This window comes from Sylvia atricapilla, chromosome 16 (assembly GCF_009819655.1).
Source record: "Sylvia atricapilla isolate bSylAtr1 chromosome 16, bSylAtr1.pri, whole genome shotgun sequence".
Taxonomy (NCBI): domain Eukaryota; kingdom Metazoa; phylum Chordata; class Aves; order Passeriformes; family Sylviidae; genus Sylvia; species Sylvia atricapilla.
This window is the reverse complement of record NC_089155.1, coordinates 10,280,860-10,857,575: the sequence shown is the minus strand read 5'-3', so window position 1 is coordinate 10,857,575 and position 576,716 is coordinate 10,280,860. Positions and strand designations below refer to the sequence as shown.

The window sequence follows — 576,716 nt, the reverse complement described above, 5'->3', positions numbered from 1 at the left end:
GGTGAGCACAGTCTAAGCTGTGTTCCAAAAGGTTGTTAACAGAGGATCCTCCTTTGTCCTTCAAGGAATGCTCCAGCCACACTGCTTAGCTCAGCAGTCTGAAGTTCATGCAGATAAGGAGACCTCTTCTTGTGCAAAGTAATGTCTTTTAAAGTAAAACAATAATTAAAATCCGCATTTCCTACAGCAGCAGTGCTAGGAAGCATTACCATTTGTAATTCCAATTCACTGTGGGCCACATTTATCTGCCTTATGCCTATTTTACATTCATCAACATGACAATTAGGGGTTTTAAGCAGCTCAAAACATTCCAGACAACTAAATATTATTTCTTGTGCAGAACACATTAGCCTTAAAAAGATTAGTACAGTCTAAGCTGCAAATTACACCATTTCTTTTAAAATCTGCTCCAGTCACAGTTGTGATGCTTTTAGGGGAATGATGGGCATCAAACAGAGCAGTGCAGAGGAGTTAAACTGCTGAAGTCAAGATAAACTCAAACAAAACTCCTGAGGGTTTGTCCAGACAACAGGCAGAGAACTGGTTTAGTGTGAAACCATCCAAATATTCCACTGTCAGACAGACTGGCCAGATTGTGATTCAGCATATTCATACATTTAGACATCTGGCACTTTAATATGATAGAGAAGAGTTGAAATATGTAGCATCTTTACCCTGACATGTCTTTTTTCATATGCACAGATATAAATATATTTATATTTTACAAGTGATTTCACAAAGAATACCTATGATAGGACTTTAATGATCCATAAGTGTGCAGATAAAGGATCATTTTGTGTCCTAATTAGCAGTGCAAATCCTCTCCTGTGATGCTGACCAACAATGTCACCCACCCATTTCCATTCAGATTATTGCTGCTGAGACATTACCTTAGATTCTGTAATTTATCTCCCCCACTGGACCTATTTTTAACCATTTTCCCTTTATAAAGCCTTGTCCCACTTTTTCTATGATGAAGAAGATGTAGATTGACTTCCCCCCCAGCCTGACAACTGCCCCATAGCTGGAGAATTTTGGTGCCTTTTCCATTTTGCCCTTGAGACTCTCCCTAACCCTGAGTGGAACAAAACCATTTCCTCTTTAAAGCTCCAGTGAGGGAGCCAGGCTGCCAATGTGCTGAGATCAGTGCCTGAAGTGCTGACCAAGGCTGTGTCATGGTTTCCTTGACCTGTCCCTGCTTTTGTCTGTCTGTTGTTTGACACGTTCAGTTATAAACCTTGTCGGTCAAGGACTTTGATTTATTCCCTTTGCACACTGTGTTAAGGCCACACACTGCGAGACAATTGTTTTTTTACAGTAGTGCCAAACCGTAATGTCTGAGGAAGGACTAAGCCAGGCAGGTCAATACCCTTGAAATCCTTGTTCCCCAGGATCTTGGGTGGAACTCCACAAATAAACAAGTTTTAACTTAAGAAATGCATTCTCAGATGTACAAGAACTCATCCCCTTGCACCCTGTGCAGTTTCTGTGGCCTCAAATCTGTTGGGTTTAATGGAAGTTTTTCCAGTATCCCTGGTGAGTTTTGGACCAGGTCCTCAGCAGAGGAACTGTGCTGCTTTTGCCTGGTTTTGGCAATTAAGAGGTGATCTGAATTAATTTCCATCATCAGGAGGCAAGGGTTTGCAAGTGCTCCTCCCCAGTCTGCTTTCACACTTCTTCCTGAACTTTGAACAAGCGTTATTGAAAATGTGAGTCATGATAGCACATTAAATATTAAAACCAGTTTAAGATTTAATCCCAATTTATAGTGCAGCTTTGTCTAATTTACTGCATATTACACAATTTCCTTTACAGATAACTTTTAGTGTGTTATATAAATAATAAATCAGCCTCTTGTGATTCTCAATTGTTCTAATATGGTTTTATATTAAACTTACATTTGCCATCATTTAAATGTTGCTAGACCAATTTATTTTATTTTTCTCTCCTTTACCTATTCAGATTGCACATTAGTTCTTTTATAATATTATAGGCTCTATGTAGAAAATTACAGCCATTCAAGCATTTGAAGCTCTTTGTTATCTTTTCTTTTAAAGCAGGACGGAGACAACCTTGGCAAGTATAAATGATGAAGCAAAAGCACAGGTTCAGTGGGTCACAGCAGCTCATCCCTAATCAGTGACAGTAATTCTGGTGTCAGTGTGTTCTCTGTTCTGCTCACACAATCCACTGAGGGATCCTCATCTTGCTCCTGCTTATTCTCTCTTTGTGTTGGGGGTTGAGAATTTGCAGCTAGGGAGGAAACTTTGCCATGGAATCAAAAATTTGGGGTTTTATGACTGCTCAGATGGAAGTTTAACATTTTTGCCTAATTTCATCAGTCATTTAAAGATTGGCTGTGGTACCTATGACCTTTATCAGCAATGACCTGAAACTTTATCAGCAATGTCTCTTTTTCTCTGGTGGATATTACCAAATGTTTCTTTCAAAGACATGAAGGAATCTGTTTCTACAGGTATTTCATAAAGAGTGAAAAAAATATCTTTTAATGAATAAAAAATTTGAAATTATTTAACCAACATTAATTTCTACATAATACAAACAAGAAAGTAAATATAAAGAAAATGGGCATGTTAAAGACAGAGTTTGGGTGTTGAAAGTCATTATTGAATATAAAAAAAATACATTGCCTTTGAGGGAAAAGAAACAAATCATTAAAACTCTCTTTTCCCCCAAATCAGTTGAAAAACTCTGAAAGCAGAAGAAAGAAAGAAGACATTACACAAAGGGGTTACAACCTATGGCTGTCCTGAGTACAAAATTTGGGACATAAAGGTCCCCAACAAGAAATAATGATGTGTTTAAGGCTTAACATCTCGACAGTTTTTATTTTCTATTCCCTACCTCTGATGGCATGTACATTAATGTTTTATTTAAAACATCCCTTCAACCTAAGTGTAAATTTGGTAGGGGGAAGACGTTAAATATTGAACACCAACTATTCTGATCAGCTCCTGCTGAAGAAAACGAGGGCCTATAAACTTTTACCCTGTTCAGACATTCACAGGAATGTGACCTGCTCGGAGCATCAAGGCCTCCTGCCTGGCTCCTGCAGTATTTTTGCCTGACATCCAAATGGAATTGGGATTCAAGGCCATGAAGTTGCTCAACCTCCACTGAACAAAGTCTGTATAGTCAGAGCAGAGATGTTTCTCACCTTAAGAAAAGACAGTATTTAATTCATAGAGGGATCTGTGATGAGATCTGATGCAGAGGGCTAAATGGATTTTAAAACTTGCGGAATAAATTACTCCAGGAGGTTTATTGAAGGAAGCACTGAGTAGTTTTGGTTGTTATGACAGGATCTGATACATGAAGTTTGGTGTTGCAATGTTTAGAACAACGGATGCTGTACAAAGTCAGTTTTAGGCAGAACAAATGAAATATATCTCATCTTTCTGTGTAACTGCAGCATTGGATTATGAACTCTGTAATTGACCCATAACTTCTGGTTATCATGAATAAAACAGCAAGGCCAAACTGACTTTGGGGGAGGATTTAGTGTTGCTTCCACTTATGGTCAAGATTTTAGGTTTGACATTCTAAGTTTATGAGTATTCTTCATAGTGTAGATATAAAGGGGACTGGTTTTGTTTCAGCTGTTATTCTTAAAGGTGAAAAGCTTTTTGTAACTGAATTAATAGTAATTTTGAGGACAGGTCTCTTCCAGGGGTAAACTTTCCCCTTTATGAAGAAGTTCCTCTGTACCTTTAGAGTTCTATCCTTGTATTATTTAAATCTAAATATTATTTCAATCATTGGTTAATATTACACAAAATTTCTTTCTTTGTTCTTTTAAAACATCTATGGAATCATCATGTTTTCCATGGGTATCTCATGCTCAGCTCCTCAGGCTGCTTCCCCAAGTGGTCTGCAAATTGATCAATAATTTTTTATGCACTAGAGTAGGAGCCAACTGCAGCAACATCACAGAGCCGAATTCTGCTTTTATATCAGCACAAAGTGAGTGAGTGCTGATCATGCTTGTTTGAAGTCAACTTACTTTGGCAAATCTTAGAAGGCTGCAGGATGAGTGGCCAGATTTTTTAATAAATGCAGGCTTAGACCATGCATCCTTCAGAACACAGCACTGTTGGTCTCTAAAGTGCTGTTTTGTCACTGTCTTGAGCCACAAGACACTTTAGGGTTAGATTTAAGCGTGGCTGTAGCAGTGCTGTGTTGGTATTTGTGTTTATAACCCCCTATGCAGCGTAAAAAGCACCGTCAGGTTCAGAGTGTGCGTGTCGAAAGAAATGAAATCCATTTGTCAGCAGTCCCTGCTCCTCCTGCCCGGGGCTCAGGGAGTGTCTCTGGAATTGTTTGTGCTTCCCGGGAGTGCTGCAGGCCAACCCCTTGGCTCTGTGTCTCTGCAATGTGGAAATCTCCAGATTCAGATTGCTTTCAGTAGATGTCCTTTTGTAATTGCTGATCCTAGTGCTCCCGTTTAACTCCCAAATTTGTCTTGCTAGGAGGCATTCCAGCATCAGCCCATGGAGCTGAGCTGTTCTCTGTAGACACCCAACTCCAGGGTTGCCAAAACCTGTGTGGGACACATCCAGCAGCATCCCTACCCCTCCTGAGTAACCACAGCAGCTATTCGAGCCACGTGAAATCTGCTGTGAACATCCTTGTAAAAGGTTTTAAGCAGCAACCCACGGTGTGATTGCCTCTGATCATTCTGAGGGAAACTTTGTTCAAGATTTTTCAAAGGCTGAGCATTGATCGGGCGCGTTATTTGTGATGCAGAACAAGTGTGTTTACATCTCGGTGCCCAGAGGAGACTGAACTACACTTGGATCCTCTTTAATCTATCTGCTATATTATTTTCAGGTTTGAAAATACATATGCCATAGATCCTTTTATTTGGACAAACCATGGTCTTATTTAAAATCTGTTGATTCACACTGGGTTGGTTTGTGCTCCTTCCTAAGTAGATCAACTATTAAAAATTGGGTTTAACCAGGATATGGTATTCCAGGACAATCCCAGTCATGTAGAAAATCAGGGGTCACAAATATCATATTATAGCATTTTATGGGTTTTTTTCCTTCATCTAAACTGTTGTTTCTTATGTATTGTGGTGGTTGTACTAATCATTCCCCCTCATTCAGTTTCTTATTTTATTTCTCTCTCCCCAGTGTCTCTTGCTCCATGGCTCTGTTCAAGGCGTCCTGTCTGAAAGACAGCCCACAGAGCGTTTATAATGCATCCCCAAAATTTTAATTTCTCAGGTAAACAGAAGTTATTTAATCATCATTTTGGCACACACTTGCTGAGAGACCTTCAGCAAAATAATTCCAAACATTAAAATCACTGTCCAAAAAGATGCATCTGAGTTGTTCAGCAGGTCCTCGAGCTATGGAGTCAGCCCTCACCTCCAGTGGAGGCAGAATAAAAATGTGTTTAAAAACTCAAGGATTGCCTTGCCTTTGTGAGTCCCAAGCCTTGGAACAGCTCGAGTCCTGTTTATCCCAGGGTGGAATTTAATGCAGCCTTAAGCCTGTTCTCAGCTGTCCCTTTGTTTAGAGAGTTTCAGGTAGGGATGAGGTGTGGATGTCTCATTTCCACACGGGCTCAATTCCCTGCTCCTGGAGGCAGGAACGATGCCCATGCAGGGCAGGAAAGCAGATCTGTTGTTTGTTTGGGGTTTTATTCCTATTCTGTCTTCAAGACTTCTCTAGAGATTTCTGTTGAAACTTTTCTTGTTTTATAGTGAACTGGTAATGTGTAGAGAGCACTGCTCACTGTGAGCAAGATGACAAAAAGCAAAGCAAAATTGTTTTACATTAATCTTATTTTTCAACTTTATACGTTTTTCTTATCAAGTATTCACACTTTGCTTCAAGTGAAGAACAGTATGATAAATTCATTTTTGTTTTGTTTCCCTTATAGCAGAGCACTTGCCCTGCAGGGAGAATCAGCATTTCTGGATGGCTTGATAGCAGCAAGTGCATTCATTTGAATTTTACCATCGATCTGTTCTACCCTATGACTCACTTTTGTGGTGCTTAATTTCTAACACACTGCTTATATACTCCAAAGAATGCTGTTGGGTTTTTTTTTTCGCTTGCCCACCTTAATCCTTCTCTAATGAATAAGTTCAGAGCCAGGCACTGCCTGTATGGATCAATATTCCAAGGAGTAATTTTGCAAGCAGACAAAATGGAACGTTTCTGAAGGGTAAACTGGCGAAATGGTGACTAGCAGAGATAGAATAGAATCTCTTTTACTGGGAGTTGTTTCCTCCTCAGCTTGGGACACAGGATATGACCAGTTTATGGTGTTGGTGCACAAGGGATGGTGGTTTTGCCTGGAGTTTCTCCAGCCTTGTTGCTGTGAGGGTAAAAACCATCAGTGAAAACTCCACAGCCAGGCACAGGAAGGAGCCTGTAGTGTTTCAGACACGGAATATTCAGCCAGTGCTCTGCCCAGGACCTGCTGCCCCCAGGCTGTGCCCATCTCTCCTTGCTGGACCAGGACTGAGGAGATGGGGAGCTCACCTCCACCTCCACACTGCCAGCCAGCTCTGGGACACCAAACCCCTGAGCCTGGTGGGGAGCAGACAGTTCCCTCCTTCCTGAGCAAAAATCCCCCGAGAAATCCCTCCAGGCACAGGAACGCCACGTGCTGAGGAGGTTTGGCAGCAGTTCTGTCAGCAGGGTGGTGCCAGGGCTCTGCTGTGGAGAATTCCCCCATGGCCCAGCTGCAGGGATTGCAGAAACAACCACGAGCCTGGGGAGAGCCTCCCGTGGCTGTCTGGGGGGTTTTGGGATGGTGGGTCCTTGGGAAGGTGGATGTTTTGGATAACAGGTGTTTGGGAAGGTGGGTGTTTTGTATGATGGGTGTTTGGGATGGTGGGTGTTTGGGATGGGTCATTGTTTTGGAGGATGTATGTTTGGGATGGTGGGTGTTTGGGATGGGTCATTGTTTTGGAGGATGGATGTTTGGGATGGTGGGTGTTTGGAATGGGTCAGTGTTTTGGAGGATGGATGTTTGGGATGGTGTCTGTCCTGGGATGTTGTCAGGGCTGTTTGTAGGTTTTTGAGAGGCACACAACACCTTTAGCAGGGCACCTTTGCTGTCCCAGCTGAGCTAGGAGGGCAGAAGCTCTTCTGAGGTTTTCTCACTGTGACGACTCGACTTTCCCTCACTTCACTCACCTCTGACACGCAGAGGAGTTTGAGCAGGAACACTGGTTTTGAGGGAGCTCCTGGGGTGAGTTGCTAGCCCTAAAATCAAACCAGTTATCAACCTGGATGGGACAAACAGGGTTCATGTTTGATCTAACTACATTTCAGAGAACATGTTAATTTTCCTCTCTGCCTTGCAGCCACATGTGCCTGTGTGCTGGCTTTTAATGGAGTTGTGGCCTCTGAGCTGTGAGAGATCCTTAACTTACCTCACCTCAGGGTTTAGAGGATTCTCTTGGGCAATCAGATACAGTCACAGGGTAGAACATTTGCTATTTCACTTACCCAAAGGAGCTTGCAGAAAATTTTAGCTTTCCCTTTGTTATAGAAGTAAAATTAGGAAATATGTTTGTACTCAGACCATTCCTTAAAGAAAAAGGAAAAAAAAAAACCAAACCCGTGGCCTGACTTCTCATTAGTTTATGTTCTGCACGGATGCTGTTCTTTTGCAGGACACAGGTGTTGTTTTTCTTCTCCTATCACACTTAGAGGCAGAATTGAGATGTGGAGGGGATCTGAGAGCTGTTTTGAGTCATAAATGCAAATGAATAAAAAGAACACGGTTAATCTTCCTGAGAAACAAATATAAATATTGTACAAAGAGAGATCTGTGGCATTGGAGTGCATACATCAGGCTATCAAGGCATCATGTAGTTGTTTCATTTATTCCAACTTCTTTTCATCCTGTGAACAGCTGTCCCTTTATTTCTAAAAGCTATTTTAATGTGGCAAGGGTGTTTTTTGTTTAATCTGCTACAATACTCCTTTTGTCTCCTTGTCATACTTCCAGCTTTAAAATATTAATCCAAGCTAACAAAGAGAATTTTTGATGCATTCTAAAATCCTGGATGCAATGTATAATTTAAAAATGAAAACATTTTATTAGGTTATGTTCATATTTAGATTCAGATATGTTTGGCTTGAGTTAGGCTCCTACTTGGAGATGGTTTTGGAGAAATAAATATTTATTGGGCATTAGCAGCCTCCCTAAACACAGCTACATGCTAGAGTGTGTAAAGTGCCCTTTCTGGGCCAGTCTAATGCTGAGGCTTTGCATCCTCATGCTCAGAGTTTAAACTTCTTGCCCAGCCAGTAGAAGTTTGTGTTCTAAGTTGAAGATTTCACATTCAGTTCCAGTCATGAAGAAAATCCATATACCCTGGGGTTATGTACATCTCCTCTCCTGGGATTCACATGCCTGAAACTTTCCTCAGACCCAAATTCAGAAACTTTAGGATTAATGATAAATAAAGATACCAAATAGAAAAAGAAAACACTCATCAATAAATGTTTTTTTACTTCTAATGTTAATGAATATTTTATTTCACTAACTGAGAGTCACTAAGTCTATTCATAATTCTGGATAATTGCTGAATAAATGGTTTCTGAGTCCCAAAATTTCAAATACTTCAGGATATCCCAGTTCTGGCACACGAGTTTTATGTACCTATGTGGTTTCGTGGCAAACACTATATATAAAAAGCAACATATAAAAGCCATATGGCTTATTAAAAGCACTTGGAAATTTATAATTCAGAACAACTGATATACTACATTGCAACAATTGTGTCTAGCTGGAAAGTGATTTACCAGCTCCCCAAAAATGGTGTGGGTTACCTTTAAACTTTGAAGTAATACATTCCCTTTCAGATACATGAGCAACTTTATTATTATTTGTAAACTCATCTTTTGGCATTTATAAAATGGCATTTCCCAGTGAAAGGATTTCAGAAACAATTTGTACTGCCACTTTCATATTTTCGTATTTCCAACACGATGGCAGCTAAAAACCACAAGGAAAGAAGCAGTTTGGAGTTCTGTTGTCTTGCTACGAGTCTTGACTTCCCAGGTCTGATATTTCAGGAGGAAGAGAAACAAGGGGGAGCCGTGCTGGGATGAGCTATTTGTAGCATTTACCCGTGTAATTGTTCTGCAAATGGCTCATGTAGGGTAGGGCACCCGAGACTTGTTAGGGAAGGGTTTCCAGTGGTGGAGCTGCCTTCTGTGATCAGCTCTTCTCTTGCAGGGTGACCCAAATCTTGCCACGGGAAGAAAGCAGCCAGTGGGATTTTGGTGCTGGCACCACTGGGAATGGAGTCACTGAGGTGACAGCTGGGGTGGGAACAAGCCTTTGGGTAAGATGTACCTGCCAAAAATCTCCTTTTCCCTCAGCTTTCTGAGGTTTGCATCCTGCCTTACATGGGGGCTGTTCAACCTCTGGCTCCTGGGCTAATACTGGACCAAATATGCAGCCTAAAAGGCTGGACTGGAAAGCCAAGGAACGAAATATGACAAATTAAGGCTCCGTGAAGGAGATCTGATTTCTTACCTGAGATAATATTAGACTCAGTAGCTGATAACATTTCAAGATCAGCACTTGGCTGAAGTGTATTCAGTCTGGAAGTCAGGAACCATAGCACATTCCGAGATATATTTAGGGTAGAAATGGTTTTCTGCTGAAGTGCAAACACACACTTGAAAGAGTTTTAATTCTGCTGCAGCCAAAGCAGTTCCAGGGAATATCAGCCCAGTTTCAGTGTTTATAGCAGAGCATGTGCCAGACTGTCTCTGCCTCAAATCTCCCTCTGGCTCATTTGGCCTTGAAGCCAGGAGAGTTTTTCCAGGCAAAGTTTTGACCTCTCTTGCTGTAATATTCCTCAGGAAAGGCGTCTCCATTGAAGCTGTGTATACCCTTTATTTCAGAATGCAATCTAGAGCTGCAGGAACTGAGCAGTTCATCCCAAGCTGAGTAAGAACCAACTGAACCGAAGTGTTGGTTTGCAAAGGCTCTGACTCCTGTGTGGGGTTTGGATTCTCTCTCATAAGACACCTTTGAATGCAAATGCTTCAAACAGGCACTTGTATTTAAGCCCCTTCCCCCACCAAAAGCTACAGTGCAACTCTAGTGGAGAGAAATACAGAGCAGTGTGGGAGGAGAGGGGGGAGAACTCAGCAAAGCATCATCTAAAGAGGACTTTCCAGCTCATTGGAGCTCTATTTGCTGCATGCTCAAGAGACCACTGGAACAACAGAAAGCTCTGCTTGAGTGTGTAGGAAAGGAAAAGACAGCTGTTGTGCTGTCCTCAGCTAAATGAAACCTGATTGCTGGGTTGGTTGCCCTTCTCCAGTTATTAGAATGACCATCTGGGAAGTCAGTAACAATTAGTCATTGTTTGGCCAGATAGTGCCAGGAATCAGCTGCCTGCATGGACTTGCAAACAAGCTGGGCTTGGCATAAAATAAACAGGGAATTTATTTCCATGATAGAACATGATAGGACATTTATTTCTGTCTCTGAACACGAGGGAATGATTTTATACTCTGAGGTAAGAATCCATGAAGAACTGTAGCTTTTAACTATGAGCCTTGACCCTCCTCCTGTGATTTCCTTTCCCCCTTTCTTGCCAAAATAACCATTCTCGTCCCACACCTTCTTGCAATGGCCAAAGGCTCCCACTTTTCCTTGGCCCAGGTATGCTGTAGGAGACAGGGAGCAGAGCAGGGTCCTTGTCCTGCACAAGGACCAAGGTGCAGGGTCCTTGTCCTGTGCAGCTCCTGCTCCTCTCTTCCACACTTGCACCCCTCAGAGCTGGGCAGCAGGAGCCACAGCAGGTGGAAATCAACAAAAAGGAAGAATTGTCACATCTGTGGCTACCTGGATCTATTGCTTTTAGCCATTCTCTGCCTGGCAAAGAAAGCCAATTGCATTTTCTGGAGAACTCATTAGTGGATGTGAGGAGTGTGTTGGGATGGGATTCCCAAAGCCTCTTTCAAACAGACCTGCCTATTTCAGCTTCCTGCAGGGAGGGATGCTGGCCCTTTCCCCTCCTGCAGGTAACAGAACGCTCACCCCAAACAAACCTTGACCCTGCAGAACTGCAGATCTCTGCTCTGCCCACCCAGCTCCAGCCCACCCCACACAGGTACAGAATGTCAAAGGATTTTGTGCTCGTCTCGAATAAAACTGATTGTTTTGCTAATGAGATAAATTAACAGATTTGAAAGCCTTCCTTACAGGAACAAATTGCTGTGCAGCCATCTGCAGCACTGTGGCCTGTGCTGTTTGTTCTAGATGTTAAAGTCAATTAAAAACCAAAAGGGAAATGTGCTTTATGGACGGGCTATTGTTTTTAATCCTTTTAAATACTATTGATTTCTATTTTATTCCTTTCATTTCTTTTTGGACTTGAAGTGGCTTTCCATCGATTTTGCTTGTTATCTTGTTTCAAGTACAGTTTTATGTTGTTATTTCCTGCGATTTTTGTTGCTTACCTTTCAGTTGTACGTGTACCCAAACCACAAAGGTGCAAGTTTGTTTTCAGTTCTGTCAAACTTTTTCCCCCATTTCTTTTCTTCTACCAATGTGTTATAATTTTTCTGTCCTATCCTATCCATTCTATCTTCATTTTAATCTCTCTCTCCTGTGCCCTGTAACTTACAAGCTTTTGGTAATATCTTGGGAATTGTTTCTTAACAACTTTTTGGGGAGGAATCTCTTTTTTTCCCCTAAAATACAAACCCATTTTTTGTTAGAATAGAAGTTTTTCATTTCAGACTTTTGTCACAATTCATCTTGTGCTGTTGTTGACAAACACAACATTCTATACCCGTGATACCTAAATTTAAATACTCTAAATAATTCAGTTTTAAACTTAGAGGTCAGCATTCAAATTGGGGTTGAGTGATAAAATGTACCTCCTGCATAAATGCCCTGATTGATCCATTTGATCAATCAAATGGATCAATCTCTACACGAGCATAGGTCTTTTTGTGTTCACTGGTGAAGCTTTGAGATCCTTGATGTGAGTACAAGCCCATTGTAGATGACCTAAAAGTAGGAAAACTCGGTGATCAGGTGCACATTCAGGGCTTTCAGAATGACTTGCCTTGTTTGAATAGAATCAAGTGTATGAAGGGAAAGAATGAAATACATTTCAGATATGAAAAATATAAAGAAAGTGAAGCAACCCAAGTGTTCATGGCAAAAAAGCACTTTTAATCTATAAAGCAGGTTTCAAGGTTAGTCAAGTGTGCCAGTTCATTTATTCTAAAGCTCCTATTGCTTAGATTTTAATAATCATTCTGCACTATGATACTTTATTGTTAATATGAAACATATTGGAGAAAATGAATAGCTAATGGTATCACTTTTTAAGTGCTGTTGAATGCATTCTTCAAAATGGAATTCAACAGCCTGAACCTTATATAACTTTTTTTTTTTAATAGGCTGAGTGGTAGCAAGGAAAAGAGGAGTAGAGATTGAAATGTTTGTTGCCTTTCCCTAAAAATCAAGTGTGTTTTAACCTTATTAATTAGAACCAGCAATGCAAGGCTGAGCCTTGTGTCTATACAAACTTGGTTCCTGCTTCCTCAGAATTTCTGAGGCCTTTAAAGTACAGACACAGCAAACAAGTTGAAGATAGGAGGGGAAAAGTGCTGGAAAAGAGCTAGAGAGGGAAGGACTCTCCCAGAGCAGCCACTCAAGGGATTCCCATCCCAAATCCCCTTCTCTGAGTGTGCTGGGACAGGCAGTGCTGGGATGGCCACTCTTCATTCCTTGCAACCTAGAAATGAATGAAAAATCTGAAATCTCTGTGTGTCCTCTTGATCAGGGCCAGACCCAGCAGGCGAGGCAGTGTCACTTTGTGAGTGCAGCATCCCTGGGGAGACCAGGAAGGGGAATTGCAATGAGGAGAATTTCTGTGCCTGTGCTCTCTAATGAACCCAACCTGCTGCAGTGCCTGGTGGCTGTGGGTGGGTGTCCCTGCTCCTCACCTCCTGCCTCCCTGATGGGGGAGGAAGAGGTGAGCAGAAGGTGGCTCTGTGGGATCTGGCTGGATGGAAAAGAGGGAAATGTGTGAGGAGGGGAGACTGTGGCCCTTCAAGTTTGGTGTCAGGACATTGGGATATTGCCTCAGCAGTTTACAGCTCGCTGCAGCACGTTGTGCTGCTATCTGAACACAATACCCCTTTTATTCCTGGCAAAAATTAAATTATTCACTGAGGGAGTGGGAATTCTGTATCAATTTCCCCCCCTTTTCTGTTAAAATGCAATTTTTAAAGAGAGTTATACCTACCTAAAAGCCTTCCTGAAACCACCGGCAATCCTCTGTGCTACAAAGTGAGATAATTCCTTCAAAACCAACCCCCAGCAGCAAAGGATAAAGCAGTGAAAGGTGGTACATGATGTGCATACACGTGTGCTGTGTCATTGCAAGTGCCTACAAAGGGCTCCTTTATCTTTTCTCTTGCTCAGCAATCCCGTTGGGCTGCAGAATAACAGCAATCAAGGCACTTGTCCGGGGCAGATTCCCTGTTTGTTGGCTTGCTTTCCTCTCAAACTCTTTTAGTGCACAAAGCCCTCTGTGGTACTTGAGGTGATCAGAAGTTGCTCTCAGGACTGTGTCTCCCAGAGTAAATAATTTCACTAAAGCACTGAGGGAAGCAGGTGCCAATTTCCCTTTTTTTTCCCTTTGTCTAGCTGCCTGTTGGCCACATCTGCTCCTCCTGGATGAGCCCAGAAAGGAGGGAATGAAGTGCAGTGGGAGGCAGAGCTCTGCCTCTTGGTGGCCCAACAAAACAGGAGGAAACTTTTCATCTTCAGATTTAGCCCTCGCTATTAACGAGCTCACAGGCCCAGGTGTATAAATTACACAGAACAAACTGCTGGGAACAGATTTTTTGTTAAAAAAAAAAAAACCTTTCTAATGTTTAGTCATGCTGAAATGACTAAGTTTTAAAAAGCATTGAACTTACTGGTCTTTTGACCAGGTCAAAAAAAAAAAAAAAATTCTGGAAGAATGACCAGCTTGCTCTCCTGACCATTAATTTGCTGCCAGAACAGAAACTAGGAGGTGTGAAACAATTTAAAAGGCCAACCCAGACTCCTGATGAGTAATTTAATAATCTGTCGAGGTGGCTCTAGGTTGTCAAAGAAGTAGATTTTTTCTTGGGCAACTTAGATGTCTCTGTGAATCAAATTTCAGTGATGTTAGGAGAAGGAGCTCTCTAGTGCAATGTTCCTGTAAGAACAGTACAAAAAGGTGATTTTTTTTTTTTTTAAAGTCTTTTGCATAGAAAACGAGGCATTTTTTAATCTCTATTTTTTCTGGCTTTTATGTGCCAGAGTATTCTTGATGTTTCTTTCTTTGTTCTTCTCTCTCCTTAATGGTGCCCCTGGACAAAGAAAAGAATATATACAGCACCTGCAATCATACAGTGAAATAGAAATTATTCCCATTTATCTGTGGACCATTTCGCCTTAAATTTGATTCAGGGGATCCAAAGCAGAGCTTTTGTAAAAATGGGCTGCAGGAACATTTCCTGTGAGCGAGGGAGCAGGGCCATAGTGTGGGTTAGCCTGACCTTGTTGGCTCGAGGCTCCTGTTCTCCCTAAATGCTTCTTTTTGTCTTTCTTCTTCAAAGAGCCAAGGGGAAACCTTCTCTTCTTTGAAGTCGGTGGTAAAACCCCCATTGACTCGAGGAACATCCAGTTTTCACCCCTGGAACATTTCAGCCCTTGGAGAGGGTTTGAAGCAGTTGCAAACACAAACATGCAGCTTTCCTGAAATGCAGAACAAGAAGCCATCCAGCCACCTGGAAATATCCTCACAGCTCCTTCTTAAGTTTATCTAAAAATGATACCATGGCTGCTGTAAGGTTCAATTCTTCTGCATCTGTTAAATTGCTTTGCATGAAACTGTAGCTCTCAGGTACCATGGCAACCATGTTTTTCTAATCTGATTTTAAATTTTTACGGTGCAATGCATAAAATATTGGTACCTTTTCTAGTTTTTGATTTATAAGTGGGAGTAAAGATAGGGACAGCATTTGAAAAGGCATACGAGTCTGTACAGCTAAATGCTTTCTCTTTTTCAGATGATATGTAGGAAATGGTTTCTTATTTTATTAGGAAAAGTAAATATTGATTGGCTGATTACAGATGTCTAGATTATAGCTGGCATTTGAGGTCTTAATAGCAAGTAGTATTTCTAGGCACTATGTGGGACATTTTCCACTGAGTTCATGTAGATTGTAGAAAATTCAATTGTTTCCTGTACTTCCCATATAGAGTGGGTATCTAAATATCTGTCAAATTCTGCCACTTACTGAATATATTTAGCATGGAGATAACTTTACTGCTTAAGAATGATTTTGAAAGACCTGCTAAAAGAGCATAAAAATTGCTCTTTTCCCAAGAAAGCTAAAGATAACACTTAGATTTTAGCCTTCTATTGTATTATGCTCTTAATATAATATCTAAGTCATTATGTTTCCAGAAACGCTCTGAGAAGAAAATCCCATTGTGCTTAAATGATTGTACATGTGAAATGTGTCGTGGTCAGTGTGAAGCCTCTGTTATCAATTGAATTAAGCTGGCACAGAGCACATTTCTGCAATTCAGATGTGCAAGAATGTCCCTGAAAGATGTCAGCCTCAATTCATCTCAACATTTGACCCGCTGCCCACTGCACCTCCCTGCCAGGGAATCGCAGCCTGGGCTAACACACAAACTTTGAATTGGGCTTCAGTTGAGTTTTATAATTGGAGGAATTGTGGGTTTAGGTGGAGGGAGGACACAAAGGAGCTTTTTGCATGAAGAGAAGAAGAAGAAGAAAAGGACAGAAATATTTGGGAAGTGTTATAATACATCAATTAACTTTTTAACTAGGTAGCACGACTTGCTGTTTTGACCAATAGCCTTCCTGTGAACCCTGCTCCAGTCCCTGCACCACACCTGATACCTTGATAAAAGCACAGGCAGCATCCCAAAGAGATAAGAGGGAGGTGAGCTTCCTGTCCCAAAGATCAGTGGGGAAGAAGCCCTGGACCAGCCAGAGAAAGCAGAGCAAACTCCATTGTGGATATTCCAAATAACCTTTGTGTGTGCAGCAGCCTCATTAACAGGGGAATGACGGGAGGAGATCCAGCCTGTTCTGGAGGAGCAGCTTCTGATCACCTCAGGAAAGAGGAGAGCACACGTGTGTTGGCAGTGATCACTTTTGTTTCTGCTGAATTAGATTTTCATTGGCTTCGTGTGCACAAAGGCAGACGACAGGAATGTGTGAGGTTTGCCCTAGAATGTGTGGATGACACAGAAAATAAATAAAATCTCTGGAGTCTCCAGTCTACATATTGTTCTTGTATGGTTTATAAACATTTTAGCCATATCTTTGTATCTCTCTCCTTATTTTTAAAACTTCCATGTGAAAGCAGTAAATTGTCATTCTTAAAAGTGAACTTTTCTAAGGTACAGTGTTGATAAAAGTAATTTGGTTCGGGTTTTTTAGTTGACATGTTGTCTTGTGCAAAGTCACTTTGGGTTGTGTCACTCCTGGTGAGTTGTATCACAGAATAAAGCAAGACTGATGCAGCCTGACATCACATGCCACAATGTGATTTTTCAGCTATAATTCTGAGCTCATTTGTTTTTCTCAAAGCTGTAAATTCCTAAAACTCGAGCTTTCTGGGAAGATGGAAGCAGCTTGAATCAATTTCAGTTGTTAAAAAGTCAGTTTAATAAAGAAGGAAATAAAGCTGTTTTCCCACTAGTTTTCTTAGTTTAATATTCCTTTTTCCATCTTAGCTACACATCTGCAAAGCAAGAGTAAATATACTGCAGCTAATGGCTTACAACTGTTAAAGTGAGCAACTGATGCTAAGTGCAAGTCCTCAGAAGGAAGCAGTGAAATCCACATTTTGCTACAAAGAATTCCAGCTTTGCAGACATCTCAAAGTATTTGCATAAAGAAAATGGAGGCCTAAATTGTTCACGGAATACTGAGAAAGGAGGTGTAAAATGTCTTTACATGAATGTCAGAAAAAGTGGATGGCTAAATTAATATTTATTAATAAATTTCATATCATTCATATTATGTTTTTTGATTATGGTGTATTCTGTATCTTTGGTTAGTGTTTGAAAAGGATACGTGGCCTTGACTTTCTATTTCCATTTTTTCACACTTATGTAACTGGGAAAACCTGCCTCTGAAATCATCGCACATCAGATGATTGAGTAAATAAATTCTAGAAAATATTTATCAACAACTTTTTTGGTGTTGCTTATATAAATATCTGCATTTCCTCTTAGTCATGCTCCAGAGCTCAGTGCATTAATTGATGTGATTTGCACTGCTTAGTTTTGAAACTTCCATAACACTTCAAGACTTGAAAAAAAAATCCAAATATTGCCAAGTAGTAGGTGACAAGGAAATTTTATCCCAGCCAAAAGTAAGCACTGTGATTATTTTGAGTGTTGGCATAAGTAAACAGCAACAAAAACCTTCCCTATCCTCCCTCCTGCTCAGGAAGGATTAAACTCCATAGTAGGATGTGCTTTAAAAGCTACTTTCATGCCTTTTAATCAAACCAAATAGGTTATCACATCAGAAATGGGCTGACAGAGGCTTACAAGGACAAATGTATTGTGTCTCCTACATCTTCTCTTGGCAGCCACTGCTGGAGCTGCAGGGAGAAAATGGATTGAGAGGGGTGAGGAAAAGGAAAAGTGTGCAAAGATGACTCATTTATCGCTTTACACAGCTGTTCTAGGCTGCTCTGTCTGATTTCAGGTGATTTCAAAACACGTCAGATGTGTATGGTTTGATGATTAGAAAACACGGAATAATCACCATCTGAAATTCCCATGGTGGAAAGAGGCTAGAGGCTCCTAGAGTAAAAATCATCTTAAAAAAGGCAACTGAACCCCTCCATCTTTGTCTGTATATAACCTCATCTCTCTAAAATCATCACATTTCATAGTGCTACACATTTACTTCAAGCTTAATGACCAAAAATGTTGATGCTGCTCTACAAAATATAGTGAGATGTATAAGCAATGTAATAACAAAGAGTAAGCTGTGGTGTGAGAATCTGTGTGTAGGCCTTTCTTAGGGAAAACCTGGATTTCACAGGATTTTATATTTTATAGAGGTCTCTCTACTTACGGGTCATTATATAGATAAAGCATTTTCCATCAAGATAAAAATACAGTTTGTTTGCATCCACAATGAATATTATAGATGTATATATATATATATATATATGTAAGACTTGAAAATGCAGACCTTTCTTTTGGCATGGTAAGGGATCCTTTTCCTCATCTCTCTTTTGTCTCTCACCCAGTGGCAGTTTCAGTTGAGCTTTTTTTACACGTCACCATGTGAAATGTTGGTGACTCCACACTTGATGCTCTTCTGGAGTCAGGTGAAAAGGCTGTTCAATCCTGAGCCACAGTTTGTGCAGCATCCACCCCTGTCAGTAACACCTGGGGATGAGTGTGAGCACATTGAAATCCTCCCTTCAGGTCGGATGTTCACAGTTTCCCCTGCCCTGGAGATGTCACAGTGCCAGGTCTGGTGTGAGCAGCTGAGCACACACTTTGCTTTTTGGTTTTCCTGGAAAGAACCTGCTTGCAGCTCAGTCTGGGGATTATTAGCTCAGCCTATACCAGCTTCTTTTTTTTTTTTTTTGCTTAAACAGCTCCACAGTTCAACCTCTGGTATGTCAGCAAATATCTGACAGCTGTCACAAATATGCCAGGTTTAAGATAAGATACCTATTTTCAGATCTGCTAACAGTCAGGTGCTGGAATTTGAAGTAGTTCAGATTTCTAGTAAAGCAGGTAAAGTGTCTGAAATTATTTGCATTTTCCCCCAAAACTGCAGATTTTCTGTTGGAAAAATCCCCTGAATTCAGTTTATTGGATTGTGACCACTTGAGTCTGTCTTTCTGAGCAAGGCCTTCTCTTTGCCCTGCATTTCCACTCCAGAGATCACTAAAATTGCTGCTTCAAATACATCCTCTAGGAAATCAATAACAAATCAAGTTAGACTTAGAGATTTGTTGATATAACTCAGTGAGGCTGCCAAAAACCTCCAAGAAAAAGTTGTTGACATCAGGATGGGAGCGGGTCTGTCCTGGGGGTGTCCAGGCTGCTTTGATCCCTTCTCCTACACCTTTAGGTCTGGTGAGAGGTGCCTCAGCTCTTGGTTCCCTGCTCCTGATTAATGAGATTCAGGCCAAGCTCGTGAGTTACCACATAAGAATATTTTCATCTTCTGCTCTATAGAGTCCTAACTAGATCTGGAGAATTATTTCCTGCTTGGGCTGCTTGTTTTGGATCAGATTACAAAATATTTACTTTTTTGCTGGATGGTCTTCACGAGTTTCCGTGGTCTGCAGGTTGTCAGAAGTTGGAGAGGTAATAGGTGCACCCACCAGAAAATCACAGAATATTTTCCCCCTGATTTGATATCCTTAGCAGGTAGCAATGGATATTTTCTTCCTTAGCAAGAACCAAATTGACAGGAAAAAAATTATATATTTTCCAGAGTCAATTGAGAGCAATGAAATAATCTGCCAGTCTATGGCAGAGTTTTCCAGGGTCAGCAGAGAACTGCATCAGCAGTTTGGGGGAGGAAAGCTCACCTTGGCCTGTCAGAGCTGTGCAGTTCTGTGTGACTGAGGAGTTTTGGAGGTTGTGTTGTTTTCATTAGTGCTGTAGTTCATTTGACAGAGGTCACTATTTTTTTTAAATTTATAGCTGTCAGTTGTCAGGGTAAATCTGCATTTTTTCTTATTCATGTGAGGAAATACATGAATTTACCTTATTAAGATTTCAGTCTACTGTATCTTAATGTACTTGTCCAGAGAAAAGATTCAGGCAAGAATGAACACATTCCTCTAACGAGTCCATCTCTACGTTAAGTACTGAAAGCAATCTGAAATACAATTAATCCATATTTCCCAAAATTTGTCCAGTTCAGAACTTTGAAATAATATCAGCTCTGATAAGTGGCACTGGCTAAAACATCTTTGCCTTCCGCTGATAACGTCTCTGATCTTTGGTTGGGAGAAGAGCCAATCCTCATGGAGGGACACAAGCTTTGAGCTGCAATATCTGCTGAGATCTCCTCATGCACAGCACAGCTCACCTCACCAGTTCAGCACCCCTGAGACCAGAACACTTTTCACTGGGGCACAGTCCCAGAGCATGACTGGTGTCTCTATGGGTGAAGTCTGTCTGACAGCATCACCTGATCCAGCCTAATCAAGTGTCAGATCTCCTCAGGCATGAAAAGAGATGCATTTAGAATCTCGTGAAATTAAATAATATCCTCTTTTTTTTTTTTTTTTTTCTTTTTTTTCTTTTTTTTTTCCCTACAGTGTTCACTCACACTAAAGATCTTATGAGACCTTTTGTACTTTAAATTGTTTGACATCGCAGACAGAAAATAGGAAGCTTGTGGGTGAACTACCTGCACACAGCAATCCAGGTTCATTTCTTGCAATTGTGCTTCTTTGCTGCCTCCAGCAAATCCCTTGGTCTTTCTGCATTTCTGTATTTTCAATACACTTAATCTTTATTTTAAAGAAGTAATCTTTCCAATATCCTTGAGTTTCATGTGTCTCCATGAATTTCTGGTTTAATATGAAATACTCTGAGAAATTTACAGAGCAAAGCTTTAATGTGCAGTTACCTAAATGCATGATCCAGTTGCATTTCCCAGCACATGGTCCATGACAACATTCAGTTTGTTACTGACAACTGACAGACATTCCTTCTTTTCCTGATCTCTGTGGGGCCAGGACCTGAACAAAGAGATCACTCTTTTACCCTGTGGGATGTCAAAACCTCTCTTTACAGGTTCTGCCTCACCCAGTTCCTGGTGTGTTCTGGGTTAGATCCCATAATTTCCCAGCAGAGCTCCTCTCTGGCTCTGTTTGGAGCACTTCAGGGGCCCCTCAGACTCCAGGAGCTCAGGAGAGCCTGCCACTGCCCTTCATCACAGAAAGATTCTCCCATTTATTTGGGGGACACCCGAATCCATCAGATCAAAGCATCACCTGTACATTTGGCTCGTTAAACAGTGGCCTCCTGCTCCAACAGGAGAGATATTTCCCCTCTGCTTCCCTGGGGAGTTCAGTGAGCATGGTGCAGCATAAGGTGTCTCCATCCACAGGGTTTTACATTCCAGAGCTGTCTGTGTGTGAGCAGGTGATTGTTCATTTTAGGGTTACCCTGGGCTGGGGTGAACAAATTTCTCCTAAAGACTATTAATAACATGTATCAGATGGCTCCCAAAAGCCCTGAAATTATGAAAACTGGCAATAATCACCATTCCTTCCTAAATTTATGTGCAGTAAAATAAAGCCCTGTCTCCGTCTTTGTGCTCTTGGCGTGTTCTGCCAAGGTTAAATAGTTTAGCAAAAAGGAAAAGAAACCCCAAAACACACTGGGGATATCAAACCAGTAGAAAAGAGATGTTCATCCCTTTTTTTCTTGCTCTGAGTCAGTGTAGATTGGCTGTTCAATAATAGCCTTTATTCTCTTCTAAAAGGTGCTCAGGAGCTATGGAAACGATTTCTCATAATCTTGTCTTTTGTTTCCCTTTGCTTGTTTATATTGGCAGGCTTTAATTTATTAATTGGAAAACTGTCAACATTTGTTAATGTAATATGTGAAACAAACATATAAATAATCTTAATAAGTTCAGATAAATGGGCTTAGTAATTTTTTTTCTTTGAAAGTTTAATTAGAAAGGGATTTATAAAAGAGTTTACACTATCTGCCTGTAAATAGTAAAACTTTGAATCCAGGTTGCATTCTCTCCTTGGTAATTTTGAATATTTGTGACAACTCTCTTGTATCCTGATAGAGCTTTTCTAGCACAATTTAAATCATCACAGGTCTGTCTCGTGTACAGGCCTGAGACACTTCTTGATCTGCTGCTATGGAAATGCCAAAATATTGCTTTAATCTACAAGTGCACCAAACCTCTGTTATTTCTACTCCAGAATAAGCCATCTCCAGCCTTTTGGAATTGCACCTCACCATCAGTGGTCAGAGATATTTAAGGACCACTTTTCTCTCCTGGCTGAGATACAGCTTCAGCAAATTTGCCTGCCCTTGGAAAAGAGGATGTGGATTTAGCACTTGCAGAGCTGGCAACCTGGCACGTGCTCATAAATCAGGTCATTTCCCATTCAAATGTTAATATTTGCACCAGCAATTCATGTGCAGATGGAGGTATAACATGTACCCCCAAAATAAAGCCCAGAATTTGAAATTGTGCACTTTATATGCAAGCAATTATTCTTTATCATATCCTGTCTATCCCTGGTGATGTGCTGGGGAAAGGAGCAAAAAGGCACTGCAAATTTTTTAGATCACTTCTGAATAATGCAGCAAACAGGTTTGGGTGAACAAGGTAAAAAAACCCCTGTCATTCTGCAGAGTGGTTAGATGCTGTTCATTCTTAAATTCAAGAGGAAAGAGTATTTTCTTACAAAATTATCTTTTTCTGGCTTTTAGAATGTGTATTCTCTGCCATACAATTGGTCCTTTTTCTTGGCTTCTTTGTTCAGGCTTTGGGAACACGTCCAGCTCAGATTTAGACATCTGTGTGATTTTATACAGGGAATATTTCCCTTGAAGCCAAAGGCAAATACCATCATTTCATAAAATAAGGCATATCCATAACCCTTTGCAAATTTGTGGCCTTGATGCCTGAGACCACTTCCAGCTTCAGCTGGGTCATGGAGGTTTATGATGACTGCAGTTAATGTTTGCTTTTCTCAGAAAAGGATTTTTCCATGATTTTCCCATATTTTAAAGAGAGGAAAAAAGATTTACCTCTCTTTAAAACATGGAAACCCAAAGACACCAGGAGTACCCTCAAATGAAGGTGTCCTCATCATGCTGTGAGAGAGCAGTAGGGTCATACTTACAGCTCACAACTGCATAAAGGCTGTTTGAATTCTCTGGGACCATCACAATCCCAGGAATAACAGCTGAAGTCTGTGTTTCTCAAACATTTAAAGTCAGAGGACTGGCTAAACTTTCCTAAGAGTATTGCAAAAAAAAGTCCAACTAGCTGCAGATGATGTTGGCTTGTTGGCACTTTTTGTTCATAAGCTAAACTTGTTGGCTTGTTGATTTCTGTTCACAAGCTAAAATGCAAACACCAATTTATTGCTTGAATATTGTCCCATCCTTTTCCCTTGCTTGCCTGTGGGAGCTCTAAAGAGACAAGCAGAAAAGAAGAGGGTTTTGTGGCTCAATTCTGATTTCCCACAGGACTTTTTACACTGGGGCCAGACAAGGAACACTGTCTTGCCTTGCTTTTATTTTTTTTCCTATTTTTTTTTTCCTGTGATTTTATAGTTCTGAGGAAAATCATTAGTTGCTGAGTTTTGCCTAAAATACAGGCTGAAGCCATACAAGCCAGGCAAGGGGTTTGTTTTCACTTGTTCCAGGATGAAGAACCTTGTGTCACCAGTCTGACCAGCCTTAGGAACCAAGTACCAAGTGTCCCCAAATTCTGATGACACCAAAGAGGGTTTAGATCTCCCTGCACCTTCCCATACTCACCCCTGGGGTTTTTAAGTATTTTTACAAACCCCAGTATCTCCCTCTGTTTGATGACTGCTCCTAAGAGCTCCCAGCATCTGCTGCAAGTCTTTAGCAAGGGAGTGAAAGCACTGGAGACAGAAAAAGGAGGCTTTAAATCCACCTGTCTTACAGGAAGAGGAACCTTTCAGGTGTGAGATAAATGGCAGCTGCAGCAAAACCTCCACAAAAGCTGCAGCTTAATGAGAATCCATCAGGCAGAGCTGCTTACTAACACCCAGCTCCAGCCTTTCAGGGAGAAAGGTGGGAACAGACTCAGGGACAATCGTGGTATCAGTCCGTGCCTGGTAGGAGATAAAAAAGAAAGCTTGAGCACAAGCTCTCTTAAACTCCTCGAGTATGGAGGCCAACATGCTGGCAGGAAAATTCAACTTGTTCTACTGGTTTTGTTCACAAGACACAATCAGTTATTTTAACACTGCAAAGAACCTGGAGTGGCACAGAAAACAACCACAGAACTCTGAGTGTTTTCTGAGGCAAAACTATAGAGGTTCATATTGCTTGGGAAAAAAACAGGTCGATTTGGCATAATCTGCTTGATATTATCCCTGTACTTCAAAAGAATTAAATATGCTTTTCTTGACAGCAAAAAACACAGCAGTAAAACAAGGCATTGTTATCTGATAGGGAAAAACCAAGGGCACTGACAAATCTGTGCTTTGCATCAATTTTGGTGAAAATGTGTTCAACATTCGTATGAGAAAACTTCCTCAAAGTGAAGGCTTTTATTGCACAGTTCTTCCATCTGCTAAGTGGTAATCATGATATGCCCAGCACTGAAAGGTTATAATTGAAAATGTCTTTGGATCATCACTGGTGGCAAAATTTGTTGGAGAGTTATGGGGTTAATCTAATGATGCCTATAAGGAAAGCATGAAACCACATTAGAGACAAAGCTGTGATTACCTCCCTTCCCCACAAATAAAAGAGATGAGTATAAACATTTTCTGAGTTTCTTTCATGGTAAATTAGGAAATGAACCATCATGCATGCTGAATATTTAAGAATGGGACTAAAATTAAATTTCTGAAACAGAGGAGGCAAATACTGTATGGCCAAAAGCAGATATTTTAGAAATCTAATTTCTTGAAGCGAGATAAATGCATAAACAAGTGTTCTGCTTAAGCTTATTAAGCATCTCACTACATTTCCCTTCTGGTGTTTTTTGGCTATGATTTTTAACAATCAGTAGTTATTCGGGCTGTACCCACTGTTTGTGTTTTCAAGCTGAGACGTCTCAAGAAAATATCTTCTTTAAAAAGAAATTACATCATGTGTCGTGAATTTGTCCTCAACTACTTATTATTACTTTATCTTACATCAAAGTGTTTAATGCTTCTGTGATGTCTCATGGGCAGTCACCTGCATCTTACAGAGATATCAGCCACTTGGAGCTCTCCTTTTAAATTTCTCCTGGCTGCTATTCTGTGGGTGAAAATTAATGCAGCACAAAAGGCAACTGTAGATATTGTTCAGTGAGTATCAACAACATCCCCTTGCTAATCCTTCTCCTGAGCTGAGCCACCAAAACTCAATCTCCCCTTTAACCTTCTCCTTTGCAAGAATACAATAGCCTAAATTGTATTATTCTGTCCCTGTGCAGTGTAGTGCTGGTACCTCTTGTCAAAGGGCACCCACAAAATCGTTCCTGTTCAGTTTGTAATAAATCTTTTGTCCTCAGGATGCGTGTACTTGCAGACAAGGCAGAAGAGGAAGGGCTTTGGAGCATCTCTCCTGTCCTTTAAACTGAAATTTTCCCTGATATTAGGATGCAGTTCCTGGAGACAAAATCTCTTTAGTGTGTTTGGGGGAAGTACCTGTACACGTGTTTGAAAATTATGCAGAAAGAAACGGAATGGTGTTGACCTCATAGACTGGGGGGTTATTGTTGAATTCAGTGGGTATTGAGTTAAAACAAAATAGTCTTTTGAAAATCTGGTACAGAATTTCATTTCGTGATGGGCATTTAGCTGGACAATTCTGAGAGCTGTGTTGTCAGAGCCCTGGTGTGGGTGCTTCACTCTCCAGAGCACATTCTCCAAGTGACTTCTGTTCCAAAGGCAAGCAAAGAACATTTGTTAAAAGCCCTGTTGTATTATCTGTACAAATGAGCGTTTTCCTCTTGTGCAGCTGCCATTCCCACCAAACAGATCAGGCAGAAAAAGCTGCCAGAGCCCCTGGACTCTTTGGGGTCCAGCAGAGCTTGTCCCACACACCCCTCATGGGGACAGGGGTCCAGACAAGGGATGGTGCAGTGTGACCTCATTGTCTGGAGGCTTCTCAGAGCCCATTTCACTCTGCAGTGCAGATGCTCCAGGAGAATGTGCCTCCTGGAGTCTCCTGCAGCTCCCACTCGTGGCAGGAAGATTCTGGGACTGTTTCTTGGTCTCGTCTTTCAGGAGTTCACACAGAGATTTGACGCCTTCTTTAAATGCCTCTATTTTGGAAAATCATGGCCCCTCAGTGTTTCGGCGGGTTTTTTTTTGTTTGGGGTTTTTTTCTAGAATCACAGAACTGAGCATACAACTAATGTGTGTTGAACCATGGAATAAAATTTATATCCATTTGAAGAGCTAATATAACAAGGTCATGAGAGTCCCCAGAGAAATTTGGAGTGTATCCTCCAATCACTGTGAAATTAAGACAGGACAGTTGAGCAGCTTGGACAAAGTGCCTGGGCTTGCTGGAGCCATGGATGTGCCTTGAACGATGGGGAAATTCACAGCTGCTAACAACAGGTTTTTCTAACCAAGGAGAAAAGATGACAGCTGCAAGATTTGTCTCTCAAGCATGACATAGCTTTTCAATAAAAATATTGGTGTCTCAGTTGGGTGAGGTGAAAGGGTTGGGATAATTTCACTGGCACCCTTTTGCCTCCTGTTACCACCGTGCTATTGACCGTGTGAGCTTAAAGGTTTTAATGTTATTTATTGGTGAGTCATCACATGTGTCCCTGACGCTTTAAAATAAAATCAAGACAAGTATTCCTGTCCACTAGAACTTATAAGGCAAATTGATGACATTTTTTCAGTACCAGATGAAGGGAATCACAGTGGAAAGGTTATCACAATCTGGAGAAATGGTCATTTTGCACACAGGCAGATGTGCTAGACGGCACAGAGTGCTCTAAAGTTATAGATGAGTGTAGAATAAAGCCCAGTTTGGGGTTGTTATCAGCCTGGAATCAATCAGGTAGAATTTCCTATGCAACATCTGTGTATTTCTGTGACTTCCTTCTTACACATGACATTTTCTAAAGAGCACCAGACTTCAATTTCAGCAGATTATAAAGGAATGTTTTGGGGACTCGTCACTTTATTTGGAATCACATGCACTAGAAATACTAAAATATTGAAGAAATATGGATTCTTGAACTAATTTGGGAACCATTTAGCTGTGGGTCTCTGTCCTGGTGTATTCCTGGGTGAGGTGCAACCACTCTGCTCCCCCAGTATGTCTCGTAATTCCCACCTGCTTCTCTGTAGATATTTTTATTTAGGGGGAAACAATGCTCTAAGGAAAAAACCTTAATGGAGCTACTCTTGCTTTTCTCCTGAACTCAAATCATGAAGACAATTTTTCATAAGTTAAATAATCTCCAGCAACTGTGACACGCGAATTACATGATTTTTGTAATGGCTGCGCTAATATTTTTTATTTTTTTATGTGGAAGACATTTGTTTTAGCCTTAATCTATATTTTTTTCATGGACTCTGCCCTTTTTAATATTTAAACCTCTGAAAAAGAAATAGACTTTTAAAGCTAATTGATAATCTAAGTAGTTTGGTTGTAAAAAATAAACTGAAGCTAGCGGGCAGTTTTCAGCCTGTTCATACCCTCTATTTCATCTCCAATCTCTTAATTACAGGACCTCATCATAAAACATCCCTAACGGAGTAAGCCAATTAGTTTTATACAGCAGCATTAAAAACTACACAACATGATGAATGAGGGTGTTTGCCCTGCTGCAAACCTGCACATGAACCTGGCACCTTGGTGCTGATCAACCTGAGGTTCCCAATATATCCACGGGGGTTGGAGTTATTTCTTGTGTCTTACAGTGCTGTGGGTAAATGACTTGGTGCTCAACAAAGTAGCAATATTACAAAAGAAAAAAAAAAAACACCATTAAAATGTTGTTTTCTCAAAGATCTGTGCTTTACTAGCACAATAAATTCACCAGTAGAATGGGGATTTGTCACTGAAAGAGCAAGAGGAATAGAGTGTACACCTGAAATTTTAAGGGAAATGCCTTGGAGTTGGGTGAATATTGATGGCAATAATAATAGATAAATATTTCCAATATGAAAATGAGAGACAAGACAGGAAAAACAGCACAAAATTCAACTTTTTTTACTACTATAGTAATCTGGTAAGATTCAGATCTGGGGCTTGACACAAATTTCTCAGCTTTGACCCCTTGTAATTAAAATGTCATCTCAGGTAAGGGAGGCTGACAGTGGAATGTGCCTGGGCTGGACTCTCTGAGCTCTGCTGCTTCCTCACACTGAATGCTCTGAGTGGATTCCACCTGACTGCTCAGGGAATATCTGTCACCCAGAGCCTGTGTGACCCCTGGGCGGCTCCTTTGTAGGAGGGGACAGGGGACATCACCAAGAAAAGCTCCAAATGTCACAGAGCTGCTGCTCCCTAAGCACCTGGGAGGAGGTGGGCGGACAAAGGGTGGCTCAGGATGAGCCATCACCTGCAGAATGAGCCCTAGAAATCTGCCCAGCATCACTGCCCGACTCAGCCACAGAGCAAAGCTACAGCCCCCAAAGTTAAACCCAATTGCCCCCAGAAATTTTGGGTAGTCACCAATTTTGTGTTCTCTTTCTGTGGTAAACACAATGACAAATCCTGAGGGGAGGAAGAGGCTCATTTCACACATATCTGGGCTGGAGGGGATTTTGGCTGTTTCTATAATAAACACAAATACATATCTGTGCACTCTCAGACATGTATATTTTAATTAATCCCTGCTCCCTAGTTTAATTACAAGCTATTCCATCTCCAGAGTGTGGCCTACAGCACAGAGATAAATTGATACTTTGTCAGGGTACCCAAACATCTTCAGGAAATTTTAAATCAAGTGGCACACAGTGTGAGGTTTTATGACTCAGCCATTCCTACCAAATTACAAAGGGAACAATATATATACCTCTCTCTAAGCTTGAGTATGGTAATGATTAACTGAGAATATTTTCTGAGTGATTTGTTACATTAAAAGCACTAAAATTACTTATGCCAATAAGTATGTTATAGTTAAACTCTATGTATTATTTAAACAGTTTGGTTACTGCTAGCATGATTTATAAATTCAATATAAAAATGCTCAGATTTTTCACTGGTTATATTATTAGTCTCTTGATAAAAATTCCTTGCTTTTCTTCCATCTCAAGGGAACTTAATTTAAATATGAATAATGGAAAGAAGCCCACTTCCAGAAATTTAAACTAATCGTGCCTTTTAAGGCAGAAAAACCTTGGATTGAATTTTGGAGTTAGCAGAAAAGAATGAAATGGTAACAAATTGTCTTCTAACTTGATGTGTGATAAAATGGTGCACGGGTTTGATGCAGCATTTGTATTTAAAATTCAGATGTGTATCTCAGTAAACAGTTATGAACATGCTAATAGTTGATAATTAGTGAAAAAAAGGTATAAATTGACAAATCTCAGAGGGGGGAAACATCTATAAGTTGTTTGCAATATTTTTCAGTCACATATTCCAGTAATACTGAATCAAAAGGAGTGCAAACACATGGTGGTGAGAAAGGAGACTTATTTTTGACTAGCTGAAGCTTTGGGGACATTTTACTGTGTGGAAACCGTTGGAGCCTGTCCTTGCCAAGGAGAGGAGGCATTGTGGTACTTGAAACACAGCGCCTCGAATTTAGGGCAGTTTGTCACCAGAATCAGCTGCTGAGGCTTTGCTTAACAAAGTCTCTTTGTCTTCAGAAGTTCTGCATGGAAAGGTTTCAGGATCTTAAGGAAAACAGCCTTGGGTGAAAACAGTCAGCTGTAGCTCACTGATGGGTTGCATTGCTCTGGACACAGAGAAATGATCTGGCCTTCTGAAGAAATTGGATTATTGAGGGTCCTGGTTAGGCTCAGGGGTGCTGTTGCAGAATGATCTGTCACTGCTGGTTTGAAGGAAGGTCCTGGTGTTGGTGGGCAGTCAGCAGCAGCTGACCCTTGGCTTCTGAGTTCCCTCACCCTGAGCCTTATTTCCCCTCCAGCACCTCCCAAAGCTGTCAAGGCAACCAAAAATCTGCTAAACACAAGGAAGGAGGAACATAAGTACAGAAAATTTCCCCTGCTGGGTTTGATACCAGACTCTTTCAGAAGCAGCCCTATTGAGGACATCCTAGAGCTGCCCTTGCTTTTCACGTTCAATGTACAGATCTTTGTACCCCAAACTATTTAACTCTGGTCACAGCATCTTTACTTTTGCATGTCCTGATTTCTTTTGATTTTTAATGCCCACTTTTCTATTGCTTTGACATAATACATTGAATTGTTGGGATTTTGACGTAATACATTGAATTGTTGGGATTTTCAGTGGTCAGCTTGAGGTGCATCTTTTCCAAGAATTAAAAATGTTTTGCTGAAATGAGAATTACTTGAGGGTGGTTTTTTTTTGGTTTTTTTTTTTTCCACTAGAGCTTAAATCTGGCATGTTCTACAAATGAAGGGTCTGATTGGTAGTCCCATGTGTGGATGCACTAAAACAAACGTCAATAGTGGTTTAAAGAGAGTGCAGGAAAATACCCAATGGGTTAATTAGGCAAGTTCCACAGCAAGATTCAAATTAGGCTCAATGGGTCATGGAAAAATCGTTTTTGTTTATCCAAAACCAGAAGGGGGATTCAAATCTTGATTGTGAGTTTCAAGTAAGTGTTCAGGCTGGAAACAAATGACACATTATGAATAATTTAGGAAGAAGGTCACTGACTATTTTGGCTGTGCCCTGAATTCTCTCTGCAGTCCTGCTGTCTGCTACCCTGGCTTTAGTTTACAAACATTATTGGCACTTTGGCATCCCAAGTTTCTCCTGTTTTTCTTTTTTTTTTTTTCCTTCTTCTCCCTCTCCAGGATGTCTCACGCTTTTGTGAAGGTTTGGCATGTGTCCACTGTCCAATCCTCACAGATGTTGCCCATTTATTTCCACAGCTGGGTAATAACATCCCCCAGTGTGGGAGCCTGAAGATTTATCTTCTGCTGCCAAAGTTGTCTTGTTCCTTGCTCAGGGCTGGAAATGTGACATCCTGTGTCTCCCTTCTTTTGCCTTTGTTTCCTCATTTCCAAAAGATATGGCACTTGTTAAGAGAACGCTGGTAAAGAAAGTTAAAAATCACTATTAATGAGCCTTCTGTATATGCAAATTCTGAAATGACAGCTTATTCTCTGGTATAATTAACAGTATTATTTCTGCTGCCATGGATAAGGTTTTGTCAGTTCTCTCTTCCAGTAAAATTTCTAGTGGAGCTTAAACCCCAGGAAATAGATCCATTTATGAGGAAGCTCTGTTTCTCTACATTCAGTCAAGAACAGGATTCTTCATAAAATTCTATTTAAATGACACTCAGTTATTTTCCTTTAGAAGAAGGTAAAATAATACTTTGTTTACCAATTTACCATGGAGTTTTTTTAGTTTTTTAACAGAAGAATCTCTGTTTCAATTAGAAAGTGTTTGGCCATTATTTTTTAGCAGCTATTAGTATATTTTAAGAGACTGAAGAAGTTAATGGCTGTGATATTGTAGGTCATATAGTTTATTCTAGATACAGAGAGAATATCCTGTATCCTATTCTGTGTTTATCCTTAAACATTTCTCCTCCCTGAGTGCCAAACACCAACATTAGTCTCTGGCTGGTGCATCCTTCCAGCAGCCTCAGACTCTGAACCCTCTGGCTGCGTTTTCTGATTGTAAATCCTGTCACTTAATCTTGCCTAACTGAGCAGAGAAGTCAGAGTTCTCCATTAGCATACAGCAGATCCTGGGAGGAGGATGATTTGTGCAGCAGCGCTCTCAGATGAGCTATTGATGATCCCCAGTGAGATCCCAGCAGAGGGAATCACTCTGATTTAAGACCATAAGGCAACAACTGCTCCTCTCAGCTAAGATTTGTATGTTTAAAAAAAAATGACAGCTTGCTCTGGTGGTCTAGAAGCTTCCCAGCAGAGGGGTGGACTCCTTCCCTCCCATCTTTCATTGCTGTCTTAGGAAAACTGAGCCATAAATTGTGTTGAATCTCTTGGGTTTTGCCTTCCAAATTTTTGGGCTAGGAGGCAAAAGGCACCTGTTGTGTTTGCCCCCAGCAGGTGTGTCACCCTCCTTTGGGAAAGCTGGGCCTGGAGCAAGTGGGGAGTTTTGGAAGCAGCAAATCATCTGGGAGCTGGAGATGATGGATGACTCCAAATGATGGAGGGAAAGGAAGGGAAGGGAAGGGAAGGGAAGGGAAGGGAAGGGAAGGGAAGGGAAGGGAAGGGAAGGGAAGGGAAGGGAAGGGAAGGGAAGGGAAGGGAAGGGAAGGGAAGGAAGGGAAGGGAAGGGAAGGGAAGGGAAGGGAAGGGAAGGGAAGGGAAGGGAAGGGAAGGGAAGGGAAGGGAAGGGAAGGGAAGGGAAGGGAAGGGAAGGGAAGGAAGGGAAGGGAAGGGAAGGGAAGGGAAGGGAAGGGAAGTTACAGCCTCAGTGTTCATGGGGATGGAAGGAGAAGTGTGTCTCAGTATCAGACACACAAAGGATGAGGCAGGCAGCAGAAGGTCAGGCAGGAAAGCTCTGTTTTAATATTTCTGACTCCATCTATCACTTTTACAGAAGGCAAAAGATTGGTTACGCAGGTTGCCACCTCTTCGACCTCGTAGGTGAATATCACCATCAACCATATTTCTCCTCCCAGAGGAGAAATATGTAGACAAAGTAGATAATTCTAAATATATACATAGTTTAAATGAAGCTGTGTGGGGATCATCACTACAAAATTGAAAACACTCACAAGGCAAGAAAACTTAAAGCAACAGAAGTGGCCTATGGAGATGTGACCAAGCATCAGGTCTTGAGAGAAATTCACCATGAAAACATGGCTGAGAGGGAGATTGCTCTTTGTGACCTTCTTTATATCCCTTCTGGTTTTCTTTCTAGTTTTCTGTTACAGAAGTGTAATGAGCCCAGTTTGCATCCTGAAAACAAAAAGCTTTGGCTTGTTAATGACAAGGAAAAGGTCTCCATGGATCCACCTCAAAGCCCTGGCTGACTGTGGGAAGCAGCAGTTGCTGGATTGTTTTGGGAGCTGTAAACAGAGGCTGTGTGATCTGGATAATGAGGAAGACCCACACACAGATTTCTGTTTAATATTCTCTGCTGGTCTAATTTTCATTCAAAATTGAATATTTTGTTTGGCTTCAAACATTCCATGGGCAACTAAGGATTTGGTTTGTGGCACTTGGCAAGGAGCAAAGAATCTAAATCCATGGGAAGAGTTGAAATTATGAAATACATTTTAAAGTGAATTTCCTTCTCATCAAGTGATGACCCTGTTGTTGTCATCACTTACATGGAATTCACTCCCTCACCTTTTCTTCACACTGACAGGCACCTCTCACAGCCTTGGAAGCAGAACATGGATCAATGCTGTTTTCAGAACAACAGTTAAACTCCCTCAGCTGATGTGTCACTCCAGAAGGTGCCATTTCAGATGTGATTAAACAAAGGAGTCAAACATGCTACAGTACATTAAGTTTGAGCCAGTCTTTGGGGACCTGATGAGTGACAGTGGAAAAGAGTTTAGCAAATCACACTGGGATTCACGATGCTGGTGGTTCTACACGATGTTTTGGGCTGTTTTCATTAATTGCTTTGTGCATTTCTGGTCCTTTTTGGTTTTGAAGCTTGTTATATTTATCAAGTAATGTAGCAAACAGGCTGTATTAGTGGCTGTTTAGTGGAAATAAATAACCATATGTTTGTGAGCAGTCCTTTGGCTACTTGCCATGTCCAAATTATTGTGAACAACCAATGCTTTGTAAGCTGCCACATGGTCTCTGCTCTAAATGCCTCAGATTAATTTGATCACTTAGTGTGTGGCTTTTGATAAAGTAGAGTAATATGGAAATTACAAAAAATAGCAATGGTAGATTTTTCTTGATTTAATTATTGATTTCAGGTCCATAAGTATTCATATGATTCAGGAAAATTCCTGGTTTTACTTTTAAGACATGTTTTCCTTTCTTTCCAAACAGTATAAATATTGACTACAATGTCAGTGGGTGAAGTTAAATGTTAGTGGGAAGGCCAGCAGGAGAGAGAGGGATGGAGGTGGGCAGAAATCAAGAATAATTTAGGCACAGGTCTTGTTTTAAAGATTTATGAAATCCACAAGCCCATACAGGTGACTCCACGTACTCCACCACAGGATTTTATGGTGATGGTATCTGAATTGTTGAGTGTTTACTTTTCTTCTGAATTAAGAGAGGCTACTCTTCATATTGTATTTAATAAGTCCTTATAGCTGGCATAAATCTCCATCTGCAATGAACTTGAAATACAGGAAATGTAGGAAAACATCATCTGCATTTGCAATATTTACTTATATGTGCAATGTTTCACCCTCTCTTCTCCCATCACTGATATATATAAAGCTTAGAAGAGGCAGTGACAGCAGCAGGTTGTGCTGTACTCACCTTGAACTTCCATCCCTGTTTCACACAAGCAATGTTTTTAAGGATGTCAAGATCCTTCAAAGTACACATGCCTGCAGACCCTCAACTTAGGGACACCTGTGAACCTTGCTCAGGCATTTCCATATTTCTCCAGACTCTAGAGAGGAAGGAGAGTTTCTCTTCTACAGATGGACAAAAAAAAAAAAAAAAAAAAAAAAAAAAAAAAAACTGTAAAGTATTTAGCTGCTGAGGCCCCAAAGGGAGAGATTTAGTAACTGGATCCAGCTCTCCTGAGCTGTTCCTTCACCAGGTGGCCAAACTTTTATCCAAAAACGTGCAAATGTGACTGCTTTGAGGGTGTAGATCAGGCAGCACTTTACAACCCCTGCTTTTCACTGCCATTATGCTTTAAAAATATTCTGTTGCATATCCTTTATGGGTGTGTTTCTGCCCCTGAACTGCTGTGTCTGGGACATTGGTGAAATTAGACCTCCAGTAACTGCAGCTTTCAGAGCGGCTGTAACTATTTACTGAGCATGGAAAATGATACAAAAACGAGACCTCTAGAATGATGCCAGGCTTCATTCCACTATTATTAAATCAAGGTTCATTTTTATAGAGCAGTTTGCTCAATTTTACTCCATATTAGAGGAGATCAATGAAATAATATGATATTTGACTAGAAGTGACACCCGGAGTTGTACAGTAATGTTTGCTTTTCTTAACAAACTGACTTCTCCAAAAAGACTTTGATCCTGTTCTTGTATCCACAGACTTTGAGGAGTCGGTGCCTCTCAGGTACTTCAAAGTCTAACCTGGTGACATTATGGTTTAATAAATATATAGCTTTCCACTTTCACTTGCACTGACAGAATACTCTTTTCACATTTCCTTTGCCTAACTTTCAGTATGCCTTTCAGCACTGAGCTGGCCTGTAGCTGCTCCCATAACAAGAAAATTTGTTCTCCTAATTCCAGCCACACTGTCTCTCAGGCATCAATTCATCACTTAAATTTGTCATAAGTGCGTTAAATAGAACACTGAAATTGTTCTTGTCAAATAATCTCCAAGAAGTATAGAGTATGACTCTGCTACATCCTTGGATTCTGCTCTGACATTTTACACTGTCAAAATAAAGCAGACGTTCCCCTCCTCCCCAGTAAAAGTTCTTTAAGCCATTAAATTACATTATCATTCATACATATTTTTATCTGCTGTATTTGCATGGCTATAGTTATGGATCTGTCAGTATTTTCACTATAAACCCCTATTTCCAGGGATTTAGGCAGTAATTCTGCCTTAATAATTTGCTCCAGGCTAAAGCTTAAAATGCAAAGTCTCAGGCTGAGAATAGTATTTTTATTTTTTTTTTTTTTCACCATTTTGAAAAGCAAATCATTTTGCCTGGTCTTAAGCACGGGGAAGTGCAGTTGTGCCTTCAGGGAAGAGCTCCCTGGAGGGGGCTGGGGGTGTCCTCCCAGGCAGGGGATGAGGATGCTCAGCTCTACCCTCAACTTCAGGGCATTAAATGCTTCCTGCAAGAGAAATCTTCCCTGCCTCTCCTGAAAAACAAAAAACCCCGGGGTGTCTGAGCAACAGCCCAAAGATTGACTGCAGCTCACCAAGGTTTGTGCCAAACAGATTTAAAGTGGGGAGCAGGATGGTAATAGCAATAGCTCTGGCAATGTAGAACTCAGCACAGGTTTTTGGGTGGTTTTCTAGGTTTTTTTTTTCTTTCTTTCTTTTTTTTTTCAACGCTGTTCCCAGATAGCTTTTTTCTGCAACTGCTGAAAACTTGGCTGTGCTTTGGTGTTCAAGTGGAAGCAATCCCCATTTCTTGCCAGCTGCCATGGTAACAGCCTTGCCCTACTATTAAAAAATGAATGTTATCACCCCCAAAATCATGAGTGCCTTTCAAATTATGAGATTTGAAGTCTCCCTTTTAAAATATTTTTTGGGGGGGATGACTTTATTTGGTGCTTTTAAGCATTTTATTAATTTCAGACTTATACTGAGAACACGCTTTCAGTCTTTCCGCTATGTGAGAAGCTGGTTTTATTTATTGTTATCATTAATAAATGAAGTCTGGATTAATCAGATGATTCTAAGACCTAGGATTTTAACAAAAATGCTTAAAAAATTGCAGGGTTTGAAGTAAAATTCTGAGTTGGCACAGATAACTTATATACTTTCTGACACTTTGCACATAATTGGTGTTTAATTTCTCTCTCTCTCTCCCTCCCCCTCCCCATTTTCTCCCTCTTACAAAGTGCCACAGATACAAGAGGCTACATTTGAGTTCATTGCCAGAGAAATCAGATGGAGGGTGAACAAATTGATCATAAGGAGAGAAAGCAGCCATTATTTGCCTGATAATTTTTGGTAATCAGCAATAATGAGAACAGAAATAGAAAAAGTTCTTGCTAATTGCATCATTTTTTTGTGTGTGTGCGCAAAATGTTAATGTTTTCAAGAGAGGCAGCAATCATTCAGAAGAAGAAAAAGGGTGCATTTTCTTATAATATTTGTTGCAGGTGGCTATTGTTTAACGGCGTTTCTTTGTACATCTCATGTTTTGTTAATTATTTAAAATGAACTGCAATGATATCTAACTGATCCTGGATGGAAATTTCTGGAAAAAAATTTTTTCCCTGTGACGTTTAAAAAATGAAGAGAATGAAGGGAATGAAATAACTGTGAGGAATAACGAAATAAGATTAGAATTGACCTTGCTGCTATGAAGACTCCCCTCAGCTCTTGGGGATGGGGAGGAGAAAAATCAAAGATGTTAACCTTATTCTCTTTTTTCCCTTGCCTGCAGAAGGCCTCTTGGCACATACATCACATTTAATCTTATTTCTCCTCCTTGTGTATATTGCATTAACCTCCGTTTGCATTTGGCTTGTTTTCTGCCTTTAAAAAATGATGTGTGGGGAGCTGTACCTTCCACTTGGCAGTCTCCAGCCATTTGGATCTTGATTTTCACCAGAAGAATGATTTGGTTGGAGGGCAGGTCTAGTGGCCTCTGGGCTAACTGGCAATTTGGAGAATCCCCCACATGCAGCAGTGGGCAAAGGGCTGGGGCTCCCTGGCTGCTCCAGGCACAGATTTCTCCAGGGGCTGGGATCATCCCTGAGGAGCCTGGAACAAATCAGCTTCCAGTCAGCTCCAGCTGTACCCCGTGTTTTAGGCCATGTTTTATGCTCTGTGCAGGATGAGAATGTTGGTTTAGCGAGATGCTGCTTTAGGAGATGCTGATTTAGGACTGGCAGAGGTGCTGCAGTGCTTTGGGGAGCAGCTCGTTGGGCAGTCAGAGACATCCCTGTGCCTTACTCTTCTCTTCGGAGGCACTGCTGATGGTGAATAATTTTCTGCTTCTCCAGGATTTTGTTAATTCTATCCAAAGGCAGAGTCCTGCAGGAAAAGTTCCATGAGCTGGTGAGTACTGCTCCTGCCCCTGAGTCCTGTTCAGTGCCTGACCCTGGGGATCAGCAGGAAGCAAAGCAGGCTCTGAATCCTTCTTCCTGTGCAGAATCTTGGAGAAGCCCCAAAACCCAGACCAAAGCCAAGCTGTGATGCCATTTAATGAGAACCCAGGGCTGTACAAGGGCAGGAGGGTTGCTTGCCCAATAACCTGCAAATGCACCACTGGGACAGCAGAGCTCAGTCCTCCGAAAGAAAGGGATCCTCTGAATTTTATTTGATATCCCATGACAGTTGGATGTGGCTTTTCCTTAGATTTTCAGTGCTCCAGTGCATTCATCTGTCTGATAACTGAGAAGATGTAAATGATCTCAGCCTTCTCTGCACCTCCCTTATGTACTTTGTGTGTCCTGAAGCTGAGAATTTTGGCAGCAGGCAAAGATTTTGTCTTACTCTTTACTTGATTGCTGCTTCTTGGCAAGAGCTCATTTACTGAGCAAAAGATCCTTAATATAGAAAGTGTGTGTGTACACACACACACACACACACACATATATATATATATATATTTTCAAAATAAAAACATTCTAAAAGCAAAAATGAGCAGAAGATTCAGCTAAGTACCTGTCATGGATATACTTGAGGTTTGGTCTAAGAAATGGGAATATACTGCATTTATGGTGGAGAAACTGGTGAAAACATGTATGTGTTATTCTGTGTATTTAAAGCCCATGAAAACTTCCCTTTGGATTGTTTAAGTAACATAAAATGCAAATATCAAGCTAGAAAAGTAACACAAGCAAATTACTTTTTTCCTCAGTATTTGTAGTATATTTACAATTTTTCTAAACATTCCTAAACCACAGAATTTTTTTTCCTATACAGAGATACACAGAGGTTTTCTCTTTAAGCTAGGAAAGGGAGGACTTTCTGAGACATATTTTAGATACTTAAATATGTATTCTTCATGATTTTAACTGTTAGGCACATAAGAGCTTCTGCTGAGGCTGGTTGTTATTGTGACAGTCCTTTTCATGAAAAGAAAAATTAAACCTGCCTCATTTTTCCCCCTGAAAAACCCGTAAGGCTGAACTCTTGCTTTTCATACCTGCTGAGGTAATGGTATTTTAGAGTGCTTCAGCTTTCTTTAGTGCTGCATATTGATTAAGTTACTCAATATTTGACGACACATTTGAAGCTCCTTTTCCCAAGGCATTTGTTGGAGAAAATCCATGTTTTCCCATTTCTGAGGAAAGGCATCAAACACACTCCTCAGTATTTGTTGTGCTCCTGATGACAAGGAGTGCAGCCAGCCCTGGGGGATGAGCAGGGTGGGGTCTGTTGGTTCCTCACACTCAACTCAAAATTTTCCGCAGAATTTTTCTTTAAAAATCAGATCAACTCAGACAAAAGGATGATTTGATACATTTGTGTTGGATTTGTGTATAGAAAGATATTTGGGGTTGTGTCTTGCTTTGTAATTTCTCGCTTTTTCAATCTGAGCAGGTTCTTTGCTTTCCCCCCACCCACCACGTACAACTTTCCAAGAATTCCGTGGTCTCCAAGTCATTCTGCCAGTCAGCCCTGCTCACAGAAATCTGGAGGGTTGCATATTTCTCTATCTTCATATTTCCTTTAAGACTTTTCAGAAAAGTAGCTAATGACCATCATCACTTTGTGAAGGACAGAAACCCTTCTGTCAGCGTTACTCTGGCTGCTGGGCTGAAATCTATGAGCAGCAGCTGTATATGAACTGTTGCAGCAACTCGTAAATTATAGATGAGTGCTGTGATTCCACATTCTGTAGCAGTCAGGTACTGCATATGATCCTTTCTTCCATCCTTGCCTATTCCCTGACTAAATAAAAGATGGGCTTTCTGTATAACCCCTCTCTTTTAGCTTGATTTTATAGATATGTCCAGTGGATATTAACTGATTTTGACTCCTTTATCATCCATATGATCAGCACCTAAAGGAAGAGCAGATTTCTCTTTCTGTTTCTTTAAATAAATCTCTTGAATATTCTTCTGGGAGCCATCAAACCTGTCTCCAGTTCAAGGTGACAGTGTGTGTACCTGCTGCACATTTTTGGGGATTTAGCCAGTCCTTTTCTTCCAAGGCTGAGAAGCCACACCACCTTCTCCTGAAAGAGAGAGACAGAGACAGAGCCCTTGTTTGGTATTAGAGACACAGGGATGTCTGCAGACACCCTGAAGGGCAGCATGGGAAGGTTATTTGTGATTTTTTTTAAGGATGTTAAAACTCCACTAAGAATTAATTTCAGTAGATGTAAACTTTTGCATGCCTGTGTGTGCAGGCTGACATAGTGGTGACTTCATTAGCCAGTCATCAGAGAGCTGTGACTCATGCTCTGGTGGCACTCAGCTGCATTGCAGATCTATGTATTAAGTAAGACTTAATTAATATTTAATTGGCAATTAGGAAGGAAAGTTTTGAAGAAGTTGATTTCCACTTTTTTTCGCCTTCTGGGCAATACTAGACTCTTAACCTCTGGTGATGGTTATTGTTAAGCAGGTTGAAGGAACTGAACAAGAAATACATAGAGAATTGAACTTTCAATTATTTGAAACGACCCATTTCTCCTACCTCCTTCACCACATGTGCACAAATTCCTCCTTAAAAAAAAAATAGCAAAAAATGCTCTGTATATTGTTTACTATCATAAAAGTAAAGGCTGAAGTTTGATCATAAAATATATTTCTGCATCAAGAAATCTGGCAGAAGAAATCAATAAAAAAGAATTGCTTGTCTTGTTGTTTTTTTCCAAAATAAGACTCAGAGAAAAATATGATAACACATCTTGAAGGCAGGTCAGGAAGGGCAAGTTTAACTGAGCAGAGGCATGGCATGAACAAAGCGTGTGACTAATCCATGGATCCCTTTATTGTCTGGGCACCCTCTTCCCGTCTCTGTTGGACCAAATTAAAGAAAAAACACCTTTTAACGTTTTGTTTACCCAGGTTTTTTTCCACTGGCAGCGTTCCCCACTGAAATGGCAGGATGTCAGTGATTTGCACAAGTTTAGGGGTGTTTATTTCCAACTGCTTGTGAGCTCTCATGGAACGGGTGGCTTTGACTGCTCTGGTGGAAACAACAGCAAGTGACAAAACCCCCAAGGGCAGATTTGTATTAAATTTTGTACATTGCTTGATTTGGGGTTCGCTAAGACCTACTGTATGTGTGAGAATCAAGGGGGTTTTTTTGTTTGGTTTTATTTTTCTTTTGTTGTATATTTTTTTGGCAGCTTCTGTATGTAGATTATCAACATTTTATTTGACACAAGAATGCAAAGCAGGATACATCATGCAAAAAAGGGCTGAGTTCCACTTTGGGCAACTTTACCAAATTCATGCCCACTGTCTTTCTGTTGGCTTCATAATCTTTTCTTGAGAAACAATTGCTTCTTCACGTGGAAACAGGTATATTAGTGGCAGCTCCAGGCTCTATGCAGCATATGATGCTGGAAGTTTAATTTAGACTTGGAGAAATGAAAAACCGTGGAAGAAAATTTGTGGGGGTTTTCATATATTGCAACACACTAAACTATATTAACTTTATCCAATGACCTTTGTTCAGCCTATAGTTTCATTTTGTGGAATTGCTGACACCAAAGCTAGAGAAATCTACGGGAAGATATAAAAGATGCTTCATAATAAATGCAGTCACCTCACCACATTGAGTTTCCCAGGATAATGATTAACTCTTTGTACTCTTCAGAATTTCTTTATTTCAGATTAGAACTCAGGTCCTTGACATGTAGGTCCTCGACTCCTTTCAGTAAATATTCAGCTAGTTTTAGATGTACTATAAATACATTAAAGCCGTGATGGTTGTTTTATTTTCTTTTCAAGTGCTGCAGACATTTTGGCATTGTGTGATTCCACGACCTAGGTATTACCATCTTTATTTTGACAACCAGAAGTTAAGATAGAGAGGCAAATTTAAATTCAATGCTTGTGGTCAGCTCTTGAATATGTGGCCACGCTCTGACCACAAAACCTTCTTCCCCCATTGATATGGAGGTTCTTAATGACTTCTTGGCAATAGAGTCAAGAATACGAAGCTAATGAAGACTTTCTGTAATGGTAGTGAACAGATTTTTCCCCCATTACTTTTAAATTTTAGTGAGGATTAAGCTCTGTACAGAGCCATGGAAGCCTCCTGAGCTTTAATTACTCAGCACTGGAAAAGCTTTGTTTTGCTGAATAGTTTTTCTTGGCTTGGTATGTTTCTGATATGCCCCTGAAACGTCACTCACAGGAAAAAAAAAAGTAGACATAAATAAAATTGCAAAATTTTAATACACCTGCAGTGAGTTTTAATGAAATTCAATCAGAGTACAGTGAACATTTCTTAAATTAGATAAAATATTCTGTATGCGATCCTGATGTTTTAATTAAAATATCACTGGAAGGATTCAGTTAGTATGGGATTCAGTGGAAGTATTGAAAATTAACCGTGGACACAAATTCTTAGAGGAATGACAAAAACGTTGAGAGAGTTGCTTGTCATTGTTTTAGCAACAATCTGCGATTGTAACACATTCCTGTACTCTACATCAGCTATTTTGAAAGTGGCAGGTTCAGCTCTGCACTGTGTTTTTCTCTTCTTCCACTCTTATTGAGCCTCTTGTGTCACATCCTAGAACAGCCCATGGGTTGGTCATTTCCTCCTTTCAGATTAATCTCCTGCCTTTTGGCAAAGAGAACAGAAATACAGACATATAAAAGCACAACACTCTGCTTCCTTTGGAGCTTAAAATAAGTTTAAGATTTATTTGGTTCGATTATAAGTTTCATATTTTTTAGAGGTTGTTTTCATTTGTTCCTTGGATCTAAGTTTCATCATGTATCATTGCATGATCAGTTGATGAAATGATTGAGAGGGAAAAAAAAGTAATGAACCAGCCTTTCAAATCTGTGTCTGAAAATCTTTAAAGAAGCCAAACAAAAGCTAAACTGAAGGGGAGGACCTTCTTGAAAGAAAATTAAATGGCTTTATAGATACTATTATTTCTAAGAAACTATTTTTTTTATGCTGAAAAGAAACTCTTTTCAGCGGTATAGTACAGACAACTTCTGACAAAGGACTGGAAAGCAATTTAAAATTTCCCAAAAAGACATATGACAATATATTCCAGACCTCTGAAAACTGGGGTGATGCTGTGGGGCGCTTAATTATAGACCAAAGTTTTATCAAACTAAGAGGAATAGAAAGTACTAGACTAAGTATAAAGCTGCAAAGACTGCTCAGTGGTTTAATTCTCAGAGTGAAGTAAATTTTTTTATTCTTTTTTTTTTTTTTCCCTCAAGACCAGCTGCAGGACCGCTGATAAGAAGTGCAGGGGAATAACAGCCCTTGGGCTCCTTGTTCCATTATCTTGGGATGAAGATGCTCTCGATTGTGGATGGATGCTACATCCACCTCCATGAAAACACAGGGAAAACACTTCTCAGAATTATTTTAGACAGAATAATGAATGAACATTTATTTTCAAAAGACTTTTACATAAAGAAGTCATGTTTTTGAAGGGGATTTGATGCTTACCCCTAAAACAAAATGTGGTAACATCCATCTCAAAAATCTCTCCTATGATTTCCCAACCATAAAAACTCATCTACAGAGAATGAAATTGCTGCAATTCATTCCCCACAGGCTGGGAGGGGATATTACCTGGCCTCTGTTATGCTGTGCTATCAGGGACTGCTCCAGGCCTCCTGGCTTCTCTTTCTGTCACTAACTGTAGAAACATCCCAAAACCAGATTTTTCATCAACTTGGAGTGAACCTGAATCTAAAATTCCTGTGAGTGTTATTCTGTATGTTAATGAACCCAGAACACCTATGTGTTGAATTTTAAGGTTTTGTTCACCTTGAGGTGTGGGTGCTCTAAGGATGTCTCACATTCGAGAGGCAAATGTCTCTTGCTGTTCTCTCTGAACTGCCTTCCACAAATTTTAGCTTTGCACTTCCTGAGGGCCACATGGCTGGAAGCCCCAGACGATGACATCAGGTGGAGTCCATCATGCGTGTCCTGATGTCATTGCTCTGGGGCAGGAATCATTCCAGTGACATGGCAGCCATCCAGCTTCACCTTAAAGACACCTGTACACCGAGAACTTCCCAAAATAAATGTGCATCAACCTCCTCTGCTTGCCAAAAAGCAAATATCCCTAAGGGACATCCAGTGGCTTTTCTCTTTATCATCCCATTCTCTTTCCACTCCCTGTCCAGGCTTTTATTTTCTGCCCATCCTACCCTCTCTTAACGCTTTTCTCACTTCTAATGTGCTTGTGTCCCTTTGTGCCCACCCTCCCCCCTGCTCAGTGGCTCCTGTCCCTGGGGTCCTGCTGCTGATGTGCTCACACGCCCCTCCATCCCCTGCTGCAGACTCGAAGCTGAAGGAGGTGACAGGCGGAGTGGACAGCTGGAGTTTTTCTGACATGACAGCTTTCCCCTGTGCCAGAGATTAGTATTGCTGCTCTGGTGGTGCAGCCAGATATAAAATACAGCCCCAGTCTTTCCCTGAAATATGCCCTATATAAATTCCAAGCCTTGGGTGAGAGAAAAGTTGACTATATTTGATGCCATCTTTTTTTTCATGAACATACACCATCTATATATAATTTTTATAGCCAAGCTTTCTTCCAGCCTTCCCAGTCGAAGCAGCAGCTCCCAGACTCAAAGTGAAGAGCACATATGTAACTTCTAAGGCCTGGTTCATATTCTGTGTGAATTGGCAAATAATGACAGAAATTCCTGAATCATGATTTACCACAATCAGTGGTAATGAGGAAAATGAGTTCATTTATAGAGTTGTGGAGTCATAGAACTTTTTAGGTTGGAAAAGACATTGAAGAACCTAAAGTCCAACAGCTGAATGTAACTTTAACAGAAAAATGTTTAATTTATCACTCTACAAAAACACTGAGGGGGCTACAATGTTAAAAGCCAAGATGACCTGGATTTTACTTGTCACTAACTACAGATAGCTACAGATGACATCATCATCATCGTCATTATCATCATCATCATCTAAAACAATTATAGCATCTAGTCCTACTAGATTAAAAAAGATCTAGTGTGGAAATGTGGAAAAAAACACACTAAATTCAACAGTTTTTTGTTGTAACACCTGCTATTGCTTATGACTTGCAGCAGCAATAATCTACCCTGTATTTGGCAGTATTGTATTGTTTGGTACGACAATTGTCATGTTCCAGTTCCAAAAAGCAGGATTTGACTATTCTCTGATTGACAGTAATATAAAACAGCACATTAGTTTTATTTTATTTATTTTACAGAATTCCACTGCAAGATAAAACCCAAATCTGTCCCATTAAATAGGCATCGAAAATCTGGGCAAAAATCTCAGACCCATGAAGCCTATGAAGGTGAAAGTTTTAACTTAAGATCACATGGTTTTCACTATTATTTTGGACTAATTTTAGAATTTTTTTCCTGGGCCAGTCTGAAATTTCGTGGGTCCATCATGACTGATCTAAATTAATAACTAAAATACTGAAGATTTATTGCCATAAAGAGATTTCTGTTTTCCAAGTGATAAGAATATTATGACATGTATTGATCTACTGAGGTGGTAGCAGTCACTGAAAGATGGATCTTCCCATTTATTTTTTGTCCCTTTTGCTATTATTATATTTATTGAGAACATGTCAAAACAATTGGCACAAAACCTTGAGATGCTGATAAACTGATAAGATGAGCATATATGTGAAGCAGTAGTTGATCAATGTATATTAACTAAGGTTATTTGGACAAGGAAATGTAATACTTTCCACATCTCCTCTTGGAAATAAATTTAATAGTCTCTCTCACCTCCCACGTGTTTCCCAGTAATCACCTTCGGCTATTTTTTTTCCCAATTAATTACAGCCTTTTAGATGATGAACAGAGTCCCTCTCATGGGGACACAAAGTCAGAGGATTGCTTGGGAAAATTCTCCTTTGAACAATGCAACCTTACATACGGATTATTTCCAAGCAGATTTTTTCCCTATGCCAGGCTCATTTCAATGCACATTTGGAGACTCCAGAATTTATTCCAAGTTAGTTTACAACTAAATTAAAGGAAGGGAAGGAAACACCAGAAGGAAGATTTCATGCAGTTTGTCAGTTTAAGCTCCAAGCTATTGAGGATTATTCCCTTGTTTTCGTGGGGGTTTCATGATCTTTATTGTGATTTAAGGAGGAAAGTGCACGGGATCTTTTTCCTGTATTCTTTTCTGTTTATGTGTGCTCCCTTCCTCACTGTTCACTTCCAATGCTCATTTGGAGAACACACAACAATGGAAACATTTCGGAGCAGGGAAAGGTTTTAATTGTAGCTTTCCAAGGTGGCAACAACAAACATAAACGATTTTACATGAACCATGTTACAGCAGAGAATCTCTCTGAGGAACAACGAGGAAACAAGCAGAAAATATTTGCTAGAAGGCAAAATTTGAGACAGGTCAGATCACAGATTTCGATAGGATTTCTTTTCCTAAAGCCATATACCAGCCATGCTACAAATACATCCTATTTGGAATATACAAATTATATTTGCAGGAATTAACTGTTTAAGGAGGTCATGCTAATGGGGATGATTTTAAAGCATGGGAAGCTTTGCCGTTTGTGTTTCAACACCAGTAAAAGAGGTATCATTTGGAGTCCACTAAAGTAAATCTTCATGCAGACATCTCCTGACAGGCATGAATATGTGGTGTGCATAAATGAATGCATAAAGTGCAACAGAATTGTTATGGAAAGTGCCACATTGCTGAGAATATATTTTAAAAATGCTCAAGGTAGCAAAAGTGCGTCACGTCCTTTGCTGTTAAGGTGCTCCTGGGATACTGGGGTAACACTTGACATTTCAGTGTTTCTACTTCTGTCAGTGGGCCCCACTCCTGGTGTCACTGAGTCCAACTTTTTGACCATTACAGATAATTTCTGCCTTTTGTATGGAGTTAAAAGGCTGAATTTAATTTAGACTGCTCGTGTGATCAAGTACATTCAGTGTGGGCTTCACTTAACAGATGGGCCAGGGTTACCACATTGATTTGCATAGAAATTTGAATTGACCAAAACTAAATTATTGATTATTTCAAGTTGAAAAACACTCTCTTCAACCTTGCATTCTCAACGAGCACCTCCTAACTGATGAGCTTTTATCATTACAGAACTGGTAAATAAATCATAAACTGGTAACATAATAAAAACATAATAAATGGGGTGGGATTTTCTGGTTATTTTGAACATTGTAGAATGAATAATAAGTTTGAATCATAAGAACTCCCCTTTAAATACTCTGAAGACCTGATGATACATTCTGATATCATTTTCATTATTTCACTCATTCAATTATTTCATTATTTCATTCATTATCAATATCATTATTTGGGAATGAAAAAGGCATGATTTTCTGCTTTACATTAAAAACGGGGTTTTTAATTTAGAAAATAATTAGAAATAGTCCTCCCTCTTAGGTTTTGGTTGTTGGTTTGGTTTTAGTGGTCAGATTAATTTATTTATTAGAAGTCCCTTATAGCACTTTCCCACATTAAACTGCATGGAGTTTTCTTCCTCCTAACACTTCCAGTTCTCCATCTCTAGTGATACAAATTCCTCTTCCCTTGCCTCCTCTTTTTTCCTCTTAAATTCTTTTTATTTAAAGAGCTCACGAACAATGGCATTTATTGGAGAGCTCTGAGAACAAAGTTTAATTCTCAGCTCTGCTGTGTGATCTCTTTATGACACTGAACAAGTTAGTCAGGCTCTCTCTGTGCTGTTCCCTATCTATAAAAGACAGATAATAGCACTTTCTTAACTGGAAATCTTAACAATGTAGCTATTAAAGGTTATGTGTACTTGTGCTGAGGCATAGCCAGAACTTTAAAATACATACAGTTTTTGAGGTAGACTGAGAGCCATTTCCTTCCTTTTATTTTATTGCTAACCCCTGCAAGGTTTTTCTTCTTGTTCCCCAAGAAATGTGTGTGTTTTCAGAATCTGCTGCAAGTGCCATATCTGATCACAGGTATCAGAGATCCAATTATGAAATGGTCTGATTTAGAAACTGCAGAGAAACAGAATTCCAGAGTCACTTTTCCGCTACTTAGTTTCCATCTGAGGGAAGTCTGTACAGATGGGTATCTCGTTGGAATTCAATATCCTGAATATTACTTTGATTTTCTTTGGGTAGAGAGGAAGAAGATAAGTTCATTAGTATCTACTTTCCTCCAAACCTCTCCTGCAATGACTTTGCTTTGGTTATTCAGGTAGGCGATTTCGTTTTTTGCCTTTTGAGCCACATTCAGGTCATCCAGCTCCCTAGTAATTTGAATACCAACAAACTGGGTCTTTCTGACAGCCTGAGCTTGACAGGCTGCTCGAAGTCCCTCCACTGAATTGTTGGTCTGTCATGTTATTTCCCCTAGAAATGGTATAAGAGCTGATAGCAACCTGAACGCCTAAAAATAGATGGGCAGAATAGGCCTTGGAATATGTAGCTGGTATTTTATCATCTTGGCTCCCTCTGCCATTGCATGGTGCAATGTGATAGCTTAAAATAACTAAGTACCATTCTTGTGCCAAAAATATAAAGTGTCATTCAGTATTACAGTACCCATTTCAGCTGTGGACACCCTCCTCACACTCCCTTCAGCAGTTTTCCCAGCGCAGCTAATTCCAACGACTGTCAGAGTCAAAACTCTTGCACGTAACCAAATTTATCCAATCCAGAGAGACAAATTTATTAAATGAGGCCAAGACATTGTTCTCCTTCTGCACCCCTGGGTTTGATTCTTCTAAGCTCTCCATGTGGCCTAAGATCCTGCATGGTCCCTACAACAGCTGCTTTGTCTTTCCACCACAAGTCAGGGACAGAGTAAAAGGATAAAATCTGCCTTGCCAACTTGTACTTTCTTATAGCCACAGGCTAATTTTTTGTTGTTCTGAGGAGTAGTGATGCATATAATGCGTGTACAGTAGATTTGATGAGCTGGAGGCTTCTGCTTCAGATGGTGTTTCTGGAGTTGTTTTGCTGCTTTAATTTAAGTAAAAGGTTTCTCCTTTTTGGCAGAATTGTTGTCTCTCCCACAGATTTTAGATGCCTCTCCTGAAAACACACTGTGTGCTGGAATTTCTCTATAGAACACCAATTTTTAATCTAAAAGATATAGAATTTTATCAGCATTTGCCAATTTGCCGGAGCTGAAATGTGCAAAACCCAGCTGAGTTCTCATCAGCTTCAGTGCTCTGGTTAGAACCAGAGAGGGGAATGGGAAGAGTAAACACAAAGAGCTGTAATACAGGTTAAATCTGATAGAGGGATTGCTTTAGCTTTTCAAAATCATACTCACATCCTGGTTCCTCCTCACTCTTCCTTGTAGCTGCCACAGGAGCCTTTCCAGCTGCTGGACACCTCAGGGACACCTCAGGTGTGTCTCTGCAGTGCAGGGGCACAGGGAAAGGAGGAGATCAGTTTTAGCTGCTGTTGCGGGACGGGCGTTTTGAACACTTTTATTCAGTTCTCTAGTGCTTGAGAGGCTCGACTGAGCTCTTTCCCATTCCGTATTCTGACCCAAATCCAGTCTGGGTTTTCCCCCATTCCATATTCCAATGCTGATACAGACCGCGTTTTGCCACCATTCCATATTCCAGCAGGAATCCAGTCTGGGTTTTTCTCCCATTCCATATTCCAGCAGGAATCCAGTCTGGGTTTTTCTCCCATTCCATATTCCAGCAGGAATCCAGTCTGGATTTTTCTCCCATTCCATATTCCAGCAGAAATCCAGTCTGGGTTTTTCCTCCCCATTCCATATTCCAGCCGGAATCCAGTGTGTTTTTATCCAATTCCATATTCCAGTACAAATCCAGTCTGAGTTTTTCTCCCAGTCCGTATTCCAGCAGGAATCCAGTCCGGGTTATCTGCCATTCCTCATTCCAGGTGTGATCCCATCCGTGTTTTTCCCCATTCCACATTCCAGCTCTGATCCAGCCTGAGTTTTTCTCCATTCCCAATTTCGAGCCCTGTCAAAGTTTTTTTGGGTTTTTTTTTTTTTTTTTTTTTTTTTTTTTTTTTTTTTTTTTTTTTTTTTTTTTTTATTTGTTTAAACTTTTCTTTTTCTTCTTGGAAAAGCACAGATGTCTCTTGCAACTGTCAGATGTTTTTTCTGTAGCAAGGAATAAGCTAAGAACTGGGCAATGTTTATTTTATCATGAGAAATAATTAGTGTGCAAGAGAGTTGGGCTGTCATCAATTTTTATGCCCATGGTGAAGCAATATGAATTGCTAGAAAATGTGCAAAAATACCATTTAGAGGGTCTTGTGCCTTGTGTATTTTTGATACCTTTGCCCTCGGACAGTTCCGCTCAGATCCTCACTTCATCCTTTTGCCTTTCATTTCAATTGTTTTGAAAGTGCCAAAAGCATCTTGTTTGATTTAATAAATGTTTTGTCAGTCACAGGCAGATTGTTTGCAGAGCTGCAGTTCTCTTAGGTGTGTGTTTATGAAGTACACAAGCCTGTTAGTGATGGCTTTTTCTTTATATTCCCTTGTGTTTTGCATTTCTGTAGAGCTGAACAGAAACATTGCACCATGATAAAGCTGGGCTGGTGGCTGACTCACCTCTCTTCTCATCCTCCTGAGCTACAATTTTCTGTGTTTGCCTTTTTTTGCTCAAGTTTGGCAAAGGCAGTGTGATTATGCACTTCACACTTTGTGCTCCCAAGGTAACGTTACGGATCTTCATCCAGCCAGGAATGGGGATTCAGCGCTGCCCTGGGCTGCATATTTGGGTTGTCAGAAGTGTTGGAAGGGTGGCAGGATGGTCGTTTCATCTCATAAAAATGCGTGTAAAAACCAGTGAAATAAAACACAGGACAGAGGCAAGAAGTGATTCATTAAGGGTGGACAAATTGGCTTTCAAAAGACAAAGTAACTGCTCTCCAGAGGGATAATACAGCAAGTTGCTGAGCAGTCTGGGTTGAATCCAGAAAAGGATTTAACTGTGTGCTTAATTTTAAATATTCAACTAGTCCTTTAGCTTTACAGGGAAAATCCATGTGTGTAAAGTAAAACAGAATAGAGTCTTCACACAATTAAACTCTTTATCTTGATCCAGTTTCCTGAATTTTGCTCCAAGGCTTCCAAGCCACGATTCCACCTTGGAGTGATCTTGTGATTTCACAGCACACAAATGTTCTCAGCTGTGTGCAGCCTCTGGTTTCAGACCTCAGCTCCTGTCTAGGGTGTTTTGGGATATTCATAGACAGCATCCCCAGAATGAAGCATACACACACTGAAATAGCAACAGAATATTGCTGGTTTTGATAAAAAAATCCATTCTCTGTCCTTCTCAGGGCAGAACTTTTCAACTTTTCATTGGAGAAAAAGAGGGCTGTAGGAAAGGACTCCTCACTAAGGACAAAGGTTCTGCTGTAAGTGAATATATACATTAGCAATTAGCTGCTATATGATGGCTAGGAAAACTCAGAGAAAAGTTTTGGATAATAAGATGAGTTCAGGGAAATGTTTCTGAAAGACCTTAAGGCCAGATTCTAATTAGCAAATGACAAAATAGTTCAGAAAATAAGACTAGTACTGTAAGGATCTTGCCATAGTCAAAGCCCACCATCAGCAAAGATGCTTAATTATCCTGCATATGATAATTCCCTTGTGGAGTTATATGATAAGTATAAAGGGCATTGAAGTCAGAATACCCTGAAAGTCTTTGGCCTGAAAAGCAGGAGCTGTGAAAGAAAATATAACAACAAAAACAGTTCGAAACAATTTCTTTTCAGTAACTCTTTTTTAACCACTCTGCAAACAGCAGGGCAGGAAAAGAAGGAAAAAAAGTCTCCTCTCTTTTAAATGAGTCTCCTCTCATTTAAAAGAGAGGGCTGGAGTCTCCTCTCTTTTAAATGAGCTTAATTGTGTTTCATTAGTCCCAATTTTAATTATTGCAAGCAAAAATGAAGCCAAGGCTTGCTGCCCCTTAAGCTGCTCAGCTCAGATCCATGCAATTCTTTGGAAGGAACAGGATCGAAGCAATCTTTGGGTTACATAACACAACCCCTGAACTTTGACCTCAATCAAGGTATTCTGAAAAGAAACAATAATGTCATAACTCCTTGAAAGCTTGCAACACCAGAAAATAAAACCTGTATCAGAAACCTGCCCACGAACATTGAGACATAATTCTCCTGACCCCACAGCACTGCTCCATATGTTGTATATACTAAAGAGAAGAAATGGGTTTTATTTGTACCTACACTCTCACCAATTATAGCTGAAGCTGTTGGCTCCCTGCGTGTTGTCATTGACACAGATGGATAAAAACAGATACAGCATGTAAGGGGATATTATAACTCAGAGCTCTCGTGCTGCACCACAGGCAGGATTTAACTTCCTCTACACCTCTTAGCTTGAAAAGTTCTCTGAGAAATAACCTCACTGATTAGGGTCTGTGTAAAGCAGTATTTCAAGCCTGTGTGTTGGTGTTCAGGCTGGAAGGCAGAGCAGGAGGAGACAAGAGACCCCTTGGGGCTCAGGAATGTTTGGTACTGGTTATGAGCTGCACATGGGGACAGGACCCTGCTCCTTGTAGGAAATTAATGGAGAGGGTTTTGTCTCGTGGAACTGACCAGTGAGTGACAGTGTGACCAGGACCCTCCAGCCAGGGGCCTGTTTGTGCTGGATCTCCAATGGTTTAAGTGGCAAAACTATTTCTTTTACCCCTACTCATCCTCAAGGCACAGAGAACAACATCTCAGCTGCAGTGCTTCCAGCTCTGAGATGTTCTGAGCCCAGATAACACTCAACTCCTCCTGCCACGTTGGAATGATAATGTGAGTGCTATTTTAATATTAACCATACAAATGTATAGCTAAGATCTCTCAAGTGATTGGCTCATAAACAAATCAGAAATTGCACGCCAGCATTTTGATTTAAAAAATGTATTTTTGGGAAGTCAGAACCGGTTCTTAATGATTTAACAAACGGGAGTGAAGCAACCCAAAAGCAACCCAATGCATGCAATTTGCCAGGCACAGTTTGACAGGCTCCCAGTAACTGCTACATGTTCTCTGCACAATAAATTCCATCTTGGAGTCCCACTGCTGCTCTGGAATGGCCCTTCCAGGTGTCATCCCAAAACTGCCACTCAGCCACTGGGAGCTGCCTCAGGTGACCCTGCCTGGTTCTCTCTGCTGCCCTTGGCTTCAGCTGGAGCACAGGGGACCCAGACTGTGCCAGATCAGGATTTTTTTGTAGGCTGCTTCTCACAGAGCATCCAATTGTATTTCTCCAGGCAGATCTTCTCTCTCATAAACTTGCTGATGTTTCTCTGAAATCCCAAATGCAAAGTAAACTCTGTGATAGGACACAGCTCCTCGATTGATTTATTTACCTTCACCACATTAGGCAAAACAGAAATGTGAGTTCTTCTCAGAAGATCTTTTTAGCCTCATTGAGGACAAAGGCATCTTTATGGAATTAACTCAGGTATTCTGCAGATTCCTCTGCCCTCCCTGTAGTTCTGTGGGGTTAGAACACATCCATGCCACTGGCAGCTGTTTTATTATCTTCAGATGGCAGCCCCTGGATTTATTACCAAAACAGGTTAAAAATGAGGTATAACTATGACTTGGTTGCCATTCATGTTTGTCAGTGCTCTTTGCATTTCAAACAGCAGAGGGGAGGTTGCAGGAGGCAATAACTGTGCTGATCCTGCTCAATGCAATGTAATTGCAGGGTCACCCTTCACGTGTTCTCTGTCAGTTTGTTCATGAGGCTGGAAATGCTTTCAGGAGTCCTGGCAGTGCTGCAGGGAGGCAGCTGACCTGCCAGCCACTGGAGATGGAAAGGCCATCCCAGCCCATGCACTTGGAGAGCACTTAACCTAAAATCCCTGTTTTGTGTGGGGATATTTTTGTGCACTGAAAAAAAAAAAAAAATCAGTTTCCATGAAGAGTTCCCAGAAAATGCCTTATATAATAAGGTTTTAAGCATTAAAATTTATGTATTGACACCAGTCCCCCAATGATCTGACTTCTCTGATGTTCTCTCCTCGATTCTGTCAACAGATAATGCCACACTGTTATTAGAAAAACAAAGAGGAGGGGGAAAGGGAAAAAATACCCAAGGCCATTTAATGATGAATTCTAAAATCAATTTCTTCCCTGTCCTGTCCTCCCCCTTCAGACACTGAATTATTTAATGAAAAGATCTGAGGCACATGAAACACATTACAAAGGAAGATGTCAGCCAGGGTCTCCATTACCACAATCTCCTTGTATGTTCTTTCTTTCACAGACACACTGGAAACCAAACTGGCCATATTATTTCATGGAGTTTAAAGAGGCAGAAGTTTTCAGGGGCAGGTAAAAAAATGTTTGCAGTGAAAGATAAGCGACCTTCCTGTGGAGTGTTTAATTGCAACACACAGGGAAAGTGGGAATACAATGTGAGCAAGGGGTCCATAGAGTGTATTTGTGATGGGGGAACCTGTGATGCCAAACTGGTGACAGCAATAGTGGACCAGAGGAAGAAGGAGGAGTTACTGGGTCAGAAACTCATTTAAACAGTGCATTTGTGGGTAGAACCTGTGGACTGGTAGATTTCTCCAGTGAGTGTGAACAGGGAATGTCCAGTGTGCTGAGCCAGGCATCGTGTGCCACATTTCTGTGCTGGTGCCTGTTAGTGCAAGAGAGCTGCTAATTAGGGCACTTGGGCCTCTCTGAATTGTTTCCACTAGAAAAATCAATTATTATTGATTACCAGTGACAGCTCATATTGATTATCTGATTTTAATACATTCAGTATTGCTTTGGCACGTGGTTATTTTCCTTTCTGAGGAATATGCCAAGCCCTTTTCCACAGTGAGCTGTGAATTTTGGATAGTCTCTCTTTGCTTTGCACAATGCAATAATTTGTGTTTTCCTGTGGCTACACAATCCTCTGGCTTTGCATTTTTGCGTGTAGTATCACTTCCTCTGTTTCAGAGAAACAATTATTTGAGATTTGCAGAAATATCCACAAACCAAGCAGCATTTACCCCTTCTATTAGATGGAAAGTGGTTGCAGTCACCTTCTGCTGAATTATTGAGCTAAGAGGTCACAAGCAGCAAATGAAATAAAAACCCATTTGCTTTAGGACATTTTGGAGATAATTACATTATTTTTCAAATATTCCTGGGTATTTATTTTAGTTGTACAATCATGCATTTGAACTTCAGCAGCGGAAAGTACAGGAAATTTCTATTTGTTTCGGTCGTTTCTATAGAAATCAGGGGAATTATTAATAAACAGAACACTTGTTCTGATAAGTCAAGTTAGGAGAGCCTCTGAAATACAAAGCAGTGCTAAAAGAGTTGCACTCTATGTTCTCCATGTGAATTTCTAAGTGGTAACACATCCTCTCATCTGTGATGCTGGAACAGCTTCCACTGCCATCAGCAGACACACACTGGTTTATCTCACTTAAATATACCACTGGTGTGTTTTAAATACATTGAAAAAAAGATTTGACTTAGATATTTCCTCTACTTTTATTGTGTATGGATATTAGGGGTCTGTTATTAGAAATTTAGAGATATTAGAGCTCTAGGTAGGTCCCATTTAATGGAAATGAGGAAGATATAAAAATGGATTTGATTTTTTTTGAGTTTGCTTTATTTAATATGAATTGTTCTCTGTATTTCTGTTGCTGGGAAGATAGAAACTTGCTAGTGAGCTGTCTTTAAAAATCAGAAACATTTATTAAAAGCAGGCAATGTTCTGTGTAAATTATTGGAAAAGCTGGAACTAGGGATGCACTAGATTTACTTAGAGGTGGGACAAAGCCACAACCACTTGTCCTGCAGTTCTAAAAAAGAATTAATTTATGTTTTAGGCTCTATAATTTATGGTTCAGGCTCTATCCCCCAGTGTAGCCTCTGTACTGGTGTCTGTGCTGTCATGGCCATGCACAGGAAGGGCTCTGCTTTTCCTGCCATCCTCCCTGGAGGAGAACCATAAATCTTGTGGGGCATCTGCATAAATAAATATTTTTTTTAAGCCCACAGAAATTAAAAATAAAAATTCATGAAGTACAGGTATGGTCCAGAGTCAAGCCTGTTAGTTTAGTGATAAATTTGGGGGTTTACCAGGGTAAATTGTTGTCTGAATTCAGGGCTGCATTTGCAGCACAAACCAAGGTCCCAAACATGAGAGGCTGATTTAGCTTAAATCTGGCTCATATATCAAGAACAGAGTTGTTAATTGACTACAGAATCATTTATAGCCACTTACACAACATCAAGGACTCTGATACTAAATTTACAAGTTTGTTTACCAGGCTGGTGAAAAGGAAAACTCTTTACTTGGAACCTCTTGCAGTTTTAAGTGAATTCATTGATATAAAGCTGCTATGTCAAATTCTCGGCTGTAGACTCCAGTTCTGCCTAAGAGAATGAATCTGTGCCAGTTGAAAGTGTCTGAGACTTTGGTCCCATGGGTCCATTTTTAGATTCACGTTTTGACTATAATTGTATTTTAAAGTGTAAGACAGAATATTATGTGGCATTTTCTTCTACTCTGTTAAAATGATCCCAGTATAATGGAAACAGGGAAAAAAAAATCACTTACTTAGGCAGTTTCCAAAACTGCAGTTCTGCAGAAAGGAGGGAAGTGAGCAGTTATATTTAAAAACGTTGGTAGATTGTCAGGCAACGGAGCAGGGGGATGGCAGGAGAAATGGAAGCAGGAATGCCTGCACAGCTTTAATGAATCTGGATTTGTGGGCACTGTGCACATGTGCAGAGCCTCCTGTTTGCAGAGGCAGCTCTGTGCTCTGGCAGAAATGGTGGGTTTGGGAAAGTTTTGCTTTGCACTGCACTCACTTGTCTGGACTTAACTGTGCTCACATCGAAACTCTGACTCCTCTATGTAACAGGAAAATGACTTTGAAATATACACAGTCATCCTTCTTGGGTATATAAATGAAGATAATGTCAAGCATTTTGGTATATTCATTTATGAATAATTCATCCAGCTGCACACACTTATTTATTATTTTTATTATTATTGTTATTAATTATGTGTGTATGGCTGGAAAAGACAGGGAGGCTGTAGCCACTGCCTCACGAGAGGTGCTTAATCTTAAGAATTTGGTTAGACCAAGATGTGTGGTATGAGAAAAAGAAGACAGACAGTGATAAATAGATCTGATGACACAAAGGCTTTAATAATGTTGATGGGGAGAAATATCATTAGTTTGAGATGATTGCCTTGGGAGCACAGGCTCCAGCGAGTTCCCTCGGCAGGAGCTGAGCTCTGCTGCTCTCAGTGAGCTGTGGCTACTCAGAGCAGCAGCTTCCATTAGAGCACATCTGGATGTGCAGAGTCTCTGTTAGAGCACATCTGGCTCTGCAGTCTCCATGTGCCCGTGGCAGCTGCCTTGGGCCAGTCAGGAAAAGGGCAAGGAGGGCTGTCCAGGCTAGAGCAGACATCCAGAGGAGTGTGCATCGGCCCAGGGGCAGCCCTGTTTGGAAACAGCCTGCAGGATTCTTGATCTCACACTATTTAGCTCTCTGAGAGGGGAAAAAAAGGTGTGAAAGCAGAAAACAAAGATGCAAAGAGGAGCTTCACAGCAATAAACCTCTCTCAGACAACATTTCACTTTTATATTCCCCCTGCAATTCAGAGATGTCACAAACACCTCATTGAAATGACATCAAATGTAATGCTGTGATTTACTTCTGCCTTAACGCAAGGAAAATATTTATATTTCATGACAGAACTGAGTAAAGTCTTAATAGCAATTAATCTCTGTAGAGATAATTATAATACCTACTTGCTGTGTTTAGACTTCTAGGAAAGCATGTAAGGAAATAAACTGAACTTAATGCTCGTGCAAAGTTATTAATCTCGAATTCTGCATTGTGCAGTAAAAAAGCAATCCTAAAGGACTAATGTACTATAGGGGATACATTCCCTTTGGGAATTTTTTCTGGTCCTGTGCAAGAATCATTGAAAACTTTTCCAAATGGAACTGAAAGCAACAAAATATGTCAATATGGTTTTGTCACGTTTTATCAACCCTTAATGCTGTCCTGGGCATTAGAATTCCCTGTGTCCAAGCCCTGCCAGTGCTCTTCCCTCTGCAAGAACAGCCACAAGTGTGCTCTGCACACTCTCCTTGTACCTGTGGATGGGGCAAATAGTGTCCCTGGGTTAAATGAATTTCTAGATAAGTGAATTTGAGTTCTAATCAATTAGACTCTATATTAGAGTTTCCAGGATTTTGGACAAAATATTATTTAATGCTATTATAATGTTGTTATGTAGTTATAATAAAGATGGTTTTGTATTTTAAATTAATGGTGTGTTCCAAATTCAGTAATTCAGTGCTTTGGACAGGTTATGGCTTTTTTCACACCACTCCCACCACCCACCTCCCCTTCTTTTCAGTTACCCATATTTGAGAAGTCAAATCATCACAATGTCTTTAATTTTCCCTTTTTATAAGGGAAGTGTAGCTGTGTGTCTGAAAATGTTGCAGCTGATAAATGGCTGAAAGCTTGCCTCAGTCTATCAACAGGAAAATAATAGTTTTCCTTCTCAACAGCCTAGGTGTTGAAACCATCTCCAGCTTCATTAAAGCATACCATGGAAATAATTTTCTAGTGGGAGATATAATGAATGTGTGAGGCATTTTTACGACATGCGGGAGGCTATAAATTTTTAGAGAGCTTTTATTATTATTTCTATGCTGTAAGTCACATTTTGCTGTATGTCATAAAGGTTTGAAAACCGAGAATGCTTTGTAATTACTCAGAAAAAAAAAATTGACTCATTACATCTTAGATAACAAAAGAAATGTGATGTTTGAGCAGGATGTTTACCAGTTCTACTTATTCCAGTGGGCCTGGGCCAAGGGCAAACAGTTCTAAAGCTGTAGCTGTGTAAAGCATCCTTTGCTGTTGGAGTGCACACAAACAATAGCAGAATTCATCTGAAAGTGAGGGCTGATGGGACTCAAGGTGAAAATGTCCTTTGTAAGGATGTGTTTTACATAGCAAGACATCCATCTTTTATTTTGTTCTAAAAGCTCTGCACAAATCTCTGCTTTGGCAACACAGTCACCACCTTTTCCTGCAGAAATGCACGCACATACGTCCAGTAGAACAGTGAACAAAAGGGGTGTCCTCCTTAATAAGCCTTAATTTCAGGATTATAACATTCTTCCAAAATCAATTTTCTAACAGATAAAACCGCAGTAGAATAACTCCTGTGTCAAATATACAAGATAAGGGTGTGAGGACAGCCATGAGGAGCTGCAGACACTGAGTGCCCCAGGTGTCTGAGGTTGGAAAATGAAGTTTCCAGCTCTGAGGCTGGAGAATGAGCCTCTGCCAGGCTCCTGGTGCAGGGAAGGATCAGGTTCCTGCCTCTGCCTGGCTCCCTTTGGAGTGTCACGTGGAAGCTGGAGAAGGTTCAGTGCCCTTCCCTTCTCCAAGAGCTGCTCAGGGAGCTGAATTGAAGAGCACATCACTGCCAAGTGGGTTTGCAGCTGTGGTGTGGGTGAGGAGGAGCCATCACCACCCAGGGACAACAGGCAGAAGTGTGACACTTGTGAGAATGTCCTGGAGACTGAAAGGCACTTCTGTGTAATGCCATTCTCCTTGGAACAACACACTTGTGTGGATTGCACATGCTGGTTTTGTTCTGTCTCTGAGGCATTTATTTTTATCTTTGCACGGATGCCTGAATATGCTGGCTTTTGTTTTCAAGGTGCTGTTATCATTTTTTGAAGCTGAGAAGTAGTACTTTAAAAACAAAGTGAAATATAAGAGCCAGATTGAAGCCTTCCTTATAAACCTGTTTGGAAAATAGGAGGCAAACTACTTGTTTGTTAAAAGCAGTTTGTTATATCATGTGTGTGACCCCTTATAATCCACCATCTGCAGTAAACATCCTTTCCAAGCTTCTCATTCCTTTAAAAGAGACCTAAAATAAGAGTAGCAATATTTTTGAACAAGTTACTGCCTGTCACAGAAGTTCCAGGTCCAGCTGAAGAGGAGGATACGATGCTGCCAGGCCTTATATGTCAGAATAAGCTGTAGTAAATACACCACGAGCTGCTCTGTTCCTTGGTTTAGGGCTTGGGAACAGCAAGAATCTCCTTCTCTTCCAAAAATTTCAGCACTGAGCCTTGGAGTGGAGAAAAGTGAAGATGACCCCAGCCTTGTACACTCTTAATGTGTGTTGGTACAGCTAAGCTGCAGAGAACCTTATTTCACCTTCACATCTGAGACTTTAAAACTGATTTTTTTTCCTACTTTACTACCAAAAAGAAAGTTTTTTGTGTTTCAACATGTAAATTCCTGCCAGCCAAGGATGAAACAGTCTGATCAGTCAAGGGTATTTGTCCAAATGTGAGTGGATTTTGCTTTATCTGCTGATGAAAAAATGCAGTGGTTGCATAGGAGAGAGTAGTAATAGTGATTAAAAAAAACCCCTAAAGAATATTGTAGTGAATAATCCTTATCCAAAATTAGACTTAATCTCTTTATTTAATTAAAAAATTAAGCAAATAATTTTAGGCCAGTGAAGTGCAGATTTTCCAGGGAAGGAAAGAGAACTCCAGGGTCAACAAGTTTGCATGATGAGTCCTCAAGTGTGCAAGGATGTCACTCAACAGTTCCATGCTGCAAATAAACTCTTTTCATCAGGTTAATGATTTTTATCTTTTTTTTGTGGTTGATGTGTTTGTTTGTTTCCATTGCAGCATATGGAAAACCATTGCATTCTCAGAAGTGCAGGTATTTTTGCTGTTGAGTGTAGGTTGGGAATATTTCAACTATAAATCAAAGAAAGCAAGGCTGCAATGATGGGTTTTTCTAATGGCCCTGCTGAGGAGTTTTTTGGCAATAACAATGTATCTGCACACATCTGTATTGCTGTCTACTTAGGGCACAAAAAGCTATCATTACATGTGATGGAACATCAAACCACTATTTCATTAATGGTCCTATTATGAGGAAGCACAGTGACATTAGAATACCAGCATCTTGTTACTATAGATACCTGATTTCTCTGTAACACTGGTGTTTTCATAAACTCACATATATCTGTGGTTTATACATAAATGTATTTGTAGATACATTTCCCTCTCATTCAGGGAGGGAAATCTTCGCTTTTCAAGTATTTAGCATACTTTAGTTCATCATTATCCAAAGGACACTACACAAGCTGTATGTGAATGGCTTCAATTAGATGAAAGTGTTGTAAATTTAAATGCTCGAGAGAATAACTTTGTAATTCATCTTATCTAACAGGCAGCATATTTACTGAAGACTCTCAGATTTCTCTGGTCTGTTTTACAGATTTGCACCAGAATGTTGAAAGCAAGGGTTTGACGGAGACCAGGTTTGGGTGGGATCACTTCAGCTGAGGCACAAAAAATTGTTTTAGATATGCTGGAAAATGAAAACTACGAGTAATTACCGTTCTTTCCCTTGGTTGTGCTCAGACAATATGTATTCAAAGCCTTTCACAAATAGTAATTTGCTCTCACCATTTGTGTGGGTTAGAGAAACATGGGAATAGTATTTTCCTGGCCATGTGGTAAAAAACAGTGACAGGGACTGCATAATTTGCTTGAAAGGAGGTGGGGAGGGTCAGGCAGTAAATCAGTGTGAGATGAGATGTTCAGCCCTATCTGTGTGCTTTAATCACTGGATCTGCTGCCTCTGGGAAGGGATGATCACCACTGGGATCAGCCATGCATTACTCCTGTGCTGGTCTGGATTTTCCACAGGGATTGGTTTGTTTGTTGCTTTATGAGTGTTTTCAAGACTCGGTTGCATTTAGAGATAAAAGCACATCCCTCAGTACCAACATGGAACATATTGATATAAAAAAACGCTGGCTTCAGTCAGGCAGTTGGATCTGACCTTACTCATTAACTCTGCAACAGGAAAAGAGAGGAGAATTTGTCCTCCAGCTAATGAGAAAGCCGTGGAGTCCAAATTGTCTCTGATTCAGTACATACATTTTCTGAAACCTTGACTTTCTTGTCTTTGAAGCTTATTTGCTTTGTATTTCTGCTGAAGTCTTTCCCCCCTCCTCTCTCTCCCAAAAATTGTTACAGAAATGATGTGGCAATTCCTAATGTGAGACATAGGCAGCGTGCGGGACCGACGTCTGGAGCGCGCGGAGATTTACGTCCTCTGCCTCTCTCTGACCTTGGAGTCGTTTTGTTCTCGTGCTGTCACTTGGAGTCTGCCCTGTGAGATGCTGAGCATCCCTGGCAAGCTCTCTCCACTCGAGCAGAGGCAGTGCTTTGCGGGATTCTCCCCGTCACTGAATCCTTCTCCTGAAAAATTCCATCAGTAGCTCCATCATGCGTGCGCGAGGGTAGGAGCTCGGCCAGGAAACTTTCTCTGCCTCTCCACCCAAGCCATGGAAAGGAGCAGCTCTGTCACCATTTCAAAGCAGTTCGTTTTCTTTTGAACACAGCTTGATTGGGATGAGTTGTGTGGTAGTTTTGTGAGGCAAAGAAAAACCTTTTAGAGGTACAATTGTTACCAAGCTCCCTGGGGAGATGAGCGGGGATGAGTGTTCCTGTGTGCCAGTGCAGGACACAGTTGCAAGTTTGTTTTTCATTAAGCGTGTACCTAGCAGAACAGAGAGAAATATGCTATTTAACTCAAACCTTTATTCTTGCTAGTTGAAAGTTGTGACATTAAAGCAACCATGTCACCTTACTCTCTGATTACTCTGCTTTAAAACCATTTCTTTTCAGAAGAAATGCAAGGCTTCAGAAACTGCATGTAACAGCTGCTCTTCATAGCCTAGACTTTACCCAAAGTCAGGCAAGAAAGGGAAGATCAAACCCCATCTTACTCACATGTAAAAAATCTAAATATTTTGTTTACAATTAATCACACCTTTGTGTTCTGTATCACTGCTGAAACTTGGGGACCTGAAAAATGAGAAAGGCAATATTAATTTGGATGATAGCAAAGATTAAGCCCAAGGGGATTCCTAACTGAGATCTACTTATACTCCTCTCTAAATGCTGCCATTTCACACAAAATTGGGTTCTCTTTGGATTAATATACTTGAAAATTAAGTTGATTTATAACCAATTTTCTCCTCATTTAAACAGCGACCTGCAAGTGTTTCTCCAGGGATCAGCCAGGATCAGAGAAATTATGTGTTGTTTGAGTTGTTCACTGGAGCAGAATCCCTCACAAACATGTGCATATGGTGCTGGGTGCTTTAGGGATCACACTAATATATTTACCTTGCTGTACGTTTTTCTTCTCATCTTGAACTTGTGTGTTCTCCTTGAAAGGCATTAAAAAAATTAAGCAAACAAACCAAAGAAGATATTGCTAATTTGATGGCTGCAGAAATAATGTTTTCCTTCTGATTCAAGTCCCAGCATAGAGAGTGCAAAATGTGCTAATATTGAGTGCATCTGTCAGGTGCCCTGGTCAGCTGCTTAAGGAGAGTTTGCAATTCCACACCTCAAAATCAGAAAATGGACATCTAAATTTTCCTCCCTAAAGCTTTGAAATAATGAGAGTGTTTTCTTTTTATCCAGTCAGTGTTTAAATGCTGGCTGTATTCAGAAACCACAGCCATATGTCATCTGAGAGTGAGACAGAAAAGAAGTGAATTGTTCTCTAAATTGTTCTCTGAGCACCAGAATTAATGGGTTGTGATTTCCTAAAGTTCAGTCTCCTTAAGACATTTTGATCCCTCTGGTGTTTTTATCTGTTGATTACCATGAACCTCCTGTGGAAATGCAAGGCCTGTCTCTGCCCTGCAGAGCCTTCCTGTACAGGACCATCTTCCTCCACATGGAGCTGGGGGTCGGCCTTTCTCCCAGGAAAAGAGGGCATGGTGTGAAGCTGCACCAGGAGATGTTTAGGTTGGACATCAGGATGAGTTTCCCCACTGAAACGGTGATTAGACATTGGAATGGGCTGCCCAGGGACACAGTGGAGTCACCGTCCATGGAGGTGCTTAAAGAAGAGCTGAATGAGGCACTGAGTGCCTCCTTGACAAGGTGGTGTTGGGTCACAGGTTGGAGCCAAAGATCCCAGAGGTGTTTTCCAACCTAATTGACTCTGATCTTGTGACCTTTCCCTGTTTGTCTGTCCATCACCCACAGCCCAAACACCCTGGAGGTGTTTAAGGAGGAACTGGATGTGGCTCTGAGTGCCATGGGCTGGTTGACAAGGGACTGTTGGGTCACAGGTTGGACTCAAAGATCCCAGAGGTGTTTTCCAAACTAATCGACTCTGACCCTGTGACCTTACCCTGTTTGTGTGTCCATCACCCACAACCCAAACCTCAGCGCTGTCGGGAAACGCCGGCCGCGAAATCTCGTTTAAAAACGCGTCAGTGTAATTCCTCAGACCATCTAATCAGCTCGAGTGCTACTGCTGCTTCTGCTGCAAGGTAAACTCCCCAGCCATAACTCATCCAATCTGTTCCTGCCCTGCACCTTTCCCAGGGCTCTGCAGGATAATTGCTGCCGTATCCCGGGCGCTTGCTGCGCGCAATCACAGCGGGGCCCGAGCTCGCCGCTCGGCTGCCTGAGGTGATAATGCATGCCCCGAAAAATGAGCTTAATGAAAATGTTTAGGATATCAAATTCAGCATCAGGGATGCTTACAGAAGCACTTACCCGTGGAGTGAGGGCAGCGTAATGCGCTAAGCTGTTGTAGGAAAGGTCAAGGGTTAGAATTCCTCCCCTAAGTTTCATTAGAAGAGCAAATTAAAAATAACCATTAAGAAAAAACTCGTGAGGAAACAACTCCATTTTTTTTCTTGCTTGTTCCATAGCTGTAAGAAGCTTGTTTTCATTATTGAATATGTTGTCTAATTAATATAATGAAATGGTATCAAACATTGCAAAATGAGTCCACTGATATGATAGTTATGAATTATCTAAACCTTCTGCAAAATATTTATTTACCCTCCATGTTAAATATTTCCACTGTAATCACAGGAAAGGTTATTCATGTCTCAAAACTCCCTGAAGGCACAGGGTGAGATTTCCCAGGCAATTCCCTAGGCTTATTTCCCTATTGGAAAACTAAAACAGGTAGTCAGGCTTCCAGACATCAGATCTGAGACCACAAGGAATCATTTCATTGTAAGGTGTAATGATTACATTTAATGTCAATAATCCTATACAAAATCTCTCTCTGGAGCAAAAGGGGTTTTATTATCCCACTGTTGATGGGGAATGATCATATGGATCTGTTGATGAGACAAGTTAAGGTCTGCAAGTTTCAAACTGTTAGATAAAGCAAGAGTGATGTCCAACACCTTTGTGTTTGTTATGGTGCCCATAAGGACCTGGTGCTGCTGACACTTCTGGATCAAACTGTGCTCTGGGAAGCCTCCTTGGGGTGAAATGAAGGGATTTATAATCTCAACCAAAAAAGCAATTACTGACAGCTTTGCCATGGATTGCAGGTCAAGTGATTCACCAGTGCCTTCTGCTGGGTTTTATATCCATCTCTAATTATTTCAAGACATAAGAAGAGGAAATAGGGAATGACACTTTTTATTTGTAGGAGGATTGAATTTATGAGCAAAGTTAGGAAAGGATATGAGGTTCAGAGTTATTATTTGAAGAGAAAAGTTAGAAAATAACAAAGAATCAAAACTGGCTGGGTAGGGTTAAAGTTAGTCTCAAAGTTAAATATCTAAACCTGAATGAGGTCAGGCTCATTAGGCTTTGAACAGGTCATCTCCTGCTTTCTGTGAGGAGAGCAGTGCTGTTCCCTGTTGCTCCAGTGAAAGAATGCAGGCAGAAAGAAATGCAGAGACAATGAAATAACAGGGAGAAAGCAGGCCTTGCTGCAGAATAATATTTCCAGTTTTCAGAAGCTGCTGATACTCAGGTCAAGAGCCAGGGAAGAAGAAAAAAGAACTCAAAAGCCAAGAAAAGTGAAGGCTTTACTTCAGGCCTCAACGTTTGATTTCACTATTTCTGATATTTTAAAAAACCTTTTTTTGGGTTTGCTTTTTTTTTTTTTTTTTTTTTTTTTTTTCCCAGTGTGCAGAATTTCAAATGGCTGCTTTTGAAGGTCTGGTGCCTCTCATTCAATTGAAATTGCAGAGTCAGGCAAAATGTGCACACACCAAAAGAGGCATTTAGTGAGGAGGGAGAAAGGGAAGGGACTCCTGAAGGAAGTGGCAAGAGACAGAGCCCCTGGTGAGGATGAGCCCATTCTCCAGCTCCCAGTGCATCCCAGAGACCCAGCTAAAGCTCTGCTCAGGACAGACCCTTCATATTTAGGTTCTCTGAGCACATCAAACCCTGTTTGCCATAAAATATGAACAATTTCCCAGAGATTTCCAGGAGGAGGCAGAGCTCTTGGCTCCACATCCCTGCTGGATGCAGGCAAGGAATTGCAAAGCAAATGGTTGCATATGCTCTTTATATTTTCCTTAAGAAAAAAAAAGTTATGTTAAAAAAGAGACTCTTAAAGGGAGATACCATCAATGCTTTTTTTGACAACACTGTGGCCTGCAATGCATTCTTGAGGAGGCAGGGAGAGGTAAAGCCAATAAAAAAGTGAGCTGGTTTATACGAGATAGAATTCGGCCCTAAGAAATGAGGTTTAAAAAGCTATTACTTTTCCAAGTTTCAGTGGAGCTTGGAGTACATTCATTTTAATTCCTTATCTCAAACACCACAAAAAGAGGAGAATTAAGGGGAACCCTCCTAACCTGCAGTACTTCCATTTCCATTCACTCTCAAGGCCTGTAGTTTCCTGACGACAGATGTTGGTTTCACCACAGTTCAGTCTTTTATTTTTTTTTTTACCCTTTACAGATGTGATTTACTAGATCATAAATCAGTCACTACTTTTGGAATTTCAACTAACAGATGTCCCCTTTAAAGATTTTAATAAAAACGCTGTTAACCCACAGATTCTTTTTGAGGAAATGCCAGTTGCGTATAAGAATGCCAATTGGCAGGAATGTAAGTCGAAATGTGACATATTAATAGATTTTTTTTTCTGAGTGAAATCAATTTATTTTTTATAGAGAAGGCATGGCTGTTTTAGTTCTCCATTAGAGCCCCAGCTTGCTGTATCTGTTTGCTTGCAATGATGTCATTAACTAGAAAACAGATGCACTCATGAGCATCAGAAATCAATCATAGCTGTTGGCACTTTAATAAACAGCTGCCTTCTTAAATGGTTTGGAATAAACACTGATCATCACCAGCTCTTTTTGAAGGAAGAGCAGTAGGTTATAAAACTGCTGATTAGAGGAGGGGAAAACCTTGAAATTATAAACTTTAGTGGTTGAAAACCCCTGATTGAGTTATTTTAGACTGTCAAAAGATTTACAGAAGAAAATAATTGCAAGATAATGTCTGCTCTGTGCAATATCAGTCATATGACCGTAGGAATGGTGCCGGATATATTTTCATAAACTTTCTTCTTCTTCAGAAATAGATTTTACGCATTAATAAGTCATTTATCAAACTTGAGCAAAGCAGAATCTTATTGCTTCCTTGTGCAGTTCAGAAGGAATTTGTTTAAAGATACCAAATTCCTTCCCTTGCTCTCAGATGCAAACTAAGAGAAAATGTCTTACCCTCCTTCTGTTCAGGAGATGCTGCTGCTTTCAGGGTCTTTTTACTGCCTGTGCATGGGCCCAAGGATTTACCTTTGAGATAGCAGCTGCAATTCACAAAAGGTACCTGGGAAGAGGCGACCAAATATCAAACAGCAGCACAGTGCAATGGCACATCACATTTTTCATACAGCACTCAGATTAGCTTCAACTCCACCTTGCTAAGTAGCTTATCAACAGAAGAGATGTAAGCATAATTCTACAGCAACTGCTTCATATGGCTTAGTGAGAGAAAAAGCAGAGATATGTTACAGTATACGCTGCTGCTGCTGGTAATCTGCTTGTTCTGCTGGGTGTAACCTGCCCCTCTGTAGCTCCTGTGATTTTGGTGTTCACTGTATTGTGCAATCAGGGCACCATCTGCACCTTTTCCAGTGGCTCTGGGCTCTGCTAGTTCCAGTTCTGGCACTGTGGCACAAAGCTCCTTGTAGTTCTTTGTCACAGCACTGTACAAGTGTCTGCACAAGAGAACAGAGCTGAGGAAAAGTGTTTATCTGCAGCTGAGGTTGTAGCTGTGTGAGGCAAGGGCCCTTCATGCAAGGCTTTGCACTTTGGGATTGTCACCTGTGGCCGTGGCTTTGAGGAACTTTCCCTGGTGATGGTGGAGATAAAATGGCATTCAGGAAAATCATCCTGGATCCTCTGGAGATTTCACCCACTGAGAAAGGATCCGTGCTGCACTCTGCTATGAAAAATACCTGCTCCAGTGTGCTCACAAAGGCTATTTGAAACCATATCCTTCCCTACCAGACTGTGTATTATTTCACATTTAGGTCCTGTTTCCAGATGGTTCACAGAGGTCTACTGAATGATTATTCAGTGGAATCAACATCAGAATCCATCCTTTTCCCCCAGGGTCCTCATCTCTCTCAGCTCCCTGTCCCTGAGAATTCCACTGCATCTCTTCCCTTGTTCTCTCTGTGCCACTTGGACTCTGCCAGAGGGACTTGTTCTCTCAGATCTTGTGTTCTCTACTGCTGCACTCCCTGGCAGCCAGGATGAGGGAAGAGTGAAGTCCTTTGCTTCTTGTTGCATTAAGCAAAGCCAGCACAGGTTGAATTATCAGAGATTTTTAAGTGCCAAATTATCTAGTTTTTATTGGTTATATATAAAGTGAGATTTTAGGGGATGGCACTTGACAGAATAGCAGAAGATCTGGAAAAATGTTGCAGGGAGTGTTAATGCCATGTATTAGTTCAACCAGTGTTCAGAAAAAAGGAACCAAACAAAACAAAACAAAAAAACAACCAGATATTAAGGCTCATGAATCTAACCTGAAAAAGGAAAACTCCAGAAATATCTTCCCTCTCACTCCCTCTTGCTGACATTTCCTCTAATATAGGAGCATTACTTGTGGCAATAAGACTTGTCTGGCCACAGTATAGCTGTGATGTTCTTCTGGGAAGTTATTCACACTTCCAGTGCTGCATGGGAAGCACCCTGGGACCTGGAACTGCTTGATTTACTGTGCAAACCTCATCCTTACATGTGCACACGCTGTGAATCTTTTTTTGATTTTTTTTTTTTTTTTTCCTGGAGTTAACTTTGTGGACAACATCAGGCCAACATTAACAAACCAAGAAAAAACTTTCCCCCTGCAGGAGTAGAGCCTTGCTGTGGGAATTCCTGGCACAGCTCACTAGTGCCCATGACAGCAGCTGTCATGCAGAGGATGACAAGCAAATGCTTTCCTTCATTACTGAATATTTAACATTTGGAATCCCACTCCACCTTCCTTACAAACTGTCATGTGAATGCTTCGTCTTTCTACTTTTATCTGTGTAATTGCTCAATGGCTGGCTGTGCTGTCTGTTCTGGTGGCCACTGTCCCCACTGCTGACTGCTGTATGCCTCATTTCCTCTCCAAGAACTTTTCAATATGCCTTAGAAATCCACTTAAGATCACGGGGCATCGTTTCTAGGTTTCATTAGCTTCAATACAGGAGCAGTTTATGCTCCTCCTTTGTTGCAGCTTGGACCTTGATTCCCACTAAAAGCGGCCCTCCAGGGAATGAGGGAGAACTCACTCTGAGTCCTGGCTGTGTGGTGGCACAGGAGAGGTCATTTAGTTCTGCCCCAGGTGAAAAATCATATCAAAGGGCAGTTCCTTTTGCTGGCTTCCTCAGGACTGCTTGTGAAAACCAGGGCTCTGAATTTCAGCTGGCTCAGAAAAGCACAAAACGAATGAACTGTTTTTTTCCCTTTGCCTTATGCCCATGTTACCAGAAACCTTTCTCCAGAATGGAATTTTTTCATTGTTAAGATGAGTGACACAGTCTAAAAAATTTCTGTGGCATATTTTTAAGATAACTCTAGATTTAGGTCTGCTTTTGTGGTCTGGTTGTCAAAACTCAAAGGCGGTCACAAAGGAAGTTCTGAAATTCAGCCAAGTGTTACCCATGTGTTGAAGCATCCATGGGAGGCAGAAGGCATTTTATCTTTTTTGTTGCTTTTGTTTTACAAACCTGCATTTAAACCTGACTCCTAGGGAAAAAAAAAAAAAAAAAAAAAAAAAAAGGCATGTTTCCTGTCTCTAGTCCTAAAATAATTTTATGTTGGAATCAGTATGAATATCCCAATAATAAAATAAGCACAATTTGCTGTCATTTTGACCTGAATAGGGCAGTGAGCTTCCCTGGATCTCACGGACAATGGAGACAAGATGTGGAGGACTGAGGAACAAACCTCCTTTTATGTAGTGGAGTTCAGAGCAGAGCTGGGTTTCACAGACTCCTGTGCACGAGGAGTGCAGTGCACTCTGAAGAGAGCAGTGACATTCTGGAGGCTCGGTGGCACTCACAGCTCCAGCTGCCACTGTGCCCTTTGCCACTGTCCCCACACAGCCCTGGGCATGGAGCTGCTTCCAGAGGAGAGGAGGAGTGAGATGGAGAGGGACTGGCTACAGAGCAGTGCATAATACAATGGCTTTCCTTCACCCACTGCCCTTCTTCCATAACCTCCCTCAATGCCTTTGAAAACTTTTTACTGAAGATCAGCCCCAAACTTCACATCTTTTAACCTCGGAAAGCCCATTCAAATTTTATGACTTTTACCCTGAATAATAAGCCAGGCTGAATCCTTCTGCCAGAGGAAGCTTTGGAGCTGAACTCTCACCTTGCAGCTCAGATATCTTCCCCTCTGTTTTTTTATTTCGTCAGTCAGCAGGGAAGGAATGGAGTCTAAAAATCTGTAGAAGACAATCACCCCACGTTTATCTGTGGTACAGGGAGCTGTTTGTCAAGTTTTCATTGGCATGACCAAAACAGGGAAGTTTCTGTCCTAATCTGAGCCAGAAAGAAGCATTCCCTTTTATTGTCTCCCATCTAATACTGAACCAGCAATTCATTCATGGTGGGGGCATGGCATGATCCTGGGATGTGCAAAACATTTTGTTAACCAATTCCAGCCTGAAGTTGTTCCTCTCATTTTCCAACATATGTAATTAATTACTTGTGTCACTCCTGGGTTTTAAGCCATCTACCTGAGACAGAGAACTGGTTAAAGGATGTACAAGGTTAGAGATCAGCTCTGTTGTCACACAGTGCACCCCTTTAATAGGAGATAATTCATAGCAGGGTGTTAAATAGCCACAGGCACCTGTTCCATTGGGTCACCAGCTGGGCAGGAGATTTTAGCTCTGTTTAGTTTATCTCACCTGCATCACCACGTTACAATACACACACCAGCAGATAAATGTCAGGCTTGGCTAATTCATGTCTCTGAGGGGTTTCTGTTGCCCAGGGTGTAAATGACAGGGAGACCACACTGCATTTTGCACAAAGTTTACTTCAGATGAAACAGCTTGAAGTTTTTTTCATGTCAGATTTGCTTCACTTTCAGATATGCCCAATAAATGTATTTCTTTATTAGCCTCATTAGTATTTAATTCCAGCCTTTTCTTTGCCACATAGGAGCCACACATCAGTGGGTGGATGTGCTGAGGAAAAGGTGAATATCCTGTTGTGTTCCTGAGCACAACATCATCGAGAAACGTGGCCAGAAACTCAGAGCTCTGTGTGCAAACTGAGTGTCACTGGGACCCAGATTAATAAGGAAGCATATTGCATGTGACTGGAAAAGAGAGAGAATCTCAGAAATCAGGCCAAGGCTTCCACATTATGAATATTGCAATTTCACTAGTCAAATTCAGGTCAAAAGTGGTCAATACAAACATAAATCTATGCACCTGTCCACAGCATTCTGCTTCTATTCTAGCAGCAAGCAAAGCATTTTAGATGGAGCAATAAGAATTCCAGTCTAGGTATTTTCTTCTGGGCTATGCTGCCCTGGATCAAAGCAGCCCAACTCCCAAATTCCTGGTCATGGCTGAGAACAGTTTGGATTTGCTGTAATTTATGAACAAACCCAAAACTCAGCATAATTAAGCTGCAAACCCCACCCCTGTAAATCAGTAAGAAATCATCAGAGATGTGTCTTTTTTTTATTCTTCCCACAGGAGAAAGTGGCACACTTGATATCAAAAGAGCACTTTAAACTTAGCAGGGTGGCTTTATTCACTCATTGTTCTTTTCCACAAGCCTGTCCCTCTGAAGTAAGCAATATTGAGGTTTAAATCCATTTATTTTCCTTTTTTCCTGTCCTTCTCTCCAACTTTCTGGCTTTTCAGCTTGTCCCCACACTCTCCAATGCACAAACTGTGGACAGAAAGGCACCTGCTATCAAAGCAAACAGGTTCCCTCACTTTCCCAGTGTGATATTAGTTTTTTCTGGCTCCAAAGTTCCCAGTGGTTTTGGAGATGGGAACACACATCCTGCACTCCATGACTCATCTTCAAAGTCATGTCTGTTGTTCCAAAAGCCTTTTAAGATGCTTCCTCAAAATAAATTTTTATAAAAAAGGAAATTCATATCTAATGATCAGGAAGTGATTGAACACAGCAAATGTGTGTAAGTCCCCTGCTTTATAGAAGTACAGTCTGAAGAAGGCAAGAAGGCTGCTTTGTGCTCTTTGTACTTACAGCCAAATTCTGGGCCAGGAGAGGGATTTTGGTGGGAAAATGGATTATCTCCCAGCTCCTCAGATCATCTGAAGCAGCTATTCACCTTTCAAACATGAGCTTCTGGACTTAATTATACCTTATTTCAGCTTCCCCCTCACCTTTTGGCACTGATGTAAAGCAGGAGGCAGAATTTACTGCTGCTGTAGCTTATTAACATGACTGCTATTGCTCACAAAGGACAACAATGCAAATTATGAGCTGGGACTCCCCTGGGGTGTAAACCAGCAGCAGTTTAGTGAAGGTGGGGCAGTTTTGCATCTGCACAAGGGTTCTCCATCAGGCCATGTCACAATGAGCCATGTCACATGTCATAATGAGCTTCAGAATCCTAAACATAACTGCATCAACAGCACTGTGATCACCAGGGACAGCCATCCCCACCTGAGAGAGGCACAGCTCAGTGTGAGAGGAGAAAAGACACAGCCTGGATTTAGGGTAGGTGTAACCAAAACTTTCACTGCTGGCCCTAAAATTTGGCAAATGGGTCTCAAGATTTGCGTTTTTCCCCCCATAAGTGGAATATTTAAGCTGATATTGGAAGTAGGAGAAGCAGAGTCTTGGCTGGTAGCTAATCAAACTGAACACTGCTGCAGCATTACTGATTTGATTTTCATGAATGACTGAAATTTTTTGTTTGCAAACAGTAGCTTGAAATATATTTTGACTGGGGAAACATCGCTCAACCTCAGTCACTGTGAGTCTGTCTGTGTCAGGCTTTCACACATCCCAGGCTCACTGTCACAAACCCTGGACTGTGCTTATAGCTCCCTGTGATTTTACAGTTCTCAATAGAGTAACTCGAGGTGATTTATTTTTCCTCCTCTCTCCCCCAGGTTATACCATTTCCACAGAGCCCCCAGGGACTTAAACACCCCAAAACCCCAAGAACTCCTTCAGGCTGAAAATACCAACCTAAATGCCAGGTCTTTCCCAGGTGGAATTCTCCAGACAAGTGAAGCCAGAGTAAGCACTTCTTACTCTTACACACCTGCAGCTCATTTTCTCACAGGAACTGTTCACCACAAATAGCACAGAGAATGTAATTACATGTAACTTTTTCTATTATTTTTCTATTAAGGGATTTCTTAGTGCAAAAAAAAAAAAAAATCCCACTTTCTTAATAACGAATGAACAGAGAGATGTCTGAGCATTGAGAGGGTTTTAATTAGAAATGCTACCTGTAAGTACATCTAAACAGTTGGTAGCAGCCATGGAACACTTCTAATTATAATCATCATTTTGTTTTTCTCCCAGGTAGCTTAGCTCATTAATTACTTTTTAAAAATCAAGTCTAGCATTCAATTCTACTGTGCAATATAAAATTCAAATTAGACTGATATCACTACCAAAATATTATAGCTGATTTATATTAATGGTATTCTGTACACATAAATATCAGTAAGTTATTGTCTATAAATAAATTGGATGTAGTAGTCCAAACCTTTGGATTCCCATAGTTCACCTGTGTATAGGAAGGAAGTCATTGTCTTAAAGAAGTATTTGTATTAAGTATGTGTATTTTGGGGGTTTGACCTGTTTTATGACTTATTCCTGTTCCAGATGCAGTGTGGGGCAGGATAAATTTCATCAGCGCAGTGATCTTAGGCTCACTGTGACAAGCAGTCCAGGACTCTTTTCATTCCTTGTAATAACAACCTCCATGGACAGGCTCTGTGGTGATGAACTTGATTTCCAAAATTGTGATGACTAAAGGAGGTCCAAACTCAGACTGCTTGAAATACAGCTCCTACATTTCTGGTTTGCTTTGTTCCTTTATGTCCAGTTGACTTAAATGAGGCCACAACAGAAAACTACTTTGAAGAAGACCCCCACAAAACCTCTGTTTTTAGAAAGACCCAAGGTGCTCACAAAGATGTGCTGAAAAATGGGAGTGTTTAAATCTTCCCACCACTCTGCTCACTTTTAGCTCTCCCTCAGCCAGCACACATGCTGGAGCTTTTGCCTTGGGTTGCTTTTGGCGGATTTTGATACCTCTGGGGATGTGAGGTGAGGCTTTCCTTCCTTGGAGGCACCACGAGAAGGAGTGAAGAGATGTGAAGGAGCCAAACCTTCCTTCTAAGGGCGATGTGCTGTCTCTTCTTTTTTTCTGTTCTACATCCAGCCCAGTCCTCATGTAAATGTGTTATTGGGATGTCTCTTCCATGAGCCCATTATCTTTACACAAAGCATCTTTGCTTTCAAGTTCAATATTTTCAGAGAGCCGCGCTCCTTCTGGCGCTTTGCTCAAGTTCACTCAGTCCCATGAAGAAAACTAACCATGAAAAGTCACTCTACTTCCAGTGACTGCACTGGAATAATTTTGTGCCTTGAATTTTTCTTAAAGGAGAAAGGAATGCAGCACCCTCAGCCCAGCATCAGCTGTGCAGTCTTTTCTCCAGCTTGGTAAATGTTTACCCTCTCGTTTGTTCAACAACCGCTTATTTTCGCACTGTAAACAAAGGCCTTGTGTTTAACAGTGTTAATTTGACAGTGTACAGTGCTGGCAACATCCCACTAATATGTGCTGGTGCTTGTTAAGAGGTGTGTTGAGCAGAAAAGCTGGATTAAACTGGAAAAGAAGGATGCAGCAGGAACAACATCCTTTGACTCTCTGGGTGGCTGCAGGTCAGAACTGCCTGGCTCAGAGTCCTCTGGCTGTTTGCAAACCTCAGTTCATCACAAACTGGCATGAGCTGAGCAGATCTGAGCACTGGAGTGTCTCGAAGGAGCACATGGCTCTTTGGGATTTCTGACTTATAAGTAATGAGACAACTGGAAAAATTTGGTTTTTTAAGCACAAAACTCAAAGCAGCAATTTGGTTGAGTTTACCTGAACAAACCCTTAAATAGAATGCTTCAGAAATGCCTGCATTTTGTGAGTTTACCACATTGCTCCTCAATTTCAGTCTTAAACTAAGCCACTGTGGTATCAGAAGCCTCTCACTGAACCCACGGTTTACTTATTTCAGTCACATTCAGCTGGCATCAATATTCTTGGAAATCCAGAAGAATTTATGTGGGAGATGGAGTGCTAGCTCTTGAATAAACCAGGATAAGAATTACGGCTAAAGCTGGAATGTAAAGAGAAATGAGGTCTCGAGCTTAGAGCGAGAATGTTCTGAGCTATTTTCTGTTTTCAGGTTCTTGAAATAAGTATCATATTAGAGAGGGGAAGTTATTATTGTAAACTTCTTCCAATTCAGTGTATATAATAGAGATGTCATGGAGGAGATAAACTGTATTTAATTTTATGTTTGAGTTCTGGCTGTTTGTTGCTATCTCAGGGGGAGGGAGCACCAGATTGTTTCTCAAGTCCTTCAGTCGTTAAAAACGTCAGAATTTGATGCAGGGCTGTATAGTATGTACAAGTTTTTTTTCTCTCTGTGATCCAGAAATGATTGTGTTGTGAAATGCTGAAAGCTTAGGAGCTTCAGAATACCTGCAGGTAGTTTAAGCATGAAGCACTGGAGTATGTTGTGTCTTAGAGGATTTTACACTGGATTTTATTTGCAACAACGGCGTGGAGAAATTCACTCGCAAACCGCGCACGGAGCTGAGGGGCTGGACTGCACCCAAAGTGAAACGTTGCTCGCCTTCTCCTCCTCTCCTCAGGCCCGTGCTTCTCATCTTGGTGGCTGCAAAAGCAGCTGCTGAAGGCAGTGTCTGATGCCAGGCAGAAGCAGCTCCTGTGCTCGGCAGCGGCTGCTGTGTTTGCACCTCTCCGCCTTCTGCTGGGAGGCACCGGCACACCACAGCTGTCCCCAAATCCCCAGACAGCAGCCGGGAGCTGAGGGGCCTTTTCCAAGTGTCTGCAGGTCTGGGGTTCACTAATTAGACAAACTCTGTCTGGTTCTCCTGCAGCACAAGGCTCAACAGTTCAAAGAGCATCAACAGCTGAATCGTTGGATCAACGTCAACACCTTTTGCTGTCGATGAGAGTTTTGTGATAGACATTAGTGCTCTGAGGTTTTTTTTGGGGTTTATTGACAGCTCATTCCAGAAGTCTGAAAGACTGTAGGGTTTTACAATAAATATTAATTTGATGAGGTGCCAGTGGGGCTTAGCACAACCCCAGCATATGTCATTCTTCCTGGGGTTTACATTGTGCAGGGATGTCAGAAGACATTTATGCAGCACGTGCCTGTTAATGGCCAATTGACTTGAACTGGGGCTGTGTGTGAGTTGTGCCTGAGAAAATCTGAAGGACTGAATTGACTTTGAGTTGTCATTTCTCCTGAATTGCTCAAACCCTCCCACCCCACTCCCGAAATATAGTTAAATGATTAAAATGACTGCCTAGACACAGCTGTTAATAAAATGTTAATGAAATCAGATTAAGTCAGACCCATTATAGTTTAAACATTAATATTCCCCTATTGAAACTCTGGTACAAAGCTGAGGATTCCAGATGTCCTCCAGGGAGGGGCTGTGGTAAAGCTGAAACCTACACACTGTGGAAATCAACCTACAAAAGGATGTGCAAGATGTGCTATCTGTAGTTTGCTCTGCACTGATACCTTTGTGCTTGAAACAGTTTCTAGAAGGTAAAAACTGCACACACCATGGCATATCCTGGAACAGAGCTCTGAATCATTGCATGAAGGCATTGATTTATTGTGTACATTCAACACAAGCTTCTCTAGAAGGACATTCTTGGAGATATTTGGGACTTTAGCCATGAGGGAGGAAAGGCACCCAAACATTTTGCACTGCACCTCTCAGTGCTGCTGCTCTGTCCTTTCTGCCCCTTGCTCTCTGCTGGTGCTGGACCCATCACAGGAAAAGTTGTTTTCCTGTTGACATTTTCCTTTTTCTGGCTTAGAACTGAGCCCAAGCTGTGGCCAGAATCTCTGGCCTGGAGGGAACTCTGCTGCTGCATTCACCTGGGACAGCTCGTGGTGGTGGGGCCAGGGCTGGGGACGTGCCCCCTCCTGCAGGTGTGACTGTGTGATGGGGCTGGGAGAGGACAGAATCAGCCAGGGATTCCTCCTCTCCTTTCTCTCCAGAGGGCAGCACACATGGCAAGCACTGCCGCTGGTATATTCATGGATTATTTTACTTTGGGAGTTTTTCTGGAATGGTCTTGGCACCCTTAGGACTGAATCCCAGCCTTCTGGAATTTGTGTTTAACTCCTGGAAATGCACTAATCTCTGGCTGGAGCATCAGGCAGTAACCTTGAGTCATTCATACACCTGTAACCTGTCTGTCCCCTGTTTGTCACTGCTCCTCCACAGACCACAGATCCATTTCACCCAGACTGACTACCTAGGACAAGCACTGTGTCCCCTCCATCATTTTTATTGCTCTCTTCAGTAGTTTATCAATGTACCTTCTATAGAGGAGAACCCTAAAATATATATATGCACTACATCAACCTTGAGCTGAGTTTGTGTCACTGGGAATGAATCACCCCCCGGCCTCATCCCCTCCCCTCAGGTGCTGGATAACTTCTGCTGGGTGCTAAATGCTCCCAATTGCCTCCCAGTTCCTGTGAGGAAAAAGTTCTCAACACACAACATATATTTTCCTGTGCCTAGGGTTTAAATGCCATGTACTTCATACGTGGAAGGCTTGTGTTGCTGACTCATTTTCAGTATTTCCAATACTTTCCTCCATTCCAATTCCCTCTGATTTTTTTCCCTCTGATTGATATCCTTCATTTTTACCTTTGTTGTATAATTTTGTTCCTGGAAAAAAAGCTGCCTAAAATAGAATTTTCCCTTGATTTCTGCACATAATTTATTTCCCGTGGCCTTATCATCTGTTCTCTTTTGTAAGTGTGGCAATTTCCAGAGCATACCCAGTTATTGTGTGTTGATAAACCCCAGTCTGACTGGGACAATAGTGACAAAGGTACTGCCCCATGAATGTGATTATTGTTTCCATTAGCTGTGTTTTCAACCACAGCAAACAGAAACGTCAGAGTTGTAGCTACTGAGGCCTCAGAAAGGGAAGCAGAGTGTGATTCACCACGACCACATGACAAAGGTTAGCTGAGCAAAAAGCAGAAAGCCTCAACCTCTTTCTGCCAGAGAAGAGCAAAAAAAAAATACTCCTTTGCTGTGTGGGACCAGGAGTTTTTGTCACTTGCCTGCATCATGGGTATTTATTGCTGTAGCTCTTTTAAGGGTGTTTTGCTTTTTCTTGTTCCAAACTTATAGCAGCAATTCAATATGTATCTAGTTTCTTTAAAGAAAGGAGAGACCTTAAAGAGAGAATTTCTATCCCACAAATCCAGACCCAGAACCTCCTGCCTGTGAATATGCATGGTACAAACCTCTCCTTCACATCTGTGAGATGAGCACACACCTGCACAGTGAGGCTGATGACAGGAGCTCCAGCTCTCATGATCAGAGAACACACATCTGGAAACCAAAATTCTGCACTTAACATTTCCACAACCCCAAAAATCAGTTGTAGTAACCCAGAAACCAAAGGAGGAGGAGGACAGCAGCCACAGCATCAGGTAAACCAAGAAACTATCAATAAAAGCATAGAGCTGTAGTACTCTGCTTTCAGTACTGCATCAATAAATTATTTCACCTAAGGTACCACAATGATATATAGAATATCACAATAACAACAGGCAGCCCTGGGTTTGGCAATCTCTGGAACTGACTTTGATCACTGCTGCCTGGCAGAGCTGGGGCTCACTGGATTGATTAATTCACTTCTAGGATGGTTATGGCTTCACTTCCTTAATCCTTTCTAACTTCTGATTTGTAGAGAAAATAACACTTTAAGTTTTAATCCAGTCATGAGGATACTTCTTTTAGGTTGGGCCTTTATCAGGCTATTCCACTTCATGTCACTAAATAAGATGATTGGGAAACAAAACAACAAGGCATAAATTTTCCCTGCTTCTTTGACAACTCATGCTGCATTCATCTGTGCTTAAACACAGTTCTGAACCATAACTTTGACTGGGAGACATGAGAATATTATCAGGGAATGATTCATAGCATTAGATCTCCCCCTCCTCTTGCAAAGCATCTTCTCTGTTACACTGTTTAGTTTGGGTTTTTTCATTTGTCGCATTAATGTGAGTTGTGAGCAGAGCTCCAGAGGCAATGCATTGCATACAGGAGTTGTTATAGAACATTAAGTCCATCTCATAATTAAATGCTCTATCTATTTTCTTGTAAACAATAAGACCATAAAAGAGGTAATAGAAAAAAATGATGTCCCGAGTGTAATGGCTTATACAAAATATGGCCAGAAGAGCTCAGCATTAGAGGCTGCTGGAAGTGCCAAGTCCTCTGGCTTTGTCCTTAACCCAGTGCAGAAAAGTTGCTCTCATCCATGGGCTTTTGAGCACAACAGATCGTCTCTTCATGGGCTTTGAGCATTGCATGGCAAGGATTCCCCAGCTAATGAAAGAAAGAATACATTTTTCTGGGTACAAAAGTACTTTAAAAAGAGAGTTTTGTAATCAATTTAAAAGCTAGACCTGAATTAGTATTAGATTTTCCTTATGTTTAATTAAGTCTAATTAAACAATGCAGACATCTTCCTGTCACCTGTGGTGTGATTATGTTAAATATTTAATGCCTGTGAAGGATTAGGCTGCACATCTAATCTATATCTAGCAATCTGTTCTCTCTCTGGAGTATTTTTTATTTAGTTCTGCTTTTGTATAATGAGTTGCCTTTCAAAGGAAACTGTTAAACGCTTTGGTGGGAAGGGGATGTGTCATGCTGCACTGTGAGCAGGAGAATATTGCTAAGCAGGCACGGAGTGTGGGGGCTGCAGTGCCCTGCCAGGGGGTGAGGCAGGGACAGCCCACTCTGCCTTTCTGGAGGAGAAGCATCAAAACCAAACCTTCCTCTTTGTTCAGAAGCTTCAGTGTCTCCCTCTTCCCCAGCAGAGCCGAAAGATTAAAGACTTTGAGAACCCCAACACAGGGTTCACACTGAAGATATCCCTTGCAGCGTGCACACATTTCAAGGCTGCACATTTCTTAGGCTTGTTTTCCCAAGGGGCTGTCAGCTGTGTAATAGAAAAATGCATTTGTACATCTCTTCCCTCCTGAGCACCTCCCCATCCCTTCCCAATCTTTGCACTGCCTCTGAAACACAGGAATGCATCTTGGGGTGGACCCTTTTAAAGGAGAGGCCAAGGATGTGTTTCTGGGAGCAAGTGCTTTAAGAAATGAGTGTTTGTATCTGGTCATAATAATTGTCTTCTCTAACAAAACCAGTGGAAAAAAAAAATCATCGGCTATTCATCAAAAATAGGTTAAATGTATTCTTATTCATGCTATAAAAGGCACATAAAATACTTCTCTGGCAGTTTATTTGCATTAGCCATTACTTGCATCTGAGGACAAAAGACAAATTCACATAATTATTTTTCAATTGGTTGGGTCTGTGTCTGTGTAATCACTTTTTCACAGTGTATGAAGCCCTTTTTCAATAGACCATAACAGTAATAGCTATTTCTTATTTACAACTGGAGGAGAAGATCCAGCTACCAGATTTTTATTATGCAGAGTGAACTTTTCAAAATTAAATTAGCAGAGCTAACGTGGTGGCCCACAGTAAACTAATTAGTTGTTAGACTGTTGGCAGAGATAGTATCAACTCTTTCAGACTTCCTAACAAACGTCCTCAAAAATTACAAGCGAAGGGTTTCTATTGCAGTTTGGTTAAGCATGAAAATATTCATTCTCTTTAGTCAGAGCGAGAAGGTGATGGCAGGAGAAGCAGCTCAGGGGCAGAGCCAGGCAGCAAAGGGCCCCCAAACCTCCCTGATCAAAAGCAAAGCCCAGTCAGATGCATGAGAGGTTTTCATTGCCACAGTTTAAGTGGCTTGAACATTGGTATCTTTATGATCTCTGGATAAACCCACAGGCTTTGATCTACAAAAGCAGTACAAGGTCCAGGGGGGGTGTTTGTGGAGCAGAGCTCGATGGGGTAACCTGGGCCAGCCAGGAGTGCTCAAAGAGATGATGAGCACACCCACCCATCTGCTGTGGGGCTGGGGCTCCAGCAGCTCCTTCCTGGCACCTGTTGGGAGCCTTGATCCCCTCTGTGCCCCAGCCTGCTCAGGAGGAACCCTGCACTCATGGGAAATTAATAGGGGGCTCGTTATGAAATCCACGCCACGTCTTATTAAAAGTGCTCAGTCATTGAAAGTGGAAGGTGGAGGCTCCTTAAACTGGGGTTTTGTTGCCCTCTAGTGAATGAGGTCAGCATTATGCATGGGAAATTATTTTGATCGCTGCATAATTAATGCGTTCTGAATTGGTACAAAAGTGCAGCCAAATTGCATCCTGTTCCCACTTGAATTACTTAACCTACAGATACTGTTTCCTACAATGTGTTGCTTCCTTGCCTTTTTTTTTTTTTTTTCTCTTTTTTTATTCTTGGGACGAGAATGCACGACTGTGTGGGTATCATGATAAGGCAAGGAAGCCAGAGACAAGGAATAAATCAACTAAATGGATCTGCAGCACAGTAGCTTTAATACATTGGTATATACTTAATATGTCTCCTGAAAAGAATGTCTAATTATACTGTCATGGCAAAAAATGCATTTTCAATAGTGATAAATTATGCCATCATTTACTTTCTCAGAACATGCTGAGATTTATGAAAGATTACTGCAAAATTATCGTGCCAGGATAAAAAAGGAAAAGCCAAACTCAGTTATCATTGTCATCAGGAAAGAAAGAATGGGGAGAAAACCCCTTCCAATAGTGAAATAGAGAGTAGAATTGATAAAATGTTATGCAGTATGAAAATATTCTGCTATGAAATGAAATTCAGCCTTACATTGCGCCTTTTTTTTGACTTTATTACCTGCTGGAGGATATTTTGGGGCTTAGATGAAGAGGTTATCCCAATCCTCTGTATGGTTTGAAGCCACAGGGCCTAATTCTTCAATGACTACAACTTGACAGTTTTGCTTATCTTGTATAAAACCAGGGGGAAGTGAAGGAGTATCAGGCCTCAGAACAGGACATTATAAAATATGAACTTATTTCATGTGGGTTTTGCTCAAACAGCCCCCAACTCAGCTGACCTGGAGTGCACAGGTAGAGGTAGTTGTTATGGACCTGCTTTTCTTACATGTGGCTTGAAATCTCTTTTGCAGGGGATTTGTCCTTATTCCTCATTTATTTTCCAAAGAAACCTCCAGAACTGATGCCATTTTGGGGCAGCCTGTTTGGGGTTTGTTACGAGCTGCATTGTCCCATCAGGAATCTCCCCTGCTCCATCAGGTCCTCCACTTGCAGGAAGAGGAGTAACCCTTCCAAGCAGTGTTGGAGTCCCTGGTGCTTTTGTTCTGTATCACACACAAGCCAAAAACAAGCAAATCCTTTTCCTCTCTCCTCACATCCTCCTACCAAGTCCTTTCTGAGCTGATGCTTCCCTCGTTCAAAGGTGTCTGTTACGGACCTGGTTTTTGGGTGGCACTTTTTTTCTCTTTACTCCAGAGGGACTGGGAAGAAGATTAATGTTTTCTGGTAAAGGCAGTCCTGTATATGATTGGAGAATACAGTGTTTCAACAATGGCTATCAAAGATGAAGGGAGCTCTGGTGTGGGACTCACAAACCCAGTGAGGTCAATTAGGGGCTTGGGTAAGGCTCAGAGAATGACAAGCAAGTCTTTTATTGATGCCTCTGGGAGGAAAGAACAACTTAAAATCAAGGAGATAAATAAAATGCTGTGGTGCTTGCTGCACTCCATGAAAAACATCTGTAAAAACATCCAGTCTGATTTTTTGAAAGTGCATGAAGAGCTCCGTGTTTTAATTCAGGATGGTTTTTTATAATTACTGAGTGTTTAGACTGTTCCTGACAGATTGGCTGGCGTAGCTGGGAGAAATGGGGCATTTGAAGAAAATTCTTATTTGGAGTAAGAAAAATACGCTCAGTGCAACACAGCACAGCCCAGTCTGTCTCACTGAATTAAAAAGGCTTTCCAGTAAAACCAGATAACAATGAGTACAATGATCATAGCTGGCATAAGTAACCCATCTACCAATAAAAAAAAGTCTCAGTTTAAACAAATAAAATACAAACACAACTCTTAAGTGCATGAGATGCTGTCAAAGATCCCAAACAGCAATGCAACCTGTTTTAAGTAACAGTTGCCTTCATTGCCTGCTGCTGGGAAATTTCCAGCAAATCCCCTGTGGTCCCATTGTCATTTTGCTTTTTTATTTTATTTTCTCAGCTCTGCCCTGTACCAGCCCCTCCAGTCCTGCCACAGGAAACCAGCAGTGCCTGTAATGGATGGGCAGAAATGCCACTGCAGCAGCCGGGATCTCAAAACAGGAATGGGAAATAAAACCAGATGTGCTCTTGACTGAGGTGTTTGGGGCACTGATGCCTTGATGGGCTTACCTGAGAACAGAGGGCAGATAAAATTAAGAAAATTAAAAGCTGTTATTTTATTGAGTGGGTTTCAGGTACACTTCAGGCAGATGAAGCCTCTCAGAGGCTACACCCAAAATGCACCACAGGTCACAGGTGTTTTACACTTCCATCAGTTTGGTCCATTTGCATATTGGGGGTTATTTTTCCAATTACAGCTTCAGGTAATGAAGTTTGCTGCCCCAAACTCACTTTAGTTTATGTTCCTCAGGACCTGAGGCAGTGAGGTGTCCTTGATTCCCAAGCCTGGAGAGGAATTGTTGTGTCTGCAATATTCCATACCTACAACACCCAGCATTGAATTACCTTTTAACTTTTTAGCTCTATTTTAGCTGCTGCAAGACATTCTCTTCCTAACAAGCATGATTGGCACTTGCTTTCATTAGTCCAAGGTAGCAAACACAAATCAATCTCTTGTTCCCAGCAAACTCTTAATTTTTTTAAAAGTTCTTCCTTCTAGTCATCAGCAAGTACTTTTGGCCATAAGAAAATTAACAGCTTTGGTTTATTTTATAAAGACATTTACATGCATCTTCTTCATGTTTTACACTTGTTCCTTAACATTTTTTCTCACATGGTGAAATTTTTGTAAATATTGCTGCCTTCCTCTCTGAGTCTGCACACTCTCTGAAAAACTCTATAAATAGTGAGGGTTCAATTGGAAAGTACTATTTGCTTCTTCTAAAATTCAACATTATGCTTATGCTTGAATTCAAAAATACTATGGCATGTTTCCTACAGTGAGGGTTGAAAGTGTTTCCTGAATACCTGGTAGCTACTTCAGGAGGTTGTTGTTGTTGTTGATATGACAGGAAGAACAAATCCACAGTTATTGTTTTGCTTTTCTTTCTCTCTTTATTAAATACAGAGGTGATAATTGCTTGGTTTTGTTCGCAGTTGGCACTGGATGATAAGTTTTCTTCTCATTAGACATGTAAACCACAGACAGACTTGCTCAGCTTCTCCATTTTCATCAGATAAAACCTCAGTTGCTTTTAGTCTCTTTAAAATGAAGGCCACATTTGGTCCCAATAAGCATACTACATTTCTTGTTTTTCTTTTCTTTTTTTATTTGAATCCTATTAATAAAATTTTCTTTGGATGAAAAAAAAGCAATTTTAAAGGAGGGGAGAAATGATGTGACCTGCCAGTCACTGAAGTTCTGCACTGCAGGAACTGTGTGCTGTGAGGTGAGAGCACATCTCTGACTGCAAAATTACATGAGATCCTTACACTTCTAATTTAAAAATTTCTGGACAATTCTAGCTTTAAAACATAAAACAATCCTGCATGCTTCCACACTCATTAATCTCCACTTTCGGTTTATTTAAAGATGAATCTTCATTTTCTTCATATTTATTGAATTGAGTTTATTAAATTGAGTACAATTTATGCAGAACAAATATTAGCTGTAGCACAAAATGACCTACTGAGCTCAAAGTCTGCAAGAAGAAAAGGAAAAACTGTTGTGCCAAATAAGATCTGGCTTCACTTACAACACTCCTGCAACATGAATCACTAGAAAAAAAACTTGTTTCCCTGACTGAGTGGACTGAAAACAGGGCATTACTAACCAAAGAGAGAAAATTTTTGCAAGTGTGATTGCTCACAAATGACTCTGATACTATGAGTAATTAAGGGAGTTGTGTTATTCCCAACACTCACCTAATCCTTCTTTTCAAAAAAGCTCAAAAACATCACCTCACCCTCGGTGAGCTCCTGAGCCCTGAGCGCTGCAGAGCTCTGTGGAGTTTGAGTGTCCTAAAAATCATTCTCCATCTTTGGCTGGTGGGAATGACATGGCAAAGACCTGGGATTTTTAATCCCTTCAGACATCACGTTGACTCACGTTGTGTATTTCCATCAGCTCCCTGCAGCCTGCTGGGGTTTTGTCTCTGTGAGCCCAGGGGAGCAGATCTGATCTGAGCGCTCAGAGTTTTCTGCTGGATTCTCTCTTAGGAAGTCACACACTGACATTGAAGAAGTTGGTGCAAAATAGTTTGAAGTTCATGGAGATTCAAGATTAACTCAAAGAGTCAAAAAGTCAAGCGCAGCATTTGACTTCAACAATAGCTGTAGATTTGAGAGGGAGAAGAGCTTTGGAGCTTTCCTGGGTTAGTGGCACTGCTCTGAGCTCAGCCAGGGCAATTTGGAGGCAAAGTTTTGCCCAAGAATTAATTACTTTAACTAAAAACAATTTTGGATTTTCACACACAACCCCCTCTTTGAGGATGCTTTCTCTGGGAGGTTATGAGAAAGATGGTCCGTGACCAAAAAAAATAATAACATTTGAGGATTTGGGGTTTTTTAAGAATATCTGCAAATTTGAAGGGCAGAAATAATTACCTCTCCTGCTGTAATAGTCACAGATTTCCTCAGTCAAGAGAAAATCTCCAGTTAGATTCTTTAGAAACTGTATTTGTACAAATACAGGAAATGGATGTTTGCTGTCATCTCTTCAAACCTCCAATGTTTGCTTCATTAAACTCCATGCAAAATGTTGGTTCATGAGTGGGTCCTTTCCTTTCTGCAATATTTTTCAGCCCTCTTTTCTGTTTGTTCTTCCTTCTTATTAGTGATTCTAAGGATATTTTGTACCTTATGCACATTTTTTCTTATTAAAAATGTAGAAGTAAATATTGCTCTTAGGGGTTTTGGAGTAAATCCAGAATTAACTTAATGCTGTCATGGAGCTTCCTTCATTTTTGTAGTGCTATATATCAGTGCTCTGAGCCAGAGTCTCTGCATAACATAAAATTTAAATTCTGCCCAACAAAAATATTTCAGTGAAATGTTTTTCCATTTTTTCTCATTAATCAAAATAACATGTTTCACAGAAAAACAAGCCCTGATCGCTCTCTTTGTGAAAAACTGAAAGTGGATTATCTTGTTAGAAAATGTAAATCTCTGGAACCTGAATGACACATTTCAACTACCCACAAATCAGATTTTCATTCCCAATAAACTTCTTTTCTGGTTTTGTTTTGTTTAATTATAAAAACCTAAAGCCTGTCAAAATCTCAGAATGACACATACAACAGAAAATCAGATTGCTGCCCACCTCTATTAGTTTCCATAATAGTCTTCAACTACAAGGAGGAAAAATGAAGCATTAGGAACAAAACTGTTTCGATGACAAGATGCATCTGAACTTCTTATTTTCTGACAAATAAGAAGAATATCTTTACATTTCTCTTTGCTGCTTTCCAGCTTTCTGACAGTTATTTCTCTGCCTTCTTCAGTGCCAACAGAAATGAAAATATAAACCTCGATTTCCAGGCTGCAAATCCTGGCTGTGGGACTGTGCACACACACGCTGGGTACATTTTTTAGTCTGCTGCCAATTAAAACACACATACACCAAGGCTTGTGTTTTCATCTGACCGTGCCTTGATGTTTATTTATAATAAGGTGTGCATTTCTGGGAGCTCTTTTTTCTCCCTCAGAGGAGCAGGAGATTGGTGTGTGTCTCACTTGACAGATAAGGGTGGCATTGACTCAAGTAGGATCATCAAAACCAACACACTTCGACGGAACGGGCTTCATAAATAATGTGCATCAGTTTTTTACTCTGTCAGTGTAAATGCATCTCTTCCACTACTGGTTTCCACTTGTTTTATCCAGAATGCCTGAGAATAATGAATAAATCATAGTCCTGTATACATGTATGGATGCATATGTATGTGTATATATTTATACATAATTCATGCCATAAATATCTATTTTGGTCTGGCAGGGAGGTCACATGTAAGAGTGGAGGTGTGATAAGACACTCTACCTAAAAGAATTAATCTAGTTTCAGATGCTGCAGATTATTTCCTTTAGCAAGAGAAACAGATGAATGCAGATCATCTTGATGCAGTCTTTCTTACTTTTTTTTTTTTTTTTTTTTTTTTTTTCCCCTACACAAAGAACATGCAGCTCTTGTGATCCCCACTGGAAAGTTCTTTTGCTCATCACTCCTGGCTGTTTTCAACTGGCCCCAAATTGCTCATTAAGTTTTTCTGAGCCTGCCAGTTCTCCTAAGCTGTATGTGGTGCTTCCTTCTGCCTCCTCTCTTTGGTTTTCTTGTCATATAAATCTTCATAAGCAAGAGTCATTGCCTTTCCTTCCTTGTGTCGTTTAAAGGAGAGGCACAAGTCAGTGTCTTGGGTTTGTTTTGAGTTTTTGGCTCCACACAGGAACATAAATTGTTGACATAGTGGGGGTTTTTTAATAAAATGTATCTGAAGAACATAAACAAAAGAAGAGGTATGCTTTGCTTCAAACTCGTTTATTGGGCAGGTTTTACACCACCTTGCTTCAGTGATATTTAACCTGTTTGTGACTTAGAACACAAAATTGCTAACTTCAGCATGCAATTTAGCCTCTCCAGTTACCACATGGCCTTCAGCCTGTTCCATCTTTATTTTCTCCACAGGATAAAAGACACTCTTTGTTTTCTAAATCACTGTGCAAGTCCCCATTGCTCATTTGCAAACTGTAATTTACACAGCGTTGCAACACTTCAGTATTGAAGCACCTGGAAAACAAAAGAGCTGCATAGAAAATGTGCAACAATATCTGGGACCCAGCCCCCAGGATCGTGGGGTACAGAGCCTGTTTTTCTCCATCATTTGCAGAAAAAAAAGAAGGTAATTTAGACCTCACTGATATATAATTAGTACCCAAGGAGTAATATCTTTATTGGACAAGAAGGAAGGAATGGAGAAGGGTCCTCAGGAGGAAGGTCTGTGACTCGAGCTGTTGGCATCAGCCCTGGATGCGATTGGATTTTATAGATAGGATACATTAATAGAGGCACTCATCCCCCAGAACAGGCAATGCCTCTCAGCTGGGGCTCCCAATGCACTAATTACTCTGTTTAACACAAAGACAGTGGTGAAATGGTATTCTGATAGAAAAGCCATGTTATCTCTATGCCCTGGGAGTCCTGTGCCCTTCACCTGAGAATAAATGACAAATTACTTTTCTGCTTTGTTCTTTCTTCATTACACCTGAAATGCAGGATGGGGTCCATGGTTAATTTTCACATCACCTTGTTCCCCCCCCAAAATATCCCAAACCTAGCTTAGTTCATGGCACTCAGAAAGTGCCCAGTCTAAGGTGATTTTAGTGTATTCTAGGACATTTCTGCCTTTCAAATAATCCCTGATTCTTCCCTGGGATTGTACACTGCTGATGAGTAAGAGTATAGGAGATGCTCTGTTTAAATTGCTTAAAGACACGGTAAGGGGAGAATATGAGAGGGAGGGATCAGTGCCTATGGAAGACTCAATCCTCTCTCTGCTTTCTTTTCTTCGAATGAACTGTGCTGCTGCAGGGTGGGAGCAACCAGCCCAAGTCCAAGGATGTCCAAAGGGAGAGCTGCCAGGGAGTGCAGAGAGGGAAGTCAGCTCACCCCAGGCTGCCCAGAACCCACTGGCTACATTTTGGACATGGGTTAGACCTTGGGCTTGTTGGTTTTTGGTGGTTTTTTTTCCTGTTTCCTTGGGTTTTGATATTGAGGGAGGAAAAAGAGGTGTAAGTTATGGTCAGAAACTTGACAGGTTTAGAATTGTCTGACAAATCCAATATATTGCTGGCCAAGTTTGTGAAACATCAAAGTGCAAGAGGTTGGAACACCTACAGTAACAAGTAAGAAGCAAATCATGACAGAGTGAGTGACTAGGGTGTCAAATAAAGTCACAACAAAACCTGTCACAGGTTTTCTGACAAGCTTTGGAAGAGCACCTGACAAGGTGTTCTCACTTTAACAGCAGCAGTTATTGTTTGATTACATTAGTACTTCGAATGCAACAGGGCTGTTATTTTGTCTTTCTGTCCTCATAAGAACCAGGATTTTGCTCACCATATCCCACTTTGCCAAAGTTGCCGAACAATTTTGTTTTCATATTAATTTATGATGCTCTTTTCCTATGGGGAGATGATTTTATTTTGACAAAGAGCAGTAACACTCAAGAACTCCTGATACTTAATGTATAGAGAAGGTCATGAATTTATGTCTGTGCTGGGGCAAATATTACAGTCCCTGTGCCAGAGATGGATGGCACTTGTGCTATGCCTCACTGCTAAGGGAGACAGTAAATCATAAGATGTTACTTCTCACCTTGCTGAAGTTGTAAAGTGAATATTTCATTTCTTTCTATTGAATCATCCAGTTAGGGACAGGGAAGGTCAAGTCACACAGAGCTGGGCTCCCCAAATGTAGAGTCACCTCCCCAGAGTAAGTGAGATGCCTTTTGAGACACAGAATTCAACATTTTGGGAGCAAAACCTAATAAATACCTGGCTGTCCATCACTGTCTCTTTGCATTGTCATGATGAAGCTTCTTCTTGACATCTGATTTAAAAAGAGATTGAATTGTCACTTCTGTTAATGCAAGGTTTATGCTGCTCTCACCACAGATCAGCCCAGAGTGCAGAGCTGGTTAGGCAGTCCCTGGGAAATCCCATCAAATTATGTTTGGGGAACACATCAGGGTTTGCAGGATGATTTTTTTTTTCCTTTCCTGTGCTCCACTCCATTACCTCATGTGGCTGTGAGATGTGACAGGCAAAGCTGAGGCAGCAGCTCCTCGCAGGGAGCTCCTCAGCACATTTCAGTGGGAGTGAAGGGGAGCTTGGGGCAGCTGTGTCTTGGCCTCTTCCCCTCCCAGGCACAGACAGAGCAGCCTGAGACAGCAGGGGCTTCTACCTGGGGCTGCTTTGCTCCCTGGCAGCTCAGCAAGGGACCTGCCTTTGGGACAGCAGACGTTTAATGTTAGATTAAGGTGGGTTTGTGGCTTTGCTAAGAGTATTTTAGATTAGTCAAATCAACTGATACACATATAAACTTTCATTAATTTGGGAAAAGCTTGTTCTAAAGCTAAGATTTCACATTAACTTCTGAATTATTTCATAAACTTGGAATTTTTTTTCTTTCATTTTTGCTTTACTTTTCTGGGTATTCGCTTTGTGGTTAAAATCTGTGGATTGCTCAACCATCTCACACCTTTTGCAAGGATCCAACTTTGACAATATTCAAAATACTGCAGTCACACAAACAAAAACTGGCTTACAAAGTCCAGAGATTACACATTCAAGCCCTGATTTTATATTACCATATTTATTTGCTGAAATAAGTGGGTGGTAAAGGAAGCCAGTGCCACAGGCAATCTGTGTCACCAGCTGCAATGTGCATCTTCTCAGTAGTTTATAAGCAAATTCTTTAAAATTTTTTATAAATAGTTTGAAGGTTTTTATTCTGCATTTGGATCTGTGCTCGATAATACAAGAAAAGAAACCAAACAAACAAAAAAAATTAAACAAAACAAGCTCTCTGATAATATAATATGAAATTATTTAAATTTCATTAGCTGTGGGAATAGATTAAGAAAAAAATGTAAAGAATCCTGACCTGTGGGAAGATGATTGGTCTCTGGAAAGAGAGTGAGGGTTTGCCTTTTACGTTTGGTGCAAATACAGATCATTCAGCAGTGAAATGTGCAGTAGTTACAACATTAGCTGATTGGAGAGTTAATAACTTTGACGCAGAGGAATTAACAAAAGGAAATAGATGGCATTTTTAATAGCAGTTAAGAGGAATAATTGTTCTATCTAACAACTGACTGAATAATATGTCAGGCAATATCTGCATCAAAAGGAAGGTAAATGCCAAACAAGTAAATGAAACAATGATAGCTTTAAAGCTGGAACATCTGATTGGGAAGCAAACGAGCCAGGCATTATGTAAGGACTTGTCTACACAGGGAAATCCATCAGTGTAACTTTATGGGGATAATTGTCCCTTTCAAAGCCACAGGAGCCTCACAAAGCAAAGGCACTTGGAGTGCAGAATGGGATTCTCCACGTGAGAGTTGTAGAGCTCTAATTCCAGCTACACTGGGGTGGTTCCAGGGGTGTCTTGGGTTGCAATGTAAGATGTAACCAAAGGTGTGGATTCTATTACCATCTATTAAGGCCTGGCAGGGCCTTTGTCTCTTGTTCTTTATCTCTTCCAGGACCCATCCTCCCTCCAGGGCTATCTGCTGTTCATGGGCCATCCAGGCTCACTGCAGGGCTCAGACAGTCACATCATCCCATTGGGAGAGGCTCCACCCAGGGGGAGGAGCCCAGCATTCCCACCTGGATCACACCTGGGATTCAGAACCCAAGCACCGCCTGTCTGCACTGGATTCCCAGAGGGAGACCAGACCCATCTCACCCCCACTAGACCTTCAGAGGAAAACTCCACCCTTCTACAGGATCATTGCTCCAACAGAGCCACATCTGTCACTGCAGGAGGACTGGACTGGACTGACACCAACAGCCTGACCAACAGGGGTCAGGTTGTGTTCTGATTCTGTCAGTGGTTTTTTTTGTCTGTTTGCTACTACTGTGTACTACTACATACTAAAAATGCACTACTACATTTGCATTTTTAATATTCCTAGTAAGGAACTGCTATTCCTATTCCCATATCTTTGCCTGAGAGCACCTTAATTTCAAAATTATTATAGTACAGAGGGAGGGGTTTTACAGTCTCCATTCCAAGGGAGGCTCCTGCCTTCCTTAGCAGACACCTGTCTTTCCAAACCAGGACAAGTGGTCAGTTTTTCCATGGGGACAAATCCTAAAGCATTGGATGGGCAGTTCCCAGTGCCTGCCCCATTCCCCCTGTCCCAGCCTGTGGCTTTTTCCCTTGCCCAGCAGAACAAGGGCTGCAGTGGTGTTAATGCCCTGACAAAACAGGAAGCCAGGTGAAGAAACTTGGTGTTATTCAGGCTGTGACACATCGAGGAGCAAAGTGACAGCCCCACGTGGGAAACATCTTTTAAATACACTCAGGTTCCTCACACACGAAACAACCCCACCACTGCCATATTCTACCGTGGCATATTTTCCAATTGTGTTAATATAATTTTTAACATTCTTTAACCTGCTTGCTAAGAAGAAAAATGAGAGCCTGATGTTCTCTACACCTTAATTAAGTTGATAAATAGTATCTTCGTGACATGTGAATAAAAAAAAGTTAACTCAAAGCTTTGTGTTTGCAAAGAGTCAGTAATTTTCATGACTCAAGTTTTAATAAGCTGGGTTTGAAACTCAGTTGACTGGGAGGCAATGAGGTAAAAAGGAAAGATCTAGCACTTCTTTTTCAGCATCTCACACACTTGGCTCTGAATCTCTGAAACCTCACTCTGGTGAACACAGAGTAACTTTTTAAATGGGTTAATTCAGATCTAACAGGTAAAAACGTCTAAATTAACAGATCTGAAAACCACTGCTCTCTGAGAAAGGAAAAATTCATCTCCCATCTGAGGGTCTGAGCTGATTCCATGTGCAGCAGTGTCTGCCCTGTCCTCTGCTTTTGAGAAAAGCCACAACAGGGACTACAGCAACCACAGATGGGAACAGTGACACCCCACAGGGGCACATCCTGTGCTTCCATGAGGTCTGGGCCTCCTGGAGCAGCTGTGCCACAGCTGGCAGACAGTGGCCAAGAGCACAAATGGGGGGTTTGCAGCCCTCCCAGCCCTGTCAGAAATTCAAGCAAAGCGGCACCCACCCCAGTGTGTGAGCCTGCATTTGGCTTCTGCCTCTGCAGACATTGCAGCTTGAAGGAACCCAGAGACAGCACTGCCTGGAGAACATTTGATGATTTTAACACGCTTATGTACTATTTGGGTCTTTTTAAAATCACTGTAAATGCATAAAGATTATAGGTGCTCATGTAGGCTATACTTTAGAAGAAGAAAAATCAATTTTTCATTCGTCAGCAGCAGCTTGCAATACAACTGGAATATTACCTGAACCAAGTAAACAGAATTATCCTCTAACCTGAATAAGAAAAATGTAGCAGAAAGTCTTTATCTCTCTATTTTCAACTTATATTATCTAAGTTTGACTGTGATTTAAAAGAAAGAAGGGAGGGGAAGATGAGCCAAATGCAGAATTGTTATGAAAGAAGCCAAACCAAGCCCTCTGAAAGGCCTGTAAAAGGTTCACAATGGAAATGATTTTCAGTTTAAATTACTTTTGCAGGACTGTAATGTGGCAGTCAGGAAGCTTCTGTGAAAAGTCCATTCTGTTTCCTTCTATTTTTTTTTTCTTTTGTTGGTTTGTGTTTGTATGAACTGCCTATGGCCCTGAAAAATACCTGTTTTAAATGTTCATCCCTGTGTTCCTGGAATATCTGAGCACTTCACACACATTAGAGGTTTTTCTTTTATAAATCCTCTTTAAGCATTCTATTGTTGGTATTATTATCCTCTAACAGTTATAAATTCCTTGAGGTCACATTAAAAGGAATGGGAACTGCATTTTTGTCATAGAACTTGCTTTTTCTTGTATCCTTAGGCTCAAGATCCATTTGTAGAAATCTACCCACAAAACTGCAAAAAATGGTACCCAGGTTGAGGAGCATCCCCTGGAGAGGAAAAACATCCAGCAGGGCATTGTGTTCCCCATGTCCCAGCCCTGAATGCTTTCCAAAGGTGTTACATCCCATTTTCCTACCTGGAACATTGTTTTCAGAAGTTGGATGAATCTCAGTGACAGATACAAAGAGCAGGACAGCCCCACTTCTGACCCATCAGAACATTTTGGTGTTTAGAGGTAAAGTTTTGGATGCTTTTTAAATTAAATATTATAATTAATTAATGAATTAATGGAACTGCACCACTCTGTGTGAGTGGAATGTTTTGCTCAGGGGATTTTCTGTGTTGTGTCCATATCTCACTTTTTTCAGGAATGCACATGGGAACAACAAATAAAAATCCACTCCAGTTGGGGTCAGATGACTTTCACACTCATGGTTTCTCTCCTTCTGAATGTATAAAGACAAATGTAGAAATTTCTTAAAATTTACATTATATAATCTCTCATAATTTAATCTCCCTTTTAACATGTAATTATAGAATTTGATTTTGTGAGTTTTTACCTGCTTTGGTGAAATCCACACAGATTGATATATTCCTTAAAAAAACCCAAAGTGTGGTATAATTTTTCAGTATATGTTGAGGAGGGAAAGGGATGTAATCTTAAATCTATTAATGGAATGGAATGGAATGGAATGGAATGGAATGGAATGGAATGGAATGGAATGGAATAGAATAGAATAGAATAGAATAGAATAGAATAGAATAGAATAGAATAGAATAGAATAGAATAGAATAGAATAGAATAGCAGTTCTGTTCTTTCCATGTGGAGTCATACATTTTGCATACAGGTAAATGTTTCTTAATCAGGAGTGATTGCCACCCACAAATGGGGCAGGAGCTTTCCTGGAAACTTCCCTGTGCTCCTAAACTTATGGACTTAAAAGTCACTAAACTCTATTTATATATCCAAATTTACATCTCTTAATGCATTAGAATTTTTCATCTTCTATATTTCCAGATTCGTCTCTAATGTAAGGATTTTAGGATTGTATTTTTTTCTTCTCCTAAATTTCTAGGTGATGTTTTCACTTCCCTGTGCTTTTATAGTTTCATCTTTCATCTTGGAAATAGGTCTGGATTGATGTGGTGATGATAATTGCTGTGGGAAAAAAATAATTTTATTGAGCCTCAGGTTATTTCTCCCTTGAAATGTTCTAGATAATTTCCTTTATTCTAAACTCTTTAATATGTTTCTTGACTCAGCAGAAGTTTATTGTGTGAACTTATTAGTTGTCAGTGATTTTCCCTAGAAAATGGATAGCATCTGGTTTTTTGTAAGACCAACCTTGTCATGTTTTTTAAAGACACCATCTGCTTTCCAGTGCTCCAAAGGGGACTGAGGTGTCCAGTGGGATTTTTTATCATATGTTTGCCTCCTTTTCTGAACATCTGAGTATTTCAGAGAGCAGCTAAAGGCGTAATTCTTCCTCTTAAAGAATATAATTCTTTTTATATTAAAATCATGTGAATGTATTTTCAGCAAATTGAGGTTGAAGTCGTAAAATGCTTTTCAGAAATGTTGTACTTAATGACATATTTCCGTATTTAATCATAGATATTTAGTGTGTACTCATCAGAAGCAATTTTTGATTCAGAGTCATTGCAAATATATTAAATTAGACACAACAGACCCATTTTCTGCAATAGGAGCTTTGGATTTGGTCCCCTACAAACTGCTCACCGAAACGCTCTCAGAAATGCCTTTTAGTATCACCAATCACATCTACATTTTGAAAAGAACAAACAAAATCTAGCTTTATTCAACTGTGAATTCTATTGACCTGATTGAGCAACTTCTGTTCCTGTGAAAATCTGTTCCTTGCATGCTAATTACAGCAGAACCCTTTCGTCAGGAGCACGGCGGGTGTGGGTGAGGATTCCACTGACATTTTTATTTCCTTTAAGCCTAACTCACATCCCAGGCCCTTTCAGCCACCAGCAGCAAAGCACATGCTCAGTTTTAAGCAGGATCTTTAGTGTTTTGTTGAATTAGAGATTTGGCAACGGGTGGGAATATTAATGGGAGTGAAGTCATATAGGTGCTTAGAGCTAGAAAGATCTGAACCACAGAAATAAGAGAAAAAATAAAATATAACTCTTTGCATCATCTGAGATGCCATTCTGTGTTTCAGGATTGAAACAAGAGGATTGTTTTGCTTGCCACTGTTGAAAAAAATTTTTATAACCACCTTGTGCCAAGTCCTTTATCCTGATCCTGTTTTAATGTCTGACTGTGGAGGACCTGAGCCAGTGGCTGAAGTAGCTGAGTGTGCTGTTAGCAGGGCAATTTCCTTAACAAGGCTCTAGATTTTACTAGGCTGTTCCCATGCAATTTTTCTCTGTTTCCCTCTATGTTCAACATGTGCCAGATGTCACTCCCAGACTGGTTTTTGTGTGAGAGTGAGAGATGATCAGCATGAGGGACAGCCCAGCAAATGCAGCAGTGGATCTTTATTGATGAGCAGCAGCTCCTGGTGCTCTACAGCATCAGGCTGCATTCCCCAAGGATAATCACAGGAAATGCCAGCCCAGCCCCATCTGCTCCTGTCAAAGAGGTTTTACAAAAATAGGGAGGGCACATCCCTGCCTGGATTTATTACATTGACCAATGCCCCACCACAGTCTCTTTTTATACAGAATATTCCACGTTTGACCTTCTTCATCCACACTCATCCCACATGTCCTTGTAGATTTCTACATTTTACATGTGCAGATGCATACCTTAAATAATGTGTAAAAAATATTTATGCCTTCATACCACGTTAAAAAAAGACAATATTTTGCTGCATACCTTAAAATTACATTGCCCCTAACTAAAAACTCTTCCAGAGAAACAAGATACTGTATAATACTGAATTCTTTCTTGTTGCCTAGAATCGAATTATATCAGAACCCTTGACTCAAATACCACTGCAATACAATGGATATTAAGCTCTATTTCAGCCACTAAGAATAAATGAGATTATGTCTATTGAGGTGGGACTTTATCACATAATGTCCATAGATGTTTGTTGGTCTTTTTTGTTACAGGTGTTAAGCAGGTGATTAAGAAGTTAAGCAGGATAGATCCCTGTTCAGTGACATTCTGTCAACAAGTGCTCCAGCCTGCAGAGATCCTGGCTGGATGTTGCTCCTTTTCACTTTCCAGGTCGTGCCACTCCTGCTGTCAGACAAATACAATAGGAATTACTCAATTTAACACCATTTCAGTTCTAATTGAATTCCATTTGCTAAATCCTGAATAAATACATTACAACTGCTGCTTCGGTCAAACAGAGAGAAATAGCCATCTCATAATGACTCCCCTGTGGATTTAATGCCTATTCTATCTGTTAGAATAATGATTCCTACATCACTGGAATATATTTAAAGGATAATAGTTATTTAAACATGCCAAGTCTTCATGCAGCAGATAAGTATTTTTAATTTGCATTTATGGAATGAAAAGGACATCTAGAATAACTGGTTACCAATTTGTCTGTTTTCTAAAGTATCTTGGTATCAGAGCAAAGAGAGAGGATTATGAAAGGGCTTTGTGCTTGCTTCCAATAGCAATCTTAGGTGGGGAAAAAGGACTGCATCAAGGATGTCATTCACATCATCAAATACAAAAAAATTACGTGGAAATGCACCCCCTGGTCATCACCTCTCATGGTCTGCTGGGGAGATTAAACCTCCTACATGGGACCCATCCTTTTGGACAGCAGATATACAGAAAAGCTTAGATGAACAAATGATCTTGGGAGCCTTAAATTCAAAGATATTCTGGCTGTTATTAGTTAGGTGAGATGAATCCCCCTAAGACCACAAGGAGAAGTCTATTTTTTGGAATTAAGAGACTCACCCTGGAAAGGAAGGTAAATTGAGAGAAGGGAGTAAATTTGTTCCACTTGAAAAGAAAAAACAATCAAACAAACCAATTTGGAACCTGTCCTTTGTTTCAGACCAGCCAGTTAAATATTTCAAAATATCACCTGCTTATTTTCCTTTCTTTTCACAAGAGATATGACTCTTGGTTGCTGATGATGTCAGCATCCACCTGGAAATGGGAGGCTGCCTTCCCCAAATCCTGCTCTGAAGCAAGCAGAAGGAACACCTGAAGCCACACGTCCCTGTGTGAGATGAATGCCATGGTCCTGAGACAATGGACTCAGAGATCTCTGACTTGCAAGTTTTGTGAATGGTCACTTATGTCCCACTTTTTATTTTTTTTAATCAGCCCAAGTTGTTTGCCAAGCTTGACTCAAAAATGGTGAATAATTTCAGTTCTAATTAACTATTTTTTTTGAATAAACTATTCACAGCCTCCCACTCACTCTGCCTCCAAAATTCCATCTTTAGCACAGATCTTGTGAAACAATGTAGATCATGAGAAGGGAGAATCTAATAGCAATCACGCACTTTCCAGAGTTTCTTTTAAAATATAATGTATCAAGCACAAGGGTCTTAAAAATATATGGCTGTAAAAACATATCAGTGCCAGGTGATGGTTTAGGGCTGTGTTCCAATTAAATCCATTGAAGCTTGAGGTGGGGGTTACAGGTTGAAAATTCCCTGAGGCTGTGAATGACTCTGGCTACAGAGGTGGATTCCATCCTCTGAACGGCCCTGGTTTAATCCAGTTGCAAGATTTCTGGTCCTTTCACCCCTCCCACCCAATTAGCCAGCTGATGACATTTGTGTCTTGGTAGCAACATTTTTAGAAGGAAGCTCTTTGCCCTTTCTGGTGAGTCAGAGACTGACTCCCAACAATGAAGAGTTCAAAGACTCATGTAATGTTTTGTCTCTGAAAGTTGCCTCGAATGTTAAATGAGGAGAATGAGCACTGAGAGGGAGAGTTCCCTTATCAACAGAACAGAGAGAAGGAGAGTTCCCTCCCCTGCTACCTCCAGGCAAGATGCTCTTTCTTCTGTACCCCTTCCCCTTTATCTGCACTGTTTTCCAAACATCCAAAAACACCTTCGATTTTTATTTTACCCCGAAGGATGTTCAATGTTTCATTAATATTCCAAATGCAGATCACCAAGCTAAGGTAATTCATCCAGAAATTAGCTAAAATGTAGCCATGGCAAAAGCACCATGTACCAGGAAATAGATTTTACGCGTTGAAAAATGTTTGATCTGGGGTGTGTGGTTTTTTTGTTGCTGTTGTGGAGTTCCTGCCCAGACCTTGCGAGGTGAAAGTTTAAAGTTGTGCAGGTGGCAGAGGGGCTCCTGCTTTCTCTACCTGTGGTGGCTCCCTCACAGCTTTTTCTCCACTAGCAGAGGAGAGTTGTTTTAAAATAAATTCACGAGAGTGCTGCAGGAAGTTATGTTTTTCTATCACAGCTCCTGGTAAACATGCACCCTGCAGTGAGTTGTCACCTGGTGGTATCACCATGGGTGGTGAAAATTTCTCAAGTTCAGTATTTTTAACAAGTAAAGAACACAGCAAGAAAGTTTTATTTTTGAGTAGAATGAATGGGTGAGATATGGAGCTGCTGAACACGCCAGACTGCTTATTTTCTGTTGATTTTACCATCTTTGGGGACTGAATTACTGACAGAATAAGTGAATTTCCACCCCCTCTTTAGTTATTTTGGTATCCTCGTGTACTACCTTACTAAATCAGAAACTGTCTGTTTCTGTGACTCTGTGTTGTTTTCACACATGATGATATTTCCACAATGGTCAAGAAAGGGAAGAAAGAAAATAACCTGCCATGATTTTGCTTCTTCAGGAACGAAACTGTGAGCCAGGTATTAAATGAAATACTTATTTCATTAATTTAACCAGATATTTAGGATCAGCTGAGTGTACTACCTGATCTCTTCATTATTATGGTCAAATGGTGACGTGTCTTTGGAGCACTGTCAAGAGACTGAGGATGGGCAGATGTTCACAGGATCCCCTTTAAGGTTGTCTGGTCTTGTTTCTTGTATTCCTGGACCTAAAAAATCAGCAAGAATGATCTGAAGAGATGGCTATATTGGATATAGGATGATTTACATTACAATATATGGGTTCCATTTTCTAACAGCTTGCATTACCCTTGTTATTTCTCCCTTGTTTTATAATTTATCTCTCTTCTCTTCTCTTCTCTTCTCTTCTCTTCTCTTCTCTTCTCTTCTCTTCTCTTCTCTTCTCTTCTCTTCTCTTCTCTTCTCTTCTCTTCTCTTCTCTTCTCTTCTCTTCTCTTCTCTTCTCTTCTCTTCTCTTCCCTCTTTTCTCAGGGTGACCTTGAACTAATCTAATCTATGTAGATAAAAAACCCCCATCTTCTACCTAATGAAAAGATAAGATAAACCCACAGAGATCTGAGGTGTATGATACACTGTTATGTGCTTACAAACCAAAATGTATTGGCAGCACTCCCAAAGTGTCCTGGAAGATACACAGAAATAAGATAGACAGGTAGAAACAATTATTGATCAAGACCTTTTGTACCAGGAGCTAAAGTTAATAACATTTTATATCAAAATCAAGTGTGGATCCTGAGGGTGAGAGATGTATTCTGAAAATATTTGGTTGTACTTTGCTATGCACAGGCTTGTAGGGAAGCAATTCAAACTCAGTAGCACGGGGGCAGGGAAATGGAAGATCACAAAAACTTTGGAAACGTAAGTGCTAATCAATCATTATTTGGTCTTTTTTCATCTAATGGGGCTACATGTGGCCACACACAACTAGAATGGATTTTTTTTTTTTAATTTAAAATCCCTTGGTACATAGAACAACCATTTCAGGAAAGAACAGGCAGATTATTATATTTGCAATACACATTTTAGTCATGCTGTTTAATTAGCGAGAACAAACGTGGTCACAGTGTAAAATGAAGAACCTCAGTTAGGAATGGGCTGAGAAAACAACCTAAAGCTGTAGGTTTTGCAGAAAAGGGCTGTGTTTCTGCTTAAACACAGTTATTGCAGCCACAGAGTTGCAGGCACAAGTCTGCTTGGACACTTGGTGCATCCCGTTATTTATTTTGTGTGTGCAGTCGGAACAAATAAATGTGGAATTCAGCAGGAAGATCAGGTCAGGGTGGGAAAGATGGCAGAGGTGATGCCACAATTGCTGTCCCAGAACACAGGATCAGTTTGTGGCGAGGCAGGGATGGGGATTGGACAGAGTCCAGAGCATCCCTCGTGTTGCTGAGTGCAGCACATCCTGCATCAGGAGCCAGACCCTGCAGTGAAGGTGCTGTGCTGTCACACTGGGCTGAAGGAAGGTTTTACCACCAGCACTTCGGGTGTAGTCTGTGCCAAATAAAATCACCACCACGGACTGAGACAACTGTGAGCAGGGCAACAAACCTGAGTGTCCTGGCTGCCTTTACCCACTGGCCCTGTAAAACAACAACTCCTGTTTCAGGTGTTAGGAATTGTCCGTGACCCTGAACTTGCATGTTCACAACAGGTTGGGAAAAAATTTTACCTGCTCCTTTGTAAGCATTCTCACTCTCATCTCAAATTAATGAACTCAGGGTTTTTTTCCTTGGGTCTTGCTTTTGTAGGGGCAGGTATACCCCAATGTTTCTTTTTTGTACAATTATGACTGGGCTGGGGTTTCTTGCAACCAGAATTCTTTTATCCTTTCCATTTCCTACCCTATTTTACCCTTGTAAAATATTTTATTCCATTTCTTCTTCCAAGATTTGCTAATGATGTTACAAGTAGGAACCTTACCTTTACTTTCTGTTACATTTGAAAAAAGACACTTAAAGACAGCATTACCTGTAGGAAAGATTTCTGGCAGAAGGAATTTCTATTCTCACAACAACACTCAAGGCTAAGTTTGTTTTGGTTGAACACTCCTCAAATGTTTTGTTGTTTTGTTTTCTTTTTTTCCCTTTATACAAAAGAATAGCTTTTCTTTAAAGGAGAAATTATAATCTAAAGTCTCTCTCATACTTTGGAGGTTCCCTCAGATGCTATAAAGAATATTTCTTGTTTCAGAACAAAAAGAGAAATGAAGATGTTCTCCGTTTCCCCAGTGTCTGATCTGCATAACTGAAAACTCCGAGACAAATGGCCACTGGGAAAAAATCCCAAAGTATTTAAGTAAAACAGGATTTCATTTCTTGTGGAAAATTCAGAGAAAGTGGATTAATAAGTCATATACACTTGAAAAATATGCTTTTCACTTTTTTTCTTCTGTAATCCCCCACACAACTGGTGATTCCACTGCTCTTTGTTTCCTTCAAGGCATTTTAAAAATAGACCAGATCCCCTGGAGCTTCAAAAATCCCTCAAAATGCCATGAATTCCACAAGCAGGGCAGTATCCAGCCTTTCAAAAGGGTCCAAACACTTCGGTGAGCCCCAGTTAAAACTCATCATCACTTCATTCTCCATCACCCACGTGGTTCACATTTTGGAATTGGGAAAGCATCTTGTTGCCATTCCATCTCTCCCCCATCATTCCCAAACCTGGATTCTCCCTCACCTCATCAGACACTGGAAATTTAAACACATCTCCTTTTTACCCCCTGAGCTGCTCCCACAGGACACAGCCCAGAGCACCCAACCTTTGGAAGTTCAGCTGTGCACTGAAGTATTTGGCAGCCCGATTCCAGATGATGATGACAATGATGATGATGATGATGATGATGATGATTGCAATAACATCTCCTCCCTCCTGTCCAGGTGGGAATGCTGCATCTCCTCTCCTGGTGTCCTGTGCTGAACAGGGTCCCCTGGGCTGAGCAGGGCAGAGGAGTGAGGGAGCAGCAGCAGACCCTGAGGGGAGCTGGGTTTTGCTCAGCAGTTTTCAGAGCAGGGTTTACAGCTGCCCAAGGCACTGCACGCTGTGACAGGGAGCCTTCTTTCCTCACAGAAACAGAGACAATAAGATCCATGTGGAAGGTGGTCTTGTGCCTTAGGAGAACTGCCCTCTGATGTGGTTTTACCAGCTTAGTTGGCTTTGCTACTTTTATACAGGTAAGTAAAGTGAAATTCTCACTCTAGTTAAGCTTCATTTTCCACTACAAGGTTTTTTACACAACATGAGACAATCTGACTCATGACCTTGGATATTAAAATTAAATAGCCCACATGCCTGCATAATTTGCTTGTGTCTCTGAACATCTGAGCTCACCTGCATTAAAGACACACCTCAGTAACCCTGGATGCCAAGATCACCCAGCCAGGAGTTTCTAGGAAGTATTTGTCATGAAGCTGTGGCAATTACTGAAATGACTGTGCATTTCTTCTATTGATTGTTGGCCTACCAAAATAAAATTACATTTGGCTCCAGATAATTTATTTTCTCCACTTGAGTATTGGTTAGCTTTGTGCTGAGACCTATCAACAAAAAAAATGTACAGTTAGTGGGCTGGATGTTAACATTTCTCTTATTCTGAAAAACATCTCATTATAGACTTAAAAAAGACGGTAACCACAGTGAGATAGAGATATGTAAATGTCATTTCACATTTGTATCTTGTGAGTCTTACATCTAGGAGTTAAGCTACTCACAGGCACCACCTAAATTCTGAGAGGTGTGCTTAGAAATGTCCTCATGCAGACACAGAAAGGCACAGATGGTAACAGGACCACCAGTGGCAGTAATTGGGTTGAAAGGAGGTGTGGAAATTCGGATGAGGTAATCTCCTGCCTGTTGAGTCACTGACTGTCTGATTTGTGTCACTGCTGCCTGGTAATGTGGCACTAACAGTTTAGAAGGCTAAGAAACATGAGAGAGGCATAATTTAGGCCAAGATGCTTATCTTTGGTGCCTGGATTTTTTTCCACATGTTATCCATGTTTAATCCTGCAGGCACCTGTTTCTTGAAAGCAGATACAAGTCTCCAGCATCAATAATTGTACACAGGTGGCAAGGCGGGAAATGTGGTTCTGTGTTCATAGGGTGTGGCATGATGGAGGCACCATTCAACCTCAGTTGTGATTTGTGCCGGGAACTTTGAGGATTCCTCACGCAGAGAAGATGCCTTGGGTTGGTAAATGCAGATGGAATTGTACCAGTCATTATAAAAGAAAATTATAAATACAGTAAGCATTTACCAGCAAATGTGGTGGTATCTATAGAGCTTGTAATGAGGAGGAATTTTTAAGTTGTCACATCTTTGAATCCAGTACTGTAATCCAGTGGTGAGTTAACAAACCCCCACAGTCACTGCCTCCTGCACACACCCAGTGATCACACAATGCCATAGATGAACATATCAAACACACTCCAGAGGATTTGGAACAGAGGCTTTGATTCTTCTTCATCTTGAGGCCATTTAGTACCAGTCTAAACCCCTCCAAATCAGCTCAAATTTCTCTGTGCAGATCCTCCTTGGCATGGTGCTGGATGCTTCCCTGATTATTTACAGTGGCTTGTGGCACAAGCATTTCATTACACTGAGAGATGCACAGAGCCCCTCAGATACAACTGTGCACATTTAACAGGTTCAGATCATTTTCCCTTGAGGTTAACATAATGATTCCTGCTGATTTCAATGAGCACTGGGCAGGGCCCTGAGTGCAGCTTTCACCCCATATGTTTTGAAATGAACATTTCTTGCCACTATTTTCAGGTTTATTGTAGCTTCCTTCTGCCTCAGGCAAGGAAAAACAACAGGACACAATGACAGCACATTATATTGGAAGTAGCATGATAAATTCTAAATAGATATAATTAGCATGTGACCCCAAAGAGACCTTCCTATAATTAATATTGAAATATGGTGCATGCATTATATAGGAAAACATATTGTGTATTCAGAGGGGAGCCTTTGGAGAATGGAGGTCTGCCTGTAATGGCTTGTCATTTTTTCATTTTAATCAGAATTGAAATTTCTGCACTTGAAGAAATAGAGAACGATCATTAAAAAACACTTGGACTTTAGAAAGACACCACCTGCTTCGTTTTCCTCTTTTTTTTTATTGTGACAGCGGTGAAAAAAAAAAACCCTTAAATCTTCAGCTGGGGAAATGTGCACTAATGGGGAGACAGACCTCTGAGGAGCGAGCAGACTGACAAGCTGTTCAGGAGCAGGAGGCTTTTCAGCAAATAAAATTCACTCCTCTAGTAGTTTTTGGTAGATTATGTCATATCTACAAGTCCATACTTATTCCAATCCAGCAAAGTGAATGAGGAACAGATACATAATGAGCAGCCATGGAAAAGGGAAAGAACATCTCCGATACAAGGTGAAGATTAAGAGGGGCAAAGCCACCAGTGAGCTGGGGATGTGTTGCCTTCTGAGTGACATTCAGTTCCTATCACACAGCAGCTCATTACACAGTCTGTTTATACCAGAAGGAAACAAATATAAAAGTTAGTCCTTTAAATTTCACATTAAATGCAGGGAGTTCAAGGGAACTGAAAGACTTCATTATGGCATCTGATACCACACTTTGTATTTTGCTGGGTCCTATTTTTAATAAACTGAGTAATTTTTGTGGGTTTTTAAAAGGCTTCATATCAAATATTTAATTAACATTCATTCTGCAACTTTGGAAGCTGAAGCTTTGGATGCAGGATATAATTTTTTATCAGAACGAACCAATATAAAACAGATGTTAAGCAGAAGCAACAAATTTCATCTTAATTGTAACTCTAGAGATGACTTTCATCACCAAAACACTTTTTTTCCTCCTCTATAGCTTTAATTCTCAGCTCTGTAATTGCCAGTGCACTGTCCAGTTGTATTTTCCCTCCCATTAGTTCTTCCAGTTACATTTTTGCCCTAAGATAAATGTGAGTGCACAGTCACACTGTCGAGTAGTGGACTTTACAAACAGACTTTACAAACAGAGGCTGCAAATCCAACATTTTGGGGTTTGTGGCAGCTCTGTCTGATGAGGTTGTTGCCACAGAAGGTATGCGGCATTTCTGCTCCGTAAATCTCCCCCGTGTGATCATACAACAGACTAAAGGATGGCTGGTGTCTGCAGGCTGCCAGTGACCTCGCTAGAATTCCTCAGTCAGATGAAGTTTGATTTGAGGCAGAGCTGAGTGGAAGCTCTCAGAGACAGCCCCAGATTGCAGTGGGAAGCGCTGTCAGTCAGTTACAGTCTGGCACTTCTCTCGGAGCTGCTGCCTGGGACTGATGTGTCTCTGGGTTTTGAACCATTGCCCAGTGTAAAACTGAGCTTTCAAACGGGAGTTCATTGCAGGCAGCGTAAAACATTCGCAGAACTGCCACAATTGGGCCTAATTATTTGTTTTACCATGTGTTCTGAGTATTTTCTTCAGTTAATAATTATTCCCCGTTATTCTCGCCCTTTGCTAAGTAGTTGTTTAATATTGTGGCTGAAAACAATGGAATTCTTTTCTTACTGTGCTTTCCAACCAATTAGTTCTGGGCAATGGGGCTGCCCATGAAAACTCTTGACGTTGTCTCATGGCCAGAAGAAACTTAAAAAAAAATAACTAAAGCAAACCGAGGTTATTGTAGAGGAAATTATAGATTTCTGCACAATATTGCTCAGTATTTCTGCCTCTTGGCAAGTAAAGCCTTGGATGAGCATCATAGGAAAAAAGCTGAACTGTCTTGTGTGTGTTTTATTTACATTAAATGCTTTTAGAATGAATCTGGTACAGATTTAAAAGAATGTAGAAGAGGTTACAGAGATTTATTTAGGTGGGGGGAAAGGGATGGTGGGAAGGTTCACAGTGCTGGTCATAAAGATAATTGAACTTGAATTAATTGAGCATTCAAGCTGCTTGAAACTCCACATTTCCATGCTGTTCATTATATGAAAATCATACGACCAAATGCGATTTTATTTTTTAATTGCTGCAGAATGTTTGATTAGCTTTGTTTCCAGGCCTGTGCTGTTGTTTTTCAGTGCTGACAGCAAACAGTTCATCTTTGGAATACCCTGCACCATGGGGACCCTCAGAGCCCAGCAAACACAGACATGAAGTTGAAGGTTTCCTGGGCCAGTGTCTGACACACAATCACAATTTTTTATGATGCTTTGATAAGCAATTAAATAAAGAACATTATATTTCAATCCAGTCCTATTGAAATCTACAGAATCATCCAGCTGGGGGACTGAACTGGACTGCTCCTGAAGACCACCAAGATCTATCATTCCCTTCTTAATTCCAAAAGTCATTGCAGGTTATTTACAAAAGGCATTTTTGAGCTAAAAGTGCACTGGACTCTCTGTTTCCCTGATTTTTCAAGCTCTTTAAATTGTCCACTCACTTTCCTTGTTCTGTTGTTAAATAATAAGCACCAAATAAGAATCTCTGTCAGTCAATATTGCAACTGGTTTTATTTTGCCCTTTTCAAAGAGTGAGTATCATTTTTAAGTTGTTACAAGGTACTAGTTGTATACCAAATCATGTTCCTGATGGTGAAATTGCCAGTTACACGTTGTAATTCCATCATTGACTGTCAGACCTGTCATGTTGCAGAAAGGTAGGTCAGCTGAATTGATTATTAATAGATGTATTCAAAAATAAGCATTTAGGGTTTCCCTCCCCTCCAAAAAAAAAGGACTGGCTACATCATTTATCTATGGAAATGAATAATATCTTTATCTTTTTTGGCAATTAATAAACTGTGATTTCTGGAACAGTAATTTCAGGATCATGCCATTATTTGCTAATTCCTCATTTCTTCATTTCTTAAGAAAATATTAAAATTGCAGTTGGCCACAGCAGGACAGGCCCATGCATCACTGAAGAAACCAGTAATTTATGATGCTTTTGGAACTCCATATTAACATTCCAGGCTATAATGAAGTTTCATACTGAACAAGGTCAGGCCTGATTGTATGATTAAATAATTTGAAAATGTTATTAAAAGTCTGCATTTCTCTTCAGCTTTTCAGAATGAGTGTTTTACTTTGGGGCACTCCATCAATCAAACCCACAGAGGCTCTGTTGGGTCGTTTTCATTCCATCACCTATTTAGACATGCAGTGATCAGGTTAAACAAGAAGCAGAGGGGTTCTAAAGTTTTCACAAGTGGTTGTTTTTCTTCACAGAATCACAGAATTACAGAATGTTTGGGTTGGAAGAGACCTTCAAGATCATCGAGCCCAACCCAGCCCTAACACCTCAACGAAACCATGGCACTGAGTGCCACATCCAGACTTTTTCTAAACACGTCCAGGGATGGTGACTCCACCTCCTCCCTGGGCAGGCCATTCCGGTACTTTATCACCCTTTCTGTGAAAAACTTTTTCCTAATATCCTAATAATATTTCCTAATTTCCTAATATCTAACCTGTATTTCCCTTCCCTCCTTTTCCTTCTAAGCTGGAATGAGATCTGTGTCAGTTGTTGTGGCCAGGTCTTTGCCATGCCTGGGCCATCACTCTGGGAAAGCTCCTGGCTCACACCTCAACCAGGTGTGTGCAACTTTTGGGCAGTTACTCTTCTGTTCTGCTTCCAATTCATCTCCCATTTTTCCCAAGCCCTCAGGGGACAGGGCTGTGGAGCTGGAGCACATCAGGAGCAGTATCCAGTCCTTGGGAATCTGCTGCAGCCCTCACACCCTGCAGCCCCTGTTTGCACAGAAGGAAGGAGACACTGGGCTAAGAGGACAGAGCTGAGATGTTTCTGAGCTTCTGAGAGACAGGGGCTGGGTAAACTCGGCTCTCCTAAATCCCTGAGCCTAATCAATGTTTTGGGAAACGTGTAGAAACCTTTAGCATATTAATGATGTTTGGTAATGGATGACAGCTCCAAGTGTGGGGTTTGAGCACAGGATGGGGCTTTTTCTCCTGGGATTTAAACATTAATCTCCACAACCCCTTAAACACAAACCAGGGGACAACACATTAATACTTTATGTACTTTTAATTGACTAGGACTGTTATTGAGTTTGCTCTTTGCAAACCCCCATTAATATCCGCGTTTCTTGTTTGGAAAAATCTGTAAAACTGAATCCTTCTGCAAAATTACCCTAAGCCATCTTTCATCCTGCTACTTAGCAAGGACCTTTGGTCCTTGTTTCTCGCCTCTTTTCCGCAGCTCCAGCACTTGTCAGTTTGCATTATGCACGCCTGTAAACAGCAGAAAATTAAAAAAAGATATTATCCAGGTAGAAGGTCGTGGAAGTTTGAAAATGCAGGCTTTGGATAATCCCAAATTATAATTGGGGATGTTAAATTGAGTGTATGTACGTGTATATATATGTATAGCTGTATAATGCATATACACATTATATGTTTATTTATAGGAATATATACATTTATACCAACCTTGCAAACATTTCCTCCCATTGCTGGAGCAAGGCAGGAGATTTACCACTGCTATCAGCAGTGTTGGATGACAGCAAGAAGAAAAACACTAAAATGATTGTCATGTATGTTTTGCTCTCTGAATTTCCTTTTTTTTTGCTTTGGTGGTGGAGCTGACCATCCTCCTGGAGACCTCAAAGCACCTAATGAGGAAAGAGATCCTGAAGTGAATGCTATTGTTTGAGTCAGCCCTGCAGACGAGAAGAAGGATGGGGAGGCTGCATGCAAAAAATAGAGCAGCTCTGGATTTTCCCAGAAAACTTGTCAAGAAAAAAATAACAAATCTTCACTGCTGGTATTTTTGCACTACATATTCAGCATTCACAACAATCTCCTAATGCCAAGGAATGGGGAGTGCTCTCTGGATGAAATGAGAAGTGGAGTGTGACTGGCTGGATCCAGTTTGTTCCCCTCTCTTTGGGAAGGCAGGGAAGGTTCAAAGGAGCACTGAGACAGGAATTCCTCGGGAATCATTGAATTCCCCATGTCTGCAATCCACCTCCCCATACACAGGGAGCAGAATTCAGCAATACAGAACCAGGATGGTTCCAGCTGCTGCCTTCCAGCTGCTCTGCCTCTCAGCACACCCCAAAATCTGTCCCCAAATCCCAAGGGAAACACCTGTGGAGTGACACACTGGGCACGGCCAAGATGGACTTGCTGCACTTTTGGATCTCCAAGTTTTGTTCTCCTTTTAACAGCTTGAACTGTAAAATAATAAATGTGCATTTGCAGAGTGTTATCTGCAGGCCTTGCCAGAGATATGTCATCTGATTATGCATGTAGGTAGCATTTAACATAATCTGCCCTGACACATTCATAAGATAAGACAAAAATAGTGTTTTATCACCGTGCAGGAGCAGCCTCTTATCAAACTCCAAAGTCTTAATTAGGGATTTCTCTCCAGGTCCCCACTTGCCTGATGACCATATAAATGTCTCAATTAGATAATTAATACAGGCCATAATGCATGATAGTATACAGCAATTTAAAGCCCTAGGCAAGGAGTTCAACACAAATATTTCCCTTTTCTATTGCTGGAATTCAGCTGGATATGTACACATAGAAGTTCCCCTTACAATATTGATCCTACTCTTTAAATTCTTTATAGTTTCTATGAGGAAATGCCATTGTCTCCATTCTTCAAAAACTCTGAGAGATGAGAGGATATTAGGTTGTTTATGATACTTGGCATAAATGACATTTTGTATTTTATTTCCAATTGTAATCAACATTTGGTTTGTAGTTTGCAGAATAATGTGCAAGATGTACACATTCTATGGGGGGAAAACCTACCCAGTGCTTCATTTATATTCCAAATCTATGAGCCCTATTTTTTCCTTAACAGAAAGCTTCTTGCAGATTTAAACTGGGGTTTTGAAGTTCCTTATCCACTTCTACCACTGTAGGAATTATATCTAATATTTAAACAAGTTTTTAGTGAATCTGACTAACACTGAGAAATCTGTCTCTAAGCAATATGAAGCCACATTTTCATTTTTTCCCCATTTCTTTTTTCTTTAAATATAGTTGTATTTATTTTTTCCAGATAATTTCTGGGGATAAAACAATCCATGACAGGGTTCACAGTATATGTGACTTTTGTCTCCAAAATGAAGATATTCAAACTTGAACCTCTTTCCTGATCCAGCCAGGAACAAGTGCGGGAAAAAAATTAGATTAATTTCCCAGTAAGAGGCAGCTGGATAAGTGGGATCCTCATTTTGGGAGACCTCCATGTTTGCTCCTGGAATTGTGGAGCAGTTCCTGACCCAGGCTGTGCATAAACAGGACAAAAGGAGCTGAAAAATTGAACGTTTTCTCTCTTTGAATCTTACATGGTCAGAAAGGTGATGTCAGAAACCAGAGTTAATAGTACACAGCAAGATCTGAGGCCAAATTTATAGGCAACAGAAATATAAAGATAAAAGGTATCAGAAAGTCAGCTGACAATTTGAAATTCAGGTGAAGAACTGAGGTCACTGCTACTGAATTTGTGGTATTTTCTTGGAGATAAACAGTAAAATATCAGCAGCTCAGAAAGTTTGCTTACAGTTGGATTTATTCAGAGGAAAAAGTCTGTTAAAGTAAAAGAAGGAAGTGCAGGGGAAAGGCAGAGAGACAAGCCAGCCAGACTGATGCCACCACACAGAGCTGACCTTGGCAAGGTGGATTTCAACACTTGGAAAATATTATAACTAATTGTAAAGTTCCTGCATCACAAAAAAGATATTAAGGTTGGCATACACTGATTAAATCTTGGAAAACCTGAGGGTGATTGCACAGAGGCCAGGATTTCTGGTGGTGAAGCTACAGCAAAAAAAACCCCTTCCAAACTCAAACTTCCCAGAGAAATCTAGACCACTATAAATTTATTTCTAAATATGTAAATGCATGCCTGCAAAATGGAAATGTCAGAAGAACCACACTGTTTCTGGACTTGCACCTGACCCTGTTCATGGCATTTGAATTTTGCATTTTTGCTGCTCTCTCTAGAGGGCATTTTGGAGAGCTACTGTTCCTTGCCATTGTTTGGAGCTCAGGAATTATTCAATAATATAAATAACTCAAACGAAGTACTTTGAGTACTTTGGCCACTTCCCCTAAAATTGAAAACGTTTCCTCCTTCTGTTCAGAGTTTACTTATTTTACAGCTGTTATACTCATTTCTATCAGATTTTCTGGTATAAAGCTGATTTACCTGTGATATTTCTTTCTCTCCTGAGGAATTCACATTTGTCTCTAACATCTGTCTCAGCTCCATTCAAAAAGGGAGGGGAAGGGGTCACACTACATCAATTTCATGGATATACAAGTATTATTGCATTTCTATCAATAAATCATTTGGGGTTTTTTTTCAGGAAGAACCTCCAACCTCCACCTCAATATTTTTCTGAAGCAGGGCTAATGCACAGGAGCTAAAAATAATCTCATGGAACAAAAATGAAAAAAAACACAGAGAAGTCAATGCTGTGAGTTAACACTGACATATTTTTACCAGAAAAAGACCAAAGAATCAGCAAAGCATCAGCTTGTTTCAGCAAAATTTATAGTAGTAATCAGTTCCTGTACAGCTTTGATACCCTTTCAGCTTTTGATTCTTGATTTAAAGCACTTCTCAGGGAATGTTGTGAATAAACCAGCACCCTGCACACAAATACAGTTCACAAAAGGCACTAATCCTCTCCCCAGAAGTTCCACCTCCTTTTTTAAAGGACTCTGCTCAGCAGAGCAGCTCACATGGGCAGACATTCATCGGGTTGCAGTGCGAGGCAATGTTTTAGGGTGCTCAGATCTGCTGAAAAGTGCTGACTCCCAGGCTGAGCTGGGCTTGGCTGCAGACACACCACCCCAGCTGATGGGTGTGTGAATATCCCATCTCCTGAACCTCCCATCACTGCACCTCCTCCCCCAGGAGATGGGAGATCCATCAGCAGAGCGTGTGGGGTCCAAGGATCTGAACATTCACTGACCCACCCTTCCTCTCCATCCTTCGTTTTGTAGAGATGGCAGAGAAAAGGAGTAAACTCCTCCCTGGGCTGTGCCTAACCAAATCCCTCCTCCTCCTATAAACCAGGACAAAAGCTTCCTGACTCCTGAACTCTGCTTTGCCCACTGGTCCTTCCCCAGGACCCTCTGTGCAGGGCCCCTGACAGGCACCACGGCTGCAGAATTGCTCAGAGCAAGGGCTCACAGCACTGCAAAATGTGGAATTTTTCGGGATTATCGAGTCAGGATGTTCCTTGATGTCAGATCTTTGTGCACTTCCAGTCATCAAGAAAAGAAACCTCGAAGTGGAAGCAGAGCAGCTGCATCCCTTAGTCAGGACATCCAGGAATTAACAAGCCTTCGGGATGCATTAGCAGCAAGATATTGATGTATGTCTCTGTACACGTTGCTAATTTAGCAACACACTCAAGGTCCATGGAGCCTAGACTTGAATATGTTCATTCTAACACTGAAAACCACACCCAGAGACCCTGCCCAGGTGCAGACCCTTCCCCTGAGTGTGCAGAGGTCTCACCTGGGGTTGTGTAATCTGTACAGAAAATACCAACCAGCCATCACAGAGGGGAGTCACTAAATCTGAATTTCTGTGTGTAAATATTGGCACAGAAAGCCCAGTGGTGGTTTGTGGGATACACGGAGCATCCAGGCCTGCACCACTCCCAGATAAATAACCAATGTCTCCCCCACCAGTGTGTAATTGTTGGCTTGTTGCACACCAGGTAATGAATCCAATTTTGTGGGTAAAACCTGGGTGTCAAAATGCCCAAACAGCTCCTCTGCCTGCTGCATTTCCACTTCTCCTGGGACTGAGGAGAGCAGAAATTGCAAGTTTGCATTCTCCTTCTAAATTTCCACTCTATTTTTCAATTGCACTGTTTTTGGAGGGTGGGAAGGATTAGATCAACATGTAGGTACCTACCCCAGAAAAACTATTTTCTACCTTTTTTTTCCACAACTGATTTAAAAAAACGGAGCATCTGTTTAAAAAATAAGTTCTGGAATAATTGCAAGTATTAATGAAGTGTATTTCTCAAGTTTTATTTGATAAGTACTTCAAGTTCTAACAACCATAAACTTGGAGAAAACAATACTAACAATTAAAAAGGAACAGAAAGAAGGCAGACAAAGCTTTTTTATAAAAAAAATAAAAATTAGAATTGTTTTCTGTAATCCTCCACTTCAGATACTGCATAGCAGGGCTCAATCTTGGGATTTCTTTAATCTTTGGGATTGGCCTGTTCTTCCTCCTGATTTATCCGGCGGCACAGAGGGATTAAATCAGTGTAATGGACTTTTGTGAAGTGTCTGCATCAGCCCGAGCAGCTCCTGCCTGCGAGCTGCGGCACCACGACGAGGATGCTGCGCTGTTTCGAGCACCACTTAGCGGCAGAAGCCGACTTCAAATCCTCCCCTTCTCAAACCCAAGCTGAGGAAAGTTCGTTTTGAGTAAAGCCAGCCGGGAACAGCGCATCCTGCTCCCGTCCTGGCCGAGCTGGCAGCCCGGCTGGGATACATCCCTGCCCAGCCTCTCCTCTCCCCCTGCCTGTTCCTCACATCTCACCGTGCCCACAAAGGTGGTTTTGCCTGTGCTTGGAGCTGATTGAAGCATTTGACCTCGAGTTGTGGGTCAATAAACAGCTGCTCCTCTCTCTCTGTTACCTGCTCAATATCAACACGATGACCAGAAAAGAGGAAAACATCACAAGGCGGGGAGAGGATGTTCTCTGCTCTCAGCAGCCAGAGCATGTCCAAACAATTTGGGCAGGTATTTTTCTCGGCAGGACATTGAAGTCAGGGATGTTTATCACATCATATCGAAAGAACTTGTTCTCTGTGTTGAATTTTAACGATGTTAGCATGAACCTTCTAACTTTAGGGATATAAAGAGAATTAATCAGTGTTTAGAGATAGCAGGACTTATAATAACATCAATGCCTGGGAAATTAAAACAGACAGACACCCCTTTTCTCACCAAAACTCCCTGAACCTTCCTGCTGTGCTGTCATATCCCAAAACCTGCTTGGGTGAGACAAAAGGGAGCTTGATCAAGACACATAAAGTAAAATGTGCTATTTGTTTTCAAAACTGGACAGGCAACAGCAGACTTTGGGTTTCATTTTAATGTCACCACCTCTTGTGCCATCACCCTGGTTTTATTTTCCTGATTGTTGTTTTACAGATATGACTCTCTTCAAGCCACAGATCAGCACAGGACGATTGTAAGTGAATACTGACGCAGTAATTGTAGAGATGGCAAATTCAGTTCTTACTGTAAAGGTCCTCACAAGCTTTTGCAGTTTCTTCCCAAAGCCCCCTCAGCTGTCCTGCTTCTGGCCACGTGCTCCACATCAGTTATTCCAACACAGTGCTGGGAAACAATTTTTTCAATCAGTTACGTGTCCAAATTGCAAAGGCAATGGCTCACAGAGTTGTGTGTACAATTACTGAGATTCCATGCGTGCATTGGGTAATTTCTCACATAAATGCACTTAATTAGTCATCTGTGCATGAGTTTTCCTATTTGCATACATACTTAGGGCAATTTTGCATGCAAATTAAGCACTTTATATATATATATGTAAAAGTTCGACTCTCATCATGTTTACTAAACAGAAGCTTATGTTAGATCTGGAAGAAAATAATTGAGTTGTCTGACAGCACACAATACAATGTGGTAGCTTGCATATGGATTATTACAGTGTCTGCATCCTGCTGAGGTTTTCCCAGAAAGGTTATTAGATTTATCTCTGATAAAGTACTTAAGGATCAGCTTGCAAATAACAGTTCTGGTGAAATATCTGCATAGGTGAAGTCCAGGTTACCACAGCTTGCACCAGACATAATTTGTATCTGTTGTTAAAATCTTTAAAATGTCCCATCTAAATCCTGTGCTGCTCCTGGGCTACAATCAAATCTGATTCTGCCATTTCCTACTGATGGATTAGCACAATCAGAATCACTTAAAATGAGCATTATTAAAACACAAGCCTGCCAGCAGCTCACACCAAAAAATGGTGCAGGAATATCTCCCACAGATTTCTCTCTCAAAGAGATAAAAAAAACCACTTTTCAGCTGGGGTTTTTTACTCAGTTTTGGATGTAACAATATTTTTAGCACCTGTTTGTGTGTCCTGGACACGGTTCCAGGCTGACTTGAAAGCCTGTGTGCAGCTGGGAATGGATTAGGGGATGTGAGACCACAGGATCTGCTGGGCAGAGTTAACAGGATAAATGCAGATAATCTCGTTAGATGAACGCATGAACTTGAAAATTAATCTTTGGAGTTCAGGCATTTCTAGACACCGGCAAAAGCAGCAGTTACTTCATGTACAGAACTCCACCAACATCAAAACCAGCCTTTATCAGCTGAGCAGAAGTCAGGTGGTGACTACCAATGGTAGTTAATAAAACTTTAACCCCTGTGACTGTAGACTTTCTTTTCCTTTCTGTTTATGCATGTGTGGAACACTTTGGTTTTTATTATTCTTGGCCTGAAGTCAGTCCATATTATTCATACATATGGTGTTCCTAAATGGTTCCCTTTCTTTTATTTCTAGGCTTTATTTCAGTGAGGCATGTAATATTGGTATTAGTACGTAATATTACCATATTATTATCCTCATTTGTAGCTACATCACTGCTCCAGATAGTTAAATAAATTCTGTGTACATCTTTAACTTGACAGGAATTGCAAGGAGGCAAACATTCTAAATTTCTCACTACTTTTCCAGTTGTAAATATGCTGCTTTATTTTGAATATGGGATATTGTCACAAAGTAATCCCTTACAAGAGCACACCTCTCCCTGTCTCCCCCGCTCTCTCCAAGTTTTCTTATCCTTTCAGTTCCACTAGTAAAATCCATAGGTTGTCAAAGCAGCCTCCTGCAAAATGCTTTGTCTTCCAGGTGGTTTTTGACCAAAAATGCTGACAGCTCCAGAAAATTACTTCATATTAAACAAGTAACTAGGGCTTTCTCTGAGGAGTTCTGCCTCAGCATTTACCAGGCACACACACAATTCAGAGTATCTGCTGCAGTGCAAAAAACTGGATATATTTGTGAGGAAAAACATTTGTGAGGAATACCAACAATCTGGGTGCAACAAAAGGCTCAGAGAGCTCAGAACATCACTTCCATTTGTGTTTTACCAATCTGTGCAGAGGAAAACATTTCATTTTATTTTTTTTTTCTGATAAAGAAGAAAAGCATGTACTGTAATGTTAGAAAGGCTGATCTGGACCTCATGTTTTAGCTAGGTAAAAGAACGATCATTTGTTAACATTGCTGCTTGTAGCAGGGTAATTTGAGATTTGGACTGGAATAAGTTACATTACTGGGAACATTTCAGTGTATATGGGGCCATATTGATATTGAATGCAATGGTGATGAGCTTTGCAAACAATAACAGCAGCACAGGCTGCAGGTCTGAAAATTCTCATTTTCTTTCACCCATCCCTTATATTAAAAAGTAATTCTGTTGATATTAATTTGAGGTTTTCTGGTGCATGAATGAGTAAAAATTAAAGAGCCAAAAGGTTTGACAGGGCAGAATCCTGCCCCCTTCCCCTGGTACCTCACTGAATGTGAGAGTGAGTATTCCAGTGGCACAGCAAATCACAGGCACAGGACTTTTTAGAAAAGGCATTTCCTCCTGAGCTGCTGAGGGTGCCTGGAGAGGGTGGGGAGGAAATCCCTGGGTTTATGTTTGATAATGTTCCCCCATTGCAGTTCCAGGTAAATGACCCTTCAGGTAACTCTCTTTTCCTGAGGTGATGGCACAATCCTGCTGAAGCAGGCGCTCATCTGAGGAGAGTCATAAAATCAGTAAGTTTGTGAAGGCTTTGGGGAAACTGGGAATCTGTGGCCTTCCTCCTGCTTGTAAAACCACAGACTGGCTATTCATCTCTTTTTCTGTACTAAATCTGGTGAGATTTCATTGTTTCCATGAATATCAAGTGTTGCCTCAGAGAGCAGCCTGGGAGCTGCCTGCCTGCTGTGTCAGGGAGCTCGTGCAGTTTATTCTCCTCAGTGACTCCGAGAACAAACCTAATTCTGCTTTTCTGCTTTCTTTTATTTTATTTTTTTAATACCCCTTCATTAAACAGTCCACTGCAAAGATAGAGATCTATTAAGCCTCTTGGTCTGCTTTTTTCCTTTGTCTTTTTGCAAGGATACAAAAAAATGACCAGGAAAAAAAAAAAAAAAAAAAAAAAAAAAAAAAAAAAAAAAAAAAAAAAAAAGATAGTAGGACTGTTAATTGTTTTGCACGGGTCAGTTTTGTTTTACAATATTTTACAAAGAGTTGCATTAGTATAAGGTGTGTTACCTCACCTAAGGTGAAAGAGACATAGAATTGGGAGTTTCAAATTGATTTTAATATAGCCATTGCTGGCATGCTGCCACTAATGCCTGCACAGCTCAGTGAGGAGACCACAGTGTGCCTCATAATTGCAGGTCAGACTGCACCAAAGCTGGCCTCCCTTGGTCAGTGCAATTAAGTGAGCAGGAAGGGTTTGCACAGGGTCTTGTTTTCCTCAGTGCCATCCACATGACCAGCTGGGAAGAAGAATCCCTTGGATCCACAGCGTGCGGATGAGTAGGTAGCGTAAAAAGAGAGAAGGTTCAAATCCCTTGGCATTGCAGACTGTCTGGCAGGACTGAAAATGTGATTTCAAAGGAGCTGTTGGACCAGGGAGGTGGCTGTGTCAGCCCCACCATTCCAGCACTCTGGGAGTAGGGATGGAATCAGCTTGGACTGAAGCACAGCCTGTTCGGTCTTTTCTCGTGGATTCTTTCTTCGAGTCACCTTCTCCTCTGTGATTCATCATTTTGTCTTTAGATTTTGTACTGCAGCCAGATCATAGGCAATCCAGAATGTTGAGCTCTGCCCAACTATTCATGTAGTTCCAGTTGCTGCTCCTTAAAAAAATTACACAAATGTACAAACTCTGGCTTTTAGCATTGGTTATTTTCCTTTTGTGGTTGTGGCCTTCCTACTTAGGAGCATCCTTTGTTTCTTCTGTTGGTTTCCATCAAGATGTGGTAGACGTCTTTCTTTTACTGATCTTTAATTTCTCCAGAGCTCTGATTTACATTTCTCTTCACTGTTCAGTTTCATCTCGTCCCCTCTTCCCTACATATCCTTAAAAATCCGAATGCATATTAAATCTGAAGGCATTTCTCGTTCACCTCATTTTTGAACTGCTGTCACAAACACATAATTTGCCATTGTCTGTCAGACTAGAATCATCATTATTTCCTGTTGTGTCCTTTGTTACTACTTGCGACACAAACTCAAATTAGTAATAATGGCTCTAAACCAATGGTCACCCAGCTGTCTCCTACTTGAAAGTCAAGAATCACCAGAACATGCAGAAGAAACCCACAGCAAGGTCTGCCCTTTGTATTAATTTAATTTCTTCTTGTTTATCACACCTTTTTATAAAACTACTTTTTATGCTTGGCATCTGGGCCACAACTATTTACCCGAGTTCAGTGAAATATTTGCTTGTCAGAGAATTAAACGGGTTAAGCCAGCGGGAATATTTCCCAGATAAGGAATTCAGATATCAGCCCTAAGCTAGGAAGGCAAAAGCCTCTTGAGACTCTGTTTTCTCACCTCCTGTCCATTTAATTTGTTATTCCCATGCTTTCACGTACTTGATGGCTGCTTGACAATTTTATTGTGTGTTGTAGAGTCCCCCAGTGATCACACCTCCCTCTCCCCAGCTCCCTCTCCGTGGTCACACAGCTCACATCCCATACTCATCTCCACCACTAAGGGTTCCATTGTCTCCTTGGTGTGGATGTGCAACTCCCACTGCTGTCAGTAGGAATTGCACGTGTGCATCAAGGAGGGGAAAATCCCTGGTGTGCCCTGAGCTTCTCGTTATCCTGGCACAGTCAGCTCTGTGGATGTCTCATCTGCGAGCCTTTTATTCTCTCGAGTGCTGTACACTACAGCAAGTTGCCTCCCAGGATCAGCAGTTTTGCTCTTGAGGTGTTTAGCAAGTTGATTTACTGTGCATGTGTACACTCTGAAATGTCTTCATCCCGCCAACCCCACATCTTGTGGAATTCCTGTGTTAGATGGTGGAGCTTCCTATTTCCTTTTTGTGCCAGAACACCAATGTCTAACCAGTCTCCCAGCAGACTCCAAGGGAAGTAAACCCTCCCAAATAACATATGTTCAGGCCCTGCTCAGGCCTGCACTCTGAAAGTTTGGGAAAAAAAATCCAGTAGGTACAAAAATGTAAATGGCATATTTTTAATTTTCCTTAAAGATCTGAAGGAAGACATTTTATAAGGACTTCATGTGAAGTGCTGCTAAACAAGGAGGTAGTTAAAATAGTAGCTAATCAGTTAGAAAACCTGTAATTCCTTCCAAAATTCATTGGAGTGTCAAGAGTTGAAGGAAAGTGGTAGAGCGAAAGCATCCACACACATGAACCAGAGATTTCCACTGTCTGAACATGGATCTGGATTCTCCTCTGCTCCTTCTGGAAACACCTCGGTTTGGGAGGCACCTGCTGTTTCACAGCGGCCTCTGTCACTGAAAACACAACTGAGAATTCAACTCCATTTGCTGCCTCATCTCTTGAGCACAGAGTTTGTTACCACAGCTTAGAAAAGCAGGATGGCAAACTAGTTTGGGAAAAAAATCAATTTGACATCAGATTAGAAATCAACTGTAAACATGTTGAAGAATTCTATTTTTTTTTTTTTCACTAGTGCTCTGCCTTTTCTTCGCAATCTGTTGTGGTGTCAGACTTATTTTTGATAATACTTGTAGAACTTGTCATATTAACAAAGTTATCAAGCAGAGCGAGCACTTGCACAGCAACAGCTGTAGTCCAGCAAGAGTCAAAATAACTGGCCACAGGTATTCAAAAAAGAACATCCACAGTGTAAGTTGCCCAAATCCAAAATATCCTCAGTAGTCTCCAGAGTACTTGTAGTTTTATTTAAATAGCAAGTGCCCTTTAACCTGGAACAATCTGCTTCAAACTTTGAAACTGAGGAAAAACATAAAAGGAAAAAATTAAGGGTTTTGATATATATACATACATATATAAGGATTTATCTTTGCTGTGATGGTGTCACTCAATTATTTCTGCCTCTGTGGAAGTGCTTAATAAAAAAGAATCTACGTTAAATTCAATACAATGATGGCATTTATTTCATGTTATATAACAAACTCAGAAATACTTGTTTAAAAACAAAATAAACCCCATAATCCACTAAGACTGTAAATTGGTGGGGTTGGAACAATCTTTTCATTATTCTTGTCCACAGAGCTCAATACAATGAGCCCTCAGTTCTTCACTAACGTCTCTAGGTGTTAACACAATGCTATTAAATCTACTCAATAGCCAAAGATGCAGCCAGTGGATTTATGTGTCTCATTCCTTGGGAAACGTGCAAATCCAACAGAATAGTTTAATGGCCGGATTTTTTTCAGCTGCAATGTCTGATTTTGCACGTACATCAGATAATATGCATCTATTTATGCAAATTGCTGCCGGATTTATAAGCACAAAACACTCATGCCTGGGGAATTCCTATTTGTGGCATTGAGCTGGAGAAGAAAAGGATGGGATTTGGGTGCCAGGGTCCTGCTGTAGGAAAAGGGCAGGAGCCACACTCTGCTTGAAACCACTGCTTTCAGTTTTCTGTGAGACTGACTGAAGTTTCACTCTCTGGCCCTGTGTTGATCTGCCTTTATTTTTACACCAGAAATTTGCTAGTTTAGTGGAGTTAGCTTCTTCTGCTGCTGATGTGGATGTGGATTAGGCCTGACAAGCCTATTTTCCTCTAAAAAAAGCAGGGCCAGGCTCAGGCTGGTTCAGAGATACAGCTGAGGAGGCAATCCTGGCACTGCTCATTTCTCTACTCTGTCCTGAGTTTTTCACCTCTGGATCTATCAGTTTTTTCCTTCCCAGTATGTAATTCCTTGTAGATTTGGTTCTACTCCCTGATGCCACCTTTCCCTCACAGCCTGGGCTCTGCTCTCCTCACAGGATACACTCATGAAGCCCTGGACATAGATCTTTCCTGTGAACACACTCATTTTTCCTCATGGGATACACTTGGTTTTCACCTGGGCGTGTCAGTTTTTTTGCCCACTGAGCACATCTTTCCAGGGCTGTGTTAATTTTCCCCTGGATAAGCTGCTTGTTCCCTTGTGTCCCCACGTAAAGAGGCTAGAGGAAATGACCTCAAATTGACACAGGGGAGGTTGAGATTATATGTTAGAAAAGGTTTTCACTGTTACAGTGGTCAGGCATTGGAACAGCTGCCCAGGGAGGTGGCGGAATCACAATCTCTGGCGGTGTTTCAGAGATGTCTGATCTGGTGCTGGGTGATGGTTTGGGGGTTGATGGTTGGACTTGATGCCCAGGGAATCACTGAATCTAATCTGGAAGAGGCACTGAAGATCTTCAAATCCAACTCTTAAGGGACCTCTGGGGATCAACCCACAACCTTGGCATCATCAGCCCCGTGCCCTGACCAGCCCTAAAGATGTGAGCCCTGATGGCTCCATGATCTCCCTCCATTATCTCTGCATGTGCTGGTTGGTTGTTTTGGGGTTCTTTCCCACAAGCACAGCAGCTTTTTGAGACAATTTGGACATGTAAGTTTCTTCTTTGGACAGACGAGGCTCCTGTGGGTCATGGGCCATGGCAGGGAGCTGAGAGAGGAAGGAGAAGCATAACCAAAACCATCTCACCCTCCATCACCACCGTCACCATCATCACCATCTTCATTACCATTGATGCCTTGGGGAGGCTGACCTGAAACAGAGACTGGACAGGGCTAGAGAATAAAGTAGGTATTTATTGAAAGGCCACTAGGATATGCCTTGAGCAGGACAGGGCCTGACCAGGGCTACACCCAAGGTGGACCCAAAATGGTCACAAAATGGATGACTAGTCACGAGGTCTTATATTTTTATAAGTTTTGGACCATTTGCATATTGCTCCAATTGCAGCTTCAAGTTGTGAGGTCCCATCCTTGTTATCCACCATTGTTTGTGCTTTTGGGCCTGAAAGTTGTCCTTGGTCTTCAGCAGGAAAAGGATTTGTTTTGTCTCCCTGCTCTGTGAGGAGAGCTGACTGACACTGAATGGGAGCTCTGAACTGCACCCCTGGGCAGCACAGAATCTGAAAAACATGAAAGCTAAAACTTAAGGCATCATGCCCATCACCACCACTACAACCACCACCATCACCATCACCACCACTATCACCACCACTATCACTATCACCACGACCACCACCACCACCACCACCACCACCATCATCACCACCACCATCACCACCACCACCATCACCACCACCACCACCACTATCACCACCACTATCACTATCACCACGACCACCACCACCACCACCACCATCATCACCACCACCATCACCACCATCATCACCACCACCATAATCCACCACCACCACTATCATCACCACCATCATCCACCACCACCACCATCACCACCATCACCATCACCATCATCATCATCACCACCACCACCACCACCACCACCACCACCACCACCACCATCACCACCATCACCACCATCACCACCATCACCACCACCACCATCACCACCACCACCACCACCACCACCATCACCATCACCACCACAGTCACCACCACCACCGTCACCACCACCATCATCACCATCGCCACCATCACCATCATCATCATCACCATCACCATCATCATCATCACCACCACCACCACCACCACCACCATCACCATCACCATCACCACCACCACCACCACCACCACCACCACCACCATCACCATCACCATCACCATCACCATCACCATCACCATCACCATCACCACCACCACCCCCGCCGCGCTCCCGCTCCCCCCGCGGCGGGGCGGCGCCTGTCGCTTTAAGCGGCGCGTGCCCGCGCGCACGGGGCGGGGCGCGGCGGCGGCGCGCGGCGGGCGCTTCACCTGCAGCCCGGAGCGGCTGCGGGACCCGGCCGGCTGCGCTGCGCTCCGCACCGCTCCGCCCGCCGCCGACATGAGGGCCGGCCCGAGGCGGCGGCTGCTGCTGCTGCTCCTCCTGCCCGTCTGGGGCTCGGCGGCGGTAAGTGGGGCGCCCCGGGGAAGCGGGGCGAGGAGCCATCCCCGCCGCGGCTCCTCCGCGCCCGCCGCGGCAACTTCGGGCTCGGGCTTGTGATGATGGTGATGACGGTGGTGGTGGGTGCACGGAGCTTCTGCCGCTCCGCCGGTTCGTTCTCCCCTCTTTTTTTAAAATATCGAATCGTCGCTGTGCAGTTTTTAATTGTTTTATTTTTATTTTTTTTTCCGAGCCGCCGCTCAGGTGCCGCCGCGGTACCGGCACAAGTTGCCCTCGGAGCTGCGGCTCGCCGGAGAAAGTTCGGGGGCAGCGGCGCGTCCCGGCGCGGAGCCGCTCCGAGCCCCGCGGAGCCCCGCGGCCGCTCCGCGCCGAGCCCGCGCCGCGCTGCAGCCTCGAACTTTTGTTTTTTACCAGCCCGCAAACCCACCGAGCGGGCTCGGATCGTCATGGGAGGGTGATGCTCTGAAAAGTTTGGGCGTTTTTAGGGTTTAATTCCCACGCCGCCTGAAATTGAACGGTTTCTGTAGAACATCAACAAGCGCCTGAACGCGTGGCTGCAGTGTTACCGAGCGAGCCGGGCGGCTGCTGCCTTTCGGGCTGCGCTGGCTGCGGGAACAAGAGCCGCTTATTTTTCTGCCTCGATCGCCCGGTGCCAAGTTGAATCCGTGAGGATGTCCCGAGCCTTGTGGAGGTTGCTGAGTGCTCAGGAATAGCCCCGATGCGCTCTGATCTAGCGAGCACCGCTCTGATAATGGGGCGATTTCAGACCCAAAGCCCCGCTGTCCTCGGTGAGACCCTTTGAAACGTTTCCTAATGGCAACATCTTGCCAGCCGCGGTCAGAGTCCAACAGAGCCGCCGCTTCCTTGCGCTTCCCATGCAGTCGCTGGCATCCGTCTCCCGAGCGTGATTTTAAGCCGAGTGCATTGGCTTGTGTTCTGCTTACTAAGCGCATCCGAAAGGACCCTTCTCTCCTCTTCCCTTCTGCCTCTCTAATGCATCGCTGTCTGCGTGCCGGAGTGTTTGGGGGGCCCGGGGGGCTGCGATGCTCCCCGGGGGAGGCAGGTGCACGCCCGGAGTTGCACTTTGCCGGGGAAGCGCCGCTCCGGTCCCCCGGCTTCAGCCGGCGCTGCCGGGTCTGGAGGCGGCGGAGGTGCCGCCAGCATCGCTAAGCGATGCTCTGGCTGGCTCTGCCGACAGCCCGGGCGCGTTAGAAATCCCCTGCCACCAGCACTTGTTAGTGCGTAAATCACCTGGCACTCGCTCCGCATAAATCACGGGCTTGTGTGCTGTCAGCGAGTTCCTTTGGAGCTGGGGTCTGGGACCTTCCCTGCCGGGGAATCCTGAGGAGCCTGGGCTGCTGTGGCTGGACTGTCCTGTCCGTGTGGCGGGGGCTGGATCCTCTGCTCAGTCCGAACTTGCAGCTGAGTGTTTCGTTGGCTGTTTCCCTCCGGGTGCTGGCACGCTGTTGCACGGTTCTGTGCATAGTTCCATTTTTAATTGGGATCCCCTCCATCCCCTCCCACTGCTGGGGCAAGAACAGAGCCTGGGGAGTTCTAGAAGCAGCAGCGGGCAGAGCCTGGGATGCTGCTGCAAGGGTGAAGGGGAAGGAAGGGTGTCCTCACCTGGTGGCAGGCTCCTGTGTTTCTCCCCTGCCACGCTGGGGTCTGCCCGGTTTCTCAGTAGCAAACCTCGGTGGTTTGGATGTTGCAACATCAGGCCTTTGCGTGTCCCCAGTGCGAGCACAGCGCCTTGATGAATTGCTGCTCTTTGTTTCCTCCCCTCTTCTGACAGTGCCCAGTATTCCAGTCTTCCCACAAACAATGCTCTCTTGTAGTCAGGCAACTATTGCTGGCCCATTTTATTTTTTGCAGCTACAGTATGGATCCACTCCAACAGATAGGCACTCTAACACAAGCAACTTCTACTTGCACACTACTTCACTGTTCAGGTTTGCTCATGCCTAAACATGTCTTCACTGGGTGCAACACGTTTTCCCAAATGACAGAAGTCATGGTGTGCATTTTCCTTGTTTTGCTTTTGCAGGCACACAATGGGGATCTTACAGTTAGACCCACATGCAAGCCTGGCTTTTCAGAGCAAGACTACACAGCATTCATCTCCCAGAACATCATGGAAGGGCAGAAGTTACTCAAAGGTAAGTGGAATAAAAATCTTAATAGCTTCTGCAATAACTGTGTTTTCAGGAGGTGAAAGGAGGCTTAAAGATGCTGGTTTTGATGGTGAAATTGTCTGCAGAATTATGTTTGTAGGAGGATGAAGCACTAAGTGGTTTACCTGAGCACAGTTTTGAATACAGATGAATCATCCCAGGTCCACACACTCGCTGCTTCAGGTGGATTGTTTGTTACGCTGTGCGAGGTCATCCCTTCACTCTTGAGTCTCCCACTCCCACCCTGTCTGAAGGAACTCTGCATCTGATATTTTAGAGAGTATTTTTATGTATGAAATTCAAAGATCCCTAAATTATCTCTGCTTTGAAATGGATGATAAAGCAGACGTTGTTGTTGGAAATGTGGTAAACAAGCCTACAGACATTCTGTTCACAAATGTGGCATTCATTTTCATTACTGCCCCACTGACAACATGAAAACACAGGCAAAAAGAAACTACCAATTAGCTTTATAGTAATTGCAGGATTATAACCACTTTTGTGATTGTAAACTCTAAGATGTCTTCGTAATCCAAATAACAGTAGACTATCCTGTGTATTGATCTACCTCCTTTTCAAGTTAAAAAATAATTAAACTTTATATTTGCATGACATAGGAAAATACTTTATTCCAAAAGAATTTCTGAAGGTAAGAATCCCACCCCCTCAGCACCCCAGGAAGTTGGGGAGCACATCAGGACTTGGTGCTCTACAAACCCTTTGCAGTGGTTTCTTGGGTACATTTTGCTCACATGCATGTCTGTCTGCCAGGAAACTGGGATTTCTGTCTTCCTCCAGAAAAAACACCTGCTCCTTTACTTTGATTTTTCTCAGAAGAAAGGGAGAGTTGTCAGTGTTCTCTCTGGCTTCAGCAGAGTCCAGGACTGGACATTTCTGCTCTGCATGAGCTGGCAATCACTTTTGTTTCGGTGCCCAGTTGTCTTAGTGTTGCTGTTCAGGAATTCTCTTGACTGGCCTGGCATTAATTAGTAGACCTTGGGGAGTTTATTTTTAGTTTGAAGGGTAACCAAAGAGGGAATTGAAATGGACAAGCTCAAGATAATGCAACCCTAAAGAGACCAAATACAATAGTTTACACACTCTGTAGCAATTTTTCCCAAATGTAAAGGCAGCTTTACAGGTCAGTCTGGAAACTGAGTAGATTTCATGCTCTTTTAGCTTTGCAAATTATTTGATAAAAAATGTTCTCTGAGTACTGTAGAAAGCCATATCGTAAATATATTTCCTCAGAAGAGTGGTTTTTTGCAGTTTAGTACTTGATAAATTGTGCTGTGTTTATGGAGCTGGACAACAGGGATGGAGCAGAAGGGTCTGTTCAGAGGCATTAGATGGCTGTGACTTTCAAAACAGCACACTGGCTGTCATTTCATTTCTGGCTTAACTGATAATTTTTGAATATGAAATTATATTTACACACCCTGTCAAGTTGATTTGAATGAAAATATATTTCGATTTGATTTTATCCTTTAGGGACCAGTTGTAGTTTTACATTAGTCATGGCAAACCTGCCTCTGATTTAGGGCTGAGCTCACCCTTGGGGACATTATGTATCCATGCCCCACTTGTAAGATTCATGTCCTGATAACATTGTCATGGGTTCCATGATTTAAAAGCAATTTCTTAACAAAAGGAGGAAGGAAAAAAAAAAGTGCAAGTGGTGTGTTTGCTAATAAGTAAACTATCATCTTTGCACCTTTTAATCTACAGTCAAATACATGCTGTTGTTTATCATAGGAAGCAAATATATCTAATTAATTTATACAATAATGGGCGAGAAAATTCTTCTTCATGCTTGTGTTGTTCTTTATATATACTCTAGCATGTAAAATTGGTAGTTTTCCAGTTTAGGTTTAATTTTACTTCCTAGCACTTGATGTGTCTGAAGCATAAAATGTTTATCTCTTTTCTTCCATCTGGGTGAAGTATTGTACAATAGTTCAGACCAAAAATGGGTTCAGATTGCTTACATTATCATGTTTGATAGATTGACATATGTACTATTTCACACCATCTTACCACGCAAAGCTCTGCTGCCAGCTACCACCATCTTATTCATCAGCATTCAGTAATTCATCTGCAGGCCAAATGGGACTGTTTGCCTGAATTTAAAAAAAAAAAAAAAAAAAAAAGGGAAAGTAAAGTAGGCAGAAATTCACCTGTCAGTGCTTTCATGGAATCTTGGGGGTGGAAAAAAGCGTGTCTGTAGCTTGGATGGCTCTCGGGGGATTTCACGGAGCAAACATGAGGTTTTTATGGATAATTCTCATCTTGTTCTTAGGAAGGCAAGGTGTGCAGCCCTGGGATTTTATCCCTAAAGGTTTATCCATGAGAGATCAGGGAGCATGCAGACCTCTCAGCGTGGTGGTGAAATTCCTCCACACCATGGGGAAGTTTGGATGTTCCATGGTTTGGGCTGAGCTCCGTGGCAATGAATAAACCCAACATTTCCCTTTCAAGCTTTGCAATATCCAGCTCTCAAATGTATGCACTGTTATGAATGCATCAAAATGAAAGTGTTTATAGTATTCTAGGTTTGAATCAAGTTAAATAGAAAATGACTGCTTATAATTGGTTTATTCCAATGGAAATAGCTTAGCACTAATTTGACAACAAGAGCTTTTACAGAGTCATTGTTTTATTATAAGTATGCCGTAAGCTATTAGCTACTACTTTGTGGTTCATCTTATTTGCCTGAGTCAGCTCTCTAACATGCTCAAAACATACAGATTCTAGCAGGAGCTATTTGTTACACAGTAATTAACTTGTTTATGATAAATGGATGGGAGAAATGTCACGGCATTTTGTTTTATGTATAAATGAAAAGCATCTGCATTCTAAAAATTTCATGTTAATTAGACTTAAAATAGTTTTCCCCAGTAGTGCCACAAATACCACACGCTGCACATCACTGCCAGCACTGTGGCCTGGTGATGGGCTGGTAGCTGAGGTGATTTGTGGAGCCAGTGCCTTCCTCAGAAATGCCACCACTGCATCTCTTAATGAAAGCCACTGGGGTGTAATCTGTTCTACGTTCTTGTCTTTGTTTTTGTTTGCAGGATAATAAACTTAGTCTTGATCACTGATGCATGATAACGTTTAAGATAGCTTCCTTAAGTATTTTCTCCTTTAGCCTAAGGGAAAGAGCTCCGTGTGTGCAGCATGGCGGAGGACAATTGCGGCGCGGGGATCTTTTCCTCTTTGTTAATTATTCATGTTAACTTAACATGGTGAGAACATTGGTGCTGAGGGGTGGGGAGCAGAGCCATGTGGGGCTGCGCTGGAGCACTTCAGCAGTGTCCCAGGGGATCTGGTTCCTGATGGGAGCTCAGTGTTCGGGAGTGATGAAGACCAGCAGCCTCTTGGGGAAGGAGGGGAAGAAGGAGTAGATGCTGAAAATGGTGTGCAGTATGATACTCCTGCTATTGGCTTTATCCCTTTTAAATTTTTTTGTCGTGTTTTTTTTTACGATTATAATTAATATTAAAAAAGACTTTTTTTCAGAATGAGAAGTTCATGTTGAGCTGGCACGCTGTGAGGCTGTGGGAACTGGGAGGAATGACCATCAGGGTGTTGAACGCATGATTGCTCTGGTGTGGCTCCAGCACCTCTCAAACACACATAAACAACACAACTCACGGCAGGCAACACGGGTGGATGAGAGGCACAGCCACTTGTTTGTGTTTTCTGTGCATCCCTTCGTCTGCAGGGACTGGTGTTTGCCCACCCCAGACAGTGCCTGTGCTGATGGAGCAGGGGAACTTCTGTGTGGCAGCCACGTCTGGGGACACGCGCGTGGCAGCACAGTTTATTTTCACATGGGGAGATGAATAAACTCTGCCAGCATGTTCTGCTCTAAGCAAGCGTGTGAAACCAAAGGTAGCCAAGCTCATGCAAATGCATAGAAGTGTAATTGCTTCCATTCTAGAATTTTTTACTAGCATGATTTTTGGTTAAAAACAGAATACATAAAAGCTTTGTTGGAATACCATTTTTTTTTTCCCCCAATAGGAATTCACTGTGGAGATCATCTCTTGTGAGTTTTTTAGAGGTGGGATGTTCTTCATGGTCAAAAGCTTTTTGTTCTCTCTGCTGAGATTTCAAAATCTCCATCCTTATTCGCCCTCGCCATATCCAATACTAAAACTGGCTGTGAATGCTCTTTAGAAAATACTGACTGCGGAGACCACAGAACCCCAGCATCCACAATCTCCCTGGGATGGTGGAGAATACTGTAGATGGTGTAGGCTTCCCACTTTTCCTGGGTTTAGAGTCCAGAAAATCCCCACCTGCTGTCAGTTTTGGCAGGAGCCTGGTTCCCGCAGGCAGGTCAAGGTGTGTCTCTGAAGAGAGTGTGTGGCTGTCTGAGGCTTCCCTGCCCTGTGTGTTCCAGATGCCCTCTGGTGTGCCCTACCTGTGCTTTTGGGAAGGGAGGAGCCTGAGGAATGTTGAGATTTGTTCTGGTGTTTGGTGAGGTTGTCGAGCCCCTTTTAGACTTGCTTGCTGCAGCCTCCTGGAATAGCCAGTGCCTTCTCCAAGCTGCTCAGAGTTGAAAAAAACAGCAGAGAGGCTTTTCTATTCGTGTTTTCATTATTTTCTGCTCTGTGATTCTGCATGAAAAGCAGTCACTGAAGTTACTGTACACGTAATTAGCTTCACAGTTCCCTAATAAAATCTGAAAGTAGTAGAGCATCCACCGGGAACCCGGAGCTCTTACCCTCACCTTTCTTCATTCCTTCCTTGGAGGAAAGAGGCAGACAGGCATCAGCTCTCTGTGTTCAGCTTGTACAAGCTCCAGTGAAGCTGCCTCTCACAAAACACTTCTCACATCCTGCAGGACAGCTCCTTTTAAAAGCAGTTTCTGGTGATGGGCATGCTGCAAATCAAAACCTTAATTTCCATCACGAGTTCCAGGGGAGACCCCAGAAAGAGCTGCTGCAGATGGGGGAGCTGCTGATGCCCATGTATTTTTAATGTTGTTCTTCAGATCTAACTTCTGACACAAAAATGATGTTTAAGATGACATTTTTATCTAAATAAAGTTGCAGTTAATGAGACTGGAGTAGTCAATAACACTCTGTAGAGTTAATCCCCTTACACTGTTTAATAACTGTATATATTGCTTTCTAGTTCAGAGCTTTGAACCAAATTCCTCAAACCCAAGCAAAATTACATTTTTCTGCATTCTGGGGAGTTAACTGATTTATATCTGAATAAATCTGCTTCTCCAACAACAGACTTGAAGCTTCTCTCTTTTTTCAGGGATTTGTCTGTTAGAGAATTGTGCTGTTTCAAATTAGGCATTCTAAATAGGTATTAAGGAAGAAGATGAAATAACAATTTCTGTTGAATAATTTATTCATTTCTTTATTTATGCTTAGGCTTTTAGGAAATAAGCTGTGTCTGGAACAGTATCAATTAGTTATTTATTGTGAAATACCTGTTGTTTTGAACGCTAAGCTGATCATTTTAGGTCTTTTAAGGTTGGGAAATGTTAATTTTAAAGTCAGCTCTTTGTAGAGGAATTGACTATCACTGTCAGAGCTCGTGAGCTCTGATCTCACAGAGCAGATGCTGAAAGCATTCTGGAAATTACGGTTTTTGCATGTGGCAATTGAAACTTATTTATTCTAGCAGTGAAATATTTTCTTGCCTAATTTTCATTGACCTAATGCCAGTTCTCATTGCCTAATTTCATTGATATTTATGTGCAGGCCTCCTTCTGCCTTAATTTCTACCCTGGAAATGAGTCTCATGTTTTTTTAGAGGGAGCTTATTTCATTGCAGACTCAGGCTGAGGAAGTGCTTGGTTCCACAGCAGCACGGGCCATGTGCACAGCTCATAGAATATTTTAGCAATATAGATAATACTTAAAAAGTCTTATTTGAAGGGCAAGAAGAGATTAAAACTACAGAGGACAGGATTTCATTGGAAATCTGCTGCTTAATGTTTCTCATAGAATGAATTTGAGTAACGCAGGGAAAGAAGGGAGTTTCTGTTCCATTTGAGGTTAGTGGTATATTCAGAATTAGGGCCAGAGCTGTATCAAGGGGAATTTTTTCATTTTCAGACAAATGGAAATAGTAAGAACTGAGGCCAGAAAGTGATGTCTGAAAAGCAAAGACCAGTCCTTGCCACTGGGAACTCCTGCTTTGAATGGTTTCACAGGGAGGTTGGGATGAACCTGTGGCTGATTCCTGACAGATTTCCCCAGGATCCTGATGTGGAGCACTGCAAGAGGAATCTCTGCAGGCTCAATGGAATCGATCTGTATCCCTTTCTGTGTGTGTAAACCTTTTGTGCCCTAGCCAAAGGTTCTGAAGAGGATTTGGCTTTGCATTCTGTTTTCCTTTTGGTGCCTTTATGACCCCCAGGGTTGCTTTTCCAGGTAGAACCCAGAAGTGTCCTTGGCCAGCCCTGCCATGGCAGGGTTTTTTACTGCTCAGGACGATATATTTTTTTTTAGATATTTTGTTCTCATATTTATTTTAGTATTTCTGAAAGGAGAGGAATTGCTGGGATTGTTTAGCCTGGAGAAGACTTTGTAATTGTGTATAAATTCCTTGTGAGAGTGTGTTGACATGAGGTACACAACGGAAGGGCAGAAGAAAATGGGCACTAACACTGAAATGCAGGACATTGCAGTTAAATGTGGGAAGAAACTTTCAGCATGAGGGTTGTCAGACGCTGGAGGAGGTTCCTCAGAGATGCCATGAAGTCTTTGTTCTTGGAGAGATATTTGGAACCCACCTGCTTTAGCTGTGCTGAGCAGGGCTTGGACAAGCAGCCTGTACTGGGCTCTGACCCTGGAAACACTTTACAGGTGAACAGTTGAAAAGACACAGGGATGAACTGAGCTTTTCTTCAAATACAAATCCCACAGCTTTAAATAAAAACATTGCAACAGCCTGCAAAACATGATCTGTGCTGGGAAATTGTGTTTCTTTAATTTCTTGGAAGCACAACCTCTGAAGAGGGAATAATTGAAACACCAGGGACCAGCATTCAGCTGTTTGCTTCCATTAATGTCCAGACTTAACCTGGGCATAGTTTGTCTCCTGGCATAAGGAAATGCTACACTTGCATTGAAAAAACACTCGGTTTCCTCTTTATTTTTGGTAGAATGGAAGAGAACATGCCGCAAACATCACTGTCTAACCCAGAATATTTGTCTTATAACCAGCTACTTCGCTTCTTTCAGGGAGGATGTTTGTTTCCTAAACAAGTTTTCTGCCACATGAAAAACACTTGGGCTGAGCGAGATCTCTCTGTGCCACAGGCCTGCGATTTTTCTTGTTTATATTCATTACCCCTAATTTATTTGTTAATTTTGGATTGCAGTCGCACAGAGGGAGCGGGAAGTGGCAAATGCTCTGGCATATGGGCTGCACTGTCACTGGGAACACTCAGCTGTGCTCACTGCCCCGTCACCCCGGGCTGCAGCATCCACATTCCCCTCCCCTGCTCCCTTCCAATGAAAAATTCTAATTATTTTCTTAGTTTTTTTGGGTTTTTTTTTTTTTTCCTCTCTGCTGTCCCTGTTGCTCCCCACTTGCCAGGGTTGTGTCACAGGGAGGCAGTGGCAGAGCTCAGTGCTGTGCTGCTCACATCAGCTGCAGCCACTCTGTGCAACACACAAACCTCCTCCAAGGACCCCGAAGATATGTATGGGCCACCCATGAAGGAGGGGAAAAAAAAAAAAAAAAGTAAAATAGATGCTTTTTGTGCTTTGAAATGAGCCAGTCTGTTTTCATGGATACCCAGAAGCGCTGCAGTCATTAGAGGCTATTACTGTGCCTATTATAAATCACAATTTCCTAGCAGGTCAGAGGTTAGTCACAAAAATTACTTCTAGTCGGAAATTTTGTTACAATGGGTTTGTCTCGTAGTAATTCCGATCCGTATTAAATGAAATTGTCTTTAAAATAATTATGAATATAGCAATTATGCAAAGATAAATAGTCAAGATTACAAGAGTTGTTCTGTACGGAGCTATGTATCAACTTTCTCTGTCAGTTCATGTCTGGAGAATCGTGAAAGGCAGGTCAGTGAAACAAATGTCTGTTACTTCACCATGTAGCAAGAAAAGTATTTTGGAATTATTGATACATGGGAAAATAACATGCAAGCTTGGGAAGATGGTGGAAAAAAAAGAAATTGCTACAGGTGATAAAGGCAAGTCAGGACTTGTTTTAAGTATGGTTTTTAATAACCTGTTTGTTCCTAATGCAGTCAGTGGGGGTGAACAGATAACTCTGTACAAATGCCACAGTTCTGTCAGTCTCACTGGTGTCACCAGGAGCTGTTTGTGGTGTCACCTGGACCTGTGTGTTGGTGTTTCTCTTGCTCAGAGCCCAGGCTGGAGCAGCTCAGGAGGATTTGTAGTTCCCATTCCTTCCCCAGGGCAGGAGCAGCTCCTTTGTAACAGGTTTGTCCCTAATGGGGGCTTGAAGATCCATTGGTGGGGACCAGAACCAGTCTATGACATTGCTTCCCTTTCGTTTCTCTGAGTTAGAGTGGTGCTCTCTTGATACAATTTAAACCTCTTTGTATTTGTCATGGACACAGAACAGTTGGGTTTTTTTACTCCCCCCTGACACAATTGAAAATACTTTTTTTTCAGCTTTTCTAAGCTGAACCTCTCATTTGTTGCTTTTTGTGTGTCGTGCTTGGCTCCCTCCTCTGAGCCCTTATCTTTTTTACTAACATGATGCTCCAGGTTGAAGTGAGGCTGCCAGCCAAGTCTCACAGTGCTGAACAGACAGGGAATATTACTCTGCCTGTTTTGCAGGCACTACTCCACTTGATTTATCTAATGTGATGATTGCTTTTTTTTCTTAGCAGTGTGATACTGTTGACTCATGTTCAGCTTGTGATCCAGTATAACCTCCCACATCGTTTTTTGATGAACTGCTACCTACCCAGTCATTTTCTATATGTGTAGTTGATTAATCCCGCTGAATCGTGTTACCTTGCTCCTCTTCTGTTGAATTACATCTTATTTTTGTTTTATCACCAGCCTTATCTAACTGGTTTGGATTGTTTTGAATTCTGAGCTCGACATCCAACAGCGTTGCAGTTGCATCCTGCTTGTGTATGGTTTGCAGATGTAACAAGCATATGCTGCATTCCTTTATCTGTTCTCTTAATAAAGGATTGAACAATCCCAGTTCAAAACAGGCTGTGGCAGGGCCCATGTGATGGAGCCTTCTGCTCTGACCATGCACCACTAAAACATGCTCTGGGTAAAGTCATTCCAGTAACTAAAATTGGAATGGTGGCCTGGCAAACAGAGCCTTTGATGTCTTGGTGTTGTCTGTTGGGATTTGTAGAAACACAATTCCAAATGTCTTCAGTTGTCAGTACTTTTCTTGACTTTTATGAGAGTTGCAAACAGTGGGACCTTTGAATTTTCACCCTCTAGAGACTTTCCAGGTTAAAATCCTAGGCTAGGTTGATGGCATTTCAATAAAATGCTGTTTCTGTTGGAGGGGAGGGACTGCTGGAATCCTCTGACCACTGGGTTGTTTAAATGCCCCAACTCAAGGTCTGGAGCAGAGGTGTGAGGAGCTACAGGACAGAATGCTCAGCTTGGCTTTCCTCAGGATGCTGGAGGTCTGCCCCTTACAATACATTTTTATTGACAGAGCTGTTACTAATCCCAGTGTGAGCTGAAAGAACAGGATTAAATTAAAGCTAAAGCAGTGTTGTACCTGGATGTGGAGTATGGACCCTGGTATAATCTGTTTCCTCTGCTGCCTGGGGATTTCCACCTTTGCTGTGTTCCCATTTCCCAGCTCCTGTTGGAAGGGGAGGAAAGCAAGGTGCTCACCCAACACAAACCAGCTGGGTGTTGCACTGCCTGTTTTCATAGACCTTATTATTCACAGAGCTTTATAGGAGTCCTAGCCCACACTTCAGTATTTTACTGTCTCTCTCTAATTTTGCCCATCACGCCTGTGTGTTTTGGTAACTGAGGAGCCTGTTGCTCCCTGTGCTTTAGGAAGAGACTCTTTCTGCTGAAACCTTCTGGAGCATCTCAATTTAGAGGGGGAAAAAGAGCTGGACTAGAGAATTTTCAGTATTTTGCTCCCAGTGCAAATCCTTCCCTGGGGAGGCAGAAAAAGTCATTGTTTCAGACCCTGTGGCTCTGCTGCTTGTCTTTTAGGAGGCTGATGTTGCTGGCTGGTTGCTTTGCTCCCTTCAAAGCAGGTTTACACAATTACACATGAGAGGCAACTGTTTTGCACATCTCCATAAACCTTAAATATTTTTATTTTGTGCCTGAATTATTTTGGAAATTAAACTTCCACTTCTTTGCCTTTTTATGGGCTTCTGGACATTTTTCGATTGATTCAGTGCTTCCTTTTGGTCCTCTGTAGAGGCTAAAGCAATGTAAGTAAATGGCATTTAAAAAAAAGGATTTTTTATATTATTCATACTGTTTGGATATTTCCTTCGCCTGTGGACAGAAGGGACAGGTTGAGGATGAAGAAAAATATGTGTATGGTTGATGAGATGAAGGAAAAAACTATAGGTCAAGGCAGAATTTGGAGAGATGAAATATTCAAGCATTGCTGCTATAAAAAGTGTTTGGATTGCACCCAAAGATTTCCCCATCCTCTTTTCAAGCTGCAAGAAGAGACCCTCGTCAGGAGAAGTTCAGTGATCTCAGGAACGCTAAACTCTAGATGCCTGTTCAAATAACTGAATAGGAGATTGATTATCTCTGTGCAAAGTTTACTGAAAGATTTTTTCTTCTTTTTTTTTCTTTTTTTTTTTTTTTTGTTTGCCTGGAGTCTCAGATACAAGAGAAATTCAAAGTTAAAAAGGCTGGTTGCTATATCTGCTAGCAAGCAAACTACTCCAGTTGTACCAGGTGGTTTTGAGACCTCCTGGCAAGGAGAAAGTGAGGAGATTCAGGTTGGGCAGTACAAAAATCTCTTCACCAAAGAAGTTCTAAACACTGGCCCAGCTGCCCAGGGCAGTGGTGGAGTCACCATCCCTGGGGGGATTTAAAAGCCATGAGGATGTGGCACTTGGGGACATGGGCCAGTGACATGGGTGATGATCTTAGAGGGCGTTTCCAGGGTCAGCAATTCTCTGACACCCTCAGAGAAGGGCTGTGAGGGCAGTGGGCAATGCCTGGGTTGGTGTTAGCAGAGGTTTAATCCCACCCTGTGTCGCAATAAGACACGAAACAAAGATGCTTGACTCCAGTCAGAAGGCAGCAGAAATCAGAAGGCTTTATTTGCAATTTTTTCAGCTCTTTTATAACGTGCTGCACCAAGAAAACACTTTATTGGTCCATAGGACTGACACCTCCCCATTGGCTCAGTGACAGAAAAACAGCAAACAGCACCTGTTGTTATGGGAAAGGAACACGGTTTACACAAGGTTGTTTTGGGAAAAAGAAAACTGCTGAAAAGTTTCCCTTGGGAAGAGCTCAGGCTCAGAAAATACCGGGTCCATGTCCCTGCTCACTGAATTAGCAGAGGTGTAATCCCACCCTGGGACTCCTGTGAGTGCTGAATAAACTGGGCTCTTTTGGCAGAGCCCAGTGCAGATGAGGCCTTTCACCGGAGTGAATTTTCCTGTGCTGTCAATAAAACAAAGTTTTATTTTCCCTTTCTGCTGAGAATTGGGACATAACATTGGCTGCCTCCTGTTAAGGAGCAGCAGAACCGAGCAAGGGTGGCCCAGCCAATTTTACCTGTGCAATAATGGAGCAGGTTTCATTGCCTGGAAGACGTGATGATGAAGCAAAGTTCTGTTTAATGCAGCAGTTGTGTCCTTTGGCAATGCACCTGTAAGAGGGAGAGCTTGACATCTGTGGAGTGGGGCTCTTCTGGGAAAGAAAACCCCAGAAAATTAAAATAAGAGTGGGTGGGAAGAAGAGTTGTGGGTGCCTGGAGCCTTGGGAACCCCACAGAAGTGCTGGGCCAGGGTTCATGTTGGGTCTAGGCAATGCCAGAAGTGGTGAAAATTACAGAGGCTTAGAGCAAAGACAATATTTCTGCAACAGTTTATTACAGTCTAAGTGGTTTTTTGACCTTTCATCTGCATCGGGGTCCCTTGTGAGCAGTCCTTTATTGCAGTGTATCTGTCTGCACTTCCAGGAGAAATTTGTAGGCAATCCACACACCAAGAAACCTGTTTTTAGGAGAGCTGTCCTGGAAAAGGAAAAACAAAGAAACCAACCAAACCAACAAATCCAACAAGAAAAAAGTAAAGAAAAAACCCTCAGTGTTATATATCAAAATCTGTAACACGTGCTCAAAAAAAAGTTAATATCTGGTGAATGTCTATTAAGTACTTCTGCAGCTAATAAATAGCTTAGGAGGTGTAAAATTTAATGCTCCTAAAATTGCAGAAGCCTTTGAAGAACACATTTAAATTGGACTCGTTGGAAGAAGGAGATTTAAAACTGACCTGCTCAGAGGTGAGTAGGGGAAAAGATGTGATGGAATGAGGCTGCATTCCTTCAATGGAGAGGCATTTGGCCTTAAGTTTTTCTTTCCTGAGGTTTTTGGAACAGTTTATTTTTAAGTTCTCATGTAACACATCAGCTGAACTGCACTGGTAACAGTGGCCTGTTTATTTATAAGGCTATTTTTGAGTGTTTCTGAAGGCTCAGCTGGGCTGGGAGTGGGTCACTGTGCCACAGAAAGAACTTGAAGAGCAGCTGTGGCCGTACCTACGGGTCCTGCTCACTTTTGGTCTTTAAACATCAATCTGTTCCCTATTTCAGGATCTCAGGCACCAGATTCCCACTTTCCTTCTGTTCTCTCTCCCCATCATGGTCATCTACAGGTGACAAGTGAGATGTGTTGCACGTTTCTGAGGCTGGTTTTAGGCAGATTTTTTAAAGTTTATGATGGATCTGTCTTTCAGGGGTGAGCAGATGAGCAACAGAAACTGCTCTGGGGTCATGTTGTGCTTGTTTTGAGGTTTTTTTTGCAATCAGAGCAAACCAAACTTTGCCTCGTTGGCTTGCTTCCTCAGGAGCAGTACTCCCTGGTTTTTTTCCGTTTGTGTATTTTTTTCCTAATCCCAGTGGCAGTCATTTTTTTGGCACTTGCAGCTAGGAGAAAAAAATTAAGTAATACATGGCATTTGTTTTGGCACTGGTTGTGACTCATAAATAGGGATAACATCTGTGCTGATAGTTTTTCGTGATATATAACCAGATTGAATGAACAAAGTTTTCATTTATTGCTGTTCTTTTGCCATTGTTATATTTAGGGAGCGCCAGTTTAAGGAGTGAAAATATATGCTTATGTATATTGCTCATGTATGGATCAGAATTTATATACATCCTGTGAATTTCGATTTGGCCACTGTATCTTTTTAAACTAAAAATGGCTTATTGCCATTCCCTGAGCCTAAAACTTTTTCAGGATCCTTCCCAAATCTTAGTCTCTTGAAGGCTTGTACTGCTGCCAAGTCGACACCATTCTTTTAATTAAAAGATGCACAAAAAAAAAAAAAAAAAAAAAAAAAAAAAAAAAAAAAAAAAAGAGAGAGAGAGAGAAGTGAAACTCCCAGTGGATGTAAATCCTGATAATCCTGAAATGATGTAAATCGGTGTGGCTCCTTAAGTCATTGGAAGTATCCTGACTTACATCTACTGAAAATCTGGCACAGAATACTCCTGCTGGTCCTTTCTTCTGCCCAATAGCTGCTCTACACAGAGTTGGCACCGTGGACAAAGCACTCTCTTACGAGCTGATAGAGGGTGGCACGGCTTCCAGCACTGCTGATTCAGCACAGCAGAGGCCATTTTCCTGATTTCTTTGTGAGTTAGATTAAATTACTCTGCAGGCTGGACTGGAGCCACAGGCCATAGTTTTACAGCCTTATAACATGGTATCCTAGCCCATGGCATCTGAGAGGTCTGGCTGTGTGTAAAGCTCTTCTGCTTTGCTGCAGAGGATTTTTGGATTTGGCGCTCGGCCCCTTTGTGGGGCTCACGGCAGCAGGGCTGGAAATGTTTTGATTGTCTTCTTGAGACACACTAAAGTGGGGCTCTGTTTAATGGAAGGAAAGGGACATCCTGGGGATCAGGTTGGTATGAAAACTCCGCTGTGTGTGTTTGTCATGGCAACGTTTCTTTAGGTTTGCCTTACAGAAATGCAGAATAATAAATTACAAATGCGGGATTTAATGAGTATAACGCTGCAGGAGCACCAGTGAGGCGGGGGGCTTGTGCCATCAGAGCTGTGCCAGCTTACCCAGATTTGGGGAAATCCATTTCCCTTCGTGTCTCAGTACATTTCTCATCTGACCTGAGCAGGTTTGGAGCTGAACCCAGGGGGAGCAGTGGGGAGATGCCCTTGGTGGTGAGCTGTGCCCTGTTCACATCCTGCAGGGCTGGGATGCCTGTGGCTGCTGTAAGAGGCACATGGGCAGAGGCAGAAGCCTGTTTTCTGTTCCCTGGCACCTACTGGCTTTGTGTATTTCCAGAGCAGAGCCAGATCTGCAGTTGGGCTCCACGACTGCAGCTCGCAGTGAAATTGCTCCGGCTGTCTTTGGCCAAATCGTGCTCTTGCTCTGATTTACCCTTTCCCCTCCAAGCCTCAGGATTGCAAAAGGGACTCTGGCAAAGGGAGAAAACAATTATTAATGAGGAGAGAAAAGGTCAGACAGATCCAGTGAAAGCCATCCTGCTTCCAGCAGAGAGAACAATCTGAGATGATCCTGTCTAAGCCAGGTGTTGGACTGAAGTTGAGACCAGGCTTAAAGAATTTTCACTGTAAATTTAGAAGCTTCAGTCTGTCTCTTCTCCCTCACCTGACTTCCAGTCACTTCCAGTCACAATGTTTTATAGCTTTAAGGGGCTTGCATTATATCAGGATGGGCACCCCACATGTGGTTATCTTGGAGTTGCGTTATTGCCTTTCAGCTTTATCTCTGTAGTTTAGAAATAAAAAGAAAAGCACCACCATGCAAAGCCCTCTGGTTTTAATACAAAGATGAATATATTTCTGCAAGTAAAAAAGTATTCTTGATTCAGGACATCAGGCAACAATTCTCCTGGTGTGATACAGAGGTGAAGTTCACTTTGCTGGTTTCAGTGCAAAAACAAAAGTGGGCAGATTAGGAAATTTGTTTCTGAGTGGTTTGTTCTATTTTCTGAGCCCTAGTTCAGTCTCATGGACTCTGGTAGAGCTGCTGCACAGAGGGTTTATCTATTGATTTCTGAATGTATTGTGCTGTTAATCTAAAACCTCTTTCCCCAGTGGAATTTCTATTCAGAAGGCTCCAGCCAAGCTCAAGAAAGTTATTTGATTTGGGAAGTTTGAAAGAATAATAAAAGAAGGATTGATGCAGTTGGATTTTCATGAGCTCAGTCTTCTAGTAAAATAGACAGGCTTCTTCCTCCTCTGTGTGTCTGTGGTGGTTGGCTCATTATTTAGGAGGAAGGCAGAGTGTGGAGATCACTTAAGTTTTACTGCCTGAGAATTTTGCAATTATGAAACTTGTTCAGAAGAAAGTAATGAGAACAGTTTTGGTGATATAACAAAATATAAAAATTAATGGGTTAGTGCAGCTTTGTCTTTCCATAAATTTGTGTGCTTTATTTCTTAGCAATTGGGCCTTTTATGCTAATTTTTAAACTAGTAAAAAATTTAGTGCCAGTATTTGAGAAATCCATGTAATTTCCCAATAAGACATATGTGGCAAGGGAATTGCACCATATAAACCAGGGAACTTTGTTCCTCAGATATTCCTACTATCCCTTAAGTGTTGAAGATTAACTAAGCCTTTTAAAAGAGCTGTGACAGGACAGAAGATGGTGCTTTATGGATCTTCTTGTTATTAAAATGTTCATTACTTTTGCTGAGAACTGAATATGGGAATAAACACTCTTGGATTACAATTTAAAAAAAACAAACCAAAAAGTACTTTTTTGCCTTTGAGTTCACTGATGTTGTTTATAGTGCAGGAGTTAATGAAGCAGACAAATGAGATAAAATTGGTAGTGAAGTGAAATGAGATAAAATTGAGGGTTTTTTTGGCTTTTTGGGGTTAAGGTCCTGTCCAGCTGAAATCAGTTGCCCTTGACTTCACAGTGCCCATGGCTGGTCCAATAACAAGTTTGTTCTGTTTCATTAGGATGTTGTCAAGTTAAGCCAAGGAAAGTGGACTTGTATCTAAAAAGAGATTCCTTGTGAGAATTCCCTGTCTCTAGAGCACTGTAGTTTATTAGACATGATTATTTCTGCCTTGGGTTTAGAAGCACACTTGTTGCTCTTATTTATGCAAAAAATGCAGCTCTCTGGAGGTATGTGATTAACCTGAGGCATTATTTTATTGCAGACCCAGGTGGGAAGCTGGAAGTTCAGAGTATGCATGAAGAATTATCTGGGTATGAGGCAAAATGTTGTATTAACTGTGCAGTTAGTCTTTGTCAGCAGCATTTGGAGTTTCTTCAGCCCTTGTGACTAAATCCAGCAGAATTTATTGGTGAATAGTTCAATTTGCTTAAATGGGCTGATTTTCTTGAGTAGGCAGAAATTACATCTTATTTCATGTCTCAGATTTAGTTCAACTGAAAGGCCAAATCCAGATTTGACATGTTTTTCCTTCCCAAATGCCTGTTTAGGCACTGGGTGAATAGGACACCCAGGATTTGGCTGAGGGACCTGTTTAGAGAGACTTAATTTGCAGGAACTGGGGTAAAGAGTTGCATTTAAGGCTGGTCAAAAAACTCAACCTTAAACCAGATAGGAAACAAAAGATTCTTTCTTATTTTCCTTTTTTTTTTCTTCTTTTTTTTTTTTCTTTCCCCCCCATGTAGAAATAAATGCTTTAGAATATCCGAAACATCTACCAGTATCATTTCACTGCTGAGAATTGGGTAACTGTGTAAAATGATATTGACCTGGGGGGATTGAAATATAGAAGTGGCCGTGCGCTTAACTGTGCAGGAATCAAACTGTTTTACTGATAACATTTTATTGATTCATCTTCTCCCGGTGTTACAAGTAGCCTGAAGCCTGGCAAAATGAGCTGGCAATGTTTCTGTGTTGTGGACGTTGCAGTACTGCAGCTCTTCATAGGTATTGAAATTTTATATATGGGCTGAGAGCTCACGTAATTATTGTGATTTGTAATGACTGAGCCTGCAGATGGGGCTTCCCAGAGGCTTCATTTCAAGCTAGATAACTGGTAATTTCTCTTTTCTGTTTAAGAATCTGTTGTCCCTCCTTTTCTCTGCAGCTGCTGAGGTTTTTCTCTGTGAAAAGCTGAACCCTATCTCTGACTTAATGAAGATGGGTAAAATGATTGAAATTGCCTTAACAAGGCAGTGCTCTATACAGAGCAGCAATGAAAATGTGTCGTGCTGTTTGCAAGGGATACTTTGTCCTTTTCATAAATGAACTGTGCTTTCCCACCATATTATAAAAATAATAACAATTAAAAAAAATCCTTCTTCTGACAAAGCTTTAAGGAAATGAACGGCTTAAAGGGACCACAATGGCAGATTGTGAGTTCAACCTGCATGTGTTGACTAATTAAATTCTTTTGAAAGAGCTAATTTCATGTATTTTATTTAATGAAAGCTTATTTAAGATTTTAATGATGTGGGTCTTTTCTCTTCAGCAGAATGCCATATTGACTCGTGACATATTTTTACACAGGCTTCATTCTGCCGTGAACAACAGTGGTTGGAAATGTGAGCCCTTGATAAAGTGTCATTAAATTAGCTTATTGTAGTTGCAGATTTTTATTACGCCACTTCACGGGGATATGAATTGATCGCGTTGTACTCGCTGGCTTTAAAGGTGCAGCACTGTTATTGATTGTGCTACTTTATCTCAGGTGTTTCATCAGCCTGCTGGCAGCCTGGCTCCCTCTACAATTTCAGAAAGTACTGGCTTTGTGCATTATTTTTATTCTGTGCCTTTTCGTCTGTGTGCACACCTCTTTTATTGTAAATACCCTAAAAGAGATCTCGTTTTGGGGCTGTACCCTTGTGCCCAGCAGCTCTGCTCTGTCCTGGGGCTTTGGGAGCTGCTGTAGGGAGGTGAAGCACTGGGTGTCCCGTGTGGAAGCATTGCTGGATGGGCTGTTGTCCTCAGCTGATTTCTAGGGAATTAATGAGATTTACCAATGCAGAGGGAAAAATCAGTTCTGCTCAAACGTTACGGCGTGTGCATTTGGAGCAGGGGTTTCATCTGATGGTGTAATTGTTGGTAATGTGATGTGTGTCACGAATAAAGTCAGAAAAACAAGAGCCTACGTCTTGGTTAGTCAAAACTTTCAGATATTTTTCCACCTTAACTTGAGTAGTGGATTTCTTCTGCAAACCTTGGAACTCCCAGACCTATTCCAATACTAAGTGTATTGGAAACGGATTGCTGTCAAGGCTTGTCCAGCTAATTAAATTCCCTTATTAGCACCAGAGCTGCAGTCTTCCAGGGAAGACATTAGTGGAATAATCTTTCTAGCTTATCTAGGTTCAAACTGTATGGCCTTTTGTAAAATGCTGAGCTGAAAGTTCGGCAACAAAATACCTGTTCTAGTCCCCCTTTTTGTGTGATCGGTGGTAATTCAATATATTCTTTAAATGTAAATTGGTATTTCAGCTGCTCTCTGAAATATTTTCAGACTTCAATTATCACAAGCTCTCGATGCCACTTGGACTCTGTCACCTCATACTTCAGGGTGAGGGCAGTCCAGCAGTGATGGCTTTCATGCATTAATAAAGTTTGTCGTGATTAATTTTGGCATATTCTTAGCCAAATATAGGAATCTTCTTGTCATAAAGTCCTGCTGATCCACAGAGGTTGTTTGTGCTCTACACTGGTGATTGTTGTATCTTTACAGGAGAAGGGAATATCAGGATTTTGACAGAGAACAAAACATGTGAGGTTTAGTAAGAGCCCTGATGGATTTTCCAACAGCTGGGGGGACTTGCCCGTGGAGGGAGCCACCAAGTGAAATGAAATATGCTTTGACCCTTGAGCTCTGCAAATGGGGAGTGAGTGACTCCCAGCAGATGTGCCTTAGCCCAGGAGAATCCACTGACCCTCTGGAATGTGGGAGCATCCAGGGGTCCCACTGCCCCTCCAGTCCCACGTGGGAGGGCAGGGATGGTGCAGGAGGAAATGCCTTGCTTCCTTCCAGAAATGGGAGGGAAAAGTGTCTTTGTGCCAGACAAAAGACCCACACTAGTTCAGGGTTGGGAATGGAAAGCTTCCTAATAACACTGAGCAGGAGATGTTTAAAAATTGCCCGAAGTTTCAGGAAACAGGATATTTGTGCTAATTAGGCTATTTGCCTGTCATCTTTATTCACTATTTGAATAACAAAAAGCCCTCAAGTGAAATCAAAGCGTGGTAGAACATATTTCTTGAGTCTCCTTGATCAAAGCTTATAGAAGGAGGGGAATACTGCTCGTAACTATTGCCTCAAATTCAGATGTGAGATATATTCTCTATTGTAGTCCTCTCTGTTGAGGACTTGTGTATAACCTGTGGCAAAGTGATGGATGTCTGTCAGGTATCAGACATCCTGCTCCTTTCCAGGTGTACATGGGATGAATTACTATTAGTTCTGTCAGGATGTGACAGAAATAAATGTCTTCAAATAAAAACAACCTGAAACTAAATGTGTGTTGTTTAGTTCTTACTTATTGACTGCCACCGGTTCAATTGTGCACTTGCCTTCCTCTCTGTCTACCTCTTGATCTTTCCTTAGATTGCAAATATTCTCTGAGATGGAGATCACCATTGTCCTGACCTGAGTTTATAAAGCAAATGGCACAGTGAGATCCTGGCCATGTGTGGGGTCTCCCAGCTTTTATCGTGAAGTCAATAATTAATAAAACAAACAGGAGATGCCTTTGGGTAGCTGTTCAGTCTCCTGCTCAGATGATGTTTTCGAGCAGGGTGATACAGGAATCTGTTTAGGAATTTTTGGTGGGTTATCTTTTGGTTTTGGTTTGAGGTTTCTGTGTTGCTGTTTTCTTTAAGGACGTGGGTTTTTTCAGAAAGGGAAGAAGGCATCCTCTAGACCTGAATAATTGAAACAAGAAGTTTCTTCAAGCATGATCATCTATGAATGGGAGAAAGTAATAAAAGACAGGTAGAAGCTTCCACTTCTCTGGAGGCAGGTGGGAGGCAGTGATCACACAGGTGGCCTTTAGAGCAGGACAGACAACCCGAGCTGGCTGGGACCTTGCCCAGGTCACAGCTGCTCCTGTAGCACTGGAAGTTTTCCATGTCTGGGCTGTGCAGTCCTGAAGGAGGACTAGAAAACACCGAGGAAAATGGAAGGAATCGTGCCTGTATCATGACAGGAGATAAGGGGCAATAATACCTGCAGTGGTAGAGCTCATGTGCTGTCACTGATGTACATCTTACTCCGTCCTCGGCTTGGTAATCAGAACACTTCAGCAGAAACCAGCTGATCCTTTTGTTTCTTTTCATTCTCTGTCTTCTCGATAAGGGAATGAAAGGATTCCTCCCTGGGTGTGTTGTTACTGGGACGTGGATGTTGAGGCTCATTGCAGAACCCAGCACAGCTTACTGAAGAGAGCAAAGCATCAGCGTGCTGCCCCATCTCATCACCCACCCAGACACGCTTCTGTCGAGCCTGAGGGATTTCCTGCTGTGGGAATTCCTCACCTGTGCTTGTGTAGCTGACTCCTTCTGAATTTTGCAAGCCACAAATTGTGTGTCATTTCTGCACAGGTGACTTCAAAGGATATTTTAAAATTTGCGTCCTTTGGTCCGCTACTCCTACATCACGTTTTAAAGAAATAGTTCCAGTCAGTTGGAAGAAGAGTCTTCAGAATGTATTCATTATTTATTTATTTATTTATAGTGAATGTATTTAATAATCTGTAAAGAATAAAGATGAAGGTTCAAATTTGGGCGCTCCAAGTGGTTTTGGATTGGCCACCACTTGATTTTTAAATCTGTCTTTTGAAATTTGTCACCGTTAAAAACTTACGGCTAATTGTCCTTCAAATGGATGGATTTTTCTCTTCTTTCCCTTCTTTGCCCAGCCAGATGAACACTTCGAGAAGGGTTTGCACTTCTCCTCAGAGGCACACCCCAAACTGGAGATGGAAAGGAGCAGGAGGAACTAGGAGAGTTCAGTTAAGTGCCTGCTGGGTTTCAGCAATAGTTTAATTTATGGTGATAACTTCTCTTCAGCAGTTGACTTGCTGTGACCTTAAAGAAAGCTCTTGCAGACGGAGCTTTCACTATTTCTGGGAGAAGTTATGTACTTTGTGCATGTGTGGTTTACTGCCACAGATGGGTCCCCCTGAATTTGGAGGCCAAAGGCAGTAGCAGAAGGTTACGAGGTGGCACTGCTGCATAGTAAAGTTTCTAAAAACAAACACATCAGTTTTTACCAGCACCCTGTAAGGTCTGGTTCAAAAGATATTTAAAAACTGTAAAAAATACCCCTAAAAATAAACCACAAACACACAAGAAAAGGAAAAAGAAAAAAATAAATAATAAAAAAAAAAGGATGTATTTTCCTGCTTGCATGCAAGTATCCCTGAAAAGTTGATGAGTTCATTTTTACTTATTTATGGGCAAATTACAGAGGTGCATCTGTTCCTTCTCTGTATACAGCCAGGCATCTCAAGTTTCTAAGATACTTTCTGACATTCTTTGAAGATTTAGTGCCAGGTGGAAGATCAGTTAGAATTACAGATATCTTGAACTTTGAAAATAATGCTTCTGCTGAAAACTTTTTTTTACTTTTGCTCCCAACTTTAATGAGGTGCAGTCTAAACATCATAGTAACTGAAGCAGCAGAAAGGAGAGAAAAAAGCCAACCCGACAATTCACAAGAAAATGTTTTCACATGTTTACAGTAGAGCCAAAATATTTGTGCTGTATTTATTTAATTCAAATGCTTAGAACTGTGTCATGTTATAAAAATAGTATTACTGGAATAAAACAGTAGCCTGCAAGTCAGATACCTGAGCAGGGAACACTCAGCTGGAATCCAGTTTTTACAATTTTTACAGGTTGCTTACACTGCTGTCACTAAAGAGGGCAAATAATTTTAGATAAAGCTCTCTTTGCCTTCCATTAATTGTGAGAGTTAAGGAATGTGCCTTTAGATAGCAAACAACCTGATTTGCATGTACAATCAGGTATCCTGTAGCCCTTCTACATCTTAATTGTGTCTGCCAAGGGGGAGTTTTGGTTTAGAGATCACACCTCTAAAAGTGGAGAACACCAGGCTGTGCCTCACTGGGATTCTGCTTTGCCTTTTTCCCTTAAATTCAGTCACTCATTCAAGTAAATATATATATATATATACACACACACCCCCTTTGAAAGCATGGCCTGAGGAATCTGACACTGGCCATCAGTTACTGGATTTTGCTTAGTAATTGCTTCATCTATTCGATACTATTGAAAATACCCTTGAGCAGAACATTGCTGCAGGGGAACAACACTCTAAAGCAGCAGCCTAATTAATGAATCTTATTGCCACTTAGACGAGCATTATACAGCTGGCCTTGGCTGTCAGGATGGATCTGTTCCTGTGACATTATGTGTTTGTCCAGGAAGCTGGTGCAATTATTAGAGAAATGGAGTGGGATTGGTGTGTTTGGGTCTGTGGGGGCAGCAGGTTCCCTTTCAGTGTGCAGTTGCACTCCTGATGGTGCAGGTGTCACCAGCATCTCGTGTCTGCCTGGAGCAACAGATGAATTCTCCTGGCTTTTATCTGTTGCATTCAGGTGAAGTCAAAACAAAGTAGTCACAGCCAGAGTCTGGAAGCAGGCAAATTGTTTGCATGCAGTAGAAGGGTGAGCAAAAGTGGAGTAGGAAAGGATTTTCTTTTTAATGTAATATTTTAAAAAACACAAACTGTTGTGTGTGTCCAGAGGGCACCTGGGTTTTTGTGGGTGTTGGTGTGAAATGTTTCTCACCAGCAGAATAATTAAAGCAATAATACCTGCTGGTGATCCATGTTTTCTGAAGATGTTCTGAAGGAAGTTATTTTCGTAACTAATTGTTCATTCCTTCCTTTAAAAATCTTGAATGCTATGTTTGGGATCTGTATTGCTAAAATCATTCTACCAACAAAAACTGTAGCTCTGGGTGCAAGTCAGAGCTTGTGTTTCTAATTGAAGACATAGACAATTTACAGATAAAAATTCTGAGGTTGCCCCAGCCCATTTTTTGATGTCCTGCCAACCTTAGTTACTCTGTGGTGCTGTGAAAAAGGCAAAAACACTTCTAAGAACTTCCCATTCCATCAAGGACTACAATAACCTGTTCTTCATTCAGATCTTTTCTGAATGGTGCCAAACCTATAGCAAAACCCAGTTCTGCAAGCCCCCACTATCACATGGGGATATGAGACCCCACGTTAAGGGCCCCCACATTGCTGGTAAATCCTTTAACTTTCTGTGGTGTTTTAAAATCTAATTTCCTGCTTCTCAGTGGAGACTCGCTGAAACCTCTCATTTCTGCTTGGCCTTAGGAGAGTCCTTCAGATAAAATAATTTTCATTAGAAAATTCCTCTGATGGGCTTATGAACTTTTAATGTGAGATCATCACTGAACCTTTTTTTGTGTTCTCTGAGGTGACCTTGGCACGTGGCGAGTTTTGATCCTGGAGCATCTTTCCTGGTTTGCATGTTGGTGATTCCTGTGGCAGCTCCTCTGCCTCAGCCTGTTCCTGCTGCCCCAGCTCCTGCCTACACTGCTTGGCCTGGCACAGGTCTGCCCCACTTCTGCCTTCCCATTATAGCTGCTTCAGGCATTCCCTGTCTGCATTGTGCTGTCAGCTCCTTACTCCCTTTTTTTTTTTTTTCCCATGTAGGGCAACACATGAACACACCTCAATGTGAAATTTTCTGAAGAATTTTTAATGGCTGCAAGTGGCACTTGAGTGGCTAATTCCAATAACTCCGGCAGTCAGTTGATGAAGCATTCTTTGCCTTATGATTTGAGTAATAGAAGTAGTTGCATCTGTGGTTATATATCAGGAAAAATAGCTTATCCAGCTCTTTTCAGTCCCTTTGATTCATTGGACATGGCCACAACACTGTGTAGTGCTGGTCAGTCGTTTTCAAGTCAGTGAGCATCTGGGTTGGTCATTAGCCAGCAGAGAAATCAATTCGGGCTGCTGGGGGTGTGTTTGGAGGGGAGGATTGAAATACATGAATTCTATTGATCCATTTGTCCTGGATAATCAACAGCCCCACAAGCAAATCTCAGAGCTGGGTGAGGACTCCATGGAAGCTCCTTTCTGCTCAACCAGGAGTGAATCCTCCAGTCAACTCTCCGACGTTCCAAATTCCTAACTTTGATAAAGCAACGAGCTAATTAATTAATAAAGCACAAATTGTTAGCATTTTTCTGTGGAGCACTGCCGAGGATCCATTATTTTATTTAGTGTATTTGTCTTAAAAGTGATTATGCTACTAATTATAAGGCTCACTAGTCTGTTTAACTGGAGTCCAAATAATTATAATTTGTTTGCATTCCCACCCTGTGTATTTTCATGCAGTAAGGAAAACATTTTGTTGAATGATTAATCTTGCTCATGCCTCTCTGTATGTTTAGGAAAATTAAATGTCTCATTTTTGTTCTAAATGAGAGATTTCTGGTTTTGCTACTCTTGTTCTCAGGGTGCATTGGTCAATTCTGAAGAAACTTGAGGATAAAGCCACAGGGGGGATGATGGGCTCTTAAGGATGGAACTCAGTATGTCCCCAGTAACGTCCATAACAAATTCCTTTCGATGTCAGATTCTTTTGCATGATTTTCATTTAAAAAATAAAAATGGATTGAAGCTCTTATTTACAGGCTATCTGAAAATTCTGCAGCCTTGGAAGAAATTAGGCAGCCGAGTTCTGTTGCTCTTACTAGAGTAACTTGGAGGACAAAATTCATAACAGGCTTTTCAATAAATGCTTAATTTAGGGCACCTTGGAATCAGCAGCAGCATTACAAAACCCCATGTGAACTTGGAACATCCGAAGAATGTGTTATTTAATGTTAGGAAAAAAATTGTCAAGATTTTATAAAAAGCTCAGCAAATTGAGGCAGAAGTACTGAAGTCACTTTCAGAGATGTACTTCAGAAAATGGCTCAAATGAGAAGTCAGCAGTGTGAAGTTAACTCCTTGTTTTATGGCAAAAAAAAAAAAAAAATTAAAAAATAGAGTTGTGTCTAGGAATCTACTTGGAAGTTTGCTGAAGTTTAGGCAGCGAAATGCTTGCTTGGAAAAAAGACCCAGCAGAAAAATCACAATTTCAAACTCAGATAATAGTTTCTGAAAATAGCTGGGCTGCCAGAATGTCAGAGTCAGGAATGAGAAGATTGCTGAGGGGAAATGGCAGAGCAACAAGGGGCCTGAGGAGACGTGAGGAGCTCACGGCTTCATCTTGGTTTGAGGGAGAGAAAATTGCTTAGTGCTACTTAGAGCATCTCTCATTCAAAGATCTCAAAGCTTGCTGAACCAAACATAATCCTTTGAAGGCAGGTACAGACTGATGATCACTGGGCTTGTCCTCGTGGTGCTGCTGTCCCTGCCCTGGAGCATCCTGATCTCTGGGCACGGTGGCACCACTGGGCTCAGCACGGGAGGGAAGAGGGAAATGCAGGAGGGAAGGGGGAAAATGCACTTGGGAAGGGAGAAAATGCAGGAGAAAAGAGGAAAATGCAGGAGGGAAGAGGGAAAGTGCAAGGGGGAAAAGGAAAAATGTACTTGGGAAGAGGGAAAATGCAGGAGGAAAGAGGAAAATGCAGGAGGAAAGAGGAAAATGCAGGAAGGAAGAGGGAAAAGGCACTTGGGAAGAGGGAAATGCAGTTGGGCAGAGGGAAAATGAAGAAGAGATGAGCAAGATGCAGGAGGGAAGAGGGAAAACGGAAGGGAAGAGGAAAAAATACAGGAGTGACGAGGGAAAGGGCAAGGGGGAAGAGGGAAATGAAAGAGGGAAGAGGGAAATGCAGGAGGGAGGAGGGAAAATGCACTTGGGAAGAGTCAGGGTGACGGAACACACTGAAATGCCATCACTAAAGTCTGGACACCACCATGCTTCTAATGAATAAATAAAAAAGTCATCAAGTGCAGGTGAAGATATTTCCTTTCTTCTGACATTCATGTTTGTTATTCTGCCAAATTTTTCCTTTACTTGGGAGAAAACTGGAGCAGCCAAGATTCTTAATATTAAAATACCTCAGCGGAACTGTTAAAATTCCATTCCGTTCAAAATTTTAATGCCAGTTGGCTGTATTATCTCTTTATAATTTTCTTCCTCTGCATACGTAACTGCATTAGTTGGTCATTTACCAACAGACTTGAAAGACCAATACCATCAGCTGGGAAAATAGCTAGAATTTTTTTTTATGTAGGAGAAAAATGGAAGTGTTACTTACTTTCTGATGATGGTAGTAGTGGTAGTATTTATCTTTTTTCTTTTATTTTTCGCCACACTTCCCCCATAAAGCACGAACTCCCAATTTTATCTGCATCAGTGTGAATAAAAACAGTGCATCCTCAAGCAAGATGCATAAATACAACCCCTCTTTTACTATGCAAGCAATAACTGCACTCTAAACTCTCGTTAGAGCTGTTACAATGCACCAACAGGTCCTGAGAGCACATTTGTCATGGTAATTCCAAATACAGACCTTCCCTGCAGAGTTTGCAGAAAGTCCTGGTGTGTGCAGATCACACTTGTGGTGGAGGGCTGGGACACGAGGAGGGGGAACACCTGATGGACTCTGGTGTTAATCTGAATCCTTTCCAGCAAAATGTTGTTTGATCAGTGCTGATAATACATTGTCAGGCTTTTAGGCAGCACCAAACTGTTTGTGCTGAGCTGCCTGAACCAGAGGGAGAAGGAAAGTTCCTAATGAAGCTCCTGGAGAGCCCAGCCCCAAGCGTTGGGTCTAGCACTGCTTTTTCATCTGATGCCAGACGGCTCTAAATAGGTCTTAAAGCAGCTCCAACAGTTTATGCTGTTTAATAAATCCAATCTGTGAAACGGGTCACGTAAAAAAAAACCTAAAAACTTTTCTTCTAATTACAGTAAGATTGTATTGAATGCACATTATACATATAGATCATAATACTTATTAAAAAAAGACTATTAAGATTTTACAGTTCAAGATTTTACAGGCAATGGGAACAGTGGAAGCCTAATGCTTTCTGAGAATCATATCTGCATTAGCAAGATAAAGGACAATTTAGGAAGATTACAAAAGCAATGATTTAGAGTACAACATAAAAATCTGCTGAGAACTAATTCGCAATGCCAGCTGCTGCTAAGCTTCTTAATCTTTATCTAGTTCAATTAAAATCTGAATGTTTGGGATTTCATTAACAACTGGGGACTTGAAAATTACATGCACTTTTACACTGTATTCAACTGCTTATGCACGTTACTGGAAGTTGCCCGAAATGTCTTCAGGTAGACTTGAGATATAATTAAAACTTAAGTACTTAAAGGATAATGCAGAGGTAAAAGAGGATTATTTTAAATTTTCGCTCAGATCCAATTGACAAAAAAAGAATCTCGCACGAGTTGAAACGAGTTGCAAACCAGTCAGAATTTTAATGCAGGGGATATTTATGGACGATTGTGCAATCAGATGTGCAGATCAAACAGCCTCATTGGAGGGCGGAGCGAATCGGATATTGTAATTGTGCCCTGTGCTGCTTGTGGGGTTTTTTTTGTGGAAAAACCACTTCACATCTATCGTTCACTTCTGTACTGATGTAACCACGCTGCTATCAATTAATTATGCATTTCAAAGAATCTGCAAGTAGGCCTTTCTAAAATTAAACTAAGCAAAGTGATGAACAAGCTTTTAATCACTTAATACTGTCTATAAAAAATAGTTTCTTTCCACTAATTCCTCAAGAATAATTCTTCTAAAAGTTTTTCAGAAGTAGAAAAAAGCTTTTTTTTTTTTTTCCTCTCATTTTCCCTTCTTCATTGCTTGTCTCCTATTTTCCATGAAAAATGTTCCCATCATTGCCATACCTGCTGATTTAAAGGAGGGAAGTGCAAGAGCATTGAGGAGCTCTGGATTTTGAAGCAGTTTGTGGAAAAGGCTGAAGATTTGATGGTGTACAAGACCACTGACTTTTTCTTGCCTGCGTGATGGAGTAGATGTCATGCTGCCTGTGGATGTCATGCTGTATTTCCGAGGAGAGCTGGGTGCTGATGGAAGTGCCATGGGCATTTATTTATCTGTTTATTCATTAGAAACGTGGTGGTGTCCAGACCTCAGGGTTTTGCAGGGTCGGGGGCAGCACTGGGGATCTGCTAGTTAAGCTCTGGGTCAAATCCTGAGCTGGTTTAATTTTTCAAACTGGAATGGATTTCTTTCTTTGGAATTATTCAGTTCTAATGATCTTAGTTGCCAGGATAGGATGTGGAGGTAAGAATATTTCCAGAATGAATGAGGGTGTTAATGGTGGTGAAGTTCCTCTTGGAAATGTTGAAGAGGTGTAGTGCTGCAGGATAATTGGTGCCTGGACATGTTTAAGTGGTGTGTTTTGATTAAGTTAACCTTTAAATGATGTAATGATAAGAAGAAATCCTTCAGTAGCAGAAGTCCTTAAACATTTGGGGAGTTGGTGTTAACTTTTTTCATGGTGCTGTTCTTAGCAAACAAAGAGGGTGAGATTTTGCCTGCCTGGCTACTTAGTGGATTTTTTCTTTTCCCTTTAAAAAATAAAAAATCATGCTTGAAAAGCAAAACCAGTGTGTAGGCTTACTGCTATATATACAACTTGAAATAAAAAAACAAACGTTTTTCCCACCTCCCTGCTTCCATCACACTTTTAAGTGGAAGTGTGTGACCAGGTAACCCGAGGCGAGTGTAGAACACAGGAAAAGAAAGTGAATTTTGAGTTGGGCATAATCTGGCCACAAGGGTAGCTAATGTGTTCTGTCCTGTGTCCTACTTGTGCCTAGAAACTTCTTCATATGCCAGAAAAGGGGGTGTAGATATCCACTGAAAGCCATGATTTTCAGCAGCTTAGTATTATGAAATGATGTATTTGGCAGGAAGGGAAACTTACTTGCTGAAATTTGTATATGGTGGTTTTCCTGCCCTCAATGTTTGGATTTTATGTTTTAAATAGTGATGCTTTCTATATTATTTAAGAAGGTAAGTTGTGGTTTCAGAACTAAAAGTAGGCTTTTTGCACTCGCATTTAAGGACTGAAGTAAAGATGTGTAAATTGCAGGAGTTAAGTAGTGCTGAAGCATCACTTAAGTCTGTCTAGGGCTGTGTGCTTGTACTGCAGGGGGGATCTCAGCTGGTTTCCAGTCAGGACTGGACATTTAGGCTGGACACTAGGAAATATTCTTCACAAAAAAGGTGATTTGGCACTGGAATGGGCTGCCCAGGGAGGTGGGTGAGTCGCCATCCCTGGAGGTGTTTAAGGACAGACTGGATGTGGCACTGAGTGCCATGGTCTGGTGACAAGGTGCTCTTGGGTCACAGGCTGGACTTGATGCTCCCAGAGGTCTCTTCCAGCCTGGTTGATTCTGTGAGATGGTGACACTGCAGGGGATGCAGGATGCAGGCAGTGGTGTCTGAGGTGGGTGTGTGGCAGGGTTTGGCCACGCAGAGGGGACTCTCATGGCTGGGGTGGCATTGCAGCTCCTGTCACACAGCTCTGGCTGTGACACCACTGCAAGCCCAGGCTCAGCACTGCCAGCCTCACTGGGAGCAGGGCTGAGAGGTTTGGGGCTCTGAGGCTGATCCTGTGGCTTGGAGGAATTGTGATCTACCTGGAACCTTCCACACCTGACTGCTGCACCCGGTGAGACACACAGGATTTCCTCTGCTGAGATCCTGATTCATCTGCTGGGATGGGTGAACTCAAAAGAGCAGAACATCTGCCCTTTCCTCCTGCCTGTAGAGCACAGTGAGTGTTTAGAGGCACTTCTTGAACTCTGGAATTCATTATGTGCCCTTAGAATGGATCAGCCATTGTTTAGGTGGTGTGATGATCTGGGCTTGAGCTTTTACTCCTTTGATTTGGGTCCTGTCAGAGATGGAGGCGTTGTTAATGAAGATTAAAATCAGCTTCCTTCTTTTTTTTTCTTTTTTTTTTTTTCTCCTCCTTGTAAAGAGAAAACTGAAATAAATAAAATGAAGAGTATTGATATATCACAAATGGAAACAGTAAATGTGTCACTGGGGAGATGAGTGGGAGTTGAGAGCAAAGATAACTACAGACATGAGAAGTATCTGTACATTTGGCTTCAGATATTGAAATCTGTGCCACGGATTGATCCTGCAGGAATAATAAATACACATTATCTGTAATTATTCTCGAACTTCATAAACCTTACTTTAATAACATTCTTTGCATCATTTTTTTTTCTGAGGTCTTTTGTTTTTATGACACTGTCAGGCTTTCAAATTTTAACTCCAAGAAAATTGCTCCAACTGTTGGGGATTTTGTCCCACTTCTGTTCTCTGGAGGCTGGGGGTTCCCTTTGGAGAGTTCAGGTAGCAGGACGGAAGGTTTCTATGTCTGAGATTATTTTTTTTTAAAAGAAGATTTCAGGCTCTGAATTTGCAACTTTTATTACAAATGCAAAAGTTTTTGGTGTAAAAAAAATATTTTTAACTTACATACTACCTTTTTTTTTTTTAATTTAAAAATATGATGTCAGATAGTAAGAATGTTCTTGTTGCTTGTGTTGTAATGTGTTCTTTTATCAGTGGACACAATCGAGGGGTGTTTCTAACCAGCCCTCCCATGGTTACACACTGAGCTGGGATCAGCATGGATATTGAAACTGTTTATTGGGTTTCCTCTGCTGTTATAAGTGTGATCACATTCCATGATGTCCTGAGGTCTTAAAATATCGAGAAACAACAGTAAGCAGAATTTCAAGTTCAGCTTTTCTGAAGAGCAGAAATTAAATAAAGGCCAGTGCATTCTTGTGCATTGCTGGTGGTGGGCTGATATTGTGAGCTGGGGATGCAGTTGAGTTTTAAACCAAAATTTGAGTGCACACTTTTATTTCCTAATAGCAAAAAAACTCAAACTTTCATTTCCATCACTAAGGTTTCCCCACTTCCCTAATAAGTTGGGTACGCAGCTGTGGGCTCCAGGCCACACCTGCCCAAGTAAAACTGGCTGGGATGTGAGGGATTCCCAAGGGAAGCAAAAACATGGGTTTTAGTGAAAACCTCAAATATTTCCCTTGTCCAGAATAAGATTCAGTTTTTACACTCATGTGCATCTCCATACTGTTCTTCCTTCAACTTGTTAAAAAAAAAAAAAAAGGTAAATTTTTAGTGTGAAAAATAAAACCAAACCAATAAAAAATTCTTTGTCCTCTTTTTCTCTTTCATAAAATGAAACTAGAGTGATTCTTAATAAATTCTGAGGAATTGCAGCCCTTGAGTTGATCTTTCTTTTCTCTCATACAGTTTTAATTTGAAATTTTGCATTTGCTAATGACACATTTTTACTCTATCTGAAGATTGCCATCTACTGGCATATAAGAGCTTTTGGGGTCTGGTATTGTTCATAAATTTGAAAATCCAATAAAGTTTGTTATTTTCTCAGTTGATTTTGTTGATTGCATTATGCTTTGCAGGGTAGGGGCAATAGTAGAGGAAACATTAGCAGCATTTACTTGATCTTACCAAGTGCTGTGCAATGTCTGCTTAATTAAAAGCACATTATAACAACATATTGATGCTTCCCACATGAATGAGCTCCCTCTTAATTCCTCCAAATTAAGCCATATTTCATATTTCTGTCCTATAAGAACAGAGGAGCACATTAATAAAAGGTTAAAAATACGCTTTTTTTCTAAGCATTTGAAGTGATTCTGACCTTCTGGCGTGGTAACAGTTAGGTAGCTCAATAAACCACAGGGGGTAGAATTTAATAGTGGAATTCCAAAATTGTGGAAGACACCTCTCCTTCCTCCAGTTAATTTGTACTTAATCCAGAAAGTCTTTTAACTCCTAGCCCCTGATGCTCCCAGCATCCTCCCTACTCAGCAGAGCCCCAGGATCTCCAGAAGAACTTTATTTTCTCCCCCAGTGAGGGGGCTGATGCCACATCCCCCGGGCTCTGAGCAGTGATCCTCTGCTCCAAGGCTGAGCGCTGGCACACACTGGATCCAGCATCAGCCCCAAACTGGGGGAGCTGGGGCACTGCTGGGGGATGGATGGCACGTGTGTGACCTGGCTGGGGCTCAGTGCTTGCTGTGGGCACCTGAGGACTCAGTCTGCACATCTGGCACGGGCTGTGACTCTGGAGCAGGTGAGAATACCCTCAGGATATTCAGAATTCTCTTTGTCCAGCTCTTTGATTCACCTCGATGGTGAGGTTCTCAGTGGGCTTGTACTGCACATTTACCTGTTATTGTACATTTAGAGGTGCATTGTCTGCAAGGGAGGACATGGGTGCCTTGCATGTCCTTCCCAAGGATGGGGCACCAAAAACTCAGCTTCCACTGAGCTGCCCCGTGTCCTGTGTGGAATTACAGCTCTGTGAACAAAGGTTTTGCTGGTTTGTGATGAAGGTGGTGTGGAATGTTTTGGCCTGCTGAAAACTGAGCAGGTGGGATGGGAAGTGTGGATGTGCTGCTGCTTTTTCAGCTGCTCTGAAGAGCAGAAGGACCTGCCTTGCTCTGGGAAGGTGCTCAGTGTCCTGGGGGTGATGAGGGAGCTGCTGCTGAGCTCTAACTGCCTGAGCTTTATGGAGCTGGCAAGGAAACAGTTGTGTAAACCCTGTGTAACTTGCATAGAAATATCTCTAATATTAACTAAATATTAACTAAAGCTGTCCTGGGCTGCCTTTACATCCATGCACTGTGGCTGTTGATTTCCTGTCTGCTGTTCTGATTTTACTGGGGAGTTTGTTGCTTTTCTGTGTTAGGCATCTCAATGATGTTCACCCCTCTTAGGATTTGTTGTTTCTTTCTTTTGTTAGAGGGCTGATCTGCAGAGAGGGATGAAAATAATGGTAAAACAACATGTACATTTACATAAAAAACATGTCTTGAGGTTCTTCTGTGTTAACTTCATGAAGGGTTTTTATTTATTTTGGATGTTGCTGGCACCACACTTTGATTTCTGCTGGATAGAGAGCTGTCAGTTCCACGCTGTAGATACATTTGCTGCTAATTATAAACAGCCTTCTTGGCTCCTAAAGGCAAGCAGCCTTTCCACCATTTGCTCACATAAGCCTGTTTTACAGTTCTTTGGTGTATAAGTATTTGGAGTGTAGAGGAGTGGGGAGATTTATGGAGAGGCCATAAGGCACGAGCCTCCAACCTGCAGCTGAGCTGACTGAGGAGAGCTGGGTGCAAAGAGGGAGAACAGAAATCTGCCTTATCTGGGGTAGATTGAGGGGCTTTCTGGTGTGCACCACATCCGTGTTAAGGTACTCCTGGACTGAAGTCCTTCATCCCAGTGTGAGCCCAGCCATCAAACCAGCTGCCCCCTGTTCCATCTCCCTCCTAAAGGGAAAATTTACCTCAGGGTTTTGGGGTTTTTTTTACCTCTCATCAGATAAATATTGACTTTCTCAGTTCTTCAAGCAGCACCCTCTGAGAGGCAAGTGCTGATTTCTCCTCTTCTGTAAGAATCTCTACGAAGTAAATACGTGTTTACAGTGGAAAATGGAGCAGCACATTAACATGGTGATTGATTGACATGAAAATGCACTTCTGTGATTGATGAGACAAATGTGTGTTGCTCACAAATGCTCTGAGGGGATGTGGTCTATACCATACTCATTATTACAGATTTTTTAGTGTAGGGTGTTTAAATTTTTTTATTATTATTATAAGCAGTAAATTTACTTCCAATTATAGTATGAGCTGCAGTAGATCTTGCTGTGGTAGTGGTGGTTAATCACAGATCAGCAGGTATAAATCATATCAGACAAATCCTGGCTCTTAAGAGCTGGACCATTCATTAACAGAAGCACCTGCATTGTTCTGGTCTCCTCCACAGCACACACAAGTCTCATTTCCCTTAAGATCCTCACAGTGCTGGCATTGGCCTGTAATACAGCTCAGTATCATTAGATGCACTGTGGACTGAAAATTCCCTTGCCTGTGGGAATTAGAGGAGTAGTTTGAAGTTTCTCTGCTGCTGACTTGCCCTAAAATTCCTGTCAAAATGCAGATCTGGAATTATTCAGGCATACACCTCTTCTGTGGATAAGTATATTAAAAGGTGGTGGGATGAGAATGTTAAATATGGGGAGAGACTCTTTAACTTATTTTAGTAGTGATAGAATCTTACCCTTGATGTGTCCTGAGCTGAATCTTAGCAAAAACTTCACACAGATGATTTCAAACTGATGAATTACTGTTGCTCTTGTGGTTTGTTGTGGGTTTTTTTATTTTTTTTTTCAAAATAGTTGGGATGGTTTTGGATGAGATAAATCCAGTTGTGCTAATGTCTGCTGGGTAGTTAGTTCTCCTAAGCAGTCAATGCACAAGCACAGGGGTTTTTTAAAGTGAAACAGAATAAATCTTTGGCTGGTGTGTAGTAGGGGGAAGGGTAGAAAGAGGAAAGAAATTCACCTCCTTTTCAGCTGCTGGATTTTTTTTTAACTCTTTTTTTTTCTTTTTTTTCTTTTTTTTTTAAAGAGGTCCTGTTTTCATTGAGAAATGCTCCATCTTCTTTTTTTTTAACTTTTTTTTTTTAAAAGGTCCTCTTTTCACTGAAAAATGCTCCATCTTCATCTTCTGAGAAATCAAATCCCTGTGCTTTCCAAAGGGAAAAAAGCCTTTTGGTGGTGATGATTTAGCAGGGTAGTCATGTCGTTGATGGATTCTAATATTTGATAGTAAATAAACTTGTTAACAAATGAAATTAAACATGAAGCGGAATAACCGATGCATTTCCCTGATTTATTAAAGGCTGTGAAAAGGGATTGATCAAATACCTGTTGCAATCTATGGGAGCCTGTGAGTCGGAGGGATTTTGGAACGGGATTAAAGCTGTTTACAGCTTTTGGCTGGGTTTATTTACAGGAGGGTGTGTTCACTGTGTGTTTCTCAGGCCCCTCAGATGTTTGACTGGTGGCTGTGCCCATAAATGTGACCTTTAGTAACAAACACAAGGTTGGAGAAGGGGACCTGCTTGGTCTCCATCCCAGCCTCTCTCACCAATACTTGCAGCAGCACTTCTCTCAGAAGTACAAGTTTTCTTGCTGTGTTTTCTTTGCCTCAATAAATCCTTAGCTCTTGAGCCCACAAAAATGAGTCTGTCATGGATCATTTACCATTTGTGTTTGGATTTGCATTCTGGCATGTGGCTCAGGTCTGATAATGGGTTCCTCCTCTGCCATGGCATCTCTCCCTGGCCACACACCATCAGCTCCTTGCTGGGTGGGGGTCTCAGGGTGGCCCTGAACACTCTCTTTTTGTGGGTCTAGAAATCATATGTATGGCCTTGGGAGGTTTTTGTGCAGTTCTTCCATAAGTGGCAGAGCTGATAAAGCTTCCTGACCTCATTGAGGCATTTCATGGATAAATTCATACATGGAATAACCTCCTTGCTGGTGCTGCTGTGTTAACCAAAACTGGGAATGTCCATCTGTGTGTTTAACTCTGTTCTGTGTTTCCTTGGGGGGGAAGTTTGCTCAATGAAAGCATTTTGTACATCTTCTGCAGAACAGACATCTCGTTCTGTACAGACCTGAACAGCTCTGGTTTAAAAAAAAAGAATAAAAGATTTGCATGACTCATTTTAAAATGAGGAACTATGTTGTATCTTTGTTGCAGGTTCCTTTTACTGGTTGAAAAAAATGATTTGCTACAGTATTTATTTTACCAGTTGATGAACTTCCCATCCCTAAAACTGCAAAATAGAACTTGTGCTGTAGCATGTACCCACAGAAGGGCATCCCAGGTCATGACTTGATCAATCTATATCTATGCAATATATTGTTTATTGTATGAAAATTTGACCTCGTTAGCTGTAGTCCCTTTCCATCTCAGTCGTTATCTGAAGTGTATAATAATGAGGAGAACATCATCTCAATCTCTCGGTGCAATCAGACAAAGAGATTCTGTTGCAAACTCGGGGAAGATTGTGTCCCAGATGGGAACAGCAAATTTAATTACTGACAATGGGATGAGTATGAAATGTTTCTGCACGCACAGTTCTGGACAATGCTCTGCTTCAAACCCAGGTGACTTGAGTTCTGCAACATTAGGCTGGGAAGAGTCAGAGGACGGTAATCCCCTAAACTGAGGCTGAGTGAGAGTGTGTGTGACTGCAAGGCTGGGGAAATGCTAATGAATTCATTGAGCCAAGTTGGTGAAATAGCTAAACATCTAAAGAGCAAATATCAAGCACTGATATTTATGTAGAGATAGCGCAGAAAAACTGTTCGCCTCGGAGAGGCCCTGTAAAGAGGATTTTTTTTTTCAACACAGAGGTTTGTTTTGGATGTCTGCCTTACCCTGAGAGCTCACCTTGGTGGCGTGGTTTTTGCTTTGTAGGAAACAAGTGTGGGTGTGTAAGGCAGGAGTCACTGAACAAATACTGCAGATATAAACTTAAAAAAAAATCTCGACTATGCTGCTACTTAAAAGCTGTAGTTGGAGGCCATGTATCCAGGCTGCAGCTGCAAAAAAAAAAAAAAAGCCTGACCAGAAGTTGATTACAGGCTCTAATTCTTCCAGGAGTTGCCGAACAGCTGCCCGTTGGCATCTCTCTTGCAATCCACGAGATGAATCCCTCTGTGTGCTGGAGGTAACGACCTTCTGGATGCTTTCTAATAAAACAATGAAGAGCTGACTTTATCATCCTTAAAGCAAATTACTTCTGCAAAATGCTTTACAAATACCAAGGGTGCTCTTTAGATAGGGATGTCTTCTATTAAAAAGTCTTGAATATTTTTCTGCCTTTAAGTGGAGAAGCTTTCTCAGGCCAATGAGGTGTGCAGGAATAGCTCACAGAGAGAAGGCAGGGGTGTTTTGTGTCTGGATCTGTCTACAGGAGCTGTGCCATCAGATTGGTTTGGTTTAAGCTGCCTTGAAGAAGGTGCAGTAAATGAAGATGCATATTTTAACTTTGTCCTCTTCAGCTTAATTACATCACTTTCATTTCCATATATAAATGATCTTGGGTAAAGATGCTGTGGTGAGTCCATCAGTGCCTCAGATGTGTGTGTCTCTCTGTGATGGGAAGATGACAGTGATGACACTGCAGGACTGGGGTTTGGTGGGATGGAAAAGGAAAATTCCTCATCAGCTGCAATGCCAGAGCTCCTGTCTCGGGCTGGATTCTGGTTCTGCTGGTGCTGCAGGCTCCGTTCCCAAGCACTGCACTTATCTGTTTATGTTAATATTGGATAACAAGGAAAACACGAGGCCTGGCCCCAGTGTACTACCGTGGGCTTCCTGCTGGCTTGTTTACGCCTTCTCATCCCACAGGTTTGTCTGTTGTCATAGTTTCCATTTTCTTTTCGTTCTCAAAAGCAGGACAGGAGGTCTCTATGGAGACAGGCATCAGTTCCACTCCGTGCACTAAACTGTAGGGGTTGCTGTAAGAGCAGAGCTGTGAACACGCTCCATCCCCTGTGGAAGCCATGAACATTGCCATGCTGACATCTCCAATCCCTGCAGTCACCAGGAATTAACATTTCAAGGTCGTAGCAGCCTCGCTGTTACAACACTGTCTGCCCTTACCTTCATTGGAGCAGCAACATGGTCACAGAAACACCATCTCTGCACAGCACAACTCCAACTCCCAAGGCTTTTTCATCAGCTGCAGGAAAGGCACCACCCCGACGAGCTCTTAGAATCAGGATGTGTGAATTTCATCTGAAATTAGAAAGTTAAATGGGATCCCAGTGACTGGGTCATGAGGGGGGGTAGAAACTTTTCAGAGATGGCTTTGCTGCAGAGAAGGATGTCCGTGAGATCTCTTGGCTGCTGTGTGAGTGTAGTCACTCTAGCTCCTACCCAGGGGAGCTGGGTTGCTGAGCACTCTTGTATAAAAGATGTGACTTATGTCTCCTAACCTCTGTGAGCAACAAATCATCAGAGACAGGGAGGTATCTGTCTCCCCTGCTGTCCTTGTTTGGGGCTGAATGTTGTTGTTGTTGTCAGCCCTGTGATGGATATAATGGGAAATGGTGTCAGGGCTTGCTCCAACAACTTTCATTCCTGTAATGATGGGGTAGGTGTTGCAGGTGTAATTTTCAGAAGTACCCAAGCAACTCAGGAGCCAAAATCTGTCACTGGTGTAATCACTGAAGTTGAGGTCCTCCATCACTCACTGCTGCAGGTGTTACTTTGTCACAGGTTTGGTTTGTGTCTGTCCTCATATGAAGTAGAACTGAGGACCTAGAGAAGTGTGTGTACATAAATATATATATATATATATATATACACGTATTCCTCCCAGACTGCCTTTCATGTGTGCTTATCTGTAATCACAAATAGCTGTGCAGGAGAAGCCTTTGCTCCCAAGGCAGATAAAAAGGGGAAATCATAACTGTAGGTGCTGTGAGAACAGAAGGATTGAATCGAGGAGGATGGGTAGAATCTGAAAACTCCACCAGACAAGGAATAAGAGATACCTTTTGTTACAGGTTTTATTCTTTTCTCCCACTGCGAATGGTTCTGATCTTCTGGAAGGATTACTTTAGGGTCCTGAATGAACTGTTAGCCCTGATGCTGACTGAAATATGATTTCTTGTTAGTTTACAGCACAGAAATGCAGTTGAATTTCAAAACCAGTTTCTTGGATAGCATTCAGCTGACTTCCTAGGTGTAGTTTAAATAGTACCAAGTGGAACTCTAAGGAATGTTTTAAGAAAAACCTCAACAAATCAGTGATTGAAAAGTGGCACTATTTTGATAAGTCTTATGACCCAAATTTAAAAAAAATAAAAGTCTAGGCTCTAGTGTCACATAAAGCATCCCAAACTTACAGAAGCAGATCAGCAGTTCCCTGAGAAGGCACCTGAAGCTGTCCTCAGCCTGTCACTGCCACCACAAAGCTTTGTAGCACAGTGCCACTTTCAGAGGCAGAACAGAGAGACTGACTGTACAGGATTGGTTGTGAAGTGCAGGTCAGGTTCTGCTGTCTGATAAATCTGCTTTCTGTTAACCTCCTTGTGGGCTATGAAATGCAGGTTAATTCAGATGAAGTCGTCAAGGAACATTGCAGTGGGCAGAGGGTTGGCACGGTGGCTCCTGTGCACAGGTGACGAGAGGGAGCAGTCCCCGTGGGCTGCTGGCAGGAGATGAAATCCTCCTTTCACTCCTGCGCTGTCAGCTTGGTGCCTGTGCTCCTTGCCTCCCACCAGGGACAGGTTGTTGGGGCTGTCTTTGCGTGGATCAGGTTAATTCCAGGTCCCTTGGAGTTTAGCTTCTTGGCTGGCATTTTCAGGAGCGTTGGCAATTAGGGGGATTAAAACCCTCTTTGTGTTGTAATCCAAGTGGTCCACGCTCCTGTTGTAGTACAGGGAGGGGAAAGTCTCCAGGGAGATTGGTTTTGTGTCCAGTGTGGGTCACCTTCTGGGAATATCTGGGAAGGGCCCACTGAGAATGGTTTTTATTGTATTTCTTTAGACTTTTAGGACATCACTGTTCCTCTGCTGTTGATGAATTATTTAGAGTGTAATGGTTGCTCTAGGCAGTGACTTTGGCCTGTGTATGGTATTGAAGGAGTGGCATAAGGTTGGGTGGAAAAAATGAGCAGAAAACTCTTCTGACTTACTGACATGCTTCCACTCATTTTTATAGATACGATCAAATATAAGAGCTGTAGGTAGGAGCAAATAAAAATCGGCACCAAATCAAATAACAAAATTTTGAAAAGGTCAAATTAATATATTTTTACAGCTATCTCTCCTGGAATGAAGGAGGCATTAAAATTCTGATTATAAGTTCTCGTGAGAATGGATTGTAATGAGAACAGGAACCAGCACATTATAAATCCACTCTCCTGGTAATAATTTAACTAGAACAGTAACTGGTACAAATGTAATTCATTAATTCATTTTTATCACAATTTAAAGACTGAACTCTGGTTGTTATTGTGTGGCCTTCTCATTCCATACCTGGGGTGGGTTTTTTGTAGCTGGAGTTGAAGTACTGAGATAAATCATAAACCAGATGGATGCAAACCTCCTTGGAGTTTACCTTGCCACAATTGCTGCCTTCTACGAGGTTCTTATTTCACTTAAGATGGGGTTGAAAGAATATTAAAAAGTAGTTCTGATTCGTGTTTATTTAGGACAGATGGTTAATTTAACTAGGCTGATCTCAGCTTTTTTATTGGACTTCATCCAGCGGTCCTTGATAGTCTCATATCTGAATTCAACATTTCCCAGAGTCATCAGATGCAAATAACAAAAGTAATTAAAAGACTGCCTCGAAGTGTAAATATCCATTTAAAAAGTGTGAAATTTTTGCTAATAACATTTGTGGAGCTTTCGATATTTTGAAGAGTTTTAGTTGCACTGACAGTAAAGACTGACACCAAATATGGTGAGTGGTTTTATTTGTTTATTTGATATTTTTTTTTCCCCCTGCTGCTTCCAAAGTATGTTGAAAAAGACTCTCTAATGTGCCTGCTGGTTGTAAAACTTCTTGCCCTTGTTTTAGCAGGGCGGTGAAGGGAGGGATGATGGGATTTCTGGAATCAGGGTTGTTTCAGGATTTAGGACTGACGCTCTTAGCATTGGCTTTTATCCTCCGCAGCTCCTGCTTGTGATCCTTTGGCAGGTCCTTAGGGCTCCCTGTGCTCCCTCCCAGGAGCTGCTGATGGATGTGGCCTGTGTGACTGTCACAGCAGACATTTCTATGGCAAAATTATTGTAATCTGTCAATTCAGGACAACTAGTTTTGCTTCATGGATTTTCAGGTTACTTTAGGATGTGTGCTGCTTTCGCCGCGACCAAGGAGTGTGGCTTTTTATCTGTAAATACTTGTGGTTGGGGAAAGCCCTAGAACAATTAAAACCTGTTTTTTAATCTGCAGTGCTTGGACATCAGGAGCAAAACCATGGCTGTGCTGCAGCAGCAACAGAACTCCTCACTGACTGCAGCTGGGTTGATGTTTTTGCTACAGTAGATGGATGGAAGAGACAAAATTATAAAATCCCTGTTACTTCATTCTTTTTGTTGTTCAGAACACAGAGCACATTTCCTCAGCCAGGGCTGGGGCTCTCCACACCCAGCCTGGGTCAGGCTCTCTGCCCTGGGAATATTAGCTGCTGGTTTGCTGTAACTGGATTTTCAGGCACCTTCACCATGGGATGTGGAGCTTAATCTTAATAAAGATGTCCCCAGGAGCTGCTGCCTGAGGAAGTGCCCCTGAAGAGCTCTCCTCTAACACATCTCTCACTTGTACCAAATGAGCAGGTCTTCCAGAATCTTCATTAATATTATCAATGTTTGGAGACATTAATGATGATTCTTGTCCTAGGCAGAGGCTTAATAGAAGATTGTGGAGATAGTGGGAGAGACCTGGGTACATGGGGTGGTTTTACAAGGACTGCTTTAAAAATTGATTGGAGAGTAGTAGATATAGTTTTAATTATTAACTGTAGATATTGATAGATCTTCCTTGCATATAAAAAGGTGTTTTCATGAGGTGGCTCTTTGCTATGCTCTCTGGTAGCTCAGGTTATTCATTGTTTGCCATGTATGCAGTGCTAATTTCATCAGAGAAAGTCTGTTCAGAGCACAGAATTCCCTAGGTTTTATATCCAGACTCTTTTTGTCCTTCCCACTCCTGCAGAGACAGTCTTTCTTATTACATTGCAGGTTTTCTATTTCAAAGATCTTTTTAAAATATGATAATGCTGAGTTCCTAAAAAGAAAGAAACAATTAAAGGAGGAAACATTGCAGTAAACAAAGCTGCAATCTGAACATGTGCTGAGGGCTGCTGAAGTGCTGAGTAGAAGCAGTAAATATTTCTCATAAGCCACAGACTAATGGAGCAGGGGCTGGAAACTCCTTGTGGCTGCAGGAAACAGCAGTGGCACTTGAGTCAGGAATTGTATGTGAGGATTTCCAGCAGCAGGGAGGGTTGGTTTGATGGGGATTTTGTTTTTTGCACAGCAAGAACTTGTTCTGCTTGTCAACAGAACAGTGGTGGGTTTAATTTAGGGTTTTGCAGCCTCAGAACCATTTTCATTGCCCAGGTATGACCCAAAGGGTGACTCTTTGAGGTCCCTTCCAACACAAACTATTCCATGCTGGGGCTTCCTCATGGCTCAATTTCCTTTCTCCTGTAAGTCAACACAACTTCATTGAAATTCAGGTTTCCAGATGGAGAGAGTGGGAAGTGGCTTAGAATGGTTGATTTTGGCTTCTGGACACTCTGAGAGTCCCAAGTTCCAAATTCTGTGAAGGTCACTCAGTTGCTGGGAGCTGGCTCTGGCTCAGAAGCTGCAGCCAGAGAAGCTGCAGAGCAGAGGAGAGAACCCTCCTGTAAAACCTCTTGTTTTCAGCTATTTTCATGATTATAGGAACTTAGCTGTGGACTATTTCTGTGCCTCAACAACAATGCAAGGTTTGTTTCTGTCAGATGCAAAAAAAAGACTATATTAAACAAAAAGAAATACTTGAGCTTCCACTCCAACCTCAAAAGATCTTACAAAGCATTTTTGCCATGGCAGTATTCTGCCACATCAAATCTCCCACAGTTTTCAACAGGGTACAAGAGCAGTTTGTATTTTAATAAACATGATGACTGAGATTTGTTGCTGAGTGAAACTAATGAGATGAAGGATGTTGACAAGTCATGGATTTGTATTGTTCAGCCTGAGCATAACTTGAAAGCTCAGCAGTACTGGACAGGCACAACTACTGAAAATGTGAATATATTTACATGATTTGATATGAAATGTTGAAGGCAATTTGTTAATGGGCGACTTCAACGCTTGTTTTTATATATTGAATAAAAACCAGTAGGTCAACTGTAATGTAAAAATGCACGTTTTATTTTGGCTCTCTGTTTTGAGCACTAAGCCACATATTCAGTATAACAAGAAGAGAGCAATAACCTTTTGATTTGATGATATACAGCACCTTTTATGTAAACCCATGAAAAGTGATTACTGGTATCATGAGGAAACAGCACCTTAGGGAGATTACCAGGCAAGGCAAACAGCTGGAACCCATAATCTCCTGAAAGTCTGATTGTCTGTGGATCTCCATGTCTACCCCAGGGGGCTATAAGTAATACTTTTTTTAATTAGGCAAAACAATAAATTCTTTAAAATTTTTGAGTTTAAAATTTTTGGTAACCATGAAATTTAACTGTTTATTAAGGCAGATGTTTGACAGAAGCTCTAAGTTTAGGACTCTGCAAAAGTTGTTTCTGTATATAAATGACACATTTCCTATTGTTTTCTTGACATTTAAGATTAACTGTTCCAGCAGTTTACCTGAAGTTTAATTTAACTGGAGGAAAAAATATTTCTAATCCATTGGACGGGGTTTTTTTTCAAGTTTAGTTAAAAGAAATATAATTGCATTTTAACTGAAATAGGCCTAGCTTTGTAGGTATTTATATTGATTTAATTAGACGAGCTTTAAAAAAAGGAGATGGCTTGAGTGCAGATAGAAAAACTGTATTTTTTTTTCTAGGGTGTAAATCTCTTGAGCAGTGTTCCTGCCTGTCTGTTGACCTGGTGGTTGTGCCCTGTTGTGTGTCAGTGATGGAGAGGCTGCAGCCTGACTTCCCTATGGACTTCAGCCCATGCAAATTCCCTGAAATTAAGAAGGGTGATCTGTGCTCTGAAAGAGATTCTTAAAATCCTTCCCCCAGTTGTGTTTCAGTGTGTCAGTGGGAAGGTGACACACCCAGCTCACTCCTGGCACAGGCAGGGATCTGAGTGAGGATGTTGTAACCAGGGCTGGGCAGTGCCCTGAGCTCTGCCTGCCCTGGGGATGTGGATGCTGCTGCTTCCCAGGAGGGAGAATTTCCCTCCGTGCTAATCACAGAATATCCAGCTCCTGGGGCAGTGACACAGTGCACTGAAACAAAAATTATTGTTTTCAGCCAGGCATCATGCTCCCTGTTGGCTTGAAAGCCCTGATGTCAGGCTGCATGCTGCTGACTCCAGAAGTGCTTTGGAGAGGGATTATCATAAATTGAGATACCTACTAGAGATACCTGCACAGAACCTTTGTGTCTGTCAGCTCCTTCAGGATGCTAATTTTCCTGGCAGTTTGTATCACTTTTTTGGATCTCTGAGGGAACTGTCCAAGAGGCACCTGGAAGAAAAAAAAAAAAAAAAAAAAAGGTGTTGGAGCTTCTATTGTTAAAACTTTCTTCTGAATTTTCCAGGAGGGTGTTCCATTATCTCTGCAGCTAGAGGTGCTACTGAAATCTTCAAAGCCAGCTGTTGGACTTAACAATATAATTTTCACCTGAAACTTTTTGTTCTAGCAGGTGATAATGATTAGGAGTTGGATATTAAAATTTTTGCCTTTTTTTTAATCCAGGCTGAGGTTTTAGCCAGACATCAGCACAGACAGAATGACTGTGTATCTGAGTGCTGCCTTCTCTCATCTCAAATGCTCTGTTGCAAATGGCTGCATCATTCTTAAAATGTCATCATAAGGCTTGTCAGATAATTTCCATTCCTCAAAGGCAAATTCGAGGTGATGTAAGTGTGTAATTTGCATGGTAAATTTGTGAATTGGTGTGGGGTCAAACCCACAGGTTCGACGGGAGGTTATCAGACACTTCAGATGAGTGAGGAACAGGCATTGTCTAAGGTAAAGATCCACAACTTCTTCTCACTTGTGGGAGTTTGTTCAGAAGCCAAAATTCCAGGAATTTATGTTATCTGACTACAACTGGCATTTCCTTAAACAGAAGTAAATGTCTAAGCATGTTCTTCAGGAATAGCTGTGGTGGAGGAGAGGGCATTTCAAAGTAGCCATCTCAGTTTGTGATCAATAAGTTTGACAGTTCACGTGTAAATTTAATGTCAAATGCAGTTTTGCTGTGTGTAATTCCACCTTTTTCTCACTGGTGGAATTATCAGTTACTTAAAATGTTGAGGTTCTTAGTATTTGAAATTCCTCTGATTATGTAGCCCTGAATAGAGAGAACAGTTGAAGTTCTTCATCTGCAGGTAAATTATAATACTGAGAAGTTAAATTTTCGCTAAACTGTGCTCAGAGGTCAGGGTAAGAGGTATTGCTATTGCATGTTGGGATTTTTTTTTTAAACAGTTGAAATCCATCCTGTATTGGTGTGGAAAAGGTTCATTTGGCCTAATTATTCTTGCCTGCCTCTAATTTCTCTAGTTTTATTACAGCTAGGACAGTAAAAATCATTATGGGCAGAAACTTCACATGCCAGCTGCTGGACTACTCATAAATTCTGCTGTGGGACCAATACTTCACTCATCTTAGTGCTAGTCTGTAATTTTTGTTAATTCTTTGTTATTCTTGCTTTTGAATGTTTCTCCCTTGATTTCCAAATTAACATGCTGTGTGATGTCCCAGCCTGAATCTTTATGGGATGTCAGAGGGATCCTGAGGTAGAGCAGGACAGACGCTTAACCTCAGTGGGAGGGATGGGTGGTAATGATGCTTTAATGGCAGTAACACACGTGGAATTTTAATCAGTTTGCCCCAGATCCAGTATGCTGATATTAAGTAAAAATAATTCACACAGTGTTATGTTGAAATAGCACTGCAGAGTGTCATTGCTGAGCACAGAGCAAACCCCCAGGAAGATGTGTTGTCTCTGGACTAAAGGAACTCTAATCCAGCTGTGAGATCTCATGGATACCAGCAGAGGGAAGGCATAAGAAAAGGAGGCAAAGCTGGAATGTGTGCATTTCTTTGTTAGGTTTCAGTTTTGAGTATTGATAGCTAATTGATACAATCACTTTACAGTAAGATTCAGTCTTTTCTGGTGTTACTCAATGAGCTACAGAAACACACAGCAAGGTTTCTTTGAGGGTTTGATGCCTGGAGTTGAGAGAACACTTACAAGAGTGGCATTGTCATGAGTTACAGCTTTTTTTGGTACCCCAGGTTTTTACATGCTGTGTCTTGGCTCTGGAAAATGTGGAAAAATAAAGCACAGGTAGGGAAATAACTGTCCCATAGGATCCCTGAGCAGCTGTACCCCCTTTACAGGGATCTGCAGTTCTGCTGAGGTCTGGAATCATGGAATGACTGAAGTTGTGTGGCACCTTGTGGTCATCTCCTGGCTCTGCTGCTCAGTGCTGCAGGTGGTGGCCAAACTGAAGCTTTCCCACAGGTTTGGGGTGGTTGTTTCCTGGCTGGAAACCAAGAGGGCTCAGCTCTCCACCAGTCTGTGCACAGCCTCCCTGTGGGGCTTTGGGGCCCTCTGCAAGGCTGATAGCCGTGGTTAATGCAGACAGTGAGGATGGGGATTGCAGACATGGATTATCTGCATCTTCTGCGTGAACAGCGTCACGACAGACACGACCGGGATTATGATGATGAACATCTGTGCTGTTGTGAAAAGCTCCTGCAGCTTTGTGTGTGACTGCAAACTGGACATTTTCACTCTCATCTGGGAGAGCAAGGCCTGGCTGGGAGAAGGAGGGTCAGGTGGGGCTGGTATTTCTGGGTCTCAGAGATTTTAGCCTGCTGGCAGCTGCAAACTTTTTCCCAAGTTAAAAATTCTCGAAAAAGCTTCTTCTCAAAGAAGAAGCTTCTCAAAACAATCTTGGCAAACAACTCTCCTTTCTCAAAACAGTCTTTCTCCAGATGGTGTTTTGCTGTTTCTCCAGTTTAACCAACAGGATTAGAGAGGTGGTGTTCCTGTTCACCAACCATGTGAGGTCTGTATGGGAACACCTTATAAAAGGTAGTAAGAGTTAGACAATAAAGCCTTTTTTCTATGCTCTTTGCCTTCTGAAATATTTGGAGTCTCTCATCTTTCTTTCATGTCCTACAGTGACAGGTGATGCCGTGAGCTCAGTGGTGCAGAGCTGTCCCCAGTGTGTCCCACTGACCTTGGGCTGTGTTTGCAGAGATGTCCTCCTGGCTTTGCAGCGGCCAGGGCACCAGTGTCCCTGTCTGTGAGCTCATCCAAACTCCTCCTCATCTCCTGGATCCTCTCAGTGTGCTGAGGTGCCCAGGGGCTTTAGGAGCACTCACTGCTGTACACTACAACGACACAGATTCCAACTTTAGAAGGCTGAAAATGACTCTTTTATTTTTGTGATGTGTCTCCCTTATATACTGTTTTACACAGACCAGTTTGATTTGTGATAAGACAAACTTCTTCAATTATATTGGTTAGAGTAGAGGGACACCAAGAAGAAGTCCCTCCTAGGGAAAAGAATGAAAACATGGTACACTTTACAAAAGCACTTCTCTTGTTTACAGAAAATTCCCTGGGAAGAGAATTTCAGAGAACCAAAACACCTCAGGCACGAAACCAGGGCTACACACTGCTGGGGGTGTTCCTGGTGCTGGGTGGGTTTTGGGGTGTCTGCCCCTGGTGCAGGCACAGCAGGGCTGGTCCGAGCTGTGACATTGCTGTTCTTTTAGGAGAGACACTTCAGGGGCTGTTGGGAGAAGTATTGATCTGCTTCAGTCTCACTCCCTTGCTTAGCTCCTGTGATGAGATTTTAATCTCCTTTAAAGAAATACTAAGGTTACAAAGCTTGAAAAAAGATGCATAAGGTGTCTGTGAACTGCTCTGGAAATTTTCCATCTGGGAGACTACGTGATATGGTGCTGCTATTTATTTTTTCCTATTTTTGTATCTATAACCTTATTAAAAAAATCAGCTACATATTTTACCTGGAGAAATTGTTCCAGAGCACAGTTCTTGTGAAATGTTAATGAAATACTGACTGTGACCAGCTCAGTATTTCTCCATTCAGGATCACAGGAGAAAGTCTCTTTAAAAACTAATGTTTTATTTTTATGACAGTATTTGGAGAAGAAGAATCAAGGCTGCTCCAGCCTTGCCCTTTTTGCTTTACTCTTTGCTTTACTGACTGAAGGCCAATGACAAGGATAGCTGTGTGTAAGGGGCTCCATGCCTCCATATTCTTTGGAAATAAACAAAAAAATCATGTCCTTATGCTAAATGGAGCTGCATCAGCTTATTTAAATAACCAACAGGCTGTTTAATGTTTTTATTTGGAGCAGGGAATTAAGTAATTCTGGAGTCAGGTTGGTAAACACTGTGGTCTGGCAATTAGGAAATTGATTGGGGCCCTAATTCACTATAAAACAGTCCATCTTTTGCTGGGCCTGTAAATACCTCCTTATTGCTTAATTCTCCAGTCTCCTTAATGGGGAACCTGCTCATTTGTGAGGAATCAGCTGCACACTGGTAAGCTCATCTGTTTGTCCTACTCTTTTTTTCAGTGTTGGTTTGCAACAAAAGCAATTTGGTGCAGATAAAAAAGAGCAAATGGTAATGGGCTTGAAGCTGAAAGCTCTTAGCTTTTAACACTCAAGCACTCAAAGTGGAGGATTTGGGGATAAAGAGACTTTACTTATGGGTTAGAGATCCTTTGTTCTGTGCTTGACTGGTTGTTTTTCTTTGGCTTGGTTTTGCTATAGTATTAGTAAATGGCGGGCTGCTTGTGAAGTGAAGATACTTAATTCTGGGGTCTTGAGCTCATAAAACATTTTTAAAAATGCAAAGGCAGCACTCACTGGAGGCCCTTTGGCACCCATGACACTGTGTCAGGATTATGGATTACTGCCAGTCATGCATTTCAATATGAAAAATTGCAGTTTGGCTTTCTGAAAACATGCTGATTTTAAGAGGTCTCTGTGGTGCTCAAACTGCTTGTACCAGGAGCCTGGCCCTTCTGCATTCATGGGAGCTGTACCCATTTTGAATTTCGTAGTATAACTTCCAAATGATTTCATGAGAAAAGGAATAAAATTAAAATGTAATCCTTGAAAAATATATATACCAAAAAAATCATGTGTTGCTCATATATAATGCTTTTTCATCAGACTTGAAAGTGGGCAATTTCAAGGTTAAGCAAAGCTTATTATTGGATCCAAACAGCATCTCAGTCAGTTGTAAAATGAACTTTTAAACCCTTGGCTTTTGAAAACTATATTAAGCAACAGGGAAGAAGTATTAATTGTTATGAAAATGCAAGCATGGGCCTCACTGTTCAGGGGCAGGACTGACATTTGCAGCATCTTTTTAGACCTGCAGGAGAATGAGCTGTGTGAGCTGCACGCTCCTGATGGAGTCAGCTCTGCCTGAGCTGAGGGAAGGGTCCCTCCTGGCCCAGCAGCAGTGAAAGGAGTGGTGGCTTTGTGTCCCCTCCTTGTCCCTGCACTGCTCCTGATGGCCCCATGGGCAGCAATAAAAACCTGATATAATCTGAGAGGTTGGCACTCGTGGTGCTTCACACACCAAGTGTGAGGAAGAGATTCCTTACTATGAGTGCTCCATGGGGTGATGACCCAGAGGTGGTGGCTCCACATCCCTGGAAGTGTCCAAGGCCAGGCTGGACAGGGCTGGGAGCAGCCTGGGATAGGGGAAGGTGTCCCATGGCAGGGGCTGGGACGAGGTGACCTTTAGAAGTCAACTCAAACCACTGAAGAAGGTCCCTGTGACTCTGTGGAAACAGAGAGAAGTGGTGTTTGGGAGGAGTTAAGTGTATAAGGTGTTTTTATAACATTTGACACTTAACTCTACTCACACTTAACAGAGGAAGAACAATCCAGGATGTGGACTCCCACGATCCATCTCAGCGCTGCCTGAATATAAATATCTGTGACAGGCTGCACAAGGATGCTTTAATGGCAGTTGTCAGAGACATTTAAAATGGATTAGGCCTTCTCAATTCTTTTCCTCTAATAATGAATATTTAGTGAGACTTTTAAAGCTGTTAGCTATTAATTATAGAACCTAAAAATATGATTGTGTTCAGTCAAGTAGGAATCAGCACATGACTGTATGCAGAAGTATGTTCTCTGTCTAGCTTTTGTGACATGGCTTACTACTTTACATTTGCTTTATAAATACAAGAAATGATTTTTTAATGATGACAGCTGGTGATGAAGCAGACTTGCCCTTGAAAGTTGTAAGCAGGCTGGGAATATTAACGCTAAGGAGGTAAAAGGAGAGATTAATAGATAAATGTCCTGATACTTAAATAATGTATGGTAAAATTAGATTACCATAAATTTAGTTCCGTTGTAGATAATGATATTGTTCTGAGGCTAGAAATCCAAGTGTGGCAATAGAAGGTTAATGTTTGCATTAATAAAAATGCAGACCATTGTCCTTTGCTGGTGTTTGCTTTCTGCAGATAAGAAATCGCCTTTCTCTTTAAATTAGTTTATACTACCAAGGGTTACTTTTGCATACTGCAAATAAATAGGGTTATATTTCTACAGCTAAAATGAATGTTTCTACTGTTGAAATAAATGTCTTACTCCAACAGCAGAAAGCTGATTATACCATTGATAAAGAGGCCGTCAGTCAAATAACTCTCATTTATGTATTCGAAAATCTTAACTAATAGTGCAATGAAAAAAGCTCCAGTAGCTTTATTAAATTCTCGCTTTTCAGGGTGATTTTTTTTTTCTTTGTAGCTGGAAATCATCTTCTATTTGCAGCCTGCTGTCATTTCCCTGAGTAAAGTGTTAGAACAGAGTGAGGAGGCTTCAAGTCTTTGGTTTGGTTTGGGTTCTCTGTTTTGTTGATGTTTTGGTGTTTTTTTCCTTTTCACCCAGGTTATTCAAGCACTGGGAATCCAGCTTGTGGGATTTTAGCCTTTGCTGATCTATTTCTTTGGAATCAATCTCTTTTTTAGGAGGGGGCTTGGCAGTGCCTCTGTGCCCCGGGAGGAGCTGGCCCACTGCTGTAGTGATCCATCCCAGGCCCTGCAGCCCATCCATCCTGCATTTCTTGGCCTCCCAGCTCCACGGGGAGCAGGAGCTGCTCTTGTCCCATTTTTCAGGCTGAGGGATTGATTTCCTTTGGCACTGCCATGAGAAGTTAGGCACAGAGCCAGCGTTAGTTTGGTGAGCTCTTGGTCAGCAGGGATGGGGAGAAATGCCCTGAGTGCTGTTTCTTGTCCTCAAGCTTGGGTCGAGGTCAGTCTTCATTGAGACCTGAACAAAATCACATCAGAAATGTGTGGTAGGCCAGTGTCCTACACTTGGCTTTTTGGTTTTGGTTTGGTGGGGTTTTTTCATCTCATGGCTTGATGTCCTGGCCATGGATCTTCACTTTGCTCTTGCCCGAGCTGGGGCTGGGACTGGAGCAGTCTGGTTTTTGTGTCTTCCCCGAGGGTCAATGTCCAAAGAGTTCAAATTCTCCCTTCCAGGCTTTTTTGTCCAGCAGTCTTGAAAGTGCTGTTCAGTGTAGTTACACCCTGGGAGTGGGGTGATGAACCACACTGAGTTCCTTCCCAGATATGAAGCCAAGGTTCTTGGCTGTTGGTGGGAATGGGGCTGGAGCCTTGCCTGACATTCCAGCCGAGCATCCTTTCAACTTCACGAGAAATATCACAGCTCCAGGGAGCGTGGGGAGGTGAAATTTTAAACTTGCCTTACATGGATTGCTTTTCTCAAGTAGCATTTACTGTAAGAAGTGTGAGAAAATGAGAGCAGAGACCCTAGAGGAGGAATCTGATGGGCAGAGAAGGGGAAGAGAGACCAGGAGTTTATTCCAAGTCCACCTGTGTGCATGTGCATGCATTTATTAATGCTTAGGCATTGACATTCCTCAAAGTACTCTCAGTTGATAGCTCTGAGTGGCCTAATGATAATTGCATTTACACTAAATGTGGAGGAGCATCAACACTGATATACAAATAATTTAAAGCTGCCAGCCAGCCATCCTAACTTATCAGATGGAGATTGCCCCCATCTCAGTCAGGAAAGACAGGGAGGAATTCATCCTTGAGCAAGAGCTTAAAGAATGGTGGATGTGGTGGCCCTCCTGTTAAATAAAAGGAAAATAAATAGGAAAAAGGATATGAAGAGGAATAAAAGCTGTCTTGGGGTCTGGAGCATAAATTATAGCACAAATACTTAGTTTTTTGAAAATGTAAGCAGCGACTGCATTTTTTCAGCTCTCAAACAGAAGCATCTCAGATTCTATCCCTTGATGCAGTTATGCTAAAAAAGAAATATTTAATTGCTATTATATTTGGAAGGAAAATAGGCTTTAACCTTGAGGTGCTGAAACAGCAAATAAGATACTGTGTTCAGGTAAGGGTCTGTGACCTGTAACAGGTGTGAGGGGCTGCAGAAGTGACCTGCTTTTACTTCACAGCATAGACTAGAGGGAACCTTGCTGAGTGCTAATTAATTGTTGCTTTCATGCAAAATAATTTTTACCTTCAAATAGCCTTGAAAAGAGTTCTCCCAGTTTTCTCATCTAGGAAAAGTTGATACTCAAAAGCTTCATAAAATAGGATCTAACCCCAAGAACTGAGCTCTTTAACATTATGGATTTGAATGGAAACAAGTTTGCTACTATTTAAGCAATCCATACACAATTTAAAAGCAATCCTGTCTCTTTCAGGGCATTATTGTGAAGGACTTTTTGGATTTTTTATTTTTAGGGGCTTTGTTTTAACTATGGCACTAAGTATTTGAGGTGATTTGGTATTTTCTGCATGCAATATTTCTGCTGAGACAAGAACATCCCCTGACTCTTTTGCTGAGTTGCACAGACTTTCGTGCTGGGATGGGAGCAGCGTTCCAGGGGGAAGCTCCTCTGTGCTGGGAAGGTGCACAAACACCTGTAGCACAGGTAACAGGTTCCTGTGGCACCTGGAGGATCTCAGCCTCCCTCCAGGGGTGTGCTGTGAGCAGCTGTGTGGGAGGGAGAGCCCACGTTTGCGTTTGTTCGTCCCTCTGCACTCCTCACTTCATCCTGGGAAATGGAAACTGTTTTGTACAAAAGCAACCGCCCACTCAAAATACATCAATAAGACTTTTGGATATGTAATTCTTTAAAATACAGCACGGGGGAGATTTCCAGGGAGGGTTTTTTATGGTGACAGGTAGAACCGAGTGAGTAAAAGCCTCTGTTGGCTCTCAGTTCTGGAATGTCCTCGTTTGTGATTATAGTCATGATGATAAAGCAATTAAATGCCAGTGACCATATATTTTCCATGGCTGTGAGGCTTCTGGCATAATTATATAATAAAAAAATGCCATTAAAGAGCAATAATGTTATTAGTGCATCACTTGGAAGAAGTGCACAGCTTGGATGCTGAAAGCACAGAACAACCAAAGCCCCAAACAAACCCTGATGTTCCCAGGTGTGGAACTCAGAACAGAACATTGCTCTGTGCCTGTTGTTGTATGCACAGGACACTGATCCACCACAGAATATTTGCACCTCCAACTGGCCAAATCCTTTTTGCTGTGAACCTTTTTAGCTTAGAAAATCTAAACTTCACGTTGGGCATGGTCAATTAAAAGCTACAAGACGTGTCAAGTGATGACTCCTGGGTCCTGACTCACCTTGCTTCCTTCAGTAAAACTTGTGAGATTAAACCTTGCAAAAATGTGAAAATATATTCCCAAAGTGTGAAGCCTGTTTTATTACTAATTCTGTGAGGATGTGTGTTTCTGTTTTTAGGCTTTATACACCTAGTCACTGGCACAGTCATGTGTGCATCCACCGAGGTGTGATGTGTTGTTAATGAACAACCTAAAGGCTGCTTTGGCCCAGTTTTCCATGGCCTGGCTCATCCTTTTCCTGTGCCCCAGGAGTTAGACTAAGGCAGCAGACCAAGGATTCCTAATTCCATTTAATCATACAGATCGAAGAGTTCTTTTTTCATAACTTGCATTGTATTTCCTATTTTTAACATTAGGGTAATTAATCTGCCCTGAACTATATTGATGAAAATCTTCCAGAGGTGGAAGCGTTTCAATGGCAGCTGAAACTGGTCATGGAATAGATCTACAAAATATAAAATGTGTATCAAGCTCTGTCTGAAGGAAAAACGTTCCAAAATTCATCTTTTCTGGTTTGATACTTGAGAGCATGGGTTGATCCGTGGCCTGGGTCACTGCTTGCTCAGTATCACAGTGCTTTTGTACAGGAGAAGGGCACCCAGGGATGTCACAGCTGGTGAGTGACTCTGAACAGATGCCCAGAAGGTCAGCCTGTGACTCCTGGCCATAAACTCCCAATCACCTCTGGAAACTTAATAGCACCCTGTGTACAAGGGGCAGAACCTTTATAAAAGAGGTCAGGCGTGCCCTTAAACACAAACATAATAGTTTTGCCTGTAGTCTTTTTGAAGTTAGCATTTAAAAATCTATTGTTTTAAAACAAGGGAAGAAACAAATTACAGCTGTAATTTTCTTTCTTCCCTTTTTTTTTTTTTTTTTTAATAATAGACTTTTAAATTGTTTTGTTCTCATGGCTGGCAAAGTGCCTGTTTAGAAACATTTATTTTAGGAAGAAATCCACTGACATCCAAATGAGTGCATGTGTTTATTTCTTTTGTCTGAAATGCTTTTGACTGTTTGAGAATATCACAAAACTACACCATAAAAAGCCTGCAGAGATTTAGAACTATCTGCCGCTGATCTGTCTCAAAAACCCAGTTAATTTTTTTGTGGGAAAGGTGATTTTGCTGAATTCCTCACTGTACCCCCATCCCTTCCACTGCATGTGGAGACTTGTATTTACTTCACCACTGACTGGAGAATGTGCTGCTCCTAATCTAGTGGGCTGAACAAACTCCTTGTGAAGGAAAACCATTCCAGACTCATCAGGGACTCTCCAGCCCAGCCTTTAGAGAGGCTAGTGAGCCCTGTGTGGGTTTGGGAATGGGGATGGATGCTCTAGCTTTATAACAGGCCCAGGGCAAGCACCAGCTTTATTTAGACAGCGCTCACTCACACATGTAATGAGCCCTTTAATTAGGTTTTCACGATGTGACAAAAAAAATGTCTCATCCAAATATTTATAGTTGGGTTTTGATTTAAGTCTTCATTGCATGTATAAAACAAAACTTGTCATCTGAGGTAAAGCATCTGGCAAGTTGGTAAGTGTTAGCTCATGAATCGAGCGTGACTATTCTGGGACTGGGGAATTACTCAGATGTAGTGGGGATGCATCCAAGGAGGGATGTGGATAAAAAGAGGATGTCAGGCTTAGGGTGTGATTTTTTTTTTTTATTATTTTTTTTCACCCTAATGTTTTATTCATGCCAACAGGTTTGTGCACAGCTCATCCTACTGATTTTCCAGAGTTTGTTTAGAGTTGATGGATGTCCGTGGGAGCATCCTGGTCGTTCATAGATGGCATTTGTGGAAATTAGACTCGTAAGGTGGGCTCAGGTGTTAGGGCAGTGGAGATCAGAGCTGTACAAATTAATAATTTGGTTCCTTTCAAATTAGTGGTCCTGCAATGATGGGGGAAGTGTAGAACACTTAATTATTTAGGATTTGAAGTCTTGCTTGTTTTAACCTGGTGGCAAAAGTCAGCAGAGGGAGAGGGCAAAGCAAAGTGCTGTGAAGTCAGAGCTGAGGAGCAGCACGTGGGGACCATCTCTGGGCCATCTGAGTCCCCTTCTCCAGCTGCCTGGATCCAGCTTGGACATGCAGGTCCCCAGTAAGGGCTGGAATCTGGCATGGCAGAGCCCACCTTGGGCTTGCTGTTTGGGGAGGGAGGGGAGGGGCTTGTTCTGCTCTGGAGTTTCCCCAGACCCACGTTGCATTTTGAAGTGAAGCAGACACAACTGCATGGCTAGCTTTAATTTTGGCGGAAAAGTTTGCCAGTGTTTCTGCTTTTTGATATTTTTTTTAGCATTATTTGTAAACGCTTGCCAAAAGCCTCTCTCTCTTTCCCACAGCAACTCTTTTAAGAGGACTTGTTTGATCTGTTGTCTTATCTAAGATTATGGCTAATTACTCAATAAAGAACTTTTCTTCCAAGGTCTTCTTTTCCCCCCCCTTTTAAATATCATCTCATGGGGTGAAGCTTCTTCCTCTTTTGATTTTGCTCCATCACAGCTGAGCTTTCATCAAGACATGTCTCAGAATCTGAAGGGAGCAGTTAGTGCGAAACGAAGCCTTTAGATTTTCCCTTTCCTTTTCATGCTAAAGCCGAAAGATGAAGCGTATGGAAAGGAAAACAGCATTAAATCTCCCACTCCAAAAGGAAAAGCACTGAGGATCTGGCCGCTGCAGGAGAGGTTTGAGCTGCATGCTTCATTTACTACTTTGTGCAGACATAACAAAGAATTTACTTTAGTCCCCGTGGAACTCCCACAGCCTATTGCGTGGTAGGCAGAGGGAAAGCAATGAGCCTTGTGTTACAGCACAGCAGCAAACTGGGGATTCAGGTGCTTTAAAGACAAATGTTTCCTTAATAATCTCATTGTACAGACCTAGTTCCTTCTCGGTTTGTGTTTCCCGTTTCTGAAAAAGGAGCTTTCGAGCATTGTGCAAATAGTTCTGTTTGAATGAAGCATGCAGTGGGGCCCATAGCAGAGATTTTACTTAATAATTCAGAAAAAAAAGGAAAGCAAAACCAAAGAAGCGCTGTCAGAAGAGATCTGTCTTCTAACAAACACGAGGCAGAGGGGGAAATGTCAGAGACCTCAAGTCAGATCTCACTGGGTGTTTGTGAACTAGTTCTGGTAAGGAAGGAAAAAATGCCGGCATGCCACGGTCTAAAATGAATTTTGCATTTGAGATTTTGTAATTTTGATGTTAGGAGCATCTTGGAAAAATCCCAGAGATGAAAAGTCCCCAGAGGGATCTTTCCCTGTTCAGGATGGGGGGGGACCTGTAAGATTCCAACCTAAACCCAACCTTAAAACCTGAGAACATGGAGATGCAGAATGTGGCTCATCAATTGCCATTTATTGTAGCATTGTGCTGTTAGGTCACAAAACACAGCACTGCCACTGAAGTAATGGGAGTAGATAAAAAGGCTGCTTAAAAGGCAGAGGTTTTTGTGTGCACACATCTTCTTATATTGACAAGTGGGAAAATATTGAAAAGCACTGGAGCATTTAATTGAGTTTGTGCAAAATGTCCAGGTATGTAAAGCTGGGCTGTGGGGGCAATTTAAGTGTTTGTGCCTGCAAATGGAGTGGGCACAGCTCTGTTTCAGGTGGTTTTTGTGTTGTGATTTTGGCATTAGAAAAACCAGGTAAAGAACTCGCTGCCGTCTCACCCCTGCCCCAAGAATGACACACAATTTGTATGATTTTTTTTTTTTAATGGAGCATCTATTCAGACTTAGCAACAAGCAGAGAAAAATAGATTTGTCTATATCCCACTGAGAAGAAATAATGATGGAAATAGGGGAAGTTTAATTAAAAATAAAAGCCAAATGGATTCAGCTCTCCTGCCCAGGCTACCAGCATATCAAGGTCAAGGCGGGGCTTGGGAAGGGAACTTGAGTTAATTCACACACAGATGGGGTCAGTAAATACAGAAGAGGAAAGGAAATTATTTTGAAGCTCATGTTCATTGTCTAATCTAGACATACTCTGTAAAATAAATACTTAAAGTTTTATTTTGTTTGTATTCTGGCAGTTCTGAGTAAGCAGTGTTGCATCAGGAGCTTTTCAGCCTGTTCTAGGGAGACAAAGCTTGAATCTCCTTCTCTCTCCCTGACTGACTTCACGGCAACTTTTCAACCAGCTGGGCAGCTTCACTACCCTGGTGCAGATTTTGCTGGCAATAAGTAGAAGTATCAAAAATAACAAAATACCCACAAAGGTTATAGGTGGGCATGAGAGGAAAATTTTTTTACCAAAGGGAAAAACCTTGTTTGACCCTGGAGCATTGAGGCAACAGGCAAAAAAAAGAACCCAAAAAAACTCCTTCCCTGACCAGAGGAAATGTTGTTTTAACTCATGTTAAAATAATATTTCAGCATTTCATGTGTTGCATTGCAAAATATGAAAATGATTGAGTTCGGGGTATTGTCTTGTCACAGCAATGCTGTGATTTCACCAGCAGCTAAATCTGCTCCCAGCGCTGCTCTCTGATCTGTAATGGCAACATACTTCTTAATTTAAATGAAGTTCTCTTTTAAATTTTCACACAATTTGATCACCTGAAGAGGTCTTTTTCTCTGAGGGAATATTGAGATAGACTTTTGGTCTTGCCCAGTCCTTCATTGTGATATTAGCACTTAATTAGTTGTCTCTCTGTTTCAGTTAAAAAAAAAAAAAAAAAAAAAAAAAAAAAGCTGATGAATTAAATGAATAGAAAAAGCAGGTGTGGAATGTCCTTTGTGGGCAGAGAGGTATTCATGGTATTTAAACTGTAAAGGAATTTTTCTGGACTAGAATAATGATTGCTATCAAATGACATCACTTCATTATTCAGAGGACTGTTATTCCTATCAGGCCTGTTTCTTAAAATCTCACTGTTTTCTTGCATATTATCAGAAGCAATTCCTGTTTACTGAAGTCTTCAGTACTGCCTGAGATCCTGGAGGTGTTGCCTCACTGAGACTGAAAATAGCCACAAGTCTAAGCACAAGGACTTACAAACCTAATTATTATTAAGTGTGTGTTTGCAGAGTGGGACCTGGTGAACAAAAGCTCCTGCCTCTTGGGGAGTGACCCTGTGACAGGAATGGGAGCAGGAACCTGGGGCTGGGTGGCCACCAAGCCTGAGCCAGGTGGGGTGACAGGAGAGCTTCTGTCCCTGATGCAGAACTTCTGCTTGAACATCTTGAGGGGATGTTGGTGGAAAAATCTGCTTCAGTTTTGAACTTAACCAGATTAAAGACAGTGTAAACTCACAGTTGGCCTCGGGGACAACATTGCCTCTTTAGTTGTACCCATTTTTAGCAGGTGAAATCTGTGTTTGCCTGTTTAGCCCAGTTTCAGACAGACCCTTTCACTTTCATATGTGAAAATGAACTTGCATCCCAAACAGTTCTGTGGACCGTTGTGTTGTGTTTTCTAGATTAGACACTGAAATTGATTTGGTTTTTTGTTCTGTTTTGTATTGGGTAACCGATGTTTTTTCCAGCCTAGACTGAAGTTAAAGTCTTTATTTTTCTAAGGACCCTTTGCAACAAGGTGAAATGTCAGGGGCCTGATTTCTTACATAATTTTAGGAACTGCTGGCAAAAAAAAAAAAGTATGAATTTTAAGTCTCCTGTTTCCTGAAGCTTCCCAGAGTGATCCTAGGGATCTTTGGGAGAATTTCTCACTTGTCACCACAGGATTATCTTCCTCTGCTGTAACACCGTTATCAACTTGCGGTTTCACTCCACTGAAAAATAAAGAATTGGGCTGTGGTAGCATCAAGACTGTGGGTCAAATGTGTGCCAGGAAACTGCTTGAGCTCAGCTAAACCACTTTACTTTGCTTATTCCATTCTCCAAGAAAAAGGCCAAACATTATTTCCTTCCCAAATCATCGCTTGCATCTTACACCTGGTTTCTTCCGAATTAAAGCTTGAACGTGTGGCCAGAGACAACCCAGACCTGTGGGCTGCCTGAGGAGCAGCTTGGCTATCCTGAGAAGCGCTGAATAAAGCGGTGATGGGAGGGAGACATGGACTCCCCCTGAATTGTGATGACGCCCCGCGGGTTCTGTTGTGGCGGTGGCGCTGGCAGCCGGCGCAGACGCTCCTCTGCCTGATTGTGAGCTGCAGGGAGCTGCTGTTCTCATTTATCCCCGTGCCACCGAACGCTCCACACCTGCACGAGCTTGTTCAGGAGCTGGAAATTAGTTAAAGCCAGCTGCCGGGGTAAGGAAAGGCACTTTGTCATCCTGCCTTCGTTTTTGTCATCTTACGGCGGGAGCTCTCTTCAGGCAGGTGCTGAAGAGATGTGTCAAGACCAAAAAGCTGTTCAGCATGAGCACTCAGGATTTTGGGGAGGTTTTTCAAGGAAGGGAAAACACACCTCCTTTGTGGAGATGGCTGTGTGCTCTGTATTTAAATACAGGCAGCTGTATTTATTACACCTGCCAGAGGAGTCATGGTGGCCAGGCACTGCTGATTTGGAGTAGGAATTTTACTTACACATGTGGTTAGGGCACAGTGAATTTGTCACTTTTCAAAAAGATGCTCATTCTGATGGTCATCCAGGAGCTGTGTCCCAGCCCACTTCTAACAACACTTCTTTCTGTTGCTCTCTAATTTTGGCTGCTGGGGTCTAAAAGGGTAACTGTTTAATTTGAATTAAAGTTAGCTAAAGGGTAGGCTTCTCGTGCCGTTTCTGTTGAGGCATCATCATGGCATTCCTGAATTTCCTGAAGTATTTCAGACAACCCCTGTTTAGTTCACATTGGTCTCAGAAAATTCCTGCTTCACAGACAGTGCAGTTGGACCTGTGAGTCACCAGAAAATCTTTTTGATTACTGTTATTTTTTTGCTCATATTTCGGGCATGGCTGGAGGTTGAAGCAACTCATATTGAGTGGTGAAAGCAAGGCCTCCAATAAGCTCCAGAACTGCTGATTGCATTGATTGTTTGGGACCTTTTAACAATGATGTTTTACCACAAATATAATGAAGGCTTTCTTTTTTTTTACTTTACATTAAGTCCTTTAATTAGAGGATAAAATTTCGTTGCTACGTGTAACTTACTGTACCACAAGCTGTGCTGGAGTTAATACTGTATTAAACCAGTAACTGTTTCATTAACTGTATTAACAGACCCATAATCAGAGCACGGAAGTTTGATGTCTTCCTTTTAAAATCCCTGCATTCCAGCTTTGTTTACAGCTTTATTGGCATAGCTGGTGTGTCAGCAGGTATTCTTACTTTATAGTATGCGGACCTTTTAATTGCCCTCATTGTTGAGAAATTAATTTCTATTGAATTTTGAGAAGTGATAGCTGCTGAAGCGTGTAATCAAGTTGGGATGTATTTTGCAAACACGAGCCCACGGCCCCTGTGGTGACAGCTGCTGTGCCACCTTTGTGTCTTGCCGTGTGCTGCAGAGATATGGACACACTGAGCAGCAAGAAAAAAGAAAGATGTTGGCTGGGTCAGCAAGCTTTGCTCCTGCATTTGATGAGTAATTAGGTGATGTTAATGCTGTTGTGGCGTAGTTGAGATTACTCTTCCACTGAATGAAAGTAAACACCTATTCATCCTGCAGCAGGGTGGGACTCTGTGGGTTTATCTCCCCCAAAATTACCTTTCTGGAATGAAATTTCCAGTGCTGAGTCATATTTATTGAGGTTTTTTTTTTCCCTTCTCTTCATATGAATTTGTGCATTAAATAGTATTTGGTTTCTTGGAGCATGCAATGTTGCATTGCAGTGTGTGCCTCAAAAGTGAATCCCCCACATGCTGTTGGGCAGGAGCACTTCTCCACTTGAGTCAGGCAGTCAAAGCTGTTGTATTTTACTTTTGAGTACAAACTCCTCGAATTTGGATGATTGCTGGTACCAATATAGCACTATGACTGGTGAAAGTGATGGCATTTCATAAAACTGAAAGTCCCTGGAAGATATCCAGAGATTAAGATGTTTGTGTGAATCTTTTCTAGGAAATCACTTAAGAAGGGATGTAAATAATTGGCTGTAAATACCTTAAGAATCCAAGAGGCTTGGGAGAGTAATCATGGGTGACTGGAAAGGCACACTAAGTTTTTCCATGCCACTTTGTAGCTGATAAATGAGTGTCCTGTGATAAAACTTGCTGGATTTTGAACTTGGTAAAAGCCCAAGTTCTCTGGGACACCACAGGGAATACACACTCAGTTAATCTTTATTCCTTCTCTTTTGCATTGAATATGTAGGAGTTCTGGGAGCCAGTGTTCACAGTAATCCATCAGCTTTTCCGTTTGATTTCATGCAGCCTGGCTGTGTGACTGTCAGCACATCCCCTGCCGCCCTCTCCCGTGGGGTGACCTGGCAGAGGAGTGCTCTGCTCTGGGTCACTTCCCTCTGCTTCTGGAGCTTGTGGGGACTCAGCAGAGGGGATCAGTGACTCTCAGGCACCCCTGAGAAGGGTTTTTTTATCTCAACCCACAAATTTTCTCAGCGTTACTCCTTGGGTTCTCTCCCCCATCCCACCAGGGGAGTCTGAGCTGTGGCTGGGGTTGAGCCACGCCGTGCTGGGAAGATTGTTAATCTCCTTCACCCATTGCTGCTATTCTGCCTTCTGTCATTGATAAACCCTCTCTTTAATACTAGAGACAGGAAAATAACCCCCCAAAATGCTTTACTATCTCTGGAGGAAACAGGGGTTTTATTTTCTATATAAACATTGAAGAAATGTGCACGCTGCCACTGTGAGCACCACCTGTAGTTAAATGGCTGTTGTTTCTGCAGAGAACCAGGAAAGCTCTATTTTTCCAATTACAAATGGGAAAATCCACAGGGTGATATTGGATTAATTGACAGACAGCCATGCATGAGTAATCCTGCACTTCCAAATGTAAATAACAAGTGCTTTGGAACAGTTAGAATAAAGATTTTCTATTTATTGAAATTAATCCAAAACTCCGAGCTGTGTCTGTACAGAGTAAAGAAATAAGTGATCATTAAACAAAACCCACAGCCTTGTCTGTGCTGCACACAACCTGTGTACCAGCCTTTTAAAAAATCATTGTTGGAGTAATTGCTTTTCTTTCTGCTTTAGCACAGAACAGCTCCAACATCACAGTTTAAAATGGGAAGAAAAATGTGTTTTAAGTAATTTTACTTAACTAATTACGTGGTTAGGCGTGTAATTTAAATAAAATGGCTTGATTTGTTAATAAGTTGTTTAAATTAATAGGGGGGGAAAAAGTACTCCAGCAGTTTATCTTTTACTCCTGCAGTTTAACATGGAATACCATGTTTAATGTGGCAACTGACTTTGAGGGAGTAATACACCACCAGCAACAAAAAACCAACAAAACAAAGAGATGTTCTAAGCCCTGGTAAGATGAATTCTCTTCCTTACAAAAATAAACCAAGGGAAGGAAATCACACTGCATGTGCACATTTTTATTTTGTTTACTTTTATGCAAATCAGGCTGTTGCAGGGGAATTTGTTGTAAACTCCAGGACAGACTAATTTGATACTGTCCCAGAAGGATGTACATTGGAATATTTAACAAAAGCAACAATGCCAGTGAACAGATGACATTAAAAGTATTACTTTTGCATAATTTATGTTCAGTGGTGCCGATATCAGGCTTCACTTCATCACCTGCTTACACAGAGAGTGCTGGATGTTTCAAATCTCATTAAGCTATTTATTCATTGTAATGAATGATTTTAATGTACTGTATTAGGGTTATGCCACACTGCACTGTTCAAAAATCCATCTTACTGTACGTATTTTAATGTTTGCAGTCAAATTAATACCTTTATTACTGCCTCAATGGTTGAGTGGACACTGTTCATGCATTAATCATTGTTGTCTCTGCTTCATCCCACGCCTTTGCTGAAGTTTTTAATGCCACATTCCTTGATAGAGATGTAATAATCTGCCCATCTGTGTGCAAAGCCCAGTGCCAGAGCCTGGCCGTCATGTTTCTCAGGTGTTCTTAGATCCGCAAAATGGAGGGGATCTCCATGCACCTTGTCAGAAATGCATTAAATTTTAAGGTAATGAAGTGCACATCCAGCAGCGTCTGCTAACTTCCCTTCTGAAATCCTTCATATTTGTTGTCTGTGCACAGCAAAGAGCAGCAATAATACTTCATTGCACCAACAGCAGGCAGATTAAATTGAAGTTCTTCTACTCCTGCAATAAATGTGATCAGATTTTAGGTTTAGGTGCATTTTAAAAACACGCTAATTGCCAAGTGCCAATATTAGGGTGGCTGATAGGGATTCTGTACTTTACCGTAAACACAGCAAAAAGCTGGTGTCAGCTGTTACAACTGAACTTGCAAATTATATATCTTCACTTGATCTGCTTTAATAAACAATGTATTTTGATTTGATTGTCAGTCTCTTCCCTGGAGTTTGGTTCTTTTTTTTTACTTCTGGTTCTTCATGACTCACTCAGTGCTTGAAATTCCAGCCATGTAAAAGGTGATTGAAAATTGCTCATCTGAGAAGGGGGAAAAAAAGAGTTAAAACCTGTATTTTACTGGAAAATGTTAGTGGGAAATTGGGTTAAATGGGCTTTAGATAGCTAAATACTGATTCTGGTGCTAAGACTGTGAATGATTTTGATGGCAAAGACTTTAAGAAGGCCAGAAATGTCATGAAAAGCAAAGCCTGAGCTTGGATTGTAGCTAAATTGACTGCCCAAATGTTAATTAACCAAAATCAGTTTCTCACACGGTAGTTACAATTAGTAGTAGCAGCAGCTTTTAGCCTAAATGAATTAATTAATAACTTCATATAGTGCTTATATATTGCAAAAATATGAGAATAATGAAGGCTTTTCCTCAGAAGACTTTCCCATCCTGGTACAGCAGAACAGTGCTGGAATGTGTGCACTGCCTGTGACACAGGATTTTCCATCCCTATGGAAGAAGTGAATGCTGCTTCTATCTCTGTTCTTTCAAAGGCAGATTTTTAGCACCTAGTTTTGAGATCATGATCTGACACACAAATACACTTCTATAATTTAACAGAAAATACTCCTGAAGAGCAGGAGGAAACCTTGGAGGTTGACAGGTTCCTTAGCTTCCATCTCACTTCCCAGCCTGGCTGAGTGTTGGTGATGCTCAGCCCTGGCAGCTTGAGATTGGATCCCTATCTGAGGTGCAGTTGTCCATTTTGGTCCAGGGGAGCTGCAAACCTCTCCAGTTGGGAAAGAACAATAAAATTCCTGGTTTTGTGGGTATGCCAGTCAAGTTTGGAGGCAGAGAGGTGCAGCTGGGCTGGCACTGCTGTGTTCTAGTGTGGCGTTATTTACGTGTTTAAAAGACCAAAGACAATTAAACCTTCTCCGCCCTGAAATTTCTGCTAATTTCTAAGCAGTGTGCTGCTAAGAGGCATTAGGGAAGTTCTTGGACTCCTGACAGTTTTCAGGATCAGGCTCTCTTGGAGAGTTTACCCTGGGCAGATGCACACAGCATTGGCATGCTGCTCAGTAAGCTGAAAGAAATCCCAGCGATCCTAAATTTGGTCCAGGTTTTCTCCTAGTTGACAGAATGTCAGTGAGCCAGGGAAGAAATTTAAGGGGGTTATCTTCTCAAGATATTAAGCTCTTCCAAGCTGACAGCTTTGTTGCAGAGGTCAGCTAGGAGGAACAAGAAAGAGGCCCTGTGATGCAAAGATGGACTGACAGATATGATTTCTTTTCCCTTTATTGAATTATAATGTCAGTGGTTGTGTCCCGTTACTCCTATGAGGCTGGAAACCTCCATCTGAAATTGGAAAAAATAGATTTTAGTTGGTAAAGGCAGATTTACTTTTCTTTTTTTGTTCCCAACCACTCTTCAAGGTGTAGCTCAGGTGTGAGGCAGTGTGTGGGCTGGTGCAGGCTGATGAAATCCAAATTAACTCAGCATATGGGACAGAAACAGAGTGAATGCAAACCCGGAGGATGGGGGGGTTTTCCCAGTGATAAATCTGCAGAGTCATCATCCTTGCAGCCCCCAGACGAAGGTGTTTGTGTAGCTCAGTGCAGGAAATGCAAAATGCTGAAGATTTGATCTGTTTGGCTGGGCCTGTGTTTGAAGGCAAATAATCAGGTACAGTTTTCTTATGTAAAGTTTCTCCACGGTTGCAGTAATGACAGGATCCTGTCCTGCTCTGATTTTCTATCTCATTTCTTTCACTTTAGTTGCTGCAAGTACAGCAGAAAGGTCATCTTGTCTTTTGTGCTCTCCTTTTTGGTGGTGTTGGCTCCATTTTGACAAAGCTGCAGCATCAGCAATGAGCAGCAGCCTTCTAATGTAATAAAGAGAAGAAAATCCTTCGGAAAACTGCACTGAACGTACACAATTATTTCGGGTGACATGTTCATCAAAGATAATTGGCAGGTTTGAAAGTGCATCTTTTGAGCTCTATATGAAATGTCTAATGGCTAATGCAATAAATATATTTCGTGTTTAAGCTTTCCTAGCAGCAGCTCTGCCCGGTGAGTAATGGGATCAGAGAAGAGGGAACAGAACCACCCAATTTCTCATTTCCAGTCCTAAAATCTCCTCATAAAATAAGGAAGGCAATTTCAGCTATCAGAACATAATGTGTGAATTAACTAGTTATATGTCAGAACCTTTTTTTATGATCTCGTTTGTTCATATTACCTTGTGCTTGGAGTGGCAAAGGTGTCAGAACCTTGGAAGATGAGACTGATCTGGTCGAGTGTGGTGGTAATAATGTGTATAGTGGCTGCAGCAGCTGAGCTGAAGGCAAGTTCATTCTATAGGGTTGCTTCTAAGAAGAAAAAAATCACTAAAAAGAACACTATTAAATGCACAGCATGTTGTTGTTCTTGAAAGAAGCTATGTAAATATTGGAAATATCAGAGGAGAGAGAAGTTCATTAGAAAAGTCATGTGATTTAATTCTGAGACCCAGGATTTGTGGATAGGTGAAAAAGTCCTGACTTCTTGTAATTTTTCTTTCCTCAAGAACTTTTTGACTGTTTCCAACTAATAGGGATGCTTTACTAAGGCACACCTCTGGGAATTGAAAGAAATGTGGCATAAAAGAGGTTAAATCAATACCCAGATTTTCAGAAATGTATTTCAAAAGGAATTGTAGCAGTTGATTTTCTCCATTTTTCAGGGAGGTAATGAAAAATAAATGGGAAAGACTACTTAGTACTTCATGTCTGATAACTCAGAGAGCATATATACAAAGCTGTAGTCAATTGAAAGCATTTGAGGAGGGATATATTTATGGGTGAAGGCAGCAGGGATGGTGTCCTTGGCTGTTCTGTCTGGGACAGGGTGTGTGGGTGTGGCAGTGTGATGACCTGGGTATGTAGAATTCTAGATTTTTAATACTTTTGTGCTACTGACCAAACCCTCTTTATGCTTTTGTTTTATTTTCTCTGATATTACTCTTGATACAGGAAGGTGTAGACAGAGAGCTGGGGGCTTTGCTTGAACACCTGCAGGCAGACATTGTTTACAGAGCTAAATAAAAATGAAATTAAGAGATAACTGACAACCTACACAAAACCTTGGTTTTAGTGCTTCCTACCTTTTCAGTACTTAACATTGCAATTTTTATATTCTTTTATATATTTTTTTCCTGGATGTAGACAGCAATAACAGACCTCACAGGTTTTATTTGGGAGTGATGTTACTCTGAGGGTGACTCTGTTTTATTTTAGTGTTCTTCTATTTTAGTTTAGATGTAGTGTCTTTTTGTTTACTCTAGTGTGGATATTAATTGCATGCTAATGTATTATATGCACAATAAAATACAGTACTCTTACGTGTCTAATGTTATATTATGCATGTAATACATTAATATGGAATAATTAGCTAGGTCTTCACTTTGAAGTTCATCAGAAATTCTTTAGCTACATGAATTCAATTCATCAAGTAATTTCATGAAATCTTAACCTCTGTAGTGACTAAAGGAAGCCTTGCTGAGAGCTGGAACATTTTATAGATAGGACTATTTATCCAAAGTTCTATTATTAGCCTAGAAAGAAGGGCTCACCATGTATTTTTATTAAAAATGACAACGTACTTAACATCTTTAATGAAAACTAACCATTGTGATATGAATTTAGAAACCCTGACACCTTCTTTTATAGAAATGAAGTCCCCTAGTATATTAAAATTAACATTTTTTAATAACAAAAAGTGATATAGTCCACTGGAGTAGGACTAAATTTATCTTATGATTGTACTTGTCATGGCTTTGAGTATTTATTGAGTAGTTTTAAAAGTTCATTAAACTCAAGAGATTAAATATTGCCCTGAGCAGTGCTCCATAAAAGAAAAAATATAGTGCTATTACTTGGTAAAATGTTGTGCTACGTTGTTAATTTAACTCCCCTGAGTTCTCATCTTCTGACTCAAAAGACATTTCTTCTTGCTGCTGGATGAGACATTTGCCATGGGTCTGGGCTGTCCTGGGGTATTGGTCTCTGTTGGGCTGCAGGTCCTGCAGCCTTGGAGCTCCCAGTGGGATCCTGTCCTCGGGCTGGTTGGGTGCTGAGCCTGCCACACTCCCAGAGGAGGGCTGGGAATTCCTCTGGGGAATGCCAGCTCTGCTGCGTGGCTGTGGCAGCTCTGGCTGAGCTGCAGCTCTGCTGGGACAGCCCTGGGTGAGCTCGGGGTGCTCCTGGCTGCTGGAGTCCAGGACATCCCCTTGGATGAGCTGGGACCCGAGGAAGGGAATTGGAGCCCTGGACAGGGGGGTGTGGAGCTTGTCCAGGGGGCTCAGAGACCTTGGCACAGAGCCCAGGAAAACACCAGGTTTGATTTTAGTCCATGGGAGAGGTTTCTGACACAGAGAGAGAAATTGCAAACCACCGGGATGTGAAAACAGTAGTTTAGTACAGTAAAAGATACAAAATTCTGTAGTTTTAGGGTTTATAGAATAGAGGCAAATGGGGACAAGATGGTGGAATTTGGGTGGTACCTCATGTATCTCTCCTTCTTCCTTGTCCTCCATCTTTTGGGGTGGTGATGGCACAGAGTAGTTAGAGTGGATTGGATCAAAGTAGAAATGACACTTTTAGTGTGGGCACTGGGCATTGGCACAAAATAGTAAATAACCAGCAGGTAGTTATCTGTATAAATGTTAGGGAACACCCCATCAGTGGGCTGTCACCTCGTGTCCCAGCTGCTGTCCAGACCTCGGCTGGGAGCAGAGAAAATTCTGAGATATTGAATAATAAACAACACGAGAAACCTGAAAACAAAACTTGAGGACTCTGCTTTTTTATACCAACGCAACTTGGGGCTTTTAGAGGGACAAGGACTTTAAACCACCTAAATCTCGGGTGAGGAAACCCTCCTCAAGACCTGCCAAGGACTCTCTGCTCCTGCCTTGATGCTTCTCTCCAAGGATGCACCTTCAAAGCCTTCCACTGGCATCGTGTTGGAGATTGTCAAGGTGGAAGTGTGTGTGTGGGGTGCTGTGTGAAAAGGCTTTAAGTGATGCAGCTGGTGCTGCTGGGAGCGCTGACACGTCCCGAGCAGTCGAGTGGGAGCATCCTGTGACACAACTGATGTGCTCTTCTTTGGTTTCAGAGCAGTCATAAACTCATCTGTCTCTAAACAATTTAGCAGCAATTGCAAGAGATTGTTCTGAGCAGAAATCTTGTTATACTTTCTGTAACTTAAGTAAAAGAACTCTAATTTCTAGGACATACCCATTTTAAGAGTTATTCTAGAAACCGAGGGTAAGATCTCCCTATTTACTGATGTGCTTTGTGTTCTCTGCTCCCTTGAGTTTCTCCTCCCCTTCTCCTTATGCAGATGGTTGAGGGATTTCTTCAATCATTACTTTTAATCCCTAGCTCCATGTGTGCAGACATATGAGGTAGGTGGATATTTTTCCAGTTCTGTGTGTTTGTGCAGAACTTCCTGCCTGGGGATGTGCACATTACATATGCACGCCAGGCAGGATGTGTAAATCAAGGATTGATTCAAAAATTAAACTTGCTGGCCCTCCAGCAACATCTAAGTTTACAGTGACAAAACAATAACAGGGAATTAGAGAGAACCTCTCCTAAAATCAAATCAGGCTCTTGTTTTGCAGGAAGTAATTAGATTGCAGTTTGTTTCATTGCAAAACTCACCATGGCCAGTAAATTAAACTATCACTTGTCTTGCAAAAATAGTTGCCTTTGGACTATTTGACTGTGGCCTTACTTTGCCCATATTTTCCGGTTTCGTTACCAAATGAAATTAAGTTTTACATTAGGATTGGAAGCAGCTGCTGCTCTTAAATTTGTAGTCTCGGATCTGTTACACAATTTACTTTGGGCTTTATTATGAAATTTAACCTATTACTGATCTGTCTAATAATGTTACGTGTCTTGGGACAACCTGAATGCACCAGAATGAGCCCTGAATGAATTGCCTTATACACAAGGTAACAGGCTAATGGAGTTGCAGGACAGAAAAAAAAAATGTACAGTTCATCTTCTGCCATTGTATCCCTTCAACCTCCTCTGAGCAAAATGTATTCATCAATTAGAGGAGTTACATAGAATATTCTATTCATCAACTAATTGCCCTTTTCTTGTTTTTAATGCGTTTGTTTGAGCCTCAAACATGTTTTTCAGTTGTGAGATGTATCTTCTCTCTGTACAAATAAACATGAGCTTTAGCCTTTAGCGAGATACTTGAAAAGGAGATAAATACATGTTTAACTCACTAAGTTATGCAGAAAAATGGCAAAACAAAATTGGATGATGTTGTATTGCCTTTATATATGCAGGGGGCATGGGAAATGCAGCTCTCAAATGTGCAGCTGATAAAAGCTGATGTTTGGCCATTTGATTTTTCAACTCCTGTGCACCTCGCAGGCTTTAAATGGCTCATGGAGAGTTTGGGAGATGCGCAAGTAGACGATAATTTTTTTGAAAATGAAGTCTTTCACAGCTGCTCGTTGCTGTGGTGAACCTTTGACCTCAGCACAGGGATATTTACAGGCTGATCTGGCTTCTTCTCATCCTCTCTTGTTGTCCTCCCTTTCTGTCCCATCTGCAGAACCGTGGGGCTGTTGGTGCTGGCAGAATCCTCAGCAGCAGCACCATCTGACCAGGACTGAGCATTTGCAGCCCATGAGTGTGCTCCCAGTAATGAGCACTGTGTTCTGTAAACCCTGGATAATTAATTAATTTGTGCCTTTTTTTTTTTTTTTTTTAACTTTGTATGGACTCAAGTGTTGGTCAGCCTTTGAGCTGTGCCAGAATCGAGGCCAGTCCTATTTGATGATCACTCCTGGTGTGCAGTTTTACACTGTAGCAGTGTTTTTTTTAAACTTGGGAAAGGCTGGGAGAGAATTTATGCTGTGAAGTGGTGGGGGGGAACTTAGGCTTTTATCAAGGTAGGAGAGTTGTTTGGTTTCACTGCTGGCTTTTTTTTTTATTTTGGGTTTATATTAAAACCAGATAGCTTTGTAGAAATGGTCAAAGGATCAGTGAAATTGGATAGTAAATTTTGCCCTGGTAAAATCAGTGTGGAACAGTAGTTATGATTTGATGGCATGCTCATCGCAAAATACAGGGGTGTTTGTTTCAGCCTGATCAAAATACAAGATTGGAACCCTGTTGGAACAAACTGCAGGTTTATGCTTGTTATTTTATGATTTATAATATAAAATGAAAACTCTACTGCATAGCTTTTCGGGTGAGAATTCATTTTCACAAATAACTCCTCACAATATAGAGTGAGTTCTGAAATGCCAGTGCGCTCGTAACTTAAATATTCAACTTCTCAATTGGCTTTGATGCGTTAAGTAAGCAAATTATTTCTGCTTGCTTTTTTAATTAATCTAGCTCATGCCTACCCTAGCACTGAGAGCTGTGGTTCCACCCCTGGCAGTGTTAGGTTCAGACACACAGGAGCCCCTAGTATTTGAAGTGGAAGGACTGGTTTAAAACGGGATGCCAGACTGCAGGTCCAAACTTCTACCAGTTGGTTTTCTCACTTAAGTAGTGCTTACATGGTCTCAGCTATTGGTTTTGCTCCTTAAAGTAAAATATAAATGTTACAGTTGGCAACCATGGAAGATGAAAATGTTAGGGATAAATACTGTTTTCACTTTCTGTTGACCATAAAGCTTATGGAGTGGTAGCAAATACTAAGCTGGTTTAAATTGGCAGCCTGACAACGAGAAGATATTTGCTGGTTTATTCTTTTACCTAATTCCATTCATTTGTCTCAATCTTCTGTGTAACAGTAAGAACAAGAGAATTCCATTTTATTTTCCAAAGTGAGCTTTCCCCTTTTTTCCCCCCATGGAAGCAGTAATATTGCAGTGGCTGAGTATCCTTGACAATATAATATTTGGAAGATTGAGCTAATTTATTTAATTTTCACAGTCAGCACACTCTGTCATAATGGTGGGTTGCTGTCACATACAACATCAGAAAAATTTTACGCTTTTCAGCGTTTCAGAAATGACCAGTGACATTAAAACTGTAGATAGCACCTGGCTTAGAGGGAATTCTTTGAAACCTAATTGTAATTATGATGGTTGCAAAGAAGCTGCATGATGATTCCTGATGAGGACTGCACAGGGAGATGGTAAAGCTGTCAGGTGTGGGATGGCTTGATGCAGAATTTTCTCCTTTATGGTTTCCCTCCAGTTTTGTGGTTTTACTGTTGCTTTATCGTCTCTAGTGCCTTATGTGTATACAGCACACTTGAGAGAGAAAACTGCAGATGTAGTCAGAGATTAGGATGTTTCAAAAACTCCATTGTGTGCAATATATCGTGGGTGCATGAGGTTTTTTTGAGTGGGGACCTTTTGTAGTTGGTTTATCCTGAGTTGAATTTAAAAGATCCATTGCCGCTCAAGTGAGTGCACTGAGAGAGACAGAGATTATATATTTATATATGCCTGTGTATATATATATATATATATGTGGTACTAAAGAAATGGTTTATCTTAGGGAAGCACAGGATTCATGACATCTTGGCTTTTATCATCAAATTCTCTTATTGGGGAGAAACCTTGGGAGCCCAAAGGCACTGCCTGGGCAGTGTGGTTGGTGGAGCAACCCTGGCATAGACTGCATGGAAATTTGGAAATGGATTGCATAGGATTTAGGGGTCAGAACGGAGCATCCAGAAGCAAGGATGGTTTTCCCAAAGAACTGTGGCTGCCCAGCAGGAGAAGAGGATGAGCAGGGCCAAGGGTCCCTCTGCAGCACCAAAGAGCCCAAACTCTGCTGGGATTGAGGCTCACACATAGCCAGAGAGCCCAAACTCTGCTGGGATTGAGGCTCACACATAGCCAGAGAGCCCAAATTTGGCTGGGATTGAGGCTCACACGTAGCCAGAGAGGTGGGAAGAGCAGCACAGGGATGGATGCACAAGAGATCAGAGGTGTGAGAGGGCTGCCAAAGGCAGGAAGGAAAATGTGCCTGAGGAATTGCTCCTTGTGGGCAAGATTGAGCACCCCTGTAAACACTTCACACCATCAGGGCCCAAGTTTCATTTATTATTTTCTTAAAGGATGGGTTCTTAGCAACTTTATGTGGGAAGAGGCAGCATGAGCTGGCAGCCCCATTTTCGCTGCAAAACTGTTAAACAAATAAGTGTTACAGAAGTAAACCTGCGAGAAATGAAACATCTTTGTACTTTACTGAGCCAATTAAAAAAAAAAATCAGGGAACCCTTCCTACATGTATTAGAAATCTGTTTTAAAATCTGTTAGGTGGATATTTTCAGTTGAGGGAAGTTATGTTGCTGTAATGTTTTCTCATTCGTTTCATCTCAAATATGTGAAACCTGCTGTTTCCTAAATAAGTAAAAGCAGATGGAGCAGCCTCGGTGATAGGTTTTGCTGAACACTTCAGCTCTCTTAGCTCAATTCTCACTTATTTAATGCCTTTACATTAGAGATCTACTTGAAGTTTGCAGAGGGGAATGTCTCACCAATACAATGTTGACTGGAAAAGTTAGTGAAATATGTTAAAATAATTATCTTTAAATCCATTTTATTTTCCTTAGTATCTTTAAATCCAAAGGATTAATTTCGCCAAATCATAAAATCAGAGTTGTGCCAATCTTGAAATAAAAAAAAAACAGCTAAACCAACAACCCAAAACTTGTGAGTCAGTCTCCAGATGTTTGTGAGATTGGTGAAGGGAGATGTGTTTTCAAGTTCTTTATTTGTTCCTTGGTTCCAGGGACTTCAGATATACAGTAATTTCCAGTCTTCCAATGCTTCTATTGTCTTTTTTGTATGCTATACATTCAAGAGGAGGCTTTTTTAGTAACCTAATTTCCAGGATTTAGAAGAAAAAATAAATGTTGGAAGGTTTTTGATGCCAGTGGTGACAGTGACTCTCAAAACCTCAAAGCAAGTTTTCCTTGATTTTGTTTATTTGTTTTTACTGCTTTCCAAGTGAGGTTGGGTCATTAATTATTGGAGTGTCAAGGTTAGCAGTATGTTTTTAGTCATGCACACTATGATTTATACAAATTAAGGCTTTGACCTTTTGATTTTTTTGCCTTCAGAAGGGGATTGCCAGCAAAGGTGTTGGAAAGTATCATAGAGGAAATGCCAAAGGTAAGGAGGGAAGGTTTCCAACTAGAAATCAGTCTGGAATCATGTTCATCAGTCTTCATAAACACAGCAAATCCAAATGTTGTAATCCTGCCCAGACCAAAGTTATCACATTCCCATTGTTTTCAGTAGGTGAGGATTTCATCCCAGAGTGCTTCTGGAGTATTTTGAGCTTTGATGAAAATAGCTGCCACTGTCTGACATTGATGATAAGGTGAATAAAATTAATGTTGTGCAGGATAATGAATTTTTCCCAGTTACATCTCCTCTTTCTTCAGGTACAGCAATTAAATTCATGCCTGAATTTTTGTGTGCTGAGAAAATCTCCTCCGAGTTACATAAATTTCCTCACATTCTTTATTTACTTTATTGAACATGTGTAGTAAAAATATCAACCCTAAAATTCATCTTCCTCTTGGAATTTGTTTTGCCATCTGGTAGTCTTGAACGAGAGAGGAACTTTTCATCCCTGCTGGGAGAGCTGCGAAGGCCTCCCTCATCTTTTCTTCTGTTTTGGTGAAATAGAAAACTTTCCATGCAAAACAAAATTTAATTTTTCAAATGGCCACGATGGGACTGGGCTTCCATCAGCAGGACCTTGGCTTCATGTCTGGCCTCAGAGCAGGCGTGGGGAGCCTGATGGTGCTCTTGGTTGTGTTTGTTGTAGGAGCTCAGCCTCGTTCCTGTGCACGATGCCCATGGAACTCATATATTTAAGGAGAGTGGAGCAACCTGCATTTTCTTAACGAGGCTCATGATAGTCAGAGTTGTGGGGCCTTTGGAAATGTTAGTGCAGGAGCCGCTTTCTGGGATGGGTACTGCATCTTCCTGTCTGCCTTAGAGGCTCTCTGGCAGATGGACTACAAGGAAAATAGTTTAAACGGGGACACGGGTTCGGAATAACTCGCCGTTTAATTGCTCTCTTTCAAACTCATTGTGTATCCTGAAGGTTTTACCGCCAGTTAATGTTGCATTTACAGTTCTTAAGATGTTCATTATAGAAGCAGAGTCAAGAGCCTTTTCTGAAGGGAGCTGGCATGAACATTCCCAAGATATTGTAGGCTGCGAGGCACAACTTTTTGTTTGGTTTGAAGCAAGGTACCGGCGCTTTGCGATGAATTTTAATTGATTCCAGTTGTAGTTTTTCAGCTTGTCGTCATAAGGGAGAGACTCGTTTGGTGTGGGGCAAAACATCTCTGCATTTTTCATTGTGACGTGCAGGACTTTATCCTCTTTTGGTGTAAATGAGCCTAAAGCCACTGATGTAACGAAACTCTGCTGATTTCTGCCACTTGAACTCCTCTTTTTGCTGCCTGACATGCAAAACACAAAGGGATTACTCAGTGTGGAATGCCTGCAGAATCAGGCCCTTCAAAATAAATTAGTCACATCTCTGTCCAAGCAGATTGCAATAAAACAAGAAATATGAGTACTGCTCTTAGAATAATTTTGAACGTAAAATTTTTTTACTGTGTTTCTTCTCAAAGGAGCTAAAATGTGGTCTCTTACAGATAAATATAAATGAGCAGACCAGTGAATTTGGATGAAATCATACCTTTTTAAAGATGCAAATTGAAAATTAAGCCTCAAAACAATAGAATCCTCCTGGGCCTTTCAGGAAGGATTGTATATTGCTCGTCAGACACTGCTGCCAGGTTGCAAATTTTATTTCACAGTGAATTCCATGGGAGAGCTGCTGGAGCTCGCTTTTATGATGAAAAGAGAAGGATCTATTGAAAAGATGTATAGCTCTTTCCACAATCTGGATCATCTCTTTTAGGAAAGAGATTCTTTTATAGGGAGGGCTGTAATGGTGAGTGTTTTGCTTACCAAGTTTTGCCTGGGCCTTTGCATTAAAGCCAGGAGTGTTATGTGGATATTCCTCCTAAAAAGGGAGAACTTCTCTTGGCCCCAGTTTGGACCCACAGATATAGCAGATTTTAATTTTTTCCCCCTTGAATAATTTTGGGGCTATCTCCTTTCCATCTCTTGCTTCCCTCTATTTTGTGGTTTTTTCATTCCAGTTTTTTTCTTGGGAAGATTTTTTCAGGCTTTGTGATGTCTTTTGACCACCATCATTTAACTTGAAAGTCCCCAGACTGAGAAGATAGAAGGGGAAGAATCTGTTCAGGAACTGTTCTAATAAAAATATAATAAAGTCATGATAAAGGAGGTTAAAACTAAGCAGGTTACTAATTGGTTAAAAGAGATGTCTCTTTACAAAATCATAGGATTCTAAGGCAAATTTTGCAATTTGATTTACTCTGGTAGGGACAGAGCAGAACTTTCAGGAGACATTTTGCACTGATGTCATCCTGTTTCTGCCTTTGACTGTTGCTTTTTATGGGATATAAATACTGGCCAAATGTAGGGAAGATGCCAGAAATGGATTTACAGGCATAAATCCTGAGGGTAACCTGGAAGTGTCTCACAAACCTCCAGCTTTTGGCCATTGGTTCTGTTTGAAATGAATCTCAGACATGGACTTAAATGTTTGCACTGATGGATCTTTGTAACCGAGTTCCATTAAAATAAGATATATAGAAGAAGAATGCTTTGGGTTTGTATGGAAAAAAAAAACCAAATATGGTTGGTACTATGAAGTTGCTGATCACAGAAATCAGCTGAACTTCAAGAGAAATGTTTTAATTTTGATTATGAAGGAAATATTTCTGCCATTTCCAGTACTGCAGTCAAAAAATTCTTCTGCCTCTGGCTAGCTCCTGTTGATGCAGATCAGGTTTAAAAATGCAGTTTTACTGGACAACTCTGGAACAAAGTCAATAGTTTATAAGGCAGAGGCTTGATTCCAGAGGAGAGTGTTCAGCTCGAATTCAGCTGTTAAAGATGTTGTTCATGGGGAGTTTGACAAACTGAGCCCTGTACATGGAGCCTCAGTTTGGGCCTGGTTATAGTAATTCTGGTTGTGCAGCTGCAATATTAATAAGCCCATGAAATAGTAGAAATGCAGCAGTGAGCTGGCACAGAGAGGAAATTGGGGAGGAAATGGCTTAAAAATGTGGCTTTGCATATGTTTTCAGTGTATTTTAACTTGCAGATTTCCTACTGTGGTGGTGTTACGAGCTGAGAGGGGGACTGGACCCTGCGTTACAAGCCAGCTTTTTTTCAATAAATGGAGGCTTCAGACCAGCTTTAAAACATGTATGTGGGTTGGTTTGGGTTTTTTCCCTTTTCCCTTGTAAATCAGTTTGTATTTAACTGCCCAATCTGTCTCTGCACCCATGCTGTACATGGGCAGAAAAAAGCACATTTTTGTGAAGCTGTGATGTTTGCCATGGCTGTGAGAGTGGGATCAGGAGGTCTGTCATCTCCTGGCTCCATCCAGTCAGTCACAGGAAATTCCCTTGGCACAGCCAGAATGGGATGGACAGAAGCAGGGACCAGCCATTCTTTGGGTGGATTCATCTCAGCAAAACTGTTTAGCTTTTTTTTAGTATTACAGTTTAAAAGGCTCGGTTTGATGCAGATAACACTCTGCAATTAGAATTTAATTTCAGAGAAGTACTAGAGAGCATACCCTGACATGCCTCCCCCATAGAAAGTTTATTTCAAATTGTTGGGAAGATAGAGCATTAAGTAAATGAAATGTGAGTAATACCTTGCAGATTGCCAGAGAAGTGTATGCCTAGGCATTTTAAAAGTAAGGGTAATATTTCACCAGCTCCTGAGAAATATATCAAAGATGCATAGATTTTGAGGCCAAGAGGCACTGTTAGATCATCTCTTCTGACAACCTGCATAACAAGCTGAAAAGTTTTCCAGTAATTGCATCAAACATACACAAAAAATATAAAAGAAAACAGTTCTGATTAAGCAGCAAGAAGTGTGCAGGTTGGAGATGTCGCCGTTTCTCTGGGCTTCAGTTTGCAGAAGTTTTGTTTGCTTGCGTGATGCAAATTGGATCCACTGCCTGACTCATCCAGCAGCACCTGAATTTTGATTCCTTGTATTATCATTTATAACCTTTAGGTGGATTAGATGTTCTTAGAGATAAGGAAGGTGTTTCACAGGGGTGGTTGAGTCCTGAAGGGGAGAACCATGAACTGAGCAGCTGCAGGTGTCCAGTAGCGCCAGGTCTGGAGCTACCACACTTTGCCCATTTCATTGGCATGATTTCAACAGCAAAAACTACCTAAAGGGTCTTTTGGTTTTTTTTAGAAACAAGCAAGTAATGATAATTTCTTAAAAATACCCACAAATAAAAAAGCCTGTCTCCTTTTTGACTGTCAGTGGTCTGTCTGATTTTGGAGCCAATTCTATTATTTCCTGCAGTTGAGGTTCAATTTGAGCTCTTTGTCTGAATTACACCGTGTTCCAGCCTTCCTTTTTTTTTGCCCTTCACTGCACCCGCAGTGATTTTATTTTGTTTGCTGTTGAAGTATGGCTTTACACAAACTCTGGGAATGGTATGCATATGGATCACTTACAAATAAATCTGTGTACAGAAAACATAGATTGCCAAGTAGGCAAAACATAAAGATGTCTGTGCACTCATAATTTCCTAGCATTACTGTGTACTGCACTTAGCAGCATTAAGAGCTGTGTATCTTCTCTGCAGAACATATGTTCAGGCAGGAAAACCACCTGCATTAATTTTTGTTTTCAGGTGTCACTACACGTGAATCTTCACTGCCTGTCAGGATTCATATAAATGGCTGATGCAGCATGTGAAGATAACTCGTTGTACTTGGAGGAAATACTCTCTGTGAACTTAGATGCTCTTAATATTGATGTTATTTAGCTTCTCTGGACTCCATCTGCTCAGCTATTCTCAGCACAGGTCTCCAAGGCTGCTTGGGTACTCACTTGGCTTTAACTGTAGTTAAGAGGTGAGTTTAATACAGGATAGCTGTCAGGTAGGAGCCGTATCGAATTTTAGATTTCACACAGGGCACTTCATGAAGTGCTTTTCGTTACCAGTAGTGGTGTGCTGATGGTTATGATGAGTTTGTACCGTGATAAAATCGTTCAGTGGCGCATTTGTCAACAGTGTCAAGGTAGTAGAAATGACTTGAACATCATCTCTTTCAATTTATGCTCTGAAGGAGCTTGAACTATTCTGTAAGCATACTTGAATTTCGAATAATTATAATATATCTGAGAATAATCATTATATTTTGCAGAAGGTATCTGCAGCTTCATATAGGTGCCATCTCATGCCTCTACATCCCTTTCAGCTGGTGTGGTGCTGCCTCTTCCTCCCCTTCTCCTGCCAGCTTTGTTTCCATATGCTTGACATAATTGTTCAGGCAGATACTCTGTATAGATGGATCATTAGGATAACTTGAACAAAGCTACTCCCTGAAATCACTTACTGATGTGAATGTGGTGAGTGTTTTGCTTGAAAACGCCTCGGTTTTAAGTGAGTGATCATGGATAAGTTTTCCTCTGTATTTAATAGTCCATTAAAGACTCCTTAAAATACAGCTTTTCTGAGAAGCTGGAGGTGGAAGGATGCTCTTGTGCTTTATGCTGATTGATACCAACTCAACCAGCATCCACAACTAAATGGAACTTAGAGCAGCAACCACACTATTAGCTGTGGTGGGGCATGATTATTCACAGATGATATAATCTGCATTTAGTTGAAGCCACCTAAATTCTGACCATGGCTTGTTTGGGCTCCTGTTCATGGGGAGACTTCCAGGACTTCATTTTTCTCCTTAATCACAGAAGCTTCCCTATGAGAGGATGTGTTGAAAACAGCACTGAGGGCTCCTTCACAAGGTTGGACTCACTTCACATTCAGCACATTCAGGGAGTCCTGATTTGTTTATTTGCAAATGGATTTTATACATAAACAGCTGTGACAGCAGAGGAAATTTGTTGGACTTAGTCCTTTTATTGATAGCAGCATGGTCTCTATTTCACATTGGTGTCTTCCACCTGCACCCTGTCACAGAATTTTGCCTGTTTTTCTCTTGTTTGTATTCTCTTCTCTGAATGGAAGAACCAGCAAACATCTTCAGACTTCAAAAACGAGAACAACCAAACAAAATTACCAAAAGAACCTGCCCAGCCACACTTTAGTAGTTGCTTATATTTGGAATTTTGAAGAGGCTTTTCCTATCCTGGATGAGGTTCCAATCTGGAGCAGCTCTTGAGAATTGCAGCAAGTGTTGTAGCAATGCCACCTAAGAGAGGATGCCAAGAAATAAGGAAATGGACATTTTATTACAAACAGCAGGTGGTTAAGTTAGTGTGGCAAGCAGTGCCAGACCTGTCTGAATTTGCAGTGAGCACAAGGCAGTGTCTTGTCACGGGATGGCAAAGGTGGAGTCAAAGATGCAGGTAGCAATGATGATAAATGTTCAGGGCAGATGCTGCTCTTGCCAAGGCGTAGATCACCATCAAATAGAGAAATAAATCTTCCCTGTGTTGACTTGAATTTCCTGCTCTGCCAGCAGTTCTGCTCCCATTTAGGCCCATTCCTGGCTTGGTTGTGTTTTTCTTACCAACACATGAATAGTTAAAGCTTCATTAAGTTTTACTAAGGAATTGAACACCCTCTTCTGCCCTCCTTGCTGTTTTCTGTCTGTGTCCTGGTGGTGGAATTGGTTTGGTTGGTGCTGCTGGTGCTTCTGGAGTCTTGTGTGTGTTCTCTGTGCATAAATCTGGACAGTTTGGAGTCACAAGTTGGATCATCTGAGTAAAGATTTTGCTGCTTTGGATGTGCTGCCTGGAGCTGTTGACTCCCTCCTGAAAGGTCTTTGCTGTTCAGGGAGCTGGAGCCTGTTTTACAGTGGATACACTGCAGTCCTGCTTGGGAGAGCTGACATACCTGCATATGCTTTGATAATTGATTTAATAACAAAATCAGGTGTATGTTAAACATAATCAGCTGTGAATATTTTGTTCTTTTGTTATTTTTTTTTTTTAAGAACCTAAAGCCCATTTTAGGCAGCAGTGACAGCTAAGCTTTTCAAAGGTTGGGAATGAATGATAACACACCCTGAAGCATATTATCAGAGGCCCATGTTCTTCATGGATGGGGTCATTGGAGAGGCACAGGAACAAGCTGTCAGTTGTGGTGTGCAAGGAGCTGTTTGTTCCAATTCATTTTCAGTGGCTAAAGCTGCTGCTCCACGTTTTCTCTGACAGTCCTTTTGTCGTGCAGTCTTGCAGAGGTGGAGGGCACACAAACCACCCATTATTTCAGGCCAGTCCCAGGACTAGTCTTGTTGCTGCTGTCATTGGGCAGAGGGTGTAATTGGGGTGGCTCAGGTCCCTGCTCTGTGACTCTCTGGGGGGACAGGAAGGGAATGAGAGCTGTGTTCTGTGGTGGTTTCTTCCCTCTGTCCCAGTATTACATTGATGGTATATCAGGGATGGGCTGTGGGGGAAGCCCCCAGTGTGTCCTGCAGCTGGCAACATCTGGAGGAGTTTTTTTGTGTTTTTCCTCTCTGTTGAGAACCTGTGTAGGTGTGACCCACATGTGTGGCAGGAGATGCAGATGTTGTAGCAGCTCCTCCTGGGGTGTATGGAGGTCGTGGCCAGTCAGGAGTTGCTGGGGATTTTGAATTCTGCAATATCCCATTTCCCGTGGCTGACAGGAGGAGTGTGAGCCAGGTGAGAGCTGTGGTTTCTGGGTGGGATTTGTCCTCTGCCTGAGTCCACAGATGCCACCAGAGTTGTTTGGCTCATTCTGGGATTCCCTGCTTTTATGTGGTCAAATACCTGATTTTGAGCAGATCACAGTGGCTGAGAGCAGTAACTTTAACATTGCCTTGTTTCCTTCTTCCATCAGTGTGAGATATCTATACCAGAATGTATGACTTGCTTTAAATGGAGCAACAGGAGAAAGGATACAGTTTTGGCAGCATTGCTGTAACACGAGACAAAGTTCTGAGTGTTTGAAAACCAGATTCTTCTGCTTTTGTCAGCCTGGAATTCCAGGTAGCCTTGTAGGAAAAAGGAGAAGGTGGAGCTAAAGCAAAATCCCATTATGTAGAGAGGTGATGCTGTGAACAGGGTTCTTGTGCAGATGGTGGCTTGCTCTTGTGTATGCATGGCTTTCACCTCCTCTTAGAGGCAGCTCCAGTTAATGCAGATATAAAACTGCCTGTTAATTGGAGTACATGGAGATAATGGTAGGTATAATCTCTAAGTAAACTCTAAAAAGCTCCGGAAAAAGGGTATTTAAAAAAAAAAAAAAACCTCATCGCTCCCCAAAACCTGGGTTTGCACTCAGCTTTGAAGATAGACTCATCAGTGTGCGGAGCAGACTTCTGCCTCGAGGCCATTTATAGTGCCGAAGCTTGTGAAGCTAAAACAGTTTGATGTGTAATTGCAGGAGGAAATGGAAAACCTGCTGAGCATGGCAGGATATAGTGCCTTATCACCCTTTATGTGCATCCAGTGCTTGCTGAAATTGCCAGCGGATCCGCAACATCGACAGAACGGTGACATTTTTCATGGGCCGCCGTGTTCTGAATCAACACTGCAACAGCGCGATTAGAGCAGGTAAAGTAGGGGGAACAATCAAAGAGTTGCATGTGACAGATCAGGTTTTAGTCATCCCCTGCTCCTTATTGCCTGCTGTCGTGTGTGATATGCAAAACAGCTCCTCCAGACGCATTACACCTTCACATTACCTGAAAATTGAATTTTATTTGGTGGCCTGCATATAATTTATAGCGTTCTTCCAATGCACTTCAGTTCTCATTTAGCTAAAAGTGTGTTCTTTATTTCCTACTGGCAGGGAAACAGAAATAAAACTGAATATTCAGTACCACTTACAGTACATAAGAAACCAGGCTATTGAAGTTTTAAGCTGCTTGCATGTGTTATTGACAAGAACTGTCTATTCTGGAGTTAAGAACACGATGTATTTGATTCCCAGAGGTATCATCTCTCTATAGTAATTAATCAGGGAAAAGGCACTGACTCTGAATAGCAGCACTTGAAGTTATGGGCCACTATCAGCACTTGAAAACTGATAATTGAACATACCATATGGAAGAGAAATGGGGGTCCAGGCTAAGGACTCGGGATCCAGCCTTGCTGGGCAGAGAGGAAAAAGGGATTTTTAATTATTCAAACAGAAGTACTACTTCTGCTAAGCACCTCACTACATGGCAAAGTACCCTGTGAATAATTCACTGCTTGTATTGTTGTGTGCGTGGGGCTGTTGGGATCAACTCCTGCACCAGCACGTTGTCCACCCATACACACTAAAGCAGATAATGCTGCCAGTGCAGTATCTCTGTATCAACAAGTTACTTGAAGCAGAGAAACTGGCAGTGAAAATTCATTCGGGTTTTAAAACAATGACTTGCAACTAGCATTTAAGGTCTGTGTTTATTTCTCTTCCACCTAAAAGCACAATGCAATGGGCTGGGAAGTTTACTCAGCAAGCAGAATGTTAACTGAATATCAGGATCTGTGGAAAAGCCCAGCCAAAAGGCAAAAGGAGCCAATAGAAGCAAGAGGTAGACAGCAAACTGTGCTAGAGAAGTTACAAAACTGGTGACTGGCACCATCATGGATGAAAACTAAAATAATCCTGAATCCCAAAGCACCAACACTGCCATGGCTTTTGGAGGGAAGGTCCAGATTTCCAGCTCGTGCTGGGGAGTGATGCAGTTTATGCTGATTTACAGTCCTTGGAAAACCTTTAAATGTCTACCCCTTCTCTTGGCATCTCTTCAGGTGAGATTTAAACTGCTGCAGGATAAATACAGCAATAATGGGGCTGTGGTGTTAAACACCTGCAGTTGGCACTGGGGATATCCCTCACTTGTTCTGTCATCCTCTGTCATATGAATTTTGGCTACAGGAACTTAGGCTTTACCTGATGCTTTCCCAGCTCTTTTGCAGCCACTTTGCTCTTCATCATACAGGTTCCTTCCTATGGTTTTCATTCTCTTAGATCAAATCTGAGGAATTGGTATCTGCTCTTATTTTTTTTTTTCCTATGTCCTTTGTTTATATCCTCTCTGAACTTGATTTATAGAGCAGGTCATTTGTTGCAAGCAAACATTTATTTCAATATTTCAGTCTTGTCTTTACAGTTTGATCTTTCAAATAAACTCAATTTATTTTTATTCTTCAAGAAAAATTCATCTCGTCTAAAGGGTTTCAAATTTGATAGTCTGAAAAAAAAATGAAAACAGCTTAAATGGTGTTCTCAGGCAAAACTTGTGCCATGTAGGACAGCTAACAGCAGTGTGAATTTCAAAGTCTAATTACAGATGTTACCAACTATGAAATTTATGCTGTTTGTGGGGAATTTAACTGTGCAAATGTATGTTTGAAATGAAAAAACAAACATCCAAACCAACCACCTCTGAAAGCACTGAGTGGAATTCATTTGGTAGAGGAATCCTACTTGCAGTGGGGCATTCCATTAATTTCTCTCTGCTGTTAGAGGATGCAGATGAACCAGAACCAGCTTTCCCTGTACCCTGCAGACTCAAAGGCTTCCAATTTTGGCAGTGTTTTGTGATTATGTTTATTTAGCAAAGCTGTTGCTCCCACAAGTGCAAGTATTGCTGTTCCTTGTGTTCCTGATCTGACCTGCCTGGCAGGGCTGCTGCATTGATGCTCCCTTGGTTTGCAGTTGTTGAAACTAAAGAATTCCTGCAGCAGTGTGGATTGCCATGGACAGCAGAGGCTGTGCAGGGTGGCAGGAGTGACTGGAATTACTGGAACGTTTCCAGAGTTCTCATGCATCTTCTGGGATCTGTATCATAAATCGGGAGTAATTAAAAGCACTCTCAGTCAGGGCTGTGTATACCAGGATCTCTGAGAATTCAGGATCTCTGCTTTTCTCACCTTGGAATACACAAAAAAATCCTACAAAAAGTCATCAGGGTGAGATTTACACCTTCTATTTAAGAAGGCAAGACTTCATGGGTGATGTTTCCTGTCTTTGAGCTGTTAAAGCACGACTGTCTCTCTCTTGTAATTATTTTGTGAGTCCTTTACACCACAGCTGTAAACTTAAATAAACTTTCCTTAGGAGATGAGGAGCAGAACTATTTTATCTGCAGACTCTCTTTGGCATTGCTCTGGGTTGTTTTACAATAAAAGCCCTTTCTGCTGTACTGATGTGCTAAACTCAGTAACAGATTTATTTTGTGTTATCATGAGAACAAATGCAGCTACAGTGTAGGCTTGAATAACATCAACACATATCTCTTCCCAAGGTGGAGATGAATTTTGTTCCTTTGCACAAACATAAACATGGCTTTGATGGAATAACAAGAATCAAAAACATTTTCCCCACATCCATCTGTGAGCAGCTCCTTGCACTTTAGCTCGATAAAACACTTTGTAAACAAAAATTTAGTGAAATAGAAGTTGATGCTAAGATAAGAAAAACAACAGCAATGCTGTTCTGGAGATGCTCAAGTCTTGATTACAGTCCTGTGAAAACATGGTAAATTATTAAAAAATTTCAGTTTCCAGAAGAGCAAACAACTTGGTTTCTTCAAATGCAAATTTAAGGCTCACATCCTATTCTGTAACAATAAATGCACTTCAGCAGCTTTCAGTTTTTTAAATAGCAAGCTTTGTTTAAACTCTGGGTTACAGCAGAAGTACTGATTATCTTTTATGTCTATAGTTGCATTTTTTTGTCCTTTATTTCCTATTTATGTGAGGTAAAAAACTGTAGAACACAGTGTGTCCATCAGAAATTATGAGAATATGTATCCCTGTCACTAATGGTATGGAGTTTCCTTTACAACACTTGGGCTTTCTCCTAAATTTGAGTTTTATAGACTAGGTTTTGTTCTCCTTGAAAGTACATTATAAATCAATAAGATGCATTTTACAGCAAAAGGAAGACATTACGTGTGTGGAGCACTCTTTGGGAGAGCTTTATATTTTATTGAACCCTTGAAAAGTTGCAGAGTGGCACGCTTGGAGTAAGAGAAACTTGGCTTTCCATTGATGCTGGCTTGTGATTATGGTTTATCACCTTCAGGGCAAATTTATTGCAGATCTGGGTATGTGTGCTTCACTGACGTGTGGGGAATGTTTATTGGACCAGCTCTCCTCTGCAGCACCCACAGCAAACACTGGCCTGGGAAATGATGTGTGGAAAATACATGAAAATAAGAGAAACTGGCTTCTGCAAAACTCTTGAGGGTGAAATCTTGACTTGGTGAAGGAGAGTTTTGGGTTGGGCTCAAAGGAGCCAAAAGGGTTTTTTTGTTCAGTGTGCTCACACCATGGCAGTGCCTGAGGCCCCTTCCAAAATCCTGCAGGACAGCCCAGATCTTTAGAAAGAAACTTTGAGGATGCAGATAAAACCCCCCCAAAACTAAAAAGAGCTCAGGGAGTGTGCTCCTGGTTTTGGATGCATCTCGTCTCGCAGCTCTGCTGCTTTAGTCCTGTCCCCCAGGCTATCCAAGGTCTGACTCTGGTTCTCCTTCAGTTGAGTAGGAAACAAAAAAAAGATATTACTCTTCTCACTGTTTTTGAAACACGACGTGCATGCCCTGAAGGAGAGAAGAAATAAATAATTCAGGCACTAGAAAAATTAAAACATCGAAATGAAGCCAAAATCCCAAATCACAGCAAAATACTTTGATTGGTTATTTCCTCTTCTTACTTTCCTGTGATGATTTTTTTTTCCAGCCACCAGTAAGTCTGTCAAATCACAGTGCTTATTTAAAGGAAATATTTACAGCAGTGTTTTCTTTTAGGAGTCACATATTCTAAAATTAGAAAAGAATCCCTTTTATCTGTGTGGCTAAAGACAGTTCAGCAGTGGTAGGACGTTTTGTTTTGTTTCAGCCAGGTGACACATTGCCTCGCTGGCTGACAAGGTTCAATCTTTGTTTGAATTGTTGACCTTTCCCCAAGAAACATCTGCTGTATTAAAAAACCTGTGTTGTTCTGTTTCCTTTTGCTGTCTCATAAAAGGATATAAGTGGAAGAGCAGGAGAAGCAGGATCCAAAACCATTTGAAATTGCAGCTCTTGCTGGGATATTAATGTCACTGAAATGTAATCAATTTGTGTGTCTTCCATTTGTTATTTGTTCAGTGTGGCTCACGGGGCAGTGGGCACTGATCCTGTGCTGCTGATGTCTGTCTGCATTGCAGCTGGTAGAAAACATTTTGGACATGCACACATTTGGTTTTTTGATGGGGACTTGGAGTTTCTCCTTTCAGGTGAATAATTGTGAGTTTTACTTCTGTTTCATTCTGTGTCTCGAAAAAGAGGGAAAATGCGGGATCCCTTAATCTGAAGCATATCCCTCTGGAGCCACCAACATCAGAGGGAGGGTGATCCCCTTCAGAGGGAGAAGAGTTGATAGGAGAGGAATTCTGCAACGTGTGGGGAACAGGAGCAGAGCAGTTCATTTACACCTTGTCCTGAGGAAAAGCAAGTTCTTTTCTTGAAAACATTTGGGAACCTAGATAAATCAGATTGTTTTCAAGCAGAGCCTTCCATAGGAAGAAGAAGTCAGCTTTTTATTGAAAAATCAAACTTTTAGGACCTTTGGATGCTGCTTGAGTGAAGCATTGTGTTTCAATGCCAAACACTTGTTGGGCAGCAGTTGCAAATCTTTTGCCACTAATGTCACCTGACTCAGAGGTGAATACAGGTTATTATAATTATAATAACTATTCCCTGTGCCATCCCCTTTGCCTTGGAGTCCTTGTGAGTTCTGGGATGGTTGTTTGATGGAAAATGGGACAGTCTGTGTTAGCCCTTAGCACAGTGTGCTCTGGGCTCTGCTGTGCAGTACCACAAAGTAACTAACTGCATGTGAAACAAAATCCAGGCTCAGCCTGTTTTCCTCTCATTAGCTTCATTTCCAAGGATGCTTTGTCGATGGTATAAATGCTTCAAAAGGTTGCAAAGCTGGGTTCATCTCCAGTGCTCTCCTGGAAGCAGTGGTGCTGTTTGAAGGATCATCAGGCATAATCTGCTGTTTGGTGCTCAGACTTGCACAACTGTTACTTAGGGCTGGTTAAGGGATGACAGGCTGTCAGGGCTGGTTGGAAGGAGCTTCAAGGAGCCATTGTTCTTTCAAATTAAAACATTTAAACGTTTAAATCCAAAGCCAGGACTGCAGGCTCGTTTTAATTATTCCTTTTGTCTTGTGGAAATGCTTTCCTGCTGATGATCACACAGCTGTCACATATACATTACCTTTAGTCAGGATACATGACAGTGCTTTCCTATTAGCTGTCATTGTTTTACAAGGAAAACTAGAAACCACTAAGGCAGATGTATTAATTTCAAAAGAAGACACTGCTGGTGAAGTTATTAAAATAAAAATATCAGAAGAACTCGAACTCATCTGATTTATAGCGAGGATCTGCAGTGTTGCCTCATGGCAGCTGAGGTGACAGGATTTTTTTTTTTGACTGTGTTATGGAGATGTCATTGCTGTCTGATCCCACTCCCATCAGGATGAGGAGCACTGCTCTGAGTAGCTGGTCATGTGTAAGTCATTCCTCCTTTGTGAATCACTTCTGTCACTGATAAGTTTATTACTTCCCTGCTACTTTCCTCTATTACTATGATTAATGGATTCTTCAGAAACAAAAACCACAGGTAGTGTTGTTTTGGCTTAACATTTGTTTAATTCTGGCTTCTGAGCTGCACAGTTTACTTCTAAGACTTAAAAACCTACCTGTTGATACAGTTAGCAGTGATTCAAAATATTTTGCCTTTTTCTGGGTAGATTAAATAGATGCTTTTTTAATTGTTTCCCTAGGAGATATTTCAGTAGGGGTCTGGTGCAGCAGGAATGTTGATTTTCATGATTTTTTTTATTTCTTATGAGACATTACACAAAACAGAAAATCAGGAGTTCTATATGCAAAGGCAGGCTGGGTTATTTGCCATTTACTGTCCAGCCAGGTACAGTTAATTACATATGCTTTTTTTCATGTCTAATCTCCCAAAATGTATAATGTCATTTTATTTTCATTTGTATTTGCTCTGTTGGTTTAGAAAGAAATGAATGCAGTATGTTTTCTGAGAGTTCCGGGGTATTTCAAAAAGGGCAAACCAAACTGATTTAATCACAGATATTGTTAAAAACTCCATTTTAATGGAATGTGCTGTGATTGCTGCTGTGAACAGCAGACTTTCATTTTTGAAGCTGTTATTCAAAGAGAATATGCATGTCCTGAGAATGAGCTACAAAATGAAAATGAAAATAATAAGCCCGACAACAAACAAGTCATAGGAGGAAAATATTGTTGTTTGGGAATAGTTTTATATGAGAACATTGGAGCGTCTGGAACAGCTTTCCTGCCCCCATAATTCATATGATAAAATCACAAGGAAACACAAACTTTCAGACTCCTTTCAGTTTACTTGGTGTTAAGTGCAGGGGAGAGGAGATGATGACTTTTCCTGGGAATCACCGAGTTCAGATAGAAACCCTCTGATCCCTGGTAATTTGCTTTTCACTGAGGATGTCCCACGTGGGGTGGTTGTCACCAACAGCTTATTCAGAGGCCTGGCAGAGCTGTGCTGGGGGCTGTGTGCTGATGGATGGCTTTATTGCAGTGCAGTGTTGGTTCTCCCATCCTGCAGGAGGAATGTGCCCAGCCCTGGAGCTCCTGGGGAAGCTCCAGCACGGGGCAGGTGTGTGCTGACAGGAGGGGAGCGCGGGTTTAACAAAGGTGCTGCTTTGATGCCATCAGACTGGAGGAAAAGGAAATAATTAAAGCTTTTTATATCCTATATTACAAGTTTCCATTTGAGCCTCATTATCCAGGATTATGACAGGGACCATTTTCTGCTTCCTTCCTTTTCCCCCATTACTTTAACAGAGTTGGAGAACATGAGCAGCTCTTGATGTAAACAACTGCTGTGTCCCAGTGTTTTCTTTCAATTGCTTGGCCTAGGCTTTGCTTTCCCAGACCAGTCAGTGTGAATTATATTTGTTAAACATCAATTCCAGACCTCTTTTTTGTTTATTTTTATGCACAGCATTCCTCCTTGCTCCTCTGTAGGTGAGATTTTTAAGGAATTCTGCTTTGAGCATGAGAGGCAGCCAGGAAGGACTCTTCCAGGGCTGTGTGCAAGAAGAGTCATGCTTTTAATCCTAAAAATAACCCCAGTTCTTCATCCAGATGGAGCACCCAACCTTGTAACGCCTACGAGGCAGCTCATGTGGTCAAGCTGGAGCCTGTGTTGACAGGGAAGGATTTGGGGCTTGGGAAGTTCCCAATCCAGACTGACTTTGTTGTCCACAGCAGGGCCCATTGGGGTCTCCAAGCAGCAGCACAAGTGAGACCATCATCATCTTTTGAGCTTATGCAAACAAATGAACAGACAGCTCCATGTGGACTGAGGTGGTTTTCCTGGGATGACACAGAGAGCAAAGTATAAACACGTGTCAGGATTCTTTTTCTTGAACGTGAACATTGGGTGGTTTGTGGGTGTAAAGTCAAAAGTGAGCCAGGAAAAAAAAAACAAAAAAACAAACAACAAAAAACCAACACATTTGGAGTATGGCCAGTGCTAAAACATTTTTAGCTAAATGTCTGCAGTGAGGGTGCAGCACAGGTGCCTGACAGGGACCATGAGCAAATCCCTGCTGGGAACTCCAGCCCTTACTCAGCATGGACAACAAGGGGGTGGCTTAATTTGTGTGGGTATTGGTGCTTATCATCACCGTGACTTCAAGTAGATCCTGATTTCTTTTCATATCTTTTCATAAAAATACAAAAGATTCAAAGAATAGTGCTCTTAGAGGGATAATGTGTGCATCTTCTGCCAACAGGAATGTGAGGTGCTTAATGAACTGCAGAAGTCAGATATTACAAGGGCTCTTCATTGATAGGGTCATTATTCTTTTTTGTGTTGTTCAAGCAAAAAAAAATTGAAGAAACTACAATATAATGGTAAAGAAGCCCTATTTTCTATTCAAGTGAAGGTTTGGAAATCATTGGTTATTTCTCTGAGTTTGATTTTCATAACTGCTGAGATGAGAGCATTAACAGGTGTTGCAGGGCAGAGCAAGCAGAGTGCATTTCCATTTTATGCTCTTACAAAGCATGTGTATCAGAATTGACATCCACTTCTTGCATACAGATGCATTCTTTTTTCTGGTAGAAACACTTGCATAAAAAGGGAAGACTTCTGTCATAATGCATGTTCTGAATTGTCTAATGCCAATAAACCTGCAAGTGCTGAATCTTCTCTGGGCAGTGCTGGTACGAATTTTAATATGATTTTTCTTCTGACACGTGTTTTGGTTTTGTTCTGCTGCTGGAATGCTACTTCTTAAGTTGGTACACTGATATCTGCATGGGATGTTAAGGTTCTGTCTTCTGTGTGTGGAAATGTCCATATATCTGCAAATGTTCATCAAATTCTGAGTCTGTATTGAACAAGGAATTGAAGATAGGCAAATGAAACTTTGAGAAATAACCATGTCAATTTATAATAAATGGCTAAATACCACAAAGAAATCAAGAAATACAGTCAACTTAGCTAAAACCCAAGCTGAGTATATTAAAATATGCAATGCAATTAAAATGTCACTGTAACATGAGAGAATATTAGTGATTTATATCTTACCCATAGGGCAAGATTCTGACTTGGGAGGTAATCCAAGAAGCTCACTTAGAGACCTGACCCTTCACTGAAATACATCTCGTGTTCTGCTCTGATAAAGGACCCTTTGACATAAAAGAGGATGGAATGATAAATTCATGTTTTGCTATTTTTCTTGTTACATCTTGGTGCAGTTCCTGGCTGCCCTGTCGTGCTTCAGGTTCACACAGGCAGATGTGAATCAGGAAGGAGCTTCCCTAATCTAACTGAGCTAAAACATCCCACTTCCACGTTGAAATCCCTCTGGAATTCCAGCATTGATGTCTCCTCTGGCTGCCAGATTTGCTGAGCTGTGCAAAGGCTTTGTACACAAATGGTCCCTGGGGGCTACAGAAGATCTTTTGACCTAAGGCAAATAGAGTTTAATCTCTGGCCCTTGGAGATTTCTTTTTTAGGTAGAGTGGCCCCTATGTTCCATCATTTCCTGATCTTGGGGAGATGGGCTGGGTGTGCCAGGGGACTTGGATGGAGCACACCTGGAAATACCCAGGGATGGTTTTTTTTTTTTTTTTAATGCTGTTTTACAGCCTGAAGGAGGAAGTGCTTAACCGTGCAGAATCCTGCCCTTTCAATATTTCTTGACATTAACTGTGGCAGCTATTTTTGCAACTGTTGACCAAGTCCTGACCGAGTCACGATTTACACACATCAGCTTTGTGCACTGAGTGCTCCCATTAACCCACGCAGGTAAATTAACAGGATAACAAGAAGTGCTGGTGCCGTTCTGAAGTCATTTGATGCCTGCATTTGTACATCCCTACTTGTCCCCAAGTAGTACAAGGCTGTAAATCCAACTGCTTTTGGTGCTCATTTTAGTGACAGGGTTCGCAGGAGAGAGATAATGCACTTGAAAATAGGTTCCTTTTTAACTGGGATGTAAGAATAGGAACTTTTCCTTAATGTGCATCTATAATTTTATAGAAGCTCCAAGCTTAGAGTAGTTAAGCTTGTAATACGCAGGGAGAATTGTTTATATGCACATATACTGAGCTAGAATCTGAGTACCAAAAATACAAAACAAATTGCTTCAATTGCCAGTAAAATGACTGGGTGGATATTGTATGACAAATCCTTTTGTCGTCATGCAGGATGCCCTCCTTCAGATTGTGCACAGGGTCACTTCCCATCTTGGTTATCCCACTTGAGTCTCTGAAGGGGGAAAAAACCCCTAAATGAATTTCCCAAAGGCAGAGTTTTATGCTGGTAGTGACTCCGGATCCTGCACTAAACAATTAGTCATCGCCACTGTTCACTTCTCTGTCCTCAGCTGAGCCTCTCTCACATCTTTCCAGAGGTTAACAGCATCTCCACATCGTTCCTTTTGTCCCCAACAAGGTGTAAGCCACGGGGAGCTGTCTCCATGGGAAACATTTTTATTCAAATAATCACGCAGCATCGCGCTCCATGAAAGCCGGGGCTGATGCAGGGCTGGGATGTCTCTGGTAATGACTGCTACATAATGGGGCCACCTGGTGATTTGTGTGCTGCATTGCTCGGTAGGAACTGGAGTTTCGGGAGCTACTTTGGGCTCTGGCTGACAGGGAACACGCTGGGCAGGTGTGTTCAGCTCGTTCGCCTCGTCTCTGAGTGAGGTCATGCTGACCAAGCGGCGCTTTGAATTTTCCTTTACCTGCTGGCAGATGTGGCAGCTGTGAGCAGGAGGGAAGAGTCGTTCCACGGGAAAAACTGTGCAGGGTGGATGGATGCTGGTAGATTTGTGGAAAGGAAGAGCCAGCACAATAGCTGGGTGTGTTTTTCCCATGTAGCACTTAACAGGAATGTTATTACACCTAATCCTGTTTCGAATTTTTGTAGGTTGTGCCTTGTGTTCCTACACACAGGGAGAGGTACGGGAATGAACACTGCTGCCTGTGAATAAATGCATTCAAATGGTGTCATCTTTTTGGGTTTTTATTTAGTTATTAGAGGCTGTATTTTGATAACTGTTGATCTGCATGCATTTCTTTCCAGAGTTCATAGCTGTGAACATGAGTTTTAATTACTCTGCTTATCTCCCATCATCAGCTGGGTGCCTGCTGTTGGTGCAGCAAACCCCAGCATCGCCTCGTGCTGGGAACGCTGCAGAGAGCAGAGCAGACATGAAAAGAGCCACATCAGAGCAACATTATCAATTTATACCAGCTGAGAATCAGGCTCAGAAAGCAAACTCAGAAACTCAGTGGCTTTTTAGTATTGGAAACATGCTCCAAACTTACTGTTACACCCAAACTAACTTTGCTTTGTTTGAATTCCCCACCTTTCTGCCATTGCATATAGTCAAATTATGCCAAATAGGTGAAGTGTCTCAAAAAAATAATATTTTTGCAATCTTTCTGAAAAATGAATATTTTTTCTGCCTCTCTGCTGCTTGGTCCCTTGAAGATCTGCTGATCAACAGGGAAAAGTATCTTTAAACTATTTAAACTCTTCAGGAGTTTGGGAGCAGGGTACCAAACTATTTGCCTCCTAGTAGGAATGGTCTTGGTTTAGGTCCTGTTCTCATACAGTTCACGTCAGCCTGGACACATTCCCTGGGCTCATGAGCATGCTGTAAGTGGAAGATCACTTTTCTTTCTATAGGAATATGTGTAGGAAAAAAACACAAAATATTTGTGAGCATTCAGCAAGTACAGTTGTGGGATCTGTGGATTGTCTTAAAATACACGTCTGTGGCAGCTCCCAAAGTTGTGCTTTTTGATCTCTGTGGCAATAATCCCTAAAGGAGTGATGCCTTCAGGATTTGCCCAACTTGTAGGAACTTTTTGGTTTTCTTAAAGAAGGAAAAAAAAAAAAAAAAAAAGAAAAGGAAAAGAAAAGAAAAGGAGTATTTTTCAGCATTCCCTTATGTCATAACCAGAGGATAAAATAGAGCATGCAAAATTCACCACAGCTGAATTAACAGGAGAGGAGGTTGTTATATTTAAGCCATGCATTTTTCTGTAATTAAGTGAGTTTCATAGAACATTCCTTCTCGAGGAGAAATTCTCTTAATTGGTGGTTATGTGGGGTTAATGAACTAGTTAAGAGTACCGAGGGGGGAAAAAAGTGGGGAAGGAGGGGGGGAAACAACCCCAAGTGTCAGAATGCTGAGTGTCAGAACTCAGCAAATCCCTTCTCAGGGCTTTATCAGAGCTCTGATGAGATGAGAGTGGCCCTGGGAAGGCCCTTCCTGACAGGAATGCTGCTGGAGCAGGGATGCTGCAGATAAGAGCATTGCCTATGAAATGAAGGCTCCAGGCACAGCCAGTCGTATTAAGGAGGCCATAAGAACAAAAATCTTAAATAAATAAAAGGCGTGGGGTGAATATCTGGAAGGAGATGGTAGATCTGATTCTTTTCTTTTTTTTTTTTTTTTCCCCTCCCCTCTCCAAGTGGTACTGTGGGGAAATTGGAACAATCTCAGTTTGTGTTATTTCTGCATTTGTGAGGTTGTTCACTTAACCTGTGCAGTGACCTGGAATACTCAATGCCACTGAGACAGAAAGAGTAACTGAGAGACTTGTGATTTCAAGGAGGAATTTTATTGAACAGCAGCAGATTTACTTTACACTTCAGTAGTAAGTGATAAGAGAGGAATTATTCAACATGCTTTCTTATTTCAGCCCTGGGAGGTGGTGTAAATTTTGAGGGCACAGAACATAGTGCCTCATATCATGAAAGTGAAAACTGTTTTAAAATTAAGATGAGAAGTGCCATGTTTCATAGATGTTGCTTAAGTTCCTCTAGCATTCCTCTGAACTTAAAGTTTTTAAGTCATGGTAATGCCTTTTGACAAGACATTTCGACAAGAGCAGAATGCTGAACTGATTAAGAGACTAAAACTGAAATTTACTTAGAAATTTCAGAGGGCAATGGTTTTGGCAATATACATAAACACTAGTTATGATGTGTCATTCTGTATTAGACCCTTCTTTTCCTATCCTTCCATAGGCAGATGTTGCTTTTTTTTCACTTTATAGGTTTGTTAAGGATTTTGGTCTGCTTGTTTTTTTGCACCCTCAGGCTTCCCATCAACCCAACCACAAAATGCATGTCACATAGGATTCACCTTTTCCTGTTACATTAGATGCTCCTGAATGTATCTAAAAAGCTGGAAGCTTTTTGGGTTTTTCTCATCCCCCCCCCCCCCCCAGTTTGTTTGTTTTTCGAGTTTGTGTTTTGAAGAGGGGCTGCTGGGAAGCTAAACAGACTTGATCGTTGGAATTTGACTTCACAACTGATAATCATGAAGAAAACAAATGGAACAGACTGTTACAGCAAGATAATCCCTCTGACAATTAAAACGAGGCTGATTTGGGAAAGCATACACACCCCAAAAGTGCCATTTATGCGCTGGGTACTTCTCCACGTGATGTTCTGTGCCCGTGGAATTGATGATAGTGCTCAGTTTAGCTCTGTGCATGCAGGAGATAATTTATATTGAATCTTGAAATTCAAAGCAGCTTCCTACAATTCAACATGGAGTTCATACACAGGGTGCTTTTGGTTTTTCACTCGGAGATGAGGCAGGATGAAAACCTTTCTTTGTTAAGGAACGGTGACATCCCAAATAGACCTTCAGTAAGACACAGAAACATCGCTGTGATTTAACCAATTTACTTGTTAAAGGGGGGAAATTGGGTAATCTCCTTCTGGCAAATCTGCCCGAGGTTGTGTGCTGACACTGCTTTGAGAGCGTACACGCTTCAGGTTGTTCAAGTGAACTTTTGGCTCAAATACTCACTGGGTTCATCAGGCTCCAGTCTGCCTTTGCAGGCACTGTAACTTCTGTGGGAGGTGTGCCATCAGTCCTACCAAATGTTGCCTCCTGGTCCTGGGGAGCTGGGAGCCTCCTGTTTGAACAGCCTGGAAATATTTCAGTGTATTCTGAAGATATGTTTACAGAAAGAGAGCTTTAATGGTGGATAGTTTTCATCTTTTGGCTGTTAAGTATGCTGCATATTTTTTCGTCAACACAATGTTCTCATACCAATAAGGTGTTTTATCTGGCATTGCCAGGTGTCTCTTTTCTTTCAGAGAGAATCCCATGAATGTCTTGCCTGCACATCTTTGTGTACAAACTCAGAAGCTGAGAATGGCATTTGTTGAACACACATCTTTTCTACCTACTGTTCTTTCCAGTTTCTAAAAGAGTAAAGATACACATTCTTTGTTAGCCCAAAAATAAATGAGGTTTTGAATATGTGTAAATATATACATGTGCTCAGGGTAGAAGTGAACAATTCTGTAAGATGTAGATTAATTTTTTTTAAATTCTACCTACCTTCTGTGCTTATTTGTTGGCTTTATCTGCAGAAGAATTAGCTAACCTGGATGAAAAAGCTGCCAGGGTTTGGGTATGATTTTTTTGGAGCTGAAGGAGTCTAATTTGAACCTTACAGAGCAACACTGAACAACGCAGTAACATGCTGTGATTCAGTGCATATCAGTTCATAACTACCTCTGAGAAACTGCTCAGAGTATGAATTAAACAATACTCTTAAAATGTTTTATTATATTTAGTTCTCTACAGTGCATACTGCTGGCAAAGGTTAATTGGTTTGTGTAATGCTAGAAATTATAGTCCTTGATACATCTGCTAGTCTGAGTTAGCACAAGAGCTGCAAGATCTTTGCTAAGGATCTAATAGCTAATTTGAATGCCTCAACCCTCAAAAGAAGTGCAGAATAACTCTGAGTTTAATCAGGGTTCTCTCTAGAGCAGAACTGGACAGTGGATCCAAATTAGGTCGGTTGTTCCATGACACAGATTTTCATCCAGTGGAGACAGAGTTGCTACCAAAGTAGTTTTACTAAGAACAAAGTCCCCAACTTCAAAAACTTGGGAACACAGCAGAAAAGAATGGTACTTTCATCCAGGTCATGCATTTTTACTTTTTTCCCTATTCAATAAGCTAAAGCCTGGAGATGTAAAATTTGGTGCATGTATTAGGCAAGTCTTTGGAGTTACTGTAGGTCTTCAAAACACGAGGGGTTTGGGTTCAGTGGTTTTAATTTTTTCATTTTAACACTCCTTTACATCTAAAGGTTGTGCTTCCAAATCCCCACTGAAAACCGAGAGAAACTTTGATCATAGACCTGGAACACTGGTAGGATGTTTGCTGAGGGAACAGAGTGGGCGTTCTCTTGTGGGACAAGGAAATGAATGCCCAAGAAAAACATTCAGGGGACAGGCTTTTTTCTGTCCTGCTTAAGTGGGGAAACTCAGCCTGCTGGCCTCTAAATTTTAATGCCTTTAGATAAAAGTTAATAATGTACGTGTATGGAATACACTGGGGTGCTCTCCTGTCTGCCTGTCTGATAGAGCTGAGATCTGAGTGCTGGCAGGTACCTCTGCTGGTCTGAGGACTCTTCTGAATTAGGGCAATAATTCTGCTTTTTTCTTCAAGAAGAGTTATCAACTGCTCATTGGGAGCTGCACTGCTCTAGGCTGAGGCCACTGTTGTCGCCTGGTTATTTCACCATCGTGCTTTAACCTGACACTTTTAGCACAGCTTTAATCTGCTGCAGTAGCTGGTCGACTTCTCTCAGTTTAAGACCTGATTCTCCCAATGGCTCCTGTGGCCAGTTTCCAGTGGGATTTCTGAGCTGGGGTAGCACTGGGAATAGGCCTGTGGGCAGTTCATTGAGAATGCTCCATTTTTATAGAAGTCTTTTAAGTATTGTCCACATTTGCATTTTCTCTTCCCGAACTTAAAGGGCACCAAGCTTGGGCTTGCCACCGACTGTAAGATGTTCTCCTCTGAGATTCTTGTGCTTCTCTAGCCAGCAGAAGGATTCTTTCAGAGCTGAATGAAGGTGCAGAGCAGCACAATGTGCAGGGCTCATTCAAGTGCTGAGATAGCATCAGAACACAGCTAAAGACTCCCAGCGCTGCCCAGGCATGAATGAAGCTATTAAAGGAAAAGTGTCCAAGTGTGACTGCCTTTGATCCAAGGTTGGTGAGATCTGGTGGAACTGACAGCTGTTTAATAGGAAGCAATCATGTTTGATTCTACCTGGCTCTTTCTCGGCTTCTTTTATCTTAAGTAATTTAGAGAAGAATTATATGAGTAACAAGTATGCACTTAGCAGTGGTTAACATAACCTCAAAGGCATGGGTCACTGCTTGTATCTACAAGCTCAAAAAGAAATCTGAACTGTCACTGTGCATTTTAGTACCATATAAAATTCCCTAATAGAAGCCAGGAATTAGGACTTTAATTTAGGCTTTGGTCCACTATTGGAGCTCTGGTCTCGAGAGCCACATCTCAATCAAGAAGTGCCATGAGCATTGAATTGATCTTCTGCTCTGGAAGGGGTATTTATTCCTAATAACTTTTAGTCACAGAGTCACCTGCTGCAGTTGATGTGATACACACACCTAGTTCTGACTGTCTGCAAATCTATACTTAAAGGCACCTCTAGGCAGTCCTTTCATAGTGAAAAGGACTTAACTGGGCAAAATGTGCTAATCTTTCCTGAACCAGGGAAATGACTTTATTATTCTCCCCATCCTCATGCTATCATTATGATCTAGTGTTTTCCCTTCATAAATGAGAACAGTAGCCTTGCCTCTGACCTCCATTAATGTATATCATAAAAGCTGCCTTTATAATATGCTCCTCTGGAAGACCTCATTCCCTTGCAACCTGTTCCTTGGTGACAGTTCAGGGGAATGTTATGGATTCCCATGGAACTTATCAAATGGATGTGATAACCCCGTTGTCAGAGGCTGCCCAAGCCATTATTAAGCACATATTGGATAGTCCATTTGTTCTTATATAAACCCTTTAAAATAACACTAGTAGGAAAATGGTTGGGTGAAGTCAAATGTTGCTGGGTGCTGTTGTAATAGGTGAAACGTAACTCTCAGAGCTGGGATTTGGAGAAAAGGAAGCTTTGATCATAAGAAGAACAGGATGAAAATGTGCAGCTCTTGTGGTGTGTTGGAGTAGGTACTGGTCCATCCCTGAGTATCTAAAAAGGAGAAAAATCCAAGCAGAAATGCTGCTTGTATGGAGTAACATCTCCTCATGACTGCACACCTTTGAAGTGATGGACACAGCTTGTTTCTACTTCCAGCTGCATAATTCTGTAGCTATTTCCATATCATTTGGTGTTGCAGAATTTCATGGAGCAGTGAAACAAGAAGCAAACAGGTACAGAACAGCACCTGACATAAAATACAGACAAAAGGTCTGGACTGTAAATGCATTCAGAATAAGAATCTGAATTTTCCCTTCAGCTGTAAGTTGTTGAAAGAGTTGCCAGAGCTACTAAAGTACTTCATGGGTGTGTGCTGTGTGGAGGATTTCCTATGATTGCCATTTTAGTTTTTCCCTTAATATTGTGTCAGTTATTACCTAACTATATATAACCTTGGGAAAATCACATTATAAGCTGTCCTCAGGTTTCCCTGATTTTTCTAATATGGGAAATATATTTTTTCTTTCACAGAAACATTGTGAAATAACTTTATATACACACACACACACACACACACGGAGAGAACAGTTAAAATGGTATAAAACACATGTTCTCTTGGCACAATTTATTTTGTGAGAACAGAAGGAAGCAGTGTGAGTAATGAAATAGGGATTGTATTGACCTGACTGTCACTGTGATGACCTATTAAAATCTAGGATGTTTTATCATTCTCTGAAATTGGATTAAAAATCTATATGCAGCTAAGGATACAGTTATTAAATATTGTGCTGGTAATGCTCATATATGTGAACAACAAATGTGCTGGAGATCACAGAACCATGAAGTTGTTGAGGCTGGAAGTCACCTGTGGTTTCTTTAAATGTTTAAATGGAGTTTCCTGTGTTTCAGCTTGTGCCTGTTGTGGTTTAACCACATCCCCTGCAGTGGGATGGGGGAGAGAATGGGAAAGAAAACTTGTGGGTAAAGACAGTTTATAGGGAAAGTAATGAATTAATGAAGCACTTCCCAAGGCAGGTGCTCAGGCATCCTTAGGAAAGCAGGCTCCATCCCGTGTGATGCTGACTGGGGAAGGCAGATGCCCTAATTCTGACCCTCCTTCCCCCAGCTCTGTGTGCTGAGCATGAGGGGTGTGAGATGCCCCATGGGCTCAGCTGTCCAAACTCTTTATGCACCCCCAGCCTCCTTGTTGGGGTGAGGAGCAGAGAGGGGCTCAGTGGTGTGAGCCCTGACTGAAACATCCCTGTGTGATCAGCTCCTCTCTCAGCACAGCTCCATCCACAGCCCACAGCTTAGCTGGGAGAAAATCAGCTCTCCCAGCCTGAACCAGCACCGTGGCCATCCCCTCCTGCCCTGGCACTGGGCAGGGAGCAGCCTTGGCCCATGGGATGCAGCCTGGGATGCTGAGAGTCCTCAGGTGCACTGAGAAGAGCAGTCACCTCTTTCCAGCTGTGTTTTGCTGTTTCCACTCTCCTAATCCATCCCTCCTCCAGACAGTTCAAGTCACAGACCAGCTCTGTTGGCTGGCCTGGGCTGTCAGTATTAAGCATCAAGACCCTGGTAATAGTAACTTTTTTACTAAGCTCTGCATTTCTTTGGAGGAGATTTTCTATTGTGGCAGAAGTGCCAGGCATGGCAAATCCTGCTTGGGTAAGGCAGAATGAAGTTACTGTGGAGTAAATCTCATTTAATGCTTTGAAACGTAGGAGCACATTCCTATTTTGATACATATGGACAATAAATCAGGTCTCCTGAAGCTGTTATCTGTCTAAGAATAGCTAAGTATAAAGAGAAACAAAATGAATTCATATTGCATATAGATTTAAGTGTTAGTCCTTTCTGATATCCAGGGTCTTTTTTTCTTCTACAGTGAAATGACTTCTCACAATTGCACAATAATCAGTTATTATTCTGGAAGGTCAGTGATACTGCTTATAGCTCACAAAGTACTGACTTGATATATTCACTTCTATTCCATAGAAGCTTTCACTCAGAAAATTTGGGGAGGAAGAACCACTGTCTCCTTGGATATCTGGAGTACACTGGGCATGTTTTTTCAATTTTTATTGAAATACAGACAACACTTTTTGCTTACCTGTGTCCATATATCTGTTGCTCATCTAAATAGGAAATTTCTCCTTCATTAAAGCACTTGAAAGAACTCTTCTTGGTTGAGTCCAAGCCTAGTAGCAGCTGTGGTGGACTCTGTGGCATATGCTGCCCCAGGATGGTGTCATGCCCATGTGCTGAGCTTGACTTTAGCACCGTCTGGAATGTGGATTGTGCCTGTGACAGCCTTCAGCTGAGGGGCTGTTTTCATCCTTGGAAACAGGAATCGAGTTAGATGGCGATTTTTCAATAGGAGCAAGCTAAATCTAAGTTTATCTGTACTTAAATTCCCGTTATTTGAATTGGTTGGCTGCTTCCCTAAGTATTTAAAAGCCCCACTACCAGAGGATGTTCAGGAGTTTGCAGCTACAAGCACTTGGATGCCAATGCCATGGCAACCAGGCCCATTTGGGTACCTTCCTTGGCAAGATCTTTGTAGGTCTTTTCTCTTGGGCTCTGCCTTATACAGTTAACGTAGAAAGCAGAACACAAAAGAAAAGATTTCACAGAATTAACATCTCCTGTTAACAGTAGGGTAGGGATGCGTTGTCCTCCATGGCATCATCTGCTGCTGACATTCCAGCAGTTCTAATTACTTTAATGACTCCCACTGGTCCCCTCTGTAACTGCTGGATGATGCCTGAGGACACTCCTCAGAGGTGGGAGAATAAAGCCAGGGAGCATCCAGAGATGAAGCTGCTCTTCTTGCTGGCAAAAAATTGTTCCTTTGAAGGTCTGTGGAGTTAACAGGCCAGGCACTTCCCTCTTTGCCAATCTCTTTTCTCATCCTCCTGCTTTTAGAGAATGCTCGTACCTCAGAATTACTTTAGATTCTAGAATCAATGCAAACTCTTTGCTGTCTTTGTTTTTTTTACACACACACACATTTACATATATATTTAATTTTTTAAGCAACTCGAATTTGCTGAAGATAATTTTTTGTGGAGTTCAGCTGTGAAGTTTTCCTGTCAAACTCTGTAAGATGTCTTGATAGTTACCAGTTTTCGTTTTTCATCCCATTTTTATACAGTGAGACACAAACACCCAAGATTATTTGATTGCTGCATCTGGTGGGAGCAGATTGACATGTTTTCTTGGGATCACAGGCTTAGTTTTGATTTCCTCCCCTTTTGTAGTCTTAGTGCTCACTTTCTTGATATGCACTTCCATAATGGACTTGTACATTATTATTGGTGTTCTTTGATACAAAAGAAATTCAATACCTCTGGGGCTATAAATATCATTGATTCACTCCAAATAGAGAAAGATACTGTAATATTTTTTAGATTATTAAGACTTTTCCATTTTCTCTCTGATGGGGAAGAGTTATGAATTTGGTAATCATTATGCCCTAGGTAACTGAAGTTACGCAATCAAACCCTCTCTTTAAAGCATAATTATGATTGTTTCCAACATTTAATTCTTTTTCTCTTCCAAAATATTATTTTTAACGCCTTGAGTGATATTTTTTTGTTTACTGTTTCAAAGAATAGCTCCTTTGGCTTGTGTTACAACAGAGGAGCCTTAGTGGCAGAATAGCAGATTACTTTTCTCACCTACAAAGCTTTAATGGAATTATTGAGCATTTCAAGATGTTGCAGTAGGAATCCAAGCTTGAAATAAATGTATGGATTTCTTTTTCCCCAATGAATGACTAGGACGAAAAATCTCAGTCTTTTCTGTTTGGAATTCAGTTCTTGGCCAGCTTGTTAAAAAAAAAAAAAAAAAAAAAAAAAAAAAAAAAAAAAAAAAAAAAAAAAAGAGAGAGAGAGAGAGAAATTTAGAGAAAAGAAGGGAGGAGAAAAAAGTTTTGTGAAGATGCCAGCTTGAATCTTATTAAAATAGCTGTCGCTTGTGTAAGTGATGTAAAACTGTATGAAATCTTATAATTCTTCCTGGTGTTTTTTCATCAGTCATTAATATATACAGAGATACAATCAAGGGAGAAGTCCTCTATATGCATGCACATAAATTCTGTGTAAATTTGAGTGCTGAATGTCAAGACTCCCTGGTTTTAAAATTCACTCAGATGCTTTTAGGAATTGTGATTGAGAGGGATGACCTGTGGTGCACCTGCCTTGGTCTGTGCTGCTTGGGGAGGATGTTCAGGGTCAGGGGCTGCACAGGGGATGTGCTGCTGCCTTTGCAGGCAGGGGTGAAGTTCCTTTGGAATTTTATGTGGACCAAGGTGCAGATATTAAAAAAAAAGCCCAGGCAGGGTTCATATCTTCAGCTCAACTGCTGGTCACCAGTCCTGCATCCAAGGTAAACCACAAAAATTCTGCTGTGTTTTATCTCAACCAGTGTTTGTGAAGCCTGGGCTGCAGAGAGCTCTCAGGACAGAAGTGGTGGGGCTGAAGTGCTTCCCATCACATCTGCTGTGTGCCCAGCAATGCCTCCAGAACCAAATAATCCCCTGTCAGGGCAAACTTGGCCGTGGAGAAAACAAAAACAGCCCTTGTGAGATGTGTGCTGTAAAACCACCAGCCTTGCTTGCTTTGTCAAACTTCCAGGAAGTTTTCCTGTGGTGGGCGTGCAGCACAAGTTAAAGCACATTAAATGGTGTGTGGATGTTGAGGCTCAGGAGAGAAACAGCTCCAAAGCTAAATCCCAGGGGGGTGTCTGTGCTCTCCCATGGGAGCATTCCCACTGGGATTCAGTGTGCTGCAACTCCTGCATGGTGACTGCACACCATCAGTGGCTTTGCCTCAACTTCCCTGAGTGTCCTCAGATTGCTGATGTGACTTTTGGTGCTGCTCCTGCTGCTGCCTGCAGAGTGAGAGCCACGGATTTCCATGGGCAGACCTTAGTCTGCAGATCTGCACCGCGCCGCCCTTACGTGTCACTCATTTAATTAACCTTTCAAATTGTCTCTCCAGTCCCAGTTAGAAAGGGCAAAGTCCCATGGCCTGTTTTAATATTTAAAATGAGAAACCGATGTTCATCACTGACGCTTCATTTCCTGTAGAATGATGTGCCTCAGAGCCCTTTTATCTGCTGGACCTGATGTGCATGATGATGCCTCTGCTACATTAACACACACTTTTCAGCAGGACTGTTCCTAGTTTAGGCTGATTAGGTTAAAAGAAGATCATCCAGAATACGGTGATGATTCAACATTTATGGATTTTAGCCACTGCAGGTTAAATACATTCTCAGCAGGGTGTTGGAGGGTAGGGAGGGACAGCAAAAATGCTCTGCTCTGTTGTATTTCTAATGGGTTTAGTAATGCTCAGTAGAAATGGTATCTTCAGTTTTCTTGCTGCAGATGTTCGTAACAGAGTACCCTGTGCTATAAAGGCAATTAATTGTCTGTCTGATGTGCCTACTGTACATCAAAATCAGTTTTTTAATTATGAGTAGTACGAAGCTGGCTGCACAAAGGATCAATTTTTGATTTCCTTAGATACTTAATGTGTTATGAACAGGAAAAGAAGCCGCAGTCAAATTGAGCATTTTATTCCTGTTTTAAAGTAATTGTCAAAGTTATGAAAATATTTATGTAGAAACTAGTGTTTTAGTTGTCTGATTACATAAAAAATTGTAGACCTGTAGAAATTAATGGTAGAGATGAAGTTTTGCCCCCCCCCCCCCTCCCCAGGAGATGTAGCTGCTGTAGACATTTTTTCCAATTAATCCAACTGAAAACATGAGACACTGACATGTCTCAAAACAGGCATCTAATTTAGGAGTCTGTTGGGGACTGAAGTTCTTTAGATAGTCCAGAAAGTTTTCTGAGGACTCTGACTCATCGCTCAGAGTCTGCAGGAGTGAAGTGGAAACTTGGGTTCCTGTCTGTGCCTCTCAACTTCACACCCCACAGAAAGGTGTGAGCTCTCTCCCATGTGCCTGAGGCCACCTCTCCCAGCTCTGTGTCCATATGGGAATATAAATGATTAATAATGGTGTTTGGCTGATGCTTGGAGAGAAATATTGTTCTACAGCATGGAAGCAAAATCTGAAAAAAAAAAAAAAAAAACCCAAACCTGGCATATGACAGTTTTTTATCAAACTGAAGGCTACATTGTAGTGGGATTTGCGTGAAATTTGCAAGTGACACATTGAGAATTAATTTGCTCTTAGGTTTGGGGATAGAGCAGCTTCAAAATAATTAATAAATATTGAGGGGGGAAATGTGATTTTAAAGTGCTTTATGAACTAATTTTGAAGAAGGATGAAATACTGTGTTCTTTTTGGTTTTACTGTTTCTGTTGATATAAATCCATGGACAATTTGCCAGCATAAAATTAGAAGCTGATTGAGTTGGTTTAACCTGGAACAATGTGAGCCAACTGTGGAATAAACTCTAAAAGTACTGAAAAGTGCTCAGCAACATTCAGGGCTACCCAGAAAAGAAAATGTATGTGTTTATCCAATTAAAACTCCAGGAATAAATAAGCACTTTAGACACAATCTAATTATCCAGCTGGAATTTGGCCAGGATTTTAGGAGTTGACAGCCCTTGAGTTAGAGGTGTCAACAGGGAATTGATAGTGAGGGTGAGAAGTTGAGTTCTGCATCCCTCCTGTGAGTACTGGGCAGTTCTGACACTGCCCACCACAATCCTTTATCCCTGCCCTTCATTAGTGTGCCCTGAAAAAGCGTGAAACGTAATTAAAATAATCCTGAATTATCATTATTTTAAGTGCCGCTAATGGCGCTATTGGAGACAATGAGATGAAATAGGATCTAATTTTTCTCGTTAATATTGTCCTTTTAATTCCTCTTACATCAAAGGCTTTTTCTGCATAAAATTGCTCTCGAGGAGGATGGGGCTGCATTAAGAGGTATCACAGAGTTTTGGGTTCTTCATCTTCAGGTCTTTAAGGAGGAGAGATTTATTTTGTTTTTGAGCTTCTCTGTGGAGCAATCTTTGCAATAGGAAGCCCTGTTTTTAAGAACTAATAGCAGATATCTATGCTAATAGTACCATGTTTGTGAGTGTTTTTTCTCAGGCTGGTTTTTTCAGTTAGAGCTGTCTCCCAAAGAGCAGCTGAGTTACAAAGAGGAAACTGGCAAGATTAATTTTTAATGTGATAACTTTGGCTAGAGTTTTATTCCTCAGCCGTGAATACCTATGAACTTAGGGGATATGTGTCTCAGCAACTATCCTTTTCCCCCTCCCCTCAAAATAGGGGCAACAATATAATTCAAAGGATTTTTATTTTTGTATTTTTCTTTTTCCCCCTCCTGCTGTTTAGTGTGGCCAGTATGCAAAAATGTGTGGTTTTGGGTCCACTTTGGAATTGCAGCATCAGTAGCTGCAGGTGGATGTGTGTGCTGTGGTTTCCAAGTGAACTGGCACATCCTCCACAAGCATTTTTATTTGTCAGCTGGTGATGGCTCAAAGTTTGAGGTACAAAACCTAACCTGCATTTTGTTGGCTCCCAAAGTGGATTCCTGCTTGCTCCAGCCCTTTGGATCCCTGTGGCTTGGTCATCAATCCAAGCATTTGATGGCTTGCCTTGCTTTTGCTGTGGGACACTGGTGGGGCTGGAAGAGCCCTGAGCACATTCCTGTGTCTCCAGAGCCCTGGATTTAAGGGCTGTCTGCTCCAGGATCTGAGGTGCCAGTGAGGCACTGGTGAAATGAGCTGAAGTTGTGCTCACAGTCACTGCTTCAAACACAGAACTGCTCCCGAGGCTCACCTGGAATTCACTCCCAGAGATGTGAACCAAGTACTGGAGTATTTATCTGATCCTCTGAGACCCAGGCTGCTGTGCATCTCTGTGTAATGAACTGCAGTGGTGGTACTGCAGGGGCTTTGTAATGATTGTCTAGACAGGATGATGCTTATCCATAGAGATAAGTTCCTTTTTACCAATTAGGGAAAAAAAAAAGGGGGGGGATTTATTTTGCTAAAGCAGTACCTAAGAGTAATAAGAATAATGCCATTTTCTCGGTTGGTTGCTCAAGTGTTAAGGTGATGTTGGGGATATTATTGAATGAGATCAAAGTAAGTACCAAGGGAGAATTAGCTAATTCAGCTTAATAACTAAGCATTTCCTATTTGGGTGGGAGCAGGATTCCACATCTCTTCCAGGAGAAACAACTAAATTAGATTTTTATTAAGAGATTAGTTCATGTCGCTACTTACATCCTGCAAAATTTTCTGTCACAGCAGAGACTGGTTCTCAGCAGAGCCACTTCTGGAGGCTCTGCCTGGTCTTTCCAGTCTCCTTGTGGTTCCCTTAGTGCTGGGAAATGGGCTGTGGAGTCTCCAATAGTTGCCATAAATACCTGGATGCCAAATCCATTTTGTCCTGCCTCAGGCACAGACGTTTTGGGATGTGCTGCAAATCATGGCTGTGGCTGAGGGGCAGACACCACGGGGATGGTGTCAGGGATAATTCAAGGTCCTGACAACAGTCTGTAGGGAACCAGTTTCTGCAGACCCTGATGGTTTCTCCAAATAGGAGCATGGTCATTTCTGGGCTACAGGAGTGGCTGCTTGCTCTCCACTCATTATCTCATTTATTAACGAGCGGATGCAATTCTGCACTGTCCTTCCTATCCACAGGAGAGGGAAACCACTGTGTTCAATGTCAAACATCTGCCCAGCAAACCTGTCCTTCACGAAGGGGATCCTCCTTCAGCTTCCCTCGGTGTGATTAATCCATCCCAGTGCTGCCTGCTTTGGAAAGAGCAAGAAAATGAGCCTTTTCTTTTCCTTCTCTTAAGAAAAACTGTTAAATACTTAAATGCAGGCTATTTTTTTTAATCTTCCTGTGAAATGCCTCAGGGCAAGGTTACAGTAATTGTGTGTTATGCTGCCCTGCTATACAGAGTCCCATTGTAATTTGGCTCGTTTTTGTAGCATCTCTCTCTGGAGGAATGAGCTGGAGCAGCTCTTGCAGAGTGTCAGTGTGGTTACAGAGGGCTCTGTTCTGTGTGCATGTTCCCTGGAAGGATGTCTGCCAAGGTGTGCTGGTGAAAACTGCTGTGGGGTTTGTGACTGACAGGGTTTTTTTCCTCCTTTTTAGGTCTTTTTTTTAATGGGACATTGAAAAATTAATAGATCTTTAAGCAAAAAGGGAATTTTTTTGTAGGTTAGGTAGAACATTGTGGTCTCATAACAGTGGAGTAGTTTATTTTTCTCTGGAGGAGTACACTGTGCATGGCACTGATTCCCTGTGATGCTGCAGTTTTTCACTCAGCCCTCCTATCCACATTTCTCTTCCTAACAGCTAATTCTGGTCAACCTGACCCATTTCTGACCAGAATTCTTTATCTGATTCAGGGACAAATTAATCAGGCATTACATATAAAATGTCAGTTCCTAACACAGTAGTGAAATTCCCCTGAGCTCATTTTTTATCTCACACAGAAGACAGAAGTGCATTGCTGCTGGAATGGGGCCCCTTTTTTGACTTTCCCATGTTTTGGTACAGGTTGTCCTCTGGGGACTAAAGATCTTTCAGGACAGACAAAAATCCCAAGTGGTTTTTTGGTAACGATTGCTGAGCCTTTACCGTTACCAAAGAGGAATTTAAGGAGTTAGAACAAGATTGGTTTAAAATCTATTTGTTTTCCCTCAAGTCACTGCAGGTTCAGGGAATGGGTTGTTTTGTGCTTTGTTTCCTGGCAGGAACACGTTTTCAATATAATCCAGCCCTCTCTGTGTCTTCATTGTTTGGATTGTGCTCCACAATGTTTCAGACACGAGAGCAGTTAATATGGATTGTTCCTCTTGACCCTGACCACATTTATCCCCAACAATTCATTTCATTCCAGCAGATGATCCCCTTTTGGCTGAGAACGAGGTGCCTGGAAGCTTTGCTTTCCCCCAGTGCTTTTATGACCTATTTCAGATGCCAGAACACCTTTATAGCCAAGTCACACTGTTCTGTCCTTCCTGCGTGTGCTGGGTGCTTTAATGAAAGGACAGCTTGAAAAACGTGGGGTACAACCCAAAATTTTAGTTTTTTCTCCAGTCAGTAGGGGTTAGTCTCCAAGTATTCAGCTCTCCTGACCTGTTTTACCCCAGCAGCCAGAAGCAGCCTAACATTCTTGACGTGCATCACCCAATTCCTTGCAGTTGTTACAACACAGAGGTGGTACGTTTCAAGATGCACCAGCAGCAACGTTGCCTAGGAGCTCCCTCTTAGCAAAAATAAAAAAAAATTCTGTGAACATTGGGGGGCATTAAAAATTTAACATGCAACTAGTGTTTTCCATATTGCAGGCACATAAAGGTGTAATAGGAGCTTTTGCTTGGGGATTGTGTCTTTGATACATGTGTGTGTGTCTTGACTCGGAAAGCTTTCCTGTCTGCGCCTGTTAAACTTGGCCGAGCTGCTGTAGAAATCCACCCCACACTGTGATAGCTCCAGCATCTCCAGGGTAATCTGGGATGCTGCATACAAATCCTTGTGCGAGTTTTCAGTCTTGACAGGCTCGAGCCAGACCAGGCATATCTGGTGAGAGGTGTTCAGCACCATTTGTACCGCCACTGGACTGGAAACTCAGCTCAGATGTTTATCGCCGGCGTCTCCAGCCCGAGCCCGCTGTGTTCCACACAGCTTCTCCTCCTGATGGGGTTTTTCTCAATAAAACTTCACGCCCAGCAGCTTCCCTGCTGTCTGAGGATGTGTTTGTTTCTTTGCCTCTGAGCCCGTGGTCAAGCTCTGTTGAAGAAGAAAAAGTTGGACTGTGGGCTTGAGTCCTTTTTCATAAAACTGTAAAAGCGCAGAAAAATGTTTGTCGAGAACTCTTCTACAAAACGCAACAGCTTTTGGCACTTGCTTTTGGCTCTGCTGCACTTTTGCTGTTACTTTGGTATCTTGTCTCACTTCTGACAGCCTGGGTTACCTCAGCAGGGAGCTGAGTCTGTGCTGGCCAGGCTGGCCATCCTTCAGGGGGTGTTTAATTTATAGGATCTCAGAATCCTGGGATGGTTTTGTTTGGAAGGGACCTTAAAAAACATTTCGTTCCAACCCACCTCCTGCCATTCAGAGTGACCAAGTCCACTCTGCCTTTTTTGTTGTTGTGCTGCAGAGTGATTTGTTTTGGCTCTCCGTGGTAGGGGGGCACAGATTTTGGAGCTGATGCCCTGCAGAAGTGCCAGGAGGGAGAAATGGAGTCCATGAAAACTGGACCTGGCTGCTCCAAGCCCCTGGATCCAGCCTGGATGGCTGGGGCTTGCCCTGCAGGGCAGGGTGCTGAGGAGGTGGACAGGGCTGGAGAAGCTGGACAAGATCAAATGAGGCTCCACAATGAGAAGGGACTTGCTCTGGTGAGGAGCCAGGAGCAGGACAAACTTCTGGGTGCAGACACAGGAGGAGAGAACAGCCAAAGCCAACCAAAGTGTTAAAATGAATTAAACAGAGAACCATTCTCTGGGTTTGCAGGTTTGCAGCTCATTCTGGTCTCAAAGTACACGTTTCCCAGCTCTGCAGAGTGTGTGAGGCTGTTCCCGAGGGACCCCAGGGCTGCTCCTAATGAATTACAGGCCTGCCAGGCCTCTGAATTTGTTTAATTTGTTTTTCTTTTATAAAGTGAATTTCCTTTGGTTTGGTACAGTGGGTGGAATCAATTTTTTTTTTCCAGTGCGCAGAGCATTGTTTTATAAATTCTCTAAGAGGATTGGAGTATCAAAGCTCTGGATAAGTCTTGCATTTGAATTTTTGTGACTTCTTTGCAAACGGATCATTATTCATTTTCACCTTTACGGGTGCTGCTTTCTGTATGAAATGCAGAATAACCAGCTGCTAAGTGAGTTTTAAATGGAGCTTTTCATTTTCTTCTGAGGAAATAACACGAGCTGTGGTGGTAATAGATCATCTGTATAGGAGGCAAATCTATTTTTTATGAGCGTGATATTTTGATGGCAAGTGCCAAAATCATATAAAAAAAAGAATACATATTGCAGATAATTAGTTCTGAGGGTTTGGGGTTTATTTTATTTTATTGTACTAAACTCTTAACTTTTACACGAGCAGAGATGAAGAGCTGCTTGCTGTACATTGTCTGCTGGAGTTTCAGCCAGATGGGAACAAGCTGAGAGTCAAAGTTCACAGGATTTAGAAGGATGGTAGGTGTAGAACAGAGAAAATTGAGCCAGATTTTGAAATCAGATCTCCCAGCCCCTTCAGTCTCAGGGTGGGTAGTGCTGGCTGTGTCTCATCCCTTGCAGCTGGAATGAGAACAGACTTTTGCCAATACCCATCCCAGCTGTAAACTCACCAATTCCTGTTCTGCTCTCCTGGAGGGACAGAGGGGATCCAGGAGTCCCTGGCAGAGCAGCAGGAAAAGCAGTGAGGGTGTCCCTGGGCAGAGGGGTCTGTCCAGGCTGTTGTCACTGCCCTGAGTGCAGAGCTGTCATTTGAGAGGAAAAAAAAAAAAAGGCTGAAATAACACTTGTTACAACCACTGCAAAATGTTAAAAGTTGCTTGGATGCAGCACAGAGGAGAACACAATCTAGAGGATGCTATTTCACGGATGTGCCCCTCTCTAATTTGTTCATTGTAGTGTGTTTTATTTGCCAAATAATGAAAAATATTATTGCAGAAGCTGAAAATGAAAATTAAATTTCTGGTAGGATATACTGGAGTAATGAAGAAAAAGAGAATGTAAAAAGGATTCTTCCATGATAATTAAGAATTATAAAGTCATTACTTAAACTTGCTTTCTGAATTACAGAGAGAATTAAACTGCTTGTTTCAGAGCAGAATCCTTGTAGCATTCCTTCATTAAAATTCTACATTGTCAAAACGGATAAAAATGCATATACAATGACTAATTCTGTTCCAACCTTGCCTCTGCTTTGGGCCTTATCTCTCTTCACAACAAAGCTCACCTTGAAGGGACTGAAGTAATGATATATATTTGCTGAGCTGGAAAAAGAAAGAAAGAAAGAAGCATCTACTTTTTGCAATCTGTGTTCTTTCCCCTCCAGATACTGAAGAGGAAAAGACCTGTGGGGTACTAAAGCTCTCATGTACCATAAAGTGGTATTATAATGAAAAGTATTACTTTTTATGGCATCCCTACAGTATTAAGGAAAGGCATTTTTCTATAAATGTTAATCTTTAATCTTTATAAATTGCACTCTGTAAGACTACAAGGTCTGTAAAGCATTTGTCCCGAAGGCTTAGAAGGATCAAAACAGCATTGCAGACTTTCTACTTTTTCCTTATTTTTTTCCACTTTGGTTTTTTTTTTTCCCCCTAAAACTTACAACTATTACCTTGTTTGGAGTAGGAATGGGTGAGAGTGATGTAAGCCTTTAGACTCTCCTTTCAGGAACCCATTAAACTGATTTTCAACTTCTTGGACCTCCACAAGTGCAGTGGAGTCACTGGGACTGAAGTCTGGGCTGAAATCCTGTCTGGAACTGGAGGATTAAGGACTGAAAGCCGCACACACCCTGAGCTCCTCTCCCAAATTTCTGCCAGCTCCCATCAACTTTTGGGGGTGTGAAATGTCCTCTCTAACTGGAATTACAGGGAAGCTCTTTAAAGCCCAGAGTGGAAAGGAACAGGTTTGATAACAGATGATTAAACCTGCTTTGTGTATTTCCTGCCTACAAGTTTCTCCTTCCCAGTGAATTTTGGGATGTTTTATGCTCTGCCACGTTGTGTTCAGCCTTTGCTCCACGTGTTTGTTGTTTCTGAGGGTGCTGCTGATCTTCACTGCTGAGATGAGACTTCCAGAGGTGGAGCTGGTGTTTGAAAATGATTGGATTGGCATTCTGAATTTGAACCTTAAATATTCCAAGTTTTACTTTGATACCATTTGTCTTGTATATATGGATTTTTACAAGTCTGGGCTTGGGGTTTGTTTTACCAGCTGGTGAGCAAGGGGTTGATTAAACCTAAATTGAGAGCATTAACAAATCCCTGCTGAAAGTTGTGATAAGCATCAGCAATTTCCAGTTTTGTTGAACTTTTTTAAATTGGTTAGCCATTCTCAAAAATACGCATTAATGGTATATTAATACTTGATATCTGTTTATCAATGAAACCTTGCTATAATAAAGTATTTATGAGATGTAATTTTAATCTATAATGAAAGTTTGTCCAGTGGAATCTCATAATTTAAAAAGCAAAACTTTTCCAGAAGTTTTAGGCTCTGCCTAATGTGTCCTTTAATACATTTTTTTTTTTTTTCTCTAGGTAAGTGTCTCCATTCGGAAACTGCAGGAAAGTTCTCTGAATTTGGAAAAGTTGGATGTCTGCTGAGCAAGTAAAGTTCCTGTGCTTCAGGTTTTGGTAAAGTCTGTCAAAGATTTTCAGTCCTTTCTGAATTTTTAAGGACATTTTTACCTCTGAATTTTGTCATGTTTAATGGGTGTTGCAGGTTCTTGAAGAGGAGGCAGGCTTGTGTGCAAGACATTTTTAATTTAGATTCAAGTTTGAGGCTGACTAAGGGTAAAGACTGAATAAAGTAAAATCAAGAATATTACCCTTTAAATATTTTTTTCCTCTGTTTTTGGCAAAAGTCCCATTAATTTAAATTGCCTGGGAGTGTGCAGACAGGCTGGAAGAGTCTGGTGCTTGTTCATCTCAACCCATCTCGATGGTGCTACAGAAATATTATTGTGTAAATATCTCTGACTTAAGCCTTCATAGTTAAAATCGTGGAGGGAGGGTTAAGGGCTATTATACGATTTTTCCTGCACACAATTTGGTTTGGAAAGAACTTCTTTTGGTTTTGGTAGTGGGAGAGGTTGGTTTGCCTGGAATTCAGCCTTCCTAAAAAGCAGCCAACCAACTGGGTAAGCAAGTGGAGGAGAGTATCCTGGTGTAATGCTATTAGATTGTTTTTTCTTTTTTTTTTTTATTTTAAAGTGGGGATTGCTGGAAGTCTGTGAATTCAGTGAAGGTTTTTACTGCATCCAGGTCTCAAAATCTTGAGCTGGTGTGCTCTGCTTTCACTCCTGAACCCAGATCTCTCAGGTTTCAGAGCAAATCCAGTTGCACTGTGTTGTTTTCTGACTTAATCTGAGGGGCTCAATTACACCTCGTTTCAAGATTGAAATGATGAGGATGTGTGTGTGTGTGTGTGGGAGAAGGAAAAAGGTTTTTGTTCTGGTTTTTTGTGTGAGGTTAAGAGGTAAATGCATCGTTCGATGCAGATGTAAATTGTAATTGTGGCTTTACGGTGTCTGTATTAGAATATTGACCTGAATTGATACTACAAATATAATTACATTGATTCTTTCCTGATGGCTATAAACAGTGACATTTCCCTTGATCTCTGAACAGAGTTAGTTATAAAACACATGCTCCACTTTTGTATTCACACATTGCATTCTCATCACTTTTGTCTCCTGCTCCCCAAGGGCTTGATTTAGAAGAAGTGTCTGATTTAATGGAAAAAATGATGAAACAACACAGACAGCAGTTTGGAGCATTTCTAATGTAGAGGAAGGTGTTTCTTTTTGATTACCTTCCTCAGACTTCATTGCTTATATTTGAATATTTTGCTTAAGAAAAATACGATGCCAGGCTATTTTCACTTTTTAAATTATTTTAAACCGTGTATCTGCCTTCATTGATCTCAGAAATGAATACTGCTCAAGTAAGAGCTATTGCTCTGATCTGATTTAACAAATTGTGCTCCAAACTTCCCATCAGGTTACCAGACTGGAGAGAGCTCTTATTTGAAAGGACAGAAATGAGACACAGAACTTCGGATGCTGCAGTTTTTACCAGTGGCAAATGTAGATGTCATAAAAATAAGGACTAAACATCAGGAAAACAGGGTTGGTGCTACTACTTCAAATGTAACCTGGTGGCTTCATTTCACAAATCGTGCAGAGAACCCCTCCAACTTCTGTCTTAATTTTTTTCAAGTAGATAAAAAAAATACTCACGTATAAGCATTTAAAAGATTGAGATTTTATTTGAAATACTGTTCTTTGAAAGTGGCTTCTTTTGGCTTTCCTTGTTCTGTGTTGCCAAGTTGTGCTTGCATCTCTGGAAAGAGTTTCTGAGTTTCTCTCTCAGTATTCTCAGAATCATCATCCCGAGGATATTGTGAAATGAGACCAAGCAATTGTAACTGAGATTGCTCAATGTGCTGTCAGTGCTGAGATTATAAGTGTGATTGTTCTGGCAGTCTGCTGTGATCAAGCCACCATGTTGTTTATCCTTATTTAGAGAGGAGTTTTTCTGCAATGTTATTTTAGTAGGCTACAAAAGGAATGATTATAATGTCTTGTTTAAGGAGACAAATGCTTCTGGCTGCTTAAACATGGAACAGTTTTGTTCATCACTCCTGATGCAGTATGTCAAGAGAGTTTTCAGTCTGAACAAGAAAAATACCTGTACTGGCATCATATTAAAACATTTTTAGCATCTTCCCTTTGCAGGAGGTGGCTGTTGACACACAGGAAGCAGAGCCAGTAAAACTGGTATTAGTGTCAGGTGTGTGTATAATCCAGTTTATAAATTAAGAAGTGAAAAATAATGAAAGGAGTTTTTTTGGAATCTGGAATAGCATTTTGCAGTGTCTCTCATTAGGAGACAGCAGAGTAAGGCAAAGCTGTCTTGATTATAATAACCACCTTTCAGATAATGCAGCAGTACATCAGCACTTTACACTGGTTTTGTAATTAGATTTGTTTTATTTTTAATTCCTAGCAGAAGCCAAATAAATAAAGGTGGCTGATGGTTTTGACCACGGCAAAGAAATTCCACCCAATCTTTGCTGCTTAGAAAGTGTCAGGTAGTTTTGGAGCAGAGTGCTGGTAAGGGACAGGGTCAGTGAAATGAGAGCCTGGGAAGATGGGGAGCACTTAGGGACAGGTTTTAGCAAGCTGGCTGGTACACTGTGCGAGAGTTTATTGGGTTTTTTCTGTTCCTGTGCATTATTCCTGAGCAGCACCTTGTTCTGTCTGCGCACAGGCACTCTCTGGAGCCTTTCACTGCTGCTCATCCAGGGCACAGATCCTGCTCTTATCACCCTGCCTGTTCTGCCAGTGGCTGAGCAGCATTTCAGGACTCCTGAGGGTACCTGCAGCACTGTTCCCAGCAGTGATTCCCCCTCCTTGGGCATTTGGGAACGTTCCCCACCCATGGGCAGTGCCCATGGGTGTTTGTGTGGGTCCCTCCTGGGGATGATGCCCATGGGCTGCCAGGGCTGGTCTTGCTGTGCTTCAGCTGCATCCCTCCTGTCATCCCTTCCCTGGGGATGCTGTGGGTTTCTCCCTAGGCAGATCCACACCCAGCATGTCCCAGCCCCTGGAAACAGTGCTGAGGCTCTTCAGACTGGAGTGGCCCATTTTTGCAGCTCCTGTTGAAGGGTCACATTCGGAGTGTGATGGCAGGTGGCAGCTGGTGTAGCACAGAAAGGTCTTGTAGCTGCATTTGTGGTTTAAGAGCAGCATAAATCAGCCAAAGCTAAAGCTCTTCAGTGCTGGCTGAACCTCAGAGGAGGCAGGAAGTGGGCTGAAATTCATCTGGTCCCTCACCTTGAGAGAAAGAGAAAACCTAGTGCATGTTGATTTGTATTGGTTTGGGCAGCGGGGTTGGGGTGGACAGGCTACTGTGCTTAATTAAACACATTAATTTTGTCCTCAAAGACTTTGCAGGCACCACCTTGCCTTGGTCTTGACCCTGCATTTGTCCTGGTTTTGCTCCTTTAAAGCACCAGCTGTGGGAATTACCACTAAGGAAAGTGAAAGCAGTTGGACAGTAAAGAATATGTATCTATTCAGTGGTAATCCCAAATTAGGTGAGAAGAATGATTCAGTATAAAGCCCTTAAATCAGGGGGAAATGCAGTCTCAGTTTCAGACAGAGCACTGCCTGGCTTACAGCAGCATTTTCTGCACTGCTACTTGCAATACCTGGGGCAGTTATCACTGGAGCTTTAATACTGCCTCTGATATTACTTTACTGTGATTAGCTCAGTGATACATTCCATATATATATTATAACCTCTGGGCTATTCCTTTGAAATGTATTTCCATTTTACAAGTATGTTACTATGACCATACTAAGAGGAAAATTACCAAGTTCAGAAGTCATTGCTGCTGAGTATCTTTAAGGGCACATGTAAAACTGTGCTGCCACCGTTTGCAAAATGTGCTTTAAACACACACCTCTCCCTAATTGAACAGACACTGTTGTTTTTCACGTTGTGTAAAAATACTGCCCTTGCACTTACGTCAAGCCAAAGGGGCTCTTGTTTAGGTGGTATTTTGAATTAACTGATCAGAAAGCACCAGGAGCATGCCTGGATGTTTAAAGCATTGCATCTGTATAAATCATGTGTCAAATACACTTTCCAGTGGCACTGGTGTGAGTGAGGTTAGAAATTGATTTATCTGGTGGAAATATTCAGCTCTTTCAGCATTCCCAGAATATGTTTCTCAGCAAGTTGTTTCATGCAAAAAATGCCTGCATTAAAGGATATTAGAAAGGCAGCTAAACAAAGCACAAGAAAACCTTAAGAAATCCTTAAATTGAGATTGTCTGTGTAACCTTTATTTGCATCTTATGCGGATCTGCATTACAATGAAGCCTTTATAGGGTCTCATGCTATTTCTGCACAGGACCCTGGCCTCAGTGCACAGAAAATAGGATGCTCAGTTAATGAGAGGCTATTCAATATTTTGTTTTCCTTTCATTAATCAATGTGTCCCCTATGTCTTATTTCTGCTTGTAATTCAAACTGTGTTCTGGAGACAGAATTATTAATTTCCTTTTGGGCTTCTATGTAGTGCTCATCATTTTAGTATTTGACTGGATTGTAAGCACCTGGGAGTTTCTTTTTTTGAATTAAAACTCCCTGTGAGGTAGAGGAAGTTCCACATTCCCCCCACCTTGAAGGATTGAATTGGCCAACAAGAGGTTAAGGTCAAAACTACCCATTAATTTCAGGTGTCCAGTCTGAGATGACTTGGACCTGTTTTGTTTCAGCTTACTTAGCAATGTACAGCACTTTACACAACCAGATTGCAGCTCCCACTGAGTCCATTTGCAGCTGTGAATATTCAGCCCCTGCACTTAAGATAATGAAATCACAGACAGGAGTGGAAAGATTGCCTTCCTCTGTCCAGGCTGGCCCTGGTGAAGGTGAGGAATGGCTCCATTTTTAATTAGGTGTGTCCTGGAGACCATTCGATTGGACTCTGATCTTCAACTGCCAACTCCCCTCTTGTTTTATCCTTTTCACCTCTGTGAACATCCCTTTCCTTCTCCAGCCTCTGCCCTTCTTGGCAGTCTTGTCCTCCTCACCTCTAACCCCCTTCAGCCATTCTTTACTTGACTTCTTGTCTTGCCCTGACCCTTTCCTCCTTTCCTGTCAGTGATCTGTGTTTTCCCCTGCAGCTCTGACCTGTTCTGTGGAAAACTGAGCATTGGAATACAGGTCAGCCTTTGCTGATGTTGTGGGATCCAATATCCCAGTTTTCAGAGGGCTGGAGGAAGAGCATCTCTCCTGTTCAAAGCCCCCTCTGTTAAATTCCCAGCCGTTGCTCAAAACTGTGCAGATGCCACATCTTTTCAAACAAAAGGTTTCCAGATTGTTTTAATGCATATAAATGTATTTACTCACCCTGAACTTGAACCCTGCTGACCTCCCTCAGATAGAACTTTCAACCTGGGGCAGGCACTTGGAAAGACACATCTTGGCCAGCCAGACACTGCTTTGGTTAGAAACAGCTGAGAAATCAGATTTTACAAAAGAACATTTAATTCTAGTCAGGTTAAAACACATCTTAAAGGTACCACATGCATGAGATATGATGGGTTGCATGATAAGAAAATTTCTTTTTAATTATTTATATTGCACAAAAGAAAGGTACTCTGATAACCTGATGTTAAGGGTGACAGCAGACAGTACACATTCAGTTTGTATGAAAATTAAATATGATCATTGCCTTTTCTTTCTGTGTCTGTGAAAGAGGCTGTGATGTCTGCTGTCAGAGTGACAATATTGGTTGGGTTTCTCAAGGATTCTGGCTGATGAAGAGTTGTGTCTCCACCCTGAAATACAGCCTGGCATAAAATGCCAGTTTCCATTTCCCTTCCTAATGGAAAGCATTCCTGTTTTCTCAATCCTGTCTTGCCTTTATTAAGTAAGAGAGGCAGTCACACCTGTAGTAGATTAGAATTGATCATACACAATTCCAGCTCTACTGTGAACCCTTGTGGCATCATTATTTCACAAAGTGCCACATTCTCTGAGATGCATTATTACTACTTTTTAAAGAGCACCTGTAACATCCATTTTTCTTTCGTGTCTGACAATGCAACACTGCGAAGGATGTGGAAGGTAAACGAGGCAGCAGCCATTGTGAAAAAGGTAATTTTGTTAATTGGTGATTGCTGCAGTGAGAACAGATCTCTCTGTTTTGCCACAGAAAAGCTGTATGTTATACCCTGAAAATGGGTTGGAACAGAATGGATTCTTGAAGTTTAGGGCTGGAATTCTTTTTGACTAGGTACTAAATATATATAATTATCCTAATATATACATATTGTATACTAATATAAATGGATATGTAGTAGTGTATATATAAGAAATGGCATTTTAAATAAGAAAAAACCCAAAAGGCCCTTTCACTGAGTGTCTGTAGTGTTCTACATCTCAAGACTCATCTCTCTGTAAAGTGAATGTAAAGGTTTTTCCCCTCTTCACTGAGTTCTGGAGAGGGGTTCTTGAAGCTGTTTCATAAATGAGAGATAAAATGAGGACATGCAGTGTTTCCATGTTCTCAGAATATCTTCTGTGGCTGTGGCTATTCCATGCTACTTGGGGACCTGTTCCAGTTTTAACAGTTTCCACAAGTACAACGGGCAGAAGGTATTAAAAAGAATTACAGACTTTTGCAAAGATTGACAAAATAAAGCTGATGGGATTTTCTCTTTCCTTGAAGACTGGGTTGGCTAATAATACCTCTGTGTGGTGTTCAGAGGTAACATTAATTTTAATCAAGTAGGGATAAGTAAACTTTTCCCTTTCTGTCTGTGATACCAGCAGAGCTGAGAAGTGGCAGAAAGACATTTCTCTTGTGTTTAGGGCAGAGGCTTTGCTGGTTGCTGCACATGCTTGGGGTGGTGGGAGTTCTCTGGAGCAGCAGCCTTGGGATTGAGAGCAGGAAGTTATAGGAACAGAAAAGGATGGATGAAAACCTGCTCAGGTGGTGTTTTCAGGAAAGGACGAAAAGAGGCAGGGAACCTCTTAGGTACAGAGCCCCACATCTCTGTTTATGTGCTGAGACCAGCCAGTGCTGAGAAAACCTGTGTTTTTCAATACTTGTGTTCAGCAAGACTTTGTTGGGTTTCTGGTCTGTAAATCAAGAGGAGACAGACTGGTGATTACTGTAAAAATACTGTATTTCCTCCTCATAAAGTGAGCTGTAACTAGAAGGTCTGAGGAAGAAAAGAATTCCATTTTCAGTGATGATAATGATGGTCCATTATTGTCATTGCACGAAGTTAAATACCAAATGCACTGGTACAGCAGCAGCAACAGAACATTCATCTAAGCTGAGAGAGTGTATTAAATCCAGAGTTAACTTTCAAATATTGCCCTTTAAATTATTATTAGTAGATGAATGTGTTCATAAATATTATAAAAGTACAAGAAATACCCAGTGAAAGATGCTGGAGAATGGCAGTCTCCAAGTGAAGCATCAAGTTGGATGCAAAACTTCAACTTCACTGAAAGGTTTGATTGGGCAAGGATGCCAGAGTGCTGTGAGTGTTTTTTATTAGCCCTCTGCAGTGGGTGAATTCACCCATGGTGATGAATTTCTGTTTGAAATGAAATTCAAGCAACTTCTGAATAGCAGCCTATATACTTCATCTCCCCTGTACTCACTGGGTTAATTGAGGTGGATCTCACCTGGAAAAAGAAGTCTTCAGAAGGCTCCCCGTGCCAGTGTTCTTAATAGTGTGCACAAAGACAGAATCTATCACCTAAGGACATTGATACTACAATAAATTGGAAGGAAATATTTCCACATCTCTCATGTATATTGTATATAATGAGTCTCTGAGATGTCTCCTCGCTGCTGATAAGCAGCCTGCAGCAAAGTAGATACAGCTCGTTTTATCTTGATTTCAGACTGCAGCACTTGACTTCTGGGACTTGGGAACTTAGCAGCAAACCAAATAACGCCCTTCACAGGCTCTGACTTTCCTGGGCTTCATCCTCAGTCCAAAGTCAGATGATCCCAGGCTGTTTCCAAGCTCAGAGTTTTGCAAGGACACTCGTTACTGGTGGTGGAGGCTTTCAGGTGGCTGAAGCAGTTCCTTGGACTTCCAGCTGGAAACAAAGTCCAGCTTTAGTGCTCCTGCCTCACTGCAGGTTCTGCTCTGAAATTATTCTGACCATTCCCCATTGGGCTTCAAGTGACCTCTTTTTCCTCTCATTTTCTCCATGTAATTCCTAAAGCTTCCCCCCATGTGGCCACTTTGGTCATGTCTGTGTTTGTGCAGGAGCACTGTGGGACTCCTTTGCTGGGATTGGTTCTGGTGCACTGGATGTCAGGATTGGAGCTGTAAAAATGAGGTTGAGTCAGTCCAGTTGGCAGAGCTTGGTCCAAGCAGTCCAGGTCCAATTGCTGTCATACGCTTCATTTGGGACAGAGCAGGGAGGAATGAGAGGTTTAACACCAGGGTTCACCCAAATGTACATTACTCTGCTGTATTACTTGTATTATGACCCAGTTCTGCTATTGTGAGCCTTATAAAAGATAAAATAGGTCATCAGATGGAGATAAATCAATGAAAGTAAAATTGAATGTGTTCATAATCATTTTAAGATTTTTATATGGGCAGAAGATTAATTAAATAGACAAAAGTAATTTTCAAAGAGCCTTTTTAATACTAAGTCTCAGATAAAAGGGCAAGTGGAGAAATATTCTGCAAAGCTTGTAAGGGTGGCCCAAAAGTGCTTGTTTGTAGTTGCTCAGTTGAACAGGAGGACAAGTGCAAAAGGTCAGGGGGCTGCTGGGATCTGTGTTCTTGGCTTTGCTCTCAGTTTGGTCCCAAAAATACGTGACTTCTCCTTGGCCTTGCTTAACCCAGGTGAGCAGGAGAGCTCCTTATCTCTGCAGCTGCTTGGGGCTTGTGTGCTTGGTGTCCCAGCAGTGCTGGGCTGATGGCAAGTTTAGCATGAAGGAGGAGAATCCTGTAGGACAAAAATGTGTTGGTGGTGATTGTCAGCTCCAACCTGTGCATCCTCCTCCTCCTCCTCAGGACAAATTTCCATGTATTGTTCATAAAGTCATTTGAACATCTGCTTGGGCCCAAGGACTGTTCATCCTCAGCCTGGATATCCTGTCTTGGAATCCAGCAGCCCTATTGCTGTGCTAAAAGGTAAACAGACACTTAATCTCCAACAATTCTCTGTGATGTGATGATAGAAAACAGAAAATGTTGTGTACATAACCAGAAACATGAAATTGAGGATTTTCTGATTGCTTAAAATGGTGCGTCTTTGTGGAAGGAGGAAAGCCAAGGTGAGTGGTGTTAAAAAACTGCTTTACAAGTGTTGATTTAAAATTTAAATTAATTCACCTTGGCCACGATTGCATCACTCATGCTTTTTCCTTTCTGCACGCATTTGGGCAGTCAACTTTCACTGCTGAAATTCAAAGCCAGGCTGCATTTGTCACAGTGTGAAATCAACTGCATAGGCTGTGGAAGAAGAGAGAAGGCATAACTAATTGAATTTAGAGGTTTCACAAACTCGAGGCGGGGGCGGGAGGTGGTTCTTTCCCTGGTTTTTCCCTGGTTCTTTTCCTGGTGCTCTGGTCCCACTCCTGCAGTAAACACCTGGCAAAGTTGGTGGGTGCCTGTGCAGGCTGTGGGAGCTGCTATACACAGTTTGGTGGTGGGTTTCTGAAAATCCAGCAGCTCCCACCTGTGGGAACCTTTGAACCCCTCAGGGGAATCCCCAGGGCTTTGCCCTGGAAGAACAGACCACAGAGTCTCCCCACCTTGGCTGAGAGAAAAGACTTCCCCTGCGGTGCTTTGCAGCACTGTGTGATCTGCCTCAGTTTTGTTCTCCCCACAGTCCCCTAATCCTCGTGGTTTCTCCTTTCCCTGTTTGCCCAGTGGTTGTGATATCCCTGGTGGCCTGCCCCGTGTCCCCTGTAGGGCACTGCCCTTTGCCCTGCCCTTGTAATGCCCCTGCACCCTCAGACCATTGGGTCCTGACCCCATATTTAACCCTCTGCACACCTTTGATCCTGGTCTGTTGCCCCAAATCCCTTTGGCGTGCTGGAATAAACCTGGCTGGAATTTATCACACAAAAAGGCCCTTCTTGCCTCTTTGGGCTGAGCTAGCCATGGTGTGGGTGGTGTGTGGACCTGACTGCTTTGCCTGGGTGCCTCCCCAAGCAGTCTTTCCGCAGGAGATGCTTCTTGGGATCAGGCAGGAGCTCCACCATCTAAATCCCACATTGCTACTCCCATCCTCAGGAACTCGGGTTCTCTGCCCCTCCCTGAGTCCCAGATCTGCAGCCCTTGGTTGGCTTCTCCATCCCAGCCTTGAACACTGCACTTGTGTCGTGGCACAGAGGGAAAAATCTCATTTCCAGGGAGTGGGGAGAGCTGTTCCCTGCACGGCACAAATTCAGCTGTGTATGTTGTGTGTGTGTCAATAAGGCTGAAGTAATAATGACTTTTCAGGAATAATAAGCTAAACACCCTTCACCCCAAGCTGCCACATTTATGGTGCCTGCTGTTGTTGTTAGACATTAAGCTGTTTGTCCCCAGTTGGCGTTTACATAATACGGGATCTTACTGTTCTCTACATCTTTGTGACTTGTGCTAATAAAAGAATTCTGACATGGTGCTGGTTATGATGAAAGAGGTCAAACTGTTCATGGTGTATAAACAGAAGGCCCCTTACGTGGCTTTGTGTTTTCATTATAGACATTATTAGAGCACAGCTTCAGCTGCAGCAGTGTGGCACTTTGCAAACCCAAAGCTTTAACATCATGTGGAAGCTGTAGCTCTGGAATCTGGTCAGCAGCACTCCTGCAAAGCACTGCCTGGGTTTGGGAGCTGGTTTTGGTGTCAGCCCTCTTCTCCTACCCCACAGGTGTGTGCAAGGTCCTGCAGAAGTGCAGGAAATGGTATTTACTTCTCTCAGGAAGGCTGAAAGGTGAATTCAGGCAGAAAGCAGGGATATACTTTATAGTCACAAGATGTTGTAAGGGAAAGTGCTGCTCTGTCACCTGCTGTTGCAGTCACAAAAGTTTAATTTGATCTTTTTTAATATCATACCCAGGTGTGTCTGCCTTGCAATGAAGTGGTTAGCATAAATCTGCCATGTGCATTGGTATTTCATTTTTATTGGCTTTTATTTAACTTGGTAAAAGGTAATCTGTTTTTATCAATTGAATCGCTCTCCTTTCTCCTCCTGGCAGGGGCAAAGCTTCCCTTGGAAATTGTATTTAAGGAGGGGGAAACAAAAAATCACAGAGACAAAACCCCAGAGCACTGATGTGATGGAAAGCCAGGAGCTTTCTGTGTTTTCCACCCTTGTCCTTGCTGCTGCCTGTTGCAGCTTTCATGGGCTCTCTGGGTGACTGCTGCCGCTGCTGTGGGCTGCTCCTGTCTCTGCAGGTAGCCAACAGGTAACCCCCAGCCTGCCATGTGCTGACCTTTGAGCTTCCTGCTGGAAGGATGCTCTGGCCATTCCCCACAGAGCTCCACGTGGTTGGGATGGAGCTGCCCTTGAGCCTGTTTGTTGTGTCTGGGTGTTTCCTTGAGCCTTGCTAAATTCAGGGCCTGATGCCCGTCCCAGGTAGCTGGTGATAAATTGAAGGAGAAATGTCATTTAGAGGGAACTGGCTTTTGGATGATAATCTTCAGCTTTGTCCAGTGCCTTAGCTGAGCTGTTATGAACCCTTCAGGAGAGACTGCTACAGCTGATTGATTTTTTTCAGGGCAGCCGAGACTTCTGAAAGGGAGCGAGGAAGATTTGAATTCCAGCAGTGGTTTATTGTGCAGAGGGAAGTAAATATTGATACAGAATGCTTATTTACTGAGCAGGGTTAGTGTCAGCAAAATTAAGGTGTGTGCTTTGCTCTTCATTGTACAGAAGAAATAAAGAAATTGATGGAGTTCAGAGTGATGGATGTGGCAGCGTAATTCAGCCCTTTCCTGGGTTTCTTTGCTTCCCCTCTATTGAGAGGTGTGACTGGGCAGGGATTGGAAAAGATCTCCCTAAAACCTGATTTTTTTTTTCTTGTGGGCCAAGTGCCAAGTTAGTTCCAAGCTGATTCAGTTTCTAGAATGTGCAGCCCAAAGGGATGTGGATGTAATAATCCTTCTCCTTCACCTGCCAGGAGCTTGGGTGGCATCACCCCTCCAGCAGTCTTCACAAGGGGGAAAACTGGGAAGGGTCCAAGTCCAGCAGAGTCTGAAATGCTGCCCTGCCTTGGATTTGGTGCTGATGTGGCCTTTTTACCCCAGCCTGGGTCACGGGGAGGGAAATGGGGCAGAGCTGGAGCAGAGCTGGAGCAGAGCCCTGACCTGTCCTGCTCGTGTTCCAGGAGCACATCCCTGCTGGCAGTGGGGTCTGCGCACATCCCACATCCCCAAAAGCAGGAACCCTGCAGCACAGGGAGGAAATAAACCCCAGGAATGTGCAACTTTTCTCCCAGGCAGCCAGCACTAGCTGCTGGATCAATGCCGGGTATTAGCAGGACTGAGCTACAAGGGGAGTTTCAGCAGCATTGCAGTGTAGGCACTTCCACTGGGAATTAGCACAGTCATAAATGTAGGAGAGCTTAAAAAAGGAGTAGCAGGGGAAAAGTATTGTATATCTGTTAATTATAAACCATAGATTGTACTCGCAGCAGCGGTGTGGGGAATGAATAGCTTATATTGTCCTATTTCCAGCAGCACTTTAAACTATGAAAACTGATTTCATTTTAAATGGTTATTTTATTTTCAGTGCTGCTCTGCTCAGCTTGATCAGAGAAGGTTCACCAGCTAGTAATCATGTATAAAACAAAGCTTCTGACTCAGTGCTGGTGGTAGTAACCGTGGTAGTTTTATGATGATAGCCAGTAATTAAGGTCAGGGTTTCATTGTGCTGAGCACAGTGAAAACACATGCAAACAGACTGATAACCTCAAATTGCTTACATTGGGAAGAGCTGAATGGTGCAATTGTCCTTTAAAAAAAAAAATACAATCCGTGTTGCTCAGACTCTGACTTTCTCCACGTAACAAAAAGAATCTCAGTAAGAAGAATTCAGTACCAGTGGATGGGGTGGGAAGAACACTGGTGAAGGTGATACTTGCACTAGAAAGGTTTAATTATGCTAAAATAACACATCACTCTCCCCCCTCCAAAAGAAAAAAATCTGCCTACAGTCAGAATTTCAAAGACACTTCTTTTTCTAACGGCTCAGCCTCCAAAATTGGGCTGGCAATTAATTGTATTTGTACATTTTGAGGCTTAAAGGCTGATATTAAGCATCTGCTCCATTACTATTTAGCTACCCAAACAGCTTCATTGTAGAGCTGAACACTTTATTAGTGTTTGCTCAGAGTACGTGCAGAGGAGGTTAGATAGCCTAGAAATTTTAAATGCTAATTTGTCATCACAGATTGTTTATCTACTTTTTTTATTCATGATAGAAGAGCATTTTATGGAGGCATAAAAAGAGATATTTATCACACATGCCCTTTCTTGGCTGTAGCCCATAATCACTCTAGAAGAGTTGAATATCAAGAGCTGGTTAATTCACAAATTGAGATACTGACAGGATTTTGTACAACTTTTTTTTTTTTCTTTTAATTTCAGTTGCATCTTTAATATGATTTTAAACAGCGCTCTCTTTCAAAATTTCCTAAAAATAATTCCCCACGAAATTGTACAACTCCACTAAGAGGACTACTTTTCTGCAAAATTGAAATTACTTACATGCTTATTTCGGTGACTTAACTGCAAAATTATCAAATGATGTGTTTTAATCCAATTACATTCTTACTGGAGTGAAACTTGCCTAACACTTCCCATGTATACAGCCAGGGCTTTGGATTCTGGCATGAATTCTGTGTTAGGAGCTCAACAGCATTTAAAGACTTGTCAAGTTATCTGTTAATGCTTTTTTGAAGTCTCAGAATGAGCTCTAAGAAAAAAAAATACTCTGATGGATTTTATGTTACACTAAGGAAACTTATCAATACCAAAGTGTTACAAAATTATTCTAATACTCTTAACTTTTCTGGTATCTATGTGAAAATACACGAGGGAGGTGTGGACAGGGAGAAAAAAAATTCATTGTTGTGGCAAGATTTCATCTTTAAATAAAGCTTTAGAGTAAATGAAAAAAAATAAAGGGTGAAACATTGATTTTGCAGTCTTGTTTGAGAGATGTGCAGCTGTCCAGGGTATATGGTCACTGAAAATTGTGGGGTGCTCTGTGAGGGTGACTGGTTATAAATCTGTGTGGTCAAAAATCCACTTCAGAAGTGCAGAATCTTATTATGTCACGTTATTTTTAAATAGCTTGGTGTATGAATGTGCTTTGCCCTTATTTTCAGGGCTCTTTAAAGGTGCAGGGCTGTTTTAAGGATTCTTGACACTGTCCATTGGTAACTTTTGGCAAATTCAAATAAATCATTCATGTGAGTTTTTTGTGTGGTGTGTGCCAGGTAGTTTTTGGAAAGCTTCAGTAACAGTTGTCTAGTCATACTCAACAATGTGCTTTGCTGGAAAAACATCCTGTTTTCCCAAGCTTGTGTCTTGAATTTGCAGTTTTTAAAGTCTTGTGTAACCCTGTTTTGGTGCAGAAAGTTGACATTTGGCCCAAGGCTGGAGAAGGCAGATGACTGTCTCTTTCTCACAGAAGTTGCAACCAAATTTTCTTAGTCTTTGAAATAAAAAGTGCATTAACATCATCACTAGAGACAGGTTAAACCATGGATTCTGTGGTGAACACAAATTCAGGGCAGATCTTGTTTTTCTTGGATTCTGCTGTCGCTTCCTTGGTGCCAGTGCAGGGCCTTGTGTAACTGTGGTAAGGAAAAGTAACCCAGCAAAAAAATCCCCAAACCCCCCTGTCAAACCCAACCCTGCCCAGTTTAGGGACAAGGATGGGCAGGACAGTGGCAGATCCTTTTCACAAGCTCAAGTGACAATGTCAGTCACTCTTCCCTCACCCACCATTGCAGGAACCCCCTTGTAGGAGGCCCCCAGATTTGTCAGGCAGGATTTTCCCTTCATGAAGCCCCCCTGGCTGCCATCCATTACCTCTGTGTTTTCCATGTGCCTTAGCGGAGTTTCCAGTATCCGAAAGAATTATAATGAAGAAGAGCTAATTATGAAACAGGTAATAAAATAGCTTATTCAGGTGATGCTGTTTTATTACCATCTCATTATGATTAAATAATTCCTATTAAGTTCTGGATCAAAGAGAAATTTCTCACAGGAGGGTTTACAGAGTAGTTTAATGGAGTCTATTTATTGTGTAATCCCAGGGTGAGTATTGGCTTTTATACTGTCATATTAACTTATTGTGACAATTCTATGCAGCACTCCCCTACAAACACTGGAGAGTCTAAGGGTGAGATTTTTTTCCTTTCTTTTTTTCTTTTTTTAATAATACTGCTGTCCAACAGGCTGTAGAATGGTTACTTTGCAGGAATATTTTGATCCTGAGCTTCTCTGGCTTTAAACAAACTGAACTGACAATAGGCTGTCTTAAGGCTGAGATTAAAGAAAAAAATATCTGGGCAGCTTTTCATGTTGTTTGTGCTGATATTTGGAAGGATAGAGGCATGGGCTCTGCCTATCAAGGAGACAGAGAGCATTTGACTTTAAAACTAAATAAAATCCCTGCAGAACTCTGCATTCTCTCACTCCTATGCATGATGAGCTCTTGGCATTTTTTTTTTCATTTTGTTTGGAGGGTTGGTGTGGTGTTGTGTTGGGTTTTTAGTGTGGGGCTTTCAGCTTGTGAGGTTTTCAGCTTGTGAAAGCTTCTTGTAGGCTGCAATGTCACAATTTTGCTGTTTGACATGTTTGGGCAGCGTGGCTGTCTCTGGCAGCCTGGAGCTGGCACAGCCTGGCAAGGCTGGACAGGAGCTGTGGTGCTGATGGCTGCTGAGAAAATGCCATAAACAAAAGTGAAGAGTTAGAATGTGAAAAAGAGAAGTCAGTGCAAAGGCATAACCCAGTTTATGCAGGAATAGGAGCTTGCCTGGGTGTGTTTGCACTCTGACATGCCACATTCCAGGGAGCTGATCCCCTTGCCAGGAGCATTATTTACCTGCAGCTCCATAATTTAGGGTCCCATTCGGTGGCATTGTCATTGTGGGGTGACTCTGCTTGATTTCACTCCCTGCAACCAAATAAATTGAGTGGGAGTCTGGAAGGTTTCAAATCACCTTCACAATCAAGGAGCTGCCAAGTGACCTTCAGGACTCCCTCATCATAAATGGTGTTTTAACCCTGCAGTTCATGGAATAACATTAATGTGAGAACATGGCCCTTTTCACGTTTGAAGTATTAATTTTTGTAGTAAATTCTGTAACTTTTTAGTGTTAGAAAAAAACCAGCCTGAAAATGAGTGATGTAGGTTCCTGTAAGATAAAAGGCAGCTTCAAACGAACCCAAGAATTATGTATGTTGTGTCTCATTTCTAAGACACTGAAATGATTTGAGGGGAACTGACTCATGATGTTTGAGTACTTCAGGCTGAAACACTGGGCCTGGAACCAACACCATGTGATGGATATGAACCATCTTCAAATGAAGAAGAGCTATTGAAATACTTGGCACAAACATTTCACAGTCATCTTGATTATTGGAAATGTTTGCACACATTTTTAATGTAGAATTTCAAATGTATGTGCAATTTGCTCTGTTTGGTTCATAAGCTGAGAAACAAATATGTTTTAATGGAAAAAAAAGTTCTAATGTATTTGCCTTGTTGATGAATTTGTTTGGGGATAGAGCTTGCCTTGTTGTTTATACTGCCTATTTCTGAAGATCTGGTTTCCCTTATTCCCCGAGGAGGAAAGGAATTATTCATTCATTTCCTTTCATTTTTTTTTAATTGAAGATTGCAGCAAGGAGATTGTTTAACTGTACTCAATTTATTTTCAGAACTAATTATTGTCTTTCATCCCCTGTATTACAATTACAGCTAACTGGGTTGGGGCAGAGAGAGGCAGGCAGATGTTTTCACATGTGAGGTGCTGTGGTGCTGTTTTTCACCCGGCAAAGCCTCCAACCACTTCTGCACACCTATGAGTGGTCTCTTTTGATGTTGGCTGCATTAATTAGGGACACAGCTCCAGGAGCCATGTGAGGACACAGCATGCCATGCCATCAGGAGATCCTGATGTGATCCCAAGTCCTGCATTGCTGCTGGATCAGCTCTGCCACAGCAGAGCCAGCTGGAATGTGGTCCTGTGCAGCACAGTTAATCCTCTAAAAAGGGCACAGAATTAAAACTGAAGCCAGGCAGAGTTTCCACAATGAAAACGTTTTCAAGCTGTAGCTGTGCTCCAGCTCTCATTTGAAGAAGCGTTCTGCCACTGCAGTGACACACTGGAAGCTCTGCAGGTCAGCCCAAACCTCCACAGCACAATTCAGGATTGCACAGCTCTCTCTCCTCTCTCAGCTCAGCAAAGGCCCCTGTTTGCTCCCTGAAAAGGATGAGCTGTGTGGTGCCCATTTCCCCTCTTTCTGAAGGTCCCTGTGCTGCTGTTGGGGTTTAATGAGTCCGATGTGTGAGTGTGGCCGTGCTGCCCCTTCCCTGCACCTGCCTGGACGAATCTGGAGCAGTCACACACAGCTCCTCAGCTGCTTCCTGGGCTCGTTTCTGGGTTAATAACCTGTGTGTTGTGTTTATTTGAATTAGTGCTCTGCACTTGGGCCCCAAGACCACTCTAGCTCCTGTTGTGCATCTCTTGGAGTCCAAGTTTGACTGTGGGCTGTGACAGGTTTTGTGTGGATGTTGTTCCAGCTTCCTGGGGAACTTACCATGGAGTAAACCTCTCAAAAGCCTTTCTTGGGTGGAGATAAAGTAAAAAGTGCCTTTCCTTTGTGTGTTCCTGTCCTGCTGCAAGGCAATGCCTGCTGGAGGGTCCTTTGGGGAGTGTTTTGCATTCAGTGAAAGGATTGGAACATGTTGATTCGTTAACTGTCATAATTTGGGCAAAGCTTTGCTTCCTCCAAGAATCCTGATCCCTTTTCACCACGTGTTAGCCCAAAAATGCCAGGTGAGAAAGCAGCCTCTCTGTGGATGGAGACAGGGAAGGCTCAGGGCTTCACTGGGTGTTGTGGGGTCTGCTCTGGGTATACAAAAAAAGGAATTTGTTTAGTCAAAGCTCAGGGCTTCAAAATGTAAGCGTCTTTTCAAATCTCTCCCTTCAGCTGCCTTTGCCTCTTCTTTGCCTCTGCACTTCTTAGCCTCTCAAGGGTGCTGAGAGAATAAGTATTCTGTGATACAGCAGATGGAGCCTGCATTAGGGCAGCCAGTGGGAGTGGGATACCTGGCACCATGGGGAGGCAGCCTGGAGAGAGCTAAACCTCACATTGTCAGGAGAAAGGAGGAGGATGAAACTCCTGGCAGCTGAGATGAGGAGGACCAAAGGGCCCCCATGATTTGGCAGGAGCCCAGGTTAATACTGGTTGAATAGAGCTGGAAATTGGACGTGGTAACTTCTTTCCCCTAGCATCACTCAGGGAAGCACCATTTTTTAAAGGAGGATTTAGATAAAATTGCTTATTAGTAAAGTGAGGATTATCCAGGATTTTGAAGTTTGTTCTTATCTCTAGTGTTGTTCAAGTGTGCAAACTTGAGGATATTTCAGCCCTTCATCATGGATCTTCAGCTGTAATAAGCCACAGACAGTCTTACTGGACTGAAACCTGTCTGTAGCTTGAGGGCTTTGCAGCTGTGGAAAATTCAGGATGGAGCAGGAAGAAAAAGGGCTATAGACTTTGTAGAGAAGAGAGTACAATTATAAGCCAGAGCATCTTTCTTATTGTTCTTTGATTCTTTTCTTCCTTTCTTCTTTTCGGCATCAAATGGATTATTGCCATTTTAAAGTGCACGAGTGAAATGGGCCTTTTTATAATTTGAACATTTTCTTCTCCCTTGAAGTGTCTTTCACTTAAACCGTCAAATCCATGACAACTTCTCCCCACACCCACTTTTGCCATCATCAGTCACTGAGTGTGTGTGACATCAAAAAGGCCTCGTGGCTGTGTGAGCACAGGGAAGCTTCTGCTCCTGCTGGTGTTGCTTTGCCTTCCAGTCCCTTGGAGCTCTGCCCCACGCTGAAATAAAGGTGGGGGAATGGAAATGCCCTCTTTCCCTTCCTGGGGGATTTTGTGGCTGCTTGTGTCACATGGAGCAGCATAATTCAGCCCTTTCCTGGGTTTCTTTTCTTCTCCTCTATTGAGAGGTGTGACTGGGCAGGGATTGGAAGAGATCTCCCTAAAACCTGCTGATTTTTTTTTTCTTGTGGGCCAAATGCCAGGTAGTACCAAGTTGAGTCCACTGGAGCAGAGTTTCTCCTGCCCATCCCTGGGGATGTCAGAGTTGGGGACTGCTGGAAATCATCCCTAATGGATGTTGAGGTCAGCACCTTTGCTGAAGGGTTTGTGGGACAGGAAATTCAGCTGACAATCCCTTTCCTCCTACAAGTTTGACTGCACGAATAAAATGAATAATTGATTTTCCAAGCTGGCAAACAAAGCAGATTGTCTGTTTGGACTGACATGCTTTAAAAGGTTTTTTTTCCCCATCTCTGTTTTTTCTTATGTGAAATGGGGTAGGGGGAGAGGCCAAAACCAACAAAACTTGCGCAAAAAATTATCAGGGCAAGGTTTGTCAGACATGAGAGCTCATCCAGGACAGTCATTTCAGACACTTGTGGGGAAGAGGTGAGGTGCTAAACAGGAGGAGCAGAGCTGTGGAAGGATGTTGTGCTTGAAGGATCTCTTTGTCCTCTGCGTCACCTCCAAGCACAGAGTTTAAAATCTGAAAGTTGCTGACTTGCCTTCCCTTCTCCTCGTGTAAGTCTCTCTCATGTCCAAGGAGATCATCCTGGTTTCCACATCCCTGAGGATCAGGGAGGAGCAGAAGGTGCTGGTGGCTTCTCCTGCTGCCACTGCTCTGCTCAGATAAAATAATCAAATAAAGTTGCTCTGGGGTCTGGGTGTGTTATATTTGGACACATCTCAGTGGGTTGAGCACCTCTCCCTTGGGCTGTTCCACTCTGCCCTGGATACTGAGATGAGTTCAGGGGTGTTTAAGGGGCAAGTTTCTCATTTTGTCAGCCCTTCCCTGCGATGGGCTCACAGCTCCCGTCTGGCGGGCGAGCGCAGGAGTTCACAGCTCTCCCGAAAATGATGGGATGCACAGAGTGATGTTATTTCAGCCTTGGCAGCAAAAAGCAAGCTAGAAGAGTCAGGACAGGAAATACTAGGAAAAAGAGAAAACAGGGATATGTGTCTTTTTTTAAGGCTGCAGCTCCTCCTGGCACAGCTGCTGTCGCGGGGAAAGCTGCGACTGCTCCTCGCTGGGCATCTTGTGCCTGGAGGGAAGAGTGTGGTGTGCGAGTGTCCTGCAGTGCTCATCCTCCTCCCTGCCACCTTCTCCCCTCACACTTGTGCTCCCTGGCTCTCCCTGAGCCTGCAAGAAGAGCAGAGTTGGTGGCAGGGCTGCTGGTGTCCGGGCTGTGCTGCTGGCGCCCTTCCACACACGCGGAATTTCTGTGTCCTTCTCTTCCACTGCTGAGGGAACATCTTGTGGGGCAGGGGAAAAAATCTCCATTTTTCAAGGTAGAAAAATAAGGGTGAATTTCTTTCTTTCACGTGGCATAACCCAACCAAGTGAATGTTGGACTGCCACTGTCAGCTACTGTTCAGCAATGGCTGCTGCATACGTGACACTTCTAAAATGAGAATTTTTTTAGAAGGATGATTTGAATTCTGTGTCTCTGCTTCCAAGAGTGAGCTTGAATTTTTGCGCTTTTTTTTTTTTTTACCTTTCAAAGCTAGCACAGACTTTGATTGATTTAAATTCAGTCTGCTTCATTTAATGAGATGCACAGGAGAACGAAGGCTGCTTTTTTTGTTGTTGTTTTTTTAATTTTGATTTTGTGTTTCAGCATTATCATCCTGTTTTTACTTCCAGCTGATAAAATTGAGATTTTTTTTTAGAAGTTTATATTTCATGTTACGTGCAAGTGCATTGGCATTCCACTAATGTAATATTAATGGATTATCTGTGGATTAGAAATATTATTTAGATTGTTATTCAAGGAAATGATAGGTAGTGGGAGTGAAGATCCTGTTGGCAGAATTAACAGTGTGTCTCTAAAGAACACTACAGCAGGAAAAGAAAGGGAAATGCATAAGCTGAACAGGAAATAAAACAGTCAGATATGGAGATGAACAGTGTGCTGATGTCACAGGGACAAAGCTTAGCCTCAACAAAAATGAGAATTTAAGTAATTTTCTGAGTTTATGATCACAATCCTGTTTTGTAGAGGCATCTACGTAAAATTTTAGATTGGATTATTTAATTTTATTTCATTGATGCTGCTTCTACTACTCCTACTACTATTTTAAATCTTGCATTTTCCCCTTAACTTCCTTCTCTTGTGGGATCCATTCATAAAAACAGTATCTACAAAATGCTGTGTTCTTTGAAGATGGCCTCCAATACTGTATTATATTAATGAAGTTATATGTAAGCCATGTGTTCATTTCTTTCTGCTGTGCCTTTGTGTCCTGGACTCTCAGCAGGATCCTGAAATAGTGATACTGTCCCATCTTGCTCCAAATCCCAATTTTTGCTCTGTCCAGCAATGTTACATAGACACGAGCCTGAATTTGATGGTGTAAAGGCTGGAATTCCTCAAAGCTTAAACTTTGCTTAATCCTGTTTTTGGCACCATTTCTGCACAGCTCAATGTTTTGACACGTGTTTTTGTCCGGTTAATGCCAGTGAGGTTTGGGCATGTGCTTCAAAATCTCTTGGATGGACTTCCAGCTGAAATAGTGATTCAGGGCAAAACCTGTGCCTGGCTAAAAAACCACAAACAAATAGAAAAACCCATGAGTCCTTACAGGCTTATCACCACCAAGACCGGAGTGAATTTCTCTGTCTCTCTCCCTGCAGCAGTTATTTAGTTGGTTTATAAATTGAGAGCATGTTGTAATTTAGCAGGTGAGGTGCTGACCATCAGCAGGCACTTGAATTAGGAGCAGATGTTGCCGTGCTGATGGGAGAGTTTGCCTTTGGTCCTGCTGTCAGCACTGGGAATGAGGGGTCTCTCTCGAGGCAGAACCCACCAACAAAGTGCAAGGGCTGCCCAGAGAAGGTTTCCAGCCTGCACAGCAGTGTCCAGCAGCAGAACTTTGCTGAACGTTCAAAATGGGAAACCATAAATAAAACATACCCTCGGTGAGGGTGGTCCCATATCTTTCATATTCCTTGGAGGTAACAGTTGCTATGGCAACTCCTCATTTACTTCCCCCCGCTTTTTTTTTTTTTTTTTTTTTTTTTTTTTTTTTTTTTTTTTTTTTTTTTTTTTTTTTTTTCCCTCTGTATATTGATAATTATATTAAACAGCACATAAAGGCTGCTGGCTGGTGCAGAGCTCTGCTGCTGTAAACTCTGCACTCTTCCATTTGGAAATCCAGCCCTTCAGGTGTTGGTGGCTCTGTGCTGTCCCCTCTTGGGGGCTGGGATGGCTCACACAGCCCAGAGCAGTCGTGGTGAGTTTTCATAGGGAAGATGATGTACCATAATTCTGTGTCTGGGGGTTCTGCTCCTGCAGCCCTTCCCAAAAGCTGCTCGTTTCTCTTCTGTGCTCACTCCAGGACTAAGAGTTGCTTCTGGAGGTGTTCTTGGAGCTGTGCCCTCCCTGCTTGCTGCCTCTCCATCTGCTGGGCTGCTGAATCCTACACAGCCTCACTGGGAATCAGAGCTGGGAGGGGAACATGGAGCTTAAACAGGAATCTAAGACAGGTGGGGCTGGGCTGGCAGATGTGTAAACTGAGAGGACGTTCCTACATCTGCATCCCCAGATTTGTAAGGCTGTGCCTCAGTGCTGTATCTCAGTATCAAGTGCTGTATCTTGCTCCTTCTGGGGGTATCCCCTGTGGATACATGAAAAAAAAAAAACAAAAAACATTCTGCCCTGGGCCCCGCAAGACACGAACCTTTTCCCAGTTTTGGGGCTGCACTGGTGGCAGAGGTTTTATCTCTCATTTGAGAGCTGTTTGCTCTTGGCTAATATTCCATGCATTGACTTAGACCACAGTTTACAGTTGTCTCTGCCTCCTCTGTGGGTGCAAGTACCCGTTACCACAGTATGATGGGGTGTAAAATTGTTGTATATATTCTCAGCTTCATGGCCAAGTCAGCAACCTTAATTGCTTTGGCAGTCTTCCAGCAGCACTGGGATTGAATGGCTCCGGCATTATCACACTGACTTGCAGTGGCATGAAGTCGTAATCAAACAGGATATTCAGTTTAAAGCTCTTTGCCAATCTCTTGAAAACCATTTTGTCTCTGTGCATCGCCTGCCACGACTAACTTCTCTTCCAAAAAGAAGTGCTGGGAGTGGGAGTGTAGGAGGGGGATTTGGTCATTTTGTTTGCACAGAAGAACTTGTTAATTGTGTGTACCTGAATACCTTTTTACACTTGGAAAAGTTGTGGTTTCAAACTGAAAACCTGTCAAGGGAGGTATAAAAAGGGGTGTGTGTGTGAATTTTCACCTGCTCATCAGAAGCAGCAAATTATGAGAGGACTATTTATAATCTGTTTGGTTTGTGGGTTTTTTAGTGTCAAGCTGACAGATATAAAAGTGGATGTTTTGGGTTGTAAAGTTTCTAGTGGTGAGTTTTCATAGGGAAGATGATGCTAATTTCATCAGTTTGGGATTCTTTTGTTGCTTTCTCAGCCATGATACATTACCCTTGTGACAGTGTAAACACAGCCCTATTCTCTTTAATTTTAGTGATAAAAATAAATTGTAAAACATTTGTGATTTGTGGCCGCTGAGAAAGGCTGGGATATTGTAGTGAATGGCCTACTTACAGCTCTATGGCAGAACAATGCTAGCCTGAAATAATTTCTTAAACATTGTGTCATTACACATAATCTTGGAAGTGTAAATTGGCCTTTTGTAATGTTTATTTCAGTTGAACTACAGAAAGGGTATTTTTTTTACCCTAATCCTGCTCCATTAGAGACACAAACACAAGGCCATTTATTGTAGCATGCAGGACTAATTTTTTACAACTGCTTGAATTATGCTAAGTGGTGCTGAGCAGTCTGAGGAACAGCAGCAGAGGTCCTGACCTTGCTTCTTTCCACGATCAGCAAAGTTGAAATTAAAATATCAAGAGAAACAATTTCTGCAGCGAAATTGTGAAAGTTAATAGAGTTGAATCTACTTTTGCATTCATGTTCCCGTTAAGTCAGCTCTATTCACATTATATTTCTGAAGCACATGAAAAAAATAAAGCCACTACTTTTTTGCTATCTTTGATGTAACAGATAAAAGGAAACAGAAAAGCTTTAAATTGAATTTACTAAGTGCATATTTAATTTGCATTTAATGCACCAGGTATTGTATGTTAACCAAACTGAAGATTACTATTAAAATATGCATTTATGAATTAGCTGCTGTGTGTCCGTGACAGTTGTTGCACAATGTGCTTAGAAGAGTTTTATTGAACAGGCTGGGGGAAAAATCCTGTGCTGGTTTCTATCCCAGCCAAGTTTGATTTAGTTACAGCATGGTTGAATTTGCTCCTTTGCTGTTGTTTAGCAGAGTTTCTTTTAATTAAAATCAGTGGATGTCCCACAGGCTGGTACTTCTCAAAATGGGCATGGACATGAAGGGGCTTTGGTATTTTATTTGTTTGCCTGTGTCCTCTGGAGTCCTTGCACAGGGGATTCAGGTGCCCTGAGCTGGTCCCAGCTCCTGCTGAGCACCCCTGGGGATGAGCTCAGCATCACTCCAGAGCATCCCAAAGCACAGTTCATTTGTTTTAACAGTGGTAGTTGTGCTGACAGAACACAGGGAATTTACTGTGTGACCAGATGCAAAAAAACAGGCAAAGTTGTCATCCTGAAATAAAGGACAGTAAAATTTGGCTCATGGATAACAAACATTATCTTTTTACCTCTGAATTAGTTCTGGGCTATAATTCTGGGCCGCTGCTGATAGTTGGAGCAGGATATTCCTAGAAAAACATGTTTTAAGGAGACTTGGTAATCTGATAATATGTGTTTTTGAGGGTATTTGTGAGAAGGAGAAATTGCACTTGTCACCATCTAGATCAATACTTTCAACAAGTCATAATAAATGCTACTTACTGCTACTTAGGAGAGCATAATTAGTATTCAGTAAACCAATATTAAAATGTGTGCTATGCTTTAAACTGTTTGACTGTATTAGCATTTAAATACCCTATTGTGTATTATTTGCTATTTCTTCTCTTCTTATAAAACTGTATTCTCCAGAGTTCAAAATGATTAATTTCCTTTAGAATATGTACAATGCAAGGATTTAACAATTCCTTGTATTTAATAATTGCTCAGTAGCCAGGCTTATTATTTCACATAAGCACTTGGGTACAGAGTCATCCAATATTAGGTCAATCATGCTAATAGGGAAATCTGCATAACACATTCCCTGTGCTCTGGGTGCAGGGTGGAAGGGCTGCACCACTCAGGCACTGTGAGGATCCCTCTCACATGTCAGCCTTCATTTTCTGCCTATCAGAACAACTGACAGCTGGATCAGGGCCTTGATGTGTCTTAGGAGAGTTTTGCCCTCCCTGGCATTTGCAGACAATTGTACATCTCTGTCTGACAAACAAAACCTCTTTTTCTTTTTTTTTTTCCTATTTCTCTTTTTTTTTTTTTTTTTTCCCCCAGCAAACTGACTCTCACTCCACTCACTCTTGCTTACAAACAGTGATTCCCACCTGTGCCCAAGGGGCATCAAACACCAACATGATTTTAACTCTGGCTCCAAGTTTAGCCCCTGCAATATGATGAAGGGGCTTCCTTCCACTGTAATACTGTAAAAATTTATGGGGAGTCCTGTATAACTCCTGGAAATTATATTCCCTCTTTGTCTACCCCCCATATAATCTCACCTTTTTTTTCCTCCTGCAACTGTGAATAAGTTATTAAATACATGGCAGCTGAGCTGGTAAAGTGATTTACATCCTGCTTGCAGGTCTAGCCTTGAATATGATTAGTGTGCCTGTCTGAAAGATGGAACTGAAAAGGAAAGTTCTTTGAAAAAAATGTGATGAGGCAACTTTTTTGTTAGCAGACGGTGTTGAGAAAAGCTGGTAATAAAAATGATCGTGGAGTTTGGCTGGCTTGAGGGCAGATTATTGTACCTACAGGCTATTTTAGGAAGCAGCTTTCTCATCTCCATATGGCTTTCCATGAGATGGAGAGGAAGCAGTTGGAGCTGCCCTGGCCACGGGGACCAAGCACCTTCTTGGTGCTGAAGGGAGGGAACAGGAGCCAGGCAGAGGTCAGCAGTGCTGCATTTTATCTTGACCAACCTCTCTGTTCACGTGAAGGGGTAATTAACCAAAACAGCCTCTGTTGGCCATGCAGGCTTTGCTCTGGTTGAAGTTTAGAGATGGGGATGTTTCCTCCTCTCTGCTATTTCTAGGGGTGGGAAGGAGACTTGTTTCCAGACTTCAACAAAAATGATTCGGGTTTTTTTTTTAGCTAGATACAATTAGTAATTTTTAAGAACAGTTTCCAAGCTCAGCAGTTTTTAAAATACACTAAAATCCATCTTTTCTTTCATCCAGACATATGAGCAGTTGAAAAGAGAATTAGGGATGGGATTTAGAAGGAATGATCGGGCTTAATAAAGCCACAAATTTATTAAGGTCTCCTACCTAGCTTTTTTAAAAGGATGATATGTGTGAATTAGGTTCCTCTGCTGTACCATGACAGGTTGGGCTCTCTTCCATGTGTGTCCTTGAATCCTTCATCCTTTCTGCCAGAGGGAGAGGACACTGGGGGGGACATCACCACTCCCCTTTCCTTTATCCTGATATCTACAAAGGCCCCCAGGCATAAATGATTTTGTATTAATGTTCTCCTGAATGACTGAATAATGAACCTGTGTGTCTGCACCTTTTTAAAGCAGTGTCATTCCTGGGAAGTTTTATGGAAAACAGGACTGTGCCTGCCTCACCTCACAGGACTGTACAGAGCTGGGCTGTCCTGGAGATGCTGTCCAGAGGGGACACCAGAGAATCAGGGTCTCAAAACACCCTGGTAAACATCAGCAGTGCTGAGGGTTGTAAATGAGTATGGAAATGCTGATCCAATCTCCAGCCCTGCTACAGGATATTCGCTGCTCCTGCACATCCGTGTGTCAGGGATATGAGACTCCCTGCTCAGATAAGCCTCTGAATTTGACTTTGTGGACTGAAAGTGTAGCTAAAAACCACCCAGGGCCTTGCAGTAATACTTTGTTTTTCATAAATTCAGGCTTGGCAGCCTGTGTCAGTGTGTGCTGCCCAGGTGGATGGGCTGGGAGAGCTGCTCTCGGCTGCAGGGTCAGGACTGGTAAGTGCCTAAAGAAGCACCGTGCATCCTTCTTTATCAAGGGGATTGCATCTCCCAAAAGGGCAGGAACAATAGGAGTTGGGCTGATATTTGATTTGAATGAGAGGGATTTCTTAGATCCCTCGGCCTTGCTGGGAGATGAGAGATAAGCCTCACAGGAGAATCACACACGGTCTCTGAAATACCCAACCAAACTCCCGTCCCTCTCCCTGTAGGCTGCTTAGCTGAGGAACTCAGCCCTGCATCTTGTGTAGATAAAATTGCTGTCAAATCCTTCTGAACTCTCACTGCTTTCTGAAAACATGTCACCGAGGTGGAGACTTAAATCCAGCCTTTAAACTTCGGCAGGACTGCTAAAAACACTTTTTCTAACACATTAATTGGTGAATTACAATTAATTTCCTGTAGAAGTGCATATAATGTTCTTAATAACGCCACATGAAACACCATAATTAGTATTGTGACGGTGAATTCTGAATTAATTATTAATGCCTTGGTGCCTACTTCAAGTGCCTCTGCTTGGGTCATTTGCATCTCTGGGAGGAAGTTGGGGTTCTAGTCCTTCCACTTGACTTGTTTTTACTTTTTCTTTTTCTTTACTTTTGCAGTGATTGTAACAATGGTTGGTTGAGGATCTGCTGGAATTGGGTTTAACATTGTCCTTTAGGAAAGGGACGGTGCCTGCTTGTGGTAATGGACTTTTTAAAAGCAGTGAGACCAGCAGGACAATGTCTGCTTTCCATGGTTTGTCTGAATTGTTAAGATAGACTTGATGGAGGCAAGAAATTAAAATTATGAATACAATACTTTGTATTGATGATGATCTTTTGTAATACTTCACACTGTTGTAAAATCCCAACTTTACTGTTGTAAAATCAATGTATCTGATGACTTTTATACCTGACATTGCCACCTCTGGTAGTTTTTCAAAGATACTTTAGAGGCAGTGAACTAAAAAAAGTAAAATTTTTATTTGACTATTAAGGACACAGAGATGAAAAATGCAACAAAATATTCACCCTGATAATATATTACTAAGTAACAAATATTGAAGTTGATGTCAGGACAGAAATCCATTTTTCTGCCTGGACTGGAGCTAGCCATGGCTTTTCTGTTTTGCTGCAGCAGCAAGCAAATTTATCAACTTAAAAATCAAGCTCCTGTACAGAGTTAGTTCTCAGTGTTCCTAAACTCTGTGTCTTGAGACTCAAAGTCCTCATCACTGTTCTGGTCTTTGGGACCAACATCAGCATTTAAGACAAAACCAGTATATTTTAGTTATGTATTCCTCATCATGGCAATGTTCTCTGTTCTCCTGTGGTCAAACGTGGCACAAAGCATGAAAATCACATTGTGTGATGTGTTCATGCATTGTTAACCCTGAGCAGGGTCTCTAATTGCAGGCAGTAATTAGCATCAGGTTTTTATAGATCTGATGAGTGTGTCTGTGGATATGTGAAAAAGAGAATATAATGTGGACCAACCAGCATCAGTTTTAAAAGAAATATTTCTCAACCTTTATAGCTCACCACATTGCCTGTTAGGATTGTCATGTCAACTGCAACAATTGATACGGGCTTCAGGTGAATTAATGTTCCATATTTAACAGGCAAAAAACCAAACAGGCAAATCAAAACAAATTCCCAGATTTGGTTATTTCCATCCACTTTCTGTCTGGCCCTCGGGAGGTGACCCTGCTATGGATATTAATCCCTGGCTTTGAGATTGCAGCTCCTGATGGGGGAACCAGTTCCATGCTCTCAACAGATGGCAAATGTTTTCATCTACTTTTTTTTTTTTTTTCCCTTGCTAAGTAGGTTTTAGCCGTAACAGTTTTTTTATGTTATTTCTACCAAATTTTCTTGGACGCAAATACTGTGTTTTTATTTCCTTTTGGTTCTTACTTAGCTGTAAAATTCATCTTAAATAATATGGGTTATGCTTGTTTTAATTTTCCACTATAATTTTAACACAGCAGCTTAAAATATATTTATGATGCAATCCAGTGTTGGAAAATGAGCTGTAATGTACATTATAGTTGGTTTCCTACAATGTAAAAATATCTTTGCAGTTACATTCTGAAGGAATAACTGTCCTTAGGGGCTAAAAAAGCTCACGCAGTTTACTTTGTTTCTTAAAGTTAATCATCAGAGCTCCAATGTAAACTTGAAAGGCATTAAACACTGAGATAAAATGTAAGGAGTATTTCGTGGTTTAAAGCCATGAAAGATAATGCAGAATATTTTACGGCGGAGGGAACTTTGTATTTCCTTGCGTGGAAATAAACCCTGAAAAATGATGGTCAGACTCTTGTGTTGGCCCCACGTAAAACTGCAGTGGCAGAACCCCAGCAGAGATGCAGAGAATGGCACCATTGGGGCTGAGCAGCCAACCAAGGAGCAATGTGCTGAATCCCTCACTTCTATCCAATGACTTCTTTCTTTTCCAGCTCTTTCCACCTTATGTCTTATCCTCAGACATTCATCACGAATGTAAATTTCGCCATTGTGGCTTCTAAAATTCAATTTTATTTTATGTTTTAAGTGTATTTTGCAAATAAAGAGGGAACAGAGCAGGGGTTCCACTTTGATGTTTTTACCTTGTGTGCATTCCCAGGGCCACTGGTGGAAATCCGCCCATGCAGCACTTCCAGTGTTGGGCCTCCATCCTCTGGCTTGTTTCCTGCATGATTTGTGACTCATTCCTTGGTGTGAATAATTTGAATTCCGCTTCATGCCTGGAGAATTTGGGTAATGTGCCTTCAGAATGAGCTCAATTCTTCACTGGGGAAATACCAGTTGAAAGAAATGGTCTTTTGGTCCAGACCTGCAACTTGTGTGTCACAAAATATTTTATTCTTGGAAAGTTCTGCACAGATCAGCTGTAACAAGAGTAAAATAGGATACAGAGGTTGGCTAAAGTATATTTAAAGTAGCATATGAGGAAGGGAAGGGAATAATCTCCAGCAAGCAGGATGGCATTGTTAGTGTGGTGAAAGGGATATTTCCCATTATTAACTGCATTTGTATGACATGAAATGTCTGCGACTAAAAGCAATTTATATGTAACTTAAGGAATAATCGATATTGATTTGGAATGAAGAATGTTATGATCTTGTTTCTGAAAGATTCATGCAACTCGAAATTTTATGAAAACTTGATTCTATTACACCTTCCCTGCAGCAATAGACCATAAAGATTGATTATACATTAAAAGCAATATTTGGGTGAAAAAATATGCTAGGCAGATTTTCAACTATCTTTTCTTTAGCTGCTTTTGCTTTCTCCTCTCAGATGTACAAAAATGAGTGTTTCCAAGAGGGGCCACAAGCTTAGACACTGGTAGTATAATAATACCCAACACTTAGCATTTTACACCTTTGTAGCACTACACAAAAGAATGAATGCATTCTCAAAACACCTTTGAAAGAAGAACTCTTTGAATATTGCATGTGGCATTAATGAACAATCATATTTGTAACTTATTTTTTCATTTTCCAGGAATACTTGTTCAAACAAGTTCTTGCTTACAAGGTGGCTCATGAATAAGAAAAACATTTGTAAATACTCAAGCAAAATACTCTGTATGCTCAAGAGTTTGCATCAGTAGAATCTGATTGCTTTGAAATCTCTTTTGGTGATTAGGGAACAAAAGCAAATCCTGTTTTAAAAGGCTACTAGCACACAGCTCAAGGTGTAAATGATAGATACTCCAAGTAAGTAGAATGTCATGGTATATGGTAGTGCATGAACACGGACTTTTTTCTATTTGCTATAACTTGTGCTTTAGAACCTACATTTTTATTAACTGTACTAAAAAACCTTCCCCTGACACACAAATAATGATGTGGTTTGGCTTGAAAAACTCGCCTTCAGAGTGGGAAAGAGAAGTGTGTAACGATTCATTTTTCATTTCTGCAGCCAGCTAGAGGTGAGAGTTCTGGGACAGGGAACATTTGTATCTTGCAGGTTTGGGGGTTCTTGTTCAGGATGAACTGAACCATCAGTGCTGCTTGAGCTGGGTGTCAGTGCAGAGTAACCACAGCAAGGAAATGCAGCACAGGGATGTTACAAAAAGCTGCTGAATTTGGAGCACAGCTTTGCTGTAGTTAGTGATGCTGCACTAACTAAGAAGGGCACAGTTTGGGACTTCTCCCACAAACCAAAGTCACTGCTTAGGGCCATCTGATGTAGCAAAGAGAAATAATTCCTTTAATGTCCTAGTGACTCTGAGCGAGCAGCCCAGCCCTGCTTCAATTAGCACGCAGCAAACAGGGCTTTCATTTCTCACCCTTTGAGCGCACACACCTTCTTTTAGTGCCTCGGTGTGTTTGTCCAAGCAGGTTTTTGATGTCTCTTTTTTTTTCTTCTTCCCAATCAGTTTCAAATTTTCCATGTCTGGCACTTGGTAGGAGCTCCTTGTGCAGTAGCAGTGAGCAGACCTCCCATCCAAAATCCATCCAGTCTTCTCCAGTCACTTTATCACAGGAAAACTCCTCTTTGGGAGCTTGTGTGTTAAACAATTCACTTGAACATGCATAGCAGGGCTGTTGCTTCTTCTGAAGTGCTTCTGTACATACTTATTTTGGGGCAAACCTGCACAGAAATATGACAGCTTTACAGCACAGCAGTGCCCTGGCTGGAGCTGGGGTTTGGGTTGTTGCTGCTGAAGTGCAAGTTTCTGGGTAATTGTTGGGACAAAACATGACATCAGATATTTCCACGTGATGTGACAGCTGGTCTGGGTCACCTGTGCCAGCAGTGAGTGGGTGGGAGCAGAGCTGGTGTGTGCAGGAGGCATTGCCCATGTGTTGAGGAGGATGAGGGTTATTTAATAGCTGACGCAAGAAGGAGTGAGAGCCTCGAGTAAATGCGGAAGGTTTCCAGTATCGCCAGGATTGCACGGAACAAGGCATTTGTACGGAGCCTAAATTGAGAATGTACTGGGGAATTGAGCTTGTTTTCAAGTCTTCAAACCATGTGTGTGCTGCTCCTGCTAGTGCAGCCTGTTGTCTAATAAAGTTCATTGGTATTTCTCCAAAGCAATCCTGCTGACCACTTGCTGTAGATTGCACTGTGCAATTGCTTGAAGCAACAGTGTTCGATACTTGAAAACATTTGAAGTCCTAAATGTAGTTAGAGGTGTTTGTTTGCAGTGGACAAGGATTTTGCAGCAAACATCAGGGAAGGTTTTTATCAGGAGATGCTGTTTGGATTCTGGACTTGGAGGCAGCAAGTGTTATCATGGACTCAGAATTCAAATCAACCACTGCTGCAGTAATAGATTAGATTATAATATTAAAATGCAGCTTCTCTATGATATATAACATCCTCTTTTCCCCTGGTTTTGGGAACATACCTGAATATTTTTACCTAATAGAGATGCTGAAGGATATCCATGCTCAGATGATGGGGTTCAGAACCCAAACCTCAGAGATGCACACAGAAACTGCACTGCAAAGACAGGAGCTATGTTGCCATCATGGCAATTCCAAATAGATCTTCAGGTGACCATAAAAGATCTCAAGGCAGGTTGGATGTAAATTCTGTTACTTTTTTTTTATTTTTAATGTGCTTCTCTGATAGAACTTTTCAGTTTTCCTCTTTTAGAAGTCCATTGCATTAAATTCCTGAAGAGTCTTATCTTTTACATTCAAATGATGTATTGGCTTGGAAATAAATGCATGAATGTCAAAACAAATCAATGAAATAAAAGAATAATAGGAACGAATCAGGCAAACATCACTATAAATGGGAAACAATGAAACCATGGTCATTCCAATTCGACATCCATAAATTCATAGTGAGGCTGTGTGTATGTTAAGTTAACCATGCACGTAAGTGTTTGTAGGCCTGAGATCTGACTTAATTCTGTCACAGAAGTGTATAATTACATGCATAAGAAAATTAATGCACATGTGAAAAAATAGATTAAAATGAAATCAAGTAAGCAAGACTTAAAAGTGTCCCCAAACTAATATTGTTGTGTAATTTGAGAAGAGTTAGGAACCTATTTTTGTATGTGTAGTACTGTATCTAAGCAACATTCTTTATAGGGTGCTATAATCGAGGAAAATGAGATTGTCTTCTTCAGAACTGTAAAATGATTGATATATTTTCCTTTCTTTTTCAACTCCTTGAAACAAGGTGACTGCTGACAGTCGCTTGCTGTTATGGTGCAGATGGTTTTGAAGACACTAAAACCGGGGTCAGGAGACTGTGGTTCTCACTCTGTTAGTGACTTTCCAGGTTACCTTCAGCAACTTACTTCCATCTATTTTTTTTTTCCTCCCCTCTCTTCTCCTCTGCTCTGTATAGACGCAGGTTTGGAGGGCATGGCTCCCTGTGGTTGGTGTGTATGGTATGTACTCTATGCTTGGCTCTTGTCCTTAGAATAGTTCTTGCTATACTGCAGTAGCATCAGAAACGGTGTTTAAAATTCCTCTAGTAACAGAGCAAAGCTCAGCTTTGTTCCTTCATCACCTTCCCCAGGGAAAAGTGATTTTGCCCTGGGATCTTACGAAATAACATTATCCTTGTCTTCCTCCTGTGGCAGCCAAACCCTACTGAAACTGGGAAAACACCAGGTCAAAAGCAATGCAGGCATAGTGCTTGGCAAGAATTGGTCCTTATGTTTTAGTAAAAATAAGCACCATTTAGAGAGTCCACAACTGTAAAGCTGGGGCTCATTTCTGGTTTAAATGTCTGTGAATTCCATGATAATCAAGTCAATGCCAAAACTTACCTTTGAACCACATCAGGAGGAAGAAAATAGATGCATAGCAGTAGTCCCAGAAGCCTGGCCCTGAAATACCAGCCTGTGTTCTGCAGCCCTACCTATGAAATAGCTTTCAGGTATTTTTAATCTTTCCACTCTCTTTTCTTTTCCCTTTTTTTCAGAGGGTGGGGGGTGGAGCAAAAATAAACCTATGAAAAGAAGTGGCTGCTGTCATGCTGATCTGAGGTTTGAAAAATGTGAGTTGTGGGGACTGGGCAGAGGCAGGATGGTCTGGGTTTCAGTCATTCTCTCCCACCACCTCTGCTTGCCCTCCATTTCCTGTGGAAGTCTGCACCGAGTGACCCGAAGGCAAAAGTGATATTGTAACACCAGGGATATAAATTATATATCAGGTGAGCACTGGCTGTTCTGCAGAGAGCCCTGGACATGTGCAGTGGCATTGCTGAGTGTGTCACCTGTCTGTAGTGGTCAGCAAGCTGCTGTCCCCGGGGTGGCTGCAGTGGGCAGCCCCCAGATGAGGTTTTTTGGCAGCCTGCTGACCCCCGGCTCCAGCACTAATCTCTGATCAGGAACCATCTGCTCAGTGCAGCCCAAGCGAGTAAGCACTTTCCTGACTGTCAGGGATGACCTGGAGAAACTCATGGGGGAAATAAAACCATCAGCCACTGATTGGAATACTGATAGCCATCATTTGGAGTGGTGCTGCAGGAAACCAAATTATGCCTGTGCTCCCTGCCTCGCTGCTCAGCAATATTGTCAATTTGAAGTTAAATCTTCTTGATCAATCCAGGCTCAATTTTGCCACCTTTTGTTGTATTGAATTATGTTTCCTAATGGGAGCAGTCTCCTGTAATCCAGTGGCATGCATCACTCGGTAAGAAAGTGCAGTTACAGGATGTGTTTTGAAAACAGTGTGTGTGTTTCCTTGTGCCTGACTTGGAGGCAGCTCTGATCTGAGTTATTCTGCACGTCTTAGTTACTTCTTTAGAGTGCAAGGAGTGGTGGTAGTCGCACCTGTGCAGCAGAGGGACAGGAAGCTGAGTCACTTCCATTGTATATAGAGGAGACAATTAGATTTTACTTTAATTTGCCATGGATGAAAAGCACAGGGGCTTCTCTAGCTGCTCTTCTTGGAGTAGGGAACAGCCTTTTTGGCAGTCATGTGTAAATCCATGGAAGCCAAACACCTGAAACAGGGATCCTTTGTCAGTCAGCATCTGCCAGTGTACACAATTTCCTAAACATCTGTTCAGTCATTACCATATTAAATCTGCAGTACCACAAGTGTCTGCATGTTAAATCACAGATCTGTATTTGAGATGCCTTAATTGAGTTGTAAATGTTATTTTATTACCTAGGTCACAGGACATGGGGAGAAATAAAGTTGTTTGTGAAAATTCAGAGCCAATTCCTGTCTTGGTGTTTGCTCTGTCTGGCTCCTGCTGGGGTTCAGAGCAAGAGAGTGATCTCATGTGGCAAGGGTTGGTGACAGTCTATTGACACCGCTGATGCACTGTCACAGTGGTACCAGCCAACACAGACATAGTTCTTGGTATCTATGGGACTGGTTTCCCTCACCTTCCCTCTGCTGTCCCAGGAAAGAAAGTTTAATAAGAAATTCCTTTGTGTGTGTAAACTTTACTTTTCTGTCATCTAATTCTAGGCATGGATTTTGGAAAGTAAGTCACTTCATGGATTTATAGGGTTAACTTATAACCATATGATTTTACTGTGTCCTGTTGATGCAATGATTACTGATTGCAGGTGAAATAGTTTCTCGTTCCTGTTAAAAGAGTCTCCTTGCAACTTGTGCAATCACTTATCCCTTGACTTGTATTCCAAGATGTACTTAATACTTACTTATATATATATATATGGATCCTCTTATACTTAATAGTCCTGTAAATGCTGAAAAGGGCATGAAGACCTCTTTGAAACAGGAGAGGAGCTGAAGGATGGACAGTTTTTCCGGCTGTTTGATGGCCAGTGAGGGTGTGCATGGAAAAGGGAGGGGAGGTGCCTCTGAAAGAACAGAATGATGAGGAGAGATGCAGTGAGCTGAAGTGGGGATGTGTCTGAGGGGATTCAGGCACTGAGCTCCAGATGAAAGTGGGTATGTGGGGGGATAAGCAAGAACGAAATTGGAGCTGGGAAGGGGTTTTCATGTAGGGCTCCTCTGTTTTCTAGGTCTGGTTCTGTCTGGTGGCCCTGGTCCATGATTCAGATCCTGGGTGGGACTGCGCCAGCCTGTGCTCTGTGCTGCCTGGGCTGAGGCTGTGCTGAGCCTGTGCCCAATCCTGCCTGTGTTCTCATTCCTGCCCGGGCTGTGCCATTCCTGCCCAGGCTGTGCCATTCCTGCCCAGGCTGTCCCCATTCCTGCCCGGGCTGTGCCATTCCTGCCCGGGCTGTGCTCTCATTCCTGCCCGGGCTGTCCCCATTCCTGCCCGGGCTGTGCCATTCCTGCCCGGGCTGTCCCCATTCCTGCCCGGGCTGTGCCATTCCTGCCCGGACTGTGCCATTCCTGTCCAGGCTGTGCCATTCCTGCCCGGGCTGTGCCATTCCTGTCCGGCCTGTGCCATTCCTGCCCGGGCTGTGCCATTCCTGCCCGGCCTGTGCCATTCCTGCCCGGGCTGTGCCATTCCTGCCCAGGCTGTGCCATTCCTGCCCGGGCTGTGCCATTCCTGTCCGGCCTGTGCTCTCATTCCTGCCCGGGCTGTGCTCTCATTCCTGCCCGGGCTGTGCTCTCATTCCTGCCCGGGCTGTGCCATTCCTGCCCGGGCTGTGCCATTCCTGCCCGGGCTGTGCCCATTCCCGCCCGGCCTGTGCCATTCCTGCCCGGCCTGTGCCATTCCTGCCCGGCCTGTGCCATTCCTGCCCGGCCTGTGCCATTCCTGCCCGGGCTGTGCCATTCCTGCCCGGGCTGTGCTCTCATTCCTGCCCGGGCTGTGCCAATCCTGCCCGGGCTGTGCCATTCCTGCCCAGGCTGTGCCATTCCTGCCCGGGCTGTGCCATTCCTGCCCGGGCTGTCCCCATTCCTGCCCGGGCTGTGCCATTCCTGCCCGGACTGTGCCATTCCTGTCCAGGCTGTGCCATTCCTGCCCGGGCTGTGCCATTCCTGTCCGGCCTGTGCCATTCCTGCCCGGGCTGTGCCATTCCTGCCCGGCCTGTGCCATTCCTGCCCGGGCTGTGCCATTCCTGCCCAGGCTGTGCCATTCCTGCCCGGGCTGTGCCATTCCTGTCCGGCCTGTGCTCTCATTCCTGCCCGGGCTGTGCTCTCATTCCTGCCCGGGCTGTGCTCTCATTCCTGCCCGGGCTGTGCCATTCCTGCCCGGGCTGTGCCATTCCTGCCCGGGCTGTGCCCATTCCCGCCCGGCCTGTGCCATTCCTGCCCGGCCTGTGCCATTCCTGCCCGGCCTGTGCCATTCCTGCCCGGCCTGTGCCATTCCTGCCCGGGCTGTGCCATTCCTGCCCGGGCTGTGCTCTCATTCCTGCCCGGGCTGTGCCACTGCCGCCTGCCCATCCCTGTCACCATCTCTCGCTGGGGTCTGTGTCAGGCAGACGTGGCTGTGTTCCCAGCTCCAGCGGGCTGGCACTGGCGGGATCTCTGTGCTGAGCCGTGTCTGTGCCATGGCCGTGCCTTCCCTCCCGGCGCTGCCCCGTGCCCGGCCCCTGTGCCCGACACTGAGCGGAGCGTTCGCGGCCACACACCGAGCAGCTGGAATTTAATCGCTCCGGCTCCCCTTGATTAAGGCCCTGAAGGCCCCCGTGTGCTGGCCAAGTGAGTGTTAGGCCAGTCCTGCAGATGGTGGAGCGGCTCGCCCGGGGCTGTGCAGGGAGTGGGGACGGATCCCGGGTTGGAGCCGCGAGGTGTGGGATGTCAGAGGCCAGTGCCTGTCCTGAGCTCTCCCAGCCGGGAAATACTGTCCCCATCCCCAGGGGAAAAGCTCTTGTCCTCTCGGCACATTCAAATCAGTGAATGTCGTGGTTTGGTTTGGGGTTGGGTTTGTGTGGGGTTTTTTTTTTTTTTTTTTTTTTTTTTTTTTTTTTTTTTTTTTTTTTTTTGGTGTTTTGGGGGTTTTTGTTTGTTTGGTTTGGTTTTTTGTTGAGTTTTGTGGCTTTTTTTTGGTTGGGGTTTTTGTTTGTTTGTTTTTGTTGGGGTTTTTTTTGTTTTGGTTGGTCTTTGGGGGGTTTTGTTGGGTTTTGGGGTTTTGTTGTTGTTGTTGGGGTTTTTTGTGGTGGTTTTTTGGTGGGTTTGTTGTTGTTGTTTTGTTTTGTTGGTTTTGGTGGTTTTTTTGTTGGTTTGTTGGGGTTTTTTTCCAGTTACGGGTTTAGTTTTAACTGTTACTTCAGCTTTCCGGGTGGTTCCCCCAGTCCCTCCAGGATCCCTAGGTGATCATAAAGGATATACTCTTATCATTCATTCACTACCAGGAAAATCCCAAATAGGCGTGGAACAGCTCTCATTGTTCACACCTGGCCTTACACCAGAAGCTGTTCATTTCAGAGACCTCCTCTTGTCACAGGCAGTGTCGTTTTTCCCCAGTTCAGTTCCCAGCTCACTCCGGAGATGTGTTCCCCCTGTGCTGTTCAGGGCAGGCTCCATCAGCTGCCGTGTGCTGCTTTCCCAGCCCAGCACAGTGACACCCCAGAGTGCAGCAGAGCCTCTCCATCCTCAGCTTTTGGGGGTCCTGGTGGCTCCCCACAACCCCTGCCCAGCCCCTGTTGCTGACCAGGGAGACAGGACTGCTGTGCCAGCTGCACAGGGAAGTCAAGGTGCTGCTTCTGAAGCTGCTCCAGCCCTGTTCTGCCAGGTATCACAGCTCAGCTGGATCAGGCTCTGCCCCACACACTTGTGTTGGATGCCTCAAGCAGTGTTGTTTGAACACAGTAGGATGCACCCCTCAGATGCTGGAGAGAGGCACCATTTGGTCCTCAGACTTTCCACTGCAAAGCAGCTTGTTTTTGTTATGATCTCCTCAGGGTTAAAAACGCTAAAAAAAAAAAAAAGTATTTGTTTAAGTGATTTTAGCACCATGGGAGGATGACAAAGAGCAGAATGTGGCTCCTGGCTACCAGGCTTTCCCCACGAACTCTGCTTCAGGTGGTTTAAATGCTTTCCTCTTTTATCCTGCATGTTGTGCATCTCCACACTTCCAGCCTCCTGCCACTCTGACAATAGGAAACGTCAAAAGAGAAGGATTATTCCTGCAGTATCTCCAGCCCCACTGGAAGCAGGCAGTGCCAGGCATGTTAGGCAGACGCCTGTGCTGATGGCAGTGCCAGCTCCGTTTTGCTGGCCCTAAAGGTTCAGGTAGGTTGAGTAAGCCTTGGATAAGAACCTGAGCTGCTGGGTGCTCGTCTGAAGCGACAGCCAGACTGTCTGAGGTCTGCCTGGTGCTTCTTGAGACCAGATGTAGACCCATATTGTGCTTGCGGGGCTGCAGGGAGAGCTGGCCCGCTTCTTCCTGCATATTCGACATCTATGAGGATATTCATTCCCATTATTTAGCAACATTTTACTGTTAGATCACAACTTTAAAAGAAGCATTACTGATTACTTGTTTTCATCTGCTTTATTCTCTGTTCACGTCCTCGGGGCTAAGTAAATAATTCAAATATTTTTCTTTGAGGAATTCTTTATTAAAGATTTGACCACAAAATCCTTAGAGTGGTTCCATATTTGAAATTATTTGTAAAAGTCTTCGATGCATCTTTCTGGGGTTTGTTTTCTTTCTGCATCACAATTACTGCTGATTTTTTGTAGTACTGAGACTTTTTATTATCCCATGTTTAAGTTTCCTTTTCTGTATTTGACTCTTACACAATAACCCAGCACCATAAAAACTGAAATTTAGAATTGAGTACACAGTTGGAAGTTATTTACAAGCTCAAAATCTGTTGCTGTGTTCCTCGATGTTAGCTGCAAACCCTGAATGCTTGCCTGTTTGTAGAAAGTGGCAACAAAAGCTTTTTAAATACTGTTGAGCTGAAGCTGAATCTCAGCATTCAGATTCGAAAAGCTTTTTCCCCCCACTCTCTCTCACTCTAATTTCTATTGTAGTCCAGATTTATAGAGGCTTCAAGTTCATCTGTAAATCTGATTGGATTTACCCTGCTGTAGTTTTCTGTGTTCACAATCCATAAATATATTATTATGCCAGCAATATATAGATACCCATCACTTTGCTGCTGGGGAGCAGAGAGCACAGAGGGGGAAGGAGAAAGCGAGAGAGGGATGGTTCTGCCCCTCAACAGGAAAAAATGCAGCTTTTTCCCCCACTTTTTATCCACAGCAGCTTCTTCCTCATGTTATCTCAGCATGCAATGACATAGCCGTGTCAAGGGAACCAATTATATATGCTGTCCCCAAAATAAACACATAAACAAATAAAAATCCCTATCTAAGAGGCTGAGATGGAAGGAAATGCAGTATGAAAGAGAACTGAATTCCAAGCCCAGGTATGCTTCAGGCGTTCCAGGACAAAGAATTGCTTTGTTCTGGATGAGGCTCGAGGGAGACAGGGGCCACCATTTGTCATCGTCAACACTTGGATTGAAGTTTGGAGAGTGAAAATGTTTTCAGAAGGGAAGTGGTAGGAAGTAGTACCATTGCTGGTTTGGCAGAGCAATAAAAAGAATGCTCAAATGTACCAATTAAAAGGTGTGAATGGCATTTTTATGGCCTTGTGCTCGCTCAGCACTGGATGCAGCCTGTATGGTAAGCCTGCTCTGGTCTGACATTATTCACTCTGATTTATATTCTTTAATTAAGGGCTTTTAACTTTTAATTATATTGGGAAAGTAGCATTGATGCTTAGGTCAGTTTATGGAACAGGAAATAATCTTATTTTTATTTTCTAGGCTGTGATTGCAAAGCAGAACTTCAGAGTCTCCCCAAGTGGGCAAACCTCCCAAAACATTAGGTGTGCAGGATTGTGCATGCACTTGCACAGCTTGCACAGCAACCCAATTATTGCACTTACCTGCTTTGAATGCATAATCACATTAATTACTTGGGCAAGCTCACTATGCATTATGCATATTTTTACAATCAGTAGTTGAACTGTATGCTTGTAAATATAGCCAAGCTTTTCCTAACTGTAGTATATAATGTAATGAGAAAATTATCTGTGGAGTGGTAAAGTAGTAGCTTCTATATTGCCAGGAAGGATTTCCAGCATGCAGCAATTCTGGCTGTGAACATATCTGATTAAATTACATGAGTTTAGAATGAAGGTTGAATCAGTAAAAAGTGTTTTCATCTTCTTACTGAAGGCCAGAATTTTCAAGCTGGGTGTTCAGGATTCTGTACCAATTTTCCTCTTCATCATAATCCCCCAAATAATATAAATAAAAGATCATGTGGAATTGATACATACTTAACAATTAAGAAGAATAATCCTACTGATGACCCTCCAATTGTACAGTGCATGTTTAGCTTCCTGGAGGTAGATGTATTCTGCACGTCTGCCTAGCTTTTTATCTTAAATTCTTGGATACCAGCCTACCCTTCCAAAACTCTCAACACAAATCCATCTCACAGGTTGTCTCTATCCAAGTGCCAAAAGCTGTTTAGAGCAGAAAGGGGGGAAGATGAGGACTGCAAAGTATCCACACTTATGTCATTCACTGGGACCAGGGGTTTATCCTTCTTGTTCCTGTCACTCTTGTATTTCCTACCTTTGGTACCATTCCTCCTTGCTCATCTCCATTTTTTTTTTTTCACTTGATTAAGCATCCAATTTGAATATTAGTGCACGACTTTCTCATTCATGAGATGATGTCACGATTTCCAGGCACTGCATATGCTGCATTGCTAGGTAGCACTTAGCAATGTTTGGATCCCCATCTGTTACCTCACTTTGGCACATTGTGCCTGCACTTTAAACTCCAAAATGTTATGACACTGCTTCCTACGTTCCTGGGTGCCAGGTGGATTGGAGCCATTCCTCGAAGGAGGTGCCTGTGCAGCGTAAAGGAGTAAATAATTTGGAATGGGCATTTGTCCTTGCTGTGAGGGTGTCATTGTTCAGTGCCCAGCACAACCCGAGCCAGCTACTTCCCAGAGTAATACTCCAGCTTCCTGCTAATTATTTACTGAGAAGATGACAGCAATTTGGACATTGTTGACTGTGTTGTGGGTACTCAATAAACTACTCACGTCTCCTACAGTGGAGGTGCTTTCCCACTACTACACCTTAGCACGTGGCAGAAGTACATGGTTGTATTAACAGTGTAAACTTACCAGCACACATATTCTGGTTTGATAATCCCCCACAGCCAGTGTGTTGCTATGTCTGTGTTCTCCATGTGGAGTTAGTGAGAACTACATGTCTCGTTGTCTTCGTGTCCTTTCTGCCAGCTGATGAGTGACCTGGTAAAGTTTTGGGACAGTTCTCCTCTCTGCCTCCCAAGGCATCTTTGCCATTCCACTTTCCCTCTATGCCTTCTCAGTTTGTTAAAACTTACAAGCCATCTTTCTCCTTTTTTTTTTTCCTCCCTGTTTTTCCCCTAGTTTGAGTGGAGGGTTGGGCCAGGTGGCCTCCCAAAGTTCCTCCCAGTATCAAGGATTCCCCAGTGCTCTTCCTCACGTGCTCTTGTCTCTCCTCTCACTGCAAGGAGCACCTCGTGGGCACCTTGTCAGCTTTATGGAGCTGTCAGCACTGGAGGGGGGAAGTCAGAAGAAAGCATTTTCATTATTTTACACAAAAACGATGAAATCCCCTCAAAATAACTTCACTAACAGTGACCTAAATACTCAGTTCTGTCTGTATTTCTCTTAAAATTCATCAGAATTTAACTCCCTGTCGTGTTGGTATACTTGAGAATTGGGTTAAAAGAGCTTGAAACTGGAGGAGATAATAGACCAGTTTGTAGACAGTGCAAATATTTCAGTACTGACCCATTTCCAGCACATTATTTTTAGTGTATGACATTTCGCATCACTTTGCATTGAGATTTGATGTGACAGTATTAATAAACTAAACAAGGAGAAGAAGAGGAGGAAGAAAAAATACTTTTTTTTTTTTTTTTTTTCTGAGCAAGTACTGTTTAAAGTCTGAAGGAGCCACAGATAAGGGAGCAGGAGAGCATCACCCTCAGGAGTTGGCATTTCCCTTACACCTATAGAAAGCTCTGGTGTAACACGATGGCACATCTAACCAAAGCTCTCAAAACCATTTCATAATTTAGCAGCCAGTGCCTGGGGAGCCCAAGGAATTTAAGTACGAAGAAGAGCAGAATAAGCAGAATCCCGTTAATGGAGAGATTAACAGGGCTGGAAGAAAGGAGTGCTTTCCATAAGCTGTTTGGGGTGCTCTGTCTCACCTGCATCTCCTGACAGCAGAGTGATGACTCTGTCCTGAGGGGATGGGCAGTGACAAAGCCAGAGCTGGCTGCAGCAAGCAGGGAGAGGCAGCAGGAGCTAAGGAGGAGATACCTGCTCTTGGGCAGAAGGTGGAATAGTGCCTGTGCTGCCACTGCCAGGTTCTGGTCCAAAGGCAGGAGGTTTATTCTCAGGAATTCAGCTCTCATGTTTTCACCACTGCTGTGAAACACAGGTCCTGAGGGTGACTTCTTTCTCCATACTTTTTTCTGATTTTTGTTACTTTTTAATGAGCTGCTGAGCAGAGCTTAATGGTGGTGACAATAAATTTGAGAGTTTATGGATGAGAATTCGGGGAGGCCAACAAGGCAGATATCCTTGTGAGGATCACCTATAGATCACCCAACCAGGATGAAGAGGTGGAGGAAATATTCTGCAAAGAGTTGGGAGGAGTCTCACAACCCCTACCCCTTTTTCTCATGGGGTACTTCAGCTTTCCAGATGTCTGCTGAAGTACAGCATAGCAAAGAAGCAATGGGGTTGGTCTCTTCTCCCAAGTAACAAGTATTTGCTCCCCCTTTTCTTCCAAAGGAATTAGAGTCCAAATGATGTTTATTCCCTGCAGTCCAGGGCATGATTAAAATACTGTTTTGAAAAATTGAAGTGATTTGTCTTTTTCAGTGTTTGGTCCTTTGCAATTTTTTCCAGTGTTTGTACTGTATAGATGTTTACTCTGCAGAGGAAGTAAAAGAGCAAAGAAACTTGACTCTGAAAGAATTCTCTTTATAATAAGTGTTTGGTTTGGAGTTGTTGCCCAATTAACCTTGTTGGGCTTTCTGCCCAGCTGTAGCTGTCACCAAAACCAAAGAATGAATGCTTGATTGAATTGAAAATCTTATGATTTGGGCAACCATTGAATTGCTGTCATCCTGTCTTGTTGTATCTAAATGGTAATTACTTTCTTCCTGTAAGTTTGTGATTGGAAATGCTCTGCCTTTCTGAAGTGGAGCTAAAAAGTGGACGTACACCTGATGCTAGCAAAACCTGTGACAGGAAACCATTTTTTTCTAGACAATTACAAAGCCAAAGGGATTTCAGCACTAAGAGAATGCATGTTATTGGCTGAACAAATGCTTATTATTAGCTAGAGATCAGACCAGTGTAACCAGCACTTTAGCATCTTTTTAGTTTGACTGTGAAATACCAATTTCTGTTTTCCTAAATGCTAACACTGTCTGTGAGCAGTATTTAAGTCAAAGAAATCTGTTATGGATACTCATCCAAAGCAAATTCCTGCTGTTCCAGAGAGGAACTTTTCCATTTACTTGAGTGCTCAGTTTTGCTCTAACCTGACCAGCTGAATGTTTCTTGCTGTATGGGGAGGGAAGAGGGTTCAGACAGGAATGTACGAAGAGATCTGAAGCTAACCAGAAATGTGAGCAGCGTGAAATATGACTTGCCTTGCCCTTAACTCATTCCTTTTGAGAAAAGAAGTGCAACTTTCTGCATGATAAAACTGCACAGCCTGAAAAATACATTAGAAGAGATTTTGGGGGTACTTGGCTGACCATATAGTGGGAAAAGTTTTGAAATTCAGCTTCCATTGAAAAGAATTCTTTGTTTTTATTTTTTGAACGAGGCCTCTGAAAATACACAGCTAGTAAATAAAAGCCACTATGAGATGGTTTTATTTGTTAATTGTGGAGCTTTTGTGTAACTGTTGTTGACTTCCCTGTGACCTGCTGTTCTCAGTACAGCTTTTGTCTAAAGGCAGTGGTAATGTTAAATTGGTGCAGTTTCCAGCTCGTGTGTGTACTGTACATTGAGAAACCACTGAGCCACATTTAATCCAGGCTCACAATCCCAGTGTCTACCTTTCCAAGGATATGCTCAGCCTGCCTCTAAATGTATTGCAACTCATGGCTTATTCCAAGAGGGTTTTTTCTCGTGGATTGCTTTTCTGTAGCACATAGGCAAATAAACTGTCAAATGCCCAGAAAAGTGCTGTGAACACAAGCACATAATTAGTTTTAGGTCGAGCATTCATTATAGTGACTCAGTGAGTTCCTTAAGAGCCACGTAACTGATCCCCAGGATCCTGGGCTGCTGTGGCATCCTGATCCATCCATCCTGCATCTGGGAGAGGAACCAGCTGCAGGAATGGTGTGTGAGCTCTCCTCAAGGCTGTGGGCAGTGGAGAGCTCTGCTGAAAAAGGAGAAGGGTTGTCTGAAGTGATAGAACATCTCAGGGGCTGCAAGTGGTTTCAAGCACTCTCTCTCTCTCCCTTACTTAGATCAGGTTAAATTCACTTTCTACCTTTAAGTAAGTAGGAACTGGGTTTTAATTGTGGCTGCTTACGGGTGAGGTGCAGTTGGGCTTGTGATTGATTGGGTCCTCCAGAGCAAGGCCAGATGAGCACAGGACAGCAGGAGCGAGCTCAGGCCAATTAGCTCCCAGTGCTGTCGGCAGTGCTATGGGAAATCCATTTTTTTATCAGTAAGACTCATTCCTCATAAGCAGATCATTGACTTATAAATTCTTCGGGTATCTTTGGGATGTTTTTATCCTCCAGCCTATTGCGTGTACTAAATTTGAGGGGACATATCAGTAGCTGTAGCAGTGGCAAAGCTAATATTTTCTTTTGGAGTACCGTGTTATATGTCAGCTGAAACAGCAAATGCATTTTTGCAGTGTGTTTTGCTGTCAGAGAATTGCATATAAGAATCAACACATGCTCCCACTAGCAGCCTGTGTTCCTCCTTCTGATTTAATGGGGTAAATGATCAAGGTTCCCAAAACTGGGCTGGAAACTGTGTTATGTATTGCTGCTCATTTAGAAAGCAGTAAAGCTCAGTAAATCAAGGCAATTGATTAAGCATCTCTCCTAAATTATAACAGAGCAGATCTCCAGATCCATTATAACAAAGCTGTGTCACTGGTAACGTGTTTATGGCGTTGAGTATTCACTGCTGCATCTGTCAGCTGAAAGACATCCTCCTGCCTGAGGAGTGTGTGTGGGGTTGGTGCTGAAAATCCCCCTACCAAGCACGGGGCTGGAACTGGTGTGGGCCAGGACTGTTCTGGCACACCATCCCATGCAATTAATTCTGTGTCTAATGCCCTGTGTCTGCTGAGAAGTTGGCCTCCTTCTGCAGCTCTTTTCCAGCAGTCAGTCATGCAAGCAATAAGAGATAAGCCATCACCACTCCCCTTCTTACAGCTGAAGGACATCATGACTCCTGCAAAAGTTTCAATGTCCTGAGTAACTCTTCTGTTCTTCACTCTAAAGGTCTTTGTTTATTTGATACTTGAAATATCTTTAGTAGCTTAAAAAATCTTTTTACATTGTCTTTCTGAAAAGTCAGCATATCTAATAAATGTCCAGAATCCATGAATATTGCATGTGCACCACACACCAACATTTGCCAATATGCTTGAGTTACTCCTGCATAAATGATTAATAGGTAAATTAACAGGTGTGTTTAATGTGTGGTCATACAAGATGCTTAGTGAATGTGCATTTGATGTGTTTTCCAGCAAAGGTGAGACTTACAGGCCAGCACACTGATGTGACTTTGGACAAGCATCTTGTAAAAGGAAGTCAAATGATAGGAGAAGATCTGGTCCCTTTCTCACCTCTATGTTCCAGTGCATAGGTTGTTATTTTTCTGACAGCCCCATCACTTACTATCCGTGCTGTTTTCCCATGATCAGCCAATTGTTTTGTAAGGGCTGTCTTTCATCAAATCCATGTACACTGTCAGACACAGGAGGCCTGATCCAGGCTGGGAGCCAATCCTGTTGCTGCTGGCAATAAGATTCACAATAAGATTTGTTCTTCTGATGAGAAGAAATGAATCCATCAACACTTTAAGAGAAACAAATGCACCTTCTTGCATCATCAAGAGACATTGATATTTTCAATAGTGATGGATGGGCATTTGAAGTACAAAGGTATTTTATCCTTATTATCAGTCCCTGTCAGTTGGGGCTAAATGTCATTTCCTGTGAGTTGGATTAAAGCAAGGACAAGCAGAAAGAGACTGAGGTTTTCAGTGGATTAGACGTGTTTGCATTCACAGATCCTTTTAAACAAAGTGCTTATTGTTCGAACATTTTCAAGATGTTCTGCAGTGTCATGATTTGCCTCAGGTTACTCAAATTGCACTTTTAATGCAAGAAGGGATGGAAGCAAGCACTGGTTTTTCCATATCCCTGATGGGGAGTTTCACAGCCACAGAATACACATGCTGATTGTTGCTGGGGTGTTTGCTTTTGGATGAATACAGCTGGGGAGAGTCAGCCCTTCTCTGGTACATTCTATCCCATCATGATGAATGTAGGACTGCAGATTATCCACACAGACCCTGGGAGTTAAAAAGACTGTATGTATTAAGTATGCAGCTGTTCCATGACTAATTTATGCCTTAATACTTCGCTTTTATCACGAGTGGTGGCGTGAAAACAGTGAGTAAGATGTTAACAAGAGGCTCTGTCTTGTTTTTGAAATCTCCTGGTAATGTCTCAATTCAGGCATTTTAATTTGGGTGGTTTTCCTTCTTGTTACAAAGATAAGGCAGAGGAGGAAGGGCATATTTTTGTCCTCTGGCTGTGAAAAAAGTTTTTCTCAGAAGAGAGTTATGTGGGAGCAGGATGCATCTTAGCTCCTGCTTAAGAGCTGCTTTGGGTCAAGCAGCAAGCAGCTCTGTATCAGGTCTTTAAGCTCCGGCAGATATTTTATCTCTGTGCTTTTTCAAAGTGCCTGGTTGACATTTGGCTCCCGAGATGAGATGCTTTCGTTTATCCAGATGTCTTGGATATATTCGTGGCCAGGATGTCTTCCCTGGGGTGTTGGTGCTGCTGAACAGCTACAGGCACAGGAACGTAATTGCTGCGTTTTGCCTGGCAAAGCCCGCACCTCGGGTAACCCTTGAACACTGCTTGGAAATGAGAGGTATCACAATCCACATTGTCAGGGAACCAGATAAAATCAGAGGCAGAGGAGCTGCTGCAGGAGAGGGCAGAGTGTGAAGGGGAACCAGGGGGCTTTGGGGAGGGAGATGTCTCTGGGATAACGTCCCGGGCGCTGCTGCGCCTCGCTAGGGTCAGCTGTGAGATAACCCAGGGCTGAGCACACGCTGCTTCTCCTGCCGCTTGCCTTCTCAGCCTTTTCATTAAGCTGGAATAACACTTAGGTGCTCCTGCTAGGCATTGTCAGTTTTTTCTTAGCTAGATTTAAACGTATTTATAGCACGTAAACGTTTAAATTGGTGAGCTACGTGCAAGTGTAGCTCAGCTCTGCTTCCCCATCCTAATGTCTCTGAAATGGAAGCATAATGCTCATTTTCCATGTGCCTGTCTGCCTCTCCCATAAGGAAACCCCTTGCATTTGAGTTGTTCTAAGTCCAACGGTGACAAAATGTATTTTTGCGAAATAAAATGGCTAATTAGATCACATAAACTTTCAGAATGTAAAAAATGAAACTGTAAAACAAGCAGCTGTGCACTTGAGGTTTATCCAACCTCTTCTGCACAAGTTGCATTTTGATCAGCCCGAAGACTGGGAGTTCATGGCATTCCCCCTTTCTGTGATCCAGCCTCAGTGATGTTCTTGAGGAATTGCCTTCTTTAAAAAATGGAGCATTTAATTTCGTTGGGCAGCAGCTTCTTACCGTCTTGTAAACATCGATCCAAATTCACCTCTCTGTGCTATGCAGAAATGATGTCTCTTTAAAAAAATTTATAGCCGTCACGTCTCTAAAGGAACATTCTCCACAAAATGAGAATTCAGAGCTTAGTCTCCTGAATGTGGGAAGGAAGGATGCTGCCACCTTCCTTTGTGCGAGTTTCTTATTAAGAACGGATTTGCAAGAAAGGAAGGGAGTGTCTTTCATAGGGAGAAAGGTGTCTGTTCCTTACTGCTGTATTCCGGCATGTACTAAATAACTGTTTGCCAGACAGAGAGCATTTATCATTATCCCTGCATTCCCACTGATGCTGCAGAGTGCCTTGACCTCCAAAATTGTGTTCTCCAAAGATGGGGGACCTCTCTGTACATCCAGCTGTGTCCCTCACAAGGACTGGGTTCTGGTGGTTGTTGTGCCTTCTGCTGGTCCAGACTGTTGAGCCAGGAGGGAGTTCATAAATAGGTGTGCTGGCAAGACAGCTTAGACCTCCTCAGTTCCCAAATCCATCTGGCCCAGGCTTAGACACAGCAGAGCAGGTGTCAGGGCCTTGGCTGTCCTCAGCTCCCAGCTTCCCACCTCAAATGCATGGGGAGTTTCTTAAAATGCAGAGAGGCCCCAGCAAGTGCTATCTAAGCCCAGATTTCTGTTTTTCTTTTCCAGAGGTTTATGTGCTTGCTGGAAAATGATTACTGTTCTTAAGAGTTTGCATCATCAATATTTGCATTTGTTTGTAAAAGTATCTTAAAAAATTAAAAAAGAACTATTAGCACGCACCAGCAGTTACTGTTCTAAGAGGGGGAAAATAACTTGAAAGATACAGTTATTAGTGTCAGGATTTGATTTCCTTTTTTTAAACAACTTAGCTTCTGAAATTATGAGGAGATGTCAGCGATAATTAGAGAATTCTTAGATTCACAGTGCAATCAACAAGTCATTTGTGTAGTTTTCCTTTCCTTTGTGAACAGTTTTAGAAAGACAGAAAATCATGTGTTTATAGAGATACATGTAGAATATTATGTATTTGTGCTTAATGTCTGCTAATCTCCATACTTCAGAAGAAAAAAAAAACCACCCAAGTTTTTCTGAACAATTTTCTTCTTTTGAGGATTTTTGCATCTGATGTAGAACATCCCCCTGAGTTTTGCAGCTGTTATTTTTTTACCGTGTATTCATTTCCATTCACTGACAATGTGCTACTCTGAGACCTGTGCATGTAAACTGCTCTTGAAAACACTCAGTGCTCAGAAGTCCTATTGAAATCAATATGAGAATAGAGAACAAATACTTGCCAATTTGAGCTCTGGGTGCTTACAAATGCAGCTGTAGTGTGGTAAAGATTAGAAAAGCTCAAACATTTCTGCTATTATACTTCTATAGAAATGTGCCATAATAATATGGAATAAACATGTGGGAAGAAAATCCATACTTCAGCTTAACTGCCTTGGGTAATTAATATTATCATCATAATTTTATGGATGGGAAAAAAAAAATGGCAGTGGAGGAACTGTAGTTTCCCCAAGGCAGAGGGGTACATTTGGAGCTGATGCTGAAATTCAGGTTGGCTTGATCTCTGCTCCTCTTTGCTGAGATCTCTGAAGCCGATGCTGAAGCAGATGCTGTACCTAATTTTCATGTTCTCTTTCACTTGAGTGAGGAGCACAGTTCCTTCTCTGCTTTCTACCTTGTTAGTGAGAAGTGAGAGATATTTCCACTGGGCAGTTCAACCCACTGAAAATTCGAACTGTCGTTTTTTTCTCTTCCTTGACTTCACAAGCAACCTCTGTGTCCTTCTGCTCTTTTGAAAGTGTTTTAGCCTAAAGTGCATGGAAATTTCAGACTTGGGGGAAGAAAAAAGAAAGTGATTTGACTTACTATCACAGATATCTGGAGATGTGAGGTTTTCTCCAGAAATTACAATCTTTCCTGAGCCTCTCGTTTCAATTAAAACAAGAGGAATGTGTCGTGTTAGTGCAGTTCTCATTGTGGCTGCCCCCCTGGCACAGGTATGGCTGCCTGATGGGAGCATCCCAGGGCTTTGGAATTCCTGAGGATTGATCCTGGGGACATCTCCAGCAGTACTCCTGGGAACAGTGGCATCAGCTGCTGGCACTGCTGTTTGTTCCCAAGGTGTGTGTGGAGCCCAGTGGAGCCTGCAGAGCACATTCTGTGTGCTGATGGACAGAAACGAGTGCAAGGGCTGCACTGATCACAGAAAAGAGCTTTGCTATCCCAACAGGAGCATGCTCCTTCCCCATTCTTAGTGCCTGGAGGGATGCTGCTGCTGGAACAGCAGGTGAGAAAAAACTAGAGGGAAATACCAGACTCCCGTCGGGGAAAAAAAAGAAAAGGCAAGAGACACAACTTGGTTTGCCATAGGTTTCACACTGAGAAGTCTCGAATAAAATGTATTTTTCAGTGTGTTAGGACTAATAAGAGCATTTAGTTATTTATACAGAAGAGCCAAGAGTGGTTCTCAAAGAAGAATAAACATTAAATTACCATAATTCTTCCTTCTTTCTTTACAACAAAATGTGTAGAGGAGCTCTAAGAGCCCAGGAGAAAACACCAAGAAAAATTTTCAGCTCAAATGAGAGCAAGGGGTTGTTTTTTTTTCTCAAGTGAAGTTTTCAAAGAAAATAGTATGTAATATTTAGGCCTTGAAAAGCAAACGCATTCCTTTGTCACAAGCAGTTCAGCATACCAATAGCAGTCAACTTTGACTGTGAAAATATCCACTCTGGGTTACATTAAGGTTTTTGTTTTGGGGTACAGTGTTGTAGGGCCAGAGTGTAACTGGACTTTTGTCTGAGGGATGGCTCTAACAAAGGAATTTATCTTCAGCCCTAGAGCTAGTTTTATTTCACACAGTCAGTATTCCAGCATTTCTCTCAACCTTTGTCTTCGCTTCTGCTACTGCCCCAGTGGAAGGGAATCTACAGGCCCTGGGCACTTGCTCCTGGCAGTGCCATCCTTGTTCTTGTGTCCGTGTTGACCCATAGAAAGGCTTCCCTGGATGTTCAAGGGAACAGAGGCTGCTTGGAGTGGGCCCCCTGCTAGAAGGGAGCAAGGAATGGAGATTATTGGTGGAGGGGCAGAGAGTTCCCTGATGAGCACGTTGGTGGAAGGGATGCTGTGAAGGCAGTGGTGCAGGAGCACAGCCCACATTAATTTATGCACCTGGTGCTGTTCAAGAGGCCACAAACAGATGAACATTGAAAGGTAGCCAAGATCTTCTCATCTTTTTTTGCGCAGTCTCTTGATGTGCTGGAGAAAAGGAGACAGGGGAATATAATGTGTTTTAATTCGGTGAGTGTTGTGCAGGAAGAACAGACTATGACCTGATTTGACTTAAATATGCACAAATGTTCACCATTTCCCTGATAGGCATTAGTCCAGCCATTACACAATATGTTGAGTTGAAGGTGGGAAAATGTATAGTATGAATGCAGGTTAAATAAGAACATATTCTATCATTTTTGTTTCTACAGCTCCTAGCACAATGAGTATTGGAGTTGCCCTCATTAGTAGTATTGCAATAGGAATAAAAAAAAATGAAATAATTTCAAAGCAGAAGAAATAAAGAAACAAAAACCTTGCAGAATGTTAAATTACTCTTTGTTTTCATTATATTTTTAAATGCATGATAAGCTGAAGGTATTTGAGTCTTTTAATCATAAAGCATTGTCAAGACAACTGGGTCAATGTGTATCTTTGATGGCTGCCTTTAATTGGGGAGGGGGGGCAAATCAAGAAACTCTCTCCTTCAGGAGTACAGACAATAGTACTAGCAGAATAGTTAAAAATATTTTAATTTTTTTTTCTCTGTTAAAGAGACATTAGACAGGCTTCTTCAGTACTGTGCAGGCTTGAAGAGAATGAGAATAACAGGAACTCATTTAAATTCCAAGTGCATCCCTGTCTGTGTAACCAGCTTGTTGTTGTACTCTGCAGAATTGTTCGATGTGGATTAATATTGTTGACTAAATTTACAGAGTGCAGGGAGGGGAAGATTGAACTTTGCTGGGGTCTGGATTTTCTCTTGTTTCTTGAAAGGAGGGCAATAGATGCAGATTGTTTGTGCATAGGAGGAAAAATTAAAAAAAAAAAAAAACCAAAAAAACAAAACCACTGACTATTTGCTAAGGGCAGAGAGAGGGCACAATTTACTTTAAGTGATATATATCTCCACATTTAGCTACTGGAGGAGCAAGTGCTTGGGAAAAACCACATGGTGCTCAAAGCTCTCTCCTCCTATTAAAATAAAATAAATCTGTCCATGCTCAGCAGTCAAGATAGAACATTAATTAATGCAATGCTGAAATCACTAGGAACAAAACTGAAATTAATCCCTTAAATATGCTATTTTTATTCCAAGACTTTAGCTTCTCTTCCCAACCTGGATGTGTGCGTTTCTCCGCGAAAGTGGAGCAAATGTTATAAATGTTGACAGCATGAAGAGTTCCCCGTAGTGCTCTGTCTCTCCAGGGGACAGGAGAGCACTGAGCCTCTCTTGCTGTCCAAATGAGCCTTCAGGAAGAGCTGTTTCACCCGTGCTGGTGGTGGAGCACCAGTACAGCAGCCACAGCTGGGTTTTGTGTGATGCCTTGGAAGGCTGACCTGAAACAGAGACTGGACAGAGCTAGAGAATAAAGTAGGTATTTATTGAAAGGGCTCCAGAATCCACATTGGGCAGGACAGGAGCCCAACCAGGGCTGCACCCAAGGTGGATCAAGAATAATCACAAAAAAATGGCTGCCCAGTCACGATGTCACACTTTCGTAAGTATTGGCCTGTTTGCATATTGGGGTTTCACTGTCAAATTACAGCTTCAGGTTGTGAGGTCCAATCTTTCTTGTTCCTCCCTCCAGTCCATCACTGTTTGTGCTTTTGGGCATGAAAGTTGTCCTTGGTTCTCCACAGAAAAAGAATTTGTTTTGTCTCTGTACTCTGTGAAGAGAGCTCACTGGCACTTAATATGAGGCTCAGAACTACATCCCTAGGCAGCCCAGAATCTGCAAATACGAAAACTAAAGCTTAAGGCATCATGTGAATGAGCTGGGAAGCTTCTCCAAGCCTGGAGAGTCAGATGTGGTGAGGCAGGCAAAGAGATGGACCCGGCTGATTCTAAAGTAAATAGACTACAAAGTGTAGGTGAGACTTCAGGAGCACTAGGTGTATCTGCTAATTATTTTAATTTCTTATTGCTCGCTGGAGCCAGATCAATTAAGAGGAGAAGGTGATAGTAATTACTGTCTGCAATGCAGACTGTCTTAATTCCTTCTGGGTTGCACGGAAGGGGGGCATAGGCAGAGAAACCCAAGGCCCCCCGAAGGAAAAGCCTTTGTGCAGTTTCTAATTAGTCTGTGGAACTCTCTGACACACAGCATCATTGGGAGGGTTCCAAAACCTGTTTGGCCGGAGCAGTTGTGACAAGGAAGATGGGCAAATACAAGCAGGTGAACAGCTGGAGCCTGGTTTCTTGGTGAAAAGTACCTCCTTGGTGGAGGTACTTACAGTTCTTCTTATGCAACCTGTTGATAAAAGTTCTTGAGATCTTTGTCTTTCTGGTCAGCTGAAGTGGGCTCGAAGTTTCCTGAGAGAGTGCAGGAGGGGAGCACAGAGACAATGAGATTCTTTAACACTGGTTCTTTGAGAAATGAGGCTAAAGCACCAAACAGCCATAAATCCAGGGAAAGCAGAATCTCCTGGGCTGGTACATTTGCAGATTTTGTTAAGTGGTCATGAGGATGGTTGTTGGATTATTCCATGACTGTCACCAATAAACTCTTTTGAGCTTTGCTCCAAATTGGATGTTTAGAAAGAGTATCACAGATGTGATGAGAAGGGAGATGACTGTAGAGCCATGCTCTTGTATGACAATTCCTGTTACTCTTTATTATTCCTCATAATTCCTTGCAGATCAATATCTTTGTAAATCAAATGTTCTTTGTAAATCAAAAAGAGGGAGAAGACATGAACCAGTAATGTTTGTACAGCCCATAAAACCAGTGCCCTGATGGACTCTCTCCACCAGGAAAGCCATCCATAAAATAAAAATCCCCAAATTCAATTTTTAGCCCTCAACTTCTTTTATTTACTTTTGAAGTGCGAAGTTCTTCCCATCTTTTTATCCCTGCAGCTGCAATATTACTTTTGTGTCTGTTAACTCCAGCTCACGTATTTTGTGCTCTGCTGGTAGGAGTGAGAAGTAATTTGTTTTGAGAAGAAAAGCAAAGCAATGTAAATGTGTCACCTCTAGCTTATCTCAGAGCTGATCTGTCCTGTGGCAACCATGAGTCCTTGAGATTTGCTTTGGGTTTTGGTGCTTCCCATGTCAAATCTGATTCTTTCTCATTCTTTCATCAACTTAGCTGTCCCCACCAGATTTTCTCCTCCTCCATGGGGCTCAGGCTGTGTCAGTTCTGCAGCCACCTCTGGTTGCTGCAGATGTGGTTTTGTTATACATGGGTCTGGCAAAACTCTGGGGCCAAGCAATATTTCTTTAGCACCATTGCTGTAAGGCTCATTTCAACCCCCTAAGTTACCTTTTGCCTTGCCAATGGACCAGGAATCTGTGAGTTTGAATCAAATCTCTGTAGATCAGTGGCCAGAGTTGTCCCTGTTTTGTTTTGTGGGTGACTGGGGTTGTTTCTCCATCACTTTACTTTTCGGCAATACTTTTTCCAAGGCTTGCTATTCAGCAACATTTTTTTTCCCTGCATTTTCTTCCTTCTATTTCACAGCTGCTTCCAACAAAAAACTTTCTCTGTTATCTGTCTTGCAGAATGAAATCCTGTCCTGTTGGCATTTCCATGTGTGGTGCCATGGAGAAGGACAGACTTTCATCTCCTGCACTGTCTTGGAAGGAGAGGAGAGCAGGCTAATGGTCATTTAATGAGCTCTTCCCAGCAGATGCTAATGTGCCCAGAAATAACGTGGCACAAACACAGCTTTAATGAATGAAGGATGTGGAACAGGCTTTATTATAATTTTCAATTTGCTTCTGAGTTGAGCAAGCTGCATGAATACCCAAAGACATTTCTCTCTATTTGTCAACAGATGAATGCCCTCCGAATTGTTAAGGGCAACATTTTGTGAGCAGAGAGATGTTAGCCCCAGGCGTCTTGGCTAAATTGCAATTTGGGTAATTCAGTTTCACCTGCCTGAATTCCCCCTGCAGTTTCTGTTGGATGTGGAGCTCCTGCCTTCTCCTGCCCTGCACTGCTGTGCAGTCATAGCATCCGCTATTAAACAGCTGCTGCCCATAAGTAGCTGAAACATTTTGGGATCCTCTGGGATGAATAGCTCTGTATAAATATAAAATGATACCATTACCATGTTTGAAGTAAGATTTAATATAAACAAACGATTGTTTCAGTAGATGGTGCTCAGCTGAGTTACAGCAGCTCGGGGCTCTGGGGAAGCAGTGGAGTAGCAGCAGTCCTCCCCTCATAGCACTCTGTGTTTTTTTGAGGTTTTTCAAAGAAGGGAGTAAGGAGAGAAAGCTTTTTCCCCTTTCCAGCTGAAGAAGGGAATTATGCCTGTGAGGCAGTGGAAGTGAGTGAGCCAGCTGCTGCTTCCCAAAGCAGCGCCCACAGACTTGGGCAAAACCATCTCTTTCCCACTGCCAGTAGGAGTGTTGGTAAAGGGATGTATTTTCCGTACCTTTGGGGTACTACCTTCTCAGTGTTCAAGGGGAGAGGAGGATATGGCCATGAGAGAGCATAGCTGGTTAACAGTCTCTATACCAAGTTATAAAGTGCATTTTTCAGGCTGTGCTGTAAGTACTGGGAAGGAATAATTTCCATTTTTTTATAGATGCTATTGAGTTCTCACCCATCACAGTGGCAGTAATGACCCTGTGGTTACCTTCCAGACACCAGCTTCTCTGGTTTCTTCAAACATGCCTTCCCACAAAAGTTCAAAATGTCACTCACTTTACACTAATGAGAGGAAATTGTGTTGTAATCTCTGGACAAGGATTTGCTTAATGCATACAGCCAGTCAGGCTGGACAGCGCCCAAGCTTTGCAAACTAAACGTTCTTTTCAATAAACATCCCTTTTGCTCACAGCACACTTGGTTTAATACAGCAGGTGCCATTAAAAATGTGCCATTTAGTGACAGAATCATTAACAATTTTTAATGGTATTTTTGATAATTCCACAGTCCAAGCATTAGTGAGGATGCAAATTCCATCACTAATGGCAAAGTTATTAAGGCGCTGAGCTGCACGTCAAATAAATAGGTCATTTCTAGATATTACAGGAAAAAGAGAAAGTGCTGATGCAGAGCCAGGTCAGTGGAGATGGAGGAAGCTGTTGTGCAGTGGCACAGCCACGTATGCCCTCTGCCCCAGGGATGGGAACTGCTGGACTCAACCCTCCTGCACCTTCTGTCTGTTGAACAGATGCGGTGTGATCCCGGAGCTCCTGGCCAGAGCTGAATGTGGGCTCATTACCCAGAGGATTGGAGAGGCTCCCTTGCAAGCATGTAGCTTGTGCAGCCTCACTGTAATATTTTTATTGAATAAAAGCAGTATTTAAAAGATTACTCTCTGTGTTTCCGATGGAAACCTCTGCTTCAAACAGCTCCTTTTTTGTTGCTTACAGGAACTCCAGGAGAATCGCTAGATTTACCATCTCATTATCGCCTTCGTGGGGATGCTTCTTTTCTATTAGTGTTTTCATGTTGCCTGGCTGAAAAAATGAGAAATAAGTACATAGAGACCCCTGAACAAAGGAAACCATGAGATGGATCCTCAGCTCTGGTGTTTAACTGTGATGGTGATCAGGGGAGCTGTGTTGAGTGAGATCACCAGTGATGCTGGGCAGGACTTTGGGTGGCTGCTGTGGCTTATCCTTGACTCTCTGAACTGTTTCTGAATGTCTGAACTGAGCATTAAGTGCTCTGCAAGGTGCACGCTGCTTCCTGATGTGTCATCTTCTGAATTGCTGAGCAACCTCTCTCAGAATACTGAGTTATTGTCTAACAGAGGTTCAGAGCAGAACCTTGTATGTTCAGTGGCAAAACCAGATTTCTTAGGAAGCTCCTGCACACAGTCTGTGCCCCACTTTTCAGAGGGGACTGCTTCAATCCCTCAGTGCTGGTCTCAGATGAGGTGATGCAGTCAGAACCCCGTTCTGCCCCCATTCAGTGTGTGCAGACAGAGATGCTCTGTGGGTGGCTCACCAGCTTCCAGGTGAGCCTGTCTTTGCCCATTACAGAGGAGCACAGATGTGTTTACAGAGGATGGAAATGCTCCCAGAGGGCATTACAATATTTCCATCCATAGCTTCTTGCCTTGTCTTTATCACCAGCATGACTTCTGCTGGTGCTGATGCTTTTAAGAATCCTGAATGCTTTATGTACTGGGGTTTTATGTGATTTGTCACTGGGAGGTCACAGTCTTTTTCATCTAATTATTTTCTGCTGATAATTACTACTATTATTTTATGCTTACTGTTTTATGATGCCACATAGGGACAGAGTCCTACTGTGCTAAGCACAATGCAAACCATAATAAGGAAATGATGCCCACATAAAAAAAAAAAAATTGCTAATGTAGTATGAGCTGTGATCCATCATGGGAATAGGCAGGAGGAGGAGAGCTTATGGTGATAATTAAATATAATGGGCAGGATGCAGCCTCCAACTCCCAATTCTGAAACAAGGGCATGCATTTACACCCACAGTTATTACAACTGGGCAGCAGCAAGCCCTGAAACACCTTTTTACCATTTCAACCAAAATGGGACTGTAGTTGTCGGTTTGATGACTTAAGAGAGTAAGAAAATTGTGCGGTGGAAAATGAACGAGAAAGATTGTTTAGGGTTCAGCTTTAAGAACGAGCTTTTTGAACAGTCAGTAGTTAAATAATAAATAAGGGACAGTATCTCAGATTTATCTGCAGAGAAAAGCTCAAAGTCATCTTCTACATGGTATATTGCTCATACAGAAAGATGGAACCTGGTAAATGAAAAATAAAGAATCCTTATTAGCCCGTTTGTCATAGATTTCCATAAAATGTAAGTCTGGCTGCAGTTCACTGCCGTACTGAAGCAACACATTTAGTTTCTGTGTCAGGAAGTACAATTTATTTATAAAGCAGGAACAGGTTGGTAGGGCGTTCCTTAATTTTGCTTTGGAAGGGGTGATGGTAAATTTACCAAGTGGCTCAGATTGAATCAACATTTTATAGGAGTTACAACTGTCATTTTTATAGTGAATAAAGAACTAGGAGAATGAGGGGGGAAGATACCAAGTAATTAGCTGCTGAAATCACCAGCAATGTTTTGCAGCGCGGTGATTTACAGACGCGTACAGCTGTAAATATTTTGATGTATATACGTTTGTGTTTATGTAGCTATAGATGTGCTCCTCGTTCAAGTAACGCTGCTTTCTCCTCTTTCCATCTCAAATCACTGCAGAGGGCACCCAGGACCTGCCCTCACACAGGGTGAGTCCCATCACTTGCTGGATGTGATGGGGCTGTGGCTCTCCACTGTTGCTGTTCCATCAGTGGTCCCTCTCCAGCCTCCCCAGCTTTATTCTCCCCCTGTGTAGTGGAGCTCATTGCTCTGCCCTCTGACGCACCCCGTGCTTCAGGAGGCACCAGGCATGTGACAGTCACCAGGTCCTTTCATCTTCAGTGTGATAGAAATGAAATGCAGGGAGAAATAGAGGAGCCGTTCAAACACAGAGAGCAGCCGCTGACTCATTGTCTTCTTGGGGCGTGAGCGGGGCCTTCCTGAGGATTCCTGTGGACTTCAGGAGATCCAGCACTGCTTTAATCTGGCTGTTTGATTACAGTTCCCAAGGCAAGCCTTTCAACTCCACTTTCTGGCAAACAGAACTTTTCTTGGCCTTTCACTGCAGTGTTCTTTCAGCAGTGTCTTTGCGTTGCCTGATATCAGAGCAGGCTGCTTTAAAGAGCTGGAAACCTCATCCTCAAGTTAAAAGGGAATTTCAGATGAATTTGCTGGCGCTGAAATTTGGCAGAGTTTCCTGGGCCAGGATAACAAAAGGAATCGATCTGTGTAGTCGATAGGTCGTCTGCCCACTTCTCCCTGTTCAGTGACAGATCCCTCACAGACAGAGCAGTTCTGGAGAGCTCCAGCCTGACATCCTGCTCCCCAGCCACTGTGCTGGAGAATATAAACCAGGTGCATTGGGATACAAATACTGCACTGATCTCAGAAGGATGCCAAAGGTCCTCAAAGCTTTTTGCTCTTCTACCACCTTTAAACAAAGAGATCTCCATTATTTTTGCCTCTGAACAGGCTTTCTGTTGACCTTCCACTTGCTGCTGACAAGGCTGCTGTTCCTGTCGAAGGATTCAGCCTACCTTCCCTGCTCTGGCTGGAGTAATTCCTCACACAACCTCTTTCCCAAGCCCTTTTTGCTTTGTATTGTCTCCTTTAGCTCCAAACTCTGGTGTTTCATCACTGGATCCAGTGGCATTGGGATGAGCAGTTTAGGTGAGGAATATGTTGCTGAATATCATTTATAGCTGAAAGGTGTTCAAATGGATGTTTGCCTTCTGACTGCTTCAGGTTTTGTATTACATCTCCAGAGATAAAGAAATGTTCATAAATTGATATTGGGAAATTGTGTGCAACAGGAAATTTTGGGAGGAGCCCGTGAGGCAGTGGATAGAAAACATTCATGTTTGATTCTGGTCAAGAAAAATAGGCTGCTTTCTGTGAGTCTCCTCTTTAATGAAAAGTAGAGCACTGGATAGATATATTCCCATTTGTCACAGCTAAACAGCTTGCTCTGATGGTTAAATGTAAGAAACAGGTATGTCATGTACAATAATAGTCTGCATAATTAATTATGATACTTATGGCTGTGAGCATCATTTCAAGAGGAATAGATGTAACCAGCATATAACAGTTTGAGAAAGGAGTCAAGATAAATGATTTATCCAGTGATTTGTATGGAGAAGGGGTTGGGCTTTGCTCTGGAGCAGCAAGTGACATCCAGAGATCCAACCTTGCCCTTGGTATACCTGGAAGGTGGAGGGAGACACAGGTCAGGGCTGATTGCCCATCTTACCTGGTTTATTAATTTGTCAGCTCAAAGAATCGCTCTGGTATGGCACTTGTCCAAGCTACAAGCTAATATGTGGAATTACTTTGAAACCAGTGGGAATATTGCAGTTAGATTAAGTAGGAGAAGCAATTTTCCAGTTGTAAGATTAAATATAGCAGCAGAGCAGTATCTTTATATTATTTTATTTATTGATGACTTTTTAAAAAGCCCACTCTAAAGTTTAATGGTCATTTTAGTGCTATTAGGTCATCGAGTAGTTAATGGTTTCAAGAATTCTAAAAACTGTTTGATGGGTTTTAGACTAAATATTGCAGAATATCAGTTAACACGTTGCCTTGCTTTAAAAATGTAGCATTTCTAATGCATGTTTGACATGCTTGGGGCTACTCCAAGTCTTGATACTCAGAAGGAACCAACTGCAATATTAAGCTTAAATATTTTATGATGAGATTCAAGCTGTTTACGAGGTGTGTAGGGAAAAGTGGATTATATTTTGTCACAGTGCATGTTTTTACCCAGAGTTAGGCACCTGACTGTAATGGGACAGGTTTAGCTCCTCCCCAACAAAAGGAGTACCATGCAGCTCTCAAAAAATTAAAGAATAGATTGCCTGTGTTGAATAAATCGAATTGAAAAATACAGCTGGGAGAACCATGAGATTTTCAGTTCTGATCTAGCAAAATGTTACTGGCTGGCCTTCTCCTCTTGTCCCCATGCTGGAAATGGGCAGGAATTAGGCCACGGAGGATGAGATTTGTCCAGTGTTCTTGCATTGAGAGCAGTGCATACACTGTATAAGCTGGATCCCAGAAATGTCAATTCAGTTTATCAAATGCATGTTTTTAAGTCATCTCTGTATGTTTTCTTCAGCCTACCCTAGAACCTTCCATTCATTTCTCCCCAAGCAAATAAATCCTTTTAGTATCTATCTGTACACACTAATTACACATGGTTCTCCTTTTAACCGTACTATTTCAGATAATTTGGGTTTCCTGTAATAGTTTTCAGCTAATTATTTAGTTGGATGGTAATATCTTCATAAAACAGAAGAATATGGCTTGATTTTTTTTCTTTTCTCTTCTGTAATGGGTGACCATTCAAAATGGAACAGCTGTAGTGACTGAGAACTGTTATTATCCAGGGTGTGAATTACAGCAAAAGGACTGTAAAATGCGATAGAGTTTCAGACTTTGATAATAAAGATTCATCTCAGATCACCCGAGATTATAAAGGTGTTAAATGACTTCCTTTCTGTGCCTTTCTAATATTTCAGATTTCATAGTAGCATCATTGTCAAGATCTATTTGACATTCTGTAACACTGTCTCAAACAACAGCCTGTCTCTTCTCCTGACAGGGAGCATGCTTTGAATGAAAGTTCATTAGTCTATTGAAACATCTCAGTTAATTGCTAAGCCAGTACCCGGAATTGTCAAGTTCATATTTCCATCTGTGCCACAAGCATAGCAATAAAGAATTTTTTTGGACAGGTTAATTTGCCTAAAATACCGTGTAGTCAATCAGAGGAACAAAGTTGTTGATGGGAGCATCTGTCAAACTGGAGCTTTCATCAGAGCTGTCCCTCTCCGCGAGACGAACATCTCTGGCTTCCACGAGTTGGCAGAAATACAGCAAACAATAACAGCAGCTGCACTAGAATAATGTTATTCCACTGCTAAACACCAAACAGCTGGGTGTTGCATTGGTAAGAATGCTTTATAGTTTAGCTTCTTGTGAAAATAAAATCCAGTCATTCAAATATAGCATTGTTTTAATATTTAATTTAGATTGTTTATATTATTTGCATTTTGTTAATTTTACATTTCATACAATTTGCTTGAAAATAGCACATTCTTGGAAATTGTGCATGTACATGTGCGTGCATAAAGATTCCTAATACGTGGTGGTTTTCTTTAAAAAACAAAACAAAAGCAAATTAAATGTCTGCATAAAAAGCAAATTAAATGTATAAACTGAAATTATTTAAATGAGCCGGGAACTTGCACTGAGATTTTCAAGGCATGCACTACATGGCCCACAGTGTGCCATTAATTTTCTGACAATCTGAAAGATCATTTAACAATTAGGTTCTGATCTTCTACTGATTTCCCTCATCATCAGTGGTGCACACAGTGACTACATCCAGCATTTGCTACATGAAATGCATCAATGTTAATGGAGAGAAAAATACAATAACTAATTTTACCACAAATAACATTTTCATGCTCTAGGAGATGAGCTTGAAATGCGAGTAATTCCAGCTAAATCAGTGGATTTAGCCTAGATTTACTGTAGTGTGAAAGAGGGTAAAATTTGACCAGCATCATCCAGAGCTGCAGAGCATTAAAGGCTGAGATGTGATGAGCATCACAGTATCCTAAATAAGGTTTCATCTGGACCTTTTCACTGGTTCTAAGAACAATAGATGCCTCTTGAAATAGCTCCTTGGAAGTGTCTCTCTTGTTTGTTGATGACTATAAATTTGATGCTCACTCCAAAACAGGACCTTAAAAAAAAAACAAAAAAAACAAAACAAAAAAAAAAAAACAGGAAAAAAATTGCAATCCTCTGCATGGCCGAGGGTTTATTGACTATTTTGTAGTTCTTATTTTTGTGATACAGTGTGAGGCTTGACCTTGAGAATTAAGACCATCCAAGAGAGATGTTGCAGGCTGTTGATTTGCAGGGCACTTTTAATATCCTCCTGTAGAAGACGGTGGAAGCGTACCCAGCATTAATACTATTTTGGTCCTTCCTTGAGAAGGCGTCATTGCTCCTTCCTGAATAGATTTGCTCTTCCATCATGGCTGGGTTCCCTGGCAACTTCTCCAGTGAAGTCAAACATATGTGTGTTAGAGGGAGAGTCTGCTTAGGGAGGGAGTGTCACGGAGCTCTTCCGTGGGATGTGGAGTCCCTCATCACTGCCTGATGTTCACAGTGGGTGGAAGGGAAGGGAGGACCAGGTGGGCAAAGATAAATTTGTGCAACATTTGGGATCCGTCCCCCCTCCACACCGTCCTGCTGCTCTCCAGGCCTCTTAGATGAGAAGAGAGAGCAGTTGGCAGGGGAAAGACTTGGGAATAAGAAAATCCATCAGTTCTGGAGGAACATAAGCCTATCAGCTACTTTGTATTCTGTCAGGCTGTGGGGGAGAACTTAGCTTGTCTTATTAATGTCATATCAACATGTCTTATTAATAATGATAGAATCACTCGATACCATTGAAAAAGAATATAATAAGACCAGCTATGATAAGAGGTCAGGGCGCAGAGCAATTCTTTTCTGAATATAGACATCCATATAAATGTATACATAGGTTTTCTATCTCCTTTTTTTGAGAGTTTCTGCTCTTAGCAAAGTCAACAGTTTGCAGAAAGCCTCTACTATTTTCACTATCCTGAAATGGTGACTTTTGCCCTTCGAATTAACCATCCGAATCCACAGATGTTTTCAGGCTGGTAGCCAGTGCAATGACTGACAGTTTATCTGTTTGCCTCAATTACCGTATCTTGTCATTGGAATCAGTCTTGTCCTGAGAACTATTTCTTTACCTAAAATCTTACAATAAACCATGGTTTCATTTACTAGCAGGTAGTGGAGTTGTTTTTTTGGTTAGTTTTTGGTGTTTTGTTTGTTTTTTTTTTTTCAAATTCACAGCTTACATGTAGAGCTTTTTAGGTGCTCCATGTTTGTACGGAGCTTTGCAGATGTGACTGCAGTGAATCCAGGCTGGGAATACAGGACTGGAAACCTGGATTAGATTATCAGGACATACCCCAGCTATAAAGCCAGTAATGTTTATTCAGAATGTTGCCAGAGAAGACCTCATCCCAACAGCTTTCTCCTTATTTTAGCACCCATCTTCATAAATCCACTGAGTTGGAAGTGGTTACTTTCAATTTACTGCGTGAAGGAGAGTGGCTCCAGGTCATATAATTTTTTACGGAATTTTCTGTGTCTCGTGCAAATTGAGTTCAGTTATGATTACTCATTTTATTTAAAAGTAGAATAATTGACCAGCTGTTAATGGCAAACTTCTGAAGGGAGGTCTTGATCCTGAGTTAACTTTACATTCCTGGAGGACAGTTTGTCATGAAACCAACATGATGTGTTGCTAATGATGACTTCATTGAGTCCATTGGCTCCCTGGGCACCATTAAGCTGCAGGACCATCTGCTCCTGTTATTCCATGCCTGCCCCTCCAGTGGTCTGACCTGCAGGTGATGTGCAGGGAGTTTGGCCAGCACGTGTAGAACAAGTGTTGGAAGCTGGAGGCTTGGGCAGGTGTTTGGGAGGTTTGCCCTCGTGGACTCTCATCCACAAGGATTGAAGGGATGCTGAAGTTCATCAAATCAGACCAGTTCTGAGTTCAAGAGGAACCCAGAAGCAAACAGTTACGGAGGTTTAGTGGGGTTGTGAAGTCTATGATCAGAGCCAGGAGCTAGAGAAAGTTAAAGAGAAAACAATTTCCCAGACAACAGGAGTTAGAGGAGATGAGTAGAAATTGCTGGAGTCCCCCCTTTGAAGCAGCAGTGCTGTCTTAATTAGCTGCTCTCAGCAGATCAACTCATGTGGAGGCAGGACTGGCAGGGCCCTGGGTGGTCACAGGACAGGCAGAGGTTAACACAGTCCAAGGCCCTGAGGGGCTGGGAGGTCACTGAGTGACTTGTACAGATCACAGGCTGCAGGATTTTACCCCATGACTCCGCTGCTCCTGTAACTTCTGTGCAGTTAAAATGCTCTTTGCAGACAGGCAGCTCGTCGTGATTTCAAAGCGATGGGACAGGGAACGTGTTCCTCCTTGTGACCCTTTGTTCCATCTCCTAAGTGCCTTTGCTGTAAAGACAGTCGCACCCTACAGCTTATTTTCTGCCTTCAGTCATGACCATTAATTCTGGCTGTTTCTTTGGTGGGTGGAGTTCCTTTGTATGTCTACTTTTGCCTTTTGTTGGCACAGAAGCCTTGAACCGTGCTTGTTTGAAGTTCAGAGATCTCACAAACACATGCCATGCCAGAACACTTGCCTGCTGCTGTTCTGAATGCCAGCTGATCTAATAAAACATATTGCCTCTTCTATAAACTGTGACAACCCAACCTAGAAACCATTCAGCATCCACAGTGTTGAATTATTATGTTACATCTTATATTTGGACTAGCATTTTTAGTGTTTTTTCTTCACTTCTGTCTGTGAGCTCAAGCACTTTGTGGCACCAAAAGTTATGTCTTAGAAGAACGACAGTTTTATTTGCTTTTACTATCCACTGTGGAAACATTGAAGATTTGATTCTAAATTAATCTTTATTGTGTTTTTAAATTTTCTTCTTATTCCTTGACATAACCCGCCATCTTTCAGACTTAGCTTTGCTGGCTACAATCAATTTATTATTCATAAATTCCCTGTTTTGACAGCAGTAGTCTGGATTCAATTATGCCAAAAGGCCCAGTCATACCAGGCTGCAGCGCTGAAAATGAATTGCTCAGTGACGTGATCTGTCTTAGCAAACGTTAAGTGATGCTTTGATAATTATATAGACATACCTATGCAGCCAAAAAAAAAAAAAAAAAAACTTGGGGAACATTTTTTGTTACCCCCCGTGGAAAGCAGGAGAGAACAGTGGAGGAAGATAAATTGACAGATTATTAGCTGAGGCATCTTGTAAAGCCAGCCAGGGCCCACTGCTCCAGCTCCGCTGCCTGCTGGAGGCTGGACTGCAGTGGAAGACTGAAGACTGCAGCAGTCCATGGAGCAGCAGATAAAATTAACACCATCATTTAGTTTTATTTGTTAGAGTTTTAAGTGAGCTGGAAGATAAAAGTGTTTAAAATAACCCCTCGGAGAGAGGCTGTGCTGGAGAATCCCAGAATCTTCATATTTCCAAGTGACAGAACTGTACCTCTGCTGGTGTTTTCGTGGAGGAGGAGAAGGGAAGAGCACTCCAGGTTATCTTTCAGGCTGACAGGTGAGAGGATTGACTGTAGGAGTTTTGAAGGCTGCACGGGGTGTCTGTCAGGAGACAGCAAGTTTTGCTGACAGCATCAGATTTACACACTTGCATGGGCACGCACGTATCCTGCACACCCAGACAGCGACTAAAGGCTGCTCTCTTCCCCAGACTGCATTTCCCTTCCAGGGTAAAAACACTTTCCTGCTGAAATAAGACCCTGCAGACACTGTGGTTTAAAAACAAAACCAAAACCAAAAACGACCCCGCCAAACAAAAAACAAACCACCTTTTTTTTTCCCTGAGGTCTTTGTTGTGTCTTTTTGCGAGAATTAATTTTTGTGGTGAGAGCTTTCCCTGATCAGAGTTGGCCTGTAGGATTAAAACAGGTACAGGAGGAGGACAGATGTCTCCATGCTCATTTGTCATGTGGTCAGGCTTTTTTCTGGAAGAAGAATGGAGCTTTTTGGCGTGTGCTCCCTTTTTTCCATGTGGAAATGCTCAGGGTCAGATGCAGAAATCAGCTCCGTGGTGCTCATGAGGGATGGAGGGATTCTCAAGAATCCTTCCTAGCAGTGAAGTAGAGCTGGGAGAAGTTTTAGAAGAATCTTTGTGCAAGTTCTGGGATCTGTTCTGAGAGAAGCTGGCTTGGAAATGTTTCTGAGTGCCTAAAAACAGGCCAGAAACTGGGACTCTGGGGAGCTGAATTCTCTTGAAGGTCACCTCCTAAGTGTTTCAGGTAACAATTTCCCCTAACACCTTGAGGAGGAAAACTGGCTTTTCATTACTGAGTCAGCTGATTCACCTCACCACCTTCCACAGACTGCTCAGAAACTGATAATTATGCTCAGCTCTTGCAATTGTATTTTTCATGAGTAGGTGTTGAGGCAATGAGGCATTTCAGGAAGTCAGTATCAGTGCAGTTATTTTACACTTGGAGAAACTGAGGCAGAAAGGTGTGTGCAAGGTCATGCAGTACCCACTGGTAGAGCTGTGGATACAGCCCAGCACTGTGAGCTCCTTTAGCTGTTCATGCCTTGTAAGTTTGAGAAAGATTCTTTTAAAAACCATTTTATCTTTCGTGAATGCCACCAAAACCAAAACAAGAGAGGCCAAAAACAATTCTCTTCTGTGCTCTCTCTCACAGGCATTTCTTTTCATTTCTGCTTCCCTAGATTGTTTGGCGTTTTTTTGGCAATGATAAAGGAAAATATTCCAGAAATGTGGAAAATGTGAAGGAGAAAATACAGAAACTCTCTCTGCATGAGAAAGGGAGTTTTAATGCAGGAATTGGCCTTTTCATGCTTGGGCATTACAAACAGGGAACATGTGTCATCTTTTCATTGAAACAATAGACCCCTCCCGTGATTGGGAAGAAAACAGCAATGCAGAGCTCAGTTCTGTAAGGGCTGAATATTCCTGGAGGTCTTCACATTGCCACCAGATCTGTCTTTAGGATTCTGGCTGGAGAACCGCTTTTGCAAGCTCAACCTTTCCCTCTCCTGATCTTCAGCTCACTGTAATTCTGCCTTCCCTACTGCAGCTGCCACTTCCTTTTGTGTATTCAGTTGTGATCCAGATTTCACACTGACTTTGGTCACCCACTTTGCTACCTTGCCAAAGCAGTTTCTCAGACTCCATAATGAAATCCTCATCAGCATAAAGTTGATTGCAACATCTGCACTCCGCTCTTCTTCTCTCTCCCCATTGGTGACACCATCGAGTCTGGCTCCATTGATAACAAAGAAAAAAAAAAAAAAAAAAAAAAAAAAAAAAAAAAAAAAAAAAAAAAAGAAATCAGCAAGAATGAATGTTGGTGTCCAAAAAAAAATGAAGTACATGCTGTACATATCCAGGTAAAATTACTGCATGTGAGATTTGGAAACCCTTCAGGGAGTTATCAAAAGCAATGGACTAAATATGCCAGATAAACAATGATTTATTGTCTGTCTACCTGACCCCTAACTGATGTAATCAATATGTTTATGATGCAGACTGCAAAGTGTCTGAATTATATAGAGCACATCCTGTGACATCCTCCTCTAGCAGGAGCAAAGGCAGTTACTCAACAGGCTATTGATAAAACCAGTGGCAACATCAACTCACATGGTAATTTACCATCTTCTGTCTCACTGAATTAATTGATTTCCTTTATTGCCTATATAAATAATTTCCTGTGTTTTGCTATTTTTCTCTCTGTCTCAGTGAATACTTAGGGCCTTACCAGCATTCTGTGGTAAAAGAATTTGGTAATTGAAGTGTTCAAGTCCTGAAGGGCGAGGAATGGGATGTTATTTCATGACTTGTGATAAATGTAGTAATAAACAATAATCCTAATTGTGTCTTGCACATGAAGCAGCTGCTGAGATGGGTGGGCAGACCCAAGGGCTCTGTTTTCCAACTTCCCTGTGCTGAGAACCTGCAAAGTCCCAAGGGGTGCTGAGCAGTGCCCATCCACAGGGTTTTTCTCTGTAGGGTGGTCAGTGGCATTTGGACAGGTCAAGGGGTGGTGGAGCACATGCATTAAGTTATATCTGCTAATTAATGCAGATAAATGTGTAATTCTATCCCTACACTTCCACCCCCAAAGCTCCAGTAATACCACCCTGCCAGGCTTTTTTAAAACAGATTTCATTTGGGAAAAGAACGTTTTCAAAACACATTTTTTAAATTGTGTTCAAAACCACCCAAACCTGGTTTGTGGGGCTTTTCATCTTCAAAGCAATTTGTAGCACTAGCTGATAAATATTATGTTACAGTTAATGTATCAAAGCATAATGTGGTCTGTGACAGAATTGGTAGGTCATCCATCTGTGTCACATGAAAGGAACTGTTTTTCTAGTTTGGTCTGCTAGTTACCTCCTTACCAAACCCAGGGAAATAACTTTGTAGTGAATCTTCAAAGACATGTTAGATTGCTTTCTCCTTTTCTTCTCTTCATAGGGATTTGGAATAGTTTTAAAGCATCAAAATCCTGACGTGATGTAAAAGGGTTTCACATGCTGACCATAATCTTTGTGCTGTTTCAGCTGTTGGGTCAGCTGTCTCACCCAACTGATGTGAATCTCTTGGGGAACAAATGCCTTTCTGAAAAAAACAGGGTGATATTTTATTGGGTTATCCAGATTAGATGCAGGTGCTGGCTGAAGAGGCCTCTATTTTTCAATTTCACGTAACTTCAGCTCTGTCCCTTTAGACATTTGCTGAACATTGTTAAAAGAATGTTAACTTATATATGAAAATGGAGGAATGGCAAGGTCACAGAGTAAACAGTTAATCTGAAAGAGCAGCATTTCTCATTCCTGGTTTTGCAGCCCATTAGATTTGTGGTTCTAATCAGTCACAGGAGAAAGCTCTAAAGGCACCTGGTGATTGCAGGCACCTTTTCAAAGGTGGCCTCTAAAAAAATACACACAGCAATTAGCCCACTAAATTGACTTGCTTCCTGAAACGTATTAATTCTCTCCAAATTACTTAAAGTGACTCCTTTTTAGTTTATAAACTTAAAGATTTATTGGTGATCTCATGCTCTGTGTCCTCAGCCTCTGGATTAAGGATAAAATTAAAGACATAAAGCCTGTGGTGAAATGAGAACAACTTCCAGCCAGGGCTGTGAACAGTTTGTACAAATAGAGGCAATATAGTTCCCACACCCACTCTGTCAGCCTGGAGGAGTTCACTGTGACCCAAACTCTTATCTCTGTTTACATCTGTAATCTGACATTCTTGAAATGTGATAAGGAGTTCTGAAAGAAAAAAAACTGCTTCCATCTTTAATTACCATCCTAAAGAAAGCTTCCGAATTTCAGCTACAATAGTCTTACTGAACCATCCTACTGTTCAGGATACTTTAAAATAAAACCCTTAATCCGTTTTGAAGCCTTTAGTTTGAAGAATAAAAAGGAGTATAAACAAGAAGGTTCAGCTGTAAGCACAGAGCAGATATGAGAAGTGAGAGCTTGAGAACAAATCCTTGGGAAACAGATGGGCCTTATGCTGTCTCTCTTTCTTCTGAAACCTCAGTTCTCAGCACATCATCTCGTGGTCTGTTAACTCCAAACATTTGAAGGGCAGATGGCTTCTTGGCCTTTCAGAAAACATGAGCACTGCTAGTGAAGGAGTTGCCATTATAATAGATAGAACTTTATCTCCAGCCAAGTCTTTTGTGTTTCTTACAGCATTTTTTTTTTTTGCTGTGGTGAGGGAGCAAGGAGAATGGATTTGATAGCCAGGTATCTTGTCTCGGACTCATTCTTGTTTCCACTGCTGCCTTACACACATTTCTCTTCTATCTGATGAAAAGTGTTGTACTCATTTTTATTTCCTTATTATGCTAAGAATTAAACTTTGAGAACAGCGGCTGTGGCATTCACTAGGAACTGAATTCTTTAACTATAAAATTATGTTCTGCGTATTCATGAAAATGGATCAATTAAAGTCAAGGAGACTACTCACATGAGCAAATGCTAATTAACAAAACGGATGCTCTAATGAAGAGAACATGATAACGTTGCAGATAGATTCTGAATATTAAACATACTTTGCTCGGCAGCAGTAGAGGTGTTTACTCCATAGTATATGAGCAGTTTATTAAATTTCTGGTTGGAAATAAATGCTTTGGGTTGGTTCTCTAATTGGTAAATGTTCTCTACTTCTAGACTCAAGTGCTGTCTGGAGCAGTTATGATGCATCCTAAGTGTGCTCTTAAGTCAGTGCTGATCCACAGATTGCTGATATCATCTAACTGAGACAGACAGGTGGCTTTGCTGCAATAAGAGCTTAAGATATTTCTTGCCCAGCTGGTGGGGGGGGGGGAAAGAGCTGTCTTTTTTTTTTTCCTTCTGAAAAAATAAAATTAAAAAAAAAATCAAAAAGCCTAATAATATAAAGAAGGGACATCTATTATCACATGTAAGTCAGTGAGAGAGGGTCTTTAGAACAGCCTGGAACTGGATTTTCACATTAATTTATTTTCCTATTCATGGAAATTCTACTTTCATCACCAAGTGAGCTTGGTGCTAATTAATTAAATATGAACTATTGATTAATGTATGAAGAACAGTGAAAGCTGTGGCTACAGGACTGGTCTATTTTCAGAGACTTTTCTGTATTCTCCCTAATATCATCTTAATATTTCATAGTTCAGGTCTGAATTTGGAGAAGTAAACAACCACTCCAAAGGAGATGGGAGGTGGTCCCAACAGCGTTTTTGCAGCAGGGTTGGGAACAGCCCAGAGCTGGAATGGGGTTGAGGGCTGGGGGCTCTGTGGGTCCTGCCCACCCTTGGACATCCATGGCTGGAGTTTTCCTCAGCTCAAGGGGCAGAGGTGGCACCAGGGAGAGCAGGACATGCAGGGAATAATGCCTTTGGCTGGAGGAGGAGCTGCATCTGGTGTGTCTCATCATCTCCTGGGGCTTTTGGGGCAGGATTGGGGTACGTGGAGGCAGAGACAAGGAGCACTCAGGAGGGAGAGGGTGGATGCTCTCTGGTCTTGCTGCTTCCCCTCCTCTGCTCCTCCACCTTTACTTCTCATTTCCACAGGGTATTTTTTCAAAGAGGGAGGTGAGAGGGAAAGAAACCCAGCAAGTCTTGTTGACCAAACCTTCCATGTGCTGCTGACAGCACCTAAATCCAGGCTTGTCCTTCTGACCTAAAGCCTGGTTGAACATGGAACCATGAAACCATGAGGGAAGTGCCTCTGACAGAGGGATCTCTCATGCATCAAGCAAGAGAGGTGGGATATGTTACATGAGGACATTCAGCTATGACAGACCCTGAAAATTGGGATCCTGGAAAGAAATTCTCTTCATTTGTACTTCAAACACCAGATTTATTTGAAAGGGCTGCTAACTTTGGGATATTACAGGCATATATATTATATGGGCACCAAATCCATGGACAATGTGGCCTGTACTGTTGCTGAGGAACCAGCCACAATGTGTTCCATGTTGCTTCTCACACAAGTAGGTTGTTACTTCTAAAATAATTTTTTTTGTGGCAATGAAAGTCTTGTACAGCCTGAGCACTGAACAGTAAGAAAGAATGGGCCATAATGAAATAAATTGTGGGAAAAGATTTTTTTTAAAAAAGGCAAAAGTAAAATACCCAAACACCTAGTTTTTTTTCAGTAGGTAATGTATTCCTTTAAGTTTAGTTATTGTCTTTATTTTTTCTTAAGAAAATAAAAAATACCATAACACTGTGCAGTATCAAGCAAAACTAAATTATCTCGTGGCATGCATGGTTAAAAGTACATCCTGGCTGCTATCCTGGCACATCCACAGTCTTGCAAGCCCGTTCCCAAGATGTTCAAAACATTCAAAACACTAAAGAGCTACGACTCCATTGATGTCTAATGAAGTTCACCACACAAAGGCTTTCCTTAAAGAAGTTCTTTGAGTCTGAAGTGACAGACAGGTGTCAAGGTGACGCTGAGTGTGAGATGAAAAATTGAAAGCAAACAAATTATTTAAGTCATTTACGGGATGTGATTTGGCCCAACCTTGAAGTCTTCTGTGGGTGGGTTGGAGAGCTATCAATCACCCCTGACACACGTTATTTATGCATAATTATATGTTATTGACCCAATATTCAGTAAAAAGGGCTCTGTGCATGCTTAGCATTGTTTGATCCCAGCTTCATCTGTCACTGAGGCATAATGTGCCAAATATTGCATACTTCTGTTCTCCCTGCAGACAAGACTTGGAGGTATCTCCACTGTAATCTCTAATTGCCCTAATACCAATCCACAGAAGGCTTAAACCTCTCTTTCCAATCCATCCTAGCACTGTCAGGAGACAACAGCTTTTAGTCCAGGAGGAGAAATGCCCAGCTCTGAGCAGGGATTTCCAAGGTGAGCCGTGGTGGTGTTCTGGCTCTGGTGGCAGTGTGTGTTTGATGCATGGTCTGTCACAGAGCTGCCCACATCCAGGGCTTCAGATCTTCCTGAGCCTAGAAGATGAAAGGTAATTTCAGGGCTGTGATGAACAGCAGAACCTGGGCTGGTCAGCTCCCAGGGCCCTGCGGTGCTAATTAAGATCTCAGATGTCTTGGTGACCTTGGCTCTGCTTCCAGGGGTGTGAAGGGACACAGGTGGGGCAGGACAGGAGGGGTGTGATCTGACATACTGAGTGTCAGCTCCTTAAGAAAAAAAGGCATTGCAAGGAGCTGGACAAGGAAAAAAAAAAAAACGTTTGTAAGTGAAGTTACTGAATGAAATAAGGACACTGAGTCTGAGCCGTGATCTGGTGAATTCAAGGCAACCTTGACCTAAGGAGGGGTTTATTATGCTTAAAGAAAGAAAAATTAAATCTTCCTAATCACTGCAGGCAGTGATGGTGGTGCCTATTTTTCCAATGATGGTGGCTTTGTGTTTTAAGCAAAGTCTCTATGCCTCTTTTCAAGGAAATCTCAATGAGAGTTGAACTTTTTTATATATTTTACAGGGTTTTGGGGGATAAAAATACCAACTTTCTTCCTTCGCCGGGAATGCTCTGTCTAACAAGTACCCTTTTCCATTTTTTATTATTTTTACTGTAACATGTATAAAAAAAGCAAATTAAAATATTTAAACACAACACTGAAAACATTTGTTCATGCCTGCTGGCCGGCTTCCAACTTGTGTAATTAAATCTTGCAGTCTGTTACCTAAATACTTCCCGCAGTTCCTCCTCGGTGCAGCCCCTTCCCTGAGTTCCTGGCCCCAGAAAGGAGTTAAAATTTCACTCCTGCTTTGCACTGCGGCACAGCTGCCACTTTGGATCACAGGGATGGCTGCGTTTCTTTGGGAAAACTGACTCATATATAAATAATTGTTAAAGTGCTCTGCAGACCTCCCCGGGGTGAGGAGCACCATTGAAAAATAATAAGCCTTTCAGATGCATTATTAATGTCGATCCCGTGGCTGATCACATCCCAGCCCGGGGACAGGGGGAAGGTTACTCCTGCAGTCTGTGTTAGAGCCTGGCACCTGGGCAACCTGGGTGTGACACCCTGAACTCCTCTGTGAGACTGGACAGATCATTTACCCCTTTCTGCCTCATCAACCCCCCCACCTTGGACTTTCTTGCTCTGTGGTTTATTTAATATATATTTTTATGCTTTTCAGAACAAGGGGGTTTTGTTGGTGTGGGTGGCCCATTCTCTTTTGAGGTGGAAACCATGAATTCAGGCTGAAGTGAGCAACCAGAAAGTCCTGATGTGTGGGCTCAGTTTATGATGCCCTCTTTGTCACTACACTTAGCAGGGGAACACGGATATTTTTCTAAGTTAGAAATGACAAAATATTTCTCACCTTGAGCGCAAAGGATCCCCCAGCAGACTTGTTTGTCCTGCACTCATTTTCTGTTGCACAGTGAAGGCATTTTAGCTGTGTCCACCGACAGCTTTTTTATCCTTCTTCACCCCTTAGATACTCTTTTGTAACTTTGGAAAGCAATTTGTAACGCATGTGAATGTGCAGAAAATACTCAGTGCTGATTCCCATACAGTAGAGCAGTTACTTATAGCTGTCCTTTAGTTTGAGTGAAGTCCTTCACTTTATGCTCAGATTAACCAATGTTCCAACTGAATTTGATGTTATCTCTCTTTTATTGATGTGAATTATTTATAGCAGAACTGTTGAATCATCAAAACGCGATTCCTGAGACTATTATTTATGCTAAGATATTAATCCCATGTTCCTATTAAGATTTATCCCTCTGTTCCTCGTTCTGGATTCCTGAATTAAATTTAATTATTCCATCTTTCTCTTTTGCAGTTGAAGTGCACTTAGGTTCATAAAGTAGAAGTATCAGCTTGTGGGTGACTGTGTTGAGGTCAAACACAAAATCTGTCTTCCCTGCTTTCCTGTAGGTGTGGATTTGAATTTTTATCACAACCAAAGGCACCTCATGGCAGGCACCTGGGTTAAAGATACATTGCTTTTATACATGGGATTTTTCTGGACATGTGGATGCAGTATTTGGATTGGTCCAGATAAGGACACTTGTATTCATTCTCTCCAAAGAGAACTTTTTGGTTGTTATTGTTGGGAGAGAGCTCAAGTGATAGCACAGGTTTTCTCCCTGCAGTTTTGCTCCTTCCTGAACATCTTACTTGTGCTGTCTCTCTTCTGTCCTCCAGGATGAAGGTTCAGGAGATTGGTGCAGGTGACAGTTTTTTCTCCCCAGCATATAGTTCCATGATGATGTTGTAAGCAGCTTCTTGGAACAAGTGTTTCCTTTCTCCCTTCCATGTTTTTTTCCTGCTCAGCACCAAGATAAAATGTGGCATTGGGGTTTGTGTGGTGTCAGGAAAGGGTATTTGAAGGCTGTGGGAAAGGGTATTTGAAGATCTACATGAGGCAAAAACCCATCCTGAGCATGTCCCTGGGAATCCCAGCAGCCAGGAGGAGCTGTGTTGTTGAATGAGTTTGGGTATTATGGGGTCACTGCAAAGGGAGGTGCTAAAGTGGTTCTATAGCCAAACCAAACAGGTTTCTGGTAGCCTGAAAGGTTTTGCAGCTTCAGGGTGAAATGTGGCAGCCTTTGTTTTCTTGTTTTCCCTTCCCTAAGTATAGGCCAGTGGAAGTGAGAGCTCCACGTGGAGCTGTGGCTTCTCTCCCTTGCTTTAGGAAGGAAGAGAGGTGGAGCACAAATGGGAATGTACTGACATAACCAGATGGATCACAACTCTTTGAGCAGGTAATTTGTCTTTCCAAGTGTTGCAGGCTGGCCCAGGCAGCTCAGCAGCATTGGGGATTGCCCCCAGCCCAGTTCCCTGTCGCCATGCATCCTCCTGCCTTTGCCCTGCTCCTTTGAAGTCAGAGGGGCTGCAGGTTATGGCAGCACATTTCAGCTTGTGCAGCTACAGCCACGTGCCACAAGCACTCCTGCAGCTGGTTTTAAGACCTTTTAGAGTAATTATTGTTTTTCTTGCAGGCATTTCTCCATCCTCATATTCCATTCAAGCCTCCCCATCTCCTGTGCTGATATGGCAGAGAGATCCCCCTGGCCTTATTAGACTCAGATTTACATAGTTCTTCTGTCTTGAATAATTCAAGACAGGGCCCAAACCAGGGCTCCAGATAAAGGCAACCCATAAACGTGGGGCAGCTCAGGTGTAAAGTTTGCAGCCATGGCTCTAGTTCACCTCTGGCCTTTCTTTGTGTTTCTGATAAAAACCAAAAAAATAGTAAAACAGAAGTCCTGATTTCAATATAAACCAGTTCTCTCAAGAAACTTTCCTTCACCTTACATGTGTATTCATATTCCAGGATTTGGAAAGCCTTTTAGCTTTAGGCACCTACAGGTGGTTCCTCAGAAAACACAGGTCCAAAGCAGAAGCAGTGCCTTTTGTTTGTGTATTAATGTCCTCTAACCTCTGGTGTTTGCCCTTCATTTTTTCTGAGAGCAGAACTTAACTCATCCTCCTCCAGGGTGACAGGGTTAAACAGCTTCTGATACCACTCAGTGGAATAGCAATAGTGGCAGCCAATAAAGTGCAGCCCATTTGAAATCATTCCTAATGATCTAAAGAAGGAAGAATGTCACACAGAAGAACCATTTCTGCATTTCAAAAGATTTTTCTACAATATTTTCTCGTGACTGATGTGATAGATGCAAGCCCTTGATCTTCAAATCATTGTTGTGTTTTCAGTGATAAATGGCAGAGTTCTGCTGCGTTTGTGTGTGAGCATAAGTGTTCAAGGGTGATGTTTGGGTTTGCTGGAGTGGCAGATTCCCTGTACTTTCAGAAAAAAGTAAGGATTCATTTAAATAATTTGGCATAACGTGCTGGTAGTCATGTCTACTCTTCCTGAAGAACTTCCTCGACCGTTTGAAGCATGATGCAGCACTGAGTTTGGATTACCATTCCTTTTGTCAGTGGGGCTTCCTTCAGTTACAGGTTTGGGTTTTCATTTGCTTTGTTTTGATTGAGATCCAGGATACAACTTGTTTGTGTAGTCATATGCAAATAAGAATAACATTTAAAACGTATAATGTTTTAAAACTTCACATATCCAAAACACTGTAGAAACATTTGCACAACCCCTGTGTGGAGTAGGTAGATAGTGAGGTAGGTAAATAGTGGAGATATGACTTTAAGACAGTTTTGCATGGAAGATAACGTGTCATAGTATTGCTGATGGAAAACAGGCATCAGACCTCCAAATCCGAGAGTGATGTGAGGGGACCTGACACATTTAATGCTGTTTATATTTGTATCTCAGTTTCAGAGCTTTCAGGGATGATTTTTTTCAAGTTTCCTTGACAGGGAGGAATAGTAAAATCCACTTTGCTTTTAATGAGCGATGAAATGATGTCCCATCTTTCCTGAGGCTGAAGCCCCTCAAAAAGCGGAGAGAATTTCACAAGACGGGCTGGACTGTGCATCCCCAAAGTTGGCAGAGATACTGTCACTGCATTGGGTAGGATTTGTAAGACACCCCTGTCTCCTGGGTAGAGCTCACAACATTTCAGGGTCTGGTCATGGCAGCAATACCAGATTTTCATGATTTGCCATTGGTTCTTAAAAGATTCCTATTAAAAACCACGTGTGTGCATTAAAATTTATGGGAAAATGAAGGCGATAAGCTGTTATCATTCTGCTTACTGCAGGGGTATTTGCAAGCCTTTTCTCTGGCCCCAGGCTGTTGTCTGCTCACCTGTTGGTCCATCTGGTTGCATTGAGTGAGGAGGAACCACACATCCAGTCGTTCTTAGTATTTCTGTACCTGACAAACCTGTCAGTGTAAACTTATTTGGGTGGAAAGGATGAATCATGCTGGAATTAACATGCTGATTGAGTGGGAATTACATTTACAAATGTGCAGCACGGTGTGATGGAGTGTTTATGCCCCTGTGAAAAGGCAGCTGGTGGCTGGAGTGGCAGCTCTTGAGCTCTCTGCAACTGCTTCTCAGCTCGAGCTGCTCTGTGCCAGCTTTCCTCATCTGTATTGAAGGAAGGATAACCTTGTTGTAGAAAATTACACTGACATTCCCAGCAAAAGATGAGGATTTTGACAGTGTCACCCTCACATTCCTCTAACTGGATTTCCATTTCTGGCAGGAAAGAATAAATGAAACAACAATTGTTCCACTTTTGCACTGTTGTCAGGGAGGGAGCACGGAAGGAAACCAGACATCCTGAAATCTGTGGTCCTTAGGAGCTCTTTATTAAATGAAAAAGGAAGATACTTATCCATGATGTTGCTCTCCTGTATTTACAGGGGTTTGAATGCATGTATCTAGTCATTGGTGCTAATGAGCTTATCAGAGTCCTTAAAGTGTTTTCTAAATCAACTAGACAGAGCTTACCCAGGCTGTCCTTGAGGCAGCTTTTTTTTTCTTCTGTTTTTTTTTTTTTGTTGTTGTTGTTGTTGTGGTTTTTTGTTTTGGTTTTTTTTGGGGTTTTTTTGGGGTTTTTTTTGTTTTTTGTTTTTTGTTTGGTTTTGTTTTTGTTTTTGTTTTTTAATAGATTATTATATTTCTCTCTCTAAGGTATTTACGTGATCTCAAATACAAAGCACTGATCTTTAGTGCATCTCCAGGAATATAGATGGCACAGGGAGGAAATGACTGATTGGAAGAGTGGGGAATTGAGACCTGCTCTTATATACTGAATCCTAAGCAAGTATCCATCCTCCTGCAGTTATTGCTGTCTCTTAATGTTCATGTGACTATTCAGAGGCAGATGGGCCTTCCCTCCTGTGCAACACTCTAAAAGTAATTTAAGCTTATGAAACAAAACAAGTATTCCACAATTATTAAGAGTTTATCATTTACTTTTTTGTAATTCCACCCATCACAGGGAAGGATTTCAGCAGTTCTGCGGAATTGCAGCAATTTGAAGGATGCCACGCTCGTAATACCACTCTTAGCAGACTTAATCTTTTGCTTCTGTAATTCCTAAGTCAGTCTGTGAACGCGAGGTGCGCATTTCTGCAGGTTTTGTTCATCACTAAAATAAATAAATGAAAAAAAAAAAATTGCCTTATTCCTCAAGGAGTTTTCAGCTCCGTCTAGAGCAGAGAATGTAATTATGCCCATATCATTGATCAGGAAACTCCTCCCCTCGCTCCACTCTGTATAGCACTAGGATTTAGCATTTAAACTATATTTAAGTAACTGATGTATTAGACAAAGGAAGCCATGCAGTAAGTGGATTGCCATCTACTTTTAGCTCAGCACGCTTGTTGAACGCGCGCCAAACTTCCTCGTTTCCTGGCGTTTCCTTTATTGTAGCCTGAGGAGCAGCGAATATCTGTGTGCAACTGGAGGTTTCTAGCATTTCACTTCACTGAATTCTCTGTTCCCTGTTGTCTCGTACAGACTGTCAACCATTTGTATTTCTGGGTTGGAACTAATCAGACCCATCTGGTCTTGCTGACAGTGCGAGCCTGGAGAATAGCTCTGTATCATGATACAGGATCCTGGAACTTGGGGCATGGGGAAATTTACTGCCTCGCCTGGTCCTGCTTTTTAATAAACTCAACAGTACCACGGCACAGCTCATTTTCTCCTTTGTTTATTTTAAATCAAAGGTAGCAGTTGTCTGTCAGACCACAAATGTATAAACACTAAGCAATCCACAGATTGAAACATTTCCTTCTTGCTCGACCTGTAAGTAGTTCTTTTCATCCGTGTTGGATGGAGGATTTTGTGCCAGAAAGAGTTCTTCAGCTGCAGAGTAAATTAGAAACCAGACAAAGAATAATGATTGTCTTTTCAGTGTTTCTTAATATCAGCTGGTAAATGAAGGTGAGGTAATATAAGAGCTCCTGTTGCCTGGTCTGCATTGGAGAGAGCATCCAGTCAGCTCCTGGGTTGCTCAAAGAATGCCAAATCAAAGGCCATGTGAGGCACTAATGCTGCATATTGTATGAAGTATGCGTACCTGGGAGTATTTGAATTACATCTTCATTGTACATTAGCAAGAAAATTCAAGGCAAATCAAAGTTTGTATTGATTTAGGGACGAGGGGAGGGGTCGTGGAGGATTTTCTGAATAATTCTATTATTCACCTTTCTGTTGGAAAATTAAAGTAGATAGTGCAAAGAGCACTACTGAGAGAGATAAATGAGCTGCTTCACTTCAGAATGAACTCTCGTCTCAGCAAACTGTTGACATTATGTGCCTAAATTCCTTATGTACTTAGTAGAGTTATCTGCATAAAATATCCTTTAAATTCAAGAATGACTTCCATCAGCCCTGTAATGATATCAGGGGATGACTGTGCTCCCATTTTATTTCAGTGGGTGTACACAAATACTGCTATTCTGTGAGATTATTAAATCGCAGAGGGTGCATTTCGTGATTATTTAGGACAGATTCCATTTCAGCGGTTCCAAACCTTGCAACCTTGTTCAGAGCAGTAAAATAAACCTGTAAGATGAAGAAAGACATTGTTGTCCTTTGAGCAAACATACTGAACAAGGGATTCTGTAATTGAACTTCTACCAGCACCTTTGCCAGCGTAGTATCAAAGGTACAGAATTTGATATAGCCAGTTACAAGCCTTCTCACAAATCATGAGGCAGAAAGGCTGTGCTGGAGGATAGAGGGACTGTACCCAAAATGTGGGAGTTGGATCACAGCTTTGCAGGATCCATGGGTGCCATTTGTGTCCCTGCTCCATCATGGCCCTGCCAGGAAGCTTAGAAGTAGTTTTGGTACCAGTGGATTTAGTTTGGCTGTATTAGTGCTTATTACTGACAGGATTGAAAAAAAGATACAGTTAAAAAGTCCAAAATCTCAGTCATCAACAGACAAGAATTCTAACCTGCAGAGGAGAAGGAAAGGAAAGTTTGCTGGGAATGGAACTAAACAGAAACCTCACACTGTTATGCACCAAATAATTCACAGGCACAAAGGGTAAATGAGGCAGAGCACGGTTTGCTAATCTGGCATGGAAATCAGAATCAAGAGCATCAGTTGCAGTTATAAATCTGCCTTTCCAGGAATTTCTCAGCCTTTCTTTTCCTACCCCAAAAGTGAGTTAGGGAATGTGAGGAATATTTGTTCATGCTGTAGGAAGGGGTGAAAAGAAGGTGTTACATGGGTGAGCAACAGCACTGGTGGAAATGGTGCTGAAGGAAGAACTAAGATTTTTGCAAAAGTTTTTTGGCAAGAACACATCTCGAAAGGTTTTCTGCGATGCAAATATCGCATTTTCCTCATCTTGGAGAGGAAAAGGTATTGAGGATAAAACTTCAAATTACTCTTGAACCATCTCATAGGGTTTTCATTCTGTTTCTTGAGCCTTGTCTCGAACAAGCTCCAACTCAATAGAAATTTGCTTTAGTCCTAACGCTGTAAAAACCGAGTAAGCACTTTGAGATTTGCCCCATTGATTTTTGCCAAGTTTTGGTTGAGTGAGAACTTAATAAAGGTTTTGGATTGTGAAGATAAAGAACTGACTTCTGACATCCTGATTCAATTTCTTGCCAGTCATTTTACGGATTAGCTCCCATTGAGTTCAGCACAGGAGCGTGTCAGAGCAAGGGCTGAGTCAGGATCCAGCCCTCACTCCCCTGCCAGGAGTCAATGTCTGCCTCCTTTAACCTGCCCATCGATCCAGGAGCTCAGAACTTCAGGGCAGAAACAACCACAGCTTCCCTGATGAGTTTGACCATAGGGCAGGGGCTGCGATGGATCCAGCACACAGAAAGTTAAAAGGAGTCCAGGCAGAGGGAGGGAAGGGAAGGACATTTGGTCCTGAGAGGAGAAAAAGGGGCTTTATGGGCCCTGAGGCAACCTGTGTTTATCAGCAGAGGAGACAGGGAATTAGATCCTGCAGTTACAGGCGTGGTGATTGGCTGGAGTTGGATGAAATCCCAGCACAGAGAAGGAAAACGTGAGGCTTGTGCCTTTTGATGATGGTGATGAAAAAGCACAAGGAAGATGAGGTGAATTCCTCACCATGGTGCAAACTGCACCACCAGCTGCAAAAATGGGTCCACAGTTGGAGACTGGGAGCCTGAGAATATTTCATGTCTATCAAACCCAAGCACTGCAATTGCAAAGGGATTCCAGACCCCAAAGCTCCTGTCTGGGTGGTCTCCCTGCAGAGAGGGGCAATGGTGTCTGTGAGCTGCTGTGGCTCTCCTGCCTCACAGATGCCATCCACAGACACCCCTACAGCAGTGCAGCAAACTCCACACCCCTCTGCTGCACAGTTTAGACTCTTGGAAAGTCCCACTGAGCCTTCCCCAAAACAGGGGAGCAGTGAGGAAGCAGCAACTCACGCTGTAAATATCCCTTCAACAGCAGAAATCAGACAGTTTTGATGATTTCCTGAGTTGCTGTCATCATTACTCTTCCTTTTCTATTATTTTCTTTCATGTCTTTTTTAATCACTTATGTCTACCCATTTGAGCACAGTCTTGTTGCATCTGGAGTATTTCCTGTGAGACACCAGTCTGAATTTGGTGGGAAGTACGTAGCATTTGTAAAAATTCTCATTAATAGGCAATGCATTTGGGAAGGGAGAAGACCTCTGATTTTGAGGGGAATACATTAATTTTAAAAGCAAGTCTGCTTGATTTATGGTGGAGATTAATAAACTAGTGAGATTTTGTTTAGAAACATCGAATTTATTTCTTTGGGTTGCATAAAGCACAGCACAGTTGCTTAAACATTTTAAATCCATTTTCTTTGCACTCTTAGAATTCAAAAACCACAAAATGGATTTCTTTCAAGTTTCTTGTATTCCAAGGTTCAGCCCAGAGGGATTTTTTTTTTAATTTTTTTTTTTTTTTGGCTTAGAATAGGGTTTTGTAGTGAAAAGCCTGACAGATCCTTTACTATACTGTCACTAGGTACAATGCTATAATACATAGTGCAAGATTAACTTGTATTTTAATAAAGTATCTTGAACAGAATAAAAGGAGCATTTGAAAAGTATTAGTTGAAATCTGTGTTAGTTTGGTTTGAAGCAGTGTTAAGAGAACACCCCTTCTTTAGTGTCCCTGGTTCAGTCAAGAGTATAAGCAGCAAAACTGTGATGTAAGGGAGCCTTTCAAATGGTTAAACATTTCAGTCCTCTGTTCCTTACAAAAGTTGATGCCTTTTGAAAATGTAGCTACTCTGTCAGCTTCTCAGAATGATAAAAATGTGCTGAATTTCTTTGTGTAACATATCCCTTCTTCCCTATTTCTTGCTAAAAGAAAAGAAATAATAAAGAGCATCGTGTTCTTTCTGTCCATTCCAAACCCTGGCAGTTGTTTGCTCCCTGACCCTCAGCACACGTGGCTCTAGAGCGTGGCCATTCCCAGACAGGGCACTGCTGACACAGCAGCCTGGGCTCCCATTGCCACTGGAGCAATTCCCAGCCTGCAAAACTGTGGGGGTTCATTAGCTCAGCTTCTGCTTTCAGTTGTTTTTCCCTGCAGATGCGTGTGATGGTAGCTTGTCATGTGTGTTGGATTACTGAAGGAGTTAAAATTGCCCATTCTCTTAAAGTTTGTTCATATGTATGCATTATACAGGTTCTGGTTGTATGCACTAGCACACTCAGATGGATGCATATGTAAATATATGTATTTATGTAAATTTGCATTATCCATCTCAAGTATCTCATCCTGGCCATTGGCAAAGATAAGATGTAATTCAAATCAGGACCTCTGATCTGATCCCACGTGTTAAATCTTGCAGGACATAAAGCTTGATAAGATTTGTGAGAGCCCTGATTCCTTAGGCAGGAAAGATGGCTGGGGTTGGATTAGTACAGACCATAAACCTTTGTTCTTTGGAGCAAGCTCTAATTAAGAGGGTAATGAGGAACATCCTTGTGCTGCTAACACCATCCATACTGATGCTGAGAGGCTCTGGGATGGACTGCAACTGAGGAGGAGGTTCTAGACCATTGGCCTCATCTCAAAGGGCTGTTTCTATTTCACATGATGTACTCAAAAATAAATTGCATGAACGTGTCTGTGGAACAGCTTCATACAGAGCTATTGCAGCTTTGCCCAGACCAGTCTCGTCCATCCTCAGTGGAACAGGAGCTTGGGTGCAAAACACTGCACACCTGAGTGTCACAGATGTGTCACAGCCAAGGCACCAGAGTGATTACACATCCACTGAATTGCTCTTCAAATTCCTAGAGGTGCTGTAAAAAGCAGAGCCCCTTTTCCATGTTTCTGTTAGGGTAGCTGTATCCCAAGGATGTCTGATCCCTGTTGCACATCCACATTGACTTTGAAAGTGGAAACTGTAATATTATGTAATCTTGGCTTGAAGGCAAATATTAGCTAATTTAACCAGATATAATCTACCCCCAAATGTCTACACGACTCACCATTGAAGCAGTGCTTTTAAAAGGTTTCTTAAAATAAGCACAAATTTAAAATTGTATGTTTAGCTCTCAGGGAAATAACTAGTATTTAACTGGAGCATTGGTTTCCCTGTGCCATGCACTGCTGATTTTCTGAAGCTGGACAGAGTAATTCCCATCAGCATTGATTGAGAATGTCCAGGTTTTGCCTTTCAATTAATTATGAAACAATCTGTTGTCAGCATTCCCAACAGATAGAGACTTTGCCATTCAGAGTTAATGTGGATGAATGTGGATGTAGTGAGGCACTGGGAAGGAAGGCTGTAATGAAATTCAGACTGAGCAAAACTGGAGAAGAAGGGCAGAGAGGAGAAGAGAAGAATGAGCACATTGAGATCCTGAACAAACAGAGAGGGGCTGATGAATTTTTCAGTTCCAGCAGGCAGGGTAGCTGCTGGCCTCCGAGGGACTTGGCATGGGGAGTGGATAATTCAGCATCTCTCAGGGAGGGAAAGTCCATCTGGGCCCCATAAATGAGCTGGGCTGGGCATGGCAGGCTGAGAGCTGCTTTCCTGAGCTGTCACCAGGACTCTGCCTGTGCGTTCAGACACGTTCTGCAGCTGCAGGTGCTCGTCTGTGGTGAGGACACAGCAGCAGCAAAAACTTTCGAAGAGTGTTTATGTAGCTCCATCCTCACCATATCCCTTTTATTTTAATGCTTGTAACTGCTCCTCGCTCAGAGTATGAAGAAATGTCATAAGCTTGCAGAAGTGTGAAAAGACCCTCTGATGGCAAACTGCTCATGTGCTCAGATGTGTGAGAGCAGGGCTGTGTTTGCCCTGGGCACTGCTGTCCCTGTGTGAGTGACACTGCTGTGTGGACACATCCAGTGTTCATCCAGCTGTCTGCAGGGATTCAGTTCCCCAAGGAGGCAGGCAGGTGTTTGGTGGGATTTGCTAAATGCTTAAACCAGTTGGCTCCTTAACACCCCGTGAAATGAGACTGATCAGGTGCATAACTCACTCGTGGAAGGCACTGGGATGAATCCTCGTGCCAGCAAAATGCTCTTTGGAAACCCCCCAAAAACCTCATCTAATACATGGCTATAGGAAATTCTGAAGATTCAGCCTGTGACACAGCACATGAGTTTGCTGTTTGGTAGTTTTCCCTCAGTAACTTTAGAAGCCATTTTTTGTCTGTATTTTGAGTGCCACAGGGCTGTGTGTGCTGAGAAATTAGCAGAAAGCTGTGCGGTCCATCCATCATTGTTGGTGTGTTTGCTGGGTTTTTTTCTTCCCATGTTGTACGTTGAAACCCATAATTAAGACTAATTTTTTAAATGCCTTTGTAGAAAAAGAACACAGCAGGCATGGAGTGGACTTTTTCATTAAAATTAACAAAAGAAGCAAAATTTGTACATAACATATAACTACTGAACATAGACTTAATAATTAAAAGGACTTCTGTAAACCTGTTCTTGCAGATACTGAGTAAATAAAATTACTATTGCTGGCAGATCGATATTTCTGTTCACAATAAAAATTTATAATTTAGGATAAACAATTCTCCCTTATAGACTATGGAATTCATTGGAATATGTCCAGCATGTTAACAGCCACAGTAATAATTAAGAATCACCAACACTTGTCAAGAACTGTATATTTATAGTTACCTCAGGACAGAAGACCTTGTCTTTTGAAGCAGAGGATGCTATTCAAACACTGAGGTGTTATTGTATATAGGGGCCACGTTTTGGGAATTAGACACACCCTTTTTAAAGCATATCTGCTGTCCTGGATCAACTAGTGACCTATGCTGAATGAAGCGGAGCACATGCCAGTGCATTTTATAACCATGAAAATGATGCTATTTACAGCTACTAAGGGAATGATGCTATAAATAAGCTTTAATTTGGGGTTTTTTAGCCTTTACAATTCAGCGTTTAACAGTCCAGTTTTTCATAACCAATAAAACTGCTTTGGGTTCTTATTGATATTCATCATTCCAGATTGTGTTTTAATATTCTGGAAGAATTTAAAAATATTTTTATCCCTCTTTTGTCTGTAGCTTTACTTAAAAATCAACTGGAGAATTTAATCTCCTTAAGAATACATGAATGTTCAAAAGAGGGAATGGGTGATTTGTCTCTTGGGTGGTACAAGTTGATTATCTTCCTGATTGCCATTTCTCCCTGTTAAATGGTTTTAGTGACTACCTAGGAGCTGGAATGTCCCAGATGTAGCTTCTTAGCAGATGATGAATGCCTTTTATAACATGCCCTTCGTCAGGGCTTAGACAGTCTGGAAGGATTCACAATAATACCTCAAGATTACTCTGAGCACACAAACACAATAGCACAGCAGCTGCTGTTTATTCATCTTTCATGAGGCTCGTGTAGGCACAAGAGCAAGGTTGCTTCCTGATTTACTGGGGTCATTTGGCATCAAACACGTCCCAGACCTTTGAGTGTGTCATGTTAAGGCTGTGCTGCGCCGTGGGTATTATATTTTTAACTGATTCTCTCTGCTGCTGGTTTTCCTTTTTCCCTTTCACCATCTCTTCCTTTCTTTCTTTCTTTCTTTCCCCCCTGCTATTCATCCTCCAGGATGGTTCTAGTTTACAATGACCTTTATTTGTGGACAGGAAAGGTAGTGTAGACAGGGGGTCAGTGTGATGAGGACAGGGACACTTTCTGCTCTCCCAGCCTGGCCTCAAACACTTCCAGGAACTGGGCAGTCACAGCTTCTCTGAGCAAACAGAGGTCCAGAGCCTCAGCACCCTCACAGGGAAGAATTTCTTCCTAACATCAAATCCAGGCCTTTCAGAGCCATTCCCTGGTGTCCTGTCACTATGTGCCCTTGTCCAGAGTCTCTCTCCAGCTTTCTCCTGGGTCTGCCTGCCCAGGTTTTGCAGTTTGCCTGAAAGGGTAAGGAGAAGAAAGAATGTGTCCCATAATTGCAGATCTATTAACTAAATTAGGAAAATTAAACACATTGTTATCACTGTGGCTGGGCTGTGCTTAGTGATTTTGGAGATGAAGCCTCAAGGATGATTTTGGAGCTCTCTGGAGACCCTAAGGGCTAATTGCTGTATTCTGGCTATGGATGGGAAACAAATCCAGCTGTGAGGACATCTCACCACCTTTTTCTACACCATTTACAGAGGGGAACCCTTGCTTTTACTGGAATAAAGCTTCAGAGTTAGTGAAGTTACTGTTATTACTGCTTTACAATTCTTGCCATCTCTTGCTAAGAAAAAATAAGTGAAATGGAACTTTTTGCTTAACTGTCTCTTTTATCTTCCTGAGGTGAATATCTGCCACGGCGTTCCCTTGTTCCCAGGTATTGTCTGGGAAGCTTTTCCTTTCTTCTGTATTCTTGATATTTTCTCTTCTCTTCTAAAAGAAGCCGCGGCAAAATGCAAGCAAACAAAAAAGAAGGCATCTCAGAACCTGACCTCCTTCCCCTCCCAACACGTTGAAAGGCTTTAATGAAAATAACTTTTGGCAGCTGTGTCTGAGTGACCAATGTGGAATGGGATGTGACATCGGAGCATAAACAAAACGGATAAATGTATGCAGGATGCAGTACTACAGCTGGAATAAAAGATTCAGATGCCTCTTCTTTTTGACACATCGCATTGTAAGGTCGCAGACTGAGCTGGAGATGCAACTTGAGGAATGGAAATGTCTGGGTTGATGTAAACTGGTTTTAACCCCTCTGTATTTCGAGATAAATAGCGTTGACTTGGAGAAGGCACATTCTCACTTTACATTCAACCTCTCTGCTTCCTGTAAAACATTTTAAATCTTAGGGGTCTGAGCCAGCCGCAAATTAGGAAATAATGGGGGTATCAGTAAGGTTGTTTCATGGCTCTTAAAATTAAAGGAATTCTTAGTGAGCCACCAGCAGCTTGCTTTTTTTTTCTTTTCTTTTTTTTCTTGCCAGCTCTTCACTGTATTGGCTTTAAAATTCTTCAACGAAGATTGGCATGGTAAGATCAAAATCAGTGCTGTGTAAAAAGCAAGTTTTTTACAGTTCAGTCCTTTTTTTTTTTTTTCTTGTACCTGGAAAGAAAAGATGTCATTAGGAGGACTGGCGATTTTCACCTCAAATGAAATGTCAGATCTAATATTCCCTATGAGTCTCTGTGTCTTTGTTAAGGTCTCATTATCTTGTGAACATGTGGACCAAGTCCAAAAGAATTATATCTTTAATATTTGTCTATCAGTCTCATGTCCTTTTTGCTTCTAACAGGGCTGAGACAGGGAGGGTTTGTTAGTGCAGGGATTACTTCATTAGTTTGATTCGGCATGTCTTGGATTCACAGTGCTTTCAAGAGACATCACCAAATAAATTCAAAATGTGTTATGAGGATGCCCACAGAGCAAATAACATGGGCAAATTACCTCACTGCTAAAGGGAAAATAAAAATCACATATCTACTGCAGACAATATGACAAAATAGAGCAGCATGCAGGGGGGAAATCTCCTGTAAATACTGCACATTCATATTCATGTGTTTTACATTAAAGCAGTAGAATCCGTATAAAACTGCACTTATTAAAATAAAACATTTCTAAGAAACAAAACAAATAGCTAAGTGCTGGGGAAGCAAAGTGAAGCTTTTAAAGTACTGTTTCCTAAAAAAATAATCTTCTTATGTAACTTAGAGTGGCTTTTAATTATCTACACAGCTCCAGCAAGCAGAGCAGTGGTGAACTTGGGAATGTGTGGCACCATTTAGGTTTTAAGTGTTATTCATTTTGCAGCCACAGTGGTTTGAGGGAGACAGCACCTTTGTGAATTTCACTACCAGGAGTTCATTTGGAAATTCTCCTGTGCACTGGTGGCTGTTTTGAAAATGTATCCATATGGATTAGCACAGGGTGTTGGCTTGGATGGAGCAGCCTCCAGAACCAGTTGTTTTAAATAACATTTATATGTGTGTGTGTGTGTGTGTGCGTTTTGAAAAGAACTGATGAAATCATCATTTCTGGAAGGATGGATTTAGGTATCCATAGCTTGGAGAACCTGACAGTGAGTTTGGAGTTTGAGAAATGCTATCCTGCAATGAAAAGGCTCTAATATTTTATTATGGGCCTGACAAATTCAGAGCATAATGAGGTTTATAGAGATGTTGCTGTTGACTTCAGCAATGGCAAGATTAGGTCTTCACAAGTTTCTGTGGGAATAATCTCTATGGATAGCTCATTTACAAACATGAGTGGATCATTTAGACTCATGGGACACGTTCATTATTCACATATAAGTAATTAATATTCAAGCATAGGGGAATTTATTATTTTCTCTTATCTGTCTTATAGGAACTGACCTTTTTCTCCATCCAGAGCACTCCCTTCCCACATGTCCTGGCAAAGGTGGCACACGTGCAGTGGGCTAGAGGGGCTCATATGGCAAAGGGAAGGGGTTCTGACAGGATGCAACTTGCAAACTTCATTTAGACCAATTATACACCTTAGTTCCTGCCTAAAGAGTTTCATTTGATGACTTCTCATGCTCATTATATATGAGTAAAACTTGGCTAAACACATTCCTTTGGTCATTTTATCATTGAAATAAACTCCAAATCAAAGCAGGACACCATCATCTATAGCAAGGCTAATTCCTCCTGTTGCAGGCACTGAGCATTAGTGAGTTAAATAGCATTTTTTTAAATATTCAATTAAAACCAGGCATCATTGTACTGTAAATAACATTTAAATTGAGAAAAGGAAAAGTGTTTAACTACACACAAATTACGAAGGATGGTTTTAGGGGCAGAAATTTCATTTGGGGCCTTGCTTTGGGAAGCAGCATTTTTATACATATCTTCTAAGCGACAGAATCTCAGGAGGAAGAACATCAGGCACCCCAACTGCTGGTGTTTTTGAAAAAAACTCTCCAAAGACTTGAATTCTTCGAATTAAGACATTAAAATCCTGCACTCGTTAATGTGGGGATTAGTTAAGTGTGAGCCAGCATGTATACACGTACTGTAATTAGGGGCTTTATTTGATCTTTATATATTTGATGAAAGCAGTGTGGTGTGGAAAAGAGTCATCTCCAAAAAAAAAAACCCAAAAACCCACTCCAGTCTTGCAGTGATTGATGCTCTGATGGTGCTCACAGGGATTTCTGGAGACCTCTGCTGCAGTTGGGGGCAGCCGTGGGCATTCCTGAGCTCTTACAGGCACGTGGGCTCACTTCTGCCAGGGATGTGAGGGGGCTGATGGCAATATTCCTGCTCACATCCCCGCTGGGATCCTCCTTCCTTCCCCCTTCTCACCAGGGAGACTGAAGGAACCAGGAATTCCTCTTCAGAGAGTCCCCAGTGTGGATGTGAGGGGGTGGGTGCAGCCCACCCGGGGGTGGATGTCTCTCATTTGCTTTTCTAGACCAAATATTCCTCAGAGAAAATTTGTTGGAGTGGCTGAGGGCTTTGCTGTTCGTGCTGGGAGGGCTGCTCTGGATTTTTTTTTTTTTTTTTTTTTTTTTTTTTTTTTTTTTTTTTTTTTTTTTTTTTTTTTTTTTTTGCTTCTCTCTTCTGTGCTTTGGGTGTCTGTAAAATCCTTCTCATAAGGTAGCTTTTTCTGCCTTCATATAAGGAGAGGAACAAAAATCAGTGTTTCCCCCAGCTCAGAATGTACTTGTGCCTCACCTCTGCCTCCACATGTGCTGACACCTGGGTATTTGCAAACCCTCACTTTGCAGGTGCAAGAAGAAACCTGCTAACGTTTTGACATTTTTGGCAATCCTTTAAATAGCCTAACACCTACACAGCCCAGAATTTCCTCCTGGATTAGTATGGCACACAATTTCTGCAGCTTTTTGTGCATATTTTGGGGTTCCTCCACAGGTTGGTGTCACTGGATGTGGGAACACAGGTGCAGGTGTGTGCACACTGAGGTAGAGGAGTGAAAATCCATCTCTACTGCAAAATAAAGTCTTTCATTTCCTCCAGACCACATTTGAATGTAAGACAAAACATAATGGGTCTTTGCACTTCTGGAAGCCAGTCCATAGCACCACTTTGCTTTTTGTTACAGTGTGAAGGAAACACGAGCAAAATCATATTACATGAGGTGCAGAAGTAGCTGCAATGTCCTGACACCCACGTACCAGGAGGAAAAAAAGTAGTCTAGATCTGTAATTTTTCCCTCCTAAAAATATAAAGAAAGAAAAACCACTCCACCACCCTTCCTTCTGGTGTATATTGTGAGCTTTTATTTGGTGTAGTTGGGAGAGAAATTCAGAAATTAATCTTTTTGTCCTGTTTGGTGGCAAGGTCCCGTTGACATAAGTGGTGTCAAAGAGTCACCCTGGATTTAGGTCACCCACATTTCCATAAGTGCTTTCTGGGGGAGAATGTACCTTATTGCCCCATCAGCACACATTCTCTGTGCAGATATTCTGTTGTCATTTTTGCTGGCACATCTTTTGTTCTGTAGCACACAGTGGAATGGGAGATACAATTTAATGTGAGTTACCCACAAATCACATACAGCTCCACTAAGTAGCTCTTTGCAGTACCTGGTGTGGATTTTCTCTCGCTGACAAACTGAATAATGCATCTTTGAAATTTTTTAAAAATAATAATAAATTAAAAATCTAATGCAGTGGAATATAGTTAAATTGGGAGGTAGCAAAATAGATTAGAGAAGCTATCTCTCTCTGTCTATATGTATATATATATATGTATATATATAAAATTTCTTTTCCCTCCCTGTGTTTATTTATATAGAGAGACTTCTGATGTTAATTGGACACAATCAGTAAAAAGACATATGAACATCTTTTAAAATTTGGCTACAAATGCCCCTGAAGTGGGGAGACCCTTAACTGCTGCCTGAGTGACACTGGGCACAGAGCTCAGGGGTTTGCCAAGAGGATTGTTGTCCATGAATATACAGGAGCTGACTGCTGGGTGTACATGGCACTGCACGCATGGAAGGGCTGAATCCATTAAAATGAAACAATAGTTACCTAAAAAAAAAAAGGCAGGTTGTTCTTCCATTAAAGCATACGGTGAACTTGTAAATTCCAAAGAGCTGGGTGAAAGGATGGACGTTAATATAATCAGATTTGTCATCTTGTCCCTGCTGCAGTGTGAGAGAGTCACTGGAGCTGAAAGTGTTCCTGTTGTGGGTACAACCTCCTGCAAAACGGCTCCGGAGCTGCTGCTTCCCCCGGGATGCCCCTGGGGCATGGCCTGTGAGCTGTGCCTCCATCCTGAACCCACCAGGAAGGGCCAGGGCTGGGGATGATGCTGTGCTGGTGGTAGGACAGGGATCTGGGGACTCCCCGGCACAAGTGAGGGCTGTGCCTGCTCAGGTGCACCAAGGGGCAAAAGGCACGGCCAGGCTCCCAGCACCTCATGGGTTTGGTGTGAAATAATCATCCATAACGCTCCAGCGTGGCACTGGGAAGTGCAGAGTTCAAAGGGATCTGTCTGAAGAACGAGTTCAGCACTCCCATGGCACAATGTGGCCCTTTAGGATGTGCCAACACCAATGTCCCTCCAGGACCGTGCACCTGGCCAGGACTCGAGTTGCCATCCAAGCCCTTGCAGGCCAGTTAAACATGCTGCTGCCGTGGTGCTGCACTTCCCTGTGTCCAGATGTTATCTGAGACTGCCAAAACGGTGCTGACAAAGGGAGAGAACAAAATGGAGATTTTCGAGTCATTACCCCTCAAATCTGAAACAAATTTCATGGACCAAGGAAAAGGCTTCAGGGCATTTTCTGAGTTTCCAATGCAGAAAAAACCCACAGTGTTAGGAACTCTAAAAAGGTCACAATAATATTTTATAATAGCAAGTGTTAGCCTAAATGCAAAGGTTGGTGCCATTGCTCCCCATAAATAATACATACAAACAGAAAAGAGGGAGATCCAAGAGGTCTGTAGCAGTATCATTTTACAGGAGAAAAATACACATAGAAATTACAGAAAATGTTGAATTCTTTAGCAAGCTGCCTTTCAGAAACTGAGTCTCTTTGTATAAAGATGGGAATGACAGCTCATAGTACATTGAAGTGAATAGAGTTCCCAAGTCATTCAGCAATTGCAGAAATTCGCTTAATCTCAATTTTATACAGGGCAATTTTTTTTTTCCCCACCAGAATGATTGTCTGGATTTGTATGTCTGCTCTTTCTCTCTCTGTGTCTCCCCTCAGCTAAGGTGGGAACATACAAGATTCTAAGAAATGTTGCAGTTAATTTCCCTTGTTCTATTCAAATTTACCTGTTTTAAACACATTTCAAAAATAATACCAGTAGACAGTTATGAAAGGCTCATGTTTACCCTTAGCCAAACCAAAAAAAGGAAGATGAAGACGCTGCCTCAGTTCCTTAGTTTGATTTTATTAAGTCCCTGATAAAATCATGGAATTTTTTGGGTTGGAATGGACTTTGGAGATGATCTAGTCCAACCTCCCGCCATGGGCAGCAGCATCCTTCCACTGGACCAGGATGCTCCTGGCCTTGAACACAAATTTCTGATTAAAGTAGCTGATAGAAACAGCATTGGATAAGATGTGGTTACCTGTTAAATGAGTGTTCAGAATGGTTATGAAGCCTGACAGATAGCATGAGCCTGAAAAATCTTTTCCTTCTAGCTGTAGGACAAGTAAAGCTGCTGGAAAGAATGGACATTTTGTAGATTCTTCATTATTTTTTCAACCACAGCGAGAGATGTGGAACCTCACGAGATGCTGTTGTAGGCAGACACACTTTCTGCCTTTCAAATTCTGCTTAATCTTGAATGTAGAATCTTTGGCTGCCCTATTTGCACTTGCAGAAAGCCAGCTGGAATAAATTCAACTCCATTACAATAAAAACGTGTAGGCAAGGCTCCTCTCCAGTAACGTTCTTGCTGCACTTCCCTAAATAAAACCTTGGCAATCCATAAAGCTGGAAAAAGGGGCTAAACCTGAGTGTAGGGTTTGGGGCCTGGTGTGTTAAATGATTCTGGATCACGAGCTGACTTCTGTAATTACCCCTGCCCCAGGCTTGGTGTGGTTGGGGTGTCCAGGTGTGGGGTTTTGCCCACTGGACCCACCACAGCCATTGGCAGGTTGCAGACACAGGAACAGGTGCGAGTACAAAGCACACGATGACTAATTTGTAGGATGCCCCTATAATTTCATGCATATTAAGGCAGTTATGCAGAACAGTTTCAGTGCATTTGGAAGCACAGATCTTGCACATTCAAGTTGATCAGTGAAAATGAAGCTTGTAGCTGTTGATGCCGATTAGCATTTGAATAAGAACCTACCCAGTTTGGGGGCAGAAAGGGAACTATCCCATGGGATTAGTCATGAAAGTAATCCTAGGTGGTTATTTTTAAAACTCCAGTATCAGTAAGTTATTTCAGAAACAAAGCATTTCTGTTTTAATAGTGAAGAAAACTTCATTCACGTTCTGTTGCTCAGTTTTCAGTATCCTGCAGAATTCATTTGCCAATTGCTTTTAAACATCAGCAACTCTTATCCATTCCATCATCAGAGGAATTTGAAAGAGAGCTCCATGCAGAATTGATGTGATCCAGCAACATCAGGATTATGTTTTGTATGAGAGGTTTTTTTCAGGTGTAAGTAGACCAGAATGTTCCCAAATCGTAATTTTATTTTTTTTACTTTGCCAAGATCCAGGAGAGCTTGCCAGATTTTACTGAAAGAATAAGAATTTTCAGAAAACTCCTGTAGATCTCCAAACTGTTCATAAATTTATTGACAGTTGGCAGCCCTGCTGTGTGTGCTGTACTGTTATATATCTGCCTTCTTCACATCTGCCTTGTCGGGGTATGAGACAGCGAGGCAGAAGTAGCTTAAGGAGGCTTAGCAGTGTCTGTAAATAAAATGGGGAAAAAAGCTTTATTTTTTTCCCTTCCTCAGAAGATTTTCCATTTTTTAACCTGAAAGGATTTTAATGAAATCCTCGAGTTTAAGAACAGCAAGTGCAAAACAAAGGAGTCTAGCTCTTGTGTTTTCCTGTGAGTAATTCCCTCAGACTCAAGATGAGGGAGTGGAAGAGAACATCCTCCAAATGCAAAAAAGCAAAGTCTCCATTACTTTTACTGCTGATTAAAATCTTAGTGCAGTGTTTGTGCTCGGATCCCTCTGTTCACAGGTGACGAAGGAAAAAAAAAAAAAAACAGCTTTTTTGTTTTTTTTTTTTTTTTTTTGCTTTGTTCCATGAAGAGCCTCCCAGTCACAGCGTGGCAGCTCAGGGTATCAACGCACCTCCAAATCTTTCATTTTGCCAGGAAAACAGGCTGGTTTTTCCCCTGCAGAGCTTGTCCCTTGCAGGGCCAAGCTGGCACTGCTCACCTGTGATGCAGTGGGCTGTGCTTTGTGCTGACCGCGCTCGGTAAATCCCTCCCGCCCCGTCCTGCAAAGTCAAATTGAACTGGGGAAATTGAAGTACGGTGTCGGGGGCTTAGTGAAGCACAGCAAATCCTTTCTATAAGCTATAGAGGTGACCTTTTAAACCACCTCCCACACCAAGCCTCCTGCTTTTATTTTTTGACAGTGAATATAAACCATAGGAAAGGCTAGTGAGAGGGCTGTAATGCTTGTGCTCTGCTTGTGACTTCTAAAAGAATTTCAGGAGGGCCTAGGAATCTCTCCTGTTTGTGATTTGACACAGTTAGAGGGACTTCAGTGCCATGACAAATGACAGTATTAACTCAAGACCCTAATTCAGGTGAACAGAGCCATTGGCCAGATTTGATCCTTCCATAGTCAGTGGATAAGCACAATGACAGAGCTGCTGAATCAGACAGTAGCTTAAACATCTACTTCATTTTAATTGAGCCTAAGAAGTATTTTTAGGGAATGTTTAAAGTACAAAGGAAAATTTTGTTTAAAAATAGATTTTTGACAATGTAAAATAGGTTAGTGCTTCCTTTGAGGCAAACAAACAACCCACTTAAGAATTAAAAATTTCCTAGCAAATGATTTGGAAATCCTTCCTTCTTGAAGCGTGATCAAAGTAAAGTCTTGACAGGTAGCATTTATCACAGGTAGTACCTTCTGCTCAGTAAGTACTTGATGAGGCAAAAAGAAAAATTAAAACGGGGGTTCATGGTTACATGAGTGTCTATTGTACTTAAAACATAAAAATCCTCCCTTTAGGAAAAATTTCAATTTTCACAGAAGCTGCAGCCCTGTTTTGAAACTATGGGTTTGTCATTACATAACAATTTGGGATTTGGAGATGGAAGAAGCAGAAATGGAGAAGAGGGGCTGGATTCCTCTTTCCAGGCTGCCCTGCAGAGCAGGATTGGCTGGGCACCCTGGTGCCTTTATCAGGATGCTGGTCCTTTGAAATGTTTCACATGGTGGAACTTCAGCCTTGCCATAATCCTATGCAAAGCACTTGAGTGCTTAATTTTCAGCCTGGAAATGGACCAAGTGAAGTGAATAAGGATTAGTTAGGGTCTGAGGAGAAAACTTCCAAAGGCGTAGAGGACAGAGCATCTAATTCTTTTCAAAAGCCAGAGGAAGTCAAGCACCTAGTACACACATTCAGAGATTGTAAATCTTTCCATAAGGTAAAGAGCATGCATTGAAGTGATGTGCTGCATTAAGAAGCTCCCCTATGACAAATTTCTCCTCCGTCTCAGTGTTCAGCCCCATTTTCCTTTCATTGCTTGAATCCCTTCTCTCCTAGGTACAGCAGCTGACACCCCTCTCTATATTCACTTTCTTCTTTCTCACTTTCCTTCAGGTCAGGCTTTGAAACAGTGTGTTGTGCTGTAGGTGATGAAACGATTTTTTTTTCCCAAAAAAATAAGATCTTTAAAAGAGAAATTTTTGTATCCTTCTTCTTTAACTTGATTTAGATGTCACGACATTCCCTATTCACAGAACAATTCTTGCTCATTTGAATGGTTAAGAAGCAGAGACATTGACACTGATCAGGGAGATCACATGGTAACTGAGATCTTGATGGGAATGCAAAGAAGGGGTCCAGGTTCTGTTTTAGAATGTTTCTGAGTTGCCATCATGCCTAGAACTTTAAACTCTCTTTCCATGAGAGTTCTAGTGCAGTAGCAACAGACTTCACATCTTGCTCATAATGCACTCAGCCTGATACCTCTTGAGTGGGTAGAAGGTGCACAGTTAATTATTCCCCCTATGAAAAGTGTGTTTTCAAGAGCAGCCATGTCAAAATTTAGTGAGCGCTGCAAGTGGTTATGAAATATAGCTGCAGTGTGTGGAAGGCATCCAAATATATCCTATTTCAGCTTCTCAGATCCACCATTCTGGATTTATGGGCACTCTTCCTGTGCGTGAAGGACAGGATCTCAGAGCAAGGAATGCTGATTCTGTTTTCCTGGGGAGAAGTGATCCTTCTCTGTATTTTACTGAGCAGCTGATTCTTAAAATAAATGGACTAAATGGTGGTGGGGGGGGGGTGGAAGATTTATTAAGCCTAGCTAACATCTCACAGCCCCACCCCAAATACAGTGAAAATATACAGCCTAAGCAAGCTCCAGCCTAATGGATCCAACTTAAAAGAATTTATTTGAGGAATTTATTTAGCTTCTTCTCCATCCTGCACAGCAAATGGCCCTCAGTCAGCAGCATTCCCATTCCCTGCAGTGCAAGCACAGAGCTGCCTGGTGCTGGCATCCCATGGGACGTTCCTTGGGTACCTGTGCCTACAGCTGATGTCAAACCTTTAAAATATTTAGGAAGGTACAACTGCAAATTGCAAATAGGAGCATTACCCGTGCAAGGCTTTTAGTATTTTTTGCTGGAGGCTGCAAGACTTTGCAAGGAAAGCGTTGAGGCTGTTGTCTGCACTCTTGACACCCCAGCTTGCACTTGCACTGAAAATGAAGCCTGTGAGCCAGCTGTTTCTTTTGCAGATGTAGACACTTAACTACAAGCCACCTGATTGTCAACAGTGGTGAGCAATCACAGCTCCCATTCATCTTTTTGAGAGCCTTGGTGCTTGCTGCTGTTGGAAATAAGACCACTTGTGCTCAGGTGTCTGACAGAAAGTGAGTTTGAAATTGTTTTGCCTTGAACAGGAATTACAGTGATTTGCCTTCTTCCAGATGCCTGGGCCAGGCTAGCACACTTTGTCTTGACTCTGGAGTCTGAGTTGTTGCTGAAAGGCTTCGCAGGTGACTTCATAGGATTTGGCCTTCCTCAGGAAATGCTGCTGCTTTTCTCTTTGTCAGTGTTTACTTTGGGTTTCACTTTGACACGGATGCTCTGGTCAAATCTTGGCTGTTGTCTGAGCAGCTGAAATGCCACCCTGGTTGTGTCCCTGTTGATCAGGTGAGGTGTTCAGTGTTCTCCAGGCAGGCAGTGTGTGCTGGTTCCTGACTCTGGCACATCCCTGGAGCTGCTGTGGTTCCTGCTGTGTGCAGGCACCCAAACCTCTTGCCCTGGAGGTGTCTGGCTTTTCCAGCTGGTGCCCTGGTGTTTAAGGATGAACATGTGCAAAACAGACATTATGTGGCATGGAACTGAGCCCAGCTCTTAGTGAAAAGCATCCACAGGGTTTTGGCTTTCTGAAGGCATGAAACTTCAGGGTTTGTGGTACCAACACTTCATCTTCAGCCTTTTGTGAGCTTAGAACCCTTCCAGGGCTGGATTACAGTCCTTCGTGTTTTCTGCTAAGTGCAGATTAGACACTTCCCTCAGTACACTGAAACCCTTCCTTATCTAGTTCAGACATCTGTACCTCATAGCAAAAATTCCATTTTTAAGGGTTTTTTTTCAACAAGAGACTTTACTAAAGCTGTATTTTACAACTGTTTAGTGTAAAACCTTCTTTGAGTCAGATGAAGGACTGAGCACTATCTATTCTGCAGGGAAGTTCTGGGTCAGATTATGGCTAGATATATGTATTTTTAGGAAGCTGCCACCCCTGTTTATGACATAAACCATCAGCAACCTGGCTCTAAATCCAGTCAGTGAAGTGATGTTGACTGAAACCATGTATGGAAGTGATGCCCCAGCTCAGGAGCCCTTTGGCTGACCCAGGCCCTCAGATATTAAAAGTGTTTATAAGATTCCTTCCAACTCAGACTCTTCTGTGATTCTGGTTTTGGAACAAGTTGCTTTCACAGGGGCCCCCAGTCTGATGGCTTTGGGTTTTCTGGCTCCTGGTCTGCAAAGACACCTCTCTAACTGGAAACACGTTGTGTGGAGACTCAGGTGGAATTTTGGGTGTTGCTCAAGTGCTTCATTTTGCAGTTTTTGAGATATACAGTAGAAAAGTAACACGTGTAAAATAGCACAGTTGCTTTTTAATTAATTTGTGTAAATAGGAAACAATTATCAGGAGAGCAGGAAGGAGGCTGAACAAATGTTTAAATAGTAATTGACAAAAAAATTTTTGTTTTGTCCAGTGCTTTTTCCGGAACATTCCATGTTCTTTGAGACGAGACCGCAGTTAGAAATGAACATCTCTCTTTCTCTGCACCATGCAGCAGTGGGATTTTCAGGGCCCAAAATCTGTAAAGACACAGAGCCAGACCATTCAGACAATTTTCCAAATGAAAAGATACTGAGAGGTACTTTCAATTATCGAAAGCCATGCCATTTGCCTGCTGAAATTTCCTCCTCTCCTACCCTTTTTCTCATCAGGCTGTAAAAGGCTGGTTGTTGTCTGTCTTTTGTACCTTATACCACCAGTGTGGGCATTCACTAGGATGAAATCACCCAGGTATTTCAGAGACAAGTCATTTACTGTGACCTTTAGCAATCTGAACGCACCTAATTACCTTGTTGCAGTTTGCTGGGCTTCCCTTGTATCTCTCTGGCCAGCATCCTTCCTTCTCCCAGCTTTTAAAATCCCAGGCAAGTAACCTGGCTGGAAGTTAGCAGTGCTGAGACACAGAATTCCCACCGAGAGCAAAGTGCTGACATGTGCAAAGATGTGTAAATAAGCTGAATGTTGTGAGTGTTTGAGAAACAAACATAATGCAAAAGAAAAAAAAAAAAATACCAGTCTGGTTAAGGCTATCAAAGGGCTTGGCCTCAAATTTGCTGAGAGTAAAGAAGATTCCCACTTGCTTGAGCAGACCGTGGAGCAGCCATAGGCTTTTCAGTGATTTTTTTTTTTTTTTTTTTTTTTACTCACTAGACCAACAACACAAAGTAAGAGAAGAAAGTCTAAAAGAGAAAGTATTAGAATAGAAGGAAATGAAATGCGGCTAAAGAAAATTGATTCTGTTTCATCAAATACTTTTTGAAGTTATGAAGTTGCGGTATTTATCTCAGAAGTACTTATTTTCTGCATGGATTTCAGAGCTATAAAAATATACATTCTCCTTTGTCAACATTTTTTCCTCAGAAAAGCTCAGTTTAGATAGCTGGACATGCACTAATCCCTTTTCATTCTACAAAAGAAGGAATGAGAAGGAGAGAAAACAAAATTATCTGAGTCCTTATGAACTCAAACAATTTGTTTAAATGTATTTTATGCCAAATTTGCATTCTGAGCCGGGAAGCTTTTGGAATGATTCATATGGACTTCAGAAACCCAAGCATTCAAGCAGCACAGAGGACAAGAAATGTGAAAAACCATATCTAGTTGCAGGGTTTGGTATAATTCCTTCTGTAATTTTCACTTGGATTGTCCTTTGTATAAAGGCAATCCTTTATAAAGGGTCGTAGCCTGAGCAGAGCAAGAAACTTGGGTTGCCCAGGGTTAAGCGTTTCCTGGGACAAACAGGGACATGAGGGGACATTCCAGTCCAGAATTCTGCCTGTCCCTGGGCTGCTGCCTCTCCCTCCCGTGCTGGCATTTCCCATATGCTGTAGCAAAGAGTTCATTGCCACAAGATGTCACTGACACTAAGAATTTAGTGAGCATCTTCGAGGGGAAATATGGCATTGAAGTGGCTGCGAAGCATTCACAGCTCCCAAACACCACACTTGGTAAATAAAAGACAGCTTGAAACTGCTTGGAACTGAGCTGATCTGCAGTTCCTAGGGTCAGGATGAAGTCCCCACTTTTCCCACTGTTTTCCCCCTGTCTTGCTGTGCCCCAGGTAGGGAGAAAAATGGTAGGAGAGATTTCTGCCAGGTTTGATCTGATTCAGCAACTCCCAACATCCCATTCCCAGTTCAGTTTAGTCAGCAACTGGTTTTTGCCAGATCCTCAGTCTGTTAGACGGAAGTGACAATAATTACTTGTTTCCCAGGCATGGTGAAATGTTTAATTGCCTGAAATTGTAGTCTTGAGATGAAAATACTTGGAAACAAAAGCATTATTGCGACGCTGAATTGCTGTTAAAACAGCTTTCCCTATCATTAATATAGCCACCATATTCTGGAGGGAAATTCATATGAAACACAACAAAAAATGACAAATAATGCCAGACATTCTAAATAGGGGATCTGTGCTGTGTTCAGTGCTAGGTTTGTGGTGAGTCATAGTGGAAAATAAGGCAGTAGCTGCTCTAGTTGGAGCACAGCAGATTTAGGGAGGGATAAATATCCCAGCCTTCTGTCCTGAGGGTCTCCATTGCCTCTGGCTAAACCCTCACAGCTGCTGGCGTGGGCTAGTGGAGATGTTACTGAGGTGTTTTTAAACTGTTTTTCAGTGAGCAGGATTTTGGAATTTCACTCTCAGAAAAGGAACAGAAATGTCTTATGTGATTGCAGGTCTGAAAAATTTCAACTGGAAATGTTTAAATAGTCCCTCTGTAAGGTTTTATTTTAATGAAGTCAAAATGCTTTGTGGCAGCTTTGTCACACATTTATTCTTCAGGTCCTTTCAGGATTTTTTAAGCGAGCTTTACCTGTTGTGTGGTTTGTAGCTGAATCTCTTCTGTAACATGTTGAGATGGCAGCCATTGGAAGGTTAATAGGAAACTCTATGTGGCACTTGCAGTAAGTTACAATTTTTTGATTGGAATTTGGGATGTGTCAGAAAAGAACCTTCCCTGTGAGTTAAACTTCACAGAGAAAACTCTAACACTTCCAAAAGTGTCTGCTAAGTAAAAGAGTAGTGAGTCAAAAACATGTCAGGATCAAGTGCAGCTTGATGAAACATTCCTCAGCGTCCAGAGAGTGCTCCAACACCCCTACCTGCAAGGTTCTTCCTGTCAAAGGCACTGCCTGGAGTCTTGTATGGTCTTCACACTCTTCCTCTGGAGCCAAACCTTCAGCCCACCCTGGGTTTATCCAGGTGTGATGGGTCAGATGAAACGTGCAGAATCCCATTGAAGATGCAGTCAGGTCTCCCTGTGATTGCCAGCTGGCCTCTGCTGAGAAATGTCCCTAATTCCCATAATACGGTGCCTGTTTCATGGTATTTTAGAGTGAGAACTCTCGGGTGGCTGGCCACATAAGCAGCTTTCACATAACCACTTCAGTTCTGCTCCACCGCAAATGGCTTTAGGTGCTGATAACGCGCTGGAACACGGCAGAGAGCTCGGTGTTTGTGTGCTACAATTAAATTGTCTCAGGCACATTAGACCCACCTGGTGTGCACATCCCATACAGGTGCCTTTCCAAAGGGCTCCTCAGTCATCTCCTGGTGCTTTGTCCTGTCTGTTTAACCATCTGTTTGGATAGAAACACCACTGACTACACACCACGGGCAAAGCGCTGAGGGCCTTTATTTAAGTTCTGCTTTTTTGCAAGGTGTGTGTGCAAATTTGCAGCTGGAAGTCACTGTGTGCAAATGGCAGCCTGATGCCCAGAAGAGTTGTTCTGGCACAAGCACACTGAGCCTACGTGAGCATCTGTCATTAAATTTATACATCAGTCCAATTCTTGTTTGGTTATTTGACCTTTGTAAGATGGAGTGCGTGAAGATTTAATATAGAGGTCTGAGACTTGAACAGATTTTGTTTAAAAGACATTTTTCAACTAGTTTTTCACTACTGTGTCTAGGGCTAAGTCAAATGGCATTTGTTCCAAACTCCAGTTCCAGACATTCTGTGGACTTAGTAAGGAGGTAGCTCAGGAGGTCTGTGAGGTCTCACTCTTTGCTTCCCATGTCCCACTCGCAGGTTGGTCTGAGCCTCTTGGACTTTGCAGGATACACAAGTATTGTCTTTGGGTGATAGTAAGACGTGGATTTAGCAGATATTTTCTGTCATTTAAAGTGTTCTTTTGAACCAGCGTGGTCCTGTCTGTTGGTACTCCTGAAATGTTGTGCTTCCTCCCCTCTGATCGCAGCCAGCTGATAAGTACAGCCAAGCTCCATCCTGGAGAGTTTGGCTGAGCAGGTGATCACCTTCAGACCTTCTTTCTCAAGCTCCTGGTGAGCAAAGGGTTCAGGGGCTTGGTGGCTCAATACCAAATTCCCCACAGTGGCATTCCCAAGGGAGGTGTGGTTTTGGTGTCCCCTTTTACTAGTGCACTTTTGACACCTTTGCTAACCCAATCATTATTCTTGCCACATGGTCTTGGGACCTGGAAATTAGGAAGGGAAGAAGGGAATGAAAGTGAGGCGTTTCTCAAGACCTGAAGATCGTTTTGCTTAAGGTAGAGCTGCAGCACAGCTAGAGGGCTTGAGCTGTCAGTCAGCTGGCACAGGGGGCCAGGACATTTTTGCTGGAGAGCCTGCTGTCCATGGTTTATTCCCAATATCCTGCGTGTGCTGTAGGGCACAGCTGACAGGCACTGCCAAGGCTTCTCCTCGGCCAGATTTCCCCACAGCAGATGGGTTGGGAAAGGTACATGTGTTAAGGTATTGGCAGAGGGGAGTTAAACACTGAGCTGTGAGAGGTTGTGGCTGAATGTTGCTGCTGAGAGATGTCCCCTAGTACAGTGTACGTGCTTTAGAGTTTTACATTCGTATGAAAATATGACGTAGATATTTTTGGCACGTTAATAAGTGGAAAGAGTCAAATGTAGACCAAAACTTGCTTTATCGTGGGGAAAGAAGGCATGGGCGTTAGTGAGAGTGGGATGCTGCTGTTCCACAAGCACAAATGAAGTCTGAGGAACATTTCAGGGTAAATTCTTTGATTCATTCATGCTTCTCTGTGAATGAATCACAGAGCATCTCTCTGCATCTCTCCTGCAAGACCTCAGGTAGACTTGGAGTTCGTGCAGCCACTTTCCTACCAGCCTGATTTAGAAGACACTAGCCTGACATTAGGAGGTTTTGAGGCTTCAGCAGGCTCTGCTGTGGCTGATCATTGCAGGTTTATGTGACTGTGTTGTGTGGTGGTTGGTAAGTGGGCATGCCTGGATTTAACCAGAATAACTACCTAGAGTAGGGATAAAGTAAAGAGTAAAATGATTAATATGGCTAAAATAAGTGACATTCAGTTATTTTGTTATGGGTATCACAGTATAAGTCTGTCTTCAGAGAGAGTGGTTGGTCTCTTTGAGAAGTTAGTTTCTTCTTTGGCTTTTTATTCCTGTTAGAATTGAGCTGGAAGATTGGAAGACTTCATCCAAAACATAGGTTTGGCTTTATTATGAAGTGCAGCTTTTCAGTTTACTTCAGCTATTTAATGTGTTGCACTATGAAGCCAGATTCTCTCATATGGGCACCAATATAAGCATAAAATAGTTTAGCAGTAATAACAAATTGGAGGAAGTGATTGATAGTCCCTTGTCAAAATAAATTTCATATCATACATTTTCTGCCCAGGGAGGCTTGGTGGGAAAGGGAGGGGGGTGAGGGGGGAGCAGCATATTATTCTGTTTCATTTTATTGTTTTCCTGTTGCTGTTGGCAAATGCCTCACCTACTGCCTGCTTCTGCTGTATTAGGTTGCAGAGGGAGAAAAAATAAATAGTGAATCTTTAAAAAACCCAATCTTTTATTAATAGGGGAGGGATTAAAAACAAGCAAAAATCCATATTTTCATTAAATGTTTCATGAAGTGTCCTTGTTTTGTGGAAGCATTTTTAAAATATCTGTCAGAGAACCAGGTTCTTGCAGACTGAACTGCTCCTGATAAACGCCAAAATATTCGAGCATGGCGGGAAGAGCAGTTGTAGAATCACCCCATGCGTGCATTTCTCGAGGCAGTTCAAAAGCATCCTTTCAAAATGCACCTCCCCTGTGCCCGGTGAGAGGATTAATTCTGTTTGCTGTCCGACAGGGCTGTGTCCTGAGGCTGGTGACCAGCCACAGGTGCCACCACGGCAGGGGGACGTGGGGGTGGCAAAACCCTTCCCTTTGGTGCTCTGCAGCACCAAACCCGCTGCGTGGAAACTTGTGTGCTGCACCAAACCCGCTGGGAGGAAAGAGATATTTTTTTCTTTTTCCATGAGGAAAAACAGTGTACCTAAAGCAAACAAACAGAGCTGAAACTGTTTCTGAAGCGGCTTTTTGAATGCTCCCTTTGCTGGCTGGGAAATCCAGCGGGAACATCCGCTCCGAGCGGGAGCCGGGCGCGTCCCCTTAAGGATTTACCACCCAACTCCTCAGTTCTTTAAAAGGCAAGATTAATGAGCACTTTATCCAGCGCATATGAGCTGCCTATCAAGAATATTTTCAACAGTGCACCAGTGATACACTGCAGATAGTGCTGACAGAAGCTAAAGTGAAATGTCATACTTTGAGATCTGACGCCGTGTGCAGTTGGAAGAGGGCCTGTACTGCCTTCAGAGACTGACAGCTAAATCCTTCATTCTTTCAGCTCCCAGCATATGGCATGAAGTAGGGTGTGAAAGATAAATTTCTTTGGATAGGTGCAGAAAATATGTGCAACATTTTTTACTGGTTGGCTGCATAGAAAGATCAAAACAGACGTGTTTTCCGAGAGCAGGAATTTCAGGCTTTGAAATCGTACCTCCAGATTGTCCGTATTAATGATGGGTACCTGCCTGGAGGAATTAATGGAGTTCTCCATAAGCCTGGCAGAGACTGCTTGAGAGAAAATAGGTCAGTGAGGCCACGAGGGTTCCCTGTCTGCCCTCAGCTGCCTTGTGCCATATTTACTGTTAAAACAGAGAGTTGGGACAAAGTTCAAATTTGACTCAACTTTTCTTTACATCACTGGAAGGTGTCTATGCAGGCACTCTGTCTGTCTGTATAAGCATCCCCTGTATAGCACTGTGTGCCTTTCATAGATTCCAAGTTATTTCAGGATGGGATTGACTATGAAGTCTTCATCACTCACTCAGTCTTCATCCTCTATTACCCTGATACAACTCTGTCAGAAATTTGGTATATGCTTAATACCTCATTGCTTAAAGATTTCATCCTTACAGCTGAAGCAAATTGCTTCACATAGGTGGGTGTTTTAGCCAGACAGAAGATAAAATATTAATCCTGATTAACTCAAAGTAAACAGATGTGCTCTGATGCCAATATTGCTAAAAACTATATTCATAACTGTATGTTTTAGGATCAATGCAATTTATGCTCTCAGGAGATCTGTGCTATTGTAAGTTTAGAGGCAAAGGCAGACATGGAAACCAGTACATAAATATGCAATGAAAATCTAGAGAACATGAAAACATAGAATTTAGGAATGGAAAAAAAGCACTTTTATATTGTTATTTTGTAAGAACTAAGAGGGGAAAAAAAGACCTACTGATAACATATATCCTCTTTTTCAAACCTCTTACCTTACCCATCTCTCCCTGCCCATGTGCAGTCTGTTCTCTTAATTTTTTTGCCCAGTAGGACAGGACTGACCTTTTTCTCTACCTTCGAGCCATCCCCCAGGTAGCAGCTCCCCTCACTGAGCCCTGTGTTCTGTGAGAGTGGGACAAAGACTATTGTTTGTTTCTGGCACAGAGTTTAAGGAAAACTCTCTGACACAGAGAGACAAGTCATTGTTTTAACTCCTCAAATTTTTACCCAGAGCAAGTTAAATATGTAATGTTCCCTTTTTACCTGCAAGTTGGTGATGGAAGCACCCAGTGGGAAAATTCCTAATAGGAAATGCAAATGTGAAAGGCCTCGTTTCAGTGAGTGTGGAAATCAGATGCCTCTGGAAGTAGGATTGCTATTTAAAATATCATACTCTGAAAGTATGGGCAGAAGATTCTACATTTCACAGAATATTGGAAAATTATTGTATTTATACCTACGTTTTGCATGTGTTCATTGCAATACGTAAGAGTGAGGTATTTGGATTTTAAGGTTGAATGTGGTCACCTGGGACACACTTTGCCCTGCTCAGTCCTTTCCCTGTTAACTGACTGACTGTTCCATGTTTCCACAAAGGTTACTCAGGTTTGCAGGCAGAGGAGCACATGGCACAGCCAAAGAAATTAGAGGAATAAGAGAATATGGGGAAGCTCAGATTCAGAAAATGTATAGAGCATTCAAAACCTGACGTCCTCCTGTGCTAATACGTATTTTAATGACAACAAATCTGGCCCCCCACGTTATTAGCTATGCCATGGATAGTGATAAGATTGGAAAGAGGCAGGAAGTTAACTTGCTTTCATTGCAGCTTGAAGATTCATTCTGCTTTTTTTCTGGGCTCACACATTTCCAGCAATTGAGGGAAGAGTTTGGATGGTGAATATTCCGTCTAACTGTTTACATTTTAAAATAATCTTCAGCTTTATTAAGGTGGCATCTCTGCAGGGTGAAATCTAATTCAGAGGCTAACAATAATAACAAGAATTAATACACAGTGATTGTTTCTAACAGGGCAGTCCTCGAGCATTCCCCAAATGCTTTTCTCCTTGGTCTTGCAGCACTGCTTGTACAAAAAGACAGACGATCTATCAACAGAGAGACTGCTTTAAATTGCCAGCTTTAGGGACAAATGTGTCCTTTCCTCTCCTCCCCTCTGTGGGAGCAGCTCTGCCCTGGGGCCGTGGTACATCTGGATCATACAGATCACAGCCTGTGCTTTAGGCAAGCATCCGTTTTCCCAGGTATGGAGACAGGACTCACCCAAGAAGTGCAGCCTCCACAGGGGCTTTTGGAACCCCAGACCTGTGGTACCTCTGCTCCTGGAGGGAGGCAGTGAATGGAGATGGTAGAATTTACTGGAATGTAAACTGGGAGACATGCCAGTGAAATCTGTGCATGTGCTATTATTTAAAACACGACTGAAATTAGACTCCAGCTGCATTTATGGATACGTGCCCTGGCTATTTGCTGGAATAACCCTAAGGCACAGGCACCTTTGAGTCGATTCCTCTTTTTATTCCTCCTTTCTGCTTAAAACCCATCTCATTTATGTGTGGTTGATTCATATTATTTCTCTGCTTAGCACGTTATGAGCAAATGAAGCTGCCTGCAAAGTTGCCAGTGAGCTCCAGCCGAGGCTGGCCGCCCGCCCGTGGGAGCCAGCTGGAATCCCACATTGGCAGCCACCATCAAAGTGGACTCTCCCAGCACCAGCTTTCAGCCCCTGCTGATCCAGCCTGGCTCTCACTGGGCAGATAAAGTAGGAAAATGTTTTATCCCCGCACCAGTTTTTTGCTACCTGATCCCTACCTTCATGTTTAGTTGAACAAATCAGGTGTAAGGCACATTAACATCCTACATCCACTTCTTACCTGTGATGAAACCTTCCTATCTTTCAGCCCACATCCCATCTGTTTGGAAGTGGTTTAACACAGAGCTTTTTGATTGTGGGAAAAAAAAAAAAAAAAAAAAAAAAACAGAGGCAAACCCATAATGTTTTTTTATAGAAACCTAGAAACCTTTTATGATGTGCCTACACCTTACTCTGGGATCCAGTCTCGTTTTGATTCTTTTTGAAATCATGGTCAGGAGAAGGAGTAGGAAATCAGTATTGGATAAAAGTGAATTACAGCCTGATCCTGATGTCCTGTAACAGTGATAAATAAATGCCAGGGTTTTTTGTGTGGCAGAAAGGGTGTGGTGGTGGCAAATCTGGAGTCACACGTGTACAGGGAAGTTTGTAGGCAATAGAGGAGCTGGAAATCTGGTAAAATTCTTCAGGCATCTGTGGAGCAGCACCAGCTTAGCTCCATTCTCCTGGTCATGGCCGCAAGCATCTGGCAACCTGGAGAAACTGGAGTGCTGCTCCAAAAGAGGATCAAGTGATGTGCTTGCAAGGTTGTTACCCTGCCTAGGAACTGGGATAAGCAGCATTTCATTCACTTTTCATGCTCAGCTGTAACTTTAAAAACTGATGTAACCAATAATTAAAAGTAGAATTTTCAAAAGATGCTAAGCCAATTAGACTCAAAATACAATGGAAAGTCAAGGTGAGTTAGGCTTCTAATTCCCTTCGGGGCTAATTTCCAACAAAGTCTAAGAGATTTATGTTAAGCCTATTAATGCAATATGAAATTATAAATGTTTTATAAAAAAAATTATCTTGTGTAGCTATCAGTTTACTTCAGCTCAGCAGTGCTGATTCTTTTCAATGAGGGAGAAAGATGAGCAAAAGAAAGGAAAAGAAATTGCCTGTGTGCCAGACCTGCTTGGCAATAAAGAGGAGATTTAGTCATCCTCCTCTGGAAGACAGAGGTCTTGTGTGGAAGAAGTTTATGATGGCTGTTATGGCTCAGAGTAATTTGTAGTTTTTCAGTCCTGGGTTGCTCTACAGCCTACATGTTAATGCCCCAGCATCTCTTTGTTATACAGTATTCTGTGTTTTTAAAACACATGGGGTTTTTTATTTAAATACAAACCTCTGAAATCATCCATCTGTATTTGCTCATAGCTTGGAGAGCTGCATTTGAGCATAATCACTTCTTATGTCAAAGCTTCAGTTGCATGATTTACTCTTCTAAAATTACATGCAAGTACCAACAATCATAAAAACTGTTCTGCTCAATTCTGAAATTATTTCAGCGACCAAACAGATTCATGTCTTCTTTCTTCAAATTTGGGAAATATTTTGCATAGAGCAGCTCAGGGAGAAGAATGTAATCTGTAATTTTATTCCTAAATTGTCTGTTGTGTCCATGTGTATTTAAACATCCTGTGACTTTAGTCTTAAAATGGTGCATAATTGTGCATTAATTATAGGTACTGATGCATTTATTCCAACACATGGCTGCAGACATGGGCTGCATATGAGATGCAGCAAGTCTTGCATTGTTGTAGCTCTGGGTGTACATCCAGCATCTGTTTTGCAGATGCTGATGAGCTGAATTCCTCTTTGATAGGGAAGCAGAGCAGAGCACAGGGTGTGATCTGCACAGCAGCATCCCTGCTGTCTCCTCCTCACTCAGCATCCTGTTTGTGCCACATGGGTGCATAAGGGGAAGGAGAATTTGCTTTCCAAAAAAAAAAAAAAATCTCCTTTAGACCTCTCCCTGAGAAAAGAGGGTTGGGGATATCACCAGAAGCTTGTGATACTTCCCAAAGATCCTGTGGCTGGAAATGACCTGGTTTGGTTCTGCAGACTTCAGGGATCCTGCTGCAGGTGCACAGCCTGGCTGCCTCAGAGGCTCAGTGCAAGCTCTTCACCTGGATGGAATGGCAGGATTAAGGGCTTTTGTTTGTATTTCTCTGTGATGAGAAAAGTAAAGATGAGAATTTAATGAATCTGGGTATAGATTATATGAGAGGTGTAGACACCACAATCCCTACCCTGAGCTGGCTGGCAAAACAACTTCATCAAGTGCTTGTGACTACTTTCCATTTTTCTCTTTTACTTTTTAACTTTGTAGACATTTGGATTTTGCAGTTATTTATTCCAGTGTACGCAAAACTCCGAGTGGATTTGTGCTGCTGAAATTAAATAGGGAAACAAAACAACTGTGGGTAATTAGGCACATTTCATGTATCTGTGTACGCATCTTAAAACAACAGAAACTGCCTATATTTGCACTGGAGCCTCGGATTTGATGGCATTCACTAAATCTAATTATAGGCCACAGGAATTTGCAAAAGTCCCTGAATGTTTATGTAGAGTTTACTGTTTTTCCCCACAGTACTTCAATGGATTTTGCAATTAATCTTCAGATTCATTTGATTGGAACTTAGAATTCTTGGGTTGCATCTGTTGCTGGTTGTGTGCTGTGGGTTTACCCTACACCACTTAGTGTTGGGTGTTCTTTGCAGACTTTTGTACATATGGTTTTTCTTACATACCGATAATATTGCTCATATAAGTTTCAAGTGAGAATAGAAGCAAAGAAATGGAGCTTTCTTTAAGTCCCAGAAGATTTTAAGTACTGCAGGCATTGTTGAGGTGCTGAAGATAACAAGAGAACAAAAAAATCCAATTAAAATAACATTTCTTTTCAGCCTCCTCTCCTACCTGTTTTCTGTGAAATATGCAATCTTGTTAATTTTCTACTACATCATCAGGACCCATAAAATCTGAGTCACTTCAGTTCTTGGCATGTCCTTTAGTACAGAGGAAGTGTTTTCTGGAAAAAGTATTATCTTTGTATTTGCTGTCAACACTCACTTTTTAAATCACTGCTGGCTGACTCTAGAGCTACTTCTGGAAGGAGGAATTGCAGAAGAATTAAAAATGGGCAATTAAATATGCCCTGAGACAAATAAGCCTGGAAATTGCTCTGGCTTCTGCTGGTCTGGAAGTGCAGGACAGAGGTTAATGAGGGAACTGGACCTCCCTCTGTCCTGGTGTCACTGCCAGGGGAGGCTCTGGGAGCTGGAGGGATCTGTGCTTCAGCTGGGCATCCTCGAGCCCCAGGGACACCTCTCCAACCCCAGCTCTGCCTCCCCCACATCAGCATTTTCTCGCTCCACTTTTTTTTTTTTTTTTTTTTTTTTTTTTTTTTTTTTTTTTTTTTTTTTTTTTTTTTAATCTGACAGCATCCCTTTACAGACTTTTCACCAAGACCTGTCCCCTTGGCTCCTGGCAGATCAAGTTTCTCCCCACTCCTTTACCTGACTCCAGCTGCATCCCTGGCCACCAGGGGAACAGGGGAGGTCACTGCGTGCTCTGATGGCAAATTTTCTGAGCATCACAGAACTTCAGGCCACAGATTCCGAGCAGGCTGGCACAGTGAGCCACCAGGGCTGTTCCCAGGGACTGCCTTTGCTGCTGGCTCTGGTGACTCCTGGAATGACCTCCTGCATTTGAACGCGGTGCAGAAAGGCACTTTGTGAGTGTCTGTATAAACCTCACAGCACATGACAGACTGCACTTAGCAGGAGCAGCAGGCACTGAGTGGCCTTTGAGACACTGCAAAGGGATACTCTGACACCTTCTCCATCAGCCACGGGAAGTCTCTTGGGAGGTGCTTTTGAACCGCTGCAGGGGACTACAAGGGGCTGCAGAACAAAAAGTGAGTTTAATCAGATGTGCTTGGTGATATCCTCTCACCTCACCCTCCTGATTGTATCTGCGCAGCGAGGAGCTAGTTAATTTTAATGACAAAAATGGAGAATCTCCTTATTGAAATTTAAATTAGGTTAATGACTAGTGATATGGCTAAAGGGTATAATTTACAAAACACAAATCCCTAATGCAAAAGTGTGTGTTCAGTATCACACGTGGAAATCCCTTAATTTTGATTTGACTGGTGTAAAGGCAAAAATCAAACACAAAATCTTGTTAGCATTACCAAGACTGAAGAGCAGCCCACTTGAGCACGTGTCTCCCTCTTCCAAGGGGGAGTCTGCCTGTGAGCAAGTTGAGCTCCTGCCAGAACATTTCCCTCCTCCTTCCCTCCCCAGGATAATACCTGAATTGTGAGAAGGGATCAGCCTCCATTCCCAAAAGTGCCTGGGGTCGCCTGCTCAATTGTAGCTTTCCCAGAGCTGAAACCAGATTTTTAAGGATGGAGCGGCCTGCAAATCACCTGCTGGAATTACCAGGTTTATGGCAAGGTTTGAGTCACTGGGGGATGACCACCTGTCTGTGTGTGTTGCAATGGGAGTGGAGCATCTCTCATACCATGCCCTTAAGATTTTTTTTAACCCATATTTCAGGAGGAACTGCTGAGATGCTGGTCTTTTTTGGCAGGATGGTCCAGTGTGTTTGCACTGGGCTCTTACAGCATTGCTTGGTTCCAGGAGACGCTGGAAAATGTGAAATATCCTTGTTCTGCTGGCAGTATGCAGCTTAAATCACAGCACAGGGTAGTTGTACTCTGCCAAGCTCATCTTAGTGCAGTTGGTACACCCCAAAATTTTAGGAATGAGGAGAGCAGTGAAGGGACAATGAATCACTGGCCTCAGCACCCCTTTCTCTTCAGTAGAAGGCACTCACTGTAGCCCAGATGAGTTCCCCATCTCTCCTCACCTCCCACAGCTGTCTGTGCATTCCAAGTTACACTTCTCTCGAGTAGAGAGCAATGAAATGAAGGATGTGGAGGCGAGGGAAAGAAGTTGGGGGGCTCAGGGCTGTGTGTGGGAATACAGTGAGTAGGATCTTCTCTGACTGATGGAGTAACAGCATCACGGGACACGAGACTTTACACACGGTATTTCTGAGGAGGATGTGAATTTCTCTTCCCTTGGCACTTGAAACAACACAGAGCTGAAGGCTGTGTCTGTGCTGTCCCAGTCAGCTGGTGTGTGGGGCTGCTCAGACTGGCAGCAGAACATTGCTCAGACAGGTACTAATGGGCACCACGGTGCTGAAAGGAACATCAGTTTCCCATTAGAACCAAATGTTTCCTGTGTCTCTACAAGCTGTGGTGTGCATGAAATCAAAACCTCTGACGTTTATGAGGTTCTTTACAACACGGGAGCAAACATTTACCTTTAGGATCTTCATTTCACATGGGCATTTTTACTTGCCTGGTGCATTCCGCGACATCCATGAAGAACAGGAATGACATTAAAGCATCGCACTGAATTGCTGGTAATTTGTAGAACAGAACTCATTCTTTTCTTTTCATTTCCCATTTTGTGAACATGACTTTGGGAATTGATTTGACTTCAGAGTGCACTTAGGAGATAGCATTGCATGCAGGCTCTTCCAAGTCATCTCAGAGTAGAGCCATGCTGCTTTCTATCCAGGAGAAGTCTGAAAAAAACATCTTGAAGTAAATTAACTAGGAGATGCTGCAGCTTAAAGGAGTACAACAGCAAAAGTAAAGGCAGGTACTCTCAAACCTTCATCAGATAATTGCTGTATAGATAAATGGCATCAGAGGAGGGAAAATTGGAGGTATTTCAGAAAAAGAAATGGAAGTGGGTCAGTTGAAGGAAATAAAGTTTAAAAGCTGAAACAACACCAGGTCCTTGGACTGAGAGCAAAGACTGATTTACTCACCCATGCCCTTAGGAAAGTTACAAAATGGATGAGAAAGAGTTGGTGTTATAAGATGGTCTAGTCACACTTCTAATCGGAGCCATCTGTACTAGGTAAATTTATGGACGTTTTAAAGACAGTAGGTGAGTCAGTATAGCAGTAGCTCAAATCAGAAAGTACAAATAAGAAAAAAAACAACTAGAAAGTACAGGATGTTTTTTAAAATGAGTTACACCACAAGATTTTGTTGGGAATGGAGACTGCTGGATCAAAAAATGCTTTCAACTGCTGCTATCTCTTCCCTCACTCACCTGTCCTGGTTTCAAGTCACATACGAGTAGAGAGAGGGGCTTTGCAGGTATTAAAACACATAACAGATAAGAGAGTAAGGACTCTGCATCTGTGTATTTGCAGCTACAGGTTTACATGCTAGGATTACAAGGTGAGGACAGGATGTGTTTTCTATTTTTAATCTTCTCTAGGTGTTAGGCTGTTCGGGGCACAGCCTGGATCTTGCATTCTATCTTGGGGTCTGCTACAAGCATCTAACAAAGTAATGATAAACCATTAAATAAGAAACAAAACAGAGCATTTGTTGACCTGCTGCTCAGGTCTGTTTTGGAGCTCTGTGTACAAAATGCTGCTGAGAAAAGTCCCAGGTTTCCTTAGAAGCTGGGAGGCTGAAAGCTGGCTGCCTTTTTGTCTGTGGGAGTAATACAGGAGCAGTTCATGAGTAGAAGGGCACTAGACATGGCAGTGGAGCTCTGGGCCAACAGCATTCCAGCTCTCAGCACTCCATGGAACCAGCAGTTGTCCACTGAACATTTTTTGCTTTCACTTAATATGAAATGAAACCCACTGATCGAAGAATACAGGCCTCAGAGAGAGGAGCTGGATGGTGCATGGAGGGTATTTCCACCAGTGTCTGCTGTGGGAGACATGGGAATCAACTTTGGGGGAGCAACTTCTCAGTGTTTCTGGTCCTGGTGTCCAGCAAATATCTGGGTAACGTGGGCTCCACTCTCAGCCCTCCTGGCTGGGTTTCCTCTGTCTTACCCAAGCTTGTGCAGGGCTGTTTAATCTGCTTCTCATTCTGTGTGCAAATGACCCTTTTGAAGCAATAATGACAAATGTCTCCCCGTGCCGTGGGAGTGCTGTGAAAACAAGCAAGGACAGCCTGCAAGACCAGCCTGCCTAGTCACTTCCCATTTTTATGGAGGCTGAGGGACAGAAGTTTGCACCCTCAGCGAGTTTAAATGCCTCCAGGGGATGTTATACAAAATCAGGTGAAATCCAGTCCTGGATGCTGATCGTTTTTCCTGTTTTCCCTCTAAGGCACTCTTCTGTGTTGGCTGTTCCTCGTTGGATGCTAAGGGCATCCATTCCCAGGCTGCTGCAGCCTGAGAGCCACGGCATGCAGCACTGCATGTGCAAGGACAAAGCTCAGCACACCACTAAATTTGGATCAGAAAGACCTGGGAAATGTGACCTGTTATATCTGACCCTGTCACATACAACACTGAGGGGCACAATTCCTGCTGCCATCACTTACGGGTGAGCTGTGAGGCTTGATCATGCACCAACATTCGTTAGCAGGGCTGAAAACTGGGTGAAATGGATGTTTTAGCTAAGTATGTTCCAATGTACTTCAAAATCTTAAGAATTAATCAGTGAGTTGTCAGAGAGCTTCAGACTTATTACTTTTTAATAGCATTTTTTATTACTTGCTAATTATAAGGTGAAAAAGGTGTGAGGCACAGCTAGTATTATAGTTCCTTAAGTAAATTGGAGCAGAAGGTCACAATAAATTGAAAAGTTATTAAGTATGTACTTTGCTGAAGACATAATGCTTATCATTATAAAACACAGGAATACAGACACACTGGGTTTTTTTTAATGTCCACAGATGGCACAAGCTAATTATTCTCATTTGTATAGCACCTTACACCTCTGTAGATTTTTTTCAGAATGTTGAAAAACAGATGATCACGTCTGTTTTTGTAGCTGTGTGAGAGTTTTTCATTAACAAGATCAGGCAGGACCATCTGTGTGTTCTAGTAAAAAGTTTACCACCAACAGTGAATTCAAAACTTTCAAACAATGGATGAATTCATAATTTGTCATGTGTAGATACAGAGCCTTGGCTGACAGCCCGTGCAGCTTAGGCACAGGTTCCTGAATGCGTTTCAGGAGAGAAAATGCCAGTCATGTTCTGCTTTGCATTATTGACCAAAGGAGGTTTTTAGGTTTGTGCCTTCTATGTCAGTGCAGGCACTCTGCTGCTCCACCCACAGGCACCTCGTTCAGTATTGTCAGCGGAGAGGAGTGACCCCAAAGGATGCTGGTGGAGCATCTTTCCCTCCTCTCTGTACACAGAAATGTGGGCAGTAGCCAGGAGATTGAGGGGATGATGCAGAGGTAGTTTTTACGTGGATTGTGTGATTTCTGCTCTCCCACAGAGCCCAGCAGGACAGGCAGGCCCACGCCTGGGCTGCCCAGTGTAACTTCAGCCTCGAGATAAAACTGATGGAACAAAACAGTGTTGGTAGAGCTGATGATGGAATACAGTGGAGTATGGAATTTTCTGCTGTCTATTATTCTGAGTGTTGCATTTTCACACTTCCCATGGAATTTCACTCTGCCTCAGCCTTCCTACAGTGCCTGCCTGCCTCTCCCAGTTCCCTTCCCTCGGGGTCAGTGCTTGGAGGCAGCCTCAGAACTGCAGGGCCTTGTGCAGTGGAGATCCCAGCTGCTCTCCATTCCACACCAGGGCAGCTGCCCCCAAAATGTGGCAAATGACCTAAAAACAAGGCATTAGTGAGGCAAACCCTTTGCATCCTTGGTCCAGAGTTGTCCTTCAGAGGGATGGTGGGGCACAGCCAGGCTGGGGAGATGGAGCCCAACATAGGAAGTTGTTTGGAAAGGACAAAAAAGTACTGAAAACAGATGGGGGCAGAGACGTTCTGGGTATTTTATTTTGTCACTTGTAATTTCTGTTGGACACAGCCTGGAGCAATGAATGGGTGCTTGATAAGCACTCATGAAATCAGTGATTTCTAACCCTGAGCACTACCAACTTTCCCAGTGTAGTCTCTGGCTCGTGTGCCTCCCATGTGAAGTTGTCAGCACCCGCAGAGGTTGTGAGGCTCGTTAGCTGTGGATGGATATCGCTCGTTAGAGGTAGAAATGCATCTTGTCTTTCCAAGGGAAACATTAGCAATTCCACTCTGCAAATTAAGGGGTTCATTTAAGTCTCTTCCAACAGTCCCATGAAAAATTGTGGCTCGTACACGTGTCCTCAGCCAGTCTTGTTTTCACTGGAGTGCACCACTCAGAGGGGGCTTCATCTCGGAGTGTGGTTCTTTTAATGAGACATTGCCTCTGTGTCTGATGTAATTCATGTACTTGGGAGCCTGCTCAGGTGGGATTTTCAAAATTCAGTGCTTGGGCTAATTTCAGGTTTAATTTTACTGAGAAACTTAAAACCTACCCCGGGCTGAAGTGGGGAGCTGCTGACATCCCCACAGCCAGTGTGAGAAGGATCTGCTGCTGCTTGCAGTGTTTTGCAAGTTTGTCAGCTGGGGTTTTTTTTGGATGAACCATTAAACTTTTCCTCTTCTCAGATCCCCAGTTTTGCAGAGAAGGAATGGTGATGATTTTGTATCACAGAAAAGCTTTTCTGAGTTGTAATTAATGACTGACATGTTTGGGTGTTCAGGGAGGAAATCTCCCTTGAATTATTGCTTTGTGAGATTATTGTTTTTAGAATGGCATGTGAAAAATTTCTTCAAATATATTTCATCTTCTCTTGGTATCCTTCATCTTCCTTGTTCTTATGTCCAAAATGTAATTATAAAATGCTCCCTTAGGAAATAAAAATTTCAAGTGGACTCTTTCAAGCCGTACTTGAAATTTGGGAAGGAGGGGTAGGGGCTGCAATTGTTGCTTCTTTTTATTTCATGATTTGTGCTGCAGCTGCAGTTACAGAGACAAGAGAAGTAGGAGCTGTACAAAATAAACATTTTAAATATAGTAGATTGTAGTACATTTTGCTGCTCCTGCACCCAGCCCTAGAACAATGACAAAATTATTCATTTCTTGGCTGGCATGTGCTTCTGTTTTAAAAAATAAAAACTTCTAAAATAGTAACCAAAACATTTTTGTGCATTAATCTCCAAGCACAGAGGATACAAGAGCTCATTTTCACATTCTGCCATATTTGAAATAAACAACCAACAAAACTTCAGGATATAATAATGCTTCCTACAGCTTGGGATTTTTAGATCCATATACAAAAGGTGCTTTGCTACACATTTTTGTCTTCCCCTGTGTCTGCATTTTTAATGATAGGTGTGCTTCCAGCTAGCACTCAGCTTCCTGCGTTCTCATTAAAAGCAAACACCAAGGACACACCAAGGGTTATGGGGAGAGGACGTGTCACAGGAAGAAGAGAAACTAAGAGAAGCACACCTCAGTTTGACACTTCTCTGTCACAGCCTGAAAGGTGTTTTTAGCCCAAGTACCATTCCTGTAGTTATACAAAAGCTTAATTGAGAATTATTTTGCAGACTGTGGTCTTTGGTATTTTAAATTAACTGAAGAAAATCTGTTTATCTATGCCTGTGCCCTCACTGGACAAAAGACCTCTGGTTATTTCTAAGCAAGGCTGCCAGCCTCCTAGTTGTGCTGTAAATGATCAATAGCCTGGTAATGAGCGAGCTCCATGCCTCCACGAGAGCTGAGAACATTGCTATGGGTGGGATGGCTTTAACTCAGTATTGTGGGATGATAAACTACCTTTTAATAGAACATTAACATTAATCTAAACAAGATTAGTGGAGCAAAGCATTGCACGAATAAGCTTGCTCAATTAAAACAGATGGTCTTCCATGCTGAATCCCATTATGTTCCTGAAGCCTCCCTTGCATTCCCACACACCCAGGCGTGAGCTCCCTCCTTCCACGGAGTGTGGCACGTACAAATGTGCTCAACCTTTTGTGCCACAGACCTCCTTCCATCATCTTTGACTCCGAGAGCTCTTCAGGACTTCATATTTATCAAATTATTTCTGAATGATTAACACGAGATCTTTACATTTTCTTCTAATTACACGTCTGTCATTAATCTTCGCTATTTCTTTCGCCCCGAGCATTTTTAGGGAAGGTGGAGAGTGAGAGGATTCAGCAATTAGGATCCGCTGTAAGCGTGATTAAGGCTGTCGAAAACCAGGGGAGAAGAAAAAAAAATCCAAAGCTGCAGCAACACTAATGTGTAGTGTTAGCCAAAATTAATGATCAAACATTGCATCTTAGCATCTTAATATTGTCTCAAGCAAAATGGCTTTACATTTGGAAGTAGCACGCATTCACAATCTAATCACTGGTTTTTCCCCCAGACAAGATTTTACTGTTCATTACTAAAAGAAACAGAGTTTTGTTGCTTCAATAATTATTTTTTTTTCCAGGGCAGATGCAGAGCAAAATAGTCACACGTATTAGGAGGCCTTAAGCTTTTCAAATTTTTTTTAAATTCATTGCTTTAAAGAAAGCTCTTATGGAGTAATTTATCTCTAGAGCAAACCTTTCAGTTCAAACCAGCTAAATTAAAAGGTGGTGTAAACAGGCATGATTTGACCTTGTGTACCCAAACCCTGCCTTGCTGCTAAGACAGAAGAGAATGTTTTAGTTACCTAGCTAGAACTAAGCAGAATAAATCACTGAATACTGTGTAGCTTCAGTGTGAAGGCTTGGAGCAAGGAAGGTGTTACAATAGGGTTACCTCTTGGTCCTTTGCTTACCCTGGAGTATTCTTTGTAGACTTGATCATCCTTTGGCCCTCATTTGCCAGACAAGCAGTGCCAGAAAAACGACCTAAATTCCAAACTAATGGAGAAAAGCCCTGCTTAGGAGGCTGCAGGGTGGTTTCCTGTGAGCCCTCTGGATGCTCATGGTTTAGAGTGGCCCTGAATCAGCCAGGGCTGGGTTGGCTCTTCCCTGTTCTCTGGTAGACCAGATAGGGTTTCAAAAGATGAAGTGGTGCTTTTCTTGCCAAGTGATGTGAGTCCATAACATGTACAATTTATGTCAGCTCAGGACCTTCCTCCTTCTGTCTCCCCTTTAAATCCAGACAGTGGATAATGCCCCCAATGGAACCAAGATTTTCAAGCCAGTCACAAGCAAGCATTGGGATGAGAGGCTGGAGAAGGCACAAGAACTTTCTGTGGCTGTTCTGTGGGGTGCGGAGTAGTAGGTGAATAAAAGTCATTAATCCTTTAGTCGATTTCTCTCCTTGTCTGAGGTACTTGGCACTGCTCATTTTGAAGCTCCCTTTCAAATCAAAACTGGAGTGTTTTCCTGTGCCCAGAAATAGAGAGGTGACTTTTGGAGAGGAACTAAACCATCACTGAAGGAATGGCTGCCTGTGCTGAGCCTCAGGTGGGAATTAGTTCTTGTGGAACTACTGTCTGGAGAGCCAGTCTGCCTGGTGGATGTCAAATCTGGATTGGGAAAGCCCACCCATAGAGGGAGCAGAGGCTGTTAATTATTGGTGGGCACCAAAAACTGGTTGATGGACATGTACACCTCTGCTCAGTCACTGTGACTTAAATGTGAATGAAATTTAATGTGAAATTACGTATGATTGACAAGCCATTAACTGTGGTTTTAAACCAGCTACTATGCTTGTGGCAGTGTTCCTTCTCAGTTTTTGGCTTTCCATGGCTGGCTTTTCCAGAATCGAGAGCCTCAGATGTCTCTAGCCTGTACACCAACTTTCCAGTAAAGATAAACGAACAGTAAATCACAGGAGAAAGGAGGAGGTGTTTCAGATGGGAAAGTCTGTTCCAGAGGATAAGCTTCCTACCCTAAAAGCTCATAAAGTTGCCTGATAACGGGCAGCTCATGAAGAAAAACCCATTTGGTTCCTGGTGGCAGGGGCTTGGTGCAAGTCATCAATCACTGCCAGGAAGCAGCAGTGCCACGCCAGGACGAGGTGTGAGAAGTGAGTGGCAGAACCATCACTCACTGATTCCTCCTGCACCAGCTGAGCAGGGCTGAACAGGATATTCTTGGTCCTTTGCTCCTTAAGCATCCAGAAATAGCAGGGTGGGGAGTGAGTATGATACCCCTGCAGAGGGCAGTTTCCCCAGGGAAGGAGAGAAGCCTGGAAAAACACCTCGGGAAACCTTGTTTTCAGTGCCATAAGCAAAAGGCTTATTCACATACTCTCTATGCAGATTGTTACCAGAAAGTTCCTCGTTCTCTCTATTACCATAGGTTAATTTTTGGTGCTGGAATTCTAATATTCCTTACCATTCTCCACTGCTGGATCTTTCCCTCAGACCCCACCTTAACTCCACACCCACACTGGAGTGCATAAGGTACCCCTGTCTGACCCAAGATGGGGCTTTTTGCCCCTTTTTACTCCCTTCGTCCAGTTCCCTCCAATACAGTGGACACCTTATTGTTTGTTGGTTTTGTATTATTAAAATACAAAAATATTATATGTATAATATGTCTTATTAAAATACAAAAAGTACTTTTCAGACAACTGGATCAAGGATGCCTCTTTCCATTAAGTCGCCACTTAAAAGTTTTGTAAAAGTCAAGTTTTGATGGCATTTTATTTTTCATGGAGTAGAAATGTTGTATTGCAGCTGCAGAGGATTCCTTGTGGGTAGTTTCTCTTTGCTGGCTTTTCTTGTTCCTTTTTCTATTTGCCCAATGGTCTGGGTGAGCTATTCATGCTTTTTGCTTTAAAGGTCAGAAATACCATTAAAACAGTATGAATTATGGACTGAATAATATTTTTGTTTCTTACTTCAACTTTCCCCAAGTTTTCTGTCGAGTAGATGGTTAACTTTAGCAGACATTTGGGGGGTTGGAAGCTTTGGTTTTGATTAATTCAGGTATAGCACCAGTTCATAGACGTGAAATTGCTGTTTGATGTACCATTTATTGCCACTGCCCACATGGAACAAGAGGGAAATTTAGGACAATTTCATATTTCCAGGACAGTTTCAGGAAACTTGTGCCAGTCTCCCATCATAAAATCTTTTACGAGGTCAATTCTCTGGTAATATTGTAGACATTAAAGCAAAAAAGAAGAAAAATCTCCCTTGTAGGCTGAGTCAATAATATGAGCCATCCCTATAAATGAGTATTTTAATTGGTTTATTGGAGTCTATTCATGCAAGTAAATTTTGTAGAATATCCTACTTTTTATATAAAGGGAATATTTTTTTGTTCTTTGGATGGTTGCTGGTCATTTTTTTCTTCCTTATCACATTGTACAAAAGTAATGTGATTACTGAACAACTCGAATTAATTGGAAAAAACTGAGATAAACAAGTGCTCGTTCTCCCTCATCTTTGCACATTAGCTCAAATTGAGACCTGATCAAGGATGAATAATTAAATAGTAAAAATTAAAACTTGTGGTCATAGCACTGCAGTACAAATGAGTGCATACTTGTTCTGTGCCAAGACTTATCTTAGTATTAGAAGAAACCTGAGGGTGTAATTTCATCACCTTCCTAACGAAGCGTTTACACTGAGCTAGACATCACTAACAGTGGTAGCTGACAGTCCTTACTGAGGCCTGCTCTGGAAAAAACTCCAAATGTGTGACTGCAAAGTGTTGAAGTGCTGCTCCCTGTGTTGGTGACAGGACACAAGAGCCACTGCTGTGTCCCCGTGGGGTCGGTGCCAGCTGTGCCCTTCACATCTGCACAGGGATATTCAAGATCCCCTCATTCTAATCCCACTGCCCTGAGCAGAGACACCTCCCAGCTTGCTCAGAAAACCCCATCCAACCCAGCCCTGATATCTGGATAGTTCATAAAAGAAGTGGGAATCGAGGTTTGGTAGGACGTCCTTTGATACCATCCATCGCATTTGTTTAACCTTTAAAAGACACCAGCCAGTCGATGTTCCTTTTTCAACCCATCAGTCAATAAATAAAAAATAAAATTACAGCCCTCATAACTGACTTTTATCGCCTCAAATGGCCTGACTTTTTTGTTTTCAGCTTAAAGCTCTCACAGTTGAGCTGGTGTGAAAGGGGAGCAGACAGCCCGATGACGGGCAGGTCTGAGATCACTTCCATGGAATATGGTATTTTTTAATCATGTTTCCCCTAGCAATCGTCTCAGAATGATAAGTAGTGGTTGTCAGTGTGGATTTGGAAGAAGAGAAGGTATCTGTTTACATGCAAAACTTTTTAATTAAAAAACAGATACGGAGCCAAGATATTTCTTGCATTCCTATTGCTCTACCTGGAGGGTTTTTTGGTCTGCAGATGGTTCAGCGCACAAGTTGTGCTCTGTGCTGACACTGGGGGAGGGAAAACGCAGCTATTGGCCCTTGTTGCCTTCCAATTTCAGCAGTTCTGACATATGGGGCAATTTCTGTTTGTCATTTTGTATTCCCAAAACTTCTGTGCCGTGAGTAGAGAGGATTCTGCCTAAATGCTCGGACCTGAGCTGCCCAGGGGCTGTGTTGGGCTGGCAGAGATGAGATCTGCTCATCCTCCTGGAGGGCCCCTGTAGGACCACTAAACATCTTCAGAAGCTTCAGTCATTCAATAGAAACATTAAGACATTCCCAGAAATAGTTTTCAGCCTTTCTGTAAGTTGAGGAGAAAGGTTGGTCAGGTTTGTCACATCCTTTTCTAATTTTTTTTACAGAATTAGTTTTGATGGGTGATGTGGAGGCAGAGAAATCTGAACTTTGCTAGTGGTTTCTTTATTTTATTAGTTGTACTTTATATTGTGGTGGTAGTTGTTCAGCTGCAGAAATTAAAAAGTTATTTCTGAATCAACTTACTCCCAGAAAGATCAAGATTTTTATCAGAAAAAACCCAAAACAAAACAAAACAAAAAAACCCAAAAAAACCCCCAAAAAACAAAACAAAACAAAACCCACCACACCCAAAAGAACCACACCACCGCCAACAACAACATAAAAAAATAAAACCAACCACCAAAAAAAATCACCAGAAAATTCAGCCAAAAAATCTTACCCAGGGGAAGAACAGTGTTTTGTTCTTCAGGTGCAGTATGGATCTGTCCCATCTGCTGAGGAAGTGCCACCCCATGGAGGTGCTTTAAAATGAGGACACCTGGCCACTGGAACTGGCTCAACACCCCCAAGGAGCCCCTGGGGGTAGTGGGAGGGGTGCAGTAATGAGGGATTTTTACCTGTCACCACACTGGTTTGTATTAAGAGCAGCAGTCACTTTTATACTCTTTGTTTTGTTCAGGAGTTCATTATTATAAAAAGAAACTTCTTAATCTCATACTGTTCATGAAATCAGGTGCAGGTGCTAATCAGTGGTTTCAGTGGTGCTTTTACTTCATCTAAAAATTCATTACAGGGATTTCCTTAATAAAGGCCATATGCATATTTTAAGTATGCTTTTGTACTATTTTTAGAAAGAGCTTTCAGTTTGTAGTTAATAGCGTAGAAGAATATCTAGGTGGATAAAACAAATACAAATGTAATAGTTACAAGATCTACTCATAATTAAAACCCAAGGGGAGTGAAGACAAGCAATAAATCAGTGTTTGTATGAACCAGCTGTTGTCTGTTTTGGACAGTGATGGAACTTCATGTGGCTTCAGAGGTGAGTTGAGACTTTGTGGACAGTAAAATATGCTTTTCTAGCAGCAGCTGTTTGCTTTTGTGTCATGTGCCAGAATTCAGACACTTCTGTCATTTGTGCTCTCCAGCCTAAAGGTGGGCTCGGTTCAGCTGTCTGCAGGTGGACAGTTTGTGGAGCTTGGGTGTTTTAGAAGGTTTAAAATGGAGAAGGAAAGAGTTTCTAAGAGGGAATCCACACAGGTAAACGGGATCCTGCTGAAGAATCATACCCTGCATCAAAGTAGCACGTGTGTTTTAAACCAAATAAGTTTTAAAAGCAAAATGGGGGAGAAAAAAAAAAGCTGATATATCCAGGCTGATGCTATCTGCTCTCAGGAGCAATTTGATCATCACCCTCTTCCTCTGCTGAAGTTCCCTACCTTAAAATGAATTTGTTCTGAGACTACTCACTGGGGGAATCTAAACCAGAGTCTTCGCTGTCAGTGGCACGTGTTTAATGGCATTTTGCTGCTTGTCTTACCCAGCACATCTGAGGAATCCTACTGCTAATTGCTGTATCATTATTATAATTATTGTTATTGTTATTTGCTGCCCCTGCAGCCCTGGGAGGAGAAGTGGCACTGGCATTGCTGGGGCTGGAGCTGAGCTCATGCTGGGTGCATGGGAGACTCATCCCTCCTTCCTCAGCTCCCAACTCACCATTCCCTTTCAAAATCTGGGAAGAATGCAAGGCAAGAATGCCGGCTCCACACGCGGGCTGCTGCCCATAGGTGGCAAAATGCAAATTTTATTGTGGCAAGACAATATTTTCCTTTTGGATTCTGGGTTTTGTGTGCTTTTGGAAAGCATTTGGCAGCCACAGCAAGTATGTTTACAAAAAGAGCAGAACTGGTAAAGTTCAGGTTCGTGTTTGGATTCAGCCCCAGCAAACTGAAGCTGAAGCTGTGCCAGACGTTTGAAGCTGCCAGACGACAGTTCATCTCAAACAGAAAGCTGAAGAGGGGGAAAGAAATTTGTCAAATGTATTCCATGTGGAATTTCAGGCAATTTAATTTGATTCACTACACTCTGAAATGTCTTGGACTTCCCTATTGTTTCTTTACTTTAACACTAAATTTGATACCTTCTGGGATCTTCAGTGCTTTGTGCAGCATTTGTCACGTTCTGTAATTTACTGGCTTCGGTCTCTCTTGGTTTTAATTGAAGGGACTGAGCCCTGAAAAAGTGCTCCATGAAATTTAAGGTTGCTAAATTAATCTTGAAGTTCTTCTTCAGGCAAGGGGACAACCTTTCTTTTGGATGGATGTAAAAGAGGAAAGGGGAAGTTTCAGTAAACCTCATCCCTGTGACTCCATCGGTGGCAGCAGCAGCAGCAGCTGAGCTCTGTGGCTGTGGGGATGCTGTGGTCAGGACATGTTCCAGGGTGGATGCAGAGGCCAGGAGGTTCCCTTTGGGTCAGTGATGACCACCACCACCACACTGCCTGCATCTGTGTTTTATTGTGGTTTTGCTTTTCCAGTTAATTTCCTGCTCTGTGGGTGAATTTACTGGGGAGTCAGTGGACACTGGAGCCCAGCCCCAGGGCATGATCCTCTGGCTCTCTGCAGCCTGGCAGCTCTGACACTGGCCAGGGTTTGTTACCCCCACAAGTGCAGTTTGGGCATCGAGGCCAATTGTTCTCCTCCTGCTCCCTCTGAGTGAGCGCCAGAAACAGAACCCAGAGCCTCCATCTGTAAATAAAACTCGCTGAATTTGTCCAAATGTCAAAGCACTCGAGCCCACCAGGAACCAAACAGCGTTTTATTCTACATAATATTAATTCTTCTTGAAACCTGCAGACCTGTGTAGGTTGTAGCTGAAGGTAAAGGACTGCTGCTGCTTTTTGTGCTGGCAGAAGAGCAGAGGTGCACAGCAGCTGCAAGTTAAATATAGCTACCCTGCCTTGACTCTTCCAGGTAACAAAGTCTTCCATTTCTAATATTTTTGCCTGAAACATCTATTCATTTACTGCATTGGGATCTGACTCCTGGATCAGCATGTGTTCACACTGGAGCCAGGCTGAGGAAGATGAGAACACTCAACCCCAAAGTTGTCAGTGTTTACACACAAGTCAAGTCCCTGAGGAGTTCAGTGTCTTTACTGGTGTGTCTGATTTTTTTTTTCCCCTCTGACATATGCAGTCTCTGTTTCTAGGTGTTGAGAGTTTGTTTGTTTGTTTGAAGAGTGTGAGGAGAGAGAAGCCTGAGGCTGTCTGACACGGCTGCAGTTGGAGCATCTCTTTCAACTTCTTTTCCTAGGCTGCAAATGGCCTCTGTTCACTTCTTTTTTTTTTTTCCCCTCACTAAAAATCTTCCTGCAGCTCCTGATGTTCTTCCTAATACACTTCTGGCAAGCTGAAAAGAGATCTGTGACAGAGAGGAGAACTTCCCCAAGCATCCCCCCTGTCAGTGGGGCAGGCAGGGCTGGCTGTGGCTGAGCAGGAGCTGTGTGTCCTTGTCCCCTTCCCACCAGTGTTCCCAGTGTTGGGATGTCCCTGTACCAGCAGGGCTGGGCTCTCTGCTCTGCCCAGCAGGGCTCCAAGCCTCGCATGGGGATTGTCTCCAGTACAGCCCCAGCCTCCCAAAAGCTCCTTCCAGGGATGCTCCTGCCCCCAGATGTGATGGCATTACAGCCTAGAGATTGCCCTACCATTATACAGACTCCACCCTTTATAATTATCACACCTAGCTTCCATAAAACCTGCAGTTCTTCTTCAAGAAATGCTCAGTGGTGTTTAAAGTCTGTGTCCACATAGGTGGTTTGACAAACATGAGAGTGTTGTGGAGATCATTAGTGCTAAGAGTAAAACCTCCAAATAAAGCACCCTGGGATTTATGTACTCTGTGCTGGTAATAATAATTAGAGCATATCCTCCTGCAGGTAACTCCCACAACTTGCACTTTGCTCTGAAGCTGGGAAACTCATTGATTAATCCATGGGGTCAATCAGTCCATCTTGTTTGAAGAGTTAATCTCTGGTGTGTACCAGGGCCAAGAGTGAAACAGGTTTATTTACTGCTGCTTAATCAGAGAATCCAAACTCTCCTGTAGAGTGGTGAGAGGTTTGTTTCTACTTAGCCTTTAATTGCAAAATGATCTCATTAGTGCCATAGTGAATCTCAGTACTATCCTACAGATGTGTGGAATTTAAAGAGTAAAGAACAAAAATGGCTGCCTGAAAAATCTCAGCATCTGCCACAAAATGTGGTGCAGTTGGTATTGGCAGGATTACCCAAACCAGGCTTCTTTTTATTAGCCCTTTAATCTGGAGCATCAGCTGCACATCTCAGTGGTTTTCTGTCTGCATTGCTGTTAAAAACAGAGGAGGACTGTCATGCTGAAACTGCTGGGAAAGGTTTTTTATCCAAAGACAAAGATGCTGAGAATAACATGGAAACCAAGAGCAGAGTTGCTGTGGTGTTTACCAAAGAAAAGGGCAATCCTCCAAGTTATCCCAGCAGAGAACTTCAGACCTTGTAAGTGTCCCTCTTACCTCAGTCCTCAGGCCCTGGCTCATATATTAATTAACCATTCCTGAGGTGCCTCATTAAGGCCAAGGGAGAGTGAGTGAGTGGATCTGAGACGGGCAATGAAATCCCAAATACAGGAATCCTTGCCAAAGCAGGTGCTGGAAACCTGGAGGTGAGGTTGTGTGCTCAGAGTAAAGTGCTGAACATAATAGTGTGGAAAGCAGTGAAAAAAGATCTTTAACATGAGCACCAATAGGTACAGGTTTATGTTTCTATGCTGAAGAAAATGCTTCAATGTGAGTCCATATCCTGCAAATCCAGTTCAGACTCGCTGCCCTTTGAAATCTGGGTAGTGTCTCTGTGCCTTTTTGGGAGGAATCTGCTGGATTGAATGTAGAAAATCGAGGATAAAAAGACTCCTTAAACCGATGCTAAATACCAGAAAGAGAATAGAAGGGAACATTCCCTTTACTAATACTTGTTTCTAATCAGATAAAAATAAGTGACAGTGTAGGAAGAATCCCTCTACTAACTGCCAGAACATGTCGATTTATCAAATTTTTCTACTGTTGCTCTTTTTTTGAGCTCGCCTCGGAGCTGACAGTGTATGTTTTACAGTGCAGCAAGGTAGATTGATTGATCCTAAATAGAAAAGCCTTTGGGGTCTCGAGCTGATGTTTTAGCTTCAGAAAAAAAAAAAAAAAAACCTGAGTAAAGCATGTTAATGTAGAGAAAGGAACCTGGCTTAATTGGACCAACTCCTGGCTTGCTGAAAATTAATGGCTGGCTGGCTGTTGCCAGAGTGATTCATCTTTTCTATCATGTTCTATAGTCCTTCTCCCCAGGGGTCTGTACTCCCCTCCAATTCCAAACCAAAAGTGAAATACACTTCTTCATTTTTTCCTTCCTTAAAAACATGTATTTTAGTTGAATTGGCTTCCAGTAAATGAAAAATGGCACAGGTGGGAATATGAAGGAGGCACTCAGTGTCTGGGATTTAGATTTTGGGTTTGTTTTAATGGGATTTAGATTTTTTTTTAATGTATCCTTAGCTCCTCATTGCTACTGGCTGACTGCACACGTGACAGAGTGACTTTTTAAAGGATCCCCATTTGTCTGTTGAAATGTATTTTTCCTTTTCTTTTCTATGGCCATGGAAACAGAAATTCTGTGTAAGCTAGAGCTGATAAAAGTGAATATAAAGCTGGAAAAGGTGTTGAAAGCATTTAGGTGGCTGTGGAAATGAAAAGATGACTTTTCCCATGTAGTTCCATCAAGCCCACAGAAGTATTTTATATGTTTAAAATAAATGACTTGTGCACAAAAAAATCCCTGCCATTTTCCCCATAAAAACCTACAGTCCTGGCTTTGTGGAAGCAAAACAGCTGCAGATGAACATGATGTAGTCAGGAATTCAGTGGTGTGTGCCTGAAACCCACATGGGTAATCTGATCGTGGAGGGGGTTGAGCTTTGGAACTTAAAGAGGGCAAATTCAAAATGTGCCTTTAAACATAAAATGCTTCTGTGTCCCTTTTGAAATCTACCTGAGTTTCTGCTGGAGGCAGATTGCTGCTCGTTTGCTGAATCCAAAGTGTCACCGTGAGTGGCACATGGAGTCATTTCTAACAAGCATGTAATAGGTCGGGGATGTCATGAATGTTGTATTATTGCGTATTCTGAATAGGAGGATTTGCTGTAACTGAAGATTACAAGAAGATAAATAAAGAAAGATTTTGTTTAACATAATTACATATGGTAAATTGGTATGGTAATTTACTATTATTCCAGTAAGGCAAATATTAGCAGTCATAGCTCAGAGATCATAAATAATGCACTGGGAAATTGGATGTAATGTTTCACATTGACCTGAGATTTGGGAAGAGGGTAGAACTGCAGCAGATTTCTATGCTATTAATTGCAAGAAAATAACATTAAGAACATGCTAAATCATGCTAAATGTTTTCAGCAGATGATAGACTGTGGGATAGTTCATTAATTCTCCAAACTCATTCATTATATTTGTTTTTTACTCCAAGAACACATAATGAATAATCAATGCTTTGTGAAGCTGAGGGTGTGAGCATGCACATTTTTATATACATTCATATACCAACCAACATCCATCCATTTATTTCCTGCAGCTTTTTGTAGCAAAGCATTTTTTTAAACTGTATACTCTTAAACTCAATCACTAGGGATGTGTTTATTAGTCTTTGAAGCAGGTCTTTGAATTGCTGTTTTTACCTTTTACCAGAAGAGTTTGGTTCTCCCACAGTGCTATAAATATTAAATAAAGACACTAAGAGTTTATTAGTGTGATATCCTTTATGGGGACATGGTGGAAAATGTAACCTATAAAATTAGTAATGAGAGGATGAAAATTACACATTGTCTCCATCAGGTTTTACTGCCATCATTTTTTCCTATTTATGTGTTGTTTTTCTTGCAGAGAAGGAGAAGGGCTCTGAGCATTTAATGAACTGCAGGAAGCAAATCTGGCTGTGTATTGTATGATAGTGTGGGATTTACTGTAAGCAGGAGTGGGATAGAAACAAGAGTCCAGGCTTAGATGTAGCGTTGTGTGTTAAGTGTGATGGCTCAAGTCAGTTTTAATTTCCACAAAACACTGAAACACCAGAGTGGTCAAAATGCCTGTGGTACCTGGATACATCCATCCTTTTATTATGGAGAAACAAAACAGGACAAGATACAAGAGGGAATGGCCTCAATGGCAGCAGGGGAGGGTTAGGTTAGATATGAGAAAAAAATTCTTCATTGAAAGGGTTGTCAAGCATTAGAACAGGCTGCCTAGGGAAGTGATGGAATCACCATCCCTGGGACTGCTCAAATAACACATAGATGTGCCACTTGAGGACATGGTTTAGGGGTGGACCTGACAGGGTTGGATTAAAGGCTGGACTCTGTGACCTTAGAGGTCCAAACGTCATGACTCTATAATTCTATTAAAATCCTCTTGCCTCCATTTCAGCATTTGCCTTTTGTAGACAAGATATTTCAGGCACAGGATAATTCCACTGTGTATTTACATGTGCTCATGGGACTCCATTTCACACAACAGTTGCAATAATTTGTGTGACAAATCCCTTAAATTTTTCACCCTGCACTAATTTGGAAATACCCAGTAGTTTGTAGAGAGAAGGATCTGCCTCTGTTTGCCTTTTGAATGTCCATCTCTCTAATTTTTCTGTCTTGTTGACTCGTATCTGGGCAATGGAGGCAGTTTCCTGGGCTGTCTGAATTCCAGGACTCAGATCCCAGCTTTGCTGCAGGTTTCCAGTGTGACCATGGGGAATTCACTCAGCTGCAGTTGGTTCCCACTGCTATAAAACAGTTTTCTCACAGAATCACAGAGGGGCTGCACAAACATAAAGAAGGATGCCTCAAAAAATGTGGCTGTGTAAAATTTTATGCTGCATGCTTACTTTGCCAAATAAATGCAGCTTCCCAACAAGGCACAGCACGCTCTGCTTCGCATTAGCACTTAATGGAGAAATCACTTTGTGAGGCTGTAATGTGCCCCTGCATTTTTGTGGTTAACTGAATGGTTTCATGCCTGTTCTTAGGCAACAGGAGCCTCTCCACAAAGGACATGTTTGGGATTTTTTTTAATTTCTGGTGTGGTGACGCGCAGAGAATGCTGGCCAGGACTGAACCCCCTGCAGGAACCGGATGGGATGGATGAGTGCAGACATTTGGGAGCATTGGGCCAGAAGTGCCAGGGCAGGAACACAAGTGATTTGCTCATGATCACACAGGAGGGACATTTCCCTGCATGCTGAGCACTCTGCAGGTTACTCAGACATCTGAAATTCCCAAAGGTTGCAGTTAAGCCATCCACACCTTAATGATGTTCACAGAAGGGGTGTGAGGGGTGGATTTTGGCAGCTTAGATTTATCACAGTGCGCAGGGTGTAAGGGAGCTGGTCAAGAGACACGACTTGAAAAGCAGATGGATCCTGCTGGAAAGAGTGCTGTGTGTTTGCTGCTTTAAAGTTCATCAGGAAAGAAACATCTTTGGCAGAGATAATCCTCAAAACCACGGTGAAAAACAGAGGCCTGAAGGGACCCATATCCTGAACTGTGGGATGATGTGCTGCCAGGGGGTTTATCCTAATAAACGAGTATTATCCCTCCTGCTCTTCCAGCCCTATGCTGCTTGCCAGAGGGGGCACTTTTTAATGGACTAGGAGAAGTCAAAGGAAAATCCAGAAGGATAAGGCTGAAAGCAAATTCTTTGGTTTATACCATTTATAGTCCTATTAAATTCAGTATTTCTCTCAGACATTTGGGGGGCAAGAAGTTCAGTGTATTCGTACATCTTTCAAGATCCTGGCTTGATCATTTGACTCTGTCCAGCCAGCTTAACAAGCTAAATAATAAAAGGGAACAATGCAAAACTTGTTGAATTTTTTTTTTCACCATGTCTTTTTTGAAGTAAAATACCGGGTTTTTTTCTCAGATGCCCAGCAGTTTGCTGCAGACTCCTGCAGCTTCTCTGCCCATCGCTCAGTACCTGTTTCAGCTTATCAAATTGTTGTACTTCCTTCTTTCATAGAGAAGCAATTAAAAATGATGAGGGTAAAGGGTTAAACCTAAAAGCTTGCTAATGAGGATGCCTTCTCGGTTTTCCTTTCATCAGGCATTAGATGCTGTTTTCAGCATAAGCTTTCGATAAGCTTCACTGAACATTTTTCCAGCGTATTTTTTGAAAAGTTGGGGGTTCTTTTTACCATCCTGTAAGAATGATAGATGTGTGACTCTGCTGTTTATCCAAAATCCTAATTACTGATGCTGCAGCTTTTGAATGTTGAATTTGTGTGGTGTTCTTTAGGCTTGAGACTGGTCAAAGAAAGATTGATTTGTGTCCACAAAGAGTTCTAAGTCTAGTAAACACAGCCAAGGTTTATTTATTTATTGCATTATTTGAAAGTCAAGAGTTGCATCAACTGCAAATTCCACAGACTTAGAGATTTCTAAAGGAGAAAAAGAGGGGGAAAAAAGCAAAAGTTCTCTGCCACTGAATGAAATTTTAATTCCTGTCTCCACAAGAGCAAAGAGTAGGGATAAGAGGTAGAATTTGAAAGTATGGATGAGATTTTGTTTCCTTGAGCTATGCTATTTATTATAGAACAATAGCTTGATTTTTTTTTTTTCCCCCTAAACCTGTACACATATATTTGGGGAAAATATTTTCTATATAAATATATCTAAATGAGATTTATAGATTATGTGGATCTTTTATATATATATAAGATAAACAATGCAGCTCAGTAATCTTGCAACATCCCAAGGACTCATTTTCAAAGGGCTGCAGAAAGGATGACTTAGGATTTCTAACTACAGAATCATTTGGGTTAGAAAACACCTCCAAGGTCATTGGGTGTGACTGTTCACCCAGCACTGAGCTGTGCCCTTCCCTGTGATGGAAATGGGAGCAGCTGAGCTCTCCTGCATTTCCAGTGTGTTTTCTGTGCTGTGGATGAGCAGTGCCTGGAGCCAGAGCTGCTCCTCTGCCTGACAGAGCCCAGCAGGGTCATCCCTGTGGGGCTGGAATCTCCTGTAAAGCTGCCCTGGTGAGCCAGGGCCCGCTGCTGCTGTGCAGAGTGACTGAAAACTGTGGAATCTTTGTGTCCTTGAAGCTTTTCTTGCAGTTCCTAAGGGCTCTTTAGGAGAGCAGCTGGCTGTGCTAATCCCGTGCTGAGTATTCACCTACCTGTGCTACCTGAGAGGAGCAATGTGGGACAGAGACGGGGCTTGGTAAAAAAAGAAAAAGAAAAAAAATCAGACGATTTCTCTCAGGATTTTCTCCATCCCTAGTCAAGTTTGTTTTAAACTAATGGAAGTAATTAGCAAGTCACAGAGGGACTTTGTCTACGAGGTAGCCATTTTTAGATAATGGAGCATAAAAGTCGACACAGTGACATATGACACCAGAGCAGCATCTTGGAGCCACGAGCTGGGTCTTAAGCAGATGTTTAAGTACTTTGAATGCTGAAATCACTACAAACACGTATAGAAAGGGTTTGTTTTTTGGTGGGTTTTTTTTTTTTCTCTCAGACTACTGGTACACTGTAGGGCTTTCTTTTAATCTCAATAAAATCAAAGTAAGCTCTGATATGTTTTTTAATGTGCAGTTATTATCACTCCTTTCTCTCTTATTTAAATGTCTTTCAGTGTATGATACGTGGGTGCTTGGGGAGTAGGGATGGAACTTGAGTTTTATGTGACCACTACACAGCAGAGGGGTGCAGCATCACAGCAGCTGATGTGCCAAGTTTGTAGCAGTGACCATGGCGTTGAGCTGAAAATAGAGAACATTTCGAAGTGAAGATGCACTTGATATGTTCACACATATTTATTGTAGCTGTGAATGCAAGGGAGATTTGCAGAAATTCCGGAGAGATGAAGGTGATCCCCCAGCAGGGTGGTCCCAGAGGTCCAGGGTATCTCCCCTCACAGGTCTCTGAGATTATCCCAGTTCTTGTAGGTGCCAGCAAACCCTGTGTGTGCTTGCCCTCATCCAGGGCTTTCAGATTGATTTTATGTACTAGATGACTTTATCCATCTTATTTTTTTATAAATCAATGTGTGACATTCGCTGTTTGTGCCCAGCAGTTGTTGCGGCATTTGGTAACACTTCCCACCATGCACATAAAAATGTATCAGTGTGGTCTAAATAAATACACAGCACAGAAAGCCTCTGTAGATGTACAGCTTGGACGTGATCACAGCACCCCAGTTATTGAGGGGTGGAGTCTGGTGAAGGAGGAGAAGGATTTTCCCCTCCTGTGCCACAGTCTGCTCCTCATTTCTCTGTATTTGATGTGGCCAGGGGCTTTGACAGCCTGATGGGTTCAGCCATTTCCTGCCTGCTTTTTGCTTTCACCTGTCCCATGGTTCATTATTCTTTTTTTAATTCAAGTCCAAATTAGTCCTTGATTCAGCTCAGAGCAGTGCTGCAGAGCTGTGGTGGGTACAGGGGGAAAGGGACAGCTGGGGTACAACTGTCCCAGGAGCTCCTCTCGCCTGGAGTGCTCCGCATCCCTTCTCCCACCACAGCCAGCCTGGGTCGGATCCATCTGACCCAGCCCTTCTTCTGCAGGAATTCAGGGCCTGCTGAAGCCCACCAGAGCTGGCCCAGCAGGTTTCTCCTCATCTCCAGGCAGGCTGGAGCATCTCAGCGTGAGCGCCCGTCTAACGATCCGAGCTGGAGCTCCGTGCCTCCGTTCTCACTCACTTGAGATGTTTTTACGAGTGCAATATGTTTTCCTTCACCACATGTGTGTTCCGCCCCGTGGATTACTCAAATAGCAGAAAGTGTTTTGTTTCCTGTGTTATTAGCTGCAGGTTCAATTTCTATCAGATTTGTCAATTCTGTCATATAGTAGGGTCGGGGGGTTTTTCTGGTCTAATGTATGTGACATGTTTCATAATGCCAATAAAAATAGTTTTCAAACTAGACTGTGAAAGACTTTGACCAAAAAAAAAAGGCGAAAATAGAAATATCAGCGACTAGGGAGCTTTGATCTGACAAAGTAGGCTTTCAAATGACACGTTATGGTTTATGAAACATGGTTTTACAGTTCCTTTTTGCAGTAGCTGTAACATGTGAGGAGTGGGCCAAGGTGGGAATGCAGCTCAGGATGGGGGGGTCCAGTTCCAGCAGCAGATGCGTGCTCCAAAATAGTTTCAACTTTTATTTCTCTGTTAAATTTTTTTTGTTGTTTTTATATTTCTGATAATGGAATTGTTATGGGCTTTTGAATTCCAGTTAAGAATGTGCAAATAGGCTATCTGATAAGTAGGTTATTGAAGGGTTAGGGAAATGGAGAACATTTCCTGAAAAAAAATACGCACAGCGTGGGTAATAGACTCCAGTTGAATTTAAAAGATAATGGCAACAAGGGAGAAATCCACTTGTAGAAATGGGGAACAGCTGTGTTTGAGATCTAATGAAACTGTATCAAATACTTTAAAAATGGCTTACAACTTCTTCCCTGGGGAACAGAGATAAAGCACAAGAGCACTCCTGAAAGGTCGAAGAAACAGTTAAATCATTTCCTTGATGGTTATTAGAGATATAGAAGACATCAGTGAAAATTAAATGTCTGAAACTTGTATTTGATTGCTTTCCTTATCACTCCAATCTCACACATTTCTCCCATCTCTTCCTCTCTGTTCTAGTAAAATTTAACAACTGTGCTGGTAACAAGGGCGTGCGGTACGACACCAACAGCCTGGACTTCAAGGTGAGGGCAGATGGGACCCTCTATGCTGCCCACCACCTGCAGGTGCCCTCCAAGCAGCTGATCCTGGTGGTGACCGCCTGGGACCCCCAGACCCTGGCCAGATGGGAGGCCATGGTCAGGTTTCTGGTGGCAGAGAAGTCCCAACACAACGGACACAAGGTCAGAGTTGTTTTCAAAGCTCTTTCTTCTGCTTTGTTCTTTGCTTTGGCCCAAAGTGTTTGTGTTGCCTGGTCTGTGCTTCATAAGGAAGTGTCCAAGTAGGAGATACCATGAGCAGCATCAAATTCCTTACAAATGATCCTTGAACCTCTCTGACAGAAATTATTTAAGGTTTCCAATGAGGGAAATGTTCTCTAAGTTCACACTTCCGTATTTTTAAGTGACCATTTGTCTCTGTCATACACTGTGAGGGCATGTACATCGTGTTTGCACCTCACTGCTGATAATCTCTCTTGACTCCAAGTGAAACCAGCAGATGAAGGGTGAAAAGTCCAAGTCAACCATCTTCTTGATGGTTTAAAGTCCAGATTCCTTTTGTGACAGCTCAGGCCTGGAGTCGTGCACTGGCAGCTCTGCCCTGCTCCTCATCTCCCCGGTTTTCAGAGTCACTCTTGCGAGCAATCTGCCTGGCCCTGCAGCTTCCAGAGGGGAGATTTGGGCTCGTTCCTTCCCTTGCAAGGACGGGGAGTGTTGCTGCTGGCTGATAAGGGACACGTGGGGCAGGCAGTGACAGTGTGGCACGACGGTGCCAAACGTCCCCTCTGCCCCATCTTCCCTCGCCACCCCGGCTGGGAACAGCCAGAGCCAGAGCTCAGTCAGAAGGGTACAGATGGTTTCTTTCTGCTTTTGTTCCATACACACAGCTGAAAAGCAGGAGGGCTCTGTCCCTGCCCAGCAGTCTGAGAGCAGTGTTCCTTCAGTGGAATGTGGTGGTGGGCTGCACAGAGGCGCTGAAGTTGGGGGCTGCTCCATGCAAACACATTTCTTCTGCTCTGCCCCTGGAGAAACTGTCACTTTCCCACCTCTTCCATACCATTTTTGGCAGCAGCAGTTCACCTTTTCATTTTCAGTGCTAGCCTGGGCTGAAGATCCTTTTCCACAAAGGAGTAAATGCAGTTATCTTCTCTGGTGCTGGCTCTAACAACACAATGCTGGGCTGCTTGGGGGGTGACATTTGGGCAGGATTCATCAGGGAATTGTTTCAAGAACCTGATTTATTGCTGGATCTGCAGGGTGAGGATGAAGGTGTGTGTCCTGGGGGCAGCCATGGCTCCTGCAGGGACAGGTGGGGTCTCTTGGCCATGGCTGTAATTTGGATTAATGCACCACAGTAACAGCAAACAGCAGGACTGGCCTCTGCTATCATCCTTTCTGTAGTGCTTGGGCAGGGTGGGGGAAGAAGGAGAATCTTTCTGTGTCAAGTTGTTGTAATTCCACCACGTAACTCTGTCCATTTGGGAGAACTTTTGCCACATTTTTGAGACAAAAAGGAAGAGTCTTGGACAGACTTAAACCTCTCACTTGCCCGGTGGGCTGACCCCTAAGGTTTTGTAGGGTTTAGGGTCATATGAATACACTTGGGCTGCTGTTCAGTAAGGCTTGGGCTTCTGCAAGATGTAATTAAGCCTGGTTTGTTATTGTGAACTCTATTTGCCATTTCTAGCCAAAGAAATAGTGCTTCCTTCTAGAAGTAATTAAATATTGAAGGAACAAAGTAAGATGTCTTATATACTGCTTTAAACTTCTTCTCAGAAAAAAAACCTGAATAAGCACACATTTCTGTTTTAGTAGAATATTTGGTTGGAAATTCATCTAATGTTAATGTAATCTGAACTCTGGTTGAAAACAGAGAGAGCTAAGCTTCTTAAAATTCATATCCCTCCTTTCTAAAAGCCTTATTAGTGTATAGTTTGAGGCTGGAAAAATATGGAAAACAAGACTAATGACAAGGTCATAAGCAGTTTTATTGTGAGTCCCTATAGCAGGCATCTGACTTGTGTTTTATTTAAATGCCTGTGGTTTTTGCAAGCAAAATAATCCTTTGTTTACTAAAGAAATAAATATGATTATGAGATTATTTTAAAAAATAATAGTGTTTGTGCTGGAAAAAAAGAACCCCAAACCTTACAATATCCAGTTCAGTATGTTTCAGGCCATGACCCTTATACATTTTGTGGCTTTTACTAGAAGCAGATTTCACATTTGGTTTTGTGTAGAATAATATGACTCAAGCAGAACTACACAGATTTTTCTAAAAAAGACATTTCAGAGTGTTTTGTTATACTCAGGATACAGAGATGGCAAATGTGGGAGAGAAAGGAGGAGGTGACCTGAGAGAGGGTGGGAGACCAGTTTTCTTCTGGTTCATCCACTTATTTCCATTTTACTTTGTAAATTTGTGACTTGATTTTGCGAAAATGCTGAACAGTTCCCAGACATTATAAATAATAGGCATGAAATTTGGTTACTGCACCTGCTGGTCACTGTTTGTTGGCACCTGCAGCACAAAAAAAAAAAAAAAAGTCCTTTTACTTTGCTCCTCCTCAGCTCCATGAGCAATGGCCCTCAGCAAGGGCAGCCCCTCTGACAGGGGCCTTGGTGCCCCTCAGAATCCCCTCTGAAAGGATAAATCAGAATTTAGTTTGTGATTATCCGGGGATTAAAACTGCATCAAAACCTGCCCTCCTAGAATGGCCATTATTAGACATTTGGTTTATTGTGGAGGTTATAAAACAGAATAAATGCTGTAGGAGAAATCAATGTTTTTGGGATACTGGATGGGATTTGGGGGGGTCAGGAGTGAGCCAATGAGTGGGGACAGTGGGCTGCTTTCCCAGAGAGCACAGAGGATTAATCCACCAATAAATGATCCTTTGGATCCGTGATCATTTCCTGTCACAGTGTGGGTGACTGAAAATCTGTGTAACAGCCTGAGAGCACTTTGGTGGTGGCCAAGGGTTTCCAAGGCAGCAGATCATTTCTTGTTGGGACAGTCCTCCCCTTGTGTGCTTTCACTGCAAAATCAGGAGGTTTGGTGTCCAGAGCTGCCCCAGATCCTCCAGCTGAGCCTTCCCCTTGATGCAACCTGACATTTTAATGGGCAGGGACCCAACACAGTGACAGTTTCTCCTCTTTTACACTGTTGGCCTCTTAAATGTGCTGGTTGCTTTAGATGAATGAATAACCTGCCAGACTGAAAAACCACTGTAAAGAAAGAGTTCTAACTACTACATTAGTCATGCTAGTAGGGTGAAATGATAGAAAAGAAGGCAAATACTTTAAAAATGTACTTTATGATACATGGAGCATACATTTCCCCTCCTCCCCAGCAAACACTTGAATGTAAACTTTTTTTTTCTGATTAATACAAGTGATGTTAGTAACTCAAGGAACTTTTTTGTTCAGTCTTGCAGGAAACCTGATAGCAATTCAATTAGAAAATGCAAATGAGGTCACACATTTCCCATAAGAGTGCTGAATTACCCCAGAGGAAACTGAGTGATATTCCAGCCTAACAATAAATACTTAAGATAAAGTTTCTTCTTCTGTTCTTGTCTGGCTGCCTGTTGTTCCAATTGAAGGTATCAGTCAGGGCTGTGGGTGTAGTTTGGGAGGAAGGAGGAAAGAAAAGAGAAAAGGGAAGAAAAGAAAGGAGAAAAGAGAAAAGATGCTATTTTATGAAATAATATAAAGTCTTTGTGGGTTGTTGTCAGCATTTGTGAAAGATGAACTTGAGTGGGATAATGCTCCAGAAGAAAACAAAGTAAAGCCAGGCTTTACTTATCTGGAATTGGCAGTGTAATGTCTTATTTTCTAAGAGTGCATGCTATTATTTCGAAAAATTGGATATTGATTCAACCAAAAGTGTAAAAATGAAGATTATGTTTGTGAACAGTGACATTGCTGAGGACTGCAGTCTTCAGAGTGTCCTGTATTTTAGTTAGAGAAACTCAAATCTTCCCGATTATGAGTAGAAATATTGTGCCATTTGTCCTTCACACTCCACACCTGCCCTCTGTGTCCATGAGTCCCAGCTCCTCCTCACCATTCCTTGAAAATCAGCTTCCTCCACCCCCTGTGTTGGCTCATCCCATCTGAAGTTCTGACATTCTCATTTATAATGACAGGGTTTTTTTAAAAAAAATTCATGTGTCTAAAGCACATCTGGCAAATTGTCTTCTGTATTTATTCAGCTATCTATTTTTCTGTAGTTCTCCCCTCACAGGTTAAAATCCAGATTGTAGAAATACAGCATAGAAAGGAGTTCACAGCAAAAGAGCTTAGAGGTACTGGATATATTCAGCACATGTAAGATGTCAGTCATCTGCTGCCAGTGACTTAGTTTGGGAAAAAAACATGGTGGTTTTTTTTGAACCGTGTTTATGTCAACCAAAGCTTCTCTTTGTCTGAGCTTTTCAGATTCTGAGCATGGAAATATGTAAATTTTTGTAATGTTAAATCACTGGGAATTGTGCAATTAAATTTGGAAATACATGAGGTCTGCAGCTAGTGTTTAAAACATTGAGAACTGCTGTCAGAAATCAATTCTTGCTTAAGCCCAGCTTGTGTTTTATTATGTCTCATCTTATTTTGGGCTGCTTTCATAACCCAGCTATGAGTCCACAGCCATACAGTGTGAATGTGAAAAATGGATTCCTACAGACAGAAGGCCTGGTTGTGGTTTTTTTGTGGGTGGTTTTTTTTGGTTGGTTGGTTTTGGGTTTTGGGGTGGGGTTTTTTGGGTTTTTTTTTTTGTTTTGATTTTCTTGGGGCGGGGGGGTGTTGGTGGGTTTTTTGGGTTTGGGGTTTTTTTTTATTTTTTATTTAAAGCCTTTAAGTAATCGTCTGTGGTATTTTACCTGGCTGAGGTTTTAAATTCCAAGTACAGCCTTTTATTGCTGATCACAAGCACAAAGGTCTCTGGGCACAGAAAGGCTTATTCAGCACTGCTCTGGTTCATGACCTGGGTTATTGTGCAGCCAGGATGCTCTGCACAGAGCTGGGGAGCCCGCCCTTGAGGGAGGAAAATCAGAGTTTAAGTGAGATTTGTGCTTCCAGTGTGCTTCTGGTCTCCCTGACACTCTTGAGCGAGTGCACCTGGAGGAAAAAAGAAAAAGTGTGTTCATTTTTCTTCCTTCTTTTCCCTGCACTGGGGTGAGATGTTATCTACAGCATCAGAGTGATGTGAGTTTGCCCCATCAAATTGTTTTATCCCTAGAGAAGGGCTGAAAAAAAGAGGGTTTAGTTGTCATCGTGCCTTTTTCTGACAATAATGGTGCATATTTTAAGTACTGGGTCATTACACTGGCACTGTCCTCTTTCACTACCTCCACAGGGATCCAAGGCAGTAACTAAATCCAGCAAAATGGCAGCTGGAATAATTTTTATTTCTGTATCTCATCAATGAAGCAAGACCTGGATTTATCTGTCAGGGAGAGTGCACACAGATTTCTGTTTCCTTCCGATAACTTGTGAGACATTGTTTGGGGTTTTAACAAATCAGATCAGGGGAAAAGATGAGAAAGAGGCTGACTAATAAATTAGTATCATATAATTGTTACCAGTGAGACTGCTCATGATAATTGTGCAAGTCTAATGAAGATGCATCTGATGAACTTGCCTGACCTCATGCTTAAGTGAATTTGAACATCTCACATGTAATCCTTGCGGGAGGAGAGACTGGTGTTTGTGGAAACACGTGAACTTCCCTGGCCTGATTTTCAGGTGTGCTGGATCCCATTGCCTCGTGCTGAAGCCAGGATAAGATGTGACACCCAGGTGCTCATTGCCTTAGAAAATCAGCCCACTACGGGAAGTTTCCAAGCGCTGCACTTGCTGCCTTTAGTTCTCAAGCAGTCAGCATCATACCAAGGGTCAGGCTGAAAGCCGTGCTCAAAAGACCATCTGTAAGTGAAATTCACTCCAAATCTGTCTTCCTTCAAACAAAAAGAAGTCCTAAGGCTTGAACTGCCTACACGGAAATAAGTTTTTTCTGATAAAACAAACCCCTTGGACTGCTGCTTGCTCCTGCCTCTGATGTGTTCCTTGCCCTTGCCAGATCAAAGCTTTTGACCTCCCATTTCATGTTCTTTGTTGGTAACTGCTGAAGTCTGACTGCCACTTTAAAAAAATATTTTGGAACCGGATATCTTAAAAATACCTTCATTGCTGTGATAATCTGATGACAGCTGCTTGTAAACGTGAGTTTGAGTACAGACAAAAATTGCTTCATACAGGCACATCTTAAAGTTACTTAAGAAGTTTATTAAAATAAACTTCTTTTTAGGGGCTCTGAGTGTCCAGGATCTTTCCTTTAGCCCAGCAAGCTGAGACAGATCGGTGGAAGCTCAGTGTCAAAGAGGATTTTGGTTCCTGCCAGCCTCTGAGGCCAGTCCTGGATTGTTGGATGAGGTAGTGACCCTCTGGCATGTCCAGGCTGGAGGAGTGAGGAGAGGACCCAGGGATGGGTGCCCAGCAGGGCAGGGTGGCCTGAGGGCCTCCAGTCCCAGCAAGGAGTGGAATCTCAAACACTGTCCCCACCAAGCAAAGCATTTAAACTGAATTCCATCTTGCAAATGGAGATAAATTGAATGCGTCCTCACGGTCAAATTTGAGCACTTCTTAGGTGCACTCTGGAATTGGAGAAAAAAAAGAAGAACAGTCTTTTCTCAAGAGCCTCTTGAAATAACCAAAGGATAACTTGAAAGGGCAAATTCTCATGCTAGCACTGAGGAGAAGTACCAGACTGAATTACTTTGCTTTGTGCTAAAGTAGCAGCAGCGCTTGTGATCTTTTAAATCTCTTGTGATCTTTTACTTGCAAACATTACGAAGAGGAGGAGTATTGTTACATTTAATTCATTATGATTATTTCAATTCATGTATCTTTTGAACCTTGTGGCTTTAGAAAAATAAAATGAGATTACAATTTTCCACAGGCTTTTAAGGGGTAGGCTTGCTCCTACTTCTTTCTGTGATGAAGAGCACTTGTAGTCTGACTTTTAGAAAGAAATGTGTTTTGGAACCATGTTTTCAGATATTTTTTTGAAGTTTTATTGAGAAGGAAGGACTCTGATTACTAGCCCAGATATTTCAGACATTTTTCTCAAGATTAGGTGTGGGATGAGTGAGTTGACTCCAAGCTGCAGTAGAGGTTTTCACTGTATATTATGTGACAAGATCTACCACCTTTATTCCCAACCTTCAGGTGATGAGTTATGAGTATTTTGTGATTTAATAGCCCTGCTCTTGAGAAGTACTTGTACTTCTGAAGCCATTGTGTATGGCTTCTCCCAATTATGAGAATGACATTAACTTGAAGATAGAAGTGTCTCTTTGTAAACACTAGAAGGTAGAGTACAACAGTAATTTAGATGTTTCTTAAACAATCCTACCTGAGGAGCACTGTGAGATTAGATCTTACAAAAGGAGTGTGAAAAGGTCAAGTTGATGTGGGGAGCTTTGCAAAGAAACAATCTCATCAGAACTTACCTTGTTGGGAGAAGAAGTTCAAGCCTTAAAATGAGGAGGAAAAGTACATCCAGAGCTGTGCTTTGGGGGTGATGTCATCCTCTGTCCATTGACAGCTCTTGCAATATTCAAAGTCTGACAGTGACAAGAAAAGTATCACAGATGCTGGAAACCTGTGGGAACCATAAAAGATTCCACCAAAGGCAGGTGGATTTCTAACATACCTGCTTTATTATGGTATTCTGCACAGAATGGAAGAGGAAGATCACTTGAAACCCTGAGAGAGTGCACTGGCCAGGAGGTGCCTCTAATCATCCGTGTGGTACCACAGAATAAGTCTGAGCACAGCTCTGCCTCTCCTTCCCAGCTGAACCTCCCATCCCTTAGAGATCCCGTGGGCATTTTGTGTCTGCTCAGTAATGAAGCGAGTGCTGCCCGCACCCATCCTGACTCTGCAGCACAAAAGCAAAGCCTATTGAAGTGCTCCGGTGACTGGCTGGATTCCAACTTAAATTGGTGATAACTTAACCCAACAGAAGGTGTGGGTGAGTTCAGGAGATTTCTGATTTCAGTTAAATTCTACTGGGAAATCAACTGTCCCAGCCTGGTCAGCAGGCACCCCAAAAGCTCCATCCCCAGAGGCATTTGCTGCAGCCTGTGTCCCTGGGGCCCTCACCAACCTTGTGAGGTTTCCTGATCAAAGAGAGTAACATGTATTTGGGGTTTTTTTTTTAAATAAGAGCCTTCTGTGGTAACCACATGCATTATGCCCAGAGCTGGTGCATCTCTTTTCTCTGGAGTCCAGACTTAACTCAGCATTTAATTACAGTAACCCACAAAGAATCCTGCTGCACCTTTTGCATAAAAGGATCTGCTCCTACCCGACACTCAAGTCAGTGTGCCGTATTCTCCCTATTTAAAAATTCCCTGGTTTTACCTGTTACTCTTCTTCAGCTTTTTTCTTTCTTTGAAGCCCTGCAACACCAAGGAACATTTTGACTCCTCGGTCACGCTGATCACATTTTACTAGTTCCGTCGGGTAAAATTTTCAAAAGCCTGCAAAGCCAGCCAGATACCTAACAACCCTAAATTTGCATGCATGCCTCATTTTTCAGCTCTCAAGGAACAGGGCATGTAGAGCTTTGACACTGACTCCTCAGGAATGAGGGGTTTTGGCATGGTTGATGCATTTGTGTGTGTTACGTGGCTCATTCTCCTCCTCTGAGGGCAGTAACTTGGTTAGCTTTTAGTCAAACTTTTTCTTCCCTGTCAGCTGATGTGTTCTGGAAGCTCATGCACTTGCCAAATCTGACAATTTTTCTTACTAATTGACTCTAATGCAAACTGCTCTATGCAGCCCCACTGCTAGCTGATAAAAACACAAAGTAATGAATTTTTGCTTAACTAGCTGATTTAATTAAAATGTTTTATACTGTACTTGTATGGTTTCTATAAATGGAGAGGTAATTTTGTTTAATGAGTTCCTAACCAAACATAACATTCCTGACTGTACGTAGCCAGATTTGATAAAGGTCACAAACGCTGCAATTCCACTGTTTGCTTTTGGAAGTCGTGATGATCAAACAGCTTGCTTGGGTACTGAAAATATCCTGTCAGGATTGGTTCCCTCTATTCCTGTTTGTACCAGAAATTATTAGTATAGTTTCAGGAGCAGAGGGGGCTCTTCTCTGTATTTGAACACTGTTCATTATCTTTAAAGTGGAAGTGTACTGCCAAAATCCCATCTCATTGTCAATTAGTGGCTTCTCTGCAAACACATTAATTTAATGCCCCTGCTGAAGAGCTGTGCATGTTGGAACATCTTGCTGCTAAAACAATAGTTTTCAGAGCTCTTTGACACAAATCATTCATGAATGGCAATTTATGCTGTGATGGTAATGGGATGTGACATGAAGCTATCTTTGATTAAATTTGCCACAGCTTACAACTATTAGTAAATAAAGCTAATACAGGCAGTCATCGCAGCGTTCTAGAGGGTGGATAAGGAGAAAAACAGAATATGGATTCCTTACCTATGCAGTTCCTAAATAATAGCTTCACATGGCACAACTATAATAAATTAAAGTCTAAAATAAAAAGTCTGATCTTTTTAAAACTACTTTTTTTTCCCTGTCTCCAACTTCAGCGAATTCAGCAATGACCTAAATAAAAAAGGAATCAATTACCGTAAAATAAATAAATTTGCTGTTTGTTCTGCAACCCTTTCATTCTACTGTATGAGAACACAAAATGGAATATCTTTCTATACTGAAAGATCAAAAACTGGAGAAATGGTGCATTTTGGGAAAAAAGGGTTCATTCGTCCTCCACTGCCATCCCTGATGTCAGCAAAATGTTGTTTCCTTAGAACAGAATTCATGCAGATGTTTATTTTGCAGCACTCTCATGTTCCCTTTGTTAAAGAACTAAGCTCTATTTTCATTGTCTTATTTTCTGTTTGGTAAATATCATTTTCTCCTGTCCTTTCTGCAGCTACCATGGAAACAAGTAAAAATGCTTCAGATTAAATATTTTTAAATAGATTCTTTTTTTTTCCCTGGTAGAAAATGGTACCAGTTTTCAAAACGTACATTGATATAGGAGATGAAGGGAAATATGTTTGAGCAATGGACTAAAGGTGGCTTTGTATCCCCTTGTATTGACAAAAATATATTAAAAACACATTGCCTCAGTTAAGCCCTACAAGTGACATGAGGAACTAAGCAACCCAAGAATTCTTTTCTGAAAAATGTCTAGTGTTAAAGATCCTACGAAAATAATAAGACTGGCATATAAATAAAACAGGGTAAATCATAAATAAGTTTGATACCTGGGAAATAAAGGCCTTATTTCCTTTCCTCCAATTGCAGGTACATTTTATTGCAAGTGCAAGTATAATACGTTTTAGAATCTGGAGCATTTCATTTTTCGGGTTGAGCCCTATGAAATTATTAACCTCCAACAAACGTACCCTAAGACTCCCTTGTTATTTATATGCAGGGAATGGCGGTTTATTTACCCAAACATTAGAACGATCCAAAATGTTCAGCTAAGCAGGAACACAAAATATGATATTATATTATGTAAATGGGTTTGTGATACGCTCTGCTGGATAATAACTTCCAGATGTCTCCGTAGCCAGAGGCTGACGGATATCAAAGGCAGGTTGGCTCGGAGGGGAGACAAGCCAGCTGGCGAGGCTGGCTACTGCTAAGTGTAGCGGAAGGTGGAAGCTGGTGTTCCTTCACACTCACTGGTTTTGTTTGTGGGCTAGTGAAAAGTCAGCGGCTCGGAGCCGCCTTGTCACCAGCAGGACAGGGCTGGAGGGGCCCCACGTGTCTTGCTCTGTCAGGGGATTATTTCTCGGCCTCTTTTAGCAGTAGAGGTTGGGTTTAGTCTGAGTCTCCTGGTAAATGAAAGGCTGATGAGCCGCAGACCAACACTGACAGGAGATTATGGGTTCACCAAATGGCTTTTCCAACTTGTCCTTTATTCCCGGTGCCAGGTGCAGACGAGGAATGTCCCTGAGCTCTCCACATTGTGGTGTAAACGGAGTTGGTTGCAGCACCCTGCAGCCTCACCAGTTTGGAATATGGTGTCCTGAAGTTGTTGGCTTTTGGAGTCTGACAGTCCCATTGGGATTTAGCTCCATGTCCTCTTCTGAATGCAGCAGATTGTGTTCACCATCCTTAAAGGCAATTCCAGACTGAAAAGGGACTGGAAATGACTCCTGGGAGAGACCAAGCTGCTGACATGGACTCCAAGATGCCCCTACATGTTCTGTGAAGCAGCCTGGGAGAAGAAAGTTCTGTTCACAATCCTTATAGATTGTGAAAAAATAGGATTGTGATTGAGGCTGCAACTCCTCCAACTTCACATTGCTTTTGGAAAGCTTGATCTGCCATCTCAGTGAAAGGTTTCTGCTTGACTTCTGTATGTTTTTAATTGATTTCAACTAACAGCCAGAAAAAAAATCCCCAAACCAAAAAAGTGACACGGGGAATTGCAGGGCAGATTCTGCTGCTCTGAGCTGCAGTTGTTTCTCAGCTCTCCAGCTGCCTTATCAAACACAGGGAGGATGGTCTCCAAGAGGCTCTTCCTCTGCCCTGCGATTGCTCATAACAAATATTACAGTTGCACATTCCAGAGAAAGAAGCATTTATCAGCAGAAGATGCTAGGGCTGTGTTATGATTTGCCAGAGCTGGCACTGTCCATGTGTGTCACAGTTATGGGCCAGAAGCCCACTGGAAGAGACATGGGATAGCTCAGAGCCAAGTGTCAATCCCAGACTTGCAGAATTTGGCCTTTAAATAAAACCACCAGCACAAGACTGCTGAGCTTCATCAGCAAGCTCTGAAAGATTTTGCCCCAATACAAATACTAAGGTATTAGATCCTACTGGATCCAAACTCTCCTAACAAGTTTATATCTCAGCATGGACTCTTCTCCTGTTGTTTTTTCTTCATCCCATACTTTGTAATTGCCTTTTTCCCTTGATCTTGAAGGTTTTCATCTGTTTTTGCTCAGCTGTATTTTTCTATCTTATCAGTGCCCTAAATTGATAGACAGGCATAATTACTGAATTATCTGACTATTTTATAACCTCCTGTAATTATCTTTGTATTACCAAAGATGGTGCTCACATGTTCCATGTTTAGGGTTTGATCCTGTTGTAATGAGTTATAAATGTCACCATGGAATTTTTGGAATGGAGAGTGGATTTCACTTTCCCCTGGGCACGTGTTTCATGGATTGCCTTCCCTGGTGGTGCACACCATCACCCTCGTGCCACGTGTAAGACAGTCACAAAAACAATGGGAGGGAAACCAGCCCAAAGCAGCAGCACTAGAGGTGCTTGACTTGGTTTTGTGAAGGACTATGGACAGTTTGTGTCACGGTGGCACTCCAAAAGGTAGAGGAATATTCTATCTTTTGGAAGTTTTTCTGAGATTCCATAAAGCATGTGGCCAATGCGGCCATGAAAGAAGAAGCAGTTGTCATCTCAGTAAAAGTTGTTATTCAGTAAAATCAGAGTTGGAAGCTGTATTTTAGAATTAATTGAATTTGGTGTCACATTCTGCTTTTGAGTTGAACTTTGAATTCATGCAAGCTCAAAAACACTGGAGAGTTTTCTGGGACTCACAGTTTTTGATGATGCTGTTATTCCATATATGTTCTGGGATGTTTCAGTCAGAGATCTGAATAGTTCTGGCATTTATACTCACCAGACTTTGTTACTGCATTTGTCTCACAGCTTTTAAACAGCAGAAAACATGTACAACATATTTAAACAACACCAGAGAAATTAAGGTCATGAGAATGCATTGTCAACAAATGAAGATAAAAAAGAGCTGTTGTTTAAAAAAAGAAAAAAAAATTGTTGTTGCAAGATGCTTTTGAAATTCTACATATCAAATTCAGAGTCATGTTGATGATTTATTCTAATATAGGAAAACATCATCAAGAGTGACAAGCAAGCTAGTCACTGTCTAGTCACCTGCCAGCAAATATTTCATACAGACTAAAAAGGCTGGTATTGCCTTGCTGAGCTGACACTAATTATTTCAGTATACACGGAGCTGTGGGACTCGTGTTAATTCTCAAGTCTGTCTTTAGTTCAGATTCATTCCACTGTGTAAACTCAGCAGAGCACAAATTATTTGACCATCCTTTCATAATCTATCCCCATGCTCACTTGCCAATTATATAAACTGATCCAAATACCTGCTCTCAAAGGATTCCCATTTGGGAATCACAAGCCAATTTAAAAAAAAAAAAAGGTGTGGGGGGGGGATATCCACTATTCTGTGGCTCATGTCTCGTAGTCCTATTTCATGTTGCCCTGCATTTCTGGGTGTCTTCTTTAGATAACATTGTTTTTAGCAGTGTTCAGAAAAGATACCTTTCTGGCAATGAAGTCCTTTTCGAATGAAACCTCTTTTGGATACAGCATTGCATCCCATGGGAAGGAGGAAGTCAGCAGTGCCTACCAGTATCCCAACTATCCCAGGAAAGTCTCCCACTGCCACACCACGATTCTGTTGCTTTTTTTATTGCACACTTCAGAAAGCATTCTTAGAGGAGCATCTAATATTGAACGTGGTGCTGTGATTTTCTTGGAGGGGTGTAAACAGCACTTAGGTGAATGCGGCCCACATCATGAGTGTGAGACAGGACCTGCACAACGTGCCTCTGTCTGTGACTGAAAAGACCATATTTGTCTGTTCTGTGAAAATTCAGCTCTGGAACAGGCTTGTTTTTATGGTTTGCAGTAAAAATAGCTGCATTTTGGCACAAGTGCTTCCAATCCTCGTAGCCAGCGGATGTCTGCCCTCCACAGGTAACAGAGATCAGAGCCACGGCCAAGCTGTGAGAATGGGCTCCTTGCTGCTGTGCCCAGCTCTCAGTATCTCCAGCCTTTTTGGAGAAGGTCCACACAGCTCTGGAGCCACATCTCAGTTTAACTTCTGTATACTGTTTACTTTTTATATACTATATAGTCTAGAGGTGACTGCCTGTTTCTTTACCTCCCAATCAGGAATTGAAATGTGCTAATAGATGGATTTACATCAAACCAGAAGGCCTGAAGCAATGATTCCCACTGAAATCACTGCCTACAGATAACTGCTTGGAGGGTGTTTGGGTTTTTATGTTTGGAGTAAGACAAAAAGTGAATGTGCCTTAAAATGGCAAGAGCCTCAGAAAATGCTTTGATAGCTTTTCCTGCACTGTTCTTGTGTGTTGGGGCATTGGGTTTGGGGCGAGTGAGTTGTTTTTCTGGGATTTTTTTGAGAAAAATAGCTGAAATTGTAAAATTCAGAGAACAGTATTCCCACTGGATCTTACCTCAAATGAAAAGAATGTGACTTGCAGTCTTTGTGATTTATGAAAGTTTAAACATTTTCTGGTGGGAGTGCGGGTCACCATATGGTAACAAAAGCCCTTGCTAGTTATCTTTTCTGCAGACTTTCAGAAGTAATTGCTGGAATCCTAGAAGACCACAGAGTATTTAAGTATTGGGACTGCATAACCTCTGAAGAGCCTTCCCAAATCTACATTTCATTGACTGATCATTCTATAAGGCATAAATTTTCTAATACTGAGCCAGCCTCTCTAAGTCAAAACCATGGTCCCACCATTTCCATTTTTATTCATAGCACTGTAACATAACCTAAAGTATCCCATGCAGAGAATCCATAGTTTAAAAAAAAATCACAAAGAAGGACTCAAAGTCGCACCAAATAATGAAAATTTACTGTGCCTGAGATGTGTTACACTTCCCAGGCAGTGATGAGGGGTGTATATTTTGGGATTTGTGTTCAAAACCCAGCTCTCATATAAAGATAATTTGTTAAGAAGCACTAAGAATCTGAACTAATGCACCTTGTCAGCCATGGGGCTGACTCTCCCTCTGGCTGAGGTTGGGTTCATGTGGCAGAATACTTTTGCAGAACCACAGGCTGCAGGTTTTTGTAGCCCTGCTTATGCTTAATACCACACTATAAAGCTGGACCCATGCCGTGGACTGTAAAGGAATCCTGTCCCATTTTTTGTGTTCTGGAAGATTGTACTTATGGGAAATTGGCAGCAACTTCTTTCCTCCAGTGTTCTGCTGCATCTCCTTGCAGCTGGTATAATGAAGAGGATCCATTCTGGGAGGTGTCTTGACTTGGGAGCGACAGCTCCATGTATTTGTGAATGGTTTAGTGGATGAGGTGGTGTTAGGTCATAGGTTGGACTTGATGATCTCCAAGGTCTTTTCCAACCTAGCAGATTCTCTGATTCTGTGTTTCTGTGAAAACCAAGTGGCAGCAGAGCTGCCAGTAAAGCGCATTGTGTCTTTGTTCCATGTGGCCGTTTACGCCACTGTTGGGACAGCTCCTGAGAAGCGAGGCCGAAGCTAACTGGGTGTGTTTTCTTGTTTCCAAAACAGCCCAAAGGAAGGAAGGCACTGCCTGGAGAGCTGGTGCAGCAGCAGAGTGACACCCTGCTGCCGTGGCGGCAGCACCAGAGTGCCAACGGGCTGCGGCGGCAGAAGCGCGACTGGGTCATCCCACCCATCAACGTGCCAGAAAACTCCAGAGGGCCCTTCCCACAGCAGCTGGTTCGGGTGAGTTAAAACACAAAATAGGACTGCTAATAAGTGGTGATCTTATAACGGCCCTGGTGCAGCAGTAGGTGTGGGAAGCCTGGCTCAGAGCACAAGCTCTCTGCCTTCCCTCCCTCCTGCAGGAACAGTTGCCTTTTCCATGCTGCTCCAAAGCTCCTCGCCCCAGTTTCCCTCCCCAGCTGACGCCAGCCTAATCGCCTCCTTCCAGCCAGTCCCTCCCGAGACACTGGCAGTGCTGCCAGGATGGCGTTTTGCCCGCTTTGCTGTCATCCAGACAGCAGCTGCAGGTGTAAGAGCTGGGCTGGGTGGCACCCAGCGAGGAGGGTGCTGCATCCTCCGCTCCCAGCCCGCTACAGATGCGCGGCGGCCTGGGGGAGGTTGGCTGCCTGCCCCCGCCGCAGATGGATCCCGCAGCCTCCCCTGTGCTGCTACTTTCTTTCTTTCTTTCTTCACAAGGATAATCTCTGAGATCAAGTTTACCCATGTGGTTTTCTGTGATGGTTGCGGGATGACAGAGAAAAAAAAGAAAAGGAAGGGGAAAGGAGCGTTTTGCAGAGACATTTGGTTGATTTGTTGTTGGTGTTGATAAGTGTTAGCGAAATATAAATACGTGTTGCTATTCCTCTTGTGGGTGCTGGTTTCAGTTTTTTGGAATAGTTTTCTTGTAAAAAGAAAAAAAAAAAAAGTAGAACTCCTTGGCAGGCATTTGCATGTCTTCCCTTGGAAGAAAATGGCAACAATTATAAAATTTCAGAAGTTATTTTGAGTAGCAGTGGTGTGTCATTGGCATCCCTTCTCAGGAAGTTCATTTAGTCCTTTTGAAGCAGTGCCTGGATTGACAGGACTTGGATCATTACCTGTTTCTGTGTCTAGGAGTAAGGGACATGTTCCCACTTCAGGGATTGGATAAGCTTGGATTGTTGGTACCATTTCTCTGTGCAATTAGGGAGTACAATAAGGACTAAAAAGTACCAGGTGGCAAATATTCTTATGTCTGTCCTGGAAAACCAGGGAGGGAAGCCAGGGAGTCTTTGTGTGGTCAGCAGTGCAGGGTATGGAGTGGCCCATTAATGTGTTGCCCAGCTAAGCTCAAGAAATACCTGAAGAGGGGAACAAACCTGATGTGTCAAAAAATGCCTTTCTAAATTAATAATTCAGATAAAATCTTCAATTCCTGTGAAAAATAAAGGGTAGTACTTGCAAAATGAACTTGTGCTCTCTTCCATTCCCTACTGATTTCTTTTGAGTTTTGACTAGACAGCAAGAGGACAGCTTGGCACTCGCTTACCATGGCAAATTTGTTGATTTATAGGGACTGAAATCTCTGTGGCACTTTTTACCCAACAGTATGGAGATGAAACAGAAGGACTCAACTATGCAAAATTCTAATATCAACGGAAATGACAAATAATAAATTTTATATGGGTATAGAAGAATTTATATTCATCACTTAGACGCCTGGTAACCTTGGAAAGATAACCTGGCTTATGGAAATACAGAACTCACAGATTTTCAGCAATATATTCCATTGCAGTTTTCGAATACAGATATTAGAGGAAACACTGAAAATGAAGTAAAAATGGGATGGAAATTTAAAAAAAGAATGGCTTACAAAGGGCTGTTTTCCTCTTCACCTGTCATACAGAAAGCATCATAATGACAGGGAAGATCATACAAAGAGTGCAACTTGATTAAGCATGAGACCCCTGATGTTTCAGGCTTGGGCTGAGCTCCTGCTCCTCTGCAGCATCTGGCCCTTTTGCCAATGCCTGAATGTGAAGCTTGGGTGATTCCTATCAGGAGCTACAGCTCCCTCTGTTAGACTTTGCTCTTTAATTATCCAGAACAGGACAGATCAACATCTTCAAAGACCAGCACTCTCTTATTATTTCCATCCACATAATCTTCAGATTGCCCTGGAGCATTTTGCTGTCTCCTAGATCTAGGTAAGAGTTTTGATCTGATTTCCCATGCTTTTGCTCACTGGGCACTGAATATTTTTGTGTCCATCTGCTCACAAACTGGAACCAGAAGTGCACATGTGAAGCTGCAGCTCAGATCTCATTTGTACAGAAGCAAGTCTGTTACCATTTTCTCTGCTATTTTATAGAAAACATTCAAACCTACCGCTGGTTCTTGGACACTGAATTTGTTTTGGTCCAGGAAGACCTGGCTGAGCTTGCATTTTGTAGGTGTAGCTGATGGAAACAAGTCCCTCCATAGTGCTGTCTTTGGTTCTGGCTTCCTCCAAGGAGAAGAAGGATGGCATGAAAAATCCCATCACTAAAAAACCAGAAAGCCCTACCAGAATTACATTTTCACAGAACCACTTGCTGTTTGCGTTTTTATAGGTCAGACTAATTTGAAATGCATAGGCAAATCTTTCAGGTTCCCTCCTACTCCTGCTTCCTATTGTGAAGGTAAAAATTCCATTTTATGGAAGTTGATTAGTTACTTGTCAGTATTTTTAGCAAGGCTGTGCCTGAATGAAGTTTAAATCATAGCAAAGGTGAATGCAGCTTGATGGGAGCCACATACCTCGAAAGGCAGCCCTATCTGGTTCAGCTGGGAACAACTATAATTCTCTGCTCATTAAACCATTTCATTCTGATAAAATACGTTAAATGAAAAAGTTTTTAGAGAAAAAAAGAAAAAAGGAACATTATCCCTGCCAAAAAAACCCCTTCTGTTAATTACTGGGTTTTCTTCTTTCAGAGGAACATCCGTATCTCTTCATATACATCAACCCCACTAACTAGGAAATGTGTTTCAGAAAAATAATGGCTGAAAAAAATAATAATAGGAATTTCTAATTAGTTTTGGCTGCTGAAAAGATTTACGTACTCTTCAAAGAGTTTAAATGAACATCTGACATTTATAAGCTAAAAATAATTTGTTAGTATAAAAAATGTTTTGTAAATTCTGCTTTTGTCTTTGAGCTGAGAAAACAGTTATCAAAATTTATTGATATATGCTTATTTATTTTGGAAACATTTATGAAAATCTTGGTTTAATTTCCTTCTGCTTCGCTTCCACCTTTGTACTAGGAATAATATTGTACATGCTGTGAAATATTTCACTGTAGTGAGGCTAATTTCATTACTAATTGTCAGGTACTCTCATTATTATAACTGAAGTCCATAAAAATGCCTATTAAAAATACAAAAACAATATGAAATCCCCCTCCTTCTCCAAGCAAATGACTCATGAAGGCACACTGATCAGCTAAGATAATATATTAAATAGTTGCACCCTTGCTGAGCTCTATTTTCTCACTGACTCATCCTTTTTAGTTACACGCGTAGCTAATTCTTAATTATCTATTATCTAATTATCTATTAGCTTATCTTGTATTTCATCCTCTTTTGAACTTCAAAAAGAATCTCAGTTTTGGATCCACAATCCAGTCTCCAGCTGCTTCTAAGGGGAATCTTGACTCAGTTTTCAAGGCAAATCTTGGTCCCTCTTAATGGGCTACATGAAAATAATTCATTTAAAAACCCAAGTCTTCTGCAGAATTGGCCTTTGGTCATCTTTGAGATGCTTAGATAATGGGCTCCTGTATCAACCACTGCAAGTGTGTTCTCCAGGACCTTTGCAGAGCTCTTATCCCAGCTTGCACTTCACAGACCTTAATTTTTTCCAGCTTGCCTCTATTAAACGTGGAACTGAAAAATGTATTATTTTCCAGTTAGACCTCTTATGATAAACAACTTGTTCATTCTCATTACACCAGCATGAAAATCCCCTGAGGATGACCAAGACAGGCTCTTGGTGCTCTCACAACCTGCCTTGATTGCATGCTGCAGGCACAGCATGGGCTCCCGTAGCCCAGCACTGGTGATCTCAGCCACAAGAATACCAGAAATAACCTGATGTGTGTAACAGGGAATAAGAGGGAAGGACGCATTTTATGTAAATTTAATCAGAAAGTCCTGAAGTGGCTTGGAAAGTTGGCAGAATACAATATACCTGAAGACTCTTGTGTTGTTGCTTAGCAGAGATGTCATTGTTGGGTTTCCGGCAGCACGGAACACATTAAGGGAGCAGAGAGCTCCTCTTGACACACTGCAAAACCCTGTGGTGGACTCATGAGTGGGTTTAGCACATCTTAAGCTATCCTGTGACATTGAATATTTAATATGAGAAAAGTTGATAGCAGACTCTCTAGCTCAGCAGCCTGTTTGTGAGCCACAGCCCACCCTGGCACAGGTTACGGGTGAGACAGCTCTCCCAAAACTCTGAAATCCTGGTGCTGGAGACACACGAGGCACAGTGAGCTGTGAAATCCCTGCCAGCATGGACCATCAGCCCTCAATGCTGCCATCTCCTTTGCTCCTCGTGGCTGTTTCAGCCTGTGCCTTTGCAATGTTTTAAATAGTTTTATTGTAGGAAATCCCTCTTGCCTCCTCTATCACAGCGTTGCTCACTGCTGTGAAATTGGCAGTGCAGAATCCATTAGCTCCCAGCTGCAAGACAGATGGCATCTGTCTGTGGTGAGAGAAGGTTTGTTGAGAAAAGGCCTTGCAAATGCTTCCCAAAGGACATCAGACCTTACTTTTCCTGAGAGAGATGCAGACAGCCTTGATTACAAATAGACCTAGATCTTCCTTGTTCTCCACAGGAACAGGTGTTTCTTTTGCCTTACCAGCCACACAAACACTCAGAGAAAAAAAATGGCTAGTTCTGGCTCTCAGTGCACCTCACTTTGTGATGCCCTGGGAGCATCATCAGCTGAAATTCAGAAATGAGGGGATTTGCTCTTTACTCAGACCAAGATAAGAAGGAGCAAGCTCAGGGGGTGGAGAGGAAATGGGATGTTGTGCAGGTTGTGATGCTCTGGAGAGTCACAGCCTTTCTTTGACAGCTGGTTCAAGGATGTAGATTGAGATAGCTCTTGGCTCAGCTGCAATTTCACACCACAAACTAACCTGATACCAAAGAGGGAAAGATGAGAAGGAAAATGGTTCACTAAATGTTCATCTTGCCATGGTCTTGGCTCTGGTATTGATCTCTCCTCTGTGTGTGTGTGTTACCAAGCCAAGACTCACGTGTGACTCACAGAATGAATGGAGAAAGTGAAATATGACACAGTGCTACTTTCCTGATGTGTCCATTTGAAATTCCTTTAAAACCTACAGCCTGAAGCAAGTTCCTAAACATATTCCACACTGTATGTATTGCTCAAAGGGCATCCCTTTGTTTGCATTCTGCCTGATGATGCCATTCTCAGTTTGCAGCATTCACCAAAAGAGAGGAGCAGATCCTGACATAAATCACACATCTCTGCCAGAGCTGGTGGGGCTACCCCAGTGTGTGCCATTTGGGAATCTGGGTCAAAGGAAGCAGATGCCCAGTGCTTTATGGGCTTTCCATGCACGCTCACATCCAGCATTATGGATTGAAAAGTGCAGCTACAGCATAAATGCTCCATTTAAAATTCTCTTACAACAGCATTCAAGCCTATACTGTAATTATACATATTGTATTTCCTTGTATTCAGACCCATAGGGGATTTATATTGTCCTTGCTAAAGCCAGAGGGACTGAAGGAAAGCAGTCATTTAATGATTCAGCTGTCTTGGGCTCTATGATTTAATCAATCATATGAAAGAAATTTTTAGATTCTTTGTGTTTAGAGTTCTCTTGTCTGAGCAGAAAATGTTCCCTTTTTGAATTGCTTTAATAGCTGTATTTATGCAGCTGAAAGTTCCTTAAGAAATGAAAGTAAAATCAAATTGCTGAGAATGCCTAGATAATTTATCGGAGAATATTCAATTAGAATATATTAATATTTTAGATTTCCATCATTAATTTAATATTCAGAGATTTAATTTAGTCGTTGAATTGCTGTAGTGCCATGCGTGGGTAGATTGTTAGGCTGAGTGCTTAAAACACCTGCCACAAATGGGTGAATCTCACTTTGATTCCCAAGAGCACAAACGCCTTTCTACTGACATAAGTCTTGCAGCAAAAACTCAGACACTAAATCTTGCCTGTGCTCTGCATTTTTCTATAATTGCAGAAAGGAATAATACGGTCTTCTAGCAGAAATAAATGCAAGATCCTTATTTATTTATGCATTCAAATCCAGACTGAGGGGGAATTTGGTGCTCTGTGGTTCTGAGTTTGTCAATGTATTACTGAAGAATTTCATTTTGCCAGACTGGCCTTGTCACTTACTCAAGGAGAACTGTCGTAAGTGAGGTTGGGATTTAAAGGTGATTGACACTTTGCAGACAGATAGCAAGGACTCCTATTGCCCAGTTCAGCTAAATAAGCTGCCCTTGAGTTTTTTGCCATTTTCCAGGATGCTTTGGGAATAGTAACATGAGTGGAAAAATGCCCCAGTAAATCATAAAAACCCCACTAAATCATAAAATGCCATTTGATCTGGAAGTGATAAATCTCCCACGAATGTAGCATCCCAGTTGCATGAAGGAAATGGAACCATTTTTAATTTCTCCCACAGCATAAAACTGAGATTCTCAGAAACTAAGGGAAGCAGTGAGGCTCCTCCCAGAGATTGGGAAGTATCAGCATGACATTCCAGAAGTCTCAAAAAACACTGGTAATATTTATGATTAACTTCAAGTCATTAATTTGGGGTACAGCAAGTTGGACTAGGAGGAGACAGGATAACAGACCTATGGTCTGACCTTGTGGTTGATATTTCAAACTATTTGGCAGTCACTCAGCATCCTCTGAGGCAGTGGGGTGGAATACACTAGTGGATTTGTGACCCTACTGCCAATGACTACTGGTTAAGTAAAATAAGTAAAAGTGAGTGACATGGAATGATAGAATTGTTTAGGTTGGGAAGGACCTTTAAGATCCTCAAGTCCAGCTGTGATCCATGCAGCCTTTGCTTAGCTATTTTTTCCATGCAGGATCTGACTTTTTCAGGCTGCTTGCATTACTGAGGATGGTCTTTCTCTCACAGATAAGAAGTGGCAGGGAAGCTGAATGACTGTGTTTGAGACCACAGAGCTGTTCCCATGGCCATGGGCAGCACTCTCCAGTTACCAGCATCGGGGCCTGTCCTTGGGTTATTTGAAAAATCTCATCATGGACTCAGATTTTAATGGAGTGGTCAGAATCTTCTGCTGATTGTTCATATTGTTCTTTGTCTTCTATTCACATCATTCTATGTCTGAGCTGACTGCTACACCTGTGCATTGGGTCTTTCACACACAGGTCTGTTCTCAGAGCCATGCAAAGGTGCTTCTCTGCTCTCTGCTGGCTCTCCACCAATTCCTCCACCACCACCCCCATCCAGCCCACACCTTTTAGCTCCAGCTTCACATCAGGAGCAAGAGATTCGGGAAGCACAGAAGGATAACTACCCCTCCAATTGTCATCACAGGCATACTGCAAAAGAGTTCATCAGTCACTCCAAAGAGTATTTAGCTATAATACCCCATTGCACATATTGCAACATATCATTACCTCCCATCCTCTCCAGAAAGTGAGATAACTGTAATAGCCACTCAGGCTGGCTGTCATTATGTGTACAGGCAGAGACAGGAAGGCATAGTCAGAGCTAATGCACACAGCTCAGGAAGGCTATTGAAAATCTGTAAAGACGGTGTACACAAAAACAGTGGGTTAATTTGCTTAGAAAAGAGCTTTGGTTTTGCTCCCGCCTTTGCCAAAGTAAAAACAGTAATAATGAGAAAAGCTGAGACAGAACAGACAAAGAACTCGCAATCTGCCTCTTTGAGTTCATTCTTTAACACTCATCACCCACATTAGGTGGCTGTGGGACTTGGCTTCCTTGATGGGTTGAAATGGAGTCCCAAAGACAGAGTGGTGCTGTGTGGGTGTGAGTTTGGATTTGCAGAATGATGGTGCAGATATAACCTTGACAGCTAGGCTGTTGCTGAAATTCACTGTAGCAGGCTGGATGAGATAGGGAAAAAAAATCTACAGTTTTTATTTCCTTACTATTGCATATGTTCTTGATAGGCTGCACCAATGAAGAACTAAATACAGCACCCAGAATTTCAGATGTCAGCTTTTAAGATTTTAGAGAATTTACTCCTGGGCTAATTTTAAGCTCTCAGTGCTGTGGTGAATTGTTTTTAGGGTTTTTTTTAATAACAGCTGAGATTTTCAGTGATAAAGGTGTCACCATCCAAATCCTTTCTTAACTGTCTCTAATGCAGGCTGATGAAAGATGTAAGCCATGGCTACAGGATGGGGCAGCCAAGAATGGATATGCAGTAGTTTACCAGTTTCATTAAAGGCCCCATTTCTTTGCAGTTTGTCCTTTCCCATAATTCTTACCATATTTTAATAATTACCATATTTATAATAACATTCATATTTGTTGCTAATTTCCTTAATTTAAAGGACATTTTCCTCCTATCCGAACCGTTAGACAACTTAAAAAGCAAACAAACAAAACCTTGGATTATATTAAGGGAAACATTTTGCCCAAGGCAATTTGGATATCTGCAGATGGTGGTACTGAACATTTTGGCCCTTGTTCAGCAGAGATTTTAAGAATGTGCCTAAATTTGAGCCTTTAAGTAACTCCGGTGGCTCTTCAGAATTTATCTGTTGACTGGAAACTAAGGACATGAATAATGCCTTACTGGATTAATGTATCCAGCATTGTGCAGTACTAACCTCTTCGGCCATGTTTATAGCTTTTATTAGATTCCCAATTTTAATTACACTTCTCTGAGTGTACTGGTATTTACTGAGAGCACTCTCTCACATGTGCACACACATCAGCCTTTGCATATGTCCTTTTTTTTCCTAATAGACACCAGAACCTGCCTTGAAAAGCCACCCAGTAGACCTTGGTTGCATTTTTTGGTACTAGTAAAGAGAGCTGAATTCTTTTTCCTCCAGGAACCAGCTCATGCATCATCCCCTAAGTCTCTGCAGCTGCTGAACCTGCCACATACTCATCCTTGTCACAACAAAGCACCTGGCCCTGCCCTCCCCTTGCAAAATTTTACCTGAGGAATTCCCCTTTAGGAATCAGGTTTTGGAAACCAAGACTGATCACCTATGACTGAAGTTGTAAACTCCTGAGCCTGAAAGTTTCTCAAGGAAATATTGACAGACCTCTAAATGCCATAGTGCTGGTGGCATTGCCAGGGCAATTTGCCTTCCTGACTCCACCTTCCACAAGTGATCTCTGCTCATTTTAATCAAAACATCATGACCTGACAAGGGTTTTGCATCTGTGCTTGGGTTTGTAACCCTTTTGGGCTTTTTTTGCAGTTGAGTCATTTGTTTGATTTGTGCTTCAAGGCTTTTTGAGCTGTAACATTTATTTAGGCAATGAACCTAATTTTCTTGTTGTTAAAAGAGGGACAGTTTAAGGAAGAAGAAAAGCTGTGAGGGCTTGTTGTTTCTGTCTAAGAAATGAAAGGCATGCATTGTGTTGTGAAAAGATTGGACATGGAGCCCGTGGTTTGAACCTTTAGGGGAACTTACTGTACATGTGCCCCTCTGCTAGTTAAACTCCTCTGAGGAAAAGGCAGAGCTGCAGTGCCCCCATTAGTGCAGGACTATAAAAAATTCAGAGCGAATGGCCAATTTTCCATATTTCCAAGTCACTGGGAAAAGGCAAGGCAGCTAAAAGGCAGAGTTTCTGACCACACTGTGAGCTATTTGGAGTTATTTCTGAAGTAACATCACTGGAAAGGAGCATATTAGTAGAGAGAGGAAAGGAAACTAAGATTAAGGATCTGCACTAAAAAGTGTTGCTAGTTAATCCAAGCCCTTGGAAGGGATTTGTGTGAGTTGGAAAACACAAATAAATGTTTGGCCAGCTTACATTTTCAGTGGTGTGGTTTGCAGTGAAGTGATGACACAATTTACTTACCAGTAAGTGGCATTCAACTGCCTCTAACAAAAAGAAATTACAGTAGAAGAATCAGACATCATCAGAGCATAAATCTGTTATGGAAGATTATAGCAGTTATTTATTATTTGAAAGCGAAGAATTGAGAAGCAAGGTGGCAGTTTTCTTTCAGTCATGGGAAATGCACCCTGTAATGTCTCCATGGAAAAAAGGAAAATGCTACACCAAAGTGTTCCCATTCAGCTCAATGGCAAAAGCACTATTCGTTAGCATCTGTTTTTGCAGGGAAACTCCTGTTAGGAGAGGAATTTAAATATCGGAGGAAGCATTTCCAACAACTGTCTGGGTTTACCGAATATTTTTCAGACAGTGTTCTGTTTATGGCACAGGTTTTTGTATGCTAAAGGAAAAGGCAATTCAGAATTTATGAAACAGCTGCTGTGTCTTTTGAGCACCTAAGGGACAGAATGACACAACATATATGTATTTCTGAAGTTACTGGAAAGAAACAACCCAACAACTTTCTGTACTTCCTTTTGAACCATAACCCGTGGCACCTGCAAGCATTGAAACATTTTCTTTTAATTTTTTTAATCAGACATGAACACAAAATTTAACATTCAAGTATAACGTGCTATTAGGAAATCAGCTCTTTTTCTCCTCCTTCTGTATCCATTCAGTTGTTAAATGTCCCCCTCCCTTCCTTTTTTTTTTTTAACCTCTTGTTCTTAATGAGACTTCCTCCTTCTCCCCATGAATCTTTATGTAGGCAACCTTAGCTCTTGATTAATCAGTAATTAGGGAAGGAGTCATACTGATTTCAAGTCTTTAGTATCATACTCTCCAGCTGAAATTCAAAACTAAAATCTGAAGGAAAGCCATAGTGTCAATATTGTGCTCCGTCTAACCATATGATGACAAAAATCCCATCAGAGTCAGACCAGGCATATCTATTTATATAGGCACAAATCTGTCCTGCTTGATATCGAGTGTAACACAATCATAATTCTCTCCCACGGCTGCTTTCTCACACATTCCCTGCCTTTGTCACCATCAGCATTCAATATTTCGCCTTAAAGTTTACTACACCCTCTGTCATCTCATCTGACACTGTTTCACTTCGCTCCGTGTTTGCTGAGCAGTCAGGGCTCAACTCAAAGTTTAATGAGCCCTCATTAACCTCCGTGAGCTTTGGATCAAACCCTTGTAGTGTAATATGGAAATAATGCCGGGGTATTATGGAGTTAAAAGCTGCCCTACAGTGGTCTGAGGATAAAGTCACCGCGGGCGGGCGGCGTAATGGGGTGTTAATTGGATTGAGAGAGGGTATTCATAAGTACTGAGCACTGAGTGTTGGATGCTGTAGAAAGAAGGGAGTACATGCTTGAAATGGTATGATCCTAAACTAAGGAGAACCTGAGGTTCCCCTTTGCAACTCTGCTTCAGCGTTTGGGGAGTTAATGCTGATGAGGAGGAGTTTTCTGGTCCAGGTTGATGGGTGCTGTTGCTCACAGGTCATCTCTCTCATCCTCTTGCTCTCAAATCCTGTCTGCCTTGGTTCCATCAAAGTCCTTCTTCCAGAAACTAACTGTTAGCAAAAAGGTGGTGTCGTTGGAAAGGAGATGCTGATTCCACACCACAGCTTTTGCATTTCCTCTTATTTTTCATCTCAGGGGTAAGGTGCTTTCAACGCAGCATTTGAAGTGACCCAAAATGTTGTGTTGCCTGAGCTCTTGGTGTCAGTCAGCTCCTAAGCAAGGCTCTGTATTCCTGTGGATTGCTTAGAATATTCCCTGGGGGCTCTGCTGATCAAAGACTTCTACCAAGTCACATCAGAGCAGTGGATATTCAATATTTTGGTCTGTTCCCTTGGGTGTGCCCTTTTTGTATCCAAAATACTGTTAATTCTTGGAGAAGCTCCACCTCAGGCATTGTGCAGAGGATAATCAGGAACAGCAAAGAATTAGATTCCCTGAAGGTCTAAAGGACATCTGGGTCTCTTAGCAGATCCTGCCACATGCCCAGGGCCACAATGGTGGGGACGCTGGGCTGCTGCTGCCCCTTCTGAGCTGATACTGTCTGTGAGTGTGGAGGATTTGAGAACTGTGACATCATCTCTTCCCAGAGAAATGGGACTGATTCATTTATTTATCTTAGGTATCTTCTGTGCTTCTTGCCTTTTTTTGAAGAGCTGTTCCTTTCATTCTGTGAAGCCACAGATGCAACACATCCTGTCTTCCTCCATGCAGCCAAGTGCTTTTCCCTTTGGGCTGGTGACAAGTCACTTTTTTCCTCCATATAGCTAAGGAAAAAAAGAACAATCACATATGTAACCATTACAGAAATGTTTTTCTGGAAACTCCCAATCCATATCTCCAGAAGACATGTCCCCATTCTCTCTTATTTTTAAGCAAAAGGCTGTGTCACAGCTGTCCCTGTGCTGCCTGTGTGCCAACCTGCAGTTCCTGCCTATCCTAATCCCATATGGGAGCGAGGCTTGAACATATATGCTAGGAAGGGTTAGGAAATTCTGCTTGATTTGGTGCTCTCCTTTTATTCTTCAATTGATTAGGCAGCTGCTGAAATAAACCTTCCATTGGAGGAGTTCCATAATGTCCTCCCCTCTAGAGCAATACTGCAGCCCATATACCTCTCTTCTTTTTGTCTTCATGTTTCCAGTTCTTGTGTCCTGTCCCAGCTTTTCAGGTCTTGCTTTCACATTTTTACTTTTGCTGTAGTGTGTTCCCAAAGGGATCTTTCCACACATTTTCTCTGTCTCAGGTGGTCCCTGCACTGCTGCTCAGCTGTTCAGGATCAGAAGTCAGTCACAATCCCTGAAAACTGAGAGGCTGGCCGGAGTCTTGGCTATCTCTAGTTCTTGTACCATCAGTTCCAAACCTTTCTTCTCAGTTGGAAATATCTTTTTTAAAAAAATTTTTAAAACCCACGAACACCTAGACTTGTGATGTCCCCAGAAATTGAGAATGTAAACACAGAGCAATCTGTGATGAAACCTGGAACATTCCCACTGTTGTCTCTCCATGGATTTAAGTACCAGTTAAATGTCACCACTCCAGTTTTCTTGAAAGGCTGCTGTGTTTTCCTGCAGGACAGTGTGGGTGGAAGTGTGGACATTTCACAGCCAAGGGTGTTGCTTTAAGGGCTGAATCAAAGTGTGGGAGATTTCATTAATCTTTTCCATTCAGTTTTTCTGATTGAGCTTTTTTATTTATAATTATATGTCTGTCTGATTGAGAAAGCTATTTATCTGTTCAGTGATGAATGATCAAGAAGAAAGGATGGACAGGATGTTTTTAAAGCCTTTCAGCCCCATAGCTGTAGCCACTTACACTGATAGCTTGCACTGGAAAATGGAACATGAATCAGAGAAAACTTGGGAAATAATAGGAGGAAAATTCAGAATCCATTTCTGATGAGTTATATTAAACCCAAAGATCTTCCACTTCATAGAGAAATTATTTAAGTTTTATGCAGCTTTTGAGATTATGACAAGCTGAACAACTTGTTCTGGCTTGGTGCTCAAGCACCATATGGTACTACTTCAGCAATTTGATGTGATATTATGAATAAGAGTGCATGAGTAGTGAAATGTTGGGGTTTTTATATCGTATTGGCCTTCTGCAATAGACATTAAAAATGTTTAGAGTAAGGGAAGAGGAAAAAAAAAACACCCAGACCTGCAGGTTTCAATAGCATAATTGGAGCAAGCAAGTGGAAAATGAATCTGTGGTGATTAGGAAACCAGTTATTGACAGACTGTCTTGGACAGGTGGGGATAACCCATGTTTTACAGGCCCTGTTCTCCTTTTAGGTTTTCTCTGGTAGAATGCTTGTATTGTCTTTAAGGAAAAAATCTTTATATCCCATTTTCTATGTTTAGGGCTAGTGGTTTGCAAATAATAATTGTTATGCAAGTGGAAATTGACTCCGTGTGTAAAAATAAAATCTTAGGCTAAGCTTGTAATCTCTGACAAGTATATGAAAGCAATAGTCAGCAAAAGATAATGATGAAATCTCAATGTCCCTGTCTGAAGAAGGGCCATCACTTGTGTTACTTTCCCCCTAGTTATAGGAAGTTGCTTCCTGAAATTTGGCTGGTAAAAGCAGTTCATGGATAGCCAGATGTGACTGCCAAATTTTGGAGGATGGACTAATATGGAGATGGGAGGTCTGGTACAATTCACAGGCAGCGGTCTCCCTTAGTGTGTCAGTGTGTTCTTAATTCTAAAGATAAAACAAATCCCACCCCTACCAATACATATGTGTATTTTTATATATTTGTGATGGATTTGAACTAATGGTTTCTGTAAATCATACATCTGGTGTACCCAGAGAGGATGGAACTGTGGACCCACAGATCTCGTGGGAGGATTCTCTGGGAGGCAGAGGGTGGCTCTGCCTGAGGAGTCCCTGGAATAATTAGTGGGACTGAACACCTGCCTGGAAAATTTGGATCAGTTTCTTATTCTGAATTACAGCTGCATTAGTGGAGTTTTAAGGGACAACTGCTGCTTTGAACACAAAATGTTCATATGAAAAAATGTCTGATTTTTTATAGTAATTTTGGGATTTGTCTTGTCAAACAAATTCCCCTAAATTTGTTTTTCAAATGGCTTTTGGTTCAGAATGGAGCTTTGGTTTGTAGTGTCGATAGTGCCTCCATTCCACAGAGCTGACTGGTTTTCACTAGCTGTTTTGCATTGTTTTTTTCCACCCTGAGAATTTCTTTCTTCTCGTCCTTAATATATTCCCAGTTGGAATTTAGTTTCTGAAAAAAAAAAAAAAAAAAGAAAAAAAAAATCCTTCATCGCTGCAGTGATTTTTAGCGGTTGTATCCTTTTATGCATCATTTTCACACAGTGTGAACATTTTAACCTTTTCTTAATTATTAGCATTTCCATTCCTGCTGTTCATTAATCTGTGCTGGGCAAGGACCATGATGTGTTGCCCAAGGATGCAGCCGTGGAGCTGCTCAGCTCCTGCTCTGTGGAAACCTCAGCCTACAGAGATTTTCATGGAGCATCTACCATTTCACTTTTGAAGTCTGAACTTAGGACTGATTTATTTATTTTGTAATGGATAAGTTGGCTCGCTGTCCTGCTGAGTTATCTGCTTTAGCTAGCTACGTGGGAATGTTGTATAAATCCAAGCTGCTGTTAGCTGCACTCGGATAGTAAACTGTGCTGAAGAGTGTATTCAAGTACACAAAACCAATTATACCTGACACCTGGTAAAATCTAAAACAAGAAACTGATAGAAATTAAGCAGTAAATTACCCAACAGGGTTAAGGTCCAGCCTGTCCTCCTCTGGCTCCAGTTCTCACTTACAAATGCAATTGTGGCTGAATCTCCAGCTTTAGCTACCTGGATTTTCTCCTCAGATATTTTACAGTACGTCCTCTCAGGCTTCAGTTCACAGCTGAATTGCAGGCACAAATGCTGCTGATGCCAGGGGAGCCTAAATGACTCTGCAAAAGTCAGAAAGGAAATCCAGGGTATATTTGAGAACTGAGCAGACTCTCCCAAATCCCCCAAGTAATCCCTCCACCTTACGTTTTTTGCATTTGCTCTGGAGTTGTTAAGATGTTGCTGGTGGCAACTTGAGCTGATAGGTATTTCTACAAAATCTAGTTTTAAAAATAACATCCAGCCAAACTGAAACTTACTTCGAGTGTTCACATTCCATAATGTTATCAGTAGTATTATACTTCTCATAATCAGCAAAGGCCCTGGTTTTCAAAATGTGACTGTATTTTGGCAAACTTAAGAGTCTAATATTCAAGTAGGTTTTCTCCTTCATTAATTTTCTGCGGATAAAGAAAGAAAATCCCACTTTCTGAATAGCTTTTATTTAAAATACAGTTCAGTGGTGCTTCTGGAATATTGGTTTGTAATTCTCATATTCATTCAACCCCAGCTTTCCAAGCTATATGGAGTGAAAATATAACCACTTTCCTCTTGGTTAGAATACAGTACTTAGTGTTTTTTAAGTCTAGTGCTGGGCAAACTGTGCTGGGTTTTATGTTGATGATAAAGCTTTAATTGCACTTCTGAAATCCTCATCATGTGCAAAACAGTACCGCTAAACTGAATGGGAACGGCATCCCATAAAAACCAGGCAGCCTGGAGTATGATTAAGAGACAGTAATTTTACCTTATTCGGACCAGCACGGTTTCAGTTTTCATACTTTGCTTTCCAACACCTCTCCACTGCTCAGACACATGTATTCCCTACCACCATCCAAAGATTTCCTCGCAGCCTCCTCAATTTGTCCCGCTCCCTCCTGCAGGGAAACGGCAAAAACTCTACAAGAATTCCGGCAGTCTTTGATTTCCCCAGGATCCCTCTGCAGCAGCCATGTCTGAGCAGTTGGCTGGCGTGGCGGCTCCGCCGTGTTTCCAGCGCGATGTCGTGCGCGGGTGGCGGGAGGTGACAAGGAGGTGGTGGCACCACGTGTCCCTTTCTGGCTTCTCAGAGTTTCCTCGGCTCCCCATTTCCATGCCTGATGTGGGGAGCTGTTGTACGCACGGAATGATGCCGGCAGCAAAGCAAGACCATCTTGGGGATTCTCAGTAGGCAGGAAATGGGAAGAGGAAAAAAATGTGAATATTGCAAAAAATCCACTTTCTTCAGTAGGTGCTAAAGCTGCACCTGCCAGTGAGTGCTAACAGGGCTTAGTTCACTTGATTGAGCAATACTCGGGGGAGATCTGGGGCCAAATTTCCATCCTTGACAACAGTTTCTTCCTCCACTGTAATTCATTAATTAGCAGCTATACCTGTTTACATAATGAAGTGTCAGAGAGCTTTTATCAGTGTGTTGCCTTATGAAATGTCACAATGTTCTCTTGATCAGATTAGAAATGTCTGACCAAAAAGTCCCCGGCATTTCAGGGCATTGTGTGTGACTCATGAAAGGGAGCACTTAATGATGGTGCTAATGAAAAAGTCAGTCCAGACACATTTTCTACAGTGCAAGTTTTTCCCAATGCTCAAATATTTGAAAGTAAAAAAAAAAAAAATTAATACTTTCTTGCAGCGTGTAAGTTTAAAATTGTGTTCTCAAATGAGATGTTTTAATTCTGTTGCTCAGTCGTGCTTAGAAATAAAAAACTAACCCAGACTCCAGCCCTGTTAGATCCCTAACCAGTTTATAATAAATGTGGAGATACCAGGACTAGCATCCCCAGATGTTGAGCACAGCATATGGTACCTACGTAGCAAAATACAGTTTGCACTGGGATTCTAGTAATAAGTTTGTATAGTATGTACATCTAGATTCCTGTAATACTGGTTGGAGAAAGATGCAGGGCTGCCATCATGAAATATATTTAGGTGGGTTTTTACTTTCTTTTTGTCAAGGGCCTGTCTCTGTTGTGATGTGATTGGAGATTAATTTCAGTGAATATTAGTATTTAAAAGGATTTTCCCCTCATCTTTCCCTTAATCCCTTTTTGCTGAATGTATGCTTCATTTCATTCTGTTCTGTGCTGAGATTTGTTGAAAGGGATGGCGAAGAGTTTGTATTTCCCTTTTTGGCAGCCTGAGCTCCATGTGGTTTGTGTGAATTCTTCTTTCAGGAGAGAACATTTAAAGGCAAGAACTCCTCTTTGTGCCTGTGGAAGGGTAAAATCAAGCCTCTCCTACAGCGCGTTTCAAAGCGTTTCACTAGGAAACAAGAGCATTTTGCATTCACATATCCTAACCAGGATTCATTTTGAAGAGGCTTGAAGGCAGTGACAAATAGAGGGATTTTATAATGTGTAACTCGGCTGAACTGCCAGGGTTCTGCAGAGAGGCATCCTTTGTGCAAAGCTAAAAATGTCATAGGCTAGAATGAAGTAATAGCATAAAGTAAATTTCTGAGATTTTCTTTTAAAAATATGCTTCAAGTATTCACAATAGAGCTGTGCTTTTAAAGCAGTCAGACCTATCCCCTACAGATTAATTAGTAGTACAATGCTTGATTTTGAAAAGGAGAAGATGGTAAAGGTGGCTGCATTGAAAAACTTGTCAAACGTCTTGAAAATGCGTGGAGAGAATCAGCAGCAAGAACACTCTGCAAGGAAGCAGAAGGATGTCCAGAGACACACAAACCCGCTGTGGAGAAGGTGGCATCAACCCTGGGTTTAGCACAGGTTCTTTTTGGCACACAGCCTCTGCTCAGCCTCTCCATGGGCACTTTGGGACTCTCAAATCAGCCACTGCTTTCCTTTCAGTCTGGGGATTGCAGCATCCTTTGGTCATCACTGCAGAGCTGTAGGGGCAAGACACCAAATCCTCCCTGTGCTCCAACCTCTGCCACCCTGAGAAAACAGGTGTGACCTGATCCCAAAATATGTTACTGTTGAACACTGCTGTTAGTCTAGAAGGAAAGAGCAGCACCAAACCAAATAGCTCAGCTTTGTGAAGGGTTTAACATGCTCTTACAGTGACCTCCTGTGGAACGGAGCAGACACCTTGGTGCCCTGCACTGGGGCAGTGACACTTCTCACAAAGCCCACGGCCCCTCACATCCTGCATGGCTCTGCCAAAGACTCCAGCACGTTTCCTTACTCTTCTCAGGCAAGATGTGGATTTCTTTCTAGCTGGATGAGCTCTCACCTTTAGAAAAGACATCTCTGATTAGTGTTTCAGATCCACAGGCTGCTTACGTGTGCACGTCTGCGAGGTCAGAGCCAGCACTTGCCTTCAGCAGTTCGACTACCCACCCTTGTTCTTTGCATGATGGTTTTAATAAATGTTATATCAGTTTTAATATCATGAGTATTTCATTTACAAGGTGATGATGTGTTTGTAGAGCATGCAATGCATTTCATTTAGCAGTTACATGCACTGAGGGATGCATTGAATAAAATATTACTTTAAAATTAGATGATTTCTTTAATTCTATATACAGGCTCTCTGGGTTAATACATATTGCATCTAACTCAAGCAGCAATGTAGCTTCTGTAACCTAGTTCTTCATGCATTGTAGTTCTTCCCATTGTGTTGTCCAGTGAATTTTATGAGTATTATTTGTTAATATGTTCATTTTATTTGAATAAGAAAGCAAGTCATTCCAGTGCACTGACTGATCATGCTGTGAAATTAGATTTTGAGAGCAGCCTGTAAAGTGAAATAATCTGTTTGCCTTTTTAGGGAACTGTTGCCCCTGTGGTGTTGGCTTTGCCTTTGTAAGAGTGTCTGTAGTGCTAGAGCCACTCCAAGGGAGATGGTTCAGCCGCAGCTGCTCGAAGTCAATTCCCAGCCATGGCTGGGAACGTGTGTCTGAGCAGAAACAGGAATCCCTGTGCAGGAGCCACTGCCCCAAGAGTGAGGCATGGGGACAAGGCAGGGGACACCTCAGATCAGCCAAGGCAGATGAATTCTTCAAGCAGTGCTGGCCAGAGGCAGGGCAGGGCAGGCACAGGGTCCCCTCTTTGTGTGAGTGGAGCTGAGGATGTGTCCTGCTGCTGCCAGAGGCTCCGAGGGCTGTTCCCACAGCATGGCACACATCCCTCCAGGAGCCTTGCACACTGAGCATGCACTGAATTGTCAGCCAGCTGAGGGCTTCCCTTTTATCTTCTACCTTCTGTCTTATTTGAGAGAGTAGAAAGACAAATTAAGGCATTCAGCCTCCGTGCTACATGAGTCACTCATCTTGAGTCACTTGTGGAGGAAAAAACCCATTCTGGGCTTTTTTGGGCTGTGCTGCTGAAGGAGTCCACAGGACCTCTCAAGTGCCTCCAGGCACAGTTTCGAAGCCCTTGAAAGTTTCATGGCAATGTTGTTTGATACGTTATCCAACAGAATAAAATATTTCCAGTTAATGTTTTAAACATGTGCAGCTCTAACCAGCAAGTGCAGAGAGGCCAGCAGTGAGCAGAGATGAGAGGCTGCATTTCAGCCTGCTCCTGCATCACACTTACCAGTAAGGAACCGCTGGAAATTACAGTCCCCTTGTTTGCTGCCTTCATGGAGGATAAGAAGAAGCAAGGGGAAGGAAGGAAAAGCTTTTTGGGAGCTGGAGCCACCTGCCTCGTGCATATTTCTATGTACAAAAGGGAAAGAGATGATTCAGCTGCCGTGCAATGAATATTTTGCTGGCATGAAGTCGAGATGATCAGAAGAGTGAATTCATCCTGCAGGTTCTATTTCATCAGTTTCACATCCAGAAAATGTCCTTCTCTCCATAAAATCCTGATTATTGTGCAGAGAGATGAGACCTAAGCCCAGCATGGACCCTGGGAGGCAAATGGCTGTGGCTGGGGTAGGACATTACATCTGAAGACAAGGTCTGGGTCCTCTCCCATCTGTGGCTGGGTCTGTGCAGAAGCCAAAACTGAAAACTGGGAGGGAGGTTCTCAGGGCTGTGGTCTGGCTGAGTTAAGTGTCGAGCTAAGCCTCAAAGATTCTTACATTTTTGTTACAATTCATTGGGGGAATCCAACAGGACAAGCTGAAGATGTCCCCACCGTGTCCTGGAACTCCTTCTATTCCCCAGGAGGTGCTTAAAGGCTCATCTTGGCAAGGTGACAGCATCTCAGATTTCAAACACAAAAACTTTATCTGAATAGGAGTAGTTTGGTTTCTGCTGCAGTGTGAATGCGCACATGAACAGCAGCAGGTGCTCAGCAAGTGCCAAGCAGATCCTTGCTTTCCTTGTAAATTGGCCTTGGCTGATGGAGTGGAGGGAAAGAGGAGGGAGCCAAGAGGGTGTTTAACCCTTTAGCTGGAAAGTTGACCTCACTGAAGCTGTAGCAAAGTTGCATCTTCCAATAATTGCATTAATTATATTCTGAGGGATTTCTCATTTAAATGAGGTAGAACTTAACTTTTCTTCCCCCATTCCATTTTCACCCTTTTTTTTTTTTCTGGGCAGGACTGCTTATCTAATCAGCCACTAGTGTTTTCTCTGACAGTCTCGCAGCTGTAGTGACACTCAGTCTCAATCACATCAAACAAGTAAATGACTTTCATTCACAGTACCTTTTGTCTGATCAAATAGGTAATTACTACGTGAAATTAAAGGCTTTAACAAAAAAGTTCTTTATTGTTCCTGACTGACAGAAGCAATACAAAGAGAAAGTGCTGTGATTCAAATGCCGTGGTGACACCAGCCCCATCGTGGAAGCAATCAAAGGCGTTACTTATACACTCGAGTGAGAATACAAACCAGGCAGAGGTAGACTGACAGACTGCCTTTAATCTTTGCTACCCCCCACAACTCTTCCCTTTTTTTTTTTTTTTTTTTTTAAAGGAGAATATAATTTTATGCAAATGGTAAATATGACAGGAAGATCCAGATGTTTGAAATGCGTTTGGAGGATCAGTGCATTTCCCACCATCAGTAAGTAGGGTGCTGTCTTTGATTGTCAAGTGACATCAGACTAATTCATGCTGTGACTTTTGGGACTAGCAATCTAGATTCTATTGAAGCAGAAAACAAAACAGAGACTTCTTTGAAATGAAGAATTTCAACATTTATCCTCACCATCTCCTGTTAGAGCCAGCATTTCATCCTCTCTTCTTCTATTCTGTCCTTTAATCACTTCCTCTCTCCACTGGTGAGCATCATTCTCTGCTCTTCGCATTTTACCTCTGGGAGAGGTAGATTTACCACCAAGGTGCTTTCAATCCGGTTTTCACTAAGGACTGATGATAGAAAATGGGATGGATACAATTTCTCCAAAAGCTTTTCTGTAATGAGGGCCACGGGGTTACTGCAGTGAGCAGAACTAATCGGGGTGCCTGGTTCTGAGCATCAGCCTGTGCAAGGCAGGTAAAGAGAAAGGTAAACATCAAGTAAATATGCCTGTTTGTCTGTCAGTTATTAGTGGCACAGAGCTGCCAGGAACGGAGTCAAGGTCGTGTTTGAGCAGTATCTGTGACAAGAGATTGCAGGTCTGAATTATGCCAGTAGGGAGATACAGTATATTTGCTCTCACCTTCCCCGAGTTGTAGGCCAAGTGGATAATCTGCTTTTTTTTATAAACTTCTAGGGAAATCTGCTTGTTTTTCACCTTAGTGCATTCCAGGGAAACTTAAACTTGGAGCTGGTTTGATGTTGGAGTAGGTGATGTGCTGAGGTCAGTACCCCACAGAGATGTTCCCATGAGGACATCCCATGGTTTCTGTGCAGCTGCCTGAGTACCTGTGCTGAGTCAGGCTGTAATCACAGAGCTGCTCCACTGAAATCAGTCACAGAGCTGTGTGTTAACCTGACACACTCCCTGAACCCAGACATTTACAAATATGGACGGAATACTAAAAGCAGTGTGCTGCAGGAGTGTAATCTCTCCCTGCTCTGTGTGCCAAGGCAGAAGATGTGCTTTGTGCCCATGCTGGAGACATCTGATCAAGTTCTAGAGGTGAGGTGACAACACGGCCGAAGTTTCTCACCAGCAATCAGAGATATTGGAAAGAACCAGGTTCCCCTCATCTGCATGCGTGAGCTGAAAGCCAGCCCTGTACAGAATCTGCAGGAATTGCTGGCCACAGACCACTTTGGATCAAACTGTGGGTCATGAATCCAGCTGGTTCACAGACTCATTTGCCATTCTCCGAGCCTGCGTCTTCCGTGCCCTCCGCTCTCCACCATGGTGTCCCCACTGAGTGCAGTTGAGTGGAGCTTTTTTAGAAGCAGGGCTGCTTGTGGAAGATCAAACAGCAACTGTGGCCAAAAATAGGATTTTTCCTCATCTGCCTCTAGCTAGGAATAGGAGACAAATCCTTTCTCTGCGGCCCGTGCTGTACATGAGGTTATTCATTAGGACTGGTTGGGAGCTAAATTAGAACACAGCTGCCACTCGTTGGGTAGTTCATCATGCAGAGCAGACCACTTTGTGGCTCCCACCACTGCAGGGAAGTCAAATGCGCCTCGAGAGGCTGTTTTTAACTTACACATCCCCAGAAGGTTTGAGCCCAGATTGCTGGAGGGGTGGAGAGCAATCTCCTTGCTCCTGGGGCTGCTCTGTCCCAGGAATCCAGCAGCCTGCTCCTGCTGCTCCCAGCAGTCCTGCAGAGCAGCCCCCTCTCACTGGGTGAGAGCACGGTTATAGCAGTGCAGGCAAAGTGGGATGTCATTATATGGTTATATAGGATTTCTTCAGCTTTTGAGAGTCAATTCAATCGTCTTGAAAGAACATATGCAAAATATGTGCTTGGCATTGAAATACCTCCAAAGACTGGGAAGAATTGCAGCCTGTGGATGAGGCTATCTCTGTTCTTGCATGAGGTTTATTGTAACTGATGTTTAGCAGCTTGAGGTATTTCTACCTATAAACTGAAGCTGCTGCTTTTGCTGACTGACAGTCATCAACGTTGTTTGCTGGTCTATAGGAGAATGTAGGTTAAAAAGCTTAAGGAAAAGATGTCTGGCACACTTCTGAATGGATATTAAAGGGAAAAAAAAGGTAAGTACCCAAAGCAGAAAACTACAAAAAATGGCTTTATAATGTCCATTCAATGATCATTTGGGAGTGTAAAGAATGGATGAAGAGGCCACAGGGAATAAAGGCAGCAACACACTTGGAAGTGGCAGAGCTCCTGTTTGCATAGCTGCTGGAGTCAGAGCCCAGCCTGTTACCAGCAAATGTGCACTCCAGCAAGGGAAAGTTTGATTTCTAACCTTAAAGATACAATCTATTTTCTTGGATTTGTTTCAAACTCTGCAGTGCCAGCTGCATAAAATACCACTAAGCTTTTGCACAGAGACATTTATAATCACTTTACCCTGTAGCAGGAAAAAACGTCTCCATTTAGACTCTCATTCTGAGTTCATGCACACATTAAGGACAAACTTTAGATCTTATATGAGGTGTAGGAGGGGTTTTTCCCCCCTTTAGTTCTGTTTTCTGTTCTCTTATAGATCATACTATATTTTAGAGCATTAGGAAGAGAGATGCTGAATCTTTAATGTGATGTGAAACAAAAGAAAAAGTCTGAACTGCAACAGAGATGAACTTCAGAATTGTAATTTCTTTAAATCCTGATCCAGCACTCACTGAAGTCAATGGAAAGGCTTCGATTGATTTCAGCTTCTAAAGCTCAGTGGGTTATGTTGGTTTTTGTCGTGTTAGTTTAACAACTTGAACTTCCTTCTTTGGAATTCTCTCCTGGTACGTTTATAGATACAAAAGCCCTCCAAAAGCCACTTAATAGTCAGATTCTGGTGGTTATGCTTAGTGCTGGCTGGTAGTAGTGGCTTACAAAAAAGGGTTAAATGGAGACCTTCTCTGCATTTCCAAGTCCCTTCTGGATCTTTTTATCCCACCACCCAGTTTTCCACCCATCTTTGGGTGTATGGCTGTGCCAAGAGCACTCCCAGTGTCAGTGCAGGTGGTTCAGAAATCTCCACAGGACATGCCATGGTCGTTGTGCACAGCCCTTCCCAAAGGCTGAACCTGTTCCCTGTATCCTGATACAGCCCCTTTTCACAGGAACAGGCTGCTGCTGGATCTCCATGTCCTTGGTTTCACCACAGCAAGAGTTTCCCAAGTTTCTGAATTTATGTTTGCTTCACAATGGGAAGAGAACAAACTGCTTCAAATTATTTTAGTTTGAGGAAGACAAAGCTAGGTGCAATTTTTTTTTTTTTTTTTCAGTCAAAGAGTCAAGTTGTTCAGGGATTTTTTTGGTGGATTGGATTTTGTTGTCTCTCTGGCAAGAAGTGACTAAAGAGCTCAATACTGTGGACACTTTTCTGTAAGCAAAATGCTGAAACTGTGGAATATTTTCATTTCACTAAATGTCATCTTTCAGCAGAAAGACCAATTGTGAAAAGCATGTTTATAGTTTTGTCTTAAAGTGCAGATCTGATCAATTCAGTATTAGACTATCTGGAGCATGAACATAAATATTAACAAAAGGCTCTGTATAATTCAATATTTACTTGTCAACCTGTGCCCCCTTGCCCAGCATTCATAGCTAGATACCAAAAGTTTAGGGTCTTTTTCTTTTAGAATTTTGTACTTCAGACCTGAGAAGCTTGCTTTGATTATTAAAAAATACATATCTCAAACCTTTATTTGCATCTGAGCATTTTGACTATTTCTTTGTGTGCCTGGTTGGCTTTGATTCTTGTTAAGTGTTTGCAAGTAAGAAGAGAATAAAGAATGTGAACAAAAGGCTTTTAAGGATATATCCTGCTGGAAAGCAACCTTAGAAGTCATGACCATGAAGAAAAAACCTAGTGCAGTAGCTTTTATGTATGCTGCCTTTTGCTTCTGCAGATCTTCTTATCTCAAATGTGATTTTTCATTGTGTTTCATGACAGATTTTACCATTGATGGTAGAAATAGAAAAGTTACAGACCTGACACTTGTGTGCAAAAGTTAAGATCTGAATGAAAAGGATGTTCACCCCTAATGCTGTACCATGCCAATCTTACTAGCTATGACTGTGTCTGGTTTATTTAGCAGAGCCTTTTCAAATAAAAACAGTTCTTTCTGATATTCATAAGACAATTCATATCAAATAATATCCAGTTAGAACCCTTTGAAAGTCGCTACTGATTTCTGTAGTCTTGGAGCAGTTGTAGAATTGGAAAATCGTTGGAATTTGCTATTAGAGTTGTATAAAAACTATGTTCCTGTTGAACATAAGGGAACATTTGGTAAAATAAATAGGTTATGAAGATGTGTTAGTGTGCTGTGGAATGCTAAATAGTAGACATTAACTACTCAGCTGCCATGTGGACTTGTGTTTTTTGTTCTTGTGTAGCCTCACATACAGAGGGGGATACTGGTGGATGAATTTTGTTGCCTGAGCATGAAATGTTGTTTGTGATGCAGACCAGCACAGTGATGGGTCACAGAGAGCAAATGGAGAGCATGGAAAAACCACATGGCCACGTTTTATTCCTGCACAGGTTCAAGCGCACAAAGCACAAGGCTGTAAAAAATGTATTATCTTAATCTCTGGGAATGTAATCTCGACTCTGCCACTTCTTTCCATTTGGTTTTTTATGCAGATGACTTCAACCTCTTGGTCAGTTTCCCCATGGAAGGAGAATTCATTCTGTTGGAAAATAATTTTAGATTTGGCTGTAGAATAAATCTCTTAAGCATTTTCTTTCCTTCTCAAATGAATTCTTGCTAATTCCTGTAAGGAGAACAGTAAACCAGAGCCAGCTCAGGGCTTCCCAAGACTGTGGGATTCAAGAGGCTGGTTGCTGCCACCACAAGAGAGAGGATGGAGCTGGGACAAGGGTGGAGAGCCCAGCAGATGATGAGCTGTGCCTCTGCAGGGAGAGATGGATGTGAGTGGAAGTGGTTGTCCTGGGCTTTGGCACTACAATTTTGCAGTTCTGTTTTTTCAATCTCTGTTATGGTAGCAGTGACAGCAAGCCAGGTTGGTTTTCCAGGGCTTAGAAATCCCTGAATGAGGCCAGGGGGAGCAGAGTTGATTTTGTCACAGCCTCCCAAACCACTTCCCCACACAGCAGCCTTTGCCCAGAGCCAGCCCTGTGTGAAACTGTCACAGGAATTTCATCTCCTCGCTTATAATGCAAATACAGAGCAGCTCAGCTGCCCAAAAGTGGATCTTTTTTAGATTACCCAGGTGTTCCAGAGAGGAAAACACACACTGCTATGGGCACTTGGCATTATCATCAGTTCCAGCAAACCTGACCTGTGTGGGATCTGTACCAAGGGCTGTGTTTTGCAGTGTGGTGGGCACTGCTCAGATGTCCAGCTTGGAGCTGAGCATTGCAGGATCCCAGCACCACAGAGAGGGGTTCAGCTGAACAGGCACTGCCAGGAAAGGACCCAGGAGCACCAAGGTCAGCCCAGAGCTGAGCTCTGCCTGAAACACCGACAGCTCAGCCGTGATCCTGGAGCAACATCCTCAGTTTAGAGCTGGGCAGAGAAACTGTTTGCCTACCAAAGGAAGAAAAGTGGGATAAAAAATTGTTATCTCCTGAGAGAGAGGAAAGCTTGCCAGGGTTGTGCTTTGGCCACCAAGTCCTCCACAGCGCTGGTCTGGGGACACTTGAGTTGCACTTCCAGGTAATCAGTGCTTGTGTCCTGGGAAATGATGTCTTGCCTGACTAATTATTCAGATGTGAAATGGCTGAATTAAATAAGCTTTTGAACATGCTAGTTTCGTATCATGAGAGAGCAGGATTTTTCCTCAGTGCCTGCTTGTTGGGGGAAGTGGCAATAGTGGTTTTGGGGTGACCTTCTGGCCATGGGGCATTTCTGTCCAAGTGGGAATCTTGGAGAAAAGGGAACAGTCTGCTCCTTGCAAGGCACATGAAAAGCAAAACCCTGTAACTCTGAATGTGGCTGTAGTCACTCAAATCTTGTTTAGAAAGGGCATAATATCTTTGCCAAACACATTTGCAGTGTTGAAGCTGCTCATAATTACGACCTTCATGAATTTATAACACTGTATGCTCCAGCAATGGAAAAGGCTCCTACACTTGAGTGATGAGATTTTGATAAAATAGGATTTAAATATTCTATTAGCAGAAATGTTATATTAAATGATGAGGAGGCATTCAAATACTGCCTGACTTTCACCATGTGACTGTGAACTACATTATGCCTGGGTCAATTAGGCTATTTTAAACCCGTGGCTTTCTTGCATTAATCCTTTTCACAGAAAGCCAGTGTTCCCTCTGAATTGCACCATTTCTCTCCTCTGGCCTCCCCCTAATACACAGCACTGTCTCTTACCACATCCAGCAGGCTCTGCTGTTTTCCCTCCTTCTCTACTCTGATATGAGCTGCAGTGCTTGAGCACTGGGAATGGGGTTAACCTTGATCCAACTTGAAATAGGTTCCTCCAGGCAGACTCCCAGCTCCTGCTTGGATCTCCCTGCTTGCTCCAGCTGCCCCAAAATCAAGTTGTGTCACATTTATCACAACCCATCCCCAGCTGACATGCAGCAGTGCAGGGCTCCAGGGAGCTTGGACAAAGGATGGTGCTTTTGGGGGTGTGCAGAGGTGCTGGACACTGGGGCAGATTGCAGAGGGACAGCTTTGTCACCCCTTGTAGCAGGCTGGTCATTTCTCAGAGGGGAGGGAGTGGCTGCTCCAAGTATTTTCTGTGTTGTGTCTAAAAGCTTAACAGAGCTCAAATGGGAGCGTGTGCTGAGGTGGGGTGGGAATTTACTGCACCCTCATTATTTGCACACAGACACTCCTCCAGGAGTATTTCACTGGGCAAGTGGAATGAGCTGTCGCCTGCAGTGACAGTTCTAATGCAAACATCACCCCTGGGAGAGATAGCAGGGAATAGCCATGGAAGGAGCTGGACATGCCCAAGGATTGGCTCAGGGGTGGAGGAGAGGTTTGCCCCAGAATTTATGGCTGATCAGTAGATTGTTGCATTTGAGTTGACTAACATCTCCCTGTATGCTTTTTTATTTTTTCCCCTTAGTGTTAATGGCCTTTTTCTTTTTTTTTTGTACTCCAGTGGTTTCTAGAGCAAAGCTGGCACAGCTCTAAGTCACAGGCATACTGCAATAATTGATATGCTTTGTCAATCTCTCTGCTCTTTCATGACCAAGAGTTGACCCGGTCCCTCTCATATACCAGGTGTTTTCAGGGATTCAGTATTAAGACACAATCGCTTTAGTGGATCTAAGAGATAAATCCTGTAATATTAAACTCTTAGTCAAATATTTTTAAATGTGCTGAGGCCACATAATTCTTTCTTTTTTTCCCCCTGTTTTCAACAAGAAAATAAAACCTGCAGGACCTAAAAGATCACTCAATGATCCTCTTCTCAGTGATGTTGTATGGCACAGTTGGCAAGTGTACAAAGGCATTGGATCAGAACCAAGTCAGAATTAAATTTAGGCTCATGAAACTTTGTTCTCCGATTTGATTCTCAAAGCTGCTAATCCTAAATTATCATGAGAAAACATGTAAAAAAAAAAGAGACATAAAGACATCAGAGCAGCTGAGCTTTCAAATGGAGAGTCAAGTCAGACCTGCTGTCTGCATGCTCTTTAGTCACTGGAAATGGGATGTTGTAATTGCCTCATGATCGGGCCTAATTGTGATAACCTAAACCTGCAATGATTTTCCCCATTTACAGAAGTCTTAAAGAAAGCTTTTTCTGTGAGCCATGGCAAACAAACAAACAGAAAACTGAATAAATCATCCCACAAAAAATCAATTATTGGGGCAATAATTATTTCTGACTGGTTTTTCACATCTGGCTGTGGTTCGTGGTGTTTTTCAGTGTGAATACCAAAGACTGTAAACCATCCCAGAGACCTCAAATTTGGATACCAGCACTGAAATGCAGAGTTGTAGCTCACCAATGAGATGCAGACAAACAGCAAGGAGGAAAATGCAAATAACACAAAGGGAGAGAAAAAGCATGAAAAAAATTAGGAAACATTTTCATTATTCTTTCCCCTTTCTTATTGACATCCCAAGTAATTGTCTGGGACAGGCTTTCTGTAGCTCCCACTTAAGAAATAGTTAAAGGTCATGCGGTTTGGCCAGGCAAGATTAGCCATCCTTACAGGCTAATAAAATCAATCTTCAGACAACATCACGGCCTGCATTTAGATGTAGCATATTCCAGATGTATGTTATAGAGCAGCCACACTGCACAGAGTGCAAATTGATGCTGAAAACTTTTCAAAGGTTGTTCCATTCTTACACGAATGAAAAGAACATTGAGTTCTGCGGTTTGTAGAGCAGCCTGTTTGCTTGTCTGTCACTGCTTCTAGTCTAAACTTCAAAATCCCATGCAGGACAGATAATAAGTAAGTAAATAAATAATATATCCAAGCAACAACAAAGCCCTCTTAAATCAATAATTTAATTTAATAATTTAAATAATCCTGGACTCTCTATTTGTGTGAGTGGTCATGAACAGACAGCAGTGCTAAATATTAGTTTTCTTCCCCATTAACATCCCAATGTGTAATTATTATTGTTTGTATTGCCGCAAACAAGAAATGTCAGCCCCGTTGCTAAAAATAAGAAGGTTGCCAGTAGGTCTCCTGAAAGTTCAAACATTTCATTAAGTGGTTTTATGTTAGGTATGTAACTATGCTGGTGATAATGTAGTGTAATGGTAATATAATAGAAGCTACAAATAACGTTTTATGACTGTTTTGTTCTCTATACTACAAGTCTAAATGGTTTCCCTTACAAGCCAAGCAGAAGGTGTTTTATAACAGTGTCTTAAAACCTCCTAATTAGCAGCAGTTTTAAGATGCACACTTCTTGGCAATCTTTTGGGGATCGATCGAGAATAACTGTAGCAGACTTTAAATCTTCTGCCTAGAAAGATTATCCTAATTCTTTTTCTAATTCCCCTGTCCCAAGGCACCATGACTGGAGATTTCTGAACAAAACAGTGTCATGCTGGCTCTGCTGGCATGTAGGTCAGGCACTCCAGAACCACCATGTAGCCTGTGCTGTGCTTGGAGGGAGAAAATTTCATCAAACCCATTTTCATATTACACCCCAGAAACCATTGGACCTCCACATTTAACCACACAATTAAAAAATCTTGGCAACACGTGGTGCTCCAGTTCTTTGGCAATACTTCGTTTCCTCCAGAAGAAAAATCTCCCCATGTATTCACATTCCATGGGTTATTTTGGCTCTCTGATTTATCCTGTGTCCTCAAAATACACCATTAATTTGACCACATGCATTTACAGAGGCAGCAGAGCTATAGATGGAACTCATTTTAGGATGACATTTTAGGCATTGTTTTCTAAGGCACTGTTTTGCCATGATTTAGTACTCACGTGTATCAGTTAGAGAAGGGTCATATTTGATGTCCTCAGTGTTTCTTTTCCTCCTTTCTCTGCTGGTTGGTATAATTTATATGAATGTTTTAACACCCCTCCATGTGTGGTCTACTTGTAATGTACAGATAATTACCAGCCACCTTCCAGCTTTTTTTTTTTTGGCTACGTGGAAGTATTTTTAAGTCTATTTCAGTCGTGCCAGTGGATATATACCCACACACATGCACAGACATTTTGGGAGCATGGTTATTTGGGCTTTCTAACATACTGTGCTTCCCTGATAAGGCCTTCTCAAGAAGTGAACAAAATGTCTTGGAGATAACAGTATTCTGCAGCACAATGTACAGAAGGTAAAGTTGGTTTTTATTCTTGGTAGGCTGGCAGGCTGTCTCAAAGGAGACAGGCTAATTTGAATATGGTTCAGGTTGTTGTAGCCTAAGTTTTTCTGTAGTTTCAGAAATTGTGTTTTTAAGCTTACTGGCAGCTACAAGTTCTCATCCTGATGTGCAGGTGAGCCATCCATAGTAAAGAACAAACATGCAGGATTCAGACAACTCCATCACTTAAAGATGCAGAGGTGGAGGAGTATCTGCAAATACATCACACTGTGCTGTAAATCAGTTCTCTAATGCAAGCAGCAAAATGTAAATAAAATACTTAAATTTTGATGGGGCCTCAAAGACTCCCATTGGCTTTGGTAGATTTGGTATTGGTACATATTAACGGTGTCATTGGGAGCTTGTGTGTTACAGGCTGTGCTTCTAAAATTCAGGGTCTGCTTGTGAAAATAGGATTCACAGCGTTCAGGCAGTCAAATCTCTTCAGCTTCCTCCTACTTTAAAAAAAAAAAGGCTTAAAAATGCAGAAATTGGTGTCCTTCAGAATCTACTTTCAGCACTAGTTTATAGAGGATCAATACACAAATTCTGGAGCTCTATTTCTGTGTTTCAGGGCTACTCATTTCTTTAGCTGATAGTACATCAGCCTTTAATCCCCCCAAGTGGCTTTCACTGCTGCATAAACTGCCAAATTTGCATTTGTTTTGAAGAGTTTGTTTGCGCACAGAGGTTTCAAAAGCTCGGAAATCAAAATGTAGCCACTGGTCTCTAGACATTATGAATCCTGTAGTTTGTTATTCCACTATGGAGACTAATAAGAAGCTGATTTCATTTGCAGTATAGTGAGCAGTTCCCATAAAGACCCCGAGCTCTGAGGAGCGATGCCACGGCCAGCACATCCACATTGCCTGGCGGGGCTCTCGGGGAGAGAGAGCAGTCCGAGCCTCTGAGCTGCTCCAGTGGGCTCTCCCCCCCTCCCTCCTGTTATTTTCCTTCTTTTAAAAAGGCATTTGCAAGCAACATCTGTCCTCCGAGTGCGGCTGAGGAACGCGCACCTGTACGGAAACAGGAGACAGATGAATGGTCATGTCTCGCTTCTTCTGCATGAAGATGCAAAACAAATGTTGGCCATCAGGACCATCAAGTTGCTGTGGACACTCCCTGGAGTACTCGTTCTCTAAAACCACGCAAAATCTGCTTGGCAGTTTGTGAAATATGTCATCTGCTTTCCATATGTTTCCTTTCCAATTTGACGGCGATGTCAGAAAATATAAAGTTGCTTCCCCGCGCAAAGGGCCCAGGTCCCCTGGTGAAATTCCCTTCCCAACGTGGCTTAAATTTGCACTTTTCCGTAGGAAGTCTTGGGTTTTAAATGGATGTGGGGCTGCGGACTGTTGTTTTAATGCACATTATACATTGCTGCTGCAGAGAGAACATGTTTACGTCACTGCATTGCATCTTGTTGCAGTCTGATTTTCATCCCTTGCTTGATTTTTTTATTCTCCCTGTGTTCTCCCTGTGAAGCTCACCCTGCTCAACTTTGTCTTCCCATATTGTGTTCTCCCTATTGAACTGGAGTCACTGGTGACTTCAGACACCCAGGCACGATATTGGATTGTTTGACCTTCCTGTTCTTCTGCAGGTACAGACTGTTGGCAGTTCTGGGTGGCAATGGATCCAAATCCATTGGAGTTAGAGAAGAGGAAGGAATAAAGTACAAGGTCTGTTTACTAGGCAGATATACCAGGTTGTAGTACCTGGTTCAACATTACTTTATAAAAAACTTGGAGGATGTATAATAATATATAGAGAGCCTTGATAATATGTTCAAGCAACAGCCTGAGGTAGCTCTGGCCTGTGGACACGGGTTTATGCTCCTGCTTGCAGACATGGCTGGGAATGTGCCTTGGATAACCAAATGATCCCTGTAATAGTTTCTGTTGGATAAAATGACGTGTGGGGTGGGCAGAGGCTGGGGATGTGGTAATGTGACATTATTTTCCTCCTCTTTAATGGGAAAGTTGTCAGCGTTGCTTTAAATCCTCATTAGAATTCAAAGAGCCCTAACATCGCCAACACTGTTTCAGGATTAGAATTTGTTAATTAATTTAATCCTCTCCCCTTCTTCATCTTCACGGATTCTGCAGTGACAGATGGTAAATCCTTAAGACTTCACTAGGAATAAAGGGTTAAAATCCAAAGGCCTGGATTAGATGGGATTGTAAAAAGTGCATGAACAATTCTCACTATCTGTCTTATGATTTGCCAACTTCTTGGGGACAGGATGCTGAAGTGCAGAGCAGGCAGAGTCCCTGGCTATTAGCACTGTTTAGTTACAGTAGATAAGATTTAGGGCTGTGTTTCCTGAGCATGTCACTGTAATAACTTACTTGTTTGTTACAACTGTTTTCCAGAATAACAGGATTGTTCCCTAATGTGTTGGTGAATAATGTTTTTATTATTCCTGTCTGCAGTAAAGGGCATCTCAGTGCCTCCAAAATCACTCATGTAATAAAACCGCTGCCATTTTATCATTTTAATAGAATAACAGTTTTGTATAATGTTGCAAATATTACCCTCCAATATACGATGGTGACAGTAACAGCAGAAGACAGGCACTTTTATAGCACAAAATGATTACCTTGTTTAGATTATCAGATAAAAATTTTACCATCACATTAAAATGAAAATGAAATGAAGGCCAATAAAATGCAGAAGGGCCCTGTCCAAGCAGAAGCCCTGAGAGGTTGGCTGCTGGCCACAGGGGCTGCCAACCTGCCTGGAGGGCACTTGGCCAGGGAAGCCACGCTGAGAAGTCGCCAGCTGATTTTACACGGAGAAATTTGGCTGCCCAAAATGCTGCTGCCAACCGAGGATTGCCTCTTGGAAAGGTTTTTAAGGTGTAGCAGTAAAAGGGAGGAATACAGAGGAAGCCTCGAGCTCTCCCCTATCGCGTTGTTGGGAACAAGTTTGAAAAATAAGGAGGATCAGGTCTTTTGAAAATGTTCTTCCTATGTAAGAGTCAAACCCTTGGGGGGATCAATGCAGCTCTCACTGATTTGAATCAATACAAGCGCAACCTGTTAAAAAGAGGAATATGCCATGAAACCACTGGGCTGTAGGAGAGCAAGCCAGCCGTGGCACATCCCTGTAACACATCCCTGCCTCCTGCAGTGCCCTGGGCTTTATCACTCTGCCCTGGCTCTGCCAGGAGCAGCTGAAAAACTCAGGAGGAGGTTGTCCCCTCCATCCCTTGTCTCCAGCGCTGTTAAGAGGGAATGAGCAGGATTCTGCTCTGTGAATGAGCACCAGCACTGCAGCCTGCTTATCTAAAATCAGATTTGTGGCTGCTTCTAGAAGGTCAGTGCAAATTAAATTGCTACTTGGTGTCCAAATGATTCAAAACCCGTTTCAGTCTCGTTATTCTCTTACTGCATGTTTTTTCTCTTTCATTATTTACATCTTTGGTATCTGCCTCTGATACCTCCTGTTAGATTTGTCTGATGCTCATTAATATCTTCCCTACTGGCTCATACAGGTTTTGTACCCGAGTCTGCAGATACAGGAGATCTTTCTCCTTTATCACACTGCTGCAGCTGATTTCTTTCCCATGTCTTCTTCCTAATTTTTCTCTGCCACAGTATCACGCAGATGTATAACCAGGTTCAGCACTGGTTTCATGTTAGGGTCTTGCTCCTTTCTTTCTTACCCTTGGGGAATGTCATGCAATCCCCATTCTCCAGAAGCAAAGCACTTCTGGTTTTGAAATACTGGCTTCTACAGTTCAATTCTTAATGTGTCACCTAAATCCTAAAACATTTCAAATCTAAAAAAGAAGTCTATTTCTTTGGACTATATCCCCCAGTGCTTGGGATATCACAGTGAGCTCATCAGTCTGTTGAGAACAGTATTAGTGTCTTTAACCTGTGTTGGCATTAGTGCTGTTGAAGGTAACATTCTAAACTGGAGCTTTATTAGTAGTTCCCAAAAGAATGGGACAGGTGAGGTTTCCTTGCTGAAAGGAATTGCTAAGTTCAAGGTAAAGGTTTCCAAGTACAATGTGACACTCTGTGCTAACAATGTTTGGCACATCTCCCAGCACATCCCAATCAATGCAGAATAAGATCTACCCAGCATTGGTGAGAGCTGCATATATAATATATATGCAGATATACTCTGAATAAATCAGTGTAAACAATGCTGAAGCAGTGGGACAATCCATTACCAGAAATAAATTGGCAGGGACCTGCTGCAGAGCTCCCAGCATTGCCGGCTCTGCCCAGATCAAAGAGCCCTGCCCTGCCTCCTCCAGGGGAGCTTGCAAAAGGTGTAGAGCAAGCTGGTAGCCCTGGGATGTAGTCAGTGGATGCAGCTTTGGGATAATGAAGCTTATTTTTCTGGTCAGAGCCTGTTGTACCCTTGCAGGAGGCAGAGCTTGCTGCAGCACAGTTGGGGATGCATCGGCACAGGTGAGGCAACCATGCTACTGTGAGCAGCCAGGACAGCCTGGCCAGCCCAGGCCAGTGCCCTGCAGAGCTCCAGCCCTGCTCCAGCAGCCACACAGCTCCATTAGCCTGGCCCTGTGCCCTGGCAAACACCCCCAAACCCTCAGCAGGACCAATTAGCCGGGGCAGGCGCAGCCACGCAGCCTCTGGCACTGCTTGCTGTGCCCTGCAGCCACTGCAGCCCCTGTGCCACACTGAGTGGCCAAGCTCTGTCCCCATACACCTGATCCCTCAGTCTTTCCTTGGATCCAGCCTTTCCTGAGCACTGCCTCCTTTTTTCCTGTTGTGCTCCTCATACCAAACCATCCTGCAAGGTACCAACGCCTCTGGTCATGCCCCAGTGGAAATTCCCCACCCTCAAATGTCCCAGCTGCCAGAGGTAAGACACAATTTGCCTATCCCAGCACAAATGGAACAATATGGTCTCTTATTTCTACACTCTCTTTCCATGGCTTTGCTCCGCTAATGTCTTAAATTAGGAATTTTTCACATGAAAGGTTTCTTTCTGACTTCCGTCGGCATTTGTCGGATTCTTAGGGCAGAGGGCAAAACTCAGAACCTGCGTTGGGGAGTGCAGTTCCATTGATATCAGCAGAAATGTGCCTGCTTACATCAGTCCAGAATTTAGCCCACAGTGGTTCTTTTGTAGCATCAGAAAGCTCTGTGTGCACCTGAGCTGAATGTCCACGCTGTAAGATCAGAGTGTGGCTGGGACAATTGGCATGTGGGTAATTGGTATATTTCTGTAAGAGAAAATGGTTCGTGATCCTTATAAAGGAAAATAAAATAAGGTAATGTTATTCCCCACTGACATATTAAGTGAATTGATAGTGTTTGAAAAGGCAGGTATTAAATCTGGAAGCAGCATGAGTGTTATGAAGTAGCTAGCAGTTTTATCCCAGCAATTTAAAATTCCTATCATTCAGCTCTCGCTGATTTGAAAGTCACACATTTATTTTAGATTGTAGCCATGAATTTCTTGGGAATTACCTGACATGAAAGCATGGAAGAGTCACTTGATATGAACTGACAAGACAATATCAAAGAAAACATCTTGATACACCTAATCTAGTTCCGAGTGACTTTATAAAAAGTTTTTTCATCCAGCTCTTATTCATTAGGAGCATCTTGGTATTAGGAAAACCATTAAGTTGGCTACAAACTCTGGGCATCCTGTAGGGCAATAATCTAAAGCATCCCTGGAGATCTGATTTCAGACTCCAAATGGATTAGGGCTTTTTCTCTCCGTGTGTACATCGTTTACTTATGACCATGAATCGTCTGGATCTTTATTTCCTTGCTGTGCTGCTAATGTGGAAAATGCTACACAAATATTCAGCATGTCAGGATAAGAAATTGTTACTGGGAGAGCCTGGGACTACACTGCTTGGTGTATGAGAAGATAGGACTCAAGTTTTTTTTGCCTTTGGATTGTATCTGCCCTGTTCTGCTGTGTTTGCTTAATGCTGCCAGCTTTCACGAGCACTTAAAATTCACCAGCTGATCTGTGCTTTGAATTAGTTCAGATTGAAGGTGTGGGAGATGAAGCGAACAAGGAGCCCAGATGCTTTTGGCACGATGTGACACCACCCCTGGTGTGATGGAGATGACCAGATGTTGCAGGACACGGGAGATCCCTGCTCTGCCTCTGTCCGTCCCGCTGCCCTGCCGCGATGTCAGAGCGCAGAGATGTTCTGGCTCCTGCTGCTGGGGACCTGTCTCCTCCCATTACTCCACCGGATGATTTGGGAAACGTGACCCTTTTCCCATGTGTGTGATAGCCAGACCATCAAACACACAGGCTGTCACAGCCAGCTGTTGCCCTGAGGAAAGGACAGCTCGGTGCCAGAGGAGGGGGCACAGCCTGCCCAAGCACCTGCAGATCCTCCTGAGGATGCAGGATGTTCTGCTGGGCTTCCCTCATGGGGCAGCAGTTCTGCTCCACGTCACATAGTGATTAATAAAGAGTTCGTTCCCCCACATTCTTAGTTAAAATAAGCTGGGGTCTGGCTCCAGGGTTGCTCTCTAGTTGGAAGCTGGGAGGAGCAGGATAGGGAAGGATGAATGTGTTTGCCTTCCATCCCCTGAGAGGAGAAAAAAGAGATCTGCAGAGGGCTTTTCTTTTGTGTTGGCTTTAACTTTATGGTCAGCATCTGTTGCTGATGAGCAGTGGGAGCTCTGAAGTGCTGACCAGCTCTTTTCACAGCCCTCTAAATAACCAAAAAGACACACAAAGTAATAAAAAGAGAAGAGGAGATGAGAATCCATATTAAAGGCATTAATAACTTGAACAGGAGTCTCCATTTAAATAATGTTTTGAAACATACTGTCAAATGTTTTTATTTTGTATAGACTTTGCAACACAGCCTTTTTCCCCCTAAAGACCTGAGTACTGAAGTGTGCCAAGTCACACAAGGGAAGTTCTGCATTCAATAGTTTTTTATTAAAATTCTCATAAGATGGTGGTGCTCTTCTGTCATGATTGTCAGTACGAAGAAACATCAAGACCTTGTACAAGGAAGGATTTAATTGCTGACATCACAAGTGTTCATTCCACTGCAAAACTTCCAGTGGATGTGTTTCTTTGTTGGGACTAAATGGAAATAGGACTGAAAATCAGTGATGTTCTCATGAGAATCCTGGATGTTTATGTACCTCATACCCTTTTTTGAAAATTATACTGTATCTGCAAAAAGATACTGCTTAAAGAATGAGCAATCGGATGTTTCCAAGGCATCTTCTAACTTCTTACTTGTAAACAGAATTCTTTATTAAGTGAACCGTTTTTAACAGCATTTTCTGGGAAAACAAATTTGCATTGCTCTGTGCTCTGGGTATGTGGCATCTCATAGACCTCACTGGGCAAATCAGTGCTTTGAAAGAATCTGCTTGTTAAAAGCAGGAGCCTGTGACTTGATAAGTGATAATTGTATATTCTCTGTGCCATGCCAGTATATCTGTGTGTGCCTGCACACCACGCCTGTCTCTGCAGCATCCAGGAACCTCATGAGAACCTAACATGGAACTACACTTTCCTTAATCAAATCCAGCCACCAGTTTCTGAGGAAAACAAACAATTTCCCCCCATGTTTACTGTCATACTTTCACACACATCATATACACAAAAAGCTGTTTCTGCTAATTTGAGAATTACGACAGTTCACCCCTTCTTTCCTTCACACTAGAGCAGCAATACATTTTGAGGCACATCAGTGGCATTCCCGCTGACCAAGATTATAGCTCAGCAGGAAAACAAGTCATTCCAAATTGTCTCCTGGCGTAAACATTTTGGATCATTTTTATATTACAGCTGAAAGGGGAAAAATCTTGGGTTTCAGACTTCTTTGTGCTCTTGTCATGGGAAAAATGACAGGGCTTTTATTTCTACAATGAGCATTACTTTTGCTTCTTTTTACTGCTTTAGCAATAACAACTTTCAAGAAAAAAAAAAAAGAGCTGTGTTTTTAGTCTGCTGTTTTTACACATGTATCTGCAGATTAAAGACTCCCTAGGTACCTATTGACACAATAGACTGTAACAGCTCCTCTGGAGCCATGTCAAACTGTTATAATCAACCCCGTCAGTGATCCACAGATAATAGGACATTAAGAGGGGCTTGAACCATATCTTTCAATCCCAGCTGGGTGTCTGGAGTGATGTGGATGTTGCAGCTCTTCAGCCCATGCTCCAGCCACACACTTGAGGTGACCACTGAGGTGACACTTGGTTGAGAACAACACGAGGGGAGGGATGAACAGCACCTCCCCTGGTTGAACATTGTGGTTTACACATGGCAGCATGGCTGGAAAAAGGGCTCCCAGCAGCTCCTGCTGTGCTCTGCACCTGTTCTCTGCCACAGGGTGAAGGGTTTGTCTGCAAATGGGGCCTTTGGTGGACACTCTTCTGTCTGGTTTTCTACCAAAGAGCTGTCAATCAGGCCTCTGGTATCTGGGTGTTTGATGGATGTTTGTACTCTCCTCTCGTTGGTAACAGCGCTGCTGGAATTGTCATCCATCCATGTATCTAGATCTATAACTGTATCTAAATCTATATTTACTTATATATACGCATATATATGCAGATTCTGGTACTCATTCTGGTACACTTTAAGAAAAACATCCCCGTTAGAGTTGATAGAGGGAAGAATTAGGCAGGATGGAGCATTTAATCCCAAAATCTTCTTTTAATAGTGCCCCAAATTTTCTCAAGTACCATGTGGTCAGGAAAGCCACTGCAGCCTCCACTGCCATCCCAGCATGGGACAGGTGACCTCAAGTGGGATTTATCTGTTTGCTTCCTGAGGCTGTTGAGTGAATAGAAGCTGGAGAAGGATGGTGCTGGAGTTGACAACAATATGTTGCTGCTGGTCCTTACAAGCTATTTAAAATGCCACCTCAATTTAGCTTCTTAAATAGAAAAAAAGAAAACTTATTTTATCCACTGACTCAACACTTAATTACAGCAGCTCTGGGAAGAACCGAATATTAGGAAGGTCAGTAAAGTTATGACCCTCCAGTATTCAGGCCTGTTTTTCTCCCTTACAAAATGTAAAAGAAGAAATCCCTTTTGTACCTCATAGGCCTTAAGGTTTGTGGGTTTTAATGGATGTCTGGCTGTCACATAAATATATAGCTTTAAAGACAACGAAATGTTCTAGGCAGTAAAAGAGGCTACTTTAAACAAATTGCTTGTGTCATGATTTCCTATTCATCCCCCAGAGAAGATGATTAGGTCCCGTGAAGACAAAAGGACAAATGATACATTTGTAGTATGGAATTAAGCACTAACATTTCCAGGGAAAAAAGAAGAAAAGACTTCTTCCTTCTTAGAGAAAATAAATTTGAGCGGAAGGTAAAACTAAATTAGTGTATATATCTAAACAGGCACAGAATTGCTGAGATTTTTTTCCTAATGTAAGTTAGTGAATGTCTTCCAGAGCGATCAGAAGAGCTGATACATCTGTCTGTGTGTCTCTGGTACCCTCAGCTGGCCACACTTGCTGCTGTCAAACTCTCCTTATTTCTGGTAGCTTTTGACCATTTGAGGTGTTTGACATTTGTCTCAGGCAGAATAGTTTCAAAAAGTTCGAGCTGAAACAGTTCTTTCATCTCGTGCAATTAGGGTGAGACTCAAATGCATTTTCTCATTTTGGTGCTCGCTTGTTTTCGGTTACAGGCTGTTTCAGAGCCCTTTGAAGTCGATGGAAATGTGTCCATTAACTTCAGTAGACTCTAGTTTGTCCCTAATCGATAGTAATTTGATTAAAATAGCTCTGAATGTTCTGGATCCCAGTGGATGTTGCAGTTGTTCTTTGTGTTGCTATAGCCCCCAGCTCTTCTGTGCACTGTCAGTTCTGTTTGCCAGGGTAAGGGAAAGCACGAGGAGACTTGGGAATCTCACGTTTCTCAGCTTGCCAAGGGCATCTTTTTCTCCTTGTAGCTACCTGAATGAATACTCACAGCCTCCCATGGCTGCTTACCCCAGACCAGGGCTTCAGTCTCTTCTCTCAACCCCTCATTCTTTTAAACTCAGTTTGAAGGGGAAGAGAAGAAAAACAGCCACACAGAGCTCTGCATTGAAATTGAAGCTCTGACACAGATGCAGAGTTTTCCAAATCAAAGAGAATTGTTGAGCCTTGCACTGGCAGGTGCCCCATCTTAACCACTACCTGAATAACCCTGAAATTAAGATTAGAGTCCATCAGTGCTACCAGATGTAGCCACTGCCCAGTTGTGTCTCCTGTGCTGTGGTGAGAGCCCTGGCACACAGGGGCTGGAGCACCACTCCTCAGTGGGGGAGGCACATCTTGGAGTGCTGGGGACTCGGGGTCAAAGAGGCACAGAGGTGACGAGTGTTCCCTGTCACTGTGCACCCCCTGCTAGGTGATTCAGGTCACACTGGGGACAACTCCCCATGCCACCTCTTAATGAGAGGCAAAATGCCATCCCCCAGTCATGGCCTTGAACCAAAAGGAATGAGCTATGGGTGAGCGTCAAACTCTGAGTGAAGAGATGGGCAAGAGCACAAATGCCTGGGAACAGGGCCATGGAGAAAATTAATAAGATGCCCTTCCAAAGCAACTCTTTCTTTGTTAGTCTTATTTTTTTTAAAAAAATATAAAAAGTAAGCTGTAACTTGTATGCTCAACACAACATTTTTAAAGTTCACATCGTTTGCAACCATACCCTGCTAAGCACAAACTATGATTCATTTGGAAATTGCTAATTAATACTGGCATGCCGTTGTCCCCTGCTGTTGCCCAAGTTCTTGCTTGAGAGAACTTTTTCTTTATAAAGAAAAAAGAAAGTATTTTATCTTGGAACAGTAAGGTGCCTCTTCAGATGTGAAGTCTGCCAAGATAGAAAAGAAAAGGGGGAGAAAAGAGGGGATTTTCCCTTTGCTTTTGCTGAATTACTTCATCACCAGTAGCACAACCAACTCTTTAGTAAGGTGATGACCAGAAATACTGTTGCAAGAAATGCTAGCTCTTTCCTCATCCCCATCTTTAAGTACTAAAAGCTGGGGAAGAGTAAATCATCATTTAAACTCTGGGTATTGCAGAGGGTGAAATGATTTTGCCTCTTTTCTCTCTGTGAACTAATGGATGTGGAGTCTCTCAAAAAGTAAACCAACTCCTCTTAATAAAGCTCTGCATATAGATATTTAGCAGCTAAGCACTAAATCCATGGAATAGGGGGAAAGTGCAGAAGTAGTGGATTAATATAAAAGGATGCTTTTTCCCCTTCAAAGCCTCCTTAAGTGCTGACTGATGGAATAAACCCTGAAAACTTTCTCTGTGCTAATTGTCATGTTCCTTGGCTTGCATCCCATTTGCTGTCCATCATCCTCTGCAGTTTAAGAAGTTTCACACAAGAGCTTTCTTCTTGTGTTTACAGGCGTGCCATGTAGTGTATTCAAACCCAGAGATAGTTCAGAGGGTCAGGAAATCTTCCTCCTGCTTCTTACTAAAAAGAAAAAAAAAAAAAAAGGAAAAAGCCCAGAAGATTTAGAATTTGAAGAAACATCATTTCCCCACATCCCTCCAGCTCCTCAAAGGCACAAGAGCCAACTTTGAGCTTTCCTAGAAATAAACATGAAGTGATATCCCACTCTAATCACCACAGAAATACTGGGTCAGCCTGGCAGCCACTGGAAATGGGTGTAAAGCTGAACTTTGAGAAGCTGTGCTGATTTACACCAGCTCACAGAGCAAGGCATGACTTATAAAGTAGCTGCATGGTTTGGGTATGTGGCAGAATGTTTTCTTCTCATTTCCTCTGATACAAAAAAAAGAAAAATACTGTATGAAATAATAATAATAATCTGATCCTTTTTAGTATCACCTTTGGAGTGTGCACAGGATTGATGGAGGGAGGTGACCTGTAATTCCATCCCAATTAAATGCTCAAAGTCAGCAGTTCACAATTCTTTTGCTGGTGGATTATTTTCAACCTTCCTGGGTCCCACAGGACCTATTCCCTGCGTCATTACCAACTTCTTTAAATTGAAAGTATGATGAAGGCAATTTCCTGCTACCAGCAACCAGCAACTTTCACATCACTTTCTCAGGGCCCTGCAGCCTGCGAACAGCTGCTACAAGTAAATCTATCAGCAACGGGGCATTGGATGGAGTGACCTGAATTACCAAAAATCAAAATGCTCAAAAAATGTGCTATAAGAAATGGGTTCTGCTTACTCACTGCTGATGGTTTTAAAGGTTGTTGGGGACCATTGTGGTTCAGCTCCACTCCTGGTGTCACCAGGCTCCAACAAGGTGAATTTGGGAAGGTGTGTGTGCCGGATGGGATGGATCTGTAAGACACAGAGAACATATTTCTGGCTCACAACTGAACTATAAAATCTGACACGACAGGGAATGTAGTGAAGAGATCAAAGAGCAGGAGAAAACACTGAGATGTTGTAAGAGCTCAGATTTCATTAGTGCTTCAAAAAAAGAAACTGGAGCAGGGTTTCCCAGCCCTGTTCCTGGAGGGCTGCTCATGGGAGCGAAGAGCAGCCTGGGTGCTGCTCAGCAAAGCCATCTGCAGTGCAACACCTTTGCTGTCAGTTGATGTTAAGGAATAATCTTTTCCAGGGCTCACACAGAGGCTGCAGGATCCTGTGGCTGCACTACAGGAGTCCACGGCCAGATATTCTGCATATCCATAGTAAGATGTGCAGGAAACCCTAGGAATAATTTGATTTAGGTTTCAGGTGTTTTGATAGGAAACACAGTTGAACTGGAGATCTGGTCCTGATTTCCCAGTGTTGAATATCTTGAAATGTGTCATTCATGCTGTCAAATGCACAGAGGAAACAACATCTCTTCCAATCTGTTTTACTTGCTGGAGTTGCATGTGTTTGTTGTAGCTGTGCTTGACTGAGAGTAAAAGTGGCAGAAGCAGCACGATCTGGTGTGGGTAGTCCCCCTCTAAATTAGCCCAGTGTGCAGATTTCTGCATTTCCTACATGATTTGGCTGTTCCCAGCTGATCCTGATCCTCAGTATTGCCAGAAATATCTCTATTACACAGCTTGGAAAACAAGCAGCAGGTCAGACAGGTTCTCCATGCTCACAGTCATTCCCTATTTCATTCCACTGGCTGCAATTGATAGACCCAGCAGTGTAGAACAAATATTGCTCCCATAATTACCTGCTGCCTGTTAGATCCACAGGTAGCACGGGGTCAGGGGAGTTTGGTGACAACTAGAACAGAGCAGTAGATATGTGATGAACAGACACTGCCATTTCCTCGTGTGGATCCCCTCATTGGAAGTATTGATGTGGTTATTGGGAATCTCTAGCTCAGAGAATGCAGTTTGTTGTCCCTGCCAGCTGCATTTACAGTATTTTGCTAATCTGTTCTTTTCAACACCATGAATGGTGTATTTCCTTGTGCTCCTTTATTGATCGAAGGAAAGATTCGATTTGACAGCAATTTCAGGAAAACCTTCAAATTGTCCAAGATGCACTAGAATTATTAGCCACCCTAAGCTGACATATGGTAATTTAGCGTTTAATGTTTGCCCTGACACACTGAGGAGTCTTCATACCAGGTTACCAGCTGATGCCCCAAGTTTATGAGTACATAAAGAATAGCTGAAATAGTCTTCTGTTTAAACACCGAGCCCTTTATTCACTGGGTGTCAAACTTCCTTTGGCAGGGAGGTGGGGGCTGGATCCCCCCTGCACTACCCACTACAGTTGGTATAAATTAATAGGATTTTGCAGCCTTTTTGCAGCTGTATTTGTACAACTTCATCTCAAAATAATTTTAATTTCTGTGCCTAGGCTTATAATTTTTTCAAGCGCGTTACACAGTTGGCTGTACATAATTATGTCTTACAGCCATAAGCATTGACAATCTGCTTACCTAAACTATTCTGCTCTAAACTCGTCATTTCACTGATGGTGAATTCATTTAATGCATGTAATTCACCAGATCAAAAATTAAATTATCAATTAATAATACTGCAAAAAGAAAAAAAATATTAAAAAACAAGAAATTCCTTATGTCTATCAGAGTATCTGCAATTAGAAGGGGAGTTGAGAATAAGCATCCCAGGCCAGTCTGGACTCTAAAATCCTTGATTACTTGAATGCAGTTGTTGTTGGGGTTTTTTGGAGGGTGAGAAGCTTGTGTTTGTGATCTTTGAGGACTGTTACTTGCTTTGGAGAGTTAAATCCAGAACCACAATGTGCCATAAACGGAAGTGAGATATGAAAAGGCTCTGTAACGTGTCAGAAATTACTGCTTTTTCATTTATTTTTTTTTTTAATCTGTGGCGCCATTTCCTTAAGCTGGCCTGTCTGCCTCTTGCATTAAAAGTGTGTGGATGGGAAGCACATCAATAAGTCACATGAATAAGTCTAACATCAATTGAAGTCAAAGCAAGCAGGGGTCTCAGATCAAACCCACACAGAAACAGAGTTAACGAAAGAGAACAACTTGCCAAAAAATCCAGCCCTGTGAATTCATTCCAAATGAGCAGAGTTCAGCCAGGTTTGAAATTTCCTCGAAGGCAATCTCCCATCCCTGATGCACGAGGCACATCTGCACAGACTGTGGGTGTTTGAGCTGGGGACACCCACACCAGAGGGAAAGGTACCCTTGGAACTCGGGGTGTTGGTGCAGGAGCTGCAGCTGCTGGGGCACCCTGAATGTAGGCAGAGGCTGCAGGAAGGTGATGAGAGGGCACAGGAGAGCTGGCTGGGAGATGGGGTGCTGGCAGGAGCCTGGCAGTGTGTTCTGCAGCTGTTTCCTGCATGCAGCTGTGTACCTACACTCCAGATGTGTACGTGTGGGCATGGGCTGGATCCAGCTGTGCGGGGTGGGTGTGCCAGCCTGATGTCAGCCTGTTTGCTGTCACCTTACTGAGCATTCCTGACCACAGAGCTCTTGCTCTGCAGTTTGCTGAAGGAAAGATACAGCTCTTGAGTGTCCAGCATAGCTGTTGTGGAAGGAAAGGTGTGTGTGCATCCCTGGGCAGAATTTGGCCATCAGGGAAAAGCTACAGAGGATTCAATATTTTGTCTGTGTAACAAAAGGTGATGAGTCCTAGGAACAAAGACATCTCACACTGTCTTTGTTCACTGGTCAATAAATCATAGAATCATAGAATATCTCAGGTTGGACAGGATCCTTCAGGATCATCAAATGTAGATCTGCCCTGATGTCGTTTAGCATTGCTCCCGTAGTGCACAGAGAAAACTTCATTCCCTGCCCTCTCCACATTGGTGTTTACTTTTACTGACCATTGAAATAATTTTTGTATATGCTGTGCCATGTAACCTACCCGACATTACAAACAAATAGGTTTGCTTTTCCTATAATTAAACTTTTTAGAGAGACTTTGAGAGCTGCAGAGCTTTAAATCCTGCTCTGCAAGCATCCCAAAGTAGAGTCTCAGCAGATTTTGTTCTCCAAAATAGACACACTGGAGGGTTTTATTGTTGTTTCCCATTGTTAGCTATTTGCAGGCAGGTCCAAAAGCTTTATTTTGTGCTGAGAGCAGCACTCACAATCATGCCACAGCACCACTTCTCCATGATCAGTAATATCTGTAGGCATCATGCCATTGGGAGTTCAGTGCATGACTCTGGGAAAGCCAGAGCTCACTACAAAAGCCAAGGTCACACACACTAAGCCCAATTATATCCCTTGAGTCAGGGGAAAACTTCCTTCCTGAGGACACCAGTGTGTTTGTTCTCCCCTGAATGCTTGTGTCCGAGCTCACTGTCCTACCAAGAGGAATGCTGCCTGTGGTGAATTGCTGTGGGTCGAGTGGAGATCATTCTTCACTTGTTCCTCTGCTGTGCAGCTAAATTTCTAAACGCCATGGGGCTGGATTTTCAGCTGAAATAAATTAGCAAGCCTCAGTTTGAAGCTACTGAGTCTACACTGATTTATACCAACTGAGGACCTCAATCATTAGTTACAGTGATCAGGTTACTCCTGTGTAGGTCAATATTTGCTACCCTTATTTATCTTCTGCACTGAGCGCTTGAGTTTCTTGCTCAGTTTTACCCAGAAAGGTGCTGGATTCTCTTTCCCAGACTTGCTTTGTGGCAGACATGATGTAATGACATGAGACTTCAGGAGATACACACTTCAAAAAGAAACGAGGACAAATTCCCGCTGCCATGGTTTGTTTTTCATGACTTTGTCTTCATTTAGGCATAACCATCACAGGCAGCAGGGGGGTCAGCTGCAAGAAGGTGCTGCAGGATGGTGCCCTCTGCAAAGAAACAGTGGGTAGCCCTTCTTAAATAGATTTTGAAGGATGATCTTCTCTTGCCTGTCTTGCCTCTGTCAGAGGAGTAAGAACGGTGTGTTTTGAACTCTCAGAGGTATTTTCTCTCATCTTTTGTCATGGAGCATCCTCTACAGCAGAGGAGGGTTTGTGCATCAGGTTCAAATCCCAGTCAGGCAGTATCAGCCCCTTGCATCTTGCACAGTATGAACCAGCCTCAGTTCTTCAGGGCCAAAATTCACCTGATAGCAGCACATCAGCTCCACTGGGATGCCTTCAGTCACTGCAGTGAAGAATCTGCTCTCTTGCAAGAGAGATAAGGGAAAGAGTAGTAAAAATTAGTTTTGTTGCTTCTGCTATCAAGGTTCTGGCAGTGATAAGACGTTGGTCACATGCAGGAGTTCTGTAATCTTCTTTTCCCATCAGAGCTGCTCTCCTCCCTCTCTCTTGCCTTGCTACAGTCTGAAGCATTTCCACAGTGGAGTTCTCAGGCTGCAAAAGGCCTGAAGAAAAGCACATATTTCTTTAGAAATGACTGTGCCATATCAATTACCATTAGGTGTGGAAGATCCATTAGTGTTGGCCAGTTCCTGATACGGTGAGCTTGGCTTCTTGACCTTTATAATAGTGAGTAATGAAAATTACTTAATTATTTCATCACAAAGACCGTGCAGCAAACTGCGGTTTACTGAGTTTTTCACTGGTAAAGACAGAGACCTGACAGGAGCTTCTGGCAGTGCCAAGTCACCACTCAGAAACTCTGACCAGCTGCAGTTACACAGGGCAGACTGGCCCCATGAGCCCTGCAGACCTCAGTCTTTTTGTGTCAGGACAGCTCAAGCTAAAACATAAATTCTTTGCTGTTTCAGCAGGTAGGAGAGTAGAGTTAAGCTGCAGCAAATCCTTGGCCTGGATGCACTGCTGCACACCAGGTACCCTGTGCTTGTAGTGTGTCGTCTCATCTTGTACAGAATTTGGGTTTCTAGGCAAAAGGATTGTTATTTTGCTTTTATCCCGAGCAGAATAATGGTAGTTTTGAATTAGACCGTGAGTCTGACAAGTTCAATTTCATCCTGTACCTATGCATGAGGTCACACACTGTTACTGGCCAGAGTTGCAGGCAGAATTTCTCTCCCCCTGCATTACCAGCTCCTTATTGAGCCTGATTGATATGCTGTTCTCCATCTGCTCAGTGTTACATTTTCATCCAGGTAGAGGAGGAAAATCCTGGTAAACAATTCAAAAAAACTTGGAAGCGATAAAAGGAGTGAGAACTATCAAAGCTGCCCGTGGGCACAGGGAAGGCTCCAGAGGAGTGTGTCCATGTGGATGTAATTGGCCTGAAGGGAGCAGCAGGGTTGGAGAGGAGCCCTTGGACAGAGGGAGTGCTGTGGAAGCCAAATGACCTGTGAAATGCTGGGAGCTGTCAGCAGCTGAACATTTGGTGCAGCACCTTAGCCAAGCACTCGCAGGGTGCGTGCAGAGGAAGCAAATCCTCCTGGTAAGGAGCAGGCGAGCTGGATAGGAATGGCTGGATAGGAATGGCTGGATAGGAATGGCTGGATAGGAATGGCTGGATGGGAATGGCTGGATGGGAATGGCTGGATGGGAAGATGGAAATGGCTGGATGGCAAGGACTAGATTGGAATGGCTGCATGGGAATGCTGGTTGGAATGGCTGGATAGAAATGGTTGGATGGGAAAGGCTGGGTGGAAATGACTGGATGGGAAGGGCTGAATGATATCAGCTGGATGGGATCAACTGGATGGGAATGGGTTCCTCTGCAGGTACCACAGAACAAGCTGGGCACACAGAAGTTCCTCCCTTTTGGGTTCAGACATCTCATAGCTTCGTTTCTTTAATGCAGGCTGCATCATCAGTTACATTAATGGCTTAAGTGACAGCTTTAATCTCTCTGGAGCACTACTTGTACTCTGTCTTATCATCAAAATAAATAACATTAGAAATCACTTTGCACAGATTTCAGTTGGAAGATTTAAGCTGACATGGGAGAGATACAGCCATTGGGGCGAAGAGAACATTTTACAGTTTGGCTTTGGATTTGTATTTTAAAAAACAGGAAGAAACTTAAGTTGTCAGCAGTGAATCTGAACCATGTGAAAATTTGGTCTCTTGTCTAGGTGTAATCCTTGGTTCTCTCTATCTTTTGGTGGAAAGAAAAAACCCTTCTTCCAGGAAGTGTGATGTATACTTAAGCCTTCAGGAGGATGGATTTCACCCTGGAAAGACTTGCTTCTCTTCTTTTTAACTGAGACCAGATACAAAGTTTTAAGAAAATCATGTGTGAGACGAAACCAGTCCCAGCTGAGGAAAGAAATAAATCCCCAAGTAAAAATGTGTGGTCCCATCCCTTCTTTCTTAACCAGTAGAGGTCTTTCCCCACTTAACCTTGTTTGTAAATGCCACCACCAGGGACACTTGGCTCAGTCGATGGTCATTTTGTCCAGGGATGGATGAACATTTAAGGGCAAGCTGCTCTTAAACCCAAGGCTGGGGTTAGTGAAAATGCTGGGTTTATACAAATCTGCCCTTTCCATGTCAAAGCATCCTCTTTGCAAGGCACAGGAGACAGTTTTCTCTGTAGACAGAAGTGTTTTAGAGCACCTTCTGGGTTTTAGGGGTTTTTTCATTTCCTTCTAAGACATAGCTTGGGATCATTGGCTAATGTGATAAAAGGAGACAAAAGTTAAATATTACCTTCACCTGGGTGAGTCTACAAATCTTGTCTTAATTTTTCTCTACTTGACTTTTGCATCTTTTTATTGAAACCATATGCGATTCTTTCAGCAACTTGCAGTAATTTGTTTGGAAATACAGGGCTAGAGATGTGTCTCTTTACTGGCTTCTAAAAGAACTGTGAAATAAGAGTTAAGAACTTTTATACAAATGAGTCCTAAACATATTGCAAATTCAGTTAAAAATAAATAAGTAAGTCCTTAGCAAAGATTTCAATAAACAGTAAGAGTAGTTGAATTAAAATATTTCCACTAAAATTAATGAGCCAATCCTGGAATGCTTAGACTGACTCTTAAGTGTGCTCTTTTAAAGGCTTTGAATATGTTTGCCTGTCTGAATTTCTATGGAGCATTTTGAATGCATGACAGATTATAATCTTCAATTATTTTAATTTGGTTTTCTTAATGGGCAAAATAGCTAAGAGCTTAATAATAAAAGACACTTACTGCTTATCATTTACATTATTTTATGTGTTCATTAATAATTATAATGGGTTTTATAAAACAAAAAAATCAAGTCTAAGTATCCCCAGGTCATGTTAGTGCAAATGTTGCATACTATTCTGTGGGAGACTTGGTAAAATAAGTGTTTTTTGAAGGGCATTTTTGATTCCATATGTTTTAGAGCAAGACAAAGAACTTCAAAGGAAATTTATTTTCTGGTTCATTCTGTGGAAGGAAAATGTAACAGAGGATAAATGTCCTACTTTGCCTTTTCCAGATACATTTCCTGGCACAGTGTAAGGATGGGCAGAACTCATGGGCAGAGACACTGAATGAAGTTCTCTAGAGTTTACTAGGTACAGGAGTACTGTTGTTATGGTCACATCTTTTCTTCTGTAGGCTCAGCTGTCCTTGTTCCTTCAGCTTTTCCTTACACACCCCGTTTCCTGGCCCTCCAGGCATTTTCTTTACTGCTCTCTAAACAGTTTCCATTGGAACACTTCTTTTTTTTCTGGCAATGTCGTGCTCCAAAAGCTGTATAATTTATGGTCTCACTGGTGCCTTCCAATCTGCTGACCACAGAGCTTTCCCTGCTCTGTCCCACCCCTGCTCCTGGCATTGGGAGCATTGCAGGGATCTCTGCTGGTTCCTGTCACTGCCAGGACAAGGGAGGAAGACTTGGGAATTCAAACCTCAGCAGCAAGAAAGGGCAGCGCTGAAGGCACAGGGGTGTGGATCAACAGAAGAAAAACAGTGATAAAATCTGGTCCCTTAGAAGAGCTCACCACTTGGAATTGTGTTCACCAGTGAAGTTTGTGGGAATGGTTTAGCTGACGGAGATACACGACCCCCTGAGATGTTATCTGTAAAAGCAGGATGCAGTCTTGTGCCACAAGCCCTGCTTTTCTGTCTAAATGTGACATTGCTGCAGAGGAGAAAGCCACCTTGGAAGGGCTTAGCCCTGTATTGTCTCAAGAGCTGCAACGTTCATTTTCAGACATTTTAGCTACTATATCAGAACCTGCAGTAGGAAATACCCATCTTGTGAAATTGCACAATTTCTCCTGTTTCTGGGATTGCTTTGTAGAAACAAAGGCTGGGTCAGACTCCAGATATTCTGGTTCTGAGTGGCAAACGTTGCTGTGTTTTGGGTGATGCCTCAGTGATTTGAGCTCCAAGCACTCACTGCTGGGCTGCAAGGCCACCCTGTCCTTGCTGACCACAGCCAAGCCCAGGGATGGCAAAGCCAGTGCAGTGCCTGGCTCTGCTGCAGCTTCCCTCTGGGGCTTTGGTGGCTGATCCCACAGTTTCCAGATGGTCCATTTGTATCTGTCAGACTGGTGAGGGTTCCTGCATGGAAAATGCTACCTGTGTCCATGAGGGAGGATAGGAACAAGAGATTGCATCTTCCAACATAAATTGCCTTTTGATCCAGGACATTTTCCCTCACCAGTGTATCAATCCACTCCAAGCTCCATCCCAGAGGGCTTTTTTAGAGCATAAAAGCTGCTTTGCAAGCAAATTCCTTTTATGACAGTCATCAGCCATCATCATTCATCCTGCTCACATCATCATATGCAGAGTTGTATCATGCCAGGCGCTGGAGAAGCTCAAAGCTCCAAGGGTTCTCTGAGTAAAAAATGTATAAATGCAGCTAAGGAAAACCATCCCTCTGCCATCTGTTCTGCAACCCAGAGAGCCCTGCATACCTCTTGACTGCATTATAAAAGGAGAGATAAATGAAAGGAAAATTCATGTGTTTGTTCTCCCAGTCAGAAGATTATCATATGGATCTGTTATCATCTTCACACTTCCCAGGCTGAATGAAGGAAAAAGTAACTCCCTTTTGAACCAGTAAATTCCCCTAACCAGAATTTCTTACTCCTGATTTAGTGACCTCCTTGGGAATAGAGAAGCTATTATTATTATTATTATTATTATTATTATTATTATTATTACTATTATGGTAAACTGCTCCAGGAACAGTTTCAACAAAGGAAGTAAACCTTGTATTGTGTTCTGTTAATGTTCTTAACTTCTCAACAAGATTTACTAAATTGCACCCTGGGAATTAGGCAAATGAAACCTTTGGTCCAAATGTTACAGGATTACTGAAAAAATCTTTTTTCTTTTTTTTTTTCTTTTTTTAATCTCATTAAGAGTGCTAAAATTATACGTTCCAATATAAAAAGCGTGTGTGTGATAAATATCTCCCTGGTAGTAGAATGTGTTATGCTTCATTGTCAATGGTCTTTGCAACTTTCTGTGACAAGTGCTACTTCTTACGTTATTTTTTTTCTGAACACTTCACATCCTTGTATTTTTACTGGAGATGGATTTAAGTATAGGTAGCAGGCAAACCCTTGTGCTAGATTGCAATTAAGAGCAGATAACAAGTCTTTGCTGAATATTTGCAAGATATTTCCCCATCTTTGTTTTGCTCAATGCAGTATAATTAGCTCATGGATTTCTCTCAGTATAATTGGGTGAATTGTGTGGGTCTTATGATATATTTCATCTCCTAGATCTGCAATGATTTACATACAGACAGCTTAGACCCTATTAATGTTAATAAAAGTGCTGCAAGGACATCCTATAGCGTGCATTTTTTTAAAATGTACATAGCTTTCTTCGAGAGCTTCTGTTTATCTGCATTTCCCAAAAATAAAATATAGTGCCTTTAGCACTGAATATTTAAATCCAGGCTCCTTTTCCCTGTTTCTGTCTCTCTCTATGCATTTCTAATGCTTCTATCACAATGGGATCTGGGTACTATATGCAACAGGAAATAGAGCAGAAAAATGTCCACTCTAAGAGGCTCTTCCCTTCTGTGATTCGGGTTAAAACTGCTCCCATTTTGGTTCCCTGGAGTGTCTTTTTAGCTCTTTGGTGTTTGTGCTCAAGCACAGCCATAGCTGAGCCCAGCTGAGGCTGGATAGGAGTGCAAAATACCTTTGTTGCGTTGTTGTGGGTTTTTCCATCTTTGTTAAGGGAAAATTTACATTACAGTTTGTTTGGAGCTGTGCAGACACACACTGGTAAAGACTCACAGTTGTGTGTCCCACATTACCCTTCTTAATTTGTAAGGTGGGAACCCCACCCTGCCTCAAAGCTGGAGGTCCAGGAGCATCTTCCTGTTTTCACTTACCTTAAGCCCATCTCCAGATGTGGATGTAGTGGGTTGGAGCTGGAACTCCCTGACATGAGCACAGACATTGCCACCAGCTCGATTTCCAGCCCTTCCCTCTGGCAGGGCAGAGCTGACCTTCTGAAAATGGGGACACTGCCCTTCAGCAATCAAACTGGTGACTTGGCTGCTGTCACTGAAACCACAGTTTTTCAAGCATTGCTTGGTTTTAGTATACCCTTCCTCACCCACAGATTTGCTAATGAAAGTTGGATTCGTGGCTGTCTACTCGGGTCTCTTCCAAATGCTCCCTAGCCCCACATAAACCTGGACAAATCCTCCCGTGCAGCGTGAGGGCACTTTCAGTGTCCCTAGGCCCTCTTTTAAGTGACTACACCAGTGTGAGTCCAATCAGTTTTCCTCAATACTAACAGTGTAACAAGCAGTGAATCCTTTGGAGAGAAGACAAATGGAGCTGTGTCTATTCCCTGACCTGCAGCTCCGGCGGCACAGGTGCCGCACGGATCAATCCTGGCCGTGTCTGTAATAACTGACATGATTAGCCATTAGCAGGAGCAGACAGTTTGCTGGGGGAAGCACAAAGAAAACAGTGTACAAACTTGGCAATGGTCTGGACAAAGGCATCAGAGGAGATTCTGAGAGGCAGGGATCTGATATTGGCCTGCACAGACACGTTTGGTGTTGTCAGCCTCCTGTGTCAGGAGAGGAAGAAATAGCAGTAGGTCACATATGGGAGGAGTGTGGAGCAGCCCACAGCCCCATCTCAATTCCTTTGCCTAACAAGCAAATCTTCCTCTTCCCTTGGGAAATGACATTCTCCCTCAAATCAAGGCTGTTTGGGGTACACAGGGTCCCACTGAGTTCACTCAGCTCCCTCCAAGGGTGCAGCTGCTGTAGCAGAGATGCCAACGTGCACTCAGCTACGAGGGCTCTATTATCTTCCCACTACTTCCTTGTATTCATAGACCTGTTAGGAAAAAATTTATGCACATCGCTTTTTACTGTGCCAAGACACTTTGTGATGGTGCAGGGGGTGGTAATTTATTTGTACCTTGCACTTTCTTTCGGGAATAGTCATGCTGTTGCAAGAACTTCTTTCAGCGTTTGATCAGAAAATTAAATTTGTGTTTAAAGAGATAGTCAGGGTTGCTAGGACAACATATTAACCTCCCTTCTTTTTTTTCTCAGCTCTGTATCCAAGGTTCATGGAAGTCAGTTGCTGTACTCAGCTTGCAGTGTTGTTCTCAAGGTGCAGGAGGGAAGGGCTTTCAGAAACAGTGTCCAAAACATGCTTTTCCTCAACAAATAATGACATGAAATGGTAACATCCCACTGGGCATTCCCAGCCTGGCCTTGTCGGGCCAGCAGGGTTGGACAAAGAGGAGCAAACAGCCCTGTTCTTTGAATTTCATGGCAATTTTTGTGTGCACAGTCACCAGGGCTGAGAATACGATGGGAGAGCTTGCAGACAGCGTTTTCAGAAGTGATTAATGGCCAGGAGACTCTGGGTATGGCCGAAAAATTTGGACACTTTAAGGAGACCGAGGTTTCAGCAATATGTAAACAGTGAGTTTTGTGCATTTTAGCCTCTTCCACATCTCAGTTGAAATGTCACAGTTTCAGTGATTTCTCATTAATTAAAAAGAAAAAGAGTTGAAACTATGTGGAATGTACTTTCCATGGCTTTTCACCAAATCTTTGGCGTTCAGCTCCCTTGTCAGTACTGACAGTGGTATTACATCTCTGTGGCCTTCAGGCTCAGATCTTTGAAGCTGCTTAAACATCCATATGGCTTTTGTCCAGAACTGACAGATCCGTGTCTCTGTTGTTTCCTGCAGATCCGTTCCGATAAGGACAAAGAGATCCACATCAGGTACAGCATCACTGGAGTGGGAGCCGACCAGCCGCCCATGGAGGTCTTCAACATCGACCCCGTGTCCGGCAGGATGTATGTGACACGCCCCATGGACAGGGAGGAGAGAGCTTCCTACCATGTGAGCATCCAACACCCTGAGCTTCAGCTGGGCTCACAACCTCGAAGCAGAGCTGCTGGGTTCAAGAAGGGACACTCTAAGTCAGCCAAGCCAGTGCAGAGTGCTGGTTGGTGGCAGCTGAACGTGAGCTAGCATGTGCCCAGGTGGCCAGGAAGGCCAGTGGCACCTGGCCTGTGTCAGCAGTAGTGTGGCCAGCAGGACCAGGACAGGGATTGTCCCCCCTGTGCTGGGCACTGGTGAGGCCACACATCAAATCTGGGGTCAGTTTTGGGCCCCTCACCACAAGAAGAACATTGAGCACGTCCAGGGAGGGGCAGTGGAGCTGGGGAAGGGTAGAGAGAGGGAGTTCAAGAGGAGTAGCTGAAGGAGCTGGAGGGGCTCAGCCTGGAGAAAAGAAGAGACCTCATCACTCTATGACTACCTGGATGGAGGTTGTAGAAACACAGGGGTTGGTCTCTTTTCCCAGGTAACGAGCGACAGAACAAGAGGCAGCCTCAAGTTGAGCCAGGAGGAGTTTAGGTTGAATGTCAGGAAAAATTTCTTTACCAAAAAGGTTGTCCATCCTTGGCACAGGCTTCCCAGGGCAGTGGTGAAGTTACCATCCCCAGAGAGATTTAAAAGCCATGTAGACATGGCGCTTGGGGACATGGTTGAGTGATGGGCTTGGCAGTGCTGGGGGAACAGTTGGACTTGATGTGAGAGGGCTTTTCCAACCTAAACAATTCTGTGATTATATGAAAATGGAGATAAACTGATGTCTTTTTCAGACACAGAGTCATTTGTTTAAAATGGTGCAACTTCACACTGCTTGTTAAATCCATGCAAATTTATGTGTAGACTGAACCACCCAAAACCATGAGAAGCCAGTCACTACATTTGCATGTCTTGGGAAATTACTAATTTAAGAATCATTACTGCATCTAAACATGCAATAATTGCTATAGTCATTTTTCATTTTAATTCGCCAGGAGATGTTCAGGCAGTATGATGGGGGTGTGTCAGATAGGTTTTTAAATACGCAGATAGGCTAATATTAAGTATCAGGGAATTAATTAAGATTAATTACACTCAAAAGTGATGGTGCCTCATGCTATCCTAGTTCATAAAATGCTCTACCTGCAGAATGCTCACAGTGTAATTGGTTGCTATGTTTTGATATAAATCCCAGCTCCTCTATTGCACAGTGTAATTGCACAGCAGAGCCAGTCCCACAAATTGCTAAAAGAATAGGTTGCCCCTTGCATGATAGCCCAGCAAAATTTCAAACATTTTCTGCATCTGCGCTCTAGTTGTCTCCCGGAGTAGTTGTGAGAGGTTGTTTCATGGATTGCTATCAGCCTTAGCCCCATCTCCTGGCATGGTAATGGCCCTTCCCAGGGATGTTGTAATGTCAGCAGAGCTCACGGGTCACTTCCACTGACACCACATCCCGAACTGCGCCGTCGGAGATGCACATTCTGTCAGCTTTATCAGGTATCCAGTTAACCATGTTGACACAGCTTCTGGGCTGGGGTGGAAGGATAAAGAAAATAGATTACCTCTTTAGTTGGGTGGAAAAAGAGATTTCCCCTGGGTAAAAGGAGATCTGAAGAAAAATTATTTTATCCTCTGTGAACAAGAACAATTATTTTGTTTGTTGTGCCTAGGCAAATACAAAGAGAGGTTGTTTTGGAGAAGAAATATCTGAGATAAAGTGTGTGTCATCTCAGCGTTGTTGATACTGTTTCAGCAGTGCCAGGTTATTACAACAGTCTAGTCAATAATAAAAAAGTTAAGACTTTTGATGGAGCCGCTGTGATGTCTGCGATCAGACACTCGCAGTCAAAAACAAGAGATGAAACGGATTTTGTCCTCCATCATAACAAACCCTGTGCCCCTTAAAAACAAACTGAATCTACCAGTCACAGTGAATTCAGCAAACTGAATTATTGCCCTGTCAAAGTTGATGGCATGAGTCTGCCTTGTGCTTACCACAGGATTTCCAGCCTTTTCCTCACAGAAACCTTGAACTAGTGGCATCCATATGTAAATAAGCATATTCATACTCCAAAGGTTACAGGAAGATGTATTTTATAGAGAGAATGGCTGATAAGTATGTTATGAGATCTTATAGACAGGAATACTGAATGATAGAAAAATCTTTGTTAGGAGACCCACAGAAAGTGATGGAGAACATTTTAAGTTGTCTGCAAATGACCTTTAGATCCTTCAGCCTCAGTAGCAATGGATTGATGATTTCTTGAACCATCAGCTGTTAATTTACTAACCCTTTACAAAGCCTTTATAAATACACCATGCAGAGAGCAATGACCCAAACACTGGAGCAGAAGCTTACAGTAGGAATGAACAGTGCTGGAAACCTGCTGGAAAATTCTGGCCAATTTCCAGAAAGAAGATAAAGTCCAAAATCTTGGCTAGTGGAGGGTTTGAGGAAGTCAATGAATTTATGCCACCTCATAGAGCCCAGTCTCTAACTGATAGGAAAGGCAACATGGAGCCAGGTTTGAACTGAGTGCTGGAGGAGCAGTGACTGGGGTGGAGGTTTGGATGTGAACTGGAGAGCTTGGCCGCGTTTAAACTTGCTTGAGATCTGCTGGAGTTTCCTTTAGCTTGAGTAAGTAGCTTTGCTCTTCAGCTGGGGTGTAGAATGTCAGGGGAGCTGCAAGGCACCCCTGGTCCCTCTGACCCTGCAGGACACAGGCTCTGTGCCTGATGCAGCTTTGTACTCCAGCTGAAGGTGGGTGCATTTACACAGCTTCAGGTTTGCTGCAGCACCAAACAGAACCCAGTCTTTCCAGCTTCTCTCTCACTCTTGAGTGTTGTCCTTGCTGCTTTTGTTCCCAGGTAATCTAAAAACTAATTATAAAAGAAAGAACAATAATTTGCAAGTGTTTGTGAGGCTACATATCAAGAGTTCTGTTTCATTAACTCCCACATTTTCAACACATATTTTCTTATGCATAATTATCTGTATTGCTTCAGGACTACCATTTTTAAAATACTAGTGTTTTAACACTCCCTGCATTCAGCAAGCCATTTGTCTGATGAAACCTGCCTCGTTCCCTAAGGTGAAACAGATTTTTTTCTAATTATATCAGGAGCTCTGCAGCAGAACTTCCCCTGTTTTTGTGATCATTCTTGAACTTTTAGGATCATTCCGAGTTGAGGTATGCAGAGATGTATGTGCCTCTGGGACTCACAGCCCCTTCCCAGGTGTTGTGTGTGCTGGCACTCCCAGTGATTGCAAGTTCAGCTGTATTTTGGCCTCATCTGTTTTTGTCTGCGCTCCAAACCAGAGCACAAACTCTCCAGGGACCTCTCAGACATCCCAGACGCGGAGTCAGCTGAAAATAAGAGCAGAGAAAAGAGAAACAAGCTCTGCAGCCACTTAACCAACCCCACGTGGTGATGTGGAACTTCACAGGTGGCACTGAGCGATGCCCTGGGAGCCACCCCGGTGTCATTAGTGCCATGGGACACACAGCCATGGGACAGACATCTGTAGGACACACAGCCATGGGACACACAGGCAAGGGACAGACATCTGTAGGGCACACAGCTGTGGGACACACAGCCATGGGACACACGGGCAAGGGACACACAGGCAAGGGACAGACATCTGTGGGACACACAGGCAAGGGACACACAGCCGTGGGACACACAGGCAAGGGACAGACATCTGTAGGGCACACAGCTGTAGAACACACGTCTGTAGGACACACAGCCATGGGACAAACAGCCAAGGGACACACAGGCAAGGGACAGACATCTGTGGGACACACAGGCAAGGGACACACAGCCGTGGGACACACAGGCAAGGGACACACAGCTGTAGAACACACGTCTCTAGGATACACAACCAAGGGACACACAGCCAAGGGACACACAGCCAAGGGGCACACAGCCATGGGACACATTCCCCACATTTCTCTGCCATCTCACTGTGGCAGGCTCGTGCTGCATCTCCCCTTGCAGTCAGCCCCTGAAATGTTCACTGCATGCCAAGTGAGTTTCAGCAGGTAGTAATATTTAATATGCATGAGTTCTCTTTGCCTTATTTAGCTGCGCTCCCCAAGTCCCGTTTGTGCTGCTGACAGAATTAGTGACTCTGAATGTCTTTTCTGATCCAGACACCAGTTTCATATTAAGCTGCAGTTAGGCCTGGCAAGTACAAGGGATAGAAAATTGGTAGCTTAGTTTTCCAAGACGTTTTTCAAGCTCTGTTTTCAAAAGACATCAGCATAAACATGTCAGAAAGTAATCATTGCTTATGATACTCAAGTAATATGCATTATAGGGAAACTTTGAAGCAAGTCCTAATCCAGTTCCAGACACATGTGTGTACTGTCAGCATGAGGCTGATGAAATACTCCCTCAGAAATGGCTGGAGCAGAACAGGTGGGTTATAGACTGACAAAGAGTTGTTTTAAATGCAAAGGAACAAAACAATTTTACTACAAATTACAGGATACAAGAGCTAATTCCAGTATTTTGAACCATGCTGAATAATGCCAGCCATTTGTGTCACAGTGCTCTAAATTGAACTTTTAATCACAATTAAGAGCACACAAATTAGGCATGACATTGTATGCTTATTGCTTAAAGGCTCTGTCACTGATTGATAATGTATATTTGTATTAGTAGTATTAGTGCCTAAGTAATATTCATATTTAACACAATTCACTGTGTTGACTTTGACTAACTACCTTCAGATACCAGCAGCCTCCAGTGTAATCAATAATCATGATACCAAATCATTTGTATGCCAACAGCTACATTTACACTGGAAACTGTCAGTAGGAAAACCTCAGAGACCTGTGTTAGCTGCTGCTGAATATGATAGCAATAATTGTCACACTTTTAAACAATATTTGTTAAAGGATATCGAGCCAGCTTCTTGGCTGGTACAGCAGAGTGATGCATCAGCTAGAGATTAGTTGGCTACATGTATTAATTTTTCAGAATCCTTTGCAAGGTATTTCATTTGATTTTATTCCTTCTTCACTCCTGTCATGTTCTCCCTCTTGGGGAAAATGTAAATATTTCAAACTAACTTTATAAATGTTTCTTAACTGTCTCTTCAGCCACTCACCATTTGAATATTTGTGCATGCCTCATGTCTGGCATGTGTCCTGGTGGTGAGCTCACTGACCTTTCAAGAGTGTGTTTTCCAGCCCAAAATGATGTATGTGTCTGACGGAGCTTTTGTGCCCTGCCCAGTGCTACAAAGCACTCCCATGCATCTGCTTTTCATCTCCTCCATCACTCCACCACCAAAACAGAGGTGGTAGAAGTGGCTTGGTCACAGGTGACCACAGAGCATTGCATGGGCTGTGACAGTGCCTCACAGAAATGAACCCCATCTCTGCCATTGAAGGATGGCTCCAGAACTGTGTTGTCCACCTTGAAGGATGCCTCATGAATTCCACAAGTAGGAGAAGAAAACGAGGGAGAAGACTAATTAAGAAAGGCAAATGTAGTATAGGTCTGCCTTGGAGATCCAGCCAGTTTCCCAGCAGACAGATTGACCCCCTGGAGTCCCTCCTTCCTTGGCTCCTTCTGCTGAGGATGGTCTCTAATGAGGAATTGCCTAACCAGGAATGGGTTTTCAGCAGGAAGAGCTCCTGCTGAGTTGAAATTCAACCCCCTGGCTCAGGACTCCCTTCTCCCTCTGCCACAGCTGGCGCTGACCACAGAGAAGGAACATGTTGTGTGAGATATGGAGGTGTTGGCACATGAGAGTTTTTCAGAGAGGGCAGAGAAAATGAATGCAAACGAGCACAAAAGGAAAAAAGTAGAAATGTTCACTGAAGCCATGCCAAAAAAAAAGGAGCAGGGGAAGAGGGTGCCCTCTTCCTGGCACTGCAGATGCTGAGTCAGGACATCAGTGTGCCCAGCACTGCCCTGCCTTCCACAGCTTAGCCCAGTGCTGGTGCTGTGCTCAGGACACTTGGGGGTGCCACCACAGGTTTGATGAGATTCCTGCAGTCTTGCTTATTGAATTTTTTTTGCCTTGAGTGCAGGCAATAATGCACTGATGGGTACATGTGCTCAGTGAGTGCAACAAGCAGATAGATGTGCATTGCTGAGAAATCCCTTACTCCTGGAGATCTCAAACAAAAGCTATCGAATGTAATTAAAAATTTGTAGGGGGAGAGTCAGATCTGAGGGGGAAGATACCAGCTTTGCTCTCTGCTTTATCTCTGAATGGAACCATTTCCGCTGCTGGAAATGCTGTAAGAGAGAGCCCAGTGCTGCCTCAGTTTGAAGATAATAACTTTAATTTTAGCTCTGAATTACTTTTTTTCAAAGACAGTCTGACCTCTGACTGTAGAGTTATTGAATTGCTACATCTGACATGATGAAGGATAGCTCAACAGGTGGGAGCCAAAGCAGTTCCTATGTGGGAAAGAAATGCAGATATTAAGAGCATTGCAAGTCATGAAACACAAATGTACACCCTGTATTGAAAGCAAAGCTGGACTTCTTCAGGCTTTAAAGAAAACGTGCTGCTTAATTTCCTATTTTTAAAAAAAGTGGTTTTCTCCCAGCTCATTTCACGTGGCAGTTGTTCTCTTTGCTTGATTAAAAGTTAATCTGGCCCATCCTAATGGTGTGCAGTTCCTTTTGTTAAGCTCTGGACTTCTGAGCACCATACATGAAGGGGAAAGTTGCATCAATCACCGGCACAGCGAGAGTGAAAGACAGGAACCAGGGCTAATGCAATTAGCACATTTATTTGTCATGCATCAGAGGAGCTGGAGACCTCCCTGTCATGTCAGCTCTGACGCCCAGCAGCAGCCTGATGATGTAGGGAACTGCTGGGAGGGACCAGAGGCCTCCATCCCACGGGATGGCACGGGCTGGTGTGTCCCCTGTCCCTCAGCCCCAACTCTCCCATCCAGCCCTGGCACAAACAGGTTGCCCAGAGAAGCTGTGGCTGCATCCCTGCACAGCTTGATGGAGCTTGGAGCAGCCTGGTCCAGTGGAAGGTTCCCTGCCTGTGGCAGAGGGTTGGAACTAGATGAGCTCTAAGGTGTTTTCCAGCCCAGCCCAGTGTGTGATTCTGTGGCTCTGTGAAGCCTTGGTTCCTCAGCCCACCAGCCCTGTGGGATGTCCCACCGCCATCCCAAGCGCTGTCCCCAGTTCTCCTGGCGAGGAAGGAGATTCAGCAGTGCTCACAGGGGCTGAAATGAAGAGGGATGGTGGCCAAAATGTGCAGCACTCAGAGGCAGGCAGTGCCTCCCCACTGGCAGGCTGGTCGGGGGCCGAGCAGCTCTTCCCTGCTGGAGTTCTCCCGCAGCCGCGTCGGCGGCGCGTTCAGCCACGCACCATTTAGAGTAGCCATCTGTTCCCTTTAATGAGAAAGCTATCCATTTTTTTCACCTGGTTACTGATTGTTCCAGACTATTGTGATTGCTTTGTTTTATTAATTACTCATTTTGACATGCTGTATCTGTCTCTTTTGTTCAGAAAACAGATGCTCTTGTTTCTGGGCATTATTACTGATGGTTATTGCTAATAAGATAAAGCTGCAGTTCTGGTTTAACTGAGGGCTTAACACTGTGGCTCTGGTTATTGAAATGCCTCAGCACTGGGTATTTTATTCAAGCCTGAGGAAATTGCATTCTTAGTGCCATGGGGGCTCCCATTATTTGAAGGAAAGGGAGTTTTTAAATGTCTTTTGGTGCACCGAGCAGTGGGGTCGGTAGCTTTTGCTGTTCCTGGAGACCATGATTAAACAAAGAATAAACATTACAAAGATTATCTTGAAATCTCTTCATTTACTAATCCCTAGTATTATGGGTGTGAAATGCTGCGTGTTCCCGTAAGAAACTTCTCACTCAAAATCATTTCTGCCCTTAATTTGGATCTAAGCAAAATTTGCTTTTCAGATTGTCAGACAAGGTTCAATATGTCTTAAAAATTAAAATAGAGTGGTCTGTGTGCTGTGAAGGGGATAGGATAGCATCACTACATCAGAGTTGAAGTGTTTCCACCGACAATCACTGTTTCAAAATATTATTTCAATATTATGTTAAGCTCTGAAAAACTGTCTGTGAGTCGAGTGTAGATGGAAACCATGTCAGTGCTTTCTGCTGGAATTAGATACTGGCTCCATTCAATTTTGAGAAAGTATTCATGATGTAAAGTCAATCCTTGCAAAACAGTCTCTCATTCTGCAACAGATCCAGTTGCTGATATTGTGCTTTCTTTGTGCTCATTCCCAGCTCCGGGCTCATGCAGTGGATATGAATGGAAACAAGGTGGAGAATCCTATTGACCTTTACATCTATGTGATTGATATGAATGACAACAGGCCGGAGTTCATCAACCAAGTCTATAATGGATCTGTTGATGAAGGCTCGAAACCAGGTATAGTTGAAAAAAAATAGTCTTAAAGTTTCACAGATTTCCAGCCATTCATCTGGTGTGGTGGGTTGGGCTCTGCTGGGAACATGGGATGAAGGAGAGGTTTGCTCTTGCTGGCTCTTGGGGGAAGACTGATGGAGGTGAGAACAATCTGGTGTCTCTTTTTCTGGATGAAGAGAAAGGGCAGACTTGGGATGGACAGAACCTGGATCCTGGTGGTCCCTTCCTGGCTGTGGGATATGTAAAAGCAGCAGTTTTGTCGAGTAATGCTCTGTAGTGCCCTTCTCACACACTCATTGCACACGTACAGGACTGCTATTCTAATTACAGAGCCCTGAAGGCCAGCCTGGCAGTGGCCTTTCACGGACCCTGTGTCTCAGTATCCTCCTCCTTGATGTTTAATTCAGTCATTTGCCAACTCAATATGTGGCATCCAGTCAGACTCCAAAGAAGGCTTGTCTCAAGAAAACACTTTCTTACCTGGGACCTGATGCAAACCTGCAGAAGTGGAACTATTCACACTGAAATTGCAGGCTCATCCTCTAACAGAAGATAAAATGGGGGAAAACCTGAAGTTGAATTTCAGGAAATTTATGGGTGAAAAATCAGTGACGGTGTAAACTGTACGGGGTAAAGTGATGATTTTTACACGAACACATTTATATGCTTGGAAAAAACAGAGCTGTAAAGGTCTTTAATGTTCTATTTCCAACTCTATTGTCGATTTGTTATTTAAGTGTGATGTGACACTGCAGTTTCCAGTGCTGGAGCAGGGTTGGTTTAGCTCATTGCTGAGTGTAACTAAAATTAATGTATCCGTTCCCTGAACATAAATTGTTCTGTGTGGCGAGTACAACTGGAAGTCTTCTGAAATCAGAGGGAGTTTTCTCCTAGATTCTCTCCTTGGTTGTTTGCCAGCTGAGGGGTTAAATACCCCGTGACTTTGGTTTGTGTCAGCAAACATTTATCACTGCGGCTCCGCTGCCGGAGGTGTGACAGGGAAGTCTCTGCTGGGCACTGTTTTTAACGAGGTGATTCAGAGTCCTGATTGATTGTCTTCCAGCACTGCGAGGGACAGGCAGCTGTGGGGGACACGTGGTGGGGACACAACGTGACATTATTTCTGAGCCAGGAGTAGGTACAGCTCCCTCTCCAATTCCTTTGGGTGGTGATGTCCCAGCTTCAAAGTCCTAATCCTGGTCTTGCTTGGAGGAGGGAACGTGAGAAATCCCTGAGCTGATGGCTCTAATGACATCTTCCCGGAGAATTTTTCCAGCTTTCATTTGAAGGCCACTTTGGGGCATATAAAGGTTTGAAGATTGATACAACATTTCCATAACAAATCAAATTTCTTACATCTTATTCGAGGACAGATCAATATTCAGAGTGTTCCCAAATGTTTTAACTAGCTCTGTTCATCTGTCAGAGAAGCAGTAAATTGCATCCTCTTCTTGTCTGAAATCCAGATAAGCCTTTGAGCTATTAAATAGAACAGGATAATTTTGCCTACAAAATACTTGTGCCTCTGCTTCTAGCAGTGTTTTTTGGTATTCTCTATCCCAGGCTGGAGTGCTTGCCTTTAAGGCAGGAAGGTAGAAAGCAATCTGTTTTTATTCAAAAGCAATTACATTTGTCTTTGATGTATTTGTCAGGGTTTTTTTTTCTCTCTTTCCTGTTTAATCGGTATTCTTTTAAAGGTTTATATTAGTATTGAATTTCTCTTCCTTGCTTTTGTAGAGCCTCCTAGGAATTTGGGTATTGGAGGCCCTCATTCCGTGTGCTTGGCAAGAAACATGATCTTGTGCCTTTGAGAAAGTGATAGAGAGGTCATGTAGTTGAGGGGAATATCTGCATGCTCCTCCTTTGCCTCAAATGACATGTCCCTCTTTTGTGCAGAGACAAGTGTAGACAATGCATTTAGCTAAGGGCAGATCTTGCAAATATCTAGAACCTTTTCATTAGTTGAAGATGCCTCAGAATATTGTAACAACTCAGGAGTAGCAGCAACACCAGCCATTGCAAGAGAAGAAATATGTGACGAGAATTCATGATTATTTCTGGCAGTGGTTGAGAAATAAAAGACACTGCATCTTCTTTGAGGTAACAGCAAAAATTTGTTCAGTACTGATTCAACAGTAAGTTAGATATGTATATGCATCTATAAAAATATATCTGCATATGAGTGAATATCTATACTGCAAGCAAACCAAGAAATCTTGTTATATGTTACAGGAGTTCAGCATTCATTTTCCTCTGCTCAGTGCTGCTGAACTATGCCTGAGGACTGAAAATGCTTCCCTGAATATCCTGTGCAATTGTTATGTCTCACATCTTCCATATGCCCATTTATAATGGCTGTGATTAAAAATGCAGGATCACTTGATTACGACAGTATCTGCAATGTTCTTAATTTTGCACACCTCTGATGAGAGAGGTATTAGAGTATCCCACATAAAAATTCTGACTCTGAGGGCAGCTAGAATGAGCAGCCAATGACTGTTTGAAGTCTGTCAGAATTTTGCCCAGATTTAATAAAAAAAAAAAACCAGATAAAAAAGGATATATGGAGCTCGAGCTCTGCCCATGGGAATTTTGCAGAGCAAGACCAGCACGGATGTGCTGCTGAGCAGAGACTGAGCACAGCGCAGTGACCTTGAGCTGAGGGGAAAGCCCCAGCAAGGCTTCAGCAGGGTCAGCAGAGCAGATCCCGTTCCAGTGAGCAGGAAAGGGCCCTGTGGTGCTGTCCCAGCACTCCTGGGGTCTGGGCTGGAGCAGAGGCAGGGCTGTGTGTGCACAGCAGACAGGGCTGTGCCTCGGCTGGATCCTGCAGCCTGGTCCCCGCTTGGGGCCAGCATGTGGTGACCTGGAACAGAGCTTGGGGCCTCATCTCTGAGCCTGCAGTGTGTGCCAGGCCAGGCCAGGGCATGGAGGGTGGCCAAGTAAGATGTGACCTACTGCCTCAACAGTGAACAAGCCAAAAGAGGGTGGAGTGAACCAAGGAAATGGGAATGCAGAAGGCGGCGTGCTCCAGCCTGCGGCACGGTGTCACTGCTGGGCACTCAGCCTCCCACAGAAACAAGTTTCCTTCAGTCTGGAATACAAATAAAATACAAAATTGTGCAAGAGGTGGAAGAATTGGCAGCGATGTGAAGAGGTTCATTAGACAGTCTGATGGGGTTTAAGTGAAGGGGCTTCCCAGCCTGCAGAGCACTCAGCCTGGGTTCCCAAGGAGCGTGCTCTCTGCGAGTCACCTTGAGGCAACCCTTGGCAGGAATAGAAAAGAAGTCATCAAGTATTATTAATTATAATAGGTTGTTGTTGCTGGTTAAGATTATAATAACTTAATTAAAATAGTGTCTTCAGCCATAGCTTAGCATTCTTGAAATCAGGAGCTCACTCTTGGTAAAGTTCCCTGTAGTGAGAACTGGCCCCTGGATGTGCTGGCTCTTTGACTGAATTGCATCTCTTTCCTTTTCTAATACTCTGGAAAAAACAGTTTAATGCATTTTAGCTTATCTAGCCTCAGGTCAAGTAGCTGGGCAATTTCAATATATAAAAGCAGGCCCTTCCAAAAATGCAGAAACAGGAGTTGTGATGCAGGATTTCCTTTTCCACAGGACCATCTTTCTGCCTCACTCTTCCCCCTCCACAAGTTGTTTTGATTTAACGCGCCACCATTTGAAAGTGTGTCTTAAAAGACCGTGTTTTACTCATGTTGAATAATGTTCTGCCTCTTTGAACTTTGCCTCTGTGTGAAGAACACAGCCAAGTTTTAGAAATGCAGCTGCAAGCTGGAGCTGAAATTCCCCTGCTCCCTCTGGCAGCCTTAATCAGCAGAGCTCTCCCGGAGCTGCGCGTCGCCTTCCATGCGCTGACAAAGCGGGATGAGCGCAGAGCTGCCCAGCCCTGCCTGCCCTGCAAGGGTTCTGCTGCCTTTTCAGTGCCCACATCTCCGAGCTGCATCACACCAGCTCCTTACAGCAGGAAGGAACTGGGGCTTGGAGTGGGATTTTCCCCTCTGTACGGCACCAGTGGCTGCCTGCTGTGAGCACAGCTCCTGGACCTGTAGTGCTGGGTGCGCAGGATCCCAGCAGTGTCCTTGGGGAGGGCTCTTTCAGGAGAAACGCTTAACAATAAAAAAAAAAAAAAAATTACTCACTAAGATGACATGAAAATGTTTAAATGTGGAAGAAGGGAATTAAATCACAAAACAGTAGTGTGGTGGAGAAGGATTATTTCCATCTCTGCAGAAGCTTCGTTTTGCTATAACCACAGCAAACCCTTCCTCGTGGAAGGATGTGGATGTCTTACTTAACTGAAGCGTTCAGTTCTGAAAAGGTCAATGTGAAATGCTTGCAGTGACTTGAGTGCTTTGCTCTGGGTTGTATCTATTTTGTTTTAACAGAAAGATTGTCAAAAATTAACTCATCTCTCCAAAACAATTTGTTCCTGTCAGACTGGCCTTTTCCATTCCCATTCATCCTTTCCACTTCACTAACTCTGTGGATACATCTTGGTCCCTTTCAAGTCAATAGCACAAGTCCAAGTGACTTCTTTTAAACTCTATCTGGCCCCTTCATTCTCCTGGACTTCTGTAGGATAGTTTGCTTCTACCACTCTTCTTGGGAGTGGTGTGAGAGAGTTCTGAGTATAGAGGGTCCTCCAAAATAAAGGAATATTAGTATTTCTTACATGAGAAATGTTGTAATTTAAAATTTCCCCATCTCCTCCTGAGTCCGTGGAACTCTGATAGAATAATTGTTGATAACATGCCACGTGAAAAATGAAATAGCTGGGAGCCAAATCTATATGTGGCAAATTGAGTTAAAGAAATCTCATAAAAAATAAGCAGTATATAAAAAAACTCAAGGATTTTAAAAGCCGATTATTCTACTAGTGTCCCAGTTTGTTTATTTTATTTCTATGCCAGCAGAGATTCCCTCAGAGATTAACACCATGGACTAATGCACAGATGGGGCCAGAAACTCGAAAGTCATCTGAATATTAAGAATTTAAATCTTTAGCCTCAGTGATTTGAACAGAAAGCCAATTATGAGGCTGAATTAGTTTTCAAATTAAACTGCAATTTAAGGCTTGTGAAATTAATCTTTTAAGGCATATAGTTGCATTCGTATATATATATTCATGGGGAGAATTTGGATTCTGCAGTTCTGGCTTGTTCCTCTTCTCCAACCTGACAGTGCAATTCATGAGGAGATGCCTGGTGTGCCTGGTTGTTTGTTCAGTGAAGGAACAGAGCAGGTGTTGCTGGCTTGCAGGGCCTGAAATCTGAACAGAAGATGTTTCATTTTAAAAAATTAATAGGACACGGAGTGAATCCCTCTTCCTGCTACTACAACCCATTCCAAAAACAACATAGTGCTCCTCACAGTCAAAACATTCAATATGTTTGTTCCAGCTTGGAGGTAAGTTAATTTTAGAAACCTTCATTTAGGAAGGTTTCCAGTTCAAGAGAGCGCCTGAGCAGGTTCATGGATGGGGCTGCCACACATTCTGGTTTGTAGCACTAGAAACTAAAATTAATGCAAATGCTGAATGTTTCAGAGAGATCATACACAGGTAAAATATTCCAGAGGGTCAGAGTAGGACTCAATGGATTCTTCCATTCATCCCAGAGGTATTTACAGGTTGGGTGCATTACTTCTGGATCCATCCCAAGCTTGAATATATTAAACTATGGCAGTGCCATCTTCTGCACCCTGGGCGGGTGCTGCTCTTATCCTTGCACTTTATATGCTGTTAAAAACGGCTTTGTCCAGCCTGATTCTATTCTCTCACACATTAAGCACAGACTTGGGATACACAATATTCTTCTTCAAGTTCTTTTGCTCAGCCAAGCACAATTTAAGATAAGAAATTGTTTTTCTGCAGACTCATGTGGTAGTGCTTTCCATTTTCTTTCGAGGTGAGTGGTTATGAAATCTGTGCTCTTAATTTCCTTTTCAGAAGCATCCAGTCCCAAGAGCAAGGAAGTGAATTATAGGACTGTAAGTGAGAAAAAAAATGCAAATCCCAAAACTGATGGGTTTTCCCATTAAAAAAAAAAAAAAAAAAAAAAAAAGCCAAGTTGATGTAAAGGAAAAATGTGGAAATCATGATCTGACACCAATGTAGGAGGGAGTTACAGCTGAATACTTTAATAGCCTACACTCTGTCTCCTTTTAACCAGCAGTTACACATAGCATAGTATGATATATATAAGATTTATATTATATCACACCACTTTTTTTATTGTATTGTATTCTAGTGTCAAAATTCAGGGGTTGGATTGAAGCCTTGTGGAGGATGTGTTCAGTGTCAGGTTGTTTGCAGCTGGGGCTGCGTGACTTCTGGAGTCACACATGGCTCCAGTGCAGCATGAAACCTGCCTGTTCAGCACAAATGAGTGGGGATGTTCAGGACACCTTGTCCTGAGTAGTCATGCTTTCCCCCTTCTTTAAATTAGCCCTGGAAATCAAGGGGATGCATGTGCAGGAGCTCAGCCGAGCTGAACCTCATGAATTTATGCAGCCAGAACCATTTGCTCAGAGGCTGGATGTGCCTTTGCCCATCTTGACGTTTGACTGGTGGCATTTCTCTGGGGTGATGGGCTCTCAATGGGCTGCAGGCTGCTGGAGGGGAGTTATCTTCAAACCTGGCAATGGCCATGTGAGTGCCACAGTCAGTGCATCTGCTCGTTGGCTCTCCGGAGGTATTTATTCCATTTTTAACAATAAGGAGGTCTTATTTCCGTTCTGGGTGACAGCAGCCTCTTCAGCTCTCTCTGTTGTCTCTCCAGACCTGCTCAGTCTCTTTATTCTCATTAGGTTGGCTCTTGCCCTGTCTGAGGCTGAGAATCCAATGTCTCTGCTAATTAGGAAGTGGCATCCGTTATGAATTAGGTTAGCTGCTTGAAAGGTCAAAATTTGCCAATGATTACAAAAATTATGGTGAAGGAGAATGACAGCAGCTATCAGTTACAACGGAAAGAATATAATTCGGAAGGAAAGTGCTGCTTTTATTCTTTTTTTTTTTTTTATCCAGAGCATGTTGGATGCAGTTTAATTTAAGTATATTTGCAATTTATTACACCTGCAGTGCCTGCACTCCTGCACTCACTTCTGCCATCTTGATGTCTTCTTGTCCGTGTTGCTGTGACTCCACTCAGCAGTGTTGCTGGGTCAGCTACCCAATTTCATTTGAAATCCTTAACAGTGAGTGTGCGAAATTGTTTCACATCACCCACTGAAGACATTTAATTTTTGTTGATGTGAGGACGCAGGTTTGTTAGATGAAATGCTTTAGTCTTTAACGCTGCAGAAAGTTCAGTTGTACTCTGAGGACTTTTTCTGGATCCTGTTATACTTGTCACTGGAATTTGGTTTTGATGCCTTTGCTTTCCCTGTGTGTCCTTCAGTCCCTGAGACCTCCTTGCAATGAGGGAAGTCACCTAAAGGGTGAAGTGTGCCTGTATGAGTAGGGGCATGAGATTCTCATCCTCTGTGGAGAAGGAAATTAATATCAGGAAACTGTTCTGAGTGGAAAATTTTGGTTTTAGGAAATGGTGTAAATTTTACACTGTTCTTCAGTTTTTAATCTTCCCACAACTCTTAGCATCTTCTCCATCTAGAATTGGATGCAGAGCATTCACTAAGTGAGCTTCCCAATTTAGGGGCAAAAAATGAGGAGTATGGGGAAGTTCCCATTAGTACAAAGCCATTATTAACTTGGGTTAATGAAGATCTAATGTAATATGGCCATCACCACATGTCTGCACATAATGATTCCATCCTTTTCTATGGGGGAATGATTAAATTAAGTATCTTGTAGGTCAAAATTAGACTGAGAAGGTTAACCAACCTTTAATGATTCTGCAGCCATTTACCAGCCATTTAAAACCATAAACTGTAAAATAAAGCTGGATGGAGAAACAGCGTTACCAGTAAAATGTGAGTGAAGTTTTAGTATTTTCTGTTCATATCGTATGAGAAGACAAAGAGGGTTATGTGTTTTTGCAGTGACATGTGGAATAAAGGGCAAAGTGAAAGGAGTTTTTATTGTTATATTTTGTTGGCTTTCTGGTAAGTGCCTATTATTTTAACATGCATTCAATCTAACTAATAGATATCAAACCAGCTTAGAAAAATGGCAATTATAAAGGAATTGTAACAAAGACTTCAGGAGCACAAGTGTGCCAAAATATTGTTTGTATGCCTTAAACTCCTGAAAGCTCCATCTTTATAGAGAAATTAAGTTGCCTAGATGAGAGAGCAGAGGTTGCAGGCAACATGAGGGGAATTAGCAGCCCTCAGCATGCTTGGAGATTGTCTGAATTACCAAGAACTGAGCTGATTTTCAGATTCCAGAGTGATTTGAGGGGGACATTTGTTTATGACTGTGCTTATCTGCTTACACATGCACAGAGCAGCTATCTCTCTTGTTTGGCTTTTCTTTTTCCTTAACGTGTACAGATGGAATGAGATATGGTGAATCTAGCAAAATCTCTTTGCAATCTTTTACAAGGAGATGCAATTCACTTTAAAATTGACAAACAAAACTGAATGTACACGTATAAATTATCTCCCTTTGCTTCCATTCTCCCGGGTTCTGTAAGGCATTTTTTTGCCTATTCTGTAGAAATTTTAATTAATCCAATGGGAATATTTTCCATAAGGGTTGCTTTCAAGCATTCCTCTCATGTGTCTTATCCATGGCTAGCAACAAAACCATCTCATTTGACAAAATAACATCTGGGAGGTTATGGTCTCTGGGAAATCAAAGGGAATGCATTGAGAAGTTACAGATTCTTGCCTTTTATTGATAGATCTCCTTCGTCATGCCATCCATTAATTTTAACTCAGGTGATATATGAACTCTGCACATTAGTTAATGAAGGCTAATGCACAGTAATCTTGTCATCACTAGCTGTGCATGATAATTCAATCTGCTGCTCAGAAGAGCTGTTCAACATGCAGCAAATTTGATTTAATATTGACATGATGTACTAGGTTTGGTATTTTATTTAACGTACCATGTGCCTTATTTGATGAGAAATGGTTTTCTTTCAACAGGTTAGGTACCTGAGTTAGGCCAGGTGTGTAGTTTAATGCAGTTATATCAGATATATATATCTGTTGTATCTGTGCTGGGTATTCATCCTGTGATACACTGCACAGACTGGGGCAAATTTCTGAGTTTGGGCACTTTACACATTCATTTAATGTTGTCAGTGTGCTTGAGAGCAAGCCCTGCAGAGCAGAAAAATGAAGGTGATGCTTTTCTTGGGCACTGAAAGCACAAAGTCTGTCTTGCTTTGTTTATACTTGTTAAACCTACTCTTGTAGCTTCATCATTACCAGCAGGATCTGATGCAAAAATGGCAGAGTACAGATTTGGGGTCTTGAGTGTGACTTGGAGAAGTTTTCTCATCATTTCTGGTCTGCAGTGACTGCTCCTGGCTTCTGTTTGGGCACCATATAGGGCTGTAAATATGGTGATGTTAATACTTTGATTTCCACAAAACACACACATGCTGTGGGCCAGATTGGGCAGTCAGTGCTTTGTCACTTAAAACCAAACAACACCAGCTCCAATCCTTGAGCATGTAAGAGCTGTGCTCTCTGCCACTGTATATTTGCCTAATTTGTGTAGTATTAGGGGCTAGCTACAGGGATATATTGCCTTTATTTTAATATAAAGTACATAAAGATGTATCTCCATGCAAAGGACACAGGAGCGTGACATTATTTATTTTTATTGCAGGTAAATCTTCACCAACCATCTGAGTATAGTGCAAGAGTTTATACAGCACCCAGAGGATGTCAGACACTTTATCTGTGCACATCCACATCGCTCTGTTGAATACTCTTGTGCACAGATCTATGTTTGTGTCATTCACTGCAGGGATCTGGAGGATACATCTCTCTTAAAGGCAGGCTAAATGCAAAGCAAACCAAGTGGAACACAGAAACACAGTGGTGTAGGTTACACCAGCTGGTCCCTCAGGAGCTGTCCCTAGGGATGGTGCCCTCAGCATTGGGGAACAGGAGATGCTGTCTGTCAGCACTGCCAGGTGGGAAAGGTGTGTGCAGAGGAAAGGGAGAGGAGATAAAAGGAGATACCAGCCACTGTCCAGACTGTGGAGAGGGAGAAGCAATTTGCAGCCAGTTTGTAGCAGACTGTGGTCAGACAGGCAGCCCCAGGGAGAGCCAGGAAGGAAGTGGCTGCTGCAACTCCATCATGTGCTGCGGCCACACAGGGCCCTTTGCAGAGGGTGTTTTATTGAGTTAGAAGATAGTAATTAATGCCAAGTTCCTCTCTTTATTTTCTCTGTGGTTGGGTTTCATAATCGAAATTAAAGATAGGAGATAGGGAGCAGATTGCCTCTTGAAATACAGCTCCCTGGTGCTCAGTTCATGACTTTAGAGACATTTGTCCAGCCCCATCTCCCTTTATGGAGATGTAGGTCAAATGCTGTTGAAAGAGACCTTTTTCTCCAGAGCAGATGTGCTCAGTGCAGTGCTGCACCACAGGAAAGAAGCAAAAGGGTCAGAGAAAGAGTGAAGGAGACCTTCCATGCTCTCCATCCACAGTACAACTGCTGTCCCCACACCCTCTCCCACTGCAGTTGCAGCCTGTCAGGTTCCCCTGCCAAGCTGGGAACCCACCCTTTCACACATGTGCTGGGTAATTCTGGAATCTACAGTACAGTCTGAGACATCCCACATGAGGGACCACAATTGTGGGATGCCCTTGTCTGAACCTGGAAGTCCAAATGACTTTCAGAGCTGTTTTTTGAGCTAGAAGTGCATCATGAAATACCACCTGTTTTGTGGAATACATCCTGAGACTGCACATGTCCTAAAATAGATTCTGTTTTCCTCTTCCGCTTCTGTTTTCATTAGCCCCAGGTTTTGACATTCTGTTCAGAGATATTTTCAGTATTGAATGCATTAAGATAACATAAACTCCAAATCAAACATCTCATTCAGCATATTTCCCATTTAAATTTCCCCTGTACATTTTCCCTGTAGTTATCTAGGGGTTGGTTTCATTATTTGTATCAGCTGTCTCGTGATAACTGGTTTTGCAAAAGAGCAAAAAAACCCGAATGCTTGTAAAGAAAATAGAGAAAATTTGTTGCTTGCACAGCCTTGTTTCAATTCAGTGTTCCTTCCGTCTTCTGAAGTTTATTGATCGGGAGAATGTTAAAGTTGTTGAATAGTTTGTTTTCATTTCACAAATGTGAATCAGGATTATTGCAGAAAAACAGGAATGTATTCATCATTAAGATTTGCTTTACACATTCATTTATTTTTTAATCTATAATTCTTATTGAACTAAAGAAAACTCACAGGAATATATGTATCACCACCGAGAACAAAAAGAGCCTGATTGAGGCAGATGGAAGATCAGCAAAGCACTTCACACAAGTGCAAAAATACAAACTTCTTGCTAATACTGAGAAACGCCGGTTTCCCAGAGTTGGGAAAGGTATTGAGGGGATTTCCTACATGCAGAGTGGCTTAAAGACACTTGGCTAAGGTAGAAAATGCTGCAGCCATTTAGGGCATGGGGTATTTTTCAAGTCGTTTGCAAACAGATCCAAGCTCTCCACTCTGGTCTTCCTGAACTGGGAGTGTGGGTGCTCCCAGTGTGACCAGGCTGGGGACCTGGCTGTGCCAGAGGAGACAGTGCTGATGCAGCCACCTGTCCCCAAGTTTGCCCATGGCTCACATCTCACCCCGAGACCAGAACAAACTCCGCTCTGGTTGTAAAGCCACGTGTGGCTCCATCTCGAGTCAGCTCAGGTTCTTGCTGGGACCATCTCTCCAGCACGGCAGGCTCACAGGTTGGTGCCTGTGCTCAGACCTCCCAAAAGCACAGTGTTTGAGCAGCACCTTCCCTCTTTCCATGGATGCTGTTGGGTTTGGTGTCCACAAAACGAGATTGTGTCTGGTTTTGGTGCCTATCTTTGCCTCCCACGCCTCCTATCAGGTCTCATATCATTATATCCATCCGCTGTTGCAGATGGCCTTGTGTGAGCAGTGTGTGCCTGCCCCTCTACTCATTCCCTCCCAGCAATATAACAAGTGTGAAGCTGGGCCCTATGAGCTCTGGGGGGTCACAGGACCATGCAGCTGCAGGAGTCCATCCAATCAAGGAACATCTTTTACGCTCATAATGATAATTTCCCACTTTAGCAAAACACCCTGCTGCCAAACTCCAGTGCTAATAAGCCTGTCAGTGCATCAGTGCACTCCTGACAGTATCGAGAATGTAGGGATTGTTTTTTGCAAGGCAAATGAAGACACTGGTGATTAGCAAGAAACAAACCAACAATTCAATACATCACTGGCCACACATACCAAATCATTGATTTTCTGTCCTGCTGGGCAGCAGCTGTTGTATTTGCTCTGCAGAAATGGATTTTTTAATCCTGGAGGGACAAGAAAGATGGATGTTTCTCCAAGAACTGGAAGCAGCAGGAAGTTGCTTCCTGCACTGGGCATAGGCATGTTGATAGTGTCCTTCTGAAGCTGCTGAGAAGTCTGATGGGCTTTCCACTATTAAATTCTACTTCTGAATGCATGTGAATGCAGTGATTGGATGGAAAAAAAGAATCTCCTGCGACTATCTGTGAAATTGCAGGACAAAAAATGCTGCCCTAAAACTTACAATCACTGAAAGAATTAGAAGTTAATCATAGATACCCTCACATGACTTCTCTCTGTCTACCAGTTACGTGTAATCAGCATCCTTCCAGATCATCTGTCTCAGCAGTGTTGCTATTTCCATAATCCTCGCCTTGCCAGGCTGGCTGGATTGGAGTGAGCTGTCTGTTCCATAGCATTTCTGAGCAAAATTCCTGACCCTGGGTCAAAGGGAGCACAGTCTGCTCTGCAGTGAGGTGACGCTGTTGTACATTACAATGACACAGATTCTGACTTCAGAAAGTTGAAAATTATTTTTTTTATCTTTGAGATGTTTCTCTTTTTTATACAATTTTACACAGAGCAATTCGACAGGTGAAACAAAGACAAACTTTTTCAATCACATTGGTCAGACCAGAGGGACATCAAGAAGAAGTCCCATCCTAGGGAAAAGAATGAAAACAAAGTTACAGTTACAAAAACATGTCTTTCATTTACAGAAAATTCTCAGAAAAGAGAATTTTAGAGAACTAAAACATTTCGGGCACGAAACCAGGGCTACAGTGAGGCAGCACTGACAGTTCCTCTTGGCTTGTTCCCAGGGACCTACGTGATGACAGTGACAGCCAACGACGCGGACGACGGCACCACGGCCAACGGGATGGTGAGGTACCGGATCGTCACCCAGACCCCACAGAGCCCCTCTCAAAACATGTTCACCATTAACAGCGAGACAGGGGACATTGTCACCGTGGCTGCTGGGCTCGACAGGGAGGTGAGTTTGGAACTGTCTTGCCGGGTGGTGTTGAGGGTTGCTGATGTGAAAAGTCCCAAACCCCGTCTTTAATCCCGGTGAGTTTGGAACTGTCTTGCCAGGTGTTGTTGAGGGTTGCTGATGTGAAAAGCCTGAATCCTGTCTTTAATCCCAAACCTCTAAAAGCTTGAGTTGAGGTGTGGAGATCAGAGTCTCTGCTTCTGCAGCAACTGTGGGGCATCGTGGCTTTGATGTGATATTTTTGTCTTAATCCATATCAGTCAATGAAACCCTGCAAGAATCTTCAAGCTCCTGGAGCTGCTATTTTCCTTTCCTAAGTTTGTAAAACTCAAAGATGTAGAAAATACTCCAGGAGGCATAGGGGGAGGAATAAATGGTTGTTTGTCCCCGCTTCTGTTGGGGAGCAATAAAGTGCCAGACATCTATAGCCCTTTCTAGACCTGACTTTCTTAGTTCTTTGCACGTTATCCCTGGAAAAGGAACACAGCCTGCACTCAGCACACTTCGTGTCCTTGTGTCATTTCCAAACTAGTAAAATGTATTCCCGTAATTTTGGGTTTGTGTGATGTCCTGCCTTTAGTGCCACTTCTTTCTGGCATTTTACAATGTGCAGCTTTTCCAAATGCAGCAGAAATTTCACTGACAAAAAAATACTAAGTGTAAACTATATAAAAGAGCAGTCCCAGACATGGAATGAAATGGGCACAATCCCTGGCACACCTTTGGCCCCACTGCTGAGTGCTGTGCCAGGAGACATTCCCTGCCAGGGATTGTGCCCATTTCATTCCATGTCTGGGACTGCTCTTTTGCTTCAGAGCATCTCAGGGAGGAATCCCAAAGGCAGCTGCTGAGAGCAGCTCAAAGCCCTGGCAGCAGCTCAGCAGCACATGTGGAGCCTCAGGGTGACCACCGGGACACTTGGGATGGGATGGGATGGGATGGGATGGGATGGGATGGGATGGGATGGGATGGGATGGGATGGGATGGGATAGGATGGGACAGGATGGGAAGGGAATGCTGGCTGGGAGCAGCACAGGGCTCGCCCTCAGCATTGTTTCAGGGTGAGCTGGTCCAGGGGGGATGTGCTGTGGGAAACAGCTTTCCAAGGAGAAAGTCAGGAGAGCAGAGTGCTTTCCAGGTGGAAGATGGGAAGCAGAGCTGGGGGAGCAGGAGGAGCTCCAGCACCTGCTCCTTCCCCACCTGATGTGGCAGACTCTGCAAGCACAACCTAGGGCAGATTTGACCTTTCCCTGCTCCTTGTATTCCAGGGGCTGGGAAGTTGGCTGAATCTTAAGCAGGTAGATTATCCCAGGCAGGGCTGGAGCCTGCGGCAGGCTCGCAGTGGAAGAGGAGAAACAAGTGCTGGAGAGATTGCTGGCAGCCCCCAGGGGGGTGGTAGCAGAGTACTCAGAGAAGAAATTGGAATTCTGGCAGGAAAGTGCTGATTTTATGGAAATGAAAGAACTATTATTGCCCCCCTGACATCAGTGGGGACCACCATTCTAGTGCGGGGCTTTATGGGCAGAGAAAGGTTGTCAGTTTATATTAATTTCAAAAACACAGATTGGGATAACTTGGTGGGATAGAGGTTTTACCCTCAGCAAGTCAGCTCAGAAAAGAGGCAGATGTTAATTAGGGGGAAAGGATAAGGCAGGGTGGATGTCTTTTTTAGTGTTTCTCTCATTGCATCTGAAGTATTTTAAAAACTTGCAGGGGAACCATGTGCTTTGTGTGAGTTCCCTTGAGCACAGGAAATCACAGCTGGCACATTGAATGTGGAAATCTGGTGCTGAGTGTCCCAAGCTGAGCACAAGGCTGGGCAAGGGACACTTGGATCGAGGCTGAACAACCAGCTCTGGGCGTAATCCTGGGGCTGCCCTGAAGCTACAGGGCATGCTAATTCCCAGCTCTCTCTCCTGCTTTCAGGATTACATCTGGAATTGGCAAAACTTTCTGGTTTATTAACCTAAAGTTATATTACCTCTAAGTTGAAAATTGTGTTTAGACAGCCCCATTACTGTACCACAGACTGGTTTATTGGATTTGTTTGTTTTTCCTGAAAACTTAAGGAAGCTGTTAGAGGAGTGAATTTGGGTTTGCTGCTGACATTTCCCTGTCGTCAGGAAAAGGAGACGAAGAGCAATATTTGGAATGCAGATTTGTGTAAATTAAAATGTTAACAAATCTGACCTATTCAGCTGAAACTCCTATAACCAAGATAAATTCCCTGGATACCAGTTATTTCTCCAAATGCTTATTGACACATTTATCAGTGCCTGCGACATGATTAAGTTAAGCTGTGGTGATACAGAACCAAGTTTTCAGTCTCCATTGGACCCTTCTCCTTTGCTTCTGCAATGCAAAGCAGATGTAAAAATAACTTCAGGAGCTATTCCATATCTGAGAGACAGGTCCATGTTCCAGATCCAGCATTTGTCTTTCAAAAGGAAGAAAAGTCACTTCAGAACTGGTGTTCCTAGCTCAGCTTTTCTGTTGCTTGCTCATTAAATGAGATTTCCTGATGTTCTCAGCATCTCCACTTAAATATTGGTTCTTTGCTGATTTCCTAAATTACCTTCAATCCATGAAAGAATGAGCTGGATGAAGTTTTGGGGATTTTGTGTAATGAGAAGTGTTTTGTTTGACCTGTGAAAACCCTATTTTAAGATAAAGTAGTGTATTTTTGCTGCTGTTTCTAAACTCCCATTTCCATAAACCATGGAGGAAATTAAAAACTCAACCTCTCAAACTGTGCTAGTCTCTCCTAAATGTGTCTGACACTGAGGTAGCACAATCAAAAGCCAAAGTATTAAAATATTGATGGCTTTAAAGTTATCTTACCTGTTTCCTGTTAATCTGGATGCAAATATGGTGACAATGCTCTGTGTCCACTCCCTCATTATGACTGCACTTAATTGAATGGATCCCCAAGGAAGATAAAGTTAATTGGACTGCACTTCATAAAAATTATTAAAGGAATACAGTTTAGCAACAGGCTGATGTAAGCCTGGATGCCTGAGGGTGAGCAGTGCCAAGGGTGGAACAAAGGAACACTTATCCCTTGAACCAAGAGGGGAATGATAGGGATTTAGGGTCATCAGAGGTTCAGAAGTACATTCAGCCAGCCAGGTTTTGATGAGAAGGTTAAAACCAGATACTTGTTGCAGGAAAACATTAGAGTAACATAGGAAATCTGCAGCTGATTTCATGGAATTAGGAGAGAAAAATCATGTGATGGTGGGAGCACAAATGTGTGGATTATAGGGAAGGCTGTGAATGCATGAGATGAGCAGGGTGTGGCAAAATTCAGAGGTAGGAAGGGACCATGGCAGGTGATTTAATTTATGGCAGGCTGCTGCAGAAGTGGGTGGTACCACACGAGATACTGCCAGACTGATGGCTTCATTTAGCAGCACATCTGAATTCCACATTTCATTAAGCTGTGGTGTTTCTTTCCACTGGGAAGAAAATTGCAAGAGGTAAGAAAGGGTCAGGTGAGTCTCAGACACAAGCAGAACATTCATATTTTTGTTTTCCATCCTGAAAAGTAACATTTCTCTGCATAACCTTGCAAAAGCGACCAGCTCTGTTCCATGTGTTATTTTGTTCCTTCCACTCAGCCCAGTGTCCCAGGTGGGATCAAGCCCAGACTATCAGTCTGATAGTGCTCCTGGTGCTGTAACTCAACCTCATCACCAATTTTGATTTCTCTGGTGGCAGAATATCTGTCTCAGTAGCACAGCAAACCTGCACTGGGGCTGTAGTATAGGCAATATCATCCTCTGAAGAGCTTCCCCTAAATATTTTATGAACATGGACTTTTGAGCAAGCAGGAAGGGGGAAAAAAAAAAAAAGAATGAGAGAAAAGGAGATGGTTGATCCCAGGCTCTGCTGGCAGGCCAATAAATGTTGAGACATCTCAAATGTCATCCAGGTTTATTTGAGATAATAAGTATTTCAGCACTGCGGTGCTTGTAGTGTAATGTTTCTAACTTTTGGAGATGTCCCTTAGAAAGGAGTCCCTTCCCAGCACATTCATCTGGTGCTGGAGAAATGAAGGCAGGCAGGAGCACTGAGTTGCTTCTTCCAAATTTTTGTATGTTTGGATTTCTTTTGAAAGTGATTGGATCTCTGCTGCTGCAAGTGCTTTTAAAAATACATGAAATCGGATTCTGTGATTACTGCGCTCGGCTTTCTGAAAACGTGATGTTGCTGGTCCTTCTCAAGTGAGTGAAAGATAAAAGGGAGAGCCTGCCAGCAACTGAGTTAGGGGCTTATTTTATTTATGAATGAAATGGCAGAATTTTCGTGGGGAAGAGGAGAAGTTCTTCTTATTAGCAAAGACAGTTGATTTCTTTTCCAACACTCTGGGTTTAGTGCAGCTGGACATTTCTGATAGTGCAGAATTTGAAATGTTATGGTAAAGAAAAAAAAAAAACAATTGTGAACTGCTCCAAACACTGAGCAGGGACGGGTTTTACTATCTGCAGTAACTATTTGGGGTATATTTATCTCCAGGTCATTGCAAAAGCTTTTGAAAACCTCTTTGTTCATTCAGATGCTGGCTGGGAGTAAACAAGGCATTGCCCTGGTACAGGAACGATTTTAGCCATTGAGACTTCTGTGAAACATTCCCAGAGATAGACATCCACTAGTCTGAGATTACCCAAATACAGTGTGTTCAGTCTGGGTTTGTCTCTTCCAGCCAAGTGGAGCCAACAGGTAACTCAGGCTGAGCCTGGTTTTCTGTACCAGGAAGCTTCCCTCTGACAGTGGAGTCCAGCAGCTTTCAATCCTTCATCCACCCCTGGAATACAGCAAAAGGAATTTATTCTGTTCTAAATCACCGTGGCCTATGCTAATCATTACCCTCACTGCATATCAATGTGATGTTCTGCAAAGCTGCCTCTCCTCCTCCTCCGAGCAGGGCTGGAGGAACATCTGCTGCAGCGTGAGGCTGAGGGATCCCACACCACATGAGTGATGGATGAGTTTACCTGGGCAGATTGTCACTCGTGTGTCTGTGTGTGTACTGACAGAATACAAAGAATGAAGGCAAGTGGCATCTAAATGGCTTGACTGCATCCTGAGAGCTCCTGTTCCCATTTTCCTCAGCCAGGTTAGCCTTCTCCGAGGAGCAGAGAGGAGTAATGCAGAATTGCTACGAACATGTCACCTTCTGACATGCACAATCCAGCATTCACCCTGTTTGCTATTTGTGTCTATTACAGCAGTTCTTTAAAGTGAGAGAGGTTCTGTTTTTCATGTTCTTTTTCACTACTCTTTCCAGAGAAGAACTAAATCAAGGTGGTTAGACTCTGTGGAGCCACGAGTATCTTGCTTTTCAAGATGAACTTCCCATATCACTGCATCAAAACATGCAGAAAAATGCCTCCACAGCTGAACTCACAGGAGGAGAACCAGAGTGAGGGATTAGTAATTATTTTGCCGGGGAGGCACATCGATTTCTATGAATTTGGACCACAAGTCCTTGCATTTAGCTTCCAGACTTGCAGGCTCCCCAGGTGTTTTCCAGTGACTGGGATGATGAAGGACTGTAACAGACTCCCAGGGTTAAGTGGTTTTCCCAGTTCTCACAGCATTCAAATTGTGATGTGGAGTCCTTGTGGAACATGTCTTCAAGCCAGACATAAACTACTGGAGTCTTAGCAGGGATAAGCAGGTAAAATACTTCAGCTTCCTCTGTCAGACTGTGTTTTACTTGTCCCTTCCAGCCTTGGCCCTAATGTGTTTCTGCCACGTTAGAAAACACTTCCCCTCTGCCACTGAGGAGCAGTTTTCCCTCATGCTGTCACACAACAGGCTGTGCCCTCGCTGTCTGCAGCCACGTGCCATCCCAGGGATTTGTGGAGCACAAAGTCACTCTCAGGGATGAAATCCACTCTGTGCACGTCATTTATCGTGAATTCTACGTTATCCCTGATACCTTGTAATTTTTCGAGGCCATGTAACGAAAATGTAAATACTGAAGCTTTATGTATTAATATGCCTGAAATCATTACTTAAAGATAAAACTGGTTAAATTATTCAGTTATAAAATTATCCCATTTCCACAGCAGCATATCCTGTCAAAGGAAGAGCTGATTAGCCATAAGCTGAATTTAGCCAGCAGATTTATGCTGGATTCTGGTTTATGTTTCTACATTGTACATAGGACTGATTTGAGTTTGCTCCATCATTCCAGTGCATCTATTTTCTCATTACAGACAAGAATGACCTTTCTCAGCAAATTATGGTGAGGAACACTACCACTCATCAGTGAAGAAGATTCATTTTATTAACCCTGTTTAGTGCTTTGAAAGTGTGTTGTGCACTCAGTGGAGGGCCACTTGCACTAATTTGAGATACCAGAAGTTAGCAGAGAGGGAGGACTAGAATCTGCACAGAGCACAGTTGGTCTAGCCTTTCCTGCAAGGTCCAAAAGATGTGAGCAAATCCTTGTCACAGAAATCACACCATTTGTTTTAGAGAAGGGAACAATGCCAGTGGTTCTGAAGCATTGTCACAATTCCCAGAAGGAATACATCTCCCTGTTTGAGCTCCCCAAATGCCTGTGTGTCTTTCTGGTGGGTGTTTCTGGAATGATCTGTACCTTTTGGTCTTCTGCATGATTGCTGCTGCTCTCTAAACAAGAAGCTAACAATCAGTTTTAGAGCTCCCATTTATGGAAAGGGTTTTTTGATTACTTTTCCCTTAAAACAGCCTGATAGCTAGATAGACCAGAAAAACTGATAGAGGAAGGGCTCTGAGCCGTGGCCTTGGAAGAAAATAGCTTGAGTAGGGGGAAAAAAAAAAAAAAAAAGTGGATATGATAGAAGACACTTTTAAAGAATAAAAGAGCTTTCCAAAGAAAGAGGCTGGTAAATAGCTTGAAACCTGTGGGAGTCCTATGAGCAGATAGCAAAACAGCCATGGTATTTATCTCCCAAAAAGGTACACCCAGGTGGATGATCAGGACACAAGTGTAACAGGCTGGACATCATCTGGCTGTACAGACTGAGAATATATTGGCACAGTTTGCTGTGAGTTTGTGTGAGCTCAGCCTGGCTGTGTGATCTGCTTGCACTCATCTTGGCCCTGTCCTGACCCAAGGACTTTCATTCCCCATCAGATTACACTTCTAATAAAGAAGCAGTAAGGCTGGTTTTACTGATCTGGTTGTTCTGTGTAGGTTTTCAGCTCTGGTCCCAGTGCACTGTGTGTCCTTCCTGAAGATGGGCACAGGAGGATGCTCCAGCCTCAGGACTGGGCTGTAAATGGAAACCTGCAGCTAGTTTATATCTCCTGTGGTGCCAATTCCACCTGGAGTCCAGCCCTTTGGCTGAAACAAAGAGTTTCCTCCCACTGAGGCAGTGTGACACTATTTACTGCCTGCCACACTAGCTCCCAATTTGGTTTTTTAATTCCTACTCCCCTTTGGCTTAGACTCTCTTCATACACCAGGCTTGCTTTCAGTATTGCCAGCATTTAGATGCTGGAGCCTCTGGAGGAGGTTGTACTGACTCACATGTGGAACTGTAATGACTTCTTATTCATATTTGGGTGAGCTATTGAAGAGATATTACCAAATTGAAAAGCTGCATGATTTGGGGTTGAACTATTCAGATAAAACAAAGCTTTGAGTTTAATTGGATCCAATTATAGAGTCCAAGCAAGAATAGGACTGATACCCCACCTAATGAGTTCCCTTCCTTTAAATATGGAAATCTTCAGAGCCTTTCCTATAAGAAAATTCCACATATACTAATAGTCTGTAGATCCTTTTCTTTCTTCGCACACATTTAATATGTTCAGAGAGTTCTGGTACAGTCTGGTTGCACTTGTTTCAAGTTGCTCATGAAATCCCACCTCTGACTACAGTGGGTTGGTTTATACATTATTCAGTAGTAAAATCCCAGCTGAATAGGGAGGAGGGAAAAAAAAGTTAAGTATCAGAGTGGAAAGCTCACCAGGTCCTTAGCATAATCTCTCTGGTTCAGACCTGCATTTCTTTTTCTATTTGAGCTTGTCTTACAGTGGAGAAGAGTGTATCATTCCAATTTCAGATAGAAGACTACCTGCTCCGCTCAGGCAGATTTAAAGTTTTTCTTTTGGTACATCACATACTTTCCAACAGCCCCTTCCCCTCTCTGAAGGGATTATTGTCTAAATCTGCACCAGGTCAAGTGAAATAATTAAACACAAGCTGGCTCCACTAATTAACTTATCCACAGACCATTGTCTGTTATTAGCATTTTAAAGAGAGGCTTTGTTAACTCCTTCTTCCTAGACCTAGAACTGCTTTTTTAATAGCTGAATTCATTCCTGTGAGAATCTTTGACTCTATTTCTTGATTAAATATTGTCTTCAACACATTTGTCAGAGCATGAGTGAGTTTATGGGATGTTTCACCCTGCATCAGTTACTTTTCTTAACTGGGCATAAGAAGGCAGCTTGAATGCGAAGGACTGTGACTGTCAGAAGTCCAAATGCAGAGTCTTGTATTCTGAAATATTCTTAAAATAGAAAGTTCTCAGTGTAAACAGCAGAGAGGCTGTTGCATGCTTTGTAAAGTATAATTTAAATTGTGATGTATCTAGTGTTTTTATAGTACATCTCATCTGGAACAGTGTCAGGATCATGGCGTTTGTATTTGCAGAGGAAGTAATACTTCCAAAAATACAGAAATGTGTGCACAGGGACCAGAATGTGGGTGTTTGCTGTTCTGCATCACGAATACTGTCTATTTCCTTCAGTTCTGTACTAATTAGTACCCAGAAAAGTGGCAGAAGGTGGCTCTTTGAAGGGGAGGACTGTTCTTGTTAGACACTTGTGAACATCGCTAGGCTGGCTATAAATAATCACACCATCAGGTGCTGAGGTTTGGGCTATTCTCCATTCACTTCAGGCTGAGAGAGGGCTCGTGGATAAGGCCAGCAAGGTGTCACGTGCAGGCAGGATGGAGCTGTGTGTTATTCTTCCCAGAAATGCACATTAAAGCATCTAGGAGCTTGTACTAGCAGAGCCGAAGCAGTGAGGCAGTTTGTTCTTTTGTCATGGTAACCTCACCATTTTTCTTCTAATTTTTAGGCTAAATATTTTCCTTTCATTGTTGTTCTGTTATTCCAGTTTCTGAAAAATTCCGAGGACTTTGTGTAAGAAATCCTCATTAAATATGTCAGTACAACCATGTTTTATTCAAGCTATTCATTTTTTTGCACTTAAAATGCTTTCTGTTCCAACTGCCTTTCCAGAAAAATAAATGTGGTTTTCAGTAAAAGTAAACAGGTCACATACTCAGTGACCTCGAATCTGGCTCAAATTGAGAAGGGGAACTAATTGCATAAAAATGCAGTGGCTTGTATTATCCAGATGTTAAATAAGTTGATCTTTCCAGTCTTATTTATACATGCCTGAAAAATAAAATAGATTGTAGTTTCCTATTGATACCAACATGGAATTCATCTCAGTTTATAGGGAAGGATCCTGTTTTAATGGTTCAAGGTTTGGGCAATGCCCAAAGATTCCCAAGGAGGGATGAAGTGACCAGACTGATTGCAGCTGCCTGAGGATGGGAATCAGGGTTTGTAAGTGAACAGCAAATGACTCCTGTAGAAGTGGGAAGCTTTTCTGCCAGGTGTCTGCAGTTCTAAAGGGAGGGTTTGATGCCACCCAAGCAAGAACATGCCAAATAAAATGTTCCTACTTAGAAATCACTGTGGTCACCTTCTGAAGGTGAATTTCAGAGAGGTCAGAAGAGCAGCATCCTTGTCTCTTGAACTCAGGCCAACCCTGTGGTCTGCTTGCAGCAGAGTAGAGCTGGCCCAGCCACAGAGATCTTCTGTCATCAAAATATCCTGTCCTATACTGGGTGTGTTTTGCTCACAGGGGAGCCTGTGCTGATGTGAAGTAGCAGATGAGAGGATACTCCACGCATTACTCATTCTGGAAGTGGTTTGTTTCAGAGATGTGTATGTTTCTGCAATTATTTTAGCCATTAAACTTCAGCCCTGAAAATGCTTTCATCTTGGCTGATTCCATCTTCTTGTGGCCATGGCAATGCAGAGGAGTGTGATGGGAAATGCATTACTAGATTTGTAAATTATGTGCAGTTCCTCCCCCCATATGTTTGATACCAGAAGACGATGTTTGACAGAGAAGGTAATGGACAGTATTTGCTGGTAAATCAGCAGCGAGTTGTGGTTTGAAAGAAAGCAGATCTGAGCATAAAGAGACAATCTGGAGGGGTTACAAGTGCTGTGCACTATCAGAAAATCTACCCTGCAGATGAGCAGCAGAGCAGCTTCCACCAGTGAGTGCTGGAGAGGAACTGGGTGGCTTCATGACTTCAGGGTATCAGCTCTTGACAAAGCAATTGAGCAAGTTTCCGTAGGAAAACAGTCTGCAGGGAAACCTGCAGGGCATCAGATGGTTCTTAGGGTAGGTAACCCACCTCCTTTGGCCATGGGCACATCTCTGAGAACCCTTAAAATAAAAAGTGGGAGAATCTCTCAGATCTATCCATCAGATTAGAAATCGAAGCATCAGCAATCATTTATGTAGATGATCCTGATTAAGCAGGAAACGCCCCACAACATTTTCCCCACCCTCAGACTAGGACAAAATAAAGATTTTTTTAAACTGTAATTACTAGTCAGAAAATAAAATCTGGAGAGATTTAGCATTTTTATTTTAATAGCTGCAAAAATGTCGCATTCATACTGGTCTTTTAAAATGGTGTTTGACATTTTGAAAGATCAATTTTTGTCAGAGTTAGCTCAGACCATTAAAACCATTTTAAAAAGGACTCTTTTGCAATGTAAAAATAAATTCCAAGTGAGGGAGAGCTTTCAAGTGCCTGTCCTTGGGAGCAGTTTCATTCTTAGCATCTTGTGATGAAAAACCATTTTGTCATAATATTCTCCACCAGTTTTCATCCTCAGGCCCCTTCAGCTCTCTATATGGTCTCTGCCACTACTGTCATCCAACCATATCAAAATGGGTATTTAGGGATGTTCTTCTGAAAACTAATTCCAGTATTTGCAATAAAAGCTGCTAATGTAACTCAGGGTGACCATTGCCTGCAGTATCAGCATCTTCAAAGGCTGACTGACACGTTTGAGAAATAGATTTTGTGTTACTCTGCTGACCCCAGACTTGGTGCCAGGGCAGTTCAGAGAGGGGCACAGTCTTCTGCATACAACTTCCAGAGGGAATAAGGAAAGCTAAATTACAGATTTCATATCCAGATGTGCAGGGGAGCGTTCAAGGAAAGTGCATCAAAACATCTTGCAAAAACTCATTTAAAGTTACATAAATTATTGTTTGCATTTTCACATGCAGTTATTTTCAAGTCTAACCAGCTGTATCTGATTGAAGTGGCCCTAAATAAATAGATGGTTACATAAACACAACATTTGTTTGGGGATTTTTTTCCCAATAAGGTCTGGGCCCTGTTTGCTTCGCAGTGTTGCACAGACTGTGAGAAGGAGGTGTCTGAATTTCAATGGGACATTTTGACACAGAAAATCCCATTCTTAGTATGTTTGGAGTTTCTAAGTCATATGGTGACAGCTACCTTAAAAGAAGACCCAGTAAATAGTATGGCACATGTTTTGCAGAGAAATTGGAATGCAAGCAGAAAGTCTAAAGAGGTGATCACATTTCAGTTCACGTTTTTCACCCCATTTCGGTACATCAAGGCAACGTCTGGTGTGTGCTGGTGCAGTGAGCAGGCTTCTGCTGACAGGCTCCTCAGCATCATCCTGGATTGCTGTTTGTTGGGAAGGGTTGGAGTTTGCTATTCCAGGAGCCCTTTGTCACCATCCAAGGCGATAATGCCTCACACTCTCTGTGTTATCATTTGTGTTAATCTTCTCACAGATCAATTACCTGATAAAGGGTGACCCTGAGACAGGCTTTGGTTACTCACTGCTGCAAGTCCAGTCCACAAAGTTCAGAAGTCCTTAGGCACCTCTGAAGTGCTTTTTAGCAGATCCCAAGGTTCTATAAATGAGGAAATAAACCAAGTGACTCAAGGCACAGAGATGCTCGTCTGTGCTGTCTCTGTTCTGAATCAGAATAAAACATGAAAGAATAATCTGAAAGACGTGATGGGTTTTATTGAAGAAATAATCAGAGAGTCACTTATCAGAATCAAGAAACCTGCTTTATCCTTTGTTGCATTATAAATAAGAATTATATTTGTTCTTGGGAAACAAGCCTGAAGTACACCGCAAGACATTATTATGAGTGATGCACCAGGAGGAACTGAGTAAATACTGCCTGTCTGCCCCACTAGGTGGTTTTGTTTCTTACATTTCTCTCATTCCTTTACCAGGAACGAGTTGTTTTATCATTTCAGAGGTGTACCCAGAGGAGAGCCATGACTGGTTTGCTTGTGAGGGTCTGAACTCGAAGCTGACAAAAGGAGGGATGCCGAGCAAGGACTGTGTGGTGGTGGGGAAGGAGGCAGGGGCTGGGGTCTCCAGGTGTGCCCCAGCTGCTCACTGTCCAGGTGAGCTCTCCTGCTGCAGGAAGAGCACTGTTGACCAGAGCAGCCCTTGGTGGTGTGGAGGAAACAAGAAGGAATAGGAAGATTAAAGGGAGAAGCAGAAATGGAAGGAAGAGACATTTGTAGGGATAGAAGATTAAGGAGGGTGGAAGAGAGGAGTTTACTTTTTCCACTCTTGCAAACTCTTGCAAAGGCTATTAGCTCTGGATTTGAAGGGTTATAGAGAATGCCATCCTAGACAGAACAACACACATAGTGCAGCATCCTCTCATGATCCAGGCATCTGTCAGAGCTGCAGGCACGAGCTCTTGGAGCCGTGTGCGCCGGTTATGTCTCGCGCTAGGTGATTAGATGTAAAATTACACAGTATCACCCGAACTTGGAACATAAAACCACTTCCATGCTCTGTCTTGACTGTTCATAATGTTTCTTGGCAGAAGCTGTTGCAGACACCAGCTTTCAATCCTTCCAAATTAAATGTCAGTTGATGGCAGCGCCGTCGTCAGCGGGAGCGTCCTGCTCATCCTGCTTCCCCCTGCGCTGGGAGCGCCCCGCACCTCCTCAGCTGCCTGATGAGCAGCTCAGCTGGGAGCAGTTTCCAAAGAGATCTTTGACTTTCTTTGGCTTCCCAGAGGAATTCATAATTATTTCCTCCTTTATCATGGAGTGCAGCTGGAGTCTTCGGCTCCATTAGAACTGCCCTGGTAATTTCACAGTGTGAAATTTACAGCAAACTAGGGACATTAACGTTAAATAAATTTATGCAACAGCAACCCTCACCCAAGTCATTAAAAGTGTGTGCAGTTTTTAATGGATGCTTCAGCATGGCATTTGATAAGTTTGTTCATTTCTTTTCCCAGTCTGTTAATTATACATACACACATTCTTCTGCCAGAGGTATTGGTGGAAGCTGGCTGTGGCCAGGATGTCACCTCCTTGCAAACACTTGGAGCATGGCTGTAATCCCAAGCTCAGTGGAGTGAGGAGAGGCTGTCACCAGGAGTGGATTGAGGCGGGGGGAAGTGTGAGAGTGTGGGTCTGTGTGCAACTCCAGTAATCCAATTGAACTATGTAGTGATTCTGAATCACATCTATTTGAAAAGACAGGATATCATAAAGGCTGCTAATATGGTGGAAAATTGTATTAAGCTGAGACAAGACAAAGTTGATTATGTACACGACTAGTGCAGATGTGCCTGGCACTGGTCGTTTGTGCATATTGATTGGTCTTAAATACAGCAGAGCAAGGGATGGGATGGGGTTTCTATGGTTATTGATTTTGTTGCATCTCCTTGAGCTGTCATCAGAGGCTTTCAGACCCGACTGCCTTGACCAACACAAGCCCTGATCAGGGAGCTTGATAAGAAAGAGGCACGAGGCTGATGTCCTGGCCAGAGAAAACGTGCTGGCTATGTCCTTTGAGAAGCAGACATTCAGGAACACCCCTGCTCTTCAGCTCTGTGGAGCCAGGGTGTGCAATGCACTGGGAGGCTGCAGTTGGGTTTTTGGAGCCTTGCTGGATGTTCCCAGCGTGGGCTGTGCAGGAACAGCCTGGAGTGCTCACGAGGGTCACTTTACTGCGTGATCTCCTTCGCTGCAGTTTGCTGAAGGAGGAGACGTGGTTTCCTAATTGCTTAATTTTGACTTCTGTAAACCTGCTGGGGCAGAACTGTTGTTTTTCCACCTCTCCCACATTCCAAGCAGTGAAGCTAGAAGCAGGTTTTCATCCTGTTCTTTGGTTGTTGTCTCATTCCTCGGGAGTCTTTATTAAGACAGTTTTCTTTAGTCCTGCTCTGCCTGGAGCCACTGACCTCTGCCACCCGGCAGCCTGGCTTCCAGTGGCTCTGTGACTGCTGGCATGAGACATTTAATGGCTTCCAACTGAGAGCAGGTTTAGATTAGATATTAGGAAAAAATTCTTCCCTCTGAGAGTGGTGAGACCCTGGCACAGGTTGTCCAGAGAAGCTGTGGCTGCCCCATCCCTGGAAGTTTCCAGGGCCAGGTTGGATGGGGCTTGGAGCAACCTGGGATAGTGAAAGTTGTCCCTGGCCATGGCAGGAGATGAGCTTTAGGGTCCCTTCCAACCCATTCTGCTCCATGATTCCATGATTCTCTGATCACTGGCACGCAGCTTGAAACATGATATGGTTGTCCAATAAGATGCTGGTTTTCTAATAAGCAAAATATTAAGGAGTAGAGATAATTAAGCATCTCGCAGTCAGTAAAAAGGATTTGTGGATGTTTGTCCTGGGAATTCCCAAATATCCCAGTCCTGGGGGGTTTTATGTGTATGAGCATCTCCACATACCATGGCTGCAGCTCTGTGCAGGTGAGTTTGCTGACACAGGTGAGTTTTCATGATGGTGGTTTAGTTCTGAAAGAGGAATTTGTAAGCACGTTGAATTGAGTGCATATAGTGCTTTGATTTATATTTGAGTGCTTTGATTTATATTTGAGCTGAGGTGAAAGAACTCTGTCTGTGATTATGGACATCAAAGACAATGTATTGAAATTCAGTTTTCTAATGTACACATCATTTATCAAATCTCTGCCCAATAATGCCAACATTTGCTGCACAGAAATACAACGTGATGGATTACCTGCTTACCACCAGTTTTCTGAAGGCCAAGGAAGATAAACACAGGATTCTTGTAGAAATGTCAAGTTCAGGCTGGGGAGAGGGACTGAAATCAAAAACCCCAGGGCAGTTAGCAAAATTCATAAGCACAGTGAGATTTTCAGGGACCTTACAAAGGAAACAAGTTTCTTTGTTTCTTGCTGTCACCAAGAGCACGAGCAACCCACCTGCTGCAGGCAGAACGTGTCACCTTTTGCAGAATTTGGCCTGGTTTAGTGCCTGCTCTTGAGATGCTGATCATCTAAAAAAAGCACATTTTTTACATCTAAAGCAGCAGCGATGTGGACTTGGATCCATAACAGCCAGTTCTTGCCTGGATTCTGAAAAAAAGGGAAAAAAAAAAAAAAAAAAAAGGCTTGGAAATATGAATTTCAAATTAAAACCAGGAAAAAATAAATAGCAGAAAACACTTTTATTTCTTACCGAGCTTCTATTCAGTTCCTGCTTCCTGTGTTGACAGTGCAAGTTATACTTGGGCAGGAAAAAAAGGAAGCCCACAAACATAATTGCAACCATGTCTAATTAGGCAGAGCTATGTAAATTTAGCGTTTCTACATGATTATAAATGTCAGGAGAGCCTTAGATAAGACATGAGAGTTTTGAGTATCTCTTGTGTACCTAGTCTAAAATATCCTTATTGCTAATCCTATTCATCTGGAGTTGCTTCCTAATTAGAATATTTATGGGCTAATAAGGAGGTGAACAAGACACTCCAGTTCAGTTCCAAAGGTGAGAGTAGGGATTCATTAGACTCGGCGTCTCTGTTTTGATTGCTGTACAATGTAATTACCATTGTGCTAGACAATCATTTTAGATTTACCTTAACAACAAATGTTTAAAGAAGATTCCTGTTGTTCTGTCTTTGTGCTTCGGTCTGCTGATACTAAAAGCAATGATGTCAGCAGCTTTGAGAGATTTGGGGGTTCCTGGATGTTTTTTTTTTTTTCCTTGTTTTATTTTCTGAACTGTTTTAACCTCAGTCTGTCAGCTACTGATGTTTCTGAGTTTTGGCCATGCCAGCTAAAAGTGAATCTGGTTTGCATATTTTATGAATTCATGGTTTATAAATTTTACATCACTAGGACCTGCTTTATAGGAAATGCTTATTTTGATATTTCGGTGGGGTTTTTTCAGAATTTTCACTTGCATGTCTATAGCCAGTGACCTGATCTAAAACAATTTTTAAAGTCAGATAGAGTTTAGGTGGTTTTAGGTTACACTTCTATGAAAGCACTGAGAGTGCCTGATGTTCAGTGTCTGACTCTTTAATTTTTCTTCTGGAAGGTTCTTCCCCACCAGGAGCCCCACTGAGCCCAGGCACAGCAGCAGCAGCAGGAAGAATGCCTCTTGCACCCATATTGAGAACCAGGCAATCCTGAGTTCCACCCCACAGGGTTCTGGACCTTGCTGATCCAGCGCTGTGTGAGGATTTGGGTGCTGCCTTAGGGGATCATCCCCTCTCTTCCCCATTGAGGGAGGGTCCAGTCCTTGCCCACCCATCCAGCCCAAGAGCTTGCAGAAAACGTCTTCCAGATTTCCTCCTGCTGCTTCTCTGGCTTTTGCTTCTTCCAGCTTGCTGCCAGAGCTCCCATGGAGAAGGGCCCCTCAGCTCTGCCTAAGGAGAGATGCTTTTTCCCTAGGTCCATGGGGGAGCTGGGAGGGTTGTCAACCCAACCCCCTGGCTTTGGCAGCAGCTCCTGATGGATTTTAGACAGGACAAGACACAGAGTTTCTGTTCTCCCTCCCACATCTCTCTTTACTTTAATCCTCACTTCTGTCTGCAGAACACGTCTGAGCTCTGCAAAGCAACGCGTGTAATTAATACAAATGCTAAATTGTCTCTTTATTTTTGCCGGTGCTGTGGCCACTCTCAAAGTCAGCTCCTTTCCAAGGCCAAGCTGATCACAGCAAAACCTGGGGGGCTTGATCTCTTCTCTTTCCTCTCCATACTGATCTGGTTGTCTGAGAAAACAACGTTCTGTGGCTTTAAAGGTGTGATCAGAAAAGTTGTTAAGATGTCAAGTCACGTTACTTCAAGTCTTCTCTGTATAAATTACAGTGAGGTACGGTGATCTCATAAATAATGATAAATATAGCAACATTCTACTGCTGATGGAAATCATTATCAGCCATTATCAACTTTAATTAATATATTCACATTATTCAAATCCAGGTAGGAAATATTCTTTGGCATCAAGTCTAGAGGAATATGGATTATGGCTTTTGTGCAGCTTGAAAAGAGGCTGGCAACAGGGAAGCAGCTCTGGGGAAATGTTCTGTTTAGACTTAGGGTCCAGCACATGGATTGTCCCATAGATGTCCCCCACTTTCCATGGTTGTGTACGAGGGCTGTAGATATCATGTTTTCCAGGGTTATTTCTTTCCCTGGAGCACTGCTCCTGCCCCAGAAGAGCTTTCTGTTGTTTGTGGTATCTCAGTTGTCTCCGTGGCAACCAGGGTAATGCTGGGGAATACACAATCGAGGATGCTGGAGATGAGTACTGGTAGCAAATGTTCTTTAACATGAAAAATGAGTGAAAACAAACAGAAAATATGGGCTAAATAAACCTCTGCTAGTTCTAAATGGAATGGTCCTTGAAAATTTCCATTAGGACTTAACAGCTCTTTAAATAAATAACCAGTGTGTCCCCTTCCATCTGAGGGTTTCCATCTGTTGATTGTGTTTGTTTGCTTTTCTCCCATTTTGTAAAAATCCTGAGGCCCAGTCCTTCTGCACACCCAGCCCCTGGGAAGGCTGAACATTCCCTTCGGAGAAGAAGCTGAAAAACAACATCAAACAAATGTACCCCACCTGCCACTCCAGGAGCTAACCCATAAAACCTCCTGTTGCCACTGGAACATGGCCAAAACAAATCCTTTTCCTGCTGAAGACCAGGGGTGACTTTCAGGCCTAAAAGCACAAACAGTGGACTGAAGAGAGAAAACAAGCAGGATGAGACCTCACAACCTGAAGCTGTAGTTGGACAATTAAACAATTAAACCTCAATATGCAAATGGACCAAAACTTATAAAAATGGAAGACCTCGTGTCCATTCTTTGTCTACCCTGGGTGCAGCCCTGGTCAAGCCCTGTCCTGCCCAAGGTGTATCCTGGAGGCTTTTCAATAAATACCTACTTTATTCTTTAGTCTGTCCAGTCTGTTTCAGGTCAGCCTTCCTAAGGCATCACTGCCCTCTCAGCATTCCAGGATCATGGCATCCCTCCACAGGCAATGCAGAGTCTCTGGGATAATCCCTGCCCCTCAGACATGCACCCTTTAATGTTTAGACCAAAGAAGGTACCAGCCTAGGATGGTATTTCCTTTTCCAGACAGAGCAGTGAAAATGGGATCTCGGTGGTGTGGGCTGTGTTTTCCATGGGAAAGGCTCCCATCAGTGATTCCATGGGCTAATGGCTTAGTTAGAGACATTAATGACTCAAAGTAAGGACCTGTTACAGCTGGTGTGAGGTAGCACTTTGTTTCTGCTGTCAGATAATACATCTCTCAATCTGGGCTGTTCTGACATTTCCTGTGAGAAGAAAGAAATAAAAATCCATACAGCTCCCGTTAACCAAGGGAGAGAGGTAAACACTGCTGTTAGTGGGGTGAGATAAAACCTTTTCACTCTGGGACACAAATGTGAGTTCAGGTTGTGATAAAATTAAATACATTTCGTGATCTCACCTTACTCCCTAAAGGGAGTCAATCCATTTCACAAAATTCTTTACACACACTTATCACAGCATCCAACTCCTTCTGAGAGAGACCAAGGACCAGAGTGCTAAATCCCTTTGCATTCTGCCTGAAGAGGATGGTCCCACCAGCTCCACATGGAGCCTGCTCTTACAGCCCTGCTTCTTTCTTGCGGTGAAGAACCTCAGCTTCTGGTTCTTCTACTTTCCCAGCATGGTTTTGCCTGAGAAGTGGAAGAAATAGAGCAACACACATACAACATTTAGTGTGCTAAAGGTGCTTAGTGTGAATTCATGCACCTGCAGCCGAGGTGAGCGGCTCCACAGAAGCTTCACACTGCTGTAGGAATAGGAGAAATACTTACTTGCTTTTCCAGAAGTACACGTCTCACTGGTATTTTGGAGATTCTTAAACTTAGAATCTCATCAGCTCCTCCTGAATCTGCTGCAGAGTTAAGATGTTCAGCTGGATTCGGAAGAAAATAGGGATGCAGTTTTGGGGATGTTTCTCTTGCATTGTACAGGCAACTTTGAGATTCTGGAGCATGGACCACAGATGAGATGATTTTATTTGAATTCCACATCACAGCCAAAGCAAAAATAGTTTGGTTTGAGGGAATTCTTTATCCCACAGTGTCTGTTTCCCTTTGTAGTTGCCAGAAATCATGATTACTGGAAATAAGGACTATTGTTTGCAATTAACATAGCCTAAACAAATTCCAGCTCACACGTGGTACCCTTAAGTGGGATAAGGCACCCCAGGTTTATGGCAGGTGATGGGTGGCATGAAGCAGATCCTGTGGAGGGACTAAAGCACTGTAAATCCACGCCCCAGCTTGTCTCACAATGAGTTTTTTATGTACCTATATCCTCAGGCTGCACTTACATTTTTGGACTGGTTCTGTCACTGAGCACAGAGCGATGAATTGCTGCCCAGAACTTACAGTCAGTTTATTTACATGAGCAAAAAGTTTCTGTTTGGAATAATTCTGCTCAGGGAACTGGTGCAACTCAGCAAAAGGACTGTCTTGCACATAGAAACAGGTCTGAGCTGAGGGTGGGGAGAAAAGAAGTAACATTGTGAGGGCGGATTTAATCAATACAGTTTTACTTCTGTGCATAAAGAAGGCTTAAAACTGCATTCAGCATCTCCAACTGGACTCTGCAAACCAATGAATCCCTCTGCAAAAAGAGCCTTAATTCCTCTGCCTGTTCCCCATTTGAGGAATAGGAATAATTCTCAGCTTGCAGAAGTTTAATGAGTATGAATTTGTCAATATTTATGCCTACAAAGAAAATAAAATATGCTGGCATTATTTATAGCATTTCAGTAAGCTCGTCAGAGCAGCATCATATATGATCAGGTCATGGGTTAACAAGGATTAATTTTCTTGGCAGAATTATGCTTTGCAATTTTTCATTTCAGTCTGTTGCTTTTGCGTATTTGATAATGTAGCCTACTAAATTCAGGGTCATTTTGCTTCTTGTAGGAAATTCAGCACTTCCCTACATAAATGTTTTTTAAGCAGAAATGTAGCCAGAATTGGGGAGTGCTGAAGTGCCGAAATTCCCTCTTGCAGCTAATAGCCAAGAAAATGCTACATTCCTCCATTTTGTAACTGCAAGAATTGCATTTCATCACATAAAAGTGGTTGGCAAGTTCCTCTTTTATACCTCGTGGCAATGTGAAGTTAATTCCGTATTACAGGAACCTGGGAGGTTGTCAAGGGGGTCTCTACAGTTCCAATTCCTTGATAAAATTTCCCCTGCTATGATGGAACCTGCTCCTGGTCACCTAGAGGCCTTTGACACTTGCAAAGGTCTTGCACATCCCTTAGATGACAAAAAGCACAGAAATTAAATGCTGTTTGATTAAAGCCCTGATCTGGGAAAATTAAATTTTGTCTTCAATTATTGCAATGCCTTATGGCTGCTGCTCCATCCTCTTGTCATACACAGTCACCAGAAAGGGCTCCAGGTACCCTTCCAAAGGTCTCCCTGTCCAGCTGGGACAATTTAGGATTATCAAAAATCCTTCTTGGTCTACTCCCTCCTCTTTCAAATTAATAAACAGGGCTTTGTAATTTCACACTCCTTCTATCAATCTGCTTTTCCTGGAGCTCTGCTCTGACCAGACCCTCTCCTGTCACTGACATGGAGCAGTTTTTGTGGATGGCAGTGGCTGCTCTCTTTGGAGCCTCACCTGGCTGTACAGACACTCTGCTAAGGCAGATCTGATTAAGGCTGACAGGCTCAGTATGGGAAGGAAAACGTCCCTGCTCATCACAGCAGCTCTTGCAGTGGCACTCTGCCAGCCTGGCGTCTCAATCATTTCCTTTATCAGCAGTTTCCCAGTTTATCATGAAGTCATTTGTTCCTGTTCCTCACTTTCCTGGTTTTGTCTCGTGTGGGAAGCCCTGTGAGCAGGGATAGTGAGCTCCAAGGCAGGGAGCAGGTACCAGGAGGCCAGAGCAGCCCTGCTGGGGCTCAGACCTCACTGCGCTGTTTCCCTGCTGGGTCTTGGGGAATGAGGTGAGAATGAAATGTATTTAATTGTATAACAGAACCCAAAACTAAGTTTGCCCAAATGCCCTGCAGCCACTTCCCATTGCAAACACACGATGGTCAGTGTAGCCGTAAGTGTTTTCCTGGGATCCCTGAGTCTCACTCCCCAAATGCTGCACCCAGAGAGCAGTGAGTGCTGACAACCATCAGGAGGCTCCATGGGAAGCCCTGTGCTATGAAGACTGCTCTCTGAAAATAGTTCTTCATTTTGGTGGCCTTTTCTCATGTAAGAGTACACATAATTACCCATTCGTGATTTCTCTCAAATCCATTAATACAGTGCTTAATAAAAAATCTTTCTTTTCTATTTGTCTAACACAACTAGATATAAACATCAGGATCATTAGCTTGTAAAAAAAGCTGAGATGCCTCCTTCAGAAAAGTGTAGCACTTTATCCTCCATTAATCCTAGACTTGTCTCAGTGAATGATTTGTACCACTGAGGTAATTTTAGCTGTGTAGCATTTGATAAGTTATCACAAACTTTATTACTGGACTTTACTCTGGACCTAAGTTAATTTTTTTTCTTCCATCATATTCAGTCTCAACTGTAGCCCTTCTATACCAAGATATAGAACAAGTCAAGTATTGAATCAACTGCATGTTTTTATTTCCTGTGTGTTACATCTTTAGTATAATTAATATATACAAAATTAGCAAGAGCAAATATTGTTCACGTTCAAATGCCTTTCTTTCTTGTCATGGGTCAGAATTTCAGCCAGGAAAAAAAAAAAAAATCCTTCACTCACACGATAAGCTTTTAGTCCATTTTCCCACAGCACTGGAGATCTTTTTCATTGCACCTGTTTTCATGTAGCTCTATTCCAAGGCAGGGAAACAAAGTCTTTGCAGGCAGAGCTGGTTTTGACAAAAGCCTCCTTTACTGTTTCCAACTTCACAACCAAACTGAATTTCTTTTCCAGAAGTTGTCAATCACATTCTCCCTCAGCAAATCGACACAACATGACCCTGCCCACGCTGGGTGAAACAGCTCTTAAGAGAAATACAATAGGGAGCATATCACATTAATCTCTTCCCTGTTATTTGACTGTTTTCCACTAACCTTTCCTTCTGCCAAATTTAATTAAATCAGCTGCTTTTGTGGTTCTAACCTGTTCCTTCTCTGTTTGGACCTTCCCTTCAATTCATAAGGCACAGATGATATGCAGCCAGCAGGGACATAGCCAAGCCATTTTCTTAAAATAATTCTCAGCAGTGAATAACAAATGACACCAAATGAGTTTATTTTATCCAGACCATAAGGAGTCAACACAGTACAGACGCCCCAGACTTGTGTTGTGCTCCTGACTGCCAACAATTTTAAAATCCAGGATCTTAGTGTTGTTCATAGCACGCGTATACATATAGGATTAGACAAAATGGTTTGAATATATAACATTGATTTTATTTTTTTAGTTGCTGCACTGACAGATTTTTAAAAAAACCTCGTGTTCCTCAGAATAAAAAGGTCTGGCTACATCAGTGGTGTCATGAGTGTGGAATTTCAAGCTTACCTGCAAAAATGAGACCAAGTATAAATAATGAGCAATATTATGAATATTTATTCACCTACACTGATCCTCTTGATGATCTTTTTCAAGCTTCCAGCCTGACAGAGCTTAAAGAAGAAGGCAGTTTTACCTGAATTGTGAAAGGTTTTTCTTCCTCTTTCTAATCAAGCGTGATGTACCAGAAAACAAATCAGGCTGATAAAAACAGAAGTCAGACTTACAAGAAAAACAGCTGTAGCAGCTAAATGGCTTAAAGCAGAGAAAGTAGGAAAACAGCATGTGGGGCTAATGATGGGTGGTTTTCAGGTTTCAGAATACATTAAGGCATTCTCCCTGTTTATTAAATTGCTCTGGCAGCATTTGACAGCAAAGGTTTTGTGGATTATAAGAGTGCAATGGACATAACTAGGATATTTTTTTATCCTAAAGCCTGGCCTTTGGGTAATCACCAAGAAGTTACACGCCGCAGGAGAAATTTGCTTTGCACAAGTCCAAAGAAGGTTGTTTCTTACTTAAAAAAAAAAAAAAATGTTTCTGAGATTGTTGTTTACTTTCCCTTCTCTGCCTTGAGATTTTGAGGTTTTTCTGTCTCAGCACTCACTCTTTTTGTCAGTAAGTGGCAAAAAGCACCTGGAAGCAGCCTCAATTTACGGCTGGCATGTTTACCACAGGGCACCTCTCTGCAGCCCTGGGAGCTGTGTGACCACCCAGACTTTGAACTCTTGCTCATCTCTCCCTGCCCAAGAAAAGCCAAATGTAATTTCATGGTTTTAAAGAAATTGCCTCCGCCAAAAGTTAGAAGGCTCATTATTCCTCAGGTCTCCTTTTAAGTGCTTTTTGTGAGATGACCTGGAATCTCTGGGGCATAAAGGCTGGAAAGTGTTGGTGGGAGCTGAGTTGGAGCTGGTTCCTGTTCCTGGGAGTTGCAGATGGACACCAGCTCTGTCCTGTGCAGCCTCCCTCATCCCAGAGGCTGAGTGCTCCACAAATGGATTTCTCTTCTCACGGTATCACTGTTAGATCAGAAGGAGTTTTAATTTCATTTTGAAGTGTTATTTTCAATTTTTTTTGACGCATGGAAAAATTAAATGACCTGCTAAAGGTCACTTGGGGAGGGTTTGGGAAAATGCTAAGGAAATCCAGATCTTCCAAGCTGCAGCCTGCAGCCTTAATCACAACCCTCCTCTGTTCTGGCACAGTGGCTGTAGTCAGAATCGAAATACATTATCCAAGATATTCATCACATCTCTTTTTTTTAGTGAAATTTATCTGTAGCTCATGCCAGCTCACTGCCATCCCTTTGCATGACTGTCAGAAACAGGTAATTCAGTTTCCTTATTTCTCCCCTGCTTCTTTGTGGATTTACATCTAATTTGGAGCTTGGATCACTGAAAAGAGAGATACCCATTTCTAGTGATTCTGTGATTCTGATGTTGATATCAGTGAGAGAACCATTTGAGAAGCTCGTTAACTGACAATCTAAATAGAAAAGTTGATACTATCCAAGGACAGAGAGTCTGTAACAATGGGGTTTCTGACAATAATTTCATAATTCTGACAATAGTTCTGAAGTCAGCTCATAGCACCTGGGTCACTTCATTCAAGTTTTGAGAAATGCCTGTGCTCAAATATCAAATAAGAAATGTTGTGGCCTCTGTAGCCCACCCTCTGCAAGTCGAAATGCAGAACAAGTATCGGGTTAATACCAAAACCCCACTGTGCTGTTAACCTTGGACACAGCACACTTCTAAACATTCTGCTGCCACCAGTGACCCCAGCTGTGGTCAGGGCCTGGCAAACCCCCTCAAGGTGTGTTTGGGTCATTTCGTTGTTTTGGTGGATGTGTTTTCCTGTATGCCTCCTTCTTTGGGCAGAAGTCTCCGCACTGAAATTCCGCATTTTTCACTGCAGCTTGGGTGTTTTTTCAAAACCTTGATAGCCCAGGCTCAGTGTCTAATCCCTTAGGAGTAAAACTCCAAAAAAGAGAAAAAAGTAACTGTCTCAGATAATGTGGTGGCAGCATATTGCACTCGAAGCACCACTGTTCCAGTTTAATACAGCCCTTCCTGTGCACGGCATTGCTGGCACCAGACATTGTTAAGAGAATCATTAAAATGATCCATCAGGATCCCCAGCCTGTCTTTCCATTTCCAGTTATTTGTCTGCTGTGCGTTGGTTTTGTTTCTTTTTTTGTTTCTTTTTTTTTTTTCTTTTTTTCTTTTTTTTTTCTGGTTTTGTCTCAGGGCTGTTTCAGTGCTTGGAGTTTCTATTTCTGCGCTTCCCTGTGTATCCCTGACAACTGGCAGCTCGCTCTCGGAGCTGCTCAGTCACTAGCCCTGCTCCTGGAGCTGTTCAGAGGCGTCCTGGCTCTCTCCCTGAGATGAGGTGCATGAGCAATTCTCTTTGGTTCGCAGATCTCCTGTCTGGGAGGCTCCTGGGAGATGTGACCAGGATGCTGGAAGGCTTTTTGGGATGCCTGCTGGGGTGTGCTCTGTAGCCAGTGCAGGGACGGGTTTCCACTTCACCACTTCCCCTGCCTGAATGAGACAAGAAAAGGCAGCCCTGGGCAGCAGCCACTGAACTGTTTGGTCTCACGCTACTAAAAGGCCAAACAGAGTAGACTCCTGAAAGGCTTTCTGGCATTCTTTGATGTTGTAACCTCTGTGTGATGAAAAGATCATATTCACTCCCTTTCAGGTAACTTTTAAAGCACTTCCTCCTGCTTTCATAGGTAAGCTCAGCTTGCTAGTGCTGGGTGTTGTACCCACCACCAGAGGCTGTTTTGCTTTCAGAAGCTGAAGCACAAAAGAGGAAAGAGCTGCTAAAAGCTCGAGCAGGTCCCATTTACACTTATGTGAGAGATTCGACACCCGCCCCGGGAGAAGCTTGAACAGTTATTGGTGTTCCAAATGGGTCAAAAGGTGTAAATTGTAACACATTAATATACTAGCATAAAGTGCAGTAGCTTAAGAGAGAATAAGATGAGTTGTATAAGGTGTGAGATCCCCCACGTTATGGGCCTTAGGTGCTGAGAGGGAAAGTGTTAAGAGCAGGTTTAATTGCTGGTTGTTAATCAGGCTGCCAGGAGAAAGTTGTTAAAGGTGGATGTCAATATAGCTCCAGTGCCAAGTGAAAGTCCTGAGCTTGGCCATGGACCTTCATTTGTATCAGACAGAATGGTTTTTGAAGGGCAATGGAACGGCTCCTCCAGGCTGGAGGTGTGGATGAAGCTGCTGTGGGTGGTAGGACTGAGGTACAGAGGAGTTTATTGGTGTTTGGGTGGTGGCAGGAATACACAGGGTCTGCCCAGGGTGTCACACCAACACCTCTGCTAGGAGGAAAGGCAGGCTGGTGAGCACAGGGCTGCTCCCAGCAGAGTAAACTCTGCCTTGCTGGATAGAGCCAGACCTGCACCACCCCTGCCTGGGGCTCTGCCATCACAAGCAGCTCATAAAATCAACTACACCAGAGGCTTGTGAAAGGGGAACACCTTGCCATGCTGGAGGAAAAACCAAACAGCCCCAGCCAAATGGAAAAAAACATCCCTGGCTGTTTGCTTCACTGTCTGTGGCTGTGCAGCACTGAGCAAGTGGCCCAGTTTGCTTTAGAAATTGCCTTCGCTGCCTTGTTTTCTGCCTGTCTTAGCAGAAACATGAACACCTCAGGTAGGAGCTGGTCCTGTATAGCGAGGCTGTGATGGGGCAAAACTGCATTTTGCCTGTGCATTGGGATTTACAGCCCAGGGTCTGATGTCTGCCGAGGACTCTGCAGCCACAGTGTGATGCTGTGTTGTCTGGGAGAGATGAAAAAGTCAAGGTTTCTCCAAGACTCTGCTCAGCTCTGGCACCACCATCGCTGTGGGGGTTGCAGATGTGCTGGGTTCTCTGCGTGTTCTCTGAAAGCTGCCTTCTTCCCAGAGCTTCCAGAAGAGGGCTTTCTGCTGGAAATCTGGTTTTATTTAACCAAGGCTAAGTAGGGAATATTAAGGGATAGATGTTTTGAAAGCTTTTCCTGTGAGCTTTGTGTAAATGGTGGCTAGTTAGGTCTTTTTGGAAAAAGTACCTCTGCTTGAGTCAAGTGAAAGTTTGTTTTTAAATTGCCTTTCCTGGTTCTGGTGCAGTATTTATTGATGGTGTGTTTGCCATCTCTGATACCCAAAAAGATGAACATCAAGTCTTCACTAGCATGCCAAAAAAATTATTTAGAAAACAAATCACAAAAGCTTCTCATACTCATCTCACTGGTGTTGCAAAATTAGGGGAAGATGAAAAAAAAAAAAAAAAAAAAACATAAAGAAGATGTGAGGATAACCACGGGAGGAAATAGAATTTAGATTTTCTATCTCCTTCACCAACAGATTCCTGCTAATAATTCTACATCCTGGTAACCTTATTTGCTTTACCAGACGTGATGCTAAAATTAGCTAGTCATACATTTCTCAGGAAGTAGTAATTAATTGGACAATATTTGTACAGAGCTTTGAAAATGTAGGTCCTAATTTTGCAAACCCTTTGTCCATAATGCAGATTAATTTAATCACATAATTACTGCATTTCTGGACTTCGGTATACACAGTTCCCCAGCCCATGTGTGATGTATAATAATTGCCTGTGTAAACTGGCAATAGCCACATTTCTCAAATCCTGTGCGTGCTCGTTTGGAAATTGGGATCACAGGTAGCATTCCATTAGTAGGACTTCATTTTAAAATACTTTGTTCTTTTCTGCTCTGTCTCTCAATACGATTTACTGTTGTTTATTCCCTCTCTCAGCAAGGCTGTGCTCAGCTCAGCCAGGGATTTGAGCCGGGCTTTCGGTGCCAGCCTCTGTCTCGATGGGGAGAGCCACTTGCAGTAGCTGTAATTCTGTTTGGGGCACCTGGTCCTTTGTGTGTGCCAGTGGAATGGGCTGGTTCAGTGATAACGATCAGTGTTAAGCCTTTTCACATGAGCAGTCTGTGCTATTTGGCCTGAAAGGGGATTTCTTCTTTTTCTCTTTAGAAAGTTGTTTGTACACAGAGAACGCTGAGAGATCTGCCTTCTGCTTTAGCTCAATTTTTTCATAATTTCTACCTAGAGCAAGAGGATTTAGCCTTAATTTAATACATTTTTTAACGTTTTTGCTCCGCAGACCCTGTATTAGATTGCTCCAGCATCTCACTCCTTTAGTGGTGAAGGACCCACTAATTTCCAGCCTAAATTTATTCATGGCCAGTTTACACCCATTTGTTCTTGTGTCAACATTGTCCTTTAGCTTAAATTGCATCTTTGCCTCCCTAGTGTTTATCCTCCTGATGTTATTTATAGACAGCAATCATATCTGCTATCAGCCTTCATTTTTGCTAGACTAAACAAGGCAAGGCTCTTCCAGGCTCTTCTCCCGGTGATGGGCTCTTCAGTGCCGGCACCTGGTTGGATTCAGGGGGCTCAGCAGCGAGCACAAGGACCTGGACTGTGCTCAGCAGCATCCCGATGAGCCCGGGGTGCTTGGCACAGGCCACCAGCACTGCCAGATGTGCGGGGCTGAGAGCATCACACGGGGCGTTTGCCAGCAGCGTTTGTGCTTGGAGAGATGGAGGGAGATGGTGGGACATGGGGAGAGCCCTCCTTCCTCTTGTTTTATTGTGTCCAATAAAACAACTTCCAGGAAAGTTTTATTGGGTTGGTGCCCTGCTGAGTTTTCCTGTATTTTGTGCTATTAAATTACAGCTTTCCGTTATCCCGTTGCCCTTTTTCCAAGCTTCCATTCCTCCTGTACAAGGCACCTTTTTAACCAAACCCTTCACTAATTTCCCATTAACCAGCTTAACAGATTCCTTCAACCAATTCCCATCTTCTGGAATTTAGCTGATGTATTTCTTTGGGGCACTCTATCAGATGATTGACAGAAGAGCAGACAGATTAGATCTGCCACAGTTCCTTTAATTATTCCTTCCTTCATAATTTTTTCCTTCAAAAGTCCTTCTTAATTTTTAGGTCAGACTAAAAGCTCTGTACTTATCAAGATGAGGGTTGTGTTTTTTTTTTTTTTTTTCCTTGGCTGGAGTAGAAACAGCACATTTGCTTTGCTGTAGCATGAAGATCTGTTAGATTTATTAGAAACATTTGCCACGGCACCTCCCACAGGCTTCACTGGGACTGGGTTTTTAGTCTAGACCCCCTTGGGCCACAGGCTCATTTCCTGAGCTCCACAGCATCACCATCAGAGCAAACATACAGTAAATGTTAGGACCAGTTTGGTTTACCTCTATGCTGCAGTTTCTGCCCTGTGCTATTTAAAATGTCATTTTCGCAAAGGAAGAGAATAGGAGAATTGTTCTGTATGATCAAAATGCCATCGAGAAAATGTCTCTCGTGCTTGGGGGCATTAGGCTGCCTCTTTTTTCTTTTTTTTTTTTTTTTTTTTTTGTTTTTAATAGTCGTAACAATAATAATACTATTAGGACAACAAACTGAGATGCCCCTGGAGACGATGTGACAAATTAGAAGGACATGCTGAAATTGAAATTGATTGAATAGTTCAATAAAATCAACTTAATGCACAAAAGCAAAAAGATTAGCTAGAGAAAAACAAAAAATCAGTAATTTGTTATCTGCTGGGGCCAGTTTCACTGGAGATTGAATTAGTTATAAACTAAAACTAGGCACTCGAAAGGAGCACTCTTCTATGCCCACAGAGGTGAAGCCTTTCAGATGGAGCTGGATGTGGTGGCAACCATGTGCCTGATGGTTTGGCAGATTAGGAATCTAGCTCACTTCTTTTCTTTTTTTTTTTTTTTTCTTTTTTTTTTTCTTTTCTTTTTTTTTTTTTTTTTTTTTTTTTTTGTGTGTGTGTGTGTGTGTGTGTTGCATGATGTGATCGACATCTTTCTTCTAAACTTCGTTAATTTAGTGTTCTGAATTTGTGTGAGATTTTTTTATTAACGCTGCACAGCTAAGTGAGTGGTGTTTGTTAAATAAAACAACTCTGTTGTAAACCTGGGGTCTGTGAATATATAGACACAGATGTGTTTTTCTCATTTATGTGAAATCTGATTGCTGCTACTTTTTTAAAGTATCCTCCCCACTCCTATGATTTAAACCTTCTGTTATTTAAACCAAAGTATTTGCCCTGTTGGGAAATACTTTCATTAGCCTCTCAGGTTGTCTGTAACAGAGAATAAGGAAGAAACAGCTGAAATAGAAGAAGAAAAAGGAAGAAAAAATATGAACTAGAAATTGCATTCACTAATAAGGATATTTCAGCCTTCTGCAGTGATTTACAAATGGAGTAGTGAACAGACCTTCTTGCATGAGGCAAAACAAGGGCTAACAATAGTTTCTCCCTCATGTTTTATTATACAAGATAGGAAGAGATAATGAAAGTGCATTTCCATAATATATTCCAGTTGCAAGGTGCTGATGGATCCCTAAGTGTGATGTCTTGTCAATTTAGCAGGTCAATTAAAAGCCCTGGAATCAAGATAAAGCTAAAATGCAGATCTCTTATTCCGGCAACTCAGAAGAATTAAAGAACTGAGCCAATTACAGCACTTCAAGGATGTTTATATGGGAATAAAGAGATCTAATTGACCTAATTCTTGCCCTTTGAAACTTCAGGGGACATTTGACATTTTACACACGCTTGTAGCATTGACACCTTAAAGGAGCAGCTCTGGGTACCTGAGCTGTGTTCTGGGGCTAGTTGGTCTTTTTTTGCATTCAAGTCCCTCCACCTGACTTCACAGAAAAGCTTTTCCTGCATAAAATTCTGCCTCCACCTGGTTTACACACCTCTGGGGCTCTGTGATGTGCCACCTGGAGCCTTGAGGAGCAGGGTTGTGTTGAGCTTTTGGCTGGATCCTTCCCTGGTTCTCAGGCGTTGCTTTTCAGGAGAGGAGCTTTGCTTTCCTATCTGCCTCTAAAGTCCTCTGTGAGCACAACACATAAGCGAAATCCTCATAGTAAAATTCTTAAATAGTAAATTCTGCAGATCTAAATGAAAATTTATTGTTGAGGCCAGTCATAAAGATCAGGAGACTTCTCTTGGTGCAGGCAGATATTCCTAAATAAAGAGATCCCAGGAAGATCTGTGCACATGCAACATCAGATGGCCTCTCCTATTTTATTCAGGTTTATTTTCCAGTTGTGTTGACTTGCAGCATGCTTTAGAACTTCACTGTGTGATATTTATGGCCGGCTCTGTGATGTTTTTTTCCTTTGAGAGCTGTGTTGTCGGGGGTGCTCAGGAATTTAAATTAGTTCTACTGAACTGCTGTTTATTGCATTGAATTATTTTTTTCTTCCATACTGGACTTAAATTCTCCTTATTTACCAGGATTGTGTTAGGGATTGAAACACGAAGAGCATTTTAATGCTTTTTGGGCATCAAACTGTGTGAGCAGAATGAGCTGGAGGGCCGCCAGGCAATGTTGATGTCAATTTTGGGGGTATAATGTTCTTAGCAATGTTTTCAGTGAAAACACATGAACAAAACTTCTACTAGTTTTCAGAAGACAGAAGCTAATGTTGCAGAAAATACTTAAAAGTTAATAAAAATGTCAGCTTCAAGCAGGGAATTTTGCCCATAAGACTTTTATTTTCCCATGAGACAGGCGATGTCCACCAATCTATGCAAAAATCACTTCAAAAACGTTGCAGAAAAATTGATTTTTTTTGAACTAACATTTTTAATCCAATTAACTTCTTAGTCTGCTTAAAGATCACACTTGTATAAGGAAAACAAAGCAAAGTGTTTTACATGGGTGCATTTTTGTCTCATCGTTTCCTTTTCTTCTTTTTTTCCAGAAAGTTCAGCAGTACATAGTCATCGTTCAAGCCACAGATATGGAAGGAAATCTCAATTATGGTCTCTCAAACACGGCCACAGCGATCATTACAGTGACAGATGTGAATGACAATCCCCCTGAATTCACCACCAGCACTGTGAGTATCCACACATCAGCAGGGTGATGCATGGCCAGGGTGGGTTTAATTCATTCGTGTTGGTATCTGCTGTCTCTCCAAACTGGTTGGGCAGATAGGAGGAACTTCGATGGATAACTGTGGAATAAAGACTTTCAGGGGAGAAAAAGGGAAAAGACTGATTCATGAACCAGCACAACTTACTTGGTGACTGATTTGGCCAAGGCACTGAAGGAGCTGGAATAACGTGGCAAACTGCCCATGTCTGACTGCACCAAAGAGGATGCAGTTGTTTCACAGCAATTGCCTGTAGACATATCAGAGTTATTATTATTAATATTTAGGAGTGAAACCCTGAGCAGTGAGAGATATTGGGGGTTTGTGGCTTGGATATGGTTTCAAGAGGGCTGTAAGTACTCTAAATGGTAACAGGTAGCTGGTAAAATTTGTATTTCACTGGTAAATCTAACTGGTAAATCTAAATCATATTTGTGTGGGCTGGCAGTAAACATGTAGATATTCTTCAGTACATCTGGTTTTAATCAGTTAAAGATTTTTCTTATGTTTTATTAGCACAGTCCTCTTCTGTTCTCATGTGTTCCAAGGTACTCCTGGAGGGCAAAGGGAAAAAAACAGAGATTGTAAACGACAGAGTTTTAGAGCTGGTTAAGGTAAAAATGAAGGATTGGAAGGTGAAATGATGTGGTCTGGTTCATTCCAGCCTTCATAATCCATAGATGTAGAACATGTGAAATGTGCATAGTAAATTTAGAAGTCACAGAGCAGTGCAGAGGTCTGTATGCTAATAAATGAGAAATGCTTGTGTACCCCCTGTCTGTATTCATATGAGGGTCAACAAGGAGCAGTTAGTGTTGTATCTTAAATGGACATCAAATCTTTACAAATACAGAAGGTCTAACTTCTTTGTGCTCAGGTCACTGAATGTCCTTGGAGGAATTTTTTTATTATTTATATTATTCTGAATTTTCATTCCATCCTAAAGGGTCTCTAAATATTTATTAGCGTAGGACCAAAGTTTCCCCTTGGTTGTACTCTTACAAACTGCAGATATGTCACAGAACTTAAGGAAGTCATGCAGAGCCCAGTTTATGCCCCTGTGGACCCAAACTGGATTCATGTCAGTTCTGGACTCTGGGTCTTTCCATCTCCATCTGGAGCTGGGCTTGGGGCTCTGACACCCTGACATCCCAAACAACCTGTTCTCACAGAGTGACTTGGATCTAGATTCTAAGAACAAAGACACTAAATTCTTCCTGAGTCACAGCAAAATGGGCTGCACCCAACACGTTTTCAGGTCTGGGCATCAATCCCCAGGCTGTGCTGCTGCTCCAGTGGATGTTAACACGTGTGCTTCGTGTCCACCATGGATATTCCAGTCCTTTCTGATGTAAAGTTGTGGTTAAAGATCTCCTTCAGTATGGTACAATTATGAAGAGCTGTAAAAATACAGCATTTGGGCTGTGTGGTCCTGTCTCCTGCCAGGACAGAATTTATCTCTCTGGAAGGAGGTTTGTGTCTGTGGGGCCACTGGACCTTGTACCAGAGCACTGCTGCAGCTCCCTGGGGTGTGGGGGGCACTTTATTCTGCCGGGGAAATAACTTCCCTGCCCTCCATTTGAGTGAAAAAGGAATGACATCTAGTGGCCGTGTCACTTCAGCACAGGTAGTTCACATGACCCAGGTTGAGGGGTCCGTGTCTCCAGGAGGAGTTGGGAGCTGAGGTTTTGGGGAGCAGGATGAGCTGGGTCAGGGTGACTTGCACGGGGAAATCGGTGCCTTCTGCAGGGCAGCATCCCCTCCAGATGTGGTGTGTTTTAATGGCTTTCCAAAGCACTGCTCCAAGCTGATGGAAGGTGGGATAATGGAAATTTTCTTTCAGGTGAATTCTGAGTATTTAATGTCTCGATGTGTGTTAAACGTGGAAGGAATAAAAGCCATCAGGAGAATTACCCACAGAATTGTGTTAAATGGATTAGAAAATGCTACTCTTCCTCTAAGCAGAGTTGATGTGTACCATAATTTCTCTAATTTCAATCACCGAAGAAAGAGTTTTGTAAGGGCCAAAGGCTTTCCACAGTGGCACATGGGACTTCTTTATGAAGAGTTTAAAACCAAGGGTGTTTTACAATAATACTTTCTGATTCTATGGAAACAAATATCTTTGATATACTCCTGGGTATAGCCAGGCTGAATTTCATGTGAGTATGAAAGTATAATATGTTTTTTCCCTTACTGGCAGAGGGAACAGCATCAGGCTGATGAGTTTCTTTAAGCCTGAGTTGAATCTCCTCGCTGTCCTCAAATAGTCTGATCTGCATTTTAACACCTCTAAAAAAAATAGCAAAAATCACTTTCCAGGAAATCTATAGCTCCTCAGAGAGTGAGAAAGCCCATGGTCTCTTTTAAGTCTGCGGACTGTTTGGAGAGATATTGTATATTTTTATTTTAAATAGTTGTATTGAGATGCTGCTGTAAAAAACAAAAATAGGCTGAATAACTGAAACTGTGGCTTGCTCTTGGCAAGCTGCCAGATGAGAGAAACTCAGGAGCTGTATTCATCCCAGACAGATACAAAGGCCCACCCTATAGGGTTCTTAAATTACCTGTCATTCAGCCAGGGTGGTTTTAGACTTAATCGTTTCTGGATAGGAATGTAGCTCAGGAGGACGCTGCACCACGCTGGTGTCACAGCTCATGTATTCAGCAGCAGGAATTAATGTTGCTGTGTAAAATTTAACAACGGGATGGGAGAGAGGAAAGCATCCACTGTGATGGTCAGCAGAGACAGGGCACGTCTGTAGCCAAGCACAGTGCAGGGGGGAAGAGGCTGTGTGCATGGACCACGTGGAGTTCTGACACAGAAATGCCAAAATAACACATCCAGCAGAGGTGTGTTGGTGAATGGACATCCAAAATACCAGATGGGCTGGCATCAAAGTGTAGTGCTGGATGAGAAGTGGTGAAAGAGCAATAAAATTACAAAGATCCTTAAAGGTACAAAATGAAGATACCTCAGTAAAACTCCGAAATGCCTGGGTGCTTCCATGAAAATTGATGCCAGTGGGTTTCACATCCTTTGGTCCACCACCTGAAAGGCAGGGGAAGAAGGAGCCCCACCTTCTCAAACAAAGGGTTATGAAATTATATGGGAGGAAAGAAATCCAAGTTTCTGGATGAAAGAATTTGGATCTCAAGTCTGGTGTTAACCCTAGGGCCAGTCTCCGTCAGTGTGGCCAGTCCTGACAGTCATGAGCACTACCTGCATTGAGCTGCAAGGCACCAGGCACAGCGAGGACCTGGTGCCTCCTCTGAGCCTTTCCAGCTCTTTTTTATGTGATGGTGAGTGTTTTCTTCATCTGCAGTGCTACCTGTGCCTGTGCTGAGAAGCATCAAAGAGCAGCCAACAGTGAGGAGGTGTCTCCTGAGAGACACCACAAGAGTGGAGCAGCCTCTGAAATGCTGTAAACATCACAGGAAGCTGTTTGGGGCATTTTTAATTGTTCAATGCAGGACTGTGACCCAGGGAATGCTCTTCTGGCTATTTAAGGGACTTCAGCCTGTCCACAGTGTTATGTTCTTCATGTGACATTGTTGCTTGCAAAAATAAATGGAGGCAGCTCTTCCTCTGCCAAAGAGGAGAGGTAGCACTGACTCCTCAATGTGCCCAACCAGCCCCATGCCCACAGCTTTGGGTCAGATGTCATAGAAAGAGGTATTTTAATCCCCCAAGTTTTCTGTGACTCATTCTTATCTGTGGAATTTTTGGTGGATTTTTGCACCTGCCGAGTCACCAGCTGTTCTAAAATATTGACATTTTAACTGGACTGTGTTACCAAGGCTTTGTAGGAATTTTTACTGGAAAACTGGCTCTCTTGCTGTTCTAAGATAAAGGTATCACTGTGCCCTCCAGAGTCCTTGACACTTGTAATAGGGTCATGTCCTCGGACATGTCTTAATTATGGGGAAATTCCTCAGTCTCCCTTAAATATTTATCTCTTGTGTGCAATGAGTTGTGATTTTTCCATACTAATATGGATCCAAAGATCTGTAGCCTCTGGCCAGAGGCTTACCTCAGACACAGTGAAATTAGTTGGTATTTCAGAGATTAAAAGTCAGCTGGGACAGAACAATGCTGGATAGTCTCAGGTGTGGTTTTATGTAAGATTGAAGCATCTTTCTTGCTCACAGGAGGAGCACCTTTAATTCCAGCAAAATCTTTAACCCCTCTCAGGCAGGATGCCCTTTCCAGTCTGACCCATGATACTGTTAATAGCCATCCAAGGATTTCCACTTTATCTAAGAAAATGCATAATCAGAGGGGAGGAGAAGTGAAAGAAATCCATGCCTACACTTGACTCATACAAAGTCTATTTTTATCACATTCAATCAGGAACAATCAGGCACAGAGAGGAGACGCAGATGAATTTGCATGATCAGACTTCTGTGTCTGAAATGTTAATTAAAAGTTATTTTAAATTTGCCTACTGTGCAGAACTTGTTTTTATAGTAGCCCATGTAAGGAAAATATTATTTTACAGGGCTAAAGTGCTCATGATTACTTGAGCTTGTGGATTCTTGGGGAAACCTGCCTGGCAATCAACCTCTCAAAAAATTTGGAGGGGGTGCAGAAAGAAAAGGAAAAAAGAAACTGAACTATTCAAGTTCTTTAAGCTCCTGAGCCTCAGGAGGTCTTATTTAAAGCTACTTTAAAATTTGCCCTTTGGCACTGCTTTGAGAATCTCCTCTTCCAAAGCTGAATCTGGTGGAGTCTGTTTTAAAGAGGCAGCTCTAGGACAGCATCCCCTTCCCTGCCTCACTGGCAAATCCTGACACTGACACCAGTTAGGAACAGCTCCAAAGGTTTAGGACTGGACTGTTGGGATGGATGGGTCCTTCCCAGCTCACAGGGCAGTGCTGGCCTTTGCTGGCCTGGGAAAGACTGGCTGAAGTCAAAGCAGAGCTGCTGGTGTGGAGTAACCTGAATCCAGAGAGGTTGGAGCAGGAGGGATGTTTCTGTTTAAGGTAAATCTGGTTACAACACGGACTTGGCTAATCAGTGAAGGAGCAAGTGCTTGTTGCAAGCACATTGGGAAAAGCAGTTCTTGCCAGTTTTTAGCTGGCCTATTTAATTAATATTGTCAGACCAGGCTCACCCCTGGCTGCTGCAGTGAGGCTGAGTTAAGCTAGCTCGTGCTGGGCTGGATCAGGCAGTGCTGGAATCTGCAGAGAAGAGCTCCTTGCTTCCTGCACAAAAGAACATGGAGAGAGACCCGAGTTAAAAGGGCTTCTTGGTTTTGGCACCACACTGCCAGGAATGTCTGACCTTTGTCTGTGCAGGTATTCTGGTTCCCTGAGTACTGTGGGAGATGTTACTGAGCCCATTCCAAGAAGTGCTTTGGAATTAGAGAGTGAAGGTGTTCTCAGAGCATCGCTGCCCTGCGGGCATTGTCCTTTACCAGGAATAGTTCTTCCTCCTCCCATTCTGGTGTTTCCTTCCCATCTTCTCTCCCCTGTGATTTACTTGTGTACATCATTCCATGGAGCAAAACAAGCCAAGATCCTCCATCCCCTTCTGCTTTACAGCTTCCCTTCCCTGGTTATCTTGCTAACCCTGCTGTGCTCTATGCTCTGCTCAGTTTTCATTCTTCTGACCCAATTTGGATGTAGTAATCCAGTTTCAGTGCCTTGAACAAAGGCATTAGTATTTCCTTTTTCACAGCCATGCTGTAGCTCTCACTTAGCCTCCTGCTCTGTGAACTTGCCAAAATTGTGGAAAAAAGCAAACAAGCATAGCCTAAAATTGTATTCCCTGTTCTGAATGCATTTGTTCTCACGTTCATTGTTTGTTTGAGGAGAGAATATAGCTCTGCATCAACCTGTGCAAGAGCAGCACTGCACAGAAATAGCTGATGTGAACTTAAAAATGTGACTTTTTTTGCAAGTTGGGTGAATGCTTTGCCTGGGCTCCAGCCCCCTCAGTCAGATCCTGCTGAGCTCCATTTTTAACGGTGAGCTTCAAAACAGAAAAGTAGCAGGGAAAACCCTCAGCTCTCCCTCCAGGCTGAGAGATTGTGACTTCCAAGTGACTGGGATGCAAAGATGCAAATAGGTCTGCTTCGGAGAAATGATATTTAATGGTCGTAGGAAACCAAAATCAGCATCCATGTCAGGCTGCCTTGGGGTTTCCTGAACACATTTATAGGCAGATGTACCCAGAAGCATTCAGAACATGGGAGTGTTCTGAGAAATCCCTTTTACATGCATGCTCATGTTTTACAAATTAATCTTACACTGTGGAGGGAGAACTCAGCAGGAGTGGGATGTCACTGGGATTTCCTGCAGATACAAAATTGGACCAGGATGCCTTCCAGGGCTCCCTAAAAAGAGATCTTTACAGGCTGATCCAAGAAAAACTAGTGGAAGTGGGTAGCTTGCTATCTCCCAGGACCCTGGCACGTGTCCATCTGCCTCCAGCCTGTTCCTAGACCCTGGAAGAGATCAAGGGCTTAAATCTTGAGCACTGTGTACATGATTTGCCAGTGTACAGACTAAAACTGCAGATGTAGCTGTCCATTCAGATCTCCCTGTCCCTGTCACTACACCTGTGCCATTCAGAAAGTCTGCAGTGACATTTGAATGTAGATTAGCCCGGATCACACAGCCTTTTTTAAATCATCAAAACTACGCCTGTGGCATAATTTAGAGGCACTTGTCACACGAGGCAGAGTTCAAGTAGATTGCACAGGTCAGAGCTGGCAGGGGAAGGAGCAGGTGCTGTGGTAAGGGAATGTACAGGACTGTGTTGTTTTACAGCTGAAGACAAACCCAGGAGTTCTGTACAGTCCTGCAGACAGGCTTTATTGTTAAAAATCAATTATGCTTTCATGGAAATTCCCAGATGACTGTGTTCACTTGCAGTTTTCCAGTCAAAACGAGGCTCAGCCAAACGACTCAACAAAGCCTGGGCTGTTATAGAGCTGTCAGCCTCTAACTGAAATAAATTATTATATTCCAGTGAATCGAATATGCCCAGTAGCATTTGGGTATATGAGCATCTACCTAATTCTGTGTGCATTTCCATTAAATATATAGTCAGTGAAGTCTTAAAAGCCACAAATCAGTCTAGTTTTCCTAAATAAGACCCCAGTGCTTATAAATTGAAATGGACTTTCTGCCTCTTGTTGCATGTCCTGGTGACAACCTTTGCCATGAACAATGAATTAGATTAAGGATGTTGGGTTGAGAGGTAGCAGTAACAAACAGAGCACAAGGAGAAACAATATTCATTATTCCCATCCTGTTTCAGCCTTGTGCTGAGCTCACCACAATAATTCCAGGGCTTTGCAGCTGTAGACATGCAGGTTAACCATGATTAGGAAACTGTTTTGTGTCTTGATCTGCCTTTGGAGTCAAACTGACCTTTGGAGATGGATCTCCACCTCAGTGCAAAGCCTGTCCAGTGGAGCTGAGGAAGTGTGATGCCCACACAGTTCCATTCTGTTGGAGAATGAGGGTAATCCCCAGCCCTAAGTGCAGATTCCCTGGGAGCACTGTGGCTTTCCCAGTGCCTGGAGGGAACACAAGGCACACTTCTACTCTCTTGTGGATGCTCAACTTCTGTTCTTTATTTTATCACCTCTTTCATCTAAAATGAAAGGCGTTTCTCACTTTATGAGAAAACAATAATTCCTCACGTCTTAATGAAAAAAGCATCAGCTCTTCTGTGATGTCTGTTAAGCTTTTATACCAAGTGTAACACATGGCAGAAAGGATGAAATACCCTTGAGACTGCAAAACAGATAGAGATACAGAGATGTATATGTATAAATACCAAATATAGATGTGCATCTAGCTGGATCCAAAGCATAGACAGATGCTGATGCCAGGCAAACAGTCATCAATCATATCCAAGTCTCTACTCACAGATAAATTGTGGATTATATGAATTATTCCATTACATTGTGTGGGTATATATGCATCGATTTAAAAAAAAAAAAGCCATCTCCTTGATAGAAGTCTCTTCCTAATAGACCCCATTAATCAAAACCTAAATTTACAGTGCCTTTTGTTTTGTTTATTTCCTTTCAGTACATTCATTTTCAAATTATCACCAAATTAATCATGTACAGAGCTTTAAACTGGCTGCCACGTGGTAAAGCAGTTCTGGTTCCTCTCCATTACACTGAGCGTTAGTTACTAAGGCACAGTTCAAGGCTCTGTTTAGCCTGATTCTGCCCTGGACCTAATTGGAATCAGCTAGATTCTTCCTTGTAAATGGGTCAGTCACAGAGAAAAAACATCAAATGTAATCTCAAGATTGTGAAATAAAGCAGAGAAAAAGAAAAAAGAAGATAATTTTATTTCTCCTCATTGATACCTGCCTGGTGGTTAAAAGAAGGATTAAAATGAGGTCATTAAACTTTCCGTGGAGACAAAACCCAGACCTCAGTGGTAATATGATTAATCAAATATAAAAGTGAAGCTATTCTGAATGAATAACTCATTTTTATAGAATATCTAATTACTGAAATGTCGTCTGCTGCAGAAAAAAAAAAGGGGGGGGAAATTAATTGCAATAACAATTCAAGAAGATAAAGTTTTTCTGAATTAGGTCTACACAAGAAGCTAAATTGAGTTGATTAAGTAATTTTGGTTTCAGGAACACCCTTGATGGAAGTAGTGGTAATGAATTTTTCAGACCTCAGAGTTTAAAATTGCCAAAGACCAGTGATTAAAAAAAAAAAAAAAAAAAAAAGAGAGAACGATAGTTTCATTACAAATTTCAATTTTCTGTCATTAAAAAAAAAAAGTGGGGGGATATTAAAAAAAACCTCTATTGGTCTTTCTCAGATTGGACACATGTAGTACTTGGTGTAAAATCAGGAATAGTACAACCCCCTCTCCATGCTGGAGAGTGTCATCTCAGTCAGCTGGAGCTGCAGCAGCACACGGGAGGCAGAGCCAGGAGGAGCAGCACAGGTTCCATGTGCTTCCTGCATGTGTTCCACTTGGAACATACAGCACCAGGCTCTCCTGCCTCTGCAGAGCTTCCAGCAGCTGTCACTCGTGGGGTGAGTGGCACCTCCATCCTCGTGGGACACCTAACAGTGCATGCATGTGACACATCAACTGACTGGACATTTGGCTGTCTGTCCTGCTGGCTTTGCAGGTTTGTGCAGCTGGGGTCATATTATAATCAATGTTATAATATAATCAATATTATAATGCAATTATATCAATAATTTAAATTCTAATTAGCATTAAATACCTGGTAATATTATCAAAGCACAGACAGCCCCTGGCCCACGACAGTGCCCATCAGCCATTGCTCACTGTCCCTCACTGTCCCTCACTGTCCCCCATTTGTCCTCTCATTTGCAGCAGAGCTGTCTCCTGGTTCAGTGTCTCATTTAGCAGGGATTTCTCTCCTCCCTGTCCTCCCCTGTGCAGGATCTAGAGGGAGAAGCCACAGAACACATCCCCACCCCGTGCTTGCCATGGAATTGCCCAGTGGTTCCAGGCAGGTGTGAGCTACCTGTGCGCAGTGAGGTGTGACAGGGACACGTGTCACAGATGGAATCGCTGCAGTCAAAGGAAATGTCAGAGAAAAATGCCCTTGTTACTCTGTGCTGTGCTGCCATGGAAATCGCCCTGGGCTCTGCCACCAGATCCATGTCTGGATCAGATGCTGTTCCCATCATCTCTGGTGTGTCAGTCAGGCTGAAATTTCAAGGAGAAATCATTGATGCTCCTCTATGTATCCTCTATGTACCCTCTGTATCTACTACCCACGTTTCTCGTCTGACGTTTTTCCACCTGTGGCATTTCCCTCAAATCTGAATGGTTTCCTGTAGATTTGGTGCCTCTTTCTGCTTTTGATGATACACAAAAAATCCTGATTCTCCTTCTCAACCCAGACCTGGCCTTGGAGAGGCTCCTTGAGTTGTCTGAATGTAGACACCCAGCACCATCGTGTTTGGGCTGGATGTCCACCCAGCCCTGGCATGTCCACGTCTGCCAGATATCCCAGGCAAACACTCATTTATGCTGGATTACTTCATTATCTTAGAAGTCCACAGCATCTCAGGCACTGGTGTGAGGCTGAGAAATTTAAATACATTCTGTAACTCCATTATTGGAAGATGCTGAAATAAATCCCCTCCTTGGGTCGGCAGGTTTTTAATTCTTCAGTATTCTGTTGCTTTAAAAACAGTTGCTTACCAAGGGCTATCATTTTAAGAGGATATATATCTGGAATTTCATTAAGTACATTTCACTTATGAAATCTTTAGTGACATGTTGTGGGGAGGAAAAAACGGGAGATTTAGCAAAGGGTTTAGGAGTGCTGTGAGTTTTCTCTTATCAAATCTTTCTAACTGTCCAAGAGGTATTAAGGCTTCCTCATTGTAGAAGAAACAGTCACAACACAGAGAGCAGCCAGTTAAAATCAGAGAAGGGTTGAAAGGTTTCACAAAGTTTTTTAGAGCGTGGCAGAGTTTTTCCTACTGCTCAGCTTAGTGCAATAACAGATAGATTAATTAACAGATTAATTACCAAAAAAATAAAAAAGGAGAAATAATACTCTTTTCTTTCCTGAATTTACAAGTGTAGAGTGACTCCATCTTTTCTTTGACCCAATATCCTGTGTTTCTCACTGCATTGCTCTGCTCCATTCCAAAGGAAGTGCTGTAAATAAAATTTCAGCCTCTTTTTCATGGCAAGGCTGATTAATTACATGGTGTTTAATGTACTCTTTTCTGTGCTCTGGGTTACTGTAAACAGGCAGGCATTTCTCCAGAGTGCCTGATTCTCACCTAGGTGAAGGTGGCAGGGAGTTAGACCAGGTGACCTTCACAGGTCCCTTTGAATATGGACAATTCTGTAATTCTGAGATTTTAGGGACTCCATCCTTTCCTGTAGAAAGCCTGGCACAAATCTCCTGTGAGTGCAAGTTCTCACTCCACTGGCAGGCACTGCCATCATATTTTAAGCATCAGTAAGAACATAAAAAGCCAACCATTGTGACACCAGTGCAGAGGATGGTGTCTTTAAACCAGAATAAACCACGCTTTTAGAATAAAACACCTGCTTCCCTACAGGACTGCTCTGTCCAGTCAGGAACACTTCTTATGGCCTGACCAGAGGGTCTTCCAGAGCCTGATGATGGAGTTCCAATCTACTCATTAAAAACCCCCAAACCCCTCTGTGTGCTAATTCTGAGACTAATCTGGAAGGAACAGAGATTTCAATTGCAGTGCAGAGGAGGTTTGAGCAGGAGTCAGTGTGCAGATGGGCTGAGCTGTGCTGCGCAGGAAACTTGTTAAAAATCTCAATACCAGGATTATAGCGCATGTAAAAAATCAGTTTCAGTACCCTTATAATTCTTCCTTTCCCAAATACCCATCCTGAGATCCCAGAGGCACAGGAGCAGCTTTCATACGCCTTAAAATGTGAAAAAATTAAATTTAAAACTCATTATGGGGAATGGGCAGTTAATAAGAAAATCCTAAACCAGACTTATCAACTAAGGCCCTTCTATATGAAACTTTATTACAGGTGCCTGAATTGAAACATCCTCCTCTAGACACATTTCACCAAGAGATAAAGAGACAGACCTGTGGAGTACGTTTTGCTCACTTAGGAGCTGAGCTCTCTCACTCAGTTTTTGCTGCTCTGGTTTACATGTAAATCAGGAAAATCATGTTTTCAGAGTGTTGTTCAAAGCAGCGTGGTTCTTTGCTGCTTTGCAGTTTGCAGGAGAAGAAGAAGCGAGGCCTGATGTGCCAACAAATGAATTGATTGCATCTTCTTTTTAGGGCTGGTTATTTAGAGAGTAAAAGTACATTGGAAAGCCCCCCCTTGCCGTGGTGGGGGATGCAGGGGGCACTGCTCTGGCAATTCAAAGTCAGGGCATCCAAACCCTGTTTGATTTGAGGTGCTGGAGCTTCCCAGCTGGAAAGCAGAACAAGCTGCTTTTGGCCTGTTTCTCCCCAGCCCATACAAACCTGTGTTATATGTGGGCTCCCCAGTGGAGCTCAGAGCCTGGGAAGAGCTGTGCTGGGATCCAGCTCATCCCAGTTCCCTGCCAGCCTTCCCAGGGCTTTTCCATGCTGGCAGCTGAGCCAGGATCACAGGGCTCTGTGACAATGCACTGGGGAGATCGATAGGCTAATCCAGGCTGACCTAATGGATTTAGCAAGTAACACATGAATTAATGATGTTCTCAGGATTCTGCCCCAGCGCAGGGCACGGCTCCAGCCCAGTTCTGCAGCTGCCTGGGGAGACAGGCAAGTCACTTCAGCCTTTGGTTCTGCAGCTGAAGGGAAGCATAGGGCTGTCAAGCACTGTAAAGCTGTGATGTATCTGTGCAAAAATGTTCTGTTATATAAATGTATGTATATAAGGGGTTTTTTTTTTAAGAATGAGGCTTTTGTAGGCAGTGCCAGCTGTTTTAAAATATATGTCTCTATTTTAAAGAGAGCATTACTAATTACACCTGACAATCAAATAGTCTGTAGAAAAGTATCAGCCAGCTTTTCTTGCTGTTCGTTCCACGGGCAAGAAACAAAAGGTAAGTTAGACAAGAGGGCAAATGAAATGTTTAAAGGATCCTTGTCTAAAACTGAAAAATAAAGGGCTGTGCTATCAGATCAGAATTTTAATGTATATTGTTTCCAGTGGCTCCTGACATAAAATCTTTCATTGTTGGTTATAACCATTGTTAAAGGTCACTGTTGCAAAGGCTACATCATTCAGACGAGATGAGATCCCATTTTGGATAAATTCACAATTTTACTTCCTAACAAGGTGATAGTATCAGGATTTGAACGTACAAGAGTGTAGGTTTACGGATTAAAGGCTTTTGTGTTCTGGAAACCACACTATGCCAGATTTCATGAGTTTCAGTGAGATGGGCAAGTCCCCGAAGTCAAGTAGGTTGATTAAAGTGGTTCTTTATAGCCTTTGAAATAGAGATAAAGTACAACTTTCCTACACGGGGTTAATGTAGAAATTTTTTTTCTTGACAAGGCTATATGCCTTCCAAGGGCATAATTTTAATCTCTTTCTAAACCTTTCATATGAACATTGTAAAAAGCTCCTTTGTGTTGTAATGCATTTTTATAAAATATCTAAATTTCTATGCAAACTTCAAACCTCATTTCTTAAGATATATTTATTTGGAAATGGTTATCTTGCAGCAGAATGGTGTCTTGTGTCATCATTTCTGCAGCATCTTTTCACACTATCAAAGGAATGTAACATCTGATAATGAAAAAAAAATTAGTGCTCTTTGTTAGATATGCAAACTACTTTTTTTTTTATATATATATATATCCTTTTACTATTATGTGCTCTGAACTCCTGGCAAGTACTCAAAGAGTCTTTGCACCAAGGTGAAACCTACACGTTCCTTCCTCACACCAGAGTCTGAAGTGAGAGGGTTTTCTTTTGCTAGGGTATTGCTTTATTCTCCTCTGCTCCAGCTTTGTCTTCATATTCAAAGAGTAAAATTTGTATATTGATCCAGAGTTAGTCATTACTCGAGAATTTGAAAAATTGCATCAGTAAAGACAAAGTGTAAAGCCAGTGGCTGTCACCTGTGGCAGGAACACAGACAGAGATTGTCTGTGCTCCAGTCTGAGATCACCTTCAGAAACTTTAAGGTTTGCTGTTGTTTTTCAAAGTCTCTCAAATAAAAAGAACCCAGCACATGCTGACCACTCTGAGCATCACTCATGCTTCCTGCACAAACTCCTGGGAGCCTTGTCTCCACCACACCATGCACACAGAGCTGAGAGGGCTCCTTTACAGCTAGGTGAGGTGCTTTAACTGCTGAGGACAAGGACAAAACTTCCACAGCATCTTTTCAAAGCTGGTGGGCTCACTGCCATGCCCTTCCTTAGCTGGGCTGGGCAAGGCTGACTCCTGCCTGACCACCACGAGGCCGTGCCTGCAGCCAGGTCAGCTCCTTTGGGAGGGAGCACCGTGAGCACTGGGCATGGATGCAGACATGGATGGACTGTGGAGAAGATCCACGTGGATGCGAAGCTGAACCAGGGATGCTGCAGTGCAGGGGATTTTGTGGCCATAAACCTGGAAAAACAACAGCCCAGAGGTTTATGGAGGGGTTGCTGGCTGGTGGAGGGCAGAGCAGCCTTAAAAAGGAGTGAGGACATCAGTGGTCATCACTCGAGACCTCAGCGGAGTGAGTAGTTTAATAAAACCAGAAATGAGCATCTCATTTCTGACTGACTTGAAAAATAAGGCTGGCTTTAGATGGGTTTTGTGAGGATTTGAGCAAGCTCATGGTCTCCTTTGCACACAGTGGAGGGAGACCCTGGCAGTCCCTATGTGACTGTCACAGCAGCTGAGAGCTGGGGCTGGGATAACTCACAGCCATCCCTACAGCAAACAATATTGGAAATTAAAGGTCACAGAATTGATAGTAAGGCTTAAGAAAACAGCAATTAGTCTGCTAGGAAGAAAAGCTAAATTACCAGTAGTAGGAGTGGAGGGGAGGGGGAAAAAGAGCATTATTGATCTAAATATCAAGTTGGCAGATACGCAGAGTACAATCTAGAGGTTTTTTACACCTCTGGGCTTATTCAACCCCCACAATAAAAAATGCAGGCCTATAAAGATGGAATAAGAAGCAATCAATTAGGATGGCATTTGCTTGTTTCCGTGCTGCAGTTGGGCAGGCACATCACAATTAATGATTTATTAGGAGATTTTCATCTTCTTCCCCCCCCCCCCCTCCATTTTACACAGATTGCTGCAACCAGCCTGCAGTTGTTCGTTAATTCGCAAGCATTTTTGTTAGCAGAAAAGGTAAACCCTTGTCTGGGATGGCAGCATGGGGTTGGGTGGATGCCCTGAAGCATGATGAGCTGTGGGTTTTATTCAGCCAGTGGAGCCCTCAGAGTGCTGGGCTCCCTGGCTGCACATCACCTCCTCTCCAGAGCCTAATGGGACAGGCTGGCAGCAGGAACTGGGGAGGGATGGGGCTTCCCACCACCGCATGCACTCACTCACTCTGATTTCAGTTTCTCCCAGCCTAAGGGACCTAGAGAGAAGATTCAGTATCTTGCAGAAATCCTGGCTCTCAGGGGAGAGGCTCAGAGTCTAATAAGAGGACTGAGATGCCCTTATTCTTCTGTTAATCCATAGCTATAGGTCATGAAACACTATTTGTCCAGGTAGTTCGGCCTTCACAAACCACTGCTGCCTGGAACAATTGTTGTGTCATCATTAGCAAATCTTGGAGACAACAGAAAGGTCTTTCTTGCAGACATTCATGTGAACAAGTCTTTGCCTTCACAGCTTTTTAGCAAAACCAGCCAGGGAAAAAAGTAAGAACATTGGAAAAAAAGGAATTCCCTTTAGAAGGAAGCCTGAATAATTATCTTTGTGTTCATCTGTCTCAATCCCACACCTCCCTAGGAGTGGCTGCAGTAGCTAATTGCTTTTACTCAGCTGTGCATGGCTTCACTGCCCAGACTCCAGATTTATTGCACAAAGTCAAGTCACGGTGTAAATTCATCACTTCTCCCCCACATCAATCCCTTTCTTCTCTGGAATGATATTTGTCTGCATGTTTATATGCTGTCAGGTCTAAATGACACGAAAGACAAATTCTGGGATTAACCAATTTTAGTACCGACCTAAAAATCAAAATGAATTGGTTCCTTTTTAGCAAGGCATGACTTCAGAGGGGCCAGCTCCAGAGGAGTAGGAGGAGAAGTTTTGCCAGCACAGGCCCTTATAGGAGAGGAAGAAAAAAGTAGCCCACAGAATTTAAGGATTTAAGAACATGCAGTTTCAGAATGAATCCTTATCTGAGAAGGGAAATGTGTAACAAATCAGCCATAGAAATCTTGTCAATGGTCTTCAAAAATTTTCTGGAAATTAAGGTCTTCAAAAGCAACAATTGAAAGTGAAGCTAAGTGAAATACAGGGGAATATGAGTAAATGCTACAGGTATAGGTCAAGCACTGCTTTATCAATCTTGTGTTTACTCCAGCAGCTCCTTTGTTGCCCATTGTTTTACCTTGTTTGAATAGATATGCTTCTCTTTATTTGAAAATCAATTGTAATCTTATGAAAGAGAACTTAGAGCAGAGGGAATGCTGGAAAGCAGCATAGTGAAAGATGTTCATTATCCTGAATTACTCCAGGGTAGGGAGGGAATGACATTAAAGAAGTGTGGGTAGCTTTGAGCTGCCATCCTTCCTTTAGCAGGTGTAATTTAATGTCATTACCTAATTTTATTAAAGGTAAAGACAATTGTGGACAATACACATTACAGCATTTACCTATAATAATGATAGTGGGGGAGTGTGAGAGGGAGGAAAGGCAGACTCCAGTTTGAATTCCCAGTAGCTGCTGATCTGCACTGATGAAAATTACTCTTTTCTTCGTGGCACATCTCTCCAAGATTTGCTTTTTACCCTAGATAGCTTTGGATGGCTCCTTTGATTCCAGTAAAGGTGCTCTGTTCTCATCAGAATAACACTTCACTTTGTAAGCAGAGTAAGCAGTATCCACTCTCACTCCTGCTTAGGAGTGATAATTTCCTAACTGTGCCTGTCAGAGGTCAACACCAAGTGGATGAACTCCTGAATTGCCCAGGATGTGCTGAGTATTGTGGTATTCACCCCAGTGGAGAAGCTTTACAGGCTGCTGTGATCTTCCTTAAGGCTTTATATTGGCATGCGCTTGTGTATTTGGAATTTTTAATATAACCTCATGTTTGAAAATGTGTAAAACATTTGCTGTGGGCACAAAACAGATATTGTGATGGCTGCTAGAGGAGCTGCTGTAAAATCTGTTGTGTGGGACTTCTCCATGTAACCCAAACTCATTGGCAACACCTGGGTTGTGACCTCCTGGAGGTGTTCAGGGTTCATATAGGACTGGTCCCCTTTAATTGGGTTAAATACAGCTGATGGTTTGTTCCTGATGACTTAATTCTGTTTGGTTCTGCAGGGTATAAGCCTAGGAGTGACAGACTAGAGCTGTGGTCCTGGGTTGAAGATTTGAGATGGTTTCAGAGGGTGTTTAACTCCTTTGGAATTACAATATGATACCTTGTTGTCAGCAGAGCAGCCTAAAAGAGTCTGGGGGGCTCCTCAGCTTGTCACTGCTGCCGTGCCATACAACATTAATTTAATGTAATGGGCAATAACTAGTGTGGATTTAGGAAGAGATGATCCTGTTTAACTAATCTGCTTCAGTTCAGACAAGGTTGATAGTAGAGTGTACATATGACATAATCTAATGGATTTTTCAAGAGGCTTTTGATAAATTTCCATATATTTCCCTTGCTTAAGCTGTGTGCCGCAGAGACTCCAAATTGGGTGAGAGAATGGGTAAAGAACAAGTGAAATCAGGGGAAATAAAGAGAAAAGAAGAGCCGTAGCATGTAGTGGAATAAGAATTATCCTGCAGCTTCCCACTGTTCTTCCTCACCACTCGGCATGGCTGGAAAGAGATGCCATCTGCATTCACTAATGAAAACTTGTTTAGGACAGGTGCATAGCAGAAAAGAGGGCAAGATGCCATTCAGGATACCACTAAAGGGCAGATTTAAATTCACATTAGCATAAGGCAGATTGAATATTTTTGCTGTCAGCAGTGACATAATATATACTAAATACAAGCATCCGTAACAGAGGGATGCCAAAGGATGGGACTGGGTTAGGAGGGGAAACGGACCCTTGTGCTAACAAAGGAATGATTTATTATCATTTACACAACCTGGCATTTGTGCACACCAAAGGCCAGATTTTAGAAGTGCTCTGCTCCTGCAGTTTGGGGCCAGAATTTCAGTTGCAGACTCCGAGCCAGCCGCTCCCGGCATTTCCCCAGTGTTTAATTTGCCATATGTCAATCAGAGTGTTGATTTGCAAGTGCTGCTAATAGGCAGTGCTGAGACATGAGGACAGTTGAAAATTTGGGAATGTGTCTTACTGGCAGCTTTTGAGCCCCAAACAGTGGAAGTATTCACAGGCCAGGATCCCTGATCAGCCATGTGATAAATCAGGGACTGGAAAGCAGAAAAGAATGCAGTTAATGTGTCAGGATGTGCCTGAACGGGACATGCTCCATGGAAATCAGTGCTAAATGAGAGAATTAAGCACCAGGAAAGGCTGTGGCAAAATCACAAGAAACACTTTAAATAATGAGACAAAATCAAATCAAGGGCAAGAAAGAAATAACATGAAGTAAAATCACTGAAGAAGCAATAAAATGCCATCACTGAAAATCTGAGTGAGGCAAAATACCTTGGGATAAAGGGAGATAGTCATCCTAAAAAATTTAGACCTTTCAATCTGCCATTTTCCCCTGCTGTTGACAATTAACTCTCTGGTTGCTGTAACTGAGCAAGAATATCAGGAATGCTTTTTGTTGGATTCCTTGGAGCAGTTGCTGAGTCTTGTGCAGTGGCTGTGCGATAGTGGGTTTGTTCTCCTTTGGGCTGAAAGGTAAAGTTGAGAAAATACTGAAAAGCAGAATTGAGATGGAGATGTGTTGCTCATGACAGCTCCATGCTGCTCTTCCTGGGACTGGCTTCCCAGTGGGCACGGCGATGGAGGGGGAGAGGGAGGAGTGAGGATGGACAGAGAGCTCCCACCATGACCCACCCTGTCTTTCCTTTGCAGTACTCAGGGGAGGTGCCTGAGAACAGAGTGGAGGTTGTGGTGGCCAACCTGACGGTGATGGACCGGGACCAGCCCCACTCTCCCAACTGGAATGCCATCTACCGCATCATCAGCGGGGACCCCTCGGGACACTTCACCATCCGCACCGACCCCGTCACCAACGAGGGCATGGTCACCGTGGTCAAGGTAAGGGGGCAGCTCTTGCAGTATCAGACACACAAAGGACGAGGCAGGCAGCAGAAGGTTAGGCAGGAAAGCTCTGTTTTAATATTTTTGACTCTGTTTATATACACTTTTACAGAAGGCAAAAAGATTGGTTACGCCGGTTGCCACCTCTTCGACTTTGTGCGTGGACATTACTATTAATCATATGTAAACAAAGTAGATAATTCTAAACATATACATAGTTTACATGAAGCTGCATGAGGATCTCCACTACAGAATTGCAAACACTCACAAGGCAAGAAAACTCAAGGCAACAGGCAGCCAAAGCACACCCTGTTTGTCAGGGGTGTGGGATTGCCAGGAGCCTGCAGGTGTGCCTTCTCTGCCTGGGAATATAAGTGCTTGGGTCTGGTGTTTCCCATCTCTCTGTGTGTAGGAGTCCTGAAGATTCTCATCTCCAGTTTATGGCACTGGTTCTGGGTTTCCCAGCTCAGCACAGCCCACCATGAACTTTCAAAAAGCCTCACATACTGAAGGGATTCACAGCACCGGAGCCTGACCTCCACCTCCTGCTTCTCCTTGGCTCTTTGAGCTCTGTAAGAGGGAACAGGTCTGGGCTGGGCAGCCCTGCTCTTCTTGAGCCAGAAAAGCTCCTGTTTTCTGTGAGTCAAAGGTAGTTTCACTGCCTGGGTCAGTCAAGTGATCCTCTGTGAAAGCAGGGAATGTAGGAGAGATCTCAGGAGGAGTGAATTTTCTGGTAACAGAAGGGAAGGAAATTTTCCCTTTGACTGAGTTGTTTGGCAGCAAGACTGTTGGAGAAATTTTCCTTTTCCTGGTATTAAGTGATATGCACACATTGTGGGACAGATCCTCAATTCAGGACAGCTCCACTCAAAGCCAGCCCTCAGCTTGGATCAGCAGAGGATCTTGTCTAAGGACTCCAAAGAATCAGAAATATCCACCATCTCTTCTTCTTTCCACGTGCTGGTAGAGCTGGAAGCCTTGAGATACCTGCAGCAGGTGCCAAATTGTGTTTCGTTCTTCCCTCTGAAGAACATGACTCAATCTTTTGGAGCATTCACTTCTCTTTCAGTTTTGAGGCCAGTGAGTGTTTCTGAAGTCATTGCACACAGGCAGGACATCACTGGATCCCTTCTGCATTCACTGAAGCTCTTCCCAGAGAAGATGCCTGTGGATGCTCCCTCCAAAAAGCTACAAACTACTACAACTACTACAAAAAAACCAGCAAAGACATCACACAAGGCTGTTGAGATGTGCAGCACACACCATGCACTGGACATGGGAAGGATTAATACCTCCTGGGGTGGATAAAGCCAGCACCTTCTGATATGTCTGGCCTTCCCTTACAAAAAGTTTTAAACAACATAGGTAAAAGACCAGGTTTAAAGAGCTGCATGATTCAGGAATAGCTCTGTGTTGAGCCCCGTTTCCTTCTTATTAGCTAAACAAGTTGCAGTCATTCCTAATGTGCACAGTTTGTTTCTTAGGAAAAATGACACCAGTGAAATGCCAGTGAGGTCACACTGGCAGGAACGTGTGAGCCTGTCCTGTTCCCTGACTCCTGGGCTATGTGTGTGTGTCTGCAGATGCTGCTCTGCTCAAACTTCAAGGGACACATCATCCTACCTGCCAGATGGTATTTCTGCAGGGTCCTCTTATTTATCACTTTTTATTGCTCTGTGATGATGGTTGACAGCCTTACCTGGTGCAACATTATGAAACCTCTCCAAGCTTAGACACATATGTATGGTTGTGTATGAGTAGACACATATCCAATCTGTATATTTTCTGCTTAAACAGAAAATGTTCAACGAAGAAAAGTGCAAAACTTTAACTTCCACTGACATTGGCAGCCAGTCTGAAATCGAAATGCCAGCATTTTTACTGCAAGTACGGGAGGACCCCTTATTTTTAATCTTGCAAAGTGTCAGGACTGTAGTTTAAAGACACATCAAAGTGAACAACAGGGGATTTGCATGATCAACACTGCCGCACATAATGAACCATCCCTTATTCACAACTTGCAGGCAAAAGGCAGGGCAGATTTGTCAAGACACCATTGATGCTGGTGTTGATTTTCCACTGCTGTGTAACCCACAGTGGTCACAAAGCAGAGAACCACATGAAAATCTGAACTCATCAAGCTGAGCTCAGAGCTTGAAATTGCATCAGATGTCTTCACTACATCGCCTCACCTGATCCTCCTGGGCACCAGGGTTCCCTACTCCTATCTGGCTGGGAGGCTTTTTGGTGTATTTTCAGCAAGGAGAATGAGTGAAATTGCTTGTGATTAAATTTTCATGGTGAAGAAGGGAAGACTCTTAGGATTCCACCTTCTTCTTTGAAATATTTTGTTCTCCGTTAATAAGTGAATATGCCTAAAGATTTGGGGGATGTACTCTCATCAGACTGGGTGGCCAGTTAGAGCTTGTTCTTTGCTGTGTTGGAGCAGTCTCTTGCTGGTTTGATCACTGATGTGGGTTGAAAACACAGGTAAAAAATTAAGTCAAGTAATGAACCATTTATTTACAGACCCTACATGGCTGGATTTTCACATGGCTCTTCAAATCTGCTCATACATAATTCCGGCTGCAAGCACAGGAGACACAGCAGCAGAGGGAGGGGGGCTCTGTGCAGAATCCCAACACTTCACCAGCATTTTAGGGGTTGAAATGGAGGGCCAGAAATCCTTCCAAGCCAGATTTCCCTTTGGACTTCATGGGGGCCATTCTGCAGCTGCCCTCAGCAAAACCCCATCTGTAGCTCCAGTGCGATCACCAAAAGTATAACATTTCCCTTCTCTGTTCTTGCCTTTCCAAACCATTTCCATAACTGTGCAAGACCCTAATCTTCAAAGAAAGCCTTGATCAAGGGGAGAGAGAAACTTCCCACTCAGATGAGACACCGCAGAGTCTGAAGACAATCTCCCAGAGCAGCAGTGGCTGCCCTGTGGCAGCCAGCTAAGTAAAATGTTATTATAAACTCTGCATGGATCAGAGCTGTGAATTTATAATGGAGATGCTGCTGAAGCTTCAGTTATTATTTGCCTCAACTACAACACCAGGCAAATTTGTTCACTTCAGTTGGAAGTACCCCAGGAAAAGGAGGACACGTGGCAAGCCCTCGGCATCGCTCTGCTGCACCCAGGTTGGAGGGGCTTGTGAGGGAGGAGGAGGATGTGCAGCATCTCCAGGGGGATATTTCACAGCCAGATCACACACCAAACATCCAGCAAGGAGTATCTGCAGAAGTGCTGCTTTTTAATTTTATGTCAAGTACTTCTTGGACATGTAAATGAAGAGTAGGCAAAGAGTCCCACATGTCCTTGTCCCAGATGTAGCAGCTCTGTGGGCTTCTTCAGGATCCTGCTGTCATAGAACCAAAGAATCATTTTGGTTGGAAATATACTTCTAGGATCATCAAGTCCAACTGTTAACCTAGCAGTGCCAAGTTCACCAAGTCCCCAGAACCATGTCAAATGACCAATATACAGCACTTTCAATGAGATGCCTGGAGGTGGAAGGGGTGAGTGTGGTGTGAAGAACTGAGTGCCCTGTGCACCATTATCCTCAGAGGGAGGCAGTTTTAGGGAGCAGAGGTGTGAACAGTTCTGCTATAAATTGCTTATTAAGGTGTGAAAGAAGTTCCGCCTTAGGGCTGGACAGTGGCTGCTGTCCCCTGGGGTTCAATAGCCCAAACTGCCAGGACAGCACAGATTCTTGGGTTTACCCTATTTGGTTTTTTTTAACAACACTCTGTGAACTAGGACTCAGTGGACACAGGAGAGATGAGCAAATCAGCTCTGTCTTGCAGACTGAAGTGTGGTGGACACTATTTGGTGACACTGATGCCTCCTGGACAGCCTTTGGGATGGCTGATCCTGATCCAGCTCCACTCTTCGCACGATTTTTCTGCAGCCCTGGTTTTGTTGCTATCATAAGGAAGAGGAAGAAGCTGAGAGAACGTCCCTACGTTTTGTAGGGGGGAAAAGACCCGCTCTTTTGCATCAGGCCACATCCTAGCAGAGTTGTGTGTCCTCAGTGTGTCCTGAGCATCAGCAGCAGGGAGTTTCCCACATTATTCCCCATGGAGCTGCTCAGCTCAGCCCCAAGCTGCCTCTGAGCCTCTTTGGGGAGAGAGGTGCACAGTGGCTATGGACAGCCTAGCAAACAGAGCAGCATAAAAAAATTTAAAAAAGAAAGAAAAGAAAAAAAAAAAAAAACCTGGGGGAATATAAATTAGAGGGGGTGTGAAAAGAAATTGAGGAAATGCATTAGTCAAATTGTTTCAAGGCCTTGAATAGTGTTTAAATGGGAACTTTTTACCATGCCTCGGTTTTGAATGCAGCACAAGTCGGTGAGTCAGCACGGGTGGGTGTACTGGGAATCTTTACGCTTCCTTTTATTTATTAAACGTTGGCCCTGCCTGTCAGGAAGCCATTTAGCATCGGGAACATTTGCACTTCAATTGAGTAGAGATTCCGCTGTTTTACCTTTTGCCCCTGAAATTTGTTTCTCTCGTGTAGCCTCCTGTGATTTGATTTCCCTCCTGACAATACTGGGTTTTAAACAGGACGTGGCAGGCAGCTCTTGCCGCTGTAAATCCCTGCCCAAGTCGGTGTAGCTGTGGCGTTTTACACCCTGAGTGAGTGCTTTGCAGACTCAGCGCTGGAGAAGGTATTAGGGAGGATGGATATGCTTCTAAATTTATAAATCACGGCAAAGCGGTTCTTAACAAGCAGAGGTGTGATCCTGCATAACTCAAGCCTCCCTGGCAGATGATTAGCGACTTCCCTCATAATAATTAGTGGGATGGTTTAGAAATTATTATTATACTGGGCTCAGTCAGTCGTGCCAGCAAAGGCTTTCCTCTCTGTCTGGCTCCTGGGACAGACACATTGTGTTCATGTGTGTGTTGAGAAGAGATCTGTGGCCTGCCAGCAGCAAAACCCAGCTGTAAGAGCCGTAGGCAACCTCCAGAGACCACGAGGTGCCTTGCAGGAGGATGAGAGGTCCCACTGGAAGGACCACCTGCTTAACCTGAGCAGGGATTGTTCCTGGCAGCTCCACCTTTGCTTATAAACTCATTTAAGGGGGAAAATAAAGAGCCCTTCAGGCTCATGAGTCCACAGAGAGTGTCCTGGTTGCACAGTCAGCAGTTTCAGTGCTAACAGCACTGCTAAGTGCCTGTCCCATCCCTCTGAGCAGCTCCACCTGCTGCATTAGAGCCGCCCTGGGTGGGTTTGTTCATTTGATGCTCAACTCTCACAGGCAGGTTGTCTTTTGGAAACCACTTAGCATTGGGGCGAAACACAGGGCAAATGCTCCCTGCTGTCCACAGTTTTCCCTTGTGGAATTTTTTAAGCTATTTGGCCCTCAAGAAACTGGAAGGCCGAATCCTCCACTGGATTGAAGTTGCTCTGGATTTACACCTTCAAAAGAACAGAGCTTGGGAGGAAACAAGATGAGGCAATGACTTCGATATCATCTGCCTTCTAACCTTGCAGCTTCCAGCCAGAAAGTAGAATTTATTCTCTGCTTGCCTCTCTACTTTGCGTGTTTGTTTGTTTCAGGCAGTTGATTACGAGATGAACAGAGCTTTCATGCTGACAGTGATGGTATCCAACCAAGCTCCCCTGGCCAGCGGCATCCAGATGTCCTTCCAGTCGACAGCAGGAGTCACCATTTCAGTCACAGATGTCAACGAGGCACCTTATTTCCCAACAAACCACAAGCTGATCAGGCTGGAGGAGGGCGTGCCGACGGGGACGGTCCTGACGACGTTCTCGGCGGTGGATCCCGATCGCTTCATGCAGCAGGCAGTAAGGTGGGACACCAGGCAGCCTTGGGGCTCCCCTGCAGCTCCGGGGGCTCAGCTGCACCAGCCTGGGGAGCCAAGCAGCTGAAATTTCCAAACTGACCGGTGGGATATGAATGAAGTCTTGGCAGGGAGTGGCACCCGCAGTGGAGCGCTGGCACAGTGCGAACCTGAGCTCACCATCCCTCTGCTCCAGGGAGGACAGGCTCGGAGCAGCTGGGGCCAGGAGGGCAGGCAGAGCTGGGTCCTGTGTTACTGGCCTGCAGTGGGGCACATCACCCCTTCAAATGGAGCAGATTCCTGTGTTGTTACAGAGGTCATGGCAGCTTTGTGCCCGGTCTTTGGCTCTGCCTCACCCAGGGTGCTGTGACCTGTGCGGTTCATGCGCTTCATGAACACAGAGGTTTAGGAAAGAGCTTTGTTATTTCTGTTTTATGGGGGGAAACTGAGGCACGGAAAGGGTTAGGCCTGGCTTTTCAAAGGGAATGATTGGGATTTTTAATCATGGCTGTGTTGCTTCCAGAGGATTTAGGTTCAAGCTTGCTTAAAAGCACAGTGCAAGAGGAGCTGTCACTAGTTTAGAGCAAGGCCGGTGGGTTACAAACAGCTGCTGGACAGGCTTTTAAAGTGCCAAATTGTTCAGTGTTGCCTGAGCAGTCAAACACCCATTCACAGGCCATTGTCCCTTGGTTTTTATCTCACCAGTGCTCCCCTTGCCTGCTCCCAGTAGGTGCAATTTGTTCCAACCTTCCCTTTCTCTTCAGAGCACCTGCCAAACATAACCTCCTCCTCAGCTGCTTTCCCTGTGAATGGGATGCAGCTGGCAAAATTTTAACCTTGTTAAAGTCAGATTTCTATCCAAGCAGCTTAAGATCATTTTTAGTTCATGCTGTGACCAGGAGGGTGTCACTCACTCTGTTTTTCCCACCTGGACAGACCAGGGACCGAATCCATGGTCCAGGACCCTGGCTCACATACCCTCCCACCAGGAAATAATTGGTAGAAAAGTGTAGGTGAAAACGAGTCCTCGTGACACTTTCACAACTGTTTCAGCTCCGTCTGTGCAGACAGGAAATGCATTTCCTGCTCTTAGATACTTTTACATCCACAGAAATCGTTTTCTTTTTTCTCCCAGTCTGTAAGGGCTGTGGTATTTCTGGCAAAACCTGAGTATACGATGTGACCACGGCTGAGACCACTTAAACTTGCGTCAGTTGTGACATTTTGTGTCAAGAAGAGTTTGAAATATTTCACCTGGCACAGAGCTGTCGGGTCTAGAAAATGATAGTTTATTCACTGCCTCATCTTGTTGTCTTTAGACAGGCATTGTGACTTTGGAGGAAAGAGACCATCCTAACTAATAATCCCATTTTTCTTATGTTCTTTTTGAAATATTGGCCTTTGAAGGGTCTTTATTTCCCTGATGTCTGTACCAAGGCTGGTCTTCAGAGGCGAGAACAACTCATTTGTGATTGATTACTCCCTCTAACCTGGAGGGGGGTGATCTGTAATCCAAACGAGTGCCTGCTGTTCCTGTCATTGCACAGGGCGTGTGTAGGGTCTTGTAAGGCTTCCTGTGAGTATGAACAACCAGTTACTTGAGTTGTTTCGTTCTAGGGCTTCCAGGACACGCATTCTGTGCATCCACCAGCACTTCATTTCCAAACCCCAGTACAATCTCTCTCCCTTTTGCATGGGGACAGCAAATGCCCAGGCTTTGCAAGAAGCTGTGGGCTGTTTTTGGGGTCCTGTATTTGAGAGATGTAAAAAAGATACTCTATTTTTTACTTCACAGTTGGCATTGGTGAGTTAGGAAAAAAGATATCCAAAAGGCTAAGCCATGATAAGCACTTTGTAGAGCTGATCCAGCTGCTAGAGCCTTGCATACAAATTTCAGTCTCTAAATAGTCTTTGATGAAATAGAGTTCTTACAAATAGAAGATGAGAAAGCAGGAGCATCTCCAGTAATGCACAGCTTGGCATGGCCAGTGTCACACCTCAGGTTATCCTCATTAGCCACAGACACATTCACAAAGCCAGCTTTGAAACTGGATCCCTGGTCATTTAGCAGAGAAAGGGCAGGAGCTTCACAGCAGTGATATTGAAATGAAAACATCCCAAGGAGTCTAGCTCCATGAAATGTAATTCTTTCCTTTGGCAGGGGTTTGTGCAGCTGCGTGTTGCTTTCCTCTTCACATGGATTGATGCAGCTCAAGTTTCCCTTTGAGTTTCTGCTTCAAACAGCCCAATTCTGGAAAGGGATATTCACCAGAAGCCAGTAATGTTCTCACCTGCATATCTAATGACAAATTATATGCAACTATCAGCAGGTCTGAGTTACTCATGAAATAAGCTCAGCTTCTGTTTCCTTATTTCAGTAATTTATAGTCTGGCCATTCATTAGCTTCCACTTGGATAGTTATGGTCCATCTCAGTTCAAACAGTACAAAACTGGGAGGCAGAAAAGCAAGAAAACAAGTGAGAAGGATGAACTGAACACACTGATCTGGAGAACACAGGTAAAGTTTGCCCAAAAACCCCACGTTCTCAGCTGGCTGCATGGGGTATGAATAGACAACAACTGTGAGTTGACTGACAGTGTGTTATTCCCAAATTGTTGTTTATTAGTGGTGGGCAGAAAACAGAAGTATATTTGACTTTAAAAACCTGTTTTCAGAAGGGCAAGGTCAGGAGCAGGAGAGAGCAGGAATCCAGACTCTAATTCAGGCATATGAGTGCAAATCTCATTGCAGACCCCATTTCTCCTCAGCTGCAGAGACCTCAGGAAATGTCCTCTCATAGCAGCAGGAAACTGGCATGTAAGTGGCACTTAGTGGAAAGAAGAACCTTTAAAACTAAAGTAATTGAAAAATTGAATAATTGTAAAGGTCAAAAACCGGATACTCAATTAGCATTGTGTTTGTCAACAAAACCAGTTACCCAAAGGTCCTTTGAATCACGGGTCAGGAGTCCAGAAAAAACGTATTTCAAGCAATATTAAGGATATGTCAGTGAAAAGACTGCCATGTATTTATTTCCTTTCTCTGTAGATACTCTAAGCTGTCAGATCCTGCAAACTGGCTGAACATTAATGCCACAAATGGTCAGATCACTACTGCTGCTGTCCTTGATCGAGAGTCAGACTACATTAAGAATAATGTCTACGAGGCCACATTCTTGGCGGCTGACAACGGTGAGCCCAGGCTTCACATTGTTCATGCTTCAATAAGACTCTAATGTGATGCATTAAGAGAAATGATGCCCTGACAGAGTTGTCAGTATAAGTTATCTTTTTCCCAGGTTTTTATGGTCAAAAATGTGAAAGTGGGACGGGAAATTGCTGGAGTAAATTAAATGTGCACAGTATTCGGAGAGTGTTATTAAGGGAAAGGGAGGACAAATGGAAAATTGATTTGGGGAGTTCAGTGTAGTGGTGTAGCCTGAACTTAAAAAAGTGTCAAAGGGGTGTGCTCTCCAGGGGCTGCTGAGCACACCAGTCCTGGTAATCCTCCCAAAGGCACTGATCAGAGCATTCAGGAAGCCTTCCATCAGGAAACCAGAAATAATTTTGTGGGATGGCAGGAGGGTATTAAAAATAAGCCCATCTGTTGAACCATAGTGGCTTTCATTAAAAGGTGTGTCTGTCACTGAAGCTGGGCTCTTCCTGGCCACTGCCTTCCTGAGATGTGCAGCCATCATCAGATCCTCTGGGTGTTGGTGTGCTTATTCCCAAAGCCACTCAGGCCAGTCAGATCTCCTGGAGAAGTCCTGTTTGCTCTTCTCATTGAGGATTACTTGGTGCTTTTGGTCATGTCAACAGTGAGAACTGCTGGCCTCACTCAAGGGCAGGCAGCCCACTGCTGCTGCCCTGCTTTTCTCTTCCTAGTCCTGGTTAGAAGGAACTGACAAAATTCTAACCACACCCAAATGTGGCCATGCTGATATTCCATTCCTCAGTCACTCCGTCTGGAAAAAGTTCAGGAGTTTCCCAGGACAAGGAGAAGGTCTTCCTCCCCCTCACCCACCCTCACTTTCCCATGCAGGGTGCTGAGCAGTCAAACCAGAGCCCTGCTTCAGCAGCACAATTAAATCTGGGTTTGGCTGTGAGCACCTTAATATGTATTTCTTATGCTCTGCAGGTGCTTTCAGGGCAGTGTTTGTGTGATCCCTCAGGCTGGAGGTGCTGTGGTCATTATGAGCAGATTCAGTAGCGAAAACTTCGTCCCTCTGGGGTTCCATATATCACTTCAGTCATTGCATCCCAGGTCACAGGGGTGAGGGAAACTCATGGAAGAGCTTCAGTGCTGAGGAGCTGTACCAAGAGGTGCATTTTGCCCTTTCTTTGTGCCATGAATGGTAGGACACACCCCACCTCAACCCCATCCTAAGCTTCCCCTTCATGAATGCAGCCAGGACAGGGAAATTCAAAATATTCTCAAAGTTCATCTGCAAAAGCCACAGGTCAGATGAGCAGGCCAAGGCTTGCAGTGTTAGAGTTTGAACCTATCAACCTAATCCTCACCATCTGACCTTGCAAATCCCAGGCATTTGGTGCAACGTGATGTGGAGTTAACCCATTTCTCTGGCTGTGGTGCTGATGCAGCAGTGCATCAGCGCCTCCACATCCATCATTCAGCAGCTTAGAAAGTGAGGGCCTAGATAAATCTCTCTATTCTGAAAAATTAATCTATCACTGGTATATTGCAGCCATTAAAATGCACCTAAAGCAACACATTATTTAAAATTCTGTCTAGAGTGCTTAAGATAACAGCTGAAGTTTCATCTAGGCTAATAGACTCTTGCCACGTTGCTCCCAAGTTCCAGGTTCTCTGGCATCAAAGAAAAGCTTTGGGCCAAGGGTTTTGGTGGGGATTTTTCTCTCTTCCTTGAAGAAGCAGCAATATCTTCTTTCCTTGAAGTTCTTTTTGCTGTTCTCAGTACAGGATAAAGAAGTTCAGCCAGTGCTCCTTGGACATGCTCTCTTTCTCTCCCTGAGCTCCAGTGTAGAAATACTGTCTTTAAGGAAAGTCTTGGCTGCAGTGTAAGGAGGGCAGAAAGGGAATCCTAATCAACAGCATGGTTTTAACCAGCTTTGCGAGGAGAGAGTCCTGTGGATCACACTGGGTCTACACAAGAGTGGAGCCTGGCAGTGTTTGAACCCCTCAGCCAATTTCAGCCAATCTCCCAGGGCAGCTGAAAACTTAAACGTGTCAAATTCAGCAGGTTTCATGAAACAAAGAGCTGAGCATGAAAACCTTGGCTTATACCTTGCTGTGGGAATGCAGACAGTGGCCCTGTGGAAAAGGCAGTGATGGAGAATTCAACAGCTAGCTGTAGACGTAGAGGCTTCCTTTTGTCATTAGTATTTCAGTCTTAATTTCAGGGATCAGATCAACTTCTCCACTGGAGTCAGTGGTGCTACTGTAGTCCTCATCTCCCGAGGATAAGGTCCAAGGATCCTTCACTGAACATCAGTACCTGCTCTATGTCTTTGCTCTCTCTATATAAAACAGTGTGAAATGTTCTATAGTTTGTAGGACTTGTCCTTTTCATTTCTCCTATAACTGCCCCTGAACTGCACTCAGCAACACAAAGAAAGAAAAATACCAGAATTCAGATCCCAGCAATACTCAATGGCCCAACAGAAGTGCATTTGTATGTGCAGCAATTGCAGGTTATTTCAGCCACGTGCCAGTTAGTGCCTCTCAGGACGGAGGGTTTGTGTTCAGTCTGTCCCAGAGGTTACAGTGGGAGCCTTGCTTTTATCCCAGAAGGTACTCTGGGTAATGTAAAAGCAGTAAACTCACTTTGCTTGGTCCCAAAAGTCAGTTTTCATGTTCAGCCCCAGTATCCTGGTAGGCTGTCTGCCTCTCCAGAAGCTTTCAAGGCTGATCAAAAGACATTGTTTCAGAAGGAGACCTACCCCATGCTTAGAAGATGAAAGGATGAGAGTCTGTGGTTGAAGAGCTTATGTTGGAACCATGAGAAAAGTTCTTCCAGGGCTCCTTCAGAATTTTTGAGGCTCCCATAAGAAATGGAGAAAGGAATGCAGGAAGGAAGGTCTGTGGAAGCAGAAGCCTGGTGGGGAATGGCTTGTGTAACTTTGTATCTAGCACTGGGAGGAAGGGCCAGGACTGAAAATACAAACTTTAAAAAGAATTGTTGAAGCCATGCTGCCAGACAAGAGAGGCAGGCAGAGGGCAGGCCAAATAAATGTGTGGGGACAGAAATGAAAAACACTGCCATTTCTGGGAAGGCTGTTCTCTCTTGCACTGTAGTCATTAGTCTGACAAATGTGACTGCCCATCAGGAAGGGGTGGAGGACCAGGACTGCTGTGCTGTGATATCCCTGCTGGTTGGGACAGATGGGGAGAGGATGGAGCATTGTGTATTTGGACATAACACTGCTGCTGGGGGTCAGTGGCATCACCCAGAGTGTCTGGTGATGGTTCTACTGTGGGCTTCGAGCAGGGACCTCTCACCACTAAAGCTAGGGCTGGATATGGGATGTGCTGGAGAGTTGGGCTTTCTTTGAAGCAGAGTAATGGTGTGCAAAGCTGAAAACTGGCCAGCAAGTGCTACAGTAAATGCTGACCAATGGGTTGCACTATGTAGGTTTTTCTCCCCTCCAAGCCCTCTTCTTCCTCTTGTCAGCTCTCTTTCTAAATGGTTTTTCTTCTTCAAAACAGCCATAACCAAGATTTGCAGGAGCAGCTTGGCATCACCTGCTTGTAGTTTCAGTTTGACCAGGGGCGTTGCTGCAGGGTACAGATCTGCAGAATTCAACCTCCTGTTCTGCAGGAGTGGGAAACAGCAACGTGAGGAGGCTTGGGGAGGTTTTATACCGCAGAAAGACCATGGAAGTGCAGTATGCCCAGGGAGGACTAAGGTGAAATCCTGGTTTATTGGAACTGGAAGGCAGAGAGGTGGTGGCCCGTGGTGTTGGCAGTCCTGCCGCTCCCCAGGTGGCAGTGACAGCTCCCTGTTCTCCTGTGCAGGAATTCCCCCTGCCAGCGGCACGGGCACTCTGCAGATTTACCTGATCGACATCAACGACAACGCGCCGGAGCTGCTGCCAAAGGAGGCTCAGATCTGCGAGAAGCCAAACCTCAATGTCATCAACATCACGGCCGCGGACGCCGACATCGACCCCAACGTGGGGCCCTTCGTCTTCGAGCTGCCAAGTGTGCCATCTGCAGTGAGGAAGAACTGGACCATCACACGGCTCAATGGTAAATGGGGCAGGCAATCCTGAGCTCATTTGGCCTCTGGTTCACTAATGAGCCCCACGTGCAGCTTCCAAGTTCAAAACTTCCCCACTTTTTTTTTTTTAATCTGATTTTTATTTTTTAAAGCACATTATGGCCGGCATTATAGACAAGATAGTTAATCAGAAATGATTTGTATCAGACCTGCAGCATAACTCTGAGAGCCTTGGCACTTGGCTTTTTTTAATGCAGTTCATAATTATGAACAGTTATCAGTAGTGAACAGAGTATAAATCATCCATAATGGCCAAGGGGAAAAAAGCTATTATCAGTCTTCCTTATGTTCCTCCAGTGTAATTGTCATAAGCCACAATCAGGATCAATGTTCATTTCTCTGACCATAATTGCATAAAGGCAGCCTTTTAATTTACCATGGAACCAGGAGGGCTAGGTAAGTGTGAAGATTACCAGTATGTGAAGGATTTTTATATTGCAGCGTGCAACCACAAATGGCCCTAATTGCTCTGCTTATTGGTAGTTTCAGCAGAGGATGGAAAATATCCTGGAGTTGTGGGCTGGTTTTGGCTTCAATGCTGGTCCCTCTTGCTGAGGTCTGGCAGAGGGTGCCAGACCCGGGGCAACAGCTCACACCCTCACAGCTCAGGGCTCAGTCACAGTGGGATTACCTGCCTGTGCCTGTCATCAGTGAGTTCCCAAAATCCTGGGGTGGAAGGATGAGTGAGTATACAGAGCCTGCACAAGTGGCCAGGGGCAGCCCAGCCTCAGGAAGCATTATCCATATGTTCCTATTTGTGTTTGATGCCATTTTGAACACATGCAACTGGATTTGTAAATGGCATCCAGGTAGTTCAGTGCAGCAGCAAGAACACACAGTACTTTGCAAAGCACAGGCTGGTTGTTGGCCAGACTGTTGGGCAGAGGTCTGAAGCTGTCCTGCCCAGGTGTGCAGGGCTCAGAAGAGGGCTCTAGCAGAGAATCCTGCACAGGTGTGGCTGCAAGGCTCTACCAGTGTCTGTGATCTGTCTGTCCGTCTGTCTTGGCCTCCAGGGGACTATGCCCAGCTCAGTTTGCGGATCATGTACCTGGAAGCAGGAGTGTACGACGTGCCCATCATCGTGACAGACTCAGGAAACCCTCCCCTGTACAACACCTCTGTCATCAAGGTGAAGGTGTGCCCGTGTGACGAGAACGGCGACTGCACCACCATCGGGGCCGTGGCTGCGGCGGGGCTGGGCACGGGGGCCATAATTGCCATCCTGATCTGCATCATCATCTTACTGAGTGAGTACCTCTGCGCCTGGCCTGACATCACACACTGCTCTGGGATGGGAGGGACCTTAAAGTTCGTCTTGTTCCAACCCTCCTGTCACAGGCAGGGACGCTTTCCACTATCCCAGATTGCTCCAAGCCCTGTCCAACCTGGCCTTGGACACTTCCAGGGATGGGGCAGCCACAGCTTCTCTGTGCCACAACCTCACAGTAAAGAATTTCTTCCCAGAATCTGCTTTAAATCTATCCGCCTTCATGTTTCCCTGTTGTTCTTTCCTATAGCCTATATTTTTCAAGCTCCATGCAGAGGGCTGGTCCCTGAGCTTGGGCTGTGGGGGTGGTTCACACATCTGCATTTAAACCTCCTTCACTGCAGCATCAGCAAAATGAGCTCTGCCTGTGTCAGACCTGTCTTTCTAAGGCTTCCAGTAGCTTTGCAAACATTATTACACCTGACAACAACTTGTAAGTAGGGAGTGTGATAGGATCATCAACGTTTTGCAGGAAAAGGTTGAAGGCTTCTTCCAAATTTCTATCAGATTCTCCCACAGCTCTCATGTCTGGCTGGCTGTGGATATACTGGTTCCCAGTCCCAGATACACTGGTTATGAGAAAAGCCAGTGCATAACTTTTTTCTGGTTGTTCCAAGGAAAAGAAGAATGGTGGTTATTCCCATTGCTTTTAAAATGACCTCAGATTGGGGGATCATGGAGGATTGTGTTTTTAGAGGAAGGATTCCCAGTTTGCCAGAAACAATGGAGGACTGGGGATACATCACAAAGAAGGACTGGCCATCCCTTTCCTCAAGGCAAAGCTATCCCTTTTGCCCAGGAGTGCTGCCGTCCCAAGCTTCCATGGGCATTACCAATAACCACGTGTGGCTTGCACTTAAAAAGTAAAAATTACACCATTATAACTGCAAGCAGGAGTTGGCACAGTAGGAATAGATAAAAACAAGCGCTGAAATGAACAATGAGGTAAATATTCATCAAGAAACACAGGACGAATCCATAGGACTCTCATTAAAGCTAATGGGAGTTATGGTGCTAAATCGCATTTAATATTTACCCCCAATGCATTTTAACAGAGAGCAGACAGAGCAACATATGCTGCAAATGTCACCTAATGGGGACATGACATGGCCCACGAGGAGAGTGGGTCACCTCCGGACATCCATCCACATCCTGGGCTGGTGGGGGGAATGCAATGGTGTATAATTGAGGGGAAGAAACTGGGTGTTTGTGCAGACCCTGCTGCTCTCCCAGACCAGCTGAGTGGATGGAGCATCCCTGTGCCCAGCCACAATTCCCAGTTCCTGCCCTTCATTCCCAGTTTTGGCTGCCCCCTTCAGCCAGGGTGTGGTTGTTCAGGGCACTGCAGTCACACACCCTGATGAAGATGAAGGTGTTCATCAGCCTCACCTCCTTTTGCTGTGTATGTTTGCTGCTACCCCAGGGCTCAAATTTTGTGCTGGAGCCACAGAGGTGATTAAACACAAGTCTTCTTTTTGCTGCTCTTGTATAAATCCAGTGCTAAAATACAATTTAAAACGGTTGAAAATCCTATTGACTGAAATTAACTTCAGCTGAAGGACATTTGATTTAAGAGATTCCTCTTTCCATTTTCAGATACATTATCCCATTTTAAATTACGGGTTTTATTACAAAAGCTTATTTTTACATTCATTGTAATTCTAATTGACTTTTTTTTTTTTTCTTGGAGAGCTGCAAAGCACTGTATCAGTGATGAAAAATGTAATTTGCAATGAGCAGTTTTACAGTTACATCCTTCCAGTGTTTTGCCTCCTTTCTATCTGTTTCATATCCTGACCTCTAAACAGTAGCCTGGGAAAAGGCAGAGGAGGGATTTTCTTGTGCTCTTTGTCCGTTTTAGAGTCAGCAGGTCAAAGTTGGATGACTTTAAAAGGAAGAAGAAACAAGGAGACAGATCCAAGATTGCTCCTGTGAAGGAAGTTTATGCTTTTACCTTTGCTCAAAGGGGTTTTTTCTTCTTCTTGCTACCTGATGTATTAGCTGCACAAATAACACATTTAGAAGAGCAATGCAGTAAAAAATTGTGAAGGGTGAAGACAATAGATTTCAAGGAAAACTACATGCAGAGCGAAAATGGTTCTAACAGCAGTAATAGCACTTCCCATTCTCAGAGTGAATAAAAGGAAGGAGAGTGCACTACATCCACCATTGACACTTTGAAGGTCTTTTTTTTTTTCCTAAGGTAGCTGTAAAGGCGTTAATGGCACAGTTTTTTCCACAAGTCCATGAAAAAGTATCATTAAAAAAAAAAAAAAGGGGGAAATAAAAAGATAAACCCCAGTAACCATTATAATATTGTCTTTGTGGACCAGTCAGTATCTTGTTGTGAGAGACTTGAAAAGGAACAATGAAAAAAGGACTTCAATAGTCTACTAAATAGCTGAGGTTTTATATTACAGATGAGAGTTACATTTTCTTTCCTTTTCTTTTTTTTTTTTTTTTTCTTTCTTGAATAGATCTAGGATAAGCATTAAAGAAATGCTGAACTATCTGAAAACAATTCTGTTGGCTGGCAGGCAGGGATGGCCGCCAGTTGGCACACAATGGCAGTAATTAGCTGTCCGGTCCTCTTCCCTCACTTCACTGAATTCCTGTTGGGTATAAACACTTTGGTGCTGGGAGGAAGAATCTGGATCCTCCTAACCACCTCTTCCTGCAAGTTGGATGGCCCATCCAGGTCCCCAGGGTCTGGTCTCAGCTAAAAACCCCAAACTTTGGGATCTCACGTCCTGCTTGAGTTAGTTTGTGTTGGCTGCGTTGGTTTGGCACAGTTGAGGGTTGACCCAGATGAAATGAACCTGGGACACTTGTTCCCACCTCCACTGTCCATCCATTCTCCCTTCTCCTGCAAATTGCCACCACTGCAGTTCGGTGTGGGGCTTGCATGGAGAATGGAGGGGAGAGCAGACAGTGGGAGGTGTAACTGCAGCTGCTGCCCAGGCTGAACTTCATTCTTCAGGGCATCTACTTTTGCAGCTACTGAGTACGAGAATGAAAACGAATTTATTAACACGTTCTTGAAGAAGACAAGATCTGGCTGCCTTATGTTAGTGGAGAGTTGAGTTCCCAGAGAAACTTGCATGCAGTGATTCACAGGGAGCACACAGCCCCTGGGACGTGGGTGTCCCTTTGAAGGGTGAGGTTGGGGAGCAGTGAGCCAGTGTTCCCTGTGGGTAAAGTTGTTTAAGAAGGGAAATTTTTCTCATGATTCAAGAACTGCTCATCTCTCCCTGTTACTGTGCTGAAAGAGATTAGCCAAGCCTGGCATGCAAATGCTGATGCCTGAGGAGTTTGGCTGTGTGCTACCAGATTTGCTCTCCCTCGTTCTGGAAAGCCAGCCCTGCTCTCTGAAAGGATTTCAGATGTCTGAGGTTTGCTTTCCAAGTCGATGGCCAAATGCATGTGCTAATGTCCTGGCTAATCTGATCTCAGAAGTCTAAAGAGCCTCCCTCATGGACCAAAGAAGAATATGAGGGAGGCCAAATTGGATTACAGGACCCAGTGTTGTGCATCCTCCCCAGATCAGTCATGCCTGGCCAACTGCAGGAAACAGCAGAGACTGTCACAGTCAGGGCTGGTGACCTGAATGGGCTGAACCTGTGCCAGGCTACTGGAACAGCCCCTTGTGCACAAATGTTGGGTGTCTGCACCTGTTTCCTTCTCTGCAGCTCTCTTCCCTCCGTCTTTATGCCCCTGAGTCAAATAAAGGTGGAAATTTAATCCTGAAAACTCCGGATTCAGATCAAATATTTTCAGGAAGCTGCAGTTTTCACACTTTGGTTTCTTCTCCTTTGATTGTGTGTTTCACTCCTGATTAATATCAGCTCAATCAGCATCGGTGATGGAATTTAAAACATAAAGAAATGCTTGTAGTGGGAATCCGTCACAGTATTTACAGCTCTCACTGATCTCTCCTTTAAAAATTAGCCCATGCAATAGGTTAACATTTTACTCCTCCTGCCAGCAGCCGGTGAGGTTCTCTGCAGTGTGCAGGGGTAGCTGAGGTGTCAGGACATCCTGAGGCTGGCCTCATGCTGCAGGAGCTCCCAGCTCACCCAGCTTCCCCCCGTTACAGCCATGGTCCTGCTGTTCGTGGTGTGGATGAAGCGGCGCGAGAAGGAGCGGCACACCAAGCAGCTGCTCATCGACCCCGAGGATGACGTCAGGGACAACATCCTCAAGTATGATGAGGAAGGAGGTGGAGAGGAGGATCAGGTGAGAAGAGTCCCTGTGCAATCTGGGCTCTCCAAAAGGCAGAAACCATATTGTTTTTAGTAAAATACGTGCAAAGGGTTGTGTTCCTTTATTTATGACCAGGCGGCTTTATTTATTTCCCTGATGTGGTGGAGAGCCAGTAGGTCCAGGAGATTCAGCATATTAATGGGACACCCTCCTGTGCAAGGAGGACAATGCCAGAAGGCCAGGGCCACAGGGGTTTTTCTACCCCCTAGGCAGATTCTGGGGGAAGGACTATAAATCACTCAGTTGACACTCGTGTTCAAACCGTATTTCTTTTACTTAAGTCATAAAAATTGTGTATTCTACTAGAGATCTTCATAAAACCAGCCAGCAGCTGCTGCCCTGCCCAACCCTGTGGCTGCAGTCTCTTGCCTTGGTTTGCTTGGGCTTTGAGCTTCTGTGGGCTTTCCCTGCATTTACTTAATCGTCTCTAATGTGCCTTTAATTTCTTTTAATTTCTGGACATGGTTTGTGAGAAATGTCTGAAGAGATTTGGGGATTTTCTCTTTCACCATGCAGCGCGCTGTGGCAAAGCTTTGCTGGGTGACAGAGCCCTGAGCCACAGGCTGCCTGAACACGTCAGCTTTCCTCCAGTGGCTCTTCCTACAGACACTGGTGCTGATGTTGCATGAAAACTTTCCCTGGCCTGCATTCCTGGGAGATGCTTTTCCACTGCTCCGTGCCCAGTTTCTCAGCTAAAATAGCAAAGTTTGGTCACTCCTGTTGAAGTCGCCAGTTTTTTACTCCTGCCAAACATGAGTAAAAAAGCCCAGGACACTCTCAAATATTATGTTCATGCAAATTATGTGACTGTACGTTGTGTAATGGCTTTATTTTTGCTTGTTGAATTGGACTGCGTGGTTCCAGGCCAGTGCTTAGGGATCCCACAAAACCACTGCAGCACATCCTGCCGTGGAGGTCCCACTGACCTTCGAAGGCAAGTGGATGAGCCTGGTGAGAGCTGCCATGGCAAACTCTGAGGCCTGAGTTTACCCAAACCTTGGAAAGTTCTTATTCCACAGAAAAAATCCTGCAATTAACATTTCTTTTTTGTCTTGTCGCTGTCAAGTTACTTATAAATTTTGCTCCTGGAGATTCAGTCATCCCCACCTGAGCACGAGGATAGTTTTCCTGGTAGAAACACTGTTCTAAGCATTCCAAGTAGCTGAAGTATCAGGTTTCAGGCAACTACACTGTAGGCTTAAATATTTTAGGAAGGATTCGTTAAAAATAACAGCAAAGGATGAGCAGCAAAACACCATTACCTACATGAATACATTTTTAATGAAATATTACCTGGTTCTCATTTTGTGATAGAAACCTATTCTGTTGGGATTTTTCACAAGCAAAAAGAACATAATTACTTTGAAAAGCCTACATGCATAAATGCAAAACGCATTTTAATGTTTTTACTTCTGTAGAAATGTAATTGCAATAATACGTCTACCAACACTGTGTCTCCACATTATAATGTGTATTTTGTCAAAAAAGTTATGTATACACCTATGCACACACAAACAAAAGCTAGGGTTTTATCCCAGATATTTAGATGCTGTGTGAAATATTCAGAAAGTATTTAAATACTTAAATAATTTATAAGATTTAACCTATAAGATACACTCTTAGGAGGTCAATTTTATGAGCTGCTCAGAGGTCAGGTTCATCTGTAATTTCGATGGAAGTGCTACATACCCAGGGATAAGATTTGCTATCAGACTTCAGCTGAAACAGAATTAGAGCCCTCGACTTGTTTGCACATTGAATGGGCGGGTGATCTGAAGGAAAAGCTCTGGGTTTCACACTGTGCCTTCCCATTTGTCACAGGATTACGATTTAAGCCAGCTCCAGCAGCCAGAGACCATGGATCACGTGCTGAACAAGACACCTGGAGTCAGAAGGGTGGATGAAAGACCTATTGGTGCTGAACCACAGTATCCTATAAGACCAGTAATCCCACATCCAGGGGATATTGGTGATTTTATTAATGAGGTATGTTCTGTAGGGGGTTCTGTGACACATCTTCAAAGCTTGAGCAGCCAGCTAACGTCAGGTTTCCCTGACTGCACGGACCGAGCGGTGCTAATGCTCATGGCAGAAGTCTGATGCCAGCCAGGGAAGGGATTGGCATGAGCAAAGGATGCAGGGCTTGGCCTAATGAAAGCATTGAACCAGCAAAAAGCCCAAGATTTCTGTCTTGTGGGTGTCACAAATTCCGTGCTTTTTAGCACCCAGGCAGAATGAGCCGTTTGTGGCTCCTGGAGTTGTAATTATTTCAGCAGTCTGTGCCTTCCTCTCCAGCTCTGTTTGGTGTAAAGCCTCAAAGAGTTTGCAGCACAGAGAGGCTCAGATCAGAGAGGGTTTCTTCATTTTATGTTAGATTACTGCTCCTTTATCTGCCTGTACAAATATCTATCCATTTGGTATTTCTTATCTCATTTTTAGTTTTGAGTGATTGAGTGGTTACAAACCAATCAATGCATTATTTCCTCCGAGACAAAGCACACCATCCATTTCCTAAGCCAGAAAAATAAATGTTACAGCCATTTAATTCTATTATTACATGCATTTCCTGCTGTGCTTTTCTCATTTTCATCATTAAAATCCCTTCTTCCTTTGTCCCTTTGCCCAACCTTCACTCACATTTACACACATCCATACTCATGCTCTTCTTACACACACCCCTGCTGCTGAAACCAGTTCCATCTCCCCAGGCTGAGGCCAGGGCTTCTGGAGGTGGGAATGTGGAACATTTGCTTTATTGCAGGGCTATTCCACCCGGCTTTTCCTGACGCTGGGCTCTGCAGCAAAGCAATTCTTTTTCTCCATATCCCGAGGCCATTTCCGTGGCCTGCCTACACTGCTGCCCACACCACACAGGAGCAGCTCTGCTCCCCAGCCCTCTGCCCAGGATTCCACACCCCACGTCTGTCCTAATTGCGGAATTTTGCCGGGAGTGATTTTTTTTTTTTTTCTTTAATTTTGTTTTCCTGTAGGAATAAAAATCATCAGAATTAAAATATTGGTAGGAGAGGAAGGGTGCTGGTTTTTCTTTCATTGGCTAAGCTGGAAATCTCAGCAGGCAACCTCAGAAAGGCCATGCTGGCCAGGACAGAAAGATTTCCAGATCTAGAAACTGATCATTGGAAGCAAACAGTTGGAAATAACGACTCTTTTTAGAGACACTGGGAGAGTTACTGGGTTTTCTGCTGGGGAAAAGCTGAAAAGGTCTCTACCCAGAGGTGCATCCGGGAAGCCCCAGGATCTTCGTTTTTCCCTTTTAGCTTTGCTGTAGGGGTCCCAAACATCCCCTCAGCCCAGCCCAAATGCTGTGGTGGGTATCAACATTGTGTTTTCCCTTTTCCAGGGTCTTCGTGCAGCAGACAACGACCCCACAGCCCCACCTTATGATTCCCTGCTGGTGTTTGACTACGAGGGCAGCGGCTCCACCGCCGGCTCCGTCAGCTCCCTCAACTCCTCCAGCTCTGGGGACCAGGACTACGACTACCTGAACGACTGGGGGCCCAGGTTCAAGAAACTGGCGGACATGTACGGGGGAGGAGAGGAAGATTAAACTGACCTCATCTTACTGGAAAAAAAAAAAAAAAAAAAGGAGAAAAAATTAAAAAAAAAAAAAAAGAAGAAGAAAAAAAAATTTAGGAAAGCAAACAACAAACCCACAGACAACGTTAACAAAAAGAGCCGATGCAGGAGCAAGAACTGTACAGATGTGGCAGCTTTTTTAATTAATATCCCCTGCTGACTGTATTGTTATTTTTAGTGGTGGTATAGGAGGTTTCTTTTTTTTTTTTTTCCTTTCTTTTCTTTGTATTTTTTTTTCTTAGAATATTGAGCTGTCTCGCATGAACACTTGTCTCTGCTGCAGGTTTCTTTCTGGGTTTTTTTGGTTTTGTTTTTTTTAATGTCAGCTGGGATATTGCTCGTTTACCTGCTTTATGACTAAAGAGAGTGAAAGGCACTCTGTCTTAACTTGAATTTCTTAGAACAGAAGCACTGTTTTTAAAATATATATATATATATATATATTTGAAAGTGCCTTTTGGTGCATGTGTCAGATTCCCTTCAATCTCAGGAGTGATGAAAACAAACATACAACCATCCTGGGCAGCACTCCCTGTGACCCTAAGCCAGTTCTAGCTGGGAAGGAGTTAACAAAAAGGAACTGTGGAGATTGTTTCTTTTTTGCCTTTTTTTGTTTCCTTTAATTTTGTTGTTGTTTTTTTTTTTTTTTTTAAAGGGGTGACTCATTCTGGGGTGGAAGAGGATGGGGGGTGGGGAGGGGGGGAGATGTTTTGAGTCGAAATCTTAACAGCCATCTTTAAGCCTCAGCAGGTGGTGAATTAGTCATCATGTTGTATATAATTCAGTGTTATCAGATGCAAAATACTTGACCAGAGGGCTCTGCTGGCCCCTGGTCACACTCAATGTAGCTGCATAGAACTATAGCATTGATAAAGCCTTTGGTTATTGCAACAGAAATCTCCGACAGCCCTTGCCTAAAACCCTACAAAGTAAATCGTGACATGACCAAAGGCCCATCTGTTTGTTTTTCTGCTGTCGCCGTGTTTTGGCTCCCACGACCTCGTGAGTGATGGACACACCAGTGGGGTGAGGAAGAGGAGGAGGTGATGGAGTTGGTGTCCCCCATCCCTGAGGATGCCCAGCACTGGTGCTGCTCTCCTGGGCTGAGGCAGGGTTTGTGTGGCGGCGCCGAGGCAGTGCCGAGGACAGGGACAGGTTACCCACACTTCTCCCATCCCTAACTAATGGAGTTAGTCTAGTACCACATTAATGCCTTGGAGCATTAGTAGCCAAAGTTCAACAACATCGTGTAACTCAGCTAATGTGTGTCCTTTCTATTCGATGGGTAGGCGCTGCTATCTGTAGTAAATGTGTTTTTTTGGAGAAGAAGTGCAACGAGGGCCTGTTAAGTATCTTGTGGTTAATATTCTCAAGCATTGCCAAGTAAGCAAGAGGTTTCGCAGCATCCAGGCATAATTCAACATCAGTATTATAAATGGTAGCAAACTACCTAGTTTATATGTAGGGTCAGTTTAACCAATAACAAATAGTTATTAGCTTTTTTTATTACATTTTTCCTTTACTGATTTGGACTAGTGGGTTTATGTCTAATGTTTGTAAAATGATTTAGACTGCATGGATGTGTAATATAAACCACATTTAATGGATTATGAGCCACTTAATTAATGTGCTATGAAATCTTGGATTACCTGTGTTTTATATTCTGCAGACGATTTTGCAGTGGGTTCGCTAAAACTTGTAAAAGTGCTTAGATATATTTTCCTTTAAATCCAAGAATGTGCACAGTATTGGAAGGTGATTATCCAGGGGATAATCACGCTTTTTTTGATATCTCTATTGATTCTCAAGTTGAATGCTAAGAGTTAAAGGGGGGGAGGCGGGGGGAGCGAGCGCGTGCACATGAGAGCGAGAATGAGAGGACGAGAGCTTGCGGTGATGAGTGGGCGCCTTTCAGAGGGTAAACTGGGCTGCAAGATCGTCTCTATAGATTTTTGAAATGCTCCTAGTGCATTTTATATTTCATTGTATCATATTTTCTATAAAATGCAATTTCTGTAAATTAATGAGCATTTGAAATGTGTCTTGTATGAAGTGGAATGTTGGTAAAAGTCTGCCCAAGGGGACTTCAGCGTTACCAGGATGTTATTCACTACCAAGGGTGAGATCTTTCTTTTTGTCTTGATCGGTCAGTCGGTCAGTCAATGGGTCAGTTTGTCAAACTCACTCTCACCCATGGTTCTTGAGGAGACCAAGAGGCAATAGTGTGGACCTCAGAGGAGAGGGATGGCATAATGGCAGCAGCACGGTGAGGTTGTCACGCCACAGGCATGGGCTGGCAGCACCTGGCACTCTTCCAGATTTCCATTTCATCGTTGTGAACTCAGTTGTCTTGTGATACCACCATGAAAAGTCTTGGTTTGCTTCTGCCATGCACCATCCCCCTCCTCTTGACCACTCTTGGCCACCCTCACAGCCCCTTTTCCCAGCTGCCTGGCACAGAGGCTGCACGGCCCCGCAGCCTCTCTTCCTTACCCATGACACTCTTGATTCTTCCCTGTTTCTTTTGGAAAAGCCACGGGCTGGAATATTTCACCACCAGGGCTTTGCACCTCTGCAGAAGCTGCCTGGGCACAGGCATAGTGAATAATAAAAATGCACTTGGTGTTCCTTGCTGCTGGTGTCCGTCGCCGTAGCCTCATCACCGACACAGGAGAAGGATTCAGCTCGAGGGCCAGGTGACGCTGATGGTTCTCCATCCCTGGGGTTGGTGCCGCTGCCCGCCAGCTCCATGGGGCTCCTGGAATGTGGATCCTGCAGTGCCAGGTCTCTGCTGTGAGCTGTGCCTCGCCATCCACCTGGCACTGCTTACCTAGGAGAGCAGCTCAATCCCTGCTCCAGAGCGCTTGGTGCTTAACATCTGCTGTGGCTTTGGCTGGGATGAGGGATTCCAGGTAGGGAAGGGGCTGGCAGGGATGTGGGACAGCAGCTCCAGACCATCAGCAGCACACACTCTCCCCAGCGGTGAAAGGAGCCACTTAGCCACGAAGGGGATGTTGTCTGACTTCAGCTTGTCCAAACATTTCAGGTTTTCAAGAAAACTTATGCAACCTCAGTCAAACAAAACTCTTCGAGTGATTAAAAATAAACCAACCTGTTTCCATTGGCGACTTTTTTTTTTTAAATCAGCGGATTTTATTTTTCTGCAGCATTTGCAATCCAGCCGTTCCAATCCCACAAGCCTATAAATCAAACCAACCAGATTATTGTGTTTTGACCCAGTTCTGCTTAGTCTCCCTCTGCAGGACCTCTCCCTCCTCTTCTTCATTTTCTTCTTCCCCTATCTCCTCCCTGAATCCTCTCTCTCTGAGTTTTACTCCCTACAAGCAGCAGCAGCAGCATCAGCCCCTTTTCTCACAGTGGGACCGGTGGAAGGTAAGCGAGGGGCACATCCAGCACTGAAAACAGATCACTTTTTACAAACCTTTTTGCTTGCTAGTGTTACTGATGGTTTGTAACCCAGCTAAGAAAATCTACATTAATCCAGGGAGTCCCACTGACAAGGTGACTTTGCCATCAGTGTCCCCCGCTGATCCTCATGGATGTGACACGGTGACAACCAGTAGCAGCTGGAGGTGATGGTGACTTACAAGGAGCTGCAGTGAGGCAAAGAAGCCTTTGACTGAGCCTGCAGGAGCTGTTTATTCTGAGAGCCCACAGGAGGGGTTAATGCATTGAGAGCAGAGTCCCTGTTCCCTGACTAATCTAAACTAAAACATTAAACTATTAGAAGTGGTCCCCACTCTTTGTACCCTACAAGGCAGTGGGGAAGGACTTGCTTTCAGGCAGGTGGAGGAGATCCTGTCCCTAAAACACCAGTGTCCCACCCCATAGCACTGCCAGGGGACACACCACAGCTCTCCCTGCTGTCTAAGGGATGGGGACAGCGAGTTCCCAGGGCACTGGACATGTTTGGTGGCCTCCCTATCTCCTAAGGATGAGGATTGCAAATCCCCAAGCCAGGGACAGTGCAGAAACAGTGTCACTGCTGTACCCACAGCCACCCCCAGCAGAAGATGACCCACAGCCCTGCAGGTCTGTTTATCATGTAGCCTAAAACTGGGAGCAGCATCAGTCACAGAAATGCTTTGCAAGGCAAGGAGGAGATTCAGCAGGTAATTAATGACAGTAAATAGGCAAGTCTGTTCTAGGTGTCCTGTGTTCTGGTCATGGTTTCGCTTCTGGTTTTGTGTTTTCTTTTCCCTTTTTTTCCCCTTTTTTGTTGGACCAGGCGATGCCGTTGGCAGTTGTAGGATGGTGATGGGGAGTTTGCTCCCTGTGGGTTTTTAGGGAGAGTCAGGTCCAAATCCAGCCTTCTGCAGTGGAGTGTCAGAGGTGGCTGTGTCACCTGTAACTGCTTCACTAGGGTGGACACTCGGGCATTGAAGAACAGCAATGGTCAGTGCAGCGTCTGCACCACACAATATGCCAAGATTGCAACTTATTTAATCTTATTAAAAAAACCCACAACATATTAAAGGTAAAATACAGAACTTTTATTTGTGATGTCTTTTGGAGCTCTTCATTTTAAGTGTGAAAAAAATATTGGGTGGGGGGGGGGGGGAATGCTGTGTCACAATGAATGCAAATGCTTAAAACAGCAGCCAGACAATGTAGGTGTCTCCCACACAAATTAACTTGGTTTCATGGGGAAAATAAAAGTTCTTTCCAATCCACACCAACCCCACATACAACTGTTCACACACAGTGTACATAATGTAGTTAGTGCTTGAAGCTACAAATCTAATAGGAGGAAAAAAAACCCCAACAACAACATATAGATGTATAATTGGAGCACTTTCTCTTTTTTTCTTTTTTTTTCTTTTTTTAATTTATTTCAATGATGATTTTGCATGTTTCCTTTCTGATGGAGAAGCTGTGTAGCAGCCCGCATGACTGTGGTTGTTCTCGAGGAAGACTTCTGCTGTTCTGCTGTATTCACGCTGAAGCGCAAAAAGCAAAAGTTTGCGTCCGTTAACCCAGTTCAAAAACCTTTTTTTGTAACCGTCGACAGCACAAATATTTTGTATTGTTGTTTGTACCATTTTTGTACCAAAAATTAAAGAGGGAAAAAAAAAAAAAAAAAAAAAAAAAGGGAAGAAAGTAAATGTTTTCGATGTGTTTTTAGTGCCACTGCAATCTTGGTTTCCAAACTGAGTGACAGGTTTGCTGATTTATTGTGTATCAAAGCTGAACTGGCGCACTGACGCCTGGCTCCAGTGTAATAAAAATAAAGTCCCCCTTTTGAATAGTCTCACTTGCTTTATTATTACTATTATTATTATTATTATTATTTCTTTGTTTCATTTTCCTTCCCCACATGTCCACCCCAGTTCAGTCACTGTTTGTGGCTCTTACAGTGAGCCACCAAGGGGCGGTCTGCCTGAGGTGAGGGTCCAGGTGCACAGGTATCAGTGGGCTTTTTGGAGATCTTGGGTGCTCCTGCAGAAATGTGCATTCAGTAAAGGCAGGAGCGTGGCTCCCCTCTGTTGTTGTTGTCTGGGTTATGGATGAGGTGGTGCAGGTTCCTCCCACATCCCAAAGCGACCCATTTCTGCTGCACTGAGCTGTTGGTGCAAATCAGCTGTATGAAATGAGGTGATTTCACTCCTGCACCATCAGGTCTTTGTGCTTTAGCACAATTCCAGCACATTCGTTACTTGCTGCTAACACATCACCCCTGACTGCTGCATCAGGGCATCCAGCCCCTCCACCTGCCCACTGCCAGGGAACAGGAATGGCCCAGAAAATTCTTTAGGAATGACTCTGAGCACCCTGGGCCAGCTGGTGGCCTGCAGAGGAAACCTGAACTTGCTTCTCCCAGTTGTATTTCTCCCCCTTCTCTGCAAGTGCAGGAGCAAAGGCAGGACTGGAGGTGCTGCTGTGAGTGTGCAAACCCTTCATGTCAGTGTTGCTGTGTACAGCAGCACATCTCCTTCAGGGACAACATTCCTGCTGTTCCTCAGCTGCTCTTCCCTGCTGGTTTCACCCCTGGGAGGGGGGACAAACACCCTGGTGCTGGCCTGAGCAGAAATATTGGGCACACAATTAGCAATTAGCAATTGGGCACACAATTAGCAATTCGTGCTGGCAGCCATCCTTCCCTCACGGTGCCCTGGGCACTTGTCCAGGGGGACACTTGGGTGTCCATCACTGTCCCCAACACCAACCCACACATGCCACGAGTTCCCAAAGGCTGAGTGAGGCCAGGAGGTCACACTCCAGTGATCTGTGGAGCTGTTCTGGCCAAGTGCGTGGAAAGCAGCATTGTCTCATTTTTAATAAACATTAAGATGAATGCAAATCCTGTACATGGCAATTTACTTCCCCCCAGAGTCAGCTAAGAATATTTTATTGCTAGTTTTGCTAATTCTCAAGCTGTTCTGTTTCTTAGAATTATCTTTAACTACTGAATAATGCAAGGCTGTTGCATCACAAATATTAGTTTCTGCTATCAGTGGAAGGCTGGGCTCTCATCATCGTGTTATTAGGCTCTTATCTGCCTGCAGAAAGTCTTGTTCCTCAAATGATTTAGCTGCATGCTTAACTTTGACCATGTGAATAGTTTTCCTAAGCTGATGGAAACAGCTGCCCTCCCCTAAATCCAGGGACTTTTGTACCAAAATTAAAAAATAACAACAATTACTATTATAGTTGTTATTCTATATTCTAGGCTCTTGGGTTGGGGTTTTTCTCCCAAGTCAGATACCCAAATTTGAAATAGAATTTGGTTCAAATCAAACCAAAGCACACAGGGATTATGAATTTTTTTTAATAAATGAAATAACTGAACTTTTCTTTGTTCTCCAAACTAAACCCTTTGCATTACCAAGACCTTTTCCTGCCAATCCCTCCTGCAATTTCTTATTAAATACAGAGCGGTTTTTTTAGCCAAAAACTCAGTTAACAGGCAGAAGAAACACTACAAAAAAAATATCAACCCTAAGTCTGTATGCCATACTGCACTACTATCAGAACAGCCCCTGGGTGAGGGAGAAGCAGCATTGGGAAGGTGAAATGTTTTGTTAATCACTGGCCAAGCTGTTTACTAGGCTCAAAAAAAAAAAAAATTAAAATGGAAAAGGGCCCAAAGACCTCCTTTCTGGCAATTTCATTGCACATGTAAAGAAAAATATGCTCAGCTGCACTGAGACATGGTGAGCACCTTCACCTTCACAGTCCCTGGGTGTGCACATCCCTTCTGCCCAGCACTAGCATGGACTGGTGCTGACTGAGTCTGAGCTTCAGCCTCTTTCCCTGCATTTATTGTTACCAGTAGGGTCAAAAATGCTTCCAAAGACCAGGATGGGACAGACAGGGATGTACAGACAGCTGTGGGAAGCCCATGCCCAGCTAAGTAGCTCCCTTAACTAGTTCACTTGAAAACACTCCCAGCACTTCTTGCAGCCACAACAGCAGCACCAGGAGTTCCAGGAGCAGCATCCCTCCTAATACTGGGATAAACTGAAAGGAAAAGGACAAACAAGGGCACCCAAAGAGGATGGGCTTCAGCAGGCACTGCCCTCTGCTCAGATGGCCTTAGCAGTGCTCCAGTTGTTATTTGTGGTGTCTTCTGTTCCCATTCGGGGCAGATCTGCACGGGGAAAAGGACTTTAAGAGACATTCAGGATTTGGATGTGAGTGCAAAGCAGAGAGAGGAGGGGAGCCCAAACCTGAGCCTGGGAGCTGGGGATCCCTCCCTGGAGCAGCCCTGAGCAGAGAGTGAGGCACAGGCACCCTGGGACATGGGCAGCAGCATCGTTTCCCAGCAGCAAACCCTTCCTCCCGACAGAGCTGTAGGATTTTCTCCCAGTCCCCTCTGACCATGATTAATTACGGCTGCTCTGCGCTCAGCGCCCCAGCACAATCCATGCCTCCTGCTCCTCGCCTCACCCTCCTCCTCCTCCTCCTTTTCTTTTCTTTAATGAGAACATATTGTTGTTCTCTTTCGTTGCTGCAGTGCTCTTTGCAGCAGCAGCAGAGGGTGGCAGTGACAAGGGCAGTGTCCCCCCACAGGGCTCCAGTCTGGTGACAGGGGCCCCCTGCCCTGGCCAGGACTCAAAGATCCAAATTGAATACACCCTCCTGGCTACCCCTGGGGTTCTGTGAAAAGCCAGAGCTTGCTGGAAGGTTTGCCCTTCCTGCTGCTGCCCTCATCCATCTCCTTCTGGATGGAGATCAGAGGACTGGGGAGGAGGGACATCTCCATCAACACCTTTCATCCACCTCCTTGTAAAGGGAGATTTTAAGCCAGCCTAACCCAAATGACCCCAAACCTTTGTTGGAATGCCTGGAGGCCTTGGTAAGCTGCACTCAGTGTACAGGGTTGGATGGGAAACTTTGCTTGGAGGTTTTGCGTTAATTAGTGATCAGTGGCTTTAGGAAGGGTCATTTCCACCTGCAGCCAAAGGAAAATGGTCCTTCCCCAGTTAACTGGAAATTCACAACCTGGGGCCAGGCTCTCACTGTGTGCAGGGCTGTGAGCCCCAAACCACACACTGACCCTACAAGAAGTGTATTTGGAGCAGCAGCTGCCATTTGAGGCATTTTTAGTCATTAAATTGCTGTGTAAGCAGCTCCTCGTTTGCCTTGGTGAGCAGGATCCTGTGCCACGAACTTCCCTGGTGCTGAAGCTGGCCTTTAACTGACACCTTTAAAAACCTGTAGTTAGATCTGGCAATAAAAATGCAGAAGAATCTTCATTTGATGCTTAGCAGCTGCTAAACGGAGCTGGGCACCAGGCAGAAGGATTAGCTGGAGGTGAGATGGGGAGGACAGATAGCTGGGCTGGGTGTGTCCAGTTCAAACCTACCTTGGTTTGGAGAATTAACACAGTCCCTCTGGCATGTGCTTATCTTGGCTCTGTTTTACCCTCCAAGCACTCACAAATGTTGGCAAATAAAAACCAACAAGTTGGTGTTCACCCAGAAGTTTTCCTCAGGGAGATGAAGTCTCTCTCTGCCTGTGCTGGAAGCTGTTAAAAGTGGATTGTCAAAAATCCCTGGCAGGCTGCAGAAGGAATAAGGCAGAATTGGGTCTCTGTTGATACTCCCAATCTTCATAAACCAGATTTATAATACCTGTGGCCACATGGAAGCTTTGTAACTGAATACATAACAACCATGCCATTAACCTGTGCTACCTATAGCCAAACTCATTACTTTATGAAGTAGCTTGAGTCACCTCAGAGGATAAAGACCAACTAATCCTGGTCTGTGAAAACCATATTGATTGGGCTGGAGTGCAAATCAGACATACAGATATCCACATTTGGGTATCCACAATCCCTGCCCTGTGCCTCCTCGCTGCTCCCAGCTGAGGTCCTGGCAGCCAGCTCACAGACTGACACACATTTATCATCACAAATCTTCTCTCACGTTGTGCCTTGAGGAGTGAGTACCTTGCTTTAATATAGGGCTATCGATCCTGAGAGCTCAAACAATGCCCATCGGATAATCAGAATTCACCCTTTGCCAGGAACTGGAATTGAGCTGCTTTTTAGCCTTTTGTAGGGACAGAAAGGAATTCAGCACCCTGTGAGAAAGGCACACGAGGCACCACAGAGGATGCAGGAATCCAGCCCCATGGATGATCCCAAATTCCAGACCTCAGGCAAAAAGCAATGTCAGGAGGAAAATACATCACATCACTATAGCACTGTATAAAATATTTAACTTCTAAGTACATTACCAAAGTGGTTTCTTTTGACATTACATTTGTGCTCTTGTAAAAGGCATGAAGCCAAGAGCAAATATCCATCCCAGAACAACCAAACATCGCTGCAGTACCACGGCTGTGCTGGCTCAGGGGACCTGGGACAAGTCTGACAAGAAATTCTCATTACCTCCTGCCCCAGTGCGGGATGCCACCACAGCCACGTGCTGTGCACAGCCCCCAAGCCCTGGCTAAGACACACTCCTGAGTACATCAGGGCAGGAAAACATGTTTGTACAGGAGAATCCTGCTATTTAAGTGCCTCTGATGAAAAGCATTTTCTCATCTTCTCTGCCTTAATGCAAGGAAACATGCAAATGGAGAGCAGGGTTTTGCTGCAGGTACCCAGCCCCCTGCAAGCAGGCAGTGCCTCGTTTCCAGGGCGTGGAACAAATAGAAAAGGAACAAATAGAAAAGGAACAAGCTTTTCCTTGCTTAAAATGCTTCTCTAAATTTTTCACTCAGCATCTTACTTTTCCATTTGTTCTGCTTCTGTTCATGCTTGTCTCTCCCATTTGTTCTTATACTTCTGCAGCTGCAGAAAGGACCCTGGTGACACTGAGGGAACTGTGTGTGCAGGGGAGTGGAGGGGTGGACCTGCTTAACTTGACATTTTACAAAGAAATCTATTTCAGCGCAGTAACCTCTTCACAAAAAAAAAAAAAAAAAAAAAAAAAACCACCAAAAAGAAACAACACAAATTTAAAAAAAACCCTAAAACAAGCAAACAAACAAAAAAGAATCAAAATATTTTCATCCAGATTTATCAAAGAAACAACGACTGAGGCATCAACCAAATTGGAAATTATGTGCAGTCATTGGGAGTTCCTTGGCTGTGCTGACCCTCTGCAAATGGAACCTCTGTCCCCATAGTTTGGGCTCCCTCCTTCTAGGGGAAGGTTGCTGTCAACCTATAGACTCCAGCCTGAGCAGAAGAGGGCTGCTTTTCAGAGAAACTCCACATTTCATTGCCTAAGAGCAGCTTAGGTGAGCAGGCAAAGGGTCAGGTCCAGGCTGAGCCTACCTTCTGCAGGGGAGTAGCAGAGCAGGGTCCTCCAGGACTGCTTTTCTCACAGCATCCTAATGAGCACAGCCTGACAACACAGAGGTTCCCAGCAGGCTGGGCATGGAGCAGAGGGCAATACTGGGTTATCTGCAGAAAGGAGATGTCTTTTTAGCAGGGTTTCTTAAGAAAAAGCAGCTGTGCTCTGCCTGCATCCCCCTCCCCTGCTTCCCCCTGCTCCACAGAAACAGTTGAACTCGTTGACAAAGGGAAACTAAACTGGACGAAGCCAGAAAAGATAATTAAGCTCCTTCATCTTTTGTTACCTTTATTCAGGCAGGAAAAGAGATCTTAAACCTGCCCTGAAGAGGGATAGAGCCTCCAAGGGGCCTTGCAGCCAGCTGCAGGGAGCCATGAGGAGCTGCACATCCATTGCACCTGCACTTGTGGGGTGCCTGGTTTGCTGTGAGGTCACTGCCCAGCATCCCACCAGGTGCCTGGAGTCCCAAAATGAGCCCTGTTCCTCCTGCCAGTGAGATGTGGTGGCACAGGGCATCTGGAGGAGTGTGTCCTGGGGTGAGGGCTCAGCAGGGTGGGGAGCAGGACAGGACCCAGCAGGGTCAGTCCCAGCCAGGCAGCTCCTGCTTCCCCAGCTGCACCCCGAGCTGTGCCAGGGCTGCCAGGCCATGCCCAGGGTATTTCAAAAGTCTGAAAATCATCCCATGGGCTCCATCCTAGTTATTTATAGGAGCTTATTCTCGAAAATCTCAGTGGGGATTGGAGTCCTGCTATGCTAAATCCTCTCCAAACACATATTAACAGACCCCAGACCGGGTTTGCTGCTCAAGTTGTGATTTAAAGTCTGCACAGAGATGGCAGGTCAGAAGAAATCCTTCCCCAGGAATGTGCTGCAGACCTCAAAATATTCATTGCCATCTGTCCTTTTTTTGTCGTGGGTTTATAGAGCTCTTCTCAGAGTGAGTCCTGCCCTGGGCAGGGTGATGCCAAGGCTCCTGAGGAGCATTCAGCAGAGGATAACAGAAAATGCCCAGGAAATGCAGTTTCCTGGTGGAGACAAAGCAGTTGGAGTGGGCTGGGTAATCCTGACAGGCTGCCTGCTCTGGGACAGCCTAATGCTGCTCCTTGAAGACAGAAGGTCTTTTGGACTGATTGCATTGTAATTTAATCCATCCTTCAGCGATTTTAGCTCCCGAGATTGTTGTTATTTTACACCTCAGCAGAAGTTCACGAGGAACAAAATGAGGTTGCAATCCTCAAGGGGAAGCTGGCAAGAGTCACAATTCCATCTTTGTGGATACAGATTTAAGCTTAGGTCCAAATAATTAGTTCTTTACCCAGGCCTTAAGCTAAGAAGACAGTGAGTTCATCTGCAGAGGCTGCAGAAAATCTTCCTGGGAAGCTGCAACACACTCCCATTCCTTTTCCACACTCATTTATAAAGCAAAGGTTCCAAGCAGTGCTGGATGTGGCTCATAATCAGGAGTCCCAGTACACAGAGGGCAGGAGCTCCTGGCTGCAAGTGGGGAGGCTGCACCCACTTAGGAAGTCCAAGGGCATTCCCAGCAGCAAGTCTCTGCCTTTGATAATTCATCATGAATTAGCTGTGCCTTTAGCACCACTAATCAGAGACACAGCTAAGAAAAACCTTTTGTCAGTGCAAACAGGGGGAGAGCCTTGAGAAATGGGAAATGGCATTGTCCCTGTCCTCCCAGGAGTTGCTCCTTGCTCTCCTTGCCCTGTGGATATCTTTGTGGGGGAGTCCAAATGCAGAGCTGCTGGGGACCAGTGAAATGCTGGGCTTGAACTGGGCTTTGGCTCTTTGCCACAGCATCTTCATTCCAGACACAGCCAAACCAAAGGCAGGGCTCAAAGAGCCCCCACGTCCCTCCTGCACCCACCTCTTGCAGACTTCCTGAAAGGGTGGTCAGTGAGTTCTCCACCCCACACACAGGCTTTCATTTGCCCTTGCCAGAGGACATAACCCCACCCTTGCAGGCTGCCCTGCTGGCCAGACTGTGAGCCCAAGGGACCTGGCAAATGCAGCTCGTGTTTCATCACTTCTGCTCCCCAGAGGATGACTCAAACCCATCAGGAGGCATTAGGACAACCCCAAGCCTCCACTTCTCCACTCCCTCCCCTCAGTGGCTCTGGGGACACCATGGGGATATATTTCTCAGGCTGCCACTGAGGAGTGATGGCTCTATCAGCCTCCCTCTGCCTGCCTGTGCCTTCCCTTATTTATTCCTGGCTTTGAGCTGAGGCGTGTGGCTGCTGGAGCATTTGGAAGTTTGTGTAAAGGTTTTATTGCTTCATTTTTAACCTCTGCACAAATGTCTACATCATTAGCTTGGGTTTTTTCACCCTGGATCACATCCCTTCTGTGCTTTTCTCCTCCTGGGCATCTCCATGCTCCTCTCCCCGTCAGGCAAAGTGGAATAGCGACCTGGAGAGGGATATTTATTAGTACTGAGGTTCTTTTTCTCAAGGAGGGAGTTGGTCTGGGGTTTTTTCCATGCGCTATGAAAAGATGTACATACACAAGGTCTGGTTCTCCACCACTCATTTCATTCCCATATCTCAACTCCTCAAACAACCCACCCCAGCTCCTCTGGCACAGCCCAGGACTTGTTGTCCATGCAAAGCCATGGCACACACACCAGTACCCAAACCTGCCCACTGAGGGCCACCTGGCACTCACAGCCCACTTCCACCAGGAAAACACCAAAGCCTGGCTTGGAAAACCAAAGCTTTGACCAAGATCACGGCCACCACTTCCCTCAGCCCACTGGGACATGTGCTGGAGAGCAGACTTGTGACAGGCCATGGCTGATTCCCAAGGCTGACTAATTGCATTTCCACTCGTTTGTGATGACCTGTTTTAAATTCCCACCAGCATGAGCCTATCCACCCCATCTAATGGGGCTTATGACCATGACAAACCCTACAGGGTGGGAAGCTGGAGCTGGGCTGTGTCACCAACAGCCCCAAGTCCCTGTCCCCAGGGAGAACTGCAGGAGATGCAGCCCCATCTTGGGAGTAGAGATCCCTTCACCAGCTTCATTTCACGCCTAAACCCACCACAGCAAAACATCTGGTCACATCCCGTGCAACCAAGGAGTTTAAAAAGTGCAGGTGTTGCAAAATTTATCCTGCCCCAGCATTCCTGTCTGATCTCCTCTCTTTTCCACAGGCAATAAAGAAGCGGCACAGATTTTCTTCTTCATTTTGAAGATGTGCTCCTGCAGCCCTGGGTACACACGTTGGCCATTTTGCCCTCACCTTGGCTGGGCTTGGCACAATTTTCCTGGTTTGAAAACACCCCTTGTCCTTGTCAGCAGCTCTAACCCACAGCCAGGCACGTAGGGACACTCCAGCAGTGACTCGGCATTCCAACAATCTCCTGACTCCTTGGACTTCAGAGACCACTTTGCTGCCACCAGTGGCAAAACTCCACCACCAGGAACAGCGGGTTCAGCATTTCTGATCATCCTCAGACCATATCTTCGAGGTGGGGGATAAGATATGCAGAGCAAAGTTCTTCCAAAGCAGGAATCCTGCCTGTGCGAACATCAGCGATGCAGGAGCTGTGTGGGGGATTATCCACCATCATGGCGTGTGGAGGGAAGATGGATTTCAAGATGATAATAGGAATGACACACGTTGCTTTTTCCCCTTTCTGCTGACACACAGTTTAGCAGTCACTGCAGAATTTTCTTCCCATTTAAAATTTCCGTTTAATAGCCGAGGAGCTCATGTTAATTCAGATGATCTTTCCTGCTCCACAACAAGAAAAGGGGCCTCTTCTAGAAGCTTTTTTTCCCAGTCTCAGTGGCTGTGGCTAATAAAAAAATACCTCCTGTGGCTTCACAAAGGCCATAGAGAACTTGTCCTTTACCACGCTGTCAAACCCCACTTGACCCAAGGCTGGGCAGAGTCAACAGAGTTTAAATGTTAGACTCTGCTAATAGCATCTCCCCCTAGGAGGGACCCAAGGAGGCTTCTCAATGTATTTTCAGGACTGAAGGGGATGCAGTGAGTGTCCTCCTGCCATCCTGTCCCTGAGGCAGGATCCCCATGGCAGGCAGGTCAGGCACTGGTGGGGACCATGTGGTGACAGCACCATGGGACACAGGGACATGGAGCAGCAGGGCTGGGACACCAACAGGCATCCCCAGCTCAGGGAGATGTGCTTCCCTATCCTCTTCTGCAAAACCCTCAGAGCCTTGGGCAAGACAGAAGCTATTTTCCATGTGCTTCCTGGTTTTACTCCGATTTCCCCATTTCCCCTTCCCCTGAGCATCCCCAAAGCCATGCTGACACAGGGTGTGGGCCACCCCTGGCCCTGCCAGCAGGAGATGGGAGCAGGGCTATGGCCCCCCTCATCTGCAGCTGGCCCCACGTGCCAGGGAAGGTGTTGTCTTGGCAGCTCACCCCGGATTGGAAACTGCAGCCTGCTTTTATTTATGTATTTTTCCAACCAAGTGTAGCTGGTGGTCAGGAGAACCCACGGAGCAAACTTCCTCCTCACTTAAACAAACAGCCAAACCACTGCAAAAATTCTCTCCTGTGCACTGCAGTTGCACATATTCACTTATCCTGGAGAGCAGAAACGTGGGGCATTGCTTAATTAAGGATGTGGGTGTAGAGGCTCCAGGAGGAGATTTCACATGCAGATCTCTCCTGAGCACAGCCAAGGGTACACAGGAGCATATGAATGCTCTGTGCAGAGAGCCCCATGCCTAAATCAATGGCTAAACCCAGGCTGAGGGAAGGAACTCCTGTGCTCTGCAATCCTGGGCTCTCTGGTCTTGCTGAACTTTATTTATTTATCCAAAAGCATCCCATGGATGGAGCTAGAGAAGCGAGGGCGTCTCTGCACAGACCTCAGGGAATTCCAGCCCATCAAAAGTCCTTCCCTCATTCCTCTCCCTGCCCTGAAATAATGATATAAACCCAGCGTTTTCAGATTCTTCTTCTTTTATTTTTTTTTTTAATGGTAGGACATAATTCAGGTTATTGCCAAGAACTGCAAATTGTTTACCAGCCTTGTGCAAACAAAGACTCCAATCAGCCACAGAAGCACAGCCCTGAGGCTTTCCAGGAACCCGGAATTCTTTAATTACTTAACAAAAGCTCAGTCTTACTTTTATTTTTTTTCTTTTTTGTTTTTTTTTTTTTCTTTCCTTCAGCTATTACCTCGGAAAACCACGATCCTGGATGCTTTCCATACCACACGCTGCTAAAAACCTCGTTTAGCAATGATTTTGCCAAAGTAGTTCCCCAGCTGGGATTGAAGCAGGGCTCCATCAGGAAGAGCTGCCTGGAACCACTAAAACTGCCCTGGCAGGAGCTTTCCTGGTGGTAAAAGTTTCTCCTGAACACACACATTTGCTCATGGACACACTGAATGAGCATTTCCTACAGAGCTGGCAGCTTGCAGTCAGCATCCTCTAATTTCTCTCTGATTTTATTCCTCGACCTTTGCTCAGATCTGGGTTTGGCCACCCCAAGAAGTGTTTTGTAGATAAACAGACAGAGGAGTTTCCACAAACTTAATGGCAAAAGGGAGCAGGTGCTGGGAATCTCTGCTCTCCCAGGCAGAACCCATCACTCCTCCAGCAGTGAGAGGAGGGAGAAAGGAATCACCATCCTTTAGCTCTCCCTCACACAGGCACCAGCCCACCGTAGGCAGGGAGCAGCAGGGCAGGTGGGAGGTAGAGCTCACTGAAATTTTGTAAGATGCCTCATTTTTACCATCTCAAAAAAGCCTCCAGACCCTTTTCATTGAAAAGAATAAACTGCACCTTTGGGGAAAAAAAAAAAAAAAAAAAAACCCCAAAAAATAAAACCAAAAACCAACCAACCAACCAAAAAAAACCAAAAAAAAAAAAAAAACACCACCAACTTTTTACCAAAGGAGGCAAATTGGCATTGCATTAACTGAGGAGCAGTTCAAGGTGCAGAATAACTCACTGGCAGTCTCGGGGAGGTGCCTGTGGAGGGTGAATGAGGCTCCTGCACAGCCAGCTCAGTGTAAGCTGTCATTGCAGCCAAGGCATCAGTCAGGAGAAAAACATAACGTTGGCGGATCTCAGAATACATAAATAAAACATGCTTACCACTTGCCATCAGCGAAAAAGTTTTCAAAAAAATTTTAAAATCCTGCCTTTCGAGCTCCCCACTTCACACCCCATCCCCCTCACCTTTCTCTACTGCTTCTTCTTGTGGCATAAATTCAGTTTTCAACGTCTCTGTTTTCAGACATCCAAATGGACTCTAAGGAAAAGGGAGAGGGATGGAAAACAAACCCAAAAGTTTGGAGAAGCTGTGAAAATGCCGGCTCAGCACAGAGAGAGGCTTCAGCCTCATCACAGCCCCGGGTGGTGATTCCCAGGCTTTGGGAAGAGCAGGAAAGGCATGGCAGGGTGGGCCAGGATGGGCTGAGCTCTCAGCATGCTGCAGGAACCCCGATTTTCCAGCCTGGAAGCCTGAACAGCCGTGACACTGATGGCATCTCCCAGCCCTCTGGCAAATAAACCCATCAATCCCCAATCAAATCCCTGGCAGCACCAATGTCGCAGTCAAATGCAGTGGATTGATTTGCCATAAGTCATATTTACTGTCTCAGCCATAAATGTGTCAAACCCAATCTTTTTAACTGTAAATAATGCCAGAAATTCTGCTTTTTTTAGAAGCCTCCACTACAGAACCTCCAACAGAGAACGGGAAGCGCTGTATTAAAGTGTGGGGGTGTCAGGGCTGTGCTTACAAAAGGATCTGATCCAGACAAGTTTTGCTTCATCCTCTGGGACCTACCATGGGTGGGGAGGCCAAGAGGGAGGTGGGATGGTGGCAGCTGCAGGACAACCCTGGGCTTTGTGCTGGGGGAAGGCGCAGGTGAGAGCCCACACCCGGCACCCCCCGGCAAAGAGAGGAGGGGCAAGAGGGAGCTCTGATATTGGCTTGTTTTTCCTTCAGTTCCCAGGGGAATTGCACACCTAGAGCTCCCTGACACTGCTCTTTGGGATGATCTGATAAAGCTCAAGGCGAGTGGCTCTGAGATGGAGCCTGCACACTGCCAGCCTCTGCCTGTTCTGTCACCACATCCTGAGTGCTGCCAGACCTCCAGAGCTCCCTGTGGCTGTGTGGATCACAAACAGGGATTTGAGCAGTGCATTGCTCACTGAGGCCATTGCATCCAGCTTGTTCAGGGCCTTGGTTCCACTGAAACAGCCAGAGCAGCACCAAACTCAATGCACTGCCTCATACTCTGCTCTGCATCACGTCTGTGAGTCAAACACATCTGTCTCCAAAGTTCACTCCCCGGGTTGCTGCCAGACCAAGGAGAGACAGGACTGCAGTAATTGATGTCAAACTGCCCTTCCTGCCAAGGTTTCAGGGCTGATCTGACAGGACCAATGGAAATCACAGCTCAGGTTTAAGAGAAAGCTCTCCCCCAGAAGGAGCCTGAGCTCCTGTCCTCCCCCTGCCTCTTTGAGCAGCCTTAAGAAACATTTCCTGCCACATCCCTCACCTCCTCCCCGTCTGTCAGGACCATCTTGATGGTGTTCCACTCCTCCCCTCTCCTTTCTTTGCACTCATTTCTCTTTCCATCATTCTCCTGTCTCTGTTGGCAGGATCAAACTTTCCCCCAAACCCATCTAATCACAGACAGTCATTCCCATTTCCCTGGAGCTACACAAGAAAACCGGGGTGTGAGGCTGCAGGAGTGTCCCTTTGGCACATGGGTAAGAGCACCAGTCCCTTCCTCCAGCCCTCCCCAGCCTCTCCCTGTCCCCCCACAGCCACCAAAGCTCCGTGTCCAAATCCAGCCCACCAAAGGACACCCACAGCTGGAAGAAGCAGCGGGTTATGAAGGTGGGTTCCCCTCTAGCTGTCTGCAGCAGAAAGCTCAGCCCTGAGCTGAGGAGCCCTGTGCCTCCACCACAAGGCTTTGCCTCCAGAGTGCCTGGCTGATCCCACCTCATGTGTTCTGTGTTGCCTGTGGAGCCCACAGAGCCATCCATCAGAACCCTGTCCCAGCCATGACCCACAGCCATCCCTGCTGGCTGTCCCCACACCCAGCAGGACACTTGTTCTCATTGCCAAAGACCACCTTGGGGCATGGTGACCTTGCTCCCACCTGGCTCAAAATGAACTTCTTTTGGGCACAGGACACATTCTCAGAGGATCTGGGTTTCTCCTGCTGTTACATAAATGCTGGAGCAAAGCCAAGCCTCTGCAGCAAGTGGAGAAGCTGCTGATGTCTTTTGCTTGTGGTGGAGTGAAGAGCTCAGAGAATCACAGAATAAGCTGAGCTGGAAGGGACCCACAGGGGTCGAGTCCAGCTCCTGTCCAGTCCTTGCTGTAGACATCAGCATTTACTCCATGGAATGGTTTAGGGGTGTCCATTCAGAGCCTGGGCTTGGGGGTCTTTTCCAGCCATAATAATTCTGAGTCCATGATTCTGTGTCTGCCTGACCTCCCACCTACCCTGGTACAACTGAACCACCACCCACTCTGGAACCTCTCTGCCCAGCTCTGGGTTCCCCTCAGTATTAAATTGCAGGAGCTGCAGATGGGAGTTCACACTGGAAATCAGAAAAAAGGGCACTGCTTTGTGAACTTCCAGCTCACTGATGCTCTCCCTGATCATTAAAGCCAGCATCCTTTCAAGATGAGCACAAATCTCCCATTAAACATGCTCCAAACCAGAAGGCACACAATGGAGGCAGCAATTAGGAGCAATCACTGCATAGACAGGAAAATAATTGGTTGGTATTTCTTTGGAAAAGCAACTGGGAGAGCAACTGAGCTGGGATGGAACAGGCTCCCTGGCCATCCCAGTGATCTGGATATTTCTCACCAGGTTATATGGGGATAGAAGTAAACAAAAAAGGGTCTGTGTTGAATTTTGTTTGCTAAAAGTTTAAAGGTGGAAGCATCAGAAAGCCCTGGGAAAGGACACTCCAGTTGGGAAGGACAGGATGACTCTGCCCTGACTGAGGACAATTTCAGTGTCTACCTCTATAAATGCCACCTCCAAGCACCCAAAACACTGCTCCAGTGGGGCAAGCCATGGCCTGATGCGTCATTTCTTTATTTTTGCAACAGGTTTTCCAATTTTTGTCATGCCCAGCGTCTCCTGGGCTTTGTCTGGGAGCTGTTGGTGGCACAGGAATGTGGGGTCTCCCCTCCTGGTGGCACCTGTCAGTGGAGGATGTCCCTCCCTCACTGGAGCAGCCTGGACACACAAATTCACTCCTGCATATTCAACGGCACCAGTTTGCCTCCTGAACTCTAATTTACTCAAGGTCTCTCTGGGCTCCTAAATGGACTTTGAGATATTTAATGAATGGACCATTAGTATTCCCTTGGTTTTCCACACTCAGCAGCGTCAACACGTTTCTGATGTGAGCCCTATGGCAGAGCTTCCCAAACGAGCTGGGTTCCCTCCCTGTATCTCAAACTAAGCTTCCTGCTTTCCTCTGCTGCATCACACCAAAGCCACGAGAGTGGATGTGAAACCCCCAAAAAGCTTGTGCATTAGATCCTCACAGCAGCAAAACCTTCCTTTAAATCGAATAAAGAAGACGGCCCCTTCCTTCCACCCACTGGCAAAGTTTAAACTCCGAGGATAAAGCCTGCCACCAATTAAAAAGAAAAATGTGCTGTGCTGAAGGATGCAGAGGGGAGATGGTGGATGAAGCACAGCAGTGAGGGAAGAGCGTGCTTGGACGCTTGATTTAATTTGGGCTGAGAATTACACGCTTATCTGCTGGTTTTTTCCAGGCTAATTGGAAATTTCACCGCTTTTCACCGGCGGCCCACGGACGATTAGCAAGGTACCTGGTTCTGCTGACCCCGGCAGCGCTGCGGGCACAGTGACACCGGGGAAAATGCGGGATTGCTGCATCCCAGCCCAGCGGGGACAGGGATGTGGGGACCTCAGAGCACCGTGGGGATGGAGAGGCACACGAGGTCGGGTGGTGACCCTGCCTTAGTGTCACCTCCCGGGAGGAGGAGGAGAGCAGCCCTTCTTTCTCGCTGCTACAGAACCGCTTGTGTGGCTGAAAAACAGCCTAATGCAAACACTAATTACCCTAATTCCGATACAGTCTAAACTTCCTACGCTCGGCTTTGTAACAGTTTCCCTCCCGTCATCCGATGGGGTGTGATTTTATTTCGGAGGAGGGAGCGCAAGAAAGCGGAGCCGAGCTGTGCTGGAGGCACGGCACGTGTGAAAGGAGTTAATGCTTTTAGAGGCTGCTTTGCTATTATCTCACACCTCACTCACCATATAATCAGACGTGAATCCAATATGCAAAGGAGACACTGCATTTAAAAAAAAAAAAAAAAAAAAAAAAAAAAAAAAAAAAAAAAAAAAAGCACTTGAAAGTTGCTCATAGTTTTGTTCCGTACAGACAGCATTGATCTCCCAAAACATTGGCATTTCAAGGTGCAAATGAGCCTTTCCTGCCTCTTGCAGGCTTTTCTAGCGCTTCCACTCCTTGTAAGCGAGGTTAAAGAAGGTGTGAGAGGCACTTAATTACAAACACACCAAACTGCTTTGACAAGTCCAAATGAGAGTTTGCCTGAGCAAGAATCGTTTCAGTCCCAGCGCAGAGCCACCACGGGCTCTGAACCATGCACGGGGAGGTGAAGGCAGAATAATTTAAATAAAAGTCAGGGAAAACAAATCCTTTGACTGCAAAGTTCATCAAGGAGAGTTGCTGTTTTTACACAAAGCTACTGATCTCAAGGGAGGGAAGAATTTGCAGATCCAGTGAAGGAAAAACACAGAAAATTTGCTCAGAAGTCTGAAACACAGGCTGAAATTAATAGTATGGGAGCTAACGCTTGGGTGAGTACCGCAAGAAATAGCCACTGAATTTGGAAGCTGAATTTTTAAACGTACTCACCTCATTTAGGCTGTTCCTCTCCTCACATTCACTTCCCATGAATATTCAAGCAGAGCAGAGAATTCGCTGGCAGGAATATTAGCGAGAGCAGTGCCAATATCAGAGCATATATTAGCTGGTCCTGGAAGGGATTCACAGCAAAGTGCATTCCAGAGCTGTAATTGCACTCGTTGGTGCCCGTTCAGCGGGGCCTGGCAGTGCCCTGCCAGCCCTGGAGCTGGGCTGAGCTCCCGGGGCCGTTCCGGGCTCTGGCACATCCTCACACCCTGAGCATCCCCAAAGGGACTGGCAGCCCCAGGCAAAAGTGCAGAAAGCACAGTGGGGTAAAGGAGGCTGTGGAACAGAACCCGGGAGAGCCTCACCTCTAAAGCTCCTTCTGACCCGAGCTGTTCTGTGCCCATCCCAGGATGGGGACACCAGCAGAAGAGCAGGACACACCACGGGGACAGGGAACTGATGATCCCACTGAGTTGTTCATATTGATGAAGATGAAACCTGCCAGTGCTTTAGCAGATCCCATTCTCCTCAGATCTGAATGGAGCACATTTGTCCCCCCACGGCAGCAAAAATTTATTGATGCTCTTGATGCCTTTTGCTCAACACACTCCAATTTCTCTACCCTGCAGAGTGTTACATGGAAATGCAGACTGAAAGCCATGAAAAATCCGGAGTGGGACAGGGCTGAAGGATTGCCCTCACAGCACTCACAGGATGGGGTCTGCAGGATAAAATTTAAGGGCTTTTCTCCTGTGTAGTCACACCTCAAGCCCACTCCCGCCTGTTCTCTCCTCCAGCCAGATGAAAGCACGTTTTTTCCTGAAGAGGAAGGAGGTTTGGTCCAGCACTCCCTATTTTTGGCAACATCCCCCTATCCTGGGCAGCCTATAGCCAGTGAATTACATGACACTCGAGGGAAGTGGCACTGAACATATGGCTCTGCAGTGTAATATATTCAGAGAAGTTTGATTTAAAGGTAGCAGGGAGGTAGGTGCAGGTCCCACAATCTGTTGAGGGGAAGCTGTGCCTTTCAAAGAATTTTGAGGCTATTTGCAGTGAAATCAGATGTGACACTGAGCCAAGCTCAATGACACCAGTGCTGAGAGCATGGGGATGACACCAAAGAAAACTGCAGGAGATGCACCGTAGCTCAGGTGTGTCTGGACTGGGTTCAGGTGGGACTCTCCCACTGCTCAGAGGTCACACCACAGCCAGAGGCCCTGGTGCTGCTCCTGCTGGAAGTCTGGGTCAATGTCAAGCAGTTTTCAGGGCTTTTTTTTTGAGCTCCCAAATCTTACAACCAACCAACAAACAAACAAAAAATATTAAACAACGAAAAATCTTTGAACAAACAAAAAAAAAATAAGCATCAGAGACCATGTGCAATGTCCCCACATGTGCTGACCCCTGCCCAGGAGCAGGAGGGAGCCAGTGCTGAGCCTCCAGCCTGCAGCAGGGACCTGCTGATCAGACACTGGCTACTCCATGTAAGGTTTAAAAGAAATAATTAGGTACAGTAGTTTAAAATACACACAGCAGCGTTCTGCTGGTGGGATGACCTTAATTAGGCTGTAAAGTGTGGAAAACATTAATAGGAAACAGTGCCTGCCTGGAGATGATAAATAAAATGCATTCATCTCTAAGTACCGAGTTGGCAATTCTTTGTTTGGAGGAAAACACGTGATAAAAAGTAATCCAGCAGTAAATACAGCACAGCTCCCCTGTCATCTGCTGTGGGACAGGTTAGTCAGGCACATCTCTGCCCCCAGTGCAGGACCAGCTGCAGGGAGCTACAAGTCTGTTCTAAACAGGAGCTTGTGGTTGTCCTTCCCAACCTCAAAGCTGGGGTCTTTGCAGACATTGATGTGCTGCTAGTGAGGCAGAGAGAGATTTACTTGGAAAATTCCTCTTTAACTCACAGGTGCCAAAGCGGGGAGGTCATCACTGCATCCCCTCCATCTTCCATCTCGTGTCACCAGCAGCCCCTGGAAGCCTCATGTGGTTCCTCCAGCCCCCATTTCCTCAGAGCTTCCACTGCAGCAGCCCCAAAACTTGGAGGGTCGGAGCCAACACACTCTGGGGGCACCTGGGGCCAGGTGGAGCCAGGTTTTCAAGATCTTCTCATGGCCAGCCTGGCTATAAATTCACTGTCTGCAGACCAGGAGCTCATTACTGGAGATGTTCAATGCAATTACATTTTCTAGGGCTCATCTGGGAGAGCAAAGGTGAATCTCTGCAAGAGCAGGAGGAGGGAGGATTTCAGCACTGGTGTATCCCAGGGGTTTGCAGGTGGTTTTCCCAGCAAGGCATACTGGCAGCACATGCCTCATCTTCACGTCACACAGCTGGAGAATGGATTTTTTCCCTCACAAAGCTCCTTTCCTCCCTCTTAAAACGTGTCCCTCAGTGTTATTCCATCTGCAGTTAGTGGGGCCACAATGTCTGGCACATCCATTCCCCCCTGCCCCTTGCCTGCAGAGCAGAGGGGAAAGAAAGCAGGGAATTTATTTTGTTGGTTTTGCCACTGAGTGATTTCCACACATCTGGAAGTCAGAATGTCTTGGTGAGGGAGCCCTCGGTGAGCAGGGCTCAGTATTTCTGATTCCCACATCCACAGGGTGTTTTTCTGGCCCCCTTCCCCTCTCATCTCTCAGTCTCCAGTGCTCCTGTGCCTGTCATTTTCCCCCCTGTATCTCCCTCAAAGCTAAAGAAAACCCGGAATCATCCCACACCTCTGGTCCCAGGAGTACACACTAAATGCTGGGAGATGGGCAAACACAGCATCAGCATCAGATTTGCAGGCTGCAGGCAAGAAACCTGGAGCAGGGTGTCTGCCTGGGTGTAGATTTTTTAATTGCTCACATCCCTCCTTTTCACCCAGAAGTGCCTTTTCTCTGTCCAGACTGCAGTGTTAGTTTAGCAGGACACGTGCTTAGTTTGGGATGTGTTTTAAGGGACTTCTCTGCAGAACTATCTATTAAATTCCTTTCCAATTCATGCTTGTTTGGTACCAGAAGCCTGTTATCATACACCAGATGGAGCTAAATAAAAATACCACGAGTGCTGCAGTATATTGATGTGATAGATATATAATAATTAGATGTGCTGTAAAGCTATTAAGGCTGCAAATCTGAAATATCTATTATATTTTCCCCATTTCTATTTCCACAACATCCCTCATTGCATGGTGACAACTGGCAATGTTAACATCTACATACATCTTTTTTTCAGGCACAAACAGGCTGTAATATCTGCAGGATTTATCTCAGTGTGACTCAGTCTATCTGATAACAACAGAATGCCAGCAAAGCCCTCTCCCTGCACAGGAGAAGGGACCTGGGGGATTCCTCCCAGTCCGTGGGGGTGGGAGCAGCAGAGCATCCATGCTGTGAGGACCAGGGACAAAGGGACAGTGGTCAGAGCATCCAGGGACAGCGTTTCTGATGGGGAAGTGTCAGCACACGCCAGCCAAAGGTTTGCAGAGAAACCAGCAAACGTGGGGACACTGCTCCCTGCTTGCAGGCAGCAGCAAAACAAGCTCCCAGCGCTGCCTCACGTGGGATGCCAGTGGCTCCTCACGGATTCCTCAGGGTTGTAGGGCCCCATTCCAGAGGCAGACTCGCTTTGAAGAGAGTGGGAATGTCTGAGTCAGCGTGGGGGAACGAGCCACCCGCCTCTGGAGAAACATCCCTGAAACAGCACGTCTCTCCTGCATTTCCCCCTCCAGTATCCCTTAAATTAAGGGATCAGCACCCCCAGGCTTGCACCCGATGGCTCAGGCAGCAACAGCAGCCAAATGTGCAGGGGGATGAGCTGCCAAAGCATTTACTCTACTTTTGTGGAGAGATGGCAGCTGCCAGGGGCTGCCCTGGCTGGGGCACCAGCCCTGGAGCTTCCCTACATTCTTTGGTGGAAAACCACCCAGCCCTGGTGCTTCTCCTCTGCTCCCAGGGCACATCCACACACCTGCCCTGTGCAGCCAGAGGCACCTGGACTCACTTTGTGTGCCACAAATTCCATCCCTCAGCCTGCTGCCCCCGTTCCCTGGCAGGGGAAGCAGCTCCCCAGCCCTGGTTGGTGCCAGGCACCAGCCCCAGCACAGCCACCCACCCTTTATCCATCAGCTTTTCCAAGTGCCTTCGGGCTGTTGTGTTGGCATTTCTCTCCTGGAACACTGGATTTTGTAGCTATCCTGTCATCTGTGATGAGTGGGCTCTATTTTAAATCACCCTGTTATTCAAAAAAAACCCATGCCACTTCCAAGAAAAACATTACAAAAACCCCACAAAAGGCACCTCAGAAACCCTGGGCCAGCTCCACACAGAGCAGCAGCAGACGCATTCATACAACCACGGAATCATTAAACTGGGAAAATACCTCCAAGATCATCAAGTCCAATCAAACACCACCTTGCCCAATAAGCCATTGGTGTGAAGTGCCACATTTACTCATTTTTCCAGCACCAGTGTTCCTGGAGCTCTAAGCTCTTCAGTTCCCTCAAGCCTAACCCTAAGCCTTACCCTAACCCCAACTCTTTAAAAAATTAAGGGGAAGGTGGGTGTTTTCTGCAAGCATGGCTTTCAAATAAGTCTTAATTTAAGTGATTGAACAGGCAGCATTTGTTTTTCCTCTCATTTTTATTTTTCTACCAGCTTCCCTGTTGGTTTAACTCACAGGTAATGTAGTTCTTCATCAGTGAGCTGGGGACACGTCTGTGTCATGCCATGGGCCCTGGACCCCTAAAGGTGCTTCAGGATCTTGGCACATCTGTCCAAAACCTATGGGACTGGTCCCATTCTGCCTGTTTTGGGTGACATTTCTGCCCTCTTGGGACACAGTGTCCCCCCTCACTGTCAGTGTGCAGGGGCTGCCTTCACCTAAACAGCCCTCCCTTTCCCCACAGCTGCAGCCAAACCCACAGAGTTTCTGCTTTCAGTTTTTAAAGAGCTCTGGGATACATCAGACAGGATAAAAGTTTTATAAGGGAAACATTATAAACACTTTTATACATATAACCCTCATGTATCAGGGTAAAAGGCACCTTCTAACTGCCTGGGGTAAGGGAGAACTCCTCCACTGGGTGCATTAGAGGCTAATTATTTGTTATGGATGTTACATGTTAAGTTTTTAATAAAACCTCCAAACATTCCTGAAGGCTCACACACTAAAAAACAATCTCATGGGACAGGACACCTGGGCTTGGCGCAGGGCAGGGTTCACCATCAGCCACAGGAGGGAACTGCCAGCCCACAAGGCTGGGAAAGGGCCTGGGCACCCCCATGGCCATGGTGGAGCTGAGGAGGGGCTCAGGCACAGCCCACCCCTGACCCCTGAGCACATGGGGTCCCTCTCTGCCAGCCCCACTGGCACACAGCTCCTCCTTCCTCCAGGCAAACACAGCCAACAAACCTGTTTACGTCTGAGTTGTGAAGGGTGTCACATCCCCTAAGTGTCTTAAAGCAATACCTGATGATATTCTCTCCTTCAGTAAACATATTGATTAGATTACAAATAAGATTAGGACTGAACACGGCCCTTGGAGGAGCGCGAGGCGGCACCGCAGCTTCCTCCTGTCAGGAGGGTTCGAGTTCATTTGTTACAGAAGCTCTTGATTATTGTGATTTAATGTGACTCTGCTCTTCCTCCCCCACGGGGACACCAAACAATTAGTGGCTGCATTTTGGGGTGATTATAACGTACCTTGGGGGTGTTCAGGAGGCAAAGAATTAAAGAGGAAAGGACTTAACGACCTGGAAAACAGTGATTCCCTGACACGGCGCTGCCCGTGGGGTGGTTTGACCTGGAATCCGTGCAGCAGCCAGGGCTGGGACATGACAGTGCTGGCAGGCAGACCAAGCCAGCCCCTGAGCCACAGGGTGACATTGGGCTGTGGCTTTGGGAGCACCTTGGGGGTTTACAGTGACTTGGGCACTCAGGGAGATGGGAGAAGGGGCAGACTCAACCCTCTGCTGCCAGCAGCATGAGTGGATGGATGGATGGATGGATGGATAGATGGATGGACAAGTGGATGGATGGAGGGATGGATGGAGGGATGGGTGGAGGGATGGATGGAGAGAAGGATGGATGGATGGATGGATGGATGGATGGATGGATGGATGGATGGATGGATGGATGGGATGCAAGCAGGGTCACCCCACTGCTGTCCCCACAGCCTGGCCCTGCACGTGTCTCTCTCCGTCACTGCATTCCTCTCTGATGGATGAGAGGAGGGAAATCCCTCTGATGCACAGCTCAACACAGATTAACTGGGATTTAGGGCCAAGTGCCACAGGAATCCTGACTGGATCCAGGAGGCTGGGAAGCCCACACCATCCTGCTCCTCCACGTGCAGGAGTTAGAGTTAGGGTAAGGGCAGGAAGCAGCAGTGAAGCTGATCGGGAGAGGAACCAGGACAGACCCTGCTCTGCAGCTCTCCAGTCCCAAAGCACATTCCTGGGATAGCTGGAATTTTTTACCTCCAGCCTCTCCAGCTCCTGGCTCAGCTTACCTCCAGCCTCTCCAAACACACCTCACGTGGACCCTCCTATATTTGCTACTTGCAGGAATTGCAGCACTTGCAAGAAGGGGAGAAATTTAGAGCCGATGGTTAAAATGTTGATTCTGTGTGTGCTCTGCTCCTCAACACCAATTTTCTGACATCTTGCCATCACCAGAAGTTCCCTTTGAACATCTCTGTCCTGTTTGTAAATGTTCCTATTCAACAGTTTCATTTTCTTCTGCACTTTTCCCCTCAGCTTGTACCTGCCTTTGCTCTTGTAGCTCACAGACATTTGCTCCACTCAGTGACTGTGCCCCTCAAAAAGACTTAAACACATTAATAGTCTGGGACAGCCATTCTGATCAAACCCTACTGAAACACACAGTGCTCTCTCCTCATTCCTTTTCTTTAAATTAATTCTTTTTAATCGGAGTTTGAGGGGTGGATTTCCTACTCCCCAAAGCTACATCCCCTTTCCTCCCCTCCCCACTTTCCATTATTCAGCAGTCAGCAAATGAATAATTCGTACTTCACATTAAGCAGAAAAAGCATTGCCCCCACCGCGGGCCGTGGTTTGGGCAGGGCTGGGCTTCCCTGCGGGGGATGGAGCGGGACAGAAATGGGGATGGAGCGGGGATGGAGCGGGACAGGAGCGAGGATGGAGCAGGGATGGAGCGGGGATGGAGCGGGGATGGAGCGGGGATGGAGCGGGGATGGAGCAGAATGGAGCGGGACACGAGCAGGGATGGAGCGGGGATGGAGCAGGGATGGAGCAGGGATGGAGCTGGGATGGAGCAGGGATGGAGCAGGACAGGAGCAGGGATGGAGCAGGGATGGAGCGGGGATGGAGCGGGGATGGAGCGGGGATGGAGCGGGGATGGAGCGGGGATGGAGCGGGGATGGAACGGGGATGGAACGGGGATGGAGCGGGGATGGAGCGGGGATGGAGCAGGGATGGAGCGGGGATGGAGCGGGGATGGAGCGGGGATGGAGCAGGGATGGAGCAGGGATGGAGCGGGGATGGAACAGGGATGGAGCAGGGATGGAGCAGGGATGGAGCGGGACCGAAGCGCGGCCGAAGCGCGGCCGGAACGTAGCCGGGCTCAGAGCACCCTCTGCCGCCTGCCGAGGGGAGCCGCCCGCCCGTGCGGGCTGCCGGCCTTTCCCTCCGCGGGGAGAAAACGGATACTGCTCCTTCCTAATGAAACACCAGCAATTACAGAGCGTTTCCCAGCCGGGGGTTCCATGGCCTCCCTCAGCGGGAATGCAGCTGAGGCACGGATGGGATGCAGTCGGTGTTAATCCCCTCTGACAGGTGAAGGCACAGGGAAAACAAGGACCAGCTGCCTCCACGATTCTCACCTCTTTAGATGATTTTTCCCAGGAGTCATTAGTGCCTTCTCCCTCACCCCCAGGGCAGGGAGAGCCCAGCGCTGCCCTCTTTCCTCGCCCCCACCCGGCTCCACACTGGCCCCGCTCTCTGCCATTAAACTCCTGCTGAGTGGTGAACTACTTTGACAACACTTCGATTTCCTTTTTTCTCTCAGCTTCTCACACTTGCTCACCCCACTCCCTAGCCAAATCCAGCCACAAAATACGACCAGAGTGCTCGCTGGATACAAGAGCAAAAGGACCCAAGAGTTTTCCTCGAAAACTTTCCTTAGCATCCCCATCCTCAGAGGGAGCATCCCCCTGCAGTTTCCATGTGCAGGATGAATCTCCTTGCTGAGGCTCCTTGCTGGACAATTATAAAATGATTCCCTTTTACACCTTTAAACAGCTTTGAGTGACACTTACACTCCCCAGTTCTGCAAAATCAGCTTTTGTCAGGATCAGGGATACAGAGGAGGTGGTGGGTCACAGAGTTGGCCTCACTTGTGTGTATCAAAAAGCTGCACTTTCATACATACAAAGCAGACTTTTATAAATATCTCAGTGTATGCATGTATTTATACACAAATATATGTAATATATATAAAGACACATATTTCATTTATAGATATAGATATATCTGTCCATAAATTAGGTGGGCTGGGAGCAGAGGCAGCCCACACCAGGAGGAGCCCAGGGGATCCCAAACCTCCTGACCTTCCCTCCACGCTCACAAAGCAACTTCAGAAACTCACAGAAGAATCCATCCAAGCCTACAAACCCCCCAAGACTGCACTTCCCACCTCAAGAATGTGATGTTGGCACTGGGGGTTGAGCCTTCATCTTCTTCCTGCCCACTGCTGACCACACTCACCCACCACACTCAACCTTCCCTGCTCCCTGACTGCTTCTGTTGCCAAGGAGATGGGGATGCTCACACAAACCTGCTTTGTGTTGTGTAGGTACCAGCCTTAGCTATTTTTAGGGTATGTATTTACTTATTTTTTACATTTATGGACAGCCCCAGGCACGTTCCCACAGGATGAATGTGCTCAGAGCTTCACCCACCCTGCCCTGCCTCACACCTCAGCTGTGCAGGTCTCTCATTTCCTCCTTCCCAGCCATCAGCTCCTGCCCTCACCCTGCCCACATGAGCTCCTGGGCATTTTTCCATCAGGGAACTGAGTTTTGGGGGGTTTTTCTGGGATCAAGCTGCAGGGACAGGAGGGACAGGCCTGGGTTTGGGGAGCAGAGGGCTGGATGGGAACGGTGCCCATCTCCACTGGCACACTCAGCTCCACCAGCACATTTAGAGCTCTAAATGGAGACCTTGGAATATCTGTATCAAGAATAAGCAAATACACACAAAATATATTCCCACCACTTCAGTAGGAGTAAGTAGGAAAAGTAGGAATTTGCACCATGCAAATAGAATGAAAAGGACAAACAAAAACTACTACAGGAAGGAAACCCTCCCACAACTTCAAATCACACACTGCTACTGTGCATCAGGCATGGAACGTGAGAATATAATTATTTTTAAGGAACTTAACTCTTATTTCTCAAATAGAAATTATCAATCTCACCAATTCCACCTCAAGGTGAAGGGTTTTACCTGCAACTTACCCAGACTTTACTCTTGTCCCTCTCAAAGTGGAGCAAAGGAGCTGAACAGTGACACACTCAACACGACATGAGGATTTTCAGTTTCACTGAGAAAGGCTGTGCCTAAACATCAGCACGTTGCTCTCCTGGGAAATTAGATATATTGTTCTTCATATTCCAATCTGCCATAATTGGGCAACTCTCCAACGTGTTTGTTCAAAATTAGAGCACCAAATGCATCACAGCAAACGAGAAAGCACTTGCCTTTTTTTTTTTTTCTTTTTTTTTTTTGGCTACTTGATTTTGTTATTGGATTGGAAAAGTACATAAATGCTCAAGTTAAACTGTGCAGTACTTTTACAGAGCAGTAAAAGCCAGATTTGTTATGCATTTATTCAGCACTTTCATAGCAGTATGGTACCATATCACAGCCCAAACACTGTTCGTGTTGTTTGTACAAGTCCTCTGTTGACTTCGGAACAGGGAAACTCCCAGGAGGGAACCAAACAGGGTTCAACCCAGCTGCTTCCAGAGAATAATACTAAATAAGCTGAGCAGGAAAACAAAGGGAAAATAAACTGTTTCACAGGAAAGTTATTTCTGAAGGGGCAGAACAAAGATCAGGCAGTGGCTGTGAGGCCTCCTCACAATGTGCCCAGAGCTTCCATCACCTTCCCACATCTGCAGCAGCACTGGGCAAGGTTCTCTCAGCTGACACAGGAAAGCATGACTCAATTCCTCATAGCGAGTTTTAAAGAATGTATTCCCTTTCCCTCACTGTTCGATGGCATTAATAACAACACACAAAATGAAGGAGCTCTGGCTTGTCCCTGCTGGCCTCTGCCATAACCATTCCCAGGACTCCAGTGGAAGAGGGGAGAGTGCAGGGTTTGGCCACAGATTTGCAGGGGAGGACAGATCTGGGCTATTAAAATGCAGTTTCAATACCCTCAGTTGTCATCCTGTGGGATGTCCTAACTGGGGGAAGTTTGTGTGTGGGGCAAATAAAAGGCAGGTCAGCCCTGGCAGAGCAGCCCTTAAGGTGCTGCCCTCCCTATTCATCCCTCCAAACAAACATCTCCCAAATCCGTCATCCTAGCAACTTCCACGGACAGGGAAATGTCCCTTGCTAAAAAACCTCCCCAGATACTAAGGAGCCATGGGACTGCTGGCATGGCATTCCCAAAAATCTAAAGACTGGGATCAACTCAAACTAAACCTTTCCTCCTGGAACTTTACACCACGTTATCACATCAAGTTGGCCTGTCCCTGCCTAAAGCCCTGCTGAGGAAAAATCCTGGCACAAACACTGGAAATGTTTGAAGAAGGGACTCTCCCACCTTGCACACCCAAGCACAGAGCTCTGCACACTCACCTGGATCCACATTCCCACACTGCAGGGCAATGTCACTCCTGAAATGTCACCACCCCAGCCCAGCTGCCACCCACCCTCACTTACCCCAAAGGTCAACACTCTCCTCTGTAGATGGACAAGCCTAAGCTGTAAATCTAAGAAAATGGTTAAAACTATCACTGGAGTTCTTTTAAATTCGCAATTTAGACTATCTCAGAAATGTGGGGAAACTTCTTGGATCACAGGGAAACCTCCAATAAAATCTTAATAATTACTGTGAAATTAGTGTTATTTATCATGCATGCATCTCTCACTATATATTAAAAGGTTTCCTGAAAATGTGTCTATTTAATTACAAATCCGTGAAATAAAAAATGTCTCTATTTAATTATAAACCTGTGAAATAAGAAAACCAGGCTGAATTCAGAGTGCCTTATTCTATCCTGCTTGTTCTGATCAATTTTTCTGCTGGGAAAAGATCAACAGTTCAGCAACATTACTGCTATGCAGTACCCAATCAAAGGTGTTAAAAAAAAACAGAGACACATCGACTTCTGTAAAACAGGGTACAGAGCCCACTGCAGGCCACAGGCAAGAGAGAAGGAACCTGTCCCTGACATGTAGCTGAGAAAGTGTGATAAAGGTGCAATAAACCCTGACTGACTCACAGAACACCACAGATGTGGC

The 576,716-nt window shown here is 42.7% G+C and overlaps 1 protein-coding gene across 1 annotated transcript; it reads left to right on the top strand.

The window, feature by feature from the left end:
- The first annotated feature begins 123,917 nt into the window (after positions 1-123,917).
- Positions 123,918-545,710, top strand: CDH4 (cadherin 4). Its single transcript, XM_066330899.1, has 16 exons — positions 123,918-124,040; positions 126,079-126,190; positions 377,678-377,901; positions 393,146-393,322; positions 448,667-448,822; positions 457,054-457,198; positions 470,451-470,623; positions 502,330-502,467; positions 521,133-521,318; positions 526,891-527,144; positions 530,186-530,328; positions 534,134-534,367; positions 535,412-535,645; positions 539,762-539,901; positions 541,750-541,914; positions 543,290-545,710. Exons 1-16 carry the CDS (start codon positions 123,975-123,977, stop codon positions 543,494-543,496), a joined length of 2,754 nt encoding a protein of 917 aa, XP_066186996.1. The 5' UTR covers positions 123,918-123,974; the 3' UTR covers positions 543,497-545,710.
- The last annotated feature ends 31,006 nt before the right edge of the window (positions 545,711-576,716 follow it).

Bases quoted from the DNA above. Each gene is read 5' to 3' on its own strand.
- CDH4 (XM_066330899.1), top strand. From the start codon at position 123,975: ATGAGGGCCGGCCCGAGGCGGCGGCTGCTGCTGCTGCTCCTCCTGCCC. The intron at 521,319-526,890 runs GTAAGGGGGCAG...TGTTTGTTTCAG, and splicing joins GCATGGTCACCGTGGTCAAG to GCAGTTGATTACGAGATGAA. The intron at 541,915-543,289 runs GTATGTTCTGTA...TCCCTTTTCCAG, and splicing joins TTGGTGATTTTATTAATGAG to GGTCTTCGTGCAGCAGACAA.